This window comes from Eumetopias jubatus, unplaced genomic scaffold (genome assembly GCF_037043125.1).
Source record: "Eumetopias jubatus isolate StellerSeaLion01/CBP00866 unplaced genomic scaffold, mEumJub1_p1.0 scaffold_17, whole genome shotgun sequence".
Taxonomy (NCBI): domain Eukaryota; kingdom Metazoa; phylum Chordata; class Mammalia; order Carnivora; family Otariidae; genus Eumetopias; species Eumetopias jubatus.
Window position 1 is genome coordinate 73,683,255 of NW_028274823.1, and position 576,716 is coordinate 74,259,970.

Sequence of the window (576,716 nt, forward strand, 5' to 3'; positions counted from 1 at the left end):
CCACTGCCAACCAAAAAAGAAGAGCTGATGCAATTGTTTTAAAAGTAAAACTCTAAAATGTGCTCAGCTGTTTCTACATCTCCCTTTCGAAACACCTCAACAAAAATAAAAGGTGACAATTTGGGTCACAGAAGAGGCAAAACCCCAAAGACACGGAAATAGAGGTTGTTTCTATAATTAATTTCTTGAGAAATAGTTTCTGATCAACTCCCTTTCACTGCTAGCTGGAAGAGAATGAGCATGAGATGTAGAAGAGAAACCATAAGATCTGTTTTGTTTCTCTATTTTTACCATCTGTGTCCGGACATTGGGCAGACCACTTCTGATAGCAGGGCCTCCCTATGGGACACCGAGAGACAGCCCGACAGGGTTGATTTAATAGGTAGTCTGTAAATATTTATCAGCAAGCATTTTCTGTGCATGTCTACCAATGGAGAGCTCTGAATTCCCAAACTCTTTAAGGCCACGCTTATGACGATCTCCTCTCTCCTTGTGGGTACCAGACGTGGGCTCTATTTTCCATGGAGTTTGAGTTTGCTGGCTCTCCTGTTAGTACTTACACCAGCAGATGTCGGTCGCCCTCCCCAGGCTCACCTTTCCAGCCCTTCTTATTCCATCAGGGTACTGTCACCGTGGGCAGCCTCTAATTCACAACCTGTCTCTTTTGGCTGTTTCTGGGCTTGATCTGCCTAAGCTTTGTACTGGAGCCCATCACTCCGCATGAGAGGATGTTCCTGAGGAGCACTACGTTACCACCTTTTGTCCCTTTCTTCAAATGGAAATTAGTTCTGTTATGAAATCATTGGGTGACATATCATGTGTTCCCGTCTGTGATCTCATAGACAATTGTACATTAAAAGAAAGCCTTGAATACAATGGCACCCGAGCTGAAATCCTCCTGTTATTTCTCAAAGACAAGGACAAAACCCAAAATGTGTCAGAAAATATTGAGAACAAACGGCTGATTTTCATTAGTGTCGGATGGCCAGCTCAGCACTGCTGGGATTCCAGGGGCTATAGTTTAGCTCCATGCTAAGTCAATTGTATTAAACGCTTCCTTTTTGGCCCATTTTCATGGCTGGAGTGACTGCCTCCTATGTGTTTTGTGTGCAGTTTCTTTTTGAATCAGCTGCCTGCCATTTTGTTCCAGTTCACGGTGTCTTTAGGGCCAAAGATAGACTGTGAGTCCAAAGGACATGTGAAAAGCGATGCAGTTGAATGACAGTTACATTGTTCGTAAGGTCCTGAGGTCAGAACTGGACATGATACCTTTTCATTCTTTGCACCTATCTCTGGCAATTCATACATAGCCAGTGTGTTCAATTGGTCAAAGTCCCATTTATTTCATGGGTTAGTCCTAACTACTCACAGACAGGATGCTTCTTTGAACCACAGAATGTCAGCCCTGGAAGAAATTTTGAAGATCAATTAAACCAGCTGACTTTTTTTTTTTTTTAGATCAGGAAATGAAAGCCCAGAAAAACAAACTGCTCAAGATGATTTACATCCCTCTTTGGTTTGCATCGCAAGTCATCAGTATGTACCAACTGCCTCAAATGGCAGGTATTGTTTTTTTACACTTCTTTGAACTCATTGCAGAGACCAGCATGGAAGATAACCCTACTCTATTGGGTGCACATATATACTTGGAGAATAAATAGTAACAACAGCTACTATTTGTTGAACTTGGGCTATGAGAGTGGTTTGATTATGTGATCTGCCATCCTCAAAACAACTCTGCAATGTGTGTGAAAAATATATTGCAGGTGAAGAAACTGAGCTTGAGAGAGCTTAAGAAACTGGCTGAAGGTCACACAAATAATAAATCACGGAGGTGGGTTTCCACTCAGTTCTTTCAGCCCCAGAAGTGCATACTTCTTCCACAATATCATTCTGACACGTAAGCACTGCAGGTTTTCAAGATGCAGATAGAATTCTTAGGATTTCAAAAGAAGCAACCTGGTTCAATTTGTGTGTCTCTCCTGACAGTTGTGGGACCTAGACTTTAATATTAGCTTGAGAGAGCTGAAGATTCACAGCTTGTAGACAGCTTAGAGCAGAGACTATCAACAAATCAAATTTAAAAAAAAACTGTTTACAAGTCTGGGGGCTGAAGGGCCATGAGTCTTGGAGGAAAATATGGTTTCATGTGTACTGGCTCGTGTGGGTTGTAAATCTGTATTACTAAAGTTACTTAGAATATGGAAGTTAGAAGTATGGGCATTAAATAATTAAAGGGTCTTGAAGATTCACTGGTATCTTCTATAGGGGCACCTTGACAAACAGGAATGGCTCTGTTGGAATTAAAATTCCAAGCTTCCTGGGGCACCTGGGTGGCTCAGTCAGTTAAACATCTACTTTCGGCTCAGGTCATGATCCTGGAGTCCTGGGCTCAAGCCCTGCATGGGGCTCTCTGCTCAGTGGAGAGTCTGCTTCTCCCTCTCCCTCTGCCCCTCCTCCTGCTTGTGCTCTCTCTCGCTCAGTCACTCTCTCTCTCTCAAATAAATAAATAAATAAATAATCTTTAAAATTCCAAGCTTCCATGCATGTGAGGAAGAAGGGGTTCTTAAAACAAGGGCAGAGTTTTTCCAGTGTGGCAGGCAGAATCATGGCCTCCACAAATGTCCATGTCCTGGAATCTGGGAATACGTTAGGTCACGTGGCAATGAGGAATCAAGATTGCAGATGGAGCTAAGTGTGCTAATCAGATGACCTCGAGACGGAGAGATTATTCTGGATTATTGGAGTGAGCCCTACATAGCCACAAGGGTCCTTATAAGTGGAAGAAGGAGGCAGAAGAGGAGAGGCAAAGGGAGTTGTGATGCTGGAAGCAAGGTCGGAATGAGGCGATATGGGGACTCAATATGCCACAGCTGGCTCCAAAGATGGAGGAAGGAGCCAAGAACTAAGGAATGCGAGTAGCTTCTATAACCTGGAAAAGGCAAGAAAACACATTCCCCCTTAGAGCCCCCAGAATGAACGCAGACCTGTTGAAACCTTGATTTTAAGACTCTGATCTCCAGACTATAAGATACTAAATTTGTGTTGTTTTAAGCCGCTAAGTTGTGGTAATTTGTTATAGCAGCAGTAGGAAACTAATACATCCAGTCTCACTACTTACTCCTAAAACTGACATTAAATATTGGAAAAGGGGCTGGGTTAGGATATTGGTTTGGCTGACAGAGATCAAAATAACATTAGCTTAAATAAGATAGATATTTATTTCTCTCACGTAAAAATCCCAACTGACAGGTGTTCCTGGATGTATCTCCACTTAGCTCCACAAGGTTCTCCAGAGACCCACGCTCCTATCTTGTTGATCTGCCATTCCTCAAGGGAACTGCCCTCATGGGCATGGGTGAAAAGAGTTCAGCACCATACTCCAAACTTTAAAAACTACAGGGGAAAGGGAAGACGTCCTTCTTAATGAGGGCACGAGAGGAAGAGAGAGACGAAGCAGGAAAAGAGCAGGCAGCCCCACCTCTTGAAGTCGAAAGACCAGAGGTCACATCCCAGCATTCTTAGAATTATCCCTACCCAATCTTTCTGGATCAGGCTGATGAACTTGGCACCAACTAACTGGGAGATTCCTGGAATAGCTACCACTATCCCATGAAACGTAGCATACGCATGACTCTAAATGGTCCCTCTTAATGTTTACGAGCTATTGGATGGTATCCCATGATATCAGCTATGGCGGGGACCAGGTAGAATTTATTTTTTTTATTTATTTTTTTTTTAAAGATTTTATTTATTTATTTGAGAGAGAGAGCATGAGAGAGAGCATGAGAGGGAGCCTGAGAGGGAAGAGGGTCAGAGGGAGAAGCAGACACCCCGCCGAGCAGGGAGCCCGATGCGGCACTCGATCCCGGGACTCCAGGATCGTGACCTGAGCCGAAGGCAGCTGCTTAACCAACTGAGCCACCCAGGCGCCCGGGACCAGGTAGAATTTAGATTGCACAGCCCATCCCTCAAAACTCCAGCCAGCTTCCTGCACAGACTTTTGTCATTTGATTAACCTCGCAAAAACGTTCACCTGCATTTCATGTGACTGAATTTTTTTTGGATGGCGAGCTTTGACTGTTTATTTCCTTTAATCCTCACAACAACTGTCTAAGGGAGATACTGCTGTTATTCCCATTTTACAAACGAGAAAACACAGGCAGAGAGATATTTAGGAATTTTTCCCCCAAGTTTACACAGCTCATGAGTCGTGGAGTGACATTTGAATTATCAGGCATTCTGGCTCCAATCCTTGAAAAGTTAAGAATGGATCCTGGAGGAAAATTAGCAGCTTTTTCCCAATGTTCTTGGATTGTTGGGAACCAAAGGAGACTGTGGTACTATGTAATTTTCTAACAGATGGAAATATAAACACAGATCAAAAGGTTGTAACCACTTGTTCAGGGCTGACAGCCAATATTAAAACTGCTTGGAGAGGATTATGGGAAGATGTCAGATTAAGAAACACCAGGAATCTGTCCCTCCTTCTAGACAACGACACTGGCTGCATCTGTCTGATGTGACTATTTTGGAACTTTGGAGTCTATTGAAGGCTCACAACTTCCAGGGGAAGGCTTGGATGTAAATTGCAGTTAATTTTGGTCAATTTCAGCTCTTAGCATAGTGGCCACTACTCATCTCCCACCCCCAGCCGTGTGGCAGGAGTGGTACATTGTGTTGCAGGATCAGCTTGCGCACAGTATGGAGAAGCCAGGGTGGGGGAAAAAAAGGACCCTGAACTCCAAAACCAGGGGTCTGTGCACTGATTGCTGGTTGTTGCATCCAATAACAGACGTGGGGATAAAGAGGCAGATAGTCACTGTAGTTGCACCTCTCCTTCCTGTTGCAAGCCGCTCCTCATCCAACTGCAATGACTGCTAGGGAATTGAAAGAGCCAGTATCTTTCTCCCCCTCTTCATTCTTCTCTTTTTCACCCTTCGAGAGTCAGGCATTAAAGACTAGGACATTCAGGGGCGCCTGGGTGGCTCAGTCGTTAGATGTCGGCCTTCGGCTCAGGTCACGAGCCCAGGGTCTCGGGATCGAGCCCCGCATCGGGCTCCCTGCTCGGCGGGAAGCCTGCTTCTCCCTCTCCCACTCCGCCTGCTTGTGTTCTCTTTCTCACTGTGTCTCTCTCTGTCAAATAAATAAAATCTTTAAAAAAAAAAAAAGACTAGGACATTCAAAAGCAACTCCATACATGGGGAAAATTAGAAAATGTCAATGCATGCCCAGGGTTAAAAAAAACAGGTTCAGAAATGACCTAATAAGACCTTAAATTTACACTTCAGGCTGACCCTTGGCACAGATACAGCCTATAACAACTAAATACAATCAACAACAACAACAAACTACAAACCCCAGAAAAGGGAAAGAATCTGATTTCTAGAGTTAACATGCTATTAGATCCAAACGTCCAGTTTGAAGCAACAAAAAAATCACAAGATACACCAAGGGGGGAAAACACCCAGAAAAGTATGATCCATTCAAAGGAAAAAAAATAAATCGGTAGAAAATGTCCCTAAAAACAACGTGATGGCAGGCATACTACACAAAGACTTTAAAAATAACCATATAAAAGATGCTCAAGAAACTGAAAGAATTTGGTAAGTTCTTTATGGAGCTTGGATACCAACCCTTTATCTGAAATGTCATTTGCAAATATCTTTTCCCATTCCTTGGGTTGCCTCTTAGTTTTATTGACTGTTTCCTTTGCTGTGCAGAAGCTTTTTATCTTGATGGTACAGATGTAGTGAAAAGAAGGGCCATATGCACCCCAATGTTCATAGCAGCGATGTCCACAGTAGCCAAACTGTGGAAGGAGCTGAGATGTCCTTCAACAGATGAATGGATAAAGAAGATGTGGTCCATATATACAATGGGATATTACTCAGCCATCAGAAAGGATGAATACCCACCATTTACATCGACATGGATGGAACTGGAGGGGATTATGCTAAGTGAAATGAGTCAAGCAGAGAAAGACAATTATCATATGGTTTCATTCACATGTGGAACATAAGGAACAGGCACAGAGGACCACAGGGGAAGGGAGGGAAAAATGAAGGGGGTGAACTCAGAGAAGAAAACAAACCATGAGAGACTCTGGACTCTGGGAAACAAACTGAGGGTTACAGAAGGGAGGGGGTAGGGGGATCGATGACCAGGTGATGGGTATTAAGGAGGACACGTGCTATGATGAGCCCTGAGTGTTAAACACAACTAATGAATCGTTGAACAGTACATCAAAAACTAATGATGTATTATATGATGGTTAACTGAACATAAAAAAACAACAACAAAAAGAAAATGTGGAGAAAGTCAATAAAATGAAGTGTGAACAAAATGGGAATATTAATAACAGACAAGATAGACTTTACATTTAAAAAGTTTATGAGACAAAGAAGAAGGATATTTTATATTAATAAAAGGTTCAACACAGCAAGAAGATATAACTACGTAAAGATGTATGCACCTAATAACCAGACCATAAAAACACAGGAAGCAAAAGCTGGCAGAATTGAAGGGAGAACTAGACAGTTCTCCAGTAATGGTTGGAGAGTACTATACTCCATCCATTCTCAATAATAGATAGAACAAGCAGACAGAGATAAGTAGGAAAACGGGATTTAAACAACAATAAGCCAACTAGACCTAACAGACATATCCAGAACACTCTACACAACAACAAAAACTCACACATCCTTCTCAAGTACACGTACGACAGTTTTCCAGGATAGATCGTATGTTCAAGCACAAATTTAGTCTCAATAGATTTTAAAAGATACATATCATGTAAAGTGTCTTCTCTGACCAAAATGGGATGAAGTCAGAAATAAAAAACAAAAGGAAAACTGTATCATTCACAAACTTATGCAAATTAAACAACACATTCTTAAGCAACCAATAGTACAAGAAAGAAATCACAAAGGAAATTAGAAAATGTTTAGAAACGAATGAAAATGGAAACACAACATACGAGAACTTATGGGACACAGCTTTTATTAATAGCTATAAAAGTTTACATTACAAAAGAGGAAAAACCTCAAATCAGCGACCTAACTTTATAACATAAGGAATAGAAAAAGAACAAAGTAAATCTGAAGCTAGCAGAAGGAAAGGAACAATAAGGATTAGAGCAGAGCAAAGTGAAATAGAGAATGGAAAACAATAGAAAGAATCAACAAAACCAAAAATTGCTTCTCTGGAAAGATCAACAAAATTGACAAACCTTTAGATTGAAGGACTAAAGAAAAAGAAGACTCAAATTACTAAAATCGGAAATGAAAGTGAGGACATTATTGCCAGTTCTACAGAAATGAAAAGGATGATAAGGGGCTACTATAAACAAACTGTATGCCATCAAATTGGATAACTTAGATGAAATGGACAAATTCCTAGAAACACGAAACCTACCAAGACTGAATTTTGAAGAAATATACAATCTGAATGACCCTATAACTATAAGGATATTGAGTCAGTAGTCAAAAATCTCCTCAAAAAGAAAAGCCCTGGGGGCTCCTGGGTGGCTCAGTTGGTTAAGCATCCGACTCTTGATTTCGGCTCAGGTCATGAGATCAGGGTCATAAGATTGAGCCCCAAGTCGGGCTCCACACTGAGCATGGAGCCTGCTTAAGATTTTTTTTTTCCTCTCTCTCTCCCTCTCTCAAAAACAAAAAACAAAAAACAAAAAACAAAAAAAAAGAAAAAGAAAAAAGGAAAGCCCTGGACCAGATGGCTTCACTGGTAAATTCTACCAACCATTTAGAGAAGAACTAACACCATTCCTTCTCAAACTTTTCCAAAAAATTGAGGAGAAGAGAACACTTCCTAACTCGTTCTATGAGGCCAGTCTTACTCTGATACCAATTCCTAAGTCACTGCAAGAAAAGAAAGCTACAGACAAATATATCTTAAGAGCTCAGACGAAAAAAAATCTTCAATAAGCAACAAAAATTCAGCAGCATCTAAAAGAAAATTATGAAAATTCCATTTACAATAGCATCAAAAAGAATAAAATGCTCAAAAATTAATCAAGGAGGTGAAAACTTGTACAATAAAATCTATAAAGCATTGCTGAAAGAAATTGAGGAAGACATAAATAAACGGAAACATATTCCATGTTCATGGACTGGAAGACTTAATAATGTTAGGATGTTAACACTGCCCAAAGTAATCTGCAGATTCAGTGCAATCTCGAACATATTTTATGCAGAAGTAGGAAAACCTATCCTAAAATTCATATGGAGTCTTAAGGGAACCCAGTGGCCCAAACAGTCTTTACAAAGAAGAACAAAGCTGGAGGACTCCTTCTTGACTTCAAAACTTACTACAAAGCTATAGTAATCAAAACAGTGCCGGTGCTGCCATAAGGACAGATGTATAGACCAATGGTCTCGAATTGAAAGCCCCAAAATGAACCCTTGTCTATATGGTCAAGTGATTTGTGGCAAGTGTGACAAGACCATTAAGTGGGAAGAGAACAGTCTTCTCAAGAAATGGTGCTGGGAAAACTGGATATTCACATGCAAAAGAATGCCTAATGCCACATACAAAAATTAATTCAAAACAGATCAAAAACCTAAATGTGAGTCCTAAAGCCATAAAAATTTTAGAAGGAAGCATAGGACAAAAGTTGCACGACATTGTTTTTGTAACAGTATATTGGATATGATACCAAAGGCACAGGCAACAAAAGAAAAAATAGACAAATTCAAGTTCATGAAAATGTAGAAATGTGCAACAAAAGACAATGCCAGCAGACACTTGTCAACCTGCAAAGTTGGACGAAATATTTGCAAATCCTATGGTAAGGAATTAGTATCTAGAATATAGAGAGAACTCCTAAAACTCAATGAGAAAATGTACAAAGGACTTGAGTAGACATTCCTCCAAAGAACAGTTCTCCATTTGGCCAGTTAGCAAATGAGAAGAGGTTCAACATCACTCATCATGCAAATCAAAACTACAATGAGATGCCACCTCACACCCACCGGGATGACCACTATCGAAAAAGAAAAAAGAAAATCTCAGGTGGTGACAAGTATTGGCAAGGATGCCGAGAAATTAGAACCCTCATGCACTGTTGGTGGGAATGTAAAGTGATACAGCTGCTGTGGAAAACAGTGTGGCAATTCCTCAAAAAATTAAAAATAGGACTACCATGTGATCTAGCAATTCCACTTTTGGGTCTATCCTCAAAAGAACTGAAAACAGGTCTTGAAGAGATATTTGCACATATTCATACAGCATTATTCACAATAACCAAAACGTGAAAGCAATGTACGTGTCCACTGATGATGAATAGATAAGCAAAATGTAGTTATATCCAAACAATAAAATATTACTCGGCCTTAAAAAGGAGGGAAATTCTGACACAGGCTACAACATGGATGAACTTTGAGGATGTTAACACTAAGTGAAACAAGGCAGTCACGAAAAAAGACAAATACAGTATGATTCCATTTACAAGAGGCACTTAGAGTAGACAAACCATAGAGACAGAAAGCCGAAGTGGAGATGGGGAAAAGGGAATGGGGAGTTGTCGTTTAATGGGTAAAGAGTTTCAGTTTTCCAAGATGCAAATAATTCTGTAGATGGATAGTGGTGATGATTGTACAACATTCTGAATATATTCAGCACCATTGAAGTATACACTTAGAAATGGTGAAGATGGAAAGATACAAATGTAGGGATCCGAAGGGGTACGTGCACCCCGATGTTTATAGCAGCAATGTCCACCATAGCCAAACTGTGGAAAGAGCCAAGATGCCCATCGACAGATGAATGGATAAAGAAGAAGTGGTATATATACACAATGGAATATTATGCAGCCATCAAAAGGAATGAGATCTTGCCATTTGCAACGACGTGGATGGAACTGGAGGGTGTTATGCTCAGTGAAATAAGTCAATCAGAGAAAGACATGTATCACATGACCTCACTGATATGAGGAATTCTTAATCTCAGGAAAGAAACTGAGTGTTGCTGGAGTGGTTGGGGGTGGGAGGGATGGGGTGGCTGGGTGATAGACATTGGGGAGGGTATGTGCTACGGTGAGCGCTGTGAATTGTGCAAGACTGTTGAATCACAGATCTGTACTTCTGAAACAAATAATGCAACATATTTTAAGAAAAAAGAAAAAAAAGAAGATAACAAGAGAGGAAGAAAAGGGGAGTATGTCAGAGGGGGAGACGAACCATGAGAGATGATGGACTCTGAAAAACAAACTGAGGGTTCTAGAGGGGAGGGGGGTAGGGGGATGGGTTAGCCTGGTGATGGGTATTGAGGAGGGCACGTTCTGCATGGAGCACTGGGTGTTATGAACAAACAATGAATCATGGAACACTGCACCAAAAACTAATGATGTAATATATGGTGATTAACATAACAATAAAAAATTAAAAAAAAAAAAAGAAATGGTGAAGATGGTAAATTTTATGTGTATTTTATCACAAAAGAAATTAGAAAAAAACTCTACTGAACCATTATCCTGTCAGATGAGCCCCTGAATGACAAAGAGAGGAGACACAGTAATTTAAATAATGTTTAAATATTACCTCTTTGTCCTGGATACCAGACTAGACACTTCACGTGTTTCAGTGAAGACAGCCAAGGTATCCTATAGCATGGGGTTTAAAAAAAACTCACGCTGCAATTTTCTTTCCCAGATGAGAGTCTGAATATTTGAATTAGTCAACTTTTTCTATGTAACAAACCACTCCAAAACTCAGTTGTTAGAACAATAGCCATTTATTAGCACACAATGTTGTAGGTTGCCAATCTGGGCGGGGTTCAACTGGTTGGTTTTCCCTGCTGGACTTGACTGGGCTCACTCATATGTTGGTGATCTGTCCACTGCCATTAAGGCTCGGTTGCTGAGGAGTGGGCTTCTGGAAACTGCACAACAGAAATGAAGGGGCTATGTTGTTGCCATCCCTCATCATCCAGTAGGCAAGCTTGGGCTTATAAACACGGTACGGAAAGGCTCCAAGTGTAGCAATGGGCCAAGTGCTTCTCAAGCCTCTGTTTCTGTCGCATTTGCTACTGTCCTATTGACCAAAGGGGGCCACCTGGCTAGCCCAGACGTAAGGGCTGGAAGACTTCATCTCCTGATGGAAGGAGTTACAAAGCCACACACAAGGGTGTAGATAATAGGAAGGAGACCTTGTGACTATTTGCACAATTTACCACAGTATTACAAGTGAAAATAGCCATGGCCCCAAGAACAAGGGAGTATTTCCTTGGCAATATCTCACACTGAAGGTGGGTTTTATCAACTGAAAATACGAAGACAGCTTAAAATGCTGTCCAAAGCATTCATGCTTAAATAACCCACCACGTTAAAAAGAGAAGCGGAGAACTCCCGCGATATCATTTCACTAAACCGAACATGGTCCCATTTACAATGGAAAGCTGAGATGCTCTTGAGATAAGACCATGGATAATGGGAATCCGATCAAGATGTCTGTTTGTCTTATCTCTCCCTTCTTTTAACATTTAGATCCACTCTGAAAATCCCAGGGTCTCCACCACACATTCTGAAAATCCATCTCCGTGGCAGGGCCGCTTGGCAAAGATGTGAGTTGGCCAGCCCCTTCTGAGCTCAGGCTAGAGGCAGTCCGCCTTGGCAACACTCCTGCTTCTGTCCCTAATCTCTAAGGCTCAGTGGCCAGAGTAGTTAGATGTTAGAGAGGCAGGCACCCCACAGATAAGAGCGTTGACCAGCAAACCCACTGCCAAGCTGCGAATGTTTATGTCAGGTTGAATGAAAAAAATAATTGCCTGTCAACACACTTAATTGCATTTGAGAAGCCTTGTGCCCATCTTTCTTTTTGACAAGGTGTGCTCAGATTTCTTTTCTTAGATCCAGAACTCTCAGCTGATACTGGCTTCCATCTGTGCAGGCGATGGACAAGCTGTCACTGACCCATCAGACTTGGGACGGTGCCGGGAGACCCTTCTAGGTCGGAGGAAAGTTGGCAATGGAAAAGGGAGCATCCGAGTTCCTGAGGTGAGTGGAATTTTATTTATTTACGTACCACTCTCACAAAAAGGGGATTTCAGGTGGCCTCTGAAAATATATGTATAACAGAATTTAAAAAACAAATCGAAGTGAAGGGAAAATAGGAACAAAAAGAATTAGTGAAACAGTAATTGGGCACAGAGTTTCCTTTTAGACAAGTCAGTCGGGAAAAATATAACCCAGTGGCCATGAGATATATAATTCAGTCAGTTCCTTAGGGGAAAAGCATTTCTTCCTACCATCAGACTTTGAAACATATTTTTCCCAAGGGCCTTTACAGAGAGAATGTTGTGTGTGGACAGGTTCCTCACCAACCTCCTAATGTAAATGCTGGGATGGCCAGTGACACGGCTGGAAGTCAGGGACCCCTGAGGTCCGGTGTGACATAGATGGGCCTCCTCAGCTCAACTGCCGATAGGCCCCACACAGGCAGTCAGGGCCCAGAGGATTTGAATATGCTGACCCATTTCAAGGGGCATGGAAAAATCATTAGCAAGGGTTCAGCCTTGCCTGTGGAACCCTGAGGGATTTTTGAAAAGGTAGCAAGGGTTCTTTCAAGGTCACCAAAAACTGGGTTCCTCTCCTTAGAAGAGAGACATTCACCTGAAGGCCAAACACAAGTATACACCCTGGGATTCATAAAGGGAAAAGGTGGATTGCCCGACATGAGCACAGTTGCGATTGGGGACATCTGCCTTCCCTGGGGCACACTGGTAGAGAGAGGTCTGCCCAACCACTCCTGGAAGGTTCTAGACTGTGCTTCCTTGGGGAAGCTGAAGTCACAGACTACAGGGAATAGGGTGAGAATGGGTGAGATTGCCTCAGGAGGCTCCTGAGCCCCTGGATGACTCCAGATTTCTAGTTCTTAAGGAGGAATAGAACATGCAGGCTCAGTGCAGGCTCAGAAGTTGGACACACCTGGACTCCCAGCATTATCACCGCGGGCTATGTGGACAGAATAAGAGACAATCTTTTGAACCCTGGGCTCCTTCGGTGAAAACAAGTTATGTATTTGCTACAATTACCCCAGGCTTAAACAGAAAGGGTGTTATTCATCTCACACAACCAGAAGTCCCAGGGAGAGCGCTACAGGGCTGGTGAGATGGCTCAGCTGCAGCATCAAGGACTCAGGCTCTACCTTCCTTTTCCGCCATCTTTGATTTGTACCCTTCATTCTCCTGACGCCCCTCCAGGCCTGGTGTCTGAAGTCCAGGTAGGGGGAAAGCAGAAAAGACAAAGCCTTCGGCTGCAAAGCTTCATTATTTTCTCCAGGGGAGAAGAAATTTCAGAAATGCTTGGATCCATCGCATTAGTCCGGATGTCACCTGGTCATCCCTAGCAGCAAGGGGGTCTGGGAAGCTTGCTCTGTTTGCTGCCAGCCTTGGAATTAGAGAAGGATGAGGGGAGGGTCAACGGGGCCTATAGGTCATCCTTTCTCATTGCCAGTCCACAGCCAGTAACAACATCACTGTCAAAGAGCTGTCTTTCAAGCATTTAGCGCACTTATCGGGAACATGGTAAGGACACAATGTTACCATTGCTCCTGCCACAGGGCAGAGCCCCAGACATCACAGGCTTGGCCACCCGGAGCCGAGAGATTTGTCCACCAAACGTCCCAGATTCTCCAGATGGGTCTCTGTTTACAAATTATTTGTTGTCTAAATGTGTATTAGATAATGAACCTTGATTTGGGGTTCAGAAAACAGGACCACCACACCGAGAAGCAGTGCTGGTGACAAAGTTTGACACGAAGTTAATGGACGGGGAATTGACATCAAAGCCCTGGCAATGGGAGAAACGTATCCCGGAGGTATTTCTATATAGAAATTCGGCAACATAATAACTGAAAACAAAGGCTTCGAATCTCTTGGGAAAATCTAGGCCTTAAGAAAAGAATAGGGTGTTTCTTTCTTCACCCAGTAAATATTTTGGAGAGGAAAAAGGATTTTCTTACAGAACCTATTACTAACTTACCAGAGCTAGGATCCAGAGCTCTGAACTTCAGTCCCCTCCCTCACCCACTGAGACTGAATATAAGCCCTCAGGGCATGAAGATTGTGGAGCCACTTAGGATGCAGCCCCTGAGGGGACAGGGTGGGGACCACAGTGAGTCCTGGGATTGGGCGCTCTTCCAGCCCCTCCCCTGTCCCGGGGGTCGGCTGGAAGCCTTCCACGCTTCCAAGCTGCCTTTCCTGGAGGGAGCTAGACCCACCCCACTCGGTGGTTGGGAAACCAGGGATAGGAAAAGTTTCTTCCACCCACCTATGGGTTGCTGGAGCTGCCAGCCCTGCCGTGGCTGAGTGTGGCATTGTGGTGGGGCGTTGTGGCAATTTCTGCCCCGAGGCCGTGTCTCTGCTACACTTGGAAACTTGATCTCTTGCTTTGTTGGTGCAACAGTGGCCTTTTCAGTTCTGTCTGGAATTCCAAGTCTGCCCTGCTGATTCCAGAAAGCTGAGGAGGGGCTGGGGAGATAGACTATATGTAATACACACATACAGATTAGAGAAGAAATTTACAAGATATGGAGGGGTGTTTGATTAGTTGAGCCAGCCACAGCCAAGCAAGAGGGCCTGTTTCTGGCGCTCCACCACCTAGAAGCTACTCTCTTTCTGCCAAAAGCCAGACCAGCCCCTGTCACCATTCCAGCTGTTAAACTATGGAGACAGAAAGGGAAAGCTGAAGACAGGAAAGCATTTCCTGGTAATACAAAACAACTGCAGCTTACCCTTGAGACAGAATGCACAGAAAAGCCAAGACAGGATCTCCTCGATGCTGCTAATTCAGGAACAGAAATCACCAGAATCTGCCTTTTGCGGGGTCCTCCAAGCCAGCTCAGCCCTGCCGGGCATTACAACCCACATGCCTCTAACGGTTGTTAAGAACCAAGCTCCCTCATTCCTCTCTCTTGAAAATACAGGGAAGTGTCATTTCCGCGCCTGCCTGCATGGATGGGGTTCCCCAGGGAACACAGAGGAGAATCGCCAAGACCCACAGCTGGGATGAGGAGAAATAGGAATTTGGAAGGGCTGCACTGGACTGTGTATCACATCTCACTAGACGTCTCAGTGATTCTTTGGTGAGAGGGGAGGCAGAGCCTGCTAGCTGCCCTCTTCTTTTAGCAATAGAACCACTGAAGTCCATCCTAATCTCTCTGGCTACTCAGGGTAAAGACTACTGTAGTCTGCAGTGTCCTTTGCTGCTTGGTGTGGTTATATGACTGAATTCTGGCCAATGGAGTGTGATGTATGACTTCTGGAAAAAGTCCTTAAGATGCCAAGGCATGCTTTTCTCTTCCATGCTTCTGCTGTCTGGAATGAACTCATGATGTGATGACTGGGGCTGGGGCAGCCACCCTGGACCAGGAAGTGGCTTTGGGATTGAAGGCCACATTTGATAAAGCAGCAAAATAGGAGGAATGTGGATCACTGAGGATTTTAGGAAGAAGAGGAAACATCAGATTTGGACTACCTACCTTGAGTCTTCTTCTGTCTTATTTAAGTCACTCTTTTTCTTTTAAGATTTTATTTATTTATTTAGAGAATGTGTGTGGGGAGTGGGGGAAGAACTGTGAGAGAGGGAGAGAGACAATCTTAAGCAGGCTCTACACCCAGCGCAGAGCCCGACTCGGGGCTCAATCTCCTGACCCTGGGATCGTGACCTGAGCCGAAACCAAGAGTCAGTCAAGCTCAGATGACTGAGCCACCCAGCTGCCCCTTATTTAAGTTATTCTTATTGGGGGTTTTGCTGTGCTACCCTTGAATCTATTCACAACCAGTATGAAGGGGGTAAACTCTATGCTAAAATCAAATTGTGTATTAGTTGTCCTATGTGCATATGTGTCTACATACAGATACACAATTACGAATGCTTGAGAAGCTTCTTTAACTTAACTTAAACCTCTATACAATAAAATGAATGATTGAACCATACAAGGTCTTATACACATACATATGCATGCTGACATCAGTACTCTAGTAAACTGCATGTTTTTTGTTTTGTTTCGTTTTTTAGAGATTCTATTTATTCACTTGAGAGAGAGAGAGATAATGAGTAGGAGAGGGGCAGAGGGACGGACAGGCAGACTCCTCGCTGAGTAAGGAGCCTGATGCAGGGCTCGATCCCAAGACCCCGAGACCATGACCCGAACTGAAGTCAGATGCCCAACCGACTGAGCCACCCAGTCACCCCAACTGCATCCATTTTATTCCATGGTGCGTGTTGTGAACAGACTGTGTGTGTTCTAGGCCATTCCACCCTGTTGATACAATGTCAAGGCATCAAAATTCTTCAGAAGTTGGTAAGAAGTCGAGTCTGGCCTGGGGGTCCCCACTGTGGAAATGAGCCCACTGCCCAGACCTGGGGCCGGTGGTAGATAAGACCTGCACCTGGTCTCTCCGTGCTCCTGCCTGCAGGGGGACGATGCTGGGCTCACTTGGTCCTCGATGTTCCTACTGGGTTGTCCAGTGGTGTGAACATTAAGATAAAGAGAACCCAACTGCCTGTTGGCATTGTCCAACGGCTGCACTAGCTTTGGATGTCCTTCTTCCAAGCCTCATGGGCAAGGAAAATAGAGACTATCCCTCTGTGTTCAAGACAGGGCAGTAGGGGTGCCTCTTACTTGCTCTCATGCATTGCTGACTCAGGGGCTCCTGGTAGTATGGCACTTTATTGGCTGATGTCTCCTCACAGGGCAGGGGTTCCAAGGCCCAAGTCTGCCTCGAAGCCTGCCCCAACCCCAGTGCCATGAGCAGCTCAGAGGAGCTCTCGAGAGTTGTGTGCTGAGTGGAGGACTAGCAGAGCTGAGAAACCTGTCCATGTTTGCACAGGTGGGTAGCGGTGGCCAGGAGATCCCGACAGTTCTGGTACCATATAAAGCCCATCAATGGTTAGAAATCTGGCTGCACCCCGGGACCACCCAGGGAGCTCACCTCAGACCTGCTGAGTCAGCATGTTCTGGCGCAGATGCTCAACTGAATCCAAGGAAGCTAAGTTTGGGAACCACTGTTCTCAATAACAGAATGGATTTTTTTCATTCCAGGTCACATAGTCATAATTTGCCTATTAGTTCAAACACAGCATCACTTTTATCTTTCTTCTTTCCAGGCAGAACTTCAATTTTGGGGCGCCTGGGTGGCTCAGTCGGTTAAGCATCTGCCTTCGGCTCAGGTCATGATCCCGGGGTCCCGGGATCCAGCCCCGCATCAGGCTCCCCGCTCAGCGGGAAGCCTGCTTCTCCCTCTCCCTCTGCCCCTCCCCCTGCTTGTGCTGTCTCTCTCTGAAATAAATAAATAAAATCTTTAAAAAAAAAAAAAACTTTAATTTTTCTCAGTTATCTACCCTTCCCCCCTCAGCCTCCTACCTCAGGAGAGGCAAGTCGTCCCCCTACCCAGCTCCAAAGAAAGAGCAGGTAGGTGCGAGGGTGGTGATGTCATTTCCTGTTGCCAGGGGTTGAGTCAAGAGCGGGCGTGTGACCCGGTCTGGCCAATGAGATGTGAGGGAAAGATCTTTAGGGATCTCCCTCCCCTAGGAGAGAACTTGGAGAAGACAGGTATAGCTCTTTATGAACTTGCAGAATCACTATGTTGTACACCTGAAAGTAAGGTAACAGTGTGTGTCAACTGTACTCAAAAAAATAAAAAAAGAACGAAAGAAATGTGAAAGATAAAACTTTCATAGAAGATGGATAAATGAGAATTCACTTTTTTTAAAAAGGGTCGCTTTTTCCCACCTGGTGCTGTTGGGTCTGGATATGATGTCTGGGTCAGCTCTAGCCATGTAGCTAGCAGCCAGGGCCACAGAGAGGACAGATGGGTATGCTTGGGCTGCTATGACAGGCAATCCTAAAACCCCCTCCTGCTCCCCTTACACCTCCCCCCCCCCCGCCCACACACACACAGCCCTCTGGGCTTCCTGATAAGTGAGAAAAGAAATATAGGTTAAAAATAAAAATAAAATAAAAATAAGATAAAATAGGTTAAGTGGGTTCAAGTTAGGGTTTCTGCCAAAAGCATCCTAACCTATAGGTTTCTTTGACTACCTGATAAAGTGAAATTTTTTCTCTTTAAGTGCATTCACCTTTCCTTTGATGATTTAATAAAGCCACGGCAGCACAGACCGTGACAACCCCAAGATGGGTGGAAAGAAGCGGCGGCAGCCGAGGGCAGGTAGAGGGGCCTCCGGGCAGTTCTTGGGACCACGTTAGAAGACCCTGCTCAGGGGCTGCCCCCAAGACAACGAAGGGGAACTCGCTCCGTTGTCTTTGTCTCTGTGGTCAAGTGCACTCTAAGGAAGGTAGTTTAAAATGTAGCTTCCACTATTACTCAGGTGCGGCAAGTCTAACAGATCAGGAGAAGCGTGCCATTGAAAAGGGAGTTTGTGACAGTTCCCAAGCGGAGGGGACACGCCGAACCGCACCACAAGGGCCACCTGGGGAAGCGCCAGGGTGGACAGGAGGTGGAGCAAACCAGGAGAAAATGTGGACTGGGCCCTTGTTATGGTTTCTGGGAGAAGGAACGGCCAAAGCAGGACGAGCAGACTGAGGATTGGCTGGCTGGAATAATCTCAGGGCTCTGGGGCACCGGGTTGTCCCTGGTTGTCTGGTACCTGGCCCTGGGTGGGCAAGGGGACAGTGAGAGCCCCGTGGAGGGGGTGGTTGGGGTGTGGGCTCTGGACTGGCTGCTTGGCACTTGAAGGCACGCTCCCAGGTGAGTTGTTTGCTCCCTATGAGAACTGGCTCGTACTGGGAGGGGCGGTCCCTCCAAGGGCAGCAAGGAGCCAGCTGTCAAGGCATCAAGTACAGAAACTAGGCAATGTGGTTATGACAGAGGGGCAAAATTTCTTTCTTGAGCACCTCCTTGTCAAAGACCCACTAACATCTCAAAGCCCTACTCAGCTGGTGCGTCCCCTGCGGGGCCGGTCAGAACCTGTCTCCCCACTGCGCCTCAAGTCTGTGTCCACGTGTGGCAGTCTCCCCTTCTACCTCTGGGAAAGAGAGAGGGTCCCTCGGTCCTGACTGTCCTCCCTCCGTGCACCCCGGGCCGGGCACACGGCTGGCCCCAGCAGGTGCTTGTGGAATTGCTGAAAACCCATCGCTGAGCTGCGGGAGGTGTACTTATACACACAGGCTTTTCCTCTGCCCGGGTAAATCCCCAAGTTCATCATCCGACAATGTTTACTAAGGCAGTGATGACCAGGTAAGACAGAGTTGCTCTATTTTGGGTTATTACCCCTCAAATGCCCCGCACCCTTGGGAGGAAGGCAAATTTCATAGACAATTTGGGGGCCGGGATTTCATGTTCCTTGTTAATGTGGAATGACTTGCATTTCAGGGATCTGCATTGAAGGGGATGAAAACCGTGGCTTATTTTGGAATAAACCTGGGCAGGAGCAGCATGCTCTTAAAAAAAAAAAAAAATCAGGGGGGATGGTAGGGATGAAGAATCATTCTGTGGAAAATTTAGCCACAAATTAGATTTTCTTTTTTTTTTTTTTTCCCCCCTGGTACTTTAATTTGCTCCTTCCAGGCTTTTGTTATTTGACTTAAAAAGGCGACTTTAAATAGGGCGATGGTGTCTACAAGTTAAATATTTCCTTTCCTCTTAATAGTATCAACCATGATGGCAGGTGCACTGCAACTACTTCATTAGGAAATTAAATGATTTCTAGTAATTCAAGATGAGTCCATTTCCCAACAGCTCTTTTATGATCTCCATATTTTTTCTTTGCAGTCCTTCCAAAAGTTTTTGTCCCCAAACAGATCAACTTGTCTTTCTCTTTTTGCTCTGCCTTCCCCTCTCCCTCCCTCCCTTCCTTCTTTTTTTTTTTAAAAGATTTTATTTATTTATTTGAGAGACAGAGAGAATGAGAGAGAAAGCACATGAGATGAGGGGAGGGTCAGAGGGAGAAGCAGACTCACTGCTGAGCGGGGAGCCCGATGCGGGACTCGATCCCGGGACTCCAGGATCATGACCTGAGCCGAAGGCAGTCGCTTAGCTTCAATCTCACCACTGCTCAGGAGAAACCTTCTCAAATGCCCTAACCTTTCAGGCCTCAGTGATGAATACCAGGATAGATTATCAAGGAGAGCTTTTCTAGAACTGTCATTTTTAGACAGCTTCCTGTTTTCTGGATGGCAGCCCGCGGTGGTAGCTAGGTACAAAGGCGACACAAAATCGTGTCTCTACACGTCTAGTTTTTTAAATGGTGCTTTTTAAGTCTCTGACTAGATTTGTCACTGAGGCTTCACTGTAGAGAGCTGAAGCTCTCTTTCCCTTGGAGACTGAATGTGAAGCCTCCTACCCTCCCAAACAAGAGGCCAGGAGCAAAATGCGGAGACGTCACCTAAGCTTATTTTCTTTCTTCTTTCTCCTTTTTTCCTCAGAGGCAAGTGGCCCTCCAGGGAAGCACGGGAACAGGGCCCTCTCGTGATTGTCCCCGGAGCGCAGGTGACCTGGGCAGATGCTGGTGGAGCAGAGAGTGCCAGGAAGGGCAGGGGACGTTTAACTGCTACATAAAAACAAATGAGGGCACCATGTGTGTGGACACTGGGCTGGAAGTGCCCGCACATGGCACTCAGTAATTAGCCACTGCGCTGCGTTGTTGAACTGAATGGACCCTTCCTCCGCATAGGGCTGAAAATACCACTCCCCTCACAAAAGCACAATGGAGATCCGCCACATCACGAGTCATCCAATTAACTCATCAAATAGCAGCATTTCCCAAAGTACATTAGTGAGAGGGAACTTTCTGGAAATCATCAACCGGTGAAGACTGAGCTCATAAAGACTGTTTTCGATAAAGAAGCAAAGAGCGGGTCATGGAGGAGGGACTGAAGGGAACATCAGACCTCCCAGGGCCCACACCCTGCCCTCTCCCCTCTGACCCTTGTGCCCGTTTCCCTGAAAAAATAGAACAGAAGAGAACTTCCACGCATGTCTCCGTGAAAGCACCTCCTCGCTGGCCTTTGCCCACTTCTGTGTGTCCCTGGTGCAGGGGCCCAGGGCCCTCCCTCCATTCTGAGGTCTTGGCCTTCCATCATCCCTGCTCTTGAGGCTCCCCTGGCCCCCATCCTATGAACACCCCCACAGCTCTCATCTTAACAAAGGCAGCACAGGACTATATGAATCACACTGGGGCCACCGCCTCTCCCCACTGCTGATCTTCTCTTGGCCTCTGTTTCCAGCCACCCACCTCCGAGAGGTGGCCGCACCTGCCCGTTCCACCTGCGCCCCTCTCGGGTCTCGCTGCCGGTCCTGACCAGGCCTGCATCCCGCCCCACCTCGTCCACTCTCTGTTGGGGTACCTCCTCTCTCTGATGGCTCCTGCTTTCTCGAAAGGGCTTCTCCCCTGGGCCTTTAGGACACGCTATCTCCTGGTCCCCTATTGTTTCTCAGCCTCCCATGTTTGCTGGTTTCTCCTCCTTTTCCCAACATCTGAGCACTGGCTGCCTAGGACCCTATTGTTCTTTGTCCTCTGTTGGAGTCCTTTAAAAACAGGATCCTTTGTCCTTTCTTTGCTCACTCCCTGCCCCCTGACTTTAAAGGCATATAGAGAAGGAAGACTTCCATATTTATGTCTCCATCTTGGACCTGCCTTCTGAATTCCACATCTCACATACTTGACATTTCCCCTGAGGGTCTATAAACCTCTCAAATTTGACAGGTTCAAAGCCAAACTCTTGATTTTTTTTTTTATCCATAAACATGTTCACTCTCATAGTCCTCCATGTCAGCAAATGGCAAAATCATTCTTCAAGTTGCTCAGATAAATAATTCTAGAGTCTCCCATTTTCCATTTCCAAGCCAAGAGCAGTTCCTGTCCATTCTGCTTCAAATTATATCCAGAATCTGATCGCTCCCTCTACCTGTGCCTCATCAGGATGGACTGGTCCCTGATTCCATCTTTGTACCTGGCCCATCCCCTCTGGGAGCAGCATTTGTTCTCAGTCAACAGAGATACCTCATCGCTGAATTTAATGAGGATGACATGCAGGGACCTTGAAGGATGCTGTCTCAGCTAATTCCTGACTCCTGGACCAAACGGCTCAATTTCCGGTTCCTTCCTTCTTTCCCATTTTCGAGTCTCTGACCTGACAAAGGAAAATTATAGAAGAATGTGTCCTTTCCGTGTTCCCTTTTTCTGGGTCTAAAGATTGTCTCACAGTGTAGACAGGGACTTAAACTGGTGTGAACCTCCCTCTCAGGGTGACCGAACAAAAAACCTACCTGACACCCCAAAAGATAACTCAGTAAAGCTAAGAGGCACATTCCCAGGAGTTAGTTTCTGAAGATGCCACGTACAAGAAATACAAGAAAAAGTTGGAAATTTTCAAATACAGATCTTCCAAAGATGGAACTTCAAGTCTATAAACAGAGAAGACAACTTTCTAAAATCATAAAGCGCTAAATGGAGATGGTAAAAACAGAGAAGACAACTTTCTAAAATCATAAAGCGCTGATAGGTGATCACATTTATCACTAAATGGAAGTCAGGGCAACACAGGTGTGTTGTTGTAGAATATCAACTAGGCGACTACACACCAAGAAGGAGAAACACCAGCAGAATACATATACACAAAAGGAAAAATATAATGCAGACCTGCAGAATAAAATGCAAGCAATGTAGAGGGATCCCGAAGAAGAAAAGAGAATAAGTGTAAGAGAAAAGATAATTAATAATTGGAAGAAAGCCTTCCAAACAAGGGAAAGGCTTAGTTGTACCAAAAGGCTTACTGAGCACCAGACAAAAATAAAAGAAAGGGGAAGAATCTGAATTTCAAGCATAAAAAAATATTTATATATCCAGGCGGGAATAACTGAGGAAATATAATTAAAAAAGCTATCTGCAAAGGAATGAACAGACTTCTCTTCATGTTCTCTTCCAGAACAATGGAGCTACAACGGAATGCTACGTCCAGCCAAACTGTCGCTTATGAGTGACATTAATAGGAAGGCATCTTAAACTATGGAAGGATCTAGAAAACGCATTACCCTGTACTCTCCCTAGAACATTTCTTTCTGCATACCAGCCAATCAATCGATGAATTAAACTGAACTTAAAAAAGAGAACTGTGTTCAGCATAATACTGCGAAACGGTTAGCTAAGCCCAACCAATTCTTTTAATCATGTTATAATATGATACAAAGGTCAACATAGTCATTGAAAGAGATATTACAAAAGGGACCTAAATTTTTAGATACTTCTGCTTGATCGTCCGCTATTCTCAGATCATATTCAGAAGAAAGGGAAGACCACACGAAGGCAGGGAGTGTAGTGAAGCCCAGGAAAGGACTGTCCACACCCCAATGTGGTGTATGTGGTGCACACAGCGTGTAGGACGTGACGGCAGTGGTCCTCTTGTTGGGTGGGTGGTGGGGGCCGCAGCTACTCGTTCCCAGATAAATGCAGTCTGGGAGAGAGGAAGACACTTCAAAAAATAAAAACTGCAGAGAAGATGAAGGATGTTGTTCTATTCCAATGTTGAGAAGAGAGAAAAAATATTCCTCATCTACCTCTTGAGTGTCTCCACTAACAGAATAAAAATAGCATGGGTAGTTTCCAAAGTTTTAGATATAAGTAGAAAAAAGTTCAGGCATTTTCCAGGAACGTTTTGTTGACTTCAGAATAACTGAATTTTGGAACTCTTCTGAGTATTGTTAAAATGACCACTTGAACCGTGAGGCCCCTTTGTGACGATGATTGTCACGGTTCCCACACCCAGTGTGGACAAAACCGGTGAGCAGCACCTGTTTCTTTTATAGTTGTAGCAAGGGTACGGACACTTTCTAGTGAATGGGTGAGTTAGGATGCTCTTCTGATTTGTGTTTTGCTTTTAAACCCCCGTGACAAAACCCTAGCAGAGTGTCCTCTGAATGGACACACCACGACTACATTAAAGCCAGTTTGCGATTGCTTAAAAAAAAATTGCAAAATAAATACTGCTTTAGTGAGATTTATTTCTATCAGGGTCTGCTGTAGACTGTTGGGCCCAGGACTAATAAAAGGACATGCATTTATTTCTGGTCCTCTGGGGCAAGCATTTCCCAACTTTCTGGAAGTTGCAACATCCTGTTGTTGATTTGATTCTGTAGCTTCCTCTCCAGTTCCCTCCACCCAGATTAAACATGCTTTATTTATTTAATGTATAATGGGTGGGAATTCAAATTGTTATTGTTCTAAAAATTTCTAGGCACTTTTACAATATCCTTTTACATAATGGGAGCTGTTACAACAAGCTGAGAATCAGAGTTTCAAGGCAATATTCAAAGGAAAGAATGGGACACAGAGCCTGGAGGCAAAAATAAATCAACAGAGAACAAACGTGACATAGAGTTAAGGAGGGGGGAAATGAACAGGGAATTTAACCAGTTCAAAAACACTCAGATTCTGCCCCTCGAACCTGGGGTCGGGGGGAGGGTTATATTCGTGTTACTGCCAAGGGGACTAAGTTTACTCAACTCACCAATTCAAAAAGAAATATCTTTGAGGGGCGCCTGGGTGGCTCAGTCGTTATGCATCTGCCTTCGGCTCAGGTCATGATCCCAGGGTCCTGGGATCGAGCCCCACATCAGCTCCCTGCCCACCGGGGAGCCTGCTTCTCCCTCTCCCACTCCCCCTGCTTGTGTTCCCTCTCTCGCTTGTGTGTCTCTCTCTGTCAAATAAGTAAATAAAATCTTTAAAAAAGGAAAAAAGAAAAAAAATATTTTTGAGAAGGTGCTACATTATGGGCAATTTGGTAGGCATGAAAGGGAAAACTAAAGATAAATCAAATAATGTTTATTCCCTTGAGGAACTCCAAACCCGTCAGGGAAAAGGAATGGTAAACCGAGTCAGAAAAGGGTTAACAACTATGTTCACTAAGACAGGACCGGAAACCACACCCCCAGTCACCTTCAGATTCCAGCAAAATTGGGCTGCCTCTCTTGCCATCACCTCTGCTCGGTGACGGTAAGAACAGCTGCTTTGTTGATGAGCCTTGGTGTACCAAACAGCTTCGGTGTTGCTCACGAGATAGAATCTCTCAAGAGATGAACGAAGAACACCCATGGGACTGTATCCACATTTACCTAGTAAAGGACATTTTAAAAAGGCGTCAGTACTGAGTGTATAGTTTGTGCAGGGAAAGAGGGAGTATGGATTCGGAAGGCGAAAGCAAAGAGAAAAGATGAATTCTCACCATCTGAGAGCGTATAGCCTTAAGTCAGAACGGAAGACCACCAGGGTGGGAAGGGGGATTCAGAGGGAAGCTGAGAGCTGGCTTGCAAGGCTGCCCCAGATTCCATTTACCAAGGGTACAGCATCAGCAATGTCTGCCTAATAACTGCTCAAAAACGTTGCATGGCTGGAAGGCTGCCCGGATGGTGAGCGCGAGGGACTTCTGCTTGGCAGTTCAGATGTGGCTTAGTCAGTAGATCGGCCACTTGCCCCGGAAGAATTCCATAGCCTTCCACACTCCTGTTCCCTTCCACCCAATTGTGTTACATAATAATTTTTCGACTTGGCGTTCATATTGTGATCCTGTAAATGCTTGCAGCGTAACTCTTTATTGAGCTCTGATTACATTTCCTTTCTTGAACAAATTATGCTTTCCCTGGAGTTAGTAAATGTCTCTGCTGGACATATACATCTGTCTGAATCCTGTAAAACAGGTCATCTACAAGTTTCGTTTTTTGTCTCGGAGACCTTCCCCCCGGACCCCTTGGCCGTCCCGCCCATGTGCAGAGGCTGCTTTCTGGGTCTGATTTACAACGAGCAGCTTGTGATCTCTCTCCAGCGTTCCCTGCAGATTGTTTCATTTCTCTCTTGTTGGATTCCTGGTCTATGAAGTCAATGTCTTTCTCCTCTATTTATTTCTTTGTTTTCAACAAAGTACCCATGATGCTTCTTAAGAGAGTGTGCATGGAAGGGTTTTCTGCTTTATTTTGTTTTTTTTAGTCTTTGTTTTCTGAGATCTTGCCTGTCTAAAAATGTCTTTAGTCCGGGAAGACTCCCCCCCCCCCCCCGCCACCACCACTGGACCGACTCGGAGTTGTAGGAAGATGAGGCAGACTCGGAGGAAAGGACTCCAAACTAGAGGAGCCCTGAGAGATGCAGAAGGTAGGGAAGAGGCACCATGAGGAGAGATCACTCAGATGAAGACAGGAGGACACTGAAGGAGAGGGGCACAGAGCAGACCACTGAAGAGGAAGACCCTGCCTGAGGATGTCATTTGGTGCAGAAACCAACCAGGAGGTTGCGCACAAGAGGAAAAGCTCTGGGACAGAGCTGGAGAAGAGGAAAAGGATCTAGGGAAAAGGGAGCAGAAGGCCACACCCAAGAATGCAGCTGGTGATCTTTATAAACTTGCAGGAAACATCCATTCTTCCTCAGCAAAGAGGACCCTGGAGAAGCCTTCCGGGCCTATGGTGAGGTGCTGAAGGTCCAGCTGCAGTGGACCTCCACGAGATGCTAAGATTAACAAAATAGGGCTTTAGAAATGGAAAAACGTTCCATGCTCATGGATTGGAAGAACAAACATTGTGAAGATGTCAATGCTACCTAGAGCCATCTACACATTCAATGCAATCCCCATCAAGATACCATCCGCTTACTGCCTTCGGCTCAGGTCATGATCCCAGAGTCCCGGGATCGAGTCCCGCATCGGGCTCCCTGCTCAGCAGGGAGTCTGCTTCTCCCTCTGACCCTCCCCCCTCTCATGCTCTCTCTCTCTCTATCTCATTCTCTCTCTCAAATAAATAAATAAATAAGTCTTTAAAAAAAAATACCATCCGCTTTTTTCAAAGAAACAGGATTGATTTCTGTCAGGGTCTGCGGCAGACTGTTCAGCCCAGCACTAATAAAGGTGTATGGGCTCGAGGCAGGCCCTCCACAACCTTCTCTTGGAAAGATCTGAGGATCTGCTCTTTGTTCCCGGTATTCCGAAACCATGTGCCTTGGTGTATTACTTTTTTCACCCATTTAAGTGGACATTAGGAGGCTACTTTGAATTTCAGTTCTAGGGAGTTTTATTGGATTATTTCTTGGGTAATTTTCTCCTCCACTTTTCCTCTGAAATCTTTTCCTGAAACTCTTAGTGCTTGGATGTGGATTTCAAGGTGAATCCTTTGCCTTTCTAAGCTTTTTCTATTTTTACAGTTTCTTTGTTATTTTATTCTCTATTTCAAATTTCCTTAACTTTTCTACCAAGTAACCTAAGGAATCCAAGAGTTCTTTTTATGAAAACGTAACATGCAACCATAACATGTAACTTGATGAATTGGCTCCAGTTTAATACACCTTCCTACCGTCACTCATATCAAGAAATAAAACCACATCCCCAACCAAGAAGAGTCCCTGAGTCCCTCTCCGGCACTGCCTTTCCCTCCTCTCCAAAGACGGAGGCAACTCTGACTCAAACTCCAACTTTTAATTTTGCATACTTTTGAACTTCAGATGAATGGAATTATACTGTATGAAGACTTTCATTTCCGGTTTCTTTCACTTAATGTAAAGACTGTGAAATACTTCCATGTTGTTAAACGTAGCAGCAAATGTTTGTTTCTTAGCTTTGCTTTATAGTATTTCATTGTATAAATATAGACCGTAGGTTATTTATCTAGCTATTCTGTTGACAAACATTAGGTCATTTTAGCTCTTGGCCAGTACTGGTAGCATTACTATGATGATTCTTGTACAAGCCTTTACACACACACACACACACACACACACACGCACAGACGAAATTGCTGTCATTGGTCATGAGTTTATTAAAGTACAGAAAATAATGCTAAACCGTGTCCAAGGGTTGTACAAACTCACCCTCCCATTGACAGCATGTGAGAGTTTTAGTTGCTCCCCATCTTTGCTAATACTTGGTACCGTCTATCTTTTCCATTTTGAGTGTCTGAATCTTACTATAGTTTTAATTTGCACTTTCCTGATTACTAATAAGGTTGAACACGTTCTCAAATCTTTATTAGCCATTTGGAGATCTTCTTTTATGAGCTACCTGTTCAAGGCTCTTGCCTACTTTTCTACTTGGCAGACTATCTTTTTCCTTAATTACGTAGTATCCTCCAAATAAGAACCTTTTGTTGTGTTTATATTCTCTTGCACAGTGGCTGGCCTTGTCATGTCTTTTTTTTTTTAATTATGTCTTTGATCAATAGAAATTTTGAATTTTAATGTAGTCATTGCAATTTTTCTGTTTCTTCTTTATGGTTGGTGGGGTTTTGTTCTGGTTTATGGGGGTTATTTTTTTAAGTTTTTTTTTTTTTATTTGTCCATTTGAGAGAGAGAGAGACACAGAGAGAGAGAGACAGAGAGAGCACAAGCAGGGGGAGAGGCAGAGGGCGAGGGAGAAGCAGACTCCCTGCTGAGCCGGGAGCCCGACACGGAGCTCTACCCTAGGACTCTTGGATCATGACCTAAGCTGCAGGCAGATGCTTAACCATCTGAGCCACCCAGGTGCCCCAGGTTTTGGGGGTTTTTTTGTACCCTGCTTGACAAGTCTTTTCCTAACTCAAGGTGTGGATGATATTCTCCTGTTAGCTTATTGAAATTTTCTTGTTCTAACTTTCACATTAACTTCTAAAATCCACCTGGAGCTGATTTTTGTGCATGGTGTGAGGTGGGAATCAAGTTTCCCCTTTTTCCACATAGAGATGTATTTGATCCTTCACTGTTTATTGAAAAGACCACCCTTTCCCCAGTGCTCTGCAATGTCATCTGGTTATAAACCAAGTGTCCGTATATGAGTGGGTCTGTTTCTGGATTCTCTTTCCTGGTCTGTCAGCATCTTTGTCTCTCTTGGCCCAAATACCACCCTTTTAACTTCCTGTAGTCCACAGTAATTCTCAAAACGCAGCAAGGAAAGTCTCTCCACTTTGTTCTTCCCCGAGATTGCCTTAGCCATTATTGACCACCTCTGTTTACACACAAATCTTAGAACCAGCTTGCACAATTTCACAAAATCCTGTTGGAATGTTGACCCAGATTGCATTGACTCTGCGGAAAAAAAATTGAAAAATTCGCCCATTTACAATAGTGTATCTTGTGCTTCCAGAACTTGGTTTATTTCCACATTTAGGTCCTCATTAATTTCTCTTAGTAATGTGGGTTTCTCTTTTTTTTTTTGAAGTCTTACCATCTTTCGTTAGATTTATTTCTAGGTATGTGATGCTTTGCTACTGTTGGAAATGATACCATTTATACAGTTTTATTTTCGAATTGCTTATTGCAGTTATATAGAAATACAATGGATGTGATATTCTCTGACCTTGCTGAATTCCCTTTCAATTCTAGTATTTTTACCCATAGTTGCCTTTGGATTTTCTACATGCACAATCATGTTCCCTGTGAGTAACGACGTATTGATTTGTTTCTTCTCCCTCTCTAAACCTTTATTTATTTTATTCTTATCTTTAGGCGCTAAGACATTCAGACCACATTCGTACATTTCTCTGCCTCTGTCTGCAGCCTTGTTGATGAACCAAGGCCAAATGTAGCAGGAGTGTTTCCAGGAAAATGAGGGAAGAGTTTCTCTCTAAGGTTTAGAGCAGAACTGGCCTAATCTAAAACTTAGAGAGAAACGTCCATGGAGAATATCTCTAGGAAAGGGCTCTAGGGAAATTTTTGGGTTTTTTATAGTACTTACCTCCAGGATAATCAAGACCTCAAAGAAATAATCCAACAAAGAATCTAAAGAGATGATAGAGAACTCCCCACCCCACCTGCTACACCGTGTAGGGAGCTTTAACTCTTTTCCTTGTGTCATCTCCTACATATGGGGTCTTCAAATATTTATTGAATGTATCCGAGGGAAATTGGTACAATACAATTATTATTGTTATGGATTGAATTGTGTCCCCCCCCAAAAAAAAATCCTTTCTATGTTAAAATCCTAAGCCCCAGGACCTCAGAATGTGACCCTATTTGAAAACAGGGTCATTTGCAGATGTAATTAGTTTAAAAAAGTTTATTACAGTGGGCACTACTCAGGACTGGCGTCCTTATAAGAAGACCACAAACACACACGCACACACACGTGCACACACACACACGAGAATGTCATGTGAGCGTGAAGGCAGAAATCAGAGTGATGCTTCTATCAGCCAAGGAACATCAAAGGTGGCCAGAGCTAGGAGAGAGGCATGGGCCAGCTCCTTTCCTCATGGCCCTTGGAAGAAACTGACCCTGCAGACATCTTGATCTTGAATTTCTGACCTCCGTTACTATGAGACAATAATTTTCTGTTTCTCAAGCCGGCCAGTCTCTGGTACTATGCTAGGGCAGCTCTAGCAACCTAAGGCAACAGTGTTTTAATTTGCTTTTCTCTGATTCCCGGCAACAGAGAATATTATGTGGCTTTGTTTACCGGTTGTAATTTCAAAGGGAATTTATGAGTACTAAGAAGTCATTAAGATAACAAAATGACTTCATAATGTGATGTCGCACAAGGTACACCTTGCAAAGTGTCTTTACTGGAGTTTCTGGAATGCTTCAATGTGTGGACCGCAGCTGTGAGCTTCTAAGGAAGACTGTCCTGGAGTGGGGTCCAGAAATCTGCATCTTTCCTACGCTTCCTGGTCACTGGATGTACATTAAGGTTTGAGAACCGCTGCTCTAAAGGTAGACTCTCAGTCGTTGGTTGAGAGATACTCCTCATTTGAGTATTCCACCCTGTGCATGCAACTCAAATCACATAGCAATGATTAATTCTAGGTGTCAACTTCACTAGGCTTAGGTGTCACATAGCTCTGACTCAACTTCAGATGTTGCTGTGAAGGCATTTTTTAGATGACATTAATATTTAAATCAGTTGACTTTGAGAAAGCTGATGAATATGGCTGGGCCTCATCTAATCAGTTGACGGCTTTAAGGCAAAAGACCAAGATCCCCTGAGGAAGAAGGAAGCCTGCCTCCAGATAGTCTCCAGATTCAAGCTGCAGCATCAAATCTCCCCTGGATTTCCAGCCTGTTGGCCTACTCTGCAGCTTTCAGACTCACCAGCCCCCACAGTCACGTGAGCCAATTCCTTAAAATAAACCTCTCTCCACACACACACACCTCCTGTTGGTTCTGTTTCTCTGGAGAAGCCTGGCTAATACCTACATCATGTCCATTACTGTCTATTATATCTGTGAATAAGGCTGAGCCTATAATCGGTTATTGTCTTCATTAACTCCAGTTGGTGTTACCAATTCTGCTTTCATTTATTCTGTAAATAATTTTTGAGCACCTACTATGTGCTGGGCAATCTGCTAGAAGTTGCAAGACCTTTGCACAAACAAAAATAGCTGTCTGGCTTCAAGAGTTCAGAATTTTACTAGCGATATTGAGATATGAGGCATCTAATTCTCAAAGGCATCTTGTACGTGTCTACTTAGGAGTAGTAATTTGCTTGCTTTGAATAAATTTGCCTGATGACTTAGTCAAGTAAAAAGTTGATTTTTAAAGTTCCCTCCCTTGATTGGTCCAAATGAATTCATAGTTTGGCATAATGATGGCCAAGTCTGCCTATCCAATGATACATCATGTAACCCATTTGTGTTTTAAGCAAGGCGAATAGCACTCCACTAGAGTATTTGCTTTCCTTTCTTGAAAAATTGGTGTCTTCCTTGATAATAAGGGGAATCTGGGGGAACATAAACTTGTGCAAGAGCACTAGTCAGATCTTGAGTCAGATATGACAATGTGGAAGGCTGCATCAGGAAGCAAAGTCAAGCAATAGAAGATATTCATTAGCTCTTCCAGATCACTCTTTTGGTCCCATGTAGTAAATTGCTACTTCAGGCCCTCGGGTTCAGGGGAGAACCTGACTCACTCAGCTTTGATTGTGTGCTGAGAGTGGGTAGCAGGCCTGGAGCAAGGGCAAGTAAGGACTCGCCACCACTCCCATGGCAAAGGGAACTTTCCAGCCCACCTCCCTATCCATGGGTTACTAGGTTGTACAGCTCCTATTGTGGCTGTGAATGGGGCGGGAAGGTGGCATTTACTGTGAGGTTTGGGGAGAAAAGGTGGAAGAATGCCCTTCCAAAAGAGGAGCATCTCCTGGTGACGGGATCAGATTCTGTGACACTGATTGGTGTTGTATGTTAAATCAGGCCCGGCATGGTGTTAGGCATCAATGAGGTTAGAATTTACCAGAGACCAACCTGTGGGTGTGCCATCTTCCTCTGTAGACTGGGTTACAGCAACCATTTCAGTCTCTGGAAGCTGGTGGGGATAAGCAAAACCATCCTTCATTTCTAAGCCATCCACTAAATCAAAACACAGTTCAGAAAGGAGGGCAGAACCAGTGCCCTGTGAGCAATTTCTCCTTGGCTCTCTGACTGGGCTCAGGTCAGCAAAAATGACTTTGACCTCGATGTCACCTTTAGGCTCCAAAGTCTCTTCAAGGGTATTAGTAAATGCAGACACTGTAATTAGGATGTCCCAAATGCAGACACTCTAATTAGGATGTTCCAAAGCAGCAGCATTGGGCTGGGCCTTGGAATTGGTGGCAGCCAGTGTAAAATGACTGCAAACAGCCATCTTCCATTTTCATGAGGACGAATTGTTAAATGACATTGCTTCAAGGACTCCTATAGGGGCGCCTGGGTGGCTCAGTCGGTTAAGCGTTTGCCTTCAGCTCAGGTCATGATCCCAGGGTCCTGGGATTGAGCTTCAGCGGGAAGCCTGCTTCTCCCTCTCCCACTCCCCCTGCTTGTGCGTACATGCTCTCGCTGTGTCTCTCTCTGTCAAATAAATAAATAAAATCTTTAAAAAAAAAATAAAAGACTCCTATAGAATCTGGAAGGGGGTTGAGATTTCAAACATTTTCACCCGTGGTTTAAGGCAGGAGAATGTGGACACGGTTTACCCCAGGGACATGGATATCAAGAGTATCTGGGGTGGGAGTTCACAGAATTGTCTGCTTGGCAATGTCTCCATGAGCCAGGATAGAGTGCATGGGAAAAAATTCTTCTGCTTCGTTCATTCCTGTATTTCTGAGTACGTGCCTCATGCATGGTTGCAGACAAACTGCAATGACTTGGAATGACCTAACATTTCTGTGACCACTGCTTTTGTTGCCCCCGAGTTAACTCCCAGCGACTACACCACACAAGGGAAATGTATATGGAAAGTATCTCGAGAATGTCTCCAAAACAGACTATAATTCAGAGCTAGCTTCTGGAGACTGATTGACCCCCTTTGGTGATTTAAAATGAATTGACTGGGCACCTGGGTGACTCAGTTGGTTAAGCGTCTGCCTTTGGCTCAGGTCATGATCCCAGGGTCCTGGGATCGAGTCCCTCATCAGGCTCCCTGCTCAGCGGACTTCTCCCTCTCCCCCCACTTGTGTGCTACCGCTCTCTCTCTTTCAGAAATAAATAAATAAAAATTAAAACGAATTGACTAAATTTCCCAGATCGTTGCTACAGCTCTGTGTTACCTCTTGATGGACAGACGCCGTATCAGTGGTGTGAGTGGGGTTGAAATTTGCTAATGTTAACCTGAAAAATAAAACTGTCAGTTATTTTACTGACAAAAATGGGCTCATTTGAGAAGAGCAGAGACTTGCGATTTGGGACACGTGGGGGATTGGAGACCGGCTGTTATAAACAAAAAGTCCATTGGAATAAACTGAGAGTCAGAAGTGTGGTGGCTTTTCATTGGCTGAGGTGTGACTGTCTTTGGCTGGGCTGTTGCAGGGTGAGGAGAAAATCTTTCTTTCCCCAGCTGGGGTAGTCAAGTGTAAGTTTTTTCCAGTTGGGAAGGCAAGGTATGTTTCTTCCCCGTGGGTCTGCCATTGACATGGACCAGCAGTGAGGCGTGAGAGCTCCCCCTTCTGGCTTCCCGGCTCCATCTTAAATGAGGTTTCCTTGATCCAGTTTCACGCTAATAATTCTCTAGCGGAGAGCCAGGCCTGGGAGAGAAATGTCAGTTAGGGCTGGAAGAAACCACAGACACCACTGGGTACCACTACTGGTTTTTACAGATGGGAATCCACATACAGTCAGACTAATGACTAACCCAGGACCACACAGCTAACAGTGACAATGCAGGGACTAGAACCCAGGTCTGAACTCCAACTCGGGGCTTTATTTAAAGACTACACTGCCCGGCCGGCAACAGTAAGTGTGGTCGTGCTGACAACGCTCCACTTACCAAATGAGATAGACCAAGACTTCCTTCAGCAGTCGGGAAGCCAGAAGGAACAAGGAAACAATTTGGCCCTACAGGGTGGAGACAAAATGGCTGCTTTCACTAGGTTGCTAAGTTCCCCATTTAACATGAACCAAAGAACAAGTCCAGACCAAAAGCATCTCACAAACAAAATTCTTCCTTTATATAGACATCTGCACGTCTCCAGTGGGGGCTGGGGGCCATTAGGGCCATGTGACTGTCACTCCGCTTGCAGCAGATGTTTGCTGCTACTTGAAGACTTCCCTGTGATGTGGTTATTGTTTAATTCTCCTGTAAAGGGAGTTTTGCTCAAATTCAACAGGACGGCTAAATTCAAAACAGGGTGCAGTGCCCTGCCGTGCATTAGTTCCAGTGGCACATCAAAGCTCCAAGAAAGGGGGTCTGGGGTTTCTTCAAGAGCACCAGCGGCCCTTGAAACACCGTGGTGAGGGAGAGAATCTGCGTCTCATTCTCAGACACATTTATGTTCGGCTATGGGCGGGATTGTCCTGCCTGGCCTGTTTTGCCTTTTGTTCAAAAATCTAGACCTTTGAAGTGAGCTGGCAAAAGTCAACCACTTAAAGCCACTTGGGCAGGGCCATTGGCCAGAGGCTGGAAAGGGGGGGATGAATGGCCAAATTCTTCACACGTGGGCAAATGGACTCACTGAAGAAAGGGCTGTTAAGAAGCCAAATAGCAAGAGGGAAAATGGCTGTCCACTGTGACCCATCTGTGCTGAGCCAGAGAGAGGAATCAATTGTACAGGGTCAGTAAATATTCCCCGAGAACCTCCCAAGGGCAAGAAGCAAAAGGCCAGGCAGTGCTTGCTCTCAGGAGGTGCTTGTATCTCTCAGCCAACTCCCTTATCACCTAGGTGGCCCACTAAAACATGAACACATTAGTAACTAAAGAATAAAGGCCGAAATAATATTTCAAGAAGGGATATCCAAACACAGTGATTCACTGAGCGAATAATATTGTTTGCCATGGGTCTGAGTAGGGAGAGGAGAGAGGGACAGGCACAGCTTTCCGGGTGAGGCTGTCCTGGTGGGAGGCATTTGGAGTGGACTTTACCAGATGACATTAATTTCTGTGTAGCATCCTGTCTTGTGAACAAGTGAGGTTTTACTAGTTTTGTGAAGGAGTTAAGAGCCACCTGTCACAGACAGCGACTCCTTTGTGATGAGATCCTGTCCAAACAAAAGAAAACACAAGATTAATGATGGGATGGTCTTGCTGTTGGGTCTCAGCAATCTTTCAGGTTCATGCATGTGACTGCCACAATCTCGGGCCACACAGCAAAGTCACCGCAATGGCTCTCAGCTCACTCTGCCCTTGGCACACAGACAAACAGCCCCGCGATGCCTGATTTCACTGTCGTGCACGTTACGATTCAGGTTCTCTTCGCTTCTGCCCTGAGCCTTGTCCTCACCTTCCAGATAATCTTCCAGGTTCCCCAAAATGAACATTTATGGAACTTCTGTTTATCTCTGGCTGTACATAGACATTTAGGAGCTCTTGTCTTTTTCGCTCTTGGGAGAAATTGCAACAACCTCCCCTTTCCCCAAATTATACTCATCCCTGTATTCGTTCTATAATTCAATAATATTTAATTGAGCCCCAGCCATGTGTAGGTGCAGTGGAGTCAATAAAAAACTTTGAAGGTCAAGTGAAGGGATAGATAGAGGAAAGAAGAGAGGCTATGGAAATACTCTGGTACACCCATGGTGCCTGACGTAGGGTGTGAGGAACTAATCCTGAAGTAATGGGAGCTGAACCCAGTGAGTAGGAGATGGTCCCGCAGAGGTGGACAGAGGAGAGGGGTTCGGACAAAATAGGAGTGTATGTAAAAAGGCCCAGAGGCTGGGGGAGCAGGCATGTTCCAGAAGCTCAAAGGTTGTTTCAGAGGGCTGAGCGGCGGTCAGTTGCTGAGGGCCTTGTAGGAATGCCGAGAGTCTCGACTCTGTCCTCAGGGTGGTGGGGAGCTCATGAAGAGTCTTAAGCTCTTCAGCATGACAAGCTTGCCATGAGACATTCGTTGGGCACTTTTATCTCCCTCCACATTTTAAAGAAATTACAGCATCCCAGTGAAGCCTTAGCAGGCATGCAAAGGAGCAAAGGGTTTTCTCATTTTACAGGTGAGGAAATTTGAGATACATGGAGGTGACAGGGCTTACCAAGGTCATGGAGGAGCCAAAAGTAGAAGTTGAGCAATCAGCGAAGTTCATGACAGGAAAGGGAAATGGAATCATGGCGCGATGAATATACTGCCCAAGGAGAACCGAGCTAATGTACGGTATAAATTCTTTCACTGATTTTTTTTTTTTAAAGAACCAAACACCCTGATTGAAACTTAATCAGGAATGTATCATGCAAGTTGGTACATCGAAGGTCAAGGCTTTGAAATTGCACTACAAATACCTCTTACCCTGCCTCCTAAAATACAGCCAGTCCAAGAACGATGTCACCAGGCAGTGAGTAAAAGCAAGAGCCTCTGCCTTGAGAAAAGAATGTGCTTCACTAACCCTATACACTTGGTAGTGGATCAACAATAGTCTAAGTGGTTTCAGTTCTAGAGGGAGAAACAAAACACCAGTGACTTTTGCTGTGTGGGAAGGCGAGAGGAAGAGCCCAGGATCGATTATTCAAAACCACAGGGAGGTAGACAGAGACCTGTTTCCTCCTCCATAAGAAGTGATAATAATGGCACCCATCTCATAGGACTTTGGTATGAGGACAGCATGAGTTAATGCCTGTCAAAACACTTAGGGCCATGCCAAGCATATGATAAGTGCTCAATTTGCTAGCTGTCCTTTCCTTAAAAGATATATGCACCCATTTGGAGAAACATGGTGGTAGAAGGTCTTCTGCATGTACAAGGCTTGCCTGGAATCTATTGGGGCCATAACTGTATCTTTAGGAGAGTGGAGTCAAGCTGGACACAAGACACATCTCCCTGCAACACCAGAGGATGCAAGCACAGAATGTCCCTCCATCGTTCAAACCGTGTCCACCATAGGGCAGAGGAGAATAAGGAATACCTCCACATGTTCACTGGTACTAATGTACAACTGGGTTGGATTCTGGCGTGGATCACCAAGAACAGATGACCAGATGTAAATGGCCAGAGTATATCCCATGAAGAGTGACTTAGCTTTTAAAGTGTGGTGTTTGAAAATTATTATAATTTAAAAATTTTATTTGTGAGGCACCTAGGTGGCTTAGTTGGCTAAGCATCGACTCTTGATTTCAGTTTAGGTCATGGCCTTGTGGGTGGTGAGATCGAGCCCCGCATGGAGCTCCATGCTCAGGGGTGGGGGGAGGGTGTCTTTCTTGAAGATTCTCTCTCCCGCTGCCCCTCCCCCCACATTCACGCTCTCTCCCTCTCTCTAAAAAGAAATCTTTAAAAAAATTTATTTGTAACTCTGTTATATTACTTTAATTTAATGTATAATATTGAGTAAAAATCCCTGGGAAGCCAAACTGGAGTAATACATAAAAAGGAGAGGAAGATACACCATATTTTACTCAAAAAGCCGCCCTTCTCAAGAATTTATGTCAGTTTAACAAACCCACCCTTACTGTCCTCCATTCTCTGACGGATCCTTTCTACCGATCTCTGGACCACAGATTCAGCGAGGAATGAAGAAACCTCACCCTTTTGTAAAAGCTCTTGACCTTTCAAGTCATAGTTGAGGAGATAAATCGGCACAGTCAGAATCATCCTTAAACGTTTTTTTTAGCTTTTTATGCAGAGGGCTCCAGGTGGCCAGGAGCTGTCTAGCTTCAGCGACACTCTGTAGGCAAGTTCTTTCCTTTAGAAGGCATCTAATCCTTGGTCAGTGGGTCCTGGAGTAGAAGAAGAAGTAGTGCCTACACCTCTAAAATCATTTCTCCACTGCCTTTAATGTTATTTTATTTTATTATTTTATAATTTTTTACTGAAGGACCCCCTGGTTGGTTTCCCATTGATTGTGTGCACCTTTGTCTCATTGGGTGACCTCTCTGCTTGGTCCCTCTAGGGTATAGAAAGAAATGAGTACCCTCAATCTTATGCTTTCCTATGTAACTAACTGCTTTGACCTCCTGGTGCCAGCTTTTTCCCCTTGCTCCAGATTTAACCAGAATGTATTTGCTTAATAATCTTGCTCATTTAACTTTTACATGGCTATGGCATGAGTCAATACCTTTGATTTCAGCAGCAGTGGGCTTTGCCTGTGACCTCTTGTCCATGGAAATCACAAAAGCAATCTGAACTGGGAAGTCTGACTCCCTCCTGTCTTCTATTCCTCCCACCCGTAATGTGTTATCTTAGGTCTATAAATGTATAATTGATTACAATTTCAGCAAGTTTCCACTATGTCTACTTAATGCTTTGCTTAAATTCTAGCACAGCTAATACGTGCCAGAGCCAACATTCACCATTTATCTGACAAGGAATTTTTATCCGGAATATATAAAGTGCTATTATAACTCAGTAACAAGAAGACAAGGAACCTAATTAAAAATGGAGGCAAAAATTGGATATTTCCCAAAGGAAGATATATGAATGGCCAATTAGCATAAGAAAGATGCTTAACATCATTGGTCAACAGGGAATGTAAATTGAACACATGAGAATGTTTTATTGGATAACATTTTTGAAAAAGGCCTGACAATACCAAGTGTTGGCAAAGCTGTGCAGCATCCAGAACTGTCATACGTTTCTAGTAGCAATGTAAAATTTTACAAACACATTGGTTATTTGGCAGTTTAACATAAAGCTAACATACACCTGCCATATGGCCCAGCCACTCCATTCCTCAGTGAATACCCAAGAGCAATAAAGACACATAGCCACACAAAGATCGGTACATGAATATTTATAGGGGTTTTCTTTCTTTGTTTTTTGTAATAGCCTAAAATTGGAAATAGCTCAAATGTCCATCAGCAGATAAACAAACACTGGTATGTCAAAACGATAGAATGCTATTCAGAAAAAAAAAAAAAAGGACTGAATAAATATCTCCTTGAAATAAATTCATAGAGCTGTTTCTTTCTGTAGCTTTCTGTACAATGTCAGCCTGTGGCCCTTCTCCCTCTTTGATTTCTCGAGCCTTGTAGCTGAGTTTATAAAGATGGGCCTCCTAGGTGGTAACTTGTGGAATCAACAACGTGGATATTGTAAGTGAGTACAGTCAAATACACACAGAAATATACATTACATGGTGTTCTAAAGAGTAAACACTAACCTATTTTGATAGAAATCAGATGAGGGGTTGTTTGGTGTATGCGTGGCAGTGACTATCTGGGATGGGGACAAGGGAACTTTCTGAAGTGATGAAAATCCTCTTTGTCATGCATTTGTCAAAACTGATTAAGGCATATGCATTCTCTATTTTTAAAAGTGCCCACTTCAGTAGTGTTGTTACATAGATTAAATGAGGTGATGCCTGTAAAGCATTAAGCAGAGACCCCAACACATAACAGGTCCAGTTTCTGAAGCAGTGCTAGAAGCTTCTGGTTTCAAAATGGAAACCATAATGGAAGACCTACCTGTGAGACAGGAAACCATCAGAATCCTAGAGGAGAACACAGGCAGAAATCTCTTTGTCCTAGGCTGTTCTTGCCAGACACGTCTCCAGAGGCAAGGGAAACAAAGGCAAAAATGAACTACTGGGATTTCATCGAGATAAAAAGCTTCTGCTCAGTGAAGGAAACAATCAACAAAACTAAAAGGCAGCCTACAGAAGGGTAGAAGATATTTGCAAATGACATATCTGATAAAGGGTTGGTATCCAAAATCTATAAAGAACATATCAAACTCAACACCCCAAAACCAAATAATCCAATTAAGAAATGGGCAGAAGCCATGAATGGACATTTTTTCCAAAGAAGACATCCTGATGGCCAACAGACACACAAAAAGATGCTCAACGTCACTCATCATCAGGGAAATATAAGTCAAAACTACAATGAGATATCACCTCATACCTGTCAGAATGGCTAAAATTAACAACACAAGACACAACAGGTGTTGGCCAGGATGCAGAGAAATGGGAACCTCTTAACACTGTTGGTGGGAATGCAAGCTGGTGCAGCCACTCTGGAAAACAGTATGGCAGTTCCTCAAAAAGTTGGAAATAGAGCTACCGTACCACCCAGCAATTGCACTACTAGGTATTTACCCAAAGGATACAAAAATACAGATTTGAAGGAATACACATACCCCAATGCTTATAGCATTGGGGCATTATCAACAATAGCCAAACTCTAGAAAGAGCCCAGATGTCCATCGACTGATGAATGGATAAAGATGATGTAGTACACATCTACAATGGAATATTACTCAGCCATCAAAATGAATGAAATCCTGCCATTCCCAATAACATGGATGGAGCTAGAGTGTTATTATGTTAAGCAAAATGAGTCAGTCAAAGAAAGACAAACACCATATGATTTCACTCATATGTGGAATTTAAGAAACAAAACAGATGAACATATGGGAGGGGGGAAAAAAGAGAGAGAGGGAAACAAACCATAAGAGACTCTTAAGGATAAAGAACAAACTGAGGGCTGATGGAGGGAGGTGGATGGGGGATGGGCATTAAGGAGGGCACCTGTTGGGATGAGCACGGGGTGTTGTTCGTAAGTGATGAATCACTGAATTCTGCTCCCGAAACCAATATTGCACTTTGTGTTTACTAACTAGAATTTAAATAAATATCGAAGGGAAAAAAAAAAAAGGAAGCCATAATGAATTAAAGAAAAACATGTATTATGAAAGTTATTTATCAGTTTAAAACTTCTCCCCAAGTCTTTGGGACTTACAGAAGCCAGCCTAAGAGCTTTAAGGAGAATGAATTAAGGGAAGGAAGAAGAAGGCAAATAGCTTCTCTATTTTAGATAAGAAGAAAGGAAAGATTAATTTTCTTTGCAACTTAAAATAGTCTCTTTGTTTGTATAATTAAACTACCACTTATTTGTAAGCCCTAGTAGACAGGCAAAATGTATACATTCAAAATTTGCAATTTAACAAAACGTGTTTTAAATAAAGCAAGAAAAGCATTAATTATAAGTTTGTTTGTTTTTTAAATTACAGTAAGAGACCATGAGGCAGTTCAGTGAAATCCTTCAGTTTTCTTAAAAGGGCTCTAGGCTTAGAGTCCATGAGTGGCTTAAAAGTAATTTATATCCTTATAACATTCACACAGATGCTTAGTTACCCTGAAATCCAGAGACCACTGGAAGAAATCAAACTTGGCACAGGGGAAAACTAGGTTAGCCTTTAAAATGTACAAAGGGGAATTCAAAAGTGGTTATTTTGTCCAAAAAGAGATTTGAAGCAAAAGTGCAGATTTCTGCCATATTCCTTGGTATAAAAGTGGTTCTGAGAATCTCTTTGAAATCAATTCATAGAGTTGATTATATTTCTGAGCCCCGTGTCTGCTCGTGTTCTTTCTTCTTCCTTTTGTTTTCTCCAGCTTTAGTAGCCGGGTTGATACCAACAGCCCCCCAAGATGTACCCAAGACCACCGCAGGGTCTGAACCAAACGGGGTTTGGCATTTTGTTGTCTTGTCAACTGGTCTTGGGATAAAGGGTGCTGGGATGCCCTCTGGGTGCCACCGTGGGCACTTGGTGCCCCCTACCCAGCCAGGCTTGGCCTCTACTGAAAGCCTGGACTCCTGTAAAGTAGAGCACAACCAGCAGACAGCCAGCCGAGCAGCCAGACAATGAGACAGGGCTTCTCTGTGTCAACCGTCGGTGTGGCAACACCATTCAGCTGCAAATTTGACATGTTTTACAAGTGGGGTCTGTGCCACAAAGCCAAGAGCCATCTCTCCACTTACACACAATGCTATGGGTTGTAGACTGTGCATCTGTACCTCTTGGGACTTTTCTTACTAAATCACTCGACACTTTGGTTGGAGAGGATGTGGTGGTGACATTATCTTTAGGCAGGAAATGCCACTGTTGTCACTGAACTAGACGCTCTGTATTCAGTGGGGATTTTAGAGTCCTGGGATGTTGGGGCTAGGCAGAAGCACTGAGTCACAGACAGGGACTCAGAACAGGACTGCAGAAACAGAGCTATTCAGTAATCTGACTCGTCAGGAATCAGAATAGTCTGTCCTGCAGTGTCTTCAGTGTTGGTCATGGCATCCCAGAACTAAAATAGTTGGGCATGTACTAAAATCTTAATTTCTATAAGCAGAAAAGCTCTATGTCTGGTGAACAGAAGTCTGAGCTGAGTCACCACAAGAGAGCATTATAGCCTCTCAACCAGTTTCTCAGACTTGCGTCAGTTCAAGTCCAGCCAGGGCTGGGGTTGGACTGAAGCAAGTAAGACACGATTTAAGGTCTTAGATTTAAGGAAGCACTCACTCTCAGGCTTATATAAATGCAAGACTGGCTCCCGCAGGACCCCAGGAATAATCACCTCTTTAAATTCTGTGCTCAAGTCTCTCTCTTCCCTCATCCTCACCCTAGTCAACAGATCCCCTTGAATGAAAGGGAGGACAAAGCCCTCTGGAGGAAGGGCCAGGCTACATAGCAAACATTTGTACTGTGAACCTTACTCCACAGGGAACGGTGGCCCTTTACCAGAGCGACTGCGTTTTGGGGCAAGGTAAATAATCAGACCTTCCAGGGATTACAAGACATGGGCTCTGAACGAAAACTCATTTTTGGAGCTGAAACACCACTCTATTCCTCTAGTCAGATCCAGGGCTTAGGGAGTCAGGTGACCAATTAAGTTTTGATGTAAGTCCATTTCAGAGTAGACCCAGTGGGCCCCAAGCCCACCCTTTGGTGATTTCCTCAGTTTGGAATGTATCACCGGAATGCCTTGCATAAGGAATGCATAATTGGAGCATCCTCAGCAACAGGAAAACTCCCCACATTGGTTCCCTGATCTCTGGAGTAAGGATGTCAGGGTAAAAAAGGTCAAATAGAAGCTGCTAACGCTGCCTCTACTGAATGAAATAGTAAACTAAGAAGCAAAACTGCTTTCACAGAGAGATGTCAGATATCACTGTCACCTAATCAGGGTCTTACAAGATGCAAGAGTAGTGATTCTGACATGTCCCCATTCTACTCACCTATTTGGCTTGTGCAGAAGACAGATGAGTCTGGGAAAATGAAGATGGATTATCACAAACCCAGTCATGCTGTGACTCCAATTGCAGTTATTACTGCAGATGTGGTTTTATCACTATATTGAATCAATACATCCCCCAGCCAATGTGTATAGCTGTTGATCTAGTGAATGCTTTTTTTCTCTGCACCTGTTAGCAGAGACTACAAGAAGCCATTTGCTTTCAACTGGCAGCATTAGGAACACATCTTGACTGTCGTATCTCAGAGCTATATCCACTCGCCAGCCGCAAATCATATTCTAAACACCTTCCCGACGCACAGGACATTGTGCCAGTCCATTATGTTAGCGATATCCTGCTGATTTTTCCCTGGTGAACAAAAGAAACAACCATCGGGAGCTAATGCTTTTCACATTTTTGCGTGTCTTAGGAGCAGAGGTACTGACTGCTTTTGTTCTGGACTATCTTTTCAACGAAATGTGTATAATGACGAGCCTTAGACGAAGAAAGAGATAATGTCTTTCTCCAAAGCAAAAGGTAGGCAAGCTTACAGGATAGTATAACAATGATAATGGCTCTGTCTGGAGCAAAGTGCAGACGCACTTACTGCCCATTATAAAAGATTCAGCTTCCCTGACTTCAGGGTTCTTCTGTAATGGAACCCACTGTGTGAACAGCTGTTGCTGTCACATGGTCCTCTCTGTGTTTCCCTGTAGGAACTTGAACTTGGAGAACTGGTACAGGAAATGCTGATAGTCTCCTGACTATTATGATTCTGAGTAATAAAGTCCTTTGTCTCTGACCTAGGAATCTCTTGTCTTCTACCGGCATCCATGAAACAGTGGCAGATAATTTGTTAGTTTAGGAGCAGCATAAAATCTCAGAACCTTCACAGGTATTAACAGCAATTATTCTAGATACCTTGATAAGACACAAAAGATAGGAAATGAGTCCCACAAAAATCCAGAAGGGCACCACCCCCTTGGTTCAATCTCCAGGAGACCAGTGACGTGGACTCTGTTGAGATATCCCTTCCAAGATGAAGAATAAGCTACTGCATCTGTCCCCTGTGATATTGTGATTTGCAATAAGAAATATGTATTTGGTCTTTGGTCCTGTTTCTGGCACAGAGCTCCCAAAACCCTTGGAATTTCCTAAATGATAAGAGCAATAAAGGTGGTTTTTGTTATGTTAACAAGACGACTTTTAGAAAGCATCTAAAGATGGAGGCTGGTTGCCAGGGGAGCCAATCGTGTGATTAGAAAGTTGAAACTTTCAGTCCTATCCTCCTGATCTCTACAGAGAGGAGAAGCCCTGGAGATCAAGTTCAGTCACCAATGGCCAGTGATCTCACCAACCATGCTTATGTAGTGAAGCTTCCATAAAAACCTAAAAAGAGAGAGTTCAGAGAAATTCTGGGTTGGTGAACCTGTGGAGATTTGGGGAGAGTGGTGCTGTCTCTCTTTGTGGAGTAAAGCTCCACACACATTTCCCCAGATTTTGCACTGTGCATCTCTTCCATCTGGCTCATCCTGAGTTATGTCCTTTTATAATAATCAACCTAGGGGCACCTGGGTGGCTCAGTCGGTGAAGTGTCCAACTCTTGCTTTCCGCTCAGGTCATGATCTCATGTCGTGAGATCAAGCCCCATGCCGGGTTCCATGCTCAGCACTCAGCAGGGAGTCTGCTTGAGATTCTCTCTCTCCCTCTCCCTCTGCTCCTCCCCTGGCTCACACTGTCTCTAAAATAAATAAATAAATCTTAAAAAAAAAAAAAGCAACCTAGTAAGTAAACTGAGTTCTGTGAACTGCTCTAGCGAATTAATCAAACCTAAGAACTTCCAATTTATAGCTGTCGGTCAGAAGTCCAGGTGGCAACCTGAACTTGAGACTGGCCTCTGAAGGGCGGGAGGGGCACAGTCTTGCAGAACTGAACCCTAACTTGCAGAATCTCATGCTGTTTCTGGGTAGATCGTGTCAGGATTGAGTTGAATTGTAGGATACCCAGCTGGTATGTGAGAATAGTTGGAGGTGGGGACACCACCCCCCACCACACACACACACACACACACACACACACACACACACACACACACACTAGAATTGGTATTTAGCCCTTCTTCTCACTCAGAAATCGGCAGGGCATGTCTCACCTGTGCTTGCTACTCCCACCCATTTATTCAGTGATCTGAAAAGTTGCCAGTTTCGAGTGGGGCTGACAACACTGTCCGGGGAACTATGGAGAGGCTTATTTCCCCACATGTTATTCTACCCAGCATTGCTTCTGACCAAGGGACTCACTTTTCAGTCAACAAACTGCAGCCATAGGCTCATTCCCATGGAATTTGTTGCTCTTAACTATGTTTCCCGTAACTCCAAGTACCTGGCTTCATGGAACAATGAAGAGCCCCCTGGAAAGTCAGTTACATTGGCAGCTGGGTGCATAGAGTGTGTAATATACTTTCTAAATCAACCAACCAGATGTGATGCCATCCTCCATAACCAGAATTCCGGGGCCTGGAAATCAAGGGATGAAAATGGGAGTGGATCCTCTCATTATTATCCCTAATGACATATGTTTTTTTCCATCCCCATGACTTTGGGCCCTGCTGGTCAGGAAGTCTTCATGAGGAGACACATGAACGGTTCCATTAAAATGGAAGGTAAAACTTCGGGCTTCCCCATGCCAGTGAATCTGCCAGCAAAGGAGGGGATTACTATACAGACTGGGGTGATGGATCCTGTCTACCAAGGAAAAAACTGTGCTGTTACTACACACTGCAGGTGAGGGAGGAGGAAAAGCAAGTCAGGAACGTATCTATTGGGCAGTATCAGGGGAAAGCCAGCAACCTATTGTAGTAGGACTGCTAATGACCAGAACCTTCTGAAATGAAGCACAGGAAGGTTTGGGTCACTTCACCAGGCAAGGAATCACAATCAGCAGAGGGGCTTGCTGAGGGCAAAAGGAATTTGGAATGAGTAGCGAAAGAAGGCATTCTTAAATACCAGCTGTGGCCACGTGACCAATTATAGACATGAAGAGGGTAACGGTTTGAGCATTATTTCTTTATTTTAATATGTGTACATTAACTATGACTTCTTCCTCTTTTCCGTTCCCCTACTCTCTAACATAATAAGTGTTCATAGTGGTTAACCCTGATTTCAACACTAGTTACAGGATACCCGAGGGTGAGAGTGGCCCAGTTAGAACAGGATGACCCCACAAAGGTAGATAAAGGGTTAGCATACCCTCCTCTGTTTCCATCTTACTAGGAATTGCCACATCATGCTAAGCAGAGGCCTGAGCTCCCAGTTATCTCGACTTGGAGCTTTTATCTGGCGAAGCCCAGTGCATGCGGATGCCGCGCTCACACGGGGTAGACTGTGATGACTTTGGGCTGTGTCCCCTTAACTAAGCTGGAATTACCTTTTCCAGAATTCCCAGCCCTCCTCCATTCTTCTGGGTCAGCTTTGGCCTCAGGGAGCATCTCCGGCAAGGCTTGAAGACAGCAATAAAGCAGGAGCTACATGTTTTGACCTCCGAGGGTCAGTTCACGGCTCCAGGCACGGGGTCAGCTCTGCGTGTTGTCGCTGATCTCCCAGCTCCCCCTGTGGCTGGGGGCACAGCTGGGCCATTGGCTCCCCTAGCTCCTGGCACATCTCCTCCAGTTTCTCCAGGCCCAAGGCCTGAGGGTGTGGCTCCAAGGCAAAGGTGACAACACCCCCCCCCCGGTCACCCATACTACTGAGGTTGGAGGTGGTGAGAAAGAGTGCCCCTGCCCTCGTCTTTGTCCAGCTTCCCTTCCCAACATCAGGCTAACGGGCCTTACGGATGTCAGGCTGAACACCAGGCAGAGGCAAGCTGGATCCACAACTGTAGGAGCTCTAACCCTTAATCCCTTACTCTGTGTCACCCACAGAAGTTTGGTTTCTTTGCCCAAACTATATCTGATACAGAAGGTGACATTATTAATGGGGTCATCTTTAAATAGAGAGGATAGAATTTGCTAAAAGCGAAATATACATGAGGGAGCAAGAGCAGTAATTGTGTGGCAGTGAGAATTTCCCTCAAGGCCACAGAGAAAAGCATTGAGTGAGGCCCTTTGTGCCTGGCCGGGCCCTCAGTGAGAGCAGGTGAGAGTGTGCATGTTTGTGTGTGTGTGTGTGTGTGTGTGTGTGTGTGTGTGTGTGTGAGAAAGTCCCTTCACAAAAGGGCACAGGAAGACCATTTTGCTCTGGCCTCAGATGATCTCCTAATGAACAATCATAGCAACACACTGGTAGGACTTGATGAAGACAGACGTCATACAAGTAAATCAGAACGGCTAACTTGAGGGGCGCCTGGGTGGCTCAGTTGGTTAAGCGACTGCCTTCGGCTCAGGTCATGATCCTGGAGTCCCGGGATCGAGTCCCGCATCTGGCTCCCTGCTCGGCGGGGGGCCTGCTTCTCCCTCTGACCCTTTCCCCTCTCATGCTCTCTCTATCTCATTCTCTCTCTCAGATAAATAAATAAAATCTTTAAAAAAAAAAAAAGAACGGTTAACTTGAAATCATTAGCAGTCCCCATCACCTGCTGTGATGGCTCATGTTATGTGTCAGCTTGGTTGGGCCATAGGGCCCAGATATTTGGCCAAATATTATTCTGGATACTTTTGCGAGGGTAGTTTAAGGGCTGAGATTAACATTTAAACCAGTGGAATTTGAATAAAAGCATATTCTCCTTCATAACGTGCGTGGGCCTCATCCAATCAGTTGAAGGCCTGATTAGAACAAAAACTGAGGTACACTAAGTAAGATGGAATTCTCCAGCCTGGTGACCTTTGAACTTGAACAGTAATATTGGCTCTTCCCTGGGTCTCCAGTCTGGTGGCCTACCTCGCAGATTTTTTAACTTGCCAGTCCCTATAATGTGATTCTCTTCTGTTTCTCTGGAGAACCCTGACTCATAAACCCATGGTGAAGTATGGATTCATTTTTGAAAAATTATTGTAATTATTTTGTGAAAAGAAGCATGGTTATATTACATTGCATTTCTGTTTGAAATTTTAATTTGTTACATGTCAATACTCTTCTAAATTACACAGTGTTTTATAATCCTGTTCACTACTCTCCCTCTGGCTTACTCTGCTCTAGCCATCCTAGCCGCCTCCCATTCCTCAAATATGCCCCAAAGACTTTTCATTTGCTATTCCTTCTACTGGAAATGCTTTTCCCTCAGTTCCCTTGCTTTCTTCAGAGCATTGCTCAAATGCGTCCATAGAGGCTTTCCCTACCCTCCACTCATCTGAAATGACATGCCCCCCCGCAAGTGGCTCCTCCGTATTCACGAAAAATCACCAGACACACAGAAGACCAACTGCTTACTGTAGACTTCCTCTCTGCAGGTGGAAAATGACAGCAAGTATGAATGATCATGGAATTTCATAATAACCAAAGAGAAAGAATTGGCCAAAAAATGTAGATTTATATCTCAATAACTGCATTTCCAGTTCTCAATCTGTTTCATAGAGTTATTTTAGAATTTAACAGATTCTAAAAATATATTAATAACTGGTTTCTACACTGATACCTGTGTAGAGCCACCTTCTATTTCTTGTCAAAGTGTTCTCCACTTGTAGAATGTCAATATTGTCTGATTAGAAAAGTGATATATTTGAGGGGCGCCTGAGCGGCTCAGTTGGTTAAGCCTCCAACTCTTGGTTTTGGCTTAGGTCATGATCTCAGGGTCGTGGGATCCAGCCCTCGGTGGGTTCCGTGAGGAGCACAGGGTCGGCTTGGGATTCCTCTCTCTCCCCCTCTGCCTCCCTCTGCCCCTCCCCCACTCTCTAAAATAAATAAATAACATCTTTTTAAAAAGAGTGATACATTCAAGCCCACTCAGGGACACCAAAAAAAAAAAAGAAGAAGAAGAAAAAGAAGTCATGCATGATCTTGCAGAAAACAGAGGATACAGTAAAACATAAGTGAGAAAAAATCAGTCATTGAAAATCCAAGTATCCAAAGATAACCAATACCAAAGCTTTAATCATTCACCTTTTATTTATTTCTATTTAATTTATTTATTTCTAGGCATACATAATATATACATCTATACTTTAGATTTTGTATAGTTTTGGTTCCTTTATTTTAAAAGTTTAATGTATTTTGCTAGGCTCATTAAAATTCTTTAGAAGCAGAAATTTTTCCTGGCTACATGAAACATTTATTTATTTATTTATTTATTTATTTATTTATTTATTTATCTATCTATCTATTTATTTGAAAGAGAGAGCACGAGAGGGCAGAGGGTCAGAGGGAGAAGCAGACTCCCTGCCGAGCATGGAGGCCGATATGGGACTGGACCCCGGCACTCCGGGGATCATGACCCCAGCCAAAGGCAGTCGCTTAACCACTGAACCACCCAGGCGCCCTATGTGAAACATTCTATAGTATGATTCTGTCATAACATACCTAATCATACCTTTATTTTAGGACATTTAAATCATTTCCACTTTTTCATCATAATTAATAACAAAGTGAGCGATTTGTTCATAAATATTTGACATGAATCCCCTTTATTATTTTTTGACATGAGCCCCCTTTAATATTTGGATACTAACCTTGCCTTTTGACCTTAAGCTAAGCCTACAAATACTCAAATTGCTATATGAAAAAGAAAAAAATTCAGTGAATCTGATTAGTTTGGTACTGTAGAGATATTGGCTAAATTTCCCGTCACAATCTGTCATTTTTTTTCTTTTTTTCTTTTTGCCTTTATAGATATTCTAAGCCTCAGGTTTTGCTGTTCTCGCTTCTAATTGTATCTCAGAAACAGAATTTGAGAGCCAAGGACCCCCATTGAGGCTTTCTGGTCCAACCTCCTCATGCTGCCAATGAGAGGGGTAGGGAGGGGGCACTCTCCAGGGCATAGTCGGTGTTAGAATTGCCAGATTTAGCCAAGAAAAATATAGGACACTTACTTCATTTGAATTTCAGAGAAACAATTTTTTAGTCTCAGAACGTCTCGAATATTAAATGGCTAAAAAAAATATGCGTTGTCTACCTGTATTTTCTAGCAAACGTGGGGGGGGGGGCATGCACATTGCAAACCCAGGCGTCCTGCTGCCTTGGGTCACGCACTGCTCCTCCGCAAAACACTGCATCCGGAGACACGGGCACCTTTTTTCTCCACCCCCTTTCCCCGATTCTGGGCCGTCTGTTCCCTAAATTTCCATAAGGACTACAGAAAACATGACTTCAGAATCTGCAATTTTTGTTTCCATTACAATGCTGCTGGGGTAAGTGCCTTCATTTGGGGGCTCCCCCAGGACTAATATGGCAGAGGTCCTAGTGAGGCTCTGGGTCCTCAGTATTTGCGGAGTCCCTGACCAGGTTCTTTCCAAGGAGCTCCTGGTCCTGCAGAGGCAGCGCAGTCCGGGGGGTGCACGGCACCCCCAAAGTCGAGCCCAGACAGGGAACCGTTCTTAGGAGGGGCTGCAGCAGCGGCAGAATTTGGAACAGGGTCAGGTCTGCGCGTGCGCATGTGTGCCCGAACGCACTGCTCCTCATCTCGTCGTGCATCTCCGGTGTCACCTGTAAACTTACAGCTGCTTTTCCGTGTCACTGCACAGAGCCGATCTAGATGGTTATAGCCGTGCCAACAATTCTGGACTAGCCATTTTCAGAACAGTGCCTCCGCCGCAGTGAGTGATGGATCTAAACACAATACATTTGGATTTCAGCGAAGCACTCACAAACGGTGGAATAAAATCGAATCATCAAGTTATGCATCAGAACAAGCCAGATGATGTCCTTTCTTCACCTGATGCAGTGCACTTGTGGGGAATGAGGGCCTTAATTCCTGGCTGTGCCTAACCCCCAAACATTGTGTGTGTTAGTATGGGGGGGGTGGTTGTATATGTGTACATTTTCAAAAACGTTATTCATGATTTGGAAAACACTAAATATTGAGCAGTATAATGAGGGAAGTTAACTCATTTTCCCACCACTCATCCACATCACTGTTAACATTTTGGATTATTTCTTCCCAACCATTTTTTCATGTAGCCGTTTTGAATTTAATTTTATTTCCGTATAGTTGTAATCCCATTACACTTGTAATATCCTATGCTGGTCGTTTATTTTACATTACTCGATTGTATCTTTCCATCCTGAAAGTGAAAATTGTTCTGACTGCAAATGACTTAAGTGACAGGAAGACTTTATAATCTCATATGCCCTGAGGCAGGGTTGGCTCTGGGTGCCTGTGATTTGGAGGCTCATTACAAGGAGCGGGTTTCTTGTTTCTCCCTTGCGGTCTGCAATACCAACTTCTTCCTGGCCTCCGCGTGTTAGCGGGGGACTCAAGTGGGGGCTCAGGGATGACTCTGGAGGAATCTCACAGGACAGCTAGACTGCTCTGGTCCCCCAGGCTGCAGCAGAGCAGGAAGCAGTCCCCCAAACATGAAAAAGGGTTTACGTGCTGGGCAGCGAAAATCAATTTGGAATTCAGGAAAACAGAAAGGAGATAATGTCTGTAAGAGCGCAGCACGGTGCCTGGCACATAGGAGGGGAGCTTAATAAACTTTACGACTGATGATGAAGAGGAAGAGGAGGAAGAGGAGGAGCTGCTCTCTGAGGAAGATTAAATTCTGCAAACCTGACTTACATCTGGACACAAAAAGAGGCAGCGGCACCCCAGCGGTAGGCCATCCCGATCGTCTCTTGACAGAATACCAACCTAGAAAAAACACAGGGCACAGAAGAACAGGCTCAGCAGTACCATCACATGTTGGCAAAACCCAGACTGATAAAACATACAGGGCAAACCAGCAGTTTCTTTAACAAGAACAGAAGGAGAGATGGAAGGGGTCCTTGTTATTGAAGGGATACAAGACGTTTCAACTCATTACAACATATGAAGCTTATGTAGATCTGCCTCAAACCAAAAAAAGGAGGAAGAGGGAAAGGCAGGGGGTGGGGGCACAGATGAAATCATATTAGCCACGAGGTGATAATCACTAAAGCTGGGTTTGGGTCCATGGGGTCTCTGATTCTACTCTCTCCACATTTTTACATGTTTGAAATTTTGCATGATGAAAATTTAGAAAAAGGAAAAAAAGAAGCAACCCTGGAGTATAAACACAAGTCTAAGAAATGCTTCTTAGGAGCAGGGCAAGTCCTCAGAGAAAGTGTCAGTTACATACCTAGCACGTTTTCCTTCCAGGCACGTAGGAACACTGATGGACTTCACAATTTTTATGAGCTTCTCCATAAATAACTCACTTCCTTCTTACAGCACACGTGAGTGTCCTGCCAGGCAGGAATTTTATTTTTTTCAGTTATGGATGCCGAGGCCCAAAGAAATTGAATGACTTGCCTCGGGTAAAATCATAATCTGGTCCCAGCTCAGTGACTTGAATTCCCTGTTCGGTGCTCTTTTCACGTTTCCAAGTTTATTTCCATGAGAAGCAGTCACCCTCGGTTGTCACTCATGCGCTTGTGGCTGGGCGGGAGGCCGGGCTGAGAGGCGGCCCCGGATCTGCTTATGCAGGTTTGGGGTATCATGGCCTGCTCAGTAAAGATGAGCAGGGACCCCACTACGAAGCTTCGGGTCTGCGGGATGGCAGGGAGGCTGCTTCTCTGGGGCGGGGGGCTGCGTGTGTGCAGGGTTGGGGGCAATGGCGTGAACGTGAGGCACTACACCGCCCAATACTCCTTGGACCCATGAGCTCACACACCACCACATTTCTTAGTCCCATTCTTTCCCAATTTCCCTTCCACCCTCACTTCCCTGCCTACCCAGTCTGTGCAGTGGGGAGAGTGGTCCTCCTAAGCCTTCTGTCAGTCCTTCAGACTCACTCGGACTTGAGGCAGCTGTAAGAAAGGAGCAGAATCCTGGGTCCCCCAGCTGTCTGTGCTGAAGTCTCCAGTTGGGACTGTTTTCTAGGGACAAGGAGGGGACACGCATGTTTTTATCATAACCAGGCCTTGGGGGCCATTGGAGGAGGCCCCAGAGCCATTCCTCTCAAGGATCTTCACCAGCCTTTAAATTCAGGTACCAGTTTAACAGGATTCCAGCTACAAGGAAAGCCCCTGCTGGATAGATGGTCTGCATTGGACACGGGAGTTATTCGCAATAGTGGGGGTCTCCCCCTTGGCTGGCCTCTCCTTCCCATCCTCACCCTATTGGCGATGTGTCCCCTGCAGCCCAGCTCAGAACCCCTTCTCTGACCACCCCAGTCCTTACTGACCTCTTGCCTTTTGTCTGACTTTCCATATACTGTTTTTTTTTTTAATTTCAATTGTGGTCAAATACACATAACATAAAATGCACCATCTTAACCATTTCTAAGTGTGCGGTTCCGACAATCCAGGTCTGAGCTGTTGTAGGTTCACTTATATGTGGATTTTTTATGGTACAGTACTATAAATATATTTTCTCTTATGATTTTCTTTTATTTTTTTAAGATTTTATTTATTTATTTGAGAGAGAGATAGAGAGCACGAGTGGGGGGAGAGGCAGAGGGAGAAGCAGACTCCCCACTGAGCAAGGAGTCCCATGTGGGGCTCAATCCCAGGACCCCGGAATCTGACCTGAGCTGAAGCCTCAACTGACTGAGCCACCCAGGTGCCCTCTTATGATTTTCTTTTTCTTTTATCTTTTTGTTTTTATTATGTTCAGTTAGCCACTGTATAGTACATCATTAGTTTTTGATGTAGTGGTCATTGATTCATTAGTTACGTATAACACCCAGTGCTCATCACAACACGTGCCCTCCTCAATAATGTTTTCAGTCCTCCAGCTTCCTTTATTGTAAGAATACAGTATGTAGTACATATAACATATGAAGTAGGTGTTAGTAGACTATTTATGTTTTTGGTAAGGCTGCTGGCCAACAGGAGGCTATTAGTAGTTAAATTTGGGGAGGGAGTCAAAAGTCATACCTGGGTGTTTACCTGCTCAGGGGCTTGGCACCCCAGCCCCTGTGTTGTTCTAGGGTTAATTATATTTGTCTTTTTATGTCTGCCTTACTTCATACAGCACGATGTCCTCGAGGCTCATCCATGTTACGGCACATGTCAGCATTTCATTCCTTTTGAAGGTTCACTAATATGCCCTTGTGCGGATAGACCACGTGGTTTATCCATTCATCCATTTGTGGACACTTAAGTTGCTTCCACCTATTGGCTGTTGTGAACATGGCTGTATAAATATCTCTTCAAGTCTCTGCTTTCAATTCTTTGGACATATACCCGGAATGGAATCACTAGATTTGGTGGTAATTCTAATTTGTGGAGGAACTGTCGTATTGTTTTCTACAGTAGCTGCACCATTTTGTATTCCCATCAACAGTGCACAAGGGGTCCAGTTTCTCCACATCCTTGCCAACACTTGTTCTTTTCAGTTTTTGTTTACTTGCTTACTAGTAGCCACACCAATGGTGTAAGGTGTCCATAGTATTGATTTCTTCTACAGGTTTCATTTTTGTCACTATCTAATTGTGTTGGTTGTGTTGGCTTCCAAAGTAGATTATATGTATTTTTAGGGCAAAGAGCCTATCATATGCATCTTTCGTTAGCCTAGAATACCTACTAAGCAGTCTGTAATCAGAGGTGATAAATACAATAGATGACACTGACATTATATTTCTTCAGAATGCTGTTATGAGCAGTAGGCTGCTACTATTCATTTGTATTTCTTTCTCAAATATCTTTAACATAGAGGAGGATTTTCAAAAGTGTTCCACTGGAAAATAAACTATTGAGTTAGAAACTCATTTATTTAGCAAGCATTTACTGAACACCTAGATGCTGGGGTAGAGTGGTGAATAAGCCTGATTCAGTCCCCTCTCTCATTTTTATTCCAGCAGAGGAGAAAGTCATTATGTTAATTTAAATAACTGATTATTCAGTTATGACTATGGTCAGTAAAATGAAACTGGCTGAGTTCTCATTCGGGGAAAATCCACGTTCAAGCTCACCCTTGTTCTCAGCAGGATCTGGGTCTTTGAGGTTGTAAGAGTGAGGTCCCATTTCCTTGCTGGCTTAGGGTCAGCTTAAGGCGATTTCACATAACCTATATGCATGGTGGATACAGTTTGGGAGGCAGGGAATTTGGGGGGTTATTTGAGAATTCTACCCACAACAAGGGGGACTGCTGCTCCTCCCCACAGTACATCTGGGGGCTCCTCAGAGCAATTCTTCCAGCCAGCACACTGGCATTCTCTCCCCCGCCAACCTCTGTAACTTCAGGTGACCTTGGCAAAGAGAGGTGGAGGGGACGTGTGTGACCCCGATGGGGTACCACAGGGCTGTGACTGGGGCTTTCTAATGGGGCTTTGCTGTCCCAGTACTTAGGATGTCACACTAACCAACCCCCACTGTCCGTATTAGAAAGGCAATCCTTGTAGGGTTCCTTGTAGGATGTGAGTGCCCTGCCCAACTTGTTGCTCAAGCAAAATCTTGTGACTGCTACAGGGACATTACTACCTGAGCATGACTGTTTAATGTTACCTCAATGACACCAACTCTGTAAGGCTGGGGACTCTCCTGCCCCTCTGCCCTTGCTCTACTCCTTCCCAGACAGGCTGGTGCTGTCTGTGGGGATGGCATTCACTTATTCACTCACTTACGCAAGAAAACATTTATCAAGCACCTATTTTATGTGTCAGTGAATGCATGATCATCTTTCATCTGGATTATTACAGTAGCCTTCTGCCGGCCTCCCTGCTTCCACCCTGCCCATCTGCAGTTTATTTTCCACACGGATGCCTGAGGATCTTCTCCTTCTCCTAAAAATAACTTAGATAATGCTACTCCTCTGTTCAAAACCCTCCAATGGCTTTCCTACTCTACTACAGTAAAAGCCAGAGTCCTCACCACGGCCTAAAAAGCCTGCAGGATCTGGGCCCCTGCTGCCTCTTTGACCTCATCTCTCTCTCCTAGTCTTCTCCAGCCACTCTGGCTTGCTGCCGTTCCTCCTTCAGCCAAGCACTCCTGCCTCAGGACCTCTGCACACACTGATCTGGCTTTCTAAACTGCCACCCCCCAGACTTCTTCTACAAGGCTTGCTTCTTCCAGAGCTCTGCTCAGGCAGTATCTTCTCAGGGATATCTTCCTCCATCACCCTCTGTAAAATGCACACACACCCTTTGCATTCCCCATCCTTTTGATTTTTTTCCCATGGCCTCACCACGATGTGGCATTCTATCTCTATATTTCCTTGTCTATTTGCTCGTCTCTCCACACTAGAATATGACCTATACAGGGCAGGCTCTGTTTTCTTTACTGCTGTCCCCCCGCCCCGCCCTGCACCTAGAACAGTTCCTGGCACACAGTGGGTGGATGAATGTGCTCTAAGTACTACGCGGCATGCTACATATAAAGAGATGGATAAGAAAAGATCCCTTAGGGTCTTGCCTTTTGGGTGGCAGAAGAGGCGTATATACACAGATCCTTGTAGTGTCACGACGTAGGGTGCTGAGAGAGCACTGCTGAGGGGCCAGGAGAATCAGAAAAGCCTTCCCAGAGCAGGGACATTTGAGCCTGTCTTGCAGGATAAAAGGTGACTGGGGAGAAAGGGAGGGGTCCCCACCCTTCCCCTTGTCCTTCTGCTTCAGTCACACTGGCTCGTGACTATCTTCAATCCCGAGGTGCAGGGAATGACACGGTTAAAAGGGAGAGGAACATGTCAGATAAAAGATTTGGGTTTATGCGCCTCTGATTTAGCTTGGATCATGTGCTTCCTGGAACCAACCACTGAGCCAGTAAGATGGAATGCTCTCATTGGCCAGGCCCGAGTCACGAGTCCCTACCCCGCCCTCCCGCTCCCTGAGAAAGGGTGGGGAAGGAAATTCACTCGTTAATCGTAGGGACTGGGCCTGGGGAAGGGGTGGTCCTAAAAGGATAAATCAGGGGCTATTTCCACATGGGGAAATAAATGCTGGGGGCAAAACACGGTTACCACTTTTGATTTTTCCCACTTTCCTCTTTTCATATCCCTGGTAGCCATAATCTTTGTTCTGGTCTCAGTTTTCTTGTACTCAGGACCTATCACAAACTACATGCCAGAATCTTTGTTCTGTATCCAGGCGAGGGAGATGCCACTGGACACCAGTGTGAGGGTGTGTGTGTGATGGGGGGAAGCATCCAGGCATGCTGGGCAGGAAGAGCAGGCCTTGGGGGTGTAAAGCCATCCCTGGTCTCCTATAGTGAGGAGGCCTGGAGTACCAACAGACCAGGCTTCACATACAGACTATTAAATAGTCTTTCTAGGTATTTACTGACAAGACAAGTTCTTCAGGAATAAGATCCCATATTCAGAACAACTGAACTGTTAAAGAAGAAAACAGCTCGCATAGTGCCTTAGTCTGTTCCATTGCTATAACAAAACACAGACTGGATGACTTATAAATAACAGATATTTCTCACAGTTCTGGAGGCTGAAAGTCGGAGATTAGAGTGCCAAGATTGGGTGGGGGCCCTCTTCTGGGTGGTAGACTTCTCTCGTGTCCTCACATGGTGGAAGGGATTAAGGATCTTACTGGGGCCTCTTATAAGGGCACTAATCCCATTCATGAGGCTTCCACTTTCAGGACCTAATCACTTCCCAAAGGTCCCACCTCCTAATACCATCACTTTGGGCATTAGTTTTCAACATACAGATTTTGGGAGGACACAAACATTCCACCTGTAGCATTTACTCTTATAAAGCCCTTTCTTTTGCTGCTTAAATGCTCCTCTGTCCTTTAACTGTAGAATGACCAGCCATCCTGGTTTGCTCAGGACAGAAGGGGTTCCAAAGGCAGCTTTAAAATTAAGACAGTCCTGGCAAAGCAGAGATATGAAAACAAACAAACAAAAAAACTGTGTTTTTTAGGACTTTTGGGATTCTGAAATCATGGAAAATTTAAACATGTACTTAACAAACTGCATCTTACCAAAAGGGAGACTGCACCTAGGTGCTGCAGGAAGAAAGAATTGAAATCACCTGTTCCTTAAGTAATTACATCCTGGTTCAATTGTAAGCAAAAGTTAGACTCAGCACATATTTTAATAACCTATTTATTCTAAAATATGTTCCTAATTATTCTCTAAGTATTTCATCTGTTATTGATGTATAACACATAGAGGAAACTGTACAATTCAAAAGACTCAGATCAATGAATTATCATGAAGTTAAGACACCATGTAATCACCACCCAAATAAATCATTTTTAATGGGGAAAAAAACCCCACATCCAATTACGGAAGAATATTCTTTTGGTTCTCTAAGACATCAGTACTCTGGAAACTGTATGTTCCTTGAGCTAGCTAAACTGATGCCCATTAGTAGCTACCAGAATGCCAGGTATAACATCAAAAGATAGTCCAGGGGTGCCTGGGTGGCTCAGTCCTTGAGCGTCTGCCTTCGGCTCAGGTCATGATCCCAGGGTCCTGGGATCGAGCCCCACATCGGGCTCCCTGGTCTGTGGGAAGCCTGCTTCTCCCTCTCCCACTCCCCGCTTGCGTCCCCTCTCTCGTTGTCTCTGTCAAATAAGTAAAATCTTTAAAAAAAAAAAAAATAGTCCAAGCTCCTAGTGATCCTTATAAATTATAAACGGTTTTTCAGTGATGGAAATTTTACATAATTAGCATTGAATGTTTAAGTGTTTTCGATTAAATGTTTTTGATAAAAACAGGAGTGTATTTATGACTGTGTAGTTTCCTTTCTTTTGGAAACTGCTACTATGGGTTTACTTGGCTACATCAGCTGTTCTTGATTCCAATTTGCATGAGGTTACAGATAAAATGTAGGTGGGAGGCCCTGCGTTAGGAGTGATGCAGCTTGATAAATGTTGCCAAAATGATGGTAATGGCTACACACGCTACAAATCCTATTTTTTAGGTGATTACTTTTAAAATAGCTAAAAGAACTGAGGCCATCTGACTGATGTATATAGCAGACTAAGGGGGGCCCTGGAGGTCCTGTGTGGGCACAAACCAATTAAGTTGAGCACTCAGTGAAATTGCTTTCTCAGCCAGGATGGAGAATGATTGATCACAAGTCAAACCGTACACATGTCAGACTGAAAGAGTTTACAGGTAAATTTGGCCCAAGGCCATTGCCACTTCATTTCTCTGGCTGAAACACTTCAAGTGGTTAAGTGAGTGGGGGAAAGCCACTTAATTCTTTGTACCATGAGATCCTCCAGCTGGGTCTTGCGTTGGTTTCCACTACCGTATGGAGGTAAAAAGGACCAATTTCTGGTCTTCATAGGCACGACTGCGGTTGGGAAGTCGGCCTGAACAAGTGGTTCTCAACCCCAGTGGACTTTAGAAATTGCTGGGGAGTTCAAAACAACAAAAAACATCCAGATACTCAGGACACACTCAAGACCAAACACTCCGAAATTTAGGGATGTGGAGCCCAGGCATCAAGCACGTTTAATCAGGTAATTCTACGGGCAGCTGTGGTTGACAGCGCTGAGCAGAGTTCGAATCGGTAAAAGCCTCTTCCCTTTGAAGGAAGGGTCCCAAGACCAAACTTGCAGAAGGGCTGTTCCCTCAGCCTGGGGGAATTTCAGCTCGCAGGTCCGGATGTCGGTGGCAGGACTCGGGGGACCGCGAGTACCGTAGCACCGGCGTAGTAAGAGACATTCTCGCGCACCTCTCCCTGGAGACACCCCGCGTGAGCCCGACATCGAGGGTCAAACATGTAGCACGTGGACCCAGAGAAGGCCTGACCACCACCCTCCCGACCCTTCTATGGGAGGACGTCCGCCCTCGCCGAGACCAAGAGCCGAAAGCGCATGCGCGAGCGGTGTGAACGGCGGAGGGACGGGCGCGGACCTGAGGCGCATGCGCGGACGCAAAGGCGGTGCTTCCGGCCGACGGAGGCGGGGCCTGGGGCACGGTCAGGGGCTGAACCCACGCCGCGACCCCCGACCCGGGCTCACCGGAATGGCCAGGCACGTGTTCCTGACTGGGCCCCCAGGTAACCCCGCCCAGGTCTCCGCTCCCGGGGGGCTGCGGGAGTAGGCAAGGGGGCGCGCGGGGTGGCGGCGGCCGGGTGCTCTTGGGGAGGGGCGGCTTTATAAAGCTCCAGGGCTCTTGCTGCTGGCCCCTGAGGTTCCCAACTTAAATTACAGGCTTTGTGATCTGAAGCTTACGTGTCCCTTCTCAGCGCGATTTTAAGTACGAAAGATAGGATTAGAAATGAGGCCGACGCTAGTAAGAAAAAGAACATTGTGGTTGGGCAGTGTGCGGGCTTCTTTGTGAAGGTATTAAAGAGCGGGGTCCAGGCGGCAGCGGTGTAACTACGTAGTTTTGAACTTGTGATGGGCCCGAACGATGCTTCAGGATGTCTGCCACAACCGTGATTGACGTGGAGGCGTCTGGTTTCTGTTGATAGTGACACGTGCTGCCGGTAATGTGGCTCTGGCCGACATCCATAATGGAAGGAAGCACGGATTTTCGCTTGAAGGATAATGAAATTAAAGATGAAACCTCCCCGCCCCCGCCCCAGCTTCCTGCAAGGATGAGGCTGCAGGATGAGAAGCCCCTCTCAGATCTTGTGTCTGTGCCTGGCCCCTCTAATGCCAGTCACTGGGCAAAGCCTTCAGCCAACCCCGTGGGGCTGTGAACGGATGGGATAGTATTCATTCACATGAGAGACTGGAGGAGGAGATGCTCTTTAAACAATGGCCCTACACATGTATCAGGTGTGACTCAGGAAGGTGGTGGCAGCATCAGGTGGGCTAAGGCAGAAAGGTGGGCTTGGAGTGGAGAAAGTGATTTATTTCTTCAGCTCCTTTGTAAGGTGGATCTAATGTTTAAGTTCGCGGAGCGTTCAGGTATCAAAGATTGTCATTCAGGGCCTAGAGTTGTCTTCCACTTTAACGGTTACGTTTTGCCTTAGGTAGCAAAGGCGACACTTAATATTGTAGACTTTGGAATTTTATTTTTACTAGGCAATGGGGAAGCTGTGAAGACAGTGGTTTGAGGAGTTTCTGACATCCAACGTACTCCCTAATCTTGCAAAAGACTGTCTTCTGAAAGTTGATTTGTCAGTCCTTTATTTGAAACTGGGAATGCCATTTGCTCAGCAGGCTGGCCCCAAAACATTTACGTGTTTCATAAACAGAAGTGATCTGTTACTGTGTTAGTACCTGCCTGGGTCCTGGAAGTGGCTGGGGACAGAGGTTGGCCAGGTCAACACTTGTTCTTATTCCTGTTTCCTTTTATGTACACACAGTTGAAAGATTCAAATAATTCTACAATATAGCTCTTCTAAGCCTAAAAACCTAGGCACCCTCTCTTTCTCTTCATCTTCCTAGTGCAGTTAGAGTATAAATTTGATTAGCTCAATACATGGGAGAGCTAATCACAGAAAAGCCATGTAATCCGTAATCTATAGTTTTCCTTTTATGTATAACTTTTTTCCCCTTTGGAGTTACCGTCAGGTTTTTTTTAATAGTTTCTTTCTTTCACTAACTCCGTCTCAAACTCTGCCTGCTGTCTAAATCTAATCGACATATTCAGATCGTCAGGTAATATATCTTCTCAAAGAGGTCGCTTTTTGTTCTATATGTTGTCAGTGCCCCACCAGTGTGTCCTTAGCACTTAGCATTTTCCCCAACTTCTAACTGTCCAACTTGTGACTGATCTTGGAGGGCTTTCTCTGGTCACTGAATTCTACTCAGCCTGTTCACAGGGTTAGGCCTGAAGGGCCAGGGGATTCCTGTCCCCCAGGAATGTCCGAACCCATGATCGATGGAAGCTGGTGGATAAACTCCCTACTTCCTCACCCCTCAGACAGGAGAATTGAGTCCTGTGTCTAAAACTGTCCCCTAGGGATTCCCCAGTGGGCTTAGCTACCCACACAGGTAACTTGCTTGATAATGCAGTACTTCCCTTGGGGTCTTTGGGTCACTTTCCAAATTAAACTACCTGCCCTTGAATCTTTATCTCAGGTCAGCCTTATGAGAGAACTAGAACCCAAAGGATTCTGGAGCTCTCTCTGACCTGCTTGTTTGGCCTCTGTGTGGTATGGAGCTGTCATTTTGGCGTCTCCTTCAGCATAGGTTACCTCTTAGTGTAGACAGCGCGAGGGTAGCAGCTGAATTGATGGAGGTGAAAAATTAACTGAAAGAAGATTTCTAGAGCTGATGAGGAAGGGGCTTGAGCCAGTGCCTCCTCTCGCTTTCCCACGTCCTATCCAACATGCAGGACACGCAGCGCCCCCTTTTATTATAGCTGCTCTGTGTTATCTCCTTCAAAATGGAGTACCCCCCTTTTTTTTTACATTTAGGGTCATACCCACTTACTATAAGACCAAAAAAAAAAAAAATCAAGTTTTAAAGAAGAAAGTGACAATCACATGGAATCGCTATATACAGAAATAAGTGCTGTGAACCTTCCCCGTTCCTTCTCCACATTTCCTTCTGTAGATACATATACTTCACAATGGGCTGCAATGTGTGCAGCCCATTTCTCTCCCCACTTTTTTACTTAAAAAAAAAAAGTGTATATACCTGCTATGTCTTAACCTGCTTTTTCTCCGTCTATCCATATATTGTCTGTTTTCTGTGCTAATAAATCTAGGTAAACCGTATTCTCTTTAATGGCTGCATGGCATTCCTGCATGTTTATATGCCATTATATACATGGCACCATAATTGAACACTCCCTTACTGATCAACATATAGATTGCTTTACATATCTTGCTGTTACAATGAATACTGACGTGAGTACCCTGTTTCATATATCTTTGTGCTGTGGTCAGATTTTTGCTGAAGGTGAATTCGTAGCGATAGAATTGCTGTGTGCTGTGGAAGGCACATTGAAGTTGCCCTTCAGAAAAGTACCAACTTACATACCCGCCAGTGCTACTGGCCTGCATTAACCAGGTTCTTCCATGACTTTCTTAAAGCAGCAGTTACTGGGGGACGGACCTGGGATGAAAAGCCTACCCGGTTCTCTTCCAGCCACAGGGAGTGTGTGTCTGGGTTGCTGTTCATGTTCCAAAAGGCCATTGTCTGCTGGTGTGAAGTTGGGAGGAGAGGTTTATTAAAGAACAGATCATAGTTGATCTCAAGGAAGCTTAAAAGGGTTCTTCGGGAACCCTGATGACTCTGTGTCAGCAGCCGTAGAAATAATATGATTTACAACCTTGTGGTATCTTGAAATAGTCTCTTGCAGACTTGTCAGAGGCTTCCCGTTTTTCCATTTTTGGGTCATCATGACGCCATTGCCTTCAATGTGTATGGAACAGAGCTCATAGAAACGAAGCCATGGTGACACACAAAGGCCCCTGTTAACATGTATGGTCCTTACTAGTTGTGTAAGCCTGGATAAGTTACCTAACCTCTCTGTGCCTCATCTGTAAAACTGGAACAAGAATGGTAAGTGCCCCAGAGGGGGCATTGTGAGGATTTAACCAAGGAAACGCTTGTGGAGCTTGCTAGAACAGTGCCCGGCTCCACAAGGCTGGTGATGAGTTTTATTTTATTAGCTCGCACCTGTTGGTGCTTGCAAACACAGAAGAGTCCATCAGAGTAGTTAATAGGCCAGGTGGATGAGGGGGTGGAGGTGCAGAAGTTGTAATTTGGGAAAGGGTTGGGGGCAAGCCAGAGAAATGCTTAGGGACACTGGGGGTGGTCATAGAAGGGGTTACCAACCTGATAGGATTGCTCTTGTGAGAAAGTTTAAAAACTGCTATTTCTAGTGGTGTTAGTGGCATTGAAGAGAAACTTTTTTGGGAGACATAGCAACGTAAGTCTATGGAGGAGTGAAAGGATTTTCCCACCGTTAAGTATAGGTCCAGAGGATTCAGAAGGCTGAAATCCCAGTTTAAGGTGCCCAGCCTTTGACCCAAGCATGACCAGTTTTACTTCCTGGTGTAAGAGTGTAGCCACCCAAGGAGGAGAGTAAACCTAGTTCTAGAAGCTTGTCTCAGAGGATGCAAATTGCACCTGCTGTCACCACAAAGCCACTCATTTGGTCCTGGGATTGTGTATGTGACAAAATTAATGGTGTTTCGGAATTTCAAAATAAAACTTTAAGATCCAATCCGTATTTTTATTATGCTTGAAATTAAAAAGTTTTAATACCTGGAGCAATCAAAATTGAAGTGAAATTAATATTCATAAAATTCGTGTGCAGCCCATTTCTCTCCCCACGGTGATTGCTCTCAGTGAGTCATTGAGTGCTGTGCATCCTCTAGCAAGGGAGTGGTTTCTAACGGGCTTTTGTTTTGTTTTGTTTTGTTTTTTTTAGGAGTTGGAAAAACAACACTGATCCAGAAAGCCAGTGAGGTTTTAAAATCCTCTGGTGTGCCTGTCGACGGATTTTACACAGAAGAAGTCAGACAGGGAGGGAGAAGAATAGGGTTTGATGTTGTCACATTATCCGGCATGCGGGGAGTTTTGTCTAGAATTGGGTACTGGTATTTCATTTCTCTGGTGTTTTATTCTCCCTGGGCACAGGATTGAGCCAAATGATCCCTTCTATCTTGAAGAATCTTCGGCCTTTACGGATTTCTCAAAGAAAACAGAGATTGAAACCATCATATGAAAAAGTATAAAAATATCATATTTCACTTAAAACTTATTCCACCAAGTAATAAATTTTTAGCATTTTGTAACTCATAGTCCTGTTTCCTGTGCCACTTTTCTGTTGTGCTGCCTCCCTGCAGCTTCAGGATTAGCCCCCCAAGGTACCTGCCTGGTGGTGGTGGTGGTGGTGGTGGTGGTGGTATGCACTCTTGTTGGTAGCCCTGTTGTCAGGAGAGGACGTGGAATCAGGTTAGCTTTGTGTACCACCCCTTCTTGGGTAGGTGATTTTTAAGGGTGACTTAGCATATGTGGGAGGCCACAGGCTCGCTGGAGTCGCTACAAACTAGAAATCAGTACAGGGGTCTTTCAACAGAGACTGCCCTGTCTTTTCATTCAGGTCAGAGCCTCCGCCCGGAAAACGTGAATGCCGGGTTGGGCAGTATGTGGTGGATCTGACTTCCTTCGAGCACTTGGCACTTCCGGTCCTGAGGAATGTAAGTATGTGATTTCTGCCTCTTGAGCCCATCTCTTCTTAGTGCCCTATAGGAATTGCTGTCCTGGGAGCAGGATGGTTTTGATCCAAAGGAGTGGCCAGTTTTGCATTTTACAATTGAAAAGTTTTCCAGTGATTGAACCTTATAAAAGATATATGCACCATAATTTGATGTCACTCTGAACTACATATAAATTCCTTGTTATACATATTTGGCACATGGAAATATTTTATACTGGGAGGGCTCTGACGCTCAGCTACCATGACTCCCAAAGTTAAGTCTTTACTCTGCCTTCTTCTTATTTATAACTTAGCCCTGTTTTCACAGCACAACAAATAAACATTTAGGAAGGGGAAATATCATTATATAAATATAATGGTAAGCACCTAACACATTACAGATATTCCTCAACTTTCTTTGGGGTTACCTCCTGATAAACCCATCATAAGTTGAAAGTACGGTAAGTGGAAAACACACGTAATACACCTAACCTACAAACCATCGTTGATCAGCCCAGCCGACCTTCAGCATGCTCAGAACACTGAAGGTTAGCCTATGGTTGGGCAAGGTCATCTGACACAAAGCCTATTTTATAATAAAGTGTTGAAGATCTCGTGCAATATATTGAATACTGTACTGAAAGGGAAATACATAATGGCTGTGTGGGTACAGAATGGTTGTTAGTGTATTGGTTGTTTGCCGTCATGATCTCGTGGTTTCCTGGTATCTGGGACTCCGGCTCCTGCCCAGCATCATGAGAGATCTTACTGCATGCTGCCTCTAGCCCTGGAAAAGGGTCAAAATTAAAAATCTGACCTACGGTCTCTACAGAACCTATATTGCTTTTGTGCTACCATAAAGTTGAAAAATCATAAGTTGAACCATTCTAAGTCACAGACCATCTATGATATACCATATATCACTGTATTATATTGAGATATTCACATACCATACACTTCACCCATTTAAAATACACAATTCAACTTTTTCTGGTATAGTCACAGGATTGTGCAACCAGTCGTCACAATCTAATTTTAGAACATCTCCATCCTTTCAGAAGGAAACCCCATACCCATTGAGCAGTCACTCTTCATTCCCCTGTCCCTCCCAGCCCCTGGCAACCACTACCCTACCTTCTTTGCCTATTAATTTGCCCATTCTGGGCATTTCCTCAAAAGGGAATCACATAATACGGGGTCTTTTGTAACTAGCATATTGCACTTAGCATAATGTTTTCAAGGTTTATCTACACTTCAGCGCGTATCATTCTTTTTCGTGGTTGAATAATATGCCATTGGATGGATATACCACATTTTGTTGGTCTACTCATCAATTAATGGACATTTGGATTGTTTCTGCCTTTTGGTTATTGTGAATAATGCTGCTCTGAACATTTGGGTGCAAGTTTTTGGGTAGACATCTGTTTTCAGTTCTCTTGGCTTACACCTAGGCGTAGAGATGCTAGGTCATATGGTAATTCTATATAAATCCTTTTGAGGAATTAACAGACTGTTTTCCAGACCCAGCTGCACATCTCCACCAGGAGTGGATGAGGATTCCAGTTTCTTCACATCTTTGCCAATTATGGTCTTTTTAATTTCATCCATTCTAGGAGGTGTGAAGCATTATATGATTTTGATTTGCATTTCCCTGATGACTGGTGATATCGAGCATCTTTTCATGTCCTTACTGGCCATCAGGATATCTTCTTTTGAGAAATGTTTATTCATCTGCTTTGCCCATTTTTAAACTGGCTTAATTGTGTTTTTATTACTGGGTTGTGAGATGTCTTCATAAGACCTGCATACCAGCCTGTTATCAGATATGATGATTTGCCAGTATATTCTTCCATTCTGTAGATGCCGTCACTTTCTTCATGGTGTCCTCTGAAGTGTGAATGTTTTTGAGAAGTCCAGCTTACCTGTTTTTCTTATGTTGTTTGTGCTTTTTGGTGTTGTATCGAAGAAGACTTTGCCTGACCTAATTTCATAAAGATCGACTCCTGTGTGTTCTTCTGGGAGTTTTATAGTTTTACTGTTACATATAGGCCTATAGTCTAAAGTAATTTTTGTATATGATGTGAGGTACGAATCCAGATTCCTTCTTTTGTGGATAAATACCCAGTTGTTTTCAGAACCATTTGTCGAAGACTCTTCTCTTTCCGTGTAATTTTCTTGGGGCTCTTGTTGAAGTCAGCTGACCATAAATACAAGGATTAATTTGGACTCTGAATTCTGTTCCATTTTTCCTTATGTCAGTTCCATCTGTTCTTAGGTCAGTGCCACACTGTCTTTATTAGTGGAATTGGGATTTTAATAGGGATTGTATTGAATCTGTAGATGAATTTGGGGAGTATTGCCATCTTAGCAATATTAAGTCTTTTGATCCGTGAATATGAGATCTCCATTTACCTAGATCTTCTTCTTCTTCTTCTTTTTTTTAAGATTTTTTTTTTAAGATTTATTTATTTAAGAAAGAGAACATCCCAAGCAGACTCCCTGCTGAGTGCAGAGCACGACGCGGGGCTCAATCTCAGGACCCGGAGACCATGACCTAAGCCGAAATCAAGAGTCGGACACTTAACTGCCTAAGCCACCCCTACCTAGATCTTCTTCTTTTTTTTTTTTTTTTTAAGATTTATTTATTTATTTGACAGAGAGAGAGAGAGAGACAGCGAGAGAGGGAACACAAGCAGGGGGAGTGGGAGAGGGAGAAGCAGGCTTCCCGTGGAGCAGGGAGCCCGATGCGGGGCTCCATCCCGGGATCTGGATAATGACCTGAGTCGAAGGCAGACGCTTAATGACTGAACCACCCAGGCGACCCTTTAATTTTTTTTTTTAACACTATTGTTTTGTAGTTTAGCCTATAAGGTTTATACTTCTTTTTAAAAAATTTATACCTTAGCATTTTTTACTTGTTGATGCTATTGTAAATGGAATTGTTTCCTTAATTTCACTTTTGGAATTATCATTACTAATGCATAGAAGTACAAGTGATTTTTGTCCGTTGATCTTGTATCCTGTAACCTTGCTAAATTTGTTTATTAGTTCTAAGAGTTTTTCGGTGAATTCTTTAGGGTTTTCTATGTATGAAATTGTATCATTTACAAATGGATATAATTTTACTTTCTTCCTTTCCACTTTGGATGCCTTTTATTTCATTTTCTTGCCTAATTGCCCTGGTTAGAACTTTTAGTTCAGTGTTGAGTAGGAGTGGTGAGAATGGACATCCTTATCTTGTTCCTCATTGTAGGGAGAAAGCATTCGATCTTTTACCATAAATATGATGTTTTACCATAAAGTATGACGTTAGCTGTGAGTTTGCAGATAACCATTACCAGGTTGAGGAAGTTCCTTTTATTCCTAGTTTGTTGAGTGTTTTCCCTTGAAGAAGTGTTGGATTTCGTGAAATCCTTTTTCTGCATCTATAGAGGTGATTGTGTCATTTCTATCTTTCATCATAATAATGTAGTATGTTATGTTAATTGATTTTTGGATGTTAAACCAACCTTGGTTCTTGGACTAAATCCCTCTTGGTGATGGTGTATGATTATTTTTTTTTAATTTATTTATTCATGAGAGAGAGAGAGAGAGGCAGAGGGAGAAGCAGGCTCCCAAGGAGCAGGGAGCCCAGTGCGGGACTCGATCCCAGGACCCTGGGATCATGACCTGAGCCGAAGGCAGACGCTTAACCATCTGAGCCACCCAGGTGCCCGTGGTGTATGATTATTTTTATATGTTGATGGATTCAAAAGGATTATATGCAAATCCTTTTATATATTGTTGGGTTTTTATATGTTTGCAAGTATTTTGTTGAAGATTTCCGCATCTGTACTCCTAAGGGATATGGCCTGTAGCTTTCTTGCGATATCTTTGTCTGATTTTGGTGTCAGGGTAATATTGGTGTCAGAATAAGTTGGGAAGTGTCCCTTCCTCTTCTGATTTTTGGAAGAGTTTGTGACATATTGGTATTTATTTTTTCTTTGAATGTTTGATTTACCAGTGAAGGCCTGTGGCCTGGGCTTTTCTTCACGAGAAGCTTTTTAATTACGAACTCAATTTCTTTACTTATATAGGTCTGCTGATTTTTTATTTCTGGTTGAGTCAGTTGTAGTAATCTCTCTTTTAGTAATTTGTCTGTTTCATTTATCTCATCTGTTGGCACACAATTGTTCATATATTCCCCTATAATCCTTTTATTATGTAAGGTCAGTGGTGTTTTCCCTTCTTTCATGTCTTATTTTAGTTAATTAAGTTCTTTCTCCCCCCGCTCCTTTTTTTTTGGCCAGGAGGAGGAAAAGGGAAATAGGAAAAGGTTTGTCAATTTAGTCGATCTTTTCAAAGAACCAACTTTTGCCTTTGGATTATATATTATTTGTTTTCTGCATTAATTCATCAAATACTTACCAAATCCTGGATATGTAGTCGTGAACAAAACAGACATGTTTTCTCCTCTCTCAAGACCCTCAGGCGAAGGGGAAATGTAGACCGTAAACAAGTAGGTGTATGTCATTAGCACTGTGAAGGGGACCAGTGGGGTGCTGTGAGAAGTATGAAGAGCTGACTTGAGATCGGGTGGCCAGGACGGAGCTCTGAGGAGGTGACATGTAGCTGAAATGGGAAGACTGGAAGGCACCGTCACTTCAGAGAGAATACTGGGTGTGTGTGCGGGGGTGGGGGGCGGTTCTTTGGACAACATTATAGATGAGGGGAATGGATAAACTGCAGCCCCACGGTCCTGGGGCAGGAGCAGGTAAGGAAGAAGGTGTGGCTGGTAAAGTGGGTGGGGCCACGTGATCAGGGCCTCGGGGCCTGTATTAAGTACTGTGGGTTGCGTTTAATCGGTGATAGACTTACTACTTGGATTAATTTTTGTGGAATTCGAACAGTGTCGACCTGTCTCACGAGGCAGGTCTAAACCTTCCGGAAAAGTCTGTTCCACCAGCAGGAAAGTCCAAGATCTTTCTGATGGCCTGGTGGGCCCCGTGTGATCTCTGGCCCACTAACCTCTGGCTTCCTGTCACCATTCCCCAGCCATGCTAGCTCAGACGTGTTCCCCATACATGCCAGGGCTGGTGCCGCACCAGCCTTTGGCTCTCTGCCCTGGCTGTTTTCTTTGGTTGGCACACTCTTTATCTTTGCCTCTCTGCTCTTTTTTGACATTTGGGGCTGAGTGAAAATGTGTCATCGAGGGCTTTGATAGTTGCCCCGAGCTGCTGGAAATTCTAAGCGTAGCCCACGGAGGACGGGTGCTGATTGCAGAGGGCTGGCAGGGGTTTGCCTTCCCTTCTGGTCGGGGGCTCCAGCTCCTCAGAGCCCACCTTCTCCTTTGCTTCGTCCCCGTTGCTTGCTCCTCTCTCCTCCTGCCTCTTGGAATGTTCCCTCGGTCCGGTGCTGGGTCTCTTGTGGCCGTTGTTTTGGTGGGAGCGGTCTGAGAACATGACGTTTTTCTCTGTGGTTCTTTTCCCTCAGATGCTTTTACCTTTCTACTTAAATGTTCAAAGGGCAAGTGAAGTACTTCAAATGAATTTCCAAGTGAAGACTCTGGCGTTGGGCCCTGGATCAATACAAAGAATTGATTTTTACTTACCTGGCTCAGAACAGACTGAATCCTGGGAGAGCAGGATACGTGCTTGGTATCTATCTGCAAGATTATGTGAGAAATCATACACTGACTAGAGAATAAGAGCTTGAAATCATATGCTGACTAGACTAAGAGCTTGACTCTCTTTTTTAATTAAAAAATAAAGAAAAGCAGACTTCTCCCAATTTCTTATACTTTGAATACTAAACCCAGACACACCCGTATTTTAGGAAGAGTTCCCAGGCTGTAAGTTCTTACCTAGTCCAGGTCACAGATTTTTTTTTTTTTTTTTTTTCCTGAAGAACAAATCTTTCTCCCATCTCTTACTGGGATGAAGGGAGGAAAAGGAATTAGTGTTTTGCCTTTAGGAAGAAAAAAGTTAAAGTAACTACATAACAAAAACGGGAATGTAAAGAGACCGTTGTCATTATTGACAAGTAAATGGAAAGCTGTAGCAACCAGAGCTAGGCAGGGAAAGCTTTGGTGTGGATGGCGCGTTAGTGTCTCGTGCCCGGGATGTCTGAAAACTCTCTTAAGTTAAGAAATATCTAGTAAGTGCCTCCTATGTGTAAGAAATTTCACTGTGGATGAAAAATATTTTGAGTCGGAAGACAGAAGGGAGGTAATCCGCGGGGCCAGCGGGGCCAGCAGGGGTGTGCGCCTGCTGTGAGCCCGGAGGTCGGAAAGGGGCGGGGCTGGAGCTGAGAAGGGGCTGGAGGAGGAGGAGGTTCAGGTGTGACCCCGTCCCCAGCTTGCTGCGCAGCTTTCCTTTCATGTCATCAGGCCTGGATGGAGATGGATGGACTCTCGGGCTCGCGTGGTGAATAAAGGAAAGTAGAGTAAGATTGGGAAACATTCTAGACAAATTTTTAGAAAGTCCTTTCGTAGGGTTGACTGGTGTTGACTTTTTTTTCATTCCACCGTTGACTTCTTTCCATATTTGATAACGTTTTTATTGTTTTTCTGAGTATCTACGCTCTCCTTACTCAAGGTAGCAAATTCATAAAAAATATGAAATGAAAATAAGAAAATAGGAATAACTCATAATCTTATCACTGGGTTAACCACTGTTAGTGTATTTTGTTTTTTCCCGCTTTCTGCTTTATCCCGTCATTCCAAAATGGGGACAAATACTGCGTATGGTTTTATAGGTTTGGGTTTTCCAGTTAATACGATCGAGTGACGTGGGAATGGCCTTACGACATGATAATCCTCACAACTGCGATAATGTAATAATGATTGCACAGTATTTCCTGGCACGGGTTTTCACCTCTGACTTCAGCCTTACTCCCTCAGTGGCAGATGTTTATCACCATCGCAAGGGTCCTTGTGGCCTTTCTCCCCAGCCGCAGTGCTTTCCCCGGGACGATCTGAGGGTGGAGGGCTGTGACCTTCTGGGGTCTTGCTGGGTGCTGCTGAGGTGCTCCCCTGACTAGTTTGTACCCCCTGCCCACGTGTGGGCAGGGGCATGTTTCTCTCCCTGCACTCTTGGCAGCACCGAGCACTATACTGATTTTCCATACGAAAACACACTTCTTTGCTTTGATTCGTGTTTTTAAGTTGCTAATGAGGTTAAATGTTTTTTAGTTTGAGTATTTTTTTTTAAAATCTAATTATTTTTGTTTATCCCTTTTCCCATTTTTTTCTTTTGGCTTAAAAAGATCTTTTATAAGGCAAATGACCTTTTTGTATTTATTGATTGCATTTTTCTCAGTTTGTCACTTTGGTGATTTCTTTCTCTCTTTCTTTCTTTCACATTGAGAAAGTCTGTCTGTATTCCAAGTTAACACAGAGTTTGTTTCTTCTTCTGTAGTACTTTTTTTTTTCTTTTAACATGGTTTTAATCCATCTGGATTTATTTTGAATGTAATATACAATGAGACTCTCAATTGATTTTCTTCCAAATACTTAGCAAGTTTGCCAAAGCCATTTGTTAAATAGCCCATTTCTCATTCGTTTGTTATGCTTTATTAATTACAATAAGAACTATGTGTGTGTGTGTGTGTATAATGTCTTAGGGTTGTCTGTTCTCTCCCATCAGTCTGTTTGAGTCTTAACATCAGTACCATGTGTTAATTGCCGTGTTGTCTTACCCATTGTTGTTTGCTCAGTTTTCCGCGTGGTATTGGTGGTAACAGTGCCGGGGGTGGGCGCAGTAGCCAGATCGGTAACAGCGATCCAGTGCAAACTGTGCACCAGGCACTGACTTGTGTAATCCTCAGAGTGACGCTGTCACTCTCTTCCTGGTTTACAGACGAGCAAACTGAGGCGTGGACTAGAGATTAAATTGTCCAAAGGCACACAGCCTGTGAGTAGTCGAGCTGGCGTGAAAAGACTTTATTATCCATCACAAAAGCCTTATATGGAGTGATTGGAACCATATAAAATTATAGTTATTTAGATATAAAGAGCATCTTAATTTTTCAGATAATAGTCTCCATAGCCAAAAACCCAATAGCTCTCTGTTTTGCTTTTTTTTTATTGTTTTTTGGTAAAATTATTTATAGGTCTCTTCTGTTTTCTGATGCTCCTGTAATTAGGGTTGTTTTTGCAGGTTTTCAGCCATCAAGGCCAGCAGGATAACGCTGTCCTTTTTCCTAATGGTTTTTGACGGCCACACTGAATGCTTCATTAGAATTTGTTGCAATATAGGATTTAACATTTTGTTGGCACACCACGTATCTCCCACTCACACAAAAAGATAACAATAGATGATAATTTTTTTAAGAACAAAAGGTGTCTACTCCAAGCTGTATTTTCTAGGCTGACCCATGTCATTTTTAATTAAGATCCCTGAAAAGAATAGGAGGCTAGAACCAGGACATCCAATGAAAATCAACATAGTAGAACCTTGTTTTGATCAAAATAAGGCTTTTGGTGTATATTTGTTTTCAAGAGCAGGATCTGCTTTTGATTCTGAAATGAAATTCTGCTTCAGATCTTTGAAACTTTTCATTTGAAGGTCAGAACACTCCTGGCTGGAGAAAGTTTCTTTTTTACCACTTGACCTGGAATTGCCACTTAGTATTTCAGGCCACTAGGCTTTAGAGAGAATTTAGAAAAATCAATTTCTAGTCAGGATCCATTCTTGAAAGGTTGACAGGAGTCCAAGCATTGCTTTTGAGTTTCCTCCATTGTTAGCGAATGTGACATTTTTTTCTTTGTTCCTCCCCACTTTATTTCTGGACCTCATGATCATATATATATGCACTGCAAGATCGGCCAGGGAAACAAAAAGCTGTCTGGTGCAAACATAAAAATTAACTTAAAAATTGTCAGTGGAAACATTCCTGCAGTGAATCAAAAGAGGAATATGAACTGAGAGTTCCGTGTGAGGTTGACGCTGCGGTTTATCTTGTAGGATCGGTCATGGCAGCCCTTGCTGGTAACCTCTGTGGGTCCACAACCCTGTCAGGGCTTCCAGGTGAAATGTGAAACCAGCCCCCGTCATGCAGAGGGTGCAGGAAGCCCGGAAAAATAGGCAGGCCCAGGCCACTGCGGATTGGGAGGTGGCAGTTGTAATAAGCAGTGGGAACTTACATACAAGGCTTGTGTTGGACGCAGCAAGATGGATGGGGTCCCCTCTCGCCCGCCAGATCTTAAGTTTCTATAGGGAAAGGCCTTAACTGTGTTCAGTCAAGTAGACCGTGCAGATGTGCTCAGCACCACATCACTATCTCAAGGCTGTGTCCTTGGAGCAGCCTCTGGGGATGAGAAAGGCAGGTAGAGCCCACACTCCAAGGACGGGAGGGGCTGAGGAGCTTCTGATCGCCTGGGTCCGGCTCATGGAGCAGCCGGTGGTCCGTCTCTTCGATGACCTTCCCCTGCAGTCCCCCTCATTCCCCTGGGCAGGTCTGATGATGTGCTATTTCTCATTGCTGGCCTGTGGTTCTCATTGCTGTACTGAGGTTCTGTGATTTAGATGCTGAGCTGGCTCCTGTCTTGGGTTCTTCACCTTCCTGCAGTTCCCGCAGCGCCCTCCCCAGAGGCCTGGCAGAGGCACGTGATCCGTAAGTGGGACTGGGGTAGAATTTGTATCAACTGCTCCTTCCCTTTACTCCTCCACTTTTCCTGTTTCCAACACTCATCACTGGCTGCCTTCTCCCGTTACGCGTCAGTCCAAGGCCCTGCCTCCTTCAAAAGCAAACTCACACATGATGCGGTGGTGGTTTTCTCGAATCTTATACTGAGAAAGTGTGCATGTGAGTGTTTTTCTTTTTTTGTATTGATCTAATTTTTTGTACCTTATCTGCATATAATGTTAGTCTTTGAGAAAATAACAAGAATAACGCCAGACCACCCATATACTTGTTACCCAGAATCACCTGTTTCTACCATTTGCCCTGTTGTTTGTTCACCCTCTCTCTCCACGTGTGCACGTGTGTGTCTGTTCGTAGAAACATACCAGTTTGTGGAGGGGACCATTTGAGAGTATGTTGCAGTCATGGGGATGCTTAACTCCTCAATGTTCAGTATATTTTTTCTAAGAATAAGCATATGCTCTTATGTAATTGGTACAGTTCTCAACCTCAATACATTTTTACACCAAGAAAATACTAATAGGGGCGCCTGGGTGGCTCAGTCAGTTAAGTGACTGCCTTCGGCTCTGGTCATGATTCCAGGGTCCCGGGATGGAGCCCCGTGTCTGGTGTCTGGTGTCTGGGTCTCTGCTCAGCGGGAAGCCTGCTTCTCCCTCTGCCCCTCCCCCTGCTCATGTTCACACTCTCTCTCTCAAATAAATAAATAAAATCTTAAAAAAAAATAAGAAAGTACTAATAATCTTCCATTCCCAGGCCTGTTTTGTCAGTTGACTGAACAGTACCCTTTGTAACATGTTTTTCTCTGGTCTAGGGTCAAGTGTTGCATTTAGCTGCCATATCTCCATAGCCTCCTTCAGTCTGGAACATTTCTTCAGTCATCCTTTGTCTTTTGTGACACTGACATTTTTGAGCAATACAGTTCTACTCTAATAGAATGTTCCTCTTTGGGGGCTTTTCTGTTGTTGCTTTGTGATAACTTCAGTCAGAATACTACATAACCCATGGTGCATCTTTCTCGGGCGTCTCATCCGGAGGCATGTGATGTTTGCTGATGTTTGTTTTGATTACCTGAGCAAAGACTTGTCCAATGTCTCCACTGTGCATTTACTCTTTTTCCCTTTGAAATTAATAAGTAATGAGTGGGGAGCCCCTTGAAGACCATGCACATCCTCCTCATGAAAATTTCTCCTGGATAATTCTCATCTTTTTTTAACATTATTAGATTATCTGAAAATAATACTTTTCACGGAGGCTTTACCTGGAAAGCCAGTTTAACCACTGCCTTTTGGAATACTTTCTGTAACAAGGTGAACAGTAGTTAACAGTAAAATCGCTGTACATTGGAAGGCTGAACTAAAAGAGCCGTAACGGTTGATTTTTCCTCATCAAAGCTGCACTTACTTACTTCTCTCCGGTCTCTTCATTAGTTAGACAAGAAGTCATCACTATTTTACTGTAGCTAAAACATTCAGCTTTCTCTCTTCTGGGCAGTATGTAATAAAAGGGTATCAGACCTCAAAGATACTACACTTGAATCAAAAGTTTAAAAATTGAGTAAGATTCTTACTAAGCAAGGGGAATTTTTACAAGCGCAGTTACGATGAACACCGTTAGCTGATAAGGAAGTGGCAGGACTTGTAGCACGTTTGGGGGTGCCTAGTCCTGTCTCTCGTGGGGGGGTTTGGGGGGGCTTTACCTGCAGGTCACATCTGCCTACTAAAGCAGGCCATCCTCTCTCCTGGATAAAATGATGTTGGTGACAGTAATTGTTCTGCAGCCCCAAATATGTCATCCTTTTTGAGTAATTAAAAGTGATGTGATTACTCCAGAAACAGATTAGGGTCTTTGTGGCTTTGCCTCTGTAGCCCCTAGAAACCGAAGTGCTCCTGCTTCTCGTTGGAGAGGAAAGTAGTTTCCTTACAGTTAGATGAATTCCTTCAGTTCTTTCCTGCAGTGTCTTTGATCCTTTCCTTCAGTTTCTTTCCTTCCTCAGACTGAATACACGCAGGCAGCATGGCACGTGGGGGATGGAAGGGAGCTCTGGCATCAGGTGATCTTGGGTCTGACTCTCAGCTCTCATTTGGGAGCTCAGTGACTTTGAATCAGTTGTGTTCCTCATCTGTAAAACAGAGACGCAGATAGCTGCTGGATGGAGTTACTAGGACTGAATGCGACATTGTTCGTAAAGCGTGTGCGCCCCCAGCTGCTAGGAGGTGCAAACGGGGATAGGTCTATTTATCTCTCTTGCGAAGGTGAGTGAAGTGATGGGTAGGAGGGCCTCGGGAGGAGCCTCACATCAGCGGTTTGCCGCAAACCCGGGGGCCAGAGCGAGCTGTAGGTCTGGGTCTGTCATGGAGACCCTCAAGCTCAGATGTCCAGGCTGGTGCCGGGACGCCGGGATCACAAGGGGTCGTGGGTTCTCCATCCACTGGGCTGACTGTCCGCCAACAGATGCTGTTTCAGTCCTGGGATAGTTCTCACAGCTTGCAAGATACCAAGGGCTCTGTTCTGGTGCTCTGCGGTCAGGCGCTCGTGCGGCTGAGCCCCAGGGAGGTCAGTTAGGACCTCCGGGAGGAGCCTCAGCCCTGGTCTGCTGGGGTTGGGAATTCCCTGGTTGGGAATCTCTGGCATCTGGGTAGGGGCAGCCCCCGCCCAGTGCACGCCCAAGGAGAGAAGGGCGCGGCAGGCCGTCTAGACAGCTCGTCCTGGCTGCCAGCCTGTGGCTTCATCCCTGGGGACACGCGGTCGACATGCCTCCAGACTGCTAAGGGGATCTGAAACTTTAGACTTGGAAGAAGCACACAGAGAGGTCTACTTGGAGCCCTTCACGTTTAGCTCCTAACTTCAGAGGGTTGAGGAATTGTGGGCTTGGCTGTGGCCACTGTTACCACCATTTGCCTTCCTGGCTTCCCAGAACGTGTGGGTCTGCGGAGAAGGGCCCTAGTTCTGCCGCCTGACTTCTGGCAGATGCTCCCCAGCCCTTTCCCATGACTGTTGATATCTGCTGTCCTAGACAGGCCAGCTCAGAAGCCGGTCCGTGTGTCTGAGATTAAAAAAAAAAAAAGACCACCAGAAAGATTTTCTAAGTAAATAATTCACAGTAAGGCAAAAGCCACTTTAATTAGCTTTTTCTCAGTTCGGTACTTTGGTTAAATGAAATTGCCTATTTTATGTCTACCTTTTCTTTTATGTTCTTAAAAGTGCATATGAAGATTAAACCATAACAAAAAAAAGTCACACAGTTTTCAGGTCTCTGGCATAATTGGAACACAGATATTTTGTTGTTGCTCTAAATCAATTTAATCTTTCCAGAAAGCACACTAGCTGAGTGTAAGCAAAGTTATAAAATTATTCATTGCTTCCCTTTCCACTGGCTGCTCAATTTTAGGACTCTATCCCGAGGAAATCTCTTCTCCCACAGAACAAACAGAGGAGGTAAAATACGCCTTGCCCAAAGTGTTTCTCCCTCTCCGTGACAGTGAAAGTGGATAGTCCTGTGACGTGTAGGTAGGCCTGGATGAGGAGCAGTGAGTGACGCAGGGTAGTGTCTGCCATCCTGCTCCCTCGCGGTCCCCTGCGGAGAGAGCAGGGGCAGGGGAGAGGCCACACCCCAGATCCTGTGCACACAGTGATTTTCACCTCGTGGTCCGAGGCGGCCCAGAGTGCTACCTGAGCTCCTTACTCCATACCTTCAGGTTCGGGCACTGCAGGGGCTCATTCGGACTTCCCTACGACCAGCGCTGGGGAGGACTGGGGAAGCTCCTGACCCGTTCTCAGACCTGGGCCCTGGTGCTGTCAGGTTGCGTCTTTACCAACTCAGAAGAGAATTTGGAACGACGTAAATACTGTGTGTGCTCACTGGCTCGTGTTTTGTTTCCTTCTAAAGTTGCTTGCTTGAACTTATATAAAAATAAAACAATTTTGAATATGATAGTGGTCCTAAAAGATTCTATTTATTAGAGAGAGAGAGAGAGCATGTGCAGGAGCAGGGGAACAGCAGAGAGAGAGAGAGAGAGAGAGAGAATTGCAAGCAGACTCCCTGCTGCACACAGAGCCTAACTTCAGGGCTCGATCTCACAACCCTGAGATCACGGCCTGAGCCGAAATCAAGAGTTGGACACTCAACCGAGTGAGCCACCCAGGCGCCCCAATAGTGGTTCTTTTATTATACTCTTGAACGTAGGGTCATGAGTTCTTTAGAAAAACCAGTCTTTACAGCCCTCTCAGTGGTGTAGCATCTGATACCTGCCTCTCACTTGAGTATCAATAACAGATTTTTCATCAAAAATCCCGGACTTATTTTTGAGATTCCTACAGTCCTGGATGATAGAAGTCTCTACTTTTGTACAAGAGGATTTTAAATAAACTAACATTTTAAAGTGAGCATTTCCGGTTGGTAGAACATAATGTATGCGTGTGTGTCCAGATATCTCTGTGCAGAAGTTTAATGTCGGTGAGCTCTCGTTGGCAAATGTTGTAGAGAATCCGAGGGACAGTGGTTTTGGAGCCTCGTGCTTTATGTTTATAGCTACTTGTGTGTATTTACATACATGCCCACATGTATGGGCACCTAACTACCCCCATACATACACCCAAATAAATACATAAACACAGCATACACACATTCTTCATATGGTTTCTCTTTGTCTGAATTAACTGCTTTCAAACTATCGTTTTGATGTGCCAGATAGAGTTCTGTTTGGCTTCTGGATGCTTCCCTCTCAGGGAGGATGACATCCACAATTATTCCCAGGTTCTGGAGGCAGCAGAGTGCTCCAAATACTCCTTAATAAGAGGTCATTGGAATGCCTTGCTCTTGTGGGATCGTCTGTTTTTATGCTGATGAGCTGGTACCTGATCGTTTTTTAAAATTCTCCCAAATTTGGCATTAATTTTTGAAGAAAAACTTTGGAAATGACAGCAAATGATTCCACAGATGCTCGCCTTTCCTCCCTCATCCCATCATTGGAGCTCATCCTTGCATCACTCAATTCCATGGGAAGGAAAAAGATGACTATGACCTTGTCCTGCCCCTGAGAGGGAAACGGGGTGTGTGTGTGTGCGCGTGCGCACGTGTGCGCATGTGTACACACCCACACACACATAAATGCACTTGAAAGTTAAAAATGAAGTGCATTAGACACAGAAGATTGAGTAAATATATAGACCATCTCTTGGATGACTGCAGTAGACCCCTTCCTGGTCTTTCCGCTAGGGAAGTGGGTGGGAAAATATGTTTGTGATATTAAGTCGGTAGATAATAAGAGTACCACTCACATAAAAGTTTGACAACCACTGCTTCAGTGTTTCCCCCCAAGACCGGCCTCAGACTAGACCCTACAATCTCACGTTGTCTGTTCCAAAAGATGCCCAGCTTGTCCCTGACCGCACACAGCAGCCTTTCGGGCACAAGCTGTGATCCTCCTGGCTTAGCATCTCTTGGCTGTCAGATTGGATGGAACCCACAGCCGTCTGTGTACCTACAGGCTTCGGGACCCGCCCCCCCGCCCCGTGCCTCCCCAGCTACCACCCGCACTCCACCAGCCGCACTCACTCTAGCTTCGGGATTCACAGTTCAAGACCAATCTAGCTGAACTCAGCCATACATTCTGAGAAATGTACCGATGTCATTATTGAAGGAGTCTAAGAACTGTAGTAAAAAGTACTTTGTAAATCAGCTTTAGAGTTTTCAGAGTCCTCATTTATACAAAGATATGTGAAATGTGTTTGTCACTCGGCGTTCACTGAGAGTTAAGTGTTCTGTTGTGTCCCCACTGTGGCAAGACTGTTCAGGGTCCTATCAGCTTTCTCTGGGAAGGCTTTCCAGAGAGGGCATGGATATTAGTGATCGGTTGCTGTGTAACAAATGACCCCAGAATTGAGGAGTTTAAAACCACGGGCTTTATCTCACACAGTTTTCCTGGGTCGGGAATCCAAGAATGGCTTAGCCGGGTAGTTTGGACCCAGGGTCGGTCATGAGGTTGCAGTCATCCGATCCGCCTCCCAGCTCACTCTCAAGGTTGTAGGGAGGCCTCAGTTCCCTACCACATGGACTTGGCCATCTGCTGCCTGCGCATGCTCACAACGTGGCAGTCGCCTTCCCCAGAGCAAGCCATCTGAGAGATTGAGACCAGGCTAGACACAGCAGTCTTTTTCACCTCATCTCAGAAGGGACATACCAGCCCTTCTGCCGCATTCTGCTGATGGCAGAGACCAGCCCTGGAACTGTGTAGGAGGGGTCTGAGCAAGGGTGGGAGCCCCGGGAGCTGGGAGGCGCTGGGGCCCATGGAGGCTGGCTGCCGCACCTGTTCCAAGAGGGGCTTGGAAGGAAGGAAGGGGATGAAGTCGTTAGGGAGGGAATCTGTGGCTGAAAGGGCACAGCCCTGCTCACTTGTTTTTCTCTTAACCAAGACTCCTTTCCTCTTACTGTTCGCTTCTCTCCACCAGCCCTCATTACGCAGATTATGAAACACTCAGGCATTTGCCTGCAGCGGTTACCTCCTCCCAGACAGGGAAGCTCCTACAACTCAGAATCACACAAAAAAAGAGGCCAGTATTTATTAATAAGGGCTCCCAGGCTTGCTGTCTCATCTCTTTTAAACCTGAGGCATGTGGGTGCTGCTTATTTCCTGGGTGTATATAAACACAAAGCTTGGTTATTACTGGAACCGTTCTAGAAGAGTAAAAATTGCCAGGAACCTGGGTCGCTTGGGGAACTGAATTTTCTGGTTGCTGCAGTTTCCAAGGGAGCTCTTCCAGATCTGTTTACCAGTGAATCATCCCATGTAGACTGAGAGAGAGTCTCCCGCCTTCCAAAGCTTAGTTGACTTCGTTGGTGAGTGATCCGGGAGTGGGACCCCAGGGCCCTTCGCTTAACGTGACTTGGGTGTCTCCGTGATCTTCAGGCAGGTTCCAGCAGTGGCCCAGGGCAGAGAGTGTGTGTCATCGATGAGATTGGGAAGATGGAGCTCTTCAGTCAGCCTTTCATCCAGGCCGTTCGTCAGACGCTGTGCACCCCAGGGACTGTAGTCCTGGGCACGATCCCAATACCTAAGGGAAAACCGCTGGCCCTCGTGGAGGAAATCAGAAACAGAAACGACATTCAGGTGTTCAGTGTGAGTACAGCCTGTCCCCCGTGCCTATAAAAAAGGAGCAGGTGACCTCAAACAGCGGGGTGGCTTTGAAACGTACCTTTGCTTTGAATTACCGTTTTTCCCCCTAGGAGGCTAGATCCAGGTGAGTCTGATTTTCTAGGAGTTTACAGAACTTAAGTTTTGCCTGTGCTTGGTGAAAAAACACACTTCCCTGCAGCCACGGTGTGAAACACGGCTTTCAGCTGCTAGGCCGTAGCCCAGGGCAATAGAACTGTGGACGAGGGTGGGGATGTCCCGCCTGCACTGGTCAGTGCCCTAGCCTTCAGCCACCTGTGACTACTTCTGTTCAAATACAAGAAAAACTTCCTGTCTCCGGTCACTCTGCCCTCGCGGACAGCACAGCTGCGGAGCGTGTCAGGCAAAGTGACGTCCGCGGAACAGCCGAGGGGGCATCAGGCGGGGGTCCGCGAGCCGCACAGAGCTGTAGGCGCGCCCGGACCCCACGAGTCAGACCCGGGGCATGGGCCCAGCGGCGTGCTTTCGCGAGCTCGCAGGTGGTTGTCACATGCTCGTCGGGGGCATTGTGCGGTAGAGCACGGGTGAGTGAGGCCCGGCGCTGTCATCCCAGCCGGTGGCCGTGGCCAAGCGAGTGCAGGGGCCTCTGATGGCACCGCGGGCACTTTGCCCACATACGTGGTTTTCCTTCCCCTTCGTCTTTCTGGGTCCTTCTCAGCTAACTCTCGCCCTGCGCGCCCTCTATGTCAGTGAGGGAGCCCTGTTCCCGGCTGAGCTCTGCCCGCCCCCTCGCCCGCCCCCACCCCCAGGGTAACCGCCCACAGGCCCTGCGAGGCCTCGTGAACGGGTCCGGCTGGTCCCCCCGCCCCGGGGAGCGTACCGCGTGCACCTGCCAGCTCGCCGGCCCCCTGGGACGTCCCCGTGTCGTCACCAGAGTATCCAGGGGTACTCTGGCAGCAGTAAACCGCTGTTAGGGTTGGAGCAGCCGAACTTGGACACCTTCGTGCCTCCCTTCCTTCATTTAGTCAGTAGTCACTGAGCAGCGCCTTGTGCTAAGTCCTGATGCTGAACAAGACCAGCCAGGTCCGCGTCCTCCACAGCGCACCGTCTAGTAGGGGCTGGGCCACAGCACGTACTGACAAGGGCCATGTGGTCGCTGGGCTGGAGGTGGGTGGGGGCAGGGAGGTCTCTCCACGGTGCGCTGAGAGCCCTGCAAGGTCACGTGCTCAGGGACGTCTTCCAAGTCCGTGGGGCCCTGGTGTGCAGAGTTTCATGGTGCTCCCTCGGTCTCTTACTGTATGTGGTCTCCAGGTTAGAGTTTTGGGTTGGGATTCTAGAGTTTCTGTGGAAGTAGGGCCAGTGAACAGTGAGAGAGGGTGAAAGACCACTGGTCTTCAGGCCGGCCGGCTTCCAGGCTGGAAGGTGGGCCGTTGCTGCGGTTAAACTCTGGACACCGGCCGCCCCTGCAACCCAGTGTCATCTCCGAGTCCTAGATGGGATTGAGCAGGCACGGCTGGTGTGTCCAGGAGAAAACGGTGTGTCTTAGGATAATACCGCATTTTCTCCTTGCTGAGACTGGAAATTATTCTCTGGGCAAGGTAATCATTGCTCCTAATGATGTGTAAATAAAGTGATTAGCTTTGGGTTAATTATGTAGGAGATAGGGGCTCACGTATCCCGTTATTCTTGTCTTTCCTGTGTTCCTTTAGGGCTTGTGTGAGCTTTCTGTGCCCGTTTTACACATGAAGAATCTCATTTTCCTTATTTGCAAATTTAGGGGTTGGATTAGATATTTCCTGGTCCTTTCCCTTTCTCAGATGCAGTGAAGTTCTCTGAACCCCTGTTTGAGAGCATCCTGTGCATCCAGCACTTAGTCCAGAGGCACACGTGAAGCATGTTCCCTCCCCTCGAGAAAAGTAGGTGATGTGATAGTCACAATCTGGAAGCAGAGAAGGGACAGAATTCTGTGGGGAGAGGTGGTCCAAGGGACGTGGTTCTTGGGTGGGTTTTGAAGGAGGAATTGGAGAAAAGAAGGAAGAACATTCCAGGTGAGGAAATAATTTATGTAAAGTGGGGAGGGCCGCCTCCCCCTGTGGCAGCTGAGCCTGTTCAGACGGGGAGGTGGAACTGAACTCATGGGGGGAAAGAGGGGGCCCACTGAGTGACTCCCGTTACCTAGGCTTATTCTTAATAGCATCACGTAAACAGAGCATTGCTTTTCAGAAAAAAAACCTCAGAACACTTCCTCTTCTAGATAAGGTGGAGTAGATACACTTCGCCCTATTCCTCCTATTAGGTGTAGCTGAAAACCTTGGACATTACATATTAAACAAACATACGGAGACCTGAAGGGTGGAAAGAAGGCAGCACACCGGCTAGGAGGCTCAGCCAGGGGACAACAACAGACACAACCGAAAATCTCTTGTCCTACCAGGAACCAGGAGGAGCAACTTGATTGAAACAAACATCAACACGTGCCAACAGCAAGATGACGGATATGTTGGAATTAGAGGGCAGAGACTTTAAAAGAGCTGTGACGAAAATTATTCAGTGATCAATTGCAAACACGCTGGAAACAAGTGAAAAATAGAGTGTCCATTTTAGCAAAGATATGGAAGATATAAAAAAGAATCAAATAAAAATTTTAGAACTGTAACATATAATTGAATGAGAAAGTCTCTGGAAGGAGTCCCCAGGAGAATGGAGACAACAAAGGAAAGAATCAGTAAACTTGAAGGTAGAACAATAGAAATTGCCCAACAAAGAGCAGACTTTGGGGGGCGGGGTGGACAGAGCTCAGGGACTTGTGGTACTATAATAAAAGATCTAACATTCATGTCATTGGAGGATGGTCTTGGTAATTTAGAAACTTCTGTCATGGTGCAGGTATGAGTATTGACAGTCACATTCCTGAAAATTTTTCTCTCCCAAAAGTTTGGTTAATTTTTTTTCTCATGTCTTGTAGAATTTACTGGTCACTACGTGTGGCTGCTGAAAAATGTTTTCGATTTATTTCACATTTGCTTGTTTGAGCGTAATATGTTTAATGCTGTAGAGGCAAGAGATAAAGACCTTCAGGGATCAAGATTACTAGAAAGAGCTGTGTGCACTGTTTCCCTGGTTCTGTAGCAACATGAAGAAAATATCCCTGCTGGTCACTTCCTACCTCATGCATGCGCACGTGCGCATGTGAATACACATACATCTGAGTTTCATTGTCGTAGTGGCATTTAGAAAGCATCTTGCATTTGATTTCCTTTGAAATATCTGCTTGATAGAAATGCTGGTGAATGTTATCTGCTGAGGGCCCAGAAGAGACAGGTAGAGACTGGAGTGTTGACTTAGATGCCAGTGTGGCCACCAGGCACTGAGCACCTGGACTGAGGTGCTATGCTCAGTCCTGTAGATCACCAGGGCACGTAGACATCACAGTACCTGCTGAGGTATATCATGTCATCTTCATTTTATCAGTGAGAGGCTGCATAGCCTGTCCAGGGTCGTCGGCTAGGCGGTGGCACAGCTAGGATTCAAACTTCCATCTGTCTGCCTCCAAAGCTTGAGCCGTTAGCACAACCCTGCTGTATGGTTTCCTTTGGTGGTAGGGATGATTCAGATGATTTTGTGAAAAAAATCTCAGATTCCTAGAAATCATTTGGTTTTTCTACTTTATGTAGTATTACTACAACTAAAATCTACTCCACTGTCCTGAATTCAGAGTCCTTTATACTTGTTTTTTTTTTTCCATAAAGCAGTTTTTATGCTTTTAATTTTTGTTTGTGCATTGCAAGATCACAAGGGTAACAGGAACTAGGTCCCAATTTCCTTCCAGTTTGGGAATTCTTAGACCTCTGCTTACGCATTCCCGCCATGGGTTTTTTCATCAAGCAGAGCATAAAGCATTTCTACCTCACCAGGAATTCGATGCTGTCCTCTGGGCCGGTGGACTCCTGTAGATACAGGAGTGAGAGAAGGTCTGTTAAGCGCTGGTTCAAAAGCCAGTAGGCAGGATGTTTGTAGAAACTGACAAGCAAGCTGATCCTAAAATTCATGTGGAGATGCAAAGGACCCAACTAAAACAGTCTTGGGAAAGAACAATGTTCGAAGACTCCTCCTTCCTGACTTGAGAACTCACTACAAAGCTACAGTGGTCGAGACTGCATAGTACTGGCTGAAGGCTAGACACAGATCAGTGGAAAAGAACTGAAAGTCAGAAATAAACCCTTACATCTAAGATCAGTTGATTTTCAACAAGTGTGCCAGGACAACTTAATGAGGAAAGAATCGGTTTTTAATAAATGGTGCTGGGGAACTGGGTATCCACAGGCAAAAGAGGGAAGCTGGACCCTTAACATCGTTCGTATATCAGAATTAACTCAAAGTAGATCCTAGGCCTAAATTTAAAAGCTAAACTCTACAGCTCTTTTTTTTTTTTAATTTATCTATTTGACAGAGACAGAGAGCGTGTGTGTGCAGGGAGGGGCAGAGGGAGAGAAGCAGACTCTGCTAAACTCTACAGCTCTTAGAAGAAAATACAGGAGTAAATCTTTGTAAACTTGGGTCAGGCAAAGTCTTACTTGATACAACACGAAAGTAATTCTTGGTTTGGAAACTTTAACCCTCATGGAAAAAATAGAGCTAGAGGGACTGGATTCAGGAATAATCCTATTTTTAGGTTCAATAAAGACACAACATGAAACAGGTTAGTCATAACTTTTGATATGTGTTAATTTATAACGAGTGTTGTCAACTTTCTTTCCGTAATCCGGTACTTATTAGGAACTTGTCAGGGTCCTTCTCAGAGTTTCAAGGAAAATATGTGGTTTCGTTTTGCGTTCTTGTATGTAGTATGTATAGGCCCTTAGGGGCATTTTTTCCTGCCTGTTCCCGTGTCCAGATAGTCACAGCTTCCCTGATGTCCTGGTGCCCGCGTTGTTGACTGGGACCTCTCAGGCCCTCCCGTGGCCCCTGCAGGCAGCACAGAGCAAGTTGGCTGCTTGAGATGGTCAGCGTCTTCAGAATCTTTTACCACTCAGCTATATTTCAAAGACCCTCCTCAGCGTAGAATTCAGTAAACATTTACTGAGCACCGCCCGTGTGCCAGACACAGGATGAATGAGATGCCCTGATCCCCTTGGAAGTCAGGGTCTAAGTGTCACCAAGTCACCAAGGGCCGGGCAGGGGTTCAGCTTTCACTGGGCTTCCGGTCTTTCTCTGGAGGCCGCAGTGCAGAGTGGAGGGTGGACCCGCTTCCTTCCCGCAGGCCTCCTCGTCTTGTTCGCTTCTGCATCCGGAGCCCTCGCCTGGCCAGCCTCTCGGGAAGGACTTTCTGCAAAATCAAATCCTGGTGGTTGACTACAAGACGGGGCTTGTGTATGCAGGGAAGGGCCCCCGAGGGGGACAGGTGATGGCTCTCCTCGCTCTCGCGTTCGAGAGCTTGGCTTCGGTGTACAGGGAGCGTCAAGATGAGCACCGTCGACAGTTTCACTTAGACCTCTTACTGCGTAATTCTCAGAAATCATCTTAGGGAAATCAAAGGGCAGTAGCCAAATATTAATGTAGTTTTGCATTCATTAATTTTTTTTAAAGATTTTTTTTATTTGACAGAGACACAGCAAGAGAGGGAACACAAGCAGGGGGAGTGGGAGAGGGAGAAGCAGGCTTCCCGTTGAGTGGGGAGCCCGATGCGGGGCTCGATCCCAGGACCCTGCGATCATGACCTGAGCCAAAGGCAGTCGCTTAACGACTGAGCCACCCAGGCACCCCGCTTTCATTAATTTTTAACATGAAAACATTCCCAAGATGTATCTTTTCCAGGTGTTATTTTTCCTGTGGAAGCAAGGCTTGGTGAGCGACTCAGCGGGTGGGAGAGAGGAGGCGGGTCTCGCTCCCGGGCTGGGTCCTGAGAGCAGGGCTGCCCCATGATCGTCACGGTGCCAATGGAGAGGACAGGGCATTTCCCGGGGACACGAGACGGTGCCGGCATGTAAGCGCTCCTCGGGTCTCCTTTCAATGAGCTCTGCAGCCCCGTGCCTGTGAAATCCAGCTCCTCCACCAGCCCCACGCCTCCTCCTTCATAAATGTGACCGTTCTGGAGGAAGTGGCCCCAGACGCCCCTCATCCGGGAATCCCCGCTTCGAGGCACACAGTAAACTCACAGACCCTGAGGGCGGAGCCTGGTGTCATTCCTGGTGAGGTCAGGGGGCAGGAAAGGGACCGAGTGGCCCCAGTGGCCCGCCTGCACTCTGCTGCTAAAGCCACGAGCCCCCTGCCGCTGTCGCCCGCCTGCCTCTCGCTCTCCTCCCTTCCCATCAGCACACTTCCTTGAGAGCAAACAGCAGAAAGGGACTTGGGCTAAATGGAGCACGCACAGCAACAAAGAGCCTTGCCGGGCCGTGCGGCGGTTTCTCATCAAGCTGGAGGCAAAGCTGATGGCCCTCGAATCGGTGGGACCAGAGCTACTGGGGAGCGACGGCAAGGACAGGTGCACCACGTCCTGGGATATATGGGGGATGGGCGGCCCCAGCCGTTGGCTGCTCAGCTCACTCCTTTCAGGATTCGGGTGCTCTGGATCTTCAGGGCCCAGCCTGCAGTCCCGGACTCAGAGCTAGTTTCCTAGACTCTCGTCTCCCAGAGGGAGGTCACAGCGCTCTTGGAGGGAGGGCGAGTGGATGTGCGGGAGCCAGGGGGACGAAGCCCGCTGTGCCATCTCCTCATCAGACATTCGTCCAGCACCTGCTCTGTGCCGGGCGGGCGGGCAGCAGGCCCATCTCTCCTCTCGGTCCGCGGGCACTGACCACTGGCTTTGCAGATGCACTCACTTCGTCTTTGCAGGATTCTTTGCTTGGGTCCTTCTCAGGCATAACCGGCGTGGAAGCCTTTCCTCAGCCCGCCCCACCCCAGCTCCCGTGCGCCTCCGCAGACTTTCTCTCCTGGACCCTTGACCGTTGGTGTTCTCACTGGCCTTGTCTGTCCCTCTGTTCTGCTCTGCAGGCCCCTTATGGAGTCCTCCGTCTGTCCCCGGCACCTTGAGCAGTTTCTGGTTGACACGCCATCAATGTTGAATGGATGAATGTTGGGGAGGCCCAGCAGGAAGGCCCTGCCCTTACTTGGGGGACCGCCCACCATCCAAAGCCCCGGGTGGCGTCCGAACGCTTCCCTTGTACTCGTAAAGAAAAACCCAAACGGCTCACCGGGTAAAGCTTCCACGGTCCGAGCTGTCCCTTTGCAGAAGCTAGGGCTGGAATCCCACCAGCCTGGCCTGCCTGCAGGGTACCCTGGAGCTGGGCTTCCTCCCTCAGTCCCCAAACGCGCCTCCCCCTCTCTGGGCCTTCAGGGCTCTTCCCGGAGAAAACTGCCTAGCAGAGGGTTGAGGAAAGGGAAAGGACTCTGAAGCCTGCGCTCTTGCTTCTTCCCACAGGTCACCAAGGAAAACAGAAACCACCTTTTGCCAGATATTGTGAGGTGTGTGCAGAGCGGCCGGAAGTGAAGACCGTTCGAGCCCCTGCCTTGTGCTCTTGAAGAAATGTGCTGCTTCACGGGGAGCCTGATCAGTGCCCCGCCTGTCAAGGATTTATGCCTTCGGGCTTACGAAACCTGATGGGCCTTTCCAGAGAACGCCTGACAGCTGTTCTCCATGAAATGTTTAAAAGATCAAATTAGCCTGAAGGCTGGATTGGCGCGACAAGATGAACAGTCCGCTGTGGCTTATTTATGCCCAGAGGTTTCTGTTTATTTCCTCTTGCAGTTGTGCATATGATTTCGGTAAATTATGAAATGAGAAATGTTTTTCAAGAGTATTAGATGGAACTTGCCCCCATCCAAGTTTATACGTGTGTTCCGGGGAAGGGGGAGAAGGGTGTTCGCTACCTAATCAATTTTGCATGTTATGAAAATTAACCCCCTCTCCAGGTGCGTCAGCTCACAGGGATATGAGTTACTCAGTTTTTTTTTTAAAAATGGTTACTGCAGAGAAAAGCCATTTTAGGTCCTCCCCACCCATCTTATTGTTTATTTGATTGCTTATTGCTTAATAAAAAGAAACTAAACGCGGTGGTTGCAAACACGTGAGCCCTGTGTGCTTTTAGGTCATTTTGGGGGAAGATCTATGAACTTCCAGGATATTTTAGCCACGAGCCTTAGCTCCAAACCCAGCTCGGGTTCATGCCGGGCGTGCCCCCGTCTGTGCCCGAGGCCCAGTCTAGGCGTGTGGAGCCTAGACTAGGGTGTCCTATGAGCCGGGCGCTGGGCGCACTGCCCGGGACGCACTTGCGTCTCTGAGCCAGGACGACGGTTGGGAGCCTGGGACGGGCTCCCTTGGTCCATCTTTCCCCCAAGGGAACCTCCTGAAGCTTGGTGTGGATTTGCTCAGCCTTCGAGGGGTCACATCTGAAGGGCCTCCTAGATGATGAACTAATCTCCTACGAAGGGTGCCTGATCCAGTATGGGGAAGGGGGCATCCCCTGTCCCACTCTCCCTGCCCGGGTGGCTTGTTCAGGGGCACCGAGCTCACGATGTCCGACGGGCTGGTGTGACTTCTGCCAGGCTCCCTGGGACCGAAGGAGCACTGCATGCAGGTGTGGTCTGGGAGCCCGGCTCCTGCATCAAACCTACTCTCGTCCAAAGAGGAGCCCCGCTCGGCCTCAGGTGACCTGAGAAAGGGCACAGGCCGGGGAGGGGGAAGTGTCGCGTATGTGGCCCTGAAGACAGAGCCAGCCTCAGGCCTGGTGCGGCTGGTCCGCCCTGGCTGAAGGGAGCCGCTCAGAGGGAGCGGTTACCGGCCTCCGTGGTGCGGGCTCCTCGCAGCTGTCCGCTGTGCGGAACGGATTCGGGGCGGCCCCCAACATGCACGCGGGACTGCGAGCTTCTGCATACTCTCTCTTTAATGGTAAAGAAACACATGCTTTTAGTGGCAGATAGAGGGTTTGAACCAAGTCCCTGTGGCTCCCAAGCCCTTGCTCTTTCTACTCCTCCCACTGTGTTGATGCTTTCTGTCCTTTTCAGCGCATCATGTGCCCCCAGATCTCAGCGTCGACATTTAGCTGCGATAAACCGAAGCAGCTATCGGCTGGAAGAACATGGAGTGTTCGCTATGGCAGGGTCCTTAAATTATTACTGTATTGCTTGGTCAAACGGGATGATCAGGGGCATGTATGAAGGTATCCGCTGCCATCCCTCTATTTTAAGAAATGAAGTCTAATAAAGGATAATGTTATGGTCTGAATGTTTGTGTCCCCCACAAATTCAAATGTTGAACTCTGACCCCCGGGGTGATGGTGTTAGGTGGGGCCTTTGGGAGGGGATGCAGTCAGGAGGGTGGAGCCCTCATGAATGGAATTAGTGCCCTTATGAAAGAAACCCCAGAGGGCTCTCTCCCCTCGGCCCTGTGAGGTCATGGCGGGAAGTTGGGGGGGGGAGGGGCTCGGTGAACCCGGAAGAAGGCCCTCACCAGACACCGAATCTGCTGGCGCCTTGATCTTGGGCTTCCCAGCCTCCAGAACCATGAGAAGTAAGTGCTGTTTAAGGCCCCTCGTCTGTGGTATGAAATAGGATGAATTCACAAATAACCCTGACTCGGGGCCTCAGAAAGGATGGGCTTTCTGCTGAGGTTTAAAGGAGGAAGAGGTGGAGCACCATTTGAGGCCTGCTTCCCGAGCCAGGCCAGGACCAGAGGAGGAGCCGAGCGCATACCCATGCATCCCTGCGGGTGCCGCTCCCTGCGATGAGGTGCTCTGGGAGAGGAAGGGGTGTGGTGGCACGGACGGGCCGACGTCAGCAGTTCTCATTTATTCCTGAGTTTGAAATGCCTACCCTCAAGTCATCAAGCGCAAGGTGGGGGGCGATGGTGGCCCAGGAAACATGGAATGGGCCTTTTCCCCCTTTCTCTTCCTGTCTCGGAGTTCATGAGGGTTGTGTCTGGGAAGATCGCACACGTGTGCGTGGGTGCGTGTGTGCGTGCGTGGGTGCGTGCGTGCACGCTGGTGTCAGGTGCCATGTCCCTGGAGCATAATGACTTGGACAAAACCCCCAGGCAGTGGAGGGGGCCTAAGGGGCTGAGTATACAGGGTCTTCGCATTGCACACTTTACGGGCAAGGAGAAGCTGGAGCATCAAGTGATTCTAGAAAACTACTTGCAAACAGATGGTCTCAGCACCCAGTGCAAAATTTAGAATCAATAATGCCAGATTAGCCCCATGATTTATATAAAACCAAGCACTACAGTTTTTAGATCATTTTTAGAGGAGAAACAATTTCATTGTGTCCAAATGCAAAAAAATAACCCTGTGGTTGTATGCTGGCAGCCCATTTAAATAGCCCCAGCATGAGACGTCACCTTAGGAATATTTCTTTTAAATGGGGGCGAATCCAGTCTTTTGCAAGGAACACCCTGATAAACAGCTGACTGGCTGAAGATCAGATTAACAAGCTCGTGTTTGGGGAGGGACACCTGGGTGGTTCAGTCGGTTAAATGTCCCAACTCTTGGTTTCGAATTGAGTCATGATCTTGTGGTCGTGGGACGGAGCCCCGAGTCAGGCTCTGCCCTGAGCGTGAGTCTGCTTCGGATTCTCTCCCTTCCCCTCTGCCCCTCCCCGTTACCCACGCATGCGCCCTCTCAAAATAAAAACAAACAGGCTCACGTGTTGTAAATATAAGGTTCTTTATACCACAATGTAGAGAAAAAGTGTGACTGCCGTGCTGACAGGCATGCGGGTCCAGGAGTGCATCCAACCCCATCTTTCCCTTTGTGGGCACACACACCCGTGCACGTGTGTGTGTGTGTGTGTGTGTGTGTGTATGTGTGTGTGTATGCACTCCCAGCATGCACGCCCAAGGCGGTTTTACTCTCTCAGACAATGCAGACTTGTATTCGGATCAGAGGACTTGGGCCTTACTGTTGTTGACAAACCATGACCGTCCTTGTCTGCTTCCTTTGCACGGAGACGACCCGGATAAGCCATCGGGTCATTGATTGGAGAAGCAGCTCAGGAATCTCTAGCAGAATGACATGCACCCAGAGCACTTTGGCTTCTCATCTGCATTACTGTTTCTCGACCTATTGGTCTTCCAGCTCTGTCAGGAGATCCATTTCCTGTGGAACGCAGTGGCTTTCTGGGTTTCTTACTTCTGGGTGCCCAAGAGGGTGGTCAGCCCAAAACAGGCTGACTTAATTCAAGGAGGTGCCCTTTGTGGGGAGGTCACGCTCACAGCTCAGGGCCGGCCATTTAGTCCTTAGGGCTTGGCTACAAAGTTGCCCAAGAGGATTTCAGGGACTGCCAGCCAAGTTTGGTTTGGCCAACTTAGAGAACTGCAGTGAGGTTCCGTCAGCTTCTCATTAGACAGACACCTGCATTTAAATCAATAATAACCAACTTTGCATCTCCAGGGATGGCTGATTTGAGAATGATGCACAGTGTCTCTGATTACAGAGCCCAGCCATTATTATTAATTGGCAATCCTTACTTTGAAAAAAAAAATTACCATCTGCTTCCAGGGGGAAAGAAATTCTCTGCTGTGCCCTCCCCTAGCCCCCACACTTCAAATCCTAGATACCTTGAAGAAAGTCATGGGACTATCTCCAAAGTGACTTATTTCTAGCTATTGTCTTTCCAGAAGGGATGGTTCACCAGGCCAGTGATGCTCTTCTTCATAGACTGTGTTTCAGAACTCCTTCACCCTCCAGTACATCCACAAGAAGTCAGGTTTCTGCTTTCCCCGGTGACAGGCTTCACTTGGGGAAGGTCCCAGAATTTGCCCAAATGCCATTCTCACAGTACAGGATACCCCAGAACTCACACAACCGGACACAGCCATAACTGTAAACATTTTATTCCCAAAACAAAGGTGTGTGCGAGTGTTCTATGACACGGGAAGGATGGCTTGGCTCGGAAAACAAGCGAACATTCCTGCGAGTGGACAGGAGCGCCGGGCGAGACAGGCCTGGCTCGTGGGGACCCGCGGGACTGCAGTCGAGCATCATGTGAGTCCGGATGGCTTTCCACGCTCCCACAGGACTCGATGTCTACACTCGGGTCACTAGTATACTGTAGACATGACTGCATGCACTACCACGTTTCAGTAAAGCTGCCATTGGCTTATACTTAACATCTGCGTAAATGTGCTAGAAGAGGTGAGGTTTTCTTTACGCGGCGATGGAACCCTACTGCGTCCTGAACGTGGTTTACGGGAATGTCCAAAATGCCAATTGGTTAACATGCGGTTGTCTTATTTTCTTCAGGGCAGGAAAGAGGGACTTAGGCGCTTTACTTACTCTAGCTGTTTTAAGCTATTACGTGGCTTTTGTTAGAATTTTCAAATTCTGGAAGTTGTGCGTGCCACGCCCGGGAGCTGGCGGGGGGTGCAGCTTGGAGCAGCGTCGGGGACGGGGGCGGGGAGGGGAGGGAGGTGTGCTGTCAACTGTTTTATTGCCATGGGAGACTTCCTTCGAGAACCTGCGGTAGCGTCCCTCCGGTTTCTAGAGTGGCTCTCGTGGCTGCAGAGCAAGGGCCCCCCTCCAGCCCCTGCCCCTACTGCTCATCCGAAGCACTCTGCTGGGAGGCCGTATCGTCCAGGCCCATGTCCTCCTGGCTGGCTCTCCTGCACAGCAGTTCCCCGTTCTCTGCCATGGCCCCAGCCGGACGGCGGTCGCAACGCTGCCCCTGCTCGGTGGCCTCGGTGGGTTCACACGGCTCAGAGAAGTGCTTGAGAGAGAGGAGAAGCAGGGAGGCTCAGCAAACGTGTAAGGCCACTGCTGACCACCAGCCACCGCTGCGGGGGTAGCCTACCCCGCCAGTGTGGCAGGGGGTCTGAGGGCCAGTGTGGGGGCCCGCGGGGCTGGCCTCCGCCGAAAGAAAGGCGGCCACGGGTGTACCGTGCCGGGGCAGGTTGGGGGCTCTGAACACGGGGACCTTTCCCCAGGTGATGGACATGCCCTTGGGTAAGAGGTTACTGTGTGCCTGGCATTCCTGGGGTCAGGCCAGTGCACCCCCCCCCACACACACGCATTGCCCCCTGGCGGAAACCCTAAGTCTGGCAGGTTGGTGCCCCAACAGTAATACCGGTGCCCAGAGTGCCAGGGACCCTATTGTCCTGCGGGAACCTGCCAGAATCCCAGACACACACCCACAGACGGTATCTTAAAACAGACTGCGGGGCGGGGGGAGGGGGAAGGACGAGAAATATGTGTGATTTTGTGCATTTTTTTCCTGAGGAAATGGAAACACAGAGCGAAGTTTGTTTAGACGTGTAGTTATCTAACTAAACCTAGCTAAAGCTCCTGAAGGCACCAGCCTGCTTGCCCTTGGCCCCTACCTGTGGAGCTTCCCCCGTTGGTGTGGTCCCCATCTTCCACCTCCAAGTAACCCGCCCCGAACCGAAGCCGGGCAGGCGGTGACCTCATGCTCTGCAAGAGCGTCAGCCTCTGGCCGGAGAAGTGAGCCCGCAGAAGGGGCACGCGACACCTCCGGTGTGACACCCGTGTTTGCCCGGTGCCTGCCGGTCTCTCCCTCCCGGCTGAAGGGAAGGGTCGGGGGTCTCTTTACTTCCTTCCTTCCTTCCTCTCTGACGAAGCTCACGTGTGACCCAACGTCAGCTATAACGGAGCTCTGCATAAGTCACCGTGTAGTCAGGGGAAGGCTTTCCACCTGTCTTTTCCTGAGGTTCACATACACACAAGCGGGAGGACCCCTGGCAGTTGGAAAATGAAATCTGGCGCTAGGGATCAGCGAGCATTTAAATCCCATGCTGGCCCGAGTCCTCTCCTGTCCCTCGGGCCAGGGTGATGTGAAAAGAGCATGAAGCAGAACAGGCTCCTGCTCTGTGGTTACGCGGAGAACATTCCCGCTCCCCTCCCCGGTTCAGGGCTCAGGCTAGCAGTTCTGCTGAGTGCGGGCACTGGGCACCTTCCAGTACCGCCCACTGTGACCCGGTCCCCTACGGGACGTGCGCTGCGTACTTGTCTGCCTCTGCGCACGGCCAGAACACCCCCTGTCTAGCGCTACCCGGTGCTTTACACTCGGGGAACCCCGTGGACGAGGCGATGGGAGTCTACAGGCAGCCGGATGGCGGGGGCGTCCGGCCAGGGGTCTGCACACCTGCCCTGGCCCCCGCCGGCTGAGCCCCTTACCCGTGTGGCCTGGCTGGCGGCCCGGGCCGAGGGGCCCATGACGATGTTGACGCTGCTGGACGACTGGGTGTCGCTGGTGTTGCCCCCCTCCGCAGCAGAGAGTCCAGAAATGACCAGGGCACTGGAGAAGCTCCTCTTGCCGAAGAGGAAGCTCAGGGTAGAGCTGGTGGACGAGCCCAGGCTGGACCTGATCAGCGCCTCGGCCCGCTCGCGGACGCTCAGGTGGCCCGTGGTGGTGACGGGCGGGGGCTGCGAGTGCAGGGACGCGGCCGAGGCGTGTAGGGAGAGCCGGCTGCCCGAGAGCCTCTGGGCCAACTCGTGGACCGACGTGGATGTCTGCAGGAAGGGCTGGTGGCTTTCTAGGATCGGGCCGGACGAGCTCAGCGTGGCCGGCCTTTGGCATAACGCCCCAGGGGCCTGGACAGACTGGCTTCTTCTGCCTTTAGAAGAAAGCAGAACAGGTTGCCACGGCAGAGGGGAGAAGGAGCCTACCCGTGCAGCTTCACAGAGAAGCAGGAGGAGGAAAGCGCGTGCTCGCTAGAAGGCTCGGTCGCATAACTGAAGTTACCAGGAATCGCTAGGCTCTAATGTTCAACTATGACTTTGAAGGGAGCGGTCAGTGAGGTCACAGTTCTACCAACTGCCTTATCGACGTGTCTCCTGAAGCTTCCACAATTAGGCATTCAATTGATAAGAATAGAGGGGTGACGGGGTGGGCCCCCTGGGGACCGTCCCATGCATTTTCTCACGTTCAACCTCAGCCCAAATGATTAATTGTGCATCTGGCGATTCTAATTTACTTACGTGTGTCTAGAGGAGATCCCGAGAAGTGACATGTCCTTGAGAGAGAACTCCTTAGGGAACATGCGTTAATATGGGGATTGCAGGGGTCCCCTCCAGCCCCGCTCCTACCCCCCAGCGGCTTCTTGGCTGGAAGGGTCCTCTGCCTCACGTGGACCTTAGTGCGATGTGGACGCTGGGATGGTGAGGTGCCTGTTTCCACACAGGTGTCCCCACCCGGTCTCTCCCGCCTCCTGCCCGCCTGCTGGGACCCCGGGGGGCGCCCCCCATGGTGCTGCTCACAGTCCCGCAGGACAGGGATGAGTGTGGGCAGCCCCTCCCCCGCCCGGCACGGGGCTCTCACTGGGAGCTGGGGCCCATCTGGCTGATCCCTGCTGCAGAGCTAAGTTACTCTTACACAGGGAAACACAGGGAGGAAAGGGACCCTGACAAGTCACAATTAGCGGAGAGGGTGATTTGTTAGTTTATCCAGAGTTCGACAAGGCCAAACATCTGTTTGTGATTTATACGGTAATGCTGATTGCTGTCCAAAAATACTCCACATTCATCCACAAGTCGGTGATTTTGATGCTGGATCGCAGACCACCCGCGCTTGGCGGGGGAACTTCTCAGCTAATTCCAAAAACCAGGGGACAAAGACCCATCTGTATGTCAGAGGGGAATGGTTTATGTTCAAGGCGAGACAGGGGTACCTCCCCCCCATTTCCTCGCTTCAGACTTTCTCATTGCTCTCTGTTGTTATTGTGGTTCTTGATTTTTTTTTTTCTAAATTAATTTTGCAAGTGGAACGAGTAAGCAAGCCATGCAAATGCATTTGTGCTACCCAGGGTCATTATTTGATCATTTAACTTAACTTTGCCAATCACTTCATTATCAGATTATGAGTGTTTCCCCAGAAAACCTCCTCAGAACCTGGGTTTTGGAAATACCAGAAAAATTACCCTTCTTGGTTCATTAGCCTGGCACCATTCTCTCATCTCGGATGGTTGTCTGGAAGGCCGTGGTGCACATCCTCGCCAGCTGAAGGGTGGAGTCTTCCTCTCCAATCTGGGATTCAGATTAGTGAGGAATTCCTGACTGTTTTCTGCAAGGAGGTCACCAGCCTCTCCACCAGGGACCAGTCCCGTCCCGGCTGGGACATCTACTTTGTAGCGAGGCAAGAAGATGGTAGGCTGTCGGGCCAAAGTTGAGGCCGCACGGTGAGTGCTGGGCACAGCAGGGCCAGCAGACGCACCGGGTGGTGGGCTGGGGGCAGTGCCCCTGCCTGAGCAGGACCCCAGGCCCCGGATTGGGACGTGCGGCTGGGAATTGAGGCAAGGAACAGGTGGGGCCCCAGGCACGGGAGTTGAGCTTGGGCCCTATAAAACAAGATCCCTTTCTTAGAATTTGGTTCACGTTCACCCTTCAGACGGTTCCATCATTGCTACTGGCTCAGCTTCTCGGTCATGCCCTTTCAGAGAGGCCGGCCCTCCTCCTCGACCCCCCGGGGGCCTCCCTCCCGCACGGTGCTTAGCACATGGGTGGTCACTGTCTGCTTTGTGGTACTGTGCTGTGTGTGTGGTACAGGCCATCGCCCTCCCGGCCCCCTTGAAGTGACAATGACTGCATCGTCCCCACAGGTTCAGCACATGGACTGGCAGGAAGGGACAGTTGGGACCAGCCTGCAAAACTGACCTCACACTGAGCCCTAGAGCTTCTTAAATCCCCGATTAGGCACAGAGTTAGCCCTGGGAACTTTAGCATGGGGACAGGGCTTCTTATCCTTGGCCGTTAGAACCATTTGGGAAGCTTAGAAAATGCTGTGTCCTAGAGGCTGAGACCCCTGGGGTGTGCACCTGCAGGATGCCCTTAGGCCCTCACTGTGCACGGGAGGGCGGCCTCTGGGGCAGGGAGCTGGGTCAGGGATTCTCCTGTTGTTCCAGGCCAAGGCCAGAGATTGGGGCACAGGAGTCACCTCCCCTTTCTGGAGAATGGCCTTTAATGTCCCCGCGCTGGCTGGGCAGGCTCCTGGCCTCCTTTCTGGGAGCTGTGGTCTCCACTCGTGTGGGCACAGGGCTTTGATTCAGCGGCACAGAGGGTGAGGAAGCCAGAGAAGACACAGCCCCTTGGGGATGGGAAATGCTGGCCTGCTGGGCATGGTGGGTGGGTGGCTTCCCACCACTGGCTGCATCTCGTGGAAAGATCTCAGCAGCAGGTCTGAGGGGCAGGGCCAGCCAGCCAGGTGGGGCTGCTGCTCCCCAAGAGCGGCCCCTTCTCGGGGCCTCCTGTCCTTGGGACCCTGGGGCTACTGCACACAGGACCTCAGGAATGGAAAACGCTGTGCCCTGAGCCCTCTCTGAGCCAGAAACCCTCCCTGGGTGCCCATGCCAGCCACATCGGCCAAGGAGGAGGTGGGTGGAAGGGGTCCCGGCCGGTCCTTGGAGGCCCAGCTGGGTGTGGCTCTCCCCCGACGCTGCAGGCATTTGCGGGTACTTGCTGTTTACCAGGTGTGAGGGTACATAGCACGGGAGCCTCAGGAAGCTCTCGACTTCCTGTGTTTGGTCCCCCGAGTCCTGGGGCCCTGACATGCGGCTTACAAGACGGCACGTGCTTCTGACTGCCAAGGGACGGGGAGAGAAGAGACTGCCCCCGGGGAGCAAGCAGGTACAAAGAACCTCCGCAGAAGATGGCAAATAGCCCTGTATGGCTTCAGCCATGGCGGTAGTAAAAAAGAAGGTGACACTGAACTTTTCCAGGGGGCAAGAGGGAGAGGTGTCTGCGTCCTGAGTGTGGGAGAGGGAGAGTTGTCCCTCTCGTGTACCCATTTTGGGCCTTTCTAGATTTCTTTTGGGAGATCCACTCTGCCAGGATGCCCCCAGATTTCCCTGCATCAGCCAGAGCTCAGCCGGGGTGGGGGAGACGGAAAGAGGGGGGTGATCCCTGCCATTTCTTGTCTGGGACCCATGACCCCCAGCTTCCCTCAGCTTACTGGGCCCCCCTGGGGATGCTAATCTGACTGGTTGGAAAGGGTGGCCCCTCTGAAGCACTTGCACCCTTCAGCAGACCAGCTGGGATCCTGGCTGCCTCCAGAGACACAGCCTGGATGCTCTAGGGGTGGCAGCCACCTGTGGGAGACCAGGGGTCTGGTCCTCAGCTGCCCTTTGGGGTCCCCCTTCTTCCCAGGACCATGCCAGCTCCATGTGGCCGAGGTCCTGTCCCCAAGGCATCACCAGGAGTGTGTCCACAACTAGTGTTCCTGGAGAACTCCCAAAAGACGTAAAGTCGGGCCCTGGGGAGATTCAGGCGGGGGCTTGGGGCACCGAGGACAGGCCGACAGGATCATAGCTCCCGGTGCCAGTGGTCTGGGCTGTGATGAACAGATGCTGGCCACAGCTGAAGTCCCACGTGGGAAGAGGACCCAGCGTCTAGCCCTAAGGGAAGCCTCAGTGACCGTGGCGGAATTCAGCTCCCAGAGTTTGGGGTGGGGGGAGCCATTCTGCTGAGCGGCCACCTAGCTGGCAATTTAGAGGGCCCCACACAGGTCCTCCTTCTGCCCACCTTCCCACAGGTCAGGGAGCCATGGGAACAAGGGGCAAGCCGACCCGCTCCCACACACTCCTGCCTAGAGCCCTGTGCTGGGCGCCTGGCACTCAGGATTCAAGGCCCAGATCCAGAGCCCGCGTGGACCCCTTGCCCGGGCTCCCCTCCCAGGGTGGACGCTGGGCCTTCCTGCGGCTGTCGGCAGGGTACAGATGGGGCATGGTGTGGCCGTCGCTAACGTCTGCAGGCCTGGATAGGAGCACCCACGGAGCCCACGGGCCCCTCTGCCCCTGCCCCATCTCACCCAGCCCGGGGGCGGCGGACAGCTCCCCGGCCCTGACCCACTTGGGGCCTGCCTGCAGGAGCCTCTCCAAGTGGCATTTGACCAGAGGCTTAGTGAGTGGGTGAAGGATGATGTGAATGGTCCGAAGTGAAAATGACACCCCTCCGGCGACGAGGCGGAGACTTATGATCACGTGCCGCTGTCGGGGCTGGGGGCAGGGCCCGAGAGAGCAGGAGAGCAAGAGAGAGGTTCTTCCCATGGTCGAAGCGGGGAAGGGAGGGCAGGCCTGGGGCCATGGCCCCTGTCCCCCCCCCAGCCCTCCGCCCCTCTGCAGGGGTCCACGCCCTCCTTCTGCAGGCCTGTCCGCCTGTGGACACGGGGTAGGCCTGTGGGGACGGCAGGGGCAAAAAAGGGAGGCGGCTGGCTGCTGTCCCCAGAACTGCATGTCCACTTTGCCTGCTCGTGGGCCAGAAGGAGGGCTGGAGCAGGTGTGGGGTGGTGGCTCCGTCAGCTCCATCCTGGGCTTGGGAACAAGGGTGGCACTTGATGAGGTGACACAGCGTCCCCAGGGCCAGAGTGACGGGACCATGCACGGTGGTTAGGATGGCAGGTTCTGGGCTCGTCTTGCCTGGGCCTGTCTGAATCCCTGCTGGGTGACTCTGGGCAGTGACTTAACTTCTCTGTGCCCCGTCTCCTCAGCTACAAGATGAGGACAGGGAGGGCCTCTCTCGTTGGGTCACGGTGAGGACCAGCGAAGCTGCACTTGGAAAGCACTCAGGATGACACAGGGCAGCAGTGAGGGCTGGGGGACTGTTACTTATTACGATTTGTCACCGCTGCAGGGGTGCGCCTGATAGAACCCGGGCGGGCGGGCAGATGGGCACACAACAGGAGGGGACAGCAGCAAGGCAGGTGGCTTCAAAGCCACTGGTGCTTGGCTGTGGGCCCCATCAAGCCCCTGAGCAAGACGACAGCGGGTCTCAGAGCCTGAGGCAGCCTCGGGCTGCAGGTGGGGACTGACGGTCACGCGTGCTGGGAGGCCAGGCCCGTGGCTGATGTCCCAGGCCTGCCTCGGTACCGTGTAGAGCACAGAAAGCCAGGAGTGACCTCGGTAGGAGCCGTTTTAAGAAGCAATAATGAAAAATGAACAGCTCGTTTGGGCTCTGGAAGATCCTGCTCCAACATCTGCCACAAAAATCTGTATGTGCTCCCAGCTGCAGGCCTCTGGCTGCGAATGGGAAGAACATTCACTACCCAGGGTGTCTGGGTCCCGAGGGGAGGGAGGGACACTAGGGGACACTAGGGAGGGCCACGTCTGCCAGGTCTGCCAGGCCAAGCAGCGTTGGCCCCTTTTTACTTGTAAAAAAGGGAAGAGGCATCTCACGGGGTCCCAGGCTCGTCCAGCACACCCACCTCCAACTCTTTAAGAGCTCGGGCCTCCTCCAGCCCAATCCCACCCCCCTCCCCCCACTCCAGACTTTCTCTGGTGCGGACAAGTCACCTGGACAGGCGTGCCAAGCGCGCAGGCATTTCTCCATTTGGAAGCTACCTTGCATTTTCCCATCTGGGAAATCGCTTCAGTGATTCTGAAACTTAACATTGCTCATGCAGCAATAACAAGTGTTAACGAAGCAGTAAGACACTCCCAGCCTGAGAGTGAGCCTTGAGCACTGAGGCCTCCAGCCGGGCTGGGCAGGGACTCTGCTCAGCCCTCAGGGCCGATGGCTCCAGGCAGGAACAGGCAACCCCAGCCACTCTGCCCAGCTCCCCATCTCCCTCTCTCTCCCTACCTACCTTCTTCCCTTCCTGCCTAGCTTCCATCTTTCCATCTCTCGGTCTCATCTGTCTGTCCACGCATCAGTCACCTGCATTTCTCTCTATCTCCCTATGTATCTGTATTATTCTACTATCAGCTTGCTTTTCTTTCTCTCTTTCTCTCCTTCCTTCCTTCCTTCCTTCCTTCCTTCCTTCCTTCCTTCCTTCCTTCCTTCCTTCCTTCCTTTTTCTTTTCTTTCTTTCTTTCTTTCTTTCTTTCTTTCTTTCTTTCTTTCTTTCTTTCTTTCTTTCTTTCTTTCTTTCTTCATTGCTTTCTTTCTATCAGCTGTCTGTCTCTCTATCTACAGTCTTGCCCATGTTTTCTGTAAATCCTGTTGCAGTTAAATCCTCAGCCTTGCCTGGGGCACTTCCAGGAAGCATGGACTGTTCCTTGCTAACTCACTTGGTGCAGAGCTGGCCCGTGGGACAGGCACAAAGAGGCACTTAATGAAGGCTTCTGGATGGTGAGGAAGCACTGAGGCCAAAAGATGGAATCACTCACAGGTTGCAAAGCGCAAAGCCAAGCACTGATGTGCTGGCGGGAACCAGGACAGAGCATCTGCCTCTCCTGCATCCATCCACCTGGTATGTCCTCTGCGAGCCCTCAGTGTCACCTTTCCTAACCCAGCCGCCCCCTGTGGAGCAGGTTCTGGAAGCCCATCCATCTGGTTGAGCCTAACTAGGTGGGCATTAGTTTAAAGTTGATGTTAGACTTTAAACTCATCCCAAACGTGGACCAGTGCGCCTCCTCCATCCCGTCTGCTGGCATCCTTTTTCCCCTCTTTTGTTACCCTCTGAAATGTCAGGTGTACGTGGGGGAGGTAGGAACCAGAGAGAAGCAGGAATGGGGGAGAAGGAGGCCTGTCTGCGCAGCCCACAGATGCAGAGAGGGAGAGGATCCACTCTCAGAAGGGTGCACACACCAGCCTGGATCAGTAGCTACAGCACCGCCAGACACAGAATCCAACGGCCACCGAACGAGGGAGAGGTGGGACGGCGGGAGTGGCCAGTGGGTGGACAGACAGACAGACGGACAGACAGGTGGCTGGCTATGGTAATAGACAAGAGATGGATAAAGGATAAAACCTGAGTCTAACAGAGTTTTTTTGCGAGCAGAGTCAGTAAATTTGGGGCATCCTTTGGCCCAATCCTGATTTATTTTCTTTTTGCAAGAAGGAGCTCTTGCGGGTTTAGAATGACAGCATCGCCCATGGCGTCGGTCACTGGGACCAAAGGAGCTTCGATCGGTGACCTTGAGGCCCCGCTGCACGCACCTGTCTTCTGTGTCCCTTCACGGGGCGGCCAGTGGTGGGTCCCATCTTTCCCTGGCTGTTCCATGCTGCTCTCCTGGTTCTCGCCGCCCGGAGCGCGGCCGCCGCCTGCAGAGGGGGCAGCCCTCCCATCCACGTCTTCAATGTTGCCGGCGCCTGGCTGGCCAGAATCACAGCCCTTGCGCACCCTGGGAGGGGAGAGGGACCTCAGGCATTCTCAGCAGACATTCCTACCCCCCCCCACGTCAGAGTCAGGGTGGAAGACCGTGCTCCACGGGTGAGCAGCACGCCTGGGCAGCAGGGGAGAAGGGGGCTCCTGGTCCCCAAATGCCAGTGCCTGGTAAATGAATAAACTGCCCTGGGGTGAATAAGCTACAGCCCTGCCCTTCCGAAAGAACCCTGGGCTCTGGGGCCTGAGATAAGCAGCCACACTGCGCGGCCGCACCTCCTCGAATCTATTCCAGCTAACCCGAGACCTTTCCACAAGCGGGCGGAGGGCTTACTGGATGAGAGCTGCATGCCGGGGGGGTGGGGGGTGGGGGTGGGGGTTCAGGCCTGGTCTCCCTGACAGAGGTGCAACAGTTACTCCTGCAGACCCACAACCTCTGCAGGAACGCTCTGCAGGAACGTGAGCCAGACCTCAGCCTCGGCCAGTGTGAGGGACACAGAGTCTCATCTGTGTGAGGTTCCCCCCGACTCATCATCTGAAACTGCTTGTGGAGACAAATGATCTGTTAGGCTGCTTGGGAATAGCAGTTTTCATCGTACATGGAAATGGTGGTCAACAGTGAAACTCTAACCAGAAATGGGGGAGATTTCCATGCACCCCCCCCTCCCCCCAGCATCTGGATGAAGGCCTGGGTGGGAAAGACCTACCTTAACCACTTGGTTCGGAACCACGTCCTGATGTCGTCCAAAGTGACGGGGCCGCTCCAGACACTCTGCAGCTGCCTGTGGGTCCCTAGGTAGGACGTGGTTAGTGGGGAGACGTACATGGGGTACCCCAGAGGCTGGTCACAGGAGGAATTAATCAAGTTTCGGAGGACCTGCTTGTTGTTCTGGATGCTTCCACGCTCTGGGTTGCGGTTGCGAAGGAATATGAGCTCTTGCTGCTGCCCGGCCCAGAGGCCACGGACACATTCTTTGTTAACCTGCGGGTCGGGGAAGGAACGGGGAGGAGAGAGGGCGATGGCGCATGTTTTCAGTCTGCTGGCTTTACCCCACAGACCGTGAGGAGGGCTGTGGGTCTGAATATTGGTGACTACACCACCCTGGCCTGAAGCTGTTTCCACGGTCAGGCCAGAAGAGCGGTCCTAGAAAATGGGTATGATGCCACTTTCATGGGGAAACATGGCTAAAAGAAAGTTGTTGTTTTTGATCCAGTGGTTTGAAGCGATACAAAGAGAAGAAATACTGGTTAGAAAGCCTTCAGGTCCAGGAATAGGTTATTAAGTTCTGGAAGTTTAGAGAACTAGGGAGTGTTTACAAATAAGCCAGATCCTGACCCTCATCTACATGGGCGCCTACCAGGACTTCTTGCCAAAGCCTCTGCCTACACACTAGTTCTCAGGGGCAGGAATGACCCTGGCCCCCTGGCCCGCCTCTGCTCCCCCAAGACCGTGTCCCTGAAAGAGAAGCTAGCCCAGGGATGCGAGCGCTGGTACCAGCCGGGAGGTAGGGCCACTGTACCTTGATAACCTTGAAGCTCAGGAAGCTCCTGTGGAGCATGATGACCTTGTACTCATGTGTGCCCTCATCTACCACGTGCCGCAGGGTGAGCAGCTCCTCCTTGTTGGACAGCACGGCGCCCCTCCAGGCTGGGTCACCCTCGTGGCAGATCACTACTTTCTTCTCGAAGGATTGGATGGCCTCATAGAGGACGCCTGGGTCTTCATACTCGTCGGGGCAGGTGAACTGGTCCTGGGGGAAGGAGGTCCGTCTGTGAGCTCAGGGAGGACCAGAGAGCTGACCCGGGGGTGAGTGTGCAGATGGTGACTCAGCCGATGACCCCAAGAGCCACGCCCACATCCACGTGGACTCTCTTCCCACTCTCCTTCCGAATCCCGAGCTGGGTAGGGGATACCTCCTCCTCCCACTGTCCTAACTGCTGGCACGTGCCCAGGAAAACAGCATTGTGGCTTAGGTTCGGGCATTTGAGATGTCATTTTCTCTGGCCTAGCGGAGTATCCCCACCTCCTAGCCGCTCTCGAGGGCCAGTGGCCGCTGGCTGATGTCAAGAATATCTGGGTGGCCTCGATGCTTAGTTACCCAAGTAACACACCCACTCACAAATGTCATACCAAGAAAAGGGACCTGAAATGTCTTGTTTGCTCCCTAATGTTTCAGACTTACCTTTTAAAAAAAAAAATGGATTTTTTAAAAACTTTTTAATTTTCTTACCTGGTGAAGCTTCAGGGACATCCTGATGGCTGGAGCAACAACCTTATGCAGAAGGTCCATGTCGGCAAATACCCACTCATCTCGTGCGGTGATTCTGAAGTCACCTTTGAAGAGGGCGTGAAGGCCATACAGGAAAGAATCCAGGCTGTAAAGCAAAGTCCGACTTAACGTTCGCTCACACTGAACAGTGTTCAGAAACTTGTCACTCTGAGCAAGGTCCGAGGCTCCCATCTGCCATGTCAAGAATGACCGTCATGCCTTGCAAAGGCTGACCGAGGTGGAGTGCACCAATGCCCAGACCCTCCCGACAACCAGCATAATGGCCAGCCTCAGAAACCGTGACCCCCGCCCCCGGGTCCCTCATGCTGAGCTCCGAGAGTGAGGGTGCAGGTCCTGGTCACTGCGAGCCTCTGCTTACGGCTGGTCTGTTCCAGGACTCCCAGAAGTGCCCTTCTCAGGGGGTGACTGACAGCGCCCCCTGGGGGATAGCCCAGAGCTTGGGCTGTTCTCCTCTGGTTTCTTGGTATCACTAGCAGGCTATGTGACTCGCAATAAAAACTGGATTCTACCACAAGGTGGAGAGGAAGAAAATGAAACCCAGTGGAATCTCGAATGGACCGTTCGGATTCTCCGAGCACATCTGCTTCCCAGCCGCACCCCTGGGTGAATGACTGTGGAAGTGGCCTCATGGGGGCGGGGGGGGGGTTAAAATGAATGACCGAAGGGTTTCTCAGGATTATCCGGGTTTTCACGTTTCCAGGCTTTTCCTGCTCACCTTCCATTTCCTGCACATAATTGAGCATTGCCTGGATCGAGAACACAAGAGTCCACCCGAGGGGAATCTCCCACGGTCTGGGCGCTTTACAGTTGGGATGAACGTCGGGGAACCCAGCTTTGGGAAGGCCACGGATCCTGTACAATGGGAGCAGGAAGAGGTGTTCTTCCTACTTTATTTCCACGAGTATTCTCAGTCGAACAACCCTGGCCTCTTACTGAGGTGGTTATGAGGTGGGTATAAAGCAAAAGCAGTCCTGATAGGGCTGAATTGGGACAGAATGAGCAGGAAAATGCATGAGAAGGACAATCTCTGAGGATGGCTGCTCGGAAGGATTTAATGAGTTGGCTCACCGAGCCAGACTTTTGATGCAACACAGCACATTAGACCTGCACGTCAGGGGAATCATTCCAATTGATGGCTATTTTAGCGTTTCATGGCAAAACGTACCACTATCATTAATTTCCTTCTGGAACTCTCTTGAGAGGGATGCCGAGGCTTCGAGTCAGAGCAGACTGTGGGAAACGGAAGTAGCTGAGGTCTAGGCAGGTGGGGCTCAGGGTGCTGTGGTCTGGAGGAGCCCAGAAACTTCCAGAAAGAGTTCTGGGAGGCACCCTTCTCCAAAGGCTCTCCCCTCACGGAACAAAGACTTCCTGGGGCTGCGAGCTTTAGCGACCGCCTGGGAGGCACCGAGGAGGGAGCTACAAGACAGCAGGGCCGGGATGCAGCAGGGCGAATGCCAAGAGCAGAAGCCTTATAGTAATGAGCACTACCTGCTGTTGGCTGAAAACATCCGAAAATGCCCCTGTCATCAGATGGGAGCTAAGCACTGAAAAGGAACAGCTAAGTGGCAGGACATGGGTGGGTGTTCTTCTGGAAAGGATGAGGAACGCCATGTTGCTTGCACACACAGGAAGACAAAACACTCCTCCAGACGTGGGGATGGGGATGGTGGCAAAGGAAGAGTAAGGGACTCGCCCAGATACCCAGAGCGCCCTCTGCAGACCAGAGAGCAGAGCAAGGAGTTCAAGGCGCCAGGCTCTCGTTTGCTCAGTGCAGGTGCAGGGTAACCACAGACTGCTTAACTCATCAGGAGGGAAAACACCACTTCCATGCGAAGGCCCCCGGCAACAGATGCTTTACTTGTCATTTTTGGGGGGAGAAAATGACCTTGTTGGACCTAATGCTGTTCTTTTAAAATGATTCTCAATGTAGGAAACAAACCCTGAATCAGAATTCCACTGGACTGGTGGTATTATCCTTAGCACCTTAAAGGTAATGGCATCCTGAAAGAAAGGTGTTTCATTATCCTTAAGAGAATGAGGAGGAGGAAGGCAGAGGGATGTGATGAGCTGGGGAGGGCTCTGAGGGGCAGAGCCAGGTCTCTGGGACACCTGCAGCATGTTTCGGATTTGGAGGTTCATTAGTGCTTTGTCTTTTTTAAGATTCCACCGAGTGACACCGAGCTCCCACCCCCAGGCCAAGAGCTGGAGTGGGGAAAGAGTACCATATCTGAGTCAATCAAGGTTGGCCTTCATGGGGACTAAACAGCCACCTTCTATCCCCCCTCCAACTCCCCCCACCCGACCTGGGATGTTGGTGAGACATGCTGTCTCACCTATCCTATCACAGAGTTTGCTGGCCAGGCAATCACCCGTGCAGGGGCAGCTGTGTCCAGATGTGTGGGATTAGGTACAGGCCAAGGCAGACCCGGTCCCAGAAGAAACCGGACACGTGTATAATAGTGTGTTAAAGACGCATATGCACACGTAGAGAACCAAAGACCACGGTGCAGAGATAAGCATGGGCTTCCAAGGCACTAAATGCAGGCTAAAATTTCAATAAAAAGAGCACTAGAAACACATTACTCTTTAATATGATGATGAGTAGCTAGTGCTTGAGTGCATTTTCTTTTTAAGGGAAAAGACTGGTATGTATTGTTTAGGCTGTAAGACCACGCCACTCAACCTGAGAACACGTCTAGTGTCCTGGCCCTCCAGCTGACCCTGTGAGAGGGACGGTGTCTGCACTGCTTCCCGCTTGGCCCTGAGCCCCTCTCCTGCAAGGTTCCATCCATGCTCCCCAGGCCGAGGACTGGAGTCATGATCTTGCCTTTCTCACGGCATGTGCATGTGTGCTCGTGTGTGCGCGTGTGTGCATGAGCATGTGTGCGTTAGAACAGACGTTCCAGCCTCTGGCTTGGCATGACTCTGCAGCCCCAGCAGACACCAACGACCATAAAGCTGGGTCTCCAAGGATACTCTGATTGCCCAAACTCCCCGTGCTTGTCTTTCTGGTTCCTGACCCAGCTTCCTATGAACAATGACATGACTGACGCATACGGATGAGAGGCTGGGGTCGTTGGTACCTAAGCACCGTGGCTCCCAGCCCCTCTAGAAAAGGCTGTTTTCTGGCTTGAGGCTCTGGCTGTCACTTGCAGGGCCGGCCACTGCCGGTATGTGAGCTTGGCCCAAGGCTTACGCTTTAACTGGCCCTGCTCCTCTCAGCACCCCTGCCATCAACTTTCACAGCAAGGACAATTTGAGGATGGCCAGTAGAAGCAAAGGCTGTTTGTTTTCACCATCTTGTGACTCCGCTTTCTTTATTCACAGAGTCCTCCCCCTGGATGTATTCTAGCCTGAGGTTTCTTATGCCCCTCTAAGCCCCACTTTTGTTCGACATCACTGATGGGCTTAGCCCATCCCTCATCTCTACCCTCTCTCACTGGTTCTCAACTGCTGGCAATTTAGGTCCCTGGGGGCCATTTGGAAACCTTTTTGTATGTCACAACCGGGGCGGGGAGGAGGGCGGTGGTGTGTTCTGGCACCTAGTAGGGAGAAGTCGGGCAGGTTTGCTGCAACAAAGCAACAAAGAACCATGCAGCCCAAAGGTTCATCGTGCCTCTGCTGAGAAGCTACGCTTCCTGAGAAACAGCACCGCGTGAGGGAGGTCACAGATTTCCAGTTTTGGACAATGGGGTCATTATCTTGGATCCTGGCCTAAAACGAATTTTAGGGTTTGGGGGGAAACAACTTTAAAGCCAGGATAGTTCCTGCAGGACTTGCAGTGGGCTCTCCAGAACAATGACTGATTTGTTCATTTTCGCTCCTTTCCAAACAGGCCCATAGACGGTGTTTACAGCTCAGCACCACGAAGAGCCTTCTGTTGCCGCGCGTCTCGCAGTAAACGGAGAGCTGGTAGACCATATGCGAACAATTAAGTGTGATTTGCAGGCTGGGTTTCCCTGTGCTTACTGATTAGTAACAGAGCTGCATAGGGAGCTGGGCCTGTCCGCCTCAGTTGGTACTCCAGGCTCAGAGAGCACGTCCAGCTCGGGAGCCCAGCATGCCTTCGTGTGCTTTACTCACCCTGTGCAATTCAGCAACCTGCCCTGGTTTTGTGGCTAATTCCACCACCCCGGCCATATTCTCTGGCTAAAGATCCACCCCCACTCCCAGTACTAACGAACAACAATGGTCCAGGTGACTAGCACCACCTCTGAGCAACAGGAAGTGAAACAGAGGTTGGTAATTTCCATTTTTCTGATGGTTTGTGGATTACTAAGCCCTTTCCATCCCATTAGCTCAACTCATTCTCGTGGGTGCTTGCACAAGACATAGTATTCCAGCCCTTTCCTTTAAGAGGAAATGGGCCAGAAAGGGATAAGAAAGAGGGTAGGACAGGTGGGAACAAATACTCTGTATCTCATGCCACGGAAGACGCGTCGGAGCAAAGCCACGGCTGCCTTCTGCTTCCACACCCGTCCAGGAAACCTCGCATCCAGGAAACCCAGCCTTGCGTCGAGAGCGTGTAGCTGGACCATCTTCTTACAGACCAGCCCAGAGGCTCTGTTAGAATGAACTAGCTCTTGAAGCTAGTCCATCGGTTTTAAAATCAAACCAGCCCCTGGATCCCAGCTACCTCCTACCTGGTGAAGAGCACTCTGACAGAAAGCAGTGGCATCCCTCAGGTAGGATCAAGGTGCTTCACTAGGTTTTAGAGTTCAGGTACCACACAGAGAGGCACCTATGGCCCCAAAGAGCTGGGAGCCAGAAACCTAAACCCAAGCTTCAATTTTGGCTCTGATACTTGTTGATACTGGCAAGTCCCTTGTCCTCATTATCATCTCTTTCTTTCTGCATTCATCCTTAAAATCAGGCTTGTCCAGGGAGATGTGGAGGCCGGGTGAGGGGCTGGCTAAGATCTCTTTACATTGGGGACTGGGTGCACAAGTGTGGTTTCAGGACAATGGACACGGGTCAGTGGGGGGAGAGAACAAATCCACCCCAGTGTCCAGCATTCATCTGTCCGCCGGGACCCATGCCTGAGTCCTGAAAGATGCAGAAGACAAGTTCAAGAGAGCGGGAGCATTGAGAGCACAAGGCAGAAGTAACTCCCATCGGAGAGAGCCCAGGCCAGCAGGACAGAGGGTGGAGCATCCCTGAGCATGGACCACCGTGAGCTTCGGGAGCCGTGAGGCACATCAGCAGGCACCTTCAGCAGCTCTCGGCAGTACAACCGCACACAGGAGCCATCCACAAAGAAAGTTTAGGGATGTGAGGAGGGTGGGGATGCTTGCCGCAGGGCTGGGGGCGATCTGAGGCATTCCTACAGAGACAGGGTTAATGGTGGCATAGAGTGGTGGTCAGGAGCAGGACTCTGGAGGTTGGGCAGGACTCCACCGTGGTGAAACCCTACGCCAGTCACTTCTCTGTGCCCTGGTTTTTCCAGCTGTATAAATGGGGCCAGTAACAGTACCTACCTCATCATCTCTCAAGCTTCCATAGAGGACGGAATGTGTAAACTCGCATCAAGCACTGAGCACTGTCCCCTGTACGTACATAAGTGTTTGCTGCTACCTTTAGTCTCATTTTAGCATAAGCTTCAGAAATAAACCAAAGGACGTTTATGCTGCAGAATCCCACCTAATAATAGGAAAGTAAGGGTGTGGCCTTCAGTGATGTTTTTTCAACTAAATGATGAAAGCGAGAAATCATTAAAAGGCAAGATTTGATAAAAAGCTTTTTAAAAATACATTTGAGGGGTCCCTGGGTGGCTCAGTCAGTTAAGCGTCTGCCTTTGGCTCGGGTCATGATCCCAGGGTCCTGGGATCGAGCCCCGAGTCGGGCTCCCTGCTCCGTGGGAAGCCTGCTTCTCCCTCTCCCATTCCCCCTGCTTGTGTTCCCTCTCTCGCTGTGTCTCTCTCTGTCAAATAAATAAAAAATAAAATCTAAAAAAAAAATAGAAAAATAAAAATACATTTGACCTCATGACGTTTTAACACCCAACACTTTTGTGCTCCTGAGCCTCTATATCGATGGGTCAACTGCCATTAGCCAGTGAAAGTGCTTCCCGAGGCCAGCCTTGGGACCCCAGGGGTCAGGCACAAGGCAGCCATTCAACATCGAAAGTAGATTTCCTGACCCAGTTCCTGAAGATCCTCACGTTGGTGGTTTATGAGGGGGCCTGGGGTCTATATTCTGATCAAGCTGCCCAGGTACTCCTGAGATCTGGGGCTCAGGGGACCAGAGAATCTGGGTGTCTCCTAAAGACGTCTAGCCATGTCAGAAAAGGAAGGGAGCCAGGACCACAGAGTGGAACCCATACACCAGGCCAAGATAGAAGACCTTCCCGTGCAGTATTACAATTCAAGGCCCCAGAAATGCTTGCTCCTTTTTCTAGGTTGCAAATTCTTTCCTATGCTTTAAACTTACAGGTTTTCTACATGCTCCAAGATTCTGACTTGAGCTGGATGACCTAATTTTAATCAGGATGTTGCATCATGTTTACTTTGTCTGTTTCTCCCCTAGATTCTAGCTTCTGAGTTTCCAACCACAGTCAAGCAAGTGGACCTCAATCTTGTTCTGCAAGATGAACCTGTAGGACGCCTGGCCCTCATTTAGGCATCATCTCCAGTGGAAGTTTGGGAGAAGAAAGTGAGATCGTGTCCTGGATTTCTGAAGAACACTGTTTTCCTCTGTCCACTGTGGTGAGAGGGGTGGGCAAATGGCAGCTGTGACCTCAGACCACAACAGTGACCCATGTGAGGGTTCTCAGTCTCCTGCACAGGCCTTGGCATGGCATACCTATGGCTGGCTTGTTTGCCTACCATTTTTCAAGACTATGTTGATCTTGAGGTTCACTATCCTCTTGGAACCCTAGTCTACTCCAAGAGCCAGTAATATATTTCTTCTTTAAGCAAACATGTTGCTGCTATAAAATGCCACCATCTTCTCACCTTTATCTCTATAAATGGAGAATTGGCCAGGATCTGCTCACCACTTTCCATGTAATTGAAGACAGCAATCAAGCTATGTTTTAGCTTGGGGTCAGTGAAACTATTTTGACTTCCTGCTAATGCATCCCTTTATGGATATGTGCCTTTCTTCAGTGGGAGACACGGTTCTCCAAAGAAGATGGGCCTCAAACTCCAAATCTAAAAAAAATTACCGGTATTTGCTTGGTACATCCATATTAACCCATTCTATCTCCAAAACACATTGACATTTTATTTTAAGACATTGTATATACTTGTGCTCTTGGCTCACTTTCATTCAGCATATCATTTAAGGTGATTCTCAATTTACTCATTCTCTCAATTTTGCATGTAGATATTTTTATTTCTTGAGGATTTCCATCAGTGCTGTGTCACTGTTGTAAAGTCAAAAATATTTCCCCAACAAATCCATCAAATAAAGCAGAGCTTATGACTTATGTTAGGCTGCTGTGTAAGACCCCTCTGGGGAGTCAGTGTTCGAAAATCCTCTGTTAACTCCTTAACATTAAATATGTGAAAATGACCCGTGAGGTCTCATAAAGTACACCTAAGGGCATAGTCCTGATTTTAAAATTACATGAGGGTAGATTTCACACACGCACACACACAGAGCTCATGGGCCACACAAACTTTGAACATAGAGGTAACTACACTAAATAAAATATTAGCAAGTTGTGGGGCACCTGAGTGGCTCAGTCAGTTAGCATCTGACTCTTGATTTCAGCTCAGGTCATGATCTCAGGGCTGTGAGATGGAGTCCCACAACGGGCTCTGCATTGGGTGTTGGAGCCTGCTTAAGATTCTCTCTCTCCTTCTCCCTCTGCACCCCTCCCCTCTCCCTCTCTCTAAGAAAAAAAAAAAATTTGCAAGTTGAATTCATCATTGTATAAAAAGAATAATATATCATGACCAAAGAGAGGTTATCTCAGAATTCTAAGGATATTTCAGGAAGAAGAACTCTATTAATGTAACTCATAACTTTAATAGATTTAAGAAGAAGAATATCATCTGAATGTGTGCCCCCACATTTTAAAATAATTCAACATCCTTTCCTGATAAAAGTTTCATTACCAGGAAGAGGAGGAAATTCCCCGACTTGATAAAATGGTCTATTACAAACCTAAAACAAACCTTACTTTTTAATGCTAAAATATTCCTCTTGTTCCCTGTAACATGTGGATTAAGGCAAGGATGCTGTGGTAGGCAGAATAAGGGGCCCCCAAAGATGTCCACATCCTAATCCCTGAAACCTGGGAGTACATGACCTTAAAGAGCAGAAGGAATTTTGCACATATGATTAAGAATTTGGAGATGGGGAGATTATCCCGGACTATCTGGGTGGGCCCAAAGTACTCACAGGGATCCTTGTGAGGGAAAGAAGGAAGCAGGAGAAGAGTTTGAGTCAGACAGAGATCAAAAATGCTGCACTGCTGGCTCGAAAGATGGAACAAGAGGCAGCCTCTAGAACAGGGCATGGACTCTCCCCTTAGAGCCTCCAGCAGGAACGCAGCCCAACAGATACCCTGCTTTTAGCCTAGTGAACCCCATTTTGGACTTCTGACTTCCAAAACTCTACGGCCATTAATTTATGTTGCTTTAACCCACCAAGTTTGTGGTAATTAGTTCCAGAAGTAATAGGAAACTAACACAGATGCCCATTTCCAACACTGCCCTGGACGTCATAGCCAATGAAATAAGAAAAAGAACTGAAGGTAAATATTGGGGAGGATAAAAGCCGTAACTGTCATTATTTGTAGATATGTCTTCCCACCAGAAAATTAAAGAGAAATAATTGGAATATTAGGTTTATAACAGAGTTCACAGGGGTGCCCCAAATGAGATCAAATAAAAAAAGAAATCACTTTTCCGTATGCCAGCAGTAACCAATTAAAAATGTGACAGGAAAGAAAGATTCTATTCCCAATCACAATAAACCTATAAAATATCTAGAAATGATCCATTAAGAGATTACAAATCTCAAAAAAATGATACAAGTTTCCTGAAAGACACTTAAAAAACAGAATGATCACAAAGATGCGCCATGTGACTGAATGATGTTCGTTACTTTTCTCAATCTGCCAATTCAACACAATGTCGATCAAAATGCCAGCAGAGCTTTCTATGAAATGTGCGTCTAAATTTCATCTGAGGAGAACATGAGCAAGAATAGCACCCAGCACAAAACGACAAGACAAAAGCAAAAACAGGGGACTAGACTGATCAGATATCAAAACAATGTTATCACTCTAGGGAACCAAACAGTATGGTTTTGTTATAAGAACAGAGAGATGGATCACTTTAACAGACATGTAAATCCGGAAGTGTACCACCTATGAATGGGAATGTAGCATATGGCAAAAGTGGTATTTCAAGTTAGTGGCGTTTTTAACCTGACTGAATCACTAACGAGGAGTTACTTAGCAAATGGTATTGGACTATTAGCAATCCATCTGGGAAAAAAAGAAATGGATCCCGATCTCCCATCAAGTATGAAAATACGTTCTACTTGAATTTGTCGGGAGCCAATAGTCTAGTGGGCTCATTCTCCAACATAGCCTACTGCTTTGCCAAGAATGCAAGACCCAGGCTATTCCCCAGCACCACGTTTGCAGTGAGCACCCTTGAGGGATGAAATGGCATCTGTCTCTGCTACAAAATGGCTGGCTCCTTGAGCTAAGTGCTCTTCTGTCTTGGAAAATGGTGCTCTGCATCACTCCTGTGGGTCTTGGGGGCAAGGGAAACAGAAACACACATGCTGAATCTCATGCTGCCCCCTGTGCTATGAGAAATAGAGTCCTTTGTCTCTGACCCAGGAGTCTCGTGTCCTCTGCTAGAATCCATGAAAATGTAACAGGGTAGCTAATTACCTAAAAGGTAGAGTAAAATCAAATCCCAAGACTTGACAGGATTCAAAACAAAAATGGAAAGAAGTAAAACTATAGAAGCATCAGAGGAAAATAGGGGGTATTGGGTGCCTGAGTGGCTCAGCCGGTTAAGCATCTACCTTTTTTGGCTCCGGTCATGATCCCAGGGTCCTGGGATCGAGCCCCACATCGGGCTCCCTGCTCAGCAGGAAGCCTGTTTCTTCCTCTCCCACTCCCCCTGCTTGTGTTCCCTCTCTTGCTGTGTCTCTCTCTGTCAAATAAATAAATAAAATCTTTAAAAAACAAAAAAGAAAGAAAATAGGAGGTATTATTTTTATATCCTGGAGCTGGGAAAAAAAAAAAAACCACTTTTAAGAAAGACACAAAATCCTGAAATTATAATTTTTTAAAAAGGTGTTATAGATAAAAATAAAAGACAAGTGCACCTTGATAGAAAATATTTTTAACACATATTAAGATCATAATATGAGAGAATACCTCCCAAAACTCAGTAAGAGCCTAATAAAAATGGGTAAAGCACATAAACAGGCAGGCAATTCACAGAAAAAATATGTGGCCAATAAATATGTAAAATGATCCTTACCTCACTATTAATAATAGAAATGCAAAGTCAAATGAGAATGAGATAATTTTTCACCCATGAGACTAGAAAATTTAAAGACCGAATCTCCAGCATTAGTGAGGATGTGGCAAAACACTCTTGGTTAGACTACAAATTGGGGCAGCTTTTTTGGAGAGCCATTTGATTATATCTATAAAAATTACATTTAAACATTTTTTGAGCTATGGAATTTTTTTTTTTTTTTTTTTTGCAAGCAAAACCAGTTATTGAATTCTAGCATACAAAATATAGAGCACAGCTGTTTGGGTGAAGTAGAGGTGGGGGCCCTGTCATGCTCCGTCTGACCTCCCCTCATGCTGCGTCCCTCCCCACGTCCCACGACACAACCAAGTCAGAACTTCACGGACGTCAGGCCCCAGAACCACTGGGCCAGGGCGGAGTGTGAAATCGGTTACCTTTATTGGTCTTTGGACTGAAATGAAAGCACACCACAGGATTTTGCTGTGGTGTGGGACCTCTTAGTAAAGGGAACCAGTCCCAGATAATCAAATCTTTCCCGAGTACTGAGAATATTATTCCCAGATTTATCTCATCACTATGTTTGGAACAAGCAGAGCTGACACTGAGTATGAGAAACTGTTGGAAACAAAGAAAATCCCATCATCGCAAGGTTTAAAAAAGCAGCTGGTGAGCCTGGTGCTTAATCAAGAAAAAAAAATAAATAAAGCTGACCAGGCAAGAAACACCTGGATCAGGAATAATTGAACAAGTTACACAAAGAGCAAGATTGAAGAAGTCTTTGCAGATCGCTTAGGTGGGAACTGAGAGAATAAACCCTTGAAGCATTTTATCTGCAATTTGTACAGATAATTCGGAATTTATTTGTTTAAAAAAACCGACTTCAAGTGGATCAAACAAAAGCTCGCTCGCCTGGATGCTAGGATTATCTGAAGACTCGTGATTCCAGAATCCTCTGAAGCCCTTCCCCAACTGCATTCCCTCCTTACAGTTTCGTGAGGAGCCCCTGCTGTAGCCACATCATCCTGTTTTTACAAAGCCTACCTTTGAGCCTCCTGCTAGGCTTTCCATCATTAAATTAGGCCCCAGACGATAGACCACAGAGGGAATGGCTCGGGGTCATAGCCGGATGCTGAGTCAGGCAGGAGAAGCCCGTCAGCTCCCTCCCTGGGGTATTTCCTAGAACAGGTTTTAGTTCAGCACTAACGTGTATGTCGCTTTTCTCACCTGTGAAGAAAATTGGGAAATTCGGAGATGTGGGAGTTGAAGGAATAGCTGTCGCACGTTCTGACTACCTCGGTGCTGACTTTTTCCTCTGAGTGACTCAAGGCTACGGCCTCCAGAAAGAAATGAAGAGACACGCCAACCACACCACTTCACCCCTTACCGACGCACAACACGTAATGGCCGATGCCCTTCCACAGCGTGGTGCCCTGGCTCCCCGCCGTCCCCTGAAGGAGGGCACTCGGGAACAGTCTCCCTGGACTCCCCAGGGCTTGTGAAGGTTGCAAAGTCAATACGTGCATGGGTTTTGCCCTTTAGAAGCTTATAACCTGGCCTACGAACACTCACTCCAGTTGAGTATCAAAAGAAGCTGGTGTCAACGGTATGATACAGAAATCCCGAAGAAAGTGCAAGCAGAGGGGAGACCAGTGAGGGGAGCCTACACGGAACTGCTTTTTGAGCTCCCTGGTTCTGTATGATGCTCAGCCTTGGCCACACACTGAAATCATCGGGGGGTGGGGGGCGTGAGTAATCCTCATGCTTGCCCTCACCAACAGGGATTCTGATGTCACTGGTCTGGACTGGGGTAGGGCCTGGGCACCAGGATGTTTAAGAGCCCCCCAGGAGACTTTAATGTGTACCCATCGAGGTGATCCTGACAGACGAGCAGTATCTAGAACACCCGGCCCCTGGTGCTAAGTACCCAAGAAGTCTGAAACGGCCAGCGATCCTGGCGATGAGAACACCATCTCATGAGAGCAGCTTCATGGGAGGAGCAGGAGCAGAAGGCAAACTGGCAGCGGGGTGGTGGGGGCCGCTGAGCTCTGCGTCATTGGTGACAGAAATTTCCAGAGCTTGCTCACGAATGCAAGAGAAGACCGGGTGATAGAGGGTGGAGGGTGAAAAGGCCAGGAGAGGATTTAACTTTGTTTTTGTTCTTTAAGAAGAGAAACTTGGAAATATTATTCATCCATAAGAAGAAGGAAATCTGGGGCGCCTGGGTGGCTCAGTCGTTAAGCGTCTGCCTTCGGCTCAGGTCATGATCCCAGGGTCCTGGGGTCGAGCCCCACGTCAGGCTCCCTGCTCGGCGGGAAGCCTGCTTCTCCCTCTCCCACTCCCCCTGCTTGTGTTCCCTCTCTCGCTGTGTCTCTCTCTGTCAAATAAATAAATAAAATCTTAAAAAAAAAAAAAAGGAAATCCTACCATTTTTGACAACATGGATGGACCTTGAGGGCATTATGCTAAGTGAAGTCAGTCAGAGGAAGGCAAATACCGTATGATCTTATATATATAGAATCTAAAAAAAACAAAATGAAAAAACCAAGCTCATAGATACAGAGAACAGACTGGTGGGTGCTGAGGTGGGGGTGGGGACATACGAAATGGGTGAAGGTGGGAAAAAGGCACCAACCTCGTCATAGATAAATAAGTCATGGGTTGTAATGTACAGCGTCGTGACTCTAGTTAATGATACTGTATCGCATACTTGAAAGTTGCTAAGAGAGTAAATCTTAAAAGTTCCCATCACAAGATAAAAGGTTTGTAACATAATAAAAATACATGTGGTGATGCACATTAACTAGACTTATGGCGGTGATCATTTTGCAATATATACAAATATTGAATCATTATGAAACTAATACAAAGTTGTATGTCAATTATAGCTCAACTGTTTAAAAAAGGAGAGAAACTTGATCTATTTACATACAGGGCAGGAAGATCTGGTAGAAAGAGAGCTTGAAAAAACAGCCAAAGGGACATCCAATTAATCAAAGCCCCACAGAGACAGGGCAGGGTAGTCTGGACTAGAGCACAGACGTGATGCTTTTCTTTTGTGTGGAAAAACAGGGAAAAGGAATGAAACTTTATTTTTTGTTAAGATTTATTTATTTGAGAGAGAGAGAGCAAGAGCGCAAGCACAAGCATGGGGGGTGGGAGGCAGAGGGAGAGGGAGGGAGAGTCTCCAGCAGACTCCACCTTGAGCGTGGAGCCCGACTCGGGGCTTGATCTCATGACCCTGAGATCAAACCTGAACCGAAAGCAAGAGTCGGACACTCAACTGACTGAGCCACCCAGGCGCCCTGGGAACAGACCTCTATTAAGCATTAATTTTGCTAGAGACCAGGCTAGGTAATTCCTATAAATGATTTCATTTCATCTTTCCAGCAAATCCACCAGGATCCCTGTAACACAGAAGGTCCTGTACCCAGAAGCCCGGGGATTTAGCTACTCTGTATTAGTGCCATTTCCAAATGTAGAACTCCCAAAGGTCACAGTGATCCAAAAGTCTCCTTATGAGCCCAACATGATTTATTATGGCAAGAACTATCTACATAAGCAGTCCAACTTTAAAATAAAGAAAATGACAAAAATCTGTCAAAAATATAAAATCCTGGTGCCTGTACCAACTGTTTCTTCACATACCTGAGAGCCATGTTGTGGGCTGCCGTTCCCAGAGCTCTCCTCCCCAGGATGCACAAGGCAAAGGACAGGGTCACTAAAGGAGAGTCCTCATCGCTGTCCAGGTTCTTGGAGGGCTGAAAGAGCAAGGAGGTTAATTCAACTTTCCCAAGGGTTCCATCATGCCCTGACACAGAATCACATCCCAAGGGGCTTTGCAAGTCAGCCATTGTGGTCACTTGGTCCAGTAGGATGCCCCAGGGATGGAGGACTCTCTGATTCCTGAAACACTTTCTCTCGTGGTTGGACATGGAAAAAAATTTGAAATGAGGAAGCTACTTTAGGGGAGAAAAGAGGCTACCATGTGCCTTGCTGACCCAATTCTCTGGAATTTTGAATATGGCACTTCATAGGTGAGGATGGGGGGAGCTTACAAATGAACGCCCACCTTACCACAGGGCAGGGGCGTGACTAGCAGGGAGGGAAGGAGTACAGGAACCATGGGCAGGTGAGGGTTTTCTGTTTTCCCTAGAACGAGGAGCCCTGAATTGACCATAAGTCCACAGTCAACAGCCAAATTAAAGAGGTCATCCAAAGTCAGCTTAAAAAGGGGGTGGGGAAAATGCAGAAGAAAGAGTCAAAATAGCTTTTACAAGAGAAATGAAATGATTCCATGAATGAAATGAGGAGAGAAGAGCACTATCCCAGGGATAGCTAGGGGTACCGATAGATTCTTTGAATACCCCAACCACCGGAAGAAGCCGCGCAGGGGTTAAGAAATCAGCACACATTCTCCTTGCTGCATCTGGAGAAAGCAGATTCTGTCACCCGCTCCTTCGACAACCTGTTTCCAATCACTCACGAAAAGGCCAAGGACCTGGATTAGGGTCGTAATTTGGTTTGTCCCCACAAGTCATCGGGTGACATACTTCACTACTGAGGAGCTTGTTTTCAACTTGAATCTACTGTCTCCATCAACGGAATCCTGATCCAGCTTTTCGAACCCCAGGAAGCAAAGTCAACCAACTCCCTCCCTTTGCTTCCCTCCCCTCTCTCCTCCTCTTGCTCCTCCTCCTTGCCAACCCTCCTCCTCTTCTTTTGAGAAGCTGTCATTGTCCTTGGTTTCATTTCCAAGAGGCTGCATTCATCTCCAGAAGTGTCCCAGCACGGGAGCAATAATGCACAAGAGACACAACTGTGGGACCGGGTGGGACCATCTTGATTGCTGAACAGATTTGTTGCCTGTCCACGATTCAATACGACCAGTAACTCCTCTGCATTTCAGCACAGATATCCTTTGTGCGGAAATCTCAAAAAGCAGCTCTACACAAAGAAGTTTCCAGAGTTTGAAAGCCATGCCAGAGGCTTAAAACCACACTAAGCCTGAGCACGGTATAGAGGGAAATATACCTTCAAGACTCCTCCACTGGAGACAAGGTATATGACTTCTTCCTTTAAAATTTTGCTTACGTGTTAAATAAACATTTATCCAAATACCAATGTTCTCTCTCCACTATGTTATTATCATCTACCATACAGTATTACAAGAGATGGACTTTATAAAATGCTCCTTGTGTTTTATATTTAACCCAACGCCTCCAGCCCCCACCTCTCTGACCTACCTCTTGTCTCTTCCGTGCACAGTACTGAATCCATTCTAGATAAACGTTACAGTAGCTGGCACGGGTTATCCCCTGGAGACACGGGACGTAGTCATCATCAACGTTAATGTTGAACATGGCAAGGTCACGCTCGATATAATGCCACTTGGCAAAGGGCTGCAGAGACTTCAGAAGGGATTCATTTTTGATCCAGGAGAGAAGTTTGGGGGACGTTACCATATAGTATATTATACTCTGCAGAGAGAAAGCAAGATTTTGAGCCCTTACAGCCATTCTAAAGACAGAACGACTTTTTATTTATTATATCTCATAAAGTCAATCAATGTCAGGGATTGACATGTGGTGTCATTGTATTTCCTGCTAGATTTTTTTTAAAGATTTTTTATTCATTTATTTGAGAGAGAGAGAGAGCATGAGTGGGGTGAGGAGCAGAGGGAGAAGCAGACTCCCTGCTAAGCAGGGAGCCAGACTTGGGGCTCAATCCCAGGACCCTGGGGCAGACACTTAACCAACTGAGCCACCCAGGTGCCCCTTTCCTGCTAGATTTAATGCATAGGAACTCACTTGGGACATTCTAAAATGTCCTCTCTTATGGGTCACCATGGGGATGAGGAGAGTGAGAAGAACAGAACGTTAACAGAATGTACCAGGACGGAAGTTTCGTGGTGAAGAAGAGTGACAGCCAGCCCAATCCTTTCTGAGAGACACACAAAAGCACCCTTGGGTTACTGCAGGCTTCCATGGATGCCAAGCATGGCTGATCCAGCCGAAAGAAACGGGGGCAGACCCTCTTCCAGGACCCCAGCCCAGGAGTGTTTAATGAACGAAAACACCAAAGTTCTTATGGAAAGTACTTATGATGGAGAATTGTCAAAACACACATGCGTACGTAATCCCGGGCGCCCAGACAGTGGACATCTGTGGTGCCTTCCCAAATAACCCGTGTTTTCCCCTCCATCAGACACGCCGCTTAGGAATCCCAGTTGGTGAAAATGCCACCCTCGGGCCTTCTCGTTCTGAGTCACAGCTTTATTGAAAGCCATCCTGTAGTTGGCGAATGAATTCCTCCTCCAGAAAGGCTAGCTCCCAGCCCGGAGAGGTCAAAATACAGCAGAGAAGGTGAAAATCCAGCTCCGATACAGGCACATCAGCAGCAGATGGGAGAGTATACCTCCCCTGCAACCTTCACTACACTTTATTACCACGGGCAAATGGACATGGTGCTCAGCGCCACTGAGGCTGGGCCCCCTCCCCTCCCGCCCTAGAAGCCGGGCTTGCATCTCACCTGGGAATCACAAGAAACAAGGAGCGGTAGTATTTGGTGCGAGGAGGCAGTGATGCACGCTCTCATGACCCCAAACCCTTAATCGACGTCGTTCTCTGATCATAGACACACGTTCCTCCCGAGGAAGAAGACAGAACAGGAATGCACACGGCCTGGGCCTGGCCAGGGCTTAGGGGGCTGGCACCTGTGACTTGAGTGGGCAAAGACACTTCTCCAGGCAGCCTCCTGCCCTCTCTCTGGCTCTTCCCTCCCTTCGGCTGGGTCATGAAATCTGGAGCGCCGAGGTCGGAGGTTGCTGAGGAGTGTCTGATCTCAGGGTGTCTGAGGAGTTTGAGCAGGTGGTCCCCGGATTGGGGCCAAACAACGGGAAAGGCCTGACTCAGCCGTTCTCCACTGTCTGGACCACCAGCCGCCTGGACTTTCGGTAAGGCTAATCTGTGGCTCATGGCGTGTGGCCTTCCTTCTTTGGGGCATATTCCCTATTAGGCTTCATAGCCCACCTGACCCCAAAGTGCGGGAGCAGGGGAGACCCCAAATGACATCCACGGTTCGTGCACTATCGCATTTCTGCAGCACTGGGCCCAGGACAACCTTGCTGGCCTGGAGAAGTCCCTTCAGGGTAAGGAGGGAGAGGCCGTAGGAAGCTGAGTGGAGGGTAGGAAGGACAGGTAGGAAGGAGCGAAGCCCACTTCTCTTCATTATTTTGGGGTTTAAAATGAGCGAGTGCACATGAAGAACTCAGCAGGAGGCCAGGCATCTCTGCCTTACCTACCCGGGGGGCTTGAGGCTCAGGGACGGAGCAGTAGCTGCTCGGGTGAGGTCTGGAGCAGGGGTGAGGCCACAGATGACATTAGGGGCCAGGAGAGACAGCTGAGTCTAATGTTCAGAAATGTCATTCTGACTCTGGAGGGTTTTCCATTGTCTACTTGCTGGCAGGATAATTTAAAGCTTCTAGGAGGTAGGCAGGGTAAGCAGTTGACCCAGAGTTACAAGCAGAAGGGGATCCGTGACCGTGGCCAAAGGCACGGCGTCTCTGCTGACAACTACAAAGGCCACAAAGAAATTCAAAGAAATTGGGTCTGCGGGAACATCTGGCTCTAGCAAACATCTGGTCTAGTTTTTCCCAATATGTCCTAATCCCATGAACCAGATAGGAACAACAAACAAAACTCGAAGGACGTTTACCTTTTCATTCATTTCAAGGGGGGGGAATGAAAATAACCCCCTCGACCGATGAAGTCAGAATAGTTAACAAGGACTTTGAATCCCAGAGGCTATAACTTCCTCCCCTAGGTCTGGCAAAATCTTGCAGTGTCGACTTCTCAGCACACCCCCAGCTGGGCTCCCCGCCCCCCGCCCCCGAGTGCGCAAGGGGAATCTGTTCCTCTTGCCCAGAGAACACAGAACACACCCAATCCTTGCAAACCATGCCCCGTTTCCACTTGATTTAGGCAGAAATTCTTTCAGGGAGACAGAGTCAATGAGCAGTGTGCAATCCTTCAGAATCTGTCAGGATGAAATGGGTACAACACTAAGTAAAACTGAGAAATAAGGCTGGGGAAAAAGAATCGTTGACATAGAACCTGATCCATGTTGAAAGCAAGACCTCTTCTGAATTAATTCACCATATCTAGCTCCTCCAGCAGGGATTCTCCTGGTTTCTCATTTTAATTGTAGATCAGCGTATTCTATCAGACAGCGCATTCCAGGAGAGGGGCCCTGGCACGCAGTCCCCCACATGTCCAGGTTTCACGCTCCCCATTCTGCAAGGCAAGCGATAAGCCCCTCTCCTTTCTGAAAGGCTTGGACAGGAACAATGGCAGCGGGAAAACCCGGCCCTTGCTGAAAGCTGATTTCTTGACTGCTAAGCCGGTTTTGAACACTAATAAATGGAGGGAAGGAGGAGGCGGCACCAGGGAAAACCTCCAGTCATCAGGAAGGAAATGATTTCAAATATATTCATAGAGGGTGGCGGAACTGACCCAGTTTATTAGGAGATTTAAAAAAATCCTTTTGTGTAATGGAATTATTCCAAGCTTTTCTTCCTTTTTGATTTGCCGGCCCAATAAAAATAATATTAATGATAAAAAGAATGAAACCAAGTTCTTGAAACTTGAAGCAATCCAGCACTACAAAGGTGATTTTGTTCACCATGTAACCAAAGCCAAAGAAGAAAACACTCGTTAGTTTTTTACCCTAAAAGACTGCTTCTCCTGTTCTAACAACCACTCGGCACACCTGACATTTTCTTTAACTAACTCCGCGGGGGAATGAGCACAAGTTCTGAGCTACCCCTCACCAAAGGGTGGGCAAGCACTGAGTGCTGTATTTAGAGAAAGCCTCGCATGAACAGCCCTGTCGGTGTTGATGTGAATTAACCAGGAGGCGCCGTGAGACCCCATCAGCCCCCACATCTCAGGCCTTCCTGAGCACTGATTTGGAATTTAAGAGAAATCTGTTTCTATTGAGCACAAATACGTCTGTAGTCCTTCCCAAGCCTCATTGTATATTAAATCACTTAGGAAACTAATTCAAAAATACAGGTGCTAGGGCCCCTCCCCAGGCCCGTGGAATCGGAATTTCTGGGTAGGACGTGCAAATCCATAATTAGCTGGCTTATTCAGGGAGTGTGATGCCACGGGGCTGCCCCCAGCTCGTGAGAAGCCCCCCACCAGGTAGCGAACCATTGCACTGTGCACCTCTCCTACCCCACCTGAAACCCTCATGTTGGCAGAGCCCCCTTTCTTGGAAAACAGAGTTAAAGGCATTGTTCTCCCACAAACTAAATATTACCTGGCAGGTTCCGGGGGCCGGCGGGGGGAGCTCCTTCAGCCTCTGCCATTTGCACATTATCCTGGACTTGTTTATCAGATTGCAAATTGCCATGTTAGAAAACATACAGGGAATTGGGAGGCATGTTTCTTGGAGTTAGGAGAGGAGGAAAGTGAATATTGATTCACTTACTAGTTCAAGGGAGGGAAGGGTTAAAAAGCAGGTCCCAGGTGGTGCCCCCGAGGCCTCTAGAAAAGCCCCAGAAAAGGTATCTCATCCTTTCTCCCGTCTCTCTCACCCATAGTGACTTGCTGTGGCTCCATCATGTGAGCTGGATCCGCCCACCTGTCTGGCTCATGGAAAGGCTGTTGACGGGGAGCTCCCGATTCACAGAGATGTGGCTCAGTGTTGCATTCACAACACGAATGCCTACAGCCGGTCACTCAGACTCTTGCCAACATCTGAATCTCATCCACCCAGATTGGTATGGCCTGGACCCAGGATCCACGTTACCTTTGTCCATTCCATCCAAAAAATGCACCGGACACTGCCCTATGCAAGTCATCACACTGAACTCTGGGGACCCAGAGAGGAGTCAGGTGTGTACGGCTCCTGTGCTTAGGGAGTTGCTGGAAAGTGAAGTAGAACAGATTTCAGAGCAAGGTGGGGTGAATATCGGCACGGGCCCTAGGGTAGCTTGTGTGCACGTGGAATGAGGAGAGAGGAGCTGGAGGAGGATGCCTGGCAGGGTTGGGGGTGGGGAGCACAGGGGAATGTTTGTGCAAAGAGGGGGGGATGGGGGCAGGGTGGAAACTCTACCGGAAGCAACAGTGAGGGCTCCAGACGGTTTGTACCTGGGTTCCAGGCTGCCCAGAATGCACGTTCCCTACCCCCTCCCAGCTGGCACGGACAGGACGGGCCTCTGGCCCCCGGGACATAACAGGGACATACTGTGGCAGTGTCCAGGAGCCCTTCTAGGAGACCACAGGTGCACGCCCTCGCTCTTCATTTCCTCTGTCCTCTCCTCCAACCATTTAAGCTTCCACCTTGGAACACGAAGGTTCCAAAATGGTGGACCTGGCGGCTGGAAGGAACCTGGGTGCCTAGGACTTCCTGCAACGGAGCTATCACCCCATTCTTTATTTATGTGTGAGAGAAACATACTTCTCACAGGAGTGTACCACCGTTCTTTCTGGACCCACTGCCAAATCTACTACCAGTTGATACACTGAGCTTCCTAGGATTGACTCTGTAGGAAAAACTTCTTGCAGCCTAGTTTACAAGGTGGAGGGAGCAAACTGTGAAGCTAGGAGGCAGGAGCTCACCACTCCCTGATTTGCTTTCCAAATCTTCCCCAGTGTATGTAAGGCTGGGCAAAACACCGACAGTTTTGTGTGAGGTATGGATGGAAATTTCTCCATCCCTTCAGGATGCATGAAGGTGGTGAGTCCAGCCACTAAATCTGTTTTAAATAGTCAGCACAGGAAAGCATTTCATGAACATTTCTCGTTGCAGCTGCGTTGGGATGTGATAATTAAGAGTTATTTAACCTTCTGACTTTTCACAGTCTGTCTTCTATTTCCTGTAAACTTTAGCAGTATTGGTGCACACGTGGGGCTCTCCTAAGTAGCTATTCTGAATTTCTAAACGTCTTCCTTTTCAGTTGGTGGGAATTCCTGAAGCTTCAGGCACCCGTGCTATCTTTCTGTTTTGTATTTCCTCATTTCTGCTGGACCACCTCTCTCAGCCTCAGCTGGCAGGAAGTCTGAGATCTCAGATGGATGAGTGTCCTCCTTGTAAATGGCATTAAAATGTGGGCCCCTCTGAGGGCCAGGCTCCAGGGCTCCCACCATGCAAAGAGCTCCCTCAAAACAGGAACCATCACAAAGACTTCCTCAGCCTTGGCTGCTCCCACTTGTTCCTCCGCCTTTAGCAAGTGCCGTCGCCCCATTGGCCCTCTGCACCCTCGCCCAAAGCTCACATTAGTTCTCTGGGAGACTGAACTCCAAACACGGACATTTTCTGAGTTTCATACAGGTTGGGCAGACATGGATACTGAGCAACGGGAAAAATACGTGAGCAAGAAAGGCGGTCATAACTAATCCTAACTGGACCATTTTACTATCTGTTTGAGTTTTCATTTTAAGCGGAAATGGCAGAGCATCTCAACTACTACTTGTAACATGTAAACATGGAGCCTTGGTGATGTTTTCAGGATGTTGCCATTTATCACCGCCATCCTCCCCCTAGCTCGGCTGGGTTAGAAGGGAAGAAACAGATCTAGGTAAGAAAAGGAACTGCCTATTAGTGCCCAGACTTGGACAGAGACTCAGGCCGTGAACTCCAGGCGAAACCAAAGCCCTGGAGGATTTTTCACAAAACCAATGGTTCCCAAACTTAGCGGGGGCTCAGATTCAGAAGATAAAGAGAAGCTTCAGCATCTAGCTTTTTGCAAAGCTTTTCAGGAGCTCCTCGAGTCAGCCCAGAACTAGTACTCAGACAAGTGTCTGGGGCCCCAGGGCAGCGGTACCTTGATGTAGTACCGGATGAGGATCCTTCGGAGGTCAAACACCTGCAGCATGGTGGCTGCATTGTTGTCTATGATGCTGTAGCCCTCCAGGATGTACTGTGTCCGGGTGATCTCCCAGGTGAGCCAGCGGAGGTGAAATGCAGCATTGCAGGACAAGAGGTGCGGCAGGTGGCCCGGCTTGCAGCAACAACAGCCTCTGTCCTCCTCGTCACCTTCCATGATGGCCTCGACCTCCCTCTGCTGACAGTAGGTTCCTGGCAGAGGACAAACACGACGGAAGTTATACAACGGGTCATTGGGGCACCTCGGCTCAGAATGGACTTTTCCCTTTGCCTCTTCCGTTAGAGGGGAAGATGCTGAAGAACGTCTGGGAATCAGGAGAAGTGTTTAATTCTTTAATTCCCACATGAGTCACAATGCTCATCATTAATTCTTCTCTTCATTCGTATTCATTCTGACTGCCACCTCCTCCCCATTTTGTGTGTGTGTTAGAGGAGACAGACTTTCATGATGCTCATGGACACCAATGGTTGAAAGGTGGAATGGTTATATCCCTGAGTTCCCTTTTCCAGAAACCTGCAGGTCGCAGCTAAGCACATGGGAGGCTAAATAAAAGTGGCAGGTGGAGATGTCTGAGAGTAAGTAGGTGCATGCTTAAGTGTTTTCAGGAAGGAAGCCTCCCTGCTTCTTTCCCTGGAAGAGCTCCATTGCCAAACGATCAGGGCATACCACCCATGCTACCCTGCCTCGCATGCCACCTCACCTCACGTGACTGAAGGCAGGATGTGGGGGGCCCTGAGTACATTTCCAAAGGAGTTCATTCCAAAAACAGGAGAAGATTATGGGTATTAACCATTTCTGAAATGAGACAGCCTATCTTCCTCAACCTCTTTGTCAATGATTTGAAGGGAAACATACAGAGTATGCCAACGACATGAGTTACTGGTACCACCTGCAGTGCAGAGTTGTGACCTAAAATTATCTCCACAGATGGGATGGTGGACTGAAAGTGATATCCTGAAAGTTAATAGGAATACATGAAATAGCCTGCATCTAGTTTCAAAAAAACCCAGCCACATGATTTGTGAATATCTAGTAGCACATTTAACAAATACTTTAGTAGTTTCATTGATCGTATGTATGAGCCAGAAGTAGGAAAAGGAAAAGATCCTACTCGGAATAGGTTGAGGAGCCTTTGGATGTTTTTAGCTTAGGAGAAATGTAGTCTGATTTATGTTGCAGGAGGTCGTGCTGGCTGCTATTCAGAGAATGGACTGTAGTAGAGGAATGAGGGGTGGGAGCCAGGGCAGGCATCGGTTACATAGGCTGATAGTTAACACAGATGAGACAGCGGTGATCTGGACAAAGGCCGTTGGGGGAGGTACAGAGAAGTGATTAGATTCTGGATCTCTCGGTAGTCTGATAGGATTTGCAAACCAATTTGGATATGAGATGTTGAAAAGATGCACAAAGAATGGAGCAAGGTGAAAAGTGAAATTATCCTTCACAGAGAAGGGCAAGATCGTGGGGGGCGCAGCCTCTGGGTGGGCAGATGGAAAGATCAGGAATTTTCTTTTGCCTGTGTGAAGTTTTAGCTGTTCACTATTAATCAAAATGGAGATGTCAAGCAGATGGTAGGATGAAGAAATCTGGAGTTCAGGACAAAGGCAGAGATTTATAACATTTGAGAGAATTATCCGGAGAGAGGGGCTATTTAAAATAATCTGGGGAGAGGAGGACAGGTCTGAGAGCTGAGCTCTGACTGTTCCATTCAGAGGTTGGGGATGTGAGGTGCTACCAACAAAATGATTGAATAGAAGTGGCTTGTGAGGTCAGAAGAAAACCAGAAAATAGCAAAAGCCAGTTAAAAAAGAAAATAAAGAGTTTCAAGGAAGAGGGAACATTAGCTATGTTAAATGATGCTTATAGGTCAAATTACAAGAGGAATTAACTATTAGATTTGACAATACAGAGGTGAAAGATAACCTTTGCAAGAGATTTCGGTGTCATGATGGGTGGGGGAAGGGATGCCCTCTTGGAGCAAGTTCAAGACTGTGGGAGAGAAAAAAGCAAGGAGAGTTAGTGTAGGCAACGCTTCTGAGGAGTTTAAAAATCTTTATGACTTCATTATATTTTTTACACATATGTTATAATGCTTGATATTGTCCCACAGATCACTGGGTCTCTGTTTTTTTTCTTTAAACTTTTAATCATTTGCATCAGTTTGAATAGTTTCTATTGTCTTGTCTTCAAGTCCACTGATCTTTTCTTCTATCCTCTAAATGTTTCACCTCAGGCGTATTTTATTCATTTTTAGAATTTCTCTTTTTCTCCTATTGATAGTCTCCATCAGGTCATTTATTATGATAATTTTTCCTCAGACTTCCTAAACATATTAATAACTGTTTGAAACTTCTTTTCTGTTACCTCCAACATCTTTGGCTGTGTTTCTGTTTATCGTTTTCTTTTCCTGGTTATGGGATCACTTTTTTTCGGCTTCTTTTCATACCTAGAAACTTTTATTATATGCTGTATATCGTTGATGCTATAGTGTTGACAGTCTGGTCTTTTTTTAGAGAGAGTTATGTTCTCTTAAGGGGTTCGTTTATTTGCACATCAGCTTGTCAGCTTGATCCTTTTGAAACTTGTTTTCAATCTTTGAGAGTGTCTAGAGTAGACCTCTAGGGTGAAGGTATCTCTATTCCTAAAGTCTTCCTGGGGTCTCGGTTGAATTCCTGGGATGTTCGACTACAAGGTAGTCTCCACTGGATGATTCTCGGCACTGTTAAGCCTCCGTATCCTCCACTTAGCTCACACCTCCCCAGTTACTATTCTCTGCCAGGACTCGCCTCTAACATTCAGCAGGTTAATCTTCATCCAATCACTAAAGAGGATCCCAGTACAGATTTTTGCCGTACCTTCTCTGTGAAATTCACTCCTATCTGCTACTACGACCCACAAAGTCCAGCTATATTAGCGATCCAGAACTCTGATTCTCTCTCCGTAGCTCAGCAAAACAACTGTATTCTGTTTGGATGCTGCCTCCCGCTACTACAGATAGGAAACGGCCTCCAGGAAGAGAACAAGGGTAATTATTATGGAGCTTACTTTGTGTGTCTCCTTTCTCTCAATAATCAGAGACTTGCACTGTCTGTTCAATACCTGAAAGCGGTTGATGAATATATTTTTCCCAGTTTTAAAATTGTTTATGGCAGGAAGGATAGTCCAGTACTGGTTACTCAGTCATGGCTGAAAGGGTGACTCTCTGAATCCTTCTACATGTCTTTTGAGACTTAATTCAAACATGAAAACTGTCCCTACATTCATTTCCATACCATTCACTTTTTCCAAGATCCCATATCATTATTCAGAGTGCCTGGTACATAGTGGGTGCTAACAAAGTGGTTGGTGGGATGCCTGAATGAATGACTGAATGAATAAATAAAAGAAAGGTGTTAATCCAGATCACTGTATGCACAGGCAACAGATACCTATTGAGAAAATGCACAGCAGATTACATTATGCATGTGGCAGATAAAGTCAGTGTTGGTACTAAGCTTCTCTTATAGTACAAATGAATGGGTCAGAGATGGAAAACTACAATCTTCAAATAGTAATGTACACACAGAACTGTTAAGATAACAGGCAATGTAATAGGAGTTGACCAGGAAGGGGTTGTTTAACATAAAAGTATAACGGTGAAGGGCTGATCCCAGATCTTGTGATTCCATTTGCCTTTCCCCGAAATTTCACTGCTTTGGGTCTTAGGTGAAAGCAGTCTTTTTAAAAACATTTCAAGGGTCTCTTAGCTCATTCTGCAATATAAAACCATAGAGATACATATAAGTACCTACATGAACTATAAGCAGTGAGTAATTCAGACCGCATGCTCTGGGGCTTCCAGACTGAGCAATGACCCCAGTGTCCTAACCGATCTGCCCACTGGGACCCTAGGACGGCAGGCACTAGACTCCGGGCATGGGAGATGTTCCATCCCACCAAATGGCACACTAACCACACTGGTGTTCTTCCAGTAAATAATATAATTCAGCAAGAAACTCTCCTTCAATGAAGAAGTGAGGCAGGTCTTAGGCTACATAAGGAAGAAGCAGAGAGGAGGATTTTCACCTCAAATAGATGAACAAATCTGGTTAAATGACATGTCTCAAAAATCCACATTTCTTTCCAATTTCTCTCTCCATACTTCTCCATCCAGGCATTTATCATGTGGGGCTGAATGTCAGGGTTGGTTTTTTTTTCCCTCTTACATTAAACAAACTGGAAGGTGTGTGTGTGTGCACATGCGCACCATACAGTGGAGAGTTTAGATTTCCACCACATGAATGAGATAAGTAAAACCACACACCATGAGGAATGACATTGACGAAAGGACAGGTGAGGACACAGTGCGCCATGAAGGACCGCCACTCAACAGAAACATCATAACTGCTGCGGGCTTTTAATAAATACTCAGTTGAGGTAGGTCTCAGCACCTTCTCTTAGGAACAAAAGATGCAGGGTCAGGATCACATTGTAAAAGAAGATGAAAATACAAAACTCAGTCATTTCTGGACATGCACTAATTTGTTGCTCAAATGCAAGTCGAGACCACAGTCTTCTCGGGGAGGCTCACAGGGTTTAGAGCACATTCCCTCCAAAGGGAACACCGGAGGCCAAGTGTCCCCACACTGTGATTTCTCACACCATCGGTGTCAATGAATGACGAGCGGGCTAGCTGTTTCTGTCTGGTGTTTCCATCGAAACCGACTCTTGGCATTTTTTGTGTTGTGGTGTTCTCATGGTTTAAGTCAGCGGGACATAGGAAGGCATTCAGTAAATAATTTTTGAATTATGTTGAGAGCGTCTTAGGGTCTTAGTTCTGATAGATGAGAATGCCTAATTAAAGCAGTAGGAATTAGTGTTTGGAACTGAAAATGTACCTAGTAGATCCCAGATGTCTTGCCACAGAGGACACGCATCCATTTCCTGAGTGTGGCCACCATGTGGGGCAGCCATTCCTGGCATACCTGGCAGCCCTCCTGACCTCTGACCCTTTCTTCCTCTCTTCGCCGGTTCCCCAAACAGCAAGCACTGTTCCCCTTTAAGTGCAGTTTGGTGTATCTACCAGCGACAGGCCAGGCCTGGCTTATTTATTCACACTTATTTCCCAAAAGGAATGAAGTCAATTTAAAAAGGCATGCACAGTACAACAACAAATGATAAAATTTAGGTAAAAATGGGGATAAGAAAAAATATGATGAAGCCAGAATAATGTCAAGAGACCGTAACTGTATTCTGTGATACCCTATCTTTTTACTAAAGGTGGACCACAGATTGCACTGGGGATTTCTAGAAGCCAATGTACAAAGAAAAGTTGAACAGTTTCTTGTGTCCTTAAGACAACAACAGAATAATTCCTTGCAAGGGTCACAGCTATTTCTGGCAAAGACACCGGAAAGATAATATTCCCAAGACCCTAATAAAAAGAATATTGTGCAATACGGTGAACACCATCCTTAACAGCATTGCCCAGAAAGTACAAACACAAGCCTCAGTGAACTGTTCTAATATAGCCAAAGTGCAATAAAGAAAAAGCATCTCTATAGGTGGCCAAAACAATGTAGCTTTAAGTATGTGGTTCTCGTGTCTCCCAAGGGCAGATTTTAGAGACTCCTGAGGACAGGAGAACTTCATCCCTTTGAGGAGGTCCTTGCTATGGATGGTTTCCTCTCCACCCAGTTCTGACAATTATCGTGTACTGAGCGGCAATAAATCTTAATGTGTTCTCCCTGACAAGCCCAGGAATGGAGATATTCTGTGTGGCTGGTGAATGCAGGCACCATCCTGCTCTCATGGACAGCCAGGCCAGAGGTAGAGCTGACGTTTCTTGGGAAAGACGGGAAGCCAAAGAGAACGGTTGCCTGAACAGAAGGTCCACTAACCAAAACTCAACCCAAAGTGTCCCCCGTTCCATTCCAAACAGCCCCGTGGGGCAGATGCCATCCAGGCTGGGAAGCCTGGGCCAGAGGAGAGAGGACTCAGGGTGGGCCCGCTGGAGTGGAAACATGACTCCCACCGAGGCACTTGAACATGATTTCGTAGGTAACAGGCAGGTAGTAGGGATTTTGGAGTCTCAAGGAAACACGAGTAAAGTTGCAGTTAAGAAATATTCTCCTGCAGCTTTGGCGGAGCAAAGGAGAGGCCGGTGAGGGGAAGTCAGCTACTCACAGTCCCACTGCAGGTGCAAAATGATGAGGATGGAAACTAGGGCTGTTTACCAAGAGGTCAGAGCACATGAAGGAGATGCTGAGCCATTATGTGATGGGGACTTCAAAGGGACACATTAAAAATGGTCCCCTGTAGCGGGAAGGCTTCACTGAAAGAAAATGTCAGCTCGCTTTACAACCTTCTAGCGAGAGCACACACGATAAAGCTGAAATGCACGACATATTGTAAAGATCGGGCCTCTCGACCCTCCAGTTTTCCTCCTTTTCTGACATGCGTACTTGGAGAAACCCTGCTCAGGTGTCCCAAAGAGTCTAACTGGGTTCCACGGAAAACCCCACTTATCATCACTGCTACATTTAGTGTTCTCCAGGAATAACGTGTTAAAATGACTTCATCGGACATTTATCTGAGCTGAGTTTCCATCTGGTCACTGCCTTCATGGGCCCAGCGTGCCAGACACTGGGCCAAACAACGAGGTCATGAAGAGGGGGCAGACAGGAGAGAATCAGTCCCTGGCCATGGAGTGGACTGCAATTAGGCAAAGAGCTGATTTAGCCCATGTTTTTCAAGCTGCAGGTGGGACTTAGAGACACACACTTTGGGATGTGTGTGGATTTCATAAATTGCATTCCCTTTTGAGGTCACAGTTAAGATCGTTCCTGAATTGCCCAGGGCCACAAAAGGAGGAGGCCACCAGATATGGTCAAAGCTAAGCTCAGAGCAGTTCACTTCCACGAAAGTTTGGACCTCACACATGTGTGTTACACGTTGGAAACGCGGTGGATGTGTGAGATAGAGCTCGGCCCCAGCCGGCTCTCGTTGGAGAAATACCCCGCTCAATGAGCTTCTCATATGGTGCCAGACATATAACGATGGACATGCTAACGGGGGAAATCTAAACCAGCATCGTCTCTTGCCAGCTCATTATATCAAGGGGCTATTATGTGACCAGATGAAATAATATCCGAGAAGACTTTTTAAGGTTTTTGAATTACGGCCATTTTCAGCAAAGTCACAGTGTGATTCGCCCCCCGCCCCACAAACCTCTTCTATAGTTTTAAAGTCACAGAGCTGCCTTTCTCTGCCCCTCCTCACCGCGCACTACTTCTCTGGGACAGAATCCTGGAACAGGAGCTGAAAGGTAGACGCAGGCCCTCTATCCCCAGCTACTCGCCCCAGGAGGAGGCTTCTACATCTCCTAGACTTCAGATTTAATTTCTGGGAAGAAATAATTATTCTAACAAGAATATGTTTATATGTAAAGCTGTCCTATTACACATCCCGTTTCCTGCTGGCTAAACATCCATTTGACAATCACCCCCTTGGAATTAATCCAAACTTAAAGATGGAGAAAAAGATTGCCAAGAATATGGGATGCGACCAAAGTCACGGAGCAGAAGTCAAGGAGTAGGGTTGGTCTATTGTGACACTGAATGAGCTTAGTTCTTTATTATTTTACTGGATAATTTCTCCCCTGGTCCCAAGTTCCAGGCCTTTGGCAGCATTGGACTTGTGCACCTCTCAAGTATCACGAGGAGAATCTAGGAGAAGTGTATTGGCCCAGTGCACGGTGGGGGACAAAATATGTTAGAATAATTTATACACGTTTGATTTTGTGGGCACAGCAGAGATTTCTACTGTAACCATTTTATATTCCAAGGAGACTCCATTTGCTTTAAGACATACCCATATGAATAAAAATTCTCTTATTGCCCTGTTTGGCAAGCTGGATTTTAAATGTGGTGGAATACCTTTCAGTGAAACAGCATTGTTTTTTCTCGGAGAATTTTTATTTCAAAACCTCATCTAGGGCGCCCGGGTGGTTCAGTCGGTTAAGCGACTGCCTTCGGCTCAGGTCATGATCCTGGAGTCCCGGGATCGAGTCCCCGCATCGGGCTCCCTGCTCAGCGAGGAGCCTGCTTCTCCCTCTGACCCTCCCCCCTCTCATGTACTCTCTCTCTCTCATTCTCACTCTCTCAAAATAAATAAATAAATCTTTAAAAAAAAAACAACACAAAAACAAAACCTCATCTATTTATGTATTATTAATCAGCTTGAAAAGTGATGTCTCAGATAGCATCTCATTTCTCGCATACATTAACCTGCTTATGCAGGTGTAATTTCTCCTTTTATAAATGAGGACACTGAGTCTCAAAAGCAACTCCTCCAGTAGAAGGGTCTGGTCTTTTGAATTTAAAATCAGTATTTTCCCCTCATCATACACTGTCTAATAAGGCTTCACAAATTATAAGCAAAAGTTCTCTGAATTTACTTTTTTCTACCAGCCCCTAGGAGAACATGAAATGAACCAAGTCACTTCGTGTACATGGTAACTTACATTGGGCAGGTTTGAAGCATAGATATAAGAAACATTGAAACATATAATAACTACCTCTGTGCATACTATGGTTTTCTCCCCCTCCTGCCCCACTCACAGATGAGAAAACCAACGCATTCAACTTTACACAGAAGAGTCAGATACTTTCTCATTCATATTTAATTCCAAGTTGTCTTATTTTACTTTTCTCCAACAAACTTATTTTTGAGTGTTGTTAAAATATGCAGACCCCTTTCCTTCCCAGACTGGCTATCTAGACAAGTATGGTTTTGTCTCTCTCACTAACGTGTCACACAATTTGAAATGAAGAAGAATATGGTGTTTAGCAATTCTGAATGAAGAACCTATTATTTTATGGGTAAAGTTTGGACCCAAGGGATTTAACCAATTACTCGAGCCATGTAGACACAGGAACTCAGGACTCGCTAATGACTTGAATGTTGTCATAGAGGAGAAAGAATTCTAGATAGTTTCAAGATTAGTGGGACAGCTATGGCTTTCCGTGGATTCGCCAGTTAGGAGAAAGGTTTGGTTGGGTTGGATTAACTTTAGATAAGATTAGTGACACAGATATTTTTTAAAAATGTCCCTACAGGCCGGTGATTATGGGGTGTTAGCCAAACTATGAGATGGCTGAGAACGTTTCACACAAACAGGCACATAAATCCCATTTTTTGATGTTTTCCAGATCCGCTGGTAACGTGTGGCTCATCCTGATAACTGTGCCTTAGCTCCCCACGTTCATTCTGCAAAAGCCTTCCAGGTTTCACAGTTGCTAGGGCAGTTGATCATTCAAGAAACTGAGCTGCTAATGGTGGTGATGCCATCTTAAGATTTACACTTTCAGGTAAAACTTCTAAGTTTCAACAACCAGAGAGATTTTTTTTTTAAAGATTTTATTTATTTATTTGAGAGAGAGAATGAGATAGAGAGAGCATGAGCGGGGGGAGGGTCAGAGGGAGAAGCAGACTCCCCGCTGAGCAGGGAGCCTGATGCGGGACCCGATCCCGGGACTCCAGGATCATGACCTGAGCCGAAGGCAGTCGCTTAACCAACCGAGCCACCCAGGCGCCCAACCAGAGAGATTTTAAAAAAATCTTTTTTTTTCCTTTCTTTTCTTTCTCTTTCCTCCCTCCCTGCCTCCCTCTCTCCCTTCCCTCCTTCCTCCATCCTTCCCTTCCACCCACTCCAAGGCAGTGTGGTGTACTGTAAAGGTCATGGACCTCGGGGACATCTACATCCATGTGCTTACCCCTCCTCCACCACCGTGGACTGTGAAACCTGGAGCAACTTACTCAACCTTATTCCCCCAATTTTTTTATGTCTCAAGTAGGGATAATAACACCTGCTCACTTTATAGAGTTATTATAAGGAATATCCTAGAATATTATGAGGACTATAATTAAAGTGCTTAATATGGTACCTGGCAAAGAACTGATGCTCAGGAAACCTTAGATGGCTTCTAATTTCTCCCTCAACCAGTATTTATCGGGCATCCTGCATGAGCCAGTCAGCGCACTGAAGGAGGGACGTGAATAAGACAAGAAGTCTCAGCCTTTGAGAGCCTCACAGTCTAACAGCACTGGGTTGAATCAATATTTCACAGCCTGCATGAATAAAGAACTGCATCTATAAACTTTGCAAGAACACTGAAAATAGGGGCGCCTGGGTGGCTTAGTCGTTAAGCGTCTGCCTTCGGCTCAGGTCATGATCCGAGGGTCCTGGCATCGAGCTCCTCGTCGGGCTCCTTGCTCGGCAGGAAGCCTGCTTCTCCCTCTCCCGCTCCCCCTGCTTGTGTTCCCTCTCTCGCTGTGTCTCTTTCTGTCAAATAAATAAATAAAATCTTTAAAAAAAAGAATACTGAAAATAAGATTTGGTTTTTAAATTACAACTTATGATTTTATTATCAAGAAACATTCATTGACCCAGACACCGTATGTGGCCACGTGTCCGATATCATGGTCACATCCTGATCTCCGTGATGTAGATATGCAAGGACTTAAAAACAAATGTAATTTTCATCATGACTTTGGTCTAAATAAGAGGACAAAGCAATCTCTATTGGTGTGGTTTCTTGTTTGAACTACCCTATGAGCAAACACTGGAAGTATTTGATCCCATGGGAATGCATATATGAAACCTAAATTATATACAAATGCAGTATCATTCATCCTAAAGAAATACTGAGAAAAGAATAAATTGACGGAAAACTGTATAGTTAGACAACTAATAAAAAAGGTAAATGTCCACATAACATTAGGTATTTTTTTTAAAAGATTTTATGTATTTGTTTGACAGAGAGAGACACGGCGAGAGAGGGAACACAAGCGGGGGGGGGGGTGGGGAGAGGGAGAAGCAGGCCTCCCGCGGAGCAGGGAGCCCGATGCGGGGCTTGATCCCAGGACCCCGGGATCATGACCTGAGCTGAAGGCAGGCACTCAACGACTGAGCCACCCAGGCGCCCCAACATCATGCATTTCTGATATGGGTTTCCAAAACCCCACTTTATCAAATGACACTAATATTTCCTTAGACCTCCCCTTAGAAGATTTCTGGAAAACTAACCTTGCTGTGATAAAAATGTAGCAGTCCTGTATTAATTATTAATTAATGAGGCCAATGAAATCTGCACACATAACTAAATTCCATCTCCGTAGCCCCAAAACTTCCCTGCATGTGATCCGGCCTGAGAGGATAGGATCCGCTTCATCACGCTTGAGAGAACGTTGCCTTACGGCAGTTCATGTCATCTGCCCGGGGGAGCCCAGGACCCCCGAGAGCCTAATTGCCATAGCATTGGACAAGTCACGTTTTCTGACCTGACCTTAACTACCACTCGACTTCCACCCAGGCCCCAAACTCTGGGGGTCCTCTCACTGTGCCCTCAGGAACTCGGGATCTATTCCTCAACTTCTCTGCCTGTTCTCCTCTTCTCTTGGGTGCCTGTTGGAAAGCTGGCTCTCCCTGTCCCCTCTGCAGCTCTCCCGAGTGGGGCTCATCCCTTGCTTCTCAGGGATGCTGTCAGACCATTCCCGGTCCGCCCCGCACCATTCTCCCTCGTTGCCTCCTTCCAGGGCCCTCTAGGTCACTCCACGTCCATGGAGATTCTGGCCTGGGGTCACTGGTACTCTCCAGCGTACCTCTGGCCATCCCTCTTGAGATTTTAGGATCCACACAGAGGCTCCTTCCAGCATCCTGGCCCCTGCCTCCCATTCCTCTAATGAACCCATCTTCCACTCAACCTCAGCCACTTACTTCCATGGCCATGACCCTAGGCTGTGATTACCAAGGGCTGTCTCCCCCTGTGAGTGTTAGTTTCAAACCTCTTGCTCTCCCGCAACCACCTCCCGTCCTTCCAGCTCGTTTCCTCTAACGCTACAACTTCAACAACCCTGACAACTTTCCTGGATCCAGAAAGCCCTTCACCGGGTCCTAGTTCCCCCCTCTCTCATACCCTCACTCCTCTCTCTCAGCTGCCACTCCGTGGCCAGCCATTGCCATCATCATCAAACCCTTGCACACGCCGTCAGTTCCCTTGTCCTTGGTTTACCTTATGGCACTCAGTTGACTTGGTCTCAATCCCGATTAAGGCCAGCTCTGCCCATGAACCTGCAGGTGCCTTGGGGAAAAACACGAGCAACCTTAACACATCTTCCTTTAACATCACAATCCCTGACCCCACGGGGGCTCTTCGTACTGGCCAACTGTACCCCCCTACTCCATCCATTCCTCCAGCTCACGCCCGTTTTTACCTGCATCTGGGCCATAGGTGTCCCTCCTCTCGATGAGCTACTGTGGATTCCATCCTCCCAGCCCTTGGGATTCTATCACTTGCCATCATAGCAAGCCCTCCTCTTCCCTTTGCCTGAAATCCCTCTACTCTGCTTCACTGCGCAGTCCTATCGCCAGCTGGGGCACTAATGCTCCGGGGTGCCGACCTTCTCTGTGTGGCCCTGTATTCGCGGGAAGTCTGCAGCCGTGGTCTCAAGACTGTGATAGCAACCAATAGGACCTACTCCCTGGGGGAAGACTATACTTGGACCCCAGCAGAGAGGACAGGTTCAACTTTCCCCCAGGCGCATCATATGGTGGAAGCATTTCATACCTCCCGACCTGATGGACCGTCAGAGCTGGAAAGACATTAGGAACGTAGAAACCACACCAAGGTTCCAATGATGGAAGCTGAGGGGCCAAGTAGCCTATGACGCTCTGTTAAGTATCTTGATATCTTAACTATCTTTTGGTTGCCTTTTTTTTTTTTTTTTTTGGCAACTAGAAAAATAATGTGGAACTTCTGAAAGGATGTGCCAGTGACTGAAGGCATGCTTCCTTATGTGTATTCTTAGTTTGAACTAGTCTCAATCACTCCCTACAGTACCAGCCAACAGAATAAGGATGTGTCATGAACCTTAATTATTTTTGGGGGGCTATCCAGGATCTAAATCTCTATTGTATGTTTGGAAAATTACCCAGTATGCCAGACTAGCTAACTGTTCGCCAACTTTTTACTTTTACTTTTTCTCCTGGGTACTCAGCTAGATAACATCTCCTAGCTTCTCTTACAGCTATGTCACTTCTAAACAATAGACTATAAGAACAGATGATGTATCCCAGGTTTAGGCCTGTCCCAAAACAGTCTTTCAGGCAATCCTCCGCTCCCTGCCAGCTTCATGTTGAAGCTCAGAGTGACCTCAAAAGCAATGTGCTAGGGACTAGGCAGAGCTTCTATTAGCCAGGATCCTTGACGGTGTGGAAGGGAACCATCCCCTACCCCCACCATCTCCTCTCACTGATCGGATACTATGTGAGTTCAAAAAGAAACATCTGTTGTGTCAGTCACAGAGATCTGGGACTTAACTATGACAGCAGCTAGCATGACTTCAACCAACGTGCTCATATGATGAGTCCTGGCAAGAGGCAGTGGTCATCTTCCGCTCTGGGAACTGAGAACTTAGACACCCTCTTTCCAAGCTGCCCTTGCATCTAGAGCATATGCATGTGGTCTCTGCTTCATCCATGAGCTGCACCCCAGACTTTGACTAATGCACTGGTGACACAAAGAAGCAGGTGCATGGGACGTATTCTGTAAGGGAGGTGGTGGCAGGGGCTCTTCATTCAGATTCAGGGGGTAGCAGTGGCAGGGGCAGCATCCAGGATCCAAGATCATAGTGTCAGTAAAGTGAGGGTAGTGCCCGGGTCTCCAGGATGTGACTGCTTCATGAGATCAGTGCTGTGGTGTGATTTTAGACATGGCTCTTGACTTACAGCCACCAAGCCTGCTTTTCCAGCCTTCTCAGAAAGTCTGTGTCCCGTGCAATATCTTCCGATAAACCCTTCTCCTGGTTAAGTTCTCTAGAGTTGATTTCTGTTGCTTGCAATTAAAAACTCCTATTGATACAACTGCATCCCTTGCAGTGAGAAATGGACAGGTGGACTTCTTGCTCCCTGGCCATGGGAGGTTGTCTTCCTCTTCCTCCAGGGTGTGGTATTCATTTCCTAGACTCAGTCTGTGCCACGAGCAGCTCACATTTCCACTGACAGCTCAGTGTGCTTCAGAGAGGAGAACCAGCACAGCTGGGTTTTGACTGCCCCAGGTCATACTGAAGTGGGTCAAAATTGACCGAAATAAAGCCTGCTATTTGGGAAAATAGGGAATTGAAGAGAAAAGTGAACCACTGAAGGGGTATCTTAGAAAAATACTCAAGGAGGAGAAAGAAAACAAGATCTTCCCTGGGAATACTGTAAGATATATTGCAAAAAGATATAAAAAGGAAGAGTTATTTTAGGTCAACTGGATCCCTCCTGCAACTACAGCATAACTTAGATTTCTGTCCTGCTCTCTTAATAGCACCGTGTTCCAATCTACGGCAGAACTAGGTCAAAGAAAATATATGGTACAGGAGTGAGCACTATTGGGGCAGGTTAACTGGCGTTTTGTTCCCGAGACATCATTACTAGGCTTAGGCCATTCTTATAGGCAGGTTACATTTCTCCTGTGGTTGGCAGGAGGGAGAAAAGCCACCTAGGGGAGACCCTTCTGGGCAGTCTCACTGAACAAAACTGCCTCTGTCTCAGGCCCGAGCACATGCATGTCAGCTCTGAGCCTCCTTCCGGGTTCGCCTGAGGCAGCTTCGGGAGTCTGGTGTGTTGTTCCAAGACTGGCCCTTAGTGACTCCTGCTGTGTGACAGGGCCACTTTCTACCACATGAATTGGAGCTGTCCTTGGGGATGGCTTTTGCCAATAGGACATGGTGGGAGTGAGATAGTGCCTGTCCCAGAGACTGGGCCATAAGGGCCTCTCAGTGGCCATGCTCTCCCTTTGGAACATCGAGACCACCCAGACCACACCTAGTCCAGCCCCCTAGACACTGAGCAGCACCCGGAGGACAGCCACGGGGCCAGAGTAGCCAGCTCCAGATGAGGCACCTCGGACCTTCCAGCCTGGTTCATCTTCCAGCTGAAGGCAGCTACCTGAGGAACCCAGGGGGAGCACAGCAGAAGAACCACCAGCCACTCACACAACAGTGTAAAAAAGACATCCTTGGTGTCTTAAACTGTTACGTTTTTGACAGCTGGTTATGCCCTCCAAAATGGTATGAGGCGAAGCCCAAACACTCAGGGTGGTGGGTTAAGAAGAACGCCTCTTTGTGGTGGGCGGGGCTCGCAGGCAAAGTACTGCATGCTTCTAACGTCCAGTTAACTTGGAAGCCTTTAAACTCAAGCATCAGTTTGCCAAAGGAGCTGTAAGTCATATAGCACTTGTGACAGAAGCTCTAACTCAGGTTCAACCAGGCTCACTTTAAAAGTTCTTCCTTTGAATTCCAGGAAAACCTAAAAGCTCTCAAAATAGACAAGTCTGTTGCGTTATTGTACTACCTCCTGCGGCATTTTCTAGCATTTGTGCAAAATTTCGGGGAAAACACGGCTTCTCCGTTTATTCTGCAGAATTGGATCATTACTCCCTTGGCCCAATAACCTTTTCCAAAATAAGTTCCCTGAATTCAATTCCTAAAATTTGTAAGGATGCACAGAATACGTGCTTAAACCACAGAACACACCAATCTAAAAAAAAAAAAAAATCCCTTTTGTACAAACTTATTTAGGAATGCTAATAAAAGTAGCAGATATTCACAAAACTAATGCTTAGCACCAAAAGGCTTGGTTAAACAGTTAGCTAATTGTGTTAAAAATATAAAATAATAGCAATTTGTTCTTGGCTAAAAGGTGTGTTTTTCCACTGTGAGGTTCTGGATGGTGATGACCTGGCTCCTAATCATCTTTCCAGCATTGTCTGGGACCCCTTTCTCCCAAACCACCTGGAAACCACATCTGGCTACTTTGTGCCTCTTTATCATCATGTGCTCGCCTCTCCCCTCCAGCTGCAGCCTCTCCCCCGCTGAGCTGACCCACCGCCCAGTCTGATCCCAGTGCCTCTTCTCTGGTCCCTGTGGGGCCCCATGCTTGGCACTGCCGTGATGCTTATTGCTCAGTACGTGCCTCTTGTCGGCAAGGCTCGAAGCTCCTTAAGGTGGGGCCCCACACTTTTGTATTCACAGCACTTAGCCCAGTGCTTGATAAATATCTTCTGAATGACTATAAGGCTCTTATGTCCAATTACATGACAGATCCACTTAGATGAATCAAGGGCATTTAAAAAGTAAATATCCAACATGGAGCCCTTGATGACACTCTCAAACCCAAAAGTGCCATTCTTCCTCCAGGCTTCCCAGTCTCAGGAAAGGCACCTCTGTCCACCCAGGTGCTCAACCTGGAAACTGGGGAGCATGCTGAGCCTCCTCTTTCCCTCACTCCTCAATGCTGAGCCCAGCCCTTCCCACCTCTAAATCTCCCTGTACTTCTCAGTCTCCCCCTCCTCTCCTGTTTGGGTGACTACAGACACTCCTAAATGGCTCCCCCTTACGCACAGAATAAATGCAGCCCCTTGCCCTGGCCGGGTTCCCACCCCGTCCTGTGCCACGCTGCTGCCGGCCTGCTAGTTAGCCCTGGTCACATCAGGGATCCCTGCTCATCCACGTAGCACTCAGAAGCTCCTAGCCCACAACATCCTTCTGCCCGTTCGCCTTCCCTGGCCGCCCCATCTAATGTAGCAGTGTCTCAGCCCTGCCCTCTGCAGTGATCATGGTCACAGACCGGATTTACTTCCTTCATAGCGCTTTCCACCATTGTGATTAGTTTGCTCATTTGTTGACTTGTTTGTTTTCCCCATCTCCCGCTGAAGGTCAACACCACAAGGGTAAGAGTCTTTCAGGTCACGTGCCCACAGCACCTCCAGCATTAGAACTTGGCCAGACACAGAGGAGGTGTTAGAAAAACATGTACTGAATGAGGGAATAACCAAAGAACACAGGAGAAAGGCCCATGAGCACATCTGCTATGCTAATCCCTGCGCGTTCCACCACTCAGCTCCAACGGCGTATTAATGGAAAAGCTAGGGTCATGCTTTCAAGATTCAGGTCAACTCAATAACCACAAAGCAATGAGCATCCACCTCGTGCCCGCATATACATGACCTCATTTAAGTCACACAACTTTACGAGGCCGCCATTCTTTTTCCTTTCTCATCGTACAGTTGAAGAGAAAAAGCTCAGACATGGAACGATGGCCCACTACCGACCACAACACCCGAAACCCACAGAAGTAGGTTCTGTTTCAGGCCTGGCTGACCCCACATAGAGCCCATGCATGCTCCACAACCTCCTGTCACTTCTTAGCTTTTCCCAGGAGGATTTAAACCGAAGTTCTGACTCGCCACACCAAAGATTTACATCAGACGATACGTTACACCTCGTTACTCCCTCAGATGACTGGGATGTGTCTATATCAGAATACACAAATAAAGGCAGGTGTAACCAGCTCCCTCATCCTCCATCTACAGGACAAGCATTAAATTCTTGCTCTTTCATGGCATCTTCTCATGAAAACTTTGCACAATAATTAATTGAGGCAACCGGCTTCCAACACCTTCCACAATGAAGAGATTCTTACCTCGAAATTCCAGTCCTCGAAGCTGAAAGGTGACAAGACCATTTCCAATTTCAATCAGGTGAACAAAAGCGTTGAGGTAGTCGGACGCCAAAATAAAGCAATCGCCAGAGCTGTAGTTACCCCACCGACCAAGAACTAAGTCTCCACACAGGGACTCCTGCAGGGCCCTTGTCAGGTGCTCATAAAAGATGGAATTAAGATTGTTGTCATCATTCCCTAAAGACAGAACAAGAAACAAGATCAGTGGGTACTTACTCCTATACACGCAGACCTAGGAAACTATGAGTTGTCATTTGGTCAAGGGTAAATCAGGCTTTTTAGATACTTTGCCCATTTTTGTTAACTTTGTGAGACCCTCTTATTTTTTTTCCTTTATCATCTTTCTGGCAGTCTCCTCTATACAGATGGATTAAATTATTGTCTTAATGAAGATGACTTACAAAGTCACACCTCCAGGTAAAGTCTCTTGTCTTAAGCTCTAGACCTGTGTACCTACTTGTTCACTTAACATCTGTTCTTGTATGTCTCAAATGCTCCTCGTCTCAACATGCCCAGGTCGGGCCCCCCTTCTGTTGCCCAATTCAGCAACTGGTACCACCACCCAGACAGCCATAACCCAGGGATCTCTGTTCCCACTCCTTCACACGCCAGCCTCTCAATTTTACTTTCTTCAATATTTTTTGCATCTTTCTACCCTTCCCCATTTGCATTACCCCTACCTTATTCCAAGCCGCATTATTTCTCACGTAGGCAGCCACACTAGTCTTATGACTCCCCCGTGCATCTTCATTAGGACCTGACGCCTCATCTATTCCCTACAATTCAGCCAGAACGAACTTTTCAAATTGAGAAGTTGAATGTGCTATCTAGGACCCCTCAACCCCATCACCTTCTAGCCCTTAGTGGTTTTTCAGTGCTCTTAAGATAGAAACAAGGCTTCTTTGCACCACCTATAATAGGATCCCATATAATTTAGCATTCCCAGGTAAAAGCTGGGACAGTCATAGGTGTAAGTTAGGAGCAAACCTAGGATATATGGACACACAAGGGGCACGTGGGATCTGCTCCCCATTTCGATCTCCATCCTCACTTCACACAAACCTTTTCCTCCCTTCTCCCTTATGCTCAGCACAGAACTTCTTCCAGTGGAGGGACTCACGTGCCCTTCCCACCCCGGGCCTTTGTAGACACAAATCTTTCTGCCTGGGTTGCTCTTCCATTCCTCTCTGGCTTTTGAACACTTACTATTCTTCAGACCTCATCTTAGTGGCTACTTCAGGGAAGCCTCCACTGACCACTTTGCTGGGCCAAATCCCCTATTACTGGCTCTCAGCACCATGATCCTCAGCTCTGAAGCACTTGTCACAGTTGGAATCTGACTTTCGGTTTTTGTGTATATATAGTTATTTGATTCACATTTGATTTTTTCCAATGCAGTGGAGAAAGTAAAGTGAAGAAGACATGACGGAAGACAGATCTATGTCTGAATTTGCTCATTTCTGTGTCCCAACACTGGCAGAAGTCCTAACGTGCAAAAGGGACTAACTAAATATCTGTTGAATCATAGATAACACCATAGGTCCTATAGCCTCTTTAAGAGAATTTTGTTTTTAAGAATACACCTGTCAAGTAACTCCTGGAGCTTTTTGAAATCAAAGTCATTGAGGAATAGAGACAATAAACAGCATCAATTCATATATATATATGCTACAATATAAATGATTACTGCTAGTATTATATATTATATACAAACACATGTGTCTGCATATTATATACACATAGATACATCATACAGATGTCATTTACTGTTTTTAAATTATATATATAATTCAGATTTATGGAGGGATAATTTATGTAGAGTAAAATTTATCTTTTTTTAGTGTGTAATCTTATGAATCTTAATAAATGCATAGTCATGTAACTGCCAGTTAGAAAGATGCATTTGAGATTCACCCATATTGCTGTACCCAGCAGTGTGTTCCATGTTAGTGCTGAGTAGTATTCTGTGGTATGCGTGTCCTAGAGCCTGTTTATCCATTCATCCGTTGGAGGACATTTGGGTTGTTTCCAGTTGTACTGATTAGGAGGAAATCCACCAAAAATATTCATGAGCCGAAGTTTATGTGAATGTAGTTTTGTTTTCTCTTGAGTAAATACCTAGGAGTGGGGCTGCTGGTCTCCAAAGTGGCTGTACCACGTTTGTAGCCCCTCCAGCTGCAGTGATTGAGAGTTCTAGCTGTTCTTCATCTTTGTCAAGACTCAGCATTACCAGCAGTTACATGTTTGCTTGTTTAATTGTAGTCATTCGAATTAGGTGGATGATGACTCCGAGAGAGGAGTGAAGGAAGGGTACAGAAGAGGAGATGGAAGGTTGGGGGGGGTGGGATTAGGGGCTCATGGTGTATTTCCCTTAATCTCCCTTCCACTCCCTCTATCAGATCTCTCATGATGAAGGACAGAAAGATTTTAAAGAGAAGACTGGATAAACTTGGATGTCCTCCTGCTCCGTGGTCTTGTGGGTGGAGGAAGTGCCAGGAGGGTCTGGGAGAAATGTTTACATTCAGTACTCTTATTTTAGGAGCCTCTCATGCTTGGGAGTAAACTTCTGGCTCTGGAAAGTCAGAGAAGCAGAGTCGCCCCAAAGAGGAAATGCCTAAAGCTAAATTCAAGTCTCCCTTCTAGATTGTCTGTTGGAGTGGAGGCAGCATCAGGGAAGGTCTAGAGAAGGACGGCAGATCTGAACAGAGTTCCCCCTGTCCTGGCCCCTGGGGAAAGGGAGCATGATTGGGGGTGCAGGAAGGTGAAGGCTGGCCCCTTCCTACATAAGGAAGAGTACACAGATCCACCTGTAAGAAATCTCTAAGATAACACATCAAATTATAAATATCCTTGCTGGGCATTCACGACAGTTGAAGACCAAATTGAAATTAGGGCACTTATAACCTAATTATGATTAACAGAGAGAAATAAACCGTTCTGTGGGCTGAGTCATGTCATGTAGTCTAATGAAGTATCAGTATGCTGAGTCTTCAGTGCAGATGAAGCCTGCCTGACCTGCCATTCAATTCATTTTCAATGATGAATCAGCATGCATCCCGAGACCTTAATTAGAGATTACTTTGAGTTTCCGCCACTTTTAAAGGGAAGGCCTGAATGAGAGAATTAATTTTTGCTTAATTGTTCAAACTGTTTGATATTTAAATAAAACAAAAATGGTTTCAGCCACCGAAGTGGAGTCTTTGTAGAAAGAACACCTTGACCACAGATCCGCATAATTGGATTAAAATGAGACAACAATTATGAATAACTGGAGGGAAGATGCACTTGTGAAACTGTCCATATGCCTAATGTCAATGGCCCTGCAATGTCACAGGGTCCCATAGTTGTGCATCGCCCCCGCCAAGTTGTACTGACGAGTTGAACTTTAGGTCAACAAAAAATAAACCTCTCTCTCCAGGTATTTTCCCACATCAAATTATGAGTTCAAATTAATCAGGTATATGCAATTCAAATATAGATAATGACATGATACCACTCTTCCTAGACAAAACTTTTGGCACAGGGAAGAGAGTGAGGTGGATAAAAATAGAAAAGAGTTAAAATTTGCCTTCTGATATGAGGAAAAAAGAGGTAGAATGGTTAAAAATGAAACAGAATACAGAAAGCAAAAAGTAAAATAATTTCCTAGAAGGTAACTCCTTCCATAGCTTAATGTTGAACGAAGTTTCTCAAGACTTCTGGATCTTAGATCTGGGAATCATTTGCGTTTGAGGACATCACAACACTGACGATTTTCCTAAGAATTTTTTTGCTACAAGAACAAAAGCAAGGTTTAGAGTCTGTATTTGCCTTTTGTCACACAAACTAAAATGTCTTCATTGACAGAGTCACTCTATACTGAACAGGTACCACATCAATTCTAAGTAACGGAAAAAAAGCATTTCCAAACCAAATCAGGATGTTTGGTCAGTCTATTTGTAGAGTTTTATTTTTCCAGTCAGCATATTTATTACCGAGACATATATCATCTCCACAGTGACGAAAAAGAGTGAGTACTCATTTCTCCTGCTTGGATTGAAGGAATCCATCTATATAAGGAAATCAGGAGTTTAAAAAGAGAGAAGGAAGGTATCTTCTTACCTGGATCCTTTTCAATTTGGACCACCAGTCTCGTGTTGGAATTATCCACGCGCCGTGTGCTAGAAGGGACCACAAAAGGGTAAAAGGTCACAACTAGATCATTACAAAGGACAGAGAGTTGGTTTACAGAATTGGCCGTGTGGTGGGGAATGCAGGGGACATGGAACTCACCAATCAGGGTGATTGCTCCTACGTGACATGCTGCAGGAAGGAAGAGGGGTCTCACAATAACAAAGAGAGGGAAAAGTACAAGAAACATGGGGAGGGGAGAGATGATGACAACTCAGGATTGGGAGACACTTGCTTTCAAGCACTGGGCGCATTCTTATAGGGCCTCTCTTCCGTTGAAGCACAAGAATGAAATCGGCTCTTACAAACTTAAAAAAGAGAGAGGTTGTCTGTAGCCATGGCAACAAATGGCCATCAGAATCAGTTTTAAATCTCTCCAGTTATGACAACTCACCTCCATTCAGAGCCTCAGTAAGCCAGCCGACCCATGTGGCCCCTTGCTCCTGTAAGCCAGCCAGTGAGGGACAGACTCACTCCAGACTTCAGAAGGGGCGACCGATCAGACTGTCGCCCGGGTAAGAAAGGAGACTGTCCCCAGGCAACTGTCTGTGCCAATGGTATCACCCCACTTCTGCCTCTAATACCTCAGCCGTCCTTGAACTTCACATGTCCCAGAAGGCCTTTATAAGTGCAACAGTCAGCTCTGCTCAGAGACACTGTGCCTGACCTGCTTTGGCTGTTTATTTCAGATCTTCAAGCGGTGGTCTCATCATCCTTTGAAGGATGAAATATGAGATTGACTTCAACCACATGACCTTGGATATTTAACTGTTCATGATGTACAAAGATGGTAATTTCATATGGTTAAACCGAAGACATTAAGAAAGGGCTTTCACTAGAAATATATCATTGAATACAGGCTTATATACAAGTTTGAACAATAATGAGGGTCCTACTCACATTTGTGAAGAAACTGATTTTTAGCATGCTTGGCTCCTGACTTTGCTTTCTCTGGTCCATGCTAGAGCCTTTTTCCACATCTTCAGCGTGCCCTGACCTCCTATTCCTGTCACCCTGCCTTCCCTGCCATCCTCTGTGACTCTTGCGTCCTCTACTTGGAGTCCTTACTACCCCGCCTGCCTTCCTGACGGACTCCTCTAGTGCTTCAAGTCTGGCACCAGTATCGCTCTCAGGGAAGACTTCCTGACACCTGCTCTAGGTGAGACTCATGTCATATGCTCCTTCACACGTCATACCTCTCCTGTGGGGAACCTGTCATAGCTAATATTACTAACAATGATGACAGCTAATATTTCCGTAACACTTCTCTTCATAAATACTTCATGTGAGTTAACTCATTATATCCTTACAACTTCATAGATAGTATTATTATTACATAGATATTATTCATAGATAGGTATTATTATTACACCCATTTCCTCCGAGAAGGAACTTGAGACGCAGTGAAATTAACTACAGTGCCCAAGGCCACACATAAGTGTGGAGCCAGGATTTGAACCCAGTAGGTTGACTCTACCATGTCATATATTTCTTTGTGTGATTATTTGGTTATATCCCCCTCTTACACCAGACCTAAGTAGCCTGAAGACACACCTTTGCTCACAACTGGCATGAATAAATGAAGAGTCCAAAATAATGCTGTTTCTAACGTTAATTTTTCTCTCATGACACCTGCTAAGAAGAAAGGAGACTAGCCACCACTAACTTAGACTTAAACATGATCGTTGACATCCTGAATGTGATTTAATAAATGACAAGCACTTGTTAGTAGTAATGGTACTTAAAAAGAAACCTCAGAATGCAGAATTCTGTTGTGAACTTGTCTCTTGGGAATCAGAGAGATGAAAAAAATACTTAGATGGAGCTAAGAAAAAAAGTATTTTCTTTTTCTCATCTGTCTCAGATATTTGAGAACCATCTAGGTGAGATCCTGTGAGCTTTGTGGGACAGGTTCTGCAGATGGGTTGGAGAGAAGAAATATTCGGTTGCATCTCAAAAAGGCTGTTAACCCCACCACTCTGTTCTATTACTGCTTCAGTTTTTCTTCCAAATACCTTGGATCAGCTTTGAAAGTAAAAGAGCCCAGGGTGGGGAAAAATACAGCAAACAACAAAATTCTTTCTAATGAAGGCTGAAATCCCATGTTGGCATAATAAGTCCCTAAATGGAATTTTAATTTAACCTGAAGACCTAGGACAAATGGAATTTTCAGCGGCAGAATAAACAATTTTTAAAGTGGGGCTGAGCCAAAGGAAAGTCATTTACCAAACTCCTTGGGGAATGAAAACACCTTCTAAAACTATGTTAACTGGAAAGCTATCTTTTCAAAAGGCTATAGGACGCAGAGTGCTAAATTCGATCGGCAATAACTAAGCTAAGCTGCCTGTGCACCCCAGGGCCTCTCGCTCTCCACCAGACTCTCTAAGAAGGTGAACTGTCAGCCATACAGGGTAATTTGAGCTTTTCTCCAGTGCTTTCCTCCTGTACATTTGGTGCTTACCATTCAAAGGTGCTAATTAGCTCAGTAATTGGATTTCTGCCTTAACTGTCCAATTGCATAAACATCAATTCTGCTCAAAGAGAAAACAGGGGCTTGTATCTCACGCCTCAGTCTCAAGGGGGGTACAGAATGCTGGAACATGTTAGGTGTGCATCTCTCTGCACATAACTCTTCCTAGCACCTGCCTGGCAAGTCCCTGTTCATTGTTAGGCAACATCGTCCTGAGGGCCACAGGCCAACAGCCTAGTCATAGGCCTTTCCAGATAGGTTGACTTACTCCAAAGCATCTTTTCTTATGTTAATATGGAATGCAGATAACCAAGCTCGTTTCCTCCCTTCAAATTTTGCTTTCTCACCTCCTGATGTGTCTCCCTAAGACAAGCACCTTCTCTCTTATAAGGTTTCACCAGAGGCACTTAAATGATTTAACAGCAATTAATTATACTGCTTCAAATTCCCATTTGTCAGCACACACAGACTATTTATGGGAGAATTATTCCTATTTCTTCGATGGGGAAGTGTGACTGGCTGGAATGAGAAGTGTGAGGGGTGTCTGTTCATATAGCAAAGCCGGAATGGAGTTATGGATGGACTGTAGTTCTATTCATGGGACAGGACAGCCTTAGAAAAGTCTAGACAAAAGAACGTAGCCAGAGCTGGAACAGAAGGACACTGTCATCTTTTAAATTGGATATATACACAAGGTTCCTTCAGGCTCGTTTCACATCTTTGATTTTTGCTGCCATTGACAATTATACTAGTTCTCTCAAAGCCAGAGCTGCTCTTCTGGCTGCTGGGTTACCACGTGCTTCAGATGACTTGGCATGAGAGAAATTTCCTGAGGACACAAGGTTATACACCTGGCATAGTGGGCTCTGCCTGAGGACAGACATTCAGGTAACCACCAACCTTCCTGGGAGGACTGGTCTAGTTCTGGTTCCCAGTACCTTAGGGAGTAGCTGTTTGGGATCCCAAATTAAAGGTGGGGGGTCTTTGGGGTGCCTAGGTGGCACAGTCAGTTAAGCATCCAACTCTTGGTTTTGGCCATGGTCATGATCTCAGGGTCATGAGATGGAGGCCTGTGGGGCTGCTTGGGATTCTTTCTCCTCCTGCCCCTCCCACTGGTGCGCATGCGCACACACGCTCTCTCTTTCTCTCTCAAATAAATAAATCTTAAAAAAAAAAAGTGGGGGTCTTTATCAATGCAGCCACCTTTGATGGGCCTGGGTTTTGACTTCTAACTCCATCTGGAAGTAACAAAGCAGTTCTCCCTTTTTCCTGACAGAGTGGTGTCAGAGAAAGCCAGTTGAGACAAAAGGTTTAAATAATATCCGGAGTCTCAACATCATACCCAGAATGTCCAGATTTCAATAGAAAATTACTTGTCATAATGAGAAACAGGAAGATCTCAGAGTGAAAAAAAGCAATTTGTAGATGCCAATTCTGAGATAACAGAAATGAGACAATTATTTGACAAAGATTTAGAATCGGTGTTCATAAAATTCTTCAATGAGCAGTTAAGAATACTTTTGAAACAAAAGAAAAAATAGAATCTCAACCAAAAATAAAAGAAAGTCAGCAAGGAAATAGAAGATACAAGAAGAACCAAATAGAAATTTTCTAAGTAAAACTATACAATAGAAGTAAATACAAAATAATACAAAATATATGTGCAAAATAAAAAACTCAATGGAAGGACTCAGTTGCAAAATGACAGAGACAGAGAAAAGAATCAGTGACCTGGAAGATAGAACAATAGATATGTAATCTGAACAACTGAGAGAAAACAGACTGAAAAAGCATGAACAGTCTCAGAGACCTGTGGGATTATGACAAAAGATTTAACATTCTAGTCATCAGAGTCCCATGAGAACAGGAGAAATTGGAGATAAACTCAAGGAAGTTCACACCAAGACACATCACAGTCAAGCATATACCAAGATAGAACATAACCTGGAACATAAAACTATCTCGGCAAATTTTTAAAAACTGAAATAATAACAAGTGTATTTTCCAACCATAATGGACTCAAACTAGACATAAATAGCTGAAAGATAACAAGAAAATATTTAAACAGTTGCAAACTAAACAACACAATTCTTTTTTTTTTTTTTAAGATTGATTTGTTTATTTTAGAGAGAGAGAGAGAGGACACGCACAACTGTGGGGTGGAAGAGCAGAGGGAGAGGGAAGGAGAATCCAAGCAAACTCCGTGCTGAACATGGAGCCTGATGTAAGGCTCACTCCCACAACCCTGAGATCATGACCTGAGCTGAAACCAAGAGTCGGATGCTCAAATGACTGTGTCATCCAGGCACCCCAAACAACACAATTCTAAATAACCCATGTGTCAATGATAAAGTTTCAGTGGAAATGAAAATGAATTCAACTGAAAGAAAATGAAAACAGAACATATCAAACTTGGTGGGACACAGCTAAAACAGTAGTGAAAATTCACTAAGTACATACATCACAGAAGAGGGAAAATCTCAAATTAATAATCTAATTTTCCACCTCAAGAATCTAGAAAAAGAAGAGCAAAATAAACCCAAAGAAACCACAAGGAAAAAAAAGAAACAAAAATCAGTGAAATTGAAAACAAAAAATATTGAGAAAAACAAAGAACAAAGATGGTTCTTTGAAAATGTCAAGTTGACAAAACTCTACCAAGCCTGACCACACCCCCCAAAAAAAGATTGAGAGAGAGAGAGAACACAAGCTACCAATATGGTATATTGCCAACCCTGTAGATATCAAAGGGATAATGGGAAACATTACAAACAACTTTGTATGTGTAAATTTTATAATGTAGATGAAATGGACCAATTCCTCAAAAAACACTAGTTGCTGCAACTCACCCATTAGGAAATAGAAAATTTAAATAGCCCTCTACCTATTAAGGAAATTTAACTGTTAATCTAAAAACTCCTCAAGAACAAATACTCAAGCACTCATGGCTTTACTGGAGAACTCTAACACATGTTTAAAAGAGAACAAACACCTGTTATACACATTCGCCTCCTGAAACTGCAAGAGGAAGAGACAATTCTCAATTTATTTTATGAAACTAGTATTACCCTGATACCAAAGCATGACAAAGACAGAATGAAAAAACAATAAATCTACAGACCAATTCCAGGAATGTAAGTCTGGTTTAGTATACGAAAATCAGTCAATGTAATCCATCATACTCACAGGCTAAAGAAGAAAAAAAAATCACATGATCATGTCAATTAGTGCAGAAAAAATACTTGACCCATTCATGATTAAAAAAAAAAAAACCTTTCAGAAAAATAGGAATAGAAAAGAACTTCTTCACTTGATAAAGACCATCTACTAAAGAGCTACAGCTAACATCATACTTAATGGTGAAAGACTGAATGCTTTCCCTGTATGACTGGGAACAATGCAAATATGTCCACTTTAATAACTCTTATTCAACACAGTGCTGGAAGTCCTAGCCAGTGCACTGAGACAAGAGAAGCAAATAAAAGGCACACAGTTTGTAAAGAAAGAAATAAAACAAAACAGTACATATTTGCTGATGACATGATTATTGACATGGAAATTCCAAAGAATCTACAAAAACAACACAAAATGAAACAAAAACCTACACCTAGTAAGTGAGCTCAGTTAGGTTTCAGGGTACAAGATAAGTGTACAAAAATGAAATGTATTTCTATGTACTAACAATGGATCCCAAAATTTTTAAAAATGCATTTAAATCACTCAAAAAAAGAGGAAATACTTAGGTTTTATTAAATCTAACAAAACATATATCAGGGCTTGTATGCTGAAGAATACAAAGATGCTGATGAAAGTAATAAAAGGAGCTCTAACCAAATGGAGAGATGTACCATATTCATGGATTGGAAGACTCAATATAGTAAAGATGCTGGTGCTTTCCAAACTGATATAAAGGTTTAGCACGATTCCTGTCAAAGTTCCCACAATATTTTTTGGTAGATATTTAAGGAAGAACACCAATCAAACACAATCTTTTCCAAAAAATAGAAAAGGAGAGGATACTTCCCAATTCATTTTATGAGGGTAACAAAAGTAAGGACAGTACAAGAAAGAAAGAAAAGGAAGGAAGGAAGGAAGGAAGGAAGGAAGGAAGGAAGGAAGGAAAGAAGGAACAGAGGGAGGGAGGGAGGGAGGGAGGAAGGAAGGAAGGAAGAAAAAAAAGTGAGGCAGGGAGGGGAAAACTACAGAAAATTCTCCAAGAATTTAGATGCAAAAATATACATTTATAAATAGAACTTATTCTAAATTTTATATGGAAGGGCAGAAAAATATTAGCTAAAACAATTTTGAAAAAAAAAAGAAAGTGTGAGTTTACTCAATTTCAAGGCTTATTATGTAACTTCAGTGATGAAGACTGTATAGGATTGGTGGAGGGATACACATAGATCAATGAAACAGAACAGAGAACCTAGAAAGAGACCCACACAAATATGCCCTAGTTACTTTTTAAAAAAATACTGAGGTAAAATTTGCTTAACATAAAATTCATAATTTGACATTTCAAAGCAACAATGTATTTGCTTTTAATACATTCATGAAGTTGTGTGACTGTCACCACTATCTAATTCTGGAATATTTTTATCACTCCCCAAAAAAACCTTATACCCATTAAGCAGTCACTCGCTGTTCATCCCTTTCCCAAGCCCTTGACAACCACCAATCTGTTTTTTGTTTCTATGGATTTGCCTATTCCAAACGTTTCATATATGCAACATTTTGTGTCTGGTTTCTTTAGTTTTATATAATGTTTTCAAAGTTCATCTATGTTGTAGCATATATCAGTATTCCATTCTTTTTATGGCTAAATTATATTCCACTGTACGACATATGACATTTTGTTTGTCAGTTCATCAGATAATGACATTTGGGTTGTTTTCACTTTTTGGCTAGTTTGAACAATGATTCTAGGAACATGAATTCCATGCACAAGTTTTTGTTTGAAAACCTTCTTTGGAATTTTCTTGGGCATATACCTCAGAGTGGAATTGTCTTTGCTTGATAGTGTTCTTCAATGTAAAAAGCTTTTAATTTCAGTGGTCTAATGTTTCTTTCATTGCTTGTGACTTTGGTGTTTTAAGAATTCATTGCAAATCCAAGAGTTTTACAGTTTTAGCTTTTTACATTCAAGTCTGAGTCATTTTGATTTAATTTTTGTATATGGTGTGATGTAAGGGTTCAACTGCATTCTTTTGCAAGTGGATATCCAGTTGTCCCAGCATCATTTATTGAAAAGACTGTCCTTTCCCCCACTGAATGGTCTTGGCACTTTGTGGAAAGTCAGTTGACCACAGATGTATAAATTTATTCCTGGACTCTCGATTCTACTCTATTAATCTATATGTCCTCCCTTTTACCTGTGACACATTGTTTTGTAGTAACACTGTAACTTTACAGTAAGTTTTGAGATTGGGAAGTGTGAGTCCTCCAACTTTTGTGTCTAAAAATTGTTCTGGCTCTTCAGGGTCCCTTGAAATTTCATAGGAATTTGAGGATCACTTGTTTTTTTAAACAAAAAAGGCAGTTGTAATTTTGACAGGAATTAATTGAACCTGTAGACCAGTCTGAGGAATACCACCTTCTTAAGTCTTTAAACTGATGAACATGAGATGTCTTTCGATTTATTTGTCTTCTTTAATTTCTTTCAACGATGTTTCTAGTTTTTGGTGCTCACGTTTCTCCACTTCCAGCTCATCTAGGCTAATCTGTTGGTATACAGTGATTTATAGAATGCTCTTATAATCCTTTTATTTATGTAAGATTGGTAGTAATGTCCTCCCTTTTATTGTGATTATAGCAATTTGTCTTCTCTCATTTTTTCCTGGTCATTCTAGGTAAAGATTTGTCAATTTTGTTGATATTTTCAAGGAACCATTTTTTTGTGTCATCTATTCTCCCCGTTGTTTATCTATTCTCTATTTCATTTGTTCCCACTCTGATTCTTATCATTTCCTGCTGTCTGCTTGCTTTGGATTTACTTTGCTTTTCTTGTTCTAGTCACTTAAGGTGGAAGATTCGGTGACTGATTTGAGATTTTTCTTATTTTTTTTTTAAGATTTTATTTATTTATTTGACAGAGAGCGATAGCGAGAGCAGGAACACAAGCAGGGGGAGTGGGAGAGGGAGAAGGAGGCTTCCCACGGAGCAGGGAGCCCGATGCGGGGCTCGAACCCAGGACCCCGGGATCATGACCTGAGCCAAAGGCAGACACTTAACAACTGAGCCACCCAGGTGCCCCAGATTTTTCTTATTTTTCAATGTAAGTATTGACAGGTATGAATTTCCCTCTGAATACTGCTTTCGCTACATTCCATAAATTGATATTATGTTTCCATTTTCTTCCATCACAAAATATTTTATTTTCTCTTGTCACTTCCTCTTTGACCCATTGGTTATTTGAGACTGTTTTCTTTGACACATATTTGGGGATTTTCCAGGTTTCCTCCTGCTGTTGATATATAATTTCATTCCATTGTGGTTGGAGAACATATGCTGTACAATTTCAATCCTTTTACATTTACTGAGGTTTGTTTTATGGTCTAGCATATGGTCTATCCTGGAGAAGAGTCCATGTGCACTTGACGAGAATGTCTTTTTAAAAACTTTCCCCTGCAAAATACTCTGTTAAGAGGATAAAAAGCTATGGTACAGGGAGAAAATATTTTCAAGCCACATATCCCACAAAGTAGTAGTATCTAGAATTCATTAAAACTCTCAAAACTCAACAGTAAAAAAAAAAAAAAAAATCCCATTAGAAAACAAGCATAAGACTTGAACAAACAGTTCCCTGAAGAGATTATACCAACGGCAAATATGCTCAGTAGAAGATGTTCAACACCATAAGTCATTAAGGAAATGTACATTAAAACCACTATGAGAGATTACTGTACACCTATCAGAATGGCTAAAAGAAACAATAGTAAAAACACCTGCCAAAGACCTGGAGAAATGGGACCTCCCATACATTGCTGAGGGCGGGGGTGGGGAATGTAAAATGGTATACAGCTCCTCTGAAAAAAATTTGGCAGTTTCTTAAAACACTACCATATGACAATTGCATTCCTAGGCAATTATCCCAGAGAAGTGAAGACTTATGTTCACTCGAAATGTCCATAGAAGTTATATTCATAATAGCCCCAAGCTGAAAACACCAGATGTCCTTCAATGGGTGAGTTGTTAAAGACACTGTGGTAGATCCATACACTCAGCTTTAAAAAGGGGCAAACTATTGACACGTACAATGACCTAAATGAATGAATGTCCACTGAATTATGGTGAGTGAAACAGCTAATCCGGGGCACCTGGGTGGCTCAGTCAGTTAAGCAGCTAGCTCTTGATTTCGGCTCAGGTCAGGATCTCAGGGTCTTGAGATTGAGCCCCACGTCGGGCTCCAAGCTCAGAGGGGAGTCTGCTTGAGATTCTTTCTTTCTCTCCCTCTGCCCCTCCCCACTCTCTCTCTCTATCTCTCCCTCTTTTCTCTCATACTTCTCTCTCAAATAAATAAATTAATTAAAAAAAAAACAGCTAATCCCACAAGATTAAATACTGCATGATTCCAGTCATATAACATTCTTGAAATGACAAAATTACAGAGTTGGAGAATGGATTAGTAGTTGACAGGAATTAAGAAGGGGGTAGCAGCAAGAAGGACAAGCATGAGCTTACGGGAGGGACAACAGGAGAGATCTTTGTGGTGGTAGAAAAGCTCTGGATCTTGACTGTTTCGACGTCAGTATCCTGACTGTGATAGTTTTGCAAGCTGTTAGCACCTGTAAACTGGGTAAAGGATATATGGGGATCCCTCTGTATTATTTCTCTCAACTGTACATGAATCTATAAAGAGCTAAAAAAAAGTTTAAATAAAAAAATCTCCATAGCTAACAGCAGGCCTGAATTTAGTTACTATAATAATAATGCATTCATGTGCAATTTTCATTTCTGATCCAAACTCACTTACATTTCCAATTAAGATTGCTTCTCCCATTTCAGCCAGAAGAATCCAAGATTATCCAGCATTTCAAATACAGGATATGAAGTCCAACTATTCATTCACTGGAAGGTCATAAATATTTAGGGGGTGAAAAGTGTTTCTTCTCTTTCTGCAAATGCAACTAATAAAAATAGTAATAAAAACATTCACGTTGCATGCGGTTGGGCAAAGAGTCACCCAAAGGGGGACTTGAATAAATAGAGATGCAAAGGATTATAACAGCTTCATAAAGATTAAATTATCAAAAAGGTGTTGGTTTTTCCGCAAGTTTAACATGCTTAATTTAAGGTTTTGACTTCTGGGTGCTATATCCTTCCAAGAGGCCTAATGTCATTTAGAGTTGTGGGTGAAATTTCTTCTGGGAATGAAGACTCATGTAGTTTTGTTTTGTTTTGTTTTTTAATTCATTAGTGACCAGTGGAATGCACAGAATTTGGATTAAGATGAGCCCCCCACCCAGCAAAAAAGACACGGTCATCCTTGGCAACGAGCGATTCCCATTTGTGTACTGGCACACGCAGCCCTGGTGAATTAACTCAGGTCCTCCCATTTGCATAGCTGCTTGTCTCAGGAGAGGTAGCAACTTGAGAACACACTCTCTGAACATGAAGCCATTAACACACGGTGCTGTTTTGTCACCAAGGGATGTGGCACTTAATAAAAGCCCACCAGTGCGTTTCCTGCTGACATAGACTTTGTTTTTCCTTTGCCATTTTCTTTGCTTCCAGAGCATGACACTGTACTCTGCTCACATTCCATCTTAAAACCCCACCACTAAAACTGCAAGTTTAAGTCAATAAAACCTGAGTTCTGTTTCTAACTTGGTTAATGACTTATTAAACTGTGGGAGGGGTGTAAAGGAGAGAATAGCTTAATTCTCCTGATCCCCAGTTTTCTCGGTGCGTAAGATGGCAACTAAACATCACGCTGGACTTTGGGTAGGAAATTAAAATACAGAGCTGCGTTGATGACCGCCAACTTACGCAAAACTAAACAAAGAATCCCTTTAACCTTGTAACGGGCCAGTCACCCCAGGGAACAATGAGAGACGATGAGTAAATAGAAAATGCTTTTGGGGCGCCTGGGTGGCTCAGTTGGTTAAGCGACTGCCTTCGGCTCAGGTCATGATCCTGGAGTCCCGGGATCGAGTCCCGCATCGGGCTCCCTGCTCGGCGGGAAGCCTGCTTCTCCCTCTGACCCTCTTCCCTCTCGTGCTCTCTATCTCTCATTCTCTCTCTCTCAAATAAATAAATAAAATCTTAAAAAAAAAAAAAAGAAAATGCTTTTGATATCCCTGCAACAGTACATTTGGGTATAGATTTTTCTGTAATGGGGAAAAAGGAATAGTAAAGTTTATCCTGAAAATGTTTTTCAAATACCAAAATAGTTTGTGTCAAATCCTGGCTCCAGGAGCTCAAGGACAATAGGCAACAGATAACCAGTTCATTCATCGCTCCCAGTTGTCCTGCATTCGCCCCAGCCTTTCCCTAAACAAATTATTTTTTTAAATTTATTACCGAAGTATAGTTGACACAGAATATTGTCTTGGTTTCAGGTGGACGACACAGTGATTCGACAATGCTATACATCACATGATGCTCACCACGATTAAGTGTAGTCACTATATAGCATTATTACAATATTATTGACTTACTGACTATATTCCCTATGCTGTACTTTACATCCCTGCAACTTATTTATTTTATCACTTAAAGTTCATACCCCTCAACCCTCTTCACCTATTTCGCCCATTCCCCCCATCCACCTCTTGCCTGGAAACCGCCCGTTTGCTTTCTGTATTTATGAGACTATTTGTTTTCTTATTTGCTCATTTGTTTTGTAGTTTAGAGTCCACATATAAGTGAAATCATATGATATTTCTCTTTTTCTGTCTGACTTATTTCCCTTAGCATAATACCCTCAAGGTCCATCCATGTGGTTGCAAGTGGCAAGATCTCATTCTTTTTTATGGCGGCGTTAATATCCCATTTATATCTATCTATCTATCTATCTATATATATTTTCTTTATCCATTCATCTATCAAAGGACACTTGGGTTGCTTCCATATCTTGGCTATTGTAAATAACACCGTAAACATAAGTGTGCACAAATCTTTTCAAAATAGTGCCAAAACGCCTTCTTTGACAATGCTAAGAAAACCTCCTCCCTGATGGCTGTTCTTTACCCATGATAACTTTACATAGAAAGCTAGTGTTCTATCATTCCGGACTGCTCTTAAAAACTGCTTTTTAAAAACTTCATTTCCACATTCTGCATGGAGCACTGGGTGTTATGAACAAACAATGAATCATGGAACACTACACCAAAACAAATGATGTAATACATGGTGATTAACATAACAATAAAAAATTAAAAAAAAAAAACCCACTAAGAACTTTCTCTTCTTCCTCTTCCCCAAACTTCAAAGTATACCTCTCTCCAAAGCCTTCACTGACACTAGGAAAATAAGCTCCAACTCTATAACCTCAAAAACAAATCCTTTCTTTAATGTAACATAGAAGACATCACAAATGGAAAAGGAATGTAATACATTAAATTACCCTTTTAATCAGATAATAGATTTTCTTTCTAATTCTCATGTATGTAATTATTTTTCCATCATTGGTCATTTTTCATCTAAAAAATCTTGAAGGGGAGAATCAATCTATTTAACTGTTTATGGAGAGAAACAAACACAGCAATCCAGACACAAGAAAGTATTATAAGCCCTATATATGAATGGTGATTATGGCAGCCTGTTCCCAAAGGGACAAGGAAAAAAAAGAGTATGGCTTCCATGTCCACGTTATGTACTAATTTCATTAATCAATTGGTACCACTGTGTACCAAGAAGCAGCAACCATATGTGAAGCCTGGGCCAGGTCTCTTGGCTCCCAGTAAAGTAGGATTAAAGTCAGTCATGGAAATATGCTCAGGTAACAAGATTAAAGGAGCCCCACCTGATCACTGGAATGCTAAGAAATGAGTTTTCACCTAGAGCCTCAAATGCACACATTCCCCAGGACCCAAAGTGGCCGGCCCACAGCCAACTCCATCAGTCACGGGGAGAATGAGAACACACTGACCACGGTCAACAATATCCATTCTGAGCATTGGCCGATCACAGGAAAGACCTTCTAAAGTGCTCAGGGTTCTTGGGTTCTTGGGGGGTGAACCTGCATTATACAGAGGCCTTGGATCTACACAATAAATCTCCTGCACTACTGTATATGCGATCCAATGCAATAAAAGAGTTTGCAGATTTAATATGGATTTAAGAGCTATTTCCTGCCTTCCCTTGTTTGGAAGAAATCAGCCTGATCTCCAACACTTCCATAAAAGCTGGGGAAGGATCCCCCCCACCTCCGCCCACCCTCACTTGCTGCAGTGAAAAGGGTCCTGCCCTCATGCTGTTATTGACTTACGCCCCCTGAAACCGTCCATCAGCCTGACTCAGTCACAAAGCCTCGTTCTTGCGTGACCTTGAAGTGTAGAGTCAGCAGCCCCAGACAGCCAGGAAGCAGGTGGGCATGTTGGACTCCTTCCGGCAGGCACATGGTCAACTTCACTACTCTGCACTTTTCAAATTCTTTAACTGCTCAGCAAAATGTAACAGGACGCTGAGTAAAATTATGCACCACAGCATAATGAATAATAAGCTCAAACCAGTGTTATTTGAGAAATGCGCCGCACTGGAGTTCCTCAAAAGTGTCATCCTTCTGGAATATATTTGCATAATAGCTCATCGCCACACCTGAAGTGTCAAACCTTACTCCTGGGTATGTGTGTGAGAGCTTTCTCAACCGTCAGCAAAGCAGCAGGATGGGGCCAAGTTCATCATTAAGTTTCTCAGACATAACAGCATTCAGGCACAGACCAGAGATTCCAGTTGAGAAAAATCTGAGGCAGAGAAGGTACATGGAAGAACCGGCCTCAGACACGGGGCATGTCGGCCACGGAACCAGGGAAGGTTCAAACTCCCGATCTGCCACGCTGTCCTGGAGGTACCACAGGGGACGCCTGGCACCTTCTCTGGCTTCGAGCCTAGTTAGGACCACAGCATTATGGCTATAAAGGTCGGACCTTCATGCTGTCACTCCCCCAAAATAAAAGGTAGAGAGGAAGGGTCCCTTCGATAAAAGCCATCACTTGCTTTTTATTAGGAACCTTTGGATTTCAAGTGACGTAAACCCCAACTGGAAATGACTTAAGCAAAATAAGGAATTCGCTGGCTCACACAGCCCGAAGCCCCATTAGGCCTAGCGGGACCCAGGGGCAAGGGTGTGTCATCAGGAATCACTCTCCGTGTCCCGTGGCCCTGCATTCCTCAGTGTTTGCTGAATCCTCAGGCCAGTCTCGTCTCGCTTGGTGGGGACGAGAAGGCTGCGAGCAGCATTTGGCCTGCGTCCCACACCACCATGGAGGCTAGGAGGAAAGAGAGGATCAGCCTTTCCTGCTCGACTCCCTGCCCCGAGGCCCCAGAACTCACCCAGGCCAGGCAGAATCAACAGATCTCTGGGACTCTGCTGTGAACTCTGTCTTCTATTGCCTTGGCCCTTTGGCCATAGTGTCACTTGCTTGTCTGTTTCTTACCTGAGGCCTAAAGTCCAGAGAAACATTGTACGCAGAGCTAAGTTTCGGCAGAAGGAGGTGAAATCCCAGGCAGGCCCCGCACGGGCTGTAGGTTCTCAGTCAGTCCCAAGTCCTAGCCCTTTGGCTGAGCTTCACGGACACTGAACTCTTTTGAGGTCCTTTTGGCTTCTCAGTCCGCCTTGCACCTTCCTTTTATCATCGATGACTAAGAATGTTCCTTGCTGGTATCTCCTTACTTCTGTTCCTTTTGGAAAGTTTGGGACTTGGTCCACATTCCTACCCTGGCTGCACGCATGAGTCCCAGCACCCACTGTTTTCCCAGACGTGGCCCTGCAGTGGCTGAGCTATGTTAACCCCAAAACACGTCTCCTTTATCAGTCTCAAAGTGATTCTTAAGCATTTTTAAGTTACTTAAAATTCTCGAATTTATATGTGCTCCCAGACAACCCTGCATTGTCCCTTCTGTGGAGGGAGATTCCTAAAGACCTACCGTTAGCTCCTAGGAAAAGTGAGGGCCTTTTTTTCATTCCTTTCACAGATGTTTGGAGTTACTGAACACCCTGGAAAATTAAGGGCAAGTGATGGCTTCCAAGAGGAATTTTTCAGATCAGCCATTTAAAAAGAAAATTGCATCTTGAATTAGTTCAACCACCTTTCTGGGCCTGAGATTTTATTCAGGACTGCAGGTGGTTCCTCGGGGCCCATGAAGGCCACAGAAGCTGCATTTCTGCTCTAATCCCATGGCTCCAGACCTGGAAAGGAGGCTCACATTGTCGGTGATCACAGATTTCCCAGTGTGAGAGGTCCCATGCTCACGGCTCTGGCAGGGCTGGAGGCGGCAGGCCACACCAGACGGTTACCCCTCATGCCTCCTGGCTCGGGCTCTGGAGCTGCTGAGAGCCAGCCAGGCGACCATACAGACCAGGGCCCGTGAAGGAGGCAGCCCTGCTGAGAACGGCCGCGCCGTGGCCCCCGGACTAAAAGAAGCCACTTCTGGAGTCAGGCACACTCAGGGAAGGGGCCTCGGGGCCTGGGCTGCCCTGCCTGTCCTTCCAGCCCTGCTCCTGCTCTGAACAGGGCTCTTGTGAGGGCACCTCTTTCCTGTCCCAAGTGAGCCCTTTAACTGGCATTCACTGAACCGTCTATAGTGTGGGAGGCATTTGAGAGGGCACGGGACATAACGGAAAGTGGTCAAGGCTTGGAGTAAGACCAGACCTGGTTTAAAGTCTTGGCTTGGCCACCGACTTGTTCTGTGACCTTGGGCAAGTTATTTAACTTCCTGAGTTTCCCTTTTCTGATCTGTGAAATGAGAAAAATGAAATTCTACTTCCAGAATAGTTATACAGGCGAGAATGAATATATCTGGGAAGGTGAGCAGGTGTTTAGTAAATACAAAAACGAGAACCAGTACTGCGCTATTGTACTACTGTTGCTAATTGCAAATTTTAATTATAGTGCTCCATTTTACTACCAACCCATAAGCCAAATAAGCTTGCTACTTTGCATTTGAGAAAAAAAAAATGCCTTTTGAGAAACTCCATGCTTTGCACAAAGATCTTATAAACCATGCTTAAAATAGCTCAGTGGGTAGAGAACATCCAAAAAAATCTTCCCCTTGTGAAAAGGTAAAAAATAAAATGTGACGTTGAAAACTTCTCTCTTTGACGGCCTTGCCCAAGTCAGGCACCCAACGGCCTTGTCCTAGTGCATCCTCATTAACAAACCATGCGGGAAGACAGAGATGGTGGCGGGTAGGCAGAGAGTGAAAGTGAGGGGCTGGAGAGATGATGAACAGCATCATTGAAATGGACCTCTATGCACCGGAATATTAAAGCCTATGGGTCAAGAGTTGGTAAAGAAAATGTAATTTTTTTTCTTTTCTTTTTTTTTTTTAAAGATTTCATTTATTTATTTGAAAGAGAGTGAGCAAGCACAAGCAGGCAGAGGGGCAGAGGAAGAGGGAGAAACAGACTCACCACTGAGCAGAGAGCCCGATGGGGGGCTCAATCCAAGGACCCCGGAATCATAACCCAAGCCGAAGGCAGACGCTTAACCGACTGAGCCACCCAGATGCCCCGGAAATGTAAATTTCTGATTTTCATTTAACCACACATACATAAGATTGGATGATGAGGGCCTGGCTTGGCAACACTTTAGTAAAATAATTGAGAGGTTTTAGATTTTAGAAGGCATGAATGAGAGCCGAACATCTGGCACACAGGAAGTCACATCTACTGCGAGCTGAGTAGACGACATCTGGAACAGGCTAGAGGGGAGGGTTAGAGACAGCCCAGTAAACATCTGGATGAGGGCGGCGAGAATGCCTGAGGTCTGGACCATTTCAAAACATAGTGCTGTTTAGCCTGAAAGAGGGCCGTGAAGGGAGTAATACGTAGGAGGCACAAGGATGCCGGTTGCTCAGGCAGCAGCAGGTGTATCCGGGGAATTGTGGCATCCAGGTGAGAACACAAGGAACAGATCCAGCACAGTGAAGAGCCCACAGCCGTGGCAGACAAAAGCTCACCAGGGCTGCCTAAGAAGGCACAAGGGCTGCTCCCCCCAGAGTCGAAGAGGCTGGAGGACTCCCTTCCATGAGCAGCACAGGGGGGATTCTGTAATTCCAAGGGTCCGCTTCTGTATTCCAAACCCAGGAAGGCACTGGGAAATAACACAGTAAGATTCACGGGAGCCCACGGAGACTAGATGAAATATTTGGATCATATAGTCTGTCGTTTGATAAACCACAAAATTGTGACGCTTTAGAGATGTTTTTCAACTCAGGCTGCTATGTTGCTCAAAGAACAGGACCAGGCTCTGTGACGGGGTAAGGCATCAAAATAAACACAGCACTTAAAGGTGAAGACTGATATTTAAGGGGTGTGTGACAGCGCGCTGTCTGTGGATTTGCGGTTACGTGGTCCATACTTGGGTCCTTTCAGCGGTTGGTATGATTGTGCTCTGCCGTTTCAGAAAGGATTTCTGATAGGTTGTAAAGACGTATAAAATATGTCTAGACATAACTGACTTAAAAGTCAAATGAGAGAAGATAGAAATATAGGTAAGGAGAACAAAATGGGCACAGGATTAAGGAGGCACAGAGAGCCAGTCAACCCATTTTACAGAGGAGTTAACTGAGGCTCATAGACTGAATAAATTTCCCAAACACCTAACCAAGCCTATGGGCTGGGACTTTAATTGAGATCTGACAGACTGCAAAGCTCACACTTTCTGACGTCCTACCACCGCCTCAGGGAGAGCTGAGGATTAAGTAATGCTGATTATCTTCTTGCTAACTAGGGTGGGACCAAGCAGAATACTGCGTTGGATGTTTTTGCAGACCAGTCACATAAAGTGACTCCTATTGGTTAAAGCCTAGCACAGTGCCCTCGCGTAGATGCTTAATGCTCATTTGTGGAGAAGGATAATGCCCAGGATGATTTGACATTGTATTTTATTTTTAAAGATTTTGTTTATTTGAGAGAGAGACAGACAGCACTAGCGGGGGGGGGGGGGCGGGGTGGAGGAGGAGAGGGACAAGCAGATTCCCTGCTGAGCGCAGAGCCCGTGTCGAGGTGCTCGATCCCAGGACCCCAGGATCTTGACCTGAGCCACCCAGGTGCCCCTGATTTAACATTAACCATTTAAAACCAATTTAAGGGGTGTCACGCACCCCTCAAATATCAGTCTTCACCTTTAAGCGCTGATAGAAATATAACCACCATGAAAGCTATACTTGTCTTTCAATTTTAGTATATGTGCTGCCGAAGCGAGCACATATACTTGTCTTTCAGGTAGCTGTTCTATGCATCTCCTGATAGAGATGGTATTTTACATCTTATACAAGACTTCTGATCTATCCAAACAAACTCATTATTAATGGAACGTTTCATTCATTAGGGCTGAAGACAGTCACCTCCTTTAGGACCAAGATATTGCTGAGGTAACCAAAAACACGAATCAATACTTTCTAGCCTAAACATTTGTTTCACGTTAATGACAAAGTTTGGTTATTTAGTGATTGTTTATATAGAAGGAGAAGGGTGATATATCATAATATCAGAATTTGTTTCTAAAGCTTTTAAAATACTCTGACGTAAGGGGATTTATACACACAAGGCACTATTATTATAGTGCTTTTTTTGCCCTTGCCTGTAATTTAAGTGGAGACCCAAGGCAGAGCTCATTAAGACAGATTTTAAAGCCCTTACTAATCAAGAGAACATCAGTTTAACAGCGAACTTAGATTTCCTTTCCCTTTTACACAATATTGTGGGACTCAATCCATTTAAGAAATAGAGAACACCTACTATGTGCATGGCCCCTTAGGGACACAAGATGAAAAAGAAACAAGTCCAAACTTGGAAACAAGTATAGTTTATGCCAACCCTGGGTAGAATTTGCTGATGGCCAGAAGGCAAATTTGTCTTCCGAAGACAGCTGCTATAATACCTCTCATCCCAAAGGCCTTCCTGAGCCTTACCACTCCTACATCAAGAGGTGGAATCTGGGTGAGTGTGGATGGATGGGAAATGGGATTGGGGAAGGCGAGGACGGTTTCATGAAGGGCACAGCCCAGGGCAAGGCTTGGGATGAAAAATCCACAATATGTGAGGTATGACAGAACGTTTTGGGAAATAAGCTGGAAATTGAGATTAAGACTGAGGAGGGCCTGTATCTGTGCTGTCCAATGTGGTAGCCTCTAGACACATGTGGCTATTGAAATTTATTTCATTACAATTAAATAGAAGAAGTGAAAATTCAGGGGCGCCTGGGTGCTTCAGTCAATTATGTGTCTGACTCTTCATTTCGGTTCAGGTCATGATCTCACGATCTCATGAGATCGAGCCCCGCATCGGGCACCTGGCGGGGCATGGAACCTGCTTAAGATTCCGTTTCTCCCTGTCCCTCTGCCCCTCCCCTCCCCGGTTCTCTCACTCCAAGAAAAAAAAAAAAAGTAAAAATTCAGTTCCTCAGTCACAGTAGCCCCATTTCAAATGGTCATCAGCCACGCATGGCCAGTAGGTCTGCCATATTGGATGGTGCAGGTGCAGGTGCAGAGCATCTCCAACAATGCAGACAGAGCTCCTTACTGGATAGGGCTGGTCCATGTAGTATTCCTTCTTCTCCTCAGGCAGCTTGAGCCACCACAGGCCTTTGAGACAGCATGGAACCTGGTGCTCTATGTGCAGAACGGACGAGAGTGCAGGGGAGTCAGGAGGGCAGAGGACACATGTGTTGGGGAACAGGAAGCCTATGGATTTCAAGACAGCCCAGGAGGGGGAAAACAGACCGGCCATACTTACCACGTGGCTGGTGATTTACTTATCAGTTCCTTAGGATATTAAAATGGTTTCATGGGGCGCCTGGGTGGCTCAGTCGGTGAAACATCTGACTTCAGCTCAGGTCAGGATCTCAGGGTCCCGGGATCAAGTCCCGCATTGGGCTCCCTGCTCGGTGGGGAGTCTGCTTTTCCCTCTCCCTCTGCCCTCCCGCTACTTGTGCTCTCTCTCTCTCTCTCTCTCTCTCTCTCTCTCTCTCACTTTCTCTCAAATAAATAAATAAAATTTTTAAAAACTTTTTAAAAAATATAAAATGGTTTCATTACAGTGCTGGGCTCACTGGAGACTTGCAGAAACAAAGCCTGCTTTCAAAGGCCCGACAGAAAGCCTGGGAGGGGTGGCAAGGGAGAGGAGGCCCAGGAGAGGGGACTGCCCCCCGAGGGCACTGGCTGCAGCCCAGGCTGGGGGTGGCATGCCAGGGTATCCACTGGCAGCACGTGCCCACCGCACCTCCAGAGGAAGAGTTTCTTTGACCAGCCTTTGGCAGCGAGGGGACGACTAGTAAACAACTGCACAGAATCAATGGCTCCGTAACTCAGTGCTCCTTGGTGGGCCGTGGAGCAGGGAGAGATGCTCTCAGGCAAGCAAGCGAGCAGTCATTAGCATTTGAAATAAAAGCCAACAGTTTAAGATAGTTACAATGAGCTTTCCAGGGCCTTTGCAGGGATCCAGATGAGATTTCCTGCCATTTCCTTTCCCGCTACCCACCTCTTACTGTCCTGAATCCCATCACTGATCTTTTAAGCAGCCAGGCACCGGGCTCTGTATTCTGAAGCTTAATACAAGGTGACCAGCCAGGGTTGTGCATCAGGTTTCCCCCAGCGGGACCGAACATTTTCTCCAACTTGGCTCCTTCAGCGAGACCTCGTAGAGGCTGGACAGCCTCATCCGTGCCCGCAGACCCTGATGCCCCTCCCCACCGGCAGCCAGGCCCAGCAAAGGCAGACCCCTCCCACACATAACAGCGCTAAACTGGGGACATAATGGCTCACAACAGAATCATTTATTTGTGACACTGAGTAAGGAAATGGGAAGCCGGCTCTAGAGGCCCATACATGTAAGTAACCCACAGAAACTGACAGTTCAAGTACCATACTGAATCCTGCAAGTGAGGAAGCCAAGTAAGCAAACACAGAACACCAGAAGCATCTTGCTCCACACGGGTGTTAGGATGCCACCCTGCACTTAAACCTCCCCACAGAGCTCGCCCATTCCCCCTTCCTCTCGGGGACACTTAAAACCCTTTCCAGCTCAATGGGGATGCATCTTGCTTATGTCAGATTCCAGGCCAGAAAGACTGGCTCCTAACTTAACTGAGACTAGGAGACACAAAGGAAATCTTTTATACTAACGATCCAGTTGAAACAATCTTACACTTTCCTGCATGGTGAAGAGCAATGGCATTGCCAGTCCTCTTATTTACAAGTGTAAATGTGGTTTTCAGAGCTCCAAAATGATACCCCAAATTGTCTTCCCCTAAAGAAATTTAAAGTACCAAGTCAGTGCCTGTCATTTTCTTTTACTCTCTGGTTCTGTAAATATACATGGCATCTCTTTAAACAAACACAGAAGAGGACTTGCGCTTTTGTGCAAAATTTCACACAGGTACTTGTTGTACTGCCCAAATCCCACCTCTCGTGAATATGAGAAACCTGCCAGGAACCCAAAGGGTCTCCCCACCGCTTCCCGGCCTCCCAGCACTGGCCCCACAGGGAGTGCTCAGGTTCGATTAGTTCTCCCCCAGGGCACCCCTAAATGTGAGTTTGCCAGATGCGCTGGACGTAGTCATGGTAAACACCTGTCAGCGTGGGTCGAGGGGAGACAGGGACTTATATGAAGAGCAGTCAGAGAAGAATCACAGGGGCGCAGGCTCATGTGGGGCTCTATGTATATTAACCCATTATCTCCTCACAGCAAGTCTGTGAAGTAGGTCCCCTCATTCTGCCCCCATTTTACAGAAATGGAGAGAGAGGCCTGAGGTCACCAGCGTTAAGTGGCAGAAGTGAGATGTGAGCCCAGGCAGGCGGGCACCCCAGGCTGAGTTTTAATCACCACCTCCTTCTGCCTGTCCCACAAGTGTGTGCATTTTACGTCTAAGGGGAGAAACAGACAGCACAGACCTCCTCCATTAATGGTGTCTTGTATAAGACATAAAGAGCACATCGTCAAGTGCCAGAGTCGTGCAAAATGCAGACATACTGCTGAGGGTGGATTGGGGTTTATGGGGCTCAGCGCAGGGAAGGCTGTAAGTTGCGGGGAGGAGTTCTGGAATAAAAGTCTGCCTCCTCTGCCCCAGCGGCAGATGGGCCAGCTCACCAGCGTTCTCCACCGCCTGTTCGAAGAGGAGTTCCGGAAAATCACTTAGTGGACAACGATTCCACCTTCACGCCTTCCCTCAAGAAGTAACCGCCCCCACTCCATCACTGTTTGCTGGAGGAAATTTATGACCGGCCAGTCCACGCAGTCAAGAAAATACATAAATCATCTTCTACAAGTTTAACGGCGCTCTAGAAAACCCGGTGTTCTCCCTTATGTTGAGCTGTGAAGCGTGCACACTTGCACACGACACGCGTATTTAGGATACTCACAGAGGGTACCGCGGAGAGAGGACATGTGCCATCTGGGGGCAATCTCTGCCAAGCAAACAGAACGACGTGGGCTCCCTCAAAACCCTTTCTAAGGGCAACTGCAAATACTCAGCAGTGTGAACTCATTTTTTCTGCGCCACCAGTGAGACCTGGACTGGTACCCGACTGCAAATCTGCAATCAGGCCCATTCAGTGCCCCCGGGCTGAGTAGTGAATGGAGGGAGCCCCCAGAGGATATGTTCAGCCCCCAGCCAGTGAGGCATAAAGCCTGAACCTTGACACGGAGGAAGGTCAAGGAGCATCCAGAAGCATGAATTCTAGCAAAAGAATGTTAGCATCAACTTTGGGATCTTACTTGTAGTTTTTCTCCCAGAATTTCACTGGTCTAACATAGGAGGTGATGAAAATGACACTCCCGAGGAACGGGCTCAGTGGAGTAGAGAAGATGGAGGTGACAATCGTCTGAAAGAAAAGTATGGCGGAATCTGAGAATTTTGAGTTAAGGCAAAAAACCCCCACAAACCATTTTTTTCAGTGTTATTTTATATCGAAATATTATTTCAGATTTTGACTCGTTTATCTGAAAGCCGTTTTCTCGCCAAGGAAAGAAAGGAGGGCATGAAGGTGATCTCTCTGTATACGGAGTCAGGAATATAAAACTTTCAGTAGGATCCTGCTAGGTCTCGTTTTGCCAGCGTGAAAACCAAATGCTTCTCATAAAAATCCCCGCGGTCTCAGGGTGATTTATGGCAAAGACTTAATATCTGAGGTTTGAAAAAAACCTCTTTTTACTAGGGTATCATTAGCAGAACAAAACACACTGTGCTACATTTACGAAAGTATTAAGGAGCTTTATAAATAATTAAAATTAAATTACACTTTTTAGAAGAAATAAATAGCGTGGTGTGAGAAGGCAGCATCTCTGTTTCTCAAAGACTCTCCCCACTATTCAAAAAAATATATTCTTTATGATATATTGAACACCGATGGCTCAAGTCATGTCTGGTTTATAAGCTAAAACTGTAGACACATGAAGTCACAGCATGTTGCGCTCTGTATGGGTTTCTCACTTACTGATGGGACTCACTTTTACACACCGTGGTTGATCAGAAACATAATTGTCCAATATTAAAATTAGTACTGCTGCCATATTTGGATGAAAACCAATGAATTGATCTCTAGAAATCTGAGAGGGTGCCTGGCACAGACAGGAAGACTCTGTGTCATTGCCAATCAGGACATAGAAGTGATCCAAACGCCTTTATATACTCTCAGCCACGTGCTGGGGAGGGGTGGCTGTGGGGACCTCACCACCCATTTATACATAAATCCAGAAAAGGAGAGCCTTGTGCTGTCATAGGCACGTCCCCAGGTATTTTCACAGACTTAAGCTCAGAATTTTGCTTCAGGAATAAGTGTGTCTTTATTTTATTCTTTTTTCAACTTGCTATTTACTGCCAAGCAACTTCAGGAGTGAAATGACATATCCTCCATTAATAATCCATTCTGGTGTTGAATTGTTTGGGTAGCAAAATGATCTCTATGGTGCTACAATTTAAATCCAATTCCTTTTATTTTGACCTCGGTTCACACGGAGAGCTACAGAACAATGAGCTACTGTGAGATCTATTATCACCCATCTGTTTTCTCTTCATTGGAAAGCTGAAAATATCTAAATACCTGGGTCACAAAACACACCAAATTAACCATGCCCCTTGTCTCGGGAAGAAAAGAGAACTGCATGGGGGATGTCATGGAGTAAAGGTACTGAAAAAACGTGAGAAGGCAGAGCCACGGGGATTTCTCTGGTGGGAGGAGAGCAGGAGGGCACTGGGGGGTTTGCAGAAAAACCAGGACAAAGCCACACGGACGTGGGGCTGAGCAGATGCTAGAGAGGCTGGCCCTGCTCTTCTTTTCGATTCTGTGTATTTCCCCCAAGATTGTGTTGTCCATTTTTTAAATGCCAGAGACAATTAGCCAGAAGTTAAGTCAGGAAAGCAGTGCGAAGCTGTAAATAAAGTTCAATGGGGTAGGAAAGGAAAGTTTAACAGGTCTGAGGTAAGGCAGAAGTGAATAGGTGGCCTCAGAGGTTATTTTATTTAGGGGAAGATCAATAAAGAAATACAGCACGCTCTGGGCAAATGTAAAAGCCTGTAGGTATAATTGCTCACACAACGCTGAGAAGTGGGGACTCCTATGAGAGCCTGCACATGGAGCCCTCTTTGTTTCTTACCCACAGGGAGAGGGTGACTCTGTCAAAAGCTTCCATTAGCGTACATTTAAAATGAAAACATCCCTGTCAGTCCTTAAAGTTAAAAACAAACCATCTGAAGCTCAAAAGGACATACCAAAGATAAATTCTGCAACCTTCCCAATATACACATTTAACAGAGATAATCTGGCTGCGTCTGTAATTACTAGAAGACAATGGTCTTGCATGGTCTCTACACATAGTAAAAGGGTGAGCATTCTCATCCGTCCCTGGAGGTTACAAGCTCAGAAACTAAAAGAGGCTACCGAGGGAGAAAACATGCTAGTACTGGAAAAAGCAATTTACTAAACAGTGCCCTGCTGGCCTAAACGCTAATTCAGTTCCAAAATGGAGCAAATTAGTCCCTTCCTGATGCCAGGATTGAACCCACAGCTTCTTAATAGAGTGATAAAATAATTAACATTTCAAAATTAGTAAAGATCCAGGCCTGGTGCTTAGGAACCCCATAGCTTTGTCTTGACGGCTTAGACATCTGGTTTTCTAAACTATGATCTCATTATATTCGGAATGGTATAACGTTGGCTTCCAGATAACACATATCTACCTTTACAACTAGTCAAGGATGGGAAGGTGTCCTGGGATAAGGGGAAGGGGGGTGACGGGTCCTGTTAGCTGTCACATAACTGCAGTGGTCAGGCTCCCAGGTCACTTTGAAGGCTCTGTATCTCAGGAGAAGGGAAAATGTGGATGTCACTATCACGGGCAGTTTTGGGAACAAAGCACGGGGATCGATCAAGTGTTCTAAAACAGAGCCACCAGATGCCCAATGAAATCTACATCTCAAATGTTCAATTTCTTGAGAATGAGTCCACCCACCAAGAAAGCACTTAGATTTAATATGCACCGTGTGCAATCTGAGGTGGATACTAACACCGTGTTTATTCTTATAGGAGATATTAAGTGCCAGATATGAAGTGCTTGTGTGTGTACCCTCAGCACACAAACAGGTCAGGTAATTGAAAGTTATGGCTCCCAGGAGGGTCTTAACTCAGCTGTGGTACCATAAGGAGTAATTAGTATCGCTGAACTCACCTAACAAGGCATAAATAGGCACAAGAAATGCTACAGATCTGCATGGGACCAAAGTTAGGATAAAATTGGGAATCATAAACTTCAAGTTTCACGTTCTTTGTGCAACTCCTGAACCACAAATTTGCATCATCCAGTAGTTTTCATTTAATAAACAGGCTGTAAACTCTAGATAGGATGCCTGAGACACACTTCAGAAATAAATAACAATCACCTCTTTTTCAGCTCACTGTCTTTGTTTTAAAGGACTCTTTAGAAAAACCAAAATTACTGGTATGGTAGAAAATGATTGCAGTTAAAGGGGAAAAAATTGTGTAAGAGCTCACACTCTTGCAATTGTTTTTTCCTTAGCTTGTTCTGCCAAATAACCTTGAAACACTTCAGAAATATCATTGCAGGTCTAAGAATAAGAGCACAGAACAGCATGCATTGTAAGGCCAGCTCCTGGTATGCTTAAAAAGATGCTTTTAAACAGATGAGTCTGGAAAAGGGCATTGTTAAAAGCCTAGAATATATTATCCTTTAACAATTAATCCCACATATGTTTCCATGCCTGTACACGAAGTTCAGGTCCCAGAGACTGTTCGTGAATCGTCTTAATGAGCCTTGTGTGGACATCGTATGGAAGGAAGCTATAGAACTGGGGGTCACACATGCCAGTGGGGTAGGGATCCTGGGCAGGCTTTTGAAGATGAACATTCCAGGATCCACCCCCTGAAATGTGATCTTAAAAGTATGTGTTGGGCTCTGGGATTTCGTTATTTAACAAGCTTCTCCAGGGATTCCCATATAAGTAGTTCCTGAAACACATCGTGGAAAGCACACGTTTAGGAGGTATAAATGAGGTGGGAAGGAAAGCCTTTGAGGGCAAATTTTAGGCCTGTGTCAAGGATATTTTTGTCTAATCTCTCTCTCTTCAAGAGTATTTTTTATTAATCTCTCTCTCTCTCCACTTACACACACACCCCACACACAACTTACCTGTGTCAAAGTGATCCCTACAAGGAGTATCTCAAGTTTGTTTTGAAGTAAATTAAAACTAATTATCATCATGGGCAACACTTAAAAACAGACAAAGAAACCAAATGAACCTACGCACGATAAAACTAGGCTTCTTGGCTGAGAGCAGCTACAAAACAAAACCATCTATTAGTTTTTTTGTCTTTAGAAGACTTTGGGTAATTCTATGTGTATCTAATTCTGAGTTTTGAATATTACTCAAGTATATGATTATCAAACTCTATCCTAATATAGTCTTAGATGATCTATAATAGTGTATCAGAGCCATTAGCCGTATCCACCGTGTTTAATAATAGCAGATTGATTTACACTATTTTGCACAAGTCAACTGAACCATTTAAGCAGTAACTTTCCATTTGAAAGACAGGGTATCTTAATGCAGATCTGGGCGTGGGAAATGGAAGAATCATAGAAAAATAAAGTAATCCTGGATATGCATTAGGAAGCAGGAAGAGTTCAAAATTAAGCAACATCTTTTAAGGCTAAGTGGCCTAAGGGGAATCCAAAGTGCCTCCCCACGTCCCCATTAAAATGTAATCTTAAAGACTTTCAAATCTTTTCATTGCCAGGATTCAATGAAAAGCTTGCATCCATAAAATGTGACTCTCAGCTGGTGGGTGAATATAGAAGCCCAAAGGATACGAGGGACGGCAAAGAGCTGAGCAAACACATGAAATGAAGAACCCCAAGCCATCTGCCAAGGAGCCACGTACGTCATGACGAACTGTAACTTGTGAAGCAGGTCCCCGAGCTGAAAGCAGAAGGAAAAGATTCATCAGAGACAGCAACAGACAACCGGGCTGGCAGCTGAGTCAAGGTCACCTACAGCCGGGGAGGGGGGGGGGCGGAGCTATTGTTCTCCCTCCTGCTCTTACCTTCCTTTGTCCTACACGCAAGGCAGCTGTTTTGGGAAATTTTAAAACAGACCCAAAATGGTCTGAGTGGTTCCTGTCCCCAGGTTAATTACCCCAGCCAGCAGGTGCGGCGTGACCCTGCGTCTCTGCCTTTCTCAGAGGAGCACTCCCAGTTTGCTCTTCCAGCCTTCATATTGGGGCGTTTAGGGGAGATTCATACAAAAACCTATCATCATGGCCACTGTTCAACTTAAAGCCCTTCCGCGGCTCTTGCTGGAGGAAAGAGCTCCGTACCACTGAAGTGCCAGTTACAAGGCACTTTAGAAAGCCACGACAGGCTGCTGAAGCTGTTGTGTTCGCTCGGCCAGGCAGCACCGGAAAACGTGGAGTTCTGGGAGTTGCAGGGGGTGAGGAGGGGAGACCTGACGCGGACTAAGGATGCTCGAGATTCAGAATAGGAACATGCCAAGAAGGATGGACAGGAACGGGTGCGCCTGGCTGGGGCCCTCCGCTTTGTGGGAAGAAGCGGCTCGTGAATCCCAGATGCGAATTCCACGGCTCTTGCTTCCACGTGCAGTGAGCATCCTACTGGCGTCTGCCCCCAGACTCCACATACATACACTCTTTGTGCATTACGGAAACTTCAGGCGCAATGTGTTTGTTCCTAGACTGGCTAGCATATAAGATAGTAAAACAGATTCCCCAAGGCCAGGATGTGAAATGAGAAGAACAAATGGAATTCTTAATTAGGCTCAATGGGTATTACGTAGGACAACAGAAGACCACCGAGAACAGGAGGCAAAAGTTGGGAAGCAGGGCCATTAGGGAAAGGTTCAAAGCACTGAGATGACTTAGCCGGCCAGCAGAAGGCCAGCCTTGTGATTTGGGGACCAAAAGATGAGGTTGCTCTGAATTGTTCCGTGAAAGTGGAGTGAGGCAGATGAGGCTCATCAGAGACCTCTCCAAATCTTCCTCTCGCCTTTCTTGTCTCCCTGCTCTCCCCCCGACAACCCGGTGCTGGAGAATAACTCCAGAGTGGAGTTAAACATGGTCCGACAGGGCACAGAAGAGGAACGAAGGGTCAAAGTCCTCTAAAGGCCCAGCAAACATGGAGTTTGTAAGAAGGGAGAGGCAGCAGGTTAGGAACAGAACCCCAGGGGTCTCAGTGTGCCCATAGACCCAGCGATGAAACAGCGGAGTAGAGAGAAGGAGGGCGGAGGGCCACTCGGGCGGGGGACAGGAACAAAACAGAGAAAGAAGGGAGGACAAACAAGGAAAGGACAATGGGAGAAGAAAGGTGACGTGCTCGGACCCGAATAACGGTAAAGAGTACAAGTCTGGGAAAGAAACACAGACGTCTGGTTTTTGCTGATAACTTTTCACTTTCTTCACTCTTGCTCGCATGCATCAACCGCAGAGGGCTGACTGCAATTGGCTTCCAAGTTCTTTCAAAAAGGCCACTTTAGTTCTAATCATGGGGACTTTAAGCTTCCTGAATCCATTCTGGTTGGGACTGCCAGCTCCCAGTGCCTCAGACATGCTGGCGGCTGAGAGGATGGTAGTTTATTCCATTATGTCTGCTCAAGGTCACATCTCTTAGGTTCACAGACAAGACTAGTCTTCTCCCTACCACCTGATTTTTCACCAGTCAGTAGGTGACTTGGTACAGACTGAGACAGACAGTTCTAACATAGACTCAAACCCCTGACTCACTTCTTTTAAGACAGAGTATTATCTTTAAAGGTCAATCTCATCTCTGCCATGAACACAAGGAGAGGAGGCATATGCTAATCACCAAAGGGAAGACTCTCAACACATGACACTGGACTACATCAAAAGCCAAAGTCTTTTGGCTGAGAAGTGGTGCCTGGCTCTCTTGCATTAACTTGCTCAGTTACACCTAACCAAATTCTATCACACAAAATGCCTCTGGATCTGAAACCCTTTAGTCACTCCACTGTCGAGTCTAGTTTTCCAGAATTAACCTGTGACTCGTGCCTAGGTGAAAACTACAAGCATGAACAAGATTACCTTATGTGATGCATGGCCCCCCGAATACCCAACCATTGGATCAGGGGTTACGGAAAGTTACTCCTGGAGGACTTTCCATGTATGACTATATCCTGGGAGGCTTTTAAGCCACCTTGTGAAAAAGCTGTTAAGTAGGTCAGGCATAGCAGCTACAATCAGACAGGAGCCCTAGGGAAAGCCTCATCTGCAAGTTTAAAGCTCTAAGTGAAACTTGGCTGCATCATGATTCAACGAATCTATTACAATTATTTTTTGCTTAGCACAGCGACTTGTATTTACATATAAGCAAAACCAGTAATCAGGCACATGCACTCTCACGCTCTAATTGCTGCTGAGACCCCAGGTATCTTTGCTCTTTTCCTGTGTCGATGTCTCAGCTTTTTCATAAACATCATGTTTAAAAATAGAAGTTTTGTGAAAGATTTTCAATATGCGACTCACAAAATAGACTCTGCTGTTCTCACTGAAGAAGCCAGAACTCCTGAATGCCACTTCTTTGCATGTCTAGGACTCCTCCACCACACAGTTATTTAATCTCCTCCTCAAGGCCACCAGAAAAAGGACGCACTATGGATGTGGCAGATGTCAACACGGTGCGATGTTTGAGCACGGGCTTGAGGACAGGCTGTGTGAACTTGAACCCCAGCTGTCATCCACCACAGGGATGATAACAGTACTTCCTTACAGTGTCATCTGATGATTGACATCATCTTTGTTCAGCACTTAGACCAGTGCCTGGCAACCGTAAGTGCAATATGAGAAGCTGACAGATAGATGTTGGGACAAGTAGAGGTCATCTTTTGGGATGTACTTAGCTTGCAATCAGGAAATTCTAGAGCCCCCCTTTAAAACAATGGAGACTTACCAAGTCTAGATCCTCCTAGTTTTCAGAGGAGGAAACCAGACTCAGGGGGCCACTGGCTGAGGTTAGACAGTGAGTCACTGGCCCATGTGAAACCAGAGGTCAAAGTGCCTGCCTGGTTCTCTGCCTGGGGGTAGATATTTCTACCTTACCATGTCTCCCCGAGGCTAGGAGCCCTTCTTAAAGACAGCAGCAGGAAAACCTGCCTGACATGCCTCAGCTGAGGACAGCAACTCCTCTACTTGGCCTTCCTGCTGACAGGCAAGGGACAGGGTCCCAGGCGTGGACATGCCACATATGGCTGTGGCCACCAGCAGGGACCTCTTCTGTATGCACACAGTGACGAAGAACTCTGATCCATCCTGGAACATCTCTTTCAGTGTAAGTGCACAATTAATAAAATATGACACCATCCAACAAGCCTGGAGACATTCAAGCAGATCTCAGAAAGGCAGGCCTCTTGGTTCCCTGAGCTTCTTGAACACACAGCTCCAAGAAGATGGATATGGCTTAGAATTTTATTCCTAGAAGTGTGGAGAGGTATGTTCCAGGTTAAAAAACCCAACTTCATATTTTCCCTTTACACTTTGTCCTTCTCCTCAAGAGTGAAATCAAGTGAAAGAATGAAAAATCCATGGGTATTCAAAAGGTGATGCCTAAGCACAAAAGGAAGCCTAAATGTTGATCATTAATGAAAAGTGTGTATGAAGAGGCACTTGACATCTTATTACATCATTGTGTATAAAATCATGAAGCATTTAAGATTAGATTGATTTGGTGGAAACAGCAACATTAACACCTTTCTCGTAAGTGCTGTCACATACAGCATAACATTGCACTGAAGCACTTTAAATAGAAATCCACTTATATTGGCTATGAAATTACATCTCAGTAGGCAGTTCAAGGCCTCTACTTTTATGAAGCTTATCTCACTTCTAATGTTCTGCTTCCAATATCCTAAATCTTGGCCCTATGAAAGCACAATAAACTTCACAAGTTACCCAAGTATGACTATAAGAGAAATCAAAATCATTTGGGCCTTTTCTACTGAAAACACTAGGAAAAGAGTAAATAAGGTCACAGTGGAATGATTCTGGCTGTTTCCCAAAGAAAGACACCATAAACATTCTCAATTCCAATGACCCTTTTTGGGAATATCTTTTCCATTAGGTGTAGACAATGCTGTTATACCTCTGCTATAGATAGGAAACCCCATCTGCATAAATTCACAAACTATCTTAAGAAAAATGTCACTAAATGAAGATGATCCAAACCTTTTCCTTGCTAATACATTCTGAAACAAGATGTATGCCATCTTTCCTCAGGGGACACCCTCTCCCACCAACAAAATGACTCACAATTTATTGGATATTTTGATATTGAACACTGTCTTAGGGAGCTACCCATAGGCTATTCCATTCGATTAAAGTAGAATTTTCCTTCCCAATCCCAACCACCACCTTTCCTCCTACTGATCTAACCCTAACTCCAGCCTTACCATCTCCCAGATTAGTTGTATCACGTAAATTTTCTTTCTTCTTTTTTTGCATTCTGTGGTCAGATTCAGCTAGTATCCTTCTCAGAAAGATATGCAGCTTCTCATTATGAATGTCTGAACATGAAGAAGCATGCAGGGCTGAAAGGAGTCCCAGAAACCAGCTGCTGAGTCAAAGATGCACTGAGTTCAGGATGAGGGAACACGGAGGGAATAGAGACTCTGGAATGCTTGGAAAGGAGGTGATGTGAGGAGCAGGAAAATGTTCAAGAAGGAATGGAAACATTCAAGAAGGTGTGAGTAACACCTCAAGTGTGGGATACCACTTTTGGGGGGAGGGGGAGCACCACTGTTACAGAATAAAAGATTGATAACAGCAAACATGATAATTAAATATGGAGACATTAGCTTTAAAACATAAATATTTTCAAATAAAGCCTGGCAAGATGGATCAGAATTCTGTAAGTTAGGTAAACATATTCAGGTAGGGTTACAATGGATTACAAGACTGAATTTCAGAAGGTCAGAAACAGATTCTACCTCTGTATACAATGTGTATTGGGAGCTTATTAAATAGCACACAGTTTAGCAAAATATCAATGTGCTTCAGGGAGCATGGTAATGCACAAAGGTTACCAGCCCACTGCAAAGATAATAGAAATGGTCTAAAATATTGTAAGGAAAAAATGTAATTAATAGTTGAAGTCAAAAGAAGGGAAAACTTCCAATAGTCAGAACCAAAAAGGGAATTTAAGATGAGAAAAATAGGGACACCTGGGTGGCTCAGTTGGTTAAGGGTCTGCCTTCAGCTCAGGTCATGATCTCAGGTCCTGGGATGGAGCTCCACATAGGGGTCCCTCCCCATTTCTTTCAAATAAATAAAATATTTTTAAAAAATAAAATAAAATGAGAAAAATAAGTCTGAACTGACACTGGAATGACCCCAAGAGGATACAAACATGGATGTGGATCTTAGCAGCTTAGGACGTGGATTTTAATGGACTTGAAGGGCTGGCTGCCATGCCCACACACACACACACACACACACAAAGTGAATTAGAAAAACCCCACCTACCATTGCTGGGAAAAGGCAAAAATCTTTGCCTTCTTCCTAACATAGAGTAGAATCTGTCACCCATAACACACCAAAACCTTAGCCATCATAATGTAGAAGAGTGGAATTTAAATTTAAACTATTCCAGAAACATGAAAAAACCAAGAAGCTGTAACATAAAAAGTAGGGGAGGATGAACAAAACTTTCTTGCAAAAAAAAAAAATGCATACAGTCTTCAAGGATACTTCTAGAACCAGAATATATAGGTCTCCCACAGATAAAACAACAACCTCCCACTAAAGATTAGTCCACAATGAAAATTATAAACCACGAAAGGAAAATGAGCAAATGAGAAGCCAGTAAATTCAACACACAAGATAATTGGCATCCCAAGAATTTTATGTAATACAGTAATATAAAAGAATCTAAATAAATGAGTAAAGAGCTGACATAAAAAGTTATTAATACTAAAAGAGTAACATAACATGAAGAATGAACAAATGGAAGTGAAAAAGAAAGAAATATCAATTCTAGAAGTGAAAAGTGAAGTCATTGAAATAAAAAAACCCCAGGAGGTGGTTTAAAATCAGATTAGTTACAGCAAAAACAGAAAGCCTAGAAATGGAAGATCTGAGTAAATTACCTAGAACAAAGCACAGAGAGAGGAAAAGTTTTTTTTTTTTTTTAATCTGAAAGGCTAAGAAACATACATGACAGAGTAAGAAGACATACATATGTCCAATTGGAGTTCCAGAAAGTATAGAGAGAAAGGGGAGAGGAAGTATTTGAAGGGCAAATAGCTCAGAATTTTCCAGAACTGAGGAAAACGTGAGTCCTTGATTGAAGAAGCACATCAAGTCCTGTAAAGGATAAATAAAAAGAATCCACACCTTACTGCATATGATAGTGAAAATGCAAAACATCAAAATCGAAGAAAAAAAATCTTTCTTACAGATTACCTACAAAAAAATTTTGGATAATAGCAGATTTCTCATTAGCAAAAATGTATCCCAGGAGACAATGAAATAATGTTTTTAAGGTTTTAAGAAAGACAATCAAGTTAGAATTCTGTACAATATTAGGATTAATTGTACAATTAATCATAAAGCTAGTAACTCAATTGAAGGTGGAACCAAGTACTGGATGTCATATATATTTAAGATATGAGAAGGGAATTTGGAGTTAAAGTGTTGTCTTTGGATTGCTTGAGAGGAGGGAAGAGATTTTAATGAATTTTATCTGCTAATCAAATGTGCTTATTAATAATTTAAGAGTAACTACTAAGCCACCAAAGTATTCAATCTCTGATGTATGTCAGAATCACCCAGAGAGCCTGTAAAACAAAGACTCTGGTTCCCATCTGCAGAGGTTCTGATTCAGTAGGTTTAGGAAGGAGCCCAAGAATAACATCCCAGGCGATGCTGATGCTGCCTATCTGGGGACCACACATTGAGATTCACTACACTAAAGGACCAGAAACAGAATATTCAATTTCCAAAGTGCTAGAGGAAAAAGGAATTAAGAAAATGTCCATTCCATTCAATAGAAGGCCAGAAAGAAGGGGTAAGGGGACAAATACAAAGCATACATATGGAGCAAAAAATAGGACAGAAAAAAGTACAAACATATCAGTAATCACAGTAAATGTAAATGAATAAAATTTGCCTATTAAAATATAGAGATTCTCAGTCTGTATTAAAAGGCAAAGTCTTGCTAGATGCTTTTATAAGAAATATTAAAATGACTTAAAATGTTTTAGGTAAAAGGGTGATAAAAAAGATACCAGGTAAATTCCAATCAAAAGAAGGCTTGCTTATCTATATTAATATTAGACAAAATTGACTTTCACGCAAAAAAAAAGGATAAAAATCAGTACATCATGATAAAAGGGAAGAGTCATGAGGAAGATAACATGATTGAAATGTATGCAGTTAGCCAAATAGTTTCAAACTATCTGAAGTCAAAGTGAACAGAATTACAAAGTAAGATTACAAATCTGCAATCAGAGGGAGAGATTTTTAGGACATGCATCTCAGAAAATGATAGTTTAATTAGACAATAAATAAATAAGCATAGAAAACATTTGGCCAATAGAATTCATAAGCTTTGTCTAAGAGAAAAATGTATTAGAATCCTGCAGTCAACTGAAAGAGAAGAATAAAATGTTGAAGCATATATACATTTATAAGAATTAATGACTTACTGAAAAGAAGTCTTAACCGGTGCTGAGAATTAATATCATGCAAACGTCTTTGCAATCGCATTAGCAGTCAATAATAAAATGATGGCAAAATAATAGCAACAACGATCCCAAACTTTGCATTTAGGTGTATCCTCAACAAATACGACTCTGAATTAATTAAAAATGGTAGCATCTAGAAAATATTTAAAAATGAATAACAATAAGGGGTGCCTGGGTGGTTGAGTGTCTGACTCTTGGTTTCAGCTTAGGTCATGATCTCAGGGTCATGGGATTGAGCCCTGCATTGGGCTCCATGCTCAGTGTGGAGTCTGCTCTAGATTCTCTCCTTCTCCCTTTGCCCCACTCTCTCTGTTTCTCTCTAAAAAGATTAATTAAATGTTTTTTTAAAAATGAATGACAATAAAAAGCAGTAGTACCAATCATAACAGGTGGGACTCAGCTAAAGTACTTTGTAGAGGAAAAAATATAGCCTTAAAATATGCATCTTGGAAAAATTTCACAGTTTACATTGTATTAAAAAATTACATTTTTTAATATAAAAATGAACAAGAATATTGTAAGAAAGAAAAATATAGATGTCCTTATCTATTAATATAAATGCAGAACTCCTTAATAAAATATTTACAAAATGAATCTATAAATGTATTAAAGTAATCATGATCAAATTTGGTTTATCCCATAATGGCTTAATACTAGAAGAATGTCAATATAATTCACAAAATGAAGAAAGTAAAAAAAGAAAAACCATACGATGCTCAATTTATACAGGAAGGATGTGGAAAAATAAATTCAACACTCGCTGAAACAAATCCATTCCAATCTAGTAATAAAAGAGTTCTTCTTACACCCGATAAAAGATATCCATGCCATTTAACATTCAACATCTTTAATAGCAAAATATAAAATATCATAATTATCCAGGCAAGAGGTATCAAGCGAGATGAACCTGATTAACCTACACCAGAAAAGTGAAAATATAACCATTAAGGGAGACTAAAATCTAAGGAAGGAAAAAGGAACCCAGGTTAATAATTTATAGTTTATCACCTGTGAAGTGCAGTGTGGAACAATGAAACTGAGGAGAGAAATAGGGATGATGGCGGATGAGAGTACCCAGCAGGGGTGGGTTCTTTAGGCAAATGAATGTGCAGCTAATAAAAGAAAATGCAACAAGCCCTGATGCTTTGATTAGCCAACCTTATACAGCCTGACAAATTCAGACCCTTAGGAGAACATGACAGAAAATATTAGTTAGGTTCCTATTTCACAACTGCTCATTAGTGTATCCATAAATACAAATGAAGTCACCATTGCACAGTGAAATTTTATAATCTACCAAAAGCTGTGAATGCACAAAACGAAAAGGTCTTCTCAAGACCCCTGAGAACTAGGAATTAAATGGAACCCAGCATCGGTGCAACCCCTCTGGAAAACAGTATGGAGGTTCCTCAAACAGTTGAAATTAGAGCTACCGTTCGATCCAGCAATTGCACTACTGGGTATTTACCACAAAGATACAAATGTAGGGACCCGAAGGGGTATGTGTACCCCAATGTTTATAGCAGCAACATCCACCATAGCCAAACTGTGGAAAGAGCCAAGATGCCCATCGACAGATGAATGGATAAAGAAGATGTGGTATATATACACAATGGAATATTATGCAGCCATCAAAAGGAATGAGATCTTGCCATTTGCAACGACGTGGATGGAACTGGAGGGTGTTATGCTGAGTGAAATAAGTCAATCAGAGAAAGACATGTATCACATGACCTCACTGATATGAGGAATTCTTAATCTCAGGAAAGAAACTGAGTGTTACTGGAGTGGTTGGGGGTGGGAGGGATGGGGTGGCTGGGTGATAGACATTGGGGAGGGTATGTGCTACGGTGAGTGCTGTGAATTGTGCAAGACTGTTGAATCACAGTTCTGTACTTCTGAAACAAATAATGCAACATATTTTAAGAAAAAAGAAAAAGAAGAAGATAACAGGAGAGGAAGAAAAGGGGAGTATGTCAGAGGGGGAGACGAACCATGAGAGATGATGGACTCTGAAAAACAAACTGAGGGTTCTAGAGGGGAGGGGGGTAGGGGGATGGGTTAGCCTGGTGATGGGTATTGAGGAGGGCACGTTCTGCATGGAGCACTGGGTGTTATGAACAAACAATGAATCATGGAACACTGCACCAAAAACTAATGATGTAATATATGGTGATTAACATAACAATAAAAAAATTAAAATAAAAAATGGAACCCAGCACCTATGGGTATGTTTCTGCTTCTTGTGGCCAGCAGGAGTGTAGGCTCAGGTAGGTGGGAAGGTGCATCACTGAGGAAGGAGACAGGAAGGACTCAACGCGGAAGAAACAGAAGTGAGAGAGTTACCTTTGTTCTTTAAGTAGCCTGTTCACATTGGCCTTGGAGTGAAGTGGTAGAAACCTTGTAGTTTATGTGTACATCCTGCCTGCCTTTTCCATTCCTTAATCCTTTCAACTCCTTATGTTAGCCTTCGTTCAACTACTCTACGTAAGATAGATTTTCCTGCCTTCGTTATGGATTTGATTTAAGAAAAGGCAGCTTTCTGGACTGTTTTGGGGGGCTTATTCCCTCTTGAAGGTCCATTATAATCCCATGGGTGGCAAAAACTGCCTTTAGGAAGAGGGTGCAAGGATCAAGTCCATAAGCCTCTATCAGGACAGAGGGTGCTTAGCATTTTAATGAGAGGCCAGTAGTACTATTACAGGTAGCTAAGAGGCAGCTTTTCCTCCATCGAGTTTGAATGCCCTCCTGCCCTTGTCGTCCACCACAGGCCTCCACTACATCTCATTTATGTACTCTCCTGAGATCTGATACTTGTACAAACATTTCCTCAATCTAGTTCACATAGAAATAAGGTGATTCATACGGTGATGTTCCATGTAAGGGAAGCTTTCTGCTTTAAGCACCCTAGACTTTCAAAATGTATGTTCTTTTTAATAAAAATATAATAATACAGTCTCACTTAAAAAATACCAAGGAGTTCAGATTTACATAAAGTGTAACTGTGAAACTGACACTGTCTGACAGGAAAGTTAAAAGAACTATGATGATATGTTAAGGGCTGACAGAAAAAGGTGTACAATATGAAAGAGTAGATGGATGATTTCAGCACAGAGATGGAAACTATATAAGGAAGACTCAAACAGAAATGATGGAAATGGAAACACCATAACAGAGACACAGAATGCTTTCAGCAAGCTCATCACACTAACACAGTCAAGGGAATGATTGATAAACTTGATTATAGGTAAACAGAAATGACCTAAATTGAAACACAAAGATAAAACTGAGTGAATTCAAAAAAGAAAATATTCTTACACCATACACACAAAAAAATGGATGAAAGACCTAAATGTGAGACCTGAAACCATGAATATCCTAGGAGAGAACACAGACAGTAACTTTTTGTACATCAGCTGTAGCAACTTTTTTCTAGATACTTTTCTGATGCAAGGGAAATAAAAGCAAAAAAATAAGCTGGGAATATATCAAAATAAAAGCCTCCTGCAAAGTGAAGGAAACAATCAACAAAACTATAAGGCAATCTATGGAATAGGAATAGAGATTTGCAAACAACATATCCAATAAAGGATTAGTATCCAAAATATATAAAGAACTTATAAAACTCAACACCCAAAAAACAAATAGTACAATTAGAAAATGGGCAGAAGACATGAAGACGTTTTTCCAAAGAAGACATCTAGATGACCAACAAACACATGAAAAGATGCTCAACATTACTCATCATCAGGGAAATGCAAATCAAAACCACAATGGGATATCACCTCACACCTGTCAGAAAGGCTAAAACTCAACAACACAAGAAAAAAACAGGTGTTGGCAAGGATATGGAGAAAAAGGAACACTCATGCACTATTGGTGGGAATGCAAACTGGTGCAGCCACTGGGGAAAACAGTATGGTGATTCCTCAAAAATTAAAAATAGAACTACCTTACAATGCAGCAATCACACTACTGGGTATTTACCCAAAGAATACAAAAACACTAATTCAAAGGGGTACATGAACCCCTATGTATATAGCAGCATTATTTACAATAGTCAAGATATGGAAGCAGCCTGAGTGTCCACTGATTGATGAATGGTTAAAGAAGATGTGGTATGTATATATAATAGCATATTATTCCGCCATTAAAAAGAACAAAATCTTGCCATTTGCAATGGCATAGATGGAACTAGAGAGTATAATGAAGTAAGTCAGCCAGAGAAAGACAAATACCATGATTTTACTCATATGTGGAATTTAAGAAACAAAACACATGAAGAAAGGGAAAAAGAGAGAGACAAATCAAGAAACAGACTCTTAACGGTAGAGAACAAAAACAGATGGTTGCCTGAGGGGAGAGGGGTAGGGGGATGGGTGAAATAGGTGATGGAGATTAAGGAGTGCACTTGTCGTGATGAGCACCAGGTATTGTATGGAACTGTTGAATCCCTGTATCATACACTTGAAAATAATATAACACTGTATGTGAACTAACTGGAATTAAAATTAAAAATTTTAAAAAGAAAACATTACTGAGTATCTAAAAGCTGCCTAACAGTAGCAAAGTATCTAACATATGTATAGTTTGAACCTCAAAAAGAGAAGAGAAAGAGAACAGGAAAACAACGAAGTATTTAAAGAAGTAATGGCCAAGAAATGTCCAAAATAATGACAGACACTAAACCACAAATTCAAGAACAGATGACACGGGATAAATACCCAAACAACAACAAGAACAACAATAACAACAACAAACCCTACACAACTAGGCATAGCCTATTCAAACTGCTGAAAACAACAGACAGAGAAAATCTTGGAGGCAACAACAACGACAAAAAGACACACTACACAAAGAAAAACAACAGGAAAAATTACAGAAGACTTACATCAGAAACCATGTAAGGCAGAAGGCAATGGAGTGACATTTTTTAAGTGCTAAAAGTGCTAAATGGAACAACATTATTTTAAAGATATTATTTATTTATTTGAGAGAGAGAGAGAGTAAGTGGTGTGGGGGAGGAAGAGGGACAAGCAGACTCTGCACTGAGCACAGAGCCTGACATAGGGCTTGATCTCAGGACCCCAAGATCATGACCTGAGCTGAAATCAAGAGTCAGCCGCTGAACTGACCACCCATGGGCCTCTAAATGGGATGACATGTTTAAGGGCGGAGGGGGATGAGGTGGGGTAGGGCTGTCAAAACAGAATTCTATACCCAGTGAGACTATCTTTCAAAACTGAAAGAGAAATGCTTTCTCAGACAAACAAAACTGACCCAAGTTCATGGCCGATAGACCTACATTAAAAAAACTCTTCAAAGAAGTTTAGGCCACAAGAAATGCGATACAGTTCAGAAACCTGGATCTACACAAAGAAACGGGGATCAGAAATGGAATAAGTGGCAATAAAATAAAAATAAAAAATAAATGTTTTTATTTTCAACTGCTCTACAAGAGCACTTTTGTTCTAAAGCATAAATAGTAACACTGTATTACGTGTTTATCCCATATGTAAAACCAAATGCATGACAACAGCATAAAAATGGGAAAGGGAACTGTTGAAATTCCTTCCCCTACACATGAAGTGGTATAATATTTGAAGGTACATTATGACGTATATTAATAATGTATATATATGTGTGTGTGTTTATATATATAACACATATATTACAATGTATATATATAATATAAAAATATTATATTTTTAATATAAGAGCAATGACTTAAAAATAAGAGGCATAAGTAATAAGTCAAGAGAGAAGCAAAATGGAATTAAAAAGTAGTTCAAAGTGACATCTCTCCAAGTTCTTCCTGAGACCCTTCTGCCCACTGCCTTAATTAGTTGCTCCTTCTGGGGGTCCCCACAATCCGTGGCTTATAACTTCAAATCACATACAAAGTAGCACAGCATCCTGGTGACAAGAGCAGGCTTGGGGGGCCATACAGACCCAAGTTCCTATCCCAGCCCCGCCTCTCACTAGCTGTGTGATCTTGGGCACGTTTCACCCCATGGAGCCTTAGTCTTCTCATCTGCAAAGTAGATATGGTAATGGTACCTATCAGAAGTTTATTGTAAAGATTAAATGAGATAATCCAGGTAAGTTTTTATCTCAGGACTCAACCTGTATTAAGTGCTCAATCAACATAGGTTAGTTTATTTATGGCCCTTATGGCACTGTTTCAAAAGTACTTTATAGGGCACCCAGGTGACTCAGTAGATTAAGAGTCTGCCTTCGGCTCGGGTCATGATATCGGGGTCCTGGGATCCAGGACCACATCGGGCTTCCTGCTTAGCAGGGAGTCTGCTTCTCTCTCTCCCCCTCCCCCCTGCTCATTCTCTCTCTCTCTCTCTCTCTCTCAAATAAATAAATAAATAAAAGTACTTTTTATATGTTTTTATCTCCTTTGTCCCCCACTGGAGTGTATGCTCATTGGCAGCAGGCCCTGGGTATTATTTATAGTTGTACACTTATCTTCTAGCAGGTAAGCAATACAGGTAGGCACACAGTGGATGTAAGTGCGGTGTTTTCTAGAAAGTGAAATGGTGCATGAATGAAAGCTTCAGGTGTTTCCCCAACTCATCAAGTGATATAACCCATGGCTATAGCAGGCATGGGTTCAGTGGAAATGTTCTTGTTGCTTCTCGTTTACATGCCAGATCCTTGCAACAGCCATGGATTTTCCTTATAAGAGAGCTATTTACTCTTTTTCCCCCTGGAGGTTTTAAACGTACATTAGCCACCATCTCAGAATCATCAATACCCTTTCTTCAGGCAGAAGCACTGTGGGTTGGTCCATCAAAGTATTTCCAAAACTGATAGGTTAAGGAAAGAAAGAATGGGAAAGTCTGTGACCTCGAAGTTCTTGTCCTAAATATGGATGCCTGGTAAAAGACACGATTTGGAATCTGCAGGTTCATATATGTACCTCTGTAGGACCAGGAGCCTCCAACCAGTAGAGGATGTCAAATGCCAGTGGTGAGGCTTGCAAGGAAAATGCTGCCTGATGCAACCCAATTAAGTTCTCCCCTTGGGAAGCATTTTAAGGAGGGCACTCCTAACTGCTGAGTAAGGGAGGTTCTCAAAATTCTTTCAGTGAGGAGAGTCTAGAGTTGTCATGTCTCCTGAATCCCCTGAAGCCACTCACGTAGGTTTTGTGTGCCTTAGGGACACATCCCTTCCCCTTCCTGTGAAGATTGATCAGCAGTGGCTCCTCAATGCTCTGGCTTACTGAAGGCACATCACCACTGCCCTGATGGGAGGGACTGCAACATTGAGCCCGTGAGCAGCCTCCTTCAGGAGAGAAGCTGTAGACTTAAAAAAAAAAAAAAAAAAAATTGGGAGTGGGCACCTGGGTGGCTCAGTCAGTTAAGCATCTGCCTTCAGCTCAGGTCATGATCTCAGGGTCCTGGGATCGAGCCCCGCATCAGGCTCCCTGCTCAGCGGGGAGGCTGCTTCTCCCTCTGCCCCTCCCCCTACTTGTTCTCCCCCTACTTCTCTCTTACAAAGATAAATAAATAAATAATAAAATTTAAAAAATGGGAGACTGTAAATACTTAACACATTAACAGGGACATGCTTAGCTATATACATCTTTGAACATTACTAAATCTATGTATTTTTTATAGTATACTATTAGGAAGCCTGAAGGAAAAAAAGGTGTAACTCATGCATACCAGGCTTGAGGTCCCAAACAGGGAGGAAAAACTGATCCTTACTTCGAAGGTAAAGGTTGACAGTCACTGCTAGCATTCATTTCAGCCCTACATCCCTTCCCCAGAAATAAATTAGAGCAACTTGCATGGTTTGAGTTAAGGGCAACTCATCTCTTTGATTTATTGGTGGTGTACTGGGGAGTGGAAGACAAGGAAGTTGATGTGTTAGGCTCTAAATCTCAGCTGAAGGATGTCTGGGGCCATTGGGGCACTTCCCAACCGTGACTTGACACAGTTAAGAGCTGGCCAGTTGGATGACATCAGCTTGTCACCACTGGGGGAGATCTACAGCTATCGGCGGGTTGTAATTTATACCTCAGTTTTGCAAGAGGTGCTCAGCTGACTAGAGAGCTCAGAGCAACACAGAACGACACACTCAGAGCAGAGAAGCTAGTGCTGCTGGCCATGTGTTCAGCTAAACAGGATTCACAGGAAGCCAAGAAAATAAAAACACACACCATGAAAAACCCGAGGAGGGAACTCTAAGTGACCCATATGCTCAATCTAAAAACCTTCCCTCCTCCCACATACTCCCTTGCTCCTGCATGGTGAGTCATCATCTCTAGGATAATCAAATGTCATTCAATCACCACATCCAAGCTTAGACTTCATTTTTCAAAAACCAGTTTTCCCATCTCTCAGCTCTCAACTGATTTCCATTAATAGGTGTTGAGTAATCACTCTGACCTGGCATTTTGTTAGATGTTGCAGGAAGTAGAACACAAATAAGCACACCCATGTTCCCACTATTTGAGGAGTTTCCAATCACTTTGGGAACACGAACATCTTGGACTGTGTTCTTCGTTTCTAGACACAGTGCACAGCTTGTGAAATTTTTCTCCTGCACCATCCTGGGTGGCAACTACAAGTGAACACGTATCTCTGAGAGCCTGGAAGGTAGGCTGTGTTTCTGAAGTGGCTTTGTCAACCTGTACTCCTCTCCTTGGGCAGAGTGGGAGTGGGATTGAGTTCAAGTCACTTGCAGAGAGAGTGACTTCGGTTAAACTACTGAATAGCCAGTGCACACGAGCAACATTCAACATCACACTCACTACTGCGTGCGTGACCGTGAGCTGGAAATTGGGACATATCAGTACACAAAACAGGCAAAGATCTTCACCCTCATGGAATTTACATTCTAGTGGGAGGGATAATAAAATGGTCAACAAGTCAATGATAGGGCATGTTAGGAGGTGGTGCTGTCGGTAGTCAGGGTGGGTCTGATTTGAGAAGGTGAAATCTGAGCACAGCCCAGAAAAAGCTGGTGGAGGGAGTCCAGGGGACATGTGGGGAGGAGCATTTTTAGGCTGAAGCAATGGCCAGATCAAGAGGCCCCACATAAAAGCATGCTTGGCACTGTGGAGGAATGGTAAGGAGAGCTGGATTAACCAGGAAGAGAAGAAGAGAGGAAGTCAGAGCAGTGATGGGGACCAAGTGGTGCTGGTCAGTGGGCTAGTGTAAGGGATTTGGCTTTTGCTCTGTGTGAAATGGGGAGCCATGTCAGGGTTCTGAGCAGGGCCAAGATCAGTTTGTGTTTTAGAAGAAAAACTCAAGGGACTTCTAGTTTTAACTCCAAATGAAAAAAGATTAAGAGTTGTTGTTCCCACTTTTGCAACAAGAAAAAGTGAAACAAACTGAATATCGATGACTTTTAGACCCATCAGACAACGGATGTCCTGGGGAGAACTGCCTCTCTGGAAGGGTCAGTGAGACCTGCTCCTCTGGGGCAGAAGCTGCTGGAGCCATGAACTGGTAGGGACACTTAAATGGTGATCCTGGCAAACCCTTAGAGGCTGAGTGTGGATTAGCACAAAATTTAGAAGCCCCTGGGCACCACAGTCTCAGGGGGCCCTCTATACTTTCATACCCCAGAAACCCCAGCAGGTTCTCATGATGAAGAGCAAAGAAAGATCTCCTCATGAGCCTGGAAAGGGGAGGAAATTAGCCACTGTGAAACATGATGGCCCTCTCCCTCCCCTGAAGGGTGAAGGGCTCTGCCTGAGCCTTATCCTGGCTAGGCTCCAGCTCACTCACCTAAAAGACGGAGAAACAGTTAACAGAGTCAGGGCTTTAAGGAAATAAAGTAAGAATACCACTACCAGCAAACGGAGTACAGTGCATGGGGAGAAAAAAGCTACACCATTCTGGAAACATGTATGAAGGTCCCAGCCCTGAGACACAGGCCCAATAAGAGACTGAGATTTAACTGGAAAATAATAGAATATCCCACCCTGCCCTATACCTTACCAGCACACCAAAAGAGCCAGTAGACTAACACTACGTGACAGCTAGTGTTACAGACACAACTCTCTCTGAGGAGGAGTTTATAGGGAAGCCAAAAATCAAGAGGAGAAAAAACAAGGACATTAGAAAAACTTGAAGCCTCTGGGACCTACAGTTATAGCAGACATTAAACACAGTCCCTCTTCTAATTGGACTAACAGAAATCCTCACACTGAAGGCCTGTTCAGTTTCTATTACCTGATACAACATGTCCTGCTTTCAACAAAAAATTAAGGGTGTGCCAAAAGGCAAGGAGAAACAGTCTGGAGAGGCAAAGCAAGCACCAGAACCAGACTCAGATATGACACAGATGTTGGAATGACCACACAGGGAATCAAAAATAACTATGATTAATATGTCTGTAGCTTTAATGGAAAAGTAGATAGCATGCAAGAACAGATGTGTAATGTAAAGGGGGAAATGGAAACTTTAAGAAAGGGTCAAAAGGAAATGTTAGAAATAAAAACACTGTAACAGCAACAAGGAATGCCTTTATTGGGCTCATCAATAGACAGGACATGGTCAAGCAAAAAATCAGTGAGTTTGAAGATATGTCAATAAAAATATCTCTAACTGAAATGGGAACAGGAAAAAAAAAAAAAACCCAAAATACCAAGAACTACAGGACAATAAGGAAAGGTGTAACATATGCATAAGTGCAATACCAGAAAAAGAAGAGCAGAATATATATTTAAATAACAGCCAAAAACTTTCAAAATTAATGACAGACATGGAAACACAAACCCAGAAAACTGAGAGCGCCAAGCAAGACTGAACACACATACACACACACACACACACACACACACACACACACACACACACTCCTAGGCATGTCATATTCAGGCTTCAGAAAGCCAAAAAAGAGAAAAATCTTGAAACTCAGAAGGAAAAAACATCTTGCCTATAGAAGAATAAAGAAATTGGAGCAGATTTCTCATTAGAAATTATGCAAGCATGGAGAAAGTGAACTATATATGATTAAAGTGTTGATAGAAAAAATCCTGCCAACCTGGAACTCTACAACCTACAAAATTATTCTCCAAAATTGAAGGGAAAAAAATAAAGATTTTGTAGATAAAAACTGAGGAAATCCATTACCAGCTGACCTTCCCTGCAAGAAATGTTAAAATTTCTTCATGCTGAAGGAAAATGATTCAGGTCAGAAACTTAAACCTATATAAAGTAAGAGCATCAGAAAAGAATAAGTGAAGGTAAAAGAAAATATTTTATTATTTTTATTTTCAACTGATCCAAAATATAACTTTGTTTAAAGAAATAATAGGGATAATGTATTGGATGATTTTAAAATATGGATAAAGAAATGAATAACTTCAATGTCAGAAGGAACAGGAGGGAGAAATTGAAAATACTCTGATAAAAGGTACCTGGGTTAGAAAGTGAAGCAATATAGTGTCATTTGATGATGGATTTAGAGTAGCTTAAAATGTACATTGTAGGCTTCCACTTCAGAAAACAGGAAGAACACATCTTGCTCCTGTTAAATACAACTGAAAATGTTGAAAATGTTTTATTACATAAACCTAAGAAGACTCTGGAAGTTGAAGAGAAAAGGGGAAACCAGCTAAAGACCCTGTGATCCGGGGAAAGAAATGGTAGTGAGTCCCCTGGATTTTTCTTTTGACCACGAATTTTGCAGATTTAGAGCTAAGCAAGCCAGCAACTAAGAAATGGCAAGAGGCATAGACCTAAAAGATCCAAAATAAAAATAAAAATAGTCTGCTTTCTCTATTCAAATGACCAGAAAAAGGGCAGTCTAGTAGGACAGAAGAATTTAATAAATAACCTCTCTACTTGAGCCAAATACCACAGCAGATCTAAAAAGCACACTATTAGTAGAATTAAAAGACAAGCCCAGAAAGCATATAACTAATAAAGGACTTGTATCCACAATATGCAAAGAACTCCTACAGTTAGCAATAAGAAAATAAACCAATTTAAAAATGGGCAAAAAATCTGGACACTTCAGTAAAGAAGATATACAGTCAGTAAATAAGTATATGACAATACCAACATCATTTGTCTTTAGGGAAATGAAAATTAAAATGAGATAGCACTGTAAATATCTACTAGAATTGCTAAAATCCAAAAAAGTGACAGCCTAAATTGTTGAGGTGAAGAACAACAATAACTCTCATTCATTGTGGCAAAAATGCAGAACAGTAGGAAGCACGTGGAAGATAATTTGGCGGTGTTTTATGAAGCTAAACTTACTTTTATACAATTTAGCAATCATGTATTTATCTAACCTAATTGAAAGTTATGTCTACATAAGACCTGAAGACAAATGTTCATAGCAGTTTTATTCATAATCACCAAAAACTAGAAACGACCAAGATTTCTTTCAATCAATGAATGGATAAACATCCATACAATGGAATACTATTCAGCGATAAAAAGGAATGAGCTATGCAAGCCAGAGCCATGCAAAGACACAGGTAAAATCGTTAATGTATATTGCTAAGTGGAAGAAGCCCATCCAAAAAGGTATATAATTCCAATTACATGACATGCTGGAACAGGCAAACAAAAGCAGTGGTAAATAAATACATCACTGGTCTCCAGAGTTTGGGGGAGGGGAGGAAGGACTGAGTAGATGAAGCACAGGGGATTTTTTAGGGGAATCAAACTATTTTGTAAGATACACTAATAATGTATGCATGACACTATACATTTGTTAAATTCCATAGAAATTTATAGTGTGAGGAAACGCAATGTATGTAAAATTTTTTTTAAAAATTACCTAGGAGATTGGGGGATTCCCCAAGTGGAATGCAATGTAGTTGTCATATAAATATATGAAACAACCTCACTAAGGGAGGTGGAGGAAGAAGGTGCTGACTCAAGTAACTCTGAAAATGACTGGAATCTGTAAGACTAAAAGCAAAAAGGAACAGCACTGCACATGAGCACTGTGCTCCAGTTGAGAAGGTTGTTTCCCATGGGGTGCAGGTTAACCATTAGGAAACTACTATACAGGCACACTAGAAATGAACGGTTAAGTAAATGGATGACAGATGGTAGAAGCCAGGTTCCTCACTGATGGGAGTGGGAAGTAATAGTAAGCAAGGGGAATTGGCCAGAATGATCCCTGTGGTCATGGATTCGAATTGGAGATATCAGTATGAACTCCTGTTTAGCTTAATATAGATACAGGGGGTTACATACAGAATTATCTCCAGATATGTGTATATACATGAGTATACACCCATATATTTCCTTGCTCTGTTGGCTGAGAGTGCCTGGAATCAATGACACTCAAGTATCAAGAATGCACCTCGAGCCCAGATTTTGGTTTCTAAGTACCATTCCCTAATGAAAGGAAGCAGGACTTCCTTGGAGAAAAGGCAAATTTTAGGGCTGGGGCAGGAAATATGCAAGACACACCTAGAACATCTTACAGTGCCAGGAGGTAAGAAAGTGCTAATACACACACACACACACACACACACACACACACACACACACACAATGGGACTATGTCAAAGGGACACAAAAATCAACTGAAAGAGCTCCAAATAATCAAAATAGCAACAAGATGAGTAAAGTAATATTGTATTATTACCCAAAGTATGAAACAAATATCTATGAGCCCATACTGATATAAAAACTAGGTAGATAGATGATAAATAAGCAAATCTCTCCTGCAGAAAAGTCAAATAATTTTCAAAATAAATCAAATAATTTATTATTGCTTCCATTCCCATCAAGGAAGTAGAACATAACTTCCTACTCCTTAAATGTGGACTACACGTAGTGATTATTCCTCCTAAGAATACAATCTAGAAAGATTCACAAAAGGATAACTTTACAGTGGAAAAACCTCAGCCAGGTGATGAAAGTCAACATCAAGTCATGCTGCTAGCATAAATCCTTAACATGATGTGATGAGAACGGCACTGTACCCTTGTCTTCCTCCTCCCCCAAACCTATATCACTCCAGTCTTATCAACAGAAAAGCATCACACAGACTCTCACAGAGAGATATCTTACAATATACCTGACCAATACTCCTCAAAACTGTTAACTTCAAAAACCAAACAACAGAACAATCACTGCCCAGAGGAGCCTAAGGAGACAAGGCAACTAAATGCAGTATGGTATTCTGGGTGGAACTGAAAAAGGACACTATAGAAAAACTAAGGAAATTTGATTAAGGATGGACTTTAGCTGATAACAACAGATCAACTTTGGTTCCTTAATTGGGACAAATGTAGCATACTAATATAAAATGTGAGTAATAGGGAAACAGAGTATGGGGTATATGGGAACTCTGTACTATCTTTACATCTTCTCCATGAACCTAAAATTATTCTGAAATAAGTTTGTTTTATAACAAACTCCTCTGGGCCCTCTGTTGAGAACAGGTTGGAGGGGTGGTGGCGGAGGCAGGGAGGCCCGTTGGAAAGATGAGGACGCTGACACCAAAGTGGCAGCAGCAGGTGGTGAGAGCCGAAAGATACTGGGTATATTTTCAAAGGCTGATCTCTGAGTGAGGAAGAAGCGCAGAAAGCAATTGGAATTTTAGAGTGCTTGAGGAGGAAACTTAACTCTTTGCTGTTTGTAGCTAATTTGTTTCCCCCACCGGACTAAACTCTACAAGGGCATTTTCCCCTGAAGCACCTCCGTTCCTCAGGTAGCGTACCGAGTAGACACTAAATAATAATTGCTGAATCAAATTCTCCAGGTCATCTGATGAGATCCTGCATGCCCCCTTCCTTCAGTTTGGGCAGAGCACCTCCCAGAACACTGATAACATACAAGCAAATATAACTCTCCCCTACTTATCTTATCAAAGGACACTTTCTTTTAAAAACCCACCTAACTGGGGTGCCTGGGTGGCAAAGTGGGTTAAGCATCCAACTCTTGGTTTTGCCTCAGGTCATGATCTCAGGGTCGTGATCTCGGGGTCATGAGATCAAGCCCCGTGTTGGGCTCTGTGCTGGGCATGGAGCCTATTTAAGATTCTCTCTCTTTTTCTTCCTCTGCCCCCGTCCCCCAACACACATGTGCACGTGCTTGCTCTCTTTCTCTCTCAAATAAGTAAGTAAATAAATAAAATCCACCGAAATAACTTTCAGATTGATTGATATTTATATTTGCACTGTAAAACTTATTGATGAGTCCCACAACCCAGTGAACACTGAAGGCCAGTAACATTTTCTTTTAGGCCAGTAAGATATTTTTTAAAATTCATTTTTACACTCCTGATCAATCCCACCATTTGAGTTAAATACTTAGCAAGAGGTGTTATGCTGGTTGCCCAAACTGCCTGCATCAGTTTTACCTGTTGGTATAATGGTTTTTTACTCAATTAAATATTGTATAAGCTGATGCAATATGAGTACAAACAATATGAGTACAAATGGAAGAGGGGTGTTTCTATCATGGCAAAGTTGAATGCTGATGACTTGAGGAAGACATCTCTAAAACTACTGTGGTGGACTTAGGTATGAATGAGAAGAGATTTGGGAACAAAGAAAATACGAACTGCTCTCAGACTGTTTCACAGGTTAACTTTCGCTTCTCACTTCAAGTAGAATTTTAAAAATCAGAAACGGGAATGGAACACCCTAGAAAGCACATGATGGGCATGGTTCATGGAATAAGACCAAACAGTCCTCATTCTGTAGATTCCTACTTAAAGAAAAGGCTTTAAAAGACGGCTAATAAGAGTTCACATATAAGTTTTATGCTATTATAAAACTACCAGGTAGGCATGTAGGTATCATGTATTATCATTTCCTGCCTAAGGTTTTCAGTTAGCCAACCAACCACCCGCCAAATTCAGTTGAATTTAAAGGTTCTACTGGACTGTGATTCTTCTGCCCACTCATTCCCATTCTCTTTTTCTCTCTCACCATTTCTTCTTCATCTATACTTTTAAATGATAACCAGGATTCTAGTAGGTGATCCAGATAGATTTCCTAGAGAAAGTTGCAGAGGATTTGAAAGTTTCATCACAGCAGACTTCATTTCCTTGAAGACACGACATTGTAGGGCATAAAGAATGCTCCAGGCCTCATGGGTTGATGTTGTTATGGAGTTAGTCTTGTCTAAGGGAGGAAACTGTGAGATGACCTTGCTGAAGATTCCAGAGTTCTGATAAAGATCAATAAACCTGAAAATCCCATTTCCTACTTGCCTACCATTATGCTGTATGCTTGTTTCAAGAGTCACTTCTCATACCTATTTCCTAAATGCTGGTCATCCCTTGGGGCACCTGGGTGGCTCCATTCGGTTAAGCATCTGCCTTTGGCTCAGGTCATGATCCCAGGGTCCTGGGATCGAGCCCCATATCAGGCTCCCTGCTCTTCGGGAAGCCTGCTTCTCCCTCTCCCTCTGCCTGCCGCTCCCCCTGCTTGTGCCCTCTCTCTGGCAAATAAATAAATAAAATCTTTATAAACAAATAAATAATTAAATAATAAATAAATAAATCCTGGTCATCCCTGTTGGAAGGAATGTAAATCTTTTCGAAGGATTCTCTGTTGAGACTCTTTCATGTAGATGCTATCCACCCAGCAATTCCCATCATTGGAATCTATGTTTCTGAGACACTAACACCAGGATGTTAGTTTTGATCATTGTATGGCTGGATGCAGTAGCATCAGACACTTCTTGTCTAGCCTCTTTCTTACCACCCTGACTCTCAGACTAAGTCTGGTTAGGACTCAAGGAGGGGCTTGAGTCTTGGTTTGGAGCCTAAGTCTAGGCTTCATTGACTTGAGGACACACATACCTCTGGTCATTGTTCTTGGTTCATGAGTGAACACATGACACCAAAGTTGTCAGTGAGACTCACCCCCAGAACATTGGCTGAAGTTATGAGGAAAGATGCTTTCTCTCCTTTCTGGGATTATTGGGGTGTGAGAATGCTGTAAATCCAGAACTGCTAGTGACCATGATTACACCATGTGGATAGAGCCGATCTCAGGATGAAGCCAACAGAGGAAAAAAGGACAGCCAGCATGTGGATGGGAAGGAGAAATAAGAACAGAATTTCAGTGCCATCATGTAGGCCTCTGGATCACCCAGTCAGTTATGTGAACTATTAAAACCCTTTTTTCATTAAGCCAATTTCATGCAGATTTCTGGAGTTCACGAACATAGGAGTCCCAATTATCACAGAAAAAAAATTTGTAAACAAACAATGTTTATCGGTAGGGGAATAGCTAATCAAATTATGATATGCACTATGGAATACTATGCAGGCATCAAAAGGAGGAGGCCACCTTAGATGTACAGTGATGGAAGTTCTCTGAGATGTATTTTTAAGCAACAAAGGGAAGTAAAAAATGTGTAAAGAATGATCCTATCGAAATTTGTGTGTGTGTGTCTGTGTGTGTGAGAATTTGTAGGAAGACAGAATAGAAGGAATTATTCTGAAATGCTTACCATGGTTATCATTAGGGAGAGGTGGGGGTTAAGAAGTGAGGAATGTGTATAAGATAGACATTCTTTGTATTTTTCCATAATTTTTCTAATTTTATCATAATGAGCATATATTTATGCATTACTTACTCAAATTAAAATATTTAAATGGTAACAAATCCTGTTCTCAAGGTCATCACTTTTGGTCCTCATTGCTTCTCATTTCACGGTCGAGCACGTCTAGAACCAACATTCTTCCCCCCCCCGCCCCCGGTTGCCTTTCCCCCCGTGTTAGTGGCAGCGCTAGTTACTAGAGGAGTGATCTGAGAGCTGCCAGCTGCCACCCTTCCTCCCACAGTCCACTTTCCCAGCGTCCCAAAGGTCACCAAATTGATCAGCTCTGCCCCCCGGACTCCTCCTGGGGCTGTCCCCTTCTCTGTCTCACTTCTACCACTGCAGTTCAAGCTCTCGTTATGAGTCGCCTGAATGAGCACTCTCCTCTCCTACCCAATTCCTAAGACTCCAACTCCCACAAAGAGATGCTTCTAAAATGCGTTTCTGAGCCTCTTACTCCTCACTTAACAACCTTCAGCCAACAAAGGAATGAAGTCCAAACCCTGAGGCACGGCCTGCTCGGCCCTTTGCGGTCTCACTTAGACACCCGCCACTTCATCTCTCCCCACTCTCCCCACCACGTGTTCACGTTTGCCAGGGGACTTGCGGTTCCCGGGACATGACCAACTCTCTTGCTTCTGTGACTTTGCACATGCAGTTCCCTGGCACAGATCACTTGTCCCTGCTTCCCTTGCCTGACCCACTCCCTCCCTCTTCAAAGCTCCAGGGAATAAGCATCATTGCTTCTGATTCTCCTGGGTGGGACTGCGTACCGTTTTTATGTGCCCTCTTGAAATCTTCTGCCATGGTCACCTTCCTTATCACACTTTATTATTTATTTATTTATTTATTTATTTATTTATTTATTTGAGAGAGAGAGAGTGAGACAGAGTGACGGGGGGAGGGGCAAAGGGAGAGGGCGACGCAGACTCCCTGATGAGCTGGGACCCCACGTGGGACTTGATCCCAGGATCCTGAGATCATGACCCGAGCCGAAGGTAGATGCTTAACTGAGTCACCCAGGTGCCCCATTTATCACATTTTATTGTAATTATCTCCTTATCTTTGTGCCTTCTTTCTAGAGTCCCCAAGTACGGGAGGCATTGTCACCAAGGAAAGCCTCGAAGAATCCTGGGCTACCATTTTATAACTGTGAGATCTTTGGGCAATTAACTTATATTCTGTGCCTCTGTTTCCTCGTCTGTACCCTGAAGAGCATCCGACTGCAAAGCTGCGGTGAGGATTAAGCATGTCAATTATGTGTAAATCACACGGAAAGCACCAAATAAGGATGCACTACCATTCCAATCATTAGTAGTCTTTGGGTCTAACACTACGTCTGGCGCTTAAGGGATGCAAAGTAAATGAACAATTACTCTGTTGAACAAACTATTTTGAACAAGCGCCTCTGTAAAAGCGTGTATTCCCAGACGAGAGGTTCCATTTTAATGCCACACATCTTGGCTCCGTTGTGATTATTCATACAGCTTTGTAGAAAAACAGCTTCACCCATTACTGTTCATTTGCTAGATGGTGAGAGAGCTAGCCCCCGGGTTGTACCAATGGTCTGTACAATTTCATACTTAACGCATTTTGGAAAGCCTGGCAGAATCATCCTCTGGCAGGATTTTTCTCAAGTCCTGTTTCTACAACTAAACATTCCTAAAAATGTCCAGGCAGGATGGTTTCTAGGAACTTTTTCAGGACCAGTGGGAGAGCACAAAAGCAGTCTTGTCGTCTTTGTTCCTGTCACAACCAAATGTCTGCACCTGGAGCCTGTCCCATCCCCACCCACCATCCCCCTCCACCCCCTGCCCCAGGACCTAGACACACCGGAAATGTGACCAATTAATTACAGTATTTAATTCCTGAAAGAGAAGGCTGACTGATGGGGCAGAACAGAAAGAAGGAAGGGACTGAGAATGGCCTGACTTGTCAAAGGGTGTGTGCCCTGAATGTCAGACAGCTCAGGATGGGATGTGCAAGGGAGGGGAGGGGGAGCCTTCTCCCCCTCTGGCCACTCCCCCCGAGCCCAGGATGCCATCCCTATGAATGTCTCACCCTCGTCGATGCATGGGTGGTGCTAATTCTTTCCCATTGGGCTCTGTCCCTGTAACTCATTATGTCCCATTTTCCACTAGGTCTGGCAGGCTGCAGAGAAGAGCCAACATCCACCTTCTGGACCTCGGGGGACTCAGGAGTTCAGGCAAACAGAGAGTACCGTGTAGCAGGACCCTCTGGAAGCCACCTACTTCATTCTGTGGGCCCTGGTGCTGTGATCTCACTCTGAAGATCATCCCTCTAACCCGGTCTCCCCTTTCTTTCTACCCATAATGCCTGAAGCATTAGGGGTTGCTGACTTCTAACAATAATGAGTCCCATATTCATGTAGCTCCTCTCTTACAAGGAAACTGGATGCCCTTTCTGTGTCTCTTCATTAATCTTGCAGCCCTCCTGCGGGGTGGGCTGTCCAGTTAACAACAGTGACTCTCAGTTTAGCAGAATGGGAGCAGCACTGGGGAAAGGGGGTAGAGATGTCTGCACCGATCAGATGGGAGGACACACCATCAGTAGGACTTTGATGAGCCTACAGAACAAATAAAATTTCATACTGTGCAATGAACAATCCTGGGGAGCACTATGGCCAGTAAGAACAATATAAGGGGTTTCTAGGAAACACATTAATAGAGACAATTTTTTAAAAGATATATTTAAATGACAAGAAAGGACAGGAAGCATCAGCTGGGATTTGCAGGCAGAACATTTACAAGAAACATTAACTGTGGGTCCGCTCATCGCCTCCACTGTCTTGCGTCACTAATTTCTGTTGGCCCTTTTTTTTTCCAGGAAGATCTCAGATGCTTTCTCTTTAACTACATATTTTTATTCTGTTTCTCATTCCAGAAAACACACTGTTCCCAGCTCTCTCAAGATCAAGAATGAGCAGGCATCAGAAGGTGTTAGGGATGTGTCAAGACTAACTCATTAGATCGTACACTGAGTTTCTCGCTTTTGTTCTTATCCCAAACCTAAAAGCAAACTATTCAAATTATATGTGCTAATCCTCCCTCAATTAGAGAGAACAGGAATGCAGCTACTATAGCTGTGTCCGAAATTATTAGTGTTTGAACCGGTACTTCAAAAAGATTATGGCAAGTGAAAGTCAAATGCCAGCAACGAAGAAGTTTGTCTGGGTTTAGTTTCAGACTGTGTCCCAGTCAGGTCCCACCCTCCTCATCACGCAGAGGATGGCACCAGGTGTCAGCGGGGAAAGGCCGCCCATGTTCCAGGAAATGAAAATCACTCCTCCTGCTGCAAATGTACAATCCCTTAGAAACCATGCCCTTAAGACTCTTACAGCGAGACCCTCCGTCCTCTCTGCCACGTTTCTGAACACTGGGGGCCCCCTCACTCTACAGGACAACACTTAGATGGAGTTCAGTGTGGAAAACCAGCCACACTCCTGCCCATACTAAACAGTGTGTAACTTCTGTTTCGATACTTACAATGGCCCTACAAATTCTGCCTGGAATTTGGGAAGCGCATTCTACTTTTTTTTTTTTTAAAGATTTTTTTTATTTGACAGAGAGAGACAGCGAGAGAGGGGAACACAAGCAGGGGGAGTGGGAAAGGGAGAAGCAGGCTTCCCACGGAGCAGGGAGCCCGATGCAGGGCTTGATCCCAGGACCCTGAGATCATGACCTGAGCCGAAGGCAGTCGTTTAACCAACTGAGCCACCCAGGCGCCCCGGGAAGTGCATTCTACTTAAAGACTTCTTTTAGAGTTATATTAATTACTCCTCTCAACACCCAGGTGAGATTGCTACCCTACTTTTTCTTTCTTTCTTTTTTTTTTTTAATTTTTTATTGTTATGTTAATCACCATATATTACATCATTAGTTTTTTGGTGCAGTGTTCCATGATTCATTGTTTGTTCATAACACCCAGTGCTCCATGCAGAACGTGCCCTCCTCAATATCCATCACCAGGCTAACCCATCCCCTACCCCCTCCCCTCTAGAACCCTCAGTTTGTTTTTCAGAGTCCATCATCTCTCATGGTTCGTCTCCCCCTCTGACATACTCCCCTTTTCTTCTTTTTCTTTTTTTTTTTATGATTTTACTTATTTATTTGACAGAGAGAGAGAGAGAGCACAAGCAGGGGGAACAGCAGGCAGAGGGAGAGGGAGAAGCAGACTCCCCTCTGAGCAGGGAGCCCAATACTGGACTCTGATCCCAAGACCCTGGGATCATGACCTGAGCCGAAGGCAGACGCTTCACCAACTGAGCCACCCAGGCGCCCCCTTGTTTTTCAATTTTATCAGAAACTGAGGTTCAGAAAGGTATATAAATATCACCATGTCAAAATATAAATAATGCCTAAGTCAGGAATTCAACATATCCGAACCCATTTGGCATCTGTTAATAAGCTCTTACCCCTGTGAGTGGTAAAATTATTTATAATAACTTCATAAATGCTTTAAAGATCATAGGATATAGTTTAACGTTTATTATGTGAAATAAAGGGAATTCATACATAATGAAGGAAAATAGAATATGAAGCCTGTTATTTGAACCATCAGAGAACTGGGATAAATTTATCAAGACCAAACAGAACTCAGACAAAGAGAGAAGAAATGGTTGTGAGAAAAGGACCAAGGTGAGGGTTCTCGAATACAATGTATGCGTCAGAAATGATAGCATGGAGCAAGTGACAAATGACACAAGGAGGGACTCAGGCAACTGAAAACTCAGTGTTCAGCCAGAGTTATAAGAGGAAATGTGCACGCCTGATAGGATGACGGTAATTACTCATGGGGCATCATTAGGACAATGTGAGAGTTCTGAGATTTTGTGACCTAAAACAAGCAGAGAAAAAGGCAGAAGGAAAGAAGTAATAAAGAGAAAAATTAACAGAACTGATTCAAAAAGAGGTAAAAAAAAATGTTCAGGAAAAAAGATCTTAAAATTTTAAAAAGTATTAACCAAAAGCGGGAAGGGGTTGGTTGAGTCAAGCTCAGAATGGAAACCTGCAGTTGCCATATTAATGGGGTATGAGGAAGCCAGATGTGAAATGAGTCAGTGTGTCAGGGTTCATTTGCCAAGAGTTGTTCCAAATCCTTTCTCATTTCTGTTTACAAACCTCGGCTCTGTGAGATGCTCAGAATACACTCGGGCAGGGATCCAGAGGATTTTATCGACCCCCCCCAACCATGTTAGACATTAGATTCCATCCCCATAAATTTGCCTGAATTGTGATTAGGATTTCTCATTGCCGGTATATCAATTACAACAGATGAACTCTGGCTGGACCTGATAAAAACCAAGAGAATGAAAATACTCCCAGGGACCTGGCTCTTGGGCACCAGGTCAAAATTTCACCTCAAATGCTAGCTAATTTAAAACAAAAAAATCAATCTGGTCGCTAATCTTTAATTCAGAGTATTTTGAGGTCTAGGGAAGTTTTATAATGAGATTGTTAACAGAGACGAAGATCATAAAATTTCAAAATTTCAAGCAACACTAATGGCTAACTCATTTTAATTAGTGGTTTTTGGCAAATAACATGGCATTTTCGTATTCCACGGGGAAATATTCCTGAAATGGAAGCAGGAGTGTGACACGCATATGTAATTCAATTTAATTTCGTTCCATAATTTTTTTTTTAAAAAAAGAAAACGTTTACAATTCTTAAAGCCTGTGACGAGAAGCCTACCCTTTAAATTTTAAAATGAAGAAAACAGAGAATTAACTTGCCTTGCTAAATAAAATGGACACCATGAAGAAATCCAGTAAAAAACTCTCTGAAATATCTTTGTAGTCAAAATGGAAAAAGATCACAGTGAAGCCCAAGTGAATAAACTGGTGAGCTGGGTTACAGAAAGAGGTCCGCAGCAGCTTCATGCCGGCCACAATCATCAGGAAAATGTCCCAGCTGTTGAAAAGGAGAGAAAGGACTCAGTCAAAGACTGCCTGCAAACTATCAGGTGAGTTACAGGAGCTACCATTTCATGAGCATTTACTGGGCATGGTGCGCTTTACGGGCGTGAAAAGCCACGACTGCGCTGGGGCATGGGGAGGGGGCTCTGTCATTATCCACATTTGTCAAAGGAGCAAACCCAGTCTCAGAGTTTGGGTCCCCTGTCTAAGGTCTCACGGGGCCGAGCGAGGATTGAAACTCAGTCCCCGGGGACTCTGGAGCACAGACCCTTTTCACAAGAGGCAGCTCCTTTCTGCCCCATGATTTTCACAGTTCCCTGTCCTTCAGCAAGGACACAGGGCTCCCTTGCATGCTGTCCCTCTTAGCATCTGCTCAGTATAGGCTTTTTTATTATAAAAGAATCCTACAGAAGCAGTGATGTCATAATAGTTAATATTAAATTCTGAAAAGAAGAAAAAAGCAGTATCTTAATAAAGCCATTTTTGCCTTTACTGTTAATTTCCAATGTTTTTCAGCATATTTATTACCCCCAGTGAACATATGCTCTCTGAACTCCCTTTTTTTTTCTGCTGAAAATGATCTCATCGACTTTTTTTCCCTATGGCATTGGCCTTTTTAGTGAAGGAACTCACCAAAGGCGTCTGGTAAAGAGATACTAGGGCTTTGCTTTGAGGCCTGGACTCCTGGATGCTCTTGTCTAGGGAGTCAGGTTATTAACCCGTTTAGAGAGCGTGTGTTCTGTGCACAATTCCAGCAGATGCTGAGGCCAACAGTGAACACTCTACCTACCTTGAGCCTGGAAGGTTAATAACAGCTGAGAAGTGCCTGACAGAGCAACCAGCTCCTTTCTGAGGGCAGGTTTTGCACTTTAGGCAGATTCCTGCCCCCCCTCCCCTTATAAAATCCTACTTGGGAACTCAAAGGAAAGAAATGGGAGAACTGCTTTCTGGAGAACGGTGGCTCTTAGAAAAAGAGAAAGGTTTTCTTTTTCTGGCTAAATACAGAAACCTGGAGCTATGCCTCAATTTCCCTAAGCCTAGAAGGATCTTAGGCTCTGGACCTTCACTAGCATTACTATTATCTTGTCCCAGGATGAGGACGTTCAAAAAGTGCTTTTAAAGCCTTTGCACCTATCAGGTGCAAAATTGACATTTTTATTGTCAGAAAGATCTGGTGTTGGCAATTCCATCTGCCTCCATGTGATATTCCATAGGCCTTCAAACCTAGGGCTGCAATTGTGTTCTCTCTGCCCCAGGATGTGCCCAGTGAGATTTGCTCAAGGGCTCTTCTGAGAAAAACTAGCCCTTGATTACATGCAGATTTGGGCTGAGTGGGAATGTTTTCCTATAACTTTGACATAAAACCTTCAGGGTTCCTGCAGCGAGGTTGAGGACTGCTCCACAACCCATCTTTCTTTTCCAGTGGACAACTAATGAGCCTGATGAAAATACGATATAAAAATATGACTTTGGGTCCAATTGCCTTTGACGACAGCCCAGAGTACAAGAATCCTTGTGGGAGGGGCGCCTGGGTGGCTCAGTCAGCTAAAGGTCTGCCTTCGGCTCAGGTCATGATCCCAGGGTCCTGGGATGGAGCCCCATGTCAGGCTCCCTGCTCCGCGGGGAATCTGCTTCTCCCTCTCCCTCTACCCCTTACCCCTCTGCTTGTGCGTGTCTCTCTCTCTCTCTCTCAAATAAATACAATCTTGGGAAAAAAAAAAAAAAAGGAATCCGGATGGGATACGAAAGCCCAATGACAAGGCACCTCAAGATAAGGGGTATTTGGTATTTTAGGGGAGACTAGTGATTTTTCTGGGTTATTCAGGCCAAATCTAGATTGAGGGTAAACTCTAAATCTCTCTGACTATGGTTCAAATGAACAGCATTTATTTTATGTTTATTAATGATGACTGGTTAAGACTATGGAGGGTCTTAAGGACTGATGTTTATAGCCTTTGTAACATTGCAATAGTAATGGTTACAGTTAAAATCGTTCATAGACGATTATAGGCTCAGCTGAAGGTTTAATAGAGGGTTATGTAGCAACCAGTGAACATGGCCTGGGACAGCTGCAAAGCACCCATTTCGATCAGGCTGGGAAATATAAATACCTAACAAGATATCACAATTCACTCCCTCGTCCATTTACTAGTAGCCCCCACTCGCTCATCCATCCACCCAGCCTTCTACCCTTCACTAGGGAGTTGGTATTAAAAGTTGAATAAGAAACAGTGCCTGTTGTTGAAGACTTCACTACCTATCTGGTACAGTGGTTCTCAGTGCAACCAGGGTGGGGGCGAGGCTTCTGTATTGGAAACAGGTTTCTAGGTGATACTGACATACAGCCTCCTGCTGTCCTGCTTGGGAACAGCTGGTCTAGTGGGGTACTTGAAATTATTTTCGAAGTCTTCAGATGGATGCCTCAAGAATACAAAGGAATCGGCAGTTTTGGGCTCTAAGAAGAATAATCCTGCTGGTATCATCTGGGGTTTGAGAATATTTGGAGGTACAGAGCTAAGGTGATATTTTCTGACTTAAGTGTCTGGAAAAAAAATTACAGGGGATAGAGAGTATTATTACTCGAAACTGGACTCCCTCCAAACTGGTTGTTTGACTCTGCCTGATTCCCAACCTTTGCATCTGTCCTTTGCCAACAGCCAGAACTGCTGGGTCTCAACCTGCAGGCTTAGATTGAGGTCCGAGGCCTGATGTTGGAAAGCGACAACTTTAAATCCTTTAGCTCATTACCCTGAGGGCAGCACTGGTATCTTCTTTGTCACTTTGGTGCTGATTGTGAACCCTCGTTCTAGAAACTGAGGCTCGGCTTTGTTCTGGGAGGTCATTGGGGTCAGCCAACATTGTGTACACTGGAGACACCTGCCACTAGGAAAAGCACTTGATGTTTTGGATGGGGAGGCATCTCCTGGATTGGGTCCCACCCACACTGTGCAGGAGGGCTACATTCCCATCGTCTCTATTCTTTATCCAGTGAGACTGATTTTCATCCCTGGATCTGAAGTCTAGTAATACCAAATATGACTTGCCTTGGTCTAACAGAAGTAGGTCTGAACTGCAAAGAAGGCAGAATCTGATAAAGACAGGAAGGTTATACGATCATTTCATTTAGTGTCTGCTCTGTGTGACTATGAATCTATTCAAAGTCCAACAGAGTATTCAAACGCCTTTTATCTCAGCTTGCTCAATCTTTAGCAAATATTAATTAATTTGTCCTCATCACACCCTGAAAGGAGGAGCAGGTTTGGATTATTATGCTTGGGATTATGCATGAGAGTTGACTTGGGTGCATAATGTTTAAGTAACGTGACTTAATAAGCAAATCCGAAAAAGAATCTCTTTTGCATTCTACTATTCAAACTTATTTGACCAGCCACTTCAACCTTTTGTTGGAACAACAAATCCACCAATTATCGAGTAGGATTTCCATTTGCAAATTCAGAGTTAATTTTAATATATGAAAGCAGTAACTCAACTGAGCACCGTTAATACTTTGCAAAAACATGGGGGCATCTTGATGGCATGACGTCTCTGTGCTCCATTTTTTTTAATTGGGAGGCTTCTCTGGATAAATGCAGAGAGATCAGTGACAGTGATTAATCTCCCCCTCCCTCAAGCACAAAATGATGGAGTATTCGCTAAATGAAATGACACGAGGCTGTTCATAAAGCTCTGAGCATGATGGTAAGAACTCCAGGAGCCCCCAGCATCATACTGTGCTTCCATCATCTTATTAAAGCTCATTGACTAAGCTTTTGCGGGAGGATTTTCAGACTGACTGTCATTTATTCACAACATCACTTCAAGCACATCTAGCCTCCTTTTCAGCTTGGTCACTCTACAGTAACCATCAACCTCTAGTGAGTCTGAGTAAAAGACCACCGTGGCCTCCTTGCACATGGCCAGTAAATCAGTAGATGCACGTTGGCTTCTGCTGTAGCCTGTTTAGAGAAAATTCACTGGATTTTGAAATCATTGTGATTGAAATCATGATGAGAATAAACCATTATCCACTTACTGGGTACCAAGTCTCCGGTAATTGCTGATTGAAAATGCATCAATAGTGAGGGCATTCAAAATTATTGCTGGATACAAGATATATTTTTCAAAACACTGAAGCCAAACATAGAGTCTTTCAAACCACATTAAATGGGCGACATCTGAAAGAAACACAAAAACCACTTAGAACAGCCACTGATCAAGTTATTTTTCTTTAAGTGCATGTAATAAGAAGTAATATCCCCCCTTTAGTTCAAAAGCTGCGGATTCAGACTCCAGATACCAGATATGATCTACCAATTTCGTTCCAGGCAGCAACTCTTTGCTTTGTTTCTACATAGATCATAAATAATAATATACAGTAATATAGGCCAGTATCCCCATTTTTCAAGTCAAGTGATTTTTCCATATATAATCATTACTGGGACCAATAAAATAAGTTGTCATATAACATCAAGGCATCTCAGAGTAAATAAGGGTAGACAGTGAAGGATGAAGGATTGAAAAACAATCCAGGGGCCCATCTCCTCTTAAACTGGGGATACTTCCAAGGCTGGGCTGTCTTCTCCCGTTTTGTACTCTTTAAATCTACAACCAGATCCCCAGGCAATAGATACAAAGAAGAGAAACCTGATCCCTAGGCCCCGTCAGGATGAATGTGTGACATTCTTGTGAACCCTGGTGACAAAGGGAGCACCATGGGGAATGAAGCCTACTCCCACGAGGGCTAAGGTTTTGAGGTTTGCATTCAGATTCTACCAACCACTGGTGTGTGTGATGGTGAACTGTTAACTTGATCTTCCTGAGCCTGTTTTGTGCGCCCTGCCCATCCTCTGAGTCTGCTACTGGGGAAGTGACTGCCCCTCTTTCCATCCACTCATGGCAGGGGAGAAATCTGCTCTCCCCCAGGATGGGGTAATATGGAATGCATACTTGTAGTGCCCGTTGCCCATCTCTATTTTTCTCTGTGAGGATGGGGAGTGGCTGGTCCAATTGGTCAGAGCACCAACTTCCTTAGGCCATAGCGTCAGCGGGGGAGGAAAAGGCAACTCTATGGCAGGGTGGAGCTCTGCTCTGCTTCTGGTTTCTGCGAGGATAGCATGCCTGGTTCAGCCCCGGGCCCGAGGGGAGGCCTATCTCATTCTCCACCGAATCTCTCTGCTGGTCACTGTGAGGCTGACATGGACGCCAATCCACCAGCCAACAGCCAGGAGAATGAACCAGATATGCCGGGGTCTCAGTTCCCTCCACAGCAAGTCTCAGAGGCCAAACCTCCAAAGGGCAAAGCCGACTCCACTGAGCTTCTGGACTCACATTCCTCCACCATTCATAATACAAAACTTATACCCCCAATAATCTATAGTAAAAAAACAAGAAAGCCCCATAGTTTTTACATTATTTGAATTGCATAAGAATCAACTCATGAAAGACAAATAGGTCACACTCACCGTGTAGAGTGACAGAGCAGTGATATGGGCTGTCCCCTCCATGTGTCTTAACCAGTTTTAGGACACAAATTACCTGCTCCCAACATTTTTCACTGGGACTTTGTGTAAAGAGTCTCAGGAAGCAATATATAAACACACATGTACTATACACACAGAATTGGAAACTGATATTTTACTTTCTTGTTTATATGGTTTACATATCTATGCAAGAATGTATTATCATGACCATAAAAACACCAAAGCTATCTTCATTTGATTAAAACTATGAGGAGAGGTTGGCATTCAGAAATCTTACTCAAAAAGAATTAATTTGAATGAGATAGGAATGGTGAAGATGGGTAGAGTGGGAATACTTCATGACATGGGAAATAATAAGAATAAACATCCCAATGATTAATTTAATAAGTAGAAGAGAGAGGCAATGAGAAATTATCAAGATTAAAAAAAAAATTTAGCGGTAAATGAAACAGGAGGAAGACTGGGTATTTACCCAAAGAAAATGAAAACATTAATTTGAAAAGATACATGCACCTCTATGTTTATTGCAGCATTATTTACAATAGCCAAATTATGGAAGCAGCCCAAGTGTCTATCAACTGATGAATGCATAAAGAGGAGGTGGTGTGTAGGGGTGTGTGTGTATGTGTACAATATATACATATTAGAATATTACTCAGCCATAAAAAAGAATGAAATCTTGCCATCTGCAACAACACGGATCGATCTAGAGGTAGTAATGCTAAGTGGAATAAATCAAAGACAAATACCATATGATTTCACTCATATGTGGAATTTAAGAAACAAAATAAACAGAGGAAAAAAGCGACAAACAAAAAACCAGACACTTAAATACAGAGAACAAACTGATGATCTCCAGAGGGGAAGTGGGCGAGGGGATGGGTGAAAGAGGTGAAGGGGATTAAGAGTCCACTTACCTTGATGAGCACTGAGTAATGTATACAATTGTTGAATCATGGTATTGTACACCTGAGACTAATACAACACTGTATGTTAATTATACTTCAATTGAAAGCGTATATATACACAGTGGAATATTACTTGGCCATAAAAAAAAGAATGACATTTTGCTATTTGTGACAACATGGATGGAGCTTGAGGGCATTATGCTAAGTGAAATAAGTCAGAGAAAAACAAATACCGTATGATTTCACTTATATGTGAAATACCAAGTCAAATGAACAAAAAACCAGAAATAGACCCTTAAATACAGAGAAAAAAGCTGGTAGTTGCCAGAGGAGAGTGGAAGAGGGGCTGGGCAAAATAAGTGAAGGGGATTAAGAGGTACAAACTTCCAGTTATAGAATAGATAAGTTACAGAGATGAAAAGTACGGGATAGGGAATACAGTCAGTAATATTGTAATAACTTTGTATGGTGACAGATGGTGACCACACTTACCATAGTGAACACTGCGTAATATGTAGAATTGTCTAAGTTATACGCCCGAAACTAATACAACATTGTATGTCAACTATACTTCGGTAATTAAAAAACAGCAAGGATGTTGGGTAGGGATTTAACTTTGGGTATTCTTAATGGTCAATGTGTAGCGTTTTCTGGTGTAGATTTGGAAATGGGTTACTTCATAAGGAATTAAGTTTTTTACTTATAATTAGTGAAATCTAGGTATATTATATATTTTACAGATAGATAAAAGGGTTTTCATCTTTTGTGAAAGTATATGACAATTTAGAAACACAGATCTTTACGATCCATCCCCCATTTCCTTTAGGCAAATGACATTAACCCCTACTTCCTAGAGAAAATTGAGGCTATTAGGCAAAAATTGCCTAATCTTCCCACCCTTCAACTACCTATTTATGTATATTCACATCTGTCTTCTCGGTTCTCCTGAAGCGGAGCTCCCACTGATGCTTTGGGTCTCACTTCTCCTGATATCTGGTTCAGGAGTCACACCCCCCAGAGGAACTCTTTCCTACTGGCAAGTGGCAAGATTCCAGTCTTTGCCAAACTGAAAACTTGCTTTCTGCTCTGCACCTCCTTCTTGTGCTCACTCTGCCCTTTTTTGCACAGCTTCTTGGAAAGGCTGTGAATGTCTGACAATCCCAGGCCCTTTTCTCCTACTTGCTGCTGAAACTTCTGCCCCTGGGTGTTTGCAGCTACACCTGCCCAGATCAGTGTAGGATGCAGCCACCTGTGACCTCCTAAATGACAAATAACTGATCCTCCTTGGTCTATCTTACTGGACCTTTCTAGGCACAAAACACAAAAAGAAGGAAGGTTCCTTCCTTCTTTTTAAAACTCTGTCCAGGGGCACCTGGGTGGCTCAGTTGGTTAAGTGTCGACTCTTGGTTTCAGCTCAGGTCATGATCTCAAGGTCATGAGATTGAGCCCCATGGTCAGGCTCGAGTACAGGCACTGAGCGTGGAGCCTGCTTAAGATTCTCTCAGGGCGCCTGGGTGGCTCAGTTGGTTGGGCATCTGCCTTCAGCTCAGGTCGTGATCTCTAGGTCCTGGGATCAAGCCCCAAGTTGGGCTTCCTGCTCAGTGGGGAGTCTGCTTCTCTTTCTCTCTCTCTCTCCCTCTGCCCCTCCCCACCGAGTGTTCTCTCTCTCAAATAAATAAAATCTTTAAAGAATTCTCTCTCTCCCTCTCACTATACCCCCCACTCACTCACTTTCTCTCTAAAAATAAATAAAAAATAAAATAAAATAATAAAATACTCTCTGTCCTTAGCTTCCCCATGCCACCCACTCCTGCTTGCACTTAAACCTTCCACCCTACTCTTTCCATTTTCTCTGCAAGCTCCTCTTCCCTTAGCTGGTCATTTGCTTTCCTTGGACTTCTTTATTATTTTTCTCTTTTGCTTGAGCTGATGCCCTCAACACCCTTAACTTTAATGATTACTCCCATGCTGATGACACTCAGATCTGTAACTCAACCTTCCATCTGTCTCCTGGCCTCCAGAGCTCAATACTCAACTGAACAGCTTCATCGGACGTCCCTAAGGAATCTCCAAATACATGTCAAAGACTGAACTTGTCAATGTCCATGCACCTGCTCTTCCTGATGCATTCTCTATCTTATTTAATGATACTTGCATTCACTTTAGTCATGCAGGCAATATACCTTGGAGTCATCCTAAATCAGTTCTTCTCAATCATAGCTGCACCTTGGAATCACCTGGGAACAAAACTGAAAGACACTGTCCTAGATCTGTGATGCTCAAACTTCAAAATGCAAATAATTCACTTGCTAAAACGGGTCTGATCCAATGGGTCTGGAGCGCAGCCAGGCATTCTGCAGCTGTCACTCTGTCCCTCTCTGGAGTCATGATCACCAGTTTTGCACTTACATTCTATACTTAACTGGTTACCTGAATTAGCTGCGCTGGATTTTTGAAAACCTTTTCATTCAGCTTTTTCATATACAGAAACCTGCACAAATCACACATGTTAGAGCTGTGTCCCTAGCACGTGGATGAAGAAATGCTCTTGAAGTCCCCCCCCCCACCTGCTTATGGTCACTGCTCCACAAGGTAACCACTTGTCCCAACCCCAAACACCACTGTTTAGTTTGCCTCCTATTCTCTTGTATCTTTGCTCAACAATTTCGTGAGATTCAGCCACCTTTGTGTGTCCCATTGTCATCCTTTCATTCTCAATGCTGTGTACTAATCTGGGTGAGTATACAGTTATTTTTCAGTATACAGTATACAGTATACAGTTATTTTTCCGGGCTACTGTTCACGGGCATTCATTTTGTAAATGAACTGTAGCGTGCTGCCACGAACATTCTGTTACATGCCTTCTGATAAACATGTGTACCTTTCTGCGGGGTACAGATCTAGGTAGAGAATTGCTAGGTGATTAAGTGTGTGTATAGGAAGCTCTCGGAGATTTTCCAAAGTTACGGAGCCAATTTATACTCCCACAAACAGTGCAGAGAGTTCTTTCTGTTTGTTCACATCCTTGCCAAAACATTTTCTCTCTCCTTCACTTTAACCACACTGTGGGTGTACAGTGGTATCATATTATAGTTTTATTTTGCATTTCCCTGATGACTAATGTGGTTAAGTACCTTTTCATATGTTTACTGGCCATTTGGATACACACTTTTGTGAAGTGGCTCTTCATGTGTATCGCCTGGTTCTCTTTCCTCTTGGATAGATCTTTTCTTTACTCATTTTTAGGATTATATGTCTTCTTTACTGATTTTTAGGAGTTCTTTATATACCTCAAGCAAGCGTCTTTTGTCAGATATATGCATTAGAAAGCTCTTCTCCCATTTTATGGGTTACCACTCTTATAATACCTTTTGTAGAAAAGAAATACCTTATTTGAATATGCTCCAACTTCTCATTTTGTTTTTCCTTTTGGAGTCTTTTGTGTTCTGTTTAAAAGACAAAGATCATGACCACATTCTCCTACATTCTCCTCTTAGACTTTATTGTTTTACCTCCCACGTTTGGATTGGCAAGGTATCTAGAATTGATTGTGTATAATGTAAGATAGGGATTGAAGCCAATTTTCTTCCCTTGTGGCTACCTACATGACCACCACTATTTACTGAAAATAATTTCTATTTCCTCCTGCATAGCAGTGAACTACGCTGTTGCACATGCCTTTCTATGTGCTGGGTACCTTCCTTCAACGTCCTGTATTTCCTACTTGAGAAACTCGTAGTCATTTTACAGAACCTGGCATCTGGCCATCTGGAGCTTTCCTTGTCCCCTCCGGACAGTCACTACCATCGTTTGCCAGGGCAGCTCATTCCAAGTGTCCATCCCAATAGAAGGGTTTAGTCACTGACAGTGTTTAGAACTGTCAGTACATGGTGAGAGTACAAAGGAGTCCAAATTTTAACTGGCTTTGTCATTGTTTTCAAATTCTTGATAAACAATGCACCTCCCCCTTCCCGCCTGCTTCTGGGTGGACCCTGCCATTTCCCCACCATCAGTGGACCCATTGCACCGCCATGTAGCGAGTACCTGTGAGGCATCTGCCAGATGCTGAGCTCGACATACTGTATATATTACCTTTAGTTTTCAGGCTAAATATATTATTCCTTTGTGCCATCACTATGCATTGTGAAGTCTATAATTATAGTACCTGTCACACTGTGGAGTATTCATTTAAATATTAATCTCCCCACTGGACTGCGGGTTTTGTTAAGAGTAGATCTTGTCTTTAGGATGAATCCATGTCTTCAACTGTTGAGTATTTCAAGTCCCTATGGAACGCCTGGCCTAGAGTTGGGGTTCAGCAAATGTTCATTTACTAGCTTATCCTTTTTTGTGTCCAGAGGAACTCTGAATAGTTAAACTGAACAAAGAGAGGCTTAAAAAAGCAGCGACACCCCCCCCCAGAATTACTTTTTGAATAGAAAATGAAAAGCTTTCGAACTATAGCATATTAAGCAATCTTTCCTATTTTAGTCTCTCATAAAATACAATCAGTTACATTTAGGTTTCCTTCCAAACAAATTATTTTTTCTGATTTCTCAATTTATATTGAGAAAATATATGTCAGATTGAGGCCATCACATCAAATGCAACTCAGCCTGCTTATAAAAATACATTTACAGAGTCCTATCAACATTTGTCACCAATTCGGAGAAACATGACAACCTTAGCTAGATTCCTGCAAAAATATGTAAATTAAGGAAATACAAGCCAACCTCATGCTGCAGGGCTTTTAGAAAAACATCTGAATTAAAAGAAACATTTGAGTAGCTCATCACCATAGAATGCCCGGTGCCATTTGGATGTGGGAGTGTGATCCAGGCTTTTAAACGCTTGTCACATTTGCTTTTAGATGATGATATTTTCCAGTGAGTGGGGATAAAGCTGATTTGAGTGCAGAGACACCAACCCATTGCAGTCTTCCCAAGGATTTACTGCAGATAATGATAACCAATATGGGTTTTCCATAAGAATTTTAGTTGATCCATCCTGAAGACACATAAAGCAATGAATTTCAAAAATATATAGGAATCACTAATAAGCTCTGAATTCACCATCCATGTCTTTCCAAATATTGGAGAGCAAAAGTACTTATTCAGTGAGATTTAACCCCCTGTGGTACCTGGGAGGTGGCAGGGGGGACATGTGTGAAACCATAGCATAGGCACACTTTGAGGCAGGTAGCTAAGATATTCAAGCTGTAGGAGGTCTTCGATTGTAAGCACTGTTCTGGTGTCTGACTTTGGAAGAGCAAAGTCATAAGAAGGGCATTCAATATGGCCACAATAACATACGTGAACAGCTAAGGCCTTGGATCTTTAAAGGTAATCACTGGTTCTCTAGTTAGAAGCCAACAGGTGATAGCTAAAAAGGAGTTCTATGAAAGATACAAAGAAATTCCAAAGAACTGGAAACCAATTCATTCAGAAGTCACAAAAACTTCTACTATTTTTTTAATAGCTCCCCAAAAAGACTGAGCTGGAAGCCAGGTCACACTGCAGTATGCATCTCTAGTTTACTACCTGAGGTGCTGCCAGGGAATTAAGGTGACAAGCGAATGTGATATGGAAGCTCCCACATGCAACCCACTGGTGAATTCTGAATCTCTAGATGAGAGGACAGAGGGGACACTTGACGCTGTCTGCATACACCAGCAAGCTCAGGGATACATACTGCATGTTAAGGGAAAATCACTCTAGGTAAAGATGAATCCCAAACCACGGCTTCCCTCGCTGATGTTCAGAACAACATCTAGCCAAAGCAGGGGTGGAGAAGGATGTAGAAAGGGGGTTAAAACAAATACATAGGAATGACAGAGTAGAGAGCAAACCCCCAGAGGTCACCACCTCCAAACTTTTGACTTCAGATTCTGCTAATCCTTTATGTTGAAAGAAAATTAATTTCCCTTTAAATTTTACTTACCTCTAGACTCCTTCTAGCAAGTTCGGTAATTCATTCCAATGAAATGTTACAATCTCTAGGGCATCTGGGTGGCTCAGTCGGTTAAGAGTCTGCCTTCAGCTCAGGTCATGATCCTGGGGTCCTGGGATGGAGCCCCATGTTAGGCTCCCTGCTGAGGGGGGGGCCTGCTTCTCCCTCTTCCTCTGAGCCTTCCCCCCCACCACCACTCGTGCTTTCTCTCTCACGCTCTCTCTCTCTCAAATAAATGGATAAATAAATCTTTTTAAAAAGAAATGTTACAATTTCTAGATTGTTTTTGTACTGAATGTTTATGTTTGGAAGCAGAGGGGAAGCAAATAGAAAGATGAATAATAACACAGGAGGAAACTAAAACCATAGTATAATTCCAGAATTCTGAATTCTCAAAGACTAAACTCAATCCTTTCTTATGCGGTGACCATGGAAAGCTAATAAAAAGGAAAGCTCACAGAGGCAGTAGCACGAGAAACGTGTTTCTTAGGGCCCCAAACTGTTTCAGTATTCATACAAAGTCAAGTTAGAAAGAAAATCTTTGCAATGGTATTTCATAACTGTCTTCGTGTAATGCCCTGAATACACACAGAGGCCATAAAAAGACCTTACTTGAACATTAGTATTTCTGTTTTCCCTGGAATATTAGGCCCGTGAGGAAAAGAATGCAAACTAACTATGCCATTTACAAGTTATATACAACTTATTACAAGCAAGCACTTTAAATTTTCTTAAAGCCTTTCAAGTTGTGTTTTATTTAGATACTTATGCTACTAAAATAAGTCCTTCCTCGATAATTAAAAGTGAATCAGAAATCTTCAGGATGTTTTTATCTTTAGGAAGATAATTTTCTCCAATTCAAATCTTGAATTACGATTGAAGCTGCAAGGATACATGGCCTCCTGCTTTACAGGAACAAGGCGTGTTCCTAAGCATTTCCAGACATGCAAAGCTTGGTTCATATGGCCCTATCTCCCTGAGGCATCTAAGGCGGAGACACTCTGCAAAACGGAATTACCACATCCAGGCCGGTGGCACCCCCTTATTATAGGCGATCGCTTTTCCCTACAAGTGCTTCTCCCTCCTATCTTTCTCTCTAGGCCAAATCTCAGTTTGGAAAGTCCTTAGCGCTATCATGTACACGTGTCAGGGTACATTCTCCAGAAACAGGCTTCACTTCCAAAACCAGTAGCATAAAGAGGGTAAGTAATCATTCTCAATTGTAAAGCAAATCACAATACACTGCTGTTCAAAGCCCTATAATTCTGCTTAGGATAAACCCAAGGTCCCCATGACCTTTCTGTTCCCATTAGCCAACACAGGGTGTGCCCGTGGATTCCTCTCCTGCCTGGGATCCTGGAATCCTCTTCCTCCACTGTGAGGGCTAACCCCCTCTTTCTCCTTCAAGCCTCAAATTAAATGTAACTTCTTCAAAGAACCCTTTCTCTCCCTCTCAGATCTCAATCAGGATCTCTTTATACTCCTTCCCTTCGTTGTCCTTTAAACCCCATACATGTGCATTTCTCCGTGTGATGAATATCCAGCTCTCTGCTACAGCCAGGGGGCCAGGCCTGTCTTCCTCCATCATTTTTGTCCATAGGAGCCGTTCAGTAGATTCAGGCAATGTACTGATTAATTGATTAAAAACTCAATGAACTAAAGCAGACACCCGATGGGACAGAGGGTGAGAAGAAGCTGGGGCTCCCGTGGTGTGGCCCTGCCTGCTTTGCAGGGCTTCAAGGTTTACTCCTGGCCACAGTGCATCTCCCTTCCAGAAGATTCAGCCCAGGGTGAGGCCATGGCGGCCATACTCCTCAGCACGTCCCCAGCATTCAGCACCGTCCCTGGCACATGATGGGTTCTATCATTATTTTTGAACGAATCAATTCCTATTATCAGGTTAGGTAAAACTCTCAGAGAAAAATACAAGGTAGTGAAGAACAACATTCAGGCATCAGAATATTAAAATTTACATTTTTCAACAATTTTTAGTTGTTTCTTTAGTGGTTTTTTGACTCTGGGTCATGCTAGGAAAATTATTTTTCTCTTCCCAACCAAGATTATATAACTTGACCTATATTTTCTTACAACTGCTATTCTGGTTCTTTCTTTCTTCTTTTCCTCCTTTTAAAAAAATGTTTTAAATCTTTAATCCATCTGGAATTTCATTTGATATGAAGTCTAACTCGATTTTTAAAAATGTTTAGCTCATTTCCCCAAAACTTCCTACTGATTTTTTTCATTAATTCAATGGGAATAAAAATGCATCCTTCACATCTCCTCAAAGGGATAGAGAAGCTCTCGGGAGAATCAGTGCAATAATGTGCTTTCTCCTCTTGATAGAAAGGTCCTCTGCTAATATAAAACCATAGTATTTAAAACTAAAAACACTATTGAAATCTTTTTTTTTAAGATTTTATTTATTTATTTGAGAGAGAGCACATGAGAGGGGGTGGGTCAGAGGGAGAAGCAGACTCCCTGCCAAGCGGGGAGCCTGATGCGGGACTCCATCCCGGGACTCCAGGATCATGACCTGAGCCGAAGGCAGCCGCTTAACCAACTGAGCCACCCAGGTGCCCACTGTTTAAATCTTTTATTACTTTTTCACATGAAGAAGTTTAGGTCAAAAATTTTCACATGAAAAGCGTTCAGAGCAATTTTCAAATGTTCTCCCTATGAGCACAGGAAGGAAGATACTTCTCGTTAGAACAGCCATCTTGCCAAGAGCAAGGATTATGCACTTACTAATTCTTGCATTCTCAACACTGAGCACAGCACCTAGCACATAGCAGGTAGTCAAAGAATGTCTAATTTACAAAATCAGGTTTTCTCCCCCAAGTGAAGTGTGATATGTATGTTATTTAAATTATAAGATTACTCTAAAACACTGCTTCTGTTTCTCCACTGGCATCTCCATATATTATGCTATCATAGGGTGCTCTGAGGCTTCAGCTCCTTCAGACCAGACCCCAGTGGATGTACATCAGGGAGACTGGGTCAGCCACTCATCACGGTGGCCTCACCCACGGTAGCTGAGAGCTGACATCATTCCTCCAGATGGCCAGCTTTGGCCCTTCCCTGCATGCCCATGGGGCCAACAGTGCCCAAAGAAGCTGCATTCCATCCTGCATAAATCATATACATATTTAGATTTCCCGATTGTTAGTGTTTCTACACTTCTCCAATTACTGGCCTGCCGTTCATTTGACTTCCACGTTGTTTGAGATGTATCCGCAGTCTAGGAGAGTCCCACTGGGTCCTTGGGTAAACACCCTGTGGCTTGCGGGAGAGCTGAGGTCAGCAGCTGACCACTGAGCTCTGTCCCCAGACCTTCTCCTGCCTGATGCTGGCCAGCATTGGCCTGTGCTGAGACTCCAGGCCTCCTTCAGCCTCGCTCCCCTTTGAGCAGAGGTAACTAGGTTCCACTTTCTGTGTTTGCTGCTGCAGGCGTGAGCCTGGTTCCACTCCAGTCTCCTGCAGTCCCCCCCCCAGCCTTGTGGAGACTGACACAGAAAGCTAAGGCCCCCAACTGACTAGAAAGAGGCCAGCCAGAGTGGGAGAGTATAGAGGAGCAGTGCCTGGCGGGGAGGGAAAGAAAAGGAGAGGAAGAGAGGGTGTGTGAAAGGAGTAACAACAGAGGGAATAATTAATCAGGCAGGCTTCCGCCCAACAGGCTATTTTTTGACACATCAGCTCTGAGCCACTTTTTTGACACCTGGCATGCACTTTCCTACGGAAGCATCATAGCACGGGAGACTGTTACTCAGCTAACACTCGTTCAGTTCATGCTTCAAACTATTTTAGTTGCTTTGAATTAAAGAGACTTTGCGGGGTTTTCCAGGTCTGTAACTATCCCGATGTTAGCATCTTTTTACGTGGGGAAGGAAGGGGGAGGTAAGGAATATATTCTTCTTCCCAGAACCATGGCATCTCCTTGTCACACTCGCATAGAGATCATCCCAAAGACCCCAGCAGGGCCTTTATGTTTTGAAATCAAACAATGCCTGTCATGCCATTTTTACATAGATTATTGGGTTTGGATTTAATCACCATAGAAATTCTGTGAACAAGGTCATTCAAGTGGTACTATCACCTGTTGACCAAAAATGTCAAAACCATAGAACATAAACATCTGGATTATAAAGGGCCACCAACTACCTAGGACAATGGATGAAATGAAGCACAAAGCAAGGTGCAAAATGAGTGAACTTCAGAACTCTGGGGAAGAGGAAGAGGAGTAGGCACTTACTAAATACATTCTTGATTAATTTCATGCCCCAACAAATCTTCCTTGTAGGAACCCCCAATTATAAATGACAGAATTGAATCATGACGGTTAAGCAGAATTAATATGTGACATAACCAAAATTTGAGCCCATTCTCTGAGCCATGGCACTTTAATTCCCTCCTTAGCTTTCCAAAAGCTTCCTGCAGGGGAAAATCTGGTCACCTACAAAGGACCAGGGGGTCAGAAAGGCATCAGACTCCTCAATGGCAGCAGTGGAAGCTGGAAGATGATGGGACATTACCTTAGAATTCTTACGGAAGTGTTTTCATCCTCAATCGCTACACAATACAAACTATCCAGTAAGTGCAAAGTGGAATGGAAATCCTTTGAGATACGCAAAGTCTCAGAAAATTTCCTTCCTGCACACCCTTTCCCCTGGAGTGATTGGAGGAGGTGCTTCGTTCACAAAGAGAGAGTAAACACAGAACAATCGGAGCAAGTTCCAGGAGGGAGTCTGGGGAGGATGAAATTCATAGATAATCTGACAGGTTTGCCTGTATGGAAAACTGAACTGAGAGATATTTCCCATAGTTATTGGAAAGGCTAGCAAATCAAGAACAGAAATCTGAGCAAGAAAGGAAAGGTAATCGTGGTATACTACTGGACTAGAAGTGAGCCACAATTAGACTTAATAGAAAAAAAAAGTCCTGAGTATTTGTTCAAAAAAATATTAAAACTACACTGTGAGGAAGGAGACAGGGAAAATGTTAATGTGCAAGGGAAGATAAGAGAGAAATCCTTCTCATTCATAACAGGAAGTCAGTAGACAGGCAAATCTGAAATATCAAGAGACAGCAGAACAAGCAGATCACGTAGAAGAATTATGGTAAATACCAGAAATATCTAAAGAGCAGAAAGACATTTTTTATGGACAGGCAGAATCAGACACGGTTGGAGGGGGTGGGAGTTAGCGAGAGTCTGCTACTTGTCATTACAACTTGTTATATTTGATTTTTAATCTATGTATCACTTTGATATAAATGAAAAATACATTGGAAAAAGCAACAGCTCTCAGAACCACGTCTCTGACATGTAGAAACCAGTCTATCTGGAAATCAACAGGCAAGATTTGCCAACACGCAAAGGAAATCACATTTAAGAATGACAAAATCAGGACTCATTTGTGACTTAGTTTCGTGATAGTGATTTTTTTAAGTCACAATTTCAATGAGATTCTCAATCGGTATTTTTTATAATTTCTATAATCTTTTATCCATTTATTGTAGCACATCCAAAAGTTATAGCTTAAGATTTTTCAGCAACCATTTATTTTTTTTGCAGCGGAATGAGCCTGTTTGTATATATTTTACTACACACATATACCCGTGAATCCTCCAAACCAGCCTTAACCTTACAAGACTTTTTCTGCCCACATCAGCCTATAGAAAAGTCTTCTGTCAGGGAATTCACAAAGCACTGATCATTCACCTGTCCATTCAACCAATATCACTTAACACCTACTGTGCACCAGACATTAATTCAACATTTAGTCCTAAAATTCATACATTTTCCATTTTATATGCATATCCAACCAGTTGGAACAACTTAACCACTGAACATAAAATTAATTATAACCTTTTCACTTAGGGTCCAGGCCTTCTACTTCTTTGTATTTCCTGCAAGGCTGAACATAATGCTGGCCCCACATGGCTGTGTGCAGCAGTCATGGCTCCCCCATTTTGGGACAGCCAAAGGCTTGCTTAATACTTCAGAAACTCTTTGATAACAGAAACCACATCTTAGTCATCCTATCTCAGTGGTTCACAGGCTTTATAACATGTAGGAACCCAGCAATTCTTTTCTTTTTTAAAGATTTTATTTATTTATTTGAGAGAGAGAGCACAAGTGCAGTGAGGGTCAGAGAGAAAAGGAGACTCCCTGCTGAGCAGGGAGCCCGATGTGGGACTAGACCCCAGGACTCTGGGATCATGACCGGAGCCGAAGGCAGACGCCGAACGACTGAGCCACCCAGGTGCCCAAGTAATTCTTTTTTTTAATGAATAGGAAATTCAAAAGCATTTTCTAAATGAATAAATAACAAGTGAATGTCAATAATGGAATTATTCTTTATCTCAATCTCTTTTAACCCCATTAAAAGCCCCTTTGATGGTAAGAGTAAGGTCATCAAATCAGAGCACTTCAACTTTTCTTAAATTCCTAAGAGCCGAGAATAATAATATGGAAATTTCTTCTCAGAGGACCATGTGAAAATACGACCCAATTCCATGAGTCCTTTTCAAAATGACATCCTTCCTTTTGAAAGTTCTTAGATAAAACAAATTTTCTTTTGGGAGGGGGTGCTGTTTTAGTTTTTATTTTAATTCCAGTTAACAGAGTGTTATATTAGTTTCAGGTGTACAATATAGTGATTCAACACTTCATGCATCCCCCTGTGCTTGTCACAACAAATGCCCTCCTTAATCCCCATCATCTGTTTCACCTGTTCTCCTGCCCACCTGCCCTTGGTAGCCATCAGTTTGTTCTCCATAATTAAGAGTCTGTGGCTTGATCTGTCTCTCTCTCTCTCTTTTTTCCCTTTGCTCATTTGTTTTGTTTCCTAAATTCCACATATGAGTGAAATCACTGTATTTGTCTTTCTCTGATTGACTTATTTCACTTAGCATTATACTCTCTAGATCTATCCATGTCGTCGCAAATGGCGAGATTTCATTCTTTTTTTTTTAAGATTTTTATTTATTTATTGAGAGAGAATGGTAGAGAGAGAGCATGAGAGGGAAGAAGGTCAGAGGGAGAAGCAGACTCCCTGCTGAGCAGGGAGCCCAATGTGGGACTCGATCCTGGGACTCCAGGATCATGACCTGAGCTGAAGGCAGTTGCTTAACCAACTGAGCCACCCAGGCACCCCGATTTCATTCTTTTTTATGGCTAAATAATATTCCCTTATATGTATATACCACATTTTCTTTACCCATTCATCAATCAATGGACACAAAGTTTGCTTCCATAATTTGGCTACTGTAAATAATGCTGCTATAAACATAGGGGTGCGTGTATCCCTTTGAATTAGTGTTTTTGTATTCTTTGGGTAAATACCCAGTAGTGAGATTGCTGGGTCGTAGGGTAGCTCTATTTTCAACTTTTCGAGGAATCTCCATACTGTTTTCCATAGTGGCTGCACCAGCTTGCATTCCCTCATGAGTGCATGAGGGTTCCCCTTTGTCCACAGCCTCGCCAACACTTGTTGTTTTTTGTGTTGTTGATTTTAACCATTCTGACCAGTGTCAGGTGATATCTCATAGTAGTTTTGTTTTGCACTTCCCTGATGATGAGTGACATTGAGCATCTTTTCATGTGTCTGTTGGCCATTTGGATGTCTTCTCTGAGAAATGTCTGTTCATGTTTTCTGTCTATTTTTTAATTGCATTATTCATTTTTTGGGTGTTGAGTTTTGTAAGTTCTTTATATATTTTGGATACTAACCCTTTATCGGATACATCATGTGCAAATATCTTTTCCCATTCCGTAGATTGCCTTTTAGTTTTGTTGATTGTTTCCTTCATTGTGCCGAAGCTTTTTATTTTGATGTAGTCCCAATAATTTATTTTTGCTTTTGTTTCTCTTACCTAGAGAACCTACCTATCTAGAAAAAAGTTGCTATGACAGATGTCAAAGAGGTTATTGCCTGTGTTCTCTTCCAGCATTTTTATGATTTCAGGTCGCATATGTAAGTCTTCAATCCATTTTGAATTCATTTTTGTGAATGGTATAAGAAAGTGGCCCGGTTTCTTTCTTTTGCATGTTGTTGTCAATTTTCCCAACACCATTTGTTGAAGAGATGGTCTTTTTCCCCATAGGATATTCTTCCCTGTTTTGCTGAAGATTAATTGACCATATGGTTGTGGGTTTATTTCTGGGTTTTCTATTCTGTTCTATTGATCTGTGTGTCTGTTCTTGTGACAGTACCATACTGTTTTGATCACTACAGCTTTGTAATATAACTTGAACTCCAGACTTGTGATGCCTCTGGCTTTGCTTTTCTTTTTCTTTTTTTTTTTTTTTTTAAGATTTTTGTTTATTTATTTGACAGAGAGAGACACAGGAACACAAGTAGGGAGAGTGGGAGAGGGAGAATCAGGTTTCCCGCAGAGCAGGGAGCCCGATGCAGGGCTCAATCCCAGGACCCAGGGATCATGACCTGAGCCGAAGGCAGACACTTAATGACTGAGCCACCCAGGCGCCCCTGCTTTTCTTTTTCTAGCTTGCTTTGGCTATTCAAGGTCTTTTGTGGTTCCATACAAATTTTAGGATTGGAGGCGCCTAGGTGGCTCAGTCAGTTAAGTATCCAACTCTTGGTTTCCATTCAGGTCATGATCTTGTAGTTGTGGGATCAAGCCCCTCATCTGGCTCAGAGTCTGCTTCAGATTCTCTCTCCCTCTCCCTTTCCCTTCCCCGCTGCCCCTCCCCAGCTTGCTCATGCTCTCTCTCTCTCTCTCAAATAAATAAAATTTAAAAAAAATTTTTAGGATTGTTTGTTACAATTCTTGAAAAACGCTGGTGCTATTTTGATAGGGATTGCATTAAATGTATAGAATGCTTTGGGTAGTATATAGACATTTTAATAATATTTGTTCCTCCAATCCATGAGCATGGAACGTCTTTCCATTTCTTTCTGTCCTCTGGAATTTCTTTCATCAGTGTTATATAGTTTTCAGAATATTGGTCTTTCACCTGTTTGATTAGGTTTATTTCTAGGTATCTTTTTATTTTTGGTGCAATTGTAAATGGAATTTTTTTTTTTTTTTAGTTTCTCTTTCTGCTGCTTCATTATTAGTGTATAGAAATGCAACAAATTTCTGTACACTGATTTTGTATAATTGCAACTTTACTGAATTAGTTTATCAGTTCTAGCAGTTTTTTGGTGGAGTCTTTCCAGTTTTATGTATACAGTATCATGTCATCTGCAAAGAGTGAAAGTTATACTTCTTCCTTACCGATTTAGATGCCTTTTATTTCTTTGTATCTGATTGCTGTGGCTAGGACTTCCAGTACTATGTTACATAAAAGTGGTGAGAGTGGACATCCCTGTCTTGTTCCTGACCTTAGGGGAAAAACTGTCAGTTCCATTAAGGATGATACTAGCTGCGGATTTTTCATAGCTGGTCTTTATTATCTTGAGCTATGTTCCCTCTAAACTTACTTCGTTGAGGATTTTTGTGATGAATGGATGTTGTACTTTGTCAAATGCTTTTTCTGCATCTATTGAAATGACCGTATGGTTCTTATTCTTTCTCTTATTCATGTGATGTATCACATTGATTGATTTGTAAATATTGAACCACCCTGGAATAAATCCCACTTAACCATGGTGAATGATTTTTTTAAATGTATTGTTGAATTTGGTTTGCTAGTATTTTGTTGAGCATTTTTGTATCTATGTTCGTCAGGGATACTGGCCTGTAGTTCTCTTTTCTAGTGATGTCTTTATCTGATTTGGTATCAAGGCAATGCTGGCCTCATAGAATGAATTTGGAACTTTTTCTTTCTTTTCTATTTTTAGAAATAGTTTAAAAAGAATGGTTATTAACTCTTGTTTAAATGTTTGGTAGAATTTGCCTGTGAAGCCATCTGGTGCCGGACTTTTGTTTGTTGGGAGTTTTTTGATTACTGATTTGATTTCTTTGCTGGTTATCAGTCTGTTCAAATTCTATTTCTTCCTGTTTCAATTTTGGTAGGTTATATGTTTCTAGGAATTTATTTATTTCTTCTAGGTTGTCCAATTTGTTGGCATATACTTTTTCATAATATTCTCTTATAATTATTTGTATTTCTGTGGTGTTGGTTATTACTCCTCTCTCATTTGTGATTTTGAGTCCTTTCTCTTTTTTTTTTTCTCTAAGTCTGGCTAGAGGTTTATAAATTTTATTGATTTTTTTTTTAAAGAACCAGCTCCTGGTTTCATTGATCTGTTCTATTGTTTCTTTAGTTTCTATAGCATTTATTTCTGCTCTATTCTTTATTATTTCCTTCCTTCTGCTGGTTTTAGGTTTTGTTTGTTGTCCTTTTTCTAGCCACTTCAGGTGTAAGGTTAGATTGTTTATTTGAGATTTTTTTGCTTCCTACGGTAGGCCTGTATTACTATAAACTTCCCTCTTAGAACTGCTTTTGCTGCATCCTAGAGGTTTTGGACCACAAATTGTGTTTTCATTTTCATTTGTTTCCATGTACTTTTTAATTTCTTCTTTGATTTGGCTGACCCATTCATTGTTTAGTAGCATGTTATTTAACCTCCACGCATTTGTGGTCTTTCCAGATTTTTTCTCGTGGTTGTCTTCTAGTTTCATATTGTTGTGGTCAGAAAAGATGCATGGTATGACTTCAATCTTCTTGAATTTGTTGAGGCTAGTTTTGTGGGCTAATATGTGATCTATTCTGAAGAATGTTCCATGTGCACTTGAAAAGAATGTGTATTCTGCTATTTTAGTATGGAATGTTCTGAATATATCCATCTGGTCCAGTGTGTCATTCAAAGCCATTGTTTCTTTAGTTGATGTTCTGTTTAGATGATCTGCCCATTGATAAAAGTAGGTTGTTAATGTCCCCTACTATTATTGTGTTATTACTGATTAATTCCTTTGTGTTTGTTAATGGTTTTATGTATTTGGGTGCTCCTAGGTTGGGTGCATAAATATTTACTATTGTTAGATCTTCTTGTTGGATTGTCCCCCTTTTTATTATATAGCGCCCCTCTTTGTCTCTTGTTAGTCTTTGTCTTAAAGTCTATTTTGCCCAATATAAGTACTGCCACCCCAACTTTCTTTTGATATCCATGTACATGATAGATGTTTCTCCATCCCCGCACTTTCAATCTGCAGAGGTCTTTAGGTCTAAAATGAGTCTCTTGTAGGCAGATTATATATGGGTCTTGTTTTTTGTTTTTGTTTTTAAATCCATTCTGTCATCCTATGTCTTTTGATTGGAGCATTTAGTCCATTTACATTCAAAGTAATTATTGATAAATGTGTATTTATTACCATTAGCTAAAACAAATTTTCAAACAGATTCAACTTCTTACTCTTTTACAACAGAGGCTGATCAATGAAGTCATTTGTCTGGAATTACCATCACAATTCAGGATCATAGATTTGTTTTATTTTCTAAAACTCCACGTGCTCCTTAAACATTTGGTCTTGAAAGTTCCATACTTGACTAATATGGTGCCATCTATAGTGCTGTCTACTCTGTTATCTTGTTATTTTCAGCATGAATCACGTAGCTTGAACAACTTCACATCCCATTAATATGTCAGTTATAGCCACTTCACCATATGTCTGCTGAACTGTATTATGAGTGATTGAATTTCATTCTTCTAGCTCAAATATTGGTGCAACATCTTGTTGGGGCTAGGATGGGATAAAGTTCACTTAAATTAGTCTCCAATGTAAAGAACTGAATTGGCTAAAAAATACATGTTTCAATTTCCAGTCTTCAATTTGAGTTGTAGTCTGAATTTTATATCAGACTTTATTTCGTATCTCCATGTAATTTTATATGCCAAGTGAAATTACATATCAGAGGTATGCAGAGGAGAAAGTAAACCAAACGAAAGTATACACACCAAGTTTAAATTTGTTCTAGCAAATAGAAAGCAGATGATATTTAAATGAAGTGCCATTCAGTAAACACACTTCTGTGCCCAGCACCATGGTAAGCAGTGAAGGACCACCACGAGCAAACAGACACGTTGCTCACACTCATTTGAGAGAATATGATGGAAAGGGAGGTTCAGGGGAGCAGCTGGGAAGTTAGTCTGAGCCAGGTGGTCAGGGAAGGACATCTGGAGGGACTGATTTTTTAAACAGAGACCTGAAGGATGAATCATCTGGCCTGAGTCTAGTGATGCTTGGGAAAAAGTATTGCAGGCGAAGGGAACAGCAAAGAGAGGACAGTCAGAGAATGGAGTATATTGGAGAAACCACAAGAATACCCAGAATTCATTGTGGTGAGTCTGTTTCAACCCGGGGATTAAAGCTTTGTAGAGTTGGCCTTCGACTATGGCATGTTGGACTCTACAGGGCCTACTGCAGTGATAGGGCCCTTCTGTGGCACCATGCTGTCTAAGAGCCGCATCCAAACTACAACCGATTGGCCCGTTAGCCCAATAGCAGAGCGGGTAGCAGAAAGAGCACTGGACTGGAGGAAGATGCCCTGGGTTCTGCTCACTCATTGGCCACAGACTTGCTGGGACTGAAGTTATGTGCCTTGACTTCTGTAGGCTTCTGTTTCCTCCTATGTAAAGGGTGGGATGGCATTCTATAAACCCTAAGACAGGACGGCACATATGCCTCATCTCACACACCAATTCAATGTCTGCCCCAGGCCCAGTTTTCGGATTGTTCTCAGTTAGCAATGTCTGCCATGGGATTAGGGGATTCTCCTGCTATGCCACAGACCTGCTCACCCTGCTCTGCTCTCTCTTCTTTTCCAGTTATAATATTCTGTGATCCTATGAGAAAGGAGATTTGAGCACCGTTTCACATTAAAAAGTATACAATTGGTCTGAATTTCCTGTGCGTGTTTTCTTGGGAGTAGAAGAAATAAAGAGTGAACTATCTAGAAGGCAGAAGGCCAGGAAGAGGAGGAAGGAAACTCGGGACCAGATGATACCAAAATGAGTAATGGCTTTTCAATGAGTTCATACCAACATATTTTAAATATTTGGATTTTCCTTCTAATGCACACAATTTTGCAATGCAATCTGTTCTTCATTATATGCCTAATTTGTCAAATCTATTACTCTTGGCTAGATTTCAGGTGGCTTATGAACAGCTAATGCAGGCAAGGGAGAAACATCCACAGAGTCTGGGCTTGAGCCCGTGCTAACAGACATGAGCTCCCAGCCCAGTGTATGGGACGGAGACCCAGCACCGCCTGGTCACTCGGCCCTCAAAGAGGAGCCATCAACATACAAACACACTCACACTCACCTGGACTTGAATCGTGTACTGAAAAGGTCATGCAAGTTTAAAATATCTAAATGATTCTATTTTAAACTGGGCTCCACTGGATTCAGGGAAGAAAACAACCACACTAACAAACAAAAAACCAAAACAAAAACAAACAGATTTTGAACTAAACTACTGAATGCTGAATTCAGTATTTTCACTGCTGAATTCCACACTCTGAACCGCCACAGTAAGCTTGGCCTGAGCTTCATCTGTCTTATTTTTCTTTCTCTTAATTTGACAAGTTCTCTGTGCTCATCCCAGGGCATCCAAATATCTAAGCAGAGATCGAGGTATAGCTGATATGGATATAGATATGCAGCCTCCTGAGGCAAAGCCTCATACTTCAAATCTCCACCCAAAACGAATGACACCAAAATAATAAAGCCCCAAATACTCCAGTAATTTTGCCAAAACTTAGTTCTTCCTAAAGATTTAGAAAATGAAAGGTGGATGTGACCTTAACACTTGCAGAAGCTCCGTAGAAACTGGTTTCCTCTGGTTGCTCTACCTATCCACCAGCAGGCATCCGTCTGGGATGCACCTCTCTCCACAAGTAGGCTGTAACATGAACTAACCATTACACATTGCACCTACTCTGAGCCTGTCTTCCTTCAGGTTTTGTAACACTGATAATAATTTGCATTGAAGTAGCACCTGAAATTGAACAGGGCATTTAAAAATATATATATATATTAAATTAATTAAAATATATACATATTAATATAATATATATTACATATTATATATATATTAAGCACAAATATATTAAACTTGACCCTTAAGCTAGCTGCTGGTGTTGCAGATGAGAAGAAAGTCTCTGAGGGCAGAGAGGTCGGGGTGACCCCTCTCCACCTTCTAAACCCTATCTGGGCAACAGACCCATGTGCCATATTTCTCCAGGAAACAATCTACAATTTTTCTGAGTTGGCTGTTTTAAATTAAGGCAGCTCCTCATACCCACCCAGAGATGTTCCTTGACAAAATGCTCTTGATGGCGTTTTAAGTGATTTTTTTCGCTTCTTCATTTTTAAAGTATTTTGTCCCCTTTTCCCTTTGTCACACTAATCTACCGACGTTACTGCTGACCAGCCTGGGGAGTCCAGTACATTCCTGCAAGTCAGCAAATCTTGGCGCCACTCACATACCCTTGTGCCTGGCAGGGTGACAACTGACTGTCTCCCTCTACAACAGAGAGGTTACAATGGGCTATAAAGTTATAACTGGCACTAGCTAGTTATAAACTATAGCTATAGACTGTGACCGATGACTTCAATGTGTCTGAAAATGGGGATAAATCAATCCTTCTGCCATCTGTTGGATCACAGAGCAAGGGAAGAGCTACCAGAGAAATTCCTGAGATTTCTTATCTGGAAGTTCTGACACTGTCTGGATTACCAAGCTATGACATGATCGTGACCAGAAATAGCCCCAAGAACTCCTAAGGCAAACAAGCATGGGTCAAAGTGAGCAAAGCCATGAAGCGAAGTTCAAGGGTTCAGAGGTCCTAAAGGTTCAACAGTTTCTGCTACATCCCTGCCCAGCAACCCCCCCCCAAAAAAACACTCTGTGGAGGATGGGAGGGCTGTGAAGTCTTCTTCCTGGTCCCCAGTCAACTTAAGCTGGAGCAGCATAATCTTCTGAATGATCTAAATTCATCTTCCCCAATACTAAACAACCAATTACTATTTTTATAAAACACAGTTCTAATTCTCTCCACTTTAACTTTCTTGTTCTGGAACAATACTGCATACTCCAAGGTATACACTCCCCCCCTTTTTTAAATTGTGGTAAAACAGATGCAATGTAACATCTACCATTGTAACCATTCTTGAGTGTATAGTTTTACCGCATTGAGTGTATAGTTTTACCACATTCAGACATTCACATTGGTTGTGCACACCCTCTGGTTTAAAGGATGCCTACCACCGCATCATTTTTTTTTTTAACGAGGGATATATTACTGACCTCTCACTTCCCGTTGCTGATACTCTCTGTTTTTAAGAACAGGGTGTGAAATCCACATCCATGGATGGTGCTTGCGGAGCTGAGGGAGCATATAATGGGTCACAAATCCCACCGAGCCAGCCAGGGCAAACAGCACAACACTGAGAAATGGCTGTGATACAAGAGGGCAAATCTCATTGTTTAGCCTCGCAGGAGAGGGGAGGGATGCCCATGAATTATCCATAACACCACTGCCCTTCCCCTCCTCTTCCCTCTAGCAGAACAGAGAGGCAACCCCAGTTCTTGTTACAGGCTTCTGAACATTTCTTCCACAGAAACCCACCTGGGTTGGGAGCCACTGAGTGGGGGGTAGAGAGCTGGCCCCAGGAAGTTCAAAGGCCAAGGGAACTCTGCCCTTTGGCTTTGTTGCCATTGTTTTTTAAAAGAAGAGGTTGAGAATAACAAATGTAACTAATAGACTTTCCTTTGTTGGAAGGAGTGCCTGAGCATATAATACTTTTATAAGGAGACAGTAACTGTTGAAACTTCAAGCCAGAAATCCCATCTAGACCTCTCCACATTTGTTTTTCTAATTGGAAATTAGGTTCCAAAGCTCCTTTTGGCTCCAGGACCTCTGTCTGACTCCTGATATGTTAATGCCTCCAGTTTCTGATCCCTGTAGTGTGCCGTCAGCCTGTCTTACTACCCCCAGGTCCCAGGATGTGTGTTGTTGCTCTAGCCAACAACATCACTCCCCAGGTGCGGGAAGACAAAGAATAAAGCACTTGAACCCAATCTGCCATGTGCACCAAGTCTCATCTTGGACATAACCCTTCACAGCACATAGATATGCTCCTTAAACCTCTCAGCTGGACTTTTGTTTTCCTCCTCTGACTCCATTATCCTGCCAGTACCCTGGAACTCCACAACGGGCTCTGTTATTAGGGAAACTAAGGATGTGGGGAGAGTATAAAGTCGAAAGGATACGTACTCGCAAGGACAGGAACACGGTGCTGGCACTGACTGCAAATGACAGAACAGCAGCCCCCGAGCAGATAACGAGATCCGATTTTAAGATATCCTTCTGCAAAGAGAGAACCAACTGTAAAGTCTGCTCCTCTTTGTCTCTCTCAGCAACTCTGTAGTCACCGGTCAAGTCAAGTGACAGGATCCTGACTCTGTATAACCTACTCTCTCGGCGTGTCACTTACCTGGTATGTTCCCAGTGGCACATACTGGGACCATCAGTGAGAACAAGGCGAAGGGTGGGGAAAGGGGGATGCACAGGGCAAGGTTGGCCTGCACCTGCAACCCACAGCAGAAAAACAGTTTTCTACACGTGTGAGAGGCATAAGGTTCTCCTCTACAAACAGAGATCAGATACAAGACCCCATGGTCTGATAAAGGAGGGTAAAGTGCTAATCATCTCAACTTGGCTTTAGTATAGCTTGTGTGCAGGCTGTTTGCCAAATACAAGCCTCTTACACATTCACTTATTTCTTTGGACCAGAACGGATTTCACATTTTAGTTGCTAATAAATTTTCCATCTCATAAAATTGTAGCCGTGAGCAGGGGCTGGGGGAAAACAAAGCAACGGTAGACCAAAGAATGTTATTAATACTGCATTAATATTATATGGAGGATGGCTTGTTAGTGCAAATCAAGCACAATACTGCTGGCCGATAGATCTAAAAGAGACACAAAGGACCATCAAATTTTTTCTTTCTACAGAGGCCAACTTGCTGTGGTACACAATTATTGAACATTTTAAGGTACCACACACCTGAAAACTCTGAAACCATCGTTATAAATATATCAATATCTCATATTGAAAAGGAATTATGCCTCCTAAATAATTGTTTTGAATGCTCTCTGCCAGAAAATTGTATCTGTGTATATCTGTTTCCCTACATCTCCCTCCCCTTTTCTTTTCTTGTTTTTAAAATTAAAATGTGGTGTTCTTGCAGGTCGTGCTGCTGGCATTCTGACTGAATTGACACCCAAAGTGATAGGAAGAAATCAGAAAGACAGCTTAAATGGACTAATAATGACCTTGAACGATATGATGAAAAAGTCAACATGCCTGGTTAATGTAATTAATAATACAGTGAAGGGGGTGCCTGGGTGGCTCAGTTGGTTGAGTGTCCAACTCTTGGCTTCATCTCAGGTCGTGATCTCAGGGTCATGGGATCGAGTCCCACATCAGGCTCCACACTCAGCAGGGACTCTGCTTGAGATCCTCTCTCTCTCCCTCTCCTCTCTCCTCTTCCCCCTTGGCCCCTCCCCGCCTCATGTGTGTGCACACGCACACACACTCTCTCAAATAAATAAATAAAATCTTTAAAAAATAATAATACAGTGAAGAGATAATTCTCAATGTCAATTTACCAATTATCTGTTAAAGTTGTTTTACAATTCACATACAGGTATTGAATATGGGAGAAATCATATAGTGATAAACTAACTTCTAGATTTATTCTTAGTAATGGTATGAATAATTTGGTTAAAAGGTGGTAAGAATTTCCCTGATTTTTAAGCAGGGCAAATCACTGGTTTTTTCATTCTGAATCTATAAAATTTCTGTGATCACAGGTTTTCACCAGGAATTTACTATTAATAAATGGCCAAAATTCAGGTATCTCCTTTCATTCCAAAGATTTATAAAAGGCCAGACCTTCCCGAAGGAAAGATCTATAACTCATTAAGTCTTTAGGCTGTGAAAAGAAGTTAATTTTTCCTTCCTAGTTTTCACTGATGTGGTTTTATGTCATTTAAAAACTACTGAACGCTAACCCAAAAGGAAAATAAACATTTTCCCAAATTTTCTAATTTAAAATTAAGCATTATCTATAATTGACCAACCATCCTTGCCTAAAGGCAAAATAGTGGGCCATCAGGGGAATTGCCAAGGAGGGGAGGGTTACATTTCTGGGTTTCTCAAAGCAAAAGGGAGAATGAGCTCTGATTATTGTTATTTTTTTCACAGTTGGATGACATACAGGAATTCCATTGATTTTTGTCAGTGTCATGAGTATCCCTTGTAAATACAAACGATTGCACAGGCTTATTAGAATATTCCTCCTGCGATTTGCTTTTCTGTATTGTAATTTTTAAACCGCTCTATGGAGGTATGCCTGACATACAAAACCCTGCATATATATATAAAGTGTACCATGTGATGAGTTTTGACATATGAACATCCACATGAAATCCAAAATCACAATTAGGGTAAGTAGCACAACCATCACACCCCAAAGTCTACTCTCCTGATCTTTGCTAACCTATGCCCCCTTCTCTCCTCTGTCCACAGACAATCATTGATCTGCACCATAACGACGGTTTATTCCATTCCCTAGAATGTGATATAAATAGAATTGTAGAATGTGTATTCTTCCTTGATTTGGCTTCTTTAACTCAGTGTAATTATTCTGATAGTAATCCATGTTGTTGTCTGTATGAATAGTCTATGGCTGTTTATGGCTGTGTAATATTCCTTGGTGTACACACAGCACGGTGTGTTAATCCATCCACCTGTGGGTAGACATTCGATTTATTTCCAGTTTCTGGCAATTACCAATAAAGCTGCTATAGATATTCATGGCCATGTCTCTGGACATGGGCTTTCATTTCTCTTTGTAAATGCTTTTAGTAGAATGGTTGGAACACATGGTGGGTTTAGACTTAACTTCTTAAGAAACTGCCACACAGTTTTCCAAAGTCCTCGGAAACTTTTTGCATTCTCACTGGCACTGGGTGAGAGTTCCAATTACTCCATGTCCTTGCCTACTCTTGGTGTGGTCAGTATTCTTTATTTTAGCCATTCCAGGGTTGTGTAGCACAGTAGTCCTCAGCCAGGGACAATTTTACCTCCCCAGGAACATTTGGCAATGTCTTGAGACATTGTCTACTATTACATTTCAGGGAGAGGGAGAGTGACCTTGGCATCTGGTGGGTGGAGGCCAGGGATGCAGCTAAATATCCTACAATGCACAGGACAGTCCCTGACCACAGAATTATGAGGCCCAGGATGTCAATAGTGTGAGGTTGAGAAATCTTGCTGTAGTGGTATCTAATTAAGGCTTTAATTTGCATTTTCCAATGGCTAATGATGCTGACCATCATTTTACATACTTAGTTTTTAAAATACCATTTACACTAGCATAAAAAATATGTAATACTTAGGGATAAATTTGACAAAAATGTACAAGACCCATACATTGAAAACTACAAAACCCTGCTGGGAGAAACTAAAGAAATAAATGGAGAGACATATCATGTTCATGGATTTGAAGATTCAGTATTGTTAAGAAGTTAATTCTTACTAAATTGATAGATCCAGTGGATTTGATCAGGAGATCAAATCCTAATAGGTTTTTTTTGTACAAATTGGCAAGCTAGTTCAAAAATTACTTGGAAATGCAATGGACCTAGAAAAGGTAGAGCAACTTTGAAAAGGAAGAACTAAGTTGGAAGATATACAATATCTGATTTCAAGGCTTATTACAAACTTGCGGGAATCAGGTATTGATGGTATTGGAGCAAAAATATATTTAGATCAAGAGAACAGAAGAAAGACCCCAGATCAGAATATATACAGTCAATGGATTTTAAACTAAAGTGCCAAGATGAAATGACAGCTTTTCCCTAAATGAGGAAAAGATAATTTTTTCAACAAAAATAACTGGAACAACTAGCTAGATAGCTATCTACAAAAAAACCAAAACAACAACAAAAAAACCTTGACATTTCCTTCATGTCACATACGAAACTTAACTCAATGTGCATTATAAACCTAACTTAAACTATTGAATTTCTCGAAGAAAGCCTAAGAGGAAATCTTAAGTGACCTTGGGATTGGCAAAGCTTTCTTAAATAGAACACCAAAGGTGGAGGTTTAAAAGAAAAGAAGTCATTAAATTGGAGTTCATGAAAATTTAAAACGTTTGCTCTTCAAAATACATTGTTATAAAATGAAAAGGCAAGCCAGGTACTGAGAAAAATAATTGCAAAACATATATCCAACAAAGAACTTTTATCTATATTAATATATAAAGAACTTTAAAAATTAAAAAAAAAGAACTTTAGAAATCAATAATAAGTCAAACAGTTTTTCTCCACCCTCATTCCCAGCTGCAAATGGGCAAAGTTTTGAACAGACTCTTCACCAAACATGATAGCAAATGGTAATTATTGAGCTTTTCAAGCTAGTGTTAATTTTTTTTAAGATGTATTTATTTATTTGAGAGAGAGAAGGGGAGAGAGAGAGAGAAAGAGAGAAGGAGCAGTGGGGGAGGAACAGAGGGAGAGGGAGAAGCAGGCTCCCTGATGTGGGGTTCAATCCCAGGACTCTGGGATCATGACCCGAGCCAAAGGCAGACGCTTAACCGACTGAGCCACCCAGGTGCCCCTCAAGCTACTGCTAATTAATGAAACCATAGACCACTCTGTTAACATGGGTAAAAGTAACATCAGCAAAATAAAAAGAAAATGGCTCCCTCTTTCCCTACAGCCACCAAAAAGCTGATATTATTCTACTCCAAAAATTTTATTCCTGAAAATATTTTTTTTCGTAGAAACATGTTGTATACATGTGCCTTTACAAAAAGTATGAAGTGCAGCAGAATCTGATAAACACATTCATTCATGAAACAACACTGTACTTACTAATGCACAAGTACTATTCTTACAAACATCTCCTTTTCATGTGCATTGAATTGTGTGTCTTAAATGCAGTTACAGGGTAGCAAATGTGAAAATACTATTTTTTTATAAAAGCAATCTTGAAAACACCTGGACCTCAAGGACTGTTGCATCCTATGAAAATAGTCTTTAATACTAGTAAAAAGTTTGTAATTTTGGTTTTCTTATTAAATGACTTTGCTGATTTTAATATATGTTATACATCTCTGTTTCTAAAAGACACAAGTATGTGTGAGGTTTTAGTTTTAGTTTTGTTATACAGAAGGAGAATTACTGGTGCTGCCTTCTTCCTTCACATGCTTGAAGGCTAATAACTCTGAGTCTGTTGAATTACTTATTTAAACAAGAGGTTTAGAATCTTTGCTTCATTTTGATAAATATCCTGAGTCTTAAAAGTGAACCATATGATGTTAGGTGTTACAAAAATCAGATTACAAAATATCTGAGCAAGATGCAAATTTAGGTCTCTGCAATTTTTTAGTATTAATTACTGCTTCCATTATAGGATAACATACTATTGTAGCGCTCTACAACACAAAAAAAGGGAATAGATCATTTGTGATCATTATATCCTGACACTAACAATATTAGCATTCTTATGCTTTCTGGGCCAGTATTTTTGCCTGTGAATGCTGAGGCATGGTTCTAGCTGTCATCATGATGTATATGGGTTTATCTATGCATATTTTATAAAGGTCTAATTGTAGTGTGCATATAATTTTATACCTTTTTCAACCGTACTTTCTTTTGTAAGTACTATATATGTATATTATTGTAAGACTTATTAATCGTCACTTAATGACAAACAAATTTTCCACCTTGTGATGCCATAAACATATACACATACAAACAGTGCCAGAGTGGAAACTAAAAACATTAATTTCATGAATGAAAATGAATGTGCCATATTTAGTGCAAGCATTCCCTGACTTCTAGGTTTTAGGTTGTTTTCCATTTTTTGCCATGATGAATTATGCTGCAATCATGATCTTTGTGCACCTAAATCTTTTTTTCGTATTTTAAATTCGTTCTCTAGAAGAACTCTGACAAATCAATTTATTATATTATAGGTTATGAATTTTATAATTCTTGACAAATTATGCTTTTCCAGATGATTGTAATAATTTACACATATATAAACAATATCTAAGAAATCTCATCTTGTCCCAGTTGGCCATATCATTAATTTATCCTGTGTTGACTGAGTGGACAAAAAAAGAATGCCATTTGGGGGCACTTGGGTGGCTTAGTCAGTTAAGCATCTGACTCTAGATTTCGGCTCAGGTCATGATATCAGGGTCGTGAGATGGAGCCCTGGGTCAGGCTCCGCACTGGGCATGGGGCCTGCTTGAGATTCTCTCCCTCTCCCTCTGCCCCTCCCCCTGGCTCGTGCTCATGCACACGCTCTCTCTCTCTCTCTCAAAAAAAAAAAAAAGCCATCAAACTTTAATTTGCATTTCTTTCTGTATAAGTAGGGTAAACAGAATTCTCACAGTTACTTGTAAATATTTTGTCCCTAAATGAAATATATATATTGATATCATTTGCTTATAGAGTTTTAAAAATTAAACTCAGTTGTTGGTATAAGAAAGATATTTAACTTGTCAAATTTGCAATGAATATTTTACCAAATTATTTAATTTTATTGCCTTTAAACATATAGACGTTTAAAAGTTTTATGTACTCACATCTAACTATGTGTGTATGTGTGAGTGTTTTATTTCTTTTCATTTTATAAATTCCAAGCCTGGAAAATTATCCCTTTTCTAGAATTAGAATAAATGTTTGATTTTATTTCATACTTTTTGAAAATTTCTTTTACATTTTTAAAATTGTGAGCCGGGCATATAAGAAAGGGCTTAAAATACATATGTACAATTTAAAAAATAATTATAAAGTGAACATCTCAGTGACTACCAACTGATTCAAGAAATCTAGTATTTCTAGTACCCAAGAAATCCCTTATGTGGCTCCCTGATCACAAACCTTTCTTTCCCCTCTTGGGGGGTCCATATCAACTATCCTGACTGTGGTGAAAGTAAGCTTCTTACTCTTTAAACAAGAATGATTTGCTCCTTATGTATGTAATGTAAGCAATTTGGTTGACCTATTTTTACCCAATAGATGACACCAGACTAGACATATTGTTTATGTCTTGCTTCCTTTGCTCAACATTATGTGGCTGACTCACCCACACCATTGCATATGGCTATGGTTAAGGTCTCTTCCTTGGCTGTATACTACGCATTCCACTGTTGGTGCAATTTCCAATGGCTTCAGCTTAGGGCCCTTATGAATAAATGCAATGAGGAAAAATCTTATATGTGTATTCTGGTACAAAGGGGCAAGATTTGCTCCAGGATAAATATCTAGGAGTAGAATTGCTGGCTGTAGTGTGTGTCTTCAACTTTTATGATACCAAATTGTTTCCAAAGCAGATATACTAATTTACACTACCACCAACAGTACGTAAGAGTTCCCTCGCTCTACACTTAATATTGTGAGAACTTTTCATTTTTTTGTCAGTCTAGTAAGTATGAAACGGTAACTTGGTGTGGTTTTAGTGTGGAGTTTCCTGATTATTAATTAGTTTGCATACATATTCATGGTTTTGGCTATTTTTATTTTCTCCCTTGTGAAGTGCATGTATAAGTCTTTTGGCCATTTTTAATTGAGATACCTGGCTTTCTTATCGATTTATAACAATTTCATATTCATCTCAACATTAGTGCTTTATCTACTATACATATTTTAAAAATTGTTTCCCATTCTGTGGCTTATTTTTTCTTTAAATCTCTTTTTGGGTATTATTTGATCAATCAGAGGTCGTAATTGTAATGAACTTCCTTTTTTATCTTGTTTAAAAAATTCTTTCCTACCCTAGAATTATCATAAAGATAACTTCCTTTATTATGATTCTAAGCACTTTCAGGTTTTGTCATCTTGTATTTGGGTTTATAACCCACCTGGAACTGACTTTTAAGCAGAGTTTCACAGAGGAGTCCTGTTATGTTTTGTTACTGATGAAGAACTGTTTTTTATCATTCTGTTTTTCCCCTCTGTACAGAATAGGAAGTTACATACTATGTTTCTATTCCTTTAGCAGTTACACCAAACATTCCAACATGCATACTTCACTTATCACCGTCTTGAGTTAATCAGTACCTTTATTTGTCTCCTGGACATTACTAAGAATTTTTAAGTCTTGGGTCCCTTTTTCCTTCCATCCAAAGTTGTAGGTTATCCTCTTCTTCTGGTTTTATACAGTTAATGTTTGTTTAAATTTCTCTTTGCACTTTCATGCAAATTAGACTTCCCATCTGAGACCATCTGAAAAATATTCCTCAGCATTACACTTAGCAAGAGTCTCTCAGCTTCTGCTTGTCTAAAATATTTTTATTTTGCCCACCTTTGAAGATATTTTCACTGGGCATAGAATTCTACCTTGGCAGTTACTTTTTTTACAGAACATTAAATACATCAAACATCTGCCTTCTATGATTGATTTTGATAAGGGAGCTTTCTGTTTGTCATTCATTTGAATGTAATCCGTTTGTTTTGTTTGACTGCTTTAAGATGCTCTGCGTCTTTGGTGTCTGCAGTTTCACTATGGTTTTTCCAGTGTGGATTCCTGTGTTTTACTCTGCATGTGATTCACTGGGATGCTTGAATCTCCAGATCAGTGTCTTTCATCACTTCTGGTAAATTCTCAGATATGATCTCATGAGACATCGATGATGCTCTGGTCTCTCTCCCCCCCATTTTTCTGAAATTCTGATTAGATATATGTTAGATCTTCTTACTCCCTTTCACATGTCTTCGTCTTTATTTTGTATTTCTTAATTTTATGTCTGTCAGTGTTACACCCTAGATACTTTCTTCTTTTAGTTCACTAATTCTCTCATCGGAGGCATCTAATCTCCTGTGTGTGTGTGTGTGTGTGTGTGTGTGTGTGTGTGTGTGTGTGTGCTTTGTTTTGTTTTCTTCAACTGTTTCATTTTCTGGTTTGTTTTTTGTTTAGGAAGGTCTATTTGGTTCTCTTTCAAACATACTGGATCATTTTAATATTTTCAATTGTCTATAAGTTTTACCTTTCATTCCTTTAAACACAGTCGGTATAGTTGTTTTAAAATCTGTGTCTGGGGGCGCCTGGGGGGCTCAGTCAGCTAAGCATCTGCCTTCAGCTCAGGTCATGATCTCAGGATCCTGGGATCAAGCCCCAAGTCGGGCTCCTTGCTCAGCAGGGAGCCTGTTTCTCCCTTTCCCTCTGCCCTCTGGCCCCCACTCATGCTCTCTCTCTCATGTTCTCTCAAATAAATAAACTTTTTAAAAATAAATAAATAAAATAAAATAAAATCTGTGTCTGATAGTTCCAGTAATGTGAAGTACTTAAAGACCTGTTTCTACTGGTTCTTTGTTTCCTTGCATAGTTTAATTTTTTTTTTTTTTTTTTTTTTATTGAGAGCTGCTCATTTTCCTTAGAAAACTTGTTTGGGGAACACTTGGAGACCTAGGAGGAAAGAATCCTCTAGGGAGGATTCATGTTTGGTTTTGCCATGAGGTGTTTTTCCAGTTGGGGGCCACTTCAATCTCGATTCACAAATTTAGCGTTTTTGTGCCATGCAGGTGTTAGAACTGGGACTGAAAACCCATGGCAGACTACATCTCAAGGATTCTGTTGCTGTTATGTTCAACACCGAAGCGCGTCTGCTTGCATTCCCCTGGCGCTGAGGAGGACGGGAGAGATTTCTTCTGGTTCATCCTCCCTCTGAAGGTGGGTGCTTCAGTGCCCCAGCTTGATGAGCACATGGTCTCACATCACACACCCAACCTGGAAGCCTTGGCTTTAGTTTCTCTGCCCCACAGCTTGAGGGCTGACAACTGAGACTCAGGATCCCCTGGTTGGGCAGACACCCTTGAGGCAAAAGAAGGCTTCCAGCTCTGCTTCCTCCTGTTCACTTAAATTTTGACTTTGACTTAATAATTCCTTATCTTTTTGTCAGTTTTTTGTCACATTTAAGAAGGACTTTTTTTTTTTTTTGTATTTTATTCAGAACTGGAAAGAGTTTGGTTAAAATAATTCAGCCTGCCATAGTATCAGAGATGGAAAAGTCTCATTTGCTCTTTGTCTTTCTAACTTACATTGGTGTCTGGTGAGGGATCAGCACACAAAATTATTTTTTCCCCTCCCACTGCTAAACAATGACCTCAACACCATACATTGATTAATCCATTCTTGATTGTGACACTTAATTTTCACATAATACATTTATATAAATAATTTGCCTCCTTTCTGTGTTTTACTGATTCACTAATCCCATTCTCTAGTCTTGGATGAGTCTCATAATTTTTTTGTGATTACTCAATGTTTACAATATACTCTTATATCTCAAAGTGCTAAGTTCTTCTTTCTTATTCTTCTCCAGATTTTTTTAAAAACTATTATTAATGGATATTCTTCTAAATGAACCTTAGAATTATTTCCCCAAGTTATGAGTATAATTCCTCTGGAACTGTTTTGAACAATATTAGACCTATAAATTTATTAGAAAGAATTGGCATTTAATAAATCTCGGGCTTCCTATCCAAAATCAAGTCATGTCTATTTATCAACACTTATTCAGAACGTCATTTACATTTTAATAGACTGCTATGGTTTTCTTTATTTCTGACACTACTTGTTAAAATCATTCCTATTATCAATTCATATATTTTGTTGCTATTGTGAGTAGGATCATGTTTTCATTATATTTTGTAAGGTTATTTCTGATGTGTTAGAATGCTCTTGCTTTTCTAAATTTCCTTGTCTCTAGGGGTATTTATGAATTCTCATATTGATCATAGTTGATTTTAATAAACTTTTCTGTGCGATCTACATATACACAATAATGTAATCTACATTTTTTTTTCCTTTCAGACTTAACACGAGCCCGAACTTCCAAAACAATCTTCAATAATATTAATGTTTTGGTTCCCTATTTTATTGGTGATTCCAAGCATGTTTAACTAATAAATATATTGGCGCTTAGCGCATTGAATGTTTTAAATCCATTGTGACATTTTATGTGGCACTTCATGCTCCAACCCTAAAAAGAAACTCAAGAAGCCTTGGTCCCACACTATACAACCCAGCAGATGTAGACAGCATGGCCCCTGAAAAACCTAGATGATACAACCAATGGTTAAAAAGAAGCTGGTTGAACGATAAAAAAGAGGTCTTTGTTTTGTTGTTTTGTCTATTTTTTGTTTCTAGAAACTGAGAAAAATAGGTACAATGGAAGTAACATAGCTGAATGGGTGTAGAGGGTAGAGATTGATGAGGATGAGTGAGCTTAGAAAAAGAAAGACCAGGCTCCTAAGGCAAGTGGATAAGAGGGAACTAAGTGGAAAGTTTACATTGCTATTAACTATCATGTTTTGATAATGAACTGAGTGCATAGATGGCATTGCACATACGAGAACGTATAGGCCCACTGATGGAGCGCTGGGCATCTCTGTTTCTAGATCGAGGTCCCTGGAAGCTCAGTCTGAGGAGACAGTCTTGTAAACATGCAGGCCGCATCACAGGCCAAATGAATTGGAATAGGAACAAGGGCTGGAAACCTGATCTAAGGAGGCTCCTTGGGGGTTACTCATACAAAGTGAACTTGAAGAAAAGAGAGAGAGAGAGAGAAAGAAAATCGGAGACAAGAAGGAAAACCTTGTACTTGCACTGGGCACAAAAGGTTTTATGCACCAAACTGTAAAAGCTGAATCTGGTAGTCCTGTTAAAATATTATCATTAGACCAGAAGACTTTTCAGAGCATAGAACACACACACCACATTAAATCACCTACAAGCTATGCTTGTAATGCTCTGCATTACACAAAGCATTTCAAAATGAATGGAAACTAAGGCAGCACCTATCCCACCGCATCTACTCATCCTAATGAAATGCTAGCAGCATCCGCCAAGCAAATTGCTTGTTGGATTTCATCGTTATTCGTACATTATTTTTCAATACAATCAATCAGAAAGCATCTTCATCATTCATGAAAACAAGGAACATTTGGGGAGAACGGTTTTTCTCAGACATCCACGGGAAAACTTTCGGGTTGACATCAGGCCGTTCCCTGGCTTTTAGAGAAACTGACCCAGGAATGTCAGTCTGATCTTGCAAGTCTCCTGGCGTCAACACTGGAGATCAGGTTGTTGATGCTATTTCAACGGCAAATGTTTTCCCCCCTTTTTAGCTGTCATCCCATCAAGCCCCACAGGTTCACTTCCTGCCCTGCTTTGCAAACATACCTCTGCTTTTAAAATTCATGAACCACACCCTTATTCATAGTGACCTCGCTTTGGTTCCTTTTCAGTGTCAAAAAAGCCTCCAAGCTTCAGCTTCCCCTGCAGCCACATTCAAAGGCACCGGGGGCTGAGTATGAATTTTTTTACAATATTATCATGTTGACTGAGTCCTGCACATTGTCTTGAAATTGCGGACTGCAGTTTAACTCGTCTAAATTCAATGCAGTGTACTAAGCTTCGGGTGCAGGCACTGTGGAGACCAAGCGAAACGAGACTGCCCCTCCTGGCTGGAGGAGCTTGCAATCAATGGGTCCCTAACTGCTGTTCTGTTGATCTGTCATTCCTAAAAAAACACAGGACAAGCATGCCTTCCAGACAGCAGTCCGCCCCAAGCTCAACACACAAATGATTGGGAGATTACATAATCGACGAGCAATTACTTTTTAAAGCAGTCATGTTTGGAAGTTGATACCAAAGAAGCTACACCTGCTCAAATGATGTTTGAAACCACCCCAAGCCATTTTCCTGGTAGACAAAGAAAGAGCATCCTTCTTCTAACAGTCTTTGTGTTCTGTTCTTCCTTCTTTTACTGTTTCCTGTTCCCTTCATGTGCTCCAACCAATATAGTTGCTCCCTTCTCCAAAACCCAAGGTCTCCTAACAAAGGCTGTGCCGAAGTCAGCCTTGAACGTGGGCAGAGTACTCTGAGCTCAGCATGAGGCTGAGGCCAGAAGGGGTGGAGAGGACTGCCTGGAGCACATCAGGAACCCGCCTGGAGGATTGTTTATTTGAGAAGCTTTGACTTGGGCACGGCTGGCCTGCGGCTTGGTGCCAGAAGGGGGCGGAATTGACTGAACTTGTTTCATTGGAATATCCAAGCAACTGCCATCAACTGAGGACCAGGGGAGTGCCTGCGGCAGACACAGCAATCTGCCTTCCAGAGACTCTAGAAGGGTCCACACCCACCAGGCTGCTCAACACTCCAGGTGTCGGCTGTAGATTGAGACAAGGCACCTCCTTCTGCACTGGTGACTCATTCCTGGCTAGCCGGAGCCCCGCCGAGGACCTGAGCTTTGCCCACAAGTTCCACGCCATGTTAAGCAAAACTCTTACATACATTATACAACACAAATATCTCACCACTGAGTCTTTCATCTTCTTGGGGAGAGGGTCTGCGGCCAGTTCTTCCAGGTTTTGATGTAAACATTTAGGAAGCAATCTACAATGAATAAAGGACCTGAAAAGGAACAGATGCACAGCTTTTACTTTTTAAAATATGTGCATATTACAGTGTTCGAGGTAAACTGCCTCACCTGATACCTCACACTCCCAAATGGCAAGAGCAAGGGCTCTCTCCTTTAACGAATTCATAATAAAGGAAAAGAGGTACAGATTCAAGTCATCACAAATATTCTGTTTTGATTTTCAGATTCCCTCCTCGTTGAAGGAGTCAAGTACGGGGTATGGGCACCCCAACTGCCGACAGCTAAGCTCACAGAGACTCTCTGTTTTGGTCAGCCTGCCAGGGCTTCATCCTCACAAGGAAATGGCAAGAAAATTCAAAACATCAGCAAAATATTTGACAGGAAAAGCTAGGCAAACCATATTTAATTTTTGTCCATTTCCTGTGCCTTTCATTTTGCTGCATACAGGCAGCCTAAAATGATGGTTTCTCTGGCCCCCAAAGAGCTATGGCTATCTTAAGTCCAAATCTTCCATAAGTTTGGAAAAATCACACGAGATGATTGATTATCTGATCACTCACGATCAGTTGGTTGATATCGGACACTCTGGCAACATTTCCAAGCATTTCCACTTCCAAAGTGCATATTTCTCAAAGATTTAAAAGACAAGATTAAAGGGAAGATAGGAAAGTATATTTCAAGTGACTGAAGATGATTATTAAATACATTTTAAATGTAGACACGAACTTCACTTTGAACCCAGAGGGTTTGTGTTGGCAACACAAAGCAACAGAACAAAAGACAAACCTTTCAGAGATGCCAGTCTAGTGTGTCCTCAGAGGAACCGCCTAGCGATGCTGCTTAATGGACCCCAAAAGGAGCCTGGTTGAGGTGGGAGCTGCCCACATAGTTCACCCAAGGGAAAGTCAAAAGCAGCACTTGGGAGCTAAAAGCCCTCTGTTCCCGACATTGTGCATTTTACTACCAAAGCAGGAGAGCAAAGGTGAAATGTGCGCTGAAAGTTGACCCTTGATTTTCATTAGTGTTTGGTCCGTCCTGCCTTTCTCCTACCCTCCCCCAGTGGTTGGCTAGGTGAGCAGCCAAGAGTCCAACCCCTCCGAGCACCGCTCGGCCCTTTCCCCTCTGTGACAAGGCGGGGCGGTGGGAACCAGGCACAGCTGTGTGTGCCCCTTACTCACAGGAGCACAGAGGGGTCACTACTCTGCCTGCTCAGATGGTAGGAAAGAGCAACCAAGAGGCCACAGAAGGCTGAAAACAGCGCCGGGATGTGCTGTGTGCTCCACGGTTCCTAAGGAAAAGACATCAGATACCAAGTCATTCCAAGGGGTGGTGCAACACATCAGGATCACTACCTACAAAACACTTGGGTGTATGGCCCCGAGGTCCAGCCAGATGGATATGGTGTCCTGTGATTACTCCTGCCAGTGGACATACCAACACCTAAGGGACACACAGAAACTTTGCCTATTTATGCACATTGATTTTTTAAAAAATTTTCTAATCTTATTTAAATTCAATTAATTAACATATAGTGTATCATTAGTTTCAGATGTAGAGTTCAGTTATTCACCAGTTGTGTATAACACCCAGTGCTCATTACATCATGTGCCCTCCCTAATGCCCATCACCCAGTTACCCCATCCCTCCAGCCACCTCCCCTCCAGCAACCCTCAGTCTGTTCCCTATAGTTAAGTCTCTTTATGGTTTGTCTCCCTCTCTGGTTTTGTCTTATTTTATTTTTCCCTCCCTTCCACTATGCTCCTCTGTTTTGTTTCTTATATTCCACATATGAGTGAAACCATATGATAATTATCTTTCTCTGATTGACTTAGTTCAAGTTCCATCCACGTCATTGCAAATGGTAGGATTTCATCTTTTCTGATGGCTGAATAATATTCCATTGTATGTACATATGCCACCTCTTTATCCATTCATCTTTTGATGGACATCTTGGCTCTTTCCATACTTTGGCTATTGTGGACATTGCTGCTATAAACACTGGGGTGCAGGTGCCCCTTTGGATTCCTACATTTGTATCTTTGGGGTAAATACCCAGTAGTGCAATTGCTGGGTTGTAGGGTAGTTCTATTTTCAACTTTTTGAGGAACGTCCATACTGTTTTCCAGAGTGGCTGCACCAGCTTGCATTCCCACCAACAGTGTAGGAGGGTTTCCCTTTCTCCATAACCTTGCCAACATTTCTTGTTTTCTGACTTGCCAATTTTAGCCAATCTGACTGGTGTTAGGTGGTATCTCATTGTAGTTTTGATTTTTATTTCCCTGAGGCCGAGTGATGTTGGCATTTTTTCATGTGCTTGTTGGCCATTTGTATGTCTTCTTTGGAGAAATGTCTGTTCGTGTCTTCTGACCATTTCTTGACTGGATTATTTGTTTTTTCAGGTGTTGAGTTTGATAAGTTCTTTATAGATCTTCGATACTAGCCGTTTATCTGATAAGACATTTGCAAATATCTTCTCCCATTCTGTAGGTTGTCTTTTGGTTTTGTCGACTGTTTTCTTTGCTGTGCAAAAGCTTTATATTTCAATGAAGTCCCAATAGTTCATTTTTTTTTAAAGATTTTTTTATTTATTTGAGAGAGAATGAGAGATAGAGAGCATGAGAGGGAAGAGGGTCAGAGGGAGAAACAGACTCCCTGCTGAGCAGGGAGCCCGATGTGGGACTCGATCCCGGGACTCCAGGATCATGACCCGAGCCGAAGGCAGTCACTTAACCAACTGAGCCACCCAGGCACCCCCAATAGTTCATTTTTGCTTTTGTCTCCCTTGCCTTACAAACATTGACTTTGACATGGGATAGGATAGGGGTAGGGACATTACAAACTAATTGTACACATTTATGAGTCTATTTACTTCATCTTTTCTGAGAATATTTTTTACTTAATCTTTTCCAAAATTTAAGTTTAGGATTTATAAGATGTAACATTAAACATGTGTTGCCTCCTCTGAATTCATTGTAATGGTAATGACAAGAATTGCGTTACCTAGTGTTTACTGAATCAATGGTTTAAAATGCCATCTAAACATGGCATTAGAGATCAACTAGGGGACTGAATGAAACACGGTACAAATTAGACAGACCCCTGAAGAAAGAGAAAAACGGTTCAAAATGAAAAGAGCCCGACAGTTCAGGCTTAACATGATAGCAGGACAGACGCCAGAGATCAATACACTATACTTGAGGTGGAAGAGAAAAGAGCACAGACAATACGTGTCCCCACTGTGAGCAGTGCGGGGGGGCCCGGGACCCCACAATCGTCAACCCATACCTGGCACGCCCTCCAACACAAACATGGTTTCCTATACTCAGAAACCTGCAACATATTCAGCCTTTCCGTGACCATCAACAGAATCTACTGGTGACTTCCGAAAGCTGAATCTAGCACAGGACTTCGACGCTTTTCTCTCAAGGTTTTGATCCTCTAACTCACCAAGTTTTTCATCAGAGATGCAGGAGTTGTTCACTAGGCTTAAAATGAAATCTATAAATGGATGAGCCACGCGTGCTGGTTTTCTATTTGTGACTGCTAAGATACGCTGGAAAAGCTAGTGTTGCACTTGGTAGAGGGAGCGGTTTTGTTTTCATGGGCCTCACTTTTGTAGAAATTAAAATGCATTTCTTTCTCTCTCCCAGGGTGAGGGTCTAGCAGCCTGGGAGAGCAGCACGTGGAAGGGAAATGAAGAGACCAACCGTGGAGTAGGCCACTGAGCTCACAGCCTGACAGATGGGAGGTGACACTGGCCAGTTCCATACACACCCCCTGTGCAAGCGGCCTCCGCCTCTCACATCAACCCCTAGCGTGCTGCTCTAACTTTCCCAGCGTCCTGAAGGCACCACAGCAGCTTTCAAGACTTCCTTGAATCCCTGCAGATGCCTGCCCCACCAATTCACCGGAATTCCCACCCTCCATTCCTCTCTGCTCCCTTTGGAGTTTCCTTCTGCAAAGCCCTAACCTCCCGTGTCCTCAGGCCGGCCCTACGCTCATGCCCACAAAGTCCTCTTACTCCACAGGCCTCCCCTCATTGGAGGAAATGGAACCCTCTCTTTGCACTGGTTCCTTCTGCTCAGCTGATAAAAATGCTTTTGCTGACATCTTTAAAAAATAAAAAAGGCCCCCTTCACCCAGTTACCCTGGCAAGCCAGCCCACTATCTCTACCCCTCCATCAGTGCCAGCCCGGCCTTGCAAGTGACCCCTGAGCTTCCTTCACAGGCGGCACCTCCCCGTGGGGGCAGCACCTCTTTACAGGGTGGGCTTCGAGCTGGGCCAACCTGGATTTGAACCCCGGTGCTGCCACAGATGAGCTGTGTGGCCTTGGCTAAGTTACTCAACATCTCTGAGCGTTAGGTTACTTTCCTCTTCTTTAAAAAAGAAACACAATACAATTCAAGAGTGGCTGCAAGGTACTCTTCTGTACCCCAGGCCATTTTTTAAAGTTTTTGTTACAGGAGGGTCCAATGCAGCCCCTACTAGGTGACTGACGCCCAGCGCTCTGAGCCAGAAAGCCGGCTCTCCTGAGATGCTTCCTCTCCATTGTCCCCAGTCAGCTGATCCTCACGTGTCATCATTACATCCTTCAACCCCTGTCCGGTCCTCACTTCTTCCATTGCATCCCACCAGGTAAGGCCTCCACAGCCTCTCTCTTTCCAATTCTACTGCTAATAGTTTCTTAGCGGGAGGACTGAACAGCAGTCTCCATGTCACTCCCCCACTCTGCAGCCCCCCGCAATGTGTCTTCCACTTGGCAAAAGAACAGTCCTCCTCACCTAAAAAGCACTTCAATCGCATTAATGCCCTTCAGTATTTTTCAACGATTCCTCATTGCCTACCAAATGAATCTACTCCACAGGAAGCTACATAAGCCAATTAGGATCTGACCATAGACCAACTTTTCAGCCTCATCCCTCACGTTTAGAATCTGCACAGCAGCAAATCCATAAAGATATGTTGCTTCCTCCCTCCTGCCTTCACACACAGGACTCCGTCTGCACAAAGGGCTCTTGTGCTCTGGCCCTACTCCTCTCTCCTCTACCTGGTGAACTCCTACCCATGCTTCAGTACCCAATATAAGAAGTCCCACCTGCCTGGTGCTGCATCCCCTCTTCCCAGGCAGATTGGGACGCAGCACAAAATGCGTCAAAGATGCATCAAAAACATCTTTCAACACTTCTACTTCAACACTTAAGGTATCTCATTTTTGTTAGTTGTAGGCATGGGTAGGACTTGGTCCCTCATCTGAGAGCCGCTGGTCACAGTTGTGCTTAGAACAGTCTCCCAAGGGGGGCAGCCTTGCCTCTTTCTTTCCCCTGTACTTGGCACATATGTCAGGACATCAATGTGTCCGTGAGCGAGTGACTGCGAGGTGTCAGTTTTCATCATTACATCGGTCCCTTTTCTGTGACCTGTGTGGAAAATAATTTTCAGCAAGAAAAAAAGTGAAAAAATTAAGTAGCTTAGATCAAATGTGGACCAGGCAGTGAAGTGCCACTGACATAATTAGATTCTCAGAGGAAAGGTGATTCTGTGACTTTCGAACTCATTTTTCCTTCAAACTGCGGCCCCAATACCAGCAAAATTATTCTGAAGTTTGAGAACTTTCTTCTTTCCTAAGAGTCCATTCATGAAGCATGTATTGGCCCCCTGCTGTGTGCCAGGCGCCAAGGTGCACACTTGTGAGCAGGGTGGACACAGGGACATGGGAGGAAGAAGACTGCAGTAAGGTCTGATGAGCCACATGATGGTGTGGCCACATGATGGTGCAGCAGGAGGTGCTCGGCATTCATGGAGCAGGAAGCAGAGGCTCAAGTGAGTCAAGGGAGTGGCTTGTAATTGCACAGAAGAAATGCAGAAGCGTGTGGTCCTTCCCCTCTAGGGCCTTCTAGACAAGCCAAGCTCTCAGCTCTTTGGACACCTGTGTGTAGACAGAGCTGCCCTCCTCCATCCTCCTGTCTACTCCTCTGTTCCCTGCTCTGGCCACCCACCTAGGGCTTCATATTGGGCTGTCACAAAAACAAACACAAAGTTTTCCAAAAGGGAAAAACCTGCAAAATTCTACTTCCTTCCATTAAGTCCTCTGCATTTGCCTATGCTGTGTATTTAATTCACAATTTTGTGAAGGTAGAAGCCTTCCTTCCACATGCAGCCCATAAATATGCAAATGCTGGGGGGGGCGGAATCACTCTGCAATGGATTTAGTAACCATGACCATGGAAATAACCATCACTGCATGGAACGGAGAAAAAGTCAAGGGAGCAAGCACCGGCAGGAGGTGATTCTAGGCTCCTCACTTCCTGGAAGAAATGATTCTGTGGAAGATCCTCCCCTTCCCCAGGCCTCAGCTTCCTCTTTTGTGAAATAACAATGGCACTGTTCTTAAAGTATTGCTGTAATGACCTAATGAGATCTGAAACAGCCTTGCCCACTGCAAAGTAGCGTGCCAGAGTCAATTTCTTACTAACCAGAAAAGAAGCCATACCCATGATGGATGGTCCTCACAGACAATAAATTAAATCTGGACAAAATCTATTTAAACGATCACATTTACCCCCTTTACCTGCCCAATATCCCTTACCTAATCTTGTGTCATTTACTCTCGACTTAACTAAATCTCTCCAAGGCAAACAGGAAAGGTCAGTACTGAGGGATGCTCCCTCCTTACCTTCTAAAATAGCCATTGGTGGAAAAGCCAATATCAAGTCAGAAACAGTGGAGTAGGAGGTGAGTGATGTCCCTGTTCCTTCCACTTCCCAGCATTTGTCTCAGTCTGTGATTACGTATCTGTGTAAGTGACTACTGGATTGACATCTGATCCCTCCACTGGGACCAGCCATTTACAGCAGGGACTCATCTGTTTTACCCCAGTGTGTTCTCAACACCTCGTGTGAGCCCCCGGCCCTGAAAGACATTTAATAAATATGGATGGAACCAATACGACTGTTACTTCCTTACTATATAATGCACACCTAAAAAGGGGAATGGCATGGATCTTTTTAAGTATCTACAGGTACACAGGAGGTCCATCTTGTAGAGTGCGCAATGGTAGTGGAAAGCATGGGCTCTTGCGTAGGACTCTTCCATCCTAACTCTGCCCATTATTTGCACTAGGACACTGGCAAGCCACAAAGCCTCAGTTTCCTTATCTAAGATAATTTCACAGTGCACACCCCCGAGGGTTGTTGTAAATGTCATATGAAGTACTATATGTGAAGTACTTAGAGTAGCCAGTATAAAATGCTCAATAAATGTCTGCTATTACTATAATCTTTACTAAGTTACTGTCTCAGTCCAATTGGGCTGCTATAACAAAATATCAGACTCATAAAGAGCAGAAAGGTATTGCTCACGGTTCTGGAGGCTGGGACGTCCAAGATCGAGACACCAGCATATGTAGTGTCTGACTAAAACCGACTCTCCCTTCAGAGCGGGTTCCTTCTTGCTGTGTCCTTACACAGTGGAAGGGGTGAGGGGGTTTCTCAGGTTTCTCTGAGAAAAGCATCAGTCCCCGACAGAATGGGAGAAAATATTTGCAAATGACATATCAGGTAAAGGGCTAGTATCCAAAATCTATAAAGAACTTATCAAACTCAACACCCAAAGAACAAATAATCCAATCAAGAAATGGGCAGAAGACATGAACAGACATTTTTCCAAAGAAGACATCCAAATGGCCAACAGACACATGAAAAAGTGCTCAACATCGCTCGGCATCAGGGAAATCCAAATCAAAACCTCAATGAGATACCACCTCACACCCGTCAGAATGGCTAAAATTAACAAGTCAGGAAACGACAGATGTTGGCGGGGATGCGGAGAAAGGGGAACCCTCCTACACTGTTGGTGGGAATGCAAGCTGGTGCAGCCACTCTGGAAAACAGTATGGAGGTTCCTCAAACAGTTGAAAATAGAGCTACCCTATGATCCAGCAATTGCACTACTGGGTATTTACCACAAAGATACAAATGTAGGGATCCGAAGGGGTACGTGCACCCCAATGTTTATAGCAGCAATGTCCACAATAGCCAAACTGTGGAAAGAGCCACGATGTCCATTGACAGATGAATGGATAAAGAAGAGGTGGTATATATACACAATGGAATATTATGCAGCCATCAAAAGGAATGAGATCTTGCCATTTGCAACGACGTGGATGGAACTGGAGGGTGTTATGCTGAGTGAAATAAGTCAATCAGAGAAAGACATGTATCATATGACCTCACTGATATGAGGAATTCTTAATCTCAGGAAACAAACTGAGGGTTGCTGGAGTGGTGGGGGGTGGGAGGGATGGGGTGGCTGGGTGATAGACATTGGGGAGGGTATGTGCTATGGTGAGCGCTGTGAATTGTGCAAGACTGTTGAATCACAGATCTGTACTTCTGAAACAAATAATGCAATATATGTTAAGAAAAAAAAACGAAGAAGATAGCAGGAGGGGAAGAATGAAGGGGAGTAAGTCGGAGGGGGAGACGAACCATTAGAGATGATGGACTCTGAAAAACAAACTGAGGGTTCTAGAGGGGAGGGGGGTGGGGGGATGGGTTAGCCCGGTGATGGGTATTAAAGAGGGCACGTTCTGCGTGGAGCACTGGGTGTTATGCGCAAACAATGAATCATGGAACACTGCATCAAAAACTAATGATGTAATGTATGGTGATTAACATAACAATAAAAAATTTAAAAAAAAAAGAAAAGAAAAGCATCAGTCGCTTTCATGAGGGCTCATGACCTAAGCACCTCCTACACCCTGCACCTCCTAATACCATCACCTTGAATGCCAGGATTTCAACATACGAATTTTGAAGGAACACAAATATTCAGACCATGGCAGATACATAAGATGACTAAGAACTGCAGTTAAATCACATTTCCTGAAAAAAATTAAAATGGACCTTCAGTCCTTCTCCACGAGGCAAAAAGAACAATGATCTTTGTAGATTCCTTTTGTCCTTCTGTCTCTAGAGTCCAGACAGAAAATGGGGAAAGAGGAACCCTTCCACAAGATGAGAATGGGACTCAAGACATGGCATGAGGATCCCAGGCCACACTGTCTGAACGGACAGGTAACTCTCATCTATTACTTTAATCTTCTGGTGGTAAACGTCTGTATTCACTCCTCCATCCATGTGATTTCTTTTAAGCATAACTAATGGCTTCAGGCTAACCTGTCCGAACCGAACAGACAGCAGGGTGGCCACGGGGCGGGACAGGATGCCAAAACGGCATCCGTATCCTTCCCAGAGCAAGGGTCAGATGAAGGATGGCAAGGCGTCCATATTGCAGGCATGGCTTTGCAAGTTTTCCAGCCCAACGTCAGCTCTTCACACAACTGAGTCTTAGAACCCAGGCTTACCTGAACTTTGACAGATTGTAGAAAGGCGGACCGCCTGGATCTTCCTTGGCTCTCTACTAGGAAGAGCCTCAACTCCAAGTTCTTAACCTTGTTCGTATTTTCAACAGATACAGATATAAATATAGATATATAGTTATGTATTCCTCTCTCGCTCTTACTCTTACTCTCGCTAGATATATATAGCTACTTAGCTACTTGGATATTAAAATGAGTTATTCTTTCATGTGCAGGGTGTCAAAATTTGCAAAAAACCATGCCATCTTCCAGAAAAGATTATTTTAGCTTTAGAAGAGATCTCATACCTGAGCAAGACTCAACCGTTCCAATTACTGACCAAGTAAGAAAACAGGAAAAAGGGAAAAGACTTATCCAAGGTGGGAAGATGAGGATGAAGACCCTAGCTCAGGGCCTTCAATGTTTACACAGCTCACTGTGCAAAATATATGCGTATCTCATCATCTTCCATAAAAAAAGGTTAGCACTTTTTGTATGATCACTAAATTAAAAGTTCCTGGCTTTACAGGCTGTGTTATTCGTGTATTCATGCCCCATTCAACAGTGCTGGACATCTCCTGAGGGAACTGCCTGTCTGAGGGCTTGTTCTAACACACAGCAGAGCAAGGGCCCAGAAAAGTGATCTGGGGGGAGCTCCAGGGCAGCCTCATGGAGGACCAAGAAAGGAGCCGGGATGCAAAAGGTGACAAGGAATGAACCTGGGGAGTGTGCTCCAAGTCACGGAGGGGTGTGATGTTTCCAGGGGCCTGGGTATGCCACAGGGTGGGTACAGCCAGGTGTTGTTCTAAAGGTACAGCTCCTAAAGCACAGGTGAAGATTATAGGAACAGATAGAAGAATGGGAAATAGTTAAGCTTGGAGGAAATACATGGGAGGGAAAGGACCTTTACGGTTCATCATCCCATAATTCTCTGCGCTGGGAAGAGAGGCAGCCGGGTGCCATTGACTGAAGATCAAACAAGAGGGCATATGCTTCTGCATGAGCAGTGGAACTTGAATGTGATGTAAGGAAGGACTTCCTGAAACTGATGAATACATAAAGTTACAATTAGGGAGACATTAGCATTTCCTTTTCACACCTTACTTTAAAGCACAGATCTTTTCTTTGGAGAGCAGACTGAAGAATGACTGGAAGGGAAGGCCGGAAGGCAGGAAGGAAGGAAGAGAAGCTTACTGAAAGCTTTCTTTATGCTTTTCTTGCATAGAACAGATTACTGCCTAACAGCTCCACAATCTACCACACACACACACACACACACACACACACACACACACACACACACACACACACACACACAAAACTAATCAACAAAGTGAGTATAAGAAGAAATTACCCAGAATTATTGTATAGAATTAAGATAGGAGGCAACAAGAGAAACTGCCTTGGTCCCATTTTTTTATTCCTTTCTCCTTCATCTTCTGATTGCTGTCCAGGTTATCCCCTTGCTAACGGCCACCCCCTGCCTCTCTCCCTTCCCAGTCTCACAGGCAGGACCGCCCTGCCCTGCCCTGCCCTGCGGAAGACCGACAGCGAGATGAATAACAGCTTTCCCCGGCATCGGGAGCAATCGCAGCCACATTTCTAGAAGGAGCTGAGCTTGTCAAGTCACAGATACAGTAAGAAAAGAAATGCACTTGGGGGTGTTTTTATTTTAATCTTTATTTGGGGGATAGAGTGGGGAATATTGACATTTGAGGACGAAGAGAACAACTGACCTGAAGAGGGCTTCTGAAAGAAAATGATCAAATGCACTGTGCATTTTCTCTGTAAGGTTAGTTCAGTTTCATTTCCACAAAGAGAAGCAGGAAAGAAGATGTGAAGTACTGACTCACATTGCTAATGGATTTTTGTCAGTAAACTTCTCTATTTTAAACATATACGTATTAGTCTTAAATTTTATATATGTTATTTATTCATTATACTCACAGACACAAACACACATATGTACATGGACACCCTATATATATATATATATAAAGATTTATATTACATAAAGATATTATGTATTATGTAATATAAATATTATGTTATTATATTACATAAAGATACTATATTATCTGTGAGTATAATAAAGATATATCTTTATGTAACATAAATCTTTATATATATATATGTTTTATATGTAAAATATATATTATACCCTATATGTATTATACCTTATATTATACCCTATATATATATATCTTTATGCAATATAAATCTTTATATATATAACATATATATCTTTATGTAATATAAGTATATATATAAAACATATATATATATATATATATATACACATATATATATGATTTTGGAGGGAGATAAGGTTTTAAATAATCTATCACTCACTGGTAATGAAGTATATACCATGTGACAGTTTGCTTCAAAATTAACATCCCTAATTGCCTGGAGATGTGTCTCAAGGGCCCCTGAATTGGGAATGATACAGATTGATGAGTGCTGGCTTCATAAAACTCCCACAGGTTTTGAAATATTTTTATGAGGTAGAAATAAAACTGTCTAATAGTCCTACACTTCTGTGGTAGATTTCGCTTGCATTTGGGAATTCTTTTGATGAAATGCATAGGGAAGTTCAGCTTCTCTCTGAAGAGAGTCTTAGTTTCAACGTTTTTTTTTTTTCCTCGGGAATGTCAGACATCTCTACAATGGAATTTACAGAGAAGATTGAGGATTTGGTTTTTATATGAATGCAAACAGACCAAATTCACTTGGCTAAGCCCTTTATATATAAGGTTCACACACTTTCTTTTTTAAGGAAAAAAATGAATGGATTTTCTTAGCTCATTAAACATGGGGGCAGTTCCAAGATTCAGGCTTTCATACATCCTAAAATAAGAATTAGATCATATTGCTTTGACTCTGATACAAGTCCTGTTTCTCCATCTCTTTTTGACAAGAATCTCATCTTGAAGTAGAAGGAACTCTGTGCACCTAATGTTCCAGAAATTCGGTAAGATCAGATATGTCTCCTAGTCCTTGTACTGTGTGCCCTGTTCATCCTCCATGTACGGCTCACAGGTGACCATGTGAGCGGCACTTGTGAGCTCGCACAGGGCACATCTGGGCTCCCCTCACACCCAGAGGTCACCTCACAGCAACCCTTGTTGATGTCCCTCTCAGATCTCCAACACTCTGCGCCCCCTTTCCCCCAGAGCCTCCCACTGAGTCTAATTCATAGTTGGTAATCACTGTGGGTTCAGTAAATAAATGAACGATCCTATGAACAAATGTGACAAATCAGACTTCACGATTTACTAAAAGTTGAGTTTTCTTATTTTGCGTTCTGTTTCATTTTGGTGAAAAACGTCATATGTTTACGATTCAAGAAAATAGTTTTAGGAATAGGCACTAGGGAAAAATGAGATCATGAGCTAGCAAGAATAGACGGATAGGTGCCATTCATCCAAACCTGTCCATATCAACATGGATAAATATAGAAAAATACACACACGTGCATGCACACACACACACAAATATGTATACTTTTTGAAAAATATCAACATTTACTCTCCTCATAGCTTTCTTCTCTGTTGCCCATATTTATTCATTCCAAACATTTACAGAATTCCTTTTATGTAACAGATAGTGACTTTGCAGAGGATATAAAAAGAAGCCTATGTAAACCTATGTAAAAAAGCCTATGTAAAAAAAAAATCACAGTCTGTGATTTTGAGGAGCTCATGGTCAAGCTGGGAATGCTGGAATGCACACACCAACAGCAACTGGGCACTTTACACGTATTATCCCATTCAGTTGTTAGCGCACCTTAAAGGTAAGTGCTGCTCCTTTTAAACAGGAGGAAACAGAGCCTTATATCTTACTAGCTGTTATGGGGAGTATCTGTATTTTCCACATAGAACTGATTACATACAGAAGCAAAGAATACTGAGTGAACACCAAAGGACAATATAGTCCACAGGCCTTTGGAAGAGAGAAAAATATACTTCTGCTGGCATGGCTGGGACAAGTATAGACTTCCATGTCTATTGGGATAGCCAAGGCTCATGCTCCACGCCTCGCATTTTCTGTACCACGTGCCCGTGCCCGCCCCCTCTATGACTTCAAATTGGACAGTCACTGAATCCTACCAATATTGATTTCACTATATTTCCTGGATTTGACCATTTCATACTCTGTGCCTACTACCAAAACCTGAGTCCAGAGCTTCACTCAACAACTGCAATTACATTTTGATCAACTGAGCTATCATTATTCTTCTTCCTGTTTTCCCCACATCAGGGTCAACTGCCACTGTCAAGGTCAACCAACCCAAGTTTGAAGGTCCTGAGAATCCAGCGTTAAGTGGGTTTAGACCACTTATACCTGTTTAACTTCCTAGGAAGAGGAATGTGACAGAAAGCACTAGCTGCCCACCTGATACACATTTATTTCTCCCTTCTTCCCCACAAGCAATAACCTCCTTACCAGTTGTTCAGACAGCTAAAAGACTGGTAATTCTCACTCACTTGCAGCTAGAAGTGACATGATTCTAACCAAAAAACATAATCTGAAGTCCAGTACAATAAAAGTGAATTAAAACTTGGATTTCACTTTCAAACCTCTTACTATTAACATTATGGTCATTATGTTCATCATCATCTTCATAACCATCAACTGGGTACGCTAATAATAGCATCTGTATTAGTTTCCCACTGAAGTGTAACAAACGACCACAAACTTAGTGGCTTCAACAACACAAACGTCCAGGCGTCAGGAGTCCGCACACAGCATGGCTGGATCTTCTGTTCAGGGTCTCCCCAAGCTGAAATCACAGGGTTGGATAGGCTGCGATCTTACCTGAGACGTGGGGTCTTCTTCCAAGCTCACTAGTGGCTGGCAGAATTCAGTTCCTTGCAGCTATATGACTAATGTCCTCATTCTTTTGCTGGCTATCTGCTGAGCTCCACTCTAGCTTGGAGAGGCCACTCTCAGGTCCTTGACATGTGGCCTTCTCCAGAAGCCATTCACAACATGGCTGCTCACTTCTTCAAAGCCAACAAGGGAGGCTCTCCTGGAGTCTTCTGGCTCTGACCTCTAGATCCTCTTTTAAGGGACGTGTCTGATTAGATCAGACTCATCCCAGACTACCTCCATTTTGAATGAGTCAACTAATTAGGGGGCCCTTAATTACATCACAAAATCCCTCCAACTTTGCCAGATAATGTAACCTAATCACAGCCCATCATACTCACAGGTCCCACCTACACTCAGGGGCTGGAAATTATCAAGAGTAGGCACACCAGGGGGCAGGAGTCTTGAGGCAATTTTAGAATTCTGCCCACCACACCATTTTATGAGAACGCTTGAGCTAGGTACTTTATATACATTATCAATTTAATTTCATTTACTTCTGACAACATTCATATGAGGGTAGGTATTTCTAATCCATTTTACAATTGAGAAAACAATGTGAATTAGCCATGTGCCCCTAGGCAAATAACTTAAGCACTCTGTGCTTCACATTTATGGCTGGAATATAGAAATGCTATTATCTTCCTCATGTATTACATAGAGCTATAATAAAGGGCAAATGAGAAAACGCTTGGGAAATTATTTCAAAAATTAAGTCCCGTAGACCTGCAAGGTATCATATATGCCTGTGAATTGTTCTTTGGGCTAGAAAATATATTTACATTTCAAATGTGCTGAAGAGGATGGCACAGAAGTAAGCCTAAAAAGATACAAGATCTGGGATCTGGGATGTGTGATGTCGAGTGAGGAACTTGATCTCTCGCTGGACCCACATTTTCTCATATTAAATAATAAAATGAAGGGGCTGAACTAGAGGATATCTAAGGTCCATTCAAAATTAAAACTATTCTAGAACTCTGAGTTTGTTTTACATCTACAATTGGATTTTAAATCCTGAACACAGGGGAAATGTCATTGTTTTAGCTGCAACCCTGTGGTACCTAGAAAAATATGGCAAAACCTCTCCCACAAGCAGTTGTTAATGATGCTAGGAAACATTAAATTATAATAATGTGCCTCAACCTCTGGGTCCCCTTGCCATCAATAAAATAGAATCTCCTTGTAAGGGATAATAAGAAAAACCAGAAATCATGGTTTATCCAGACATATAGAAAACCCAGCTAATTAACTACTGAGCCATTTCTCCAGGGAGCAAATATTCTGGTTGTTTCTGCATATCACTGTCAAATATTTAATTCAACGAAGAGTGCATTTCTATGTTACTTGCTACCATGTTGGATGATTCAAAGAGAATATGAAATTAAAGAAGGAATCAAATTTTTCCCCTAATTAATATTCCAGAAAGCAAAATTAATTCACACTCCCTCAATCTCCTTCTATCAAATGAGGATAATAAAAATCAAGGGCATAAATATACACCAAGACCCATATAAAGAAATATAGCTCTGGCAAGGCAGGTGACATGCTAAAACTGTTCATGAGAGCTCATCAATCCATCATGGTGTAGCAGAGATAAAAGGGGGGCAAAATCAATTCCAGCAATGCAAAGAGTAAGCACAAAAGGCAAAAACAAAAGCATCGTTAAACAAGAAGTGGAATCACAGCTTTGGGTAAGTGTGTTAGGCTGAAGATGGGTGAACTTTTCTTTTTTTTCTGAACGACTCCCTTGCCAATTTGCTAACCACATTCTTTCAATTCACAGCCTTTAATAGGTGCTTCATTTTAAAGTGGAGAGTCAATCTGTGACCATCAGTAAACTCAAGACTTATAGATAAGAAGGGAGAAATGCAAACTGCTCTCTTTTTACCAAAAGGTCTTTTCAAAATACTGTATAGACAGAACGTTAAGATTCCATAACAAGAGATCACACGATTTATCATGAGAGATGCTTGTTCTATGCTGAGCAAGGGAAGTCAATACCTCTCTACGATGAAATAAACCTTTCCAAAGTACCCCAGTTCCACCTGGTAAAAAGCCTGTTTCCACAACTAAGTAAACCCCAGAGACTTTGGAGTGTTCATTCCCATCACACAGCTAGCAGTGTGCTTGCAAAATGGAACCTATTTACTCTGACCCAACAGTGACTTAGGCTTATAGCATGCCATCAACAGAAAGGGAAAGATAAATAAACAAAAGTCTCAGCCCAGGATCGTAAATGAATTTAATCTCTTGGGCCAGTTTTGATCCCTTGCACCATCCGGGCAGCCTGTGGCCCCATGGACCTCAGTGAGAACAATGCTGTGATCAGTTAGCAATGTCTGATATGAAAAAGTTAGGAGAAGATAAGGGGATGATAACAAATGAATCACAACTAGGTAAAAACTCAAAAACTTCTGACTTTCTGAGTGCCAGATTCTTCAATAGTTCCTGAAACCCTCCAAGAATTTTGCGGGAAAAGTCATTTGACAATTCCAGGAGTGTACATTACTTTGGATAATATTTGAACTGGTAATAATGAGCCTTCAGCATTTGTCAGATGAAAGGGGTTTTTCAGAACATAAAACTTCTCCTTTAGAAATTAATCTAAGAAGTCCAATGAGCTGTTCCTTCACAGAGAGCATTCTGAGGTTGGAAGAAGATTCTGTCTTCCATAGATTCAACCATGATTCTATTATCAATGGGTTCTTTTTCTCTATCAAAGGAGGCCTACCTGCCCAAAAGCAAGAGGCACGAGACAAATTCAACTGGTGGGATGTTTTAATCCTTTTGTTTCCATCTCCAGTGGGGCCATAAGCTTATCTACGGCACTCAACATCTTCGGGCAGATGACTTTCTGTAAGTTCCCTTCATGTAACCACTATTCTTAGGATGCACAACATGCCCACTAGCTCAAAAGCATGCGTTTTTAGCCTTACATTCAACATTTTCAGTAACTTTGCTAACTGCCCAGAGATCCAATCTCCTCTTTCATTCACCATTAGTAGGTTAATTTCCTCATCACCTCGTCCACCTGCCATGCTCATTCATTCTTAACTCTGATGAAAATGGTTCACACGCTTGACTGCATACTCTTATGGCAAAGTTCTTAGGCCAAAGACAAAATGTTTGAAGGCTGTGCTGAACAACCACCTTCTCCGACCAACTTTCCCTTTTCTGATCATCCACAGCATATCATCATCTTTGAACTGACTTTTTCTCCTTTCCTATCTCTATAGGACCTGGCCCAGTGATTTCTAAAGAAATAAATATATGCTGGCCAGCACTGGATGTGAACTTTTCAGCTCCTACACCACTTACAGAAAACTTGCATGTTCCCATTTCCATCGACCGAAGAAAATTACATGTACATCAGATGCTGTTTGTTAATCAGGGTTGCAAAGAAGGGTATAGAAGTGTGGGGTCCTGGTCAAAATGGCATTAAAAACACAGAGAACTAGCTTTCCCCCTCCCATGAAATGTCCAATAAAATAGTCAAAAAGGGAAAAGCATAAATCCTCACCAGGAACCAGAGAAGGTACCTGTGCATAAGCAATGGGCTCTAAGGAATTATGCCAGACCTCATCTTATAGAGGGGACTACATTGAAGAAAGGTTTGGGGGTCAACATATGATCCCAGCTCCCACTTTCCACTTGAGAGAGAGAGTGAGAGAGTGTAGTGTACTGGGGGAAGTAAGCAGGAAAAGATCTTGATCATCCTCTGCTGGTATCACCTAAATCAGAAGTAGGAGAGCTGGAGTTGAGGTCAGCCATGGGGCTGGGAGACCACCTGACACTTGGACTTGCACATTTGTGGACTGGCAGTATTTGCAGATCCCCACTCACTTGCAAGCAGCAAGTTTTATTTGACCAGTTCATGGGTGGGGATATTGGAGTAAAGAGCATGATGTAGAGAAGAGCATTGTCCCAGGTATTCTACAAGCACATCTACTGCTTGTGATGAAGCTTCCTGATATCACCACCTAAAACTCCATCTGCAGGACACTTGACCAGGGGAAATTATATCTGAACTAGTAGTATGTGCCTGGAACATGCTTCACTTTGCTTTCTTTTCTTCCTGTATTTTAGACCTGAGGTACCTCTGGAAACATTGTTCAGGGAGCCTTAAAATTATCTGGCAGAAATCAGAGCGATTCCTACCTGGCTATAAGACAGAGATCACAGAATCTAATGTCTACCCAAGCAGACAGGTGAAATAAATGCAATATGTGGGTTTGGTGTAAGAGAGGATGACAGGGCATGATGAGATCTGTGAGTATGGGGCAGCAGCAACTCACTATTCTGGATATGCAGACGACCACTCTCCATGTGGGGGTCCTGCAAAAGGGCAGAAATTCGGTGACCCTCTCTGCCTGCCCCCGCTCCCAGGGGAGGATCGGTGAGGGCATGCACTGCAGGTGTCTGCAGAGTTTAGCACAAACAAAAGGGAAGATGGCTTATCCCTGAGGGTTTACCGAAGAGAGAGGACCACAATCTTTCCACTCTAGGGCTGGAGATTGGGCTCGGCTATTTTTATTTTCATCCTCTAGAGAGGTGCAGAAAGCTTTCAGGGAACAAAAGCCACACAGAGCAACCAGAAGCAGCTTACACTGAGCCCAGCCCCCTGGCAAGGGGTGGTACAACTCCACCTAGATAAAAACACCTGAGAATCAGCACAGTAGGCCCCTCCCCCAGAAGACAAGCTGGAACAACAGGTGAAACCAAGTTTTCAGAGCTCACAGGACTGCAAACTCCAGGACTGGGGGGCACATAGTATATAGAATCTGAGGTTTTTCCCTCATGATCTGTATGTCTTTCAGTTTAAAATTTTGTTTTCTTTTTTTCTTTTCTCCTTTTCAACTAGTTTCTTATTAACTCTTTGTTTTTAAGTCTTTAACTTTCGGTTTTTTTACATGTACATTTTATAGATATATTCTTCATTTTTGACTTCCTTTCACTGTAATCAACTTTATTTTTGTGTGTGTATATATATATATATATATATATATATAAGTTTTGCTTTCTTTACATTTTTGGAATTTAGTGTTTTCTAACAAACAGACCAAAATATACCCAGGACAAAGTGGATCACCCTGTTTTATCCACCTGGGAGATTATATTCTCTCCCTCCCCCTTTTATTTTCCTTTTCTTTTTTGGTTTCTGACCTCTTCAGATTTGTCTAGTGTGTATTTCCCTTGGGGCATGGTTGATATTTTTTAATTTGTCCTCTCATTCATCCATTCATCTCTGGGCAAAATGACTAGGAGGAATTCACAACAAAAGAAAGAACCAGAGGTAATACACTCTGCAAAAGATCTAATGGATATGGATATAAGTAATATGTCAGAGCTGAAATTCAGGAAAATGATTATAAAGTTATTAGCTAGCCTTGAAAAAAACATAAAAGACACTAGAGAATCTTTGTGCAGAAATAAAATATGATCAGGCCAAAATTAGAAATGCTTTAACTGAGATGCAGTCTAAACTGGATGCTCTAAAAGCTAGGGCAAATGAGGCAGGAGAGTCAGTGACATAGAAGACAAGTTGATGGAAAGGAAGGAAGCTGAGGCAAAGGGAGAAAAACAACTAATGGACCATGAGGGGAGGCTTTGAGAAATCAGCGTTTCATAAAGCAAAACAACATTAGAATTATTGGGGTCCCTAAAGAAAAAGAAAGGGGGGGCAGAAAGTATATTTGAGCAAATTATAGCCGAGAACTTCCCTAATCTGGGGAAGGAAACAGCCATTCAAGTACAAGAGGTAGATAGGACTCCTCTCAGAATCAATAAAAATAGATCAACACCCTGACATATAATAGTGAAGTTTGCAAATTTCAGAGATAAAGAGAAAATCCTGAAAGCAGCTCGAGACAGGAGGTGCTTAACCTACAGAGGTAGAAATATTAGGCTGGCAGCAGATCTATCCACAGAGGCCTGGCAGGCCAGAAAGCACTGGCATGATATATTCAGGGTTCTAAATGAGAAAAACATGCAACCAAGAATACTTTATCCAGCAAGGTTGGACCCATCCACATGTTGTCTACAAGAGAATCATAGACCTAAAGACACCTCCAGAGTGAAAGTGAGGGAGTGGAGAACGATTTATCATGCTAATGGACATCAAAAGAAAGCTGGGGTAGCAATACTCATATCAGACAAATTAGATTTTAAACCAAAGACTGTAGTAAGGGATTAAGAGGGACACAAAACATACTTAAAGGGTCTATCCAACAAGAAGATCTAACAATTATAAATATTTATGCTCCTAACTTGGGAGCAGCCAATTATATAAAACAATTAATAACCAAATTAAAAAAACACACTGACAATAATACAGTAATAGTAGGGGACTTCAACAACCCACTTACAGCAATGGACAGATCATCTAAGCAGAAGATCAACAAGGAAACAAGGGCTTTGAATGACACACCAGACCAGATGGATTTCACAGATATATACAGAGCATGCCATCCTAAAGGAACAGAATACACATTCTTCTCGAGTGCGCATGGAACATTCTCCAGAATAGATCACATACTGGGTCACAATCAGGTCTCAACCAATACCAAAAATTGGGATTACTACCTGCATATTTTCAGACCACAATCCTTTGAAACTTAAACTCAATCACAAGAGGAAATTTGAAAGGAACTCAAACACTTGGAGGTTAAAGAGCATCCTACTAAAGAATGAATGGGTCAACCAGGAAATTAAAGAAGAATTTAAAAAATTCATGGAAACAAATGAAAATGAAAACACAACTGTTCAAAACCTGGGGATACAGCAAAGGTGGTTCTAAGAGGGAAGTACATAGCAATACAAGCCTTTCTCAAAAAAATTAGAAAAGTCTGAAATACACAAGTTAAACTTAAACCTAAAGGAGCTATAGAAAGAACAGCAAATAAAGCCTAAACCAAGCAGGAGAAGAGAAATAATGAAGATTAGAGCAGAAATCAATGAAATGGAAACCAGAAGAACAGTACAACAGATCAATGAAACTAGAAGCTGGTTCTTTGAAAGAATTAATGAGATCAATAAACCCCTGGCCAGACTTACCAAAAAGAAAAGAGAAAGGACCCAAATTAAAAAGTCATGAATGAAAGAGGACAGATCACAACCAACACCAAGGAAATACAAACAATTTTAAGAACATATTATGAGCAACTATATGCCAACAAATTAGGCAATCTGAAAGAAATGGATGCATTTCTGGAACCTTATAAACTGCCAAACTGAAACAGGAAGAAATAGAAAACCTGAATAGACCCAGCGTCAGCAAGGAAATCGAAGCAGTAATCAAAAATCTCCCAACAAACAAGAGTTCAGTGCCAGATGGCTTCCCAGGGGAATTCTGGGAAGAATTTAAAGAAGAACTAATGCCTATTCTTCTGAAGCTGTTTCAAAAAATAGAAACAGAAGGAAAACTTCCAAACTCGTTATATGAGGCCAGCATTACCTTGATCCCAAAACCAGACAAAGACCCCATCAAAACGGATAATTACAGACCAATATCCCTGATGAACATGGATAGCAAAATTCTCACCAAAATACTAGCCAAAAGGATCCAACAGTACATTAAAAGGATTGTTCACCATGACCAAGTGGGATTTATTCTCAGGCTGTAAGGGTGGTTCAACATTTGCCAACCAAACAACATGATACATCACATTGATAAAAAAAAGGACAAGAGGGCGCCTGGGTGGCTCAGTTGGTTAAGCAACTGCCTTCGGCTCAGGTCATGATCCTGGAGTCCCGGGATCGAGTCCCACATCGGACTCCCTGCTCAGCGGGGAGTCTGCTTCTTCCTCTGACCCTCCCCCCTCTCATGTTCTCTCTCTCTCTCTCTCATTCTCTCTCTCAAATAAATAAATAAAATCTTTAAAAAAAAGGAAAGGACAAGAACCATATGATCTTCTCAATAGATGCACAAAAAGCATTTGACAAAATAGAGCATCCTTTCTTGATTAAAACTCTCCACAGTGTAGAGATAGAGGGAACATACCTCAATATCATAAAAGCCATCTACAAAAAGCCCACAGCGAATATCATTCTCAATGGGGAAAAACTGAGAGCCTTACCCCTAAGGTCAGGAACATGGCAAGGATGTCCACTACCACCACTGTTGTTCAACATAGTACTAGAAGTCTTAGCCTCAGCAATCAGACAACAAAAAGAAATAAAAGGCATTCAAATTGGCAAAGAAGAAGTCAAACTCTCACTCTTCACAGATGACATGATACTTTATGTAGAAAACCCAAAAGACTCCACCCCAAAATTGCTAGAACTCATACAGGAATTCAGCAACATGGCAGGATATAAAATCACTGCATAGAAATCAGTTGCATTTCTATACACTAACAATGTGACTGAAGAAAGAGAAATTAAGGAATCAATCCCATTTATGATTGCACCAAAAACCACAAGATATCTAGGAATAAACCTAACCAAAGAGGCAAAGGATCTGTACTCCAAAAGCTACAGAACACTTATGAAAGAAATTGAGGAGGATACAAAGAAATGGAAAAATGTTCCATGCTCACGGATTGGAAAAAAGTCTATGCTACCCAGAGCAATCTACACATTCAATGCAATCCCTATCAAAATACTGTTGACATTTTTCACAGAGCTGGAACAAATAATCCTAAAATTTATATGGAACCAAAAAAGACCCCAAATAGCCAGAGGAATAATGTAAAAGAAAACAAAATCTGGGGTGGCATCACAATGCCAGACTTCAAGATCTATTACAAAGCTGTAGTCATCAAAACAGTATGGTACTGGCACAAAAACAGACACATAGATCAATGGAAAAGAATAGAGACCCCATAAATGGACCCTCAACGCTATGGTCAACTAATCTTCAACAAAGCAGGAAAGAATATCCAATGGAAAAAGGAGAGTTTCTTCAATAAACGCTGCTGAGAAAATTGGACAGCCATAGTAGAAGAATGAAACTGGACCATTTTCTTACACCATACACAAAAATAAACTGAAAATGGATGAAAGAACTAAATGTGAGACAGGAATCCATCAAAATCCTAGAGGAGAACACAGGCAGTAACCTCTTCAACCTTGGTCGCAGCAACTTCTTATTAGACATGTCTCCAAAGGCAAGGGAAACAAAAGCAAAAATGAACTATTGGTACTTCATCAAGATAAAAAGCTTCTACACAGCAAAGGAAACATTCGACAAAACTAAAAGACAATCCAGAGTGGGAGAAGATATTTGCAAATGGCATATCAGGTAAAGGGCTAGTATCCAAGATCTTTAAAGAACTTACAAACTCAACACCCAAAAAACAAAGAATCCACTAAAGAAATGGGTAGAAGACATGTACAGACATTTTTCCAAAGAAGACATACAAATGGCCAACAGACACATGAAAAAACACTCCACATCACTTGGCATCAGGGAAATACAAATCAAAACCTCAATGAGATACCACCTCACACCAGTCAGAATGGCTAAAATGAACAAGTCAGGAAACAACAAATGTTGGCAAGGATGCAGAGAAAGGGGAACCCTCTTGCATTGCTGGTGGGAATGCAAGCTGGTACAGCCACTCTCGAAAACAGTATGGATTTTCCTCAAAAAGTTAAAAATAGAGATACTCTATGACCCAGCAATTGTTCTACTAAGTAGAGTAGGTACAAATGTAGTGATCCAAAGGGGCACCTGCACTCCAATGTTCATAGCAGCAATGGCCACAATAGCCAAACTGTGGAAAGCCAAGATGTTCTTTGTCAGATGAATGGATAAAGAAGATGTGGTATATAAATACAATGGAATATTACTCAGCCATCAGAAAGGATGAATACTTACCATTTACATCAATGTGGATGGAACTGAAGGGTATTGTGCTATGCGAAATAAGTCAATTGAGAAAGACAAATATCATATGTTTTCACTCATATATGGAATTTAAAAAACAAAACAGAAGAGCATAGGGGAAGGGAGGGAAAACTGAATGGGAAGTCATCAGAGAGGGAGAAAAACCATGAGAGACACTGAACTATAGGAAACAAACTGAGGGTTGCTGGAGGGGAGGTGGGTGGGGGGGATGGGGTAATTGCATGATGGGCATTAAAGAGAGCACGTGATGTGATGAACACCAGATGTTATATGCAACTGATAAATTATCGAACACTCCATCTGAAACTAATGATGTACTATATGTTGGCTAATTAAATTTAAATTTACAAAAACATAATAAAGAATATTATGAGTAAATTTATGTCAATAATTAGAAAATATAGAGAAATGGACAAATTCCTTAAAGGATACAACTATTTCAATAACAGATAATCTGAATAACTCTATATTCATTGAATTTTAGTTAAAAACATTCTCATTAAGAAAACTCCACCCCCAGATGGCTTCACCTGTGAGTTTTACCAAATACTTCTTTAATGAATAATACCAATTCTATACAAACTCTTTTTGAATATAAAAGAAAAGGAAATGCTTGCCAACTCATTTTATGAGGTCATTACCCTATAACAAAACAAAAAAAGCATCACTAGGAAAGAAAACTAGAAACCTCATGATCATAGACACAGTATTTCTCAACAAAATATTAGTAAATAAAATTGAGCAATGTATAAAAAGGATAATATATCATGGCCAACTGGAGTTCATCTTTCAAATGCAAGATCAATTCAACATTCAAAAGTCACTGTAATTCATCTTGTCAACAGATTAAAAGAAAAATTAATATGATCTCAGTAGACGCAGGAAAAGCATATGGCAAATTTAATATTCATTAATGATTAAAAACTCCCAGCAAACTAGGAATCTAAGGGTAATTACTCAGTCTCAGAAAAAGGAATCTAGAAAAATCCCACAGCTAACATTACATTTCATAGTGAAAGACTGAATGTTTTTCCCCTAAAATTGGGAACAGGACAAGAATATCTGATATTGCAGTTCTAATCACATTGCTCTAGAGATTTTAGCCAGTACAATAAAGCAAGAAAAAGAAATCAGAGATATATGGGTTGGAGGAAGAAATAAAACTGTCTTTATTCACAGACAAAATGGCTATCTATATAGAAAATCCCAAAGAAGCTACAAAAAAGTTCCTAGGGTAAGTATTTAGCAAGGTTCTACTACCCTAAATATACTAAATATACAGCAATTAAGTGTATATACTATCAATGAACAATCAGCAATTTAAATTATACAACACAATATCACTTACAATAGCATGAAACACATGAAATAGTAATAAGTGTGAAAACGTGTAGTAATTGCAGGTTGAAAAGTACAAAATATTTCTGACAGAAATTAACAAAGACTCAAATAAATGAAGCAATATCATGCTCGTGGATAAGAAGATTCAATATTGTTGTATCAGTTCTCCCCATATTGTTCTATAAATTCAATATAATTTCTTTTCTACACGCTTTTGCTGTAGGAATTGACAAACACATTCTGAAACTTATACTGAAAGAAATGAGATCTATAACAGCTAAAGGTTTTTGAAAAACAAGAATCATGTTGAAACATACCATTTTATTTCAAGACTTATTACAAAGGTACAGTAATCAAAATAGTGTGGTAATGGTGTAAAGATAGACATATAGAACAACAGGATAAAATACAGTCCAGAAATAGACCCACACATATCTGGATAATTGATTTTATAAATTCTATTTTTTAGAGTTTCACAGCAAAATTTTAGGCTCACAGCAACGGTGAGTGGAAAATACAGAGAGATCCCATATACCCCTTGCACCCACAAACACACACAGCCTCCTCCACTATCAAAATCTTGCACAAACGTACTACATTTATTACAACTGAGGAACCTACATTGATAAATCATTATCACCAAAAGTCTATAGTTTACATTAGGGTTCACTCTTGGTATTGTACATTGTAAAAGTTTTGACAAATGCACAATGACAGATATCTATCATTATAGTATCATACACAGTAGTTTCACTGCCCTTACAGAGCATTTTTATCATGTTTTGCCTATTCATCCCTCCCCACTAGCTGCTGGCAACCACTGATTCTTTTATTGTCTTCAGAGTGTTGCCGTTTCCAGAATGTCATGTAGTTGAAATCTTACAATATACAGCCTTTTCAGATTAGCTTCTTTTACTTAGTAAGATGCATTTAAGATTCCTCTATATTGTTTCATGGCTTGATATCTCATTTTGAGGAAAGTGAATAATACTCCATTTTCTGAATTTGTTTATCCATTCACCTACTGTAGGACATCTTGATTGTACCCAAGTTTTGGCAATTATTAATGAAGCTTCTCTAAACATCTGTGTACAGGTTTGTGCACAAACTTAGCTTTCTAATTCTTTGGGTAAATACCAAGGAGCACAATTGCTGGACTGTATGATACAAGTATGTTTATTCTGAAAGAGAGTGCTAAACTCTTTTCCAAAATGGCTATATGATTTTGCATCCCCACTAGAATGAATCAGAGTTCCTGTTGCTGCACATCCTTGCCTGCATTTGGTGTTGTCAGTGTTCCAGATCTGTGCTATTCTGATAGCTGTGTAGTAGTATCTTATTATTTTAATTTGCAATTCCTTAATGACATATGATGCTGGGCATATTTTCATATGCTTATATTTGCCATCTGTACCTCTTCATCAGTGAGGTGTCTGTTCAGGCTTTTGTCCATTTAGTCAAGTTATTTTTCTTATTGTAATTTTTAAGAGTTATTTATATATTTTGAATAACCATATCAGATAGGATTTTTGCAAATATTCTCTCTCAGTGTGTAGCTTGTCCTTTCATTCTCTTTAGAGTGTCATTCACAGAGCACAAATTTTTAATTTTAATGAAATCCAGCTTATCAATTCTTTCTTTCATGAATTGTGCCTTTAATGCTCATCTAAAAAGTCATCGGCATACCAATGTCATCTAGTTTTTCTCCTATGTTATCTTCTAGGAGTTTTATAGTTTTGCATTTTACATTTAAATCTATTATGCATTCTGAGATAATCTATGAGAGAATGCAAGGTCTGTGTCTAGATTCATTTTTTCATGTGGATGTCCAGTTGTTCTAGCACCATTTGTTGAAAAGACTCTTTGATCCATTGTAATGTTTTTTCTCCTTTGTCAAAGATAAGTTGACTATATTTATGTGGATCTATTTCTGGGCTCTTTGCACTATACCACTGATTTGTCTATTCTTTCATCAATAATACACTATCTTGACTATAATATTTTTATAGTAAGACTTGATGTTGGGTACTATCAGTCCTCCAACTTTATTCTCCTTCAATAGTGAGTTGGCCATTTTAGGTCTTGTCTCTCCATATAAACTTTAGAATCAGTTTGTCAATATCCACAAAATAACTTGCTGGGATTCTGATTGAAATTACATTGAATCTGTTGATTAAGTCAGGAAGAACTGACATCTTGACAATATTGATTGTTCCTATCCATAAGCAAGAAATACCTCTCCATTTGTTTAATTATTTGATATTGTTCATTAGAGTTTTGTGGTTCTCATATAGATTGTGCACATATTTTGTCAGATTTATACTTAAGTATTTCACTTTAGGAGGTGCTAATGTAAATGGTACTTTTAGTTTCAAATTCCACTTGTTCATTGCTGGTATATAGGGAAGTGATTAACTTTCGTATATTAACCTCATATCCTCCAATGTTGCTAAATCACTTGTTAATTCTGGGGGAGGTTGGTCAATTTTTGAATTTTCTATATAGAAAACCATGACATCTGTGAAGAGATGGTTTTAATTTCTTCCTTGCCCCTCAGTGTATCTTTATTTCCTTTTCTTTTCTGATTGCATTAGGCAGGACCTCCAATATGCTGAAAAGGAGTAGTGAGAGGACATCCTTACCATCTTTCTGAAATTAGTGGGAAAACTCCTAGTTTCTCACCATGATGATGTGAGGTGTAGGTTTTTTGTACAAGTTCTTTATCAAGTTAAGGTAGTTCCCCTCTATTTCTAGTTTGCCAGTTTTTGTCATGAATCGGTGCTGGATGTTTTCAAACTTTTTTTTTTTTGTATCTATTGATATGATCATGTGATTTTCCTTCTTTAGCCTGTTGATGTGATGAATTACATTAATTGATTTTTGAATATTGAGCAAGCCTTGCATATCTCAAATAAATTCCATTTGGTCATGGTATATAATTTTTTTTATACATTGTTGGATTTGACTGGGTAATACTTTGTTGAGGACTTTTGCATATATTCATGGTATTGACCTGTAGTTTTCTTTTCGTGTAATGTCTTTGTCTGGCTTTAGTGTCAGGGTAATTCTGACCTCATAGAACATGCAAAAAGTATTCCTTCCACCTCTACCTTCTAAAATCAGTTGCCGAGAATTGGTACAATTTCATCCCTAAATGTTTAGTAGAATCATGAGTGAACCTATCTAAGCCTGGTGTTTTTGTTTTGGAAATTTGTTCATTATTGATTCAATTTCTTTAATATATGCAAGCCTAATCAGATAGGGCTTTTCTTCTTCTGTGAGTTTTTGGTAGATTATGTCTTCCTAGAAATTGGTCCATTTCATCCAAGTTATCAAAGTTGTGGGTATAGAGTTATTCACAATACTCCTTTACTATCCTTTAATGTCCATGGAATCTATAGTAATATTCCCTCATTTCTTTCTTTAATTAGTAATTTGCATCTCCTCTCTTTTTTTCTTAGTTGGCCTGGCTACAGGCTTATTGACTTTATTGATCTTTTTCAAAAACCAGTTCTTTGTTTTGTAGATTTTCTCTATCAGTTTCTGTTTTTCAACGTCCTGATTTTTTTCTAATTTTTATTAGTTATTTTCTTTTGTTTACTTCAGAATTAATTTGCTCTTCTTTTTCTAGTTTTCTAAGGTGGAATTTTAGATTAATGATTTTACATCTTTCTTCTTTTCCAATATATGCATTCCATGTTATATTTTCCCTCTAAGCATTGCTTTGGCTCAATCCTACTTGTTTTGATAAATTGTATTTTCATTATCATTTAGTTCAAAATATTGTTTAAATTCTTCTTGAGATTTCTTCTTTGACCTATGTGTTACTTAGAAATGTGTTGTTTAATCTCCATATATTTGGGGATTTTTCATTCCACTGTGGTCTGAGAGCAGACCCTGTATGCTTTCTATTCTTTTAAATTTGCTAATATATGTTTTATGGCCTAGAATGTGGTCTCTCTTAGTGAATGTTCCATGTGAGTTTGAGAAGAATGTGTATTCTGCTGTTGTTCGATGAAGTAGTCTACATGTGTCAATACATTCAGTTGAAAAATGATGCTGTAGAGTCCAACTATGCCCTTTCTTATTTTCTGCCTGCTGAATCTGTACTTTTCTGATAGTGAGGTGTTAAAGTCTCCAACTGTGATAGTGGATTCGTCTTTTTCTCCTTGCAATTTTATCAGTTTCCCCTTCACATATTTTGATGCTCTGTTGTTAGATACATACACATTAAGGACTGTTATTTCTTCTTGGAAAATTAATCCTTTTAATATTATGTAATGCTACTCTTTATCTCTGAAAATTTCCCTTACTCTGAAGTCTGCTCTATTGCTCTGAAGTCTGAAATTAATATAGCTATTCTTGCTTTCTTTCGATTAATTTTAGCATGGTATATATTTCTCCATCCATTTACTTTTAAGATATATATGTCTGTATATCTAAAGTGGGTTTCTGGTGGACAATATATAACGGGGTCTTGTTCTTTGATCCTCTCTGACAATCTCTGCCTTTCACTTGGTATATTTGCAACACTGATGTGTACAGTGATTATTGATATAGTTTGATAAATATCTGCTATGTTTGTTACTGCTATTTATTCCTTGCTCTTGTTCTTTGTTCCTATTTTTGTCTTCCACTCTTTTTCTGCCTTTTGTGGTTTTAATTGATTTTATATGATTTCATTTTCTCTCCTTATTAACACATCAGTTATAGTTTTTTAAAAACATTTTTAATGGCTGCCTTAGAGTATGTAATATATGTTTATAGTTAAGTCAAGTCCACTTTCAAATAAAACTATACCACTTTATAGGTAGTGTATCTCACAATAACTATATACTTATATTTATTTGAATACATGGTTGCAATAAGAATAGAAAAATGAAAGTGTTTATTTAACCTTCACTTATTCCTTCTCTGATAATCTTCCCTTCTTTATGTAATTGTGAGTGTCAGATCGACACTATTCTCCTTTCCCTGAAGAACTTCTTTTAACATTTCTTGTAAGGCAGGTCTACTGGCAACAAATCTCCTTCATTATTTCTGAAGGACAATTTTTCAGGGTACAGAATTATAGGTTGGTGGAATTTTTTTTTTTTTTGTCTTAACATAAATTTTGTTTTAAGCAACATAAATTTATTTCTCACAGTTCTGAAGTCTGGAGGTCAGAGATTATGGTGCCCCAATTGGTCAGATGCTGGTACGGGCTCTCTTCCTGGTTTGCAAAAGGTCACATGCTCTGTGTCTTTACACAGCAGTGACAGAATGAGCTCTGGTGTCTCTTTCCCATCTTACAAGGGCACTAATCCCATCATGAGGGCCCCACCCTCATGACCTCATCTAAACAAAATTATCTACCAAAGGCCCATCTCTAAATACCATCCCATTGGGGATTAGGGTTTCAACATATGAAATTGGGGAAACAATTCAGTCCATTGCAGTTCCCGAGGAGAAGTCAGACACAATTTTTATCTTTGCTTCTCTAAGTTAAGGTAGGGATATTTATTTCCTCTGTTTTCTTTCAAGATGTTTTCTTTACCTTTGATTTTTAGTATTTTGAATGATATGCACTGGTTTAGTTTTTGTTATTGTTGTTTTTTAATTCATCCTGGTTGGGGTTTTTTGAGCTTCCTGAATCTGTGGTTTGGTGTCTGATATTAATTTGGGGAAAATCTTAGTCATTAGTACTTCAAGTATTTTTTCTGCTCCTTTTTCTCTTCTCCTTCTGGTATTTTCATTACACATATGTCACACCTTTTGTAGTTGTCCCACGGTCCTTGGATATTTTGTTTCTTCAGTCTTTTTCTCTTGGCTTTTTCATTTTGGAAGTTTCTACTGACACCACCTTAAGCTCAGAGATTCTTTCTCCGGCTGTGTCCATCAAAGGCCTTCTTCATTTCTGTTACAGTGTTTTGTTTTTGTTTTTGTTTTTTAATTGCTAGTATTTCCTTTTGGCTCTTCCTTAAAATTTCCATCTTTCTGCTTACATTGCCCATCTGTTCTTACAGGCTATCTACTTAATTCATTAGAATCATATTATTAGTTATTATCAATTTTCAATTGTCAATTATCAATATTCAATATTATCAATTATTAATCATAATTGTTTTAAATTTCCAAACTGATAATTCCAACATCCCTGCCATATCTAAATCTGATTCTGATGCTTGTTCTATCCCTTCAAACTGTGTTTTATGCCTTTAATATGCTTTGCAATTTTTTACTACTGGGTAAAAGGAACTGTGGTAAACCAGCCTTTACTGATGTGGTGTTAAGGTGTATGGGGAGAAGTATTCTATAGTCCTATGATCACTTCTTAGTCTTTTAGTGACCCTGTGCCTCTGGACCATGAACTTCATGTTTCTGAATCCCGTCCCCATCTTAGATGGGACAGAATGGCCAGAATGGGTTGGATTGGAGTTGGTATTTCCTTTTGCCTACATGGAAGGCTAGAGCCAACTGGAGTTTGGCATTTCCCTTCCTCCAAGTCAGTTAGGCTCTGAAAAAATCCGAGTAGTTCAGGCTGTGGTGAAATCTTGAGGTCAGGCCTTGTTAAGAAGAAGAGAATAATGCTCTGATATATTTCAAAACGTTTCCTCTTACCCTCCACCTGCTGAAAGCAAGAGGGGATTTTTCTCTGATATTCACTGGGAGAACCTGTTCAAGCTCCTGGAGGTAAAACCCACAGAAAGTGTGGGCTCTCTCTGATGACTGGGTCCCCCCTGGAGATATTAACTCACAGACTTGCCCACACTGAGCCTTCAACAATTCCTCGATGACAGTTCAGGTTTTCCTGCCCTGGGACTCATTCCCACAGAGGTTTCTGCTCCTGGGTTCCGGTTCCAGTGGGATGTGATTCCCTGCATCTACCTGTCCGTCTTTCCAATTTTGGAAGCAGCAACTTGCTTGCTTCTTGCCTTCTCTGATGGATTTAAAAAGAGTTGTTGGTTCTTTAGTTTGTTCAGCTATTTACTTATTGTTAGGATGGAGTTACAACTTCTAAACTCCTTACATACTGGACCAGAAACTAGAAGCCGGTAATTGTTTTTTCACAAAGATTCCAAGGTAATTCAATGGGGAAAGGTTATTCTTTTCAACAGTTGTGCTAGTGAATCTCAATCTTTACCTCTTCTCATACATAAAAATCAACTCAAACTGGATCACAGATCTAAACGTAAGAGCTACAACTATCAAACTTCTAGGAAAAAATATTTGTGACCTCGTGTTAGGTAAATATTTTTTAGATAGGACATAAAAAGTACAAACCATAAAATAAATAATTGACAAATTGGATTTCCTTATAATTAAACACTTGTGCTCTTTGAAAAATGCTGTTAATGAAATGGATAGACGAGCCACAAACTAGAAAAAAATATATGTGCATATATATTTGATAAAAGACTTGCATTCAGAACATGTAAAAAATTCTTATATCTCAATAAGAACATGTAATGCAATTTTTTAATGAGCAAAAGACTTTAACATATTTTTCACCAATGAAGATAACATAAGCAGCAAGCGAGCACATGAAGCCTACTTGACAGCATTCATTATTAGAGAAATGCAAATTATAACTACAATTAGACACTAGTTCATACTAGAAGGAGTACTATTTTTAAGAACTATTAAAATATTAAGTGCTAGAAAGAATCTGGAACACTTGGAAATCTCAAAGATTATGAGGGGATCAAAAATGGCACACTTTGAAGAACAGTTTGGCAGTTTCTTAAAAAGTTAAATATTAACTAACCATTTGACCCATCAATACCACTCCTGGGTATTTACTATGTATAAATAAAAACACATATCCACACTAATACCTATAAGCAAATGTTTATAGAAAATGTGGTATTTACACGTGATGGAATATTATTTAGCCATAGAAAGAATGAAATCTTGCCATTTGCAATGACATGGATGGAGCTAGGAGTATAATGCTAAGGGAAATAAGTCACTCTTATATAGAATTTAAGAAACAAAACAAACAGGGAAAAAGAGAAAGAAACAAAACAAAAAGGGAAAAAGAAAGAGAGAGAGATAAACCAGAAACAGACTCCTAACTATAGAGAACACACTGATGGTTACTAGAGAGCAGGTGGGGGGGGGGGGATGGGTGAAACAGGTGCTGGGGATTAAGGAGTGCACCCGTTGTGATGAGCACCAGGTGTTGTACGGAAGTGTTGAATCACTGTCTTGTACACCTGAAACTAATATAATAGTGTATGTTAACTAACTGGAATTAAACCAAAACAAAACAAAAACCTTCAAAAATACTTCTATCTTTAAAAAATTTTAAAGTAAAAAATGAAAAGGGGATGAAATATAAATATGTAAACAAACTCTGTAACACAACAGAGTAAGTACTATACAAGGGGCCCTGCAAGTAAGAGCCTGTGACCCCAAAATTTTATACGCAGCTGTTTTACCAAAAGGCAGTAGAAAGAGGTCCTCAGAAGTGCAAGGACTCAAAAAAGAACTACCCAAGTACTTTTCCTGAATAAAATACCTGGGGTCCTGTGACAGAATAAAGAAATGCATGCAAAAAAAAGAACATCGATTCATTATGTAACTGTTGTTCTGCACGATAGGATAAATGTGGCGACAGGGTCACCAACAGCACCTAAATTACCTTTGTGTATTAGAAGAGGGAATCTTCATCTTCCTCCCCCTTTCTTTCTCCAAAGGAAAACATCTATGCAAAGGATGGGAGGAGTGAAGGAGGAAATCACGCTGTGGATGATCACAGAGAGCTTCCGTGGGAGACAATCATATTGCACTCCTTCCTTTGCACAATGGGAAACAATTATCTTCCTGCCACCCACAACCATGCGTTTAATAGGATTTTAAGGAACTCTTCTTAAGAAGTTAGCTAAGAAGTGTCATTGGATAGATATTAAAAACCCTTTGGAACGTGCCTTATTTTTATTTGCTTTTTTTATGTTTGATTTTTATTTTATCTAAGAGGTATCTGTTGTTTAAAACAGTAAATGTAGGATGTTCATCAACTCAAGAAATATGTGTAATATTAACTAATGTTTTTCCCGAATGGAGATGCCCCTGACAACATTATGGGTGTTACTGCCTTCAGACATTACGGAAACTACAGTTCTATGACACTGAAAATGAGCAGGAGTGTCCCCTGCCTACAGCACCTCATGGCCCAAATGCCTGCTTCCTGAAGGCAATGCCTTCCAGCTATTTCTTCTGCCCCTATGACCCTCCCTATTTCCAAGTAACGTGCTTGTTTTGTTATTTCTTGACTTTTTCCAATTTTAGATATTATTTGCCGACTTTCCAGTACAGAAGACAAGATTAAGATGGTCCCAACGCTCACACTCATACACACTCACACACAAACACACACCCACACCCACACACTCCCCTGTTCTTCCATTATAGATGTAAGCGTTATTCAGAGCACCATAAATGCAAACTGTTATTCACAGCTGAGCCACACGTGCACAATCGTTACCTTTCTTTTCGGACACAACTTTTGTGTTTTCCCAAAGTTAAACTCTAAAGTTTACTTTAGAGTTTACTTTAACGCTCATCTTGTTTTTTCATCCTCTCGGGCCTCCGCTGCTGCCAGCCTAAGCTTCAACTTTCTCCATCTGGACAAATTGACGGGCCATCTGTTTTCTAGATTTTAAAATTTTGTTGCTATCATATCCTCTCCTGTCCTCTGTCCACAAAGCTTCAGGCAATTTTATCTCTTTCCCATCTTTTGAGCGACATTCCAGAAAGCAGAGAAGGTAAACACACAGGTCCCATTGACCACCGTGCTCAGCAGAGGCCCCTGCAGGGTCAGTAATGATGCCGAGAGACACGTGTGGAGGGGGGGGGGGTCAGTGCTCCCTGGCAAATCAGATAGCGTAAGGGGTCTTCCAATACCACCGAGGCGCCACCCGCCAGGCCCTGCTCTTCCTGATGCGCTCAGATCCCACTTCTTTTGTAATTAGAGGAAAATATCTGTTCACTTAAACCACCAGTCGATTTAATGGATGCAAGGAGAAGGGAGAAGGCCCTCGGGCCTCACACCTACCTTCACGGCGCTGAAGCAGAATGCGTGGAGCAGGCCAGTGGCCGCGGCACTCCGGGCCACGCTGTAAATAGCCGATGTCATCCCACAAACAGCTGCAACACAAACACCAACAGTCTCACAATCAATACATGGAAGAAAGTGCAAAGACAAGGTTGTAGCTTTCAAGGGCAAAATGCCTGCCAAAGGGGCAAAGAATACCTCTATAGGATCAGTCAAAAGCACCAGATGACTTAATACAAAAAAAAAAGAGAGAGAGAGACTGACCATTTACTAAAACTTCTGGAGGAAAGCACTGAAAAGGAATTTTTGGCAACATTCTTAGAAGACTGTGTGAACATGTCCAGCGTGGAGATATGGAGACCTCCTTACTGTCAATTGAGAGTTGCTGGCCGAAATAAACATCACAGATGAAGGTTTCTGCAGAAGAAAGGGGAGCTAGACAGAGAGAGAGCGATCTAACAAACAAGCAGTGCTTGGTGTGTGTGTGTGTGTGTGTGTGTGTGTCTGTGTGTGTCTGTGACTGTGTGTTTGTGTGTGTGAGTGTGTATGCGAGTGAGTGTGTGATGAGGCGGGAACAGCACTGGATCACCAGCTATGCTGTGGCGCTTTATGTACAATTTCATTTCATTCTTACAGCGACTCTGTGAGATACACGTGTTTATTTCCATTTAGAGAAGAGTAAACTTTAGAGTTCCAGGTAAGGATAAGGTGAGGTTTTAGCCACCATGGTGGGAATCTAAGGTGCTATGTCAAGGGAGGGTCCACACAGGGGGACCCCTGTCTGTCCAGGTGCACACAAGAAATAGTGTTCAGGACAAGGAAACCGAGCTGTCCAGGCTCTCATTCCATTCAGTCCTTATCAAAACTTTAGGCTCCTTTGCAGGAAGAGTAGGATGTAGACGACTTACCAGAACCTCCAAAAAACAGCATGTCAATTTGTTCCAAAAAATAAATGCAGAAAGTGTTGATCTGCGGGAAGAGCCCAAGGAGGGAGATTGCAGGGAAGCAATATAAAAATACTGGAAATGAACAGACAAAATGGACAGTAAGTGTGCGGCCGCTGGTCCCCAGGTCCCCGAGGCAATCCTGCCTGCTCCCCTTCCAGCTCTCAGCCACCCCCCTGCCCGCGTCCTGGAGGCAATACTGGACTCCTCGCACCCACAGGAGGAAGGTCTGCAGGCCAAGTGGAAATGTGCCCTTGGAAGTAACAAGGGGCTGCGTCTGAGGAAGAGGCCCGAGCAAAGAACACAGGCGAGCCCAGGACCGAGCAGAGACCTAGGATGGTGAAGGAGACAGTGGACCAGTCCGCAGTGTGCAAGAGTAGGCTTGCCCTTGAGGGGCATGAGGGTGGGGGAAAGAAACTGGGAAAGTCCAGGAATAGGTAAAGCTAAAGGCAACAGGTATGCAGATCTCTCCCTGCACGGAGGTGGGGGGTGTAAAAATGGGAGCCAGGGGCTCCTCATTTTGTGCTGCTGTCACCAGGAGCACTTGAGGTGCTGAGAGTCGCCACACCTGAACGCCGCCTGCAAATTCAAGTTCAGTGGGAACTCCAGGTTTGCAGGTGAACAGGGGAGGGTGGTGATTAAGAAACCACACACAGTGACAGTGGGACAATGAAGGGCCTGACTTCCTGGGACTGGAGCATCTGAGACATGAAGGCAACCCTGCCTGACCAGAGGAAGACTGTGCCCCCTCCCCAAATCTGGAACAGTGCAACTCAATAAGACATCCACACACCAGGATTCCACATTTCAGAGATCATTTGTTAGAGGAAATTGGACGTGCTAGAGCTGCATTTTACAGCTCTGTCTCTCCCTCAAGTCTATGTAAGTTGGATTTCATAGAAACCCAGAAAACTGCCATTCCTTCTGCTGTATCTGTCTTCTGTCTCAGTTTATTGAGGAGAATGTCAATGAAGTTTGATCCTGGCAAGCCCTAATAAAACTAAGGAAATTTGATTTGAAATCCCATATGCCTGAACTTTGAACCGTGTGCTACCACTGTACATAGACCACAGTCGACAGTGGGAGTGGGGATGATGGGGGGGGGGGGAAGGGGGTCAGCTATTTCTGAAAAATCAGAAATGCAAACTTTTCCCCATGAAATTATAGAAACGAGAGTCTTCATACATCCCATGCTCCTGCTAACAGTCGCTTGAAAGTAAGTATGGGACAAACCCTTCCACAATAATACCAAGGAACTGTTCCAACTCTCTTGGGGTTGGAGCCATATTTTGATACACATGGTGATTTTGCTGTAAGGTTTTCTGTGGCAAGATTTCAACGATATTGTAATAACCTAGAGCATCTGTGAGGAATCCACTTTTCAATCAAAGTAGGCAATAAGATACAAATACTGATCTGCTGGACATAATAGGACACAATTTCTTTTTTTCAGGTTTTGTGAATGGAAATCAGAGATAGGGGAAAGATATAAGAAATAAATAGAAATTTGGAGCACCTGGGTGGTTCAGTGGGTTGGGCGGCCAACTCTTGGTTTCGGCTCAGGTCATGATCTCACGATCCTGGGACTGAGCCCCACGTGGGGCTCCGCACTCAGCAAGGAGCCTGCTTTGGATTCTCTCTCCTTCTCTCCCTCTGCCCCTACCCCCCGGCTCTCTCTCTTTCCCTAAAATAAATAAATAAATCTTTTATAAAAAGAAATAAATAGAAATTTAATTAGAGAACACAGGAGCATCAGAATTTTATTCCCATATAATTTCAAGCAGACTGACTAGTACCTCTCTCAACTTTGAGACTCAGACCCAGCAGGAAAGATGACATGCTGCACTATACTGTGGAGTACTCATGGCCAGGGTAGGGGTGCACGGAAGGCGCTATGAGGTTGCATTGGTTCACCTTCTCAAGAGCTGCGTGCATGTGGCAAAAATGACACCAAGAAGGAAGAACTCCAGGGAAAAGTATGGATGTGAAATAACGGTCCTAAGCACAAACATAAAACATAAAAAGTCTCGGATCCGAGAAGGACCCATGCAGCGCCTTCTACACTGGAAAGCCAACCACCTCCTCCTGCCTGAGCCCTTCCAAGTCAGGACCTCCGTGCTTCACTAGGCAAAGCCCATGCTACCACTGGACATCTCTAACCCAAACCATTTTACAGGCCTATCTTGCAGTGAGCCAGAATGCACCTGCCATGGGCCGGGACTAGTTATTACCGCTACGACAGAGAACGGCCACGGCGTGGACATCCCAGTCTTTTGCTCCAACTCCAGTCGCAGTGCAGCCCCAGTGGCTATGTTCCTCAGGGCACACTCCAGCTTTGCTCACGCTCCTTTTGAAATACGACACTAAGAACTGAAGACCTCTTGGCTTCCTCATCTGTGGGATAATTACAAAGCCGGCCCCCTTTTGTAGACTTTCACTGAAGTGACGCTGGTGGAAAGTATTAAAAATTCCAGCCATACAGATGGAAAAATGTTCTTCATCATTAGCCATCAGGGAAGTTCAAATCAAAACCACATTGAGATACCATCTTACACCAGTCAGAATGGCAAAAATTGACAAGGCAAGAAACAACAGAGTTGGAGAAGATGTGGAGAAAGGGGAACCTCTTACACTGCTGGTGGGAATGCAAGTTGGTGCAGCCACTTTGGAAAACAGTGTGGAGGTGTCTCAGAAAATTAAAAATAGAGCTACCCTATGACCCAGCAATTGCACTCCTGGGTATTTACCCCAAAGACACAGATGTAGTGAAAAGAAGGGCCATATGCACCCCAATGTTCATAGCAGCAATGTCCACAATAGCCAAACTGTGGAAAGAGTTGAGATGCCCTTCAACAGATGAAAGGACAAAGAAGATGTGGTCCATATATACAATGGAATATGACTCAGCCGTCAGAAAGGATGAATACCCAACTGTTACATCAACATGGATGGGACTTGAGGAGATTATGCTAAGTGAAATAAGTCAAGCAGAGAAAGTCAATTATCATATGGTTTCACTTATTTGTGGAACATAAGGAATATCATGGAGGACATTAGGAGAAGGAAGGGAAAAATGAAGAGGTGCAGAATCAGAGGAGGAGATGAACCATGAGAGACTGTGGACTCTGAGAAACAAACTGAGGGTTCTAGAGGGGAGGGGGGTGGGGGGATGGGCTAGCCCAGTGATGGATATTAAGGAGGGCATGTATTGCATGCAGCACTGGGGGTTATACAAAACTATGGAACACTACATCAAAAACAAATGATGTACTGTATGGTGACAAACATAACATAATAAAAATAAAAATAAATAAATAAATAAAAATTCCAGCCCAGAGGTCACCATCTCTGACTGAGCAAGCTAAGGAGGACTGACTCAGAGGTCTCTTCCCCTTACTCCGGAAATAAAGACAAAATTTTTTGCCTTTTAATGAAAAAGAAGTGCCCCCAGGAGTATTTTGATTATATAGGAGGGGTCTTAGAAGGAAAAATTATGTAACAATATTACCCTCAGCCCTCAGTGTTTCTATGTCTTTAATTCCCCTCCCTGCCCCCCCTATAAAATCAACAAGTCCCTGCCACTGACTTTGTTTTATGTCCCCAGGTTTGGCCCCCAAGTTCCCCACCTCCTGTCAGCATACATCCCACCTTCTTCCGTTGTTCTATTATCTGACTGAAATGCTCGCCTTTGAGATGCTCCTCTCCTCGCCTTAAATAGGATGAGGAGCTTCTCCACCTTTCCCACCCACCTGATTTCCACTGGATCATCTCCCACCACTGGCTCACATTCGGCCCCTTCTGCCCTGGCAGGCAGAGGGGGCAGGGTCAGCTCAGCCCCAAAGCAGCCCCCACGGATACTCCCTGCTCCTTTCCTGCCCCTTTCCTCTGCTGCCTCGTCTCCCTCCGGTCCACTTCAGGTTGATGGTGTTGCGCGGAAAGCAGGAGTGGCAAGAGGTACCAGAAATGTCAGCAGTAAGGCACAACTTTAAGAAACATTTCACAGCCCCCAGCACCAGCCAGAGGAGGATCACAGCTTGAGAGGCACATAGCACCTTTGACCACACGATGGGAAACAAGGTCACGTGTGCTTAGTTCCTGCTTCTCTCTTGTCCTTTTTCTTAAATGCTCCTTGTTAAAAGGATTGAATCGTGTCCCTCCAAAACAGTACCTGTAAACGTGACCTCACTAGGTAATAGGGTCTTGGCTCATGATCAAGTTACAATGAGGTCATTAGGGTAGGCCTTGATCTAATATGCCTGATGTCCTTATAAAAAGGGGGAATTTGGACACAGAGCCAGACACACACACACAGAGGGAAGATGATGTGGACAGACACAGGGACAAGGCCATCTACGAGCCAAGGAGCGAGGCCGGGACAAGTCCTTCCCTTGTGTCTTCAGAGATTTTAAACTCCTGGCCTCCAGAACTATGAGACAATAAATCTCCAATGTTCTCAGCCACCCATTAGTAGCAGTACTTTGTTATGGCAGCTACAGGAAACCTACACTACTTCTTCATCCCAATACCCTTCTGTTCTCTCCTCATTTTTTCTTCTCTCCTTGTTAGTTTCTGAACCTAACAATGGCAGCAGCTATATACACTCAGGTCCCTTGGTAGTGAGGGACAGAAGGTGGAAAGGCTCCACAAAGAAGAATGAATGACTTTGAGTTGCCCTTGCTTTGCCCTCATCAAGTCAGAAAATCACTATACACCTCTATCACCTTCCTCCCATTCCCAATTGTTCTAAATTCGTTCCACAATCTTTTAGTATGTTTAACACATTCACTCCACGGGGATTGCTATTGTTCTCTTTTTCCATTTTTCTTTATCCCAGAAATCATTTAGTTGGCTTGCTAGATTATTTATCGCTATTTTTACTTGTTACCTTTGACAAGCAGACAAAAATATCTCTTAAAGAAAAGCTTTAATGGGGAAAAGGAAATTCCAGATAGAAAGATAAGGAAGGCCATCTTCCCCGCCCCATCTCCACTCCTCCGTGGAATTGGTTCGAAGAAAAATAAAATGAGAATACACACAGCCAGTAGCTTATTTTAGAACAAAGGTTTCTGCTAAAAGCAAGACCTCGGGCTTTTACCAAGTACATTAAGGTCTTATTTTTTGAGCCCTAATAACATTTCACCTTCTGATGCCACGGCAAATCTGCTATGCCAAGACAGCTATATGTATGCAGTGGCATTGGCTCATTTATAGTAGCAAATTAAAGAAAAAGAGAAATGAAAGACACCGTGTACAGAAAAACAATTTCTAAATGGAATGTATGTCATGCTTTTCTGCCTTGTTCTCCAAATCATCAAGAGGTGCGTATTAGATCCCTACTTACTGTAAGGGCCGAGGTGAACAGCCCGAGAATGACGGTGAGCTTTCCCTGACCTATGAATGAGTATTCCAAAAGTTCACCCATACATTAATTCCCTTAATACTTAAAGCACACTTGTGTTCATCAGTTCATTCGCTCAACAAACATTTCTTCAGTGCCTGTATTTACCAGACACAGCGCAGGGTGCCAGGGATTCAGTAGAAGAAAGGAGGCTTGGGCTCTGCCTTGCACTTACCCGGCAGGACACAGGCTAGCGAGGGCACAGACATTAGTCAAATAATCACAAGTGAAGCAGACCACTATGAGATGGGTCTGGCGCTATGGAAAGTATGGGTTATGGGGGGACAGAAGATGGGCCAAGCTTAGCGGAAACGGGCCATCAACTAGCTTGGTCAAAGGGCTCCGGGGCGCCACAGAACAGGAACATGAGACATGAGGATGAGATGAGGAGGCGCCAAGGTAGTCAGGGCTCCAGGTCTAGGAACACTAACCCATGCTTGAGAAGCTGGGAAAAGATGGTCATGGGGTACCCAAGATTGAGCGTGCACTGCAGAGAGCAAAGGCAACATTTTGACATGGACACATGTTTCTTGAACACCTTCCAAAATGCTTTCCTGCCCTCTCCACTGCTAATCCCCAGGCCTTCGTGGGCCCTTGAGCTCTGGACTCCAGCACTACTATCTGCAAGAGGACAGCAGGAAAGGATGGTCTCCAGCATGCACAACCGTGCCTGCGGATCTGTGTCTCCTCAAACTCTCTTTCCTTGAAGCTAATCTCAGGAGGGAGATGGATGAGCTCTTTATAAGAAGGTAACAGTACCTGAAAGTCTTTCTTGGGGTGTGTGTGTGCATGGGTGTGTGTGTGTGTGTGTGTGTGTGTGTGTGTGTGTGTGTGTGTGTGTGTGTGTGTTCCAACTGATGGAACTTCAAGTAATATAAAAAAGTAAAGTGAAAAATATCAGAAAGGGTAGAAGCAAATATTCTTGGGCAAGAAGCACTGCCTGGGAATCTAATCATAGGATCAGTTCTTTTTTTTCCCCTCAATACGTTTCTGTTTCCTATTTGAGCTCAGAGATTCTCTAAACATGGTGCCTGACCCTTCACTATTAAGAAGCTACTCGGCCCCTCACATGATGTAATAGGAAGAGAGATATTGAGGATACAGACAGAGGTTGGCTTGTGGGGGGCTGCATCTGGGGGGAGTGAATAGTTTGCTGCCAATGCAGTAGGAAGAGGAATGGGGAGATAGTGGTTGGGAAGGAGAGTCAGAGGGTGGAATGTATACCATGGTTTTCTCCTACAAGGAACACAAAGATACGCCATATCTGGGGGCCCTTCTCAGTCCCACTGGAGAGGCTCAGGAAGTGGTCATGGGGGCCAGAGAAAGAATGATATGGGACCTATGGCTTTGAAAAGCTCCTCTCGAGTAAGATATCCAACTGGCAAGCAGTAGATCCAGCGGCTGGTGCCTTTTATCAACTCATCTGGGCAACGTGATCACAGCCAATCACAGGTTGGCATGCGTGTCAACCGTGGGATGTCATGACCAGGATTCTCAGAGCAGTCACGTCTTCAGAGCTGCAGGCAACACTGGGGCAGCACTGCCACATAATAATAATAATAGCTAATACCCACTGGTTCATAGGTTTAAATGTACTAACTCACTTGCACCGACCTCTGAGGTGGGTACTATTTTTGTCCCCACATCACTGTTGAATTTTTTGTCAAGGTCACACAACTAGCAAAGTGGCAGAGCTGGAATTCAAAAAGCTAGGTGCCGAACCATGACCCAGGGCAGGTTACCTGTGTAAACAGAGCATTTTACATGAAACACCGCCTAGACCTTAAGGTGCGCCAAGTGGACCAGTGACAGGCTAGGACTCCACCTGGGCTGAGAACCATGCACCCTTGGGCATTGCCAGAGTGTCTGTGCCACGTGGGTGGGGCCGTGGCTGCCACCCTGGTGGCAAAACCACCTCCACCCTGGGGAGCCTCCCTGACACCCCGCACGAGGCACCATAGCGACCAGTCTTCAGATACTACAACGTTACAACTTCTCGATCATGGATAACACAATCCTTTAGAATAATTCTGCTGTTGGATGGTGTGGGGCTCCAGCTCCCAGACCATCTTCTGAAGGTGTACAAGCCAAAAGAGAAATGCATGCCTCTTCATCCAGTAATCACATAAGGAGGTTTCTCCCGCTAGTGATTCAGAATATAAAGGGGAGACATATCCACCCTCCTCTATGTTCTTCCCCACAACCCCCAAATTCACTCACCTATTAAGAGGTCCCTAGCTGACTGGAGGGACCTTGGAGAGAAGAGCTTCAGGCCATAGACAACATAAGTGGGAGGGTGCCGGGCTTTGGCCCCTGTATTAAGAAGCAAAATAAGGCCACACAGCACACAAAAATAGACTGGTCTGCTATATGTTATGATTTGGTTGTGTCCCTAGAAAACAAACACAATTTCTGAATGGCACCTATTGTTTTGATTAAATGACAAAAGCTTCGTAGTCAGTAATTCACATCACATCATATCATATCACATCACACAACTTATAACATAAATCACATTCTGCCCCCCCTCTAGAATTCATATATACAAAACACCAGGAAAAGAAAAAAAAAAACCTCTGATACTTATTCTGACAATTAAGAACAAGAATATCAAAAAGAATGTCATGCCTCTCAGACTCAACAAGATTTAGCCGAAAATTGATTTACCACCCTCAGATACAATCTAGATCTAATTCAAAGCGTCTCTAATAGTGAAACATCCGTTTGTATTGTTCATTTCAAGGGCAAAACAAAGATAAACCATTATTTGCTGGTTGCATGGTCTAACTTGAGCCCTGCTATTAATAAGGAACAGAATTATAAGTGGTGGGCTTTGATTTCCTTGTCTTAAAAAGCAAGATAATACAGGTGCAAAGTTATACCCACAGAGATTGCATAAAACATCTTAGTGTAGCACAAGGGGAATAATTCAATTTAAAAAAACTCACCATTTATATACATTTTCCTTTGAGGAAGACCAAAAACTTAACAGATCTCACCTTAGCCCTCAAAATATTGTTATGAGGAGAAGTAGAAACATTTTTATTCTTCTCCTTAAACAGATAGAAAAATTAAGGAAAAGATATAACATCAAACTTTCCAGGGCAAAAGCCAATGAAGAATTTATATGTCACAAACCAAAGCACAATTCATAAAGTTCAAAAAAACCAACAAAAATGAACTAGGGGGAGAATATTCTTTGCAATTCATGAACTACTTTGGGTATAAAAAGTAAAGATTAAAGTGATATGGGTTCACATGTGAATATTTAAAGTCACTGCCTTGAACATGTTATATTTAGAAATGCAATTTAAATTGCCACTGCTTCTATAATAGAATGGTCCTATTCTGAGACCATCTTTTAATAGGAAGGAAAACACAGGCTGTCCATGGGGACTGGCTATGTTTGGCCCTGAGTCCAGACTCAGTCTTGAAAGGAATATTTGCACTCTTATGAAATTTCCTTTTGAATCCAACTGGGTCATAGATTAGTGAGTATGGGAATACTTTGTCTGCATTAAAAAAAAAAAAAAATTGAAACTGAAGCCTAAGTGAAATCTTAATGCATTTCTTATCAAGTGAAAAGCAAACTAACTTGGTTGGTATAGGCAGCTACTTAATACACAAATACACAAACATATGAGACATTCCTCAAAGTGACACCGTTTAGGATATAAAATTAAAGAGCTGCCTCCCACTTGCCCTGATTTGTCCTCTTCCTAAAAGTTTAAAAATACATTTTCTAGGAATTGAAAGCCTGGTCTTGAACAAGTTTGTGATATCATCTTAAATCTGCCAAGTCAAACTTTATTTACGGGCAGGGGAACGCTCCCTTCGTAATTGTAATTTATGAGACAAAACTTAAGGCTGGCTCCCTGACCAAGAGCCTGCTCTCATCATCATGCCATTCTCTTCACTTCCCATTCTATGTTTGCGTCCCTAAACCATTCTAAGCATATCACTAATGTGTGGTATAGATGTCACTTTTATTTTCCTTGATTCCTAAGAACATCTACTAAACATATTCATTCCCCTGCTCCCCAATTCCTTCTTTCACATATGAATCAACCATCAGACCCCTGAGGACTGATGTTTCTTTTTTCCAATAGGAAAATTCCACTCGCTCCTCCAGGTAAAGTCTGATCAGTCTTTTTTTTTTTACAACTCATCCAACTATTTCCCGTGTGATTTCAACTTTAAAATACCCCAGGGGAGCGCACCCAGCTTCAGCTGTGGGGCATGGAGGCTTGTCTGCATGTGCAGCTGGATTCCCCATCAGCCCCCCCACCCCCACGTACAAGGTCACGGCCCCGCTCTGGGAGGAGTGCAGCAGAAGGGTGAGGTGAAAGACTCTATCCACACCTCCAGGAACGCCCCCCTCTGGAGAGTGGGGGTGCACGTGGCCAAGGCACGAGGCCATTCGAATTCTCCTCTTATCAAGACATCGGGCGGGTCGAAGGCTTCAAACTTGTTAAGGAAAAAAATAAAAGGCGTTTATTCTAAGGAAGATGGGGGCTCAGAAAATCTGGAGTGCACTGGGCCTGGGCAGTGAGGAAACCCGGGCTGTGAACACCAGCCCTTCTCAGCCGGCCGCAGGTACCAGCTCCAGGCTCTCGGCCCACGGGTGTCCTGTGCTTCCTCGGTCCACAGGGCAGCAAAGGGCCCCCTTGTACCTGTGGAGGTGCACACCTGCTCCTCCAGCCATGTTCAGGGGCCCGGGATTTTTGTTGGCAGCTATAATTTATCTCACCCCAGGCCCCGTGCTACCCACATGGTTAATCCTCGGTACAGCGCTAAGAAGTATTTATTATTCTCATTCTGCCACGAGTAAACTGAGGCATACATTTTATGCCTTAATTTTTTGCCAAATTAAGAAACCTGCCCCCGGCTTCCCGGGCAGGAAGCAGTGTGGCCGAGCAAGGATTTGGCGCCTGGGTGCTGGCCACTACATCCTGGCTCCCAGCAACAACCTGGAAGAGGACAGCATTCGCCACTGGGGCCTGCCAGGCCCAAGGACTCAGCCTGACTTCACCGAATTTCATTCATAATCATTCTTTAAACACATTCTGCGAAGCAAATATAGAGTCTGGGGGAAAGCATTAGCAATAGCTTTGGGGTGTTGACTTCTCCTAAGAGAGCTCTGGAGCGTGGAGAGTGGGGAGAACCATAACCCCACGCTCCATGCACCGCTCTGGGACACTGTGTTAGGGACGCTGAACCCCCATCGCTAACATAGGAATGGGCTGTTTCATAGTTTCTTGCGATGGTGCAGGTTCGTTTACTTGGATCTCATCTCTCCGTGCCTGTTGATAAGTTCTTTTTTACTCTAGCGTTAGCAACTCAGCCGTCCGTTTAGAGTCATCTGAGCATTTTTAACGATATGCTTCAGTTGCCCCTGTGTGTGGAGCGAAAGGAGGAACGCTGGGGGGTGGGCACCCTCTGCCCTACAGAGAGCAGAGCCCCAGGAAAACCTGAGCGGGTACATAGTCTGTGACTCCCACCTGGGGTGTAGAGGAGAACCCAAAACATTCCAGAGAAGGCAGTATAGGAAATAAGCAGCAACCAAAAGGCCAAATAATTCCTATCAGCTGACTGTTAAAATGCTACTTCCATTTAAATACAGTGGAAATCTGACCAGCTACTTTAAAAATTGAAAAGGCACAGGCAAATAAGTTTCTGTAAGCTCAGTTTATAATTTCATATAGTTTACAATTTCACTTCACAGAATGATGTATATCAGGGCCAACTTCCTAGATTTCAGGTCTGTGAATTTTGACAAATGTGTCAATTATGTTGTCCAACCAAGGGGGCAGCAAAGTGCCCGAGACAGTACCCCTCAGGGTGGGGGCCGAGTGCCATCCGCTCTGCCTCCACCTACCTTACACATTTGCCCACTGCCTCAGCACTTCCCTCCGTGGCAGTGAAAGACAGACGGGAGGGTGGTGACCTAAGTTCCACCCCATCTCATGGCAGAAATTCAGTAGGTAAGAATTCAAAGAAGGGCATTTGGAGTGGCTCAGGCTTTAAAGAACACTTTTTTTGGAGCAAAGTAAATACCCAACTGAAGAGATAAACATAATTTCATTTTCAATCAAGAGCCACTAAGACTAAGTTGACCTTATTGCTAGGACTGAGGATTGAGAAAATTTTTATATGTCATTCAAAATCATTCATGTTTATCACACTAGGGGATCCAGGTCAACGCCGACAGTGGTAAGTCACGTAGACAGCATGTACCCTCAACATGACACAATGAACATGGCCCTTCCCCTCTACGGTCTTGCTTCCAAAGTTGTACAACCCCAGTCTAATCATAAGATAGACATCAGATAAATCCCAGCTGAGGGGTGGGCTACAAAATCCCTGACCAGTAATACTCCCCAAAACTGTCAAGATCATCAAAAAATAAGGAAAGTCTGAGAAGCTGTCACGATAACTAAATGCAATGTGGTATCCTGGATGAGGTCCTCAAACAGAAAAGGAACATTAGGTTAAAACTAAGAAAATCTGAGTAAAATATGGATTTTAGTTACTAATGATGTGTCAATATTAGCTCACTAATTGTGACAAATGTGTGGGGTATATGGGAACTCTCTGTACTATCTTCCCAAATGTTCTATAAATCTAAAACTGTTCTAAAATAAAATATTTACAAAGATCATTCCCCAGGCACGTGGGTGGCTCAGTCAGTTAAGCATCTGCCTTCAGCTCAGGTCATGATCTCGGGGTCCTGGGTTGGAGCCCTGTGTCAGGCTCCCTACTCAGCGGGGAGTCTGCTTCTTCCTCTGCCCCGTTCATGCTCTCTCTTTCTCAAATAAATAAATAAAATCTTTAAAAAAAAAATCATTCCCAGTGATTTTTAAAATAACAGGAAGTGGTACCAAATGTCTTCACTGTATAGTAGCCAGAATTGATTGAATAGAACACATAACAAGTTATAGCTCTTGCTCTTTGGAGTTTGTACCATGAGCAAGGAAACAGGAAACTTAGTATATTCTAGGCCCAGTGCTGGGTTCATTATATATACTGTCCAATTCACTCTTTACCAAATCCAACCAAGGTTGCTCTTATTATCCATATTTTACCCACAAAAAACTGCTAAGATTTGTCAAGTGCTTCCATAGTACCAGGTACTATGCTGAGCACCTGACTACAGTATCTTCTTGTTCAATCCCCTTACAATCCTGTTTCATAATTTCCTTTTTTACAGGTGAAAAACCTGAGATACAGAGAAATAACTTGCCCAAGATCTCTGGGTTTGTACATGGTAAGGCTGGATTCAAATCCCCAAACCTGCACACTACCCCAGGGTTGCTTACGTGGCATCTGAGATCACCACCACGATCATCACCTGGCGGGGGGGGGGGGGGGAGATTCCCAGGTGCTGCCCCAGCCAGACCCACTCAGAATCCTGCAGGTGCTGGAAAAGGCACCTGAGTCTGGCTCTGTGCAGGACATGCCCATTTTTTTGCTGCCTCTTAGATATCCTACTGAACTGGGGCGCCTGGGTGGCTCAGTCGTTAAGCGTCTGCCTTCGGTTCAGGTCATGATCCCAGGGTCCTGGAATTGGGCCCCGCATCAGGCTCCCTGCTCCGCGGGAAGCCTGCTTCTCCCTCTCCCACTCCCCCTGCTTGTGTTCCCTCTCTCGCTGTGTCTCTCTCTGTCAAATAAATAAATAAAATCTTAAAAAAAAAAAAAGATATCCTACTGAACTTTGCTTTCTGGGTGATCATCAGTGTTGGTTAGGACCTGTGTATAGATCTGGATAAGTCAGTGAAAAGCCTCATCATCCATTATTATATGGCGAGTCTCTATCCTCAAATGCTGCCAGTACCCACCCAAACCATCAATTTTTTAAGCTCTCCTATAAAAGTTTTCTTTTATAACCAGATGCATTTCTGTCAGGCCCAGGGTCTGTTGTACCGTATCTATTAGCACGTCATTAATTCTACATTTATATCTGAAATATACAGAGTGTTTGTATTTTTGCTATCTTCTGATTTGAACGGCTGGCTCAAAATTCGCCACCTGTGTGCTCCGGAAGGAAACAAAGAAGAAACATCAGCCAATTGCTCTAAGAGCAAGAATTGACTGAATTTGGTAAAAACCCCTCCCCGGCAACATACAAAGCAGCCAAAGCAGCATAGTTTCGAAAAGCACTTGGGGTCTCATGATGCCCAGGGCTAGAGTTGGCGGCGGGCCTGAGAGCCGCCTCTGTGCCCAGACTTGGTTTGCTCCCCTGACCACCTCCTTTCTGAGGTTTTCACATTTATAATCTGGAGATGTTGCATCTGCCTTCTCAATGCCCACCTGGCTCAGGCAGATGGCAAGAGGAAACATTGTGTAGCTCCCATATTTTCTCTTCCCACTAGAACTGTGAGCAAACTGGCAATTCAAATCAGGGGCTACTCTACCTAGGAACCTGTGTGAGCAAATTAATAAACACATGTCTGATTACGACAGTTAAGAGAAGTCATTTCTAGATACGCTCTGACTGTGCACATGCTTGCTCAGATACAGGGATAGCTGCTTGACCGGACCCTCTAGGAGCTAGACCAGTTGAGGCACTATAAGTCCAGTTTAGAGCAATGACAGAGGGGGGGCTGCTACCAGCCACGACAAATCCACGAGGATTGCACAATTGTCCTCACTGTCACCTCTCCTAGCATGTTCTGCGTTATTACGGAAGGTACCTGCAGGAAATGAGTGTTTAATAGCATCTAACACCCCTCCCCCAAGTCACCCAAGAAAGCAGTGACACTGAAGTGCCATTACTAGAAAGGAGGTTTTATTTCCTGAAGCAGATGGAGGAGGATGTGGCATCCAGTGTGGGCTTGAGCAAAGAGACTTCAGAGCTCCCCATCTCTGCACACACCACCTAACCCAGATTTCTGATGATAATCACAACAATACATCTTAATACCCTAATTATGCTGCTTCTACTTATCTTGACATTCAGACTCTGGAATAAAAGAAGATGTATTATATGTAAACCAATTATGGGGAACAGAGGAATTTAACAAGATAGCAATGTATGCCATGTGATCATCCAATTATAAGCTTTTCTTAATTACTATGAGCTAAACATGAGCTATCACAGATTTAAAAGCATTCCTAAATCCTGGATATGAATTTTTTAAAAGCACAATGGAGGGAAGATCAAACTTTCTTTCTCTGGAAGGGTTTCAGGGCAGGGGGTGGGGGGCACAGCTCACCATAACAAAGGAAAGAAGGTCCTCAAAGAGCTGAAAGGTGCGCCAGGCAGGGGCTCGGCACAAAGGCGTGTAGCCAGGGTACCTGCGGGGACCGTGCCAGACCCCGTCCCCCGGCAGCACGCAGGGGCAGGGCAGCTGGGTCAGTGGAAACCATGCTTATAGAAGGATGCGGGAGCACCAACAGATCAGTATGGTGAGCCCAGAGGCTCCGCTCTAAGTCAGCCCAAAGTTATGTGGATGAAAAGTAACAATACTCTTGCAAAGGTGGAACAGGAGATCAGCTTCATGTAAAGAGCGTAATGACTAGTGCTTACACAATGATGTTTTACCAGGAATGATAGCTCCCACTCACTCAGCAACATCTTAGTCAATCCCTAGAGGCATTTTCATTATCCTTGTTGACATGCAAAGAAACAGAGACAGGGCAAGTACACATATCCTGCTCAGGGTCCAACATTCAGAGGAGCAACCAGGAAACAGAAGCAGGCAGTCTGACTGCAGAGACCAGTCGTCCCCCTGCCCCCCACCCCGCCGGCTGCACGGTCGGCCCTGACGTGAGGCCAGTGGGATAGAAAAGACCCTCCACATCCTGTTACCCACCCCTTGCCCCCCGACTACCACCCACACCACGCTCTCAGATCTAGCCCGAATTTGGCAACCATGCATTCATATTTCTATTTATATATTCACCATACGTAGATTGATACATATTTTGCCTTTTGAATAGGTTTTGTTCCTCTATCTTTAACACAAGCAGACAAGACAAGCTACTTGCCCGTTATTTGAAACTTACGTGGATTGGCGAGGCGGGGTCAGGCTGAACGCTCTAGAACAGAAATCAGAAGTCTCTGTGTCATCATCTCATGATTTCAAGGGTACATTAGTGATGGTAAGAATTAGAGGTGGTCTTGCCTTTAACAGGGAATACTGGCAGCTGGCCATGACAAGGCAGAAGAGGAGCACCCACATGTCCTTGCAAAAGCCTTGGTTCAATGTCAGAAATCCGAGGAGGGAAACCAGGACAATGAGTAGAACTGCCAGCACATTTTCCTTGACATCTTCCGTTCTGTGTAAAATAAACAAATGCAAACAAAGGAGATAAAAGGTAAGCCTATGTCTAAAGATAACACCTGAACACAGTGACAGCAGAGTAGTCGCCTTCAGCATGCCTTTATATTTGGTAACAAAATTTTAAGGTTTCTTTTCCTTCCCTCCTTCCCTCCTTCCATTCTCCCTGTATTTTATAAGCAAAATCCATATTTTAACCCCAGTTTCCTATTATTGAAATAAATGAAATACAATTCCACTGAGTCTCCGTGATCACTAAACTGGGCCTCCTGGGGGAAAACAGTTAACTGTTCTGTCTGCTACATGAAATGCGTTTCAGACAAAGAGCTGCACTGGTTCCTTTCGATGGGGGGAGAGGGGGAAGTGCATTAACACCTGGCTAAAGCAGGAAATCCCTTCCAGATACAAGCTCTGCAGCCAGAATTTGCTTCCCAGTTTCTGGAGCCAGGAGAGCTCCAGCCAGAGAGCTAACGTGCAGAGGGTCTGACTGAGGTGTGTCATGACCACAGTCTCCCTGGGTGGTGTTCTCTTGAGGGACCTCTGGGCTCATCCAGAGAGGGGTGCTGTCACTGAGTGTGAAGGGAGACAAGTAAGGGAGCTTGAAGGTGCTGAGACAAAGGGATGAAGGCTGGATCTTGGAGGCTAAGTAGGACGGGGAGGCAATGAGGATAGGAGAAGCTGCTAGATGAGAGCAAGTGGATGGGCCAAGTGCTCAGGATGGCTGGGCAACATTTGGGGTGGGATTATGACTTTAGGGGTGAAAGACTTCTACGGAAGGACAACGTGCCGGGCATAGTGATGGGAGGAAGAGGCTGAAATGGGAGTAAGGGAGTATGGTGTCGACTGCAAGTTCCGGAGCGTAGATGGGTCCTTCCCAAGAATTCTGAGCATATTTTTTGCCTCACCAATTTTTGCTCATGTACATACATTACTGTTAGGAAGGGATTATTGTCTACTTCATTCCTGGCAAGTGGGCACTCGTGAGCATTTTTTTTGTAAATGAATAGACATTATTTTAAAGCAGTTTCAGATTCACAGCAAAACTGAGGGGAAGTATGAAGAGTTCTCACACAGCACCTCCCTGCAAACACACACACACACCCCCTGTCCCACAATTAACGTCCCCCACCAGAGTGGTACATTTGTTATAATCAGCCAACTGACAGTGACACATCACTAACAACCAAAGTCCGTAGTCCGCATTATGGTTCATTCTTGGTGTAATACATTCTGTGGGTTTGGACAAATGTATGGTGAAATGTATCCACAATTATAGTAGCCTGCAGAGTATTTTTATGGCCCTAAATATCCCCTGTTCTGCCTATTCACCCCTGCCTTCCCCCAGCTTCTGGCAGTCATGGATCTTTTGGCCATCTCCACAGATTTTCCTTGTCAGACTGTCAGATAATTGGAATCATACAGCAGGGAGCCTTTTCTGGTCAGTTTCTTTCACTTAGTAATATGCATTTAAGGTTCCTTTGTGTCTTTTTTAATTAATTAATTTTTTTAAAGATTTTATTTATTTATTTGACAGAGAGAGACACAGCGAGAGAGGGAACACAAGCAGGGGGAGTAGGAGAGGGAGAGGCAGGCTTCCCGCGGAGCAGGGAGCCCGATGCGGGGCTCGATCCCAGGACCCTGAGATCATGCTCTGAGCCGAAGGCAGACGCTTTAATGACTGAGCCACCCAGGTGCCCCAATTTATTTATTTGAGAGAGTGTGAGAGAGGGAGAGAGAGCGAGAGAGAGCAAGCAAGGTGAGGAGCAGAGGGAGAAGCAAGCTCAGCACGGGGCTCAATCCCAGCACTCCAGGATCACCACCTGAGCCAGAAGACAACCGCCTAACCGACGGAGCCACCCAGGGGCCCCTCTTTGTGTCTTTATATGGCTTGATAGCTCATTCCTTTTTATCACTAAATACTATTTTACTATATGAACGTACCATGGTTTATCTATTCACCTATTAAAGTACATCTTGGTTTGTTTCTAAATTTTGGCAACTATGAATAAAGCTTCTATAAATATCCATGCGCAGGGTTTTGTGTTAACCTAAGTTTCTAATTCATTTGCACCAAGGAGCATGATTGCTGGGTCATATGGTAAGAGTATGTTCGGTTTTGTAAGAAACCACCAAGTTATCTCCCAAAATGGCTTTACCGTTTTGCCCTCCCACTAATGATGGAGGGGAGTTCCTGCTGCTCCATACCATTGCCCACATTTAGTGCTGTCAGTGTTTTGGATTTGGCCATTCCAATAGGTGTGTGTATCTCACTGTTGTTTTCATTTGCAATTCCCCAATGATGATGTGGAGTATCATTACATATGCTTATTTGCCATCTGTATATCTTCTTTGGTGAGGTGTCTGTTCATATCTTTTTCCTATTTTTTAATCAGGCAATTGAGATGTATAGAATCAAGATGCATAGAAATGTGAAGAACTCAGATATTATGATGCTCAAGCTGAAAGTTAAAAAAAAATTTCTGGGGGGATCAAAATATATTTGGTAAAAAGGAAAATTTATGGGTTTTGTTTGTTTGTTTTCCACTAAGCACTTCTAACAGAGCTAAATATATTTTGTTAGTTCAGGTCCATAAAATTCTTTATGTATTTTTTAGAGTGCTCATAACATTTTGATGTACACTTAAAAATATCCAAAGGCTTAGGAACTTTTAAAAAAACAAAAATTTCAATTAAATGAACAGACTTTTTTCCTATTTAGGGGGAAAAATAACATTCCTGAAAAATATTTTTCCCCAGATTCTCCTCCAGCAGGACTCCATTCCTCTGCCCCAGGCCCCCATCATTCCACTCGCATGGCTCCTCATGCATCTCTATTTAAATACCAGGTGAAAAAGTTTACTCACTGGGCAAGGAGTGTCGTGATTAAGGCTGTACTTTAGAAAGATTTATCTGGCAGAGGTTGACAAGATGCACTAGAGGGGAAACAGCAGAGCGAGGGGAAACAATCCTCCAGGGGAGAAGTAATGAGGGTCTGGAAGAGGGTTAAGGTTGGGAGGCTGGAAAGGCAATGTGACTTTGAGACACAATACAGACCAGAGGGGAAAGGACTTTGAATGGACTGTGTACAGTGAAGCGTTGACTGAAAGAATAAAGATGATCTCAAGATTTCAGTCTGGGGAAGAAAGATCGTGGCGGAGTCAATGGCAGAAGTTGGGAAGGGGAGCTGGTTTGCAAAGGGACGCTGATTTGTTTGTTCACGCAAGACTGCTCGGCACCGCTCTAGATACTTGGAATACGTCAGTGAACGAAACTTCTGGAGTTTTCTTTCCAATGGGCAGTGGCATAAAATATGTAATATGCACAAAAAATAAGTATATTATACAGCATTTGGAGATGATTAGTGCAATCAAAAAATGAAATTGAACAAGGTGAGAAGAAGTACGAGCATCTGAGTAGGGCACTGTCGTAATTTTCAGCAGGGAGGTCAGGCTAAGCCCCACCGAGAAGGGTCACTTCTCAAGTGTGCAGCACCTGGGGACTCCTACATGAAGGGGTCAGGAGGCACAGGTTACCTGCCAAGGTGACTATGGTATGAAGGAGTAACCAGCAAGACAGGAGGAAAACCAAGAGGGGGCTGAGTCCTGGAAGCCAGGAAAGGAAAAGCATACCAAGGAAGAGAATCGACTCTGTCAGAGGCTGCACATGGGTCTAGTAAAATGACGGCAGAATGGTCAGGTCAACGATGACCTTGACACGGGCAGGCTTGGAGTCTGTCCGGGGAGTGAATGGAACGGGCTTATGAGAAAATGGGAGAAGAGAGACCGCAAACGAGCACGGGCAGCTCTTCACGGAGTTCTGCTGCAAAACGGCACAGAGAAACCGGACAGTGGCTGGTGGGAGAGTGGGTTGAGAGGACTTCTAAGGATGGGAGAATGAGAGCACGTTCTCAAGACAAGGACGATGACCGCGAGATCATTCGAGGAGCAGGAACGCTCTTCCCCGCAGCTTGTCACGTGGCTGACTTGTCTTCTCGTTTCTATCTCCGTCTGCATGCGTCACCTCAGGAAAGGCTTCTGGAACCCCCCGTTCTGACATGAGTGTCCCTTCGTCCCCAAATTTCTCTACCTCAGGCCTTTGTGTGTGTCTTTCATGTGTCTCCCTCGTGCGGCAGAATTCGAGCTCCGTGAGGGTAGGGCTCTAATCCTCAGTGCCCACTGCAGAGGAGCCTCGCACGGAGCAGGTGCTTGGCTTTGGGGGCTTTTTAATTTGTTGAATGAATGAACAAAGGAACGAAATGATGCTCAGATGGGCAGCTTTTTCTTTTAGAGGCCAACCCGGAAAACTAGATAAATGAAAATAAAACTGATGTGTTTTGCAAGATGAGGTAATAGCAGAATAAAAAACAAGAGAAAATGAAGGAGGGGCGCCTGGGTGGCTCAGTCCATTAAGCGTCCAACTCTTGATTTCGGCTCAGGTCAGGATCTCGGGGTCCTGGAGTTGAGCCCCACGTCAGCTCTGCACTTAGCAGGGAGTCTGCTTGAGATTCTCGCTCTCCCTCTGCCCCTCCCTGCTGTGTGCTGCCTCTCAAATGAATAAACAGATCCTTTTTTAAAAAGGGAGAGAGAAAATGAAAGAGCATAAGGACAAGTTCAAAAATATATGAGGAGAATGAATGCCGAACCGAAAGCAAACTGTAAAGTCTGCAATTATAAGAACCATGAAGGTATGATCAGAGAAGGAAGTATTTTCAAGGAAGATCAGCCTGAATTCCAGAATAAAGTTGAAAATTATCAGGCAGAAGGCCTTAAGCTATGGGAGTTTATAGCGATGATTTGCTCAATTTTGGTGCTTGTAATTCACCAATTTCTTCTACTTCCTGCCCAACCCTTACTGTTTGTTTTTTTATTATGCATGCTTTTCCTTTATAAACCTTAATTTGGCAATTCAAGTTCATTAATCCATGTGGAGCTTTAAGTACAAATGTCCCCCAATGAATATCAAAGGTAATTTATTTATGCCTTTTGAAATTTTACTATCAGAGTGAAAAAAATGTAAAATTTATTGTGTAAATTCCTGTTTTCTTAAACAGACCTTTCAGATCATCGCTGTCCTAACTAAGAAGGCAAGGTACGGAGGCGTGCCGTAATACAGCCCTACATTGTACTCAAGGCCAGGCTGAAGGGCTGACTTCTCATGCCTGGAATCTGTATTTTTACAAAGCTCCCAGGTGATTCTGATCCACAGCCGTGTTTGGGGAGAACACTCTCCTTGCAAAGGTCCGCTGCTAGGTTTCTCCAGGTTAGTGTTTGGGTTTTTCTTCCTCTCTCCTTGCTGTTAGCTCAGGGTTCATGCTGTCTTATTTCCCCTCTTAATTGGCCATGAACTAGAAAACCAGATCCCCTCATGTGCTAATAGATGCCTGAAAGTTGGCTTATATGGGCTCTGAAGATGAGGTGATTTCTCCTATGAATTAAGGGCCTAAATTTTAGTGTCTGGGCTTGACAAAAGCTACTTTGGCTGCCCTAATTTCATTTTATTTTTATTTATTTTTCTTCTTTCTGGGTTCTGGGACACATTCCAGGTCATAATAACAATAACAGCAGCTAATATTTAAAGAACACTTTCTATGGCTAACTTGATTTAATCCTTGAAATCTCTCCGTATATAAATTATCCCCATTTAACAGACAGGAAACTGAGGCACAGGGAGGTTTCACCCCCATCCTTAGATCACAGCACTAGTAAGTGGTGGACACTGGGCCTGATCCCCAGGGTCTTCCCACACCAGTTGGGGGACCCATGAGTAAGGGAGTGGTGCTGTCTCTACACATCCCCGAACACTGCCTTGCAACCCAGGGTGACCTGCAACAGAAGTGATTAAAACTATAAAACTCTAAACTTTTAAAAACTGCAATAATCTTCATCAACCTTTCTTAGACCTTAATTAAATTTTCGGTTAATGTGTTGCCACTGAGTGGATTTAAGTAACACACCTAGAAATATTTGTTTCTAATATAAAGGGTTAACACAAGGTAATCCAACTTTCAAGAATTCCTTTTTAACAGAAAATAAAATTAATATTTCAGAAAAAAAAAACCTGCCTTATCTAACAGGATGTATTATCTTGGACTAGTTCAGTCACGTTTGAAATGTTCGTCTTAAGTGTGCGCCCCCGGGGTGACATAGCATTGTTAGAAAAGCCATTAAAACTCCATTCCCTGACTTGTGGGTCCTGAAATTTACTATTGTAATTTTGCATGACTATAGTTTTTTAGTGTGTGATCACACCATTTAAGACATTACTATAACAAGTAGTCACTGGGGGACCTACTACAGCAAGGCAGGGAATCAGCCTTCCCACTGCCCCCACTGGCTGGCATTTAACCATGAAACTCTGCATTGGCTGATGACGGCGTCAGTAAAGGTATCTTGGATTTTCAAACCAACCCTCCCATCAGAACTGCATGGCCCCTGAAGATCAAAATCCTGTCCTTTGTAGACTGTGAGATGGGGGTGGGGGGTGGGGGCAGAGGTGGAAATGGGAAGAGTCTGACCTGGCCCCCACCTCCACCATGCCTTAACTAACTGGACCCTCTCCCATCTCCCTCCCCGTCCACTGACTACTTCTCCAACCCCACAATGGATCAATGGAAAGAAGAGGCGAGAAATAGTAAAAGGGTTTAAAAGGAAAGACTAACATTCCAACTGGTGGATCTCTTCATTTGCCCTTGTCCGCCCCTCACCGCCCGGCCCCCCGCCCACGTCCAGTCGGCCAGGCTCTGTGCTACCCATGGAACCTCAAGCCTTCCTACAAAAACGTGGGAAGCCACGAGGAGACCAATGCATGACCCCGTCCCCAGGGCTAACCTTGAGTCTAAACCATGTTCCCCAATTCTCATATCTCCCACTGTCTCCAGTTTTCAGGATCTCACCGCTTCGCCTTTGGGTTTGCAGCACAAAAGGTATACGTCTTGAAAATGTTCCAGAGAACATAAGCAAGTGGCAATTTCTTTTTACAAGCATGCGAGTGCACTCTTATGCCCCCATTGTGTCTTTCATCCATGCATTTGTGTGCTCGGCAGCTTACCGATCAAGTAACGCCAACAAGGTAAGTCGATCGTACCAGACTTTAATCCACTTGCCAGGGAAAATGATAAACTTGTAAAACTGCTCTCGGTTAAATTTTCCTTGTGTTGAAGAACATGACGAGTCTTCCAGATCCTGACTCAGATGCTTTTAGGTACCAAAAGAAACAACAGAGAAAGGGTTTCATACTGACATGTTATTATCATAAATATACCTCCTAATAACAAAAGTACAAAAAGCAGATGTTCCAATTCTGAAACGTAAACCAACATATTTTATAAAAATGGGTACTCTCAGAGAAAGATAATGATGAACAAAAAGAGTCTTTCTTACCAACACACTTCAATTCCATTATAATGTACCATTAAATTTACTCCTATCAAAACACTGCTGCTAATTAAGGCCAAAAACTGCCGTGAATTCTCATAAAAGATCAGAATTCAACAAAAGATCTGAAACGGCTTAATTTTTGAAAGGTATGTTATTTAATGTAATGTTGAAATAAATATTTGAATTTTACCAAGAGTAAAAACATTTTCATTGCCAATTTTGTAGATCGTTGGTGAGGCCTGATATAAGAAACACTGAGCTATCTGTAGAAAAAAATCTAAACCAATAAAACAAATGGGAAACAAACGGGAAAATTTAATTCCAGGTTTAAAATGTATTAGCCCCAAATTCATCTCTGGATGGCTCTAATCTTGTGGGGAAGAATTTAATTTTGAAAAAAATAAATAGAGGGCGCCTGGGTGGCTCAGTTGGTTGGGCGACTGCCTTCGGCTCAGGTCATGATCCTGGAGTCCCGGGATCGAGTCCCATGTCGGGCTCCCTGCTCAGCAGGGAGTCTGCCTCTCCCTCTGACCCTCTTCCCTCTCGTGCTATTTCTCATTCTCTCTCTCTCGAATAAATAAATAAAATCTTTAAAAAAAAAGAAAAAAGAAATAGTCTTCATGGATTTGTCTAACATTCATAATGAGTAACTCTTAGGAGCCTGGCACAAGGTTGGGCACGGGAATATAAGCAGACGCAGTCCGTGGCATCCTCCTGCCTGTAAGAAAACACCCCTTGGACATCTAACAGTCATGCAAACTCAAAACCAGACACTGAATGCACACCAGGGCCAGCACTGCACATACAAAACAAGAGCTGGACTCCCCACCAGAAAAGCCGAGGGGATGCAGCACTTGATGAGGTGAAGCTGAGGGATCTGCAGGACAGCAAGAAGGAAGAAAAACTTGTGAGGGCAAAAATCAAAATTTATTTCCTCTGACACCCGATACCATCTCTGAAACATAAGCAGCGAAAGCAGCCTGTTACGATGGCATTTCCAGGGACTACACTTGCAATTAAATATCGGTTTATAGTTGTCTCATTTATTCATTAGCAAGGAGGAATAAAATGCTCCATATTTCTAAATTTCTCAGAAAACTAAAGGTTAGGCCTTTCAAATCTAATGAATTTAATATTGACCTCTGTCGATTTATCATGAGATCGACTGGGGTCCTTCTAGGTTTGTGCATCATTGTAAAATTACTATGCAGTATTAACTATTGGGATTCTCCTATCTTCTTTAGGAGTACATATGCATGCCCGGATGATCAGTTCTCTGATTGATTTTATACACATCCACTTTAAATTCACTTGGCACTTTTATTTTACTTTTTAATCTCTAAGTTATCATTTTGTTTCCATTTCAGATTTGTCTGACTCACCTCTCCAATTAAATGCTACATTACATTGCATGTTAGAATTATTTTTAATGTATAAACATTATTGTTTAATGTACACATAGAGATATTAATGAAATAAAAGATTGAAGAGAATAATTTAAAAAAAAATATTGACCTCTGTCATAACCATCTTCAAAAAATATGCGTTTTTCCCTTCTTGTGCTGTTAAAGAGAACCTATAGGGCACACCTGCACACCTTCTCATTGTCAAGCTCAGGTGCATTCCATGCTCACCCTGCCATAGCATCAGTGAAAGCCCAAGACTCTGGGGCACCTTGGGGTGTTGTTCCCTACATTGAATAACACTAGGTACCATGCTTTTTAAAAATAGTTTTATTAAATATGGAGTCAATGCAAATACACATCTTTTAAATGTACGTAGGGTATTAAAACAAAAAAACCCAATTCAGTGACCAGCTGTGTGGCTATCACCCAGTATAAGAAAAAAAGCCTTGCCGTTAGCATAGAAGTTCCCTGTGGACCACTGCTGGGTCCCGTTCTTTTCCCTTCCTTCAGGGATCATCACTGTGCTGAATGATGTGTTTGTCATGCCCTCTCTTCTCTTCGGCCTGACGATGCTTACATCCACAACTTCCATACCGTTTAGCTTTATGTTTTTGAACTTCGTAGGTAGGAAATCACAGCATATGTATCCTTTTGCAACTTGCTTTTTCCCTTTTTCCCACCATTCCACATTATCTTCCTGAGACTTATCTGTGCTGTTTTACAGCTGGAGCATCCATTTTCACAGAATAATGTTCCATTATGTGGACATGCAAAGTTTGCTTATCCATTTTACTGTTGGATATTTGGAGTCTTTTTTTTTTTTTTTTTTTTTTTTTTAGCATTACACTGCTATGGACATTCTTGGGAATGTCTCCTGGTACATAGGTGCAAGGATTCTGTGGAACACAGACCTAACATACACTTAGAAATGGAATTGCTAAGAATGCAAATGTTCAACTGTACCACGTGTTCAACTTTACTAGGAAACAAATGGACTTTTCCAGAAAATGCACAAATCTATCACAAATGCAATAACTGGGAATGGGGAATGTTCAATTTACTAGGAAACACTTTTTTTTTTTTAAGATTTTATTTATTTGAGAGAGAGAGAATGAGAGAGAGAAAGCACATGAGGGGGGGGAGGGTCACAGGGAGAAGCAGACTCCCTGCCGAGCAGGGAGCCTGATGCGGGACTCGATCCAGGGACTCCAGGATCATGACCTGAGCCGAAGGCAGTTGCTTAACCAACTGAGCCACCCAGGCGCCCTCTAGGAAACACTTTGGAAAAATAAGATTTCTAAACCGATTCTACCAGTTTATAATCCCACCCACAGCAGGTAAATGTCGTGTTGCTCCACATCCTCACCTCACCATGTGATAGCGTCAGGTAATTTTTTATTTTGGCTAATTTGCCGTATAAAATATTTCAGTTTTATTCTAATTTGCATTTCCTTCATTACTAACGGAGTTGAGCATCTTTGTCCACTTTTAGTTTTCTTCGTGAAATCATTTACCCTTTTCTCCGTTGGGTTGCTTGTTTGTCTTTCATTAGTTATAGGTGTCTATGTACATGTGTGGGTATCTGTACATTATGCACATATATGATCAAGACCTTTATTAATGATATGTTAGATATTTTCACCGTTTATGGCTTGTTTTTTCACTTTCCTTATGGCATTATTGATAAATTGGTGTTCTTAATTTAAGCGAAATATAATTTATCCATTTTCTCCTATAAAGTGCAAAAGTTTTGCACTTTTTGTGCCTTGTTTATCAAATCCCTTTCTACCCCAGGCTTGTAAGGATATTTGATTATATCATTTTACTTAAAGTTATATACTTTGGCCTTTCACATTTGTGTTATTGGTCTACCGAGGGTCTGTTCATGATATAAGGGTCCATTTTCTTTCCCATAAAGAAAACTATTGTCCCAGTGCCATTTATTAAAATGTTCATCCTTGGGGCGCCTGGGTGGCTCAGTCGGTTAAGTGTCTTCCTTTGGCTCAGGTCATGATCCCGGGGTCCTGGGACTGAGTCCCATGTTGGGCTCCCTGCTCAGTGGGGAGTCTGCTTCTCCCTCTCCCTCTGCCACTCACCCCTTCTCATGTTCTCTCTCTGAAATAAATAAAAAATCTTTAAAAGAAATAAAAAATAAAATGTTCATCCTTTCCTCATCAGTTTGCCAGGACACAAATGCCTGTATCGGTGTGTCATCTTAAACTTTAAATTTTAAATTGCTTTGGCTATGTCACTCTTCCTTCATCTCCTCTGGAACTCTGACAAGGAGTACGATAGCCCTTCTGGCCCAGAGCTCCATCCTTCTTAACCTTCTTCCCTCTTTTCCTCTCTCTCTCTCCATGCTACGGCTAAATAATTTGTTCAAATCTGCCATTAAGTATCAAATCTCCTGTTAAATCCCTTAAAGTTTTATTTTTATTATTATATTGTTCATTTCTAGTATCCCGTGCTTTTTCCAGATTTGCTTGGTCATTACATGGCCTTTTGCTTCTTACTTAGATTTCCATCACTTCTTTTATCTCTTTATAATACATTAGACATACTTAATCCATATTTGGAATCTAATCATTATCATTTCTAAATCCTTTGAGAGTCTGTTTCTGCTTTCTGTTTGACTTTGCTGGCTCTTATTCATGGGAGTATGTTTTCTGGTCACTTTTCCTTGGATCCTTATTAGTATGAATTCTTTGACAGCAATAATAAAGCTCTGTTCTTCCGGATTAAAATTTACCTTTGTTTCTGCTAGGCACTGGAATGCAATACCAACCTGGCACCATTTTAAAATAAATTATTTGTGTGAGGTGCTGGGATCATCCATGTGATCCAAGGTGAAGAAGGGCTGCAAAGCCACACCGAGGTTTGAGGCAGGAGTTCTCTGTGCAGCCCCCTTAGTGGGGATGGTGTTGATTGAGTGTGGTTAGTTAATCCTAAGAGGAAGATGTGGTTTCTTGAAGTCCCAGATTAAGTGGAGAGGCTCCCGTTAGACTTCCCACATTGTACTCTGTCTGCCATTCTCTGTGCACAGAGACCATTAAAGACAAAGAACCCCACATGCACACCCATGTGTATAGCAGCAATGTCCACAATAGCCAAACTTTGGAAAGAGCCCAGATGTCCACTGACAGATGAATGGATAAAGAAGATGTGTGTGTGTGTGTGTGTGTGTGTGTAATGGAATATTACTCAGCCATCACAAAGAATGAAATCTTGTCATTTGCAACGACGTGGATGGAGCTACAGGGTATTATGCTAAGCGAAATAATTCAGTTAGAGAAAGACAATTATCATATGATTTCACTCATATGTGGAATTTAAGAAACAAAACAGATGAACATAGGGGAAGGGAGGGAAAAATAAAATAAGATGAAACCAGAGAGGGAGACAAGCCATAAGAGACTCTTAATCATAGGCAACAAACAGGGTTGCCGGAGGGGAGGTGGGTCGGGGGATGGGGTAACTGGGTGATGGGCATTAAGGAGGGCATACGATGTAATGAGCACTGGGTGTTATATGCAACTGATGAATCACTAAATTCTACCTCTGAAACTAATAATATAGTATATGTTAACTAAATTGAATTTAAAAAAAGTCAAAGCCCCCATGTTCCTCTTTTGCTGTTGGCCATTGTTTGTCACTTTTTGCTACTATCGGTGAGACTTCTCTAGATGCCCCAGCCCTCTGTAGATCTTCTATTTCTAACCTGTATTTTTTTTTTTGCCATTGTGCTTTAAAAAACAACACAGAATTTACCATCTTAACCATTTTGAAGTGTACAGTTCAGTGTATTAACTATATCCATATTGTTGTAAAATAGATCTCTAGAACTTCTTCATCTTCCCAAAACTGAAACTCTGTCTCCATTAAATACTAACTCTCCATTCTGCCCCCGGCCCCTGGCAACCACATTTCTACTTTCTTTCTTTAAGTTTTGACGACTCTAGGTACCTCCTATAAGTGGAATCATAGGGTATTTGTCTTTTTGTGACTGGCTTATTTCCTCTAGCATAGTGACCTCAAGGTTTATCCATGTTGTAGCAGGTGTCAGACTTCCTTCCTTTTTAAGGCTGAATACTCCATTGTAAGGATGCACCACATTCTGTTCATGCGTTCATCGGTCTATGGACGCTTGGGTTGCTTCCACCCCTTGGCTAGTGCAAATAATGCTGCTATAACCACGGGCATGTAGATACCTGTTTGAGTCCCAGCTTTAGATTCTTCTGGATATATACCCAGATGTGGAAGTCCCAGATCATTCTAATCTGTACTTTTACTTGTTTGCTTGGGCCCTGTATTTTTCCAAAAAGGATGTAAGATAGGCTGTAATTTCCTGTAGGCTGAAGCACACAAAACACGGGAGACCAGTAAGAAGGGCCAAGACCAGAAAAGGGATGAGAACAGTACAGAAGAGCAGCCATGGGGGAGGGGGTGGTTGCTGCCTTTTAAAGGTCGCACACATTTCTCCCTGACTTAGACAGCAGAAGGTTAGATTTGGGCAGATTCAGTGAAAGTCACTGGTGTCAGAATGCCTGGCTTGCATCAGGGCGGTACACCTCCTTCACTGGACACCGTGGCAGAGCCCTCCAAGGAGGCCCATTTTACCACCTCTTTGTTCCCAGATACCAATGCACTGACTCAGCTATGGAACATGAAGTTATTATTCAGATTATAAAATATTAATGCAAAAGGCATTTCAAGGGACAGTTGTTCCATCATGATGGCAGCATACAGGACGGCCATATGCAGGATGGATTGGCTGTATTATTGCAGGAAAGTTGAGATGGTAAGTGCTGCTTGTGTCTGGGATTCTATTCCAGCATGAAAGAGAGCGTAGCGGAAACTGTGTCATGTCAGCAAGAACAGCATCTTCTGTTAATGACAAGGAATTCGTGGTTTATAGTAAACCTCCCCCCAACAGAAGGGATCTTTTTCCTTTATGTTCCATGGACAAAGAGGGCCAGGGCCACCACAGTTTACTGTTTTGTGATGTGGGAATTCACCTAGGGTGCATAAATAGGTCAAGGGTAAGCAGCAGCGAAGATGAGAGCATTCTTCGGGATTATAAGAAAAATAAACAAAATCACATGAAGATCACATCGACATCGTTTGCAAAAGTTATTAAAGATTCTGGTAAATTGTGCTATTTATTGCTCCTTAAATAAAAATCCTTGTTTAAAAAAAATCTCAGCATTTAACGCAAAGGAAAAAGGACTTGGCTTCTATATTAGTTTCAGAGTGGGTGGCTGAAACAACACAAATGTTCTGAAGGCTGGAAGTCTGTCTTCTGAGGCCTTTCTGCTTTGCTTGTCAATGGCTGTCTTCTCTGTGTCCTCCCGTGGTCTTTCCCCCGTGCGTATCTGCATCCCCTCTTCTTAGAGGGATGACAGCAATATTGGGTTAGAGCCAACCCTAATGACCTCTTTTTAACTCAGTTACCTCTTTAAAGATCCTCTCTCCAAATACAGCCACATTCTGAGGTACAAATCAGCCCATAACTTAACTTCCTTGATGAGAAAATAAGGTTCATGGAATTTCAGTTTTTGTCTTAGCTACCAAGGAACTTCAGAGCTAAATGTTTCAGTGGATTATAGCAATTATTCATAGCCTGTTTTCTAGTACAATTTTCAAATTGAAATTTTTCCCATCATTTCAATCATTCATTTATTCTCTCATCCAACAAATATTTTTTGTACAGATTATCTAAGCCAGATGCTGTAAGAACTATATGCTGAGAATTCAAAGGATAACAAGACAGAGTTTCTAGCTTAAAGGGGTTTAACAACTCCAAGGGGGTAGACAAGAAAACTAACCATGAGAACATGGTGATGCACATACACAAGTATAAATATATTGATGCCTATATATCTAGAAAAAGAGAGGGAGGTGAGCCATGCGAGTGTGTAAGTTAGATAACACTGGAGGGAGTTGGGAGTAAGGGGTCTAGGGCAGAGCTCCCAGACAGCATCAGCAATGACAGGGCTGGCAGAGGTAGGACTCACAACAGAGACCAAGTCTCTGTTGTGAATGCATAGACACACTGGCCAAAACGCTCTTTCTGTCTCTGACTCATTAATTAAGCCTTACCGAAGAACCACCACGTCACCTTGCCCAGTAGGCCAGGCTCGCAAATTTTATTCTCCTGTTTCAAAAAAGAGATTAGCAAAAACAGAGTGACAGGGTGTAAGTTGAACACAAGTTCTTTTGAAGAAACAAGATAAATGCATTGCTCACACTCCCCATAAGGATCTGTATTTATAGCATAATATTCAAGGCTCCCTTCATGAATCTAAATTATCTGTAACAATTTAAATGATGATTAGTATATTCAGCTTAAGAAGGTAGGCATTTGCCTACCTTCTTATGTATATATACATCTATACATCTATACATACATACATACATATATATACATACATACATATATACATACATACATATACATATATATGTATACATACATACATACATCTTATGTATATATACATATATGTATATATATATGTGTGTGTGTGTATATATATGGTATATTTCAGAAATATTTTTTGGTAATATAAGAATGTAAAGGTCCATCCCTCTCCCCCAAGCTACCTGAAAAGTTCTACTGTTCAAAATAATGGTGCCTTCAAGAGCTCCATATAACTAATAAGAATTTGGGAGTGCCTGGGTTGCATCCAACTCTTGACTTCAGCTCAGGTCATGATCTTAAGGTTGTGAGACGGAGTCCCGAGTTGGGTCCTTTGCTGGGCATGAGCCTGCTTGAGATTATCTCTCTTCCCTCTGCCCCTCTGCCCCCCCAACTCAAACATTCTCTCTCTCTCTTAAAAAAAAATTTTTTTTGATGGTGTTAATCATTACCACTGATTATATGGCATAATTTTGTCATATAGTATCTCTAATCCTCAAAACCTTACAAGAACTCCTCCGCATAGGTGCTATTATCCCAGTTTAAAATGTGAGGAACTGAGGCTCTAAGAGGTCAGGTTGCTTCCCCCAAGGCCCTACTCTAGGAAGAGGCCTGTGGGACACTGAAGCCTGGTTTCCTTCTGCAGTCTCAGGGGAACCCAGGAGAATCCACAGCTTAGACAGTGCTCACTGGGTAAGGCGAAAGCCACCTGCACAGCAAAACACTTCAAGACACAATATGAATGAGTCCAATTGTAGAGAAACAAATTAAAAACACAAATTTGAAAAGGAAACATCAGAAAATGGACACTGACAAAAATAATTAGGACGGGCAATAATGGAGATCCAAAAATATGTTATTTCAAAGAATTTTAAAGTCAGACTTAAGACTTGAAGCATGAACTGTACCTAATAAAAGCTAAAATATAAAGGAGGGCCTGTTACGCGGAGAAGAGCAAGCGACCAGGTCTACAGAATCCTCAACGTCAGAACAGACACGGGTGGATTTAAGTTGTAGGCCTCCTGTGAAGGGCAGAAGTGTCTTGAAAACTCCTGAAGGGAGAGGTAGAGGAGTGAAGAGGACACAGTACAGATAGCCGTCCTGTGTGGCACTACATGTCCTTCCCAAGAGCTGTCAAATCCAGTGCAGGGGAGGTGGAGTTGAAAGGGACTATTTGGTGTCAGAAGTGGGCTCATGAGACATCATGGCAGAAGCATCTGAGAAGGAGGTGAGCAGAACTGAATCCCAGTAGTGACCAAAGGACAAAGTAAAAGGAACGCTGGGCTGGGAAGAGTCCAGCCAATGCCCCAAACACCAGTGCCTTCTGCTCTGGTTTCCTTAGATGGTAAATCCAAGGGAAAATAATACCTCACCTCCAAGATTTCCTATAAAGATAATGTGATGCCAAGTATGAGATGTAATGAGACACCAAACACATGCCCTGCACATAACTAGTGTTCCTAATCTGCTAATGGAATGCTGGTTAAATCTGGATATCAACAACACTTTGAAGGATAAAAAACACAAAGCACACATGGGATACTATTATAACAGTGGCTCTATTTAGCAGCCAAAACTCCAGTTTTGCAAAATTTTGCAGAAAGAAAAAAAAAGGAGTTTGCGAAATTTCAGGAATCATAACAAATCTCATGTTTAAAAAAAAAAATAAACTTCCGAACATGATAAATGAAAAGTATGCATACATTCATTTTTTAAGTCAAAATATACTTTCCAGTAAATGAATATGTAAAATGATCAGTGACTATGTTAAGGTATTATAATTGATATCTCATCTGTTTCAACTGCTAGTAAATGTCAATATTCTTGTAGACAGCATTGTTTATAAAACATTATATATATGGGGGCACCTGGGTGGCTCAGTCGGTTAAGCATCTGTCCTTGGCCCAGGTCATGATCTCAGGGTCCTGGGATGGAGCCCTGCATCAGGTTCCCTGTTCAGTGGCGAGCCTGCTTCTCTCTCTCTCCGCCTCCCATTCCATGCTCTCTCCCACTATGTCTCTCAAGTAAATAAATAAATAAAATCTTTTTAAAAAAACACGATATATATGACTTCATGCAAATTAGAGATCCAGGAATATGCTTTTACCTTTTAAAAATGTTTTAAATTTAAAAATAGCAATTCATGAACACATCATCACGGGAGAAAAAACACAAATGGTATACAGGGTAAAAGGTGAAAGTCTCCGTTTTCATGAATCCTTTAATGATAGTAAATTATGATGGAAATGCTACCTTTACATTAACCTAGAGCAACCGTCAGCCAGACCCAGTGCTGTGCGCGTCTTTGCAAAGCTCACTGATCGTTTTAGGACCGATGAACCACCGGCTTTCATGCTACCCCTGATAACAATAATACCACTCCTATAGATTTACAGAAAGCCTCAGTTTACAGAGTACTTTCACAAACAATACTATCCCATTTCTTAATGTGGGCAGGGTGAAGGGGTTTGAAGCCAGCTCAAGGTGAGGGTAAACGGAAGCAGAAATTGTTGTACTCCCAAGGATCCGACACTGTCTTTCAGTGGCCTGGGCCTGCCTCTCAACCAGTAGCGTAATAAAGATGTTTTAAGGTGATTACTCAAATACTACATAATGGTACAATGCAAAATTTTAAAGTCATGATTATGAATGGACAGACTATACCCAACGAGCTTAGAAATACATCATGGAGAAACTGAGGCACAGAGAAGTACCAGTTTATGACACGGATGCATGGGACACTGTGACTGATAATACTCAAAAGCCCCTCCATGCTAATCTGGAGTTCAGAGGACAGATTCCACCAACCCCACGTGTGCCCCAAGCTTTGTCCTTCTTTCAGTGCTCGGGTGCTAAGCTCTGGGGCCATGGTGATGAAACAGAACCTCTCCCACTCATCTGCCTCCTATAAAAAGAAGCTGACCAGTCCTACTGGGAACTCCCCCTGCAAGGCTACTTCATTCATTTTTATATGTGCCAGGGAAGAATTTCAAAGTCTTTTCTCTGGTGTGGGCCAGCCTCCTGGTCACCACCAGAGCCTGTAGGATATGGTCCTCTGTTGCACTGAGAGGAGTTTGCATAAGGTTGTGGTGGGGGGGACTCCCACTCCACAAGCTGCACTCAAGCAGCCGTGAAGGACAGAGGGAAGGTGGAGGGAGGAAAGGAAGTCACTAAAGAGTCTTGTCTTCAGAGCTCAATTTCCTGCTTGTTTTTGCTGAACTTGTCTTCAGGACAACTCCTCGTGTCATTGCGGAGATGCCTCCACGTGCCAGGACCGTGAGCAGGACACCTGCTTTCTGTCTCACCACCCAGCCTTTGTCCAGGCGGTTTTTCTGCCTCAAGTCAGCTCATCTTCCACATTTTAGCTGAGTTGTCACCTCACCGAGGAAGCCTCCCCAATCTCCTGCATCCCGACCTGGGGCTTCCTGTGTCCGATGGCACCCGACCATAACCTCCATCATACCGAGCTGAATCGGCTGACCAGTGCTTGGAGGCAGGGGCTGAGTCCTTTTGCCGCTGTGCTCCTTTCCCTGGCACAGAGCTACCAGTACATAAGCCTTCACTAAATAGACTGGGAGAATGAGCAGGAAACTAACTTCACTCTTCTTTTGTGGCCAAAACCTAATTGGTGATACCAGCTGAACTTGGAAAGCCAAGCAGGAGAAGTAAAGAATTGTTTCTGGTGTGAGACCTTTGTAAATATCTCCTCAGCGTCTAAATACGAGCCTGGATAGCAGTACTCATCCTTCTATTTCCACACCTACATAGAGTGAAACTTTAAAGTTTTTAAATTTTCCTTAAAAATTTAAATAAAGTTAAAAAGACTGGAGTTTGTCAATAATCTGGTTAAGTAATTGCCAATGAAATGCTAAATATGAATTCAGTTTTTTATACGCTCACATACATCATCACGCCACTTAGAGAATTTTAAATGTAAAGAATAGCGTGACTCTTTCTGATTTTTCCATGCAATATTTAGTTATTTCCAAGTTTCTGCTCTACCTGGGCTGTTTTTGAGATATGAAGTGTGTGGGTTTGCATCTCTCATCTTCCAAAGTTCCCAGGTCCCCTGTGGCTCCACCATTCATAGCATCAGTGACATTCACATCTTCCCAAATGATGTGGGTATTTTTATGTAACTTTGCTCTCCTTGGAGATCCAACACTGACATTCTGGGAGGCAGGGAAGCATTGCAGGGAGCTGGAGCCTCCCCAGGCCTGTGTCAGGGAAAATGTCAGTGTCTCAGAGAAAACCCACATTCTGCCCACACCCCCGCCCCCGTGTACTTCAACTTGTGGTGGGAGCTAGTGCTGACGGCTGAGGGAGGGCTGGGCACAGGGCACAGCGTGTGAGGGTGCAGCTGAGGTCCAGGCCCCCTGGAACACATGGAGGTACAGAAGGGACCAGTGAACCAAAGAGAGTGGGTGGAGACGAAGAGGCCACAGAATGTGGGGTCCTCAGAGCCAGTGGGCTGATGGCAGGGTCGGCAGACCCCAAGGAGTGCACCCTAACCGGGCAGGAAGAGCCATTCCCCTATAGGCGCCACCAGCATACCTGGTGACTAGGATGGGGTCAGGCATCTGAGCCATGACCAGAAGTGTCTCCCCTGCACCTAGGAAAACTCCTTCCTGTACCCAGAAGCCCTGGAAAGGAGGACAGGGAGGTGAGACTGAATACATGGAAGGGGAGAAATGCCCTAAAGACTGAGTTTTTGGATTCGCTGGATGCTGGTTCCCACAGAAACTCCTTCATGACTGGAAGGGCTGGTTCCGCTCCACTGGCCCTTCTCAGTCCTCTCTACCCGGTCAGCGGGATTCCAGAGCAACGTGCGGTCGGTCACAAGATAACATGACCGTTTCTTCACACATCTGACCAATTTCAACCCACAGTGTTCTCAGGCACCTTGTGGAAAAACTTAGTTAAGAAATCATAAAAACAAATGTAACACTGTATTTTTTTTGTAAGCGAGGTTGTCTAGAAGAAATCACAACATCGCCGGGAGGAAGATAAATACAGCAACAGGAAAACCTCACACTAACTTGCGAGCACCCCTCTGCCTGCACCAGCTGAGGCCATCTCTCTCCAAGGTCTAGCCCGGCGTCCCCTCTTCTAAGGAGCCTTCTCCAGCCTCTCTGTCCGAAATGCCCTGCTTGAATCTGTAGCTCCAAGTTCATGTCCAGTGCTACTTCTTACCTCCCGTGTAATCTTTTGCTCTGAATTCTTTGCTCTGCCTCTCCCAAAGTCATCCTCATAAAGGTGTACCATATAAGTGAATGAGCATTAGTAAGTTACCTCTTGGTAAAATCACAGAAGCCTTCATCTTTTAAGCCCCTTGACGATGTCATTTGCTCTAAGAATAAAATCTCTCTTCAAGTCAAGATTCTCTTCAAGAATCTCTGAATGTTTAGTATATAAGGCCGTCATAAATTAATAAAAAAAGAATCCAGGTGTTTTCCAACCGTGGTGAGCAAAAGGCATCCCAGCCAAGGAAGCCCTTGTGGGATCTGTGCATCCTGGCAACCAAAGATCGACGTACATGAATTTCTAATGCGCTTGGAAGAGCAGTAAGACAATGACAATGCTGTTAGTGTCAGTGAAGGATACCTGTTATATAAATGTCTTTTTTTCCCCCACATTCATTCAGTAGGCTACCATGCAGTGATACAGCCACAACCCAGCAGCAGGGTAAACGTCGGGGTAAGACCTGACTAATTTTGTCAGGCAATCTGACCACAAAACCGGTTTCAAGATCCCCGCTCCTGCAACATTCACAGTGCGGCCGGAACGTACCCGTGGGGCTTCTGTCGGGGTCCTCCGGGCCACCATGAGTAGCAGCTCTTGTTGAAGCGCGCTGACCGCTGGGTCTCCAGAAGAAGGATCCTGACTCTCGGATGTGGTGGTGCTGGAGGAACTGATCTGCATCTCTCTGGGGAGGGGCAAGAGACAAGCTCTGGTTACGCGGGCGTATGGACGTCGTCTGTTCGTTACACACGAACACAGGACACTAGGGAGCCCCAGTGCAGGGAGCGGCTAGGCCTTTGCAACCATTACTGCCTTACACGCGCCGTTAGGGGCTGACAGTCTGCATATGCGACACTATCTGTAGGCAGGTGGGCAATCACCCTGCACACGTTCAAATTACTCAGGTCGTCCAGAGGTGCCGTGGGCGGGGGCAGGTAAGTAGATGGTTGGTGTTCTAGAGATGACAACCTTAATTTTCTACATAGTTAATGGATGGGGAGGTGAAAGCAATCGTTTCTAGCTTCATAGTTCATGAAAACAATAAATAACAGTCTGGATAATTCCAAAGACAGCAATCAGGAAGAAACGCTGACTATCTACCATCTCCGCTACCGCCCCCAACCCCCAACACACTCCGCATCCCCTCCTCGCCCCCCACCCCCACCCAAAGCAAAGAAAGTGCACAGGAGGTCCAAGAAACGCCTCAGGTAATTGGAAAAGAGGATATTACTAAATTAGTTGTAGTCAATATTTAAGTAGTTCTATTGTCTTTAATCACATATAGTTTGACAGGACGTAAATTAATAAAACTCTTCCAGAAATCTCAAGCCTGGCATCTTTCCTTTGGCTCAGAAAGCAAAAACTAGGACACGCTTCTCCATCTGCTTTTCTAGCGGGGTGCCGACAAACTTGAGGGGGCAATATTGACTGACTACCCTACAGTCATTTCTAATAGAATTGCTGCTAACAGAACTCCAATTTTGGGCGCCTGGGTGGCTCAGTTGGTTAAGCGGCTGCCTTCGGCTCAGGTCATGATCCCGGAGTCCCGGGATCGAGTCCCACATCGGGCTCCCTGCTCAGCGGGGAGCCTGCTTCTCCCTCTGACCCTCCCCCCTCTCATGTACTCTCTCTCTCTCTCATTCTCGCTCTCTCAAATAAATAAATCTTTTAAAAAAAAAAACATAACTCCAATTTTATTCACTCATCCAAGACTATGGCTTCAGAAGAGAGACTAGGTCCCTCCCTAGTCCCAGGGGTCAATCCTGGTCATTTTACGTGCATCGCTTTAACCCCATTTACTCTAGGCCAGTGCCTGGCTTTAGGAGGAGAGAACGCATCCTAAGAGGCCACCGTGGAGCAAAGGGGAGATGGCTAAGGGTAACAGGGAGCTTGCGCACGAGTTTTTCTATTTCTTAAAAGGTAACCAAAGTAAGACACTCTTATTCCTGGCCTTCAGATGCTATGTGAATAAGAAACATTCGGGGCTCTGGCAGCCACACTGTCACCATGAGGAACCAGCCTAAGGACAGTAGAGCTGAGAGAAATTCATTTCCTAATGACAACATTGAGTGTCTGAATTAACCAACCTTGTACTGATCATGTCTTTGGACTTCCTGTCTAAGTCACTGTGATTTTGGGTCTTATGAAACTTGCAGCCCAAACTGCCTCAAGAATGTAGATGCTACAGTAACGTAATGGCTTTCTGATTTCTAGCCTCACACTTCATTATAAAGTCTCTGACAGGTTTTTGGATCTTTCTTTTTCCTTACTCCTTACTACCATATTCACAAACACATAAACAGAAGAGTGTTTAAAATACTTCCACTATACACACACGTGTGCACACATACACACTTCCCTACATCTTTCAGACATAATTCATGACTATTTGATGATACATTCAGTAAAGGCGTCCCTGTAAAGAACCATTCAGGAAACATCATATGTTAAGGTCAGGATTTAAGAAGCAAATCAAGAAGTCCATGGAGTTTGCAAACTTAAAAATCCTATCCTTCCGTTACTTGGATGACTGTGCCACAAACCGTGCTTTTGCTTCCTGTCTGTAGTAGTGGTGTAACATCTTCTGCTGACAGAGAAAAGAACCAGTTAGATTTACAAAGGCAATGTCCATTCAGACTTTTTTGCTGTGTCCAGAAACTGCGTGCCCTGTAATTCTGTTGTTCCATCGCTAAATACAATAGGGCTGAAAGTGCCTTGCTCAAACAAACTCAGGGAAATCTAAATCTCAGCAAATGCCAGAACTTCACTAAAACCAAGAGATTAATCTGACTTCACTGTCAGTGATGTAAGTGAGGACTAGAACCAGGCAGGCAGGGGAGGGAAACGTGTGCGTCTGTGAGAAAAATCTAGAAAGTGAATAGCGCCCTCTATTGCCAACCAAAAACTAAGAACTGGCTGTTGTGTAAGGGTGTACAGGACAGCTGTTAGAGCCAGCCTCCCCCTGCTGGTGCTTCCCGCCAGGAAACATAATACAAAGGAAGTGTTAACACACCTCCGTTAATATCTGCATATTACTTAGCATGTGTCTGATAGTAAAATAATCATAACAATAAATAACTTTATTTTCTTATTGAAGCCGTTTAAAAGTCCCATGTAAAACTCTAGGGTTTGGTTTCTTTTCAAAATCTTTTGGATAAGTTCTAGAATTAAACCAAACGAGGCGTGAATCATTGCTCTCCCAATTACTATCTGTGACTATAAGCATTCATTGTCCGAGCTCAAATCCTCACCCGTAAAACAGGGAAGATATCTCCTGCATAGAGGTTGCGAGAATTCAATCAGATTAGGTATGTAAACCACCAAATGGCGTCTCCCCTATTGTAGACGCTTAATAACCACACCTCACCGTTTTGTTTCCCTGTATTGATATAGGACCCGACTTTGTTTATTCTCATATTAAATACCAACACGATTCCTCTGCTTTTCCTACATTACTTCTAGTTGTCTCTATTAGCATGAATGGGGAGAGAGTGTCACGAGCTCAACTCGCACCTAATCCTCTTTATTTTATAAAAAGAGACCCAAACTTAAGCTTATTAAGGTAGCTTATTAAGTTCTCTCTTACTCAACCTCTTTCATGAAAGTTGAATATTCTAAACAAAGTGTGACAATATTAAGAAAGCCTAGCCTTGTCCTAGCTCTATGACTGGTAGGTCCACCTCAGAAAGCCTGCAGTGGCTTCCTCTTTGGCCAGCAGATGATTCGATGTGACAGTCAGCACTGGTCAACCGGAGGAGATTTCCCCCTGTACTTAGATGTTGTTCTTGGGGTCCTGATATGGCTGTAACCTCTGTGCACCAGCTAGCCCACTCAAGAACCAAAGAGGCGGTGATGTTACAAAACTCACGGAGTGGACAGGAGTCTTCCTACCAATCCTTAAAGAACGCCTGTCCATCTTCTACCTACAGCTGTTCCCAGACTACCTGCTGCTCATTCCCTTTTTTAGCTGTGCACTATGGCCACACAAGGATCTAAAAAGTTTCTGTTTGGGGCGCCTGGGTGGCACAGTCGGTTGGGCTTCTGACTCTTGGTTTCTGCTCGGGTCGTCATCTTGGGGCTGGCTTGGCTCGAGCCCCGCGTCAGGCTCTGCACTCAGCATGGAGTCTGCTGGAGATTCTCACTCTCCCTCTGCCCCTCCCGCTCATGCTCCTCTCCTCTCTCTCTCTAAAATAAACAAATAAATCTTTTTTAAAAAATAAAAATAAATACATAAAAAATAAAAAGTCTCTGTTTTACTAACTTAAGGCCAGAGATTTCCCCTCGCATTAATAAATATAATATGAAAGAGCTGAGTTTTAAGAGATAGTTCCTTCTCTAAAACAGTAATATTCCAACCCTGTAGTAAAACTACACTCTGAGCTACCACAGAACAACACTTGTGCATCTGGTCTTGATTACCCTCTCTCTGGTTCATCTCTGGTAAACTAGTTTGGTTCAGGGTGATGGCATCAATAAATTGATTTAAACTAGACAATGAGCTCAAAGCAAGAGCAGAAATAGTGGCTAATGACAGAAGTTACTAAAGAAGCAGCCACTAGAAGGAAATCAAGATGGGCCAGGATCTAGAAGCTGGTCTGGGCCAGAATGGTGACTCCTGTATGGGCAGAGCTGGGCCTCAGATTAATGGCAACAGCGTTCCACCATATTGTACCTCCCGGTTTTCATTCCATTCGTCTAGGCTTCTACAAGTAACAATCAAAAAACATATGCTTCTTCTATATTTTCCCATTAATGTGGGGGAAAAAAATCCTGAAATTCTTCGTCTTCCCCAAATCTCAAAACTGTGGCCTACCCACCATCTAGAGAAGGAGGGCCTCTCTTTCTGCCCGTCCCTTTTGTTTTTCAGGCTTCCTCAGGGGACACGGGAACTAACAGCCAGGAGCGGGGGGTGGGAAGGCGCAGCCTAAAAATGCAAGTCACAGCAAGCAATGTGTTCAATATGTAGGATATTTAAGTAAAGCAACACTATTTTGAAAACGATAACCTGTATTACTGAATTTTAACATGGGTTCTAGATTTAAAGTCTGTGAAACAACTCTCCTTTCACAGGTAAAATTCACCCGTGCCCTTGAGCAAAAGGAAGGCGAGGGACAGGGCCTCCAGCACGGGGTCTGCTGCCACCGTGTGGCAGTCGGGGGTATGACCACCAAAACAGAAGCCCCTGGTGCAGCAGACCTTCCCAGTGATGCAGAGAAGGGGCCTCAGAACAGAGGTCTTTCTAGAATCAACCTCACAAACCTTCCATCCTTATGACTCTGTGCCCGGATGAAAACTTAATCTCTCTCTCCTGTGTTCAAGAAACCGAAATAAGGGCCACAGTGGAAGGATCAGACAGTAAGACAGAAACCACAGACATTTGGAATGACAGAAACTCTTCAAAGGCAAGCCCCTGGATGTTCCTGGGCTTCTTCCAGATCACTTCCACCTGTGTGATCAAAAGCACCCAGATCCCCAAAAGTTTTTTTTTTTAATTTAAAGCAGTACACATATAACTCTCCACTTTGCAAGTCAACATAGTAATGTAGCTATATGCAAACTCTGAAATACTTACAACTAGAGTTCACATTTTCCCAACTTAAACCTGAATGGGACACAGAACTGAGCTTATCCAATATTGGGAGAATTCACATTTTTCTCCACATTTTGAAGACCTAATTGACTAACTTCAATACCGCATACTCTAGTTCAGCTAGTCCAAACCAGGGATCGCTATTTCTTTTGACTAATGAAAAAAAAAAAAAAAGAGGTCTAAAAGAGAGCATTATTTTTTGCAACTTCCTGCTACTTGACTTCTTTGGAAACCAGGGACATATCATTGTGGCTTGAAAGGGCTTTCCTGAGAGCTGATCCCAACAAAAAGGAAAGTTTAACTAAGATAAGGGTCAGAAAGGTTGGTAATGTCAACTAAAGAGTAAGAATTCTAAAGAGGCAACAAAGAGTAAGTGCAGGGCTTTGATCCACCTTTGGAGCGTAGTACTCGATGGGTTTAGAGATATAGCAGTGTCCAAAAATAAGCCTAGTTTATAACCAGAACAATATCTGCTTCGATATATACTACAATGATTCAAAAGCAAATAAAAGCCAAAAATAAGTGAATTTGGATAAATCACTACACTATTACCCAACCTACTCTATGTTTTCAATTAAAAACAAGTTGAGGTACAAAAATCCCTCAATAAAAATCCTATAAACTAGGACGCTCCAGAGGCGCCTGGGTGGCTCAGTCGGTTAAGCATCGGATCTTGGCTTAGGCTCAGGTCATAATCTCAGGGTCGTGGGATGGAGCCCAGCACTCCACTCAGAGTCAGCTTGTCCCTCTCCTTCTCCCTCTGCCCCTCCCTTTGCCCCTGCACCCCTGTGTGCACAGGCGTGCTCTCTCACTCTCTCTCAAATAAATAAATAAAATCTAAACTAGTATTCTCCCGAATGAGCTTCCATTCAGCAGACTATTATGCCTACTTTTTGAATAATGGATGTTCAAAATGAATGTAAATACTATGTCTTTCCATCAGATTTCACTGGAGAGCAAACACTATGCATTTTGTATGCATTTTCATTAGATTGTTTATGACACTGGAAAAGCCAGATTGATACTGAAGCATGGTTATACATGTTTCACACAAGAAAGCTCTGCGATGTTACTTGGAAGAATTTATAGACAAAAGAAAGGTAAATCTCTGCTGAACAAGGCAAAGAAACTATCAAGCTTTAATTGCAAGACCTACAGAGGAAATAAACAAAAGTCCAGTCTGCAATGAACCTTTTAGATACAAGACACACTTTCCAAGCAGATAGCCTACATCAACTTTGATTTTCTGGGCAAACCAGTGACTCTACCTTTCTAGGTAGATTAGCTCATTTTGGGCTGAGCTACAAAATCAGTCCTATGTGCTGGGTAATGAATTTATCCTCTGCAAGTTTTTTTAAGCAGCAATTCCAAATGCTGCAGTTCAAGCCATAGTTCCCTCCTTCTAGTATCTGGGGAAAACAGAACTATGTTAGAGAGCGTTACCAAAGGTACCTGCTTTACGGACAGTTATTGTACAACCGGAAAATGCTGCTTATATTTCTTTGGCAGTTAATGAGAAATGCATCGGTTCGCACAATGACAGTGAGAGCAAGGAGGGAAATTTGTTTCCTCCCCTGGTTTCCTCCAGGAATCCCCAAAGAGACATGGACGTTGCACTGCAAACAATTCCCTATTCATGCTTGGGAGTCAAGGATATAAAACTGTCACATGGCAACTGGAATGAACAATGGCAAAGAGGAGTGGTTTGCTTGCCAATAATAAGAATCAGTGGTTTAATGGCCTAGTTGGAGGCCATCCCAGCCACTGAAGCTGCCTTACAGGGAAAAAGCTGCTTTTCCAATATCTTCCATGGCTGAATAGCTTAGCAACAGCCCTAACTAGGAATCCTTCCAAGTTCAAAATCCAAGTTTATATTTACTATGGTGGGAGAACTCAACATTTAATGGCATGAGAAGCCAGGGATACAATATTAAAGTACCTGCTCTAAAATTAGGACAGAGGCCCAAATGTTGGAACACAACAGGTTGACAGGGAGAATGCAAAGTACTTAACCACCTTAAAAACTCATAAAGTGACTCAAAAAAGCCCAAGAGGGAAGGCTTCCACCGAGGTTAAGTCAGGATGCTTTGCTCTACAAGGCCATTAGTGGACTTGAGCCCCTGGCCTGCTGCCTGTGTTTGCAGATAATAACAACAACGTCCTTATAGTAGGTACCGTCCTAAGCACTGTCGATATCTACTATATTTAACTAGTAAAGCCAGCCAGTGAATCGATTACTATACTATTTCCGTTTATGGATTAGGAAACTAATACCTAAGATGGCTAAGCAAGTTGCTCAGTGTCAACCGAAAACTTCGTAGGAGTGTAGGAGCCGAAGCCTGGATGAGCCTAAGACTGACGCTCGTGTGCATGCTCTGGGGGTACTATGGGTCCTAGTGTTCCATCACAGCCCCCGTCCATGCGGACACAGAGAACTGCTGCCTCAGGGATGAATGGAATACAAGACGGGAAAATCTAACCTCAGCTGCAATCTCCGATTTCTACGTACAGTGGGTTTAAACAGAGCCATTTTGCAGGATTGTCTGTTTGTTTTAGTTTTAGTTTGGGGGCTTTTGGGGTCCATTTTCCCACTTACAAAAAGAAGATAACATTCTGTATTCAAATGACCAGGCAAACTGCTACTGCTTCTGGCTCTCTCATTCTAACCCATCACAAGGTGAGGGCCTCATTTGTTGATGTTGTCTTGATAATCAATCCCATGTTCATGGGATTGTTTCTGTCCACAAATAGGTCAGATTGCTTCTGCTATAAGTAGAACAAAGCGTGAACTGCCTAACCAGTCTTCATGGCCCCCGGGGCCCGACTCAACTCCTCCTATTCAGCTCCTCACCGGCTCCCCCTAAATGCCCAGCTGGTCTGCGCACGGTCCAGAACTCCAACTGGCCTACCTGTGTCATGTCCAATGATTCAATTTGATTCAATTCAATACTTACTGAACATCTATCTGCAGAGGGCTAAGTGAGGGCTCTAAAGGCACACTTTTCTCCAGACAAGAACAGTCCAGAGAGATGGGAGTCCTACACAAATAAATGAAGCACCAGAGAGAATGCGATGAGCCCTCCTCTGATGGTGACACAGAAAATTCGTTTTATTTTCGCAGTAGGGACTGATCAGATAAAGAAGCATAAGGAGGCAGGTTGTAATTTGTGCTTTGAGAGATGATTATTCCAAAAGGTAGGACTGAATGGAGAAGGGCATCCAAGGCAAAGAAGAGCAGATGTTTAGAGGAAGGGCTGACGGTGGGCTCGCGTGGGCCTCGCAGAGAGGAGGGATGAGGGACAGGGCTGTGCAGGGGTGCGGAGGAGCAGGCTCACTGCACACCTGCCCAGACGTGCACTGGGGCATCTCCCTAGGGCATGTATCTGCAGGAAGGGCTGCTCCCCAGGAGGACTCAGGTTGCGGGGTGAAGGCCCAGGCTTCAGAGCAGGAGTGGACAACCAGGAGTCCACAGGCCACAGCCAACCACACACATCATCTGTGGCCTGTGATAGTTCCCCCCAAAATAAATAAATAAATAAATAAAACTGATAACATGAGACAAAATAGAATTTTACAAATAAATGTGGATTTTTAGCCCCTTGCAGAAAATACTGGAAAATCCGGTCAGGCCAGGCTTAGCGGACCAGGCTTAAGTAGACGGAAGAGAAGCAGCAGCAGGCCCTCTGCAGAAAGGATCAATGCCCTCCAGTGGACTGCCATAGCCACCCTGCCTGGGAGCCACAGAGCTCTGAGTTTGTGGCCCCTGCTGGGGGAGAGGAGCAGGGAGGGAGATTTAAGTGTCCAGAGGCCGCTTACTAGCCACGGAGGTCGAGCATGTTTCTTAGACGGTCTTACTTCCTTTGCTGTGAAATGGAGCAAATATCACCTGCCTCCGTTCTGTCATGCAAGTGAAATTAGATAATTTATGACTTAGCAGAGTGCTTCGCACATAATACATATTTCACAAGTGGTGGTCACCACTGCCAGAATTATTACACGGAAATGCTTCCTCCGGGGCCAGGAACTGCCATAACATTGCTTCCCACAGAAAAAACAGAGGTGTCTCGGACACGGGTGTAAGGCGTAAGGGACCTGGCCCTTCTAAGTGGCAAAATCCTAACCTGTGGACTTGCACTCGGTCCACTGCCTTCCGCTCTGGCATCATTCTTTACCTTAGAGATAGAGAGGATGCTCTCCCCCATGCACACCCCTCACACAGCAGTATGTTAATGCAGGGGTTAAAATATTTCAGTTGAACCAGCCCACTTGCTTTTATCCTATTTACAATAGTTTTTCCTTCATACAACCAATTCAAAGATACCCAAATCATCATTATATCATGAACTGCCATGAAAGCTTACTACAAATCCAAAGAAATCAGCCTCCCATGATGGGTGGCATAGCTTTCAATGTCCACAGACCTGGGGAGGACTTTGAGACTGTTGGAAAATCCAGCGTAAGCCTGTCAGACAACAGTTTAAATCCAGAAGATCATCTGACTCTAAGAGAACTGAGCCATTTTTCCTGAGCATGAGTTAAACATATGGCACCCCCTTAACCACTTTCCCAGAACTACCGAGGGAACCGCTTCAACACTATAATTTTGCTAAGTGAAGTGACTTGAGTTTTGTTCTCACGCATTAAGCAAGAAGCACACTCTACATCTCCTATGCCCAAATGAGCCACTGAATTGCCGCAACACCCCATAACAAAGTCCCCTCTAAACGACGAACTTATTTTAGCGCATAGACAGTCTAGAGAACATGAATAATCTCAAGCAACAGTCTGTCCGTGTGATAGCAAACATGTATATTATTCCATTTTATCTGTGAAGCACGACGAGGAGAAGATATGCACGGCTGTGTGCCATTCTTTCCTAGAGCTCTTAAAACCAATGCCCTGTTAAATTACCTTGGGGAGAGGGCAGGTGGACAAAGACAGAACTTGGCATGTGAGGTGGTGGGCCAAGAACTCTCCATCGGCATGTTCACACCCAAGAAATGTTAGTGATGACTAGGGACGTTATATAAAGCTTTTCTTGAAGGGGAAAGCTGCTTTTACAAAACTTGATCTTTATTCTCTTTAGAGCAGTTCAGTAATTAATCTAATCGATCCATTTTACCAGAAACAGAGAGTCCTCAGGGGTCATCTGTTGATTTTGCTGCCCTGCATCCATCCACCTTACTCCAAATGTCCCTCTGAAGAGCCACCCCCATACTTTCTCAGGGGGAACCTACAATCCAGCTCTGCATCTGAACGTAGAGCTAAGTCAAGTACTTGCCTTGGGGACTGGGCTCAGGGAACATGGCCCAGTCAGAACCAATCAGACTCAATGAGACTTCCATTGGGGTTTATGGGAAAGCAGTATGCTGTCCTCACTGGACTTAAATGAGAGAAGACATAGGCCTGGGTCTATGATAGGCATCTTCTGACCACCAGAGCAGGGTGTTTGAGAGTGGTGTCAAAACACAGCAACGGGAATGGGAGAGTGATGGAGAAAGAGAAACCACACCCTTGAAAACATCTACAAGATGTCTGTTACCATGACCCAAAATCTCCACAGTGATGAGGCCTATTAGACTTGGATTCTCTCATGTGCAACAGGAAGGGGGTCTATCTGTGGTATGCACGTGAAAAGGCAGAGCTCGGGAAGGACTGACCCGAGACTCTCCACATGGCTTCGCAGGGGTGCTCAGCACAAAAACATTCAGCAGCCCCCAGCAGACATGCGGAGCCACGGCCTCACCTGGCAGAGAGCACTCAACTCCTCCGAGGAAATGCCCTGTGGCAAAATCCAAGCAGCTCTGGGAATGGAGGACAGGTTACAAAAGAGCTCGAATCTGGGGAGGAAATGCAGGGGAAATGAAAGAAACAAGACTTCGGGGGAATTTAATAAAGAGAGAGCGCTTATGGGAGAAGAAAAGTTAGAGGGTAGCTCCACAAGAGGCATGGTCTGAGGAGGCGGGGCCTACGGAAACCCTGTAGACATTGTCTCTGATTCTGATTTGCACACTACATTTTTTAGTCTCTTCAGGCTCTGGATATGTGACCTTATGCTAACAGGCCTTACTGGCAAATGCAATTGAAGTATCTATCAAGGGGGAAAGTGAAGCACATTTGTCCAGGAAAATAAAAATAACAAAGTCTTGTAACTTTACTTTGGGATAAGATAAGGGTCTTATAATTGTTCTAAATTTAGTTTAAAAACACTACAGCTTCCAACTGAGGATTGCAGAAAAATGAGACAGCTTTCAAAGCTGTGTTCACACGGAATTAAATACGTGGCCCAAGAAAGCTGCCATCTTAGACCCCTAAATCCATCGAGCCACTGTCACAAATTGTCCTGGGGGCTGGGGCCGAGGTGTGGACAGCAAAGCTCCCTCTCCTCTTGGGAGACTTCTGCATGGAGACTTTGCGTGTTTCTTAGCTAGAGAAGAATTTTGTTTTCTGTTTTGACTGGAATGTGGGCACCTGAAGGAGACAGAGGATGAAGGGAAGGAGAACATGCCCATTTCCCCATAGGAGTGACTCTGGACACAGTACCCTGCTTCAGGGTCGGGGCCCAGGTGGGACGGTGTGGCCTGGGGGGAGCCACCGCCCACAGCGCCCATCAGATCTCCGGAACAGCCGACACCAGCTTCTTCTGCAGCAGTGGCACAGGGAGAGAACGCCGTAGAAGGCTGGCATACAACAAAATCCCAGCTGGAGACCAGACTGCAAGGTCTAAGAGGAACTTTCTTTGAGGCCCTTGTGAGGCTCCTCCTTGAATTTCCTGGGCACACCCGTTCAGGGAAACTTGACCTTGGGAAGGAGCACTCAACCACAGGATCTGGAATTGAGGTTCCTGTAACTCCCTTTGTACTCTGCAGGCATGAAGCCTAAGGCATTCCAATCACACCACAAAGGACTCCCATAAATCTTCAAATATACATACAATTCTAACGAAATGTACATGAAAAATGTACTTCCACACTTAGAGCAAGCAACTGAGTCCGTCCACGTGGATTATCCTCAAAGAATCTTGAAGCCCAGGGGTGCCTGGGTGGCTCAGTCAGTTGAGCATTCATTTTTGGCTCAGGTCACGATCACAGGGTCATGAGAGTGAGCCCCAGCGGGCTCTGCACTCAGCAGGGAGTCCACTTGAGATTCTTTCCCTCTCCCCTTCCCTCCCCCACACCCGCACCCCCCTCTGCTGCTCAGACACATGCTTGAGCTTCTCCCAAAATAAATAAATAAATCTTAAAAAAAAAAAAAAGAATCTTGAAGTCCAGAATGAACAATGAATTCAATCCACCACTAGTAAGCTTTACAGCTTGCCCAATGCTGCCATGAATCCAGGTATGTTCCAGATACATAAGCTAATTTAATATCAACTTAATTAACAAATTTAGAAAGTTACTCAATACATTCTGAAGGAGGGAAAATAGAACAAATGTTTAGATCACCTATCTACAAAAGAGCTAGCCTTCACTAGTGCAGATGAGAACTAACTATGGTTCTGGTCCATTCCTCGGGACAAATTTAAGAACGTGTTCTCGAGCTGCATCACCGTCTTAACTGAAGGTAGCACTGTTGTCTGCACAGGATTCCTATTCATATTTACATGTTTATATTCATTTTTGGACCTAGCTACTATGAAAACAGTTCAATTTATTTTTTATTTTTCTACAACATCAGATTTTCTTTCTCGCACACAAAACCCACATGCTTTGACACCTACGAACGGATTAACACATTGACTCTAAACCAGGATCCTCACTTCATTTACAGTCAGAGTAATTTGCATGTCCCCCAGCAACGCGACAGCTCCCAAACCTGAAACCAAATCTCCACTTACCGAGCATGAGAGAGACTGCCATAATTTGATGGCGGATGCTGTAAAGGGCCTTCTCTCTGATTTCCAGACTTTAAGTAGCAGGATCTAATTTCCCCTGGAAAATCACAAAATTTCAGCAAAGAATATTAGAAATTATTGGTATCTGATCATTGCAGCTTACACTTTTTTCAAGTTAGAGGGACCTCATTTTAGACTGTTTTAATAATAATCAGTAATCTAGGTCCATTCTTTATATTTTTCCACAGGATGTGTAACTTAACTAAGAAAATCATCTTGACATACCCCTGTAATAATATACTTAGACAAGTTTGCCTCAGTTACCTATTACTTAATTGCTTTTTATCGATTAATTTGCACCATCTCTTAACTCACTTTTATATACATTTGACCCTGGGACAACGTGGAAGTTAAAGGCACCGACCACCCACACAGTTGAAAGTCCACATATAACTTTTGACTCCCCCAAAACTTAACTACTAATAGCCTGCTGGTGACCAAAAGCCTTACCCATAACATAAAGTCAGTTCACACACAGTTCGAATGTTATATGTTTTTTGTTTGTTTGTTTGTTTGTTTAAGATTTTATTTATTTATTTGACAGAGACACAGTGAGAGAGGGAAAGGGGGATTGGGAGAGGGAGAAGCAGGCCTCCCACGGAGCAGGGAGCCCGATGCGGGGCTTGATCCCAGAACCCTGGGATCATGACCTGAGCCGAAGGCAGATGCTTAATGACTGAGCCACCCAGGCGCCCCTCAATGTTACATGTTTTACATATTGTTTTCTTATTATAAATGAAGCCAGAGAAAAGAAAATGTTATTAGGAAAGTCATAAGGAAGAGAAAATACATTTACAATACTGCACTGTATTTATCCAAAAAAATCCCTGTGTACAAGTGGACCCGCACGGTTCAACCCCATGTTGTTCAAGGGTCAACTGTATTCCCTTCAGTTCGCTGTTCTGCGTGTTTTCATCATGTGTCAGTATGATCAGCGTAAGCCATGACTGGAGTTTTTTGTATCCTGTGCAAAAAAAGGCTTATCGGGGTGCGGCTCTGATTGGTGGCACACATGAGACCATCCCCACCTCGGAATCTACAGATGAGCAGTGGCAGAGCGCGCTGGTAATGAGGAAAACCAAGAGATGGAATTAATTTGCAGAGTTAAATTAGCTTGCTAAAGAGGTTCAGGGTATTGCGGTGTGAAAATCAGTTCACTTTGTAAATGTCAGTGGTCTCCCCGGAGAAGAGGTTTTAGGAATACCTTCTTCAGGTGACACGGGAGCGTAATTAACCCTGCTGGTGACACGGGAGTGTAATTAACCCTGTTGGTGACAAGCAGCTGGAATGGAGACTGAAGGACTGCACCTCAACCAGGAGAGGCTGCCCACGGAGAGATACATTAATAAGGACAAACCGAAGCCCCCCTGGAGGCTTTGATAGAAGGGTTAATGTTGTTCTTTATAATGTAAAAGACTTCTTTGTATTTCTGCAGATGCAAAAGCACTTCAAACCTTAAGCTACTCATCTGTAGATAGGGTAAACATATAATTTATTATCCAAACCAGGATCCTTTTCAGAGTAAAATAACAAACACTAATTGATCTATAAGGGACTTAAGCCAAAGACCCATCCTCAAAAAACAAGGACCTATGTCCCTTATCTACAGAACTTTGAACTTGCCACTTAAAATTCTTTTTCTTTCTCCCTTTCTTTCTTCCCTTCCTTCCTTCTCCCTTTTTTCTTTCTTTTTCTATCTTAAATCCTTTTTATAACAAGGCACTAAAATATATATATCAAAGTCAGATTTTCAACTTACATCCAAGAAATATTTACTAGGTGCCAGGCACTGCTTTCCTAAAGTTCACAACTGTGAGGCGGGCAACATCATTAATCAAATTATAAGTCAATAAATAATCAGAAGCTATAATAGTATCAAAGAAGGAAAAAGGACAGGGTGTTCAGAGAGCAAAAAGCATAGGAACCTGATTAAGTCTGGGGAGTCCAGGAAAGGTTTTCCTGAAGAACCGTCTTTAGAATTAAGATATGAAGGATAAATAGCACATTGTGGGCACCGGCATATGCTATGTGCAAAGGCCCTGAGGCAGGAGGGGGCACACTCTGCTCTAAGAACATTATATGCGAGCAATCACAGGACTAAGTCTTCTTGTTCCAAAGTCTAGTACTGAGGCTAAGAGACCACGTGGGCGTGAGAAAGCCACCAGCTTTATCCCTTCCTCATTAGCAAAGAGCTCTAAAGACTTACCATGTTCATCAATGAAGACATGCATAGCATCCACAGACATCTCATCTTGCACAGATGTTTCAGGCCCACTGATGACTTGCAAGACAGAACTATCTTGCTGGGAAGTTACTCTGTAGATTATTTGTCTTTGTCTATTGCCCTGGAAACTTAACATATATAAAAGTTTCAAAAACTATTCGGAACTCCTCCATATTCTTAACAAATCATTAAAAGAAGCAGCCACCAAAATGAAGCTGCTTCACACTTCGTACCAACACGAAGCTAAGTAAGTAAGTTACGCTCACAGGGTCGTGATCTTGGCAGGCTCAGTGAGCACGGGGCTGGTGCTAGTGTGGTCTTGACTTTGCAGGTCTGGTTTTCCTTGCTTGGAACTGTGTCCATTAGGCTTTTCACTTTCTTGGATTTCCTCCTTTTTCTCATGGGAGCAGTTATCTGAAAAACATTGCTTTCTGTGTGAACATAATATTAAATAAAGAAATTAATGTGAAAGCACTTGAAAATAAGTTACCAAAACTGAAACAAGAATAGACAGAAAATCTCTATAGCACCTATGAATTCAGAATGTGTTTAAATAAATTTTAATTTTACTAATTATGGAAGTACCTAAACATATTTGAAAAACATAAGCGCATATATGTTGGAGACAAGTTGTTTATTTTTTATTTTTTTTTAAAGATTTTATTTATTTATTTGAGAGAGAGAGAATGAGAGACAGAGAGCACGAGAGGGAAGAGGGTCAGAGGGAGAAGCAGACTCCCCGCTGAGCAGGGAGCCCGAGGCGGGACTCGATCCCGGGACTCCAGGATCATGACCTTTTTTTTTGGTATATATGCTTTTCTGTTTTTATAAAAGTTAAGTCACAATATAGATATTTAATGATTATGTTAAAGTATAAATATTTAATGAGGTTAGATATTCTTCTACATCATCTAAAAATGGTAGTTATGTAATATTACATTGATACAGCATAATTTACTGAACTAGACCCCTATTGTTGTAAATTATTAAGTTGTTTCAATTCTTCCATACTTTGGATAATTCTTCAAAAAGCATCTCTACCTTCATTTAGGATTATCTTCTTAGAAATTCTAGAAGAGACTGAATATGAAATAGGATCTCTATGAAAATAGAACTCTGACTGACAGTGTACAGCAACCAGCCCAGGAAGCCAATATACTATGTTTAAGTCAGACTTGTAGGAAGTCAGATCATTATTTCTAGCAAAGAGTCCTGGAAGCCAAACAATAACCCCCATAATAACTGGCCCCAAAAGGCCAGGACTTGATTAATTACTGAGAGCTTTCCTAATTTTTGTCCCTGCTTCCAACCAGAGATAAGAGTGTGGTTTTTCATAGCCTGGAATCTTAGTATATACCCAAGGCCTGAAGATAATCATAAAGCCCTTTGCGGAAAGGACCTGGGTTGGAAATATAAGAAAACCTTCGAGAAAACTGAGAAATCATGTATCTTACAATCATGTAAAGGTCAAGCATTATTTCACTACCAAGCAGGGGAAAGATGAGGGCACATTGCCTAGGCTGCTGATATCATTCAACACTGTCATGTTGTTTTAGAAATACACTCTGAAATGGGTTTTTAGATTGCAACACATAACAAGTTATTATGTAGTGACAGAGGAGCAAGAAGATGTTATTACCGATCTCAAAGTCATAAGGCACCACTGAAACAGCATCTAATTTGCCACCTTTCGTTCTTGCCTTCCAAGAACTAAAAGACTTAGTCTTTTTAGACAGAGGTCTAAAAACCTCTGTCCTCTCCTGGAAGAGGCATATAATCCACTCCAGTTCCTCGCTCCCTGCTGTACCTGCAGGCCTGTTCCTTTCCATAGAAAACCTTATAGCATCCATATTTCTTTGCACACCCCTAGATTTCCAACTTTATACTGTTTGGATTGAATGTGGTTGGCTGAAAAATTCAAGAAGAGCAGAAACTTAAGCGGACAAATAAAATAAACTTTACGTATGGCCTGAGGGGAAATTTAGAATAACAGGCTGAAATTGATCAAGGAGCAAAACTTTTACATATTTTCCTAATTGGATCCTCACAGTAAATCTGTAACATATCGTTTGTTATTCCTGCTTTTCTGAAGAAACTGTGACTCAGATGGATTTAATAAGTTGTCCAACCTCACCCAGCTGGTACTGTAAAACCAAAATTTGGCCCTGGGCTCGGAGGTTCCAAAACTGGTGCTCCATCCACCATACACACTGCATCCTGGGCAGACACACATGTACGGATCAGCACTGTCCGATATGGTAGCCAGCAGCCACGTGGAGCTATTTAAATTTAATAACATTAAAAATTCAGTTGTTCAGCTGCACAATCCCCATTTCAAGTGTTTAACAGCTACCTGTGGCTAATGGCTACTGTACTGGACAAGCAGACATGGGCTATTTCCATCACTGCAGAAAGTTGCATTGGACAGTGCTAATCTAGATGCATGAATATTTATATAAAACAGATGAACCCCCAAATCCTGTATCAGAAAGATTTTTATCTCAAAGTAACCAATGCTTTCTCGTACTGCCTGGGTTGTTTAAATATCTACCTGAATCTTTCCTGTTCTTATCACTCTATATGCAGACTCTTAGATATAGAGACATAGTAAAATGAAGAATACATTCGCCTTACATAAGTTAAATACCCAAGCTTAATGTGTTTTTAAGTAAAGGTGGGCCAAATGGCAAGCACAGCAATCCTTTTGGCAGAACACCGGAAAAGCAAAAGAAACAAGCAAATTGCTGGTCATTGCCAACATGGAGCCAGAGGGGCCCCCTGACTGTCCCAGAGAGCGGGGAACATCCACGGGCAAAAGGACAATTCTGGCACTAAGTACTACGCATTCTGGGAGTAGCAGAGAAAGGAAAGGAGCAAAGGAAAGGAGCCTGCACGTGCAAATAAAACGGCCAGCACGCAAGCCTACCATACAGACACTATTTTATCAGATACATAGGCAGAAATGTACTGAACAATCACAGGAACATGGACACTTAAAGTTAAAAGATTTTGTGAAAACTCTAGTCCAGTAACATCCTTTTGCCAGCGAGGATATGGAGCCCCGAGATATTAAGCAAGTGGAAAAGAAATGAATCTTAACATTCATAAAGGAAATATAGTTTGTAGGAGCATTGGCTCTGGATCGAGACTGCCTGGGATAAAAGCTCAGTTCTGGTACTTCTCCTAGACTTACTAGACTCACTTGGGAAAGTTAGTGAAAATCTCTGAGCTTCATCTGCAAAAGAGAAATAATAGTACCCATAACATAAGGTTCTATGAGGAGTAAATGAGTTAAGATGAAAGTAACTGTATAATTTATTGTTCAAACTGGGAACACCTCTGAGGGTGAAAGGCAGTGCTATTACTAACTATGGTGGCAAAATGGTGTGACTGAGGACCCTCTGGGGCAAAGCACAATGTACAGTCATCCCTGTTGATACACATGAAGTGCTTAGGACAGTGCCTGGCACACATTAGAAGCTGCGTGTTTGTTATCATTATGTTTACAAGTCGGGATAATTAGGGAGTTCTTCATACAAGGATTTCATAATGGAATTCAACAGAAAAGTGGGTTCACCTCACAGAAATGTGCTTTACAATCAGCTTTCCCAGAATGCATCAGTTCCATAAAGGGAGAGAAATCTCCTGTGAGTTCTTGTCACAGTGATAAAATATAATTGCTCATTTCCTTGGAAATAAATATTGTTGCCTTCTAGGGAAGCCAAACATTCACTACTCTGCCTCAAATTTCCTGCTGGAGTAAGCCAATGTTAATAATATATGCTCAACCCACAGCTTAGTGTTGGCACATCTGGCAATTACCAATAATATTGCCAAAGCAGGGCGCCTGGGGGGGCTCAGTTGGTTAAGCGACGGCCTTCCGCTCGGGTCATGATCCTGGAGTCCCGGGATCGAGTCCCGCATCGGGCTCCCTGCTCCGCGGGGAGTCTGCTTCTCCCTCTGACCCTCTTCCCTCACGTGTTCTCTATCTCTCATTCTCTCTCTCTCTCAAATAAATAAATAAAATCTTTAAAAAAAAAAAATCGCCAAAGCAGCAGTGACCCAACATTTGTAAAACCACATCACAGAAGCTCATTACGCTATGGACTGCCTTCTCTGCGTCATCACGACAGAACTGATGTGGACTCGTACCTCCGAGAAGCTCACTGTCTTTGTCCTGCTCTCCTGGGCCATTCCTTTGGCTGGATGCCGCCAGCTTGGAAGTATTGATTGATTCTAAGAGGGAGACAAATTCCAGGAAGTTGGATTCATTTGGTATCTGTCCTTCCTTAGCCTCTAGATCAGATTTGGAAGTTGGCATTGTTTTTTCTTTATCGCTGATCATGTCTGTGGAAGTTTTGCTCAGGAAGACATCCGTCCCACTGTCCACACTGAGAACCCGGGTGTGTCTCTTTTCGTGGCTAGTTTTACAGGATGACGGGTCAAGGTTAGCCTGGCCTTCCTTCCCCCCCCCAGACTCGGGGACCTCGTGAGGTGTGAAGGGGGGCGTTGTGTCACAGCGGTCTCCCGGGGACGGACTGCCATCCTTTGTGGCATTTCCCCCCTCCCCGGATTCATAGCCAGAACACTGATTGGATGACGCCTCCACCATCAATCTCTCCGGGGTCCTGTCACTTCCGTTGCCTTCGGGACACATAGCGCCTCCTCCCCCGTCCTCGGAGAGCTCAAGGGTGATGACAGGAATTCTTATCTGCTCTGGGCTGGGAGGACTGGCCACCCCCGGGGCAGCCGGCTCGGCGTCCGACTTCAAGCCGGCTCTCTCGGCGCCGATCACCTTCAGGGGGAGCGAGCTTTCCAAGTCCGTCAGGGAGTTCGGGCTGCTGCTCATGGTGATGACGATTTTAATGGGCTCCCGCAGACTCAGCGGGTCTCCAGGTTGAGAAGTGTCAATAAGAGTGACAGCCACCTCACTGTCCGAGCAGTCCACTTCCTGGGTCGGCGGCGGGTCCGCGCGGCCGGAGGCGCCGGGCGCGGGGCGCGCAGCTCTGGCGATCACCGTGCTGCACTGGGGGCCGCTGCTGCTCAGGCTGTCCTCGGCTGGCCGGCTTTGCCACTGTTCCCTTAAGGAGCCCTGGGCATAAACCACAGGTTCCGGACTCCGGACGGAATTCTCACTGCCCCAGGGCTGGAAGGAAACGTCCGTTTCTAGTGGGTCGTACTGAGACAAGGACAGCTGCGGGGACTTCTTCAAGGCCTCCTTCTCCACTAAGCCGCCCTCGGATCTGTGGCGGAGAGGGGGCTGCCCCTGGCCTCCTCTCTCCTTCCCTTTGCCACCGATTCCAGGTTCTGCCACAGCTGGCTCCGTGGGTACTGCTGGTGCGGTCCTGGTTTCCGGGCCGGACGCTTTACAAGCAGGGGAGCTTTCCATTTTAACAGCAGGTGAGGTAGAGGACCCTGGTCCTACCGCTTGGTCTTCTGAGAGAATGACACCTGAAATGGACAGCAGGAACTGCATTAGCTCCGGAACTGGATGAGTAACGGCCGCGCAAGACCTCCTAATAACAAAGCTAGGAGGAGCTCCGGCCACCACTGTGATTGGATGCTTATTTTTTAAATATCACCTCCACTGCGAAATTACTCTTAAAATCTCTGCATTTAAAATACTAATTCAGGCTTTTAGATTTTGCTGGTTTGCGGCCTCGGGAGAGGGGGCGGGTTTCAATACCGTGTTTGGGACGCCCTATTGGAAAGGTCCTGGCTCTGCTACTTACTAGCTGCATTACCTTGGGCAAATTACCTAATCCCTCTAAACCAAGATCCTCAACTGCAGAGCTACTGCAGAGCTACTAACATTTTGGACCGGATAAATCTTTGCTGTGGGGAGCTGTCCCACGCATTGCAAGATGTTTAGCAGCATCCCTAGCCTCTACCTACTTGATACCAGTGGCAACTCTGTCCTCAATCATGACAATGGAAAATGCCTTTGGAAATTATCGAACGTTCCCTAGGGAGAAACCCCCAGTTGAGAACCACTGTTCTAATCTTTAACCTCCTCTCTGTAAAATAGGAATAATTATATCAACTTCTGAATGCTCTCAAGAGGATCTATAAGGAAAGACATGGAAAGCACCAGGCCAAGGGCTTAGCAATGGGCTTGCTGGGGCCTTGACCTGAGGAAAATAATAACCTCACATTTCCAATGTGGTTCATAGATTTTCAAAACATTTCTTTTATTTTTTTAATTTTTTTATTGTTACGTTAATCACCATATATTACATCATTTGTTTTGGTGTAGTGTTCCATGATTCATTGTTTGTTCATAACACGCAGTGCTCCGTGCAGAATGTGCCCTCTTTAATACCCATCACCAGGCTAACCCATCCCCCTACCCTCCTCCCCTCTAGAAACCTCAGTTTGTTTTTCAGAGTCCATCATCTCTCCTGGTTCGTCTCCCCCTCTGACTTACTCCCCTTCATTCTTCCTCTCCTGCTATCTTCTTCTTTTTCTTTTTTCTTAAAATATGTTGCGTTATTTGTTTCAGATCTGTGATTCAACAGTCTTACATAATTCACAGCGCTCACCGTAGCACATATCTTCCCCAATGTCTATCACCCAGCCACCCCCTCCCTCCCACCCCCGACCACTCCAGCAACCCTCAGTTTGTTCCTGAGATTAAGAATTCCTCATATCAGTGAGGTCATATGATACATGTCTTTCTCTGATTGACTTATTTCACTCAGCATAACACCCTCCAGTTCCAACCACGTCGTTGCAAATGGCAAGATGTCCATCGACAGATGAATGGATAAAGAAGATGTGGTATATATACACAATGGAATATTATGCAGCCATCAAAAGGAATGAGATCTTGCCATTTTCAAAACATTTCTAAATTGTATCTGCAATAATACATACTTCTGATGCTGGCTGAAAGTGAGCTCTGTCCTTCTCCCAACTTCCCTCAATCTGTTAATGACCCTGCCATTCCCTAAGTCTCTTGAGCTTGAAATCTTGGGGTAATCTTTTGGTTGTTCCTTCTTGCTTAGCCTTATGGTCATTCAATCAATAAATACCCTCAATTTTCGTTCACTTCTATCATAAAGACTGTTTGTTCTCTGGGGGCTTACTTACTCTCCTCTGCCACCAGGTGCACTTTGTAGAAAGAATTGAGTACAAACTCTGGACATAGCTCTCCTACCTGGAATGCTCTTTTTCTTCACCCACTGAAGACCCCACTCAAGGCTTTTTCCATATCCCTCCTTCAACACGTAACTTCCCCTGATCACCTTAACCAGAAATAAGCTCTCTTCTGAACTCCTTAAGCAATTAATGTCTATGGAACTAAACTTTACTTACCATATACTTTTTAAACTATAGCTTTATTTATATAAATTATCGTCTTAACTGGATCGTACAGAGTTCTAGAAAAACAACCATAGTCCGTACTCATTGAATCCTCCAAAGAAACTAGCCTGTTATTTTATCCACACTCAAGAATGTTAGCTGATGATAACAGTGAAGATCATTTTACTTTGTAGCAACCCCTATGCAGGTTTTCCAACTATACAGAGTAGACACCTTTTCATGGAAATAGAAGAACAGAAGGGTCAAGAAACTTGTCCAAGTTTACCACACTACTGATGGAGCTGAGTGTAGAGCCCAGATCCTCTGAGTCTTGATCTGACCCTCACATGGCCTCTCTCTCTCTATCTATGCGTATGCCTCCTTTACTTTGCCATTCAGATCTCAACTTGAATATTGTCTCATCAAAGTGGTTGTCCTTGACTGACCAATATCAAGTGCATTTGTTCAGAATATTGCATGAGAAATCCAAACCCCCAGGCAGGGCCTCAGGTATTGGGTTGGGTCTATAGAACACATTCATAATGCATTTTTATTGCTTCATTACCTCCCACACCACACAATTATGATTGTACAGATTAATAAGCCAATAGGACCATTTCTTGACATAAAGATGAGAGAAAAGAGCACCCCAGGTTTTAAAACAAATAAGGACTTAATGCAAAGACCCTGTGATGGGAACTCGCTTGGCATGTTTGGGAAAGAGGAAAAAAGTCCGTGAAGCTGGAGTAGAAAAAGCAAAGGGAGAATGAGAGCAAGAGAGATCAACAAGGCCGGCAGCGTCCAAAATATAAGCCAAAGTGTGGAGCTTGGATTTTATGCTAAGAATAATGTGAACCTAGCAGGAGTTTTTCAAAGGAGCACATGATCTTAATTAGGTTGTTAAAAATAACCCTGCCTACTGCGTGAGAGGTAGACTGTGGGAAGTATGACAAAACTGTTAGAAGAGAAGGGCACTACAAGACCTCTTCTTCATAAAGAAAAAAAAAAAAAAAAATGGAAGAAGAGACCAGGGAAGAAGCTGTTGCAGTTGATGAATAATGGTGTTTTGGACTAGGGCAGTAGTGGTGGACATGGAGAGAAATAGACAAATTTGAAATATGTTTTGGAGTAAAATTGACAGAACTTGCTGATGAATTAAAGCTAAAGGTAGTGAGGGAAAGACAAACCAAGGAAAACTCCTTGATTTTAAAGTTTTGATAATGGGATTGGTGCTGGGACTATTTATTGATAAGGAGAAAACCAGAGGAAGTACAGATTTAGAGACAGCAATGGAGAGATCAAGTGGTGATCCATTTAATATGACTATCAGACATCTTATCCAGGAGGAAATAGGTGTAAGCAGCTGGATGCATGAGACTGAAGTCCAGACAGAGGTCAAAACTGGAGAAACAGATTTACTCACCATCATCACATAGATGGTACTTAAAGCTAGATATGAGATCGCCAAGGGAGACCTAGTATCTAGAGAAGAGAAAGGGGCCCAAGACCAAGACCAAGGATACTCCAGCCTTTATATGTCAAACAACAGAGGAGGATCAATCAAAGGACACTGAGAGGGAAGCCAATCAGGAAAATGTAAAAAGCCAAGAAAAGAAAACCAAGAGAAGAAAGTTGGTCAACTACAACTTATTGCATATACATAAATAAATTCATACTGTGGCCTATAAGTGGGTCTTTTGCGAATACATTAGCACATCATACCTCAGTACCTGCTTAACCCGAAGTAAAAATTCAATAATGAATTTCCTACCCGGAAAACCAAGAAAAATAGTTGCCCAAAATGACTTCACCAAGATACTGCTTAGCAATGAAATCCAACCAAATGTACTCATTTGTTTTCTATCCTTGACACTTCAACTGTAAAAACATACTATATTACTAAAAATATATGTCAAGAAAGACACTATGGCAAAACTATATGATTATGTCACTAGATGCAGAAAAGCCTCTGACAAAATCCAGTACCCTCTCATGACAAAAATATTCAACAAACTGAGATAGAAGAGAATTTTCTCAACCTGATAGAGGCTATTTATGAAATACTTGAAAACTAACATCATATGTAATGGTGAAAGACTGAATGCTTTTCCCATAAGATCAGAAACAGACAATGATATCCACTCTTACAACATTCAATAAACATTGTAATGGAAATTGTGCACAGGGCAATTAGTCAAGAAAAAGAAAGAAAAGGCAACTAGATTAGAAAGGGAAAAGCAAAAGATTTCTATTCACAGATGATAATCATTCTGTACATAGAAAATCCTAAGGAATCCACTAAAAAACTTAGAACTAATAAACATTCAGGAAGTTTGAACAATAGAAAATCAATGTGCAAAAATCAATTCTATTTCCATATACTAGCAATAGACAAGCTAAAATGAAATTAAGAATACAATCCCATTTATAACAGCATCTAAAAAAAATAAAATACTTAGGAATAAATTTAACAAGAGTACAAGACTTGTGCACTGAAGACTACAAAACATCATCAAAAGAATTCAAAGATCCAAATAAATGGAAAGACATCCCAAGTTCATGGATTGGAAAACATAATATTGTTAAGATGGCAATTCTCCCCAAATTTTTCTACAGATTTAATACAATCCTTATAATAGCCCAGATTTTTTTTTAAGAAATTGATAGTTCACATGGAAATGTACAAGACCCAGGATAGCTAAAATAAGTTAGAGGACTCACAGTTCCCAATTTCAGAACTTATCACACAGCAACTGCAATCAATATGGTACGATGATGGCATAATGGTAGATATATAAACCAAAAGAACAGAACTGAAAGTCCAAAAATAAACCCTTATTGTATGGTCAATTGATTTTCAATAGGATGCCAGGACAAGTTAATGGGCGGGGGGGAATAGTCTGTTCAATAAATGATCCTAGGACAACTAATAAACATTATGCAAAAGAATTAAGTTGAACCCCGACCCCACATCATTCACAAAAATTAATTCAAAATGGATCATAGACCTGATTATAAGAATTAACACTATAAAACTCTTAGAATAAAACATAGGGATAAATCTTTATGACCTCGCATTCAGCAATGGTTTCTTATATATGACACCAAAAGCCCAAGCAACAACGATAACAAAAAACAATAAAGTGGACTTCATGAAAATTAAAAACTTTTATACTTTAAAGGACCCCAATAAGAAAGTGACAAGACAAACCACAGAGTGGGAGAAAATATTTGCAAATATATCTGATCAGGGACTTGTATCAAAAACATATAAAGAACTCTTACAACTCACCAATAAAAAGACAACCTGATTAAAAACTGGGCAAAATACTTGAACAGACATTTCTCTAAAGATAATGATGATGATGAAACATCAATATCATTAGTCATTAGGAAAGTGACTAATTTCATGCAAATCAAAGTCACAGTGAGATACCATTTCGCACCCACTAGAATGGCTATATTCGAACACATAGTCAGTAACAAGTATCATCAAAGACATGGAGATATTGTGACCTTCATATATTGATGATAGGAATGTAAAATGATGCACCTGCCTTCTAAAACAGTCTGGTAGGTCCTCAAATGGGGAAACAGAGTTACTACATGATCCAGCAATGCCATTCTTAGGCATATATCCAAGAAAATGAAAACACATGTCCACACATAAACTTGCACAATGAATGTTCACTGAAGCATTATTTATAATAGCAAAAAAAAGTGCAAAGAACCCAAAGTTCATCAACTGATGAATAGATAAATAAAACATGGTATAGTCATTTAACGGAATATTATTTGGCAATAAAGTGAAATGAAGCACTGATACAAGCTACAACATATATAAACCTTGAAACCTTGAAAACACTATGCTAATTGAAGGGAGCCAGTCACAAGAGATCACACATTATATGAAATGTCCAGAATGGACAAATCCATAGAGACAGGAAGTACATTAGTAGTTGCCTGGGGCTGGAGAAGACAGGGAGATTGAGGAGTATGGCTAAGCAGTCTGGGGTTTTTTTTCCAGGTAATGAAAATATTCTGAAATTGATTGTGATGATGGATATACAACTCTGTGAATATACTAAAAGTCATTGAATTATATACTTTGAATGGGTGAATTGTATGGCATCTGAATTACATCTCAATAGACCTGTTAAAAAAAGAACACCATTGTGCCTTTTAACAACGAAAAGAACTGAATACTAGGATGGTGTATTATGAGATCGGTCTAAGGAAAAAAAATTGCTCTAGTGCAGTGTTGTTGAAAAAACATTGGACTTAGCAGTCAGTTGTGGGTCTAAATGCCACCTCTACAGTTGACTTGTTATGACTCAGAATGAAATGATATATGCAGAGCCTCTACTGTAATTCCTAGTACAAGGAAGGAAGGAAGGAATTGTTTCAATTGGAATGGTGAAGTCAAAAGCCCAGAACAGACATTGAAAGGATGTAGAGTAATACTGTTAATAGCTTGACCTGGAATAAGTAGTCTAATAGACAAAACAATGTGTGTGTGTGTGTGTGTGTGTTATGAAACTCTGTGTGTAACTAAAATAGCTGAAACCTAACTAAAGTTCATTTTTTTCATAGTAGTAATATAGAAAAAAGAATTTGAATAATCCTTTACACATCATTATCAGGGAAATTAGCTGAGTGATAACAAAAGAAACTTCATTTTAGGTTTTCAGACCCAAGTGCTAATTTCAGCTGTTTTCCTGAAGATAAAATTTTACACTACTTTCAAAACTTAAATAAAGCATACATTTCTCTTTACAGTAGCACTACAAAAAAATAAAAACGCAGAGAAAGGAAGTAGTTAATTCAGGCCTCCAAAAGCTCTTTTCTGAGTCTTCTGAAGGCAATCAAAAGATAATAAAATGAAATCTTTGTGAAAATGGAAAATAAAAATCTGGAGGCTTAAAAGAAAGTTCCCAGAAACAAAATTGGTAACTTGAAGGAGATGCAGTACACGGAATGCAGTATCATTTCCTCTGTCATTTTTCAATGCAAGTACTAAGATAAGAAGTTTGTACATCAATGGTGAATTAATCCTGTTTTCTATCTGCTATTCTGAGCCACATGAAATAAGCACAAACTGGAGAAAGGAAAATGACATAGGATCCAATAAAACATTCAATTTAAAAGTAGACGCAGTGTACAAAATCTGATGAGAAATAATTAAAATTAAGAGTTGAAGAAATGAAGTTGAAATAAAACTATGCTGTCTTAAGTACGGTTCTTATTTTGAATTAATTCACTGGCATTCTGTTTTCCAAAAGTTCTTTTTCACTTCACTGAAGATAATGCTGTGATCAATTATTAAATGTTGATAATAAACACTCTACCTTTGAGATCTTCCACTGTTTCCTGTGCCGGCAACTCCTAAACAAATGGAAGAACAAAAATCAATATGTGACTCAGCTCAGTGCCCATTTCCAAGCAGTCAGCAGACGTGGAGCGGCAAGCTACTCGTTTTCCCAATGGCACGTGGGGAAGAGACTATACAGTGTCCACGCTGCGTAAGCCTCTAATAAAACGGAGAGCAAAAACGAATACAGAATATAGGTAAGTGCAGATATTCAAGCAAGACCACTGTACTGTGATAAAAGGCGTTTGAAAATTAAGAAAGTAAAAAGGAGAGAGAAGAATGTGCTACCGTGCATGACTGGAAATAAAGCCCAATAAGGTTCATCTACAGCAAAGGGGTTTATTGACTTGCCAAGAGACAGCTGTGGTTCAATGTGGAGTGGTGCAGTTGATTCCAGGGGAAGACAATGAATGACAGGAGAGGGGAGAAGGAAGTCAAGGTCTGCTGATAGGTTCTTCGGGCCAGGGTGGCAGGCCCAGCAGGGGTAGGCCGGGGCGGTGTGTCCAGCACCTGATTGGGTGTTTATCTCATGGTCCAAGGGCTCCCCTGAGGTCACTTCCACACTCTGAGATGTGGTACACCACCAGCACAAGGGCAGTATCGACAACTAGAATTGCTCCCCTTGCACGCTCCCATTTTAGGCATGATCAACACTACGTGACGAGAACAGCATGAAACAGAAAAACACACACTGACCAGTGGCCCAGATGAATGATGAGAGTTTATGCTTTGCCCTCTGGAGCTGCAGCGGAGGGGAGGCGTGGAGAGGCTTCGATGAGGCTCTTCCTTTTTGCCATTGTTAATCTGCCTGTTACTGCTAATGCACAGAAGAAACACAACAGCAGTGATATTAGCAAATAGAACTATGACTTTGTATTAGTCCTTAACCAACTCCTTTTCCTAGATTCTATTTTGTAATATTCAAGGTACACAAATTTTGTTCTTAAGGGAGGATAATAAATATTCTTTTAAAATAAGACATGCTTTCTAAAGGAACTATCAGAAATAAGGACAAGAATAGTGACAGTGACACTCAAGAATCACTTTTAATTTTTCAGTCTGTGCAATGTATTACTTCTATAATAACAAACACAAATGTTCTTTTTGAAAACACTCTGGCATGCACGAAGCACTTAGATGACAAGATAAAAACACTGAAGTCAAATATTTGGCTGTGTTAAGCCTAATGCAAATGAATTCCAGAGCATGGTATAAGGTCAAATGAATAGTTAAACCATCTTGATTATCAGTATCAATTTTATGCTTAAGTGTATGCTTCAAGAGAAGAAAAATGTACATATTAGTCTCTGCCTATACTGGTGTGTTTTCATAAACAACTCATAAATGAAAAAAAAAATTTAACCAAAACTAAAACATTTAAACTATGAACTGACACATTAATAGACATGTTACCTTGGAATTTTGTGATTAGTTATATGTTCCTTGTTGGCCTCTTTGTCTTTATTTGGCTTTTCTTTCTTTCCGGAGGGCCTCTGCTGAATTACTTCTCCTTTATCAAACATGAGGTGTAGGCGATAACTGACCAGTTTGATTATTGTGAAGAATATAGTCACTGAACTGCAGTAAAAAAATGCAGTGATAGCATTTGGAGGAAAAGCCTAAAGAGGAGAAAAGAAAGAAAAAAATTCATTTGTTTGCAGGACGATCTTTTGTTTTAAATCTGAAAGCATTGTTGGACTATTTATTGAATACAAATTGGGCGAGGTTTCAAATTTTATTGGCTTTACAACTTTTCCTGGTTGTGATACCTGAGGAGAAAGAAAGAGCTGCTATCTTTTTTATCTTTTTAAAAACATCTTTCTTGTTTCTCAGGTTCTGGTACTAGTTGAGTTGATGACCAACATTTCATTTGCAGGCAGGAACCCCGCAGAACAAAAGGTGTTTTATATTCAGCCTTTCCGTGTTCTTCTAATTCTTTTCCAGAACCCAATCTGGCCTTCCTGCATGCCTGCTTGTAGCAAATAGGGAAGAAAGGCCTTTGAGATGCCGTTTCCTTCAACAAAGCACAAAACGCCTTGTTGAGAACAGAGGAAAGAAGGAAGGAAAAAGGTTAATGTAACATCTCTTCCCTCCCTCCCTCCCTCCCTCCTTCCTTCTTTCCTTCCTTCCTTCCTTCCTCCCTCCCTCCCTCCTTCCTTCCTTTCTTCCTCCTTCCTTCCTTTCTTCCTCCTTCCTTCCTTCCTTTCCTCCCTCCCTCCCCCCTCCCTCCTTCCTTCCTTCCTTCCTTCCTTCCTTCCTTCCTTCCTTCCTTCCTTCCTTCTTCCTTCGTTCCTTCTTTCCCCACTCTCCTGTTGGGTTAACACCATCAGGACATGTATTTCCCTAGTGGTTTGATGTAGGCAAGGGGCCACAAAAGGGCACACTGCTTCTAAAAGGAAGATAGTTACATTAGTGTAAAAGGATCTGAACATGGAGGTCATGGTGAAGGTCAGTTCAATTCTGTCCAAGCCCCTCAAGAAACAAAAAGAATCACTAGCGTCCATGAAACTGTCGTACTCTGTAGGATCCCCCACACACCTTCCTAGTTCTCTTCCGGGACCATGGACAAGTGCAAGTTCTCTAGTCCTTCCTAAACTAAATTCTTATCTTTGGAGATTGAAATAGATCCCAGGGTCTCAAGATGATATGAAGGACAGCCTCGATAAAAAGCAAGACCCTTTTATCAATGCACCTCACTAAAGGATCTCAAGAAATCCAGTGATAGGTGCAGTCCCTCCTTCAACCTGAACCTGCTGGGCCTGTGAACAACATAGCCCAGCCCAAGTCTGCTCCCATCACGGCCCCATGATAATCCATCATCTAGGTAAGACCATTCCAAAAACAACATGGCCAAACAAAAAGAATAAAGAAAAAAGAAAACTGTCACCAACAAGTAAAAGCCGGAGTGAAGAATTTTCACCATTACTGACTTGCTTTTACTTCATGGGATAAAGGTCCACTAATAAATATAAATTAATAAATAAGTGAATGAAAGACTGATTAAATAAAACAAATTAGATAGATAGATAGATAGATAGATAGATAGATAGATAGATAGATATGAGAGAGAGAGAGAGAAATAAAGTCAGATTCCCTACCTGGAAGCAGATTAAGTTTCCCATTGACACACATGCCTCCTGAGGAGAAGCTGTGATGAACTTCAAGCAATACAGAGAGAAACTAAAAGAGAAAGAGTGATGGGGCCACTAATAGTCCCCAACACTTTTTCTTAACATGTCTATATATTTCAGGTCTAAAAATTTCAGGCTAAAGCTAGAGAGTGAGTTTGAAGAAGAATAAAAGCCAGCAAATGTCCAGAGAATAGATTAGCATCCTATCATACACAAATTATATTCAAAAGTTGTTTAAATTATAATTTTAAATATAATTGGGATTCCTAATACTCTGATTAGCGGGGGCCACAGAGAGAATTCGTACTCACTAAATATTCCATGTGGCCCCATGCATTTCCCAGCCTCCCTTGCAGTCAGGCTGGGGTCACATGACTACTTTTGGCCAATGGACTACGAGGAGCAGTGGCTGGGGTCACTTCTAAGCCTAGACAATTATGAGCTGGGTGCCTCCTCCATCTCACTCTTCTCTTTAGTTGGCAATATCAGAGGCTGCATTTTTAAGATATTCCATCTGCAAGATGACAGAGCTTCCTTCAGCCTGGGTACCTGGGTGACACTGGAACAAGGCCCTTACAGACCTGAGACAGACATGTCCTAGAAGTGAGAAATAATCCTTCGATTCATTAAACCATTGAGATTTGGGGGGGGTTGCCTGCTGTGGCAGCTAGCACTGATTAACGCAATACTGGGGGTTCCATTTCCATGAGGAAGCTTCCATTCAAATTATAGTAGAAATAAATGGGGGAAAACCCTCAGGTATTGGGAAGAGAATGCTAGGGAAGGTGAGAGAGGAAAGATTAAATATGGATATTGGGATAATTCATTTGGAAAGAAACTGACTTGCCACAATAAGAGGTATTACTTTTCAGTTTACCCTCATAAATATGGAGGTAGCACCAGCTTGGTAGTGTTGAAATTAAGAGAAGGCAAGACGACGTGGATGGAAGTGGAGGGTGTTATGCTGAGTGAAATAAGTCAATCAGAGAAAGACATGTATCATATGACCTCACTGATATGAGGAATTCTTAATCTCAGGAAACAAACTGAGGGTTGCTGGAGTGGTCGGGGGTGGGAGGGATGGGGTGGCTGGGTGATAGACATTGGGGAGGGTATGTGCTATGGTGAGCACTGTGAATTGTACAAGACTGTTGAATCACAGACCTGTACCTATGAAACAAATAATGCAACATATAAAAGAAGAAGAAGAAGAAGACAGCAGGAGGGGAAGAATGAAGGGGGGGAATCGGAGGGGGAGATGAACCATGAGAGACGATGGACTCTGAAAAAAAAAAATGAGGCTTCTATAGGGGAGGAGGGTGGGGGGATGGGTTAGCCTGGTGATGGGTATTAAAGAGGGCACGTTCTGCGTGGAGCACTGGGTGTCATACGCAAACAATGAATCATGGAACACTACATCCAAAACTAATGATGTAATGTATGGTGATTAACATAACATAATAAAAAAAGGTAGATATAAATAAAATAAATTAAAAAAAAAGAGAGAGAAGGCAAGAAATTACAATGAAGTTTAGTATCTAGTTTGCAACCAGGTGAGAAAAGGCCCTTGTCTCCTTTATGAAGGACCACTGGCACTTTGTCACATCCCCAAAAGCCCATAGACCTCACCAGGCCATAGCAAAAGACAGCAATTTTACTGAAAGTTTCCAGGGAGAGAGGAAAAGTTTTATAACATGCTAGAGATGGCACATTATTCCTCCCAAAATTCCCTGATCTCCTTTAAAACCTCTCCCTTCAGAAGACCCTGCAAACAGAATCTAGAATCCTCCCAAATATCCCTTTTTTAATGTCATGTACTTAAGCTCTGCTCAGGCTTCTCCAATTGTACATTTCCAGAGACATCACTGAAAATGACTTTCAAGGTCATTTTACTGCTGACATCATCATGCTCAGTCAACAAACGATCCCCAGCTCCTAGGATTTTCTGTCCTTATAAGTATGAATGCGAGGAGAGGAGGAAGATTTAGGAAGAAATATGTCATGGATGAGCAGCTTTTAGCTCTCTTTTAATTTATATCACAGATTCCACACACACCCCCATATTAGGTATATTCAGATTTTGAATAGAGGTTTATTTGTTTCAGGGAAATCACAGGTTTTTTTCTTTGTTTCCATGAACTTATCATTTTAACACATTCTAATTAATAATAGGAGGCAATAGTTTTTCGAAATTATATCCTTGGCCAAAGAAAAGCTTTATGTTGTTCTCTGACACATTATTAAGATAACTAGTGGTATAATAACTCATTTTATGAAACTTTTTCTGACAAAATTTCATGAAAAAAACAACATGCTGTTACCAATTAAGCAATTACAAATATATTTGCACAGTCTCACAAAACTGGATTTCTTGGGATTTGGCGCCATCTAGAAGAATCTGTCTGCGTGAACACCCATACCATCTGCAGTCCCCTCAGATGGAACCCACCTCTGTTCCTTGAGGTTCATAGCTCAGGCTCTCTCAGAGAGTGTACCCACTCTTTTTTAAAAAAATTTTATTGTGGTAAAATATATATAACATAAAACTTACCACCTTAGTTTTTTTTAAGGGTACCGTTCAGTGGCATTTAGTACATTCACATTGTTGTGCAACCATCTGTACCATCCATCTGTGGAACTTCTTCATCTTCCCAAACTGAAAGTTTATACCCATTAAATAGTAACTCCCCATTTCCTCCTCCCCCAGCCACTGGCAACCCACATTCTATTTTCTGTCTCTATGAATTTGACTCTTCTAGGTACGTCATATCATTGGAATCATACAGTATTTGTCCTTTTGTGACTGACTGGATTATTTCCCTTAGCATAACGTTCTCATGGTCCAGCCATATTGTAGCATGGGTCAGAATTTCTTTCCTTTATAAGGCTGAATAATATTGCATTCATTCATTACACATTTTGCTTATCCATTCATCTGTTGATGGACATTTGGATTATTTCCACCCTTCGGTTATTGTGAATAGTGCTGCTATGAACATGAGTGTGCAAATACCTCTTCAAGACCCAGCTTTTAATCCTTTTGGATATATATCCAGAACTGGAATTGCTGGATTAAACAGCAATTCTATGTTTAATTTTTTGAGGAACCTCCATGCCGTCTTCCATAGCAGCTGTGCCATTTTACACCACTCTGGTTTTTCACTTCAGGTTAATGGGTTATTACTGTCCATCTCTTTTTTTTTTAAAGATTTTATTTATTTATTTGAGAGAGAGAGAATGAGAGAGAGAGAGCACGAGAGGGAAGAGGGCCAGAGGGAGAAGCAGACTCCCTGCTGAGCAGGGAGCCCGATGTGGGACTCGATCCCAGGACTCCAGGATCATGACCTGAGCCGAAGGCAGTCGCTTAACCAACTGAGCCACCCAGGCGCCCATTACTGTCCATCTCTTGAGTAGCCTGGAGAGATCGATAATCTGGCTAAGTGAGGACTTAACCAGATAATGCTGGTATCCAGTGAGAATAAACCACTTCTGAGGGTTTCTGTGTGCAGACATAAAGAAGGGCACTCTTGAGGATTCAACCTTTATCAGTGTGTATTTCATAAAGGTACCTCATCAATGTACTTTCACAAACTAATTTTGAAGAAGACTTCGGGAAATACTTTTTTCATCTTAAAAAAAAAAAAAAATGAGGAAGCTAAAGCGTAAGTGAGTCATACTTCCAAGCTGGTAAGAACATGTACCTCCTCTCACCTGGAAGTTACTTGCCTAGCCCCTTCCATGACCTGACAGAGAACCAAGGACTCAGAAGAAAAAAATGTTAAATGTCTTCTGGGCAGTCAAAACACATCACTGTTAGAGAGAAACTCCTCTTCACTCCTGTGGTTTCCAGGAAAGGGAACCGTTCCCTCTACATGCTGGCCTCTGTGCTTCTGGCTCCTTCCTCAGTGGTTTCTGACCAGTGTTTTGGGGAGCAGGAACTGGGCATGCTATCCCTTCTGTCTCAGAACTAAGCCCTGATCGAGGAGATCTGTGTCTGGGTGGCATCTCTCCGTACTGCGCGGTTCCAGCACGGTTCCTAAGTCAGAGAGGCTCAGTGCTTCCCACACTGCCCCTGACCAGCGAGGTAAGGCTCCATGACTCTAGGGCTCACAATTGGGAAGCCCACCTACCCGCAGATATAACACATTTCCAAATAGCTTAATTTGCAATAACGGTGATACCCGAACTCCTTCTGCTTGACTACGGTCTCCCTGGAGTGGCTCAGAAAAAGGAGGTGCTACTTACTGGACTGCCAAGTCTATGCACAACGGTTATGACCTTGAGTGGAAGGGTAGTCACTCAGAGCATCATTTGGAAGCTTTCTGGTCTTACTGTAGGCATAATTCATTTATGTGGCACATAATATGCCTAATGGTATCCTAGCCCATAGCAGAAATTAGAAGGGGAAATGAGGAATGAGTATAAGTAACCACAATAATGTAACAAGACATGCTAAATGACTGTGTAAATAGTGTTGGGAAAGTACAAAAAAAAAAAAACCTATGAAAAAGCAAGTCACTTGTGTGGTCATTTTCTGAGACACAAACACGCTTCAGTCATTCCCTGAGGACACCACTACAAAAACATAATGTCCAGGAGTACAAATAAAATGTTCAATGGTATTCAATATCCTATCAGAGAAGGCAGGGAAACGTAAAACTATCAGTGTGGTTAAAGTAAATTGAATTTTCCTGCTGTTAGGTTAAGCTTCAAGTAATTTAGAAAATGTTTTTACTCAGCATATGTGGCCTAATGAATAAGGCGTTAACCCGCTAAACATAACACGCTGTCTCTGACAGGGATCTGCCATCAAGGAGTGTTCAGATGGTTCTGCCGTGTGCCGCTGTATTCCCTCTGGCTGTGAGGAACTGCCCCGTGTGGGTGTCTGTGCCATCTGGGGTAGAACCTCCTCCTTCATGTTTCTGGAAGCCTAACCAGCTCTCGACTATTAGAAGATCCTAGGTTATTCTAAAAAGACAGGGTGCAGACTTAACAACTGAACTGTCTTATCTGCTTCAGAGGTAAGAGAGATACCCGTCTTGTTCATCCATTTTGTCAAATTAGGAGAAAAGAGCTTTGTCCGTCCAACCATCCATTCTTCATTCATTCATTCATTCATTCATTCATTCAATAGACACATGTGGAGTGTTGTGTCAAGGCATTAGTTTCAATGACTTCATTCAGGTAGGATTTTTGAGTCCTACTGAAGTAAACTATAACTCCCTCGGAAGAGGGAAAATCAGGCCACAAGAGAGAGAAGCACAGTCATTTCTCTGCACTTCTACACGTGAAGGAATGTACTGGTTTTCACATCCTAAATAACAATTCATTACCTATTTCATAAAGTTCCGTTCTGAAAAAAAACAAAAAACACATTTAATACTATCTCAGAAAATCTGGAACTTAGGATTTTATCCTGAAACCAGAATGAGCTCCACATTCTTGTGGATACCAGGTACAGGAGGCAGACCTGTGAGAAGGCATGCTGGTGTCATAAACTCCTGACAGAATTTCAGGGAAGATGGGGAGGGCCCTCCGAACAGTACCCTCAGAAGTAGGCCACCCTTGCAAATAAATACTTGCCGAAAAATGGTGAGGTGAATAGAATTGAGAAATCTGACTGGTTCTCAAAAGACAGCCCTCCTCATGCCTCCATCTTGCTGAGTAAAAGGCACAAAAAGGAGAATGTCACACGTTCTCTCGGGCCTGCTACTTGACCGCTTTGGGGTCTGCTTGCCTGTTTATCAGATCCACTCTGATTTCTCTGAGGTCCTGGGCCTCCTTCTTTGTGTGCAGCTTTCACGAGGGCAATGTGCTGGGTACAGAAGTGGCAAATGTTTCGATTGACAAGGCAGTGCTATGGAGAATGGTAAGAGGGAAAAACAGCCAAAGGTTGCAGAGGCAGATTTGAGGCAGGGGCATTAAAATGAGAATCTCTGTGGGCCTGAATGCTTTGAAAACCATTTAGAAAGCTGGCACCTGCAAGTGCCTACTCCTTTCTCTCTCTCCTCTTCTCATAAAGAATATTTATGGTGGACGGCTCAATAGACGCCTAGCCCAGTCAAGAAACCTAGATGCACGTTGTCTTTTCCATTTCAGATGGTCACAGTAAGAGGTGACACTTCATTTCCATATTTAATGTTCACTGAGTTAAACAGGATGAACCAATCAGTAAATTCACAGAAGGCAAAGTGATGTCAGTCTCGATGCAGTGATAAAGCTCAACCAGGAATCTGTACGGATAGTGAGTTTGAATATCATTGACTATCAATGCCGTGTGTTTCCAAATAGAAAGAAAAGTGTGATTTCAAATTTACAATGAGATTTAATAATGCAATATAAACTATACCTGATCAATTCTATATTTGATAGGTAAATCTAAGCTTACACATTCATTTTTCATAAGAAATTTTAGATTCCTCTGAGTTTTTAAGTACCCGCAAAACCCAAATGACAGAGAAAATGTTTAGTGTCATGAAATTTCAAATGTGTTTCAGTTAATATTTAAATTTAATGAATCAAAATATTATATCTCTTAATTCTCAAGCAATAATCTTCAACATCAATTATATGAAAAGATTAAAATCAGTCAGTAATATGGCTTTTTAAAGGGAATAGCAAGACAAAAATGAATTGAATTTATAAACCTTTTCTTTATGCCCTGTGCTTCACAAACACGCAGAAACTGCAATGCTGTCTGAATCACAGAAGCGGGGGAGCTCACAGCTCCAGGTGAGAGGGTGAGTTAGAAGGGATCCCTGCGCAGGCTCCAAGCCCACCCGCAGATTTTGCATACCTTCCCTTGCTCAGGCTGCTTTTTTGCATGCTAGGCAGACACTGGGCATTGGTATGCCTCAGAATCCTTTCCTTCTACCCAATGGCAAGTGTCTTCAGTTTGATTCTTCCATAGCCCATAGCTACCAGGGACTGCCCAGTGCGCTTCTGCTCCTTCCTGGTGCAATGGTGTTTTTCAATCGAATGGAAGTTCTACTGGCATCTGAGGTCCAGCAATTTCTCATTGCACAATATGTCGGGCATGTCGGGCCCCCACTCTTTAAATGCTATTGGTACATTTACTTGAAATGCCACTGTGATAAAGTCATCGAGATGAACTTCCAAATGCTCCTTACAAAAACTGCCAATGCTTCTCGGGGGCAGTGACTTTCCCAATCTAGGACCATTTTGCCTACTGAACTATAACCTAAGGAGTAGCTATTATCACACTGCAGTGAGGGCCACTGAAGTCACGGACATCACCCACTGATATTCCACAATGACCCACCTCATCCTTTTAGCCCAGAGTTTCTCAACCCCAGTACTAGTGACATCTCAGGCTGAGTAATTCCCTGTCCTGCGGGCTATCCTGGCCCCGGAGGATGTGGCAGCTTCCCTGGCCTGGACACACCAGGCATCAGTAGCAGCCCCTCCAGTGTGGCAGCCCAAATCATCTCCACACATTGCCAAGTGTCCCTGCGGGGGGTACAGACTTGACGTCCTCACTGGAAACCACTACTTAGCCCATAAATGTATATGTGATTACCTTGTACCAAACACAGAGATAAAAAACACTGCCCCTCTATTCACAGAGTTCAAAGTCAGGATAGATGAGGAGACAGCTACAAGATAGAGCAGGAAACGCGTCATCCTGGTCCACTGAGGTGTGTCTAACTCAGACTGAGAGGTGAGGGTAAGAGGCCAAGGAGATCATTCCAGAGCAAGCGGTCATCTATGAGAACTTGAAGGACCCTGAGACAAAGCAGGCAGAAGGCATACCACATGGAAGCACAGAGCCTTCCAGGAAGAATACACATTCCAGAATAAGACACGTGGAGCACTCCAGTGCATGCACAGTGATAACACTTGAAGAGTCTCACACACCCCGTGCTTAGGAATTCCATCATCACCATGAAACAAAGAGCGTAGAAGACTGTTTCAGCATGGAAGCCAAAAGTTGCCGTCTGTAGTCTACAGAGTCATCAGAGTGCATGGCAGGCTGGATGGAGGAGCAGTACTAACCATGGAGAGACCAGACAGGGGCTGACCTACTTCAGAACTGTTGGAGAGTTTAATGAAATCATCTGTGTGCATGCCCACTGTACAGCATAAACTGTGATTTTCCACAGAATCACTGCAAAAACTGTAAAGTACAATCTAAAGTATAAACCATTATCTCTGCTCTCCTATGTCAGCATTAGAAACTCCAAAGACATCTCTAGAAGAAACATCTAGGGCCACCAGCATCAATGGCAGGATTGTTGGAATAAATGAATTATCTTGTAAGGTAACTACTGGGAAGGAGCTACCATATGGTAAGTTGTCACATTTTTATTTTAAACAGTTATTATTTATGGAAAACAGTATGGCAGTTCCTCCAAAAATTAAAAATAGGATAACCATATGATCCAGCAATTCCACTTCAACCCAAAAGAAGTGAAAGCAAGGTCTCCAAGAGATTTTTGTGCACCCATGATTATAGCAGCATTATTCACAATAGCAAGAGGCGGAAGCCACCCAAGTGTCCATCCAAAAATGAATAAACAAAATATGGCATATATATATATATATATATATACACACACAATGAACTATCATTCAGTCTTAAAAAGGAAGGAAATTTTGATACATGCTATAGCACAGATGAATCTTGAGGACATTATGCTAAGGGAAATAAGCCAGTCGTGACAAGCCCCCAAGTACTGTGTGATTACACTTACGTGACGGGTCCACGGTAATCAAATTCATAGGAAGGGAAAGTAACACGGTGATTACCAGGGACTCAGCAGAGGGGAAGAGGGAGTTGTTGTTTAAGGAACACAAGAGTTTCAGTTTTGCAAGATGAAAACACTCTGGAGATTGGTTGCACAACCATGTGAATATACTTAACACTACTGAACCGTACACTCAGAAATGATAAAGATGGTTGGGGCGCCTGGGTGGCTCAGTCAGTTAGGTGTCTGCCTTCGGCTCAGGTCATGATCGGAGGGTCCTGGGATCCATTGGGCTCCCTGCTCAGCAGGGAGTCTACTTCTCCCCCTTCCTCTACACCTCCCTACCCCCTGGCTTGGGCTCTCTCTTTCTCTCAAACGAATAAATAAAATCTTAAAAAGAAAAAAAGAAATGATGAAAATGGTAAACTTTAAGTTATGTGTGTTTCACCACAATTTTTAAAAGTAATTATTATTTTATAGCACTTGAGATTATGTATAATATTTTCCACCTGGAAAATATGAACACATGAGCTCCCTCTGCCTAAAAATAGAGGGTCAGCGGGACCAGTTCCTCGGAATGCCTGCTGATTCTCCCAGAAGATCTCTTCAAGATCAAATTGCATCCACTCAGAGCAAGGTAGAGGTAAAAGCCCCACATAGTTAGCTGGACCACAGAAGTGACCAAGCTGCCTCCCTATTCACTCAGCCTCTCACAGGTACACGCTGAATACACATTCTTTGCCAGGCGCTATGTTTGGCCTGGGGGAGGGAGCCGTGAACAAAACATGCAAACGTCTGTCTGCAAGGAGCTTCTGTTACAGCACGGACTAATTACAGCTAATTACAAAATTAATTATTTTGGTCCAACAAGGGGACCTAACCTAGTTTGGAGTACCAGGGAATAATCCTATATGAAACTGGTATTTAACTTGAGCACTGAAGATTGAACTAGGGCACCTGGGTGGCTCAGTTGGTTAGGCGACTGCCTTCGGCTCAGGTCGTGATCCCGGAGTCCCAGGATCGAGTCCCGCATCGGGCTCCCTGCTCAGTGAGGAGCCTGCTTCTCCCTCTGACCCTCTCCCCTCTCATGTACGCTCTCTCATTCTCGCTCTCTCAAATAAATAAATCTTTAAAAAAAAAAGAAAAGAAAAGAATGAACTAGAGGTGGGGCGCCTGGGTGGCTCAGTTGGTTAAGCATCTGCCTTCAGCTCAGGTCATGATCCCGGGATCCTGGGATCGAGTCCCACATCGGGCTCCCTGCTCAGTGGGGAGTCTGCTTCTCCCTCTCCCTCTGTCCCTCCCCCCTGTTCGTGCGCTCTCTCTCTCTAATAAATAAATAAAATCTTTTTAAAAAATGAACTAGAGGTAACTTGGAGAGGCGAGTGGGGAAATTTCAGGCCATGGGAACAGGTTCAAAAGCTATAAAGCTGCCTCAGAGATATGAAGAAGCTCTGTGGAGCTGAGTCCTAGGGAGAGGCGGGAGGAGAAAGGAGTGAGATGAAGACAGGAATCCAGGAAGAGCCAGAGGCCAGCCTACTGCTGGGCCCCTTCACAGCTGCCTCAGCCTTGCAGGGAGGCCCCGGGGCACTGGCTTGTTCCTCTCCCCTCCCCTGCTCCCCAGTGCACCAGAAAGTCCCTCTCAAGCACCATTTTAACCACATGACTGCCCTATGCAAACACGGGCACTCAACTCTCTGCAGCACTTCTTAGAATCCTTCCAAACCTTTTCACGGCAAGGCCCCCTTGAGCCTCCAGGCTCTCGATCACTGCATAACAAGGGTGTGCTCTGGGGTCCTCCACTGAAGGCAAAACCCCAACCAACCTGGCCCCAAAGAGTAAACTGCCTAGATGGTAAGATGAGATGAACAGACATAAGGTGGCATACAAACAATACAGACCGGCACACAACTGAAGGGCTCGCTCAAGTCAACTGTCCTACACTGCGGCTGTCCAGTTAGGGGTAGTGGAGAAAATGTTAGAGAAGGGGAGCTGTTGTCAAGGGCCTCATAGGGAGGCTGAGCTTCGACCATGAGGTCGGAAATACATAACACAAGTCATGGGGCAGGAGTCTAGGAAAGGGGGGGTGCTGGGCACGTTCCATTAACATAGACTCAATAGGCAAAACCATCAGAGTGCTTTGACTCTCGAGGGAGAGAGAAGATAATGAACTGTAGAGCCAGACTGAAGGAAAAAGAGGGAAATGAAGCCATGCAGAGAACACTGAGAAGCAATGAATGACAAGTGCAGGATGAGGAATGCCAGAATATCTTTCTTTGCACCATCCCTGGTTATGTTTACCATTCTTTATTGATCAGTGGGTTAGTAAACGGTTCAGTGTACGCTGGGTGTTAAGCACTCTGACTTCCAAATCAGCTATTATTTGTGCCACTCACAGAAGGTTATCTCACTTTCATGGACCCTCCTTACCAGTCATTATAAACTCCTTGAATGCAAGGGCTGAGTCTCTCTGTACATCCTGCACTGCCTGACTCAGTCAGCACCGCGCCCTCTCTTGGCTTCAGCAGTTATGCCTGGCCCTGGTCTTCCTCATGTTCTAGGCTCCCAAATAATGGCAAGGACAAACTGTGCTTTCCTCAGGAGCTGACAAAGCCAAGTGCAGGGAGAAGTCACAAGAAGCAGCTGACTCATGGCAATGTGTTGGGGCTTCCACCCTGGACTACTTTAAGGTCCTCCTGAGATGACAAGTATGCAGAGGGAGAAAGGATCCTGCAGCAGAGACAGCACATCAAGGAGACCAGCACCCCGAGAAGCAGTTTACTATCATGATGGAAAGGGGGACGTAGGCCCCCATCTCATGAGTCAGAGCGAGAAAGAATTCTTAAAGAATTGTGCCTAGTGGTGGGACTATGGGGTACGCTTCTGTGAGAAGGAGTGGAGACATTTAAGACCTGCAGGTTTTCTGACAACCAAGAGATATGAATAGGATTGTATGTCTCTTCTTTGGTGCAGCTCTGCTTCTCCATTTCTTTGCAGCTGGACACATGGATGCCCTCCACTCTGTTCCATTCTGGAGCCAACCACGGTCCAGTTGCAGGTCTGGGAGCAAGTCTTGCTAACAGAGAAGCTGCTCCAGGTAGTAGAGATGAGCTTTTCAGCATCCTGTATAGCTTCCATATTCCAGCATTAATGTCTGGTCCTCCCACAGGATGCATCCCACTCCTAAATGCATATCAATATATTATAATCTCATGGGTGCTCAAATGGACCCATCGTTGATGGGCACCTACAGGTTAGCCCCCATAGCCTTCTAACATAACTCTAGTATTCTACAATAGCTTCTTTGACTTTAGACTCCTCTTCTACATTTTCTGGCCCAGACCTGGGATGTGCCATTTCTCCAAAGAGCCCTTGTTCATTTTGGAAGGAAATGGCATTTAGAGCCCAGAATCTGAGTGTGAGATTCGCACATTCTTATTGAGTTATCATCGCTTCTAGGTGTTTTAATAGACCTAAAAAATACATATTTTTAAGAAAAAAAAAAATCATGATTTCAGTTGGGTATTTCCAGTTCAAATGAAAAATTACAAGGTTCTATGTAATTTTTGGGATTTGATTTGTATGTTTTCTTTTATTGTCAAAATCTTGATTCCTCAAAATAATAACATAATTTCTTATTTTCTTTACATATATATAATAAAATTTCAAAATAATAGTATAAAATTTTATTGAGGGCAGTAAGAAAATTAAATTCAATTTAAGATTTCTTTGTGGTTCTCTTATTTTAGATTATACCCCAGTAGCCTAGAAGCTCTGTGTTTATTTTTTTAACGATTTTATTTATTTGAGTGAGAGAGCAGATCGAGAGAGAGAGAGAGAGAGCACGAGCAAGAGTGAGGGGCAGAGGGAGAGGGAGAAGAAGACTCCCCACTGAGCAGGGAGCCCGATGTGGGACTCGATCCTAGGACCCTGAGTTCACAACCTGAGCTGAAGGCAAACACTTAACCAACTGAGCCACCCAGGTGCCCCAGAAGCTCTATGCTTAAAGTCATTTGAAATATTTTTTGAGTGTGCCACCAAACTATGAAACAAGTTCATTTCTTGTTTCTAGCTCTGTTGCCCTCCCCCATTCTTTCCCTCTGCTTATTTTTTATTAGTTTTTTAAAATTTATCCTTTTGTTGTGTCTTCTTGAAACATAAGCAACTGGATATATGCTTCATATTTCCCTCCTCCTTTTTAGTCTATACATAGCTTTTGCTTTTTTTTTTTTTTTTTTTTCACAAGAGTGGGTCCTAGAGATCATTTTTATAGTGGCCTACTTCCTCATCCACATTTTTAAAACTGCATAGCACTCTGCTATGTGGATGTACCATAATTCCATCAACCAGCTCCATATCAATAGAGATCTATTTCTAGTCTTTTGCTATAACAAATAGTGCTTTGGTGATTCACCTTGTACAGATATGCCTCTAAATTTTTGAGAAGGGCTATTTATTTGAAATACAGTAGGTGGGGGTTGCCTGGGTGGTTTGGTCAGTTAAGCATCTGACTCATGATTTCAGCTCAGGTCATGATCTCAGGGGCTTGAGATCAAGTCTCACATGGTGTTCCCCCTCAGCAGGGAGTCTGCTTGAGAGTCTCTCTCTCTCTCTGCCTCTCCCCCCAACTCGTGCATGTTCTCTCTCTCTCTCTAATAAATAATAAATAATTATAAAAAATAAAAAAATTAAGTAATTAGATGTTATCTTTTAAATCTCTGCTATCTAGATATGCCAAGATCATGTTATTTTAATGTGTACTCCTTGGATTATTAGTAAAATAATCATTCACATGTTTATTGGTTATATGTATATGTACCTATGTATATTTCTCTGTGTCAACTCTCTGTTTATGTCCCTTTTCAAGGCGTTTATATTTTTTTATTTATTCTTAGTTATTCATAAGAGCCATGTAAGGATGGTAAGTGCCATGAGGACAAGAGCCAGATCCAACTTGTTCTCCATTATACTCTCAACACCCAGCCTGGTATCCAGCAAATAGTTACTCAAAAATATTAGTGAATAAATCAATATTTATTATAGCAATGCATGTCTGTATGTTTTAAATTTTTCTCATCTTAACAATTTTGCCACTTGGGGAAGTTATTTGACCTCTGTATATCTGTTTCTTCTGTGAGATGAGAATAATAGTTCTTAACAGGGTTGTTAATTATTTTATTAATACATTTTCTAAAATGTAATAAGCACTCAAATGTTAGTGTCACTCATTCTCACCATCATCACCACTCTCAGCTATGCATCATTCATCAAACCGTGAAATAAAAAGTCCAGATATGATGTATTCATGACAGAGCAAAGGGCAAAAGAGCAAATGTTTTTATTGTCTGTATAGGCAGTTAGGAGTGTTAATAATAATACATAACAGAAAAAACAATTCTGAAATAAGCCAACACAGTTGTTTTCTTGAGAAAATATTTGTGTCAGGGATATTTCCTATAGTCAGGGATTTTGTTCTTCCCTGATTATCTAGTATCTAATTGCCCTTTTGAAAGGAAGAAGACGTTATCAAAAGATGAGGAAGATCAAAGGCAAAAAAGGATTGGTTCTCTTGATTTTCTTTTGAGATGGTAAAGATTTGGGGGAAGAACTAAAACATATGCATGATCCAATACAAAAAAATTACTCAGGTCCCTCACAGTCCAAAACTTCCATATTTAAGAACAATCAATATCAATAAATGAGTTAAAATCATTTTCGTTTGATCCAGTGGTCTTTTTAAAGTACAAGTGTCCCATGATGCAGAAAAAAGTTTATAATTATTACACAAATGCCACAAAAATACATAATTGCCACATAAATAATAAAACAAAAGTTATCCTGGAAACAACAGCAATTTGAACTTCAAGGAAATCCAATACAAAGAATAACACCTGGGTTTTCAAACTCCATTTTTAATGATCTGGATCCTCAACGTTGCAGTGAGTATACTGAAATAAGTCTGACCACAAACTGTATATGCACTACCAAAACTGTATCTTTTCTTACCAAATTAGATTTCATTAGTGGAAGGAGAAGTTTGATCATCCCTTGTGTATAAAGTACTACACCAGGTACAAAGGGGAAGTCAAACTGCATCCCCACCCTCAAGATTCCTGCTAAGTTGGTGGAGGGATAAGCCTCTCTATCTTCTCTCCAGATATTGTGCCATTTCTCTGCTCCCTGCATGAAAGAACCATCCTTACCAGCTGTCTTCATTCCTTCACCTCCAATTGCCTCTTAAACACACAGCAATCTGGCTTCAACTCCCCAGCACTCCACTGAAAATGTTCTTGTCAATGTCTCTAAAAGTAAACATTTAATGCAAGACGCCATGGTCTCCAATTTTCCCTTGCCTCACCTATACCACCTCTTTGCACTATGTCTGCATAGAGAGCTCCTTGGACCTCTCTGAAACGTAATAAGTACCCAAATGTTAGTATCACTTATCATCACCATCGCCATCACCATCATCTATGCATCATTCATCAATACCGTGCAATAATAAATTCAGATATGGTGTTTTGAGAAGAAGCAGAGAACAACAGGGCAAATGTTTTTATTGCCTGCATAGAAAGGTAAAGATTTGGAGATCAAATCTTCTCTCTTGCTACACATCTTCTCCAGGAGCTCTCACTCAGTCCCTTGACAGTAAATATAACCTCTACATGGATGATTTTCAAATTCTTATCTCTAGCTACTATTGCTTCCTTAAGGTCCCCACACCTGTATCTGACTATCTACTCAACATCTCCACCTTGATGTCTAAAAGAAAACTCCAAACTAACACGTCTAAAATTAGATGTCTGGTTTCCCAACCCTCTCCACCCACTCTCCTCTCCTACCTTCCCCGTCTTAGGCAATGGTAGCTCTTACACCTGCTGCTCAAACCAGATAACCTTGATTCCTCCCTCATCCTCGCTCCTCCACCCCCAAAACAAACTTACCACTAAATCTTATGAAAATACATTCACATGTCTCCATCTTAATGCCACCACCGTCTCTTGGCTGGACTACTAAAAAAGCCTCCAAACTTCGCCTTCTATTCCTGCTCTTTATCTAATCTACTTTCTACCCAGCAGCCAGAGGAAATTTTTTATAAAGTAAAACAACATATCTTTGAAATGTGTTTTCCGAACCATGTTAAGGTTTTATACTTCCAAAAATTATTAAATCAACAAGGATGAAGGGAAAAAATTAAAATTATATACCCACAGGTGGACCTAAACATTCATCAAACTGACAATATACCTACAAAAACAAATTGAAAAATAAAAGTAAAGAATGAATCCTATACAAATACCGAATCATTATGGGGTACACCTGAAACTAATACAATTTTAAATCTCAATTAAAAAAAATTTTCAAAGAATTAATCCAATTAACTTTATTTTTTTAATAGATAGTATTTATTTATTTGAGAGAGAAAGAGAGGGTGCTCACAGGTGGGGGAGGGGCAGAGGGACAAGCAGAATCCCCACTGAGTGGGAGCCCAACACGGGGCTCAATCCCAGGACCCTGAGATCATGAACTGAGCCTAAGTCAGACACCTAACCGTCTGAGCCAGCCAGGCGTCCAATTCCAAATAATTTTAGAACACAATACTCTCATAGCACACTACTCATATATTCTTAAAGAATAATAATAAAAACTCAAAGCAAGCTTGAACTTTACTGAAAGATTTTGTTTTGGTCGTGGTATGGGAGTAGTACTTCCTGTGTATATTTCATGGTTGAAAAAATGATATTTTTGGCAACCAGGGTTCTCCTTGTGGGAAAAGTGGATACAAATGTGAAAGGAGTAACGGAGAAGAAGAATCCTTTGATCTGGATTAGATTAATGGTTTCAGAATAAACTCTCAATAGATAGATGGATAAAGAGATACATAGATAGACAGACAGACAGGCAGGTAAGTTCCCCCAGCTCTAGGACCCAAAGTAAAGAAAATCTAGCAGTAATGAACACAGCAACTGCTGCCCTCAATCTTGGTTTCCAAATGTCATTCCCCACTAAAAGGATCCAGATTCCTTAGAAAAATGGCTGCTTTTTCCAGGGTTGGGTTGGGAAAAGCATAAGCTAGACCTGGACTATCTTGCTGAGCCACAAAGCAAAAAAGTACTCAGAACCTGCTGGGGGCATATCCAAAGGATGCAGGAACTGCTCAAAGTCCCACTTGCCAAATTGTGTGTAATTTGAATATCAAAAAGAATGATCATAGGAACAGATTTCAACCCATTGAATTAAAAAAACGAGTCTAGGAGCACTACCAAGCACAAGAAAACTACAGGGGCAGGGAGAAGGGGAAAGCTTTTCTTTACAGAAGAATACCAATAAATAGGAAATCACTATTTTGCAACCACCATTGCAATAATTATTTTAGGAAAAAATCAATGTATATTACCACCACTGAGTGAAAGATTTGGGTGAATACAATAATATATACAGCCTCTAGATTTCTCCTCACAGATTACTTATTAAATACAAAAGGACAAATAGGTACCTTTATAATAGATTAATGTAGGTGACAGCCCCTTAACCAGTGACCAAACTTAACAGCACTAACAGTTGGAGGATGATGTCACATGCCAGTGATGTTATGCATGACAAGGACACATTACTTACGCAGATTTCATGCCAAAAAAAGCATAATCACACATCTAATCTCAAGGAAATGATCCAAAATATCTAAATTAAAGACCAGTCTACAAAATATCTTTCAATGCCACAAAAGAAAACAAAAAGGCTTGAAGAACTCATTCTAGAATAAAGTGCAATTTAGAGACATGACAACTGGAAGCAATGTATGATCCTTGATTAAATCCTGGATCCAGAAAAACAAAACAAAAAGCTCCAGCTATGTAGGGCACAATTGGGAAAACAGGAAACTGGATGGGAATTATACATTAGACAAGATTAGATCAATAAAACTTCTTTTGTGCGTGATAATTATGTGGGAGAATGTCCTTCTCCTTAAGACACAGCTGCTGACGTTTTTAGGGAGAAAGTGTCCTTTTTTTAAAAGTTTTTTTTTTTAAATTCACTTATTTAAGACAGAGAGAGAGTACACATACAAGCAGGATAAGGGCAGAGGGAGAGGGAGAGAATCCTCAAACAAACTACCCACTGAGTACAAAGCCCAACACTGGCTCCATCCCAGGACTCCAAGATCATGACCAGAGCCAAAATCAAGAGTCGGACGCTGAACCAACTGAGCCACCCAGGTGCCCCAGGGAATGTCTGATGCCTGCAAGTTATTCTGAAATGATACAGCAACTTATTCATGAAATTATCATGAAATGAAAAAATGGATAAATATACGAAGAAAATCATGAAGCAAATGTGGCAAAATATTAAGAATTGATGAATCTAAGTGAAGAGCATATCGTATCCATTCAGTATTTTTGCAACTTTTTTATGCACAAGAAATTTTTTGAAAATAAAAACTGGGGAATAAAAAAAATAACATACTACTACAAATTTGAGCCAAAAACACAGAAGAGGGCACCTGGGTGGCTCAGTCGTTAAGCGGCTGCCTTCGGCTCAGGTCATGATCCCAGGGTCCTGGGATCGAGTCCCACATCGGGCTCCCTGCTCAGCGGGAAGCCTGCTTCTCCCTCTCCCACGCCCCCTGCTTGTGTTCCTGCTCTCGCTCTCTCTGTCTCTGTCAAATAAATAAAATCTTAAAAAAAAAAAACCACAAAAGAAAACAAAAATGAAAAACCAGCATCAGGGTGTCTCACTATATTGAGAATTTGATCCAAATTCCTCATGGTCTACCCATTTTCATTTGGCTAACTCCTTAGGCATTTGTCAGGTCTCAGATCAGAAGTCATTTTCTCCGGGAAACCTTCCCTAAATACGAAAGCCAGGATGGGGTCTCCCATCTTTACTATACAGCACTTTGTACTTCTCGTACAATAATGATTATCATTGTTTTATATATATCTATTTGCCTCTATCTGCTGACTTCATGAGGAGAGATACCAATCTATCTTTTGTCTGTTGTTTCCCCGATATCTATCAGAACACCTGGCACTTAGTTTGCTATCATAGACATAAGTGCTGTCCAACAAATATGTCCAATTACTCCCTGGACACATGGTACGACTGCCCTTTCCTCTCCCTTTGGAGTTACGTATGACCATGCAACTTGCCCTGACCAAGAAGTCTGAGTGCGGAGGTAGCTGCCATTTCCAGGCGGGATCTTCAAGAGTGACTGCATGGCCTTCTCTTTTTCCCTCCCTCCATCACAGTTTCTGGCAATGATCAGCCAGGGTGAGGATGATGGGGAGCAGGCCCTTAGCCAACCCAAAATGGAGGTTCTATTAGCCTAGGTGCCTACATGCCTACAATGAGCAGGACCCCCAGCTAACCATGCCCCCCACCCCTTACTAATCATGTTGGACATATAATGTGAATAAAAAATAAACTTGGTAAAGCCCAAAGCCCAAAGAGATTTTAAGGTTATTTGTTACATCAGCACAAACTAGAACATCCTGACTGATACAGATATGTTCAAATACTCAATGAAACTTAATACAAATAGCCAAATATTCACATTAGGGTAAAGATCATATGAAAATCTAAGTATTTCATAGGAGACAGGCCAAATAAATTGCCCTTTATGCCTACAGTGGAACTATGTAAACATTAAAAATAGTGATGTAGCTCTTTATGTATTGATGTCTGAGATGTTCCATAAAATGGAAAAATAAGAATATATGTACAAATGACTGCATATGTATATAACAAAATATTCATTTGGAAGTGTTGACCAAAAAGCCAAGATAGGATAGAAATTGGATTCCAACCAACTTCTGGATCAAACCACATCTAGAAACTTCTAAATGGGTTATGAAAATGAATTAGATGACTCTAAAATCTCTCACCCAAAATGAGGATGCAATACAATCCAGAAGAAGAGGACTTGTGGAGATTTTTGGAAGGGACCAATGGTATTCAGTGAGTCCTGTGTCTGCATCGGCCCCAGTCAAGACAGAAAGGCTACAGTGGGACCACTCAGAGACCTACCATGGGTCCCCCCACAATCTGGGTGGGGAGTGGGAAGGACAATTTGAGTGGTGTCTGACTCCTTCCCAAAAGAGCTAAAAGATGTGAGACCAGCTGGCTCAATGCTCTGATGGAGGGACAAAGGGGAAGTTGCTTGCTATGTGTGAGCTTGGCCTCCCTCCCACGGTATGATGGGAGAGGGTATGTGAGTGTTCACATGGGCTCTGTGTGTGAGTCTGCAGAAGTTTGCTTTAGAGAATGTCCCAAAGGGCTGCCAGAGTGGGGAGGCCCTGCAGAAGCCACTTCGGTGAACTGCCAATTCTGAGAAACTGTGGAAGTATTAGCAACTAGGCAGGAAAGACATGCAGCCGCCTTCCTCAAAGAACTGCAAGGGACAGAGCACTGGCAAGAACAGGGTCTCTGAAGGACCTGGGGAAGGGCCTTGCCAGAGAGGTTCAGCTGAGAATACATGCCATACTTGCAGAGCCCAGAGCCAGCTTACCACTGTGCCAGTCAACAAAGAACTTTCCAGCTCATCAAGACTAAAGGTGTCAGCAACATCAACCAACGTGTGAGGGAGGAGGAGGGTGGGACACAGCACGCCATCCTTAGACCCATCCCTGCCAGTAGAAATGACTGAATGGTTGGAGCTTTGATTACTGTATGGAACTGGACATTCTGAAATCTCAGTCAAGTCTGTGGTTTGTTCCTTAAAGCAACTATACGACTATTATTATGTGTGAGCCAAAGTCCTGGGGCTTGCACATGCTTTGATCCAGGAGTAGAGAAAAAACCCTCTATAGAGAGCAAACCACAAGGGCAACAGAGAACAAAGAAGACTGCTTTATGATTCAACCCAGTATCCCCACACCGAACTTGCCCCACCTGTGTATAAAATATCCTTGGAACAACACACAAGAGTCTGTATGTGGTGCTGGCCTCTCGGACAAGAGGCAAGTTAACTTTTCACTAGGTGGTCTTGTGCACATTTTCAGAGTTTGTATCTCTTCATGCCAACGTGCAGGATGTAAATGCCCATGTTGTGAAATGACATTAGGTGGCATGGCTGGCTGGTAAGAGCACCAACAGCTGGACTCTCACTTTGGTTATGTCACAACTGTCCACACATCCTTATGCATGTTAACTACCCTCCCTGTGCCAATGCCATCAACTGTAATATGGAAATAATGGCAGTGCCTCTCTGGGTTGTGAGGACGAGGTGGCTGAATGCATGCAAAGCTCTCGGGAGAAGCCAATGCTCCCCAAACATTCCTTATACGTGCTTGGGGAGCACTGCCTGTTGCTACCGCCTAGTCCAACAGCTTATAATAATAATACAATAAACGTTAAAGGGGAAAGATTCATCAGAAAACAAGGGGGGGGCGGAGCAAGATGGCGGAGGAGTAGGAGACCTAGATTTCGTCTGGTCTCAGGAATTCAGCTGAATAGGGATCAAACCATTCTGAACACCTACGAACTCAACAGGAGATCGAAGAGGAGAGTAGCAACAACTCTCTGAACAGAGAAGCGACCACTTTCTGGAAGGTAGGACGTGCGGAGAAGTGAATCCGAGGCGATATTCGGGAGGATAGACGGCGGGGGAGGGGCCTCCGTCGGCCGCTTCTGGCAAGTGCTAGAGCCGCGGAGCACAAAATCGGAACTTTTAGAAGTCGGCTCCGCTGAGGGACGTCGCTGCAGTGGCTAAGCGGGGGGTGGAACCCTCGCGGGACAGTGGGGTCTCAGGACCCTCGGGGTCACAGGAAGACCGGGGGAGCCTGAGTGCGCCAGAGCTCCCAGGTACAGGAGCGGGGAAGCCGGCTGCAGAGACGGAGCCGAGGCGCGGGCTCTCAGCTCGGGGTGGCCATAAACTGTGATCCGCGGCCCAGTCGGGCCACTGCTCCTCCAGCAGGGACCCAAAAAGTGGCAGATCCGGGGAGACTCCCCTCCCTCCCCCGGGAGGAGCGGCGCAGGAGCGCACCGCAGGGATCTGCTGGGTTTGGAGACTCCACACGGGGTCGGGTGCCAGAGATAGCAACGCTCGATCACAGGCCGGGTGAGCACGGAGTGCGGCCAGAGACCGGGGACACGGGAGTGACTGCTTTTCTCTGGGGGCGCACTGAGGAGCGGGGCCCCGAGTTCTCAGCTCCTCCGGGCGGAGATTGGGAGGCCACCATTTTCACCCTGGTCCTCCAAAGCTGTACCGAGAGCTTGCAGGGAAAAAAAGCTCCTGAGAGCAAACCCGAGCAGCTTGCTTAGGCCGGACTGACAAGGGCGGGGCAATTCCGCCTCCGGCAAAGATATTTGGGAACCACGGCAACAGGGCCCTCCCCCAGAAGATCAGCACGGACAGCCAGCGAGCCAAGACCAAGTTTCCCAATCAAGGAGAACGGCAGAACTCCAGAGCTAAGGGAATACTGCACAAAGAATTCATGGCTTTTTTTTACCATGATTCATTAGTTCATCAAAGTTAATTTTTTTAACTGTTTTTTTTTCTTTTTCCCTTTTTCAACCAACATCTTATCAATCCCTTTTTTAAAAAAAAACATTTTTTATTTTTCACTTTTAGAGTCATATTTTATCCCTTCATAGTAGTTACCCTTATTTTTGGCATATATATATAAGTTGTTCTCTCTTTAAAATTTTGAGATACCGTTTCTTCTAACAGATTAAAATATACCCTAAATCACTAGTGTATGGCTTTGTTCTAGTCTCCTGCCTGATCACATTCTCTCCCTTTTTTCTTTTTTTTTTTTAATCTTCTTTCTTTTTTCAAACAACTTATCTTATCAATTCCTTTTATAAAATCTTTTATAATTTTCATCTTTACACTCATCTTCCATCCCTTCATTGTATCAACCCTTATTTTGTACATATATGTCTTTCTTCCTTTAAAATTTTAGGAGGCACTTTTTTCTAACAGACCAAAATACGCCCAAAATCTAGTATGTGGCACTGATCTATGCACTAGCCTGATCATATTCGATCATATTCTGCTTTTTTTGTATTGTTCTGTTTTTGTTTTTATCTTTTTTTCTTTTTTTTTTCTTTCTTTTTTCTTTCTTTCCCTTTCTTTTCCCCTGGTTTCAGGTCTTTCCTGAATTGTATACAGTATATTTGCTGGGGACGTTGTTAACCTGTTAGCATTTTGTTCTCTCATTCATCCGTTCTCCTCTGGACAAAATGACAAGACGAAAAAAATCACCTCAGCAAAAAGAACAAGAGGTAGTACCGTCAGCCAGGGACCTACTCAATACGGACATTAGTACGATGTCGGACCTAGAGTTCACAATCATGACTTTAAAGCTACGAGCTGGGCTTGAAAAAAGCGTGGAAGTTATTAGAGAAACCCTTTCTGGAGAAATAAAAGAACTAAAATCTAACCAAGTTGAAATCAAAAAGGCTATTGATGAGGTGCAATCAAAAATGGGGGTATTAACTGCTAGGATAAATGAGGCAGAAGAGAGAATCAGCGAGATAGAAGACAAAATGATGGAAAATAAAGAGGCTGAGAAAAAGAGAGAGAAACAACTACAGGATCACGAGGGCAGAATTAGAGAGATAAGTGATACAATAAGACAAAACAACATTAGAATAATTGGGATCCCAGAAGAAGAAGAAAGAGAGGGAGGGGCAGAAGGTATATTGGAGCAAGTAATAGCAGAGAACTTCCCTAATGTGAGGAAGGAAAGAGGCATCAAAATCCAGGAGGCACAGAAAACCCCTCTCAAAATCAATAATAATAGGTCAACACCCCGACATCTAATAGTAAAACTTACGAGTCTCAGAGACAAAGAGAAAATCCTGAAAGCAGCTCGGGAGAAGAGATATGTAGCCTACAATGGTAGAAACATTAGATTGGCAACAGACCTATCCACAGAGACCTGGCAGGCCAGAAAGGACTGGCAAGATATCTTCAGAGCACTAAAGGAGAAAAATATGCAGCCAACAATACTATATCCAGCTAGGCTGTCATTGAAAATAGAAGGAGAGATCAAAAGCTTCCAGAACAAACAAAAATTAAAGGAATTTGCAAACATGACACCAGCCCTCCAAGAAATATTGAAAGGGGTCCTCTAAGCAAAGAGAGAGAGTAAAAGCAGCATAGATCAGAAAGGAACACAGACAATATACAGTAACCGTCACCTTACAGGCAATACAATGGCACTAAATTCATACCTTTCAATAGTTACCCTGAATGTAAATGGGCTAAATGCCCCAATCAAAAGGCACAGGCTATCAGATTGGATTAAAAAACAAGACCCATCCATACGCTGTCTGCAAGAGACTCATTTTAGACCCAAAGACACCCGCAGATTGAAAGTGAGGGGGTGGAAAACCATTTACCATGCTAATGGACACCAAAAGAAAGCTAGGGTGGCAATCCTTATATCAGACAAATTAGATTTTAAAACAAAGACTGTAATAAGAGATGAGGAAGGACACTATATCCTACTTAAAGGGTCTATCCAACAAGAAGATCTAACAATTGTAAATATCTATGCCCCGAACATGGGAGCAGCCAATTATATAAGGCAATTAATAACAAAAGCTAAGAAACACATTGACAACAATACAATAATAGTGGGGGACTTTAACACACCCCTGACTGAAATGGACAGATCATCTAAGCAAAAGATCAACAAGGAAATAAAGACTTTAAATGACACACTGGACCAAATGGACTTCACAGACATATTCAGAACATTCCTTCCCAAAACGACGGAATACACATTCTTCTCTAGTGCCCATGGAACATTCTCCAGAATAGATCACATCCTAGGTCACAAATCAGGTCTCAACCGGTACCAAAAGATTGAGATTATTCCCTGCATATTTTCATACCATAATGCTTTGAAACTAGAACTCAATCACAAGAGGAAAGTCAGAAAGAACTCAAATACATGGAGGCTAAAGAGCATCCTACTAAAGAATGAATGGGTCAACCAGGAAGTTAAAGAAGAATTAAAAAAATTCATGGAAACCAATGAAAATGAAAACACAACTGTTCAACTCTTTGGGATACAGCAAAGGCAGTCCTGAGAGGAAAGTATATAGCAATACAAGCCTTTCTCAAGAAACAAGAAATGTGTCAAATACACAACCTAACCCTACACCTAAAGGAGCTGGAGAAAAAACAGCAAATAAAGCCTAAACCCAGCAGGAGAAGAGAAATAATAAAGATCAAAGCAGAAACCAATGAACTAGAAACCAAAAGAACAGTAGAACAGATCAACTAAACTAGGAGTTGGTTCTTTGAATGAATTAACAAGATTGATAAACCCCTGGCCAGACTGATCAAAAAGAAAAGAGAAATGACCCAAATCCACAAAATCATGAATGAAAGAGGAGAGATCACAACCAACACCAAAGAAATACAAACAAGTATAAGAACATAGTATGAGCAACTCTATGCCAGCAAATTAGATAACCTGGAAGAAATGGGTGCATTCCTAGAGATGTATCAACTACCAAAATTGAACCAGGAAGAAATAGAAAACCTGAACAGACCTATAGCCACTAAGGAAATTGAAGCAGTCATCAAAAATCTCCCAAGAAACAAAAGCCCACGGCCAGATGGCTTCCCAGGGGAATTCTATCAGACATTTAAAGAAGAATTAATACCTATTCTCCTGAAACTGTTCCGAAAAATAGAAATGGAAGGAAAACTTCCAAACTCATTTTATGAGGCCACCATTACCTTGATCCCAAAACCAGACAAAGACCCCATCAAACAGGAGAATTACAGACCAATATCCTTGATGAACATGGATGAAAAAATTCTCACCAAAATACTAGCCAATAGGATCCAACAGTACATTAAAAGGATTATTCACCACGACCAAGTGGGATTTATCCCTGGGCTGCAAGGCTGGTTCAACATCCGCAAATCAATCAACGTGATACAATACATTAACAAAAGAAAGAACAAGAATCATATGATCCTCTCAATAGATGCAGAAAAAGCATTTGACAAAGTACAGCATCCTTTCTTGATCAAAACTCTTCAGAGTATAGGGATAGAGGGTACATACCTCAATATCATAAAAGCCATCTATGAAAAACCTACAACGAATATCATTCTCAATGGGGAAAGGCTGAGAGCTTTTCCCCTAAGATCAGGAACGCGGCTGGGATGTCCACTATCACCACTGCTATTCAAGATAGTTTTAGAAGTCCTAGCCACAGCAATCAGACACCAAAAAGAAATCAAAGGCATCCAAATCGGCAAAGAGGAAGTCAAACTCTCACTCTTTGCAGATGATATGATACTGTATGTGGAAAACCCAAAAGACTCCACGCCAAAACTGCTAGAACTCATACAGGAATTCAGTAAAGAAGCACGATATAAAATCAATGCACAGAAATCAGTGGCATTCCTAGACACCAACAACAAGACAGAAGAGAGACAAATCAAGGAGTCGATCCCATTTACAATTGCACCCAAAACCATAAGATACCTAGGAATAAATTTAACCAAAGAGGCAAAGGATCTGTACTCAGAAAACTATAAAATACTCAGGAAAGAAATTGAAGAAGACACAAAGAAATGGAAAAATGTTCCATGCTCATGGATTGGGAGAACCAACATTGTGAAGATGTCCATGCTACCGAGAGCAATCTACACATTCAATGCAATCCCCATCAAAATACCATCCACTTTTTTCAAAGAAATGGAACAAATAATCCTAAAATTTGTATGGAACCAGAAGAGACCCCAAATAGCCAAAGGAATTATTGAAAAAGAAAAGCAAAGCTGGCAGCATCACAACTCCGGACTTCTAGCTCTATTACAAAGCTGTCATCATCAAGACAGTATGGTACTGGCACAAAAACAGACACATAGATCAATGGAACCGAATCGAGAGCCCAGAAATGGACCCTCAACTCTATGGTCAACTCATCTTTGACAAAGCAGGAAAGAATGTCCAATGGCAAAAAGACAGTCTCTTCAACAAATGGTGTTGGGAAAATTGGACTGCCACATGCAGAAGAATGAAACGGGACCATTTCCTTACACCACACACAAAAATAGACTCCAAATGGTTGAAAGACCTAAACGTGAGACAGGAGTCCATCAAAATCCTAAAGGAGAACACAGGTAGCAATCTCTTCGACCTCAGCCGCAGCAACTTCTTCCTAGAAACATCGCCAAAGGCAAGGGAAGCCAGGGCAAAAATGAACTATTGGGATTTCATCAAGATAAAAAGCTTTTGCACAGCAAAAGAAACAGTCCACAAAACCAAAAGACAACCGACAGAATGGGAGAAAATATTTGCAAAGGACATATCAGATAAAGGGCTAGTATCCAAAATCTATAAAGAACTTCTCAAACTCAACACCCAAAGAACAAATAATCCAATCAAGAAACGGGCAGAAGACATGAACAGACATTTTTCCAAAGAAGACATCCAAATGGCCAACAGACACATGAAAAAGTACTCCACATTGCTCGGCATCAGGGAAATCCAAATCAAAACCTCCATGAGATACCACCTCACACCAGTCAGAATGGCTAAAATTAACAAGTCAGGAAACGACAGATGTTGGCGGGGATGTGGAGAAAGGGGAACCCTCCTACGCTGTTGGTGGGGATGCAAGCTGGTGCAACCCCTCTGGAAAACAGTATGGAGGTTCCTCAAAAAGTTGAAAAAAGAGCTACCATCCGATCCAGCAATTGCACTACTGGGTATTTACCACAAAGATACAAATGTAGGGATCCAAAGGGGTACGTGCACCCCAATGTTTATAGCAGCAATGTCCACAATAGCCAAACTGTGGAAAGAGCCAAGATGTCCATCGACAGATGAATGGATAAAGAAGATGTGGTATATATACACAATGGAATATTATGCAGCCATCAAAAGGAATGAGGTCGTGCCATTCGCAACGATGTGGATGGAACTGGAGGGTGTTATGCTGAGTGAAATAAGTCAATCAGAGAAAGACATGTATCATATGACCTCACTGACATGAGGAATTCTCAATCTCAGGAAACAAACTGAGTGTTGCTGGAGTGGTGGGGGGTGGGAGGGATGGGGTGGCTGGGTGATAGACATTGGGGAGGGTCATGTGCTATGGTGAGCGCTGTGAATTGTGCAAGACTGTTGAATCACAGATCTGTACCTCTGAAACAAATAATGCAACATATGTTAAGAAAAAAGAAAAAGAAGAAGATAGCAGGAGTGGAAGAATGAAGGGGAGTAAGTCAGAGGGGGAGATGAACCATGAGAGAGGATGGACTCTGAAAAACAAACTGAAGGTTCTAGAGGGGAGGAGGGTAGGGGGATGGATTAGCCTGGTGATGGGTATTAAAGAGGGCACATTCTGCATGGAGCACTGGGTGTTATGCACAATGAATCATGGAACACTGCATCAAAAACTAATGATGTAATGTATGGTGATTAACATAACAATAAAAAATTTAAAAAATAATAATAAATAGAAAAATCTTAAAAAATAAAATAAAGTACAGAGTAAAAAAAAAAAAAGAAAAGAAAACAAGGGAAAAATCTGAGTACCCCTAAGAACTGTCCATTTTATTCTTCCATCAGATGTGGGAAAGCGGTTCAGACAAGATAAAGTGGTTAATACTTAAAAGTAACCATCTGAGAGACCAAGAGGTTAAAATCAGGAAAACAATCATCACTTGATAAGTGTCAACTTCCCTGCAAAAAAAACAAACAAATTAACAAATAAATCAACAACAACAACAACAATAAAAAACCATCAAGGGCATTAAAGTATTAGACATCACAACTGGAAAAACTAATGGTATATCTGAGGAGAGCAGCATCCAAATATATCTAGTTACTAATTGGGGAGAAATCTCAAAAAGCTCTAAAGGGAAGTGGGGGTGGGTTGGGAGACATAAATTTAACCACCAGAAAATTAGTCATGAACTTGAAATACTGGAACAGACAGAGAGGGGGAAAGAGCACTATTTTTGGAGGGTGCTCCAGAGGCTGACATCCCAGGCTAGGCAGGTGCTAGTTCCGTTGCCACAAACACAAAACACAACCTGCCCACAACATCCCTGTGGCTAAGTGGCCGAGGACAAGGGTGAGCAGGAGGCATTTTGCAGAAAGGTGGCAATCATCACTCAGGATAGGGGTTATTACCCTGGAGAGACTGAAGATGACTGCCCTGGGATACCCCAGGGATGGACGGACCCCCCCTAGTAAAAGGGCGGACACCAGGAAAGCAAAGCCATCGCGGAGCCCAGACCTTTGCATACATAGTCCAAACAGCCATCTGGAGCAGCAAAATTTTAAAGACAACTGCATGGCATGGCGTTGAGCCCAAATCTAGAAGGCTTGGGTCTGCACTTCTTTGGAGGCCCAGGGCCAGGAAAGAATGCCTTTAAGCATCCGCAAGGTACAGCTGCCTCACCTTTAACCCCTGTTTGTTGCAGGCAGGTGAGGGCAGGAGGCAGGTGAGGGCGGGAGGCAGGCGAGGGCAGGAGACAGGTGAGGGCAGGAGACAGGTGAGGGCAGGAGACAGGTGAGGGCAGGAGACAGGTGAGGGCGCAAGGAAGGAAGTTCAGACATGCAAGTAAGTTATGGGAAAGTACAAAGGATCAAATGAGAATAAATAAGCCCCCAAAGGTAGAAAGACCAGATAACCAGCTTCTCAGAGTCAAAAGAGAGAGAGTATGGTCCATGTGATTCAATAGCAGAAAAAGCCTTTACGGAGAAATTGAATATAAATACTAGGACTGACCAGGATGAGAGGTAACTTTTTGGGAAGAGCAGCAATGTCAAGTATATGTAACAAAGTGACAATGACCAAGCAGATCCAGCCAGGCCTGCCATGTAAGGTTGTGCAGGTTGTGTTTTGCACAAAGACTTCCTCCAGCTGATAGGGTCAAATGGTGACTGAGGTTTAGTCCCCAAGTCCTGAGCTAGGAAAGCATCACTTTTTGAACACACCATCTTTTCATAATTCATGCAAAGGCATTTTAGATGTTAGAAGTCGGAGTGGAAGGAGGGGTACAAAGAAATATAAAACCTAAGGAAAAATAATTATGTACCTGAATGGAGGACTGGCTCCGGACTATAATAGCAGAGTGGTTGACCAGTTGGAACAATACCAGCTAGCAGACATAGAATGCTTACTTTGTGTCTAGTGCTACAATGGCACATGAGATCATTACAGCGACTGGAAATGAAGTGGTTCCTATCAAAGGAAGACTCCAACACTAAATTAAAAAGCAGAACTGGAAACAGAGCAAGAGTAGCTAAAATAAAAGAAAATGAGGGGCGCCTGGGTGGCTTAGTGGGTTAAGTGTTTGCCTTCAGCTCAGGTCATGATCCCAGGGTCCTGGGATCGAGCCCCGCATCAGGCTCCCTGCTCTGCAGGAAGCCTGCTTCTCCCTCTCCCACTCCCCACTGCTTGTGTGCTCTCTCTCTCTCTCCCTTCTGTCTGTCAAATAAATAATAAAATCTTAAAAAAAAAGAAATGAAAATAAAAGGCAACATAAAGTTAGAGTCATAAGATAAAAGACAGGCTTTCTGTGTGAAAATCAAATATAATTTTGCCCTGCAAGGGGTCTTAAGAATTCAAGGTTCCACCCCATTTTTTCCACTACTCAACACTTCGTCTGCTTGGGTTACTAATACTGCCACTGGGATAATGAGAATGCCACTTTATGTGGACCTACTGTTTCAGGGAATTCAAATGCTCTCACGTGTACCAAGTCTAGCAGCACAGTGTTGTGCGAAGGCCAAGAACTCAGTTACAACAGGACCTCGACTAAAATTCCGGATTTTACCCCCTTGTCTAGATGACCTTAGGCAAGTAACCCACTCCCTCTGGATTTCAGTTGCTAAATCTCTAAAATGAAACACATACTCCCCATTTTACAGATGCTAAAACTGAGGCATGCAGAAGTGAAGTAATTGACAGGTGGTAGAGCAGGGATGCCTTTGACACTAGCCTAGAGCTGTCAGAACTTACACAGGGTCAGAATCATGCCTGTGGTATTACTGTTTTAAAACTCCATATGAATTTCCATTCATTATCTCAAAAGAATTAGCACAAGAACATGTGTAATAAATGAAAGTTTATGTATCTCTAATGACAAATGCATCTTTCAGTTTGTCCAAAAGAAAGTCACACTGATAATAAATCAAAACTCTTTCCAAATTGTCCTAATGCTTTTAGTTGAGCATTTCCCAAAAATATGTAAATAGCTTATAAATGCTAATAAATAATCTACTCTCCGCATTATCAACCAGGCCTAAGTAAACTCTAGGGCTCAGAGATAAGTTTGCCTCAGTAATAATAAAGTTTTAGTTTACCTACTCAAAGTCCCCATTAAATTAAAAGGTGGATTTTCCCTATAGTAGAACTATCTTGATTAAACATATTTACACTCAAATTGTGCCAAAACCAGAAAAGTCCAGGGCCCCTTAAATAACAGAACTTCAAATAAGCCCTTGCTATCAGTGAGCAGCTAGGTGGCTTTTCTGGACTAAGTTCCTCTAAGTGGAACAAACTGAAAAAGATGTTAACAATCGCAGGCAGGCACTGAAGTGCAGAAGAATATATTTAAACATCAAGACCTAGAGAACAGAACCCTCATCTGGAGAAGGAGGGTCTTTTATTGCCAAAATCACTTTCAGAGATCAGACAACCAGAGAAATAAAAGGCTAACTTGCATTTTGGGAAGATATATTAAAAAGTACCATAATGACAAATGCACTCCCATAAAATTATTCTGTAATACAAAAATTCTGGCATAACTGGTTTGATCCAAAAAAATCCAATGTAAGAGTAGCATTATTTAAGGTATCAGGTTTTTACTTTCTAAACTCTTGAGATCTAGACAAAAATTATTTTAAAATAGCATTAAAGAGAAACTTAACTAAGGACAATTTCCAATTCACAGATAAAAGTTAGAAATCAAGCTACTCAATAAAGCATAATTAGGTAGAAATTAAGGGTTCTGATCACATGCATACATCAAATCTCAAAAGGAGCTACATAAAAATGAGCCCATAAGCCTAAAAAAAATCTGTAGGAATATACATTAAATGGTAATGTGGTTGTTGTTGAGGAGTGGGATTAGAAGTAGAATATATATTGCTTTCATGATCAGAAATACTCAAAATATATAGTGAGGTAGAAAATATAATGCTGGATGGAACAGGAAGAGAGGCAGGTTGATTTTATTTCCACCAGTTTATTATATATGAGCTCACTGTTAACCAAATGCAGGGCACTTCACTAGATGCAACAAGAAAAACCAAGATGAATCAACAAAATCAAAACACATGGCCTCAAAAAGCTCATGATCTAGGAGTAGAGGTAAAATACAGGTTCCAACAACTAAGCACAAAGCAGAATTCAAAATGTGCTATTGTACTAACAGTAAATACAGAATGGTAGAAGGGCAAGAGAGAAAAGAAATTAATTCTAGCTGAATGGAAATCAGGGAAGCTGACACAGAGAAGGATGGAGAGATTCTGGCAAGCGAATGATGAGAAAAGGGGAGAAAAAAGCCCAGTTCATATTGAGCAGTCACTATGTCCCAGGTACTGAGAAGTACTTTCATTCATTCATTCAATCAACCATTCATTCATTCATTCAATCAATCAACGTTCATATTTGCCCTATAAGGAGGTACTATTATCCCTGCTTTACAAACCAGGAAGCTGAAGCTTGCTCAAGCTTGCTCAAGCTCACATAACTAGTAAGCAGAAGAACCAGGACTGAACCAACTTTGTGTTCCTCATCACTCAGTTATGCTGCCCCTCTAGGCAAAGAAAAAACATCAAGATCTATAGGCCAGGAAAAAATAATGAACAAGGTCATAGAAGAAGAAGGAAACTTACATTTATTGAAGGGTATCTATGGATCAGCTGCTATATCTTCATACCTTTTATATGAAAATTTACTCACTTTTCCTGTGATATGATCATGATTACATCCATTTTAAGGCTGAGAAAACTAAGGTTTAGATAGGTCAAAAATCAGGCCAAACAGCTACTATGCAGCAAAACAGAAATTTAAATCAAGTCTGAGAGTCCAATCCTGGGGCAAGCCAGACAGATGGATAAAAGTGTCTCATTTAAGCCCCAAAACAACACTGTACATCTGGTAACATTGTTTTTCTCATTTTACAGCTAAGAAAACGAAAAATAAGATAAGGTATGTAACTTCTCCAAGGTCACAGAACTGGTAAGAGGTGGACCCAAAATTTAAGCCTGATTTCAGAGCCAGAATTCTGACCCTCTGGATAAAATGCCAGAAAGAGTAAATAGCCAAATCATGGACAGCCCCTAATGTCACACTTGGAATCCATCAGCTGTGCAAACTTACTGAAGATTTTCGGTGGGGAGAACATGATTAAATTACATTTTAGGAATAAAGTCCTTCAAGAGACATATCAAAATTAGATGCCTTGACACACAACGTTTAATAAGACATGGAGCATCTTACCTTTACAGCTTCTCAAATAAGGTTAATCACTGTTTCAATTAGGTATATTTAATTTACACAAGAAGGTCATCTCTGTAGTGGTTCTGCAAGCACTCAATTATGGTAACCCTCTTAAAGCGTCAAGCCCCAACTAGGTACTGTAATACTGGGCATAAACTACATTAGATTTTCCCATTATTCTATCTTTCTATAGATTTCTTTACATAGTGGTGTAGAAATTGGAAGTTAAGTAATTGATAATTGAACCTGCCTTCTCAAAGCAAAACAGGAAGAGAGGGAGGGGGCAAGAAGATCAACAACTGAAATAGGTTTGCTTTTCACAATTCATTTTGCATTTTGGCTATCATGCCCAGCTAACCAGCCAGGAGGCCTAGGATTTTCCACTTCCAAAACAGGTTCAACATCCCACAGTGACAAGCAGAGTCTGACTCATCCTAACAGCCAGCATCAATTCTTAATGAGTCCCAGACCTCCCAAAGTCCTTTCTACTTTTCCTGCCAGTGAGTCCCTGGCCCCCTTTCCCTCTGTCCCAAATTCCTGAAGACCTTCTTCATTTCACCTCTTTTCTTTTAAATTGAGGTGTAACTGACATACAACGTGATATTCGTTTGTGGTGTGTAACATAGTGATTCGACATTTGTATACAATGCGAAATGGTCGTCACGGCAAGTCCAGTTACCGTCTGTCACCTTACAAAGTTAATACCGTATTATTGACTGCATTCCCCATGCTGTACCCCATCCCCATGACTTATGTGTCTTATAACATGTACGTTTATACTTCTTAACCCCACCCCTTAAGAATCACTGCCAAGCCGTTCCACCAGGAGGCAGACACGCAGGTTTTGGTGGCTTTCTCCCGTCTTCCCTCCATCCTCACGTCTCCCCGGCTCGAACCTCCCCACTCACCAGGTGCAGGGCCAAGGGCAGCAGAAGCAGGAAGAGCCACAGGTAGAGGTGGCAACTGTTGGTAAACTCGCTCTGCTCCGGGTCGTGGTACCAGCCGCCGGTAAGCGCGGCCCACACGCCCTGCCGGAGCAGCTGCAGCGCCTGGGACACCATGCCTGCGGCGCCCCGGGGCCGGCGCGCCCCGCTGCACGCCGCCCGCCGCTGCGGGTCCCCGGGCGCCCTCGGCTCTAACACCCAGGGCCCCGGGCGGCGCCGCCGCCGCCACCGCCGCCGCCGCCGCCGCCGCCGCCGCCGCCTCCCCCTCCTTCCGCCCCGCGACTGAAGCTCGAGCTGCTCTTCGGCCCGGACCCGCGAACCGCGGCGCCGGACCCGGCTGCTGCCGCGGGGCAGGTGGGCGCCATGTCCGAGGGAGGAAGGATTTTCCCATGGTGCTCAGAGGCGGCCGCTTAGAGGATGCTCCACAGGCTCCGCCCAGCGCCCGCCCAGACTCCCTTCTATAGGCCTGCGGGCGGGGTGGAAGCATTTCTGAGTCCCTCCAGCCTCTCTTCTTTGGCTCTGTCCGCAGCCCCCTCTTTTCCTCCCCATCCTCTTATTAGGGGGTCTGAACGGCTGAAAAAATAAAAAATGTTCTCATGCAGAAGAGACAAACCAAGATTCGTTCTTTTCCCTTTTCCCCTTTTGCTTCCTGCACCAAAAATATTTATGTAACCAAGATCCTGCCACACATCATTCAATGTAATTTCTCCCCCCTGAACACGGCCTGCACAGATTCATTCTCCTTAATTAACCGCTGACCTCAGACGTTCAATAGTCAGCCTATGCCCTACCTGGGCCTTTGGCACTGACCTTTTCACCTCCCCGACCTTTTCCCCTCTTCCCCTCTGTTGTCCAACTTGACAGATAAAGAAGATAACCACCTTCCTGGAATAATTTCAAGAGCCTCAGTTCGACTTGTCTTTTTATATTTTGCTTAAGAACATAATCCCAGTCATCAATCGACTACTTACAATGTTAGCCTAAGTCTTTCTATACTGTTTAGATAGGAAGACCCACTAGAAGACATCAGGGAACTAATAATCTTTAAGCTTTTATATTATCTTATAGTAGATAAATTTCAAATTCTCTTCTGAAAGCGGGTTTTGGACAAGAACGAGATAAATGGGAACTCATCTTTAGAGTGAGGAAAGGAAACCCTCATTAGTCATTGATAACCAAGTAAATGAGTTTCAGATTCTTGCAGAGAACAGGTTTTGGAAAGGGAGGAGATAAAAAGGAACTTGTCTTGATTAGGAATGAGCAGAGGAAGCCCTGTGTGAGTTAGGGCCTTTGGGCAAGAGCAAGGATTAGAAGGTTCCATGGTCCCCAAACATGCCTTTCCCGTGTCCTCTGTTCCAAACACATCACATCTCTTCTCTGATATGTGCACCTGTGTATGCCCTGCCTATGTTTTGGTCTGCAGCAGCATTTGCTCATGGCTGTCTGAGCCAGGCCCATGAAAAGGCATGTCAGGCTTCCTATGCTGAAATGAAATAAGAGGAGGTCCATCCTGAGGAGCAGGTCTGGAACATGAAAGTCCACTGGGTGATAGCAAAAGTCTCACACTGGCATGTATGCCATCAGGCTTAACAACTTTTTCATCTGCTCTGCATTCATCTGCAGGAATGACTAACCAAAATGTAATAATGCTGCTTTCTGTGTTGGAATAATAATTTTTTCAAAGCCAAGAGGACGCTTGTGATATGGCTCGATGCTTGAAACCTACCAGGTGCTCTATAAATATTTAATGAACAAATGAACTGATCAACTCCACAGGAAGCCCCACACTAAAGGATCACTTTCATGTGCATGGGTCCAGGAGGAATGGCCGTGCAACAGGTCTGTTCCTGCATCGCAGGCATGCCCTCATTCATTTGCGACCGATTCATCAAATATTTATTGAGCACCTTCTTTCTGCCAGTCATTTTGTTGCAGACCGAGAAAGCAAATATCAATAAAATATAATTCTTACCATTAAGGTGTGCACAGACTACAAGAGGAATCAGGCAAACCAAACAAGACTTGCAACAAAATGTTCTGTGTACTATAATAGAAGTGTATATACGTGTCCTGTGGTAGAAGGTCATCGAGAGGTCGTGATCCCTGATTGGACCTGAGAGGTGGGCCAGGCTGGAGAAAGCTGGAATCTGGAGGATGTGCAGCTGCTTCAGCAAACCCCACAACAGGCAATGGGGGAGGGGGTGTAACGGGGGGGTAACACATGAATACCCTGACTTCTCTTCTCCAGACTTCCAGTCTCCTACTTCTCCCTTCTGTTGGCCAAACCTACCTGGAAGTCAGAGTGACCAGAAGCCCAGGGAATGTACTTACCTGCAGTAAAGATCTGAGCAGGTGAAGGGAAAGGCAAAGTGATTTCTATAAAATGTAAATCGGACCTGGTTACCCCTTCTTAAAATGTTTTCCATCACATGCAGAAAAAAACAAACAAAAGAACAATTAAGCCTCCTCCAAGCCTTGACTTCACCAAATCCCTACAACCTCATCTCTGGAACCAAATTACTTATGTTATCTTTGCACACACCGTGTTCCTTCAGGCTTTTCTCCTTGTGCTGATACCGTTCCCTCAGCAAGGCAACATAGGTTCAACATATCTATCACACACACACACACACACACACACACACACACATGCATGTGGAATTGACATCTGGATATTGAGCTTTTCCGTTGATGAACAAGATGTATCCCTTCATTTATTAAGACCTTTCAAAAACATTTGACAGATTTCTATGTAGAATTCTTGCACATTATTTATTGGCACTCCGTGTGTGCCATGATCTAATTGGCTAGGGCTGAGGGAAGCAATGTAAAACTGGAATATTATGGAACTGGGATTAACTGGGGTTGAAATATTAACATTTATATGGGAACTGGAACAGCACCCCTTCGTGGCCAGAAGCATATCCAGGCTTCCTTCCATAGGAACTGCCTGCTAAGTAAAGTGTGTTTGTCTAGCAGTCCCTAATGTGGGCCATACAGCTGGGGCCAGGGCAGTGACTCAGCTATGTTTGAGTTACCACAACATAAGCACTGAGGTTAGGTGGATGGCTTGGCAGAGCAGTAAAATTCCTAATGTCCTTGGCTTCCCAAGGCTCTTTCACTACCTTGCCCATCAACTGCAACTTTAAATGGATACTGACACCCTAAAGATTGTTCCAGCAGAGGATGACAATATGGCTCTGCCAAAGAGCAGACCCTAGTGAACAGGCACTAGTAATCTAGCGCCCTGGACAAGGAAAAGATGGTAGAAGCATCCATGCTAGCCTTTACCCTGGTGTGCCTGCCCACTGACCCTAGTGAAGAGGTCATTTTGCTGCTCAAGGATCCATGTTGTTCATCTGCCAACCCGCTTCTGGTTCATGGGCCCCAGTGAGGCTCATTCTTGCTCACTAACTATTCTGGATGAAAGATTCTTTGGGCTCCAAGAAGGCTCTGAATGTGGGCAAATGGCAGAAGCTGTATCAGCTATTGATTAATAGGATTTGTCATAGAGGTAATATTAGCTACCTTTCACAGTGATAAAAGGAGGATTAATCCTCATTAATTTAGAGAACCTCATTTATAAATATGAGCAAAAAATAAAAATGTCTAAGTTATCAAAATAATTTAAAAAATCAAAACCTAACCATTCTAAGAAAATGGTCCCCACTAAAATAGGACACATGAGAAAACAAGAGAGGTCCTTAAAAATTATAATTAATAGGAGCACCTGGGTGGATCAGTCGGTTGAGTATCTGACTCTTGGTTTCAGCTCAGGTCATGATCTCATGGGTTGTGAGATCGAGCCCCATGTCAGGCTCCGTGCTCAGCAGGGAGTTGGCTTGAAGTTTCTCTCCCTCTGCCCCTCCTCCCCCACATTTTCTCTCTCTTTCTCTCTCATCTCTCAAAAATAAATAAGTCAATCTTAAAATATTATAATTAATATTCTCCGTGAGATTTAAGGGAATATTGGATTGATTAAAAACCAAATAACAAGACATTAATAAAGAGGAGAAAATGGAAAGTAGAAGATAATTTTGGCTATTAACAGAGCTTGTGCTCATCACATACAAACATTTTCAGGAAACAGAGAAGGAAGAATGCTAATCAACTCATTCTATGAGGCAAGCATTTCCCTGATACTGAAACAGATGAAAATATGACAGGAAAAGAAAGCTACAGAGAATTCTTTATTCCTTTATAACAAAAGCAAAATCCTCAACAAAACTTTGGCACTCTGAATCCAATAATATATAAAAAATATTAAATACACTAATTTTATAGGATTCATCCCAGGGATTCAAGCTTGATTGAACATCCCAAAATCAATTAAGCATTTGAGTGTGACCCTAATGTCTGTGTTGCAGGGTACCACATATACCTGCTACACTCTGGTGTACTCATCCTCAGAGCTACTGGAAAATATGTTTCATCAAAATGCGTTATGGACCACAGGGAACAAGCTCTGGGAAAAAAGAAAGGGAAAATAAAAAAGAATTAGTGCAAAACAGCTCATAAAACAGCCTAGAGAGGAGGCGGAGCAAGATGGCGGAGGAGGAGGAGACCTAGATTTCGTCTGGTCTCAGGAATTCAGCTGGATAGGGATCAAACCATTCTGAACACCTACGTACTCAACAGGAGATCGAAGAGGAGAGTAGCAACAACTCTGTGAGCAGAGAAGCGACCACTTACTGGAAGGTTGGACGTGCGGAGAAGTGAATCCGAGGTGATATTCGGGAGGATAGACGGCGGGGGAGGGGGCCTCCGCCGGCCGCTTCTGGCAAGTGCTAGAGCCGCGGAGCACAAAATCGGACCTTTTAGAAGTCGGCTCCGCGGAGGGACGTCGCTGCAGTGGCTAAGCGGGGGGTGGAACCCTCGTGGGACAGTGTGGTCTCAGGACCCTCGGGGTCACAGAAAGACCGGGGGTGCCTGAGTGCGGCAGAGATCCCGGGTATCGGAGCGGGGAAACCGGCTGCAGAGACGGAGCCGAGGCGCGGGCTCTCAGCTCGGGGTGGCCGTAAACTGTGATCCGCGGCCCAGTCGGGGCACGGCTCCCCCAGCAGGGACCCAACAAGCGGCAGAGCCGGGGAGACTCCCCTCCCTCCCCTGGGGGGAGCGGCGCGGGAGGGCACCACAGGGATCTGCTGGGTTTGGAGACGTCACACGGGGTCGGGTGCCAGAGATAGAAATGCTCGGTCACAGGCCGGGTGAGCACGGAGTGCGGCCAGACACCGGGGACACGGGAGTGACTGCTTTTCTCTGGGGGTGCACTGAGGAGCGGGGCCCCGAGTTCTCAGCTCTTCCGGGTGGAGATTGGGAGGCCACCATTTTCACCCTGGTCCTCCAAGGCTGTACCAAGAGCTTGCAGGGAACAAAAGCTCCTGAGAGCAAACCTGAGCAGCTTGCTTAGCCCGGACTGACAAGGGCGGGGCAATTCCGCCTCCGGCAAAGACATTTGGGAACCAGGGCAACAGGCCCCTCCCCCAGAAGATCAACACAAACAGCCAGCAGGCCAAGACCAAGTTTACCGATCAAGGAGAACGGGAGAACTCCAGCACTAGGGGAATACTGCACATAGAATTCATGGCTTTTTTTTACCATGATTCATTACTTCATCAAAGTTAATTTTTTTAACTGTTTTTTTTTTAATTTTTCTTTTTCAACCAACATCTTATCAATCCCTTTTAAAAAAAAAAAACATTTTTTATTTTTCACTTTTAGAGTCATATTTTATCCCTTCATAGTAGTTACCCTTATTTTAGGCATATATATATAAGTTGTTCTCTCTTTAAAATTTTGAGATACAGTTTCTTCTAACAGATTAAAATATACCCTAAATCACTAGTGTATGGCTTTGTTCTAGTCTCCTGCCTGATCACATTCTCTCCCTTTTTTCTTTTTTTTTAATCTTTCTTTTTTCAAACAACTTATCTTATCAATTCCTTTTATAAAATCTTTTATAATTTTCATCTTTACAGTCATCTTCCAACCCTTCATTGTATCAACCCTTATTTTGTACATATATGTCTTTCTTCCTTTAAAATTTTAGGAGGCACTTTTTTCTAACAGACCAAAATACGCCCAAAATCTAGTGTGTGGCACTGATCTATGCACTAGCCTGATCATATTGGATCACATTCTGCTTTTTTTGTATTGTTCTGTTTTTGTTTTTATCTTTTTTTCTTTTTTTTTTCTCTTTCTTTTTTCTTTCTTTCCCTTTCTCTTCCCCTGGTTTCAGGTCTTTTCTGATTTGTATACAGTATATTTGCTGGGGACGTTGTAAACCTCTTAGCATTTTGTTCTCTCATTCATTCTCCTCTGGACAAAATGACAAGACGAAAAAAATCACCTCAGCAAAAAGAACAAGCGGTAGTACCGTCAGCCAGGGACCTACTCAATACGTACATTAGTACGATGTCGGACCTAGAGTTCACAATCATGACTTTAAAGCTACGAGCTGGGCTTGAAAAAAGCGTGGAAGTTATTAGAGAAACCCTTTCTGGAGAAATAAAAGAACTAAAATCTAACCAAGTCGAAATCAAAAAGGCTATTGATGAGGTGCAATCAAAAATGGGGGCACTAACTGCTAGGATAAATGAGGCAGAAGAGAGAATCAGTGATATAGAAGACCAAATGATGGAAAATAAAGAGGCTGAGAAAAAGAGGGAGAAACAACTACAGGATCACGAGGGCAGAATTCGAGAGATAAGTGATACGATAAGATGAAACAACATTAGAATAATTGGGATCCCAGAAAAAGAAGAAAGAGAGAGAGGGGCAGAAGGTATATTGGAGCAAATAATAGCAGAGAACTTCCCTAATGTGAGGAAGGAAAGAGGCATCAAAATCCAGGAGGCACAGAGAACCCCTCTCAAAATCAATAATAATAGGTCAACACCCCGACATCTAATAGTAAAACTTACGAGTCTCAGAGACAAAGAGAAAATCCTGAAAGCAGCTCGGGAGAAGAGATATGTAACCTACAATGGTAGAAACATTAGATTGGCAACAGACCTATCCACAGAGACCTGGCAGGCCAGAAAGGACTGGCAAGATATCTTCAGAGCACTAAACGAGAAAAATATGCAGCCAAGAATACTATATCCAGCTAGGCTGTCATTGAAAATAGAAGGAGAGATCAAAAGCTTCCAGAACAAACAAAAACTAAAGGAATTTGCAAACACGAAACCAGCCCTCCAAGAAATATTGAAAGCGGTCCTCAGAGTAAAGAGAGAGCCTAAAAGCAGCAAAGATCAGAAAGGAACACACACAACATACAGTTAACAGTCACCTTACAGGCAATATAATGGCACTAAATTCATACCTTCCAATAGTTACCCTGAATGTAAATGGGCTAAATGCCCCAATCAAAAGACACAGGCTATCAGATTGGATTAAAAAACAAGACCCATCCATATGCTGTCTGCAAGAGACTCATTTTAGACCCAAAGACACCCCCAGATTGAAAGTGAGGGGGTGGAAAACCATTTACCATGCTAATGGACACCAAAAGAAAGCTAGGGTGGCAATCCTTATATCAGACAAACTAGATTTTAAAACAAAGATTGTAATAAGAGATGAGGAAGGACACTATATCCTACTTAAAGGGTCTATCCAACAAGAAGATCTAACAATTGTAAATATCTATGCCCCGAACATGGGAGCATCCAATTATATAAGGCAATTAATAACAAAAGCAAAGAAACACATTGACAACAATACAATAATAGTGGGGGACTTTAACACCTCCCTGACTGAAATGGACAGATCATGTAAGCAAAAGATCAACAAGGAAATAAAGACTTTAAATGACACACTGGACCAAATGGACTTCACAGACATATTCAGAACATTCCATCCCAAAGCAACGGAATACACATTCTTCTTAGTGCCCATGGCACATTCTCCAGAATTGATCACATCCTAGGTCACAAATCAGGTCTCAACCGGTACCAAAAGATTGGGATCATTCCCTGCATATTTTCAGACCACAATGCCTTGAAACTAGAACTCAATCACAAGAGGAAAGTCGGAAAGAACTCAAATACATGGAGGCTAAAGAGCATCCTACTAAAGAATGAATGGGTCAACCAGGAAATTAAAGAAGAATTTAAAAAATTCATGGAAACCAATGAAAATGAAAACACAACTGTTCAAAATCTTTGGGATGCAGCAAAGGCAGTCCTGAGAGGAAAGTATATAGCAATACAAGCCTTTCTCAAGAAACAAGAAAGGTCTCAAATACACAACGTAACCCTACATCTAAAGGAACTGGAGAAAGAACAGCAAATAAAGCCTAAACCCAGCAGGAGAAGAGAAATAATAAAGATCAGAGCAGAAATCAATGAACTAGAAACCAAAAGAACAGTAGAACAGATCAACGAAACTAGGAGTTGGTTCTTTGAAAGAATTAACAAGATTGATAAACCCCTGGCCAGACTGATCAAAAAGAAAAGAGAAAGGACCCAAATCAACAAAATTATGAATGAAAGAGGAGAGATCACAACCAACACCAAAGAAATACAAACAAGTATAAGAACATAGTATGAGCAACTCTATGCCAGCAAATTAGATAACCTGGAAGAAATGGGTGCATTCCTAGAGATGTATCAACTACCAAAATTGAATCAGGAAGAAATAGAAAACCTGAACAGACCTATAGCCACTAAGGAAATTGAAGGAGTCATCAAAAATCTCCCAACAAACAAAAGCCCAGGGCCAGATGGCTTCCAGGGGGATTCTATCAGACATTTAAAGAAGAATTAATACCTATTCTCCTGAAACTGTTCCAAAAAATAGAAATGGAAGGAAAACTTCCAAACTCATTTTATGAGGCCACCATTACCTTGATCCACAAACCAGACAAAGACCCCATCAAAAAGGAGAATTACAGACCAATATCCTTGATGAACATGGATGCAAAAATTCTCACCAAAATACTAGCCAATAGGATCCAACAGTACATTAAAAGGATTATTCACCACGACCAAGTGGGATTTATCCCTGGGCTGCAAGGCTGGTTCAACATCCGCAAATCAATCAACGTGATACAATACATTAACAAAAGAAAGAACAAGAATCATAGGATCCTCTCAATAGATGCAGAAAAAGCATTTGACAAAGTACAGCATCCTTTCTTGATCAAAACTCTTCAGAGTTAGGCATAGAGGGTACATACCTCAATATCATAAAAGCCATCTATGAAAAACCTACAACGAATATCATTCTCAATGGGGAAAGGCTGAGAGCTTTTCCCCTAAGGTCAGGAAAGCGGCAGGGATGTCCACTCTCACCACTGCTATTCAACATAGTATTAAAAGTCCTAGCCACAGCAATCAGAGAACAAAAAGAAATCAAAGGCATCCAAATCGGCAAAGAGGAAGTCAAACTCTCACTCTTTGCAGATGATATGATACTGTATGTGGAAAACCCAAAAGACTCCACCCCAAAACTGCTAGAACTCATACAGGAATTCAGTAAAGTAGCAGGGTATAAAATCAATGCACAGAAATCAGTGGCATTCCTATACACCAACAACAAGACAGAAGAGAGACAAATCAAGGAGTCGATCCCATTTACAATTGCACCCAAAACCATTAGATATCTAGGAATAAATTTAATCAAAGAGGCAAAGGACCTGTACTCAGAAAACTATAAAATACTCATGAAAGAAATTGAAGAAGACACAAAGAAATGGAAAAACGTTCCATGCTCATGGATTGGGAGAACAAATATTGTGAAGATGTCAATGCTACCTAGAGCAATCTACACATTCAATGAAATCCCCATCAAAATGCTATCCACTTTTTTCAAAGAAATGGTACAAATAATCCTAAAATTTGTATGGAACCAGAAGAGACCCGGAATAGCCAGAGGAATATTAAAAAAGAAAAGCAAAGCTGGCGGCATCACAATTCCGGACTTCCAGCTCTATTACAAAGCTGTCATCATCAAGACAGTATGGTACTGGCACAAAAACAGACACATAGATCAATGGAACAGAATCGAGAGCCCAGAAATGGACCCTCAACTCTATGGTCAACTCATCTTTGACAAAGCAGGAAAGAATGTCCAATGGCAAAAAGACAGTCTCTTCAACAAATGGTGTTGGGAAAATTGGACAGCCACATGCAGAAGAATGAAACTGGACCATTTCCTTACACCACACACAAAAATAGACTCCAAATGGTTGAAAGACCTAAACGTGAGACAGGAGTCCATCAAAATCCTAAAGGAGAACACAGGTAGCAACCTCTTCGACCTCAGCCGCAGCAACTTCTTCCTAGAAACATCGCCAAAGGCACGGGAAGTAGGGCAAAAAATGAACTATTGGGATTTCATCAAGATAAAAAGCTTTTGCACAGCAAAAGAAACAGTCCACAAAACCAAAAGACAACCGACAGAATGGGAGAAAATATTTGCAAAGGACATATCAGATAAAGGGCTAGTATCCAAAATCTATAAAGAACTTCTCAAACTCAACACCCAAAGAACAAATAATCCAATCAAGAAATGGGCAGAAGACATGAACAGACATTTTTCCAAAGAAGACATCCAAATGGCCAACAGACACATGAAAAAGTGCTCAACATTGCTCGGCATCAGGGAAATCCAAATCAAAACCTCAATGAGATACCACCTCACACCCGTCAGAATGGCTAAAATTAACAAGTCAGGGAACGACAGATGTTGGGTGGGATGTGGAGAAAGGGGAACCCTCCTACACTGTTGGTGGGAATGCAAGCTGGTGTAACCACTCTGGAAAACAGTATGGAGGTTCCTCAAACAGTTGAAAATAGGGCTACCATTCGATCCAGCAATTGCACTACTGGGTATTTACCACAAAGATACAAATGTAGGGACCCGAAGGGGTACGTGCACCCCAATGTTTATAGCAGCAATGTCCACAATAGCCAAACTGTGGAAAGAGCCACGATGTCCATTGACAGATGAATGGATAAAGAAGAGGTGGTATATATACACACTGGAATATTATGCAGCCATCAATAGGAATGAGATCTTGCCATTTGCAACGACGTGGATGGAACTGGAGGGTGTTATGCTTAGTGAAATAAGTCAATCAGAGAAAGACATGTATCATATGACCTCACTGATATGAGGAATTCTTAATCTCAGGAAATAAACTGAGTGTTACTGGAGTGGTTGGGGGTGGGAGGGATGGGGTGGCTGGGTGATAGACATTGGGGAGGGTATGTGTACGGTGAGCGCTGTGAATTGTGCAAGACTGTTGAATCACAGATCTGTACTTCTGAAACAAATAACGCAACATATTTTAAGAAAAAAGAAAAAGAAGAAGATAGCAGGAGGGGAAGAATGAAGGGGAGTAAGTCAGAGGGGGAGACGAACCATGAGAGACGATGGACTCTGAAAAACAAACTGAGGGTTCTAGAGGGGAGGAGGGTAGGGGGATGGGTTAGCCTGGTGATGGGTATTGAGGAGGGCACGTTCTGCATGGAGCACTGGGTGTTATGCACAAACAATGAATCATGGAACACTGCATCAAAAACTAATGATGTAATATATGGTGATTAACATAATAATAAAAAAATTAAAAAAAAAACAGCCTAAAGAATAACCAATCCAGATGGAGAATCAAGAATATTGCTTTTTGAATGCGGTATCTGTAACAATTTTAGGTCTATTTGAATATTTCATTTCTTTGGACTTTCTGGTAAATTGAATTTTGAAAAAGAATTTGTCCATCCCATCCACATTTTCTACTTGATCAGCGTAAGGTTGTTAATACCATCCTTTTGTGATTTTTTAATACAACAGTGATATGTGCCTTTTCATCCCTAAAATTCACTCCTTATTCTTTTAGGCTCACTCATCAGGGATTTATCAAGTTAACTAGTCTTTACAAAGAACAGATAGTTGATTGTGTTGATCTTCTTTATCAAATCTTTGCGATTTTGTTAATTTACATTCTTAATTTGTTTTCCTGGCTTTTATTGTATTTGAGCTTAATTTGTTCTTCCTCTTTTTTAACATCTTGAGGTGGATGCTTGGCTCATGTGGTTTTTGCCACCCCTCCTAATATGGTTGAACCTATGTAGTTATATATATAGTTAAAACTATAGAGTTAAATCTATGTAATTAAACCTACAAATTTTTCTCTAGCCATGGTGGTAGTTATATATTTTATTATTCAGTTCAAAATACTTTCTCATTTCCATCGGGATTCCCTTTACCCATGGGTTATCTAGAAATATATCTCTTTAGAAATATATATGTATAAATATATATGAACATTTAGTTATAATCTATGATTTCGCGTTTAATTCCAGAGAACATACTCTGAATGATTTCAGTCACTTGTTGAGACTTGATTGATCACAAAGAATATGGTCAGTTTTGTAAATCTTTGTAGGTACTTTAAAAGAATGATTTATCTGCACGTTTAAGGTGCAGGGTTCCACAAATGTCCATTGATTAAATCTGATGCTCATGGAGTAGGCATTATTCTTTAATTTTTAATTTAAATTTAATTTAGTTAACATATAGTGTATTATTAGTTTCAGGGGTAGGTATTATTCCATTGTGAAGGAAGAGAAAGAAGAGGAGAAGGAATAAGAAAGAAAAAAAAAAAAAAACACAGAGTAGCCTTTACTCATTTGTAACACTAGGTGGCACCAGAACACAGCTTCAAATACAGTAAAACTACAGTACATTGCCATTATTACAAAGCAGGAGAGTTTAAACAAAGGGTGAATTCAGTACTCCAGAAATCATGTCCCCAAAATAACAGTTGTACTTTTCATCTCTTTAGTTTGTTCATGTCCTGTGAAAGTCAGTGTGTATTGTGCGTGTTTTTGTGACTATTATTAATTTATTAAATTATTGTTTTTCTTAATTTTCTGTGCAAATTAGTGTCCCTAAAGAACAGAATAGAAATTCTGGAACCCAAGGTATATTCTAAATTAATTAAAGAAATTTTTAGGAAAAAAAGAGGATTTTTTTCCCTAGACATTTAAACAGTACATCAGGCCCCCACCCCAAAATGACCAAAAAACAGTAACAAAAACAAAAAACCTGACATTAAGATGTATCCTAAGGCAGTTGATATCTGCAGCCACATAGTAAGGACCTTGGTGAACTCACCCTCCCACAAACACAATGAAAACAGAGGCACAAGCAAAACGGTCATTTCAGATCCCTGGAAATTAACCAAAGCCATGGATTGAATAGCAAATCACCTATCCAAGAGAAACTCTTGAACTTCGGTAAGACAGTGGGGTCTGTGATGTTTTAACAGGGGCTATTGTCATCCCTTCTACATCCCAGGCCCAGTGACCTGCCCTACAGAAAGAGAAGAGTGTCCTTTAGATTTAAATGAAAGGACACCAGACAATCGCTTGAATCCACCCAGAGAAATAAGGGACACCAGCAAAAATAACTACCTGGGTAAACATAAAAACAGTATAAACATACTTTCATTTATACTTCCTTTACACTCCTATCTGTTTTAAAAGACAACTGTAGGGGCGCCTGGGTGGCTCAGTTGGTTAGGCATCTGACTTTGGAATTTGGCTCGGGTCCTGATGTCAGGGTGGTGGGATCAAGCCCCGTGCCGGGCTCCACGCTTCGTGCAATCTGCTCGTCCCTCTCCGCTGCTCCTCCCCCCACTCACTCTCGCTCTCTCTCTCTCTCTCTCTCTCTCTCTCAAATAAATAAATAAATAAATAAATAAATAAAATCTTTGAAAGGCAACTGTATAAAGCAAGAATTACAAAACTGTGCTAATGTGGGGCTTATGATAAAGATGTAATTTCAATGAAAAGAATAGCATAAAAGAAGTGGGAAGGAACAGAGGTTATATGGGAGCCAAGTTTTATGGTGGTGATTTTAATCCCTAGTACAACCACTAAGGGAGGGTGCGGGGCGGGGGTGGAAATTGGAGGGTGCAGGGGAAATTTAGCTCTTCCAAGGATCCTTTTGTATTCATAACTTTAAAAAAATATGTATGCAGATAATAATTAGAACACACATGGAAGATTTTCTAGGTTCCTTCTAGATGGATCCTAAACATGGCAAATGTTAAAAGATAGAGGCATCTAATCAAGAGAACAATAAACTGAAAAAATATTAATGTCACTTGAAAAAGCAGGCTTGGAATCCATCTAAGTAGGAAAAAAAAACAAGGTTTCCCGTACAAAGGTTAATATTAGGGAAAATCAAAATCCAGGACAAGTGGAAGATGGGGCTCGTATTTTTTCAAGATGTTTAATTTCAAATCTTTGAGAGGCTGAGGTTTTGTTTTGTTTTGTTTTAAGGGCATTCTTACTGTTAGTCTAGAAAACCAGTTTGCCCGAGAGCATTATCAGATAAGGAAACACCCCTGAAAGAGATACTTACTGGAAGCATTCTCTCACTGAATCCTCAACTTTATCAAGTGACTTGAGAAAAGATTAGAAAGACTTCAAATAATCCTGTGATTTAGTGGCAACCACAAAGCCATACTTTACAGGGCACAAGACCGTTTTCAAAGGATTTCACATTGATCATCTCCTTCAGGATAACATAACCAACCCAACAAGGTAACAGTAACACCTATAAAATCAGGAAGTCCACATCATGATGCAGATCCTGTGGCTTTAGGCCCTGGAAATTCTTGCTGAGAATTGGCAGCAACAAGAATGGATTGAACCAGAGTAGTCATAACTGGTACGTTCCACATTTGTGTTTAAAGCAAAGAGAGGTCAGCTGGGCTAGTTGAAGAGTTCTGAGACATTTCTGCAGAGATTTTCCAAAGACTGAGAAAAAGTCTTCACTTCACGAGAGAAACCTGAACTACATGGATCAGAGCTGAATTAGCCTATGCTTACGCACTAATTAGAAAGAAATGCTGGGATTTATTTAGTGTTACTCTTCTAAGGATTTCAGAAGAGCTGTTTCATTTTGTTATTTCATTAACGCTCATGGTATTCATCAACTTCTTAAGGGAGCAGGTTAATAGTCTTCCAATCTTATATATAGATTAAAAAACTGGAAAGTGGAATCAAAAGTTGAAGGTCATTACAAAGGTCAGTGGTATAAGTTGGCTTTTGCTGTGTACCCCAGTCTGGTTTAGGAAGCTTACAGATCTGATAACACAGGAAAATAGATCTGATATGCAGGAAACCATCATTTTCATAATGAATAAGATAAAAGAGCACTACAGAGTAAGTTTGTTCAGAGTAGAAAAGGCAACTCACAAAAGGAGACGCATGAGTCAAAGAATCAGATATTTTGATCAAGAACATTAATTTACTGTATGTTTTGTAATGTAGTAGCAAGCTACTGTCACTTACTAAAAAGTAAACATGGCAAAAATAAACCTATTATTCTACGGTTTTTTTCACTATGATCTTAGAACGATGACTTGCTCTTTTTTTAAAAGTCATCTCTGTCCTTTGTGTCCTCTGTTTAATATTTCTAGCAGGTTATGAAGAATTAGTCATTACATTTGAAAAGAGTCCAGTAAATTATAAATAAAACTAATTTTGATAGGACAACATGTACAAAAATGGTAACTCAGAGTGGAATGGCAACCGTCCTATCTCGGGCCCAAGGTCATGAGCTTTGAGCTTTACTTCAGAAGAGATATCTTCAAGGGTTCAAAAAAGACCTTGGCTTTGGGAAACGACTCAGATTTTTACATTGTTGTGTTAGTCGGTGAAGCAGTTCATTGTCCATTCGGGCAGCCCTGATTGTAATCTGTAACTTTCAGCATGGACAGCCAAGGCTCCGGTCTTGTCCAGTGAATAAAGTTACAGAAATTCTGAAACTCACGATTATGTTAAAGCTGAAAGCCAGCTGAAACTTGGAGAATGTTTAGTAACCTGATACACAGACTGAATCCAAAGCTTCACCACTTATAATACACGTCAATAAATGTTAACTTATCATTGTTGCTATATCATCATCATCTGCTGTTATTATTACTCATTGAACCCCACATCCATAAGCTCATGAAAAGGAAGCCAGAGAACCAGATGCAAGACAAAAATGCTTCATTGACAACCTCCACACATTCAGAAAGTACATCTCGATACTTTTTACTCATGCTTCATTTATACTTACTCAACTACAATATCGAAGTCATGAGTTGGGCCTTCCTGAGAGCGTGAAAGTCAAAGTGTACTGTGAACTCCCTTGTGGTATATGTTCAAGTGATCTTTCTCCAGATAATTGTCGTCTGATTCCTTTATCTCCATCCGGTTTTGTTCTGATCTGATTTCACCTTCTGAACAAGGCCACCCTGTCGACCCTGCTGAATATAACACGCACCTGTTCGTTCCGCCTTTGCCCCCATTCCTGATCCATGTTATCTTGTTCTCCTTTTTATTTTTATATAGCAGTTATCAAATTCTAAAGGACCATGTAATTTATTTATGTATTCTATTTCCCATCTACTGCTTCTAAGATATAAGCTTCATCATGATAGAGAACTTTGTTATGTTCACTTTTATATCCCAAGTAACTTGATTACTGCCTGATACTCAAAAAAAAAAAAAAAAGTCTATTCATTCTCTGTATTCTTTCCTACCTCAACGGCAACTTATCCGTATTGTTGCTTGGTTTTATTGTAGCATAGTTCATGATAGATAAATAAGAAATCTGATGACACCAGGATAAAGTTATAATTTATGGCACACGCACATAATTCCGTTTGCTCAAAAAGCATCATGTTTTGAGATACGATATTCCCAAGAGCCTTGGCAATTACCATTCCAAGGATAAATATACTTTGTTTTTTCTTCTAATGCGTCCTTCATGAACAGTAACTAATATTAAAATAATATGAGCTAACATTTATTAGCCCCAATGAAGTGCCAATGCTTTAATATTGGTTCAAGAGATCAAGAGATCTTCAAAACAACACCAGGGGTAAAGATATATTGTCCTACCATATATTATCCTACCTCCTCTTCATGTTGGGAGGAGACAATGGAAGAACAAAGATCCAGTATCATCTAGCAAGTGATGACAAAGTCAGGATTGGAACCCAGGACCATGTTAACACTTGCTGTCAATCACAGTGGCATAGTTCCTTTCGTTGCTCAGCAGTTGATGACAGGTTATACCAAATTATACCACATTGGTAAAATATCACACACACCATCTCCTAAATGTAATTCGAGTAAGTAACAACAAGCGGGATTTGCAAAATTCCAGGATATGAATCAAAACACTTGTTGTCTTAAAAAGATTGGCACAGGGGCACCTGGATGCCTCAGTTGGTTAAACATCTGCCTTCAGCTCGGGTCATGATCTCAGGATGATCTCAGGTTCCTGGGATCGAGCCCCACATCAGCTTCCCACTCAGCGAGGAGTCTGCTTCTCCCTCTTCCTCTGATCCTCCCCCGGCTTGGGCTCTCTCTCACTCTCTCTCTCTCTCTCTCTCAGATGAACAAATAAAATCTTTAAAAATATAAAAAAGATTGGCACAGTACCAGACAGGAGGAATTAAATTGAGCTGTTAATAGTCTTCCTAATATTCTTTATTTCACATCTCAAAGTATATAAGTCTGAAAAAAAATCACTAAAAATTCTGGGAAACAATTTTTGAATCCCAAATATTTTTCCATTTTTTTAAAGAATTCACACACACAGTTCTTGGAGGAATATTTTTTTTCCTCTCCCTTCCTTCCTGCCTCTCCAGGGTTTGTCACTTCTTGTCATGTCCAGACACCCCAGCCCATTTTTGAACTTCTTTCTAATCTGTCTTCCCGTCTCAGTTCCTCCCAAGAAAACACCCTTTCCTGCAGTTGAATAATCTCAAAGGTCAGTGTCTGGGAACCTGGAACAGCCAGTCACCTTACAAACAACCTCTCTTTTCACTGATCCCCACTAGCCTTCAACTGCTCTGTCATTCCACACATTCCACAAAATATGGCCCTCTCTTACACGGCTGTTTTCTTGTATCTGTTAGTCTTGGCTCTCAGACCCTTGATGGCAGGGGCAGCTCTAGATGAATTTTCACCACCTTACTTCCTCAACCCTTGTTTATTCCACCGTAGATTACATCTCAGCTCTACTGAAGCTGAATTTTTAAATGTCAGCATATTTCGTGGGTAGATTAGATACCCCCCCCCGCCCCTCCCAAGAAAGGGATGATCTTCTCTGCTATTAGCTACTGAAGTTCCCTCAGGTAGGAAACTAGAAGTCAAAGCAGGTGGGAGAGTCAACATTACTCTCTCAGCATTTTTTTTTAAGATTTTATTTATTTACTTGACAGAGAGAAGAGAGAGCACAATAGTAGGCAGAACGGCAGGCGGAGGGAGAGGGAGAAGCAGGGAGCCCGACACGGGGCTCGATCCCAGGACCCGGGGATCATGACCTGAGCTGAAGGCAGATGCTTAACCAACTGAGCCACCCAGGCACCAAACACCCCTCATTTAATAAAAGCCTAATCAACAGAACTGCTTTTTTTTTTTTAATCCTCCCTTTAACTAGGACAATTCTAAACTTCTCAAATCTTTCAGGACCCCTTTACATGCTTACAAATTATTGAAGACTTCAAAGCGGTTTAGTGTATCTGCATATATTTTGTGTATTTGTGTTCCAACTACCAGTAATTTCTGTATTGGAAATTAGAACTGAGAAAATTATAAAATCTGCATTTATAGCTTTATTTTAAAATAACAACAATAAACCCATTACATGGCATTATGTAACACACTTTTAGGAAAAAAATATTTTTTTTCCCAAACTGAGACATATAAGTAAGTTGGCCAGTATCACTTCAGATTTTTCTAGATCTTTTTTTCTACCTGGCTAGAGATAGCTGCATTCTCTTCCATGCTTCTGCATTCAACTTGTTGCAAAATATTGTGCTGCTTGAAACAAAAGGAGAAATTCCAGCCTCATACAGATAAGTGATTACAAAAAGCAGAAGCACTTTTCCACTTTTTATTTTGAGGTAATTATAGATTTACATGCAGTGGTAAGAAATCATACAGAGAGAGCCTGTGCCCCCTCTTCTAATTTTACCTAATGGTAGCATCTTGCATAACTCTAGTACGATATCACAAGGACAGCAACACTGATAACATCCAGGAAACTGACTTGGGGTTCATGTTTTGCATACATTCCTCTGTGTGTGCCTGTGTAATGTGCTTCTGTGTACGTGTGTGTGTATTTAGTTCTGTGCCATTTTTCCACATGTGCGCAATCGTATGACCAACACCCCAGTTAAGATACAGAACAGTTCCATCCCACAAGTCTCTCCTGCCACCCTTTTATAACCATAGTCACCTTCGGGGCGCCTGCGTGGCTCAGGTGGTTAAGTGTCTGCCTTCGGCTCAGGTCATGATCCCGGGGTCCTGGGATCGAGCCCCGCATCGGGCTCCCTGTTCAGCGGAGAGTCTGCTTCTCCCTCTCACTTTGCCCCTCGTCCTGCTCATGCTCTCTCTCTCTCTCTCTCTCAAATAAATAAATAAAATCTTTAAAAAAAAAATAACCATAGTCACCTTCCTATCTCTCTCTCCAATGCTCTAACTCCTACTAAACACCGCTAATCTTTTCTAAGGCAGAAGAATTTTTTCATGGCCTTCTCAGGGCAGATACTCTCTAATACTATTCAAAAACTGGACAAGTGGTACTCTCTTAAAGACTTCAGCTACAGTGTAGAATCTGAAGTCATTATCGGTGAATCATAATCTGCTTTGAATGGTCATTTTTCCATTCATGATTTTGTGTTACCAAAAACATATTGGTCTTTGGGAAAATATTGGTTCACTGAACTATACAGATCTTTCAAATGTTGGGGTAGTTCCTTATACAATACCAAGAAATCACATTTGTTAATGTCACTACCAATCCTATCAGAAAAGGCTTTAAGTGTTTGGAAAGTTATGGAGCTTATGAAAGCAGCTACAAGTTTTCCCAAATCCTGATTTTTGCTTGGAAGCTTAAATTTTATCATTGGCAACAGATACTACCAGTGGTTTTCCATGAAATAATACTCTTGTTCCGTTCATTTTCTAGGAAATGTCTCTGAATAACTACAATTTGTTTATCACTCATTCTTTCAAGTAAAAATGGTATTCCATGAAAAAAAGTGACTAGGTTGACATACAGCTCAAAGGTCACCCAAGTGTTTTTTCTTATACAGCGATCATATTTGGGTATGCAGCAGAATTGTTTTATGTTTACCATTATGTCACAGTGAATCTTAAAGACCTATACTCAAGAGTTAAGATTTGGGGGCACCTGGGTGGCTTACTCGGTTAAGCTTCCAACTCTTGATTTCAGCTCAGGTCATGATCTCAGGTTGTGCGATGCACCCCTGCATGGAGCCTGCTTGAGATTCTTTCTCTCCCTCTCCTGCCTGTCTGTCCCCACCCTCCTTACCCCCTAAGAGTGCACACGCGCCTTCATGTGCTCACTCCCTAAAAAAAAAAAAAAAAAAAGTGAAGATTTAATTTTTAGTTTTCACTGCTTTATCAAGGACATTTCAAAGTGAACCTAACATTTTTTTTCTTGATTTGCTACACTAACCGTCAGTGCAAATGGCAACACAGCGAAAAAGGCAAATAACATTTTGGTATAATTATGAAAATAATTTTGGCCTTGTAGACTCCCTGAAACAGGGATCTCTTGGGGCCCACAGAGCACACTTTGAGAACTGCTGACCTGATAATTGGGGTAGTGGTAATTAATTAGAGCAAGATTCCCAAAGAGAAGATGATCCTTAAGGGCTGGTTCTTCTTCCAGAACCAACCCTGATACAATTTTTCAAGAAAGCAATTCCATATAGCCATTCCCTGTTTTCCCTAACACTAACCTGCGCTCCTGATTCCTTTTCATTTTTTCCTCTTGCTTCTTATTTTTGTCACCTTCCATTTAAATGTGTTTGTCATCAAAGTTCTGTCTTAGCTCTCTGCTTTTCCTGTGTTACTACCTTCTTGGTAGAATGCGCTGGGCTGGACAGAGTGGGCATGGTTATAGCACACATCTCTAGGTAGTGCTCTTTCCCCAACTGCAAGATTTGGGGGGTTAGAAAAAAAAAGACACAACAGTTACAAGTGATGAATTTTAGGATCATCAAGCCCCATCAGGACAGTCTGCTGCTGAGAGGTCCCAAATGGGGAAAAGGTCCCAGGGGATCACAGTGCTGGAGGTTCCAGGAGGGTCTGGAGGATGAGTCTTCGAATCATGGTGTGGACAGTCATAGTCACTTGGTACTCCTGTTAGTATCAGATGTGTGAGCAAAACGAGGGCTCAAGTTTAGCGGAGTTAAAAACCTTCACAGGAGCGCCTGGGTGGCTCGGTCGGTTGAACGCCTGCCTTCAGCTCAGGTCATGATCTCGGGTCCTGGGGTCGAGACCCGAGTTGGGCTCCCGGCTCCCTGCTTCCTGCTCAGCAGGAGGTAGGTGAGGAGTCTGATTCTCCCTCTCCTTCTGCTCCTCCCTCCTCCCTGCCTGTGTTCTCTCTCTCTCTCGTAAATAAATAATATCTTTAAAAAAATAAAAGGCTTCACAGACTCATCCGTCTGGAACTGGAGAGGGGGTTCCTGGCAGGTAGCAGGGTCCCTGAAGGGCACAAGGAGACTGCTAGGGTGAACAGAACTGTCACATTGCTCACACCGGCCTTCCAAATAAAGGGCACACACAGGGTCCCCCTGCTCTCTGCATGGCCTAGAATATTTCTCTACAGTGTGAAACATCGCCTTAAGAAAATTACTTCCAAAACTCAATTCCCTCCACCCCCTGGTCTCCTGAGTCCCTGATTCTCTGATAGTCCCACTGTATGACTGGGTGCCCCCAAGTCATCCCAAATTCAACACGTCAAAAAATAACCCTAAAACCATTTTCTAGGTCATTTGACATCATTTCCTTCCACCTCCTTGCTTAAGTGAGAAACCTGGGTAGGGTTCGCTTGAACACTTCCCACAAGCCCTTATCCACAATTCTAAAACCAAAAAGCTCCGAAAACCAAAACCGATTTGGTAAGGTGGCATCAGAACTCATTTGGCAACAAAACTTAAAATGACATGAGGCTCTTTGTGGACTTTATCTGCCTCACTTGGTGAGATTATTTTAGTATTTGGGGGCAGAAATATCAATGTGTTTGTTCATGGGGTGCTGTCCCATCCCCAGTTGGAAGAGTTAATATTAAAATATGTACTATATTATTAAAAATCCCCCAAACTCTAAATTCTGGAACACACCTGGACTCCTGAGTTTGGGATGAGGGGCTGTAGGCCTGTAATTGGTGATGAAGTCCTTTCGATTCTTCTCTGAATATTGCACCTGGCACTTGTCTATTTCTTTCCCAATACCAGCGCCGTAACTTCCAGGCCCCCTCAGTTTTCCCTTTTACTGTCTCAGTAGTCTCCCTCCTGGTTCTCTTGCTTCTCACCTTGCCCTAGTCAAACCTATTGCTTCCATGTTTGCTAATTTCATCTCTAGACAGTTTCAATTTAATCCTATCACCACTCTGTCCTAAAGCATCAAGGCTCCCCACCACCCCCAGCCATGTCATTCCCCACCTCATTCATTCCAGTACGACCTTCTTGATATTTGCCATATCCGTGTGCCGAATGTACCATTTTAATTGTGTTTTGAGTTGACTCATTTTTTTTTACTTAATGTTTGCACAAGAATCTTAATTTCATTGCTGCAAATGGAAAACCCATAATGCTAGTCATACACAGAAGCCAACCATAAGTGTAAGTACCAGAAAAACAAAATGATTAGAAACTGTGTTTGCCAAAAGGTCTGACCACAGACTGGCTCACTCTCATTATTGAAAAGGGATATTAATAATAAGAGCTAATATATATTGAGAACTTAATATGGGCTAAGCACCATCCACCCCTTTACATCCATTACCTCTTTTAGCTTCCCCATCACGCCCTATGAGGTAGTTACTATTTCTTATTATTCCCATTTTACAGTAAGGAAATAGCCACAGAGAAGTAAAGCAACATGCTCAGGGTCACACAGCCAGTAACAGTATAATTTGAAGGACTGAAAGTAAACTGGAAAGGCAGTGACTTTCTCATTGTGTTATTATAGGGCCTATCCTCATAAAACCCAAAGAGCCGCTCCATTCGCTGGTGGTAAAGGACCCACATGTCAGGAGACACTGGCCTACTACAGGACATTCACTTTCCTTTAGGATTTTTGTAATTAGGCTTTCTTCTTTCTAGTCTCATCGCTTGCCATAGTGATCTCTCAGGCTCTAGCAGTACCCTGAGCCCGATATTTATTTGTTCTTTCTTGTCTTCACTCACACTGCCTGGGATGACCTTCTTCCTCTTTTTATTAACCCTAGTCATACTCAGCTCAAATGACACACCACAAGGCATTCCCCAGTGACCCCAGGCAAAATGAAGTGCTTCTTCACCTTGAGCCTAGGAAAACTGGTTTATTCTTCTGCTGTGGAAGTTGCTCTTTTCTCTTACCATTCTCTAGAGAAGGGGCTTCGTAACCTCCAATCCTTAGCGTAGGGTCTTACACAGGGTATGTGCTCAATAAACTAGTTAAATGAGAAGTATTGACACCTGGAGAGGTCATTCCCACATCTCCAGCAATATAGACCGAAGATCCACGTTTGTATAGGCCTGTCACGATCAGGGCAGAAACTGTAGATGGGTGTAGAACGGGGATCATGGGGCGGAGGAGGGAGTCTCCGTGAGTCCCGGCTGGGCACTGCTGTCCTTTCAACAGCGCAGGGAGGGGAGGTGGGCTATCTACCCCTCAAAGATGATTTCAAAAAAATAATAATTGAAAAAATGACAGGGAAGAAAACATGTGCATACAAGAAAAATCCCAAAGTTCCTCCTTATCGCTAGACTTGAAACGATCCCTGCCCCCAGACATAAAAGCTTCACTTCCCATCTGTGTTAGGAGGCTACCGTTCCCTGCACAGAGCGAACCGAGAAGGGTGGAGGCCCTGCTTCCCACAATGTTTCTGTACACAATTGGTCCCGCGCGCTGCGCCAGGTTAACACCGGTAAATGAACAGTCAGCATACCAGGGACCCCCGGAGTTTCTGCGCACTGACTCTCTCGCTCTATTCCCCGTTTCTGGGAATATGTACGGCCCAGGACTCTGGCACCCAGTCGTGACCAACGTTTCCTAAACCTGAACCTGTGGGTTCACAGGGGACAGGCAGTCCTGTCCCACTCGAGGAACCAGTAAAGGCAAACGCGGGATGATGTGTCACGAAGAACGAGCTTCGGGGTCTATACAACCTGCAGCTCACGGCGCGGTGATGTGTCATCTAGTCAGTTTTGGGCTGCCCGGTAGATTTCGAACAGCTCGCAGTCCGGGAAACTGGTTTGGAAACGCACTCCGATGCGTTCCGCCCCCAGTTCTGGGATGCACAGTGACTCTCCCAGAACTGCAACCTACTCCCTCGCGTCACGCCCCAGCGAACCGGGTCCTCTTCAGCCGCGGCACGGCTTTTTAGAGAATCGTGGACTCCCCAAAGCCTTTCCCTTGGCTTAGTTTAATTTTTCTCGAAAACCTCGTGCAGCTACGGCCGGCTCCGCCTCCCGGGCCGAAGGGGCGCGGCGCACCCTAGCCCGGGAGCGTCAGCGGCGAGGCGGCCCCGGGCCCGGGGGTCTGGGCGGGCCCCGAGGGGGCGTGGCGGGCCGGCGCGGTGGGCGGGTCCTGGCGGGGCGAGGCCGGCCGGCGCTGTGGGCGGGTCCTGGCGGGGCGGGGCGGGCCCGGAGGGGCGGGGCGGGGCGGGCCCGGAGGGGCGGGGCGGGGCGGGCCCGGAGGGGCGGGGCGGGGCGGGCCCGGAGGGGCGGGCCCAGGCGGCGGCTAGGCCCAGCCAGCCGCAGGCCCGCCGCAGGCCCAGCGCGCCACCATGGTGCGACAGCGCCCGCGGCTGTGGGGACCGCTGCAGCAGCAGAAGCGGACGAAGCGGAACGGGGGCTGAGGCCGGGGCCTCCGGGTAGTGGGCCCGTGAACCCCCGCGTCCCCGACTACCCCTCCTTGCCGGACCATGCGCGCCCCGAGCCGTCCCGGAGGCTGAGCCCGTAGCCCCGCTCCGCCGTCGCCCTCCCGGCCGCCCCCCATGGCCTTGCCGGGCGCCGAGGGCGCGGCTGACAGGCCGGTGTCCCCGGCCCGGGAGGGCCCCGCCGGCTCCGCGTCGTCGTCGTCCGCCTCCTCCGGCGGCTCGGCCTCCGCCTCGGCCTCGGCGGGAGCGGGGCTGTGGGCCGCGCTGTACGACTACGAGGCGCGCGGCGAGGACGAGCTGAGCCTGCGGCGCGGCCAGCTGGTGGAGGTGCTGTCCCAGGACGCCGCCGTGTCGGGCGACGAGGGCTGGTGGGCCGGCCAGGTGCAGCGGCGCCTGGGCATCTTCCCCGCCAACTACGTGGCGCCGTGCCGCCGGGCCGCCAGCCCCGGGCCGCCGCCGCCGCCGCCGCCGCCGCCGCGCCCCGGCTCGCCCGTGCACGTCGACTTCGAGCGGCTGGAGCTCAAGGAGCTCATCGGCGCCGGCGGCTTCGGGCAGGTGTACCGCGCCACCTGGCAGGGCCGGGAGGTGGCGGTGAAGGCGGCGCGCCGAGACCCGGAGCAGGACGCGGCGACGGCGGCCGAGAGCGTGCGGCGGGAGGCGAGGCTCTTCGCCATGCTGCGGCACCCCAACATCATCGAGCTGCGCGGCGTGTGCCTGCAGCAGCCGCACCTCTGCCTGGTGCTGGAGTTCGCCCGCGGCGGAGCGCTCAACCGCGCTCTGGCCGCAGCCAACGCCGCCCCGGACCCGCGAGCGCCGGGGCCGCGCCGTGCGCGCCGCATTCCCCCGCACGTGCTGGTCAACTGGGCCGTGCAGATCGCGCGGGGCATGCTTTACCTGCACGAGGAGGCGGTCGTGTCCATCCTGCACCGGGACCTCAAGTCCAGCAACAGTAAGTGGGCTGGGGGTGGGGGGGGTGGGGGGACGCAGCCTGGCCCCGCGAAGCCCACCTCGGTGCCAGCCCTGGGCCGGCCCCTCCCGGCCTTGAGCCAGGTGGAAGGAGGCGGGGGTCAGCCTCCCGGCGCCCGCAGCACCTTCTGTGCTGGCCTTCCGGGGCCCGGAGGTTCAGCTAAACCTTGGTTACTAGCCTTGGGGCAGGTGACACACTTACCATGACTTTGCTTTGTTGCTTTTTTGGGTGCCTTTAAAAAAAAAAATGCAGATCAGACTTGCTTGCTGACTAAACAATCTTCTGGAAACCTCACGGTGCTCTTTGGCCTTTAGGTACAATAAGTGGGTCATTTTGTGGAACTGCAAACCGGAGCCTTCCTCGAATTATGAGGAACCCATGGCCCTCCTAGGCTTCATCAAACCCCTCCTTTCCTTCGGCTTTACAAGTGCTGAACTGAGGTCGCTCTTGGCTTCATGTCCTTTGACATTTTCAAAGACTTTTCATTCAGATATCTCTGCACACGAAGTATGCTTTTATCATTGATTTGGTGGCTTGGGTGTTGATGGATCGTCTCCAGACAAGAAACACCGGTTTGTGCCAACATGCACATGTAGGCTTAGAGCGAGCTCGTGGTCCTTTGCACAAGTACTTGAAATCTTGAAGACCTGGCCTGTATCGTTTACTTTGTTGATAACTCAGGGTGGATTTTCTAGCTGTCAATAGAGAACTGACAAATGAGCTAAACCCGAATCCTATTAAATTTCACCTTATAGAAGAGCTAATGGGATAGCCATTTAAAGTTGGTTCTTCAGGGCGCCTGGGTGGCTCAGTTGGTTAAGCGTCTGCCTTCGGCTCAGGTCATGATCCCGGAGTCCCGGGATGGAGTCCCGCATCGGGCTCCCTGCTCAGTGGGGAGTCTGCTTCTCCTTCTGACGCTTACCCCTCTCGTGCGTCCTCTCTCTCTCACTCTCACTCTCTGTCTCAAATAAATAAATAAATAATAAAATCTTTAAAAAAAATAAAGTTGGTTCTTTAACGTTGAAGATCACTTCGTGTTCTTAGGATGGGATGAAATTGCATGAATGATTAAAAATGCAGCCGGAACTGGCATTGGCCTACCACAGCTGCATGTCTTTCAATCTGGTAAAACCTGCTAGGACAGGCGCTAACCCAAACGGAAACACTCTCCTTCCCCAAGTCTGCAGGAAGAAGAGTGACAAGAAGAAATGATGTATTTGTTTTGTGTTTGTGTAGATTCTTTTTCCTATTCAAAATTCTTCAGCACTGAAAGTTACTTGAAAATGACGAGGGTGGCATTTTCATTATGGAAGTCAGAATATTTAAGTGTTGGTAACTACATGTTGGCATTGGATACTTGCTTTGGATTTTATTTTGTGCCTCCTGCTAACCCCCAATATAAATCATAACCTTATAATTTAGAGGACAACTGCTCAAGCGTCAGAAGCAGATTCAAACAAGCTATGGCATAAAAGAGTGGCATGGTAGTGTGTGTTCTTAGAGTTCGAACAGAGGCCACATAAAGGACTCCAGAATTATTTACTTTTGGACTGTGTTACGGTAAAGACATAGCACAGTTTTCAATGTACTTATTTTTTGTTAATGCTTCAAACCCTACAAACTTCACTCCCAGTTGGTGCTTATTTCCTAAAATGTGCTTTCAGTGAAAGATGTGTTTCACTTGCTGCCACAGAACAAGGCCTGTGTGCCCTGTCCGGGTCCCATAGGCTCTCTCCCCAGTGATGTCCTGCAAGCCCTTCTCTGCTGGTTATTTTCTGCAAAACCAGGTTATTTTAAGGACAGCAAAAAAAGAGCATCATTGCTTGCATTTGTGGCAGTTCTGTGATATACATGGAACCTGGCTTCTACAGACTGATTCTGTTGCAGGACATCAGATTACCAGCACAGGCAAACGATTTGGGTTAGATTGGTCCTTAGACCAAAAAAACAAAAGGGCCTGTAACGATTATTTTTTTCATTACGCTTACTTGGTTTCGTTGAGTTGTGATAATGCGTGAAGTCCATACAATCTGTTCCATTAGCATGTTTGCTAATGTTTGTAAATGCATAGAAGGGTAGATTAATCCATGTTCCAATCATAAACCTTTGTATATGAATTAAGAACTTTCAAAGAACCAATACTATTAAATAGGAAAAAGAAATAACATGACCCCGGAATAATAACATGGTTAAATAGTTTTTATTGACAGCAGGAAACTTGAACAGCAGAACATAGATGATAGATATGTCATTTGGAGGTGCTTATATGGTGCAACTTAGTTTTTTGAAAGCCTTTCCATGCTCAGAAGAAATTGCCAAACTTCCTGGAGCATTTTAATTTCCATAATTGTCAGGCAAGGTCGCCTTTGCTTTAAATTGTTGCACTTTGAAAAAGACATAATTGGCTTGGTCACTACCCTAGCCAAATATTTGTTACAATATGACTATTACTATAGTTTTTAAATGACTATAACAGGAACATTTTGCATAGGGCCTAAAGTATGCAAATCACAGTTCCTAGCACATTGCCTTATCCTTGCTCTCTGGTGTTATTTATTCAGTGAATAAATGCGGACACTTTGGAACTTCTCTTGTGGTACATGAAACCATGACTTCTTGCTCAGACTTTTGAGAACAGCAGAAACCCTATTACAGTGTGTTTTGTGTGAATTTATTGGTTATTTGCTAATGGTGGTAGTGAGTTAATGATAATGTAAACAATTGATTTTAAAAATCAATATTGAATTTTATCTTCATTCTGGAGTCCACAAAGAGCCAGTGTAAAACTACCTGGAACCAAGTTAGTTGAAATTACTGTTTAAAACAAATGTTTAAGTTTGGCATAGGAAGATATGGTTCTGGACATGTTTTCTTTCCTCTTTTCTCATTGGTCTTCTTTTATGTGGGAGACAGTGTTTATGTTAAAATAATAGCTGTGTTGTGATGTTACAAACAACTTTGTTCCTTTTCTAACAGCAAAAGATTGAAAGTTGAACCAAATTAGCAAGTTTTAAGCATCATTTATGTTGTTAAAATATGCTAGGCTCTGGCACTCCCTGGATGCAGTGTGTAGAAAGTACTTTGCCAAGTCTATCCATTTGCAACAACTAGAGAGGAGTATGAAGCAACTTTGTGTTCCTGTGAGCATGGCCAGTTTTCTGTGCATGCAGAGAAGAGAGAAAAATCACCGTGCATTTATTCAATATATCTTGAGCCCTCCCCTCACCCCCCAGTCACTTCTGGACCCAGGGACACAGTGGCGAACCACATGACAATATCCCTGTTGGCCCTGGGCTTAGTCTAGCAGGAAAGATTAGATGGTAGCCATGCAATGGCAAATACTAGTAAGCGTGGTGGGGGTAGATGGTGATGGGGCCAAGGATGAGGGTGCCCATCAGACTGGGGTGGTGGACAGAGGGTGCTCTGAGGAGGGACACAGAGATGTGGGTGAGGAAGGAGAATGAGTCAAGCAAAGATCCTGGCAAAGAGAGGGTGAAGGAGAATGAGCCTCACTTCCCGGGGAGCAGAGGGAAGGCTGGGAGGCTGAGGCAGAGGGAGGAGTAGAGGTAGGCATGGTGGGGCTCGTGGCCATGACCCACGGGGGTCCCACTCCGAGTGCCATCTGTCCAGAGCCTGGGAGCGTTCTGTGCAGAGGAGTGGTAGGATCTGATTCCGTGTTTACAAGGTTTCCTCTGACTGCTCTGGAGGATGGACTTAAAATTGGCCAACGTGAAGGCTGTCAAGGTTGCTCCCTTCAAAGAACTCGGTGGTTTCACCCAGGGTGGTAGGAACAGGGAGTGGTTTTCAGGGAAGTTACCAAGGAGGAGTGAAGATAAACTAGTACGATATGTGAATTACTGAGGATGGTTTGAATTATTAGAATTTAGTCCGTGTTTTGTTTATTCTGGCTGAAAAAAGATTGTGTGGCTTAATTTTTTTTTTTAATATTGCATACTGTGTTGTGGTGGTGGTGGTGATTTTAGCAAAAATAAACATTCCAGGAGAAACTGAGCCACAAATTTTGGTAGCTCCTTACTTTTATATTTTTTATTTCAATGAGTAAGCATCTTTGTAGCTTGACTTTTTTTTAGCCTTCTGGGGAATAATTATTATATGTATTATTATCTACAGTGGTATTTCCAATCAATAAATAGACATAGTTACATTTAGTACCAAATGCAGTTTAGAGCTCTTACTGAAACTACAAAGGAATCTAATTTTTTGAAAAATTTTTCTCATTAATACAGTGTAAATAAAGGAACTATTTGAGAAAATTATAGGAAATGTTAATCTCCAACTAAGGTGCTTAAATTGCTCATTGGAGTGATTTGGAGGAGCTATTAATTGCGCTATTATCAGTTAAAAGACACGCATCTTCTTTCTCCTCTCGTCTGTTCTTTTATTCCAGACGTGTAGCTTCATGCCATGGCCTCTTCCCACTCCAGGGGGCACAGGGAGATCAGTACAGATACCCCAATGGTGGCAAAAGCTAATCTGCTTCTGACACAAAAAAAAGCTAAAGGATTTATTTTTAGAAGAACAGCAATGACAAACGGTCCCCACATCATCCCCTACCATTTTCATACTTGCATATTAAAAATAACAGGCCACCACTCATTTTTTTCCAGTTGTAAAGGGGGGAGTCAGTTATTTGGTTCTGGATTATGCAAACTCACCCTTCACTCTACACATCTGAACGTGTTTGTAGTCATCATCAAGTGTATCAAAAGCACGGTGAAGGAACGAGGAGGGGGGAAGACCACTCCATCCATTTCAGAAGCTGTCTGTGAGCCCTGCTTTCTCTTCTCGCACCAGCATGCGAGTGTTGAACTTCTCCAGAGCGGTGCAGTTACCGGCAGGAGCTTCACCTTCAAAGTCCGTCAGACCTGGGTTCGATTATTGGTGTTGTCATTTACGAGCTGTGTGACCTTGGGCAAGTTGTATAACCTCATTGAGCCTGAATTTCTTGATTTCTGAAACTGTCTACTGAAATCCTCTCTTGGAGATGGACAGAGTCCCAGACGGAAAATCTGTTTGATGTTTCTTTACCCCATCAAAGGCATTCATGGAAAAACTGGCATAAAAACAGGGAATCAAAAGTAGTTGGGTGCAGCTAGAATGAAAGATAGACAAGGGGTTTTCTGGGAAGGAAACAGGTGTTTAGCATGTGGCCAGCAGCGAGTGGGTGACTTGAACACCATCCTAACACGGATAGACTAACAAGAGCCAACCACTGGAGGTTTTGAGGAGGAAAGTGGTCTGCTCTGCTGAAAGATTAACATCTATACAGAAAAAAAAAAATACAAGCTTGGGGTAATTTGCTTTATGACTCTACTTATCATAGGTTATCAGTAGGGCAGTAAAATTAAAATACTTAGACATTGGTTTGACGTAAATTGTTTATCATTTATGACCGGAGCCTAGTTTTTATAATCAATATTCATTTGGTCAGTTAGTAAAGGGCATTTTCTCTCTCTGATTCACTAGAGTTAGAAAACAGTGACCAGATTTACCATGCCAGGCTGATGATTTCCAGTCCAAATATCAGAGTGACTGTCCCCAAACCTTCCTCAGCCCTCAGGACCTCCGAAAAGGTGACACACGTCCATTAAAGGAGTGTTGGGGTTCCTAGACAGACTGGCAGAGGAAGGGTTCCTAGACAGACTGGCAGAGCTGTGCTGGTTTTATTTTGGAGCTTGAAACAAATTTGTACAGGTGACTTCTAATCAGTGTGAATTTAGTTATTTTTAAAAATTCATCTTTTTCAAATACTGCTTCATCTCAGGTGCTTTAACTAAGGAATAGTCATATCAGGCAAAAGGGCTCACTTGTATCTAATGCTCACAAGGCACTGGGTACTGTCCAACCTCGATCTACACTTATTCTTCACAGCTCCTTTTTGAGGTCGGTACTTTATTCCCATTTTACAGATGAAGAAGCTGAAGCCAGGGTTTAATTGCCTTTATCAAGCTCACCTGGCTTGTCAGAGAATTGAATCAGAGCCTCTAATCCTGGAACTTGAGCATTTATCTTCTCCATCTACCCCTGGATGAACAGTTCTCAAATATTTGTTATCAGGACCCCAAAGAGCTCTTGTTTACGTGGGTTATAGCTATTGATATTTACCAACTTAGAAACTTAAAATGATACGTTTAAAAATGTTTACTAATATAAAAACAACAGACCCATTACATGTTAACATAGCATTTTTAATGGAGAAAAAAATCTTATTTTCCAAAAGAAATTTAGAGAGTGGCATTGCTTTACCCTTTTGAAGCTCACTTTGAAGGCAGACTTAATAGAAGACAAGTGGATGTTCATATCTGCTTCTGCATTTAATCTGTTGATACCTTAGGGATGCCCAAGGGTCCCTACTTTGAGACTGCCCCAGGCTAGATAATCAGTTCTACTGGTATAAAATGGCACTCTAGAGGAGTTTTTCCTACGCCTAATGTAGCATCAGAAGCTCCTCGTGAGCTTTTAAAAAGTAAAATTCCCTGTCTCACTTTTGGATGTTCTGATTTAGTTGACCTTGGTTGGGAAAAAGCAATGAATTTTTTTTCCTAACATTTTATTTAGAAAATCTTGAAATATAGAATTGAAGGACCTTGAAGCGAGCACTTACATACTCACCACCCAGATTCTACCATTCATGTTTTACTGACTTGCTTTAACACAAATCTAACCCTATCCATCCATTAATCCAGCTGAGCTTTTGATGCAGCAATATATATTTTTTTATAAAGCTTCTGGATGACTTAAATGCAGAGCCAAGTTTGGAAACTGCTATTCAAAGGACCAGATTTGTGGGTTCCTTCTTAGGGTTATCTGGGTTGATCTATAAATCCTTCCATGAATCCAGACTGTATCTCAAATCCAGTTAACTGTCTGATGAAATTGCATGGTTGGTCATAGAAGGCACCAGGTGAGAGTATGGGTAGATTTTCCTGGGCTTGCTCTCTAAGCATTTGTTCCTTTAACATTGGGTGACGAATAGTGTCATTGTGGCGTCTGAGGTTTGCCCTCTGACTCCACGACTCACCAGCTGTGATTCACGGGCCTGATTTCCTGATTAGGGTGATGTGAGGATAAAGTGAGATAGTGTTCTCTGGGGTTGGCACACTTTTCCTATAAAGATCCAGGTAATAAATATTTTTGGCTCTGTGGACCATAAGGTCTGTGTTGCAACTGGTCAACTCTGCTGTTGTAGCCAAAAGCATCTACAGACAGTATGTGAGCAAAGGAATGTGGCTGTGTTCTAATAAAACTTTATTTACAAAATAGGCACTGGGCTGGATTTGGCCCATGGGATGTAGTTTGCCAACACCTGGTATATGTCAAAGTATTTAAAAAACTGTAAGACACAATCTAAGTGGAAGTTGGTGACTATGCTCATTTTTATATATTGTTTAGAAACACTTTGAGTGCTTTAAATATCTCCTAATTTGTGTGTGTGTGAACTCATTGATACTTAAAAGTTTTCTACAACTCTTTATAACCTTCAGAACATTATCATTAGTCATTCTGCAATATATAGTGCCATGTAATCACATATTTGTTCATCTTGCATAGGGGTGAGGGTCTTTTTGATTTGGCTAATTTGCTTGACTGGGGCCAGCCAGCAGTATGAGGAAACAGTCTGGAGCTTTGTTCTCTGTAGGAGTGTTGCCATCTGCGTGCTTTGGCAGGTCTGCTTGTAACTTGGGTTGATAAGTTGAGGGTCAAGGAGGAGGCATGAAGTACTATGTTGCTATTGTAACTGTTTCACTACCAGGTTTCATTACTAGTTGCTTTTCTAAGCTATTGGAAAAAGACCAAATCACATGCTATGTGGGGAAGTATCTTGATTGCATATAGGAATGTTTGAGTTATTACTGGCTTAAGGCGATTTGAAGGAGTCTATTTAGTTTCAGGTTTTCTGCAAATGTTGAATCAAATAATATCAGATATATGGCTTTCTGTTTACTAATACCTCAGTGTAGAATATTGTGGAAGACTTCCTCCGTTTGCTTTGTATCTACCTTGTGAAAATACTAAGGGGACACAAATATTGAACTAGATTTGCACACACAATGAAGTGTAAGAAGTTTTCTCATTAAAACTGAGCATTGTAGGCATCCATGAAAAGGTCCGTACAGTGGCTTTTCTTTGTGGCACAAGAGCAAAATGAAGTTCTATTTTAGCCGACCACCTCTCTGTTTTCTTCAGAGAAGTCCATCTTGTGCACTATGCACCAGGTACCCTCTGAGGCTTTTGAGGTGTTCAGTAGTGAGCAAAGCAGAAACACATTCCTCCGCTCCCGGAAGTTACATGCCAGTAAACAACACAGACTTTCAAACAAGAAATAATAAAAGATGTAGCATGTTGGAGAGTGGGTAAGTGCTTTAGTAGAAAAACTAAAAAAGTAAGATCGAAGAGGGTGAATCTGTTGAGGTGAGCAGTTGAAGTTTTAGGTTGGATGGGTAAGGAAGGCCTTCCAGAAAAGGTGGCTGATCAGGAAAACCTGAAGAAATGAGGGAATGCGTCATCTGGGGAAGACCACTGTGGTAGGGGCAATAGAAACTGCAGAATCCCCAAAGCAGGAGGCCAGTGTGACTGGAGAGAACTGAAGGAGAGCAGTAGCACGTGAGGGGGCGGGGGGTCAGGTCAGGCAGGGTCTGGGAGGTCTCGCAAGACCTTTGACTTTACCGTGACCCTGGAGAGTTTCGAACTGGGGACTGGGATCTGATTTGCTTTCTAGCAGGATTGCGCTGGCTGCAACGTTGACAAGAGATCGAAGGGAAACCAGGGCAGAGGTAAGTTTGGGAGTCATCTGCGTCCGGCTGGTATTTAAAGCCCGGAGGTGGGCTGAGATTATCTGGGGAGTGAGTAGATAGAAAGACCAGAGCTCCAAGGCCCCTAGTCCTGGCGGTCTGCAGTACTTAGAGATCAGGGAGATAGGAGGAATCAGAAAAAGGAGTGGTTAGAAAAGAAAGAGAGCCCCAGAGAGCCATGGATGCTCTGGAGGTCAGTGAAGAATGTGTTTCAGGGAAGAATGATCAACTGGGTCAAATGCTGCAGATGGACGGGAATTCAAAATAACTATTCTGTTGTAATTCTCTTTAAAATAGTCTTTGTTTCCTAATACTGTTTCAGGGGTGCAGAGGTGAGTTGGTTTTCTGTAGTAGCAGCTGACTTCATGTGAGAAAGCTGATAACTCATCTTCTTTGTACTCATTTTTCCCCCTTATAGTATTTAGGTACCCGTTCATTTAACAAATATGAATGGTTGCCGTGTAACATCAGTAAATCAATACACAAAGTTAATTAGGTGCACATTCTATCCTCCAGTTGCTTCTAATTTAATCAGAGAGGTGAGAGGAACAGGTAGGGTAAGACATGATGATAGAACTTCAGGGCATTAGAAATGGGAACTTCTAGCTGAGGTCAGGCAGGAAGGCGCCCAAGGGGAGAAGGAATTTATTGACTCCTGTAATATTGGAGCAGGAGGAGAGTGAGGAAGTTGTTCTTTTTTTTTTTTAAGAGAAGGGGCGTTAGAGATTCCAAAGGCTAATGGACTTGAAGCGGTCTCCCAGTTAACACCATGGTGGAAAGGCAGTGCCGGTACCCTGATGCTCATGCAGGAAGTGGGGTGCCCGCCCGGTGTGGTTTTCATGGAGGATGGGAGGGGAGAGTGTTCTATACAGCAGGTGCCCACATGCAATGCTGTGTTTTTCAGAGGTGGCCAGTGGTACACAGAATTGTTAGGATGCAGGGTTCATCTTAGAGGACATGGGATCTGAAGAGGTCATTTCGAATGAGGTCCAGAAGGGGCTTGAAGGCCAGGGGGAAAGTTTGCCTTTGCCTCCACAGACTGGTGAGTGAGCGAGTGGAGTGTATGGTGGGGGAGGCAACATGGTGCCAGTGAGGGATAGATGGAGAGAAATACGCGAAATGTGGTGCTGTTTGGTAAACTTAGCACTTATTCCTTATAGGTGGTTGTTTTCAGACTTGAAATTCTCAAAGTAACTTTCCTTAGGCTGAGAAAAGTGTGTTCATTAATACTATAGTCTTTCACATTTAGCTTTTCTCAGACCCGTTTTCTTTCTTATGACTTTTTTTCCTGATAATACATTCCTAGTTAAAGATTAATTGAAACTAACCCCATTTGACTCAAATGGAATTTGGACACAGCAATCCCATAAATGTTGAGAAAATAGAATGGATACAGTGTAATTGCTTTTAAAAAAATATACATTATATGCTATAATTCTGAAAATAGCAATGTGGAACTTCAAAGGAGCCGGAAAAACCACGTGCCTCATGGTTGAATAAGTAGAGTAAGTACAAGGTTGTAAAGGCTGATTGTTTAAGAACAGGGCTAACAAGGGTCAAAAATCTTCACTGAAGTCTCACAAAAGGGGGCTCAAACACCCGTCGCTAGGTTACCCACAAGAATTTACCATTTCTGTGGCCAAAAAAGTTTATTTGCCTGGTCTGTACATTATAATTTCTGGTGGCGGGCTGGTGGGCTCGGGCTCTTCCTGGAGAAGGGCAGGAAGCGGAAGTTGACTGCCAACCTGGAGTCCTCAGGCTGAAACCTGGCCAGGTGCCCGAAGCTACCTGTCGGGACACTGGCTATTTTTGGTTTCGGTCACTTTGCCCAAAAGATAAGGAATTTCAGGAATTCTGCTGAACACCTCTGAAATAGAATCCAAAACAATGGGCCTTTCATGGACCTCTAAACGTTTGGCATTCACGGTGTTATTTTAACTTGTTTTCTGTGCAAAGTATGGAGGCACTTAGCTCCTGTGGAAATTTGGACTGGGGGGGGCGGGTAGGGGGTACGCTCTGAAACCATCAGTACAAAGGCTGCTCATAGCACATTGTGCCCTGACATTTATTTAGAAAGCGATCAATTTTAAATATTTCTTTGTTAGTTCTCACTTTTATTTCTATTTTCACTTATTTTCGGGGCATTCTTGGCCTTTGCTTCTCAAGGGCTGCCAGGTCTTCCTGGGGTCTGGGGAGGGACAGTCTTTTTTATGCCTGTTTTAATCAGTGCTTCCTCATGCCTTCCTATGTGGATGTTTGTAAGGGTGAAGGACACATGGGAAAATGTCTTGGAAAACAAAGTTTGATAGAACTACAAGCCATTTTGAGCATTAATTTGGGGTTCTTTTTGGTGGTAAAAATAACCGTTGTTTAAAAGTGAAATTAGTAGTAGTATAAGTGGAGAAATGTAATATTGCTGATGAAGTAGCTGATTAATTTGATTTTTGTTTGTTTGTTTCTGTAGTTTAAGTATTTAGGGTTTTAAGGGACTAGATATTTGTTTTTCTTGATATTCATGAGGAGTAAGGACTGAGAAATAAATATACCCTAAGCTGATGTGGAAGGAAGGAAAGTTCAAAAAATTAATCTCTTCAGCAATCTACAAAATGAAATATCTGGTTGTTTTGCCCCCTTCTCACAACCAGTAGCTTTATCAGTTTTGCGGAAGACTGGGGAAATCGTCTGGAGATGGGATCTGAAATCTGGCTCTGGATTGTAGCCACATGCTTTTGGATAACATTTCTAGACTGTGAACTGGAGATTACAATTCCCATTTCATAGAATGGTGTGAAGATGAGAAGAGATATTAAATGTGTGAAACGACTATACATAGAAGAGGATCAGTAAGTGGTAGGCAATATTCTTAGTATTAGAACTAGTGATAATTATCACTAATATCAACTATTTCACTGAGCAGTCAATGTAGAGGATACTTTGTTAGGTGATTTTGCGGGACACAGGGGAAATCTGTAAAATTCAGTTCCTAGGAGTAAGTAGCTTTGTATATAATTTAGGGCAATAAGTCTTATGTAAAAAGATAATGGACAAAACAACATAATATGTGGGTAATGGATGACTGGGAAGATAAAATAGTCCCTATTTTGTAGGATGCTCTGGAAGGTTTTCCTAAGGCAGCTGGGCCTTGAGAATAGGTACAGTGTAGATGAACAGAAAGAATAAGGGGCTATTCCAAACAGAAGTGAGTCTCCCCCCCCACCCCCCTCCATCTTTCACTTTATAGTATAGCATTGAGATTACAAGCAGGAAAAATGGTAGAATTTTGGCCTTGCTACTATCAACTGTGTAACTGTGAGTAGGTATATAAACCACCTTAAAGCTGATCCATCATCTATGTAATGGATATAAAAATAGAACAGGCGGGGGGCACCTGGGTGGCTCAGTTGTAAAGCATCTGCCTTCGGCTCAGGTCATGATCTTGGGGTCCCAGGATGGAGCCCCGCATTGGGCTCCCTGCTCCGCAGGAAGCCTGCTTCTCCCTTTTCCACTCGGCCTGCTTGTGTTTCTTCTCTTGCTGTCTCTGTCTCCGTCAAATAATTAAATAAAATCTTTAAAAAAATAGAACAGGGGGTTCTTGCTCTCTAAATCTCATCTTTAGAAGGTCAGTGGGGAAAGAAATGTTACAACACAGCAATATTTATTCAGTATTGGCAACTTATGCAAGTCTCCAATCATACACCTCTTCGTGTTTAAATCTAGTGTTGGCTCTCTCCAGGTGCATTAACTCTTTGACTTTTATGACTTTAATATTATAAACATTTGACGATATAATGCAAACAAAATAAGAATCCATTGCAAAGTGAAATTTCAAGTCTTGAAAAGGAGAGTTCCCCAAAGTCCATGAAAATGATTTTGAAAGACTTACTAGAAACACTTTCAAGCCTATTGATAAAGGGTGTGTGTGTGTGTGTGTGTGTGTGTGTGTGTGTGTGTGTGTGTGTAATCGTCACAAAATGCTCTTTCAGGCACTATTCTAAGCACCTGATATGTATTCATCTCTTGCTCACTACAGCCTCATGAGGTACCTATTATCACAATTCCCGTGACAGGCAAAGAAACAGAAGCAGGGAATCCGAACCAAGCAGTGTGGCCCAGGAGTGCACGTCCTTCCTTACTCCACCATACTGCCTCCACTGAGATCAGGTAGTAATTCTGCAATGATAGGAAATCAGAAAGAAGAGAATGGGCACCTGAATGAAGAGAGATTTCCAAAGGATAAAGCTCTCCTGAAAAACTGATAAAAGCTATCCTCTAAGCAGTGTTGACAGTAGTTAAGAGTATATGTCTCTGGGGTCAGACTGTTGGAGCTTCATGGCTCCTTAGCCATGTGACCTTGGACCGCTTACGCAACACCTATGTCTCAGCTTCCTTATCTATAAAGTGCAGATAGTAAACAGTAAATACCTCTTGTATTGCAGTGTGGACTTTATGATTAAAATAGCCGTAAATGCATTTGACGGATAGAATATACTTGGTAAATGGTAAATGTTCATTATTCTTATAACTAACATTTGGGAAAATGGTCCTCTTTATGATCGTGTTCCAAAAATCAAAAAAAAAGAATGTCTTATGCTATTCTCCAATTTTGTTTGGATAATTTATTCAAAAGACCTCCCACATGTGTTTTGTTTTTATCCTTCTAAGAGTTAGCACATAGTTACAGCAGTGATGCAAACGTCCTTTTTTAAAAAAACCAAAAGCTAAAATAGACTTATTTTCATTTTATTTTTCAAGGTAAAACCTGAATAATAATCCCACATATGCCCTCTTTACTCTGAAATTTGGATTACTGTTTAAGTGGATTCATTCTGTTGCTTTATTTTTTTCAGTACTGATTGTCTTCAGATAATGAAGGCCTATGCCTTGGGATTTTTGTGACGATTGAATGAAATAAAGGATATGTGCAAGACATCTAGGAAAATGCCACACTTGTTAGCCACTCTCTTATTCATTTCTTGTTCATTTCAATTAGATGGGATTGGCATGAGCAAAGGGCAAGTATAAGAATGTGCATGTTGTGTTCATTTGAGAGCATTCAGCACGTGCTCTGAATGAGATGAGACACAGAGTAGATACGTGAACAGGAATGTGAACCGAACATGTTTGTCCCCATTGTCCTCCTCTCCCTGCCAACTTTCTCTCTCTCTCTCTCTCTCTCTCTCTCACTCTCTCACCCTCACCCTCACTCATACACTCACTGTCTCAGAGCTAATAGTGTGGTGGAGAAGTCAGAGGTGAAAACAAGTACTCCTCCTACCTTATGCTTTGTAAGGGCTGCAATAGAAACACAGGGTCATGTGAGTGTGGAGGCAGGAATCATTTCCTTTGCTTAGGGGTGTTTGGAAGGTTTCACCAAGAGGGCGCTATTTGGGCTGGATGAGCAGTTGAAGTGGAGGAAACACATGGTGTAAGGTGAAGTGTAGGTTGTTGTGCAGATGTAGAGGCTATGGTGGCCGCAGTTTGGGAGAGAGCCATTTTCTCTGAGTTACGTGGAAACGTGAAAGTTGGTGTGTCTTTAATGCAGGTTTATTACCATATAACTTACATACAGTAGAATTCACCCTCTCAGCGTGTTCAGTTTGATGAGTTTTGACAAATATATATATATATATAATCCTGTAACCACCAGCACCACCACTACCACCAAGATGGAGAGTTTGCATCACCCCAGAAAGTTCTCTTGTGTAGCTTTGCCCTGAGCCACTGGCAAGCCCTGATCTCATCCAGAATACACATAGAATCATCATCTGGAACCTGTGACGTCTGGCTTCTTTCACCGAGCGTGGTGGTTTTAAGATTCATCCATGGTGTTGGGTATATTGGTAGTTTGTTTGTGTGTGGAAGGTTTAAAAATTAAGGAAAGCTCTGCCATTTTATGACAGTGGATCTGCTGGTAGATGCATTATCCTGTCTGGTTAGGACAATCGTCATGCCTGTGTGTGGCAATGAGGCCAGAAGCGATGTCATGGCAGAGGAAGTGGACACGGCGGGGATTCGGTTGAAGTGGAGCAGTGGAACTGTGAGTTGGAATGCAGGATTTTAAGGAAGGAGTGAGAAAAGGTAGCAAAAACAGTAGGTTTAAAGCCGCCACTTTGTAGCAAATGGGAAGGAGAACTCTGGTTAGGGGGCTGCATTAGAGCCCCATGGAAAACCCAGGGAACTTTCTGCATGGTTGTAGGCAGAAGAGAATCAACCAGGGAGAGGAGAGAAGAACCCCAAGTGCTGGGAAGGGCAGAGTATGCGGGGGCAGGTGAGGAGACAGGGAGAAGCATGGTTATTTAAGCTACTGTTGCGTGAGAGCTCAGGCACTGACTCTGGTGGTAGTTCTGCTCCTGGAAGTTGCTCTTGAGCTCTGAATTTTGTCAGGAGGCTGGGGGGCCAGGAAAACAGGCATCCGGATGATGTTTCTCTAAAGTTTCTACTTCTTGCTATGGTTTGAGCTTTAGTAAAGCAATCATATCTCATAAAATACCTTTAGGAGTTAAAAATCTATAAGCATTTTGCAAGTTTACTATAAGATACTGTTTGATAATAAGGATTTATGGTGACATGTCATCTGCTTGCGATACTCTTGAATACCTTCAGTAGAAAAGGCTCTGCATTTAGATCAGGACCTAACTTCTAGGAAGAAAACAATATATTCTTACCAGGGAAACTCTCACCGACTTCTGACCCTATCCATGATACTGCAGTAAATGTTTCTTGCCCCTAGAAATCATTTACTTTCTCATGAAAAGAAGCATTCATAAAGAGTGCTAAGCCATGTTGTGCCTATGGATTTAAACCAAACAAACAAACAAAAAAACTTATAACCGCAGGCACCAGTAAAGGTGGTGATTTGGTGATGTGAGGAAGGCCAGATGGTAAAATACTCTGCTCACTGAGGTGAAGGCTCTGTCTTAAATACCAAGGAAACTGTGTGACTAGAAAATTATAAGAATATGGAAATAGCCCACCTTTGATTTTTTTTAAATTTTTTTAGTTTTGCTGCTTGAGAAGATAGAACATGATGACTTCTGCAATAAAACGTTGAAGATTACAGATTTCGGGCTGGCAAGAGAATGGCACAGGACTACCAAGATGAGCGCAGCGGGCACCTATGCTTGGATGGCGCCGGAAGTCATCAAGTCTTCCTTGTTCTCTAAGGGAAGTGACATCTGGAGGTAAGCACCATGCTTTTTGCTTTTGCAGACGGCTGCAGAAAATGGTTGCTACACTCCCTTTAAATGAGTCCCAGAGTTTTCAGTAACTGAACGTGACAGAGAATGCAGGCCTTTTCTTCAATACACTCATTGGAGATATCTTCTCTCAAAATCTGTTTCTTTTTTTACGGTGATTATATAGCAATAAATAAATAAATAAATAATTTATTAATTTATTTAATTATTTCGGTTTCAGGAGTGAACTTAGTGATTCATCACTTACATATAACACCCAATGCTCATCACAGGCACCCTCCTTAATGCCCATCCCCCGTCTAGCCCCTCCCCCATCCACATCCCTCCATCAACCCTCAGTTTGTTCTCTATCCTTAAGAGTCTCTTATGGCGCCTGGGTGGCTCAGTCAGTTAAGTGTCTGCCTTTGGCTCAGGTCATGATCCTGGCGTCCTGGGATCGAGCCTTATGTCCTTCAGCGGGGAGTCTGCTTCTCCCTCTCCCTCTACCTCTCCCCTGGCTTGTGCTTTCTCTTTCTCTCTTTCTGTCAAATAAATAAACAAAATCTTTAAAAAAAAAATGGGGGGTCTCTTATGGTTTGCTTCCCTCTCTGTCTTTTTTTTCCCCTTCCCATATGTTCATCTGTTCTGTTTCCTAAATTCCACGTATGACTGAAATCATCTGGTACTTGTCTCTCTGACTGACTTATTTCGCTTAGCATAATATACTCTAGCTCCATCCACCTCACTGCAAATGGCAAGATTTCAATTTTTTGTTGGCTGAGTAATATTCCCTTGTGTATATAATACCATATCTTTATCCATTCATCAGCTGATGGACATCTGGGCTCTTTCCACAGTTTGGCTTTGTTGATAATGCTGCTATAAACATTGGGGTGAATGTACCCCCTTTGAATGTGTATTTTTGTATCCTTTGGGTAAATACCTAGTAGTGCAATTGCTGGATCTTAGGGTAGTTCTATTTTCAGCTTTTTGAGGAACCTCCATACTGTTTTCCAGAGTGGCTGCACCAGCTTGCATTCCCACCAGCAGGACAAGAGGGTTCCTCATTCTCTGCATCCTCGCCAACACCTGTTGTTTCCTGTGTTATTAATTTTATCCATTCTGACAGGTGTGAGGTGATATCTCGTCATGATTTTGATTTGTATTTCTCTGATGATGAGTGATGTCGGGCATTTCTTCATGTGTCTGTTGGCCATCTTGATGTCTTCTTTGGAAACATGACTGTTCATCTCCTGCCCATTTCTTAATTGGATTATTTGATTTTTGGATGCTGAGTTTGATAAGTTCTTTATAGTTTTAGACACTAACCCTTTATCAGATACATCATTTGCAAATATTTCCTCCCCTTCCATAGGCTGCCTTTTAGTGTCGTTGATTGTTTCCACATGTTTATTTCTAACTGTTTTGTAAGTTCAGTTGTCTGATTTTCAGTAAAAGCAGCTAGTTAGAAGAGGGGAGAGAGTTGCTAAGTTGGTAAAAGTTGACAGCTGAAAACAAAGTAGGTATTAGGAAGAAACAAAGCATGAGATTCTGTGGAAAGGAGTAGAAACTAGTGGCCACTAGAGCCGCCTAGCTGTGGAGCCAAGCGTCCCCACCCACCTGGAGCATGCGTGAATCCGGTGAAGCATACTCGAGCCCTGGGACGTCAGGGTGTGGAAGCGGGTGTGGCCCCCGCTCTGAATTGCACATTGCTTTGCTCTAGACTCTCCCTTTATAACGTTCACAGAAAAATAATTTCATTCCAGAGAGGTTACTTTACTCTGTGCAGTGGACTAGTATTCTGTCATATGGACTGGTGCGTTAAGTAGCATGTTCACTGATCATCTCTCACCCTTCTTCCTCCTTCCTGGTTATTACAGCACAAAGTAACTCAGACGCTGTCACTGAATTTTTACAATATCTCCTGAGATTACTGCACTTCCACAGAGTAGGTAACCAAGGCACTGGGACATTAAGACATTTCCTCAGGGTTATAAAGCTAGTAAGTAGTTATACTCACATCCCAGGCCTGGGAGCCAGGTTCCTGCAACCACAGCCCTTGCTTATCAGGTTACCTGAGTCCTCAGGAGACCGCTTTATTTTTACTGTATCCTAGCCCGTTTGGGAGAACAAAAGAAAATGCATTACATTCTGTAAATAGCCCCATCAAAATAGTTCTATTTTTTCCATTTTTTTTTAACACATGGGTTTTTAACATAAGCCCTCTGCTCTCTAGAAAAATGACCTGTCTTGAATTATTTGTTCCCTGAAACTCCCAAGAAACAAAGTTATGTTGTTGGTTATTGTTTATTTTAGTTTTGTTATGTGCTAAAGAGAATAGCAAGGAAGTGGCTTTGAATTTAGACAGTTTTCAGGTATCTTTAGGATTTTTTTTTTCATCCCTTTCTCTGAGGTGATTTTTGTTGATTGATCTATGAGTTAAATTTACTTATTCTTGCAATTAAAGCATCTCTGCTAAGGCACTGTAATGTAGATAATTTTTAAGGAACTAAACAGGTAATTACCTTTGGAAAATACTGGATCCAACTTAATTGCTAATAGTGATAGCATTATATAATTTAAAAGCCCTGTACTATAGATTCCCCTTCTTTTCAATATAAAACAGTGCTTTGAGATGGCAAAGCAGACATCACTATTACTTTATAGATCAGTTAATTCATGATCGGCTGTTAAGGGCTTTGTAAGTGGAGACGTAGCTAGTAAGTAGTGATACTCCCCAAACTCAAGTCTGCAGCTTCCAGATGCAGCTGCCTTTCACTGGTGCCCTGGTCCTCCACCTACTCAGGGAAGGAGCCCTGGACCCAGGGTCCTCAGGACTCAAACACCTTCACTTAGAGCTGGTGGAACATCAGCTGGAGGATCCCTGAGGCCCCACTGATTGGGCACATTCTGTCGTTTCTAAATTCTTATTCTGAAAGTTTTCAGTAGATAGTCTAGGGTCCAATAGGCACTGATGGAGAGCTTTTTAAGTGAGAGGTTATCATATCTGGGATGACCTGAAGCTGGAGTCTAGAGAGTTTCCAGCTCTTTGCAGACCAGGTCTTCAGAGATGAAGTTCTGTTCTATTATAGTCGTGATGCTCCGAGTCCCCATATCTCTTTAGATCAGAAGATAATCAGATGAGACTCAGGCAAATTTAATTCCATAGCCAAATTTAAATGCTTCTTTTGGCATTATTCTGAGCTGTTCTGCCTCTCCTTTAGGTGTATTTTACTACCTTCTGTCTGCTATCTTTAAAATGATGCTTTAATGTTCTATATAAGCAACAAACTATGAGAAATGAGAATTAAGTTACTACTCTAAATTTCAAACTTTTTTAAAACTTAAAGCTAATGTTTTTAAAAATTAGAAAACTAAATAGGAATGTACTAGTTATGTTAGTAAATTAAAAAAAATAAATATGACTGTTGCTTATATGCCTGTGTGTTTCCATTTAAAATCACATGGGATGTCTGGAGTGAGTGATAATTTATGTATTAACAAAAGATAATTTGTACTTTATGTTTTGAAGAAGATAAAGGGAAACTAAGGTACTAACGAATACAAAGTTACAGAGATGTGTTTTGTTCCACCAGCAGGCACAAGAAGGCCCATGCTGATTTTTTTTGTCCATAACTATTAAGCAATATGGTAGAAAATATGAAGGGAGAGGCAGAAAGATAAACAGTTTCAAAAAAAAAAAAACCATTTAAAAATAGTCAGCATGGTTTGGTCTAAGTCCTGTGGTGCATAGGATGAGATTTCTGTGCGGTTAGAGTCTTCAGTGACCTGACAATCCTCAAGAGGTTTAATTCCGGTGTAGAAAAATGAGATAGAAGGAGAAACATCAAAACCACCACATTAAAGTGTGACCTGGTTCTGGACCTGGTTTAATTCAATTATGTACTGCTCCTACACTTTCCTGTTCATTAGGTAGTTTTAATTCCTGTCATGAATGCATAACTGATTTCTGGGAAGGTGTGTACTTACATGCATTTGGGAGGTTCGCTGGAAGAGCCCACCTCCCACCTTGGGATAAGTGCCACTTAAGGGTTTTGTTGGAAGAGAAGATTCTTAATCAGAGCTGGATGAGGGCTCTGATGCATTTATCCCACCATTTGTGTCATAAGGAAAAGACATCATTTAACCCATGTGACTTTATGGTAGTTTTGCTTTGCAGCTATGGAGTCCTGCTGTGGGAGCTGCTCACGGGAGAAGTCCCCTACCGTGGCATCGATGGGCTTGCCGTGGCTTATGGGGTAGCAGTCAATAAGCTCACTTTGCCCATTCCATCCACCTGCCCTGAGCCATTTGCCAAGCTCATGAAAGGTCAGTTTCTGTGTGTCTACGGAGGCAAGGGGATTTGCTCAGGAGAATGTCTGTATATTTTTTAACCAAAAGAGTAATTTCTGTGATTCTAATTTTCAAACACTTATAAGCAACTATACTATTTTATGAATTAGAAACCTTGTCTTCAATCGAAGATGTCAGGTAAAGTATTGATGGATTAAGTAACTTTTTAAAAACCAATCTAGTTTTATCAGTGACACATTTATGTACAAAATTTAACCAACTGGTAATAAAGTTTTTACCAAGTTATACCAGTAGCGCTCAAAGACAAAATTGAATTGGCTTCCTTCTGCTATTTTAAATTCTACCTCATGATCAAAAATGTTTAATGATCTTAACCGGCCCTGTTTTGCCGTGACCTTATCTATCTGATGCTTGTCTTTTAAAAATTAACTGACTCCTTTTGCAAGCAGCTAGTTACCTTCCTTCATTATTAGGCCATTTCTTAGAACCTCTCTTGTGGTTATAACCTTTTAGAAACTTTGGTTTTCTTGGGTCGAGTTCGAGAACTCTGTATCTGTAAATCACCTGGCTAGTGCAGCTTAGGCCCCTGAAACAGAGTTCATGGTAACGTATGGACCTCATAAGATAAACAACAAGAGCCTTACCTAATAGTAAATGTTACGCATGCCACCAACCTGGTCACTGTGTAAAATAAAATGTTCAAAACCATTATCAGTTGATTTTTAAAATCTTCAGCAGATTTTACACCCATCTGCATGGGCTGATAATCTGAACTATGCCAAGAAACAGAATTAATGGGGTTCTTGTTGATTTTAGAATGCTGGCAACAAGACCCTCACATTCGTCCTTCATTTGCCTTAATTCTTGAACAACTGACAGCTATTGAAGGGACGGTTATGACCGAAATGCCTCAAGAATCTTTTCATTCCATGCAAGATGACTGGAAGCTAGAAATTCAACAAATGTTTGATGAACTGAGAACAAAGGAAAAGGTGAGAGATCTGTATTAATTGCATAATGTACCCACATCTCTGAAGATTATGGAAAACGTGAGTCAAGAACACTGTTAGCGTTGGGCGCCTGGGTGGTTGAGTTGGTTAAGCAACTGCCTTTGGCTCAGGCCATGATCCTGGAGTCCCGGGATTGAGTCCCACTTCGGGCTCCCTGCTCAGCAGGGAGTCTGCTTCTCCCTCTGACGCTCTTCCCTCTCGTGCTCTCTGGCTCTCATTCTCTCTCTCAAATAAATAAATAAAATCTTTAAAAAAAAAAAAAGAACACTGTTAGCGTTATTATAAAAGACTTTCAGGCATGAATCTTTATTGATTCTTACCTTCCAGTTTAAACAAAACAAAACAAAACTGTACTCGAAATGTGTAATTAGAACATAAACAACCTTTTATTAAGGGAATTTTGATGCCTCATACATTTGTGATTCTGAAATGGTAGAATTCTTTTGAAGAGGGTAGTAATGCTTTGCTAAATAGAGTCCACTCACCAATCCCAATTTACGACATTGAAACATGGTGGAGAATCATTCCCCCCTGTTAAAGTTACTTGGCCTTGTATGGTGTGGCTCTCTGTTATATCTCTAGACTTTTCCATTGACCATAACACCAAAGGCTTGCAGTCAGCCCAAATGCAAAGGTCAGGGCAGAAGAGGGAATAACAAGTTGTGGTGTGGATGTATGTGCATAAGCATTTCTTGAGCTAGAATATATAATACTGTGTGCAGTACCAAGACACTGTATGCCCACATTCTGTTCTTGAGTAGCTGACACCCACCATTGTCTTGCTGAGCTGGAAATTAATACACGGCATGTCGTAGGTATCCCCCAAGGTGCAAATGGTTTCCTTAAAAATACATATAATTTAAAAATGTGTCTCTGGGGACCTTGGTCTGAGTTTCAAGGTCATGTTTTGTTTTCCCCAGCAAACAAGTGTTGACTGTGTACCGTGGGCTGGGAGCAGTGTTAGAGTCCTGGGATACAAAGATGGATATGACAGTCTATATCCTTGAGGTCCTTAGAAGGCCAGGCTAGGGATTTGGGATCTTGTTGACAGGTTTTTAAAAGGGGCCGGCTATGTATCTTGGCACTATTTTCCCGCTGGACACTGAAGTCAGAACCTACTCCTCATCCCCTGCCCAATCTTCCTTGATTCTACTTCTTCTTCTTCTTCTTTTTTTTTTTATAATGGGATTGCTGTTCTCATAGGTACCAAGTCTTAAAGTTCTTAGAAGATGTTTCTGGTGGTCTCCTATGTGACAGAGCCCAGCAGTGGGAATCCCTCCCCTCATCCCTTCCCACCTGCCTCACTGCGGCAGCATCCCACCTGGGTGCTCTGCATCCAGTCTTGCTCCCCTCACCACCACCTCCAGTGACCCTTCTACAGTGCAGAGGCAGAGCTGAGCATCCTTCGTCAATGGCCAGTCCCTTCCCTTATTAATTTGCTTTGTCCTAACATATTTAGCCTCACTTTGTCACAATCATACTGAATTTCTTTTGGTTCCTCTGATGCCGTGCTCTTGACCTTTGGTCTTGGTGTACATTCTCTTCTCTGTCCAGAATACTGTTCTCTCCCTTGCTTTTGGTCCCACCTCACAATTGCTGGATCCTTTACTGTCAGTCCTTCGTAGCTCCCTTCCCTTACCGGGATGCACTGGATAAACTGTGTCATGGCATCCCACACTTCCCTTGTTGGGGTTGGCGCTGAGTCCTGCTTCATTACTATTTACTTGCTTAATTGTTCTTGGTTTGCCTTTTCTGCTAGGTAATAAGTTCATCAGCTGTGCTATCTTATTCTTGGTCATCTCCATCCACAGCATTGAACAAAGTACTCAGCACAAGGTAGATATGAAATGAATTAACGTACATAAAGTTTCTTAATATGCTCCTGATAAGTATTCTAATAAGTGAGTGATATTAGCAATTATCGTTATCACATTATTGCTGTTTTAAGTAAAAAGGAATTTAAATCTGTTCTGAATCTTATGCCATCAAAGGGGTGTACAACTCAGCTGTTTAACTGCTGCTTATGTGTTCTTGAGAGACTCCCACACGTGTGCACAGGGAAATTTTGGTTGTTCACTTCGGCATGGTTGGGGAAAATGAAAACCTGGGAATGGCTTCAGTACCCATTAACAGGGAAGACACCTCAACTGCTATATATTGATTCAGTGGAAATCTGCAAACTAGTTAAAACGAATGGATTCTAGCTACATGTTTCAGCATGGATAAATCTCAAACATAAGGTTGAGTGGGAAAAGCGAGTTGCAGAAGAATAGTTACATTAGATACCACTTATGTAAAATTATAAAACACATAAAACAACGCCATTCAAATGTACAAAAAGACTGAACGTACAGATAAGGGATGGACAGAAAGCAATTGAGGCACAGCAGATCTGCAGAGGGAAGGGAGAGGATTAGTCAGCCGCACGTAGGGCTTTAGCAGATCTGAGACAGATCAGGTTAAAAACTTAGCCTCTATTAAACATTGATGGTGAGTGCATGGGTATTTGCTATTCTGTCTAATTGTAGTGTGTTTTAAATATTTCATAATTTTAAATGATTAAAATAAAGACTAGAGAGGAATATGTAAACTGCTAAAGTCATTTTTTTCAAGTAGTAGATGTGTAGGTAATTCAGTCCCTTCTTGGATCTTTCAGTATTTTGTAAGTTTAACAATATAAAACAAGCAAATGCAGCCTTAGATGGTAGGTTTGATTGTCAGCACCAGGTTTTAAAGAACCTCCCAAGGAGGATGATCTGGAAGACAGAAGGACCTGGGAATCCATCCAATCTGAGCAAAGAACAGAAGGGGTGCAGAAGGGGCTGGTACTTTCAGGGGCTACCCTGGAATACTGGAAGAACTTGAAGGGAGGAAATATGCTTCCTGTTGTTTCAGAGTTTGGCAGTAGGACTTCTCGGGTGAAAGCTCCAGGGATTAAAACGTGGTGTCCGAATCAACTTTCCAATGCTCAGAGCAGTCAGCAGTGCGGTAGACTGTATTCGGCTTCCTTCCCTCGAGAGATTCGAACAGACTAAGGGGATATCTAAATGGGATTCTAAAAACTCTGATAGACCCCCCCCTTTTTTAAATATACATTTATAGCAGAGTGCCAAAATCTATAGCAGTCTAGCAAAGTGGTTAAGACTAGAGCCAGACGGCTGGCTGGAATTGGGGCTCTACTGTTTGCTGACCCAGGACTGCTCCCCCCGCCCTCCTCACCATGAAATGTCACAGAAAGGCTGCTGTCTCCCTGGGGGTGCTGTGAGGCTTGCTGAGTGCTGTATGCAGAGTGCTCAGAGCAGTGCCCATGCTCGGCAAGTGCCGAAGAGAGTGGTGGTTTTGACTGGAACCAGAATGGGTTCCAGTGGCCGCTACCGTTTCCTGGGCCAGACAGTCAGGAAACTGGGCTCCTCTGAGCAATAAAATGCTTGAAAACGACCCGACCGGATTACTTTTTAAATCTTGCATTGAGTTGAAGGATTACTTTCAGTGATATTATTAATACATTTCTTGGAAACTTTAATACTTTTCGTTGACTTAATATGATAGGGAAAATACTTTTTTTTTTTTTTTTTACACTTTCCCAAATTGTTCTCAGGAATTCTAAGGTTAGACGTTTAACAGCAAAAATAAAAAAGATTTTGGGGCATGGGAGTGGACTTTGAGGAAAAATAAATCACAGGATTTACAGTTTAGAGGTGATATTATTAATAATTATGATTTTTATCTATTTCATTTATTTATTTTAAATTGTTGGTAATTATTTATGACACTGCAGGATAGAAGAATATCCGGTGAGTTAATTCTTACTATATATGTGGTATAAAAGTCAAAAAGCATGCTTCAGAAATCATGTCTGCTCTTTCTCCATTTTGGGGGTTTATAGTAGTTTGTTTATTATTCTTTGGATTCATTTTTGAGTTATCCTCTGGTGATGTCTTTGCTTTTTCTTTTTATATTCTTTTTGTGCAGTGCCCCTTGAAAATAACAGCATTCATGGTATCTTGTGAGCCTTTGACTTAAAATTAAAGGGAATATATAATGCTTTGTTTTTCCTTAAAGGTTTCTAACTGCCTCTTTTTTGACAGAGTCAAAAGCACAGTGTACGTGCACTATCTCCCTTTCTTGTTCACTGATTGCTTAAGGTAGGAGGCGTCAGACTTGGAATTAATGGTCAGTAACTTGGCTGTGCTCTGCATTACTCAGTAAACTGCAGCCTCCACAGATAGCAGTTCCTCCCTAAATTCCTGGCTTCTTATCTTCATGCGTCTGTCTTTGTGCATTGGGTGCATGCACCTGGTTTTGAACCACTATTAGAAGGCATGTCACCATTAATGATTAACATCTACTGCCAGGAATCTTGATTTGCCATTATTAGAATGGCCCGTGCCAAGCAATTAAACAAATATTACTGCTTAGAAATTTCAGCAACCAAAAGAATTTTTGTGTGTGCTTCATAATTTCAGAGTATTCAAAGAGGTGCCTTTTTTTTTCTTTTACTTTTGAATGTTTTAAAATTCATTCAGAAGGAAGAATGCTTTGGCTGCCTTCTTTTTGATTTTTTTTTTCTTTCTCTGATGAAGTCTTGGGCAAGTGATTTTTTTTTTTTTTTAATTTATAAAGTCATTGCCAGAGAATTCACATTTTAGCCTGGGACCTGGAATTAAACATGGTTTCTTCTTCAATTATTGTTGTAGTAACACACAAAAAGCCTAATTGAATTTGCTGCCCTTATCTGTTCCCCATGCCTTTTCATTTCACAGTAGCTAATTGGATTGACACCAACACCACTGAAAAGTAATATCTTAACAAAAGGGCAGACAGTAATGAGTTAGAAATTGGAAGTTGCCTGGAAAGTATCCTCTGTCCCCAAATACACGATGGTAAGATCTCCAATTTAGACAAACTGGTTGGAGAAGGCCGTCTGTTAAATAATGGATTCCAGAATTTTTTCTAATATGTACCATTTTCTTTTCTTCTTCTTTTTTTCCCTTTTCACGTAATAAATAGTAATTTATGTCTGGAGCAATGTAATGAAAAAAATACTGATCTGCTTATAAATAAGAATCAGTTGGTAGATATCACCAGAAGTGACTTGAATATCAACTGGTCTTAGGTATATCTTTGCTTTTGCAATTTTATGAAGTTTGTTTAGAAAAAATAAATTTAAAGAATGTTCCAAAGGTGAATTTCAGCCCACTTTGGTAAATTTACAATAAATTCAGAATTAGTTTGATCTGATTAATTTTTTGTTTTGTTTTTTTAGAGCTCCCTAGTCTCTTCTTGATATTATTGTATTTATTTATGGAAGGAGGGTCTTCTGCGTTTTCCTCTATTATAATTGTACTGATGAATAGCCTCCAAATATTCTTGGAGCCCATCTATAAAAAGTCCAAGGGATTAGTAGACTTCAGTTGACAGTTTAGTCCCGTGGTTCAGCTCTGGTTTCTCCCATGAGCTTTATTTTATAGTGTCCTTTCATGCATCAGTACTCTTGAGGTGGGCTCTGTAAGGTGGCCTGCTTATATATGTGTGACATGTTGGCCCGATGCTCAGAGCTCCCAGAGTTCCCAGCCCAAAGCTGCATCAGAGAAGGCATCTACAGTTTCTAACAAAGATCTTGGTATTAGGATGGTCTGAGATTAAATTCTCTGGAGCAGTGGAAATAAAAGTTTGCAAATGCCTTGATTTCTGTGGGAGTGCTTGATTTAGTAGCAGGGTAATCAAGAAAAAAAGTAGTTCAGCCCTGAAAGGAATATTTATGTCTCTGGTATAGGACAGATCATTTTATATAAATGAAATAAGAATGGAGATGTGATTTTAAAACTTTGTAGAGCTCTTGGTTTTACTATTGAATACTTTTTTCCTAATAGGAACAAATGTACAGTTGACCGTTGAACAACATGGGTTTGAACTGTGTGGGTCCACTTATACATAGCTTTTTTCAATAAATACAGTACTATAAATGTATTTTCTCTTCATTGTTATTAATAACATTTTCTTTTCCCTAGCTTACTTTATTGTAAGAATACACTATCTAATACATATAACATACAAAATACATGTTAATCAGCTATGTCATCCATAAGGCCTCCTGGCAACAATAGGCTATTATTAGTGGTTAAGTTTTTGGGGAGTCAAAAGTTATTTATAGATTTTGGATGGCCCAGTGAGGGGAGAGTCAGTGCTCCTAACCCCATATTATTCAAGGATTAACTATATTCTTCAATTCATAGATTTTTCTATGAAGGTAAATAATTCTGAAACCAAAACCAAGAGGAAGTTAGACTTTAATCAGGAAGCATTGAGGCAGAAGGATTTTATGAGCTAATACATGAGATCTGTGTATAACCTGATACTTTGCATTTATCCATGGGGTCCTGAAAAGTTCATTTTCCATTGACTTTTCATGTTAGAGATGCTCATTTTCATTTCTGATGGGCCTTCAGCTGACTTCGAACACCTTAGCATTGTTCTTCCTTTAACCTCTCCACCATGATGTTTCAATCTCTGAGCAAATTCTTAACCTAAAGAAGTTCTTCCAAAGAAATCTGAACTGCAGTCTTTTGTAAGGAGAATAATTATCCTTTAATTAGTCGAGCTTTAACTTTTGGCTTTATTTGGAAAAGGGTCGTTCCCACCTGTACTTTTCTTATGTGCCAGGTGATTATATTATAAAGGCTAGAGGTGAGAGAGAAATGTTAAAATCGGGTGTAAAAAATTTTTGAGGACCGTAAGACTGAGAGCGCTTGCTGGAGCCCGTGCAAGGCTTTCGTTGTCGTCTAAGTCAGTGCCGTGCTAGAAAGATCTGCGCTCCGACCGTCCTACCCGCCAGGAGTGCGGTCCCAGGAGCCCTGGAGTGGCCGGGGCTGAGCCGAAGAGCGGGAGACCCAGCTTCTTGCTGACGCCAGGTGTGCTCTCTGCCCCAGGAGCTGCGGTCCCGCGAGGAGGAACTGACCAGGGCTGCCCTCCAGCAGAAGTCCCAGGAGGCGCTGCTCCGGCGGCGGGAGCGGCAGCTCGCCGAGCGGGAGATCGACGTGCTCGAGCGGGAGCTAAACATTTTGATATTCCAGTTAAACCAGGAGAAGCCCAATGTCAAGAAGAGGAAGGGAAAGTTCAGGAGAAGTCGGTTAAAGCTCAAAGATGGCCATCGAATCAGTTTACCTTCAGGTATGATTTTCGTCCTCTTGTTTCGTAAGAGTTTTGAATGTCGCCTCCGTAATCGGCTTTGCTTCTTTAGCACTGGGAAGAGATGGGAGAATGAGATTTTAAAACATTACGTGAAGGGCGCCTGGGTGGCTCAGTCATAAGCATTTGCCTTCGGCTCAGGTCATGATCCCAGGGTCCTGGGATCGAGCCCCACATCGGGCTCCCTGCTCGGCGGGGAGTCTGCTTCTCCCTCTGCCTCTCCCCCCCTGCTTGTGATCTCTCTCTCTCTCTTAAATAAATAAAATCTTTAAAAAAAAAAAAACATTATGTGAATAAGTATCTTCACTTGCTTGCTTAAGTTCGTGGTCATAAGATAATGACCTAACTCACGTTCACGTGCAAAAAGCATCAGTCGTGCCTTTACAGCACATGGTGTGCTGAGAAGTTAGCTCTTGGCATGCTTTCCTGTAAAGGGATTCAGAGATTTACTCCTTTTAAAATCAAAGCAGGATTTCTTCTTAGTTCAATGCACTGAACCAGCATTGCATGGCATGGTGAAAAAATCTTGAACAACAGAATTAGTGCTATTTTGTCATTCCACAAAGATCTATAATGTCATCTGGTAACTGAGTTCATTTGGGACATTGAAGATGTTGTTTGCACCTTCAACAAAATATATCAGGTACTTCAATTACATACCTGTCAGTTTTCATCTGAGATGCAGGTATTTTTAAAAGCTTCTCTAGATTTACTGGTTCATTTTATACCTCCTGGATTTTAAAACATTGTGACAGTTTTAAACATTGTAATGTGTTAGAAGAAACTAAACGGAATAGAAAATAGCAAACATAAATCCATTCACGAAATTAAATTCTTTAACAATACATGTTATACTTGATTTAAGGAAAAACCAAATACCTCTCTCCTGCCCCCGTATTTTATGATTCTTCTAATACTGGGGAAGAATGGTGACAGAACAAGAGCTGACTGCCCTTTTACGGAATGTGCATTAAATATCTATTTATCTGTTCTCCTTATTTCTCCACCTCTCTCTATATGTATTATAGAGTCTCTTTAAGGATGCTAGTGTTGTCCTAAGATGTTTGTTAATGGCATGAAAACTGCTTTTAAATAACAGTATCAACAGTTTTGTTTTATATATAAAGTATGTACAAATTGTCTTGTGAAATTATTTATTACAAAGTACTCGAAGGCTTGCAACATACTGTGACTTTCTAGGTTATTGCAGAAACCCTCAGTTGATCAGAAAATCGCTGATATGTGGCAATATACAGTATACATTATTGATTATTTGGTTTGCTGAAGTGAGACGAGGCTGTGGGTCCTTACTCATTTTACCTTCGACCTCTCTGGGGGGAAAAAAGATACTTTTTCAGGTTCTCTTCTCTTCAGGTTTGCTTTTTAGCCAAAGTGTAGCTTGGGGGACCATGGACTGTGCTATCTTGTATATCAGACATAATTTAAAATAGACTAAGATGAGGTTTCTGCTTTCAAGTGTAGATGATAGAAAAATTCAGAGAGGCACTCCCATGTGCGTTTTCTCCAGTTCTTAGCTACATCAGCCTTCTAGCTTGTTGTGACTATGTTATCCTGATTAATATTCACTGATTCCTTGGGAAACTTTGGAGGGGGTGGCCAAAAAGAAACTGATGGAGAATAAACTTGGGAGAAAAAAATTAAATCATACCAGTGATTTTTTAATCTTCAGTGGTCAAATGATTAAAGAACATATCTCAGGATTACTGAGGTCACTTTCACTCCTGTTTTTCTTCTCAGATCATGTTTGGCCAATATCTTGTATTCATTCAAAGGAAACTGAATGCATTTGACTATTTTTGCTAGATTTATATTATTCCTGGATTGCACTATTTGGCTTTTCTCTCTTTGAGAATTTCGGTTACACATTTATTTACCTTGTAGCACTTAACAAATGATTCCATTTAAAACATACCCCTCAAAATCTGCTGTAATCCGAATCCATCTTGAAGGAATGAAATTCAGTTGCCATAATTTAGCATGGCATTTGCCTCTTCTGGCCACAAGGTGATGCTACATTGTTGTCACACTGTTACCACTGTGGAAACTGTTTCTCTTTAGAATCCCCCAACTCTTCACCTTCCCCCCCACACACATTTACACGCATACACACATACACACACACACACACACACACACACATTTACTTGCACAATGTCCCAAAGCAGGATACATATCCAAAGATCCAAGGAGAAGAATGGCAACTATAACAATACTTATTTTTCTCCTTCAGGAATTTTGCCTCGTGTAGAAGGGAAAGCAGTTATTTGTGCCTTAAGTTCCAGAAAGTTACTATCTGCTAGAAAATTCTTTGATTTACCAGATGTTAGTACTATTTAGTGGGAAACTATTAAGGAAGAAACATCTAACAGGCAGTAGGTTGAATGGCAGTGATACTTTCCTTTCATTGTACCAAATTACTCCAACCCCTTTTGCAGGAATTTGCCCCATGTGTAACTAGCTTAAAGATTTTCTTAGAAACATATTTGAGACTCCTACAAAGTGGCTTTTAGTATCTGTGCCTGTACCTCTTTCAAAACCTTGTTATTAAGTGCGAATAATTATCTCATCATAATTTTGTCCTTCAGAATCACTGAAGATGACTTTTAATCTTATGGCTAGTTATAGCTTTGATGACTGCTAGAAAACTCAAATGTAGTTCTTCCCGCTGGCAGTCCTTCATGGAGGCCTAACCAAATAAGGATAGATGCTTACAAAAGGAGGCAACATAATCTAAGATAAGAGTTTTTACATTATATTTTATGAATTCTTGGAATTTGCAGGAGGAAAAAGTGATCATGGTAGATATTTTTCTATTGTGACCACTTTCCACCACTCGCTCTGCCTTATGTTTATCTTAGTATATGTGCTGCCGAAGTGAGCCCTGCATTATGTTTATCTTAAACCAAAGAATTGTATTTTTAGAACATATAAAACAAGGCAAAGAGGTTCCGAAGCCTTCAAAATGTTTCTAAAGCAATGGCATTCCAATTTCAACCACTTCAGAAATGCCAAAAGTCTGCCACAATCATCCCCCTCATGTGTACGAATGTGAGAGTGGGTGTATTTACATGCAAATACAACTACTTTCAGGGTCAAAATGATTATTCCCTCTAAGACTATCATGAAACATTGCCAATAAAAATACTAGTGTAGGTTTTACCCAAAAGCCTGTGGACCTCGCGATAATCTGTCACGAGAAAATTATTCTCTCAAGTACAAAGAAAAATAACACCAGCCAGTTTCATAAGCATGTAACTGGGACAGAGTCAACCTTTCCCCACTTTATAGGGACAAGGATATTTTAATAAGAAATATTTTCTCTATGTTTAAAAACATAAAGAGTGCCCTTTTTTTGAGGGAGAGAAATTAGACTTTTTTAGAAGTAGGTATTGTTGAAATCCAGTTTTGTATCTTTGCTACTCCTCCTTGGCCTCACAAATGTTCTAGGCTGGTTACCTGGCCATCATCGGTTCCGCTTGGTTTATGGTTCACATGCTATGGGTTGGCTCTGTGTTCTAGTTCTGAGGGCGACAAGAGCACGCCCGCCTTCAGCCCTGGGCTGGAGTCTCTCGGAGAATTTGCTTCCAGAGTGTTATGACATGTCATGGGCTAGTTGCACTTTCACAAAGCACTTCAATCTAAAATAAACTCTTTTGTATTGATGGGTAAGGCTATTTCTTTCCTTTACTCTTTCCCCTCCCTCCTAATCCAGTCCATTCCCATGTCCTGCTAAACCGTTTTCTTGCACCCATTCTTCACTTAAACTGCTCTGCCTGGTCAGATCTTCCATTTTCTTACTTGGTAGGTGGAAGAAGCCTCCTATGTGGTCCTTCATTTCCACTCACTTTGTCTTCCAAACCACCAAACCACGATACACCCTGCTATATATATCTCAGCAGTTTACTGTAAGCTCCAGTTTGATTCTACTGCAAAGCCTTACACCATCTTCTCATTCAACAAATACTCACGGATTTACCATGATCAAGTAGTAGGGATTACAAGAAAATAAATACAATCTCTGCCCTTACGTTACTTACAATCTTACACAGAGAAAATACTGACTCAGCAGAGATTCCCTAAGTCCCTTTTCTGGGTGAGGCACTGTGCCAGCCCACAGTGGGGTGCTGCTGGGATGGAGATTTCTGGCCTCTGCCCCAACAGAGCTGACGTTGTTCTGGGGGCAGGGGAGTGAGCCCTAAGCTAATAATTAAATACTTATTTACTTGCTAAGATGATTAACTACTATGAGGGCAGGGTCACATGACTGATTAGCAGAGAGGTGTCACCTGCTATAAGGAGAACGTAGAAGGCTTGGTCCCTCCCAGGAATTGAAAAAGACCGCTGTGGTTTGGGGGGGGTCAGCAAGTCCAGCCCCCCACCCATTCTGTGCAGTCCACAGAAAGGTTCGTGCACTTTTAAACACTTGAAAAGAATAAGAAGAACAATATGTGGGGCACCTGGGTGGCCCAGTTGTTAAGCGTCTGCCTTCGGCTCAGGTCATGATCCCAGGGTCCTGGGATCGAGCCCCGCATCGGGCTCCCTGCTCGGTGGCAAGCCTGCTTCTCCCTCTCCCACTCCCCCAGCTTGTGTTCCCTCTCTCGCTGTCTCTCTCTCTCTCTCTCTCTGTCAAATAAATGGGAAAAAAAAAAGAACAATATGTCATGGCATGTGAACATGATATGAAATTTAAATTGCCATTTTTGTAAATAAAGTTGGATCGGAACGCATTTATGTATCACGAACGATTGATTTCTCGCTACGTCGGCAGATTTGAGTAGCTGTGACAGAGGCCGTGTGGCCCACGGTGCCTAGAATAGTTCCTCTGTGGCACTTTATGGTAAAAGTTTGCTGACCCCAGGTTCAGACCATAGCAAGTGACGGGAGAACAGAACAGGATGAAGCTGGAGGCACGAAGAGCCAGACTCAAACTTGAGGGGCTTACAGAGTGTATGATGGTTTTGATCTCTGTAACCTAAGAAGTAAGGCAGAGCCTTTGAAGACTTGTCAGCTGGGGAATGACGTGGGGTGGCATACATTTATAAAATGCATCTGGCTGCTGTGAGCTAGACCCGAGGGGCCCAGTGCAGATGCAAGATCAAAAGAGGAACTAGGGCAGCTCATGGAATGGGGGTGGCAGTGGCGGTGCAGAGAACAAAAAGAATCGCTAACATGGCACAGAGCCTGTCGGTGAGCCCCGAGCCGAGTATTCCCTGTATTTCTTTATAGTTAATTGTTCAGCACTGCCCTGCAAAGTAGGAATGTGATTTGTTTCCCACTTTTGTACATGGAGATACTGAGGTGCCTCCCGAAAATTCATGTGGCTGGTAAGTGCTAAGCTGGGATTCACATGTGGAGTTTACTACTTCCAGAAGCTAGAGTATAAATTTCTCAACTATAACTCTCAGATGAATCTATAACACAGAATTGGCAACATATTTTGTGTTTGCATGGGTATGGAGGGTCAGGGAGAAGAAGACAATATTAAACATTTTCAGATGTCCAGCATGAATGATTGGAGAGAAGTCTTGCTTACCGAATTACAACTCATCCTCATTTCAAATACCAGCTGGTTCTTTAAAGTTCTTTACAGTGTAAAGTATAATTTTCAAAAAGGAAAATCATAGCTTGCTTGCAAATATGAAATGAACGCATGTCAAAGATTTTTATCCAACTCACTAATAATTAGGACAACCAGTTAAAATTGGTTTCAGGGAGAATTTGAGGAGCTAAGTATTTGTGGGCAAGTTAATAAGGGAATGTTAGGGTTAGATTGCTAGGTTAAATACAAACCTGGTTAGGGCCCAGTGTGGCCATAAACCATAACCTTTGGGATTGTGTTTCACACCGGACGGAAATTGTTTGCATCATTACCAGACAGAATCTACAAGTTACCCTCTGCCCCCTACCAAGTTGTAAAAACAGCCACTAGAAAATCAAAGGTTAAGCTGAGCAGTGCACTGAAAGAACACCCAGTAATTTCTTTTACCTGTGCCTGAGGTTTTGATAACTTTCCAACAGTTGACAGAGTTTTCCCAGACACTCTCCTCTCCCCTCTGGTAATATTAACTCGTCCTTACATATATTCCTAGTTGTTGGCATTCACTTCCACAACAGGTGCCCATCTTACCATTAGGTCAAAGAACTACAGAATGCTTTTAACTGGGACAGGGTTGGGGGAGTTTTCCTGGACCCTCTTAGGGTCCCTGGTTGGGTCTGAAAATCAGACTGTCAAAGATGGATTAACGGGGGGGGGGAGAAAAAGCATAAAAATTATTTAACATAACTTTGATACGACAGGGGAGACTTCGTAAGGAAATGAAGACCTAAAGAAACAGACCGGAGTATTTTTCTACTAGGTTTGATGAAGAGTGGACGGTCGTGAAGAAATGTGATAGGTTAAGGGAAGTGTTTTGGGGGATAGCATGTCCCGAACCCCCTGTAACCTGCATTTTCTGTTTTAATCACCACAGCAACACTGTGCAGTATTCATTGTTTCTGTCCAACAGTTGAGGAGACAAGCTCAGAGGGTTCCTTATGGTTTGAGGTCCATACTTTGTTCACGACAGAACCAGGACTCATTGAAATCCAAGGTGTCTCCTCTTTCAAATTTGTTTTCCACAATGTTAGACTACATGAAGGTAACTTTTCTTCCTAGAAGATGGTTAGGTTCTACAAGTACTCAGTAGTGTCCCATTGGTCTGTGACCCTGTGTCTGACTGTACCTAACATAGCCTAGATTCTGATTATTTTTTTAATGTTTTATTTATTTATTCATGAGAGACAGAGAGAGGCAGAGGCAGAGGAGAAGCAGGCTCCCCACGGAGCAGGGAGCCCGATGAGGGACTTGATTCCAGGACCCTGGGATCACGACCTGAACCGAAGGCAGATGCTCAACCACTGAGCCACCCTGGCACCCTCATAGACTCTGATTATTATTGACTCGAGCCCTGAATGGAAGATAAGAAGGAAACCAAGAAACAGACCCAGAGATGCTTCCTTCTTACCCTCTGGCAGATTTTCCTCTTATTGCTTTGTGCTGACGAAGAGCCTGTGAATATAGAGCCTAAAACCATGAAATCTCAATTCTCACTTCTTTGCGTATCCAACAGATTTCCAGCATAAAATCACCGTCCAGGCCTCTCCCAACCTGGACAAAAGGAAGAGTTTGAACAGCAACGGCTCAAGTCCACCCAGTAGCCCCACAGTGATTCCTCGGCTCCGAGCAATACAGCGTAAGCATTCTCCCCGGGCACACGGGCTTCTGTGGGGATTTCTGTCCTCAACTGACTCGGATTCCATCTAACCGGAGGTGTTATTATAGCTCACTGTAACTAACACATGACATTAACAGGTGTCACAACTATTCAGAAAACAAAATTTGGTCTTACATTTCTTAGTCTAATTTTCTTCTTTTTTTAATTGAGATATAATTGACATATAACATTACACTAATTCCAGGCATACAACATAATTATCTGATATTTGTACATACAGTTGACCTGGAAACCGCATGGGGGTTAGGGCTGCTGACCACCACCGCCCCCCCGCCACCATGCCGTGCAGTTGAAAATCTGCATATAACTTTTGACTCCCCAGAAATGTAACTGCTAATAGCCTGCTGTTGACTCGAAGTCTTACCGATCACATAAACAGTCAATGAACACTTATTTTGCATGTTATATGTATTATATACTGTATTCTCATAATAAAGTAAGCCACAGGAAAGAAAATCATAAGGAAGAGAAAATACATTTACTAGACTATACTGTACTTATCAAAAAAATCCACATGTAAGTGGACCCACACGGTTCAAACCCATGTTGTTCAAGGGTCAAATGTATTGCAAAATGATCACCATGATAAGTCTAGTTAACATCTGTCACCATGCATAGTTACAAAATTTATTTTTCTTATGATGAGAACTTTTAAGATTGGCAACTTTCAAATACCCGATACAGTGTTATTAACTAGAGTCACCACGCTATACATTATATCCCCATGACTTATTTATTTTATACCTGGAAGTTTGTTCCTTTTGACCACCCTCACCCATTTCATCCACCCCCTGCCTCTGGCAACCACCAGTTTGTTCTTTGTATGTATGAGCTCTTTTTTAAAAAATGTAATTCCACATATAAATAAGATCATACAGTATTTGTCTGTCTGACTTATTTCCCTTAGCACAGTGCCCTCACGGTCCATCCATGTTGTTGCAGATGGCAAGATTTCATTCTTTTTTCTGGCTGAATAATATCCCATTGTATAGTTATACCACATTTTCTTTATCCATTCATCTGTCGATGGACACTTAGGTTGTTTTCATGTCTTGGCTATTCTAAATAATGCTGCCCTGAACATGGGGGTGCATATATATTTTCGACTTAGTATTTTTGTTGTCTTCAAATAAATACCTAGAAGTGGAATTGCTGGGTCATATGGTAGTTCTGTTTTTTTTTCCAGTTTTATTGAGGAATAATTGGCATACATCACTGTGTAAGTTTAAGGTATACAGCATGATGGTTTGATTTACATATATTGTGAACTGATTACCTCAGTAGGTTCAGCTAACATCCATCTTCTCGTATAGATACATTAAAAAGAAAAGAAAAAGGTAAAAAATTTTTTCTCCTTGTGATGAGAACTATATTAGGATTTACTCTCTTAACAACTTTTCTTTATATCACACAGCAGTGTTGGCTGTAGTTATCAGGCACGTTACATCCCTAGTACTTACTGATCTTATAACTCAAAGTTTACACCTTTTGACCACCTTCCTCTGATTCTCCCTTCCTCCACCCTCCACCTCTGGTTACAAGTCTAATCTCTTTGTCTGTCATTTTTCTTTTTTTTAGATCCCACATATATGTGAGATCATATAGTATTTGTCTTTTCCTGTCTGATTTAGTTCACTCAGATTAATATCCTCTGAGTCTATCCATGTTGTTACAATGGCAAGCTCTCATTCTTTTTTATGGTTGAGCAACATTCCATTGTATGTACGTACCACATCTTCTTTATCCATTCATCCACTGATGGACACTTGGGTTGTTTCCATGTTTAGGATATTGTGAATAATGCTGCTATGAACATGGGGGTACAGATATCTTTTCAAGTTAGTGTTTCCATTTCCTTTGGATATATTCCTAGAAGTGGAATTGCTAGATCATATGGTAGCTCTGTTTTTAATTTTTGAGTCTCCTCCGTACTGTTTTCCACAGTGGCTGCACCAATTTGCAATCACACCAGCAGTGCACAAGCGTTCCCTTTTCTCCAGATCCCCTCCAGTATTTGTTATCTCATGTCCTGTTGAGGGTGGCCTTCTAAAAGGTGTAGGGAGATATCTCTTTGTGGTTTTGATTTGCATTTTCCTAATTACTAGTAATGTTGAGCATCTTTCATGTGCCTGTTGGTCATTCATATGTCTTTGGAGAAATGTCTGTTCAAGACCTTTGCCTATTTTTTAATTGGGTTACTTGATATTTTTTTTTGCTATTGAGTTACATGTTCTTTATATATTTTGGTTATTAGCCCCTTCCCGGGTATATGGTGTGCAAATATTTTTTTTCCCATTCCATAGGTCTTTCCACTTTGTTGATGGTTTCTTTTGCTGTACAGACACTTTTTAGTTTGATATAGTCCACTAACTTATTTTTTATTTTATTGCTTGTGCTTTAGGTATCATATCCAAAAAATCATTGCCAAGACCCCTGTCAAGAAGCTTTATTCTATATTCTAGGAGTTTCATGGTTTCAGGTCTTACATTAAAGTCTTTAATCTATTTTGAATTAATTTTTATGAGTGCTGTAATACATGGATTCAATTTCATTTATTTACATGTGAATATTGAAGAGTCTTTTCTACATTGAGTATTCTTGGCATCCTTGTCAAATATTAGTTGACCATATATGGTTGAGTTTATATCTGGGCTCTCTGTTCTGTTCTGTTGGTCTATTTGTTTTTATGCCAGTACTGTACTATTTTGATGACTTTAACTTTATAGCATTGCTTAAAGTCAGGGAGTCTGATACCTCTTGCTTTGTTCTTCTTTCTCAAGATTTCTTTGGCTATTTATGGTCTTTTGTGATTCCATATAAATTTTAGGAGGGGTTTTTCTACTCCTGTAGAAAAGGCCACTGGAATCTTGATAGGATTGCATTGAGTCTATAGGTGGCTTTGGGTAGTACTGACATTTTAACAATATTACTTCTTCCAGTCCATGAACACAGGATACATTTCCATTTATTTGTGTCTTCTCTGATTTCTTTCATCAGTATCTTACAGTTTTCAGAATAGAGATCTTTCATTTCTCTGTTGAATAGGAGTGGTGAGAGTAGACGCCCTTGTTCCTGATCTTAGAGGAAAAGCATTCAACCTTTCAGCATATAGATGATGTTAGCTGTGGGCTCATCATGTGTGGTCTTTATTATGTTGAGATATATTCATTCTGTGCCTAATTTGTCAAGAGTTTTTAGCATGAATGGATAATGAATTTTGTCAAATGCTTTTTCTATGTCTAATGAGATGACCATATGATTCTTTTCTTTCATTCTATTAATGTGATATATCACATTGATTGATTTGCATATGTTGAACCATCCTTGCATCCCAGGGATAAATCCCACTTGATCATGGTGAATGATCCTTTTAATGTGCTGCTGAATATTGTTTGCTAGTGTTTTATTCAGAATTTTTACATCTATGTTCATCAGGGATATTGGCCCATAGTTTTCTTTTCTAGTAATGTCCTTTTCTGGTTTTGGTATCAGGGTAATGATTACCTTATAAAATGAGTTTGGGAGTGATCCATACTATTGGATTTTTGGGAAGAATTTGAGAGGAGGGATTAATGTTAATTTTTCTTTAAATGTTTGGTAAAATCCACAAGTGAAGCCAACTGGTCCTGGGCTTTTCTTATTGGGAGATTTTTGATTACTAATTCAATCTTCTTACTAATAATTGGTGTATTCAGATTTTCAAAATCTTCCTGATTCAGTGTTGGCAAGTTATATGTTTCTATGAATGTCTCCATTTCTTCTAGGGTGTCCACTACGTTGGCATAGAGTTGCTCCTGGTAGCCTTTTATGATCCTTTGAATTTCTGTGGTATCAGTTGTAGTGTCTCCTTTTTCATTTATAATTTGTTGATTTGGGTTCTTTCTCTTTTTCTGTTGGTTAGTTTAGCTAAAGATTTGTCGATTTTGTTTGTCTTTTCAAAGAACCAGTTCTTAGTGTGGTTAATCTTTTCCATTTTTTTCTCTATTTCATTTATTTCTACTCTGATCTTCATTATTTCCTTTCTTCTGCTAACTTTTGGCTCATTTGTTTTTTTCTCTAGTTCTTTACAGTGTAGAGTTAGGTCGTTTATTTAGGATCTTCCTTCCTTAACGTAGCATTTATTGCTATGAACTTCCCTCTTAGAACTACTTTAGCTGCATCGCCTAAGTTCTGGTATGTTTTGTTTCATTTTTGTTTGTCTCAAGAAACTTTTTTCCCCTCTTTAATTTATTTTTTCATCCATTGGTTGTTCAGGAGAGTGTTGTTTAATTTTCATATGTTCATGAATTTTCCAGTTTTTCTTTTGTTACTGATTTCTAATTTCATGCCAGGTGGTCAGAGAAGATAATTGGTAGAATTTCAGTCTTCATGTACTTACTAAGACTTGTTTTCTTGCCTAACATATGGTCACATAGGCCTGTTGAATGGGCTATGAAGCTTCCTGTGGTCTGGTTGGACTAGCTGAAGGCTGTATTCGGTGATGAGCAGAACAATGGATTAGATTCCCTGCCTGGGTGCAGCAGGAGAAGCAGCTCTAAAGCTAGTAAAGCCTTTTGTTTGTTGTCTTACCTTAAGATGACCCACACTTTAAGTTGCCTGACTAAACAGGGCCACTTGCTTTGCTCCGCAAAGTATCAGCTCTGCCCTCCTGCCTCTTGGCTCAAGTTGTGCTTGGCTACACAGCTTCCAGGAGTTCTTTCCAGTCCTTCTGGTCGAGGAGACTGGAAGACACTCTCTTCACTGGATGGGGCTATGATTCAGATCCTTCCCTGGGTGTAGGCAAACTGGGCCCTAGGGCTGACAAAACTCCTTATTTGAGAATCTGAATCAGGAGATCTGCACACCACAGAACTCCATGGTCAGAGTGTATCCTGACTCAGTTGTGCAGATGAATGAAGCTGATGGTTGAGATGACTGTTTGGGCACTGCTAGTATGAACTCCCTCTGCCAAGATCCATGTGCTGGTTGATGCAAGCCTCTCCCCCCATCTCCACAGATTCCTAGTGGTTGAGCCCCACAGACACTCCCTGTACTCCCCCCGGTGCAAGATCAGAATAGGGGCTCCTGCAAAAGTGACCCACAGTGATGGGAGGGTACTCGTCCCCTCTGGGTTCTCTTTGTCCACTGGAAGAACTGGAAGGTCAGAGGAGACCTCTCTTTATGGTGCTGCACTGGCCTGGGGGAGGGGCAGCACACTGCACGTGTAGCTGCTTCCCTTATCCTTATGATGCAGTTTGTCCTGGTCTCTGAGTTGTAAGGGGAGTGCTGTAGCCTCACCACTGTGTTCTAGGATCCTCTCAGTGGTGTCTTATTCTCAAATAGTTGTTTGATGTTCTTGTGAGGAGGAACAAAGTCAGGTATACCCTACATCACCATCTTGGTCACAATTTGGTAGTTCTATTTTTTAATTTTTTGAGGCACCTCCATACCGTGTTCCACAGTGGCTGCACGAGTTGACATTCCCACCAACAATGCCCAAGGGTCTCTTTTCTCCACACCCTCACCAACACTTACTATTTCTTGTCTTTTTGACACTAGCCAGTCTAACAGGTGTGAGGTGATATCTCACTGTGGTTTTGATTTGCATTTTCCTGATGATGAGTGATGTTGAGCTTTATTTCATGTGTCTGTTGGCCGTCTATATGTCTTCTTTGGAAAAAATGTCTATTCAGATCTACCCATTTTTAGTTGGATGATTTGCTTTTTGTTATTGAGGTATATGAGTTCTTTATACATTTTGGATATTAACCCCTTATCAGTTATGTGGTTTGCAACTATTTTCTTCCATTCCATGGACTGCCTTTTCATTTTATTGATGGTTTCCTTTGCTGTGCAGAATTATTTTCTTATTTTCACAATAACAGTTTTTAGATTCTATGCAATTGGTGATCTGACCAGGCCACAGAGTAGAAAGTGGAATACCATATCTGGAGACATTTTGTTAAACACTTGTATGCAAAATTAGCATAACCTAATTATACCAGTAGCATATTTATGAATATTTTGAAAAATGAAATCAGGGATTCCATTTTTCAAAATACTTCCATTTCTTTCCTTGTTTTATAAAGAAAAATTTTGCTTTTTGAGATTTAACTTTCATTTGGTCTGTACTGGCCAACCTAACACTTTAAAATACCATGTAGTATTTGGATTTTTTTTTTTTAAGATTTTATTTGTTTCTTTGACAGAGAGAGACACACACAGCAAGAGAGGGAATATAAGCAGGGGGAGTGGGAGAGGGAGAAGCAGGCTCCCCACCAAGCAGGGAGCCCGATGCAGGGCTTAATCCCAGGACCCTGGGATCATGACCTGAGCCAAAGGCAGATGCTTAAGGACTGAGCCACCCAGGTGCCCCTAGTATTTTGATTTTAGAAAGAGTGTTCAGACTGGTGGGGAAAAAAAAAAAAAGACATATAGCTAATTTGCCTAGCACCTTTGCATTGTGAGAGTTTTCTGTTAGACCCTGACTCAAAGTTTAGTGGAATTAAATAAAACTATTGACTTTTATCAAAAGTGAATCCAAAAAGTAGGCAAAGCAAAACAAGAATGTGTTTTATATGTGTATATGTAAGTAATGTGGTAATCAGTCTATTAAATAATTGACTTGCATCTTTTCCTTTCTTCACCAAACTTGATTCTTTGCTACTTACTATACTTATTTGGAGAAAAAAAAATCCAGAACAGTATTTTCCCTGATCAGACCTACAGTCAATTTCTTTTTTTGTTTGTTTGTTTGTTTGCTTTTTGGTTTTTGGGTTTTGGGTTTTTTTGTAATGAAAACCTTGACACCAGCAGAGATTTGTTTTTTTTAAAGCTCCCAGGATCCCAGTGTACTAGTCTCCTCACAGTTAAAGAGAAATAATCTAAATAAATGTATAATGACCTGAATAAATTTAAGGGGCCATCATTTTACCAAAACTAGTATGTCTTTCTGAAAAAGCATTTCTTTTTTCTTTTAAAGATTTTATTTATTTATTTGAGAGAGAGAGAATGAGAGACAGAGAGTACGAGAGGGGGGAGGGTCAGAGGGAGAAGCAGACTCCCCGCTGAGCAGGGAGCCCGATGCGGGACTTGATCCCGGGACTCCAGGATCATGACCTGAGCCGAAGGCAGTCGCTCAACCAACTGAGCCACTGACAAAGCATTTCTTATAAAGCCACACATTGCCTTTGCCTAGACAGAGTGAGGGCTTCATTAAAGGAACAAGGAGGATAACAAGGCTTACCTCGTAGCTCAGTTGAAAGGACAAGGGAACAAGAAGTCATGATTCTTCTGTTTTTGCCCAGCTGTTTCTCTATTCTCTTCCGTGTTTTCATTTTCTTTTTTTTTTTCAGACTTGACTTTTTTAGAGCAATTTTAGGTTCACAGCAAAATTGAGAGGAAGGTGCAGAGATTTCCCTGTCCACCCCCCCCCCACACACACACAGCTTCCCCCACGATCACTACAGTGGATGCTTTGTTACAGTCAGTGAAGGTGCACTGACACGTCAGCAATGTCACCCAGTCTTTAGAGTACATTGGAGTTCATGCTTGCTGTTGTGCATCCTGGGTATGGACGAATGCACAATGACATGTATGCACCATTATATACCATACAGGGTATTTTCACTGCCCCGAAAATCCTCTGCGCTCCACCCGTTCACCCCTCCACCCTCAGCGCCTGGCAGTCACTGATCCTTGCACTCTCTGTAGTTTTGCCTTTTTCAGAATGTCATACTGTTGGAATCCTTCAGCACGTAGTCTTTCCAGATTGGCTTGTCTCACTTAGCAATGTGCATTGAAGTTTCTTTCATGCCTTTTCATGGCTTGGTAGCTCTTTTCTGTTCAGTGCTGTTCAGTGAGTGGCATTCCATTGTCTGGACAGAGCACAAGTTATTTTTATCTACTCATCTACTGAAAGCCATCTTTGTCACTTCCAAGTTTTAGTTTTGACAATTATGAATGAAGGTGCTATAAAGTCATGCGCAGGTTTTTGTGTGAACGTAGGTTGTCAGCTTCTTTGGATGAATATCAATGAGTGTGATTGCTGGTTCATACGGTGAGTGTGTTTAGTTCTAGAAGACACACCAAACCGCCTTCCAGAGTGGCTGTGCCATTTCACATTCCCACCACAACAAATGAGAGTCCCCGTCTTCACGCTCCTCAGTCGTGATTACAGCCTCGCGGAAGTGGGGAAGTCATACCTGGACAAGCCTGGCTCGGCCCAACACTTGTACTAGTTAAACTGAATACCTTTGGGACTTCGTGTGAGTTCTCACCTGGTGGGGTTGCAATGAAGCCAGCTCAGGGAACATCCCCACTCTCCCCCAAACAACAAGGCGCTCGGCATTCATTCTCGGAAGTGCCAGATGAAAGCACTTGAATGCAGATCCTTCAAACAGGACCAGTTCTGCGTGCAGAACGGTGCATTCACATTCTTTGTCCTGAGTCATCGTCCCCTTGTTCCTGACCCCAGGTACTCCCGACAGCTCCTCTCGTCCTCATGTCTGTCCCTTTTGGTCATTAGCTGGCAGGGATATCCTGTTTCTACAGCTCAGGAGAGCATGCCCATAAAGAGCATAGACTCTGGAGCCACGTTGCCTGGGAACAAATCCCGGCTCTGGCCCTACTGCACTATGATTTTGGACAACCTTCTTAACCTCATCATGCTTCAGATTCTGTTTCTGTAAACTGGGGACCATAGTAGTTTAAAAGGGTCATGTGTATACACATAAGAGCTCTGTATGTGTTGGTAGTTGTTTGGATCATTATTTTTACTGTTATTCTTACCCTGAAGCTCATTATGGCCTTTAAGTCTCTCACTGTGGTCTGCCTTTTGTAGCGTTAGCATACATTAATCATGAGGATTTTGCCTCTCGGGTGGATCAGGTGCATCAGTAGACACGTCCGATTCAGAGGAATGGACTTCCTTTTACTGTGACTTGTAGATGTTGTCGGGCACATTTCCTCTGGATCAAAGATGGGGAGATGTGAGTAAATGTAGAAAAATTTATTGTGAAAGCATTGTAAAAAGGAAAGAAAAAAAAAACAAACCCAAAACCTCTGAAACTGAAGGAGAGAGTAATTATATGTATTGAGAGAGATGAGAATCATTTCAGTGAAATTGAGCAAAAGAGATTACCCCCAAATTGTTTCAAGACTACCAGAGTAAATACCAAAATAAAAATACAATATAAGCTTGAGTTTGGATAAAAATATGAGTATGCACCATCATGCAAAGAACCACTGTCTGCCAAAGACATCTGATGTTTGCACAAAATATTTTCTTAGTATTTTTTTCTTACTGTAACTTCCTCTGGCTTTCTCTAATGGTTGGTATTATTACATGATACCATATGTAGGACGCACTTCTCTTTGGGAATAAAAAAAAAATTTACTAATCCTCTGAGAATTCAAGTTTCAGGGTGTGTCTTAAAGCAAGGGTAAAACACACCTTTTCTATGTTGTCAAATAGAATCAAAGGGTGGAAAAGCCTATCCCATAGAGTCCTGTTACTCCAGGAACCTGCAGCCATTATACAGCCTTGGAATGTTCTTCAATAACCGAGTATCACAATCGATGGTTGACTTAGGGCTTGTATTTTTCCAGAGATGAGTCATACAAGCTGAAGATGTCAGCAACCCTCCCTCCTTCCACCCTGTCCTACTTACCAATCTGCATAACAGACAAAAACCAAGAATGTTCTGCGAGCCAAATGTAGTGATGACTAGTCTGTGATGGTTTTGTGGAGGCAGAAATAGCAAACCCAGGAGCTCCATACTGGCAGAGACCTCGCGACCCAGCCCCAGCCCAGCTGGGGTAACCGTTCCCATCCACTCAGCACTTACTGTGCTCCGCACCATTCTAAGCTCTTTCCATCTGTTAATCCGTGTAATTCTCGGAACAACTTCATGAAGTAGCTGCTACCGTGATCCCCCAATAAGGCACAGAGAGGTAATGAAACTTGACCTAACTCAGGAGCTCCGAAGCCATGACACTGGATTCAAAGAGTCTCCAAGAGCATGGACTCTTCAGCATACCCTTTCCAGCCTCTTAGGACAGTAAATGTTTGGTAAATGTCCACACAGAGGAGACAACAGAAGAGCAAATGAAGACAGGGAGGAAGAAGATGAGGGAACTAAAGCTCTAAGATAGTTGCTAACGCAGGGGCCGCAGGCTGCAGATTGTGTAGGTGGGAGAGGGTCCCGTGTGGCGGTCCCACGGCCTGCCGTCCGCTCCAGCCCACTGCTCCCATGGCCCTGCAGATGCCCACCATTCCTCTCTGACTTGGGGGTGACGCTCTTAATAAGAAGAGTGAACAACTTATTCTAGACTGTCGCACACACACGTATACATGCACACACACAAACACCTCTATACATACAGGTACGTAAATTTTACAATGTGGAAATATTGAAACACACAAATCAAGCATCACCCACAATGCGGCCACTTTTAAAAAATGATAATAAAGAAGTTAAATATCCATCTTTCCATAAGCAGACGTCTCCCTCAAAAGTCAACACTTTAATAAAAGTTTGATACCTATGTTTAGACACACGCAGGCATAATAAAATGAGGTCTATGTAATTACGTAATATAGACATTTGACATTATTTTTATCTGAACCTCGTCTCCTGAGGCCATAGAGTGTTCCCCTCTGTAGGTATGTCATGATGTTTTTACATTGTGCTTTGGACCATCTACTCACGGGATTGGTTTTCTAAGTGCATAGTAACAGTAACCACTTTCCCCAGTGATGTCCAAATCCATTGCAGGCCCGAGTACAAGCGCGCTTCAAGGCTAGAAGGATAGCGTGGAAGTGTGTCAGCAAAATGTGGATATTAAAATGTGGCTACAGAACTCCCTGTGAGGCCAGGAGAAAAAGCAAGGAGGGCGGGGCAACTGTTAAACAGTTTGAGGTTTTAAAAAGCAACTGTAGCCAAACTGTGGTGATGACTGAGCAAAATTTGTAACGACTAATGAAAAATCCAATTAAATTGCAATGTAAAAATAGACTTTTGTTCCTTAGGTTCAGCTTATCTTTTCTTTTAACTCATTCTACTCTTTGGCTAATTTAATGACAAGGGGAAGAAGTTTGCCATCGGTAGGGCGAAAGGAATCATTTCTGCACCTTCACGTTTCTTCACCGTTAACGTATTTTAAGTGAGGTAGTTGTACGGCAGATTTGATTCGTCTAACTTCAGGTCTTTGGTAATTGGTTAATGAGTGATGCTCTCCGCCTAGTGACTTCAGACGAAAGCAATAAAACCTGGGGACGGAACACGGTCTGCCGACAAGAAGAATTTGAAGATGTGAAAAAGAATTTCAAGAAAAAAGGTTGTACTTGGGGACCCAATTCAATTCAAATGAAAGAAAGAAATGATAGCAAAGAAAGGTAAGTGTGTGATATCTGGGGGCTCTTCAGCATAGACTGTGACGGGTAGCAATGCCTTTGAGAATTTCCACATTGGCCCGACTTCACTTTTACAAAGTGATTGGAATAGTACAGAGATATCTGAATATTAATTTCATTTCTAGGATGAGTTTATCCTCCTAAATTATGTTATTATGCAGTTAAGCAGTTAAAAAACTTTGATATATTTCCTGTCTCATTTCAAGATTTTAAATTTGTGCTTTGTTAGCCCTCCAGAACAATACAAACGTTGTCCGTTTCCTACTTAAAAATGTTGTTAGCATATATCTGTGAAAACCTAATTTGTGTGTCACGTGGTTCCATCAAAATAAACGTTTTTCTCTTTTAGAATAAGACCTCTCTCAGACGGTAACAGTCCTTGGTCAACTCTCTTAATAAAGAATCCGAAAACCATGCCATTGGCTTCATTATTTGTGGACCAGCCAGGTAAATGTGCTTCAGGAAATAGAATTTGTTTGAGTTACACTTAGCATCTGAGCGTTCTAGAGGCTTTGTTTTAATAGTTTCATGTGGTTCTTCAAGTAGCATAGGGAAGATCAGCAAGAAGTAGCATTGCTTATACCTTTACTTAAGCTCAAAACTTACTTGCTGTAAGTCTTTATGACGTAAAGTAATGAGGCTCCACATTATTCGTTGGGAATTTGTAACTCCTATTCTCTCCCAGAAAAATTAGTATCATAATTAATTCTGTAGAATCAAATTAATGTAGTATAGGAGATAGCAACTATGAAAACATAGACATCCTGAAATTCTCCTGAGATTTCGGGGTGGTCTCCTGGCTGCATTGCCACCTCTTAATAGGACGAAATTTTGCCAAGCAGGTTCTCTATGGAAAACCACCACTTAGAGAGAATTACATTGGAATCTCTTTAATTTAGATGAATCATAATTATTTTTAATATTTAGTATGCCTATTCAATATTCAGATATTAAAAGGTTGCAGAGATATGTTGTTGAAAAACCTCAAGGATTGTCATCACCAAAGAAAAGAAAATTGGTCTTTAAACTTGACAATTTAAGACAGCCCTTTGACACTGTGGCCAAATTAAAGATGCTTTAGCAGAACACGGTGTCCATTTCTTGAATTTGTCATCAGTGCCGTGCTTAATTTTACAAGCACTCACTACCCATGTTCACTTTTCCTCTTTTGCATTGTCATGAGGATGTGGTTTTAGTATAAATATCTGCACAGGTACATTTGGGTGTGTGCAAGACGGGTGCTAAATGCTTCCTGTTGTCGCATTCATGATGGTATTCTGACTCTTGCCTATGAAGGTAAGAGGTTCTCCTCTTATTACATGTTATGATTTATTCTCAAATACGGTTTGAAGACTAAGGAAGAACAACTAATTGTAATAAAACTGTTCTTCCTATAGTGTCTTTTTCATTATTTGTGACTAATCAGAGAGATTAATCAGAGAACCCTTTTTTCCCTCAATTCTTTTATTATTATTATTATTGTCATTATTGAGAATGTTCTGACCCATCAATAAGTCCTCCAAAGAGCAGTTGGAGGAAATACAAGGACATACTTGGCTGACTCAGCTTAGTCTCCAGTAAGTTAACTCTTGAAGTTCACATGATGAGTTAATGAGAAGGTTTGCCCTTGTCTGTTGGCCCATCTGTGTGGTCCTGTTCTGCCAAGCATTTGTGTCTCAGCCCGAGTGTTTCCTGAAAGCTTTTCCTGGCCACCTTTGCTGAAGCAGCATCCCACCCCATCCCTGTGTCTCATGACCCAGTCTTATGTATTCATAGCTCTTATCCGAAGTTCTCATTTGTCTACATTGACACCCTTAATGTTCGTGTTCTCTTTCATTCCCAAACTGGAACGTCAAGGACTTTATTAGGTTTGTTTATCACTCCCAATGCCCGGAACACATCTAACACTCACCATCTGTCAAATGTCTACATGAATCCCAAAAGGACACATTTTAATCTTACGTAGATACTTACCTCGGTTTGGGGGCTACAGATGCTTGTCATCAGTAATCAGAAGGGAAGATTACGATGGACATTAGGAAGTGCTCAATATACTTTTAAGCCAATGAGTTTCACTTGTCAGTAGCACCCCCCCCACTCTTGTTTTTTAAATGATGGGTTGATAATTTGTTACCCGTTACATGTACTGTGCACGTATATAATACATATTCATTTCACCTAAATTCAATCACTAAAAGTGCCTACGCGATGAAAGTACTATTCAGGGAAGATCCTTCCAAATTTAAAAAGACAGGTGGTCAGAAGCCTACCATCTGCAGGCATGCACATCTGGATTGTGATCTAAAAGTACAAAAACGGAAAGATGCAAGGGTGGGGGGCCTCAGAGGAAGCTGAGATTGCACGTGGGGGGATGGGCCGCCTTAGGAAGCGTTAGCATCAGGTGGTACTTTGAGAGAGGGCTTTCTGGGGGAAAAGGGAGCTTGGGGTCAGTGTGAAAGGGTGGAAGGAGGCCAGACAGAGGAAGAAGAGGGCACCCCAAAGGCATAGCAATGATGGGGAGAGCACCACCAACTTGTTGGGGGCGAAGCTGGTGTCTTGGCTTGTCTGGATTCTAGAGCACACTGCAGGTGTAATAGGACATAATACTGGAGAAATCACTGGAGGCTCTATTGTAGATTGCTTCAAACATGGATTAAAGAGTTTGTTGTTTTTGTTCATTCACTGCTAAGCACCTCTGTGATAATGAAGGCCTTTTGTTCTTCAGCTGATCTAATTTGTTACCCTTTGGGACCTCTTTGGAGAACGGTCCTCTATGACAGTGGTTCCCAAACTTGAATAAAGACTTATTAAAACACAGACCCCTGGGCTACAGCCCTAGAATTTCTGATTCCATAGTCTGGAGTGGGTCAGGAATTCATGTTTCTACAAGTTTCCAGGTGATGCAGGTGCTCCAGCCCAGGTGGCACACTTTGAGAACCACTGACCTGGGGCCTGTCGGTTCTTGTACACACAGGCAAGCTACAGATAACCGAGCCCAACACACTGAGAGGAGACAAAGGGCATGTTTTGTCTGACATGTTACAGGGCCTGTGTGTATGTGTGTGCATTTCTGTATCTTGATGACTTTTTCCTATAATAATTGTATTGCCCGTGCCAGTGAAGAACGATTTCCTGAAGGATAGGGAACAGCAAATGATGTGCTTGCTGGTTCCTCTGTAGGGAACCTTCAGTTCTGTGCCCTAGGCCCCCTTTCCTTCGGGTCCTTCTAGATGAACGGTTTGCTGAACTGAAAAGGACTCCATGTGCTTTGACTTAGAATATTTATTAGATTTTAGCCTTATTGTACAGTTTCAGTGATTTTTCCTGTAAATTATACTTAACGTGTGTATTTATTATCTTTGTTTAGGTGCTTCTGAAGAGCCAAGACTTTCCCCTGATGGATCAGAACACAGAAAACCAAAGCAAATAAAATCGCCTAGTCAAGCCTACGTTGATCTACCTCTTTGGAAAGATGGCCAGAGAGAGAATCCAGTGGAACCTGGAAGCTGGGAGGAGGGACCGTCTTTGGGCCCTGCTGCCAGCATGCCTCAGGTGACCCCTACAAATAATCGGAGCAGATCCCCCCAGAGGAAGAAGACAGAGTCTGCTCTGTACGGCTGCACCATGTTGCTGGCGTCAGTTGCTCTGGGGCTGGATATCAGAGAGCTCAATAAAGCTCAGGCTGCCGAAGAACTGTTGCCCAAAGAAGAAAAGAAGAAACGTGAGGGAATCTTCCAGTGGGCTCCCAAGTCCCGAGGTGGGGCCAGTCCTTCCACAAGGCCACCGTCTATGGGCGAGAGGGCCAGCAGCCCACCCTTACTCCCTCCGCCAAGCGCCATGAGCCTTCTGTCCATGCCCTCTCTTTCCACAAAGTGCTTGCTACAGACGGACAGTGAAGAGTTGTCCGAGGGCAGCTCACACATCGCTTTGGACCCCGAGACGCCCGCTCCGGATTTTTGTGTTGCCATCGGAGAATGTAGTCATGAGCCAACCTTCACGCCGAGACTTGAGACTGATCGTAGTCGATGGAAAAACCTGTCTCCTCCTTTCCTAGAGCAAACGTGGGGGAATGTGCCTTATTATGCTTCTTCAAAAGAACAAGCATCATATCACAGACGAACCCTGTCTGATGGAAATGCTTTTCAGACCCCAAGTAGGTTGCATTAGTTGGGTCAAAGTACAAATCACCACTATAGAGATTAGAATGTAAAGTTGTGTGGATATCTGCTTGTATCTTTTCCAAGTGATTACATTTACAAGCTTGTATGCACAGTTAATACAGCTCCTTGAATTTTACCCTGCTCTTTTATTTGACTTTATTATTTGAATTCCAGGAAAAGCATAATTTGATCTCAGCAACATCAGTATATAATAGCAAACTAAAATAGAACGAGCACGTGGGGGTAACTGCCCCAAGCCGCTCACAGTAGAGAGGACAGGCCATTTGCCCACATCTGAACCCATGATTAGTTGGGAGAGCTGGAGCTGAAACTGGTCACCTAGCCTCCCCGGTGATAGGCAGTCTTCTGCGTCACCCGCCGTCACTGCTCAGCTTCCCGTCAGGTAGAAATTTAGCAGGGGGAAGAGTCAAATGGCACTCTGTGCAGGGGTTGACTATTCTTTCTCTTGTATATAAAGATAATTACAAATACATATCATGAGTATTAAGTGAGGTCATGTATATGAAAAGTGCTTTTTAGGTTGTACAGGGTTATGCTATATGGTTAGTTGTAAAGTATATTAAAACTGAAGCTGTTTCCATTCTCCTTCTTTTCCTCTGTTCTTTCAGTGCCCTACCCAGAAGTGATTTTTTTTTCAGTTTATTGTCCATTGTCTTTAGATAAATGTCTTACTCTTTTGTAATACAGTAGACTATTAGTAATTGATGACTGAACAAGGAGAAATCCTAGGACAGTAATCCCATGAGAAACCATTCTTTTTCTCTTACTTATAATTTTCTAGAGTGGTGATGAATCCGGTGTTCAGGACAAGAAAGAAGGGGCAACATATAAAATCTAACTGCTTTCTTGCTGCCATCCATTTTTTCAGATCATAATCTGAAAAATCTGAAGTTTCTTCATGTGCCCTTCATTTAAAAAACAAAACAAAACAAAAAAACCTTTATTCTCAGCTAATCCGTCTGGAAACCTCCCCTGTTTCTAAAACAGTTTACAACGATCATTGGTCCAAGCGCCATGAAGGCGATGCGGCTGTGTTTATGGTTCTAGTTTCCCTGGCGGAAACACTCTTTCCAACCTTGCAGTTACTTCTTCATAAACAAACAAACACCGTATCCCAATAGTTTTAAAAGGTGTGTTGAGGGTGTTTTGTTGAAGCTCACTTGAAAGTGACTACCTAATTGATCCGGCCTCCTAGTTGCTTGTCTGGATGTTGACGGGCTTAGAAGTCACGGTCTAATTGCACACCGTCTTTGCTTTCTCGAGCAGCTGGTGCAACCCTCAGCTCAGCCCCCGGAGCCTCGGACCTGCCCCCGGAGCGGGCTCTGGGGACGCCCCGGTGTTCTGCTGGTCCTCACGGTGACCGGCCAACGGAGGCCCCGCCTGAAAAACAAAGAGCCGGCACCCCAGTGCCTCCGCCTCGCCTTGCGTCCTGCCGAAGCCGCACGGAGTCGCAGCCCGCCGCGCAGGCACACTTTGCCGGGAGGGGTCCCGGACCCACCCACGCCGGTCCCCCCGGGGTCAGGGACAGAACTGCACCCCACGTGCCTTCCCTCCTGGACGCTGACACCGAAGGCCAGAGCAGGGACGGCACGGTGCCTTTGTGCAGGATGAAGAGCAGAGCTAGCCGACCATCAGTGCATCACCTGGAGAAGGAGTTTCTGTCTTAAGTGCCTTATGTTGTTCGAGCATTTCTTTGTTTTGTTTTTAAGGTGAACAAATTAAAACAGCGTGTCTACCTTTGAACTGTTTCATGCTGCTGTGTTTTCGAAAGTTGTGGCCATGTTACTAAAGTCGTAATGGATGGCAACCTTCTCGGAAAAGTGTATGTGATTGCTGTTAGCTGTCATTTTTTTTTTTTGCAATGTAAAGCTATGCTGGGTAGAATTACCTGAAGCGTAGTTGTAATGCTTCATTGGTTCTCACTGACATCCCCCAAAACCCAAATCGGGATGAGGGGCGCCATGTTTGTCCCTCACTTCATTTTCTTCCCATTTGCCTTCCTTCCTTCTCTTTCTTTCTTTCTTTTTTTTTATTTCTTTCTCTTTTTTTGTTATTTGTGCAACAAAAAGCCAAGAATAATGTGATATTAGTCACTAAAGGTATCTATTTAAAAAAAAATTAAAGACTAGAATAGATGGAGAGCCAATGACACCCCTGAACTGAGCAGTAGGTTTGTCATGCATAGATATGTCCAGGTGTCACACGGATTATGCCTATCTCTCTCTTTGAGGAAATTTTGCTGAATGTAACTTGTAAACGTTTTACTGAATGTAACTTCTAAAAATGTTACCCATCAGAACCCCAAAACAGATTTTTAAAAGGTCAGTCATGGGCATTTGGCTAAGACCACATTATGTCCACCTAAGCGAGGCTAATCTGTAGGTTCTTCCTATAGAAGTGGTTCTTGTTTTATCAGTAGCCACTTATTTGGTATCCAGACTATAAAGCTTTTCCATTTCGTAGTGGGATTTTTAAAAATTAAGTGACATATGTATTCACGTATTGTAAACATTCATGTCATTTAATTTTACTTTTCTCTCTATAAATGTATGGTTATTCTAACAATCCCAAATACCATCAGAGAGAAACACTGCCAAATCAAGAAACAGCAACACTGTTAGAATTTAAGTATTTTGTAGTTATCTTCACATTTTAGTAAATTGTGGATAAATGTTAGACATTTGCTAAGATAAGCTGATATGGTAGAAATGACAAATACAGATTATTTTCAGATACAGGCTTTTAAATGGATTCGGGGTAGCGGATCAGGATTTTAAATGATTTTATGAGTCATTTTATAAAATCATACCTCTATGATACAAATAGACTACTGAGTTATTAAACTACAAGAAATGCTATCCAGCAGCTTGTAAATTTGTCTGGGTTCTTTTGTTGAATTCATTATGCTTCCGTTCTGTCACTAGAATGTGGTTATTTTGGATGACAATAAATACTTAAAATTTTGCACGTAAGGAAAAACTAAATTATAAACATCGCTTGACATTTCATTTAAAATTTTACCTTGGTTAAGGTTTACTGAATAACCGAAATGTCAGCAATTTAAATCAGCTGTGATAAAATATCCACCTCTAGCAGAAAAAAGAAAATGGTATTATTTGGCCACTTGAAACATCAAGTGACTTGGCAGGTATGCCCCAGAAGATGGCGAACAGAGCATGAAAGGATTATGTTAACATAAGTGCATTCTACCCCGAGGAAAACAATCTTGGGTTTAAAATTCTTGCAGCAAAATCTCAGGTACTTAACTTTGTTTTGTCATATTATGGTCCATTCTATGATTTGGCTTCACTTTTGGGAGATTGTTGAAGTACTAAATCAAAATTTGATTTCCTCAAAATTGTATCACATTTGAAACTATGGTTGGCTGCTTCATTCTATATGCAGTCATTTGGGGGCATTATTTCCTGCTAAGGGTAAAGGAAATACATGCCTAAAATAGCACATGAAAGAAGTATAGAAACTCTCAGTTTCGCTTCTGCCAAAACATCGTTTGTGTGTGTGCGTGTGTGTGTGTGAGTGAGGGGTGGAGGGTAGTGGTGGGTTTTCATCAGTCTCGTCCCTCTGCCCTGTTCCTGCTCCCACGTAGCTTCATTTTGGTCAACTCTACATTATTATGAATTTAGAAATGAAGCTACATTAAAAAGATAATTGCGGTACAAGGATTCAATCTCATGTGACAGCAAATAGTTGTGTTTTGCTGAGATCTGTTGTATATTTGCGATTTTCTATGTGTATTAGTATATTTAGCAGAATCTGGTTATTTATTTTCATGTAGACTTACTAGCTCGTTGAAAGAAAAATTAAGCTGATTACTATTAGTCAATGTTGAAGGTGCTCCCACTGCAGAAATTTAAGGCCTGAGCCTGTTATGCTGTATTATGAAGCCTTGTGACTGAAAAAGATGTTTACATATGTTGTCTATTTTTTTAATAAACTTTTTTTTATAGCTAATCTACTTGCTCAGTGGCTTTCATCTGATGATTGTGACTATAGTTCGTAGTGGTTTATTTTGTATTTAATAAGGAAAAGTATGTTAGTAAAAATCACTGATGCTTAATAAGCCAGGTATTAGCCTGCTAACTTCATTAAACTGAAGATCACTAAGTGAGTCATGGGATTAAGTACTTTTTAAAATTTTATTTATTTTTTAAAGATTTACCCATCTATTCTAGAGAGAGAGAGAAAGAGAGAGAGTGTGTGTGCACGGGGAGGGGCGGAGGGAGAAGGAGAGGGAAAATCTAGCAGACTCCTGCTGAGCTCAGAGCCTGACACAGGACTCAGTCTCATGACCCTGAGATCAGGACCTGAGCCGAAAACAAGAGTTGGACACTTAACTGACTGTACCAGGGGCCCCTGGGATTAAATGCTTTTTAAAAAGTATAATGAGATTCTTTATTTAAAATGTCTGGTGTACATATGCATTGAAAAGTTGCATTTCATTGAGAATTTGGCAATTCCATCTTTTCAGAAGGCACACTTTTGCAACATGAAATTAGTATGAGCTAAATCTTGTTGATGCTGCAAGGATGTGATTAATGAGACATGCTTGAATCAGAAGAATTTTAAGAATCATGAAGCATCCAGTAATTCTTACTTAGCAATGGAAGCTTGGGCGGATCAAGAAACAGATCATAGTATCTCATGCAGATCCAAGCATCACCCTGCCACATGAGAGGGATGGAAGTGTGGCATCCATTGCATATCTGTGTTAGCAACCCTCCTAGGTACCTATGTAAGACACCTCCTATAAACATCTTCAATAAAATTTGTGAGGCAAGTGTAGTATCCTTACTTCATTAGGAGTGAAATAGACACAGAGAAGTTTGTAGATTTCCAAAGACCCAAACTGTATCTAGTCCCTACCATCTACCTGTTCACACCTGTTGGAACCAACCATACACATAGTAGAGACGATGGAGACGTCTGAAGTGTAAGTTTTGTAAATGGAATCCAAAGCTAAGGTAATTTTTCATCAAAAAGTTCAGAAGTCTAGAAATGTATGAGTACTGAAAAGCAAAGCTAACAATGGTTAATACAGTGGGATACTTTTTAAGTAAATGTGAAATGAAACTGAAAATACTAAACCATGCATACCTAATAGGTCAACTCAGAAAAATGGCATATTCTTTTCAGTAGGTCGATACATATGAAGTTATTTAAGAACTGCAAGGTAAATGTATAATAATCAGGCAGAAGCCGTCTATACTCTTGTGAAAAGGCCAACATGCTAAAACACAGTGAAAGATGAAGCTTTTATAAATGAAAAATGTAATAATTTCCATACAGTGGAGCAATTATTACCTATGTTTTTACATCCAAACAAAACAGGTAGGCTGAATTATGGAGCTTCCGTCTGCTGACAGACTCACTGAGTGGCCCCTGAGGTCCTGGGAAAGACTAAAGGATTTAGTTGTGAGCAAGAGAGACACACCTATGAACTCTGTCGGCATGATTCTTAAGATCTAGTAAGAAAGACATTGAATGAGCCACTAAGCAGGGCCAGCCTCATGGGCATGTGACGTGTTCTCTCATTCTTCTGTTCATAATCTACTGTCAAGCCCATCTAGTGGTTTTTCACTTTAGTTACCATATTTTCAACTCCAAAATTTCTATTTGCTACTCTTTTTTATAATGTTTATCCCTTTATGGATTCTCTTGCTGATGAGAGTCATCATCTCTTCCCTTACATTAATCGTGTTCTCCCTTAGTTTGTTGAACATAGTTTTAATGGCAACTTGGAAGCCTTTGTGCAGTCTGAAGTCTTTCACAGGCCATTTCCGTCCCTCCTTATCCCCCCAGTGTATAGGTCATACTTTCCTGTTTCTTTGCCTATCTCATAGTTTTGTTGTTGTTGTTGAAAACCAGACATTTTAGGAAATGCACTGTAGCAGCTGTGGTTAATGATTTCCCTTACCCCCTCTCCAGGTCTTGCTTTGTTGTTTTTGTTTGGTTGGTTAGTGATTTGGCTAGACTATTTTACTGAGGTCTCTTTTCCCCTACAGTGTGAAGCCTCTGGTGTCACTCCTCAGAAGGTGTAGCCTTGGTAGGCACACAGTCATCCTGGGATAACACAGTTTTAGCACGATTCCCTTTGACCTTCTCCCCCACTGATCTCTCAGTTATGCTGTGTGCTTCATTGGGTATTACACCCAGCTATTAGGTTCCAATAATTGCTGACTGGTGGCTCTCTTATTTTTTATTATGCCTGGGGCACAAATTGCTCTGCAGTCTATTCCAATTAATTTCAGACAGGGGTAGTTTGGGGGCCGGTCTTTAAAGCTTTGTTCTGACCCCAGGCAGGATCTTATTCGATGCCTTTTTGCCTGATTTTCTCTGATAAACCAGCTGACCTGTGGTTCAGCTTATTGCTCTTAATTAAGAGGAGCCACAGTTTTTGAGAATGCGCTGAGGCTTGAACTTCCCCACACTGTGTTTTAAGTAAAATTAATTCCTTTGGTGAAAAATTTGCAGCTCTGTTCGTGTGTAACATCTCTTGCCCTGAGCAAAATATCTGAGCCATACTCTGGGCACTGAGTAGAGTGGTAACTTGTGATCTTCTTGGCTTGCTTCTTTCAGAGTAGAACCAATGCCCTCCGAGTGAACTCGTGTAAAAATATTTAGGAATCCAGTACTCTCACTGGGGTAGAGCCTTACCCTGTAAGTGGGAGCTGGATGGAGGAAGGGAAGCCTTGACCTCTTGGTCCCACTCAACTAGGAATTTAGCCTCTTAAACACACAGTTGGAGAGGATGAGAAATGCTGGTGTCCTATGTCTCCCACTGAAATACCTGCTGCCTTGATTGGGAGCTGGCAGAGGGAGATAGGAGGGAGTCCTGTCTTTTTGGCCAAACCCGATTGGAATGGAGCTTCTGCCAAGCTGAGCTAGGTGAGGGTGGGGTCAGGTGGAGGGAGCAGGCCATCGCTCAAATGTCACAGGCTCTCTCTGTTCTTACCAAGGTTTAGTGTATTTTTGAATAAATATTTATTTCCTGTATGCCCTTAAGACATTTCCAGACGCTTTAAATTTTTTTAAGGTAGTTTTCACCAGTATGCTCCTCACATAGCTATCCCATAAGTGGAACCTCTCATTATATTTCACAAAGCTGATCACTAACTCCTTTGGGAGCATTTTCTCCAATTGGCTTATATAACACCACACATCGAAATTTATCTTTTTTAGCCCATGGCCCTAAATGCATCTCAAGGCAAATCACTCTCGGTTTTCTATCGCCATCCTTGTCCTGATCTCAGAACTCCATTTAATATATTTTCTGCGGCTTACTTCTCATCTCCCCTTGTCTGTCTAAGGGGCATCTCAACCGAGATGTGGCCCAACACTCTTGATTCACTGCCTTCCCTAAATCTGCTCTTCCCTCAGCCTTCCTCCAAGTAAACAGCACCAGTGTGGAGGAGTTAGAGGACAACCCTGAACAGCCATTCTATAGTGTCCAGCAATGTCATGACTGTACTTATGTCACTACAGTCGTTCAATAACTATTTGTAGAATTGGATGAATGATTCCCATTTTACAGACGAAGAAACTGAAGCTTAGGGAGATCAAGTAAATTGCTGGATCTGAATCCAGTCTGAGTCCAGTCTATGCTTTTAGGTTTAAAAAGTTTGTTAACTGTTAAATAATTGATTTTCAATAAACGTTACTGTCAACATGTTGATCAAAGGATAGTTGAAAGAAAGTAGTATAAACTATAGTTGGAATGTGACTTTGGGGCATTATTGTGGAGGACTTTGAATACTAGGCTAAGGATTTGGCACTGTATTTTGCATTATAAGGGAAAATTATAGGTTTTGATTTAGAATGTGTATTAGGGTTCTCCAGAGAACCAGAACTAACACACACACACACACACACACACACACACACACACACACACACAGTCACATATAAGAAGAGATTTATTTTAATGAATTGGCTCACATGATTTGGGGCTAGGAAGTTTGAATTGTAAGGCAGGCCAAGCAGACTGGAGACCCAGGGAAGAGTTGATGTTGTAGCTTGAGTCAGAAGGCTTTCTTGGAGGCAGTATTCTGAGACCAAGGTGTTGGCAGGTTGGTTTCTTCTGAGGCCTCTAGTTGGCTTGTAGATCTTCTTTCTGTGTCTTAATATGGTCTTTCCTCTGTAAATGTCTGTGTCTCAATTCCCTCTTTTAGTAAGGACACCCATCATATTGGATTAGGGTTCACTCTAATGACTCATTTTGACTTAATTAACTCTGCAAAGGTAATCCCTAATACAGTCACATTCAGAGATATTGGGTGTTAGAGTTTCAACATACGAATTGGGTCGGGGGGGGGACATGATTCATTCCATGACAGACTGGAACACGTTTCAAAATATTAAATATGACAGTTGTGTGTAAAACAGAGGGCAGAACTAGAGCCACAGAGGAGATCTCATCAGATATACCAGCAAGACTCAAGAGGAAAAGGAGCATGTGAGAGCAACTTTCCAATCTCGACTCTTGGCTGCGGAGGGCAAAGAAGAGCAAGAAGTCAGGTAGGGCAGAAGAGTTTACTGCATGGGAGGTTGAGGGCCATCCACAAGAACTGAGGCGCTGAGAGGAGAATTGGCACTTAGATAAATCGAGGGTGCTTTTTGGACAGGTGCAGTTTGCAGTTCTGAGTGACCAAAACTTCTGGAGATACCCAACTGGCAGGTGGAGCTGGAATTTGACACAGAGACTGGAATTGGAGAGAGATTCTGGACTCATCTGAATTTTAATGATAGTGGAAGGTGCTGAATGGCTCTGAAGAAGAATATGAAGAGAAGCAAGCTGGAGAAAGCTCTCTGGAAAGAGTGAAAAGAGCAAATAATGCAAAGAGGCCAGGCAACTCATGGGTAAAAAAGACCCAGAGAAGAGAAAGCAGTGGAAGCTCATGTCACAGCTTCTCAAATACCTTTTCTGATCCATAACAAAACTTTATAGGTTAATATTATCTCAGAGTGGGCTCACTCTTGGGTGCTATCAACACAGATATTCCTCCTAACCAAAAGTGGGTGTTCATCAGTTGTATTAAAAGAAGCAGCCCTGTTGAGTTCTGCCTACCAACAAGATCCCAAAGGGGCTCTGTCAGAGGAATGCAGTACCATGACCCAAAGCCCTCCTTTCTGTTCTTTCCTAGAGTGTAAAGATACAGCATAATGGCACAACATATAAAAGGCACTACATACAAAAGTTCTCTATCCCTAAAACCGTAGGAGAGGAAACTAATACTATTTTTATTATTATTTGATCTCAGACAGACAAATATTCCAGGCCTCGATGGGCATCTTGCCTCTTGCCACTCCCTACAAAATGGCCACTGGATCTGTTCGGTGATGTCATTTTCCTGCTGGTGATGGTCCAGTCTAGCCCTTTTGTTTAGTAGCAGGAGATACCACTAGGACACATCTGTAGAGATTAACAAAAATGGGCTGCTGACAAGAAACAAGAAGGACATACAATTTTCTCACTCTGGATGTCAAAAAGTCAGAACACATTCTTGCATCTCTCCAAAAAGTTTTAAGTCAATTATTAAGGAATGTTTTCCAATGGAAATACATATCTAATTTTATTACGTAAGTCTATAGGAAAATACTTATTGAAAAAAAAAAGACTGTGCTACAAGAATAAAAGGGTTTTCTTTTTAAGGTGTTTGATCATGTGAGTTATAGTGATCCTTGGTCATGTAAAAGCTCTAACTAAAAACTAGAAAAATCTCTACATCTTATGGCTTAATAAGTATTGACATTTTCAATAAGCCAAGTCTTTTCTCTGAAATAGGTAGTTATTTACAAGAGGTGCAAGTGTGATTCAAATCAATGAATTGATGATTGTTTCTCCAATCTCTTCATCACCCAAAGCCAAAGTACTTGTTTCAAAAATTGAATTGTTTGCATTATTTGTTTTGGATTTTCTGCTTTCTGCACACTAGATGGCACTATATACAAACTATTTCACAGACAGGGAAGGCCAACATAGCTTGATTATTTGAAAAATTGTAGCCAAATTTATACCCTTAGAAGAAAAAGGAAAAATAATGGATGTGATTTGGGTAAGTATTAGGAAAATGAAGGGAGCAAAGGAAAATTATTTTTTCAGTGATGGTTAAATAAGAACAAGAAGGTGATCTTTATAAAGTGATCTTTTTAAATATGTCTATTCCAAACAGGGAGACAAGGAAGTTTTATAGCTGCAAACTACATCAAATCTCCAAATGTTCATATGCAGCCCAGGCAGAATTGAACCAAAATGTCCCAAGTAGGTGTTCCACCATCATTAGACACTGGCTGAAAACAGAATTCCTCTGCTGCTCAAACACATCCAGAACCCATAAAAAATATCTACTTAAAACCAATCTAAACCCATCTAAGCCCATCTAAAAATATCTACTTAAGAAATGTTCCCCTTTGGGGCACCTGGGTGGCTCAGCCGGTTAAGCATCTGCCTTTGGCTCAGTTCATGATCCCGGGGTCCTGGGATGGAGCCCGGAGTCAGGCTCCCTGCTCCGTGGGGAGTCTGTTTCTCCCTCTACCCTCTGTCCCTCCCCTCTGTTCATGCGCTCTCTCTCTCTCTCTCTGCTCCTCCCTCTGCTTGTGCTCTCTTGATCTCTCTCAAATAAGAATAAATAAAATCTTTAAAAAAAAAGAAATATTTCCCATTGTGCACCAAGCAACTAATATTATATGGTATGTTAATTATACTTCAATTTTTAAAATATATTCCCTAATATTCACTTAATTAATACAAACTAACCACATACTGTATCCTATAATGGACACTGTGGGAGCACATGACACACACACACATATTTAAATATACAAAACACAATAATACTGATTCAAAGGGGCACATCACCTGGATGTTTATAGCAGCATTATCAACAGTTGCCAAATCATGGAAAGAGCCCATCAGCTGTCCATCAACTGATGAATGGATAAAGAAGATGTGGTGTACATATATGCAATGGGATATTACTCAGCCATAAAAAGAATGAAATCTTGTCCTTTGCAATGAGGTGGATGGAGTGGGGTATATGACACAAGCAAAATCAGTCAGAGAAAGACAAATACCATGTGGTTTCACTCATATGTGGAATTTAAGAAACAAAACAGATGAATACAGGGGAAAGAAAAAACAGAGGTAGGCAAACCATAACACAGACTATAGGGAAGGAACCGAGGGTTGCTGGAGGGGTGGTGTGTGGGGGAACTGTTTAAATGGGTTATGGGGATTAAGGAGGGCACTTGTGATGAGCACTAGGTGTTTTTATAAACAATGAATTTCTAAACTCTACTCCTAAAACCAATATTACACCATATATTAACTAACTAGAATCTATATAAAAACTTAAAACGTAAAAAAATAAGTATACACAACAACATACCTATATAACCAACATGCGCATACTTACACAATACACACAACATATAACATATACACACTTATAATACATACCACACACAACATATTTACATACACAAACACACAACATGCTTCAACACACAATACACAAATACATAACTCATACAACATATACACACAACACACACTTAAACGTATAATACATACTCACACATAAATACATATTCATATACACACTCACAACACCTAGTATGTACACACAAAAAATACACAGACACACATACATACTCATACACCCAACACCCAACACCAACACCTTCAAAGGAAGGTACCACCCAAAACAAAGGAAGGGTACAGAGGGAACCCTCTGGATCACATCTCGCCTTGGCCTCTGGTCATTACCTTATTCTTATAGGATATACAAAGGGTGATTTTAAAACCTTTAATTTTAACATTTTCCTCATTAACAGAGAGTAGTAAAAATAAGGAATACACTAATACTTTTTACAGTTTAAAGACTCCAATCCCTCTTATGCACCATAAAAATATATAGGAGATCCTGGTAGGAATCTCAGTTTGTTTTGGTCATGACACTGTGTTTACAATACTCTTCAGTGCATTTAATTATCGCAAATTACCCTGAAACGTTCTGGGCAAGTGTGGTTCCTGTCCCTATGGAAGTTAGCTTTTTTTAAAGCATGCCCAGTGTTATAGCCTATAAAAGTAGGTGTCCAAGGGTGTTTTAATTGTTGGCATCACTGCTTTTTTAGGCCAACACCCCATGTTCTACTGATCTGACTGACTCTGTATATCAACTCTTTTAATTCCATTATGTGTTCTCAAGACTTTTACCATTATTAAAAGTAAAGTCAAGCAATACCTTTCTTCTTTTAAAGATAGATATTGGCTTTACATGTGTTAATTATACTCGCCTTCCTGTGATGGCCATCACATATTAAAGGTCTATATCCATAAACCTCCTCCAAATCCAGAAGTTTCGAGAAATGGCAGGGTTGCATAAACCACATTTTAAATGTGCCATTTTGTCCCCACACCTTCCCACTGTCGGCTGAGATGGAGGAATTTTGTGAAATAACACTATTGGTATGCTCTATAAGACTTGATTGGCAATCTAAAGTCCAAGTGCTTAATAAGCTCTTTATGATTACAAAAGAAATACAGGCTTAACTGAGAAAACATGGAACCCATGGTAAAACACAAAGAAAATAATGCACAGCCAGGTCAGCCAGAGATAGCGCAGGTTACCATATCATCCAAATTTTCCAGTTTTCATTCCACTTATCAAGAGATACAAGAGCGGGTGTATGAAAACAAAACATACTGTACTCGCCTTTTCATGCAGCCTTCCATGCAGTACATTTCCATTGCCAATAAATGGTTTCTTACAACACGAGTTTTAGTGGCTGTAGAGTATTTCTGTAGTATGACTGTATCATAATTTACTATTTATCACCATTATGTGAAACAGTCTGATGAGCATCCTTTTTTAGCATCGTGTGATTGCTTAGAGTCCAGATGTAAAATCAAATTACCTGGCTTCAAATCTTCGCAATGCTACCCACAAACTAACTGGGTACTCTTGAGTGAGTTTTGTAAACTCCAAAGCCTTATTTTCCTAGTCTGTAAAATGATGTAACCATAGTAGTACCTATCTTAACCAGTTCAGAGAGGATTAAATGAGATAATGCATGCAAGTGGGGAGCACAGTACCCGGCACAGAGTAATCTGTCAATAAATGTTAACCATTATTCTTATTAAACATCTTTTGCATACGTCAAATGATTGCCTTGAATGGGAATTACTGGGTCATAGGTATGCACAATTCATATTTCTGAACACTGATTTGAAAGCTAACTCTTTAATGTTAAAAAGTGAAAGACACCTAACATTCTGGGGCCCTGACTTCTCGGAGTATCTAATGGAACCCATGGGCCTGCTCCCCGGAGAAAGTATACCTATATACAACATTTTCATATAATTGGGGAAACTCTGAAGTGCATTTATGGATCATCAAATATTTCTTAGATCTCATATAAAGGTACATTGATTATAATGTGTAATCAATGTGTCTTTTCCATTTTGTCATATATTTCTATGGAATTTTATCTATTTTAATTGTCTGAAGGCATTTATGTGACCTTTACATGACGTCAACATAAGAGCTTTCAGTAACTCTAAACCATCAATGCTATTTTTTCAATGATTATATAATTTTCTTAATATTTCCTTTTCTCTAGCTTACTTTATTATAAGAATACAGTATATAATACATATAATTTACAAAATATGCATTAATTGACCATGTATCAATAAGGTCAACAGCAGGCTATTAGTAGTTAAGTTTTTAGGGAATTAAAAGTTAAATGCAGATTTCTGACTATGTGAGGGTTAAAGGCAGATTTCTGACTATGTCGGGGTAATTCCCGCCTTGCTCAAGAGTCAACTGTTTTTCTCATTATTCAAATCATGACAAGCAAGCATTTTTTTTTCTATTTCTTTTTCCCCAGTTATGGTGCCTAGAATCTTCCTCAAAACCAGTCAGAAATTAGAGATTTCAAAGAAAGCAAATTGAGGTTCCATATTTTCTAACCTTTTTGTTTCAGCAGTGAGACCTTTTTGTTAAGCAAAAATTTATTTAGAACTTTAGTGATACAGATTTAAAAAATTTTTGTCAGTAAAAATATTGGATATTGTAAAATTAAAACATGTATTTGTTATAAAACCAATGGATGAGAACTATAAGTCCTCCTTAAAGAAAACAAAATTTTAAATTGGAGTTTCAATGACAGTTGCTATTTTAAATTAGTAATAGTATACAATTTATCTCAATAGTTCATTTTGGTTGAACAGAAATTGAGAAAATCCTCATTCACACATAACTGGCAGCAAATGGAATTTTTTTGCCAAAAAAATAATCCTTGCAATCTCAGAATGCATTTTAATTAAGTTGACTTAGCAGCCTGAGAAAGGAATAATAGAAATTATTTTACTTTACATTGGCTTACTAATGATATCTAATGATTACACCAATTTCATATGATAAATAAAGAAGATAGGCCCAAAAGAAACTCCAAAACTTACAGGAAGTGGTGAAGTTATTATACTTTGAATTACCTTACATTAATCTGCTGAATTTTCACTTTAATAAGAGCTGTGTAGATACTTTTCTCAAGAAACGATTTAAACATAAAGCATGTGTGCCATAATAATAACATGCTTGTGCAATTTTATATCAGAGGATATGCAAAAATTGATTTTAAAAATACAAAGTACAAGATCATAATCCTTCCACGTAATATAACAATTAGGAGAAATTCAAGTCCAGATGCACAGATGTTAGAAGTTTATGCCCTAACCCAAAATAAGCTAATTTCTATGTGGCCTCCAAACTCCTCTTGAGTGTTTGACTAAATACCAGTTTGTATATGCATAGAGTAAAGGTCCATGAGGCCAGACCAAAAAGAGCTTCCAGGAAAATAGCGACTGCTAGAAAGCTGTAAGCCCAGGTACCCCCCAGAGCACACAGAGAAATAGGGCTGAGAATCATTTATGTTCTCACCTGCTGCAATGGAGAGACCTTACTGAAAACAAAGACATTCAGTAGAGACTGTAGAAGGGCCATCCTTTAATAGGGAAGCTGAACTAGCCCTAGAGAAAGACTCCTCTAGAGCCATCCTAAAAATGTTTAAAAACAAGTCTCCAAAGGACCAAACTTATCTGCAAATAAAGACCTGATAGGACAAAGCCCAATACTCTTTAAAAAAAATACAACAAAATTCAGAGTTCAGCAATATAAAATCCACAGTGTCCAGAACCCAATTTAAAAAATTAACACACATGCTAAGAAACAGGAAAATACAACCCATCACCAGGAGAAAAAATAACCAATAGAAACAGATCCATAAATGACAGAGATGATAGAATTAGCCAAGAAGGATATTAAAACCTTTTATAAATGTGCTCAATATGCTCAGTGATTTAGAGGAAAACGTGAACATTATGAGACTAGAAATAAAAGATACAAAAATACACAAAGAGGGGCGCCTGGGTGGCTCAGTCGTTAAGCATCTGCCTTCGGCTCAGATCATGATCCCAGGGTCCTGGGATCGAGCCCCGCATCGGGCTCCCTGCTCAGCCGGAAGCCTGCTTCTCCCTCTCCCACTCCCCCTGCTTGTGTTCCCTCTCTCTCACTGTGTCTCTCTCTGTCAAATAAATAAATAAAATCTTTTTAAAAAATACATAATAGACACTATCAACAGAATGAAAAAGCAACCCACATAATGGGAGAAAATATATGCAAATCATATATCTGATAAGGGGTTAATATCCAGAATATATAAAGAACTCCTGCAACTCAACAACAACAACAATTTTAAAAAGGATGCAAAGACCTGAATAGATGTTTCTCCAAAGAAGATAAACAAATGGCCAATAAGCACATGAAAAGATGTCATTAGGGAAATGTAAATCAAAACCAGAATGAGATTTCATTTTACTTCTATTTGGATAGCTATTAGAAAGAAGAAAATGAAGAAGAAGACGAAGAAGGAGGAGGAGGAGGAGGAGGAAGGGAAGGGTGAGGGGAAGGGGGAAGAAGGGAGGAGGAGAAGAGAAGAAAAGAAGTGTTTGTGAGAATGTGAAGAAATTGGAAACCTTGCATACCACTGGTAGGAATGTAATATGGTGCAGCTGTGATGGAAAGCAGTATGATGGTTCCTCAAAAAATAACAAGTAGAATTACCATAAGATCCAGCAATTCCACCTCTGGGTATTATCTGAAAGAATTGAGGGCAGGAACTAGAACAGATATTACACACCCATATTCATAACAGCGCTAGTCACAATAGCCAGTGGGTAGAAATCAATGAAATAGAAAAGGATAGTATATGGAAAATCAATAAAGCCAAAGCTAGTTTCTGAAAAAAATAAATAAAATTGATGAATCTTTTTAAAAATGAGATGAGAAAATTACCCATATCATGAATGAACTAGGGGATATTATTATAGATCTGACAGATATTAAAAGAATAAGGAAATATTATGGATAACTTTATGGAATAAATTTGACAGGCTAAATGAAATGGACAATTCCTTGAAAGTCACAATTACCAAAACTGACTCAAGAAGAAATAGAAAACCTTACCTGTATCAGTTAAATAAAATCGAATTCATGATTAAAATCTTCCCATACATAACCTCTAGATTCAGATGTCTTTATTGGTGAGTTTAGCAAATATTTTAGAAAGAAATAATATCAATCCTACACAAATTCCTTAAAACAAAACCAAAACACTGAGCAGTAGAGAATGTTTCCCAGTTCATTTTATGTAAAAGATCCACATTCTCTCATACGAAATTCAAGGACTTTACAAGAAAACTATACATTGATGCCCCTCATTAATATCAGTACAAAAATCATTAACAAAGTGTTAGCAAATCAAACTCAGCAGAATGACAATAGGATGACATATCAAATAGGGATTTATTCTAGAATTGCAAACATCGGTTGTTTTGAGTGTTGGTTCAACATTCAAAAATCAATGACTGTAATTCACCATATTAACAGAATGGAAGTTTTCACAACCCGTACGATCATCTCAATAGAAGTATAAAATGCATTTGACAAAGTTCATCACTTGTTAATAGTGAAAACTCTGAGTGAATTTGGAACAGAGTCCCTCAATCCGATAATGGGTGTCTATGCGAATCTACAGCTAACATCACAGTTAACGGTGACAGCCTGAGATCAGCAAAAAATGCAGATATGTCCATTCTGGTCACTGATATTTGGTATTACCTAAGAGATCTCAGCTCCTGCAATATGACAAAGAATGGAGGTAAAACCTTACTTGTTGGAAGGAAAGAGATAAAATGTCTTTATTAGCAATAACATATGCTGAGAGGAAGAAGACAGGCAAAGAAAAGTACATACTGTATGAGTATATGGACTCCAAACCCTAGACCACAGTTACCAGGTTGGGTTGCCCACTCCTAAAGCTGGTGTGGGGTTTGACTGGGAAGTGGCACAAAGTGGTAGAAAATGTTCTGCATCTTTATTTTGGTGGCAGTTGCATGGATGTGGACACTTGTCCAAGTTCCTCGAAAGTGGGTGTATTTACGGTGGGTGTGTTTTACTGAGTGTAAATGAAATCTCTGTCCAGATTTGCCCTCCAGCCAAAGACCAGACACCCCTGTAATTGAACAAGCTGGGTCTGTTACTCCTGGCATGGAAGGTGAATGCACCCCATGGGGAACTGTGGGAGGGGTTAGAAAGGACTTACAGCGTCTGGCCTGGTGACCAGGAGGGTTTGAGGAAGCAGGGCTCTGCTCTGGAGTGCCTGCTGACAGGTTCTATTTTTTCTATTTAAACAATGTGCCTGTTTGTGTGTGCTCAGACGTGATTACGCAATAGTCTTGTTGAAGTCACAGTCCATCAGGTCACAGAGAGGCCTTGTCTGATGTTGCTGTTCTGGGAAATTGTCCATGTTTAACCAAAATGGCCCCAAGCGTGTGGGCCATCTGGTGACACCTCCTCAGACCTGAGCCAAATGACCAGGCCGGTCCCCCTTGTCAGGAGCTGCTTCTCCCCTCTTACCTCAGTAGGTGATGTTAAACATTTCCCTCTCAACCATGCAAGCCCTCAAAGCTTCCTCAGACCCCAGCCTGAAACCATGTGCTGAGCGTTTGTTGCTCGCTTTATGGACTGGGTTGTGTACACGGGGCAGACTCACGTAATTACTGCTTCTAACGTTGGAGTCTGAGTTTCTGGGGCTACGTACCAGCTACTACTTTGAACTGCATCGCTGTGATGATATTCTTCTTTTGTAAATGTACACATTGTGGGCAACTCATCCTTCATCTAGCTTTTGTCCATATCATAATTCTTGGCGATCTTTGAAGACCAAAATGTATTTAATTTAGTTTCTCAGCCCCTTAAGGGGAAATATTGTTTTCTGGTATGCAATTTATATTCTCCTTGCAGAAGGAATCTTTGAGAGTGAATGCAGCTATATGTTTCCTGCAGAAGAGCTTAATGTATACATAAGAGCCTGCAGATATCTGGGATGTCATTCTTTTGAAATTTTACTATATTGTATTCTGAATACTTTGATTTTGGTTAATTCCTAGAATTCTCATTCTTTAGATGAAATATTTAAAATCTTCCCTTTGTGATTTATGGACAGAGTCTTGCCACATTTTTTTTATTATAGTATGTTAGTCACCAAACATTACATCATTAGTTTTTGACGTAGTGTTCCATGATTCATTGTTTGTGTATAACACCCAGTGCTCCATCCAATACATGCCCTCCTTAATACCCATCACCTTTGCCACATTTTTTTAATGAGGAAATCAGGGTCTTGAACGTTGTTTCCTTCCCTGGAGAAAACATGGCAACTGGAAATATGTTTCAGAATTTGTCCGCTGCTCAGTAAAAAATTTCAAAAGTCTGTATCAACTCCTGTTTCAAACCTGATATGAAAATAATTTTTATTATCATGTCTAATCTATAGGTTAGGAGTGTTTAGTAAATAATCTGTGAACTCTAGTTTTAAAAATATTTATTTTCATTGTTTGGAAGCAAAAGAGAAATTTCCTTAAAGGGAACAGAATTTGATAATATGCAATGTAATGGAAAACATAAGCTATATGTGCAAATTATTTTCAATAGATCGTGCATTTTTGGATGCTTTCCAGAATTTTTGTGGAAATCATATGAATATCCTTATTCCCAGCATATTCCTCAGTTGACTTTCAAATGAAGATAATTCTTATTTATTAGTGACCAGAGTGTGAGTAGAAGGCAACTTTATTCTTTCTTACAGCTTACCATTTCAACCTGCTCTGCCAACTCATTTTTCCAGCTCTCAGTGAGACCTTATGTCCATCTGATGTTTTCAGAGTTATTTTCAGGTATTAAAATGTGCATTCGAAATTTCTCATCAATTTACCTGTTTGTCCTTCCCCTGGATCAGTACCGTGTCAAGCAGGAGATCTGCACGCCTTCCTCGTCTTGCCCAGCCTTGCTTACTGCTCCCACTCTGCTCCTCTGCAGGCCTTGGCCCCACAGGACTGGTGAGCGGGGTGGGAGGGGGAGCTTACAGGCCATTTGTGGTTAGTGCTGGTTGCCTGGTTGACAGGCAACTGTTTTAAAGCTGACCTTCTCATAGTAGAAGGCTCTCATGGCTTCCTCTGAGACGGCCCTGCTGGGGACCTTTGATGGCAGTTAGCTGACAGCAGAGAAGCTTCCATTGACTGGCCACCAGGCCTGTCCCTGGTTTCTAGCCATCGGACTCCAACTCTCCAGGAGTCCATTTGGAGAGTCTCTTTCAAGATGGCTCTGGAAGTTTCCATTTTTGGGTTTCATATCTGCCCCATGATAGGGGAACATGAAACTGTCCCTTCACACTCCAGAGGTGTGTCCTTTCCCAGTGTAGCCTTGTGTTCTTGCTCTGTGGCCAGGCCCAACTGCTCCAACTGCCCCATCCTTCGGGGGTTAGGTGAGAAAATACGAGTTCCCAGAGTCCCCAAGTTCCAAGGATACATGTCAAGCTCTCTGAGTGATTCCTTCGAAACCCCTCATTTAAAATGGGGAGCCTCGGGTGCCTGGGTGGCTCAGTTGGTTAAGCGACTGCCTTCGGCTCAGGTCATGATCCTGGAGTCCCAGGATCGAGTCCCACATCGGGCTCCCTGCTCGGCGGGGAGTCTGCTTCTCCCTCTGACCCTCTTCCCTCTTGTGCTTTCTATCTCTCTCATTCTCTCTCTCTCTGAAATAAATAAATAAAATTAAAAAAAAATAAATAAATAAAAAATAAAATAGGGAGCCTCCCCATCCCCACCTCAACAGAAGACAGGCAACAAAGATGAACAGAACCCCCTCAACTCTCTCCAAGAAGGCTCACCCCCTAAACTCTTCATTCAACCATCTCCAGGCTTCCCCTTATGTACCCTTAAAGTATGGAATGGGGTCACCTCCTACAGGCTCTTTTATGGGGTCATTCCTTGGCATTTGCTGGACCGATGATCTGCCACTCACCTTGGTCCTCAGCCTGTGGGCCTCACCCAAACCTGAGATGAAGAGAAAAGTCCTATTTAACTTTTAGGAATGTATTTTGAAGCCAAGGCATCTTGAGAACCCACAGAGTAGCAGATCTAGTAATTCTCTTGTACCTCTCTAATGCCCCATTTAAGGATCTTGGGCAACAAGGCATGGGAGGAGCATCTAGATTTCCATATCTCTCCTACCCCTCACCAGTCACAATCTGGTTCACATTTCTTTCGTCCCTCTTTGCCTGGCTTTCTGGAACTTCATCCCACACATGAATGTCTTAGTATTCAACAAAGATTCAAGGGATTCTAGAGCTCTTTTATTTCTTCCTACACAGCCCCCTCCTCTTTAGCATTATGTCCTTCAACTTCCTGCCACATCAGTCTCCATGAACTCCTTTCTTCATCTCTGAAACTCAGCCAGACCACTATGCTGTGCTTGCGATCTGCCTTTCTGTTTCATGGGCCTTGGGTGTGCCTCCAGGCAAAATCCCAAGGGATCACAGACTCCCTTAATTTGTTTCCCTTCTCTCAAGGGTCACAGCCTAATATCACCTACTGGTCAATGTCTGAAAACAAGAGTTTCATGTTTTAGGCAATTTCAAGTGTATGGCAGGAGGGTAAGTTAGATTCCTGTTATCCCATCATGGTTGGAAGCATGGCAGTGTGTGTGTGTGTGTGTGTGTGTGTGTGTGTGTGTGTGTGTGTGATGCTTTTTACATAGTGGTATTTTCCAAATATTTAGATATTAATGGTCTGCTCACTCTTTTGTGTTCTCACAATATTTTCCAATATTTCAAATCATCTCGTTCTTTTGAATTCTTATTTTTGAAGCTTGCTGTCTTTGACTTCAACTTAATTTTAATCAAAGCTGAATTAAAGACATTTTAGGCTTATACTTTCTGATTCTACATGTATTGTGCCTGTATTATTTTATCATATTCATTATGGCTCCCCCTATTTTTAATCTCTTTTCTTCTTCAATGCCAAACTTTAAGGCCAGGGCTTCTTTATATGCAACTTTTAATGTGCAGATAAATCACCGGGGATCTTATTAAAATGCAAATTCCAATTCAGTACGTCTATGGTGGATTCTGGAATTCTGCATTTTAACTAGCTCCCCGGTGAAGGCAATGCTGCTATTCTGGGGACCAGACTGTGAGCAGCAAGATTTGGGTCATTCTCTAATTCTCTGTGAAATTGCTCTTTAAACAAATGAGAAATTTGCCCAGAGAGTGAAACTCCCATTTTCTACCTTGTGAATATGGCAGAGTTTGGAAGAAACAGAACTCAAGATACAAAACATTTTTAATTTTTAAATTTACTCACAAAAATATTATTTCAGAATCAGTCTTAGCTACCAATTCCCATGTTTATCCCCCATACTTCCCATGCTGTATCAATACACATTTTTTATGTATTCACTGAACAAATATTTCTTAAGCAACACACATTATTGAGGCAGAATAATATTATCTTCCCAGTCATCAATACTCATTGCACGTATGAACGTCAATGAAATAAAAGATCTGAAAGGATTTTCAAACAATAGCATCCCAAACAAATACAGCTGACTCTGGAAAAACACGGTTTTGAACTGTACTGGGTTCACTTACCCGTGGATTTTTTTTTTCAATAAATAAAGTTCAGTACAGTAAATGCATTTCCTCTTCCTTATGATTTTCTTAATATCATTTTCCTTTCGCTAGCTACAAGTAGTGAAATACTTTAAGAATACAGTATAGAAGGGCGCCTGGGTGGCTCAGTAGGTGAAGTGTCTGCCTTTGACTCAGGTCATGGTCTCATGGTCAAGCCCCACATCCGGCTCCCTGCTCAGCAGGGAGACTCCTTCTCCCTCTGCCTGCCCCTCCCCCTGCTTGTGCTCTCTCTCTTGCTTTCTCTCCCTGTCAAATAAGTAAAATCTAAAAAAAAAAAAAAAAAAAGATGAGACATCATCCTTTCCCCTTCAAAAACCCACTTCCATCACAGGTGTCCCTTCAGTCTCACAAAGAATTGGCCTTAACTCTTCAGTGTCATACTCTGCTTGTAAACACGAACAGTTTAGACAAAAGGCCAAATGGTTTTTAGAAGGTAAAAATCTTTGCATAGCAATATCCTGTCTGAAGATGTCAGGTTGGAAGTAATATTTTAAAAACATTTTTAATTCCACGCATCATCCAACCATTTGGGGCCCAAACATTATCTATTTCCAACGAACTATTTGCAACTGTTTTCATGATTGTTTGGTATTCATTCTCTTACAAAATATGTTTTCTCTTATCACAAAATGAGAGAGCAGATATAGGGGAGGGGCACAGGTGGGCGTGGAAAGGACTTTGGTTCATTTTAGGCGCTCAGACAATCTATCAAATACTTGTCAGTATTTCAAGAGGTATAAAAGTCTATTTTCGGTGATATTAAGTAGTACCATGTTGTCCTACCATAGGATACACCGCAAAATTCATCCAACCGTGTGCAAATTCAAAGATTTTTACCTCCTGCTCCACTGCAGACTTACAAATTCTTGAACATCAGCTTTCTTATATCTGAATTAAACATCTTGACCCCGGGGTTACTTCTCAAAGAAGGAGTACTATCCTAACATGAGGAAGGTAAGGGCTAAGTAAGAAAAAGAAAACCAAGAGATAATTATCACTGAGGGAGCTCTTTTTAGTTGTTTTGCTTTAAGATTTTTAGGTGGGATGTATTCCAAGCCCCATTTCATTTTATCTGTATAGCAACCGGGACACAGGCTAAATTTCAACTGAGACCATGAAGCATGCCAGCAAACCTTCTTTGTCCAAATCTGAATTTGGCTTCCTGCTTTCACTTAACTGTGGAAAAGTGGGGACTTATATGGTATCACATCTGGAAGGGGCCTCTGGAGTTTTCTCTGTTCTTTATCATTTGAACTGACCACTGGTAGATCATCCCAGGAAAAGGCCCTGGTCTTAGTCTGAACTTGAGACAATGGAAACAATTGTAAAAAGAACCAAAAAAAAAAAAAAAAAAAGGTATTAACGAGCTGGGACACCCAACTCTGGGAGGAAGGAATCTAAAACACATGGTGTGTAACTGTATAGAAGGCTTTCCAGCAACTCCTCCTTAATGGGTCTATATTGGCCTTTTAAAAAATGGAAAGAATAGAATAGATCAGAGTGATTTCACGTGGTAAAGTTAGTATTTTATCATGAAGGTGTTTCAGGGATATATAAATACATTGTGTATTACATCATAAAGTAAAATATATTTGTTTTATAGGTTTTGTCAAATACTTTTTTCAACACTAGTATAGAGAATTATGTGTGATAGCATTATACATGTAGTTTAAATAAGGTTAAACTAATAATTATTATAACTACATTTATTAAGTCCTTACTACTTGTGAGGCACACCGGACAAATAATACACATATTCTAAACACTTCATATAAATATTCTCATTGTTCTTTCTAAGGGTCCAATGGAGGTACGTACCAGTTTTACTGCATTTCAGATTACAAAGCATACAATGAAATAATTATGGGAAGAAGTTCTAGACCTAATCTAGGCTTTGACCTTGCAGGACTATCTATACGAATCTCTTTCTGTCCTGGTGTCTCAAATTCCTTATCTCTAAAGGAAATTATGATACTTTCACTAATTTACTCACAAGATGCTGTGAGGTTTACTCTGATATTTGTGAAGGTTTTATGAAAAAACAGATAATATTAAACAAATTTATTTGGGTATTACTAATCTTCAAAAGAGCATAATTTTAAAAATGAACTGAAATTTAACATGGCCACTTTGGAAATTTTCTCAGCAGCAATAATTGTTCAACATTGAGAACTTGTTACTAAAATAGATTATTGTCTTTCTTCTTTTTTTAAATAATTTTTTATTGTTATGTTAATCACCATACATTACATCATTAGTTTTTGATGTGTTCCATGATTCATTGTTTGTGCATAACACCCAGTGCTCCATGCAGAATGTGCCCTCTTTAATACCCATCACCAGGCTAACCCATCCCCCCACCCCCTCCCCTCTAGAACCCTCAGTTTGTTTCTCAGAGTCCATCATCTCTCATGGTTCATCTCCCCCTCTGACTTACTCCACTTCATGCTTCCCCTCCTGCTCTCTTCTTCTTCTTTTTTTTTCTTAACATATATTGCATTATATGTTTCAGAAGTACAGATCCGTGATGCATCAGTCTTGTACAATTCACAGCACTCACCATAGCGCATACCCTCCCCAATGTCTATCACCCAGCCACCCCATCCCTCCCACCCCCCACCACTCCAGCAACCCTCAGTTTGTTTCCTGAGATTAAGAATTCCTCATATCAGTGAGGTCATATGATACATGTCATTCTCTGATTGACTTACTTCACTCGGCATAACACCCTCCAGTTCCATCCACGTCGTTGCAAATGGCAAGATCTCATTCTTTTTGATGGCTGCATAATATTCCACTTTGTATATACACCACATCTACTTTATCCATTCATCTGTCAATGGACATCGTGGCTCTTTCCACAGTCTGGCTATTGTGGACATTGCTGCTATACACATTGGGGTGCACGTACCCCTTCGGATCCCTACATTTGTATCTTTGTGGTAAATACCCAGTAGTGCAATTGCTGGATCGAATGGTAGCCCTATTTTCAACTGTTTGAGGAACCTCCACACTGTTTTCCAGAGTGGTTGCACCAGCTTGCATTCCCACCAACAGTGTAGGAGGGTTCCCCTTTCTCCGCATCCCCGCCAACATCTGTCGTTTCCTGACTTGTTAATTGTAGCCATTCTGACGGGTGTGAGGTGGTATCTCATTGAGGTTTTGATTTGGATTTCCCTAATGCTGAGCGATGTTGAGCACTTTTTCATGTGTCTGTTGGCCATTTGGATGTCTTCTTTGGAAAAATGTCTGTTCATGTCTTCTGCCCATTTCTGGATTGGATTATTTGTTCTTTGGGTGTTGAGTTTGATAAGTCGTTTATAGATTTTGGATACTAGCCCTTTATCTGATAGGTCATTTGCAAATATCTTCTCCCATTCTGTCAGTTGTCTTCTGGTTTTGTGGATTGTTTCTTTTGCTGTGCAAAAGCTTTTTATCTTGATGAAATCCCAATAGTTCATTTTTGCCCTGGCTTCCTTTGCCTTTGGCGATGTTTCTAGGAAGAAGTTGCTGTGGCTGAGGTCAAAGAGGTTGCTGCCTGTGTTCTCCTTTAGGATTTTGATGGACTCCTGTCTCACGTTTAGGTCTTTCAACCATTTGGAGTCTATTTTTGTGTGTGGTGTAAGGAAATGGTCCAGTTTCATTCTTCCGCATGTGGCTGTCCAATTTTCCCAACACCATTTGTTGAAGAGACTGTCTTTTTGCCATTGGACATTCTTTCCTGCTCTGTCAAAGATGAGTTGACCATAGAGTTGAGGGTCCATTTCTGGGCTCTCTATTCTGTTCCATTGATCTATGTGTCTGTTTTTGTGTCAGTACCATACTGTCTTAATGATGACAGCTTTGTAATAGAGCTGGAAGTCCGGAATTGTGATGCCGCCAGCTTTGCTTTTCTTTTTTAACATTCCTCTGGCTATTCGGGGTCTCTTCTGGTTCCATACGAATTTTAGGATTATTTGTTCCATTTCTTTGAAAAAGGTGGATGGTATTTTGATGCGGATTGCATTGAATGTGTAGATTGCTCTAGGTAGCATTGACATCTTCACAATGTTGGTTCTCCCAATCCATGAGCATGGAACGTTTTTCCATTTCTTTGTGTCTTCTTCAATTTCTTTCATGAGTATTTTATAGTTTTCTGAGTACAGATCTTTGCCTCTTTGGTTAAATTTATTCCTAGGTATCTTATGGTTTTGGGTGCAATTGTAAATGGGATCGACTCCTTCATTTGTCTCTCTTCTGTCTTGTTGTTGGTGTCTAGGAATGCCACTGATTTCTGTGCATTGATTTCATATCCTGCCACTACTGAATTCCTGTATGAGTTCTAGCAGTTTTGGGGTGGAGTCTTGTGGGTTTTCCACATACAGTATCATATCATCTGCAAAGAGTGAGAGTTTGACTTCCTCTTTGCCGATTTGGATGCCTTTGATTTCTTTTTGTTGTCTGATTGCTGTGGCTCGGACTTCTAATACTATGTTGAATAGCAGTGGTGATAGTGGACATCCCTGCCACGGTCCTGACCTTAGGGGAAAAGCTCTGAGCTTTTCCCCATTGAGAATGATATTCGCTGTAGGTTTTTCATAGATGTCTTTTATGATATTGTGGTATGTACCCTCTATCCCTCTACTCTGAAGAGTTTTGATCAAGAAAGGATGCTGTACTTTGTCAAATGCTTTTTCTGCATGTATTGAGAGGATCCTATGATTCTTGTTCTTTCTTTTGTTAATGTATTGTATCACGTTGATTGATTTGCAGATGTTGAACCAGCCTTGCAGCCCAGGGATAAATCCCACCTGGTCGTGGTGAATAATCCTTTTAATGTACTGTTGGATCCTATTGGCTTGTATTTTGGTGAGAATTTTTGCATCCATGCTCATCAAGGATATTGGTCTGTAATTCTCCTGTTTGATGGGGTCTTTGTCTGGTTTGGGGATCAAGGTAATGCTGGCCTCATAAAATGAGTTTGGAAGTGTTCCTTCCATTTCTGTTTTTTGGAACAGTTTCAGGAGAATAGGTATTAATTCTTTAAATGTCTGACAGAATTCCCCTGGGAAGCCATCTGGCCCTGGGCTTTTGTTTCTTGGGAGATTTTTGATGACTGCTTCAATTTCCTTAGTGGTTATAGGTCTGTTCAGGTTTTCTATTTCTTCCTGGTTCAGTTTGATAGTTGATACATCTCTAGGAATGCACCCATTTCTTCCAGGTTATCTAATTTGCTGGCATAGAGTTGCTCATAATATGTTCTTATAATTGTTTGTATTTCTTTGGTGTTGGTTGTGATCTCTCCTCTTTCATTCATGATTTTGTTGATTTGGGTCATTTCTCTTTTCTTTTTGATAAGTCTGGCCAGGGGTTTATCAATCTTGTTAATTCTTTCAAAGAACCAGCTCTTAGTTTCGTGGATCCGTTCTACTGTTCTTTTGGTTTCTATTTCATTGATTTCTGCTCTGATCTTTATGATTTCTCTTCTGCTGGGTTTAGGCTTTATTTGCTGTTTTTTCTCCAGCTCCTTTAGGTGTAGGGTTAGGTTGTGTATTTGAGACCTTTCTTGTTTCTTGAGAAAGGCTTGTATTGCTATACACTTTCCTCTCAGGACTGCCTTTTCTGTATCCCAAAGATTTTGAACAGTTGTGTTTTCATTTTCATTGGTTTCCATGAATTTTTTTAATTCTTCTTTAATTTCCTGGTTGACCCATTCATTCTTTAGTAGGATGCTCTTTAGCCTCCATGTATTTGAATTCTTTCTGATTTTCCTCTTGTGGTTGAGTTCTAGTTTCAAAGCATTGTGGTCTGAAAATATGCAGGGAATGATCCCAATCTTTTGGTATCAGTTGAGACCTGATTTGTGACCTAGGATGTGATCTATTCTGGAGAATGTTCCATGGGCACTAGAAAAGAATGTGTATTCCGTTGCTTTGGGATGGAATGTTCTGAATATGTCTGTGAAGTCCATTTGGTCCAGTGTGTCATTTAAAGTCTTTATTTCCTTGTTGATCTTTTGCTTAGATGATCTGTCCATTTCAGTCAGGGGGGTGTTAAAGTCCCCCACTATTATTGTATTGTTGTCAATGTGTTTCTTTGCTTTTGTTATTAGTTGCCTTATATAATTGGCTGCTCCCATGTTAGGGGCATAGATATTTACAATTGTTAGATCTTCTTGTTGGATAGACCCTTTAAGTAGGATATAGTGTCCTTCCTCATCTCTTATTACAGTCTTTGTTTTAGAATCTAATTTGTCTGATATAAGGATTGCCACCCCAGCTTTCTTTTGGTGTCCATTAGCATGGTAAATGGTTTTCCACCCCCTCACTTTCAATCTGGGGGTGTCTTTGGATCTAAAATGAGTCTCTTGCAGACAGCATATGGATGGGTCTTGTTTTTTAATCCAATCTGATAGCCTGTGTCTTTTGATTGGGGCCTTTAGCCAATGGTTACGTTCAGGGTAACCATTGAATGGTAGGAATTTAGTGCCATTGTATTGCCTGTAAGGTGATGGTTACTGTATATTGTCTGTGTTCCTTTCTGATCTATGCTGTTTTTAGGCTCTCTTTTTGCTTAGAGGACCCCTTTCAATATTTCTTGTAGGGCTGGTTTCGTGTTTGCAAATTCCTTTAGTTTTTGTTTGTCCTGGAAGCTTTTTATCTCTCCTTCTATTTTCAATGAGAGCCTAGCTGGATATAGTATTCTTGGCTGCATAGTTTTCTCCTTTAGTGCTCTGAAGATATCATGCCAGTCCTTTCTGGCCTGCCAGGTCTCTGTGGATAGGTCTGTTGCCAATCTAACGTTTGTACCTTTATAGGTTACATATTTCTTCTCCCGAGCTGCTTTCAGGATTTTCTCTTTGTCTCTGAGACTCGTAAGTTTTACTATTAGATGTCGGGGTGGTGACCTATTTTTATTGATTTTGAGAGGGGTTCTCTGTGCCTCCTGGATTTTGATGCCTGTTTCCTTCCCCACAATAGGGAAGTTCTCTGCTATTATTTGCTCCAATATGCCTTCGGCCCCTCTCTCTCTTGCTTCTTCTTCTGGGATCCCAATTATTCTAATGTTGTTTCGTCCTATGGTATCGCTTATCTCTCGATTTCTGCCCTCGTGATCCTGTAGTTGTTTCTCTCTCTTTTTCTCAGCCTCTTTATTTTCCATCATTTGGTCTTCTATATCGCTGATTCTCTCTTCTGCCTCATTTATCCTAGCATTTAGTGCCCCCATTTTTGATCGCACCTCATGAATAGCCTTTTTGATTTTGACTTGGTTAGATTTTAGTTCTTTTATTTCTCCAGAAAGTTTCTCTAATAACTTCCATGCTTTCTTCAAGCCCAGCTCGTATCTTTAAAGTCATGATTGTGAACTCTAGGTCCGACATCATACTAATGTCCGTATTAAGTAGGTCCCTGGCTGACGGTACTGCCTCTTGTTCTTTTTGCTGAGGTGATTTTTTTCGTCTTGTCATTTTGTCCAGAGAATAGATGAATGAGACAACAGAATGCTAACAGGTTAACAACATCTCCAGCAAATATACTCTATACAAATCAGAAAATACCTGAAACCAGGGGACAAGGAAGGGAAAGAAAGAAGAGAAAAAAAAGGGAAAAGAAAAAGATAAAAACAAACAAAAACAGAACAAAACAAAATAAAAACAGAATATGATCAAATATGATCAGGCTAGTGCATGGATCAGTGCCACACACTAGCTTTTGTGCATATTTTGGTCTGTTAGAAGAAAGTGCCTGCTAAAATTTTAAAGGAAGAAAGACTTATATATGTACAAAATAAGGGTTGACACAATGAAGGAATGGAAGATGACTGTAAAGATGAAAATTATAAAAGATTTTATAAAAGTAATTGATAAGAAGTTGTTTTTTAAAAAGAAAGAAGAAGATTGAAAAAGAAAAAGAAAAAAGAAAAAAAAAGGGAGAGAATGTGATCAGGCAGGAGACTAGAACAAAGCCATACACTAGTGATTTAGGGTATATTTTGATCTGTTAGAAGAAATTGTATATCAAAATTTTAAAGAGAGAACAACTTATATATATATATGCCAAAAATAAGGGTAGCTACTATGAAGGGATAAAAATATGACTCTAAAAATGAAAAATAAAAAGTTTTTTTTAAAAAAGTGATAAGACGTTGTTTGAAAAAGGGAAAAAGAAAAATTAAAAAAAAAACAGTTAAAAAATTAACTTTGAAAAACTAATGAATTATGGTAAAAAGCCATGAATTCTATGTGCAGTATTCCCCTAGCGCTGGAGTTCTCCCGTTCTCCTTGATCGGTAAACTTGGTCTTGGCTCGCTGGCTGTTCGTGCTGATCTTCTGGGGGAGGGGCCTGTTGCCCTGGTTCCCAAACGTCTTTGCCGGAGGCGGAATTGCCCCGCCCTTGTGAGTCCGGGCTAAGCAAGCTGCTTGGGTTTGCTCTCAGGAGCTTTTGTTCCCTGCAAGCTCTCGGTACAGCTTTGGAGGATCAGGGTGAAAATGGTGGCCTCCCAATCTCCACCCGGAGGAGCTGAGAACTCGGGGCCCCGCTCCTCAGTGCGCCCCCAGAGAAAAGCAGTCACTCCCATGTCCCCGGTCTCCAGCTGCACTCCGCACTCACCCGGCCTGTGACCAAGCGTTTCTATCTCTGGCACCCGACCCCGTGTGGAGTCTCCAAACCCAGCAGTTCCCTGCGGTGCGCTCCCGCGCCGCTCCTCCCAGGGGAGGAAGGGGAGTCTCCCCGGCTCTGCCGCTTGTTGGGTCCCTGCTGGAGGAGCAGTGGCCCGACTGGGCCGCGGATCACAGTTTATGGCCACCCCGAGCTGAGAGCCCACGCCTCGGCTCCGTCTCTGCAGCCGGCTTCCCCGCTCCGATCCCTGGGAGCTCTGCCGCACTCAGGCACCCCCGGTCTTTCTGTGACCCCGAGGGTCCTGAGACCACACTGTCCCGCGAGGGTTCCACCCCCCGCTTAGCCACTGGAGCGACGTCCCTCAGCGGAGCCGACTTCAAAAGTTCTCATTTTGTGCTCCGCGGCTCTAGCACTTGCCAGAAGCGGCCGACGGAGGCCCCCTCCCCCGCCGTCTATCCTCCCGAATATCGCCTCGGATTCACTTCTCTGCACGTCCTACCTTCCAGAAAGTGGTCGCTTTTCTGTTCAGAGTTGTTGCTACTATTCTTATCTTCGATCTCCTGTTGAGTTCATAGGTGTTCAGAATGGTTTGATCCCTATTCAGCTGAATTCCTGAGACCAGACGAAATCCAGGTCTCCTACTCCTCTGCCATCTTGCTCCGCCCCTCTAGATTATTGTCTTTCTAAAATAAATCTTTAAAAGTAAGGTTATTTCAGAGAAATTCCTGCTCAAAGATGACCCCATGAAGACTATGATGGAATAACTCAAATTTGCATGGATTATGAGATCCCATTCTTTATGAGATAGCCATTCTGGAAGACTCGTGACTTCATAAAAAATATTAGGACTGTTAAGCTTTTACTATCATAATCACAAAATGGGATATTTAAACAAAAGTGATACCTAAAAATCCCAATACAAAATTTGATAGTAAAAATCTGTCATCCTGACCATCTCATCATACCCATTAGGATTACCACTATAACAAGCAAACAAACAAAAAAGGCAAAAAAAATACCCCAAAAACAAAAAACCACCACCACCAAACAAACCCAAAAAATAACAAACACTGATGAGAATGTGGAGATATTAACAAACTCATGCACTGCTAACGGTGCAGCTGTTATGGAAAACAGTATGGCATGCCTTAATGAATTATAAATAGAACTGGGATATGATCTATCAATTAATTCCACTTCTAGGTATATACAGAAAAGCATTGAAAAATTGAGTTCACTGGAGTGGACTTTTTTTTTTTTAAAGATTTTATTTATTTGACAGAGAGAGACACAGTGAGAGAGGGAACCCAAGCAGGGGGAGTGGGAGAGGGAGAAGCAGGCTTCCCGCGGAGCAGGGAGCCCGATGCGGGGCTCGATTCCAGGACCCCGGGATCGTGACCTGAGCTAAAGGCAGACGCTTAACGACTGAGCCACCCGGGCGCCCCTGGAGTGGACTTTGTCCAGCAAGGACTCAAACAGATATTTGTACACGCATGTTCACAGCCACATTATTCACAATGGCCAAGGGGTAAAAGAAACCCAAATGTGTGTTGACAGGTGAAAGGATAAGCAAGACGTGGTGTATACATGCAATGGAATATTATTCTGCTTTGAAAAGGAATGAAATTGTGGCAGGTTTAATGGATTACTGGAGGGCATGGATTAATCTGGAGGACATGATGCCAAGTGAAATAAGCCGGTCACAGAAGGACAAAGACTGTATGATTCCACGTACATGAGGTCGCTAGATTAGTCAAGTTCATGGAGACAGAAAGTAGAATGGGGGTTGCCAGGGGCTGAGGGAAGAGAGAGAATGGGGAATTAGTGTTGAATGAGTATAGAGTTTCTGTTTGGGGTGATGAGCCTTGAAAATGGATGGCGGTGATCATTGCACAGTGAATATACTTAAAACCACAGAATTCTACACTTCAAAATGGTTCAGATGGTAAATTTTATGTCATGTGATATTTACCACCATTAAAAACAAAACAAAACAAAACAGAACCCGTGTCCCTAAAACTTTAATCCTGACTTCTCCGTTTCAGACAAAAATTTCCCTCTTTGAGCAGGTTAGTATGAGCAAAGTTTTCCCTTTATCAAAAGCTTCGGAGAGTTCCCCGTGGCCAAGAACACTTTGGATACAGAGGGTTCTTCCAGAAGCAATCATAACGGAAGACATGAGCTCTGGGGCTGTCTCCATGATACAGCTTTTCCACTGCAAAGTGTGGTTACCAAGCTTCAGGGTTTAAACACCAGTTCCCTCTATTTTCCTTTAGCTGCTTGACCACTTCTAGAAAAACAAAGCTAGATGCTAAGGTTGAGGTTGTCTCTGTTTCCCTACTCAAAATGTTGTGGAAAAGCACAGAAGAAGAGCATTCGAAATGAAGTCTTTGAAAAGTGTGGTGCTTATAAAGCAGCATGAGGAGCTTGCCTCTACCCCTTAAGTGGAATCTTAAAAGAAAAAGAGGCATTTCCATTGTGCTTTTCTATATAAAGAGATCTGGTGTAATAAATAATGAAACTAATAAGTAAATAATACACACACTTATGCAAAGATTTTGTCAAGTTGTCTACTTCTTCCTATTATGCTGGTGGACACACTCTTAAAATTATGAACCTCCATTCTGTCATAACTATTCATACCTTTAATAAATTTGATGACTCAAAATTTCCTTGATTTCCATGGATTGGTAAAAAACAAACAAACAAACAAAAACCCCACTAAAACAGAATAAAAGGGAAGTTTGATCTAGTACTCCTTCTGTCCTTGTTTGCTTTTTAAAATCTGACACATTCTCAGTTCATTTCAAGGATTATAAGAATTCACAAGAATCTTAAGTACATAATTAACTAAAAATTTTAAAACACATTAAGTAAATAAATCCCTTGGTTTGTTTTGGGAAGGTGGCGGAGGGGGGGAAAGATGTTGTCAAACCGAACAAATCCTGACAATTTCAGGATTTCCAGAATAATTAAAATTTCTTCTATGGGGCATTAGTAGCTAAACCCTGATTACCTTTTTTAAAATATTCAAATCTTGCAAATTTTTAATTTACTAAGTTGACCTTTGTGATCCTCATTACCTCTTTGTTGTTGTTGCTTATACTGAACAGCTAGAGGGAGCAGGGAAGTGAGAATCAGGATGATTGCTCTAGGGCAGATTCTCATGCATGAGTGATACCTACACTGATACCTACATCACAAGGGGCTGGGAGAACTTTTAGTAGACATTTACCAAAACACCTCAGATGTGCTCTTGTCTGATGAGCTGGAAGGACTTCAGGTAGGTGAACAATGATTTCTTTTCTCCTGCCTGTCCGTTCAGACCTTGAGAAGGGTTCAGCGGAACTGGGGGGAGGGGCAGGGGGATGATGTATAATCCAGCAAAACGACGGAAAGTTGTGCATCCAAACACCCACAATAGCAAGTTTAGGAAAAATTGCCACAACAGAGGATCAGAATAAAAGAAGCAAGGTATGAATGAATATTTTTTACGGAAAGGGGTAAAGGCTCAGCAACACTGACATTGAGTCAGGAGGGTGGCCAGGAGAGGAGCAGGGAAGGAGTCTATCTCAAATTCCCCACTGAAGATTTGGTGAGAGTGGCCCATACCTACCACCCTTCACAAAGGAAATCATTTGATTTGAGAAGCATTTCTCAGGGCGCCTGGGTGGCTCGGTCATTAAGCGTCCGCCTTTGGCTCAGGTCACGGTCCCAGGGTCCTGGGATCGAGCCCCGCATCGGGCTCCCTGCTCAGCGGGAAGCCTGCTTCTCCCTCTGCCACTCCCCCTGCTTGTGTTCCCTCTCTCGCTATCTCTCTCTCTCTGTCAAATAAATAAATAAAATCTTTTAAAAAAAAGAAGCATTTCTCAGTTTCCACTGTACTGGAATAACAGGAAAAGGGAAATGAGACTAACTAGCTGCAGTGAACTGGCCCAGCCTCAGCTGGGGGTGTTCTCAGACGGAGTAATAGTCTCTTGCTTTTATTTTCCATCTTCCACTTAGCTGCCTCCTGTACCTGTCCCGTTTCGTATCTCTATCCGCGTGACTCTGTGAAACTGCTTCCAGGCTGACATCATCATATACTCCGGGCACGATGCTGGCCTCTGGACGGCCAGGTGACCTAATCCAGGCCAACGGAAATGAGACTTGCTGGGGTCCCATGGAAAGAGATGCCTCCTTTTTCCTGTTGGACGTGAAAATAAAGTCAATAGAGGGGCTGGGACTTCTGAAGCCATCTGCTATCTTGTGTGCAAACAGACTGAAGCCAAAAGTGGGAAGCAGAGCTAAGCTATGAACATAACAGAGGCCTAATTCTATCATTGGAGCTCTTGAATATAGCCATGTCCAAAGTTAGCCCTCCTTCCAGAATTTTCTGTTCAGCTGAGCCAAAATATTTCCCTTTTACATAAGCCACATCGAATGGGTTTTATTCTGGCACCTGCAAATAAATTTCCAAGGCTGTACCTGATGACATGGGATGAACAGAGACCAAACCGGACAGAGCAAGCAGGCACACACAGTAGGATTCGATGCTCACATTTGCAACTTAGGTTAGGTGTTCAAATGTGACAGACTTCAAATTATTCTCTTCAGAAAAAATATTCCCAGATGATCCATCCCATTAGCTGCAGCAGGAGTTTAAAAGTGAGTCTAGATATTTAAAGGACAGTAGACAGTAAGATGAATTGCTAAAGAGATTCCTCAGGTTGGGAGTAAAATGTTCTGCCATATTCCATGTGGATAATTGATAAGATTTGATAAAGTCGTCTTTCCTATGAACTTTTCCCCCTGTAGAGGCAGGCTTCAGAGTTGCTCCCCTAAAATAAAGAACTTTCACACTTTTGCAAATTCTTGGGAATTATTTTCTCCATGGTGGCAATAGCCACAGAGCCGGAGTTGAGATTCGTGAACTCTGGGTCTGCTTCAGGGATGAATTTCAACAGAACACTCAGGCTTCAGTTTTGGATGATCTTTAATTAAATAAATAATACATTTCATCTCATTAAATCACATCTAATGAAAATGACCACATAAGACACAGCCTCAGGGAGACTGATAATTTGTTGATTCTTCTTTCATTTTCAGAGACCGAATAAAATTAAGAAATGTAACAGCTCATTTGGGATTGTGGTCGTCATTTTGCAAAAAAAAAAAAAAAAATTTTCAGTTATTTTTCACTTATAAGGAATGAATTTCGTGAGCTTTCGTCCCCTAAAAGTAGTAGCATTATTCATTCTGAAACATGAAGAGGTCTTTATGGTCCTTGGAGCTAGCTGACCTCCCCTCTGCGACAACTGTGTGACATGGGGGCCCTGCTCCCCCCCATCTGACCCCGGAGACTCCCTCTCTCAGCCCTTTGTTCTATCAGCCAAGTCCTCCTTTCCGTATTCAGTTTCTATCCATCAGGTCTATGATGGTTAATTTTTCTCATCGACTTGACAGGGCCTGCAGGTGCCAAGGTATTTGGTCAAATATTATCCTGGGTGTTCCCGTGAGGGTGTTTTTATATGTGATTCATCGGAATCGGTAAACTGAATAAAGCAGAAGCCCACCCCCCGCCCCCCTACCCCTGCTAATGTGACTGGGCCCCATCCAACCCCTTGAAGGCTTGAATAGAACAAACAGGCTGATCCTCACCCCAAGGAACAGGGAACTCCTCCTACCTGCCCGCCTGCTTTTGGCTGGAACAGTGGCTTTCTCATGCCTTTGGACCCGAACGGACACATGGGCTTTTCTGGGTCTCCTGAAGCCTGCTTTGCTCTGGAACATTCACCATCAGCTCTCCTGGGGCTCAGGCCTTCAGACCCCGACCCGCGATTGCACCCCAACCTCCCGGTCCCCAGCGTGCTAGCTGTTGACTCTGGGACTCATCAGCTTCTATGGTCATGTGTGCAAGTTCCTTCCAATAAACCTTTCTCTTTCCCTGCTTTTTTCTCTGTATCTGTATGGACACGTCTATCTATATATCATATTGGCTCTATTTCTCAGAAGAACCCTCATACAGGGTCCTCCTCGATCTTAAGGGGAAAAAAAGAAGAAAAGAAAAATACTTGAGGGGATCTCGCCGCTTCTTAGAAAAATAAAATAAATGTATCATTTTATTTGACCCCATTATTTTCTTCCCTTCACGCTGAGGTCTGAGGTCACACTCCCACTTCTCAGTCGCTGGGTTTCTGATCCCTTACAAATCTGGCTTCTCCCTGCTCCACAGAAACTGTAGCCTTGAAGGAAATCAATAGCTTCTTGATTGTACGGGTCCCTTTGTAGTATTGGGGGTATCCAGTATTCCCCTTTGGCCTCTTCTAGGCTAGCATGGCTAGTAAAATGTTCCTTTAAAATTACAAAAGTTTCACTTTCTGCAAGTTGAAAAAGTTTGAAATATGCAAAGAAGGAAAAAAACCTCACTCATAATCATAATACTCAGAGATCATCACTGCCAGTATTGTGCTCATATTCTTCCAATATTTTTTCCCATAGTTACGTACTGTTTTCACTCAAAATTGGGATCACACAACATATGATTTGATCATCTGGTCTTTTGCATTGACTATATTAAGGTTATTTTTCCAGCCAGTACATATTCTTCTGCAACAGTTTTTTTCATGCCAGCAAATCTGATCATCATATGTGTTCTGTATGCTGTATTATTACCAGAAAGTAAGCTAGATAAAAGAAGATGTTATTAAGGAAATCATAAGGAAAAGAGAAATCCATTTACACAACTAAATGTTTATTTTTCATCTTATTTTATTTTTCCTTCTCTTCCCCTATGTTCATCTGTTTTGTTTCTTAAACACATATGAGTGAAATTAAGTGGTATTTGTCTTTCTCTGTCTAATTTATTTCATTTAGCATAATACCCTCTAGTTCCATCCACATTATCGCAAATGGCAAGGTTTCATTCTTTTTCATGGCTGAGTAATATTCCATTCCATTCCATATATACACCACATCTTCTTTATCCATTCATCTGTCCATGGACATCTGGGCTCTTTCCATAGTTTGGCTATTGTGGACATTGCTGCTATGAACAATGGGGCGCATGGGCCCTTTCGAAACACTATGTTTGTATCCTTTGGATAAATACCTCGTAGTGCAATCGCTGGGTTATAAGACAGTTCTATTTTTAACTTTTTGAGGAACCTCCATACTGTTTTCCAGAGTGGTTGCACCGGTGTGCATTCCCACTTATTTTTTAAAATCCACATATTTAAAATTAAAATCCACCTGAGCATTTCAAACCCACATTGTTCAGAGTCAACTGTTTTTTTTTTAATTTCCTTTGAAATTTCTAATAATTCATGAACCATGAATTACTTATAAGTATGCAGTTTAGTTCCCAAGTTTTTGGAATTTCCCATCATCTTTCTGTACAACAATAGGTCAATAAATCAATTGATGTATTGATCAACAATAAGTCAATAGATACCTAGTTTGATTTCATTGTGGTCAGAGAATACAGTCTGTATAATTTCAATTCTTTTAAATTTTTTGAAGTTTGTTTCATGGCTCAAGATGTGATATATACTGGTACACACCCTTGGAAAGAATGTGTATTCTGTTGTTGGTTGAATGTTCTATAAATATCAAATAGATCCTGTTTGCTGACGGTTTTGTTGAGTTCTGCTACATCATTGCTGATTTACTGTGTCCTCTTTGTATGGCTTATAGAGAGAAGGGCATGGCAGTGTTTAACTATGATGGTGGATGTGTCTGTTTCTCCTTTTGTTTCTATCAATGTTCCCTTCCCATATTTTATAGTTCTGTTACTTGGGGAGCACACATTTAAGGCTGCTATGGCTTCTTGGTGCATTGAGCCTTTTATCATTATAAAATGTGCCCCCTCTTGGAAGAATGAAGGGGGGGAAATCAGAGGGGGAGACGAACCATGAGAGACGATGGACTCTGAAAAACAAACTGAGGGTTCTAGAGGGGAGAGGGTGGGGGAATGGGTTAGCCTGGTGATGGGTATTAAAGAGGGCACATTCTGCGTGGAGCACTGGGTGTTATGCACAAACAATGAATCATGGAACACTGCATCAAAAACTAATGATGTAATGTATGGTGATTAACATAACAATAAAAAACCCTAAAAAATGTGCCCCCCTCTTTCTGGTAAATTTCTTTGCTTGGAAGTGTACTTATCTGATATTTACATAACCACTCTGCTTTCTTTTGATTCCTATTTTCATGACAGATCTTTTTCATCCTTTTACTTTCAACCTGCCTACATCGTTATGTTTGAAATGAGTCTCTCCACTTTGGCACATAATTTCATGGTTTTTCATCCACTTTGCCAATATGTCTTCAAATGGTGTATGTTGAAGCGTACAGTTCCACGGTATTAAGTACACTCACATTATTGTGCAACCATTACCACCATCCGTCTCTGGAAATTCTTCATCTTCCTCCACTGAAACTCTGTACCCGTTAAAGACTAACTTCCCCTTTCCCCTCTCCTCCTAGCCCCATTCTACTTCCTGTCTGTATGAATTCAGTTACTCTAGATACCTCATCTTAGTGAAATCATATAGTATTTTTCTCTTCATGATTGACTTATTTCCCTTAGTGTAAGGTTCTTAAGATTCATCCATGTTAAACAGTGTGCGTCAGAATTTCCTTCCTTCTTAAGACCGACTATATCCCATCCTCGGTGTATCTCCCATTTTGTTCATCCGTTCATCATCTGTCAGTGGACACCTGGTTGTTTCCATCTCTTGGCTACTGTGAATAATGCTGGGTGTATGAGTATCTGCTCAAGCCCCTGCCTTCAGTCATTTTGGGTACGTACCCAGAAGTAGAATTGGATAATAAAAAAATTCCACATTGAATTTTTTGAGGAACTTCCATACCATTTGCAAGTGGCTGCACCATTTTACATTCCCACCAGCAGAGCAAAAGCCTTCCAATTTTTCCTCATGCTTCACCAGCACTTATTATTTCCTGTTTCTTGGTAAGAACTCTTCATACTGTTTTTTATATCTCATTTTCTTTTTCCTGCCTTCTTGTGTGGTGTTACTCATTTTTTATAATTCCATTAGCACAGTATTTTCTGGGCTGTTTGGCTGGCTATTGTTTTTGTTTGTTTATTTGTTTGTTTCTAGGGGGGAGGCACAGAGAAGGGGAGAGAGAGAATCTTAAGCAGGCTCCATGCTCAGTGCAGAGCCTGACATAGGGCTTGATCTCAAGACCCTGAGATCAAGAGTTGGATGACTAACCAACTGAGCCACCCAGGCACCCCTTGACTGGTTATTGTTGAAATTATTCTGGCTTGCTAGCCTCCTTCTTTCCTTCTTTCATCATTTACTTTCTGCTTTGGGAAGCTCCTTTAGCTATTCTCCTAGGGTAGGTTGACTGAGCACATTGTCTGAGTTTTCTTTCATTTGAGAATGTTTTGACTTTTCCCTTCCTTACTAAAGGATATTTTCACTGGGTATAGGATTCTTTGTTTGTCAGCACTTGCAAAAGATTGGATCACTTCCTCCTGACCTCCAAGCATTTGATGAGAAATTGGCTGTTTTTGAATTGTTTTCCTCTTCAGGTAAGGTGTTGTTTTTCTCTGACTGCTTTCAAGAGTTTGTATCTTTGTTCTGCATGGGGTTTGACATGTATTTCTTGGGGTTTATCCTGTTGGTGTTTGCTCAGCTTCTTGCCTCTGTAGGCTCATGTCTTGTGCAAAATCTGGGAAGTTTTCAGCCATTATTTCCCTGAATATTTTTTCACCCTCTTTCTCCTCTTCCAAATGCCAGTGGCATGAGCAATAGGTCATTAAGGCCATCCACGGAGTTTCATTGTCCAGTAATGTTCTGGAGCAGGAATTTTCTCACCTTCAATAGAATATCAAAACCCAAATTTCAGCTGAGAACCAAGGTAATATGGTATTTCCTTGTCCCACCTCATGGTATTTCCTTTCTTTAATTACTGAATTACACTATTTTTTTTTTCGCTATTAGCAAAAGACTGTCAGAGGCCAAATACAGATTCCTGGCACTCTGCGCTCACTCATCAGGCACCAGCGAGCATCTATTGTCAGCCAGGCTCCCACTGGCTCCTGGTGGAACGAGAAAGGCCCTTGTTTGTCAATGCTGAGCACAACCTCGCCAGATCATCTGAAAAACCTTTCATGAGATCGTTTTAAATTGCCTGAAATCTGCTATCAGCATTTTCCCCAGATACATAAAGCATTTACTAGTTGCCAAAATCCACTTATTTGGGAAGCACTGGGCTTTTGAAAGCAAAAAAACAAATGTAGCAAATGGCCGTGGTCCAACCTAAGTTTCAGTGTCTTTGAAGCTAAACCTACCAGAGTGAGACAGAACTAAACAATTGCATCTATCAGTCTAATTAATTCCCTTATCCCAAAGAAACCTTTAAAGTTCAGGCCGTGCCAGTTAAAATAAAGATCAATTCACTTGCTAAAATCACACACTACGGTGAAGTCTGCTCAGTGGTTTAGGGCAGGGGCACTGACTTTACATAGAATATTGCCTTTTGAAACCAGAAAACATGACTCCACTGTGTTTTAGCTCACGTTCAACAAATCAAAATTCCTAAGCTGGCTAAAAATCAAGTGAGTGGTTCTTTGGCATAACAAAAACATTAAGCCTCAGAGTTCTTTAAAATAGTGAAACTCACTTTTTTCCTGGATTACCTTAAAGATGTGAACCCCTTTAGAGGAAAGGACAAGGCATCTCAGGGTGTCGGGAGTAGGAGAAGTTACTGCCAAGGCAAAGTTACTCAACACGAGATAGAACAGGTCTGAGATGCCAATACAATGAACCACTATACAAAGGTACGATGAAGTGTTCATAGTGATAAAGTAATAAAATGAACCTTCCTAAAACAGTATTATCCTGTATCCCTTTGGCCTAAAACCTGTCAGTGGCTCCCCTCGGGTAAATTTGGTGGGGGCTCCTTCCCTGCCAGTGGTACCTAACGTTTTGAGCCTTGCCTCCTGCTGACCTCTCACCCCTGAGCTCTGGGATTTGTGGTTCCCTTTACCTGCAATATGGTTTCACAATATGGCCACAAGGTGGCCACTGTGCAGGTTCTTAGCTCTGTCTGGACTGCCTTTCCTACCTTTCCTCCATCCCCTGCCTCTGTCTCTTCCCTCTCCTGCTGCCCAAATACACCGTGTCCTTCCACTGAACTCCTACACATCCCTCGAGATCGAGGACTCACTTCTCTACAAAGCTTTGCCTTTCTTCCCACATCTGATCCATCACTGTAGCTGGGACTGAGAGGCTGTCTCTTAGCAGACGCTCAGTAAATGTTTGTTGAATGAATATAAAAAGACACACAACCCAGTTAACTGGGATGATTGTACAAACACTCATACTCTGAATTTAAAATTCTCATAACTAGTTATTTTAATATGAAATATAATTTAGAACTTTCAATCAAAAGTAATGAAATAAATGTAATTTAATGCTATGTTTTCAGTACTTATTTGAATTTTCCACACCAAACCTCTTCACATGTTTTCTTTTGTTGACTGGGAAGTCATGATACTGAGACTTTTGTGATTTACTGAAATGCTCTGAACCTACGGCTTTCTTCAAACTGACTAAGACATTCTTTTTTACTGTTAATTGCTTAAATCTGGACCTGTGTGAGCTTGGAAAGTTTCCAGGCATATCAACAATCTGGCTAGACTGTGTCCATTTCCAGACTCTCGTAAAGATTGAAGAGAATGTAAAATGTGATCACTTTCCAATGGTTTCAAACTGAGCTGAATCAAGAAGGATGATGGTCTTTTCTCGACCTTGCTGCCTGTGGCTAATTCATAATACGCTTGGCTGCTGATGACCCAAGGTGATTTGGAATCCCATATCTCAAAGAATGAGGCTTGAACTATGAGTGTATCAGTTCTCTCTCTCAAGAAAAAAAAAAATGAATAGTATTGATAACCAAAAAAAAAATCATGTATAACAGAAGATGAGGGAGAAAATGAAGATATACAGGTAGGGATGCTATAGATCTTACTAGCCACCTAAATTTATGTTTGAAAAGTGGCCAGGTCAATAGCATAATCCTATACTGGAGTAAATCAGCAAAGCTATCACCTCAGATTTGTAGTATTTAAAAGCATCTTGGTTAAGTCACACTTTAACCAGATGCAGGTAAAGATCCCTCTATTATATAGTCTTTGGCATTTCCAGAGCACTTTTATATTATAGAAGATATCCTTTCGTTGTTTTAGTCTGCTAAGCTCTGAATGTGAGGAGGTCAGAAATTTGTTCACTCTGGTATCTATGACTAGCGTAGTGTTTGGCATATGATAGGTCTTCAACACATATTGTGGAATTGGTATTTATAAAATGTCATAGGTTTGTCTCTCTCACTCACCGTGGTATCTCTAGCACCTCAACAACATCATCAATGTTGGAAGCTCTCAGGAATTACTCCCTCAGTAAATAAATGTATTAGAGATGACCCTCTCCACTCGTCACCTTGGAAGTGAGGACACAGTACTATGTGCCTAACACAGTGCCTAGTTTCCATTAGCTACTCACTATGTGTGCTTTTTCTTCTTTCCAGCTTTGAAAAACAAAATGAGGTGTCCAGGTAGAGAAAAACAATACCATCCCTCATTAGCATACCAAAAGCCCTCAAAAGAGATATGGCTACCATCAAACAAATAAGACAGTTTTCACCTAATAGAAATGTGCTTATCAAAGCTTTGAAATGCTTATTGGTTTGTGATATTTCTGATAATAGAATGATAGAGAGCCTGAGACCCCACCTATGCACCCCTCAAATTATCCAGATGAGAAAATGGAGCCTCACAAGATTTAAGCAACTGATCATGGGCCCAAAGATGTGTTGGCAGTTGGGCAGGGGATAAAATTCAGATTCCCCCCTCCATCTCCTCATCTGGGCCTTTTCCATTATACCAGATAGCCCTAATAATAATTTGTGTCGGTTAGAAGGACAATATTAGAACTTCCACGTATCATCTGTAAATGATTCTCATCTAGAGATTTTTTTTACCTGAAAAAGCCATTTCTAAATTTAAAAAAAGTTCTTTGGTGAGGGAAAGTTGAAGAAGGTAGCCGTATGATCAACATATATTGAATTTTAGAATTCCTCCTGTGTTTATAGACTTTAATATGAACTCCAAGGCGCAGCGTTTACAGTTAAGCTCCTGAAGCCCCAGCTCCAGGGAATTCTGATGTACCTGCTGTCTGCTCGGACTCTGGTTACTTTTCTTTGAGGATCTGCAGGAGGGTCAGGGTGCGAAAACTGTGTGAGAGCACAGAGCCTCATCTATGGGTAGGAACGGGAAATGGCCCTCAAAGGATCAGGAGCTCCTGGCAGGGGAGAGCGAGCCCTAAGGTGGAGAAAGCAACATGTCCAAAATATGCCTTTTGGAGGCAGAGCTGAGTGATAAACTAGTGTGGTTTCCGGAAGGAAAGACTGGAGTCTGAATTCCAGCTCTACCACTTTCTCGTTAATCTTGGGCAACACTTTTTTAAAAGATTTTATTTATTTATTTGAGAGAGTGCACGAGTGGGGGGAGGGGCAGAGAGAGAAGCAGGCTTACCACTGAGCAGGGAGCCCAATGCGGGGGATCCCAGGACGCCGGGATCATGACCTGAGTCGAAGGCAGACGCTTCACAGACTGAGCCACCCAGGTGTCCCATATCTTGGGCAATGTTTAAAATTGTCAAAGCTTTCATTTCCTAACTTGTAAACGGGTGTGACAGTCACAACGTATATGAAGTATTTATCACAGTCCCTAGCACTTAGTGAGAATAAATTATTGAATGCTCTTAGTTGCAAAATATTCCATATGCATAGAAATTTCTAGGGAAAGATCCATTCAAGGAAGCCAGGCTCTATTCAGCAGCTACTCATAGTCAGGGCTGTGCCTGAGTGAATGCAGAGGAAAGGGTCTTGGGCACCTAGATCAGCTCAACCAGTGCTGAGCACACAGCAGGTGGCTCAGGATGACCACAAACACCACGCCCTTCTTCCACAAAATTCCGCCATTCATCTCTGCCACCTGGAGGACAAATTCAGCTCCTTGGTTTGACTATCCCGGTGGGTCTCTTTAATGCCCGGGTGGAGCTCAACGTGTGCAAACACCTGATCTCCCAGAAGCCCTCCTTCAGCCCACAGGGATAAGAAGGTATCATTCCCTTATGCAATTCTGGCATTTCTGCACCTGCATTTTCCACATGCCCTCCTGGTTGGAAAGCAGGGCTGTCTTTTAAGTTCAGTACATCTTACTAGAGTTGACATTTCTTCTTTAAAATGGCTGGATTCCATCCACTGCATGCCAAGCATAAGCGGGGGAAATACACACCTCCCGAGCGAGGCAGAAGCTCATCCAATGGCTCACATGCCCAGAGAACATCACAGAGCCCTGCCTTTCCCTCCTGCGCACAGGTGCCCAACAGGAGAGCAAAAAAGGGAAGTAACTTGGTGTCCTATTTCTTAGAACTCTGAACAAAAGAAAGATGACTGAAAGCTAAGTGTTCCTGGAAAAGGCATAAATGAGTCATATTTAAATCTGGAGAAGTATTCCATGAATCCCAAGAATGCCCAGGTTCTTCAGAGGCAAAAGGAAACAAATAGTTAAGTCTTCCCAAGGGTGTGTTCACAGGCGACAGTCTTGGGACTGGCTCTGGGCACAATGTAGAGTGTGTGTAGAGTGGGGTGGGGGGGATTTTTTCTTTCCGACCTTCCATTTTTGTCTCGGTGAGCCTGTGAACCTGTCCTGGGCAAATCTTTGTTCCCAGAGGAAAACAGCTAATGAATACGTAAAACAAAGTCAAGCTTAGCTTTATCCTTTTGCAGGGGGATTGGGATTTTAAAAGGTGACTATTAGAGAGAACATGCTTCATGCAAAGGAAAGCACTCAGGAGGCATTTCCAGCCATGGTGAGGGTGGGGTGTCCAGGACTCCCCTACTTTCCCCACGCCATGGGTGCTCCTTGTCCTGTCTCAGAGATAAGGGCAGCTCCAACCCTCCACCCACCCCCTCTCTCCTTGCTCTTTCTTTGTAAAGTAGCTAAACCTTTCTCACCACTCTGTTCCCTCAACAGACTTCAGCAGATCAGAGGAACGGACATTTTGCAGGAGCAAAACCAGGGCGCCGCCCATAGATGTCGCTGTTGGGCTCATTTTATCTTGTTTGTCTTCAAAAGCAAGGCGTCCTGAGCTCTTCAAATCCAAGGTTTCACCGCAAGGAATGGGGCTTTTGGGCCTCAGAGACTCAGGAAGAAGCCCTCTTCTTTCTCAGAGCTCTACAGAATGTTTCTCGGGGAAGACTTTTCACAGGAGGCTGGTGTGAGCTGGCGATGGAGGCGGGACTGAGACTTCTTGCCGTCCCTCCCTCCTTCTCTTACAATGAGCGTGGGGCTGGTTGAACTGCGTTCTGCCAAGACGCGGCTCCTTCCCTTTTCCCTGAATAACTCTTAACTGTCTTTTGGGACAGTGCTCAAAGGACGCCCCACAGACCAGCTGCTGCGCTGGGATACTCTGTGACTGCTTTGGGACAAGATAGGGAGCTTGTACCAGAAAGTAAGTTGGCTGAATCACTGAGCTCGGTATTCAGTTGAGTTTTTTCTTAGGCTTCCTTGCTCAAGGGAGATGTGGGTTGATTTATCTTCTGACGCAACCTCCTTTTTGGGTCACAGACGGGCCCTTGAGTAGATCTGCCTTAGTATGAGACTGATACTCCTCTTCCAGAAACTTCACACAGCTCCCACATTGTCCACCTCATCTCCCACCCACCCCCAAACCCCAGGGACAAAACACCCAGTGAACTCTCCTGCAATTGTCTGTCTTCCCCATGTGGTTTATAAGCATCTTTAAATACCTGGGCTTTGAACCAGATCAAACAGGCTGTGAAGAAGCTCCACGACATTGACATGGCCAAGGTCAACCTTGATCAGGCCTGATGGAGAGAAGAAGGCATATGTTCGACTGGCAACTGGCTCCTGACTATGATGCTTTGGATGTTGCCAACAAAATTGGAATCATCTAAACTGAGTCGAGCTGGCTAAATCTAAATATAAATTTTTTCACCAAAAAAAAATCTGGGCTTTGATACATAATGGATATTTAGGAAATACCTGTTGAAGGAATAAATGAATGACTTTCTATATTTCTCTTTTGTGTAGTCACCAACTCGGGTGAGGATTTTTAATTATCATTTTATGCAGTTTTGGATAGCGCCCTCCCCATCTTCCTGTTATTTGAAGCCTTAGCTGGGATTTTAGAGATAGAATAGACTTAGTCCTTCAAATAAATTACCCTTTCCACAAATATCACACAGGAACTGGAACTAGGTTCAGTTGCGTTCACTCAGATGTGAACCACCCATTTATTACCAACCTCTTAAGTTGTAAATATGGTAGAGCGTGGTGTTCAGGATGTTTAAATCACACATCCAAGTTCTTGGCTCCATCTCTCTGCCTGTTTCCACTCTGGAATCTTCTGGTAGTCTTTGCTTACACCTTCTCCCCACTCAGGGATCCCTTGCCGGTGCTATGGGAAGAGAGAAGTTCCAGCAGAAGTCTGAATCTCTCCTGGTGATCTCAGGATGCTCCTTCTTTCTCACAGAAGCCCGGGTTCCCTAAACAAATAGCTGGAGTTTGGGGGCCATGAGACACAGGGATGTACCCGCAATTTGCCAGAGGCTACCATTTAGGTAGCGTGTTCGGTTTTCCCCACGCTTTGCATCTTTTGCTCATAATAAAACTTCCCTCTGCTAAATAATAGGTCACCTAGGGCCCCAAGTTTGAGAATAGTAAGGTACCCACTACCCACGGAGCCAAAGCAGTGTCTTTCCACCAAAAATAAAATGCGTGAGAGAAACAGAAAACTGCCCAGGGGGGGAAATGATAAAGAGCTGGTTAAATCCATCGTTGGCACAAATCTGTTTGCTCGTTTCTTTCTCCGTGCTGTGTATATTCAGCCCACATTTAGTGTGTGTGTGTGTGTGTGTGTGTGTGTGTGTGTGTGTGTGTGTGTGTGTGTGATTGTTTCAAGTAAACATTCCAGGTGCAGCTGTAAACTTTTTTTAAGTCAAGCCTCCCTATCCCTAACCCTGACTGACACCTACACATTGGAGATTGAAAGAACCAGAAGAATCCTTGAGACGGGAACCCTCCCCCATGAGATAGGTGCTAGGCTGGGTGGTATCTGACTCCACATGAGACGACACATTCAATAAACTTAGTTTTCTATCTCCTGTTCCTAAGAGGAAGCTAGCTTTCCTTTGGAATCAGCCTTTCAGCCAGAAAGATCCCAGATTAAAAGCAAAAATACCCCTTGGTTGTCGGCAGCCTGTGAATGGTTGGCAAAGGAGGTTCTCATTAGCAACAATTATACAAATCTGACATTTGCAGTGGTTTTAAAATGTATCACGACTTTCATTTTCCTCATCTCTCTCGATCCTGCCAAACAACACATGTTTAATCAGTTTCAAGAAGGAAGAATTTGAGACTCAGAGATTTCAGGTATGTCGCCCCAAATTACACAGTGAGTTGCAAATCAGGACTCCCTGGTACATATTCTCAGCCCAGTTCTGGCATCTTCCCCCGTATTTTTGGCCTCCAGAAGCTCCCGGGAGCGAAGGAGTGACTACGATCTTTGTGACAGATTATCACAACCAGTTTCTCCTGTCCCCTGGCGGTCAGGATGGGTTGGGAGAAAGTGGCTTCCTCAGTCTGCAAGGGCAGGGTCCGCTATACCACACTCGCAGGGTCCTGGTGACCTCTGCCACACCCGCTCCTCCCCCGGCCTCATCAGCTCGCTGGATGTAGGTCTGAGCACCTGCCCTGGGGGAGATCAAGTCCACAGGTGCACCATCTGTAGAGTCTTCCCTTTCCTGCAACGTCAAAGATAATGCAATGTGACAAGGCGCTTCTTCCAACTGTCGTTTGCCTCTAGGCCACAAGATGACTTTAACGGTTGGTAATGATGGAGGAGTGACCGTGGAAACCTAACCCACTAAAAGAAACCTGAACTTTCATTTATAAACGATACCCCTCTGCTGTAATTGCCAACGGGGCTCAGTATTAGCAGCTGAGATCTTCTTCGAATTAAGCGAATAGATCTTGAGATGTCCATTAACCTTGTCAGTTGAAGGTAATTATTTTCCTGGTGCTGCAACCCCAGCTGAAAAATAATACGTTTTTACATGAAAAAAAACTTGGCTGAAAACGTCTACTGAAAATTTGATCTAATCTCACAGAATTTGCTCGCGAAGTCTTCGGGAAAAAGGAAACTTAATTAACGTCTGGAAATTGCTTATCGTGGTACTTGCCCAAGCTAGGCGGGTCTGTGTCTGAACGCCTAAAAATCGGAATATTTAATATGCAGTTACTGAAAATGGATTAAGATAAAAATCTTTTGTCCCCCTTTGTGTTTAAATCACTCAGACACCAACCCTAGGAAGATTTCAAAATTCGTTTTAGGACCAAGCTGCCCCCCGCAAGAGGGCAGCAGAGAAAAAAACAAGACTCTCCTCCATCAGCTGTTGGGCCTCCAGACTTGGTAAGGATTTCCAGGGCGTGTGGGACGCAGGGGCAGGACTAAGAAACCCAAACAAAACCAGGTGGAAAGGGAAAGGGAAAAGGGAGGATAAGAGGAAAATTACGGCCCCAACGCACGAACTCAGCTGTCCCTGTGGGCAGGAGGATGCCCGCCTCAGCTAGAAGATGCAGCCCACCCACTGCGGACCTCAGGGCCACCTGTGAGCTCCTAACCTACCAAAGCCACGGAGGCCTAACTGCGCATGCGGCCCCACACCCGTCATAGTCCCACAGGGAGGCAGCATGATCTATGACGTAGGGAGGAGAACCGAGCTCTAGATGGAAGTTTCCACCGCGCCTTACAACAAGGAATCCCCCCCCCGCCCCAATGCCACACAGCTGTCAAAAAGAACCAGCAGGTTTCTCCACCCTAATATGGAAGTTTATTCACGAGAGACAGGTGAGCATATTAATCATGTTTAGACGTTTCCTATTACTAAATGTGTTCGTAATAACCACGTATTCAACTTTTTAAATGAAAAATACACACGTAGGTGGAGTTCCCCAAATTGAGAGGGAAAAGAAGGCCATGGGTAATGTGTCTTCCAAGTATTACATCTGACCATGTGATGCTTCCGTCTGGATGCTGCAGAACTGGGCAATGGGTACCACCTGATTAGCTCAACTTCCACAAAAGAGCCTGTCCTCAGTACCCCATTGGCCGCCTGCCTCCTCTGTTGTGTCTGCCACAATTGTGAGCTGTGCACGCAGGAGGCGCTCCATAAACGCTGGTGTGATCCACAGACCGAAGCTCCTGTTTGTTGTGAACTCTATTTCCCAGGCCCTATGAACATGTTATTTCTTGAGTCAGGGCAACGGGAAACACAAAATTTCTTTTCCAGTGAAAACGAATTTCCTCTTAGTGAGGATTTAAGCCCATGGTTTGCACTCAGCATTGTGCAAGATTTAACAAAGTCTGTCGGGAGTGACTGAAGCCTTTTGGGAATTTGCACCGTGAATGGAAAAACACACATGCGTAAACAGGAAGCAGAAGCACGGGGAGAAATGCACCCTACCCTCCTGCCTCTGTCCTTGTTGAGCCTTGTCACCAAAGACTGCCTGCTGTTCCCCCCAGAAATTCCACACGGTGGCGCTCTATCCCTTGGCAACTTTGCCAAACCCTGTCTTCCGCCTGACAGCTTGGAAATTTAATTAAAAAAATTTTTTTTTCCTTAATTTAAATTCAATATCGTTAATATATAGTGTATTATTGGTTTCAGAGGTAGAATTTAGTGATTCATCAGTTGCGTATTGGAAATTTAATTTTGCTACTTTTTTCCTAGAAGCAGACATATTAACTAAGCTCAAAAGACAGATATCAAAAAGCTGAAAGCCAATTTATTAATTCACTTGAGAAATTCTTATTAAGGAACCAGTACACCCACATTGATACGACCCGTGAATTTTCCAACCACCAAGTGGGAAGCCTTCTGGGGTGGGTTGGCTGCTAAGCTGGGGGAATTCGAAGAGGGCGAGCTGAGGGAGCCAGGATCCCATGGCATCCGGCTGAGCTAGCCTGAGCATCCCCCTCCCGCTGGGGGAGGCCGAGGCCTGGCTGATGGGACCAAAGCACCTCTGAGCCGCACCCTATGCAGAAAATAGACTTGGACCCAGGGAATTTAGTGAATTAGGTCCTGCTCATTCTGGGATCCAAAGTGAGTATAAACCCAGGTTGCTGGCCTCAAGAGGATATAGCTGTTGGTGGAGCGAAAGAAATTGTTTTTATAACCTTCTTTTGCAAATGTTTCAAATATGTAACTGAATTCTGTTCCCGATTTTGTCAGCTACTACCGTGTCCATGGCAAACGCCCACCCACCCGCAGTGATGCCTTTCTCTCTCTACCTCTGGCTGAGACCCCTGCATTATTTGGCGCCTTCCTGTGGCTCAAGGGTGCAGGCTGAAAGAGGAGCTGCTCACACTTGTAATTTACTTTAATTTCAGAGAGAGGATAGAGGGGCACCATTAATGTCTAGGCCTCGATCTTCACCAGCCTATTCTCTTTAAGTCCCAGGAGAAACAATGAAATAATAGAAGGAAGGAGGTAGGGGAGAAATCTGAGCTATAAAATAATCACCAAGAAGAAGGGGAGCGGGGGGAAGGGCCCATGCACTTCTCTCAACAGAAGAAGCCTCCGTGTGCTCATTGAAACAAGTCCTGATTTTGCCCATTTACCTAATACACGAGTTTAATTAAATTTAATTAACTTGTTTGCTGGCACATAGACTATGTTAAAACCACAAGTGAAAGTCGGTGCTCACACTGGTGATCCTGACTCAGGAAGGATAAACATTAATTATGATCGCTAGACCTCATCGACCTATTCAAAGGCTGAGTTCAAAAAATAACTTGCCTCAAGTGATTGGAAATGTTTTTAAATAAGTACTTAGAGGATTATATTTCCATTCACTGCGAAATTCACTTAAATTAAACAGCTTCTTTCTATGTTGCTGAATAAATGCAGAGGAAAACTCCCTCCTTATCCCTTGACTCTAATCTAAATGTCTTTGAACTCATCATACTTTGATTTTTTTTTTTTTTTGGTCTTCTCTTTTAAGTGTAATAGAATTTTCAAAATCTCCTTATGTCCCTTTCAACTTCATCTTCACAGAAGAAAGTGCGGGATAAGTTTTTTTAAAAAAATCAGTAACAGCAAAAAATAAAATAAAATCTTGAATGATATAAGGACTCTGGGTCTAAGAAATGGCTCATCCTTTATCCTGGGGTGTTTTAAATTGGGCTCTCTTTATAGCGTCAGTACCAGAAAGTCCCTTCAGCTTCAAGCTCTTCTCTGTTACGGTAAAAAGCATCACATGTGTTCACAGAAGGAACATCCTAAAATCTGTGACTGACAGAGGAATCCACAGACAAGGGTTAGGTGTAAATGGGGGGGGCTGGAAGTTGGGGTTCCTAGCAGATGCAGGGAATGGACAGTGGAGAAGATGAAAGAGTGTGGGCAGGCGGCACTGGTCTGAAGCAGAGGGGACAGTGAATCAACAAGCAGGTGAGGCCTTGGACATGCGAGCAGACAGAAGCAAAGTTTTGTTCTCTTGGACCGCTAGCCTGGGAGGGGGCTCAAGTCACCTGCCGGCTGGAGATCAGGCATTTTGAGGCCTGGGGGAGTTTTGAGCTGGGTTCAGCAATGAGGAAGTTGGGCAATCTAGGCCCCCAGGGGTCATGGTGAACCAGAGCCTTGAGGGCTAGACAGCTTGCAGAGCGGTTGGCTTAGGAAGCGGGTCTGAGGAGCGCAGGTCTGAGCACCCTGGTGGTGCTGGGCTCGGTGGCTGAGCCTTCTCTGGCTGGCCAGTGCCCCGGGGCACACCCGGTGTGACTCCTTTCCTCTTCTCAAAAGGCCGGGGCTGCCTCCTGACCAGAGAAGGCTGCTCCTGAGGGGAGATAGTGGGCTTCCTTGTGATGGTAGATTCAAAAGGATCACAAATTCTTTGCCTTTCCCACCGTGAGCTGAGGAAGTCTCCTGACCTACCTCTTCAGTCTGGGTGGCCCCGGTGACTCTGGGGCTGACAGGACACAGCAGAACCCACACAGAGCCGGGTAACAGCCTGGCCACATGCCTCCCAGCTGCAAACCAGCCTACCGCCCCACCCCTCCCGGGAGAAGCCTCCCCTCACCGCGCCCCCTGCACCTGCCGACCCTCAGCGCACTCCCCACTCCATGCGGCCCGCGGCTTTTGCTAAAAGGGCCGGTTTTACGTCTCTTATTCCAGCACCTGGCACGTAGTAGGTGCTCAGCACAGGCTTGCGGGGGTCACAGACACAAGCTAAGGCTGGCTCTCACCGCCAGGCATGCGGTGGTAAGAGGGATCTGGGCGGTTACGCCCACATGTGTCCCAGAGGCGTTGTTTGTAGGTTGTCATCTGTTTGCCAAATGCAAGGAAACGGAAACATGATCTCGCCACTTTTTGCTTGCTCCGTTGGTGTACTTCTTCTGACAGCAGGGATTGCTGTGTATAGAATGGAGCAGAAGACATTTTCAAGAGTAAGTCCCTGGGGCTCTCCTGGGTCAGCAGTGAGCCGCCGGCTCTTCGGGTCTGAGGCTTGTCCCGCGGGAGTTAGCACGCTACCCGCCCCCCCTGAGTCCCCCACTGCCCCAGGGCCGCCCTGTGTGAGGACAACGGGCCACCAGGATTTCCCAGCGGCTGGCAGGACAGTTGTGTCCACCTAAATGCTAGGTGGCCCATGCACCTGCAAAGAAAAATCCGTCTGCAAGCCACGTGAGACCTGGCTTGTATTGTGCAATAAGTCACTGTGTGTGAGTATGTTGGCATGTGGTGGGGTGGGGGGGGGGGAGAATTTCCTGTAAATTTTGCTTCACGGTCCAAATCACATCTTCCTGCTGCTTTTTCCTGTTCTTCTAATCTCTTTCTCCTGACCCCTTCTCCTCAATCTCTGGTGCTCCTCCAATCCCCCCGCCCAGCTTCTGCCATTTCTTCCCTTTCTCCTCAGTGCGCAATGCCCAGAGAACAGAATTTAGTTTAAAAAAAAAAAAAACAGCAATAAATAATAAAAACCCATGGGCCAAATGGATTAATTGGTAAAAAGAAATATCTTCAGGCATTCATTGTTTTTATTCCTTGCTCATTTTTATGCTGTACCTCATATAATTTATGCTTTTACAGCGTTTGTCCAAATTTTAGAATTTTCTAGGGGCCTGTTGCTAAATTGGGGAAGATTCACCACGGAGCGGTTTTCTTCATTTTGGCATTGTTTGGCTTTCCAACGTTTCTTGGTGTGCCTCTGGCAATATTTTCATGAATTTCTATCTTGGGAGCAAAAATAAATTGGTTGAAAATGTATGTTTCCAACAACCAGTTCGAGCTCTGATAACTCATGGGGACGCTTGGTGGTTCTGTGACAACTCAGTGAATTTGCTTTCAAATTAATTTTGCTGTTTAAAAATTCTTTTTAGCTCTCAGCTTTATCTTTTATACAATGATGAGTCAAACGAAAGGAAGGAATGTTGTAAAGTAGTTAACTGTCCCTGTCTTCTGGTTGGAAGCTGCACACCTCTTCTTAGGAAGATTTCCTGACACCCTTGAGGTCTAATGGGCTCTCCACCACCATCCCCTCTCCTGCCTGGGCACCCAGGACACACGGTTGCATTTGCTTGTTTCAGTGTCTATGTGCATCTACTAGATGGTCTCTCTCTCTCTCTCTTTCTCTCTCTCTCTTTTTTTTTTAGAGAGAGAGCGCACGCGAGCGCCAGTGGGGGGAGGGGCAGAGGGAGAGAGAGAATCCCAAGCAAGCACCACGCCCAGCGTGGAGCCAGTCTCGGGGCTCAATCCCATGACCCTGAGATCACGACCTGAGCCAAAATCAAGAGGCGGATGCTTATTGATGGTCTATCTGTAATTTAGAAAACCTTTCTCTGTTCCTCACGTATAGCTGGAATTCAAGAAATGTCTATTGAAGAATGAGATGAAATGAACATCTGTGAAATTATACCCACTCCTTGCATAATAATAATATTCATCGATATCCTCCCCACATGTTCATTTTGGACCAGACATCTTTGCAGGTGATTAGCATCTCCATCTTACAGATGAGAAACTGAGTCTCAGAACAAGCAACTTACTCAAAGTCACCCCTTTAGCAAGTGGCGGGTTGGGGATTGGAACCCAGGTCTGTCCGGATTCACGATCCTTGTTCCGATTCTTATGCTCTTTTCTCCTTAGAGACACACGAGAGCCAATCAGAAATACTCCCCGAAACAACTATTTTTGCCCTATCTATGTTTTCTGAGCAGTGGGTTAATGAAGAGAAGGCTGGATTTCATGAAAACTTGGGTTTGTGCCCTGGTTGTGATACTAACCAGCTAAGGAGGGTGATCTTTGGCATGTCACTTTACCTCTTAAAATGCAGTCTCTTTTTCTGTGAATTTGGAATAATGGTACTGGTTATTTTCACCGAGTTTTGTGAAGATAGATAAAATTAGACAATGTGTATAATGTTGCTTTTTAAAAGTGTAAGTAAAATTAAGCTTTGTCTAAATATTTCCCCTCTGTAGTTAGCAGAGTTTCTTTTAAATGTTTGCCTGTCTTAGCAGTACAAAAGGAACAAAAGAGTTTAGATCTGTGTCTGGTCCAGAATTATAAAGAGAAGCAAATAGGTTGGTCCTGTGCCTGGTAGATGCTCAAAAACAAAAAAAAAAAAAAAAAAAAAAAAGAAGAAGAAGAAGAAGGAAAGAAAAGAAAAGAAAAGAAAAACAGGTTGCTCAAAGAATTATATCCTTTCTTGATTTGGATGGCAGTAAAGGTATAGCCAGGAATTTTAACTTCTTGAATGTATTAGCAAAAGTTGGCGCACCGCTTTTGGTGTGAGAGCTGATCCTTTAAGAAATTAAGGAATCCAGGGCCTTCACAAGAGGGGATGAGCTCAAGCCAGATTTTTGAGTTTCAACGTCAGGGAGATGCTGGGCAGGAAGTCCTGAAATGTGCCCAGTGACAACAAAATAAAATAAGGTGCCAGAGGTAAAACAATCCCGAGGAAAGAGGGAGTCAAGATGCATATTAACCATGTCTTTTGTTTTCTGTTCTCTGATGCTTGGACATCTGGGGCCTTGCAGATGCTGGGACAGACTGTCCCTCCTAGCGTTAGCCAATTCCTAAAGATAGTACCTTACCTGTCCCCCTGCCCTCAACACCCAGGGCCAGGTACCAGACAAGTAGGGACAGCCCCTATGGCCCAGAGCCCTGAAATTATTCAAACCAGCCAGTCCTAAACCTGCTTACCCTGCTGCACCTGTTCCTGCCCACAGAAACCACGGTAAAGCCTCATGGCCACAGGCATCCCTTGTCCTCTGCCCCCTGAGCGACTCTGGCGCTTCCCGGTGTGACACCTACCCACCCTCCCCATGGCCCGGCCTGCCCCCTCCTCTCAGGAACTGTAACCAACACTCTGTGCAGTGGCAGTGGTCTCCTGATCTGTTGGCCTTAGTGTCCCTCAAATTTTCTATACGAATATGCCACATTTTAAAGCATGCGGATGGCCTGGGCTTAAGACTAGGGCTTAAGGGTTGGTTTGGGTTTCAGGTTTGGGTGCTAGTAGGCCAGAGGTGTTGCGGCTCTACTGGACTCCATCCCTGAGCTCAACAGTCACGCTTCGGAGAACAGTGGGTGAGTGTGAACACACCTGCATAAGTGTGAACTAAGAGAGAGTATCTTGGCTCCCTGTCGTGCGGTCCCATTGCCCGCGCAGGCAGGTGGACCCGCAAGGCTGTGGTCGGAGCAGGCGTGTGTGGTCCCTCGGCTCAGGGCCCGCTTCATCAGCAGCACTGAGTGTCCGTGAGAAGCCACACCCCGAGGACTTTCCTCCAACGTGCAGTCGTCAGAAGACCAACTGTATTTGGACCAAACCTCCCTGGGGTTTGGGGCAGAAGGGAGGGAGTCTTGGGAGTATCAGGCCTCCTTTTTTTTTTTTTTTTAAGATTTATTTATTTATTTTAGAGAGAGAGAAAGAGAGCATGCAAGAGAAGGGAGGGGCAGAGGGAGAGACAGAATCCTCAAGCAGACTCCATGCCGAGCGGGGAGCCCGACGTGGGGCTTGATCCCATGACCCTGAGATCATGACCTGAGCCAAAACCAAGAGTCGGATGCTTAACCGACTGAGCCCCCCCAGGCGCGCCCAGGCCTCCTTCTAAGAAGGCCTATATGCTTAAGCAACGGACTACTAAGAAGAAGCATTGTAACCAGAGTGATGCGGGTCACACAGGTCCTGGTGTGGTTCCCGGTCACCGAAGGTGGAGTGTGGCTGTCAGTGGTAATTAGAAGCAGGAGGGCCCACGGGGAAAGCTGAGGGGTGCACAGGGCGTGGGAGCTCCTCCTCTGTACCTCTCTCTGCCCAGATTTTATAAACATGCAATTTCTCTTTCTAAATAATTGCAGACTCCCTGCTATAAATCTCAGTGGCAGTCCCTCCAGATTGTTTATCTTGCTCACAGCGTTCTTCCAATTACGGGAGAAACCTGTTCCCTGCTTCCTTTTTGATTATTGTGCTTATTTATCTGTTGACTGGAGGTGGATAAGGGACAGTGGGTTTTTTTTTTTTATTTTTTAATTGTTATGTTAATCACCATACATTACATCATTAGTTTTTGATGTAGTGTTCCATGATACATCGTTTGTGCATAAAACCCAGTGCTCCACGCAGAAAGGGGACAGTGTTTTAAGAGGAACAATGGATTCAGAGAGAACATGAACCCCGCAGACCCGGCACAAATCTCCCGCCTTCGTGTGGACGTGTTTAAAGCCACTCTAAAGAAGCAGAGTCATCTTCTTAAAAACCAGGTGATATAAATGGAGCAGGAACCATACCCCATACCTCTTTCGCTCATTCCAGCAATCAGGAGAGTGATTAGATTTTGAGACGAAGGACAAGACAAGAGAAAATGCTTGTTAACGTCTTGATTTTGTATTTTGCTAATTGTTTCATTTCCATAAATAGCTCTAACGGAGTCCATCAAAGGCACAGGCTCTCTCCCCTCTCCAAGCTGGGAGGCATAGAAAGTGATGGTGATCTGAGACAGGCATATTGAAGTGGTTTGTTGAAGGAACTTCAGCTTGATCTGTGTTGTTTCACATGTACATTTATGGGGCGCCTGGGTGGTTCAGTGGGTTAAGCGTCTGCCTTCGGCTCAGGTCAAAATCTCAGGGTCCTGGGATCGAGCCCCGCATTGGGCTCCCTGCTCAGCATGGAGTCTGCTTCTCCCTCTCCGTCTGCCCCTCCCCACTGCTCATCATGCTCTCTCTCTCTCTCTCTCTCTCTCGAATAAATAAATGCTTAAAAAAGAAAAACTTATAACATGTACTTTTATAAACATGTTAGTTGTCTAATCTAAATGTAGTTATTAATTTAGCAGGTGGTGTAGAGAAAAGGTAGCTCGTGAAGGAGGGAGAGAAGGAGCAGACGGGAGATAGCTGGAGAGCAGGCAACACTGAGAGAGAACTTCCAGAAGGAGAGCCTCCCAGCAAGTGCTAAAAGCAAGATGGGGGTAGGCATGTGGTTCTCCCCGAGGTTCTCAGTTTGGGCAGTCATGGGTTCAGCAGTGACGTTAGCAAGAATTGTCTCCATGGAAGGTTGGAGCATAAGTCACATTGCAGTGAGTGGGGGAGCAAAAGTGAGGGATACAGAGTGGAAAGTTGGAAGGATCCATCATTTCTGTGATGTAAAACAAGGCAAGATTTTTCTGCCAAAAGACTGTAGAGCAGTGAGGCGCGCATTTGAATATTTATATAAAGACTCACTCTTAAGACTTACTACTTTACCAGTAAATACAGGAGTTTGGCGAGCTTCAGACTTCTTGCTTGTGAATTAAAGGGTGATTCAAGTTCATTAATGAATGCTCATTTTGTCTCAGGTAGTATGCTACATACCAAGAACACAAAGATGTATAAGATGCCGCTGAAATTCTTTCTGATTATAAAATGAATACATAATCATTAAAGAGCACTTAAAAAAAAAAAAAACAGAAAGCTACAGAGGGAAAAAAAAAACCCTGATATTTTTCTTCCAATGTTTTTTTATGCACACACATTTTTCTCTTAAGTTAGGACAACATTATACTTAGAAATTTCTATCCTAATTTCCTCTCCATGTCATTAACTATTTTTGGAAATGCTGTTTTAATTTCTAGATAATTAGGCATCATATAGATACACCATAATTTATATAGTAAGCGTGATCTTAATATTAAAAAAATAAAACCTATTTAAGTTCAAATTGAGACTTATGTTCTAATATCCATGGAAAGTAAGAGTTGGAAATTGAGGCAGAAATAAATCAGCTTGTCAGTCAGTAAATATTAGCCCTACATTACACGCTAACGTGTCTTCATATTTTTCCTGCTGGATATCCTGGATCTAAGTAAAAGGCAATTTCTTCCAGTCCATTGCAAATCATGATCTTTCTGTTGTTGTATTGACTGCTGTAGACAAAGCATTTGAAAAGGAAAAACGCAGTTTTACTCACAAGTCCTTACGGGAGCAATACCCATCCATGTGAAGCAGCGCTGGCTGTAAAATTTATAAGGTCTAGGGCAAAATAAAAATGCAGGATCCTTCGTTCAAAAAATAAAAGGGAAGAAGTGCCACTTGATGTAGTAAAATAGGAAGCTTTTCCTTCCTGATAGTCTCTCTCAAGGCATCCTGGTGTTTTTGTTTTTGTTTTTATTTTAATTTGCTATTTAATATCATTCTAAGTAATAAAAATTGAGCTTAAGTTATTAGCCTGCATTTTACCCTTCCCCTTTATATTGTGCACTGCCAGTTTTATATGCAAATGTAAGCATTTAGCTCCTATGCAAAATCCCCCAAATTACACAAGTCACATTTTGTAGCTCATACACGCATCTATATTTTGTTCTTAACAGAACAGTGGAGACAATGCACAAAATTCACCCAACTGTTTCTCTTTCACTTCTTGGTATGCATACTTTCTACCAACACTCTCCATGCTATTTACTGATGAATAAGTTGGGACAGAAAGGAAAAGGGACTATATTTGCCTCATCTCTCCCTTTCCTTCTCTGTCATTTTCAGCAGGAGAGGTTGGCGAATACAGGGGAGTTATGATACCAGGAAGAAAGATTATGACCCAGTTTCTTGGTCACTTGGGTTTCTTTGAATGCCATTGTATTCTTTCCATCTTCAAAGTGAGTTCTGATGTGAACAGAAAATATGGCCTCACGTGGCTGTTAGAGCCCTTACTTACTCTGTTGGGTGTAAACATAACATCCTCCCCTGGTACTCACTTTGAGTCTTGCTGAACTCCCACACATCACAGGTTCACGGGAATTCTGTGCTCATGGGGGCATCATGAGGGCCGTAGGTGAATGAGGTGGCAGAGAATGTAGGCGGACACACACATTTCCCACTCACATGCATGCTCCATTGTCCCAAAGACTTCCCCTACAAATACCAATGGAAAGAAAAAATTAAGAGTTTCTAGATGGTGGGGTGCCCCGGTGGCCCAGTCAGTTAAGCCTCCAACTCTTGGTTACGGCTCAGGTCGTGATCTCAGAGTCATGAGATTGAGCCCTGCATCAGGCTCTGCGGCTCAGTGCGGTCTGCTTAAGATTCTCTCTCCCTCTCCCTCTGCCCCTCCCACTTGTGCTCTCTCTCTCTCTTTCTCTCAAATAAATAAATAAATCTTAAAAAAAAAAAAAAAAGAGTTTTTAGATGGTGACAGACAGCAGAGCATTAATCCAAGCATGGACCCTTCTGAACACTGGTCCTGGGTAGCTGTCCAGGCTGCACACCTGTAAAGCCAGCCCTGATATTGAGGCATGGACCCTGGCAGGTGAATCTTGGTCATTTTTGTGCTCTGGACGAAAAGCAGATTTACTGTGAAGCTAATAAATCTTAAGCTTCTGAGACTCTCCCCTGCCCAGGCTGATGACTCTTTCGAGCTGATGAGAGCCCTAGAATGTTCTAGGTGGGAAGAAAAGCCAGGTTGCAACAAGAAAACGTTTCTCTGTAAGAGTTTCTGGTAAAACCTAAAGAGATCTCAGAAGAAAGAGGCCTGAACTGTCCAGGCTCTGTAATGTGTTGCAAACTTTATGCATTTTTTAAAAAATTCACTTCGTACTTAATTTTGTAATAGTTTTCTTAACGAGATGGCCCAATGACATTAGCTTCAGATTCCCCCAGTACTCTAGATCAGTTGCTGTGCTGAACTCAGAAGGGAAGATACAATTGGCTAATGTGTTTGTTCTCGTACTATTAATCCCCAAAGCCCTGAGCTTTATTAACCTAACACCTGCTGTGCTTGCCCTCTGGACATAAAACGATATTTGACTTCCATCCAAGGAAAACCTATTCTTCTCCACTCCGGTCACCATTCCATCCCACTGGGGATGTACCTTTGTCACTGCTGCCTGTCTTCATTCCTGTAATGTTCTTATCACTGTTTACCTCAATACACACACCATGTTTATAAGGTTGTTCTTGAATGCTCTAGGGCCACAATTAGCTATTTTCCAGTTTTTTTCCTGGAAAAAGTTTTAGAAAATTCCTATTTTCTAAAGATAAGGACTTCAAACCCCTTATCTTTAGAAAATCCAAAATCCTTAGCTCGAGCAACCTAAGAAATTCAGTAAATTTCTGAAAATGCACATGAAGCGTTGAGAGCAAAAGAATGGCCTTCACTAGCTAAATAATGACTTTCGTCCCGCAGTGAGTCAACAAAGTCAGACCTATTGGACTTGAAAAACGAGATCTAGGTGGGGCTTGTTGAGAAACTGACAGGGATGGAAGGTTGGCCACTCAGATGGCAGGGGTACAGTGGGGGTGTGGTGAATTTCGAGAACAGTTGGGAAATCTGTTGTGTCAAATATTACAGATATAGAGAGATAGATAATCCGTTTTGATTTTTTTTTTAGATCTGGCTGCTTGTGGTGAAATTCCAGGAAGCTGGCCCGGGATCCAGAGACAACATGAGGCCCCGGTAAGGGTCGTGGTGGGAGACGGGCCTAGCCATCAGGATTCCGGCACAACGGCACAATGATCAGACATCTATCAAGGGGAGGCACGAACGTGACTGAGCAGGAACAGCATGCCTAGAGGGGCAGGTGCATGGAAAAACTGAGCAGAATGTGAGCAAGTAAGGGATTTTCTAGCCTGGGCCATTCTTGGGGGGAGAGAGGCAGAGACATGCAGCCGTAACTAAGGGAGAGGGGACCGCCCAGGATCAGTCCCTGCAGACGCAAGATTCCTGGTTCTCAGCAACCTAGCAGACGGAATGGAGCCACAGGGCTCCCAGCCTGTGAGAAGGACAATGTTCCAAATCTCACTGGATGGGACACAGATGACTCAGAAGCTGGGAGGGCCCGAGGCTCTAGGAGGGACACTTGTGGACTGGGGCATGAACGTGAGTGTGGCCAGAACCACATGGAAATAATCAATAGGGCTAAAAATGTGATGTATAAGTAGTTATGTAGAATTTTGGCTGCTGTAGGAAATGTATGTGCTTGCCAGGTGGACATGATCAATTAGAAAAGTTATTTTTTAATATTATAGAATTAAACTCCTTGGTTTTTGTTTGCACACCCTGAAGGTGCATCTAAGGCAGAAGCCACAGGGGATATACTGTTACATTGGTCTAGGGGCACCTGGGTGGTTCAGTCTGCCTTCGGCTCAGGTCATGATCCCAGGGTCCCTGGATCCAGCCCCACATCAAGCTCCCTGCTCAGTGGGGAGTCTGCTTCTCCCTCTCCCTCTGCCCCTCTGCCTGTTCATGCTCTCTCTCTAGCTCTCTCTCTCCCTCATAAAAGAAAAGAAAAGAAAAGAAAAGAAAAGAAAATTAGGTTGGTCTAGCATAGTCACACTTTTTTCTTTTTTTAAGATTTTATTCACTTATTTGAGAGACAGACAGAGACAGAGATAGTGAGAGAGAGCACCAGCAGGGAGGAGAGGGAAATGCATGCTCCCTGCTGATAAGGGACCCTGTCTTGGGGCTCAATTCCAGGATCCCAGGATTATGACCTAAGCCAAAGTCAGATGCTTAACTGACTGAGCCACAAACTCCCCTAGCATAATCACACTTTAAACAAAACAAAACAGCAAGGTTGTCTCAGGACACCTGGGGGCTGAAATTCAGTTTTCCAGGACCTACAATTTCATAATCTTACCAAAGGGAAAGAGCAGACAGACAGACAGACAGACAGACACACACACACACACACACACACACACACACACACAGAGGAAATCTCTTCAGCACTGAGGTAGATTGTGTCATTAGCCCCAACTTTCCAGGCACCCGTATTAATATTATCCAATCACAACAGTGCTGGCTTCAAGTTTGGCAGACTGTACTTCCCAGCCCCTAACTTTAAATTTTGTCATATGATTTTCTTTGGCCAATGAGATGTTAGTGAACATGGATCAAAAAGGGTTAAGATACACTTGTGTCTTTGAACGTACATTCATTCGCTCTGGTTACCCACCATGAGCGGATTGTGCCCCAAGTACCCACCTGCCCTTAGCCTGCATCTGAGGATGAGACATAGGAAGCAGACCCCATGCCTGCTGGCTGCTAGTCCAAGAAGGCTGAGAGACGTGTGGAGTGAACTTGAATCTTTGGAACCCAAAGTCTGCAGTCCAGCCAACCCACAGATCTGAAACCATGAAAACTCATTATTGCTTTTACAGCCAGTGAGTTGTGAGATCTTTTTATGCATGACTATTGCAATAATTGCTAATACCAAGCATGGGGTGTTGCCATAACAAGAACCTCAAATTTGTGGAACTAATATGGTAACAAGTGGCAAAAACCAAGGAAACTATTATAGGAAGCTGAACAAACAGTAACCCAAATTATGGAGTGGGAAAGCATCTGATCAAAGTACTTTGTGGTAATTTGGAAAATAGAAAATGTCCCTATAGAACTTCTCATCTTGGGTGAGGAAGTTTGCAGGAAGAATATTGGAAGCAGGAATTAGTTGCTTCTAGATGCACATGGTGAGGCACTACAGGAAAGAGGAATTCTGTTCAGAAAATAGCTTGATGGTTGCAAATAAAACTGAGGGGGATTTAAGGGAGTCTGGAATTGTGGGGCAGAGTTATAAAATGAAACGATTTCTCACAAAGTCAAGTCTGAGCCATCATAACAGAGCCTCTGGACAAAGACCAAATCTAGGGTCCTACTATTGTGACATAGCCTTCAGTGAAAAGTACCTCAAGGGGGCGCAGAGCAAGATGGCGGAGGAGTAGGAGACCCGGATTTCGTCTGGTCTCGGGAATTCAGCTGGATAGGGATCAAACCATGCTGAACACCTACGAACTCAACAGGAGACCGAAGAAAAGAATAGCAACAACTCTCTGAACAGAGAAGCGACCACTTACTGGAAGGTAGGACGTGCGGAGAAGTGAATCCGAGGCGATATTCGGGAGGATAGACGGCGGGGGAGGGGGCCTCCGTCGGCCGCTTCTGGCAAGTGCTAGAGCCGCGGAGCACAAAATCGGACCTTTTAGAAGTCGGCTCCGCGGAGGGACGTCGCTCCAGTGGCTAAGCGGGGGGTGGAACCCTCGGGGACAGTGGGGTCTCAGGACCCTCGGGGTCACAGAAAGACCGGGGGTGCCTGAGTGCGGCAGAGCTCCCAGGGATCGGAGCGGGGAAGCCGGCTGCAGAGACGGAGCCGAGGCGCGGGCTCTCAGCTCGGGGTGGCCATAAACTGTGATCCGCGGCCCAGTCGGGCCACTGCTCCTCCAGCAGGGACCCAACAAGCGGCAGATCTGGGGAGACTCCCCTTCCTCCCCCGGGAGGAGCGGCGCGGGAGCGCACCGCGGGGATCTGCTGGGTTTGGAGACGCCACACGGGATCGGGTGCCAGAGATAGAAATGCTCGGTCACAGGCCGGGTGAGCACGGAGTGCGGCCGGAGACCGGGGAGACGGGAGTGACTGCTTTTCTCTGGGGGCGCACTGAGGAGCGGGGCCCCGAGTTCTCAGCTCCTCCAAGTGGAGATTGGGAGGCCACCATTTCTGCCCTGGTCCTCCAAAGCTGTACCGAGAGCTTGCAGGGAACAAAAGCTCCTGAGAACAAACCCGAGCAGCTTGCTTAGCCCGGACCGACAAGGGCGGGGCAATTCCGCCTCCGGCAAAGACATTTGGGAACCACGGCAACAGGCCCCTCCCCCAGAAGATCAGCACGAACAGCCAGCAAGCCAAGACCAAGTTTACCGATCAAGGAGAACGGGAGAACTCCAGCGCTAGGGGAATACTGCACATAGAATTCATGGCTTTTTTATCATGATTCTTTAGTCTTTCAAAGTTAATTTTTTAATGGTCTTTTTTATTGAATTTTTCTTTTCCCTTTTTCAACCAACATCTTATCAATCCCTTTTTTAAAAAACATTTTTATTTTTCACTTTTAGAGTCATATTCTACCCCTTAATACTAGTTACCCTCATTTTTGGCATATATATATAAGTTGTTCTCTCTTTAAAATTTTGAGATAACGTTTCTTCTAACAGATCAAAATATACCCTAAATCTCTAGTGTATGGCTTTGTTCCTGATCACATACTCTCCCATTTTTTTTTAAATCCTCTTGTTTCTTTTTTCAAACAACTTCTTATCTTATCAAATACTTTTATAAAATTTTTTATAATTTTCACCTTTACAATCATATTCCATCTCTTCATCGTATCAACCCTTATTTTGTACATATAGAAGTTTTTTTTTTCTTTAAAGTTTTGGGAGGCACTTTCTTCTAACAGACCAAAATACACCCAAAATCTAGTGTGTGGCACTGATCTATGCACCAGCCTGATCATATTTGATCATATTCTGCTTTTTTTGTTTTGTTCGGTTTTTGTTTGTTTTTATCTTTTCCTTTTTCTTTTTTTTTTTCTCTTTCTTTCCCTTTCTTTTCCCTTGGTTTCAGGTCTTTTCTGATTTGTTTAGAGTATATTTTCTGGGGATGTTGTTACCCTGTTAGCATTTTGTTCTCTCATTCATCTATTCTCCTCTGGACAAAGAGACAAGATATCACCTCAACAAAAAGAACAAGAGGTAGTACCAAGTGCCAGGGACCTACTCAATACGGACATTAGTACAATGTCGGACCAAGAGTTCAGAATGATGATTTTAAAGATGCTAGCTGGGCTTGAAAAAACATGGAAGTTATTAGAGAAACCCTTTCTGGAGAAATAAAAGAACTAAAATCTAACCAAGTCGAAATCGAAAAGGCTATTAATGAGGTGCAATCAAAAATGGGGGCACTAACTGCTAGGATAAATGAGGCAGAAGAGAGAATCAGCAATATAGAAGACCAAATGATGGAAAATAAAGAGGCTGAGAAAAAGAGGGAGAAACAACTACTGGATCACGAGGGCAGAATTCGAGAGATAACCGATACCATAAGACGAACCAACATTAGAATAATTGGGATCCCAGAAGAAGAAGCAAGAGAGAGAGGGGCAGAAGGTATATTGGAGCAAATAATAGCAGAGAACTTCCCTAATGTGAGGAAGGAAACAGGCATGAAAATGCAGGAGGCAAGAGAACCCCTCTCAAAATCAATAAAAATAGGTCAACACCCCGACATCTAATAGTAAAACTTACGAGTCTCAGAGACAAAGAGAAAATCCTGAAAGCAGCTCGGGAGAAGAAATATGTAACCTATAAAGGTACAAACGTTAGATTGGCAACAGACCTATCCACAGAGACCTGGCAGGCCAGAAAGGACTGGCATGATATCTTCAGAGCACTAAAGGAGAAAACTATGCAGCCAAGAATACTATATCCAGCTAGGCTCTCATTGAAAATAGAAGGAGAGATAAAAAGCTTTCAGGACAAACAAAAACTAAAGGAATTTGCAAACACGAAATCAGCCCTCCAAGAAATATTGAAAGGGGTCCTCTAAGCAAAGAGAGAGCCTAAAAGCAGCATAGACCAGAAAGGAACACAGACAATATATAGTAACCATCACCTTACAGGCAATACAATGGCACTAAATCCATATCTTTCAATAGTTACCCTGAATGTAAATGGGCTAAATGCCCCAATCAAAAGACACAGGCTATCAGATTGGATTAAAAAACAAGACCCACCGATATGCTGTCTGCAAGAGACTCATTTTAGACCCAAAGGCGCCCCCACATTGAAAGTGAGGGGGTGGAAAACCATTTACCGTGCTAACGGACACCAAAAAAAGCTGGGGTGGCAATCCTTATATCAGACAAATTAGATTTTAAAACAAAGACTGTAATAAGAGATGAGGAAGGACACTATATCCTACGTAAAGGGTCTATCCAACAAGAAGATCTAACGATTGTAAATATCTATGCCCCTAACATGGGAGCACCCAATTAGATAAGGCAATTAATAACAAAAGCAAAGAAACACATTGACAACAATACAATAATAGTGGGGGACTTTAACACCCCCCTGACCGAAATGGACAGATCATGTAAGCAAAAGATCAACAAGGAAATAAAGACTTTAAATGACACACTGGACCAAATGGACTTCACAGACATATTCAGAACATTCCATCCCAAAGCAACGGAATACACATTCTTCTCTAGTGCCCATGGAACATTCTCCAGAATAGATTACATCCTAGGTCACAAATCAGGTCTCAACCGGTACCAAAAGATTGGGATTATTCCCTGCATATTTTCAGACCACAGTGCTTTGAAACTAGAACTCGATCACAAGAGGAAAGTCGGAAAGAACTCAAATACATGGAGGCTAAAGAGCATCCTACTAAAGAATGAATGGGTCAACCAGGAAATTAAAGAAGAATTAAAAAAATTCATGGAAACCAATGAAAATGAAAACACAACTGTTCAAACTCTTTGGGATGCAGCAAAGGCAGTCCTGAGAGGAAAATATATAGCAATACAAGCCTTTCTCAAGAAACAAGACAGGTCTCAAATACACAACCTAACCCTACACCTAAAGGAGCTAGAGAAAAAGCAGCAAATAAAGCCTAAACCCAGCAGGAGAAGACAAATAATAAAGATCAGAGCAGAAATCAATGAACTAGAAACCAAAAGAACAGTAGAACAGATCCACGAAACTAGGAGCTGGTTCTTTGAAAGAATTAACAAGATTGATAAACCCCTGGCCAGACTTATCAAAGAGAAATGAGAAATGACCCAAATCAATAAAATCATGAATGAAAGAGGAGAGATCACAACCAACACCAAAGAAATACAAACAATTATAAGAACATATTATGAGCAACTCTATGCCAGCAAATTAGATAACCTGGAAGAAATGGATGCATTCCTAGAGATGTATCAACTATCAAAACTGAACCAGGGAGAAATAGAAAACCTGAACAGACCTATAACCACTAAGGAAATTGAAGCAGTCATCAAAAATCTCCCAACAAACAAAAGCCCAGGGCCAGATGGCTTCCCAGGGGAATTCTACCAAACATTTCAAAAAGAATTAATACCTATTCTTCTGAAACTGTTCGAAAAAATAGAAATGGAAGGAAAACTTCCAAACTCATTTAATGAGGCCAGCATTACCTTGATCCCCAAACCAGACAAAGACCCCATCAAAAAGGAGAATTACAGACTGATATCCTTCATGAACATGGATGCCAAAATTCTCACCAAAATACTAGCCAATAGGATCCAACAATACATTAAAAGGATTATTCACCATGACCAATTGGGATTTATCCCTGGGCTGCAAGGTTGGTTCAACATCCACAAATCAATCACGTGATACAATACATTAACAAAAGAAAGAACAAGAATCATATGATCCTCTCAATAGATGCAGAAAAAACATTTGACAAAGTACCGCATCCTTTCTTGATCAAAACTCTTCAGAGTATGGGGATAGAGGGTACATACCTCAATATCATAAAAGCCATCTATGAAAAACCTACAGCGAATATCATTCTCAATGGGGAGAAACTAAGAGCTTTCCCCCTAAGTTCAGGAACACGGCAGGGATGTCCACTCTCACCACTGCTATTCAACATAGTGTTAGAAGCCCTAGCCACAGCAATCAGACAACAAAAGAAATCAAAGGCATCCAAATCGGCAAAGAGGAAGTCAAACTCTCACTCTTTGCAGATGATATGATACTGTATGTGGACAACCCTAAAGATTTCACCCCAAAACTGCTAGAACTCATACAGGAATTCAGTAAAGTGGCAGGATATGAAATCAATGCACAGAAATCAGTGGCATTCCTATACACCAACAACAAGACAGAAGAGAGACAAATGAAGGAGTCGATCCCATTTACAATTGCATCCAAAACCATAAGATACCTAGGAATAAATCTAACCAAAGAGGCAAAGATCTGTACTCAGAAAACTATAAAATACTCATGAAAAAATGGTGGAAGACACAAAGAAATGGAAAAACGTTCCATGCTCATGGAGTGGAAGAACCAACATTGTGAAGATGTCAATGCTACCTAGAGCAATCTACACATTCAATGCAATCCCCATCAAAATACCAACGACTTTTTTCAAAGAAATGGAACAAATAATCCTAAAACTTGTATGGAACTAGAAGAGACCCCGAATAGCCAGAGGAATCTTGAAAAAGAAAAGCAAAGCTGGCAGCATCACAATTCCGGACTTCCAGCTCTATTACAAAGCTGTCATCATCAAGACAGTATGGTACTGGCACAAAAACAGACACATAGATCAATGGAACCGAATAGAGAGCCCAGAAATGGACCCTCAACTCTATGGTCAACTCATCTTTGACAAAGCAGGAAAGAATGTCCAATGGCAAAAAGACAGTCTCTTCAACAAATGGTGTTGGGAAAATTGGACAGCCACATGCAGAAGAATGAAACTGGACCATTTCCTTACACCACACACAAAAATAGACTCCAAATGGTTGAAAGACCTAAATCTGGGACAGGAGTCCATCAAAATCCTGAAGGAGAACATAGGCAGCAACCTCTTCGACCTCAGCCGCAGCAACTTCTTCCTAGAAACATCACCAAAAGCAAGGGAAGCAAGGGCAAAAATGAACTATTGGGATTTCATCAAGATAGAAAGCTTTTGCACAGCAAAAGAAACAGTCCACAAAACCAAAAGACAACCGACAGAATGGGAGAAGATATTTACAAATGACATATCAGATAAAGGGCTGTTATCCAAAATCTATAAAGAACTTATCAAACTCGACACCCAAAGAACAAACAATCCAATCAAGAAATGGACAGAAGACATGAACAGATATTTTTCCAAAGAAGACATCCAAATGGCCAACAGACACATGAAAATGTGCTCAACATCGCTCGACATCAGGGAAATCCAAATCAAAACCTCAATGAGATACCACCTCACACCAGTCAGAATGGCTAAAATTAACAAGTCAGGAAACGACAGATGTTGGCGGAGATGCGGTGAAAGGGGAACCCTCCTACACTGTTGGTGGGAATGCAAGCTGGTGCAACCACTCTGGAAAACAGTATGGAGTCTCCTCAAACAGTTGAAAATAGAGCTACCATATGATCCAGCAATTGCACTACTGGGTATTTAACTCAAAGATACAAATGTAGGGATCCAAAAGGGTTTTGCACCCCGATGTTTATACACCGATGTTTGCACCCCAGAATAGCCTAACTGTGGAAAGAGCCAAGATGTCCATCGACAGATGAATGGATAAAGAAGAAGTGATATATATACACAATGGAATATTATGCAGCCATCAAAAGGAATGAGATCTTGCCATTTGCAAGGATGTGGATGGACCTGGAGGGTGTTGTGCTGAGTGAAGTAAGTCAATCAGAGAAAGACATGTATCATATGACCTCACTGATATGAGGAATTCTTAATCTCAGGAAACAAACTGAGGGTTGCTGGAGTGGGGGTGGGCGGGAGGGATGGGGTGGCTGGGTGATAGACATTGGGGAGGGTATGTGCTATGGTTAGCGTTGTGAATTGTGCAAGACTGTTGAATCACAGATCTGTACCTCTGAAACAAGTAATGCAATATATGTTAAGAAAAAAAAAGAAGAAGAAGACAGCAGGAGGGGAAGAATGAAGGGTGGTTATTCGGGTGGGGGGAGACGAACCATGAGAGATGTTGTACTCTGAAAAACAAACTGAGAGTTCTAGAGGGGAGGGGGATGAGGGATGGGTTAGCCTAGTGATGGGTATTAAAGAGGGCACGTTCTGCGTGGAGCACTGGGTGTTATGCACAAACAATGAATCATGGAACACTACATCAAAAACTAATGATGTAATGTATGGTGATTAACATAACAATAAAAAATTTTAAAAATTAAAAAAAGAAATGATAGTCTGCAATTGAGTAAAAAATGAAACAGTGCATGGTACAGGATCAACACACTCATTTGTGTACCAAGCACTGAAATCAATATTTGCTTGCTAGAGTCTTTCACTCCACTGAAAATTATACCTATTTACCTACCCTCTTTTCTTATTTCTCCTTCAATTTGATCTAAGATTTAGTAAGACTTAGACCCTACTATGTCATCACTGAAGGGAAGCTGGACCACATGCCCACAGCAGGACCACGAGATGGACAATCCAAATGACATGTCAGTCCTCAGTCCCTGATAATGTAGTATGCACTTGCTTTGGCTATAATGTCATGTTCTTTATTTATTCTTATGGGAAAGTTTTAACTAAGCATTAGAAGAGTTATCTGGACTATCTACCGAATTGCCCACGATTCTAAGGGATTGCTCAAAAAGAAGAACAAAAGTAAGTCTTTATCTCTTTAACCCCACCTTCCCCAATTCCAAACATATAGAAATTTGAAAAGAAATGTTTGTGCTTATGCACATACACACTCTCTCTCTCTCTCTCTCTCTCTCTCTCTCTCTCTCACACACACACACACACACACATGCTTCAGGGCATTATGGTGGGCTGGTTGCAGGATCAGCTCTCCTAGTATAAACAACCCACCCTGTTAAGCACCACATCTGTGGCATCTATTTTTGTTTGCAACTGGAATGAGGGAAGAGTTGGTGAAGGGGAGTCTCCGGGGATGAGGAATGAGGACAATGGAGAAGACCAGACCCTTGACATCTGTTCCTTTCTCCCTTTGGACTGAGTTTCAGCGACTATAATTAGAAGGCATGAACCCCTAAGGTGAGCCAGCTGTTTTCGTGGGAGATTCCCGGAAATTCTGGGCAAGACAGAGACTGAAGGGGCTACGTTCTCATATAGCGTATATAAGACACCAGACATAAGCTTGTAGGACTTCAAGTATGGCAGGAGACGGGAAGAGGGCATTTCTCCCTACTTAGAACCCACAAGTGGTCCAGCATCGTGAGGACTGGCTGTTGGCAAGCGTTATGAGATCATTCTCTTGGCCTCTCTTAACTGGGACTGTTCAAAAACAAAATTCAACTGAGTAAATGCGAAGATCTAATGGGCTTTATTAAATGATTCATGAATCGGGCAGCATCCCATCTAGCAAGTAGAGGAGAGCTCCACTGAACTAAATAATGGAGAGGCTTTTAAAGGCAGACAAAGGGTGTTAAAAAAAAAAAAGAGAGAGAGGAAAGGAATTAGTTAGGAGGGCATGCATTGTTTAGGCAAGGTTGCCCCCATACGGAGAGCAGAAGGAGTCTATCAGTAAATTTCCTAGCATCGACCAAGAAATCCCATGTTTTTTGGTGGAAGGTTACATTGCTTGTGGGTGGTAACTGTAGTTAGGTTAGCTATGCAGTCTTGGTTTACAGAGCCCACTTGGGGCCTCTTGTTTTCTTTTTAACATCATCATGCACAGGGGCTGGGATGAGAAATTGTCAAGTGCATTCACGGGCAGCAGAGAGTGAGTGATGTACGTTGTGGCGGCAGGAGGCATTGTGGTTTCCAGACGCATATCAAATGTAACCCTGAAATCCTGGAAACAGGTAACTGGGAGTCACTTTGAAAATGAGTGACTTAGGGACACCTGTCTGGCACAGCTGGTAGAGCATGCAACTCTTGATCTCAGGGTTGTAAGTTTGAGCCCCACCTTGGGTATAGAGATTACTTTAAAAAAATGCAAAAAGTCTTTAAAAAAAAAAAAGGAAAGAAAATGAGTGAGTTATTTGAACAGATGAAAGTTTGCCGTCGTTGTGATTTTCCCATTAATAGTGTGGGAAGACCAGGCAATCTTAGGAGATGCACCTTCACACAAACATACACGCCTACTCACAAGTAAACACACAAAAACGCATGCGTACCTATAGGAATATATTCGTTTTTTTCTTGTCTGCGTTCACGGACAAGTTTATTCTGAGTGGCCATTTTTATGTCCATCATTGCACTAGGAATATTTCAATATGGCAAGTGGATCACAGATGTTTATCTCTTTTCTCTACCAAAGCCTTGCTAAAATGAAGTGAGCAAAACTTTCCAGGGTTATTATCCCAAAAAAGCAACAAGAACAGGAGAGGTAACAGAAGCTAAGACAAAAGTCAAACAATGGCTTTGGAATCCAGAAGGAGCATGGATGATCGGAGGTGGAGTAGGTCACAGGGCAGTCCTTCCAGAAGGAGGCTGCTGGGAGAGAGGAGGTGGACCCATAGTGCTCATCAAAAGAAGGGGCCATGCAGGTGACGAGAGGCTGGAAACAAAGGACCTGGCCTTACAAGGAGCTGTTGGCCCTCCCCAGGGCCCCACCATAAGCAGTCTTCTTCTTCCCTGCATGGGATGGGAGCTGACTTTCTAGAACTGCACTGGGGACACCGGGGACTCTGACGCTGGGCAGAGAGGGATGCAGGTGAAGCCATAGGCGGAACACAGGGAGATTCAGTGAGCATCTCCATGCTGCCCCAACAGAACCTCACGCCTTCTTCCCATCCTGCTCCCTAACGAGCAGTGGTCCAGAATGTGCTGAGTTGTCTCTTGTAGGGAGAAAGTCTCTACTTACTGTGATTTAGCAGTCCCCAGCATGAGCTTCCGCTCACCTCCTGTCCTCCCCTAGAAAGCCCGCCAGTGAAAAAGCCCCCACCACACACACACCTAGGGCTCCCAGTCAGCTTTTCCCGTCCCTTGAATGAATAGGAGCGGATACTTAAGGACCATGGACATTTGGATAAAGTCTCAAACCTAAAGGACAAACCCCAAAACATCAGCATACACGAAGTACCTTGGACAGGGCAGAGGCGAAATTGCCAAAAGAGGAAAACTGAAGCAAATTCCAATGAGCACCCAGAGAAATAATAAGCTACTGTCCCTGGAAAATAAAAACACGTTGCTAGGAAAATTCCAGAAAAAATGAAGATAAAAGCCTATAGAAATCAAATCTCTGATGCCACAACTGTCTTGCCAGCCTGAGCCCGCAAACCCCACGGCTTAAGGTGGGAGGGGCTTCACGCTCCTGATTCTGTTACTGTCTGGGTTCCGAGTTCTGTGCTCTGTACCAAATACGGTGGCTGCCGGGCAGGGACGGGGGCCCGTGCAGGGCCGGGGAGCAGGGATGGGGCAGCTCAGCCTGGGGCCGGGGGCACTTACACTAGGGTTTCTGATTTGAGACTAATCCTGCCGGATGTCTCCTTTGGCTAGTAATTCCAAAACACAGACATTCCAGATGCTTATAGATGCTTCTGGGCCACGGTTTGAAAGGGTTCAATCTCTATAATAATGCTACCCAAGCTGAAATTAAAGCCACTAGCCAAAAAAAAAAAAAGAGCTTTGATCTGGTACCTGGATGTTACTTGTTTTATTCACCTATTGCCACAATAATGCAGCATAATAAATAAAATTCCTCAAAATGTAGTGGCTTCTGGAAAAGCTACGGGGGATGAGACCAGTGGTAAAGTTGAGCAAGCTGATACCAGTCCAAGAATCTGTTTAAAATTCAGACATTTAATGGTGACAAATGAAAAATCTTATTTGTGAAAAAAAAATGTAGTGGCTTCAAACAGCCCTCGTTTGTTCTGGTGTTCACTGGGCAGTGGTTGGGCTGGCTGGCTCCTGGCTCAGGGCTCCAAGCTCTTCTGGGTTCGGGTCTGTTCCCTCAGCATCTGAAACCTTTTCAAGCAGAGGACATCCAGGACATAGGATATACTCCACGTCCTGCACTCTTAGGCCTAGGCTGAGGGCGCAGCTGAAGAATACGCTTTGGGAACGTTCTTCACTGGAGTGCCGGAGTGGAAGTCAACCAAGCAAGCACATTTCACGTTTCTGCACACATCTTTCCAACTAATGCCTCCCTGGGAAAGCAAGCAATGGGGTAATGTCCAAACTCAAAGGGCAGGGAAGTGAATCCACTCACCGAGAGGCTGTGGCAATGGCAAGCGTGTGGATTTCAATACTACTACGGAGCGAAGAATTGGGACCAATGGTTGAATTTACTGCCGCTGAACTTATTGGCCCCATTCCTCACATACACCCCCACATTCAAAATACCCTCACCTGCATCATGGAGATCCATTAATGTCTCATCCAATCTCAGCGTCTGCTGCCACATCTGGTTCTCATCAAGTCCAGGTACATACGTGGGCCCTTCCACGCAATATACCGAGATGGGAGAGGGAAAGACCACTCTAGTCAACATTCCCTTTTGAAGGCGGGAGAGTGGGAAAAACAGAGCAGTCACCAGCTCACAGAGATTCTAATGTCTGACTAGGCTGATGTTGCCAGACGACATAACAGGGACTCCATTGTTCTTGGTTCGGCCCTCTGAACATTTGTTCATTTCCATCGAACACTGTGACCACCTCTGGAGAGGGCGCTGGGGAATTTGCTCTTGTTGACAGCAAGCTGTTTCTCAGTCTCGAAGTTTCTGCCTGTGTTAGCCAGAGATCTCCAGAGAAACAGAATTGATAGTACATATACATTATACTATAGTGTATAGTATAGTGTAGCATTGTATATATAGTTGAGTATCTATGTATACTAAAGTATATATAAATAAATTGTATATTTATATAAATATATCTATATAGATAAAGACAGAGAGATTTTATATAAGGGATTGGTCCACATGATTATGGAGGTTGACAAGTCTTAAGATCTGTAGTCGGCTAACTAGAGAACCAGAACAGCCAAAGGTGTGGCTGCATTTCAAATGTTGGCAGCCTTGAGACCCAAGAAGAGCCAATGTTTCAGTTCAAGTCTGAAGGCAGAAAAAACAAAAACAAAAACCAATGTCTCAGATGTCTCAGCTTGAAGGCGGTCAGGCAGGAAGAGTTTACTGGTGAAGGATCAGCCTTTTTGTTCCATTCAAGCCTTCAACTGATTGGATGAGGCCCACCCACATTGGGGGTGGCGGGTAGGGGGCAATCTGCTTTAGCGAGTCTCCCTATTCAAATGTTAATTGCATCCAGAAAAAGGATCACGGACACACCCAGAGTAATGCTTGACCAAATATCTGAACACCTCGTGACCCAGTCAAGTCGACCCATAAAATTAATCATCACACTGCCTGTTGAAAGTTGGGGGCCAAGAGATCATTTTGTATCTCTACTAGTCTCAGTCTCTTTTAGTCCAGGCTGGCAGGGTTTTTGCCAACGTGGCTCTCTGAAACTGGGGGCTTTCTGTGAAAGGGATTCCAGTCAACTGCATGTGGCAAAAGGCACACCCATCATGCCTTTCAAGATGTGCCTCTTTCCAGCCTTAATTGCGGGTACTTTTGAGAAATCAGACTTCTGTGGAACCAACCATAATCTTCCCAGTCTTCCTAGTGTTTCCTTTTGTCCAGCTGAAGGGGTCTACTAGCTATAATTCTCATCTTTTCAGATGTCTTACCCTTGAGGTACTATTTTTTTATTGTTATGTTAATCACCATACATTACATCATTAGTTTTTAATGTAGTGTTCCATAATTCATTGTTTGTGCATAACACCCAGTGCTCCACGCAGAACGTGCCTTCTTTAATACTATCACCAGCTAACGCATCCCCCCACCGCCCTCCCCTCTAGAACCCTCACTTTGTTTCTCAGAGTCCATCATCTCTCATGGTTCGTCTCCCCCTCCGATTTACCCCCCTTCATTCTTCCCCTCCTGCTATCTTCTTTTTTTTTTTTTAACATATATTGCATTACTTGTTTCAGAGGTACATCTGTGATTCAACAGTCTTGCGCAATTCACAGCACTCACCATAGCACATACCCTCCCCAATGTCTATCACCCAGCCACCCCACCCTCCCACCCCACCCCCCCTCCAGCAACCCTCAGTTTGTTTCCTGAGATTAAGAATTCCTCATATCAGTGAGGTCATATGATACATGTCTTTCTCTGATTGACTTATTTCACTCAGCATAACACCCTCCAGGTCCATCCACGTCATTGCAAATGGCAGGCTCCCATTCGTTTTGATGGCTGCATAATATTCCATTGGGTATATATACCACATCTTCTTATCCATTCATCTGTCGATGGACATCGTGGCTCTTTCCACAGTTTGGCTATTGTGGACATTGCTGCTATAAACATCAAGGTGCACGTACCCCTTTGGATCACTACATTGGATCTTTGGGGTAAATACCCAGTAGTGCAATTGCTGGATCGAATGGTAGCCCTATTTTCAACTGCTTGAGGAACCTCCATACTGTTTTCCAGAGTGGTTGCACCAGCTTGCATTCCCACCAACAGTGTAGGAGGGTTCCCCTTTCTCCACATCCCCGCCAACATCTGTCGTTTCCTGACTTGTTAATTTTAGCCATTCTGACGGGTGTGAGGTGGTATCTCACTGAGGTTTTGATTTGGATTTCCCTGATGCTGAGCGATGTTGAGCACATTTTCATGTGTCTTTGGCCATGTGGATGTCTTCTTTGGAAAAATATCTGTTCATTTCTGCCCATTTCTTGATTGGATTATTTGTTCTTTGGGTGTCGAGTTTGATAAGTCCTTTATAGATTTTGGATACTAGCCCTTTATCTGATAGGTCATTTGCAAATATCTTCTCCCATTCTCTCGGTTCTCTTTTGGTTTTGTGGACTGTTTCTTTTGCTGTGCAAAAGCTTTTTATCTTGATGAAGTCCCAATAGTTCATTTTTGCCCTTGCTTCCCTTGCCTTTGGCAATGTTTCTAGGAAGAAGTTGCTGCGGCTGAGGTCAAAGAGGTTGCTGCCTGTGTTCTCCTTGAGGATTTTGATGGACTCCTGTCCCAGATTTAGGTCTTTCAACCATTTGGAGTCTATTTTTGTGTGTGGTGTAAGGAAATGGTCCAGTTTCATTCTTCTGCATGTGGCTGTCCAATTTTCCCAACACCATTTGTTGAAGAGACTGTCTTTTTGCCATTGGACATTCTTTCCTGCTTTGTCAAAGATGAGTTGACCATAGAGTTGAGGGTCCATTTCTGGGCTCTCTGTTCGGTTCCATTGATCTATGTGTCTGTTTTAGTGCCAGTACCATACTATCTTGATGATGACAGCTTTGTAATAGAGCTGGAAGTCCGGAATTGTGATGCTGCCAGCTTTGCTTTTCTTTTTCAACATTACTCTTGCTATTCGGGGCCTTCTCTGGTTCCATACAAATTTTAGGATTATTTGTTCCATTTCTTTGAAAAAAGTCGTTGGTATTTTGATGGGGATTGCTTTGAATGTGTAGATTGCTCTAGGTAACATTGACATCTTCACAATATTTGCTCTTCCAATCCATGAGCATGGAACGTTTTTCCATTTCTGTCTCCTCGATTTCTTTCATGAGTATTCTATAGTTTTCTGAGTACAGATCCTTTGCCTCTTTGGTTAGATTTATTCCTAGGTATCTTATGGTTTTGGATGCAATTGTAAATGGGAACAACACCTTCATTTGTCTCTCTTCTGTCTTGTTGGTGTATAGGAATGCCACTGATTTCTGTGCATTGATTTTATAACCTGCCACTTTACTGAATTCCTGTATGAGTTCTAGGACTTTGGGGTGGAGTCTTTTGGGTTTTCCACATAAAGTATTATATCATCTGCAAAGAGTGAGAGTTTGACTTCCTCCTTGCCGATTTGGATGCCTTTGATTTCTTTTTGTTGTCTGATTGCTGTGGCTAGGACTTCTAATACTATGTTGAATAGCAGTGGTGATAGTGGACATCCCTGCCATGTTCCTGACCTTAGGGAGAAAGCTTTCAGTTTTTCCCCATTGAGAATGATATTCGCTATAGGTTTTTCATAGATGGCTTTTATGATATTGAGGTATGTACCCTCTATCCCCATACTCTGAAGAGTTTTGATCAAGAAAGGATGTGGTACTTTGTCAAATGCTTTTGCTGCATCCATTGAGAGGATCATATGATTCTTGTTCTTTCTTTTGTTAATGTATTGTATCACGTGATTGATTTGTGGATGTTGAACCAAACTTGCAGCCCAGGGATAAATCCCACTTGGTCATGGTGAATAATCTTTTTAATGTACTGTTGGATCCTATTGGCTAGTATGTTGGTGAGAATTTTTACATCCATGTTCATGAAGGATATCGGTCTGTAATTCTCCTTTTCGATGGGGTCTTTGTCTGGTTTGGGGATCAAGGTAACGCTGGCCTCATAAAACGAGTTTGAAAGTTTTCCTTCCATTTCTATTTTTTCGAACAGTTTCAGAAGAATAGGTATTGAGTCTTCTTGAAATGTTTGGTAGAATTCCCCTGGGAAGCCATCTGGCCCTGGGCTTTTGTTTGTTGGGAGATTTTTGATGACTGCTTCAATTTCCTTAGTGGTTATAGGTCTGCTCACGTTTTCTCTTTCTCCCTGGTTCAGTTTTGGAAGTTGCTACATCTCTAGGAATGCATCAATTTCTTTTTTTTTTTTTAAAGATTTTATTTATTTATTTGAGAGAGAGAGAGAGAAACAGCATGAGAGGGGAGAGGGTCAGAGGGAGAAGCAGGCTCCCTGCTGAGCCGGGAGCCTGATGTGGGACTCAATTCCAGGACTCCGGAATCATGACCTGAGCCGAAGGCAGGCACTTAACCATCTGAGCCACCCAGGCGCGCCCCCCCCGCTTTTTTTAAGGATTAGGAATGCATCCATTCCTTCCAGGTTATCTAATTTGCTGGCATAGAGTTGCTCATAATAGGTTCTTATAATTGTTTGTATTTCTTTGGTGTTGGTTGTGATCTCTCCTCTTTCATTCATGATTTTATTGATTTGGGTCATTTCTCATTTCTCTTTGTTAAGTCTGGCCAGGGGTTTATCAATCTTATTAATTCTTTCAGAGAACCAGCTCCTAGTTTCGTGGATCTGTTCTACTGTTCTTTTGGTTTCTAGTTTGTTGATTTCTGCTCTGATCTTTATTATTTGTCTTCTCCTGCTGGGTTTAGGCTTTATTTCCTTTTTCTCTAGCTCCTTTAGGTGTAGGGTTAGGTTGTGTATTTGAGACCTTTCTTGTTTCTTGAGAAAGGCTTGTATTGCTATATATTTTCCTCTCAGGACTGCCTTTGCTGCATCCCAAAGAGTTTGAACAGTTGTGTTTTCATTTTCATTGGCTTCCATGAATTTTTTTAATTCTTCTTTAATTTCCTGGTTGACCCATTCATTCTTTAGTAGGATGCTCTTTAGCCTCCATGTATTTGAGTTCTTTCCGACTTTCCTCTTGTGATCGAGTTCTAGTTTCAAAGCACTGTGGTCTGAAAATATGCAGGGAATAATCCCAATCTTTTGGTACCTGTTGAGACCTGATTTGTGACCTAGGATGTGATCTATTCTGGAGAATGTTCCATGGGCACTAGAGAAGACTGTGTATTCCGTTGCTTTGGGATGGAATGTTCTGAATATGTCTGTGAAGTCCATTTGGTCCAGTGTGTCATTTAAAGTCTTTATTTCCTTGTTGATCTTTTGCTTAGATGATCTGTCCATTTCGGTCAGGGGGGTGTTAAAGTCCCCCACTATTATTGTATTGTTGTCAATGTGTTTCTTTGCTTTTGTTATTAATTGCCTTATCTAATTGGGTGCTCCCATGTTAGGGGCATAGATATTTACAATCGTTAGATCTTCTTGTTGGATAGACCCTTTACGTAGGATATAGTGTCCTTCCTCATCTCTTATTACAGTCTTTGTTTTAAAATCTAATTTGTCTGATATAAGGATTGCCACCCCAGCTTTTTTTGGTGTCCGTTAGCATGGTAAATGGTTTTACACCCCCTCACTTTCAATGTGGGGGTGCCTTTTGGTCTAAAATGAGTCTCTTGCAGACAGCATATCGATGGGTCTTGTTTTTTAATCCAATCTGATAGCCTATGTCTTTTGATTGGGGCATTTAGCCCATTTACATTCAGGGTAACTATTGAAAGATATGGATTTAGTGCCATTGTATTGCCTGTAAGGTGACGGTTACTGTATATTGTCTGTGTTCCTTTCTGGTCTATGCTGCTTTTAGCCTCTCTCTTTGCTTAGAGGACCCCTTTCAATATTTCTTGGAGGGCTGATTTCGTGTTTGCAAATTCCTTTAGTTTTTGTTTGTCCTGAAAGCTTTTTATCTCTCCTTCTATTTTCAATGAGAGCCTAGCTGGATATAGTATTCTTGGCTGCATAGTTTTCTCCTTTAGTGCTCTGAAGATATCATGCCAGTCCTTTCTGGCCTGCCAGGTCTCTGTGGATAGGTCTGTTGCCAATCTAACGTTTGTACCTTTATAGGTTACATATTTCTTCTCCCGAGCTGCTTTCAGGATTTTCTCTTTGTCTCTGAGACTCGTAAGTTTTACTATTAGATGTCGGGGTGTTGACCTATTTTTATTGATTTTGAGAGGGGTTCTCTGTGCCTCCTGCATTTTCATGCCTGTTTCCTTCCCCACATTAGGGAAGTTCTCTTCTATAATTTGCTCCAATATACCTTCTGCCCCTCTCTCTCTTGCTTCTTCTTCTGGGATCCCAATTATTCTAATGTTGGTTTGTCTTATGGTATCGCTTATCTCTCGAATTCTGCCCTCGTGATCCAGTAGTTGTTTCTCCCTCTTTTTCTCAGCCTCTTTATTTTCCATGATTTGGTCTTCTATATTGCTGATTCTCTCTTCTGCCTCATTTATCCTAGCAGTTAGTGCCCCCATTTTTGATTGCACCTCATTAATAGCCTTTTCGATTTCGACTTGGTTAGATTTTAGTTCTTTTATTTCTCCAGAAAGGGTTTCTCTAATAACTTCCATGTTTTTTTCAAGCCCAGCTAGCATCTTTAAAATCATCATTCTGAACTCTTGGTCCGACATTGTACTAATGTCCGTATTGAGTAGGTCCCTGGCACTCGGTACTACCTCTTGTTCTTTTTGTTGAGGTGATATTTTCCTTCTTGTCTCTTTGTCCAGAGGAGAATAGATGAATGAGAGAACAAAATGCTAACAGGGTAACAACATCCCCAGGAAATATATTCTAAACAAATCATAAAAGTCCTGAAGCCAGGGAAAAGAAAGGGAAAGAAAGAAAAAAGAAAGAGAGAGAGAGAAAAAAAGAGATAAAAACAAACAAAAACAGAACAAGACAAAAAAAACAGAATATGATCAAGTATGATCAGGCTGGTGCATAGATCAGTGCCACACACTAGATTTTGGATGTATTTTTGTCTGGTAGGAGAAAGTGCCTCCTAAAATTTTAAAGAAAGAAAGACATATATGTACAAAATAAGGGTTGATACAATGAAGGGATGGAATATGATTGTAAAAATGAAAATTATACAATTTTTTAAAAAAGAATTGATCAGAAGGTGTTTGAAAAAATAAAGAAGAGGAAAAAAAAAAAGGAAAGAAAGAAAGCAAAAAAAGGGAAGAGAATGTGATCAGGCAGGAGACTGGAAAAAAGCCATACACTAGAGATTTAGGGTATATTTTGATATGTTAGAAGAAACTGCATCTCAAAATTTTAAAGAGAGAACAACTTATATATTATGCCAAAAATAAAGGTAACTACTCTGAAGGGATAGAATATGACTCTAAAAATGAAAAATAAAATTTTGTTTTAAAAAAGGGATTGATAAGATGTTGGCTCGAAAAGGGGAAAAAATTTCAAAAAAAATAGGTAAAAAAAAATTTGAAAGACTAACGAATCATGGTATATAAGCCCTGAATTCTATGTGCAGTATTCCCCTAGCGCTGGAGTTCTCCCATTCTCCTTGATCGGTAAACTTGGTCTTGGCTCGCTGGCTGTTCGTGCTGATCTTCTGGGGGAGGGGCCTGTTGCCCTGGTTCCCAAACGTCTTTGCCGGAGGCGGAATGCCCCACCCTTGTCGGTCCGGGCTAAGGAAGCTGCTCGGGTTTGCTCTCGGGATCTTTTGTTCCCTGCACGCTCTCTGCACAGCTTTGGAGGATGAGAGTGAAAATGGCGGCCTCCCAATCTCCACCCTGGGGGAAGCGAGAACTCGGGGCCCCGCTCCTCAGTGCGCCCCCAGAGAAAAGCAGTCACTCCCGTGTCCCCGGTCTCCGGCCGCACTCCGTGCTCACCCGGCCTGTGACCGAGTGTTTCTCTCTCTGGCACCCGACCCCGTGTGGAGTCTCCAAACCCAGCAGATCCCTGTGGTGCGCTCTCGCGCCGCTCCTCCCGGAGGAGGAAGGGGAGTCTCCCCGGATCTGCTTCTTGTTGGGTCCCTGCTGGAGGAGCAGTGGCCCGACTGTCACCGATCACAGTTTATGGCCACCCCGAGCTGAGAGCCCGCGCCTTGGCTCCGTCTCTGCAGCCGGCTTCCCCGCTCCGATACCTGGGAGCTCTGCCGCACTCAGGCACCCCCGGTCTTTCTGTGACCCCGAGGGTCCTGAGACCACACTGTCCCGTGAGGGTTCCACCCCCCGCTTCGCCACTGCAGCGACGTCCCTCCGCGGAGCCGACTTCTAAAAGGTCCGATTTTGTGCCCCGCGGCTCTAGCACTTGCCAGAAGCGGCCGACGGAGGCCCCCTCCCCCGCCGTCTATCCTCCCGAATATCGCCTCGGATTCACTTCTCCGCACATCCTACCTTCCAGTAAGTGGTCGCTTCTCTGTTCAGAGAGTTGTTGCTATTCTTTTCTTCGATCTCCTGTTGAGTTCGTAGGTGTTCAGAATGGTTTGATCCCCATTCAGCTGAATTCCTGAGACCAGACGAAATCCAGGTCTCCTACTCCTCCGCCATCTTGCTCCGCCCCCCTCCCCCAGACTATCATTTAGGAGTGGGCAGTCTGATTCAGTGAGCCAGGGCAAGTCTAATGACTTAACTTTTAAGATCCCACAGTGCACTCTGACTTTTGAAAAATCTCAATATTCTTAGGGCTCCAGAAGGAAAAGGAAACCTCATTGATTCTTTCAACATTGACATATTATAACATTACCAGCAATCAAAATTCAACTTCATTAGGGGAACATTGAAATAAAGACGTCCCTGGGGGGCATTTTGTATTCCAGACTGCTTAGCTCCTTCCTGCTACTTCCCACAGCCAGGACTCTGGTATCCCAGAGAGGGAAATTAGAAGAGCTGCTCGAACTGCCTCAGGTTGGCCTTTCGTGATATGTTGTGTCAACTATAGTGATAAAGTGTCCCTGGAAACAGCTACTAAGAGGAACCTAGGCTATGACAGGCGTTCAATAAACAGGACTTCAACATTTCGGGTGAGAAAAGTCTATGAAATGAAGAAGCAATCATCTGGGTATCTCTTCACTCTTTTTCATGGTTACAAAGGCATCACTTACACATCAATGGCGATTTCATTTCAGAAATCAGGGGCATGCATGAACGGTGGCCTCATTTGACATTGGGAGGTGACACTGCAGAGAGAGTAAAAGGATCAGGCTTGGACTCAAATAAAAGGATTTCAGAAGATCCCCGTTCTGAGGAGGACTCCCAACGAGGCAGTTACCGGGATCCTTGTGTGAACGTTTCATGGGGACAGGGCTTTTCCAGAACATACCAGGTGGTTTCCTCTTGGCCAGCACAGGATGCCAGGACCAGCCCCCCAAGGGTGGCAGCTCACTTCCCCTTCCTACGAGCAGATGAGCAGCATATGGCCATGTGCTTCTCAAGGACAGAGCCTGTGGCTTTTCCCAGCCGGTTGGGAAAATAAATGTGGATGTAAAAGAGGTTTTAGAATAAAATCAAAAAGATTAAACTCATACCCGGGCTCTGTGCCTTCCTGGACAGAGAAGGAAACACTGAGCTGAACGTTGATGTGGTGAAGACTCGCATGGCAGAAAGATCACCTGAAACCCCAGAGTGCCCAGAGGGAACAAAAAAAGAGAGAGGTTTTTCAGCTATAAAGTTCTCATTCTTCACACATACAACAAAAACAAGAACACTTTAAAATAGATGACCTCTTCAGCCTTTTAAAAGATGATTCCCAGGAGGATGCAAGAGTTAAAATGTATTGTTAAGAATAAAAATAATGGTAAAGAGGATGAATGATCGTTGGGAAGAGAATAATAGGTGGGAAAAGGACGTGTATCCAGAATTTAGTACGGCTAAATTTGCATAGCTGCTCCATACAGCCCAAGCTGATTACAGTGAACCAAGTCCCTTTAAAAGAGACCTTCACCATTTGTGCCAATACGGATAGACTTTGAGAGCATGATGCTAAGTGAAGTAAGTCAGAGCAAGACAAATACCGTTTGATCTCACTTATATGTGGAATCTAAAAACCAAAAACAAAAGACCAAACTCATAGATACAGAGAACAGATGGGTGGTTGCCAGAGGCTGGGGGTTGGGGGCAAAATGAGTGAAAGGGGTCAAACACAGAAGTTTCCAGGTATAAAATAAGTAAGTCCTGGGGATATAACATACAGCACAGTAACTATAATTTAGAATATTCTGTTGCCTAGCTGAAAATTGTAGGAGATTAGATCTTAAAAATTCTCATAATGAGAAAAAAACTATGTGTAGTGATACACGTGACCTAGACTTATTGCGGTGATCATTTTGCAATATATACAAATATTGAATCACCGTGTTGTACACCTGAAACTGATATGTTATATGTCAATTTTATCTCAATAAAAAATACACATGGTCCGTTATATTGTTTAAAAACTTTTAAATAACTAAATATGGTATATTCCTCTTTGAGTTCAGTGCCAAAAGTAAATGTGCTCATAAAAATTGATAATCGCTTCTGTATAATTTATTAATTTTCCTCTTGCCATGGTTGTTAGGAAACCCAGAGAAAATGAATAAAGCAAAATACACTTGATCTTGGCTTCTAATACAAATTATCCTTTTTCACCCCTCACATAACTCTTGAGTTTTTAAAATATTCTTATAGGGGCACCTGGGTGGCTCAGTCATTAAGTGTCTGCCTTCAGCTCAGGTCATGGTCCCAGGGTCCGGGGATCGAGCCCCACATCGGACTCCCTGCTCCGCAGGAAGCCTGCTTCTCCCTCTCCTGCTCCCACTGCTTGTGTTCCCTCTCTCGCTGTGTCTCTCTCTGTCAAATAAATAAATAAAATCTTTAAAAAATTATTATTATATTAACAATCAAGCTTTTAAGTGCATTTTATTGTGAATTTACCAGAAATCTTATCGACTGAGCTAGAGCAGACATTATAAATAATGCTCAGTAAGCAACATTAGAGCATCTCATTGTGAAATTCTGGAAATTGCAAGGACACAATGACAGTAAAAATAAAAATTATAATTTTTTCAACAAAGAGGCCTAGCAACTGAGGTCCTAAGAGGATCACTGATAAAGTGCTATGTGGTCAGGATCAGCTGAATTGTAAAGCTGTAAATTGTAAAGCTGTAAAACTGTAAAGTCCAGTAAGAAACATAGTTGCGTTTAGGATAAAAGGATGCTTCAACCCATTCTCACTCATGTTAGTCCATCCTAACAAATAAATGATTGAAAAATTAATAAATGGAGAAGAATGAACAAATTTCTTGTACAGAAAAATTTTAATAATTCATTTAGATACTCAGCCTTAGAGGAGGTAGAGTGTAACTCCCCATCCCTAAGTGTGAGCTGTGCATAGTGATGTCCTTCCGGGTGGGGGGGGGTTGCCAGCATGGAAAGGGGGAAAAGGGTAACTTTATAATGGGGAAACCTGACAAACATTCTCTCAGTCTCCAGGTGTTCAAGGCAACATCACGGCAATCAGTCATGTTGGGAATATGTCCCCTCGATGCAACGTAATGAAAAGGACAATTTATCTCTGTGCTCTTCCTCCACAAAAGCCCATAATCCCATTTAATCATGACAAAACATCAGATAAATGTTAATGGAGGGGCATCCTCCAATATACCTGACGAGCACTACTTAACAGTGTCAAGGTCACCAAAAACAAGGAAAGTCTGAGAAACTGTCACAGTCACAAGGAACCTAAGGAGACATGACAGCTAAATGTAATGTGGTGTCCTGGGTGGGATCCTGGAATGGAAAAGAGACATAAGTAAAAACTAAGGAAATACAAATAAAGTATGCATTTTAGTTCATAATAATATGTCGATATTGGTTTATTAATTATAAAACTTAAATTTAAAAATCTATCAATATCACGCATACGTGGAACATACCTTAAGGGACACAAGTCACTCAGCCCACTTCACTAAGAAGCTAGTAACAACCCCTCACGATCGAGGCTTGCAGACTAACCTCTGCTCTGATCTCATATTTATCCCTGCCCATGCATCCTACACAGATCTCCGTCCACTTGATCTCTCCTGGGAAGTCTGCTTCTTGCCTTGAACCTGCAAGAATTCAAAGATGGTTCTAACTGTTGAGTTTTTATAAATCAACGTATTGGTTTCCATTTGTCACTGTAACAAATTACCACAGACTTAGTGGCTTAAAGCAATAGAAGTTTACTATCTTATGATTCCAGAAGTCAGAAGTTCAAAATGGGTCTCACTGGGCTAAAATCAAGGTATGCGAACACTGAGGTCCCTCATGGAGGTACCAGGGCAGAATCAATTCTCTTGCCTTTTCCAGCTTCTAGAGGTTGCCTGCCTTCCTTGGCTCACAGCCTCTTCTCATCTTAAAGCCAGCAAAGGCCAACCAGGTCTTTCTCATGATGTCATCTTTCTCTTCTTTACCCTTCTGCCTCCTTCTTCCCCATTTGAGGACCCTGTGTAAATAGGATCCACCAGGATGATACAAGATGATCCCTCTGTGTTGACAGCTGATGGCCAACTTAATTCCATCTGCAACCTTCCTTCACTGTCCCCTGCCAGGTAACATGACATATCCACAGGTTCTGGGGATGAGAACATTGGCCATCTTTGGAGGTGTGGGCATTATTCTGTCTACCCCAATCAATTTCTTTAGAAGGTTTTGCCTACTTCCAACTCTAAAGGAACCAGCCTTACATTTCTGTGGTCTGTAATGCTTTTACTTAAATGTATTTCTTTCCTGAGTGCTTTCAGATTTTTTTTTCTCTGCCATCTCCCTGCCAACCTTCCCTACTTACTTGGGTGAGGATGACTTAAACTTTTTTTTGGCAGGCAGAGTTTAAATTCTGCTTGGAGTCTGAGGTGCAAATCATTATGTTTCACTGGGTAGGACCAATGCTTGGAAGACAAGCCTTACAACGCAGAAAGAAGTATAAAGAGAAAATCTGGCTGGCCTGATATCTATTAAAATAATCGAATCTATCATTAAAAATGTGTCTGGGCAAGGCCTTTGGCTGTGATTACCTATGCAAAAAGGTTGATTGGAAGCAAAATGACCGGAAGCTGATTATGTTTTTGAGGAATCGTATGTCCAAAAACCCAAGCTTATCCATTAACAGCCCGTTAATGATCAACCCCAGGAACTCCCAGCCCAAATCTGCACCTGCAGGAAGTGAGCTACTAACCTGCGCAGCCCAAGGGCAGAGGAGTCTCCAGTGCCCACCTTGGTGACAGACATGGAAGAAAGGTGAAGGAGGGTTTGGGGTGAGGTTTTACTCCACGAAGGGCAAACCAGAAGCCACAGAGAATAGTGCCCAAGGGAGTGGGGGCCAAGGAGTGGTCCGTGAAGGGACTGCTACCAGCTGACTCAATATGCCTTCTTCCTTAGGGAACTCTAATTTATTCATAACAATGATATCCTGCCAAAGGATTATATTTTCCAACTTCCTTTATAATTAGTGTGCATGGGACCCAGGACCGGCCAATGAGATATAAATAGAAATTGCTGGGTGGAACTTCTTTGAAGTGAAAGCTCTTTAAAAGACCTATGGATTTTTTGTGCCACCTCCACAACTTCTTACCTCCCACATGGAGTCCTCACATCATGATAGCAACTCAGCACCCCCTGAGTTTTGAGAAGGATACTGAGAACAGAAGACCGCTAAGAAGCCCAGAGCAGGAGGATGGAAGGCTCCTCAGCCTCTGAAGCTCAGGGCCCCCACACCCCCATCTACTACCTCCCTCTGGCCTTCTCATTGCGGAAGGAATTCCAGCCATCTTGTGCTCTACGGCTTTTTTCCTATTGTCTGCTACTAGCATTGGAGGGCAATTCTCAAAAGTATACTCACTTTCTTTATGAAAACCATCAACTTCCTCCAAACCCTGCATGTTATTCGTCTTATGGTAAGGGAACTCAATCTGATAAACCAAGCAGTTTGCTAAAAATTTCTGACCTAGAGCCAATTACAAAGCAGTCCACTTCTAAAAGCCCACATGCTTTCTATGATTCTTTTGGAGATGCAACTGTTGTCCCAAATGTGTCTGTCTTTTCTGTATAAATTCCGCTGTGTAGCATGAGAGAGATGTGTTCTGGTTGCATTGGGTTTAGCTAAGAGTTGCCATTTAAAACCTTAGAAAAACTACAATTATCCTGACCGTGAAGACCTCCCTGTATATGACTTCAACTCTCAAATACTCACTAGGTCTATTGTGGAGTTTTCTCTTCTGTCTTACTTTATTTGGCAGGACTGTGGTTTTATTTGGAGCCAAACGGTTCAGGCAGAATGTCTAAATTAGGAAGGCCTTTGGCTGTGATGTACAGCAAATCTAACCGTCTAGGCTGCTTCTTGTCAGAAGTCTGGAAGCAGGAAGTTCAGGCTCCTTCCACTGCTCCAGGTCGCCATCAGGGACACAGGTGCCTTCCGGTGGCCTCTGCTCTTCCTAACATGTGGCATGCATCCTCTTCATTGAGAGACAGACGTTCCATCTCTGAGCACCATGTCCAAATTCCAGGCAGAAAAAGAAGTGAAAATCAAAGTTCAATGTGCTTTTTCCAATCCAGACATTAATTCAGGAAAGAAAGCTCTCTCTATGTAAATCTGCCATTATCTTTTGACCCCAACTGTGGCACATGGCCACACCTCACTGGAGGGAGAAGAGGGAAAATAAATATTTTTATTTCAGGACATTGACACCCCAAATAAAACCGATTCTCTTTTCTCTTAGAAAGTGAGAGAGGGGAGTCAAAATTGAGTATCTAAGCAGAATACCTGTCACCTAGGATAACTGTGTTGTTTTAATCCAAGGAGAGTCTCCATTGAAGGTATAAAGGCTCCAGAGGAAAAAGCCTGTAAAGAGAACGGCAATACCACATTTTCAAGCTAAGTAAAATTGCGGTAGGTGAAGTCATTTTTCCAACTGTAAACAGTGTTCTTCCTTATACAGACTGTCCTTTTCTGTGACACCATTGATCTGAATTGTAAGAGGTACAAATGCATGAGAAGGTCACAGTGAACTTCAGCAAAGCAAGGAAAGAAAACACTTAGCAGTGCCCCCTGCTCTGTGCTAAGAGAAGGGTGAGAAATCAAGGTCACTGATTTTAAGGAGCCACTTTAATAAAGAATAAGGTGTTGAGAGTTCACTAGAGCTCAGAGCCTAAAGGAGCTTGTTAAAGCTGTGGGTGAAGGACTTGAATGAAGAATTCTTTCTCGGGACACACGTGTCATCTCCTCCAGGCCCGAGGAGGACAAGACTATTCCATTCATCGTGAGCTCACAGGCGGTGGATATTTCTGAATAATTATCAAAAACAACTTCTCTTCTCCATATCTGGGACCACACTTAACAGGCACCTACGGAGGGCCTACAATAGTGCTTTAGGCAAGATTGTCCAAATGTCGTCTTCAACCAACTCACTGGTACAAATGTCTACAGTAGGTAAACATTTGTTGATCTAATGAGTGAATTGTTGACACCTTACTTGTCTTTTTCTCTTCTTTAAATTCAGTGAAAAGCTTCTTATTTTAAGAAAATATTGATGAAATTTACTTAAAAAGTGAGTCATCTGCGGGGTACCTGGGCGGCTCAGTCGGCTAAGCATCCAAATCCTGATTTCAGCTCAGATCATGATCTCAGGGTCGGGGGATCAAGCCCCGCATTGGACTACATGCTCAGCACAGAGTCTGCTGGAGATCTTCTCTCTCTCTCTCTCTCCCTCCCCTCTGCCTCTCCCCCAACCCCTCCTCAAACTCACACTCTATAAATAAATAAATAAATAAATAAATAAATAAATAAATAAATAAATAAAATCTTAAAAAAAAAAGTCAATTGCCAGTGAACAGTACTGCTTTCAGAACTGCGACAGGCTCCCACCCCAGTCTCCCTGCTTAAAAGGTCCCATTCTGTCTCTCCTCCAGCCAGACCCCTCACCATGGGTCAAAGAGTCAGTGAAGCCAGTGGGACCTGCTCCAAAGCCAGTGGTCCCCCATGAGGCTACACTCTAAGGTCCCAGGACCCTGGAATTCCCTGGAGTCAATAGCCCCAGCCCACTTCCGCACCTGCCTGGGACTCTTCCGAGGCCATCTGTCCAAGGACTTGAGGTCAGAGCTTGGAGAAAGAGCTAGACAATGACACCAGGGTACAAGGCCCATCTGGCCCTGGACAGAATGGGTGATGGAAGAGAGGGAGGTGGGCAGGGCCAGGGGCCAGCTCTCCGGGGGCCATCACATTCTAGAACAACACTCCACAAGTCCAAGATTTGTGAATTTGAGCCTGGCCTACCAGGTCATTGTGAAGGTCTATATGTCAAGGTAGAACGTGTTTTACTTAATGGCCTAATCATTTCATTTCTAACTTTCCAATATTTAGGCATACGATATGCAGGTCTTCCTCTCCACTCTCCCTGTAGGCCCCTTTTCTCCCCTCTGGTTAAAGTCATATATTTAGAAATTTTAAATTGTTATATTAGATTCTTTTGAAAGAAGTGTTCTGTTCAATAAAGTAGTATACACAGATCCTCGTTTTAAACATTTCTTTGAACAACACTTCTTGTTCTGCGTGACTAGGGTAGGGTACGCATGTGAATTGTTTTCCATAGTTGTGACAAGGGGTAATTTGAAGGTGAAGAAACAAAGCACATTAAACACCTTTCTTCAAAGGAAACTACAGAACTTGGCATGAAATCCTGTTCTCTGTTCTAACACAACCTCAGTCTTTTTAATTTTGTTCATAAATTATTCCCTTTTCATCTCTTTTTTTAAAGATTTTATTTATTTATTTGAGAGAGACAGAGTGAGAGAGCATGAGCGGGGGGAGGGCCAGAGAGAGAGGAAGAAGCAGGCTCCCTGGGAACCAGGGCTCGATCCCCGGACCCCTGGATCATGACCTGGGCTGAAGGCAGCTGCCCAACCAACTGAGCCACCCAGATGCCCCTCCTTTCCATTTCTTAAAACAATGTCAGTAACTACATTACTGTACCCATTTTAAAGATAAATTGAGCCGCCCCCAAATCACAAAACACTCTTCTATTTCCAACAGCATGGTGACCTGGGCCATGGAAACCAGAATTAGAGGGCGAAGTAGGACAAAACACCTCTGTGGAAACCTAGCTTTCTACGTGCAGGCTGGGCCTTCCCAGAGTTATTTCTCTGCCTTTCGTGGCTTCTGCATTCTGGGACAATCTGTACTCGGGGGCCTCTCAGGTCAAGGGCTCTTTCAGCAGCCTGTGCTGCCAAGATTCCAAGTGGGGGCACATACCGTCGGGAACCAGTCTAAGCTGAAATGGATCAATTCTCCCTAATTACATTTTGACCAAGCATGGACAAATGAATTTCATCACCCTGGCATCCACATCACTAATGTCTGGCAGTTCGGTATTCTCAAAACTGGCATAGTTACTGGGTGACGAAGCATGCCGTCAGGCTCTCCAGATTTTCTACCACGCTGGTGGCCATGATGTGAATTTTATTTTGTGCAATATTCATAACATCCCCCCTACCAGCTCTGTTCATCTGGGGCTTTGGCAGCTCACCACAGAGACCGAGCCACAGGGAAGGTGCCTGTGTGTAGAATGGCAGGTGCTCTGTATGTGGGACTGTATGTGAGTATTTTAACTGCTTTCCAAAGCAAGCAGATTATTTGCTGTCTTGACTTAGTTACACCCGTCTCCCACCCATTAACTGAACAGGCACAAAGTTCATTGAATTAATAATTAGAGCCTTAGATCTTTATTTCTGTTTTCCACAGATTTTCAATTGTGTACACTGTATCAAGATGGAAGCCATATTTTTCTGAAGAGTTGGACTGAAACGGTCCTTAAGAATCTGCACCTACTTGGCCTATATATTTGTAGGTCTTACCATTCCAATCATCTGGCTTCCATAGCACCCTTAAGAGGCTCTTCCTGACCATCCACTTTAAAGCATCCTTCTCCTGGACGTCTGGGTAGTTCAGCTGGTTAAGCACCGACTCTTGATTTTGGCTCAGGTAATGATCTCAGGGTTGTGAAATCAAGCCCCACATCAGGTTCTGCACTGCGTGTGGATCCTGCTTAAGATTCTCTCTCAACCTCTCCCTCTGCCCCTCCCCCCAACTCACTCTCTCTCAAAAAAAAAAAAACGAAATAAAAATAAATTATCCCTCTCCCACCGCCCTGTTCTGAAATCTCCCTGGTATTTGCCAAAATAAAAAATTACATGGCATATTTATTTGCTTCTCTGTATTCGCTATGTTCCCATACCATGAAATCCAGACATTTTAGTTATGAATTTCTACGATGAAACAGAGTTCTCATATGCCCCTTTAAAAATATAACAGCTTCATTAAGATAAAATTCGCATATCATATAATCCATCTGCTTACAATGCAGAATTCAGTGGCTTTTAGTGTATTCACAGAGTTGTGCAACCATCCCTACAATCAGTTTTAGGACATTTTTCTCATGCCCAGAGAAAACACGTACCTCTTAGCAGTTCCTCCTGACTTCTGCCCAACCACTCCTCACCCCTCCCCAACCCCAGCTCCTGGCATTCCTGGCCAACAATTCATCTACCTTCTGTCTCTCCAAATTGGCCTCTTCTGGACATGTCACACAAATAGAATCATATACTGTGTGGTTTTTTGTGACTTAGCGTAGTGTTTTCAAGATTCATTCATGTTGGGACATGTATGTGTCAGTTCTTCATTCCATTTTATTCATTCGTGCATCAGTTGATGGATATCTGGGATGTTGCTACTTTGGGGTTATTATGTATAATGCTGCAATGAACTTTCATGTACAAGTTTTTGTTGGATGTGTTAAAACACATCCCACCCATGTGTTTTAATTTCTCTTTACTATATACCCGAGAGTGGAATAGCCCGGTCATATGGTAACTCTATGATGTTTAAGCATTTTAGAAACTCCTTTTGAAAGCAGCTGTACCATTTTGCATCTCCACCATCGGTGTGCAGGGGGTTACAATTTTCCTCCCCACCAACACTTGTCATTGCCTTTTTCATCATGGCCATCCTACCGAGTATGAAATGGCATCTTGTGGTTTTGACTTGCATTTGTTAATAATGGTTAGTGATGGTGAGAATCTTTGTGGCAGTATTGGCCATTTGTAGATCTCCTTCGGAGAAATGTCTCTCAGATCCTTTGCACATTTTTTATTGTTATGTTAATCACCATACATTACATCATTACTTTTTGATGGAGTGTTCCATGATTCATTGTTTGTGCATAACACCCAGTGCTCCACGCAGAACGTGCCCTCTTTAATACCCATCACCAGGCTAACCCATTCCCCCACCCCCCCTCCCCTCTAGAACCCTCAGTTTGTTTCTCAGAGTCCATCGTCTCTCATGGTTCATCTCCCCCTCCGATTTCCTCCCCTTCATTCTTCCCCTCCTGCTATCTCCTTCTTTTTTTTTTTTTCTTAACATATATTGCATTATTTGTTTCAGAGGTACAGATCTGTGATTCAACAGTCTTGCACAATTCACAGGGCTCACCATAGCCCATACTCTCCCCAATGTCTATCACCCAGCCACCCAATCCCTCCCACCCCCCCACCACTCCAGCAACCCTCAGTTTGTTTCCTGAGATTAAGAATTCCTCATATCAGTGAGGTCATATGATACATGTCTTTCTCTGATTAAATTATTTCACTCAGCATAACACGCTCCATTTCCATCCATGTCCTTGCAAATGGCAAGACCTCATTCCTTCTGATGGCTGCATAATATTCCATTGTGTATATATACCACTTCTTCTTTATCCATTCATCTGTCGATGGACATCTTGGCTCTTTCCACAGCTTGGCTATTGTGGACATTGCTGCTATAAACATTGGGGTGCACATACCCCTTCAGATCCCTACATTTGTATCTTTGGGGTAAATACCCAGTAGTGCAATTGCTGGATCATAGGGTAGCTCTATTTTCAACTGTTTGAGGAACCTCCATACTGTTTTCCAGAGTGGTTGCACCAGCTTCCATTCCCACCAACAGTGTAGGAGGGTTCCCCTTTCTCCACATCCCCGCCAACATCTGTCGTTTCCTGACTTGTTAATTTCAGCCATTTTGACTGGTGTGAGGTGGTATCTCATTGAGGTTTTGATTTGGATTTCCCTGATGCTGAGCGATGTTGAGCACATTTTCATGTGTCTTTGGCCATTTGGATGTCTTCTTTGGAAAGATGTCTGTTCATGTCTTCTGCCCATTTCTTGATTGGATTATTTGTTCTTTGGGTGTCGAGTTTGATAAGTTCTTTATAGATTTTGGATACTAGCCCTTTATCTGATAGGTCATTTGCAAATATCTCCTCCCATTCTGTCGGTTGTCTTTTGGTTTTATGGACCAAAACCTTTTGCTGTGCAAAAGCTTTTTATCTTGATGAAATCCCAATAGTTCATTTTTGCCCTTGCTTCCTTTGCCTTTGGCAATGTTTCTAGGAAGAAGTTGCTGTGGCTGAGGTCGAAGAGGTTGCTACCTGTGTTCTCCATTAGGGTTTTGATGGACTCCTGTCTCACATTTAGGTCTTTCAACCATTTGGAGTCTATTTTTGTGTGTGGTGTAAGGAATTGGTCCAGTTTCATTCTTCTGCATGTGGCTGTCCAATTTTCCCAACACCATTTGTTGAAGAGACTGTCTTTTTGCCATTGGACATTCTTTCCTGCTTTGTCAAAGATGAGTTGACCATAGAGTTGAGGGTCCACTTCTGGGCTCTCTATTCGGTTCCATTGATCTATGTGTCTGTTTTTGTGCCAGTACCATACTGTCTTGATGATGACAGCTTTGTAATAGAGCTGGAAGTCCGGAATTGTGATGCTGCCAGCTTTGCTTTTCTTTTTCAACATTCCTCTGGCTATTCGGGGTCTCTTCTAGTTCCATACAAGTTTTAGGATTATTTGTTCCATTTCTTTGAAAAAAGTGGTTGGTATTTTTGATGGGGATTGCATTGAATGTGTAGATTGCTCTAGGTAGCATTGACATCTTCACAATGTTTGTTCTTCCAATCCATGAGCATGGAACGTTTTTCCATTTCTTTGTGTCTTCCTCCATTTCTTTCATGAGTATTTTATAGTTTTCTGAGTACAGAATCTTTGCCTCTTTGGTTAAATTTATCCTAGGTATCTTATGGTTTTGGATGCAATTGTAAATGGGATCGACTCCTTCATTTGTCTCTCTTCTGTCTTGTTGCTGGTGTATAGGAATGCCACTGATTTCTGTGCATTGATTTTCTATCCTGCCACTTTACTGAATTCCTGTATGAGTTCTAGCAGTTTTGGGGTGGAGTCTTTTGGGTTTTCCACATACAGTATCATATCATCTGCAAAGAGTGAGAGTTTGACTTCCTCTTTGCCGATTTGGATGCCTTTGATTTCTTTTTGTTGTCTGACTGCTGTGGCCAGGACTTCTAATACTATGTTGAATAGCAGTGGTGAGAGTGGACATCCCTGCCGTGTTCCTGACCTTAGGGGGAAAGCTCTCAGCTTTTCCCCATTGAGAATGATATTCGCTGTAGGTTTTTCATAGATGGCTTTTATGATATTGAGATATGTACCCTCTATCCCCATACTCTGGAGAGTTTTGATCAAGAAAGGATGCGGTACTTTGTCAAATGCTTTTTCTGCATCTATTGAGAGGATCATATGATTCCTGTCTCTCTTTTCTTAATATAGTGTATCACGTTGATTGATTTGCAGATGTTGAAACAACCTCGCAGCCCAGGGATAAATCCCACTTGGTCATGGTGAATAATCCTTTTAATGTACTGTTGGATCCTATTGGCTAGTATTTTGGTGAGAATTTTTGCATCCATGTTCATCAAGGATATTGGTCTATAATTCTCCTTTTTGATGGGGTCTTTGTCTGGTTTGGGGATCAAGGTAATGGTGGCCTCATAAAATGAGTTTGGAAGTTTTCCTTCCATTTCTATTTTCTGGAACAGTTTCAGGAGAATAGGTATTAATTCTTCTTGAAATGTTTGGTAGAATTTCCCTGGGAAGCCATCTGGCCCTGGGCTTTTGTTTGTTGGGAGATTTTTGATGACTGCTTCAATTTCCCTAGTGCCTATAGGTCTGTTTAAGTTTTCTATTTCTCCCTGGTTCAATTTTGGGAGTTGATACATCTCTAGGAATGCATCCATTTCTTCCAGGTTATCTAATTTGCTGGCATAGAGTTGCTCATAATATGTTCTTACAATTGTTTGTATTTCTTTGGTGTTCTTTGTGATCTCTCCTCTTTCATTCATGATTTTGTTGATTTGGGTCATTTCTCTTTTCTTTTTGATAAGTCTGGCCAGGGGCTTATCATTTTGTTAATTCTTTCAAAGAACCAGCTCCTAGTTTTGTTGATCTGTTCTACTGTTCTTTTGGTTTCTATTTCATTGATTTCTGCTCTGATCTTTTTTATTTCTCTTCTCCTCCTGAGTTTAGGCTTTATTTGCTGTTTTTTCTCCAGCTCCTTTAGGTGTAGGGTTAGGTCGTGTATTTGAGACCTTTCTTGTTTCTTGAGAAAGGCTTTTATTGCTATATACTTTCCTCTCACGACTGCCTTTGCTGTATCCCAAAGATTTTAAACAGTTGTGTTTTCATTGTCATTGGTTTCCATAAATTTTTTTAATTCTTCTTTAACTTCCTGGTTGACCCATTCATTCTTTAGTAGGATGCTCTTTAGCCTCCATGTATTTGAGTTCTTTCCGACTTTCCTCTTGTGATCGAGTTCTAGTTTCAAAGCACTGTGGTCTGAAAATATGCAGGGAATAATCCCAATCTTTTGGTACCGGTTGAGACCTGATTTGTGACCTAGGATGTGATCTATTCTGGAGAATGTTCCATGGGCACTAGAGAAGAATGTGTATTCCGTTGCTTTGGGATGGAATGTTCTGAATATGTCTGTGAAGTCCATTTGGTCCAGTGTGTCATTTAAAGTCTTTATTTCCTTGTTGATCTTTTGCTTAGATGATCTGTCCATTTCAGTCAGGGGGGTGTTAAAGTCCCCCACTATTATTGTATTGTTGTCAATGTGTTTCTTTGCTTTTGTTATTAATTGCCTTATATAATTGGGTGCTCCCATGTTCGGGCCATAGATATTTACAATTGTTAGATCTTCTTGTTGGATAGACCCTTTAAGTAGGATATAGTGTCCTTCCTCATCTCTTATTACAGTCTTTGTTTTAAAATCTAATTTGTCTGATATAAGGATTGTCACCCCAGCTTTCTTTTGGTGTCCATTAGCATGGTAAATGGTTTTCCACCCCCTCACTTTCAATGTGGGGTGTATTTGGGTCTAAAATGAGTCTCTCACAGACAGTATATCTTGTCTTTTAATCCAATCTGATAGCCTGTGTCTTTTGATTGGGGCATTTAGCGCATTTACGTTCAGGGTAACTATTGAAAGATATGAATTTAGTGCCATTGTATTGCCTGTAAGGTGACGGTTATTGTATATTGTCTGTGTTCCTTTCTGGTCTATGTTGCTTTTAGGCGCTCTCTTTGCTTAGAGGACCCCTTTCAATATTTCTTGGAGGGCTGGTTTCATGTTTGCAAATTCCTTTAGTTTTTGTTTGTCCTGGAAGCTTTTTATCCCTCCTGCTATTTTCAATGAGAGCCTAGCTGGATATAGTATTCTTGGCTGCATATTTTTCTCCTTTAGTGCTCTGAAGATATCATGCCAATCCTTTCTGGCCTGCCAGGTCTCTGTGGATAGGTCTGTTGCCAATCTAATGTTTCTACTATTGTAGGCTACATATCTCTTCTCCCGAGCTGCTTTCAGGATTTTCTCTTTGTCTCTGAGACTCGTAAGTTTTACTATTAGATGACGGGGTGTTGACCTATTTTTATTGATTTTGAGAGGGGTTCCCTTGCCTCCTGCATTTTGATGCCTGTTTCCTTCCCCACATTAGGGAAGTTCTCTGCTATTATTTGCTCCAATATACCTTCTGCCCCTCTCTCTCTTGCTTCTTCTTCTGGGATCCCAATTATTCTAATGTTGTTTCATCTTATGGTATCGCTTATCTCTCGAATTCTGCCCTCGTGATCCAGTAGTTGTTTCTCTCTCTTTTTCTCAGCCTCTTTATTTTCCATCATTTGGTCTTCTATATCGCTGATTCACTCTTCTGCCTCATTTATCCTAGCAGTTAGTGCTCCCATTTTTTATCGCACCTCATGAATAGCTTTTTTGATTTCGACTTGGTTAGATTTTAGTTCTTTTATTTCTCCAGAAAGTTTCTCTAATAACTTCCATGCTTTCCTCAAGCCCAGCTCGTATCTTTAAAGTCATGATTGTGAACTCTAGGTCCGACATCGTAGTAATGTCCGTATTTAGTAGGTCCCTGGCAGACGGTACTACCTCTTGTTCTTTTTGCTGAGGTGATTTTTTTCATCTTGTCATTTTGTCCAGAGAATAGATGAATGAGACAACAGAATGCTAACACGTTAACAACATCTCCAGCAAATATACTGTATACAGATCAGAAAAGACCTGAAACCAGGGGAAAAGAAAAGGAAAGAATGAAAAAAGAAAGAGAAAACGAAGAAAAAGAAAAAGATAAAAACAAACAAAAACAGAACAAAACAAAACAATAAAAGAGAATATGATCAAATATATCAGGCTGGTGCATAGATCAGTGCCACACACTAGATTTTGGGTGTATTTTGGTCTGTTAGAAGATAGTGCCTCCTAAATTTGTAAAGAAGGAAAGATATATATGTACAAAATAAGGGTTGATACAATGAAGGGATGGAAGATGACTGTAAAGATGAAAATTATAAAAGATTTTATAAAAGTAAGTGATAAGTTGTTTGATAAAAGAAGAAGAAGAGTTAAAAAAAGGGAGGGAGAGAATGTGATCAGGCACGATACTAGAACAAAGCCATATACTAGAGATTTAGGGTATATTTTGATCTGTTAGAAGAAACTGTATCTCAAAATTTTAAAGAGTGAACTTATATATATATGCCAAAAATAAGGGTAACTACAATGAAGGGATAGAATATGACTCTAAAAATGAAAAATAAAAATGTTTTTTAAAAAAAGGGATTGATAAGATGTTGGTTGAAAAAGGGAAAAAGAAAAATTAAAAAAAAAAGTTAAAAAATTAACTTTGAAAAACTGATGAATCATGGTAAAAAAGCCATGAACTCTATGTGCAGTATTCCCCTAGCGCTGGAGTTCTCCCGTTCTCCTTGATCGGTAAACTTGGTCTTGGCTCGCTGGCTGTTTGTGCTGATCTTCTGGGGGAGGGGCCTGTTGCCCTGGTTCCCAAATGTCTTTGCCGGAGGCGGAATTGCCCCACCCTTGTCGGTCCGGGCTAAGCAAGCTGCTCGGGTTTGATCTCAGGAGCTTTTGTTCCCTGCAAGCTCTCGGTACAGCTTTGGAGGACCAAGGTTAAAATGGTGGCTCCCCAATCTCCGCCGGAGGAGCGGAGAACTTGGGGCCCCGCTCCTCAGTGCGCCCCCAGAGAAAAGCAGTCACTCCCGTCTCCCCGGTCTCCGGCCGCACTCCGTGCTCACCCGGCCTGTGACCGAGCATTTCTATCTCTGGCACCCGACCCCGTGTGGCGTCTCCAAACCCAGCAGATCCCTGCGGTGTGTTCCCGCGCCGCTCCTCCCGGGGGAGGGAGGGGTGTCTCCCCGGATCTGCCGCTTGTTGGGTCCCTGCTGGAGGAGCAGTGGCCCAACTGGGCCGCAGATCACAGTTTATGGCCACCCCGAGCTGAGAGCCCACGCCTCGGCTCCGTCTCTGCAGCCGGCTTCCCCGCTCCGATCCCTGGGAGCTCTGCTGCACTCAGGCACCCCCGGTCTTTCTGTGACCCCGAGGGTCCTGAGACCCCACTGTCCCGCGAGGGTTCCACCCCCCTCTTAGCCACCGGAGCGACGTCCCTCAGCAGAGCCAGCTTCTAACAGTTCCGATTTTGTGCTCCGCGGCTCTAGCACTTGCCAGAAGCGGCCAACGGAGGCCCCCTCCCCCCCGTCTATCCTCCCGAATATCGCCTCGGATTCACTTCTCCGCACGTCCTACCTTCCAGTAAGTGGTCGCTTCTCTGTTCAGAGAGTTGTTGCTACTCTCTTCTTCAGTCTCCCGTTGAGTTCGTAGGTGTTCAGAATGGTTTGATCCCCATTCAGCAGAATTCCTGAGACCAGATGAAATCCAGGTCTCCTACTCCTCCGCCATCTTGCTCCGCCTCTCCTTTGCACATTTTTAAATCGGGTTATTTGTCTATTTATTATTGAGTTGTGTGAGCTCTTTATATACTTTAGATCTATGTCCCTTATCAGATATTTGATTTGCAAATATTTTCTCCCATCTGTGAATTGTCTTTTCATTTTCCTAATGATGTTCTTTGAAGCGCAGAAGTTTTTAATTTTGATGAAGTCAAATTTATCTATTTTTTATATTGTCATTTGTACTTTTGGTGTTGTACATAAGAAGGCTTTGCTCAACCTGAAATCACGAAGATTTACTCCTATATTTTTTTCTAAGTGTTTCATGGTTGTAGCTCTTACATTTAGGCCTACAATTCATTTTAAGTTAACTTTTGTGTATAGTATGAGAAGTGTTATATATCTGTATCAGTGATTCTCCGTGCCTACAATACTGCCTAGAACATGATAGACACTTCATAAATGCTTCGTGACTGAAAGATTCCATGATGAAAAAAATAGTCAACATAAAGAGATCTTAATAGAAGTTCCTGAAGGGCGCCTGTATGGCTCAGTCAGTTAAGCATCTGCCTTCGGCTCAGGTCATGATCCCAGGGTCCTGGGATCAAGACCCACATCGAGCTTCTTGCTCAGCGAGGAGTCTGCTTCTCCCTCTCCCTCTGCCTGCCCCACCCCCTGCTCGTGCTCTCTCTCTCCCTCACTCAAATAAATAAATAAAAATCTTTTAAAAAAATAGAAGTACCTGAAGGAATGCTATATCAATATAGCCCACTTTCTGAGGTTTTCAAGTAAAATAATGGATAAGCAATTAAGTTACTTTAAAATAGCATAGAATTCAAAAACAAGGTATCTCTCTCTGGGAGTCTTGGTTGTGGGTGAAAGAGAAAGGAGACTTCGGAAAGTTCAGTGGCGTCAATGGGGTAGTGAGGAAAGATAAAGCTCCTGCGGGCTTCGATGTATAAAACACGTTCTAATCATTTACCTGTAATTGAGCAAAAAGAGAAAATAATTTTTGTTGTAACAAGCAGATCTTTCTTACCACTTGACATTTTTCATATTGCCTTTCTTTCTATGTTGAGTAATAATGTATAATAATAAAATAACTTTACTTATCAAACACTTTCACATATGGCTTATATGTAAGGTTTAGAAATAGCTGATTCCTTCATGCAGTCACTCAGCTAATATTTTTGACCTGGTTTGATAGGAACCCTAAAAGCATGTATGTACTTTAAATTTGATTTGGGTTCCTAGTTTGCAATCACGAAACAAAATGACTCTTTAAACTTGAAAGTTTTCAAATTAAAAACCATTTCTTTCCTGAAAGTAATATGTAACATTTGGAAAATACAGAGAAGTTTTGAAAGATTAAAAAAATTATCTTTGGTTCTACAACCCATAAGTATGACAAAAGTTTGCAACTGGAGGAAGTTTCAGGCCTTTTGCTGGTGGATTTTTTTTCACATTATTGTAAATAATTTATTTTCCAAGTATTTTATTATGAAAGTTTTCAAAATACAGAAAAGTTGATGGAATTGTATAATGGTTGCCCATTTACCCTCAGCCTCAGTTCAAAGATATTTTATATGTTTTAAAAATCTTTCTGTCTGAAGATATTATTTATGGCTTTTATTTTAACCAGGATCCAAATAAGGTTCAAGCATTACATTTGTTTATTATCTCTCTTCAGCCTTCTTTGATTAGAATGTTCCTGAGCCTTCATCTCTTTCATGACATCAATTTTTTATCATCTTTATTAATGTATATATTATGTATAATCCAATTGATGTGTATATTTTGGTGAGTTTTGACAAATATATTCACCTACGCAACCACTACCAGAATCAAGATACAGAACATTTCTATCACCCAAAGATATTCTCTTGTGATAATTCCAAGTCAACTTCCCACCTCAACTCCAACCCTAGGCAACCGCTGTTCTTCTTGCTATCTTTTCTAGAAATTTCATTATGTGAAATCATACCGTATCTACTCTTCTCTGCCTGACTTCATTTCCCTTGGTTGTGATACCAAGAATTTGTTCCTTTCACTGCCGTGTATTATTCCTTTATGTAGATATATCTCAGCTTCCACAGTTGTGTATTTACTCACCTACTGATGGACATTTGGATTGTTTCCTCTTTGGGGTTATGAGGAATAGGGTTTCTGTGAACAATTGTATATAATTCTTTATGAGGACACATTTTCATCTTTCCTGAGTGAAACGTGGCCAAAAAGGGAATTTCTGGGTTTTATGGCAGCTGTACATTGAAGAAATTGCCAAATTGCCTTCCCAAGTGGTTGTACATGTTACAGCAGGAATTCCCGGCAATGGTTATGAGAATTCTAGATGCCACATCCGTGCCAACAATTGACTTTGTCAAGCTTTAATTGTTATCATTCTAACACTTGTGTGGTGATATCTTCTTGTAATTTTATTTATATTTCCCTGATGACTAATGCTGTTGAATATATTTTTGGGTATTTATTGCTTATTTGTATGCACCTTTCTGGGAAGTGCCTTCAAATATTTTGCCTATTTTTAAGTGGATTGTTTGTCTTTTGTTATTGATTTGTGTGAGGTCTTTATATATTCTGGATCCAAGTTTTGGGTTAGTATGTGCATTTAAAGTAATTTCTCCCAATGTGTGGCTTGCTTTTTTCTTAATGGTGTTTTTAGAAGAGCAGGGGTTTTAAATTTTAATGACATCCATCTTAGCATTGTTTTCTTTTATTTTTAATGCTTTGTGAACTATTTTAGACATCTTTGTGGTGAAGATTTTTCCTCTACGTTTTCTTCTAGAAGTTGTAGAGAGTTTTGCTTTCACATGTAGGGATATGATCTATTTGCACACAATCTTTTAGACATTTTTATGGTGATAAAATATATATAACATAAATTATTACATTTTTAGCGTTTTTAAGTGTACAATTCAGTGGCATTAATTACATTTAAAATGTTGTGCAACCAGCACCTCCATTTCCAAAAATCTTTCATCACCCCAAACAAAAACTCTGTAACCATTAAACTAAAAGTCCTCATTCCCATCCCCCACCCTTCTGTAACCACCAATCTACTTTCTGTCTTTATGAATTTTCCTATTCTAGATATTTCATATAAGTAGGATCATGCAATATTTGTCTTTTGTGTGGCTTATTTTACATAGCATAATATTTTCAAGGTCAGACAAGTTGTAGCAGTATCAAATTTTCTTTCCTTTTTATGGAATAATATTCCTTGTATGTATGTACCACATTTTGTTGATGTATTCATCTGTTGATGGACACTTGGTTTGATTCCACATTTGTACTCTTATGAATATGTCTGCAATGAACATTGGTGTGCAAGTATCTGTTTGAACCCCTGTTTTCAGGACTTTAGGGTCCATTCCTACAAGTGAGATTGTCAGGTCATGTAATTATGCTTAACTTTCTGAGGAATGATCAAATTGTTTTCCATAATAGCTGCATCATTTTCTAATTCCTCTAGTGATCTACGATAATTACAATTTCTCCAAATTCTCACTCACACTTGTTATTTTCCACATTTAAAAAATGATCAGTAGAGTAATGAGAGGTATGAAGTGGTATCTCAGGGTTTTTATTTGCATTTCCCGAATGACTAAAGATGCTGAGAATCTTCTCATGCACTTATTGACTATTTGTATATGTTCTCTGGAGATATGTCTATTCAAGTCATTTGCCCATTTTAAAACTAGGTTGTTTATCTTTTTGTTGTTGAGTTGTAATTCTTTATATTCTGGTTATTAAACTTTTATCAGATCTATGATTTACAAAATTTTCCTCCCATTCTGTAGAATCTTTTCACTTTCTTGATAAAGCCCTTTATTTCATATAAGGCATGAAAGTTTTTAATTTTAATGAAATCCAATTTATTTGTTTTTTCTTTGGTTGCCTGTGGTTTTGCTGTCTATCTGAGAATACAATTCAAAAGCACGAAGAATGGACTTCATATTTTCCTCTAAGAGTTTTGGGGTTTTAGCCTTTATAGTTAAGTCATTGATCCATTTTGAGTTAATTTTTGTATACGGTGTGAGGTAAGGGTCCAGCTTCATTCTTTTACGTGTGGAAATCCAGTTGTTCCAATGCCATTTGTTGAAAAGACTGTTCTTTCCTCATTGGATGGACTTGGCACCCTGTCAAAAATCAATTGGTCATAGATGTATGGATTTTTTTCTGGACTTTCCATTCTATTCCATTGGTCTATGTCAATTCTTATGTCAGTTAACGTTGTTTTGATTACTACAGATTTCTTGTAGGTTTTGAAATCAAGAGGTCTAGGTCCTCCAACTTTGCTCTTCTTCAAGATTCTTTCGGTTACTCAGAGCCCACAGAAATTCCACATTAATTTGATGATTAGCTTTTCTATTTCTTCTCAAAAGGCTGTTGAAATTTTGATAGGGATTGAGTTGAAACTGTAGATTGCTTTGGGTATTATTGATATTTTAACAATATTAAGCTTCCTGCTCATGAACGTTGGGATGTCTTCCTATTTATTTAGGTGTTCTTTACTTTCAGCAATGGTTTGGAGTTCTTAGTATACAAGTCTTTCACCTCCTCCTTATATTTATTCCTGGATATATTATTCTTTTAGATGTTACTATAAATGGAATTGTTTTCTTAATTTTCTTTTTAGATTGTTCATTATAGGTGTAATAGAAACCTACGTCATTTTTGTATGACTTGGTTTGTAAGATTCAATCTTGTACCTTGCAACTGTGCTGAATTCATTTATTAGTTCTAGTAGCTTTCTTGTGGATTATTTGGGATTTTCTGTATGTAGGATCATATCATCTGTGAGTAGAGATAGTTTTTCATCTTTCTTTCCAATGTGGGTGCTTTCTTGTTCTTGTCTAATAAACTCTAACTAGAACTTCCGGCACAATGTTGATAACAATGATGAGTGAAGGCATCCTTGTCTTGTTTCTGATCTAAGGGGGAAAGCTTTCAGTTTTTCACCACTTAGTATGATGTTTCACCATAGTGATCTTTATCATGTTATGGAAGTCCCCTTGTGTCCTTAGTTTCCTGAGAGTTTTTATCAGAAAAGAGTGTAAAATATTTTCAAAAGCCTTGACTGTGTTAATTGAGATGATCATGTGGTTTCTTACTATGTTGTCAATGTCATATATTACACTGATTTTTTTCCATTTTGAACCATTATTGCATTCATGCAATAAATCTAACTTGGTCATGGTGCATAATCCTTTGAATATGCTATTGAATTCAACTTCCTAGTATTTTGTTGAAGATTTTTGCATCATGTATTCATAAGGGATATTGGTCTGTAATGTTCTCTTCTTGTGATGTCTTTATCTAGTTTTGGTATTATGGTAATGCTGGCCTCATAGAATGAGTTAGGAAATCATCTCTCCTCTTCTACTTTTGGGAAAGTTTGGAAGGATTGCTATTAATTCTTTTTTAAATGTTTGGTGGAATTCACCAGTGAAGCCATCTGGTTCTAGTTGTTTCCTTGTTGGGTGGTTTTATTACTGATTAGCTCTCTTCACTTGGTATAGGTTTGTTGAGATTTTCTGTCTTTTTCTTGAGTCAATTTACATAATTTGTTTGATTAGGTCCTTTTCCTTCTTTTAGGCAGATAGAATCTATTCATGTATTATATATTTCCTCCTATTATTATCATTTTTTCAAAGTCAACATGCATTCAGAATTAACTCAGTTTCTCCTCAGAGTAAAATGAAGTTCTCTACATTTTTGTTAAAATGTTAATGTTTTCCCTGAGAGTAGGTTTTACCAGCTGGAGCTCAACTCATTTACACCCAGAATTTTTGTAATGACAGGAATCTCTCTCCTTCACTGAATCATCCATTACTCATTTACATTTCAGAATAATGCATTTTCAAAAGGAAAATAACAACCAGTAGTTATTTAAAGAGCACTGCCACAATTAATCAGCTGTTTGACACCACTCTCCTCTTCAGGACAACAAGTGGATACTTGCTCTTACTACCAGGATCTATTTTACTGTATTGACTGTGGTGGTAATGGTAAATTGAAACATGTCTCACAGTTTCTGCTCTCATTAAAAGCATCATAAAATGCGGTTGAATTCCCTGATCCAAAATATTTGACTCATCAAGAGTTTTCTCACATCAGTTAATGAGTTCATTAGCTAAACTCCTTAAATTAAATCCTTTATCAGCATTATATGTAGGCAAAGATACAAAATCCTCATCCGTATATCACACAAAAATTCATAGCAATGCAAAGAGAGCAATTTCCTATAAGTATTAAATAATAACATTTCCGAAGAACTTCAACTTCCACTTAGAGATAAGGGACAGCCTGGAGAGGGGATATTCCCCACCAACCAGTAGATTCTCTTAATACTCTCCTGTCAATGGCTTAAGTATCAGTCAACAACCAGTAAGCTGTAAAATAATGCCAATGATACCATTTCTATTCGCAGATCCATTATTTATGTAAATACTTGTTCTGTTTAGGATGTTCTAGAATAAATTAAGCAGTAAGTGACTCCTCAACTTCAGCCCAAAAGGTCTTGGAGTGAGGGTTGGAGGTATGTTGGGGATAGTGCTCAATTTGGTAGAAGTCCATCTCTTTTCCAAGCTTAAAACAAACTGTGTGTGTGTGTGTGTAAAGAAATCATAAGGCATACAAATTGGATGACACTGTTAAGTCTTTGACCACTGGTACTACAAGGAAACTGTCAATCAGAACAGACATCAGCCACAAGCAAACAGCCACTCCCAGATGAATGTAAGCCACGATGTGTGTGTGTGTGTGTGTGTGTGCACATGCACTTGGATGTGTGTTGCGTGTGAATATGCCAACTATATGTGTGTTGCTTGTGCAATGTGAGAAAGAAATGAAAGTGCAGAGGCCAAGAGGAGAGAGGAAAGAGATGGAAAAAGGTGAGAGACATGATGTTCACCCAAGTGTGGAGCTGTGGACCATGCTGATTACAATGACCTACACATTTTTAAAATATCTTTTAGTTTTTTAAAGCTTTCAGCTTTTCAAAGTGCTTTATCCTATCTCATTTTATCCCATTTGTTATTTATTAAAAATAACAAATCCTCTGACTTTATAGCTTCAGTAGAGAACTAGAAAGATGAGATACGAAAGTTGTCTTCTAATTCTCAAGTTGGACATGTTTTTCTTCTCTATGTGGCTTGGAGAAAAATGTGTTTCCCAGACTCTGGGTTGAGACCCTTGCCCTTGAACCAGGTGAACTCAGTCTCCCAGACACAGAATCTAAAGGGACTCTGCCACAGTACATTTGTCTGGACAGTGGAAACTTTGCTTCTTCTGCCAGCCCCAGCGAGCTCTGTCCTTGGATCATTCCTCATTCCTCACAGTCTGATTTTCCTGCTCCTCTAGATGTTGGCTCTGTTCCTGACCTTGGTGCCGGCTCAGCTTTCGCCAGTCTTCCCAAGGATACAGTCTTAGCCCCTGTTTCTTGCTTTATTGTTCTTGTGTCAATTCCAGCAGCTCAATGAGTCTTGTCTTCCTCTGCGACTGAAGACGAGCACATGGTTCTCACATTTAGTGCAGTCATCATTCATTTGTGCGTGTGTTTTTGCCAGTTGAGAAAGCAAAGCTTCATGTGACCTGTTTTTCTCAGATCTCTTCAGTCTGTGTAAACACAGAGTTGCATCTACAGTTAGAGCCACTCCCAATATTGCTTGCACCTCAAAGACCCGCCCCCATTCCCATCTTTTTCATGAGGCTTCAGAGGGTTCTCACTTTGGTTTTCACGTGGTGTCTGCTCATTTTTCCTCTCTTCTTCTGAACTCTGCTCACCCTCCTTTTGGCAATATGCTTACACTTGATACAGCCCATCAATGATTATAAACTTCGTGAGGATGGCCATGTTTGGTGAATGTCAAGGGCACTGCCATGCATGCCAAAGGCACTGTACCCCTTCTTCACTTCTACTAAAGCTTCCTTTGCCCTTTCTTACCACTTTTTTTGCCTTTTGATGCTATTAAAGCTGTTTCAACGGTTGTCAATTCTTAAGGCCCTGATCTCTGCCTCTAGAGTGCTTCTGGATACATCCCTCTGATGATGCTGGTAATATGCCAGGGCACTTGAGGTACTAGAGCTTGGCCACATTCTACAGAGGCCCCATTGGGCCAGACACCTCTGGTATTATAGCAAAATCCCTTTCCTCTACTTTCACACTAACCTCTGTTAAACAACTATCTGAACTTTAGACAATGGTTATATACTAGATTATATGTGACCAGGAAATCTACAGTATGGTTTTAGAGTCTTTAGAGATGCTACAATGTTAGAATCAATCTCTCCCCATGCTCTCTCTACCCTTTTTACTCTCTCCACTGCCCCCTCCTTGGTCCTTATTTACCTCTGACCATTTCAAAGTCTTGCATCTCTCTCTTTCTTGGTCTCATTCCCTCATACTATGAAGAGATTGCCTTTGGGGGTGAATGTGATGAATCTGATGAGAGATTGCCTCAGAGCAACCCAGATTTCCACCATTCCAACTCAGCAACCGCAGAGGAGACAAACCACTTCTCTCTTTCAAAAGCCATACACAACATCTCACCAAAGACAAAATTTGTCCCAGTTTGAGTCATGTACTTTTCCTTGGGTCAATCACTGCAGCTTGGAGATAAGATATCGAGACTGAAAAT

General features: G+C 42.9%; 3 protein-coding genes across 4 annotated transcripts; 2 read left to right on the forward strand and 1 right to left on the reverse strand.

Moving 5' to 3' along the window:
* The first annotated feature begins 60,086 nt into the window (after positions 1-60,086).
* On the forward strand, positions 60,087-90,052 carry NTPCR (nucleoside-triphosphatase, cancer-related). Of its 2 annotated transcripts, XM_028104558.2 has the most exons (5): positions 60,090-60,205; positions 64,489-64,651; positions 65,164-65,260; positions 81,789-81,998; positions 89,410-90,052. In XM_028104558.2, the coding sequence occupies exons 1-5, from the start codon at positions 60,172-60,174 to the stop codon at positions 89,476-89,478; spliced, it is 573 nt and encodes a 190-aa protein (XP_027960359.1). In that variant the 5' UTR covers positions 60,090-60,171; the 3' UTR covers positions 89,479-90,052. The 2 variants fall into 2 exon arrangements, with proteins under 2 accessions (XP_027960360.1, XP_027960359.1); XM_028104559.2 differs by lacking the exon at positions 81,789-81,998 and having other exon boundaries at positions 60,087-60,205.
* Positions 90,053-94,514: 4,462 nt separating this feature from the next.
* PCNX2 (pecanex 2) lies at positions 94,515-389,619 on the reverse strand. The gene is made up of 35 exons (XM_028104596.2): positions 389,467-389,619; positions 353,686-353,891; positions 352,969-353,089; positions 352,250-352,286; positions 343,749-345,047; positions 339,863-340,010; positions 339,579-339,724; positions 337,316-337,409; positions 324,438-324,573; positions 310,495-310,640; positions 303,292-303,445; positions 303,173-303,205; positions 295,385-295,556; positions 287,731-287,841; positions 286,823-286,914; positions 252,537-252,646; positions 251,294-251,390; positions 238,160-238,252; positions 237,190-237,340; positions 213,667-213,808; positions 209,451-209,628; positions 178,292-178,400; positions 173,684-173,813; positions 150,264-150,322; positions 146,124-146,339; positions 128,552-128,805; positions 121,965-122,198; positions 120,367-120,479; positions 106,202-106,346; positions 105,491-105,721; positions 104,678-104,952; positions 103,805-103,989; positions 102,506-102,521; positions 96,113-96,545; positions 94,515-94,688 (listed from the first exon to the last, which is right to left on the reverse strand). The coding sequence occupies exons 1-35, from the start codon at positions 389,617-389,619 to the stop codon at positions 94,515-94,517; spliced, it is 6,393 nt and encodes a 2,130-aa protein (XP_027960397.2).
* Positions 389,620-414,540: 24,921 nt separating this feature from the next.
* Positions 414,541-469,557, forward strand: MAP3K21 (mitogen-activated protein kinase kinase kinase 21). The gene is made up of 10 exons (XM_028104646.2): positions 414,541-415,372; positions 431,204-431,384; positions 435,559-435,707; positions 436,509-436,684; positions 443,632-443,872; positions 451,021-451,143; positions 462,412-462,562; positions 462,930-463,027; positions 465,948-466,733; positions 468,028-469,557. The coding sequence occupies exons 1-10, from the start codon at positions 414,541-414,543 to the stop codon at positions 468,426-468,428; spliced, it is 3,138 nt and encodes a 1,045-aa protein (XP_027960447.2). The 3' UTR covers positions 468,429-469,557.
* Positions 469,558-576,716: the final 107,159 nt, after the last annotated feature.

Bases quoted from the DNA above. Each gene is read 5' to 3' on its own strand.
- NTPCR (XM_028104558.2), top strand. From the start codon at position 60,172: ATGGCCAGGCACGTGTTCCTGACTGGGCCCCCAG. The intron at 60,206-64,488 runs GTAACCCCGCCC...TGTTTTTTTTAG, and splicing joins GTTCCTGACTGGGCCCCCAG to GAGTTGGAAAAACAACACTG. The intron at 64,652-65,163 runs GTACTGGTATTT...CTTTTCATTCAG, and splicing joins GGAGTTTTGTCTAGAATTGG to GTCAGAGCCTCCGCCCGGAA.
- PCNX2 (XM_028104596.2), bottom strand. From the start codon at position 389,619: ATGGTGTCCCAGGCGCTGCAGCTGCTCCGGCAGGGCGTGTGGGCCGCG. The intron at 213,809-237,189 runs GTCAGTAATATA...TGTTTCTTTCAG, and splicing joins TCAGCAACGGGAAGTGAGAG to ATGTCGCCCATTTAATGTGG. The intron at 104,953-105,490 runs GTACAGTGGCCC...CCCGACCCGCAG, and splicing joins TGAGCTTCAAGGTTATCAAG to GTTAACAAAGAATGTGTCCG.
- MAP3K21 (XM_028104646.2), top strand. From the start codon at position 414,541: ATGGCCTTGCCGGGCGCCGAGGGCGCGGCTGACAGGCCGGTGTCCCCG. The intron at 431,385-435,558 runs GTAAGCACCATG...TTTGCTTTGCAG, and splicing joins AAGGGAAGTGACATCTGGAG to CTATGGAGTCCTGCTGTGGG. The intron at 462,563-462,929 runs GTAAGTGTGTGA...TTTCTCTTTTAG, and splicing joins AGAAATGATAGCAAAGAAAG to AATAAGACCTCTCTCAGACG.